Genomic DNA, 464,278 nt, shown 5'->3' on the forward strand with positions numbered 1-464,278 from the left:
GGAATTCTAATTTTTTTATCCTTGCAGACAACCTCACCACATGGTCTCTGGTTAAATCAATTTATGTTTTCTTCAGGATTTGCCACACAATCTTCAAGGTTTGGTTCCTGTTCTTAAACTCTTTCATTTTTTCTTGAATAATGTTCATGCATTTTAGTCTACAGTTCACATCCAAGGGCTACTCAACTTTAATTTGCTTTAAAATCTTATTACATGTTCTTATTTTCAATATGAAATTCAATTTTATTCTGCTCAAGACTAAATGGCGATCGCTCCCAATTCAAAATCCTTTGTACACTTTAGTGTCCTGCACCAGTGAGAAAACATCACTATCAACAATAACACGGTCAATGAGACTGCTTATTCCTTTCCTCTTCTCTCCATGTGAATGTTGGCTATATTTAAGGATGCACAGGAAAAAAGTTTTAATGTTAAAATAAGATGTAAGACTCTTATATGCTGTCCCCATTGTTATTTATAATCTAGATCAGGCATGGCCAATATGATGAGTGGTAGCGTCACTGTCCGCACACTTTTAGACAGAACTTAAATAAAAATAAGCTCTGCATTTTTTCAAGGCAATAGTTATATGTATTGAATTATTATATTTGTTAAATCATTTTACTACTGGGAGAACAATATAAAATACTTGATTGATTTAAATGCAAGTTGTTAAATTAAATTTAATTAAATATTTGTTTTTTTTAACGTTTTTATAAATTGAGTAATCTTTTTAAAGCAATTTTGATTCCGTGTTGAGAATATAAATTGTTTCCGTCATCTGAAATAATGAGTATAACTAGTATATCAATCAGAAAATCTGCGGTTGAAACTAATAGCTAAATTGATAATACATATAATTTAATATACAAAATCACGTTACGTGCGGCCAGCAGGTCTGCTGTTCCACCTATGATCTAGATCATTGTGTAGGCTTCTGTGAGTGAAGACATATTACAAAAGTTTTGTCAATATTCTTCTACTTGAAAGAAATGGAGAGGGATAGAATAATTTGACTACTCACTAGTTTCACATCAGGAAAATTAACTAAAAAAAAAAAAAACAAGTTACAACAGGGTGAAGTTCACTATGAGATATTTGAAAAAAGAATAACAATGGAAAGTGAATTTGCTATGAAGCTGTTTGCTGGTTCGTTGTCTGCTGCATAATACAGTGGAACCTCGGTTGTCAAACTCCTCTGTTCTTGAACAATTTGGTTCCCGAACAAAAAACGCCCTGGTTTCTGAACAGAATTTCGGTTCCCGAACAGATAAACGGCAACCATGTGCTCCACATGCTGAGCTGTAAGGCGGGAAAGCGTCAGTTACGCGGTTCAGTGCAGACACCTGCTCGAATTTGCAGTGAGTTTTCTTGATTTTCTGTTTTTTTTTTTTTTTTTTTTTTTTTTTTTTTTCATAAATTATTATTAATTAAGCCACTATGGCAGCAAAGCGAAAAGAAAAGTGGTTAGAACCACCACGATGGAGATGAAAAAAGAAATCATATCCAAACATGAAAATGGCGTTCGTGTGTCTCGGATCTTGCTATGCAGTTCCGTATGGCGAAATCAGCAATCTGTACAATACTCAAAAATAAAGAGGTGATCAATTTTCATCTATATTTTATCTATTTATTGTGTTTATTCTTTTTATGTAAGATTTTATGCATTTTCATTATGTTTGTATACGTTCTTATGCATGAAGTACTGTTGTAAAGGTTTAAAAATAAACAATCATCTGGGGTTTGGGAATGGATTAATCCATTTTACATTAATTCTTATGGGAAAATGGTTTCAGTTTTCGAACAATTCAGTTTCTGAACAGCCTTCGGGAACAAATTAAGTTCGACAACCAAGGTTTCACCGTACTTGTAATGATGTGTGTCTCATGTTGAATTACAGACTATGTAAAATCATCTATTTTTTTTGCTGCACTGTTGCAGTTGCTTGATCATTTCAGCTGATTCCTTTGGTTTGTTGCCATAATATTTCTTTGGTTTCAGTTGTATGTGCTGCCAGTCCTGATTTTTTTCTGTCCTTGATGCCTTCTAACCTGCCTGTCTGTCCCATGAAGTGTAAACCACAGGTAGAGTTGATCTTGTAGATACCAAGTTTGTTGAAAGGTGGTGGGGAGGTTTCAGTAAATTAGAGATCTTGTTGCGGGGGTAGAAGCAACCTTTATATCTTGTTGAGGTTGTATCCTTTGTGTTTTATCTGTGACTGACTATACAGTCCGTCACAGATAAGATTTAAAGTGGTCTTTACATGTCTAGGGAGATCGAAGCCCTCCAGACGAGATGCTGGATTTAAAATGGGAATCTGAAGATTGGAGGTATGTTGAAGCTAATACTCTCTCCATGACTTGCATAGGTCGAAGTTCTGGTCATTCATTTGTATTGCACTCCTCCAGATTTCAATCTTTGTGAGGTATGGGAGGAAATGGCAAGTAACTGTTTCCAATTATTTTTGTCCATAATTTGCTTAAGGCTTAGGTCCTGCGAAGCGAGGGAGGAGGAGCTGTATTACTTTGTATGAATGTTGACTTTATTTTAGTAATTTGTGATCGCAGCTATCGAGAATTCACTTATGAAAACTATATTGGAATTTTGGTGTCGAGGCTAGCTGGTGAACGGACGTGCTATCGGAGAGCTCCTGAGAGATTTGTGATTTTTGTTGATTTATTGGTGTTTTGGATTCAATTTAATGGACTTAAGTGTGTAATTTTGGTATATTATTGGAGCTTTATTAGCGTGGTTAGTGTACTAAAGTGTTTTATAACATAATCTATGTCGGGAAGTCGCCGCTAGATGAATTCGTAATGTGTAGTGTTCGTGCAAGCTCCAGATAAGATAAGTATCATTTTCAGTTATCTATACAAATTACTTAATATTGTGTAGTTTTGTTTTGTTTGCCTTGCGTATTTTAGTGCGTCTATTTTTGGTGTGTTATAACGTATAATTTGACAAAACACGTTGCAAATAAGGATGGCACCTGTGCGAAGGAAAATGACGGCCAGTAATGAAGGTTCGCCATCGTTATCAAAGAACGGTAGCATAAAAGAAATGAGTCAGTGTACTAGCTGTGAAATGTACGCTTTGCGGAGTGCGGTTAGATGATAATAAAGGATTGAATGTGTGTAGAAAATGTAGGGAGAATGAGGAATTGAAGTGTATTTCGGATCGTGAGTGTGATATTTTTGTCAACCTTCAGAATGAAGGAAATAGGGATATGACAAGAAACGGCAAGGTTGTACATGAAAATTGTGAGAGTGTGAATGTAGAAAGTGTGAATGATAGTATAAATGGTTTCTCAGAGAACAAAAAAGATGAGATAGATGCATTGAGTGAGATCGCATTGTTGAATAGTGCGATAGAAGGAGCAAAACAGCAGCTAGAGTGCATGAACAAAAGTAGACTGAATGAACCAACCAATAATAAAAGGTATGACAGGAAAAATAGACGTATGAATGTGAACATGAACAAAATGAAGGATAGAGTGCTGTATGGAGACTCGTTAGTACGAGGTGTGTTAGTAGAGGATTTGACAAAATCATACCAACCTGGTGCGACCATAAAGGACGTAACTGCGTCTATTAGAGAGCAAAAGGAAAGGGTGAAAGAAATGATTGTTGTGGCAGGTACGAATGATTTGAAAGGAGATAAAATGGAAATGATAGAAGACCTGAATGAATTGTTTGAGGTAGCAAAAGAAAAGAGTGAGAGAGTTAGAATGATTAGTCTTTTGCCACGGTATGACAGTGAAATGTTTAAAAGGAGGGCTATAATTGCGAATGACTTTATGCGTGGGTTATGTATGACGAGTGGTGTGGAATTTATGGATGTGTGGAGTGAGTTTGATGGGCGAAAGGATCTATATAAGATGGATGGCTTGCATTTGAATGGTTACGGTGTAAGAAGACTTGAGAAAGTGTTGCTGAATGTAGTGGATGTGCAAATTCAGGGAAACTAGATTTGATGGGGGGGGGGGAGTAGAGATACAGTCCTTATGGAGGCAGTTGAATGTAAGAATGAATATAATATGCCAGAGCAAATAAGGACAACAAATCTGAGTGGGATAGTTAATATAAGGCATCAAGGTAGGGTTGGGGCTAATGGGGGTCTTAAATTCATGTACACTAATACTAGGAGTATTAGGAACAAGAAGGAAGAGTTTTTGGCCATGGTTGGCACTTCCAGACCACAGGTTATAGGTATTAGTGAAACATGGCTGACTGTAGATGATATAACTAGTGGGATCGAATGTGATGGGTATAGTGTGTTCAGGAATGACAGAGAGAATAAAATGGGGGGAGGAGTATTGTTGATGATAGCTGATGAGCTCCAGCCAAGGAGAATAGAAGTTGAATTGCAGGATAGAGAAAATAGCACATTTGAGGCCATTTGGTGTGAGATTGTGGCTAGCAGAACTAAATATACAATTGGGTGCTGCTATAGACCAGGTGATGGAAAAGATGGTGGTGACAGTATGCACAAGCAAATAGAAGAAATGGGTGGAAGGAGGGTGATTGTTATGGGAGATTTCAACTATGGTCGCATTGATTGGAGTGAGGAGAGGACACACGGGAGGAAGGAACTGGATTTTATGCGGTTACTAAGGGATAACTATCTGCGACAGCATGTAATGGAAAATACTAGGGGTCAGAGAGTGCTTGATCTAGTAATTACATCTGAGGATTTGGCTGTAACAAATATGACCATATTGCCACCAATCGGTGAGAGTGATCATAGGGTCTTAACTTGGGAGGTGGCTAAAGGTGTAGAATTTTCAATTAAGACGGGGTACATGTGGAATTATCGGGCTGGAAAGTATGACAAGCTTAGGCGTTTGATTGGTTCAGTGCCATGGCATGTACAACTGCAAGGACTAGAAGTTGATAGTGCATGGGAGGTGGTTAAGAGGTGTTTGCATGAAGCAATGGCTGACTGTATACCTAGAGTCCGAATAATAAATCAAGTAGGGGTTAAATGGATGAATAACACCATTAAGCTTGAGCTGCAAAAAAAAGAAACAACTATGGAGGCAATTTAAGGAGAAGGGTGACCGGCAGGCACATGAACAGTATAAAGCGCAGGCCAGAAGGGTGACGAGTGTGGTAAGAAAAGCAAAAAAGGATTACGAAAGAACATTGGCCATGCAAGCTAAAGAGAATCCTAAACAGTTTTTTAGATATGTAGCAAGTAAAAGGAAAAATGTACATGGCAGATTGATTTTAAAGAATGCCGATGGTAGGGAAGTAACTGAATCAGTTGAGATAGTTGAGTTACTGAGTGAGCACTTTGCAAAAGTATATCATCCAGGTGGTGACATTGCAGAAACGAATAAACCAGTAGATTATACGGGAATTGTGGTTAAGGAAGTGGAGGTGATTAGTCTATTGCATAACCTCAATGTCAATACATCTGTGGGATTGGATGGTATACCAGCTCGTGTTGTACGAGAAGCAGCTAAAGAATTGTCAGTACCCTTGACCATTTTATTTAATTTGTCTCGGGTCTGGGTTAGTCCCGAGTGGGTGGAAAGAGGGGAAAATAGTTCCACTGCATAAAGGTAGTTCCCAAGACTGCTGTTGTAAATTACCGACCGATTAGCATATCAGGAATCATTGTCAAGGTCTTAGAGAAATTAGTCAAGAAAAGAATACAGGATTGGATAGATGAAAATGGGATATTGTATGGGGAACAACATGGTTTTGTGAAGGGTAGATCATGCCTCAGTAACTTGCTCACGTTTTATAACACAGTGACGGCTGAACTGGATAGGGGTAATGGGTTTACAGTGATACTACTGGACCTTGCCAAGGCCTTTGATAGGATACCACATGGAACCCTAATCAGTAAACTGGAGCAGATGGGTATAGATATAGGGTTGGTGAGATGGATAGGAGGGTGGTTGAAGGAGAGATATCAAAGAGTGGTTTATTCAGGAGTGGAGTCTAAAAGACGTCTTGTGACTAGTGGAGTGCCACAGGGCTCTGTTCTTGGACCACTGCTTTTCAATTTGTTCATCAATGATATTGGAAAGGATCTGAGAGGAAGTGTTCACTTGTTTGCTGATGATGCAAAGTTGGGTAGAGCAATTGTGAGTGCACAGGATGTCAAAATTTTACAGGATGATTTGGATAGTTTGGAGGACTGGGCTAGGAAAAATGGATGTCAATTTAATGTGGCAAAGTGTAAGGTTATGCACTTTGGGGTGAAAAGAATAGCAGCAGTATATCGCATTGGTGGAACCATACTCCAGGAGATTGATGAGGACAGGGATTTGGGAGTGTTGGTGGATAGGGAGTTGAAGTTTAGCGGGCACATTGCAAAAGTGACTAAAACAGCTCACCAAATCACTTGGCTTCTGAAAAATACTTTAACATGCAGAGACGAACAAGTTGTTGTTCCTCTGTATCGAGCCTTGATAAGACCCCATCTGGACTTCTGTGCCCAGCTATGGGCACCAGGGTTTCTTCGTGATGGGGAGGAAGTGGAGAGAGTCCAGAGACGAGTGACCAAGATGATAGCAGGTCTGTGGAATGAACCTTATGAGAATAGGTTGAAGATTTGTGGGTTGCAGAAATTGGACGATAGGCGAAGGAGGGGTGATATGATTGAGACATTCAAATTACTGAAGGGTTTTTATAAGATTGATCCAGAAGATATTTTTGAAAATATGACTGGTGGTGGGAGGACTAGGGGCCATGCATGGAAGCTGGGCAAGAGCGTGGTTGACAACGGTGTTAGAGCTAGGTTCTTTACTTGGAGAGTGGTAAATGAGTGGAATAAGCTTCCAGAGTCTGTTGTGGGTGCTACGACCGTGAATGAGTTCAAGGCAAGGTATGATAGATACTGTGTGAATGTTGAATAGTTGTTCTTGACATGTTAGGGCCTCCCTCGATGAGTCTGTCGACTCCTTGGAGTTTCCCGGAACAATAATAATATACCTTACCCAAAAGGAAGGTTGAGGGAAAATAGATGAGAAGAGGACTTTTTCTAGATGTTCTAAATAAAAGTTGGCCAAAGCAGAAGAGAGAGGACTTCCCATAACTGTTCCTTCTACTCGGCTGTAAAATTTGTTTTGACATCAGAAATATCCAGAGTGTATTAAGAAATCGAATAGTTTTATGTCTTCTGGAAAGATGTCAGCCAGTAATTTTAAAGTCTCCTTGAGAGGTACATTTGTATATAAAGATTCTATATCAAAGCTCACCATAAGCATTTTCCTTCTCCTAAAGACAAATGCTCAACTATGTCTCTTCCTGGAGTTTATCAAATTCCCTGCAACGGTGATCTCTCCTATTTTGGATAAACTGGACATTCTCTTGAAAAAAGAATCCAAGAACATCAATCCTCCATTCATCACAACAAACTTGAAAAATCTAGATTGGCTCATCACAGGATTGAAACTAACCACAACATCCTTTGGTCAAAACCTCGCCTCTTACATAGATCCCGCTATAAATTTGAACGTTTATTCAAAGAAAGCGTAGAGGCATTACTCCATCATCCTAACCTGAATCGGAATGACTGTATATCTGTATCAAAAATCTGGGAAAGTGTAATCAGGATAACTCATTAATTCATATTAATTATTTAATATTATTAATTAATATCTATTTCAATCATGTCTCTGCTTAATAATATTCCCTTTAATACTTAGTGATATAACATCACATGGCTTGTTCTATTTTTAAATGATCTATTGTTAGTATTCCACCTTGTATGTATTTTTTAAAACTGTTCTTGTAGTGCCACTGAAAATGGTATGCAATTTTCAGACCGAAATGAGTGGAATGAATTGCTGGAGGTGAGGGCATTGCTAGTGAATGAATTTAAGTATGATAGGTATTGTGTGCAGTGGCACACCCAGGGAGTGGGCCAAGGGGCCCTGCCGCCACCCCAAAAAAAGAAAAAGTTAAAAAATTTTCCAAAATACTTTTCCTATTAAAATTCATTTTTATTTATGTTGTGTCATGTCTTCTATATTACTTATGAATTAGGGGTCACATAAGGTGAGAGTACCCTATAGCAGTGTTTCTTAACCTGTGGTCCATGACAATGGGACAGGTGGTCCACAGGCAGACTTAAATTATCCAAATAAATCTATATATTTTAATTATCCAAACAAAACAAATTAAAATTGAATAAGTAAAAATTATTGAAATAAAATGGATACTTAAAAAAATAAAAATAGTGGCAGAATGTTCATGGAATGAACATTCTGCCACTATTTCAATTTGTAGCGGCAGAATGACAAGTAATAAAAGAGGAGTTAAGTGAAAAATATAGTTTTATTGCTTCCACTTTCCCTTGCTGTTTTGTCAGATTTGAAATGAACATGTGTTGTCCACATTTCAACCAATTTGTTTATTGATTTTTATTGTTGAAGGGTTTCCTCCTTCAACCAAGGCTCAATATATCTTCAGAAGTGCTAAATAATACTTGGACAAAGTGTTTTAACCCCAGTATTTATATATTTTTAGGAAATCGCGTGACTGAAAGATAAAAGCAAGCTGCTAATTGAGTTGAAATGCTAACTCTCTTCAACCAAATTTCACATGTGAAACTGCCATAACAACATTCACTCTATATATTTATTAGTTTTAACACGTTTATGAATTTTAACACCTTCGGTTGAACTTTATTGCTGCTTTGGGACAGGCAAATCACACACATCTAATTAATAACAATAGTTTTTAGTTAGATACTGTGTTTGCCGATGCAACATGTTTTTGCTCGAGTATACAGCATAGTTTCTGTATGAAAGGACGTGATTCATTAATTAGTGTCGTTTTTATCCCAGCTGTCTCTAATTGCACTTTTTGTTGAGAAATATATTACATAAGACTGCTGGTACCTTATTCACTGACATAATAAAAGTACTTGTTTTTCTTGCCTCTGCAACATAGCGGCTATTGGGCAGGGTATGTTGTTTGCCGCAGGAGCAAGTCACTATCCCCTGCTCTGAACGTGTTTCAGCTTTTTTCATTTGCGAGGTATATGCGAAACTTTTTAATTTCTTTCTTTGAAAAGTAAACTCAGGGGTGCGAGTTACGAGTAAGTACGGTATTTCAATTATGGATTAGTACATTGGTACCTTCTTTAAATGGAAAAATAGCTCGGATGACAGTGATAATACAAACTGAGTTTGTAATGACAGTTTGTGTGTAGTTTCTGAAAAGAAAGAGGTCTGTAACGAATCCACAGAAACAGAACTCCCATCAATTGCAATGCGATAATATTAATACACTGAACAAAAGGAAAGATTTGCTGACTTGCTGGACACTCGACCAGTGGATCTCATTCAAAGGTAAATACAATTGGTTATTTTGTAGGAACATTTTTCTGTTTTGTGATTTTTCTCCCTTTACGGTAATTATGCTTACATTATTGTGTTATTATTCAACAATTGTTTACAGTTTTGAATGTGTATATAAATCCATATCAACAGTAGCCTGATTATGAACGCGTGACAGGGAGGTTTGCAGCTTCCCCGGATAGTATTCAAAAGGTAAATACAATTTATTTTGTATAGGGGGCCCAAAACTTATTAGTTTAGAATTTAACCACTGGGAAAGCGTTTGTGTCCACCTCAAAACTCTGAAACAGAATTTGGAAACATATTTTCCGAATAACTTTTATAAGAAATTTCTGTGGGTTCACGATCCATTTCGGGCTTGCAATAATCAGAAGGACCTTTCGTTATCGAAAAAAGAACAGCTAATTGAGCTTTCAAGTGACAGTGGGCTTAAAATGCAATTCCGTGATAGTGGTTTGGCTCGTTTCTGAATCTCGCCTTCACTGAGAAGTGAATTTCCCGAATTATCTGAAGCATCGAAAATTGTCATGCAGTTTTCTACAACTTATCTTTGTGAGAAAAGATTTTCATCGCTCCTTCAAATAAAACAAAATACAGAATTCGTCTTAGTGTGTGTGCCAATCTTCGGCTGAAGTTGACCAATATTGAGCCAAATATCCAGCAACTCTGCAAGGCCGAGAAGCTCATCCATCTCATTAAAAGTACATAGTAAATAATTATCATATTAATTTGTTTAATAAAAATTAAAACTTTGTTCGATGATGATACACTTTTAATCGTTTACAAGTTAATTATGTTTCCATATATATTCAAAACATGCTTTGAGATTTATGTTATAAATGGCAGTTTTTTACAAATGTTGGTAATCCCCACATACGTTTTTAAACAAATTACATAACTTAGTGGTCCATAGAATTGTTTTAGGCATTTTACTTGTCCTTAGAAAGGATGAGAAACGCTGTCCAAGCCAGGCCAGAGAGGATCACAGGTATCATGTATTGGCAAATAATTTCAGATGCTCAGTCATAGGTCGTGGGTGATACGCTCATATTCTGTGCTATTTTGCATTGAGTTGAAAAGCATGTCTTGAACTTGAAACTTCTTTCCATTTCTGAAGAGTACGTAAATTCTTCAATAACACTGAAGTTAAAATTAAATTTGTAAAAGATTTTATTTTGTGCTTCAAATTATGGCTGAAAAACGTACGCAGAATATTTTATTGAACTATCTCAAAAAAACTAAAAAACCAAAAAAGAATGATTCAAATGTTAATAGCAATGTTGGCGCTATTAATATTGTCAATACCGATTTGGTTTTGGTTTCTCTAGTCGTAGGTCTGACAAAACCATCAAATTATCCAGAAGAAAATACTTCCTTAGTTATTAATAATTCTCACGACATCATGTTTTTGAAAGAACAAACATTTAATTCTGATGATAATTTAGATGTTGTGGAAACCAGAAACAAATTTTAATTTTCCTGCAACCTATGCTGCAATTCACAACTGAAGTTTTCAATACACATGGTTGGAAAAATTTACATGGCTTGTGTACTCTCAAGTTGAAAATAGTGCATACTGTAAATAGTGTGTTTTTTGCACCTGCTAATGTTGGAAAATCTAAATCTGAAGTATACCTAGGCAGTTAGTTACTCAAGGTTATAATAATTGGAAGAAAGCCATTGAGAAATTTAATAATCATCAAAAAACAAAATATCATATAACGGCTGTTATGACTTTTGAAAGACTAAACACTATTCGAGATGGAAAATGTATTCCAATCAATCGACAAATTGATGTAGATAGTGCATCACAAGCTGCAGTTAATCTGAAACGATTAGAGCCGATTATAAAAACAGTAATTTTATGTGGTCGGCAAAATATACCCTTGAGAGGACATCGTGATTATGGAGAATTTTCATTTGAACAGGAGCCAATTGCCAATGAAGGCAATTTTCGAGTTTTGTTAAGAACGAGAATCGACGAGGGCGACAAAAACTTGGCTGAACATTTTGCCAAAAACGCTACCTACATTAGCAGGAACATACAAAATCAAATTATAAATGCATGTAATGAAATCATTTTGAACTGTTTGGTCGAAAAAATTAATTCAGCGAAATGTTTTTCAATTCTTGCCTGATGAAACTTGTGACATTTCTACCCCTGAACATCCTTCCTTGTGTGCCAGGTATATAGACGAAGAAAATGACAAAGTTTGTGAACAATTTTTACAATTTGTTCCTGTAACAAGCACTACAGGAAAAAACTTATCTGACAAAATATTAGAAAGCTTAAATAATTACGGCATCGATTTGTCATATTTACGTGGCCGCATAAATGAGCAGAAAGTTTAATGGTGTCCAATCTTGCATATCAGCTATATATCCACACGCTTTATATGTTCATTGTGCATCACATAGTTTGAATTTGGCAATTGGAAATGCTGTATCTGTGACTGAAATTAGAAATTGCATTGGCATAATTGAAAAGGTACACAATTTCTTCAATACCCCTAAGAGCGTATTGGAGATGTCCTTGTTGACATCATTGATAAATATACACCAGATGTTAAGAGACAAACTATTCCAAGTTTGCCCAACTATGTGGCTGGGATGCCATGAAGCCATCATGACGATGGTGGCTTCATGGCATCCCATGGTATATGATGCAGTGATTCATAGTCTTGAAACAATCATTTCTTGGGAAGACAGAGACTCTTCCTCTAACGCAAAACTTTTGAATAATTCATTGTGTGAATTTGGTTTTATAATATCTTTATTTAGCTTGAAAAAAATATTTGCATACACCTTACCATTGTCTAAAATAATGCAAAAATCTAACAGTGACCTCTTAATTGTCCTAAATTATGTTGTGGCTCAATTAAATACCATTCGTGAAATACCAGATTTTTCATTTAAAGATATTTACGATGAAGCATGTATAAAAGCCAATAATTTTAATATTGACATTAAAAAGTCAAGGACTACATCAAAACAAACATTAAGGTCCAATGTTCCAGCCTATTCTGTAGAAGAGTATTTCAGGAGAATTATTTTCATTCCATTTATTGATCAAATATTGACTCAACTTCAGGAATGTTTCACTCGGCACCGCAACAACATTTTGAAAAAATTTTTTTTTTCTCTTCTACCAAATGGAAAAGATGCTCCAACAGCAAGTGCAATAGAAGATTTTTGTTAGTTGTGTGAATTTTATGCTGGTGATTTGCCTTATACAAATCAGCAATTTTGAATGCCTAATTTAAGTTGTGGTATAAGAAATTTGAAAAACCGTTTGCAATAGCTCCATGCAAAAATGCCGTTGATGCAGTTTCAAAGTGTGACAAAATGCTATATCCTAACATCTATAACTTATTAAAAATATTTGCAATGCTTCCAGTAACAACATGCGTCAGTGAAATGTCATTTTCTAACTTACGCCTTTTAAAAACCTATTTAAGATCTACCATGACACAATCACAATTGAACAGACTGGCTTTGTAAAAAGAAAAGAAAACTGGATTTTATTCTTTAAATAAATTTTTATAATCACCTAATGAATGAAATTTAACGAATTTTAGTTGAATGGATAAAAATATATTTAATGCAACGAATTTGCATTAAAAATATTTTTATCCGATTACCCCCTCACACACACACAAGATTAAATCCTGGGTGTGCCACTTACGTAAAATTTTCTGCATTAAAAAATGCCATCAGTTTTAATTTCTTTGGTCCAGCAGTTAATATCTGGAAATGTTCTTAAAAGTGAGTTACTTTCTCTTTTTTTATGGATCTTCCATAAGAACTAAAAAAAAGTGTGCTATTTATTTGGTTATTTTATTAACTGCACTTGCTCTTTCTCTGTGTAGTGTGATGTTGTGCATAAACCTGCATTAGTTTTAATTTATAGCATTTCTTTATTTGAAAAAAGAGCTCTACAATATTGTTTAATATATTTCACTATTAGTACTTTTTCTTTAATTGAACAGTCAGCTAGAAACCACTTCCTCACTGAACTTTCCAATTATCAGAAACTGTAAAGTAAATATTTATTTTACTTCATTTGTTTGCTTATTTTATTTCATTCATTAATTATTATTATACTGAAAACCCTACTTTTAATATCTACTTTCAGGGAATCTCCGAATTTAGCTAAATCCAAAGTACCATTTTATGTGTTGTGTTTCAAACAGTCCTGGTAGAGATGTACATTAGTACAGGTACACAGATACAATGTCCTGCTGCTCTGTTATTAATAGATTTTATGTTTTCAGTTTGGTTTTGAGGATTTTTAAATTGCCTTCCTGAGAGATTGTCATCAGGTGGAGAGATAGCTGTAATTACGATACTTGGATGTCCATTATTATGGTTTTAATACTTTATGGCTGAACACTATTTTCTGTGCTGGTTTATTAGCCTAATTTTTCCTTGATCACCAAGCTTCATGAACTGTCAGCCTACTTTTAGAGAGAATTGCCTAACAATTCTCTCTCTCAGTAAGAGAGAGGACACGTTCTTTTTTGAGTTGAAGAGTTCAGTAAAACATCAAAGTGCATCCCTAATCCTGGAATACTTTATTATTTGGGCTGGAATCAAGATGAAAGGAGAAGAAATAGGCGGGTGAAAGAATAGGAACTATTCCATAGATAATATGAAAAATGCATATTGTATGGTAGTGGTGCACCCAAAAAAGAAAAAGGAAAGAACACTAGAAAAATGTCCAAAAATCTTTTCCTAATTAAAATTCTCTTTTTTTGTTTATGTTGTGTCTTGTCTTCTATTTCTATACTACTTATGAATTAGCAGTCACATAAGATGGGAATACCCTATAGCTCTCAGGAATCCTGGCCGCTGCGAAAGCAAGGTGAATGAAGTAGTGCTCTTGTGGACCGAGCGCTACTTCGTTTGCCCGAGCCGGGCAAGAGGAAATCACAGGTATCATGTATTGGCAATCACTGCAGGTGCTCGGCCCCCTCCTGAGTGCACTACTGATTGTGTGAGTAACAGTATCATCATCACAGGGCCTCCTGTGATGATAATGGTATTATAATAATTAGCAAAATTATTATAAACGGGAAAAATTGATGATGTAGCATTCAAAGGTTTGATAACAGTATTCCTGAATATTTTAAAATCTTTTATTTCAGTTATGCATATAGCTGAGGTACACATAATATACATTTCTTCTATACAAATTTGAAATGTTATCAATTAAAAAATATATTATGTACAAGTACATTTAATAATTTTTTGTTCTTTTTCAAGTTAGCAAACAGTGAACTGCTTTTAAGTTGGGATTAAGCAGCAGTAATTATATTAGTTATCATAAGAAAGTGAGTGTGGTAGCTTTAAGGCATCCAAAACTTTGTTTGCAACTTTCTATTTCTATAAGAATAAAAAAATTAAATAATATACAAGAACAAAAATTATATATTATATTTTATCAGATGAAGTATTCTTTAGTCCACTATAACAATTTGGGCTGCAGTCGAAGGGCATCTAAATCCAATATTTTATCTTCAGCTTCTTTTCTCTTAATATCTGGAAACTGTGCTTCAGTGAATTTATTAAGTCTGTCAAAAACCCACAAAACCTTCTGTTCTTCCTGATCCTTTTGAGTAGATTCTCCACCAGTTAGCACATTTTCTTTTCTTTCACATGACAGACTAGCATAATTTTCATCAGCTGGAATTTCTTTATGCTGTTCACTTGAAGCAAGAGCACCAGGTGAAAGATGATATTTTTCAAGATATTTTTTTGTAGGTAGAGAAAGGTTTGATGGTGAAATACCATACAGTGTAAAGTCTGATGGTTTTAATTTTTTTGGAGTAGTTTTTAAGATCTTTCTTATTAAATGACATTCTTTGCTTACCAGTGGCCACTTGGAATATGACAGGACTTCATTCGTACTGTGTATTTGATCTCTTCCAAGGTATTTATGAGCTAATGCATTCACTTCCATGCTAAGATCAGTTTCTGGAACATGATGTCCTGCAGAGGTGTCAATGTCTAATGAATAAGAGCTGTGCAATGACCTGTAAAATTAAAATTTGTGTTTATGATAACTATTTCCCAATGAAGGATTGCATTTTTAAGATAAAAGTTCAGTATGGTGGATCGCTGCATAACACAATTAATTAGTTCCATGAGGTTATTCATTATATGAAGTTTTTGTTAGACATTATTTTAATGGGAACTTAAGTAATTTGTGCCAATTCCTCATAACTTTGTAAACATTTTAAATCAGAGAAAATTTTAAAAATTTAATTAAATTATATAAAAAATGATGCATAATGCACTTCTAATTCATTATTATAGGATCATTATTATAGCCAACCTGGTTAGTGTATCTGCTCTCCAGCCAAAAGGCTGGGGGGTTCGAATCCCACTGTGGGCATGGATGTTTGTGATTGTGGAAATACCAGTGGTGGTAGATGGTGTTGGTGAAGAGAGAGTTGTAAAGCAGGTGTCCTCCCTGGATATGTCAAATAATAATAATAACAATTCTTCCACATTCATCCTTTCTTTTATTTGCAGCATAATGATAAAAATTATTCTGGATTGCTTTGAGCCAGCACAACCAATTTCTTTTCATACTTTAACTTAATGTTCCATACAACAATACTCAGCTTGTAACTTTATATATTTAGCGATTCTTCCCACCCTTATTCTCACGATATTCCTTCTATATCATCTTTAAGATTCATAGTGTGTAGTGTTCATTGAGAGCTCCTGATAAGATAAGTGTTATTTTCAGTTATCACTGATAAATTTACTTGAATATTGCGTATCTTAGTGCGTCTGTTTGTGTGTTTCATTTTATAATTTGATAAAATACGTTAGAAGTAAGTATGGCTCCCGTACGAAGGAAAATGGTGGCCAGTAATGATGGTTCGCCATCTTTATTCAAGAACGGTAATGTAAAGGAGATGATTCAGTGTACTATCTGCGAAATGTACGCTTTGCGGAGTGTGGTTAGATGATAATAAAGGAGAGAATGTGTGAAGAAAATGTAGGGAGAATGAGGAATTAAAGTGTATTTCGGGTCGTGAGTGTGATATTTTTGTCAAACTTCAGAATGAAGAAAATAGTGATATGACAAGAAATGGCGAGGTTGTACCAGAGAACTGTGAGTGTGAATGATAGTATTAATTCAGAGCATATTAATGGTTTTACAGAGAATAAAAAAGATGAGATAGATGCAATGAGTGAGATCGCATTGTTGAGTGGTGTGATACAAAGGGCAACTGAATGAACCAGCCAATAATAAAAAGTATGATAGGAAAAATAGGCGTATGAGTGTGAACATGAACAAAATGAAGGATAGCGTGCTGTATGGAGATTTGTTAGTACGAGGTGTGTTAGTAGAGGATTTGACAAAATCGTTCCAACCTGGTGCGACCATAAAGGTTGTAACTGAGTCTATTAGAGAGCAAAAGGAAAGGGTGAAAGAAATGATTGTTGTGGCAGGTACGAATGATTTGAAAGGAGATAAAATGGAAATGATAGAGAACCTGAATGAATTGTTTGAGGTAGCAAAAGAAAAGAGAGAGAGAGAGTTAGAATGATTAGTATTTTGCCATGGTATGACAGTGAAATGTTTAAAAGGAGGGCCATAATTGCAAATGATTTTATGCGTGGGTTATGTATGACGAGTGGTGTGGAATTTGTGGACGTGTGGAGTGAGTTCGATGGGCGAAAGGATCTATATAAGATGGATGGCTTGCATTTGAATGGTTACGGTGTAAGGAGACTTGAGAAAGTGTTGCTGAATGTAGTGGATATGCAAAATCAGGAAAACATGATTTATAAAGGGGGGGGGGGAGAGTAGATATACAGTCCTTAGGGAGGCAGTTGAATGTATGAATGAATATAATATGCCCGAGCGAATAAGGACAACAAATCAGAATGGGATAGTTAATATAAGGCATCAAGGTAGGGTTGGGGCTAATGGGGGCCTTAAATTCATGTACACTAATGCTAGGAGTATTAGGAACAAGAAGAAAGAGTTTTTGGCCATGGTTGGCACTATCAGACCACAGATTATTAGTGAATCATGGCTGACTGTAGATGATATAGCTAGTGGGAATGAATGTGATGGTTATAGTGTGTTCAGGAATGACAGGGAGAATAAAATGGGGGGAGGAGTATTGTTGATGATAGTGGATGAGCTACAGCCAAGGAGAACAGAAGTTGAATTGCAGAATAGAGAAAAGAGCACATTTGAGGCCATTTGGTGAGAGATTGTGGCTAGTAGAACAAAATATACAATTGGGTGCTGCTATAGACCAGGTGATGGAAAAGATGGTGGTGACAGTATACACAAGCAAATAGAAGAAACGAGTGGAAGGAGGGTAATTATTATGGGAGATTTCAACTATGGTTGCATTGATTGGAGTGAGGAGAGGACACACGGGAGAAGGAATTGGGTTTTATGCGGTTATTAAGGGATAACTATCTGCGACAGCATGTAATGGAAAATACTAGGGGTCAGAAAGTGCTTGACCTAGTAATTCCATCTGAGGATTTGGCGGTAACAAATATGACCACATCGCCACCAATTGGTGAGAGTGATCATAGGGTCTTGACTTGGGAGGTGGCTAAAGGTGTGGAATTTACAATTAAGACAGGGTACATGTGGAATTATCAGGCTGGAAAGTATGACAAGCTTAGGAGTTTGATTGGTTCAGTGCCATGGCATGTACAACTGCAAGAACTTGAAGTTGATAGTGCATGAGAGGCAGTTAAGAAGTGTTTGCATGAAGCAATGGCTGACTGTATACTTAGAGTCCGAATAATAAATCAGGTAGGGGTTAAATGGATGAATAACACCATTAAGCTTGAGCTGCAAAAAAAAAAGAAACAACTATGGAGGGAATTTAAGGAGAAAGGTGACTGGCAGGCACATGAACTGTATAAAGCACAGGCCAGAGGGTAACGAGTGTGGTAAGAAAAGCAAAAAAGGATTACGAAAGAACATTGGCCATGCAGGCTAAAGAGAATCCTAAACAGTTTTTTCGATATGTTGCAAGTAAAAGGAAAAATGTATATGGCAGAATGATTTTAAAGAATGCTGATGGTAGGGAGGTAACTGAATCAGTACTTTGCAAGAATATATCATCCATGTGGTGACATTGCAGAAATGAATGAACCAGTAGATTATACGGGAATTGTGGTGAATGAAGTGGAGGTGAGTAGTCTATTGCATATCTCAATGTCAATACATCTGTGGGATTGGATGGTATACCAGCTCGTGTCGTACGAGAAGCAGCTAAAGAATTGTCAGTACCCTTGACCATTTTGTTTAATTTGAGTCTCGGGCTGGGTTAGTGCTGAGGGGGTGGAAAGAGGGGAAAATAGTTCCACTGCATAAAGGAGGTTCCAATACTGCTGTTGTAAATTACCGACCGATTAGCATATCGGGAATCATTGTCAAGGTCTTAGAGAAATTAGTCAAGAAAAGAATACAGGATTGGATAGATGAAAATGGGATATTGTATGGGGACAACATCGTTTTGTGAATGGTAGATCATGCCTCAGTAACTTGCTCACATTTTATAACACAGTGACGGTTGAACTGGATATGGGTAATGGGTTTACAGTGATACTACTGGACCTTGCCAAGGCCTTTGACAGGATACCACATGGAATCCTAATCAGTAAACTGGAGCAGATGGGGATGAATAGGAGGGTGGTTGATGGAGAGATACCAGAGAGTGGTTTATTCAGGAGTGGAGTCTAAAAGACGGCTTGTGACTAGTGGTGTGCCACAGGGCTCTGTTCTTGGACAACTGCTTTTCAATTTGTTCATTAATGATATAGGAAAGGATCTGAGAGGAAGTGTTCACTTGTTTGCTGATGATGCAAAGTTGGGTAGAGCAATTGTGAGTGCACAGGATGTGAAAATTTTACAGGATGATTTGGATAGTTTGGAGGACTGGGCTAGGAAAAATGGATGTCAATTTAATGTGGCAAAGTGTAAGGTTATACACTTTGGGGTGAAAAGAATAGCAGCAGTATATATGAAAAATGGCTTCTTAAAAATACTTTAACATACAGAGACAAACAAGTTGTTGTTCCTCTGTATCGAGCCTTGATAAGACCCCATCTGGACTACTGTGCCCAGTTATGGGTACCAGGGTTTCTTCGTGATGGGGAGAAAGTGGAGAGGATCCAGAGACGAGTGACCAAGATGATAGCAAGTCTGTGTAATGAACCTTATGAGAATAGGTTGAAGATTTGTGGGTTGCAGAAATTGGTCGATAGGCAGAGGAGGGGTGATATGATTGAGACATTCAAATTACTGAAGGGTTTCTATAAGATTGATCCAGAAGATATTTGTGAAAATAGGACTGGTGGTGGGAGGACTAGGGACCATGCATGGAAGCTGGGCAAGAGTGTGGTTGACAAGGGTGTTAGAGCTAGGTTTTTTACTTGGAGAGTGGTGAATGAGTGGAATAAGCTTCCAGTCTGTTGTGGGTGCTACAACCGTGAATGAGTTCAAGGCAAGGTATGATAGATACTGTGTGAATGTCAATAGTTGTTCTTGACATGATGTTAGGGCCTCCCTCGATGAGTCTGTTGACTCCTTGGAGTTGCCCAGAATAATAATCTCTTCTTATGGATCTCTTGCTTAATAAGGTTGTGCATTCATTCACTACAGTCCTATTTAATCTTCAAATTCTTGGAATACATTCAGATATTGCATTAGTGATGTATCCTTTCAAAGCTTAGCTTCCCACAGTATCTTTCCCAGTGAGTAACTGGAACATGGGAGTGAACATAGTATTCTCCTGAGTTTGTCGTACTTTCAAGTAAGGATGTGGTATGTGTTTTCAAATATTTGGCTGGCCGAAGAGGTGTTTGAATCAGGAATCCTCCTCCTCTTACTTTATGACTTCATACAAAGGATTGTTGCATTTGCTACAGGCACTTTCTTTGGTGTTTTTATTTTAGTTTATATCATGCAGTCTTAAAAGTTATTTACATTATGAAGTTTTAAAATTTCTCATAAAATATTAAAAAATAGTATAGCTTTGGCCATGAATAGAAAAAAAAGCAATATTTGGAGGTTTTATGATTTATGTGAAGATTCACAATTTGCAAATTGTAAAATATCTGAGTAATACACAAAAAAAGGAAGAATATAATTAATCATGGAAAATAATTTACTCATTATAGGCAGCCACTGATGAAGAGGCTGGCAAACAAGTGCTGCCATCTCTTGGTACCTAACCCTAACAGGATATGTTACTGTCTGAAATAATGTGGGTACTACGGAACGAAAAACCTGTAAGCCTATTTTAGACCGGTTTCTGAGTTAGTCAATCTCTGGCACGGGTAAGAGGGTTTTTTTCTCCTGGAAGCTCGGGTTTTTCGTCCCATAAACTTGAGAAAATCGACCATAGTACCCACATTATTTCAGATAGTAACGTATCCTGTTAGGGTTAGGTACCAAGAGATGGCAGCACTTGTTTGCCAGCCTCTTCATCAGTGGCTGCCTATAATTAGTGATAGACATGGGCCAGCTATCTCTTGATTGGCTACCAGTGGAGATTGAACTGCCCACTCAGTCTCCAAAAGCTAGATAGGGTATAAAGGCCTCACTAACTCCCTATAAGGGAATAAATAAAAGGCGTTAGCTGATTTATTATTTTATTTTAATAATTTACTCCCCATGATTCTCAAACCAACCAAATGCTCTAACACTCTCAAACCAGTTAACTACCAAATACTTTTGACACAAATCTAATTCCTCTTATATTGTTTCATTAAACCACACGACAAGCTCATGTTCAGTTATCTCTGTTCCACATCTGATGACGTAAAATGAAATGGCCAGCACTCATCAAGTTGCTGACTTCGTTTTGTTCTGTTCAAACCAAATTGCAACTGTTATGACAATAAAAGGTGAATATATATAGGCTTGTGGACATGTTCATGTCTTTTAATTAGTGCAAACCAAAGCATCTTTCATTTATGTTCTCATATGCTCTCAGGAGGATTTGATCTAGCTGTAGAAGTTCAATAGATATATAATATCCTTTATAAAAATAAATAAATGAAACTTGAATTCCGAAAATCATGTTGCCGTTATATTTGAAATTATACAAAGAAAGCAAAGCTATTTTGGTATTATTTTTCATATTATTATGTCTTCTTCTTCAACATTTTGGTTCTGTCCACTGCTGGATGAAGGTCTCCCGCATGGTTTTTCAGACCACTCATCATCAGACCTCCATACAGTCAAGAGACTTGCAGCAGGAGGTTCTACTCTCACACCCACAGCTCATCATACCTTACCTCAAATGCATTCCAATCACCCACCACTCTCCATGCAAACAATCTACTCCTCACCCACCCACCCCTTGCTGTTCTCCTATTGGAGACAATAGGAGAACAAGAAGCCATCCTTGCTCTCCTATTGTCTCCAGACATTCTGTAAAAAATCTTCTGCATTAATCTGGTAATTACCCTTTGCCAATTGAATAATAACCAAAAAAAAAAATGAATGGTTTACTCAAAGCTGCTCTGCTTATTTACATTTTGATTAAGATCCCACCAACTCTCAGATTAAAACATTAAAATGACTGTACAAAGCTATATATCTTCAAATATATCAAAACCTTTTTACAAAGCAAATGAATTGATTTAAATTGAGAGGTCAGTGGAAGACATTATAATACTAAATATAATATGGAAGTCACCCTTTTAGTCCCATCCTCTACCACATGCATTACCTGAAATCCATAAATCTAATAATCCTCTTCAAATCATTTTGGATGCTACTGATTTTTTTCTCCTACAGATTAGCCAAACAATTTGCAAAATAATTTGTCCCACCACAGGCCATACTTTTTCTTACATTAAAAACTCTTTCACTGAAAATTTAATTATAAGCAATTCTTATATTATAGTCAGTTTTGACATTATCTGGATGAACATCATCAACAAATTCTTGATATGTACCCTTAAAGAAGTGTACCTAATATTATGATAGCACTACATGAAAAAGTTAAACATTACTCTTTCATCCGGTTCAGACCCATCAAATGTGTGCAAAGATGTCTAACAAGTGTAAGGCATTAGAGAAGAATAGAGATGGGCAAGTTATCCAACTGTGTCAGGCAGACTGCAGACAAGATAATACAAAAGAACAAACAGGTAGATTATTATGTCTGTACACGAATGCTAGGAGTATCAGAAACAAAGGGATAGAGTTTGTTCCCTTAGTCCATATGATACAACATCAGATTGTAGGTATTAGTGAGACTGGCTATCAGAATCAGACCTACTAACCTGGTATCGAGTGTCAAGAAGTACAGTATTTTTAGGAAGGATGGAGAGGAGGGCATGTGCTGCTAATGATATTGGATCACTTGAATCCAGTTAGAGTTGAGACCTATGATTGTACTACTACTAACAATATTTCATGTGGCACTGAGTTTGAAGCCATCTGGTGTGAGGTGGAATCTAACAAGATCAAAATAGTGGGGTGTTGTTACAGACCTAGTGAATCAGTTGCTAGTGATGAAGAAATGCATCACCAAATATATTATTATTATTTTCGGGCTACTCCAGGGAGTCCTTAGACTCATCGAGGGAGGTCCTAAACATCATATCCACACAACTATACGACATTCTCACAGTATCTATCATACCTTGCCTTGAACTCGCTCACTGTCATAGCACCCACAACAGACTCTGGCAGCTCATTTACCACTCTAAAAGTAAAGAACCCAGCTCTAACACCACTGCTAACCACACTCTTGCCCAGCTTCCATAGGTGTCCCCTAGTTCTCCCACCACCAGTCCTGATCTCAAAAATATCCTCTGAATTAATCTTATAGACTTTTAGCAATTTGAATGTCTCAATCATATCTCCCCTTTTCTGCCTATCAACCAGTTTCTGCAGCCCACAAATCTTCAACCTGTTCTCATATGGTTCATTCCATAAACCTGCTATCATCTTAGTCACTCGCCTCTGGATCCTCTCCACCTCCTCCCTATCAAGAAGGAACCGAGGTGACTAAATCTGGGCACAGTAGTCAAGATGAGGTCTTATCAAGGCTAGGTACAGAGGTACAATAACTTGCTTGTCTCTGCTCATCAAGGTATTTTTCAACAACCAAGTGAGTTGATGAGCTGATTTAGCTACTTTCGCAATGTGTCCCCTAAACTTCATCTCCTCCACCAACACTCCCAAGTCCCTGGCCTCATCAATCTCTTGGAGTACAGTTCCACCAATGTGGTATACTGCTGCTAATCTTTTCACCCCAAAATGCATAACCTTACATTTTGTCACATTAAATTGACAACCATTCTCCTTAGCCCAGAACTCCAATCTATCCAAGTCATCCTGCAAGACTCTGACATCTTCTGCATTCACTATCGCTCACCAACTTTGCATCATCATCAGCGAACAAATGAACTGTTCCACTTAGATCCTTCCCTATATCGTCAATGAACAGATTAAACAGCAGTGGTCCAAGAACAGAACCCTGCGGCACCCCACTAGTCACAGGCCGTCTTTTGGACTCCACTTCTGAATAAACCACTCTTTGATATCTCTCCATCAACCACCCACCTATCCATCTCACCAACCCTATATCCATTCCAATATGTTGTAGTTTACGGATTAGAATTCCATGTGGTATCCTGTCAAACGCCTGTGCCAGGTCCAGCAGTATCACTGTAAACCTATTTCCCTTATCCAGTTCAGCCGTCACCTTGTTATAAAACTTGAGCAAGTTACTCAGGCTTGATCTACCCTTTACAAAACCATGCTGTCCCCTGTACAGTATCTCATTTTCATCAATCCATTCCTGTATTTTTCTCTTGACTACTTTCTCCAAGACCTTGACAACAACTCCTGACATGCTGATCGTTCGGTAATTTGCAACTATAGTCTTGGATCCTCCTTTATGCAGTGAAACTATTTTCCTCTCTTTCCATGCCTTCGGGACTAAACCAGACCCGAGACTCAGATTAAACAGCATGGTCAAGGGCACTGATAATTCCTTAGCCGCTTCACGCAAGACCCGTGCCGGTATACCATCCAATCCCACAGATGTATTCACATTAAGGTTCTGTAATAGACTATTCACCTCCACTTCATTCATCACAATTTCCATATAAACTAATGGCTCCTTCATTTTTTCAATGTCACCACCTGGATGATATACTTTTGCAAAGTGCACGCTCAGTAACTCCACTATATCGACTGGTTCAGTGACCTCCTTACCATCGTCATTCCTTAAAATCATTTTGCCATGTACAGTTTTTTTCTTGCTTGCAGCATATTGAAAGAACTCTTTGGGATTCTTTTTGCTTGCATAGCTAGTTTCCTTTCATAATCGGCTTTTGCTATTTTTACCACACTAGTTACCCTTCTGGCCTGCACTTTATACCGTTTGTCTGCCTGCAGGTCACCCCCTTTCTTTAAATTCCCTCCACAGTTGTTTCTTTTTTTGCAGCTCAAGCTTAATGGTGTTATTCATCCATTTAACCCCTACTTGTTTTACTATTCGGACCCTAGGTATGCAATCAACCATAACCTCCTGTAAATGCTCCTTGACCACTTCCCATGCTCTATCGACGTCCAGCCCTTGCAGTTGTACATGCCATGGCACTGATCCAAGCAATCTCCTAAGCTTGTCATACTTGCCAGCACAGTAATTCCACATATACCATGTCTTAATCAAAAATTCCACACCTTTAGCCACCTCCCAGGTCAAGACCTTATGATCACTCTCATCAATAAGTGGCAACATGGTCATATTCATTACAGTCAAATTGTGAGATGCTATTACCAGGTCAAGTACTCTCACATCCCTAGTATTTTCAATTACATGCTGTCTCAGATAGTTATCCCTTAATAATTGAATAAAATCCATTTCCTTCCTCACATGTGTCCTCTCCTCCTTCCAATGAATGTTACCATAATTAAAATCCCCCATAATAATTACCCTCCTTCCACTCATTTCATCAATTTGTTTGTGCATACTATCTCCACTATCTATTCCATCACCTGGTCTATAGCAGCAACCAACTGTATATTTTATTCTGCCAGTCTCAATCTCACACCAAATAGCCTCAAATGAGCTCCTTTCACTATCCTGCAATACAACTTCAATTCTCCTTGGCTGCAGTTCATCAGCTATCATCAATAACACCCCTCCCCCCATTTTATTCTCTCTGTCCCTCCTAAACAAACTATAACCTACACATTCTATCCCACTAACTATATCATCTTTCGTCAGCCATGTTTCACTAATGCCAATAACCTGTGGCCAGGAAGAGCCAATCAAGGCCAAAAATTCTTCCTTCTTGTTCCTAATACTCCTGGCATTAGTATACATGAAATGCAGTGATCCCTTTGTCCCACCCCTATCTTGATGCGTTATTCTAAATGTCCCATTCCCATTTTTTGTCCTTAGTGCTGGCTCAGGTACATTATATACATTTTTACACTCAACTGTCTCACTGATGTCTGCATATCCACTCCCCCCATCCTTGGTAGTTCTAGTTTCCCTGGTTCTGCACATCCATTTTCACTTCATTCAGCAACACTTTTTCCAGTCTTTGCACACCAAGTCCATTCAAATGCAGGCCATCCATCTTGTATAAGTCCTTTCGCCCATCAAACTCATTCCACACCACACCGTCTGCATAACCTGCGCATAATGTCATTTGCGATTATGGCCCTCCTTCTAAACTCCTCTCTGTCATACCGCGGCAACAGACTCGCCATTCTAACTCTGTCACTCTTTTCTTTCGCTACCTTTAACAATACTTTCAAGTCCTCTCTCATAAAAAATTTATCACCTTTCAATTCGTTCGTACCTGCCACAATTATTAATTCTTTCACCCTCTGTTTTTGCACTCTAATACTCTCACTTACATCCTTAAATTTTGCACCCGGTAAGTACGATTTAGTTACACTCCCATCTATCACTCCCCTTAATAACGAGTCACCATACAGCACTCTTTCCTTCATTTCAGAAACTCGCCCACTCTTACGCTGGTTATTTACGTTAGCCGAATCACTCTGGAAAGAGTTTTGCAGGTGCTCTAATTGCTGCTGTGCATTTTGAATCACTGTGCGCAACCTAGCGATCTCACTTACTACAAATAATTCCTCATTTTTTTTATCATTCAAACCATTTTCTCTCTCTGTATAGTTGCTCTCACTCTTTCTTAGATCACCGCTCTCATTGCCATCTTGTACATCATAATTCCCTATCAAGCCACTATTTTCACTCACATTCTGGCTTTCTTCAACCATAGCTGTCTCACAACCTGATACATAATTCAACTCCTCACTTTGCTTACACTTTCTGCACATTCTCCCACCACTATCACTTTCAATCCAAACTCCAGCCTCATTCGGGAATGCATACATTCCACACACATCACATTGGACAAATTCTCTCACATTATAGTTTTTGAACAATGGCGTCGTATTTCTGGACGCCATTATCTTACGTTGCATTGGCGCCATATTCAAATCTATGAAACATATCGTTAAATACTAAATTAAATAACGGAATTTACACCAAAATCACACAGACACCACAAGCTACCAAAATTAGACAATATTACGTTATGATTTTAACCTATATTCTAATTTTCATTCAAAATTATACTTAGCTTTCGGGAGCTCCCTGAAAACACGACCAACTGTCTGTTGGTTTTTTTATGAGCATGGAAAGAGTAATCATAATGGGAGACCATAATTATCCAAATATTGATTGGGTAGCAGTAGAATCTCATGATAAGAATGAAAATGCATTTATTGAGCTGTTGTAGGATAACTTCCTCAAGCAGCATGTGAGAGAAGGAACTCGAGGGCAAAGAGTGTTAGATTTGATTATAATGTCAGAGGGCGTTTCAGTTAAAGACGTAACTATTCTGTCTCCAGTTGTTGACATTGATCATGCGATACTAACTTGGAAAGTGACTAAGTTTATAAATGTTCCATTCAGAAAAGGTTACATGATAAACCACAAAGCAGGAAATTATGACCAACTGAGGAGTATACTGAGTTCAGTGGAATGGGATCGGTTGCTGGATGGAAAGAATATCAAGTGCATAGGAAGCGTTTAAACAATACTTAAATGCGATATCAGAATGTGTCCCAAGAGTTCAAAGAATAAATAGAGCAGGAGTCAAATGGATGTGTAATCTTATTAAGCAAGAGATTCATAAGAAAAGGACAATGTGGAAGGAATACCATTTGCATAAGGATGACGTCCATTATGAACATTATAAGCAGCAGGCTAGAATAGTCACAACTGATGTATGGAAAGCAAAGTCTGAGTATGAAATGAAACTGGCTCTTCGTGCTAAAGACAACCCACAAGCATTCTATTGATATGCTGCGAGTAAAAGAAAGAATGAATATGAAAGAATAACTCTTATAAATCCAGATGGCATGCAGGTTACAGATGCAGAAGAGGTTGTTCAGTTAATGAGTGCCCATTTTGCTAAAAGCTATCAACCTGGTGAACATAACATCCAGCTCACTGTTACCTCTTCACTAGATGAAGAAATGCAGGTGTGTGAGGCTGAGGTATTACAGCTGTTGCACAAATTGAATAAGAATTCAGCAATAGGGACTGATGGAATATTAGCACATGTGCTAAAAGAATGTTCAGCTGAACTGGCCATTCCTTTGACCAGGCTGTTTAATATGAGTCTCAGAACAGGGAAGATTCTGCACGAATGTATGGTAATTCCATTGCACAAGGGTGATGCAAAGACCGATGTATACAATTATTGACCAATAGTATCTCAGGAGTGGTGGTGAAGATTCTGGAAAAATTGGTTAGGGTTTGCATTTAGAAATGGGTTGACAGTGAATCTCTACTTTGCAATGTGAGCAAGTTGCTAAAACATGAATCTCATGTTTTAGCAACTTGCTCACATTCTATAATAATGTTACCACTGAACTAGAAAAGGGGAATGGATACACCATGATTATTTTGGATTTTGCTAAGGCTTTTGACAAAATACAGCATGATAGACTGTTGCATAAATTGGAGAAAATGGGTTTGAGTTATACAATATTAGCATGGATAAGAGGATGGCTGACTGATAGATATCAAAAAGTGGTATATGGGGGATCTGAGTCTGCAAGGTTTAAGTTAACAAGTGGTTTACCACAAGGTCAGTGCTTGGTCCACTGTTATTCTATCTGTACATTAATGATATTGGGAAGGATTTGACAAGCACACCTATTTGGTGATGATGCAAAGATAGGTAAGGTAATTAGGAATGCTGCTGATATGCAGAACTTGCAGAATGATTTGAATAGGCTGGAATTGTGGGTGGGGAAAATGGGTGTCAGTTCAATGTGAGTAAATGTAAAGTCATTCACTTTGGCATGATTAGATATCCAATGTCGTATTATATTTTTGGGATTAGACTAGAAGAAACTGACGAGGCTAGGGATCTTGGAGTGTTAATAGATAGGAAGTTCAGGAACCATGTGGCAAAGATTGCAAATACAACTCACAAGATAATTGCAATGCTGAAACGAACATTCACATGTAAAGATAAGGATGTTATTTTGCCTCTTTACAAGGCCTCGATAAGACCCCACTTGGACTATTGTGCACAGGTCTGGTTTCTGTTGTGATTCTGATATACTGGAGAGAGAGAGTACAAAGGAGTGTTAAAAATGATATCAGGATTGTAGAATACCGATTATGAAGACAGATTGAGAATTTGTAGACCCCACTTGGACTATTGTGCACAGTTCTGGTTTCTGTTGTGATTCTGATATACTGGAGAGAGAGAGAGTACAAAGGAGTGTTAAAAATGATATCAGGATTGTAGAATACCGATTATGAAGACAGATTGAGAATTTGTAGACTGCAGACACTAGCAAACAGGAGAAAGAGGGGTGATATGATTGAGACTTACAAACTTCTGAAAGGGTCATACAGGATTTAAACTGATGGAATTTTTCACTTTATGGAGGGTAGGGAAAAGATGAGAGGGCATCCTTGGAAGCTGAGAATGAAAGCCATCAAGAAGGGTGTGAGGGCTATCTTTTTCTCTCAGAGGGTGATGTGTGATTGGAATGGATTGCCCTTGGATGTTGTGAGTGCAAGCAGTGTGAATGAATTCAATACATATGATAGCTGGTGTGTATAGTATGTTGCCTCCCCCGATGAGTCTCTGACTCCCTGGAGGTCTCTCTTAATAATAATAATTACTAACTTCTGATCAACAATTCCCCCCCCCCCAAATCTGTTATCTGCTAGGACTTCAACATTATCAGATCTAATATTTCTGCCTTTCTGTTTAAACAACCATACCACCTGAGATTAGCTCTGCCAACACATTCCTGAATGCTAACAATAGCAAGTTCTTTCCTAATATCCTAATTTTTGATACGATACTACCATTGATGGCATCTGTTCACTCCACTAATCTTTCTCAGAACTCTCATATGTGTGCTCTCCAGTTTTTGATCAAGAGTTTGTTGTTCTCAGATCCATAAGTTAAGACTGGTTCGAACACTATCATGAACTTCTTACCATACCAGATTTACTAATTCTGTTGTCTATTTCCCTATTTAATTTAACATCTTCTAACATTCTTCATTAAAAAGTGTGCCTAAATAGCTGATATGTTTTACTAGTTCTGTAGGTCATTCAGGATGTAGTTGATATTTTCAAAGTTTCTGCCTATTTTCATTGTCTTTCTTTTTATCTAATTTTCATACCAAATTTATCATACCATAGTTATAATTTAGCCTATTATAGGCTAATATCCATTTGGAAAGCATAAAACATACATCTGCCACACCTGATCTGTGCTACACCACAGATCAGGTGTAGCACACCATGCTGCCTTAAACACTACCCAAAGAATCAAATGAAAGAAAATTATTAAGAATAATTTGCAGTAGATTAAAATATGAGAGAGATTGCTCATTTATTTATTTCTTTTTAAACCCTGCAGTTGCTCTGAAAAAGTTAATTAAATAAATATGGCTGTGGGAAACACTTCATAATTTGGATACCTGTAATTCTTAGGCATTTCATGAAACAGTTAAGTTTCCTACTAGTGTTGATTATTCTGGTGTTTAGGCTTATATGTGCTTGTTACTCATTTTGTTGTTTCAGGAAATGACAATGTAGAAGATTCATCATCATCAAATTCCTGACATTTACCCTCAGGATATGATAGTACTACATGAAAAATTTACATCATTACTAACTTCCTATCTACAATTTTCCTCCACAATCAATCTGTTACTTATATTTCTATCTTCTAAAGCACTTTTTACCGTATCAATCCACCTATATCTTGGTCTTCCTATGGGTCTTTTTCCTGCCAACTTCGTAGAGAACACTTGTTTTGCTAATCTTTCCTTGCCCATTTTGTTGACCATGGCAAGTGCCATGCCACCTGAGATTAGCTCTGCTAACACATTCTTGGATGCTAACAATGCCAAGTTTTGATATATAAGATCTGATAACTAATTAATTATTAACTTTGATATTTCACCAAAGTTAAAGTGGCATCTAGCACTACATCAGTAAGTGAGATTAAGAAAAGACAAAAGCACAGGTAAAGTTACAGTCCTAAACAGTACTATTGTACTTGGTAACCATTTTAGTCAATGGCTACAATCCCCACCAAATGAAAAAAATATTAACACATACTCAATTCCCCCTCCACCCCACTCCCAATATAGACCATAACAAATCCACCATCCCATATATCCATGGCAATTCTGAAAAGGTGGCTGAGATCTTTAAGAAATAAATCTTGTGCCCAAATTCAAACTACACAAGAAATTAGCATCTCTTATCTTCTCTCCAAAAGACCAACTACAACCTTTGTATCTAGCTGGGGATGGGGACTACCAAGTAATCTGTAACTGCAATCTTTCACACTCTGGCTAAACAGCACATCAGGATCTTGGAGAATTGAGACTACATCTGATTCCACCAGTATGGTGACTCTAGTTTAGAAGACCATGCCTTGGAAACCTAACAGAAGATCTGCTGGAGAAAAGCCACCTTAATTCACCAAAGAAAGTATAAACACGAGAGACTATTCCTGTTATCTGCTCAGCCTTCACAAACCACTCCAATCTCAACAAATACAGTTGCATCAAGCTGTCTCTCATCCACAGGTATTCAACCAACAGTCAAGAATACACAACCAAGCTCGATAGGTTATGCTATTTAGGACTGTAGGATTCCCTGTGCTTTGTTTTTTTTTTTTTTCATTCTCATTTACTGATGTAGTGCTAGAGTGCACATATCTGTATTTAAATAGTTTCTCAAATGATACTAGTGTATCACTGGGGAAACCATATAAATACACAAAGAGTGATCTTCCCAGCCAGAACTCTATGCTAAGTATTAAGTTTGACTTTATTTTGTGTTGCTTGTATGTATGCTACAATTTCATGCTGGAGTCAAAATATTAGTGGCCCTAAACTGTTGTTTAATCCATTCTTTTGTGATATTTTCATTCCATTAAATGGTCAACATGATTCCTGTGAAAGATAAAATAAAATTTTAAGAACAATGAAATTTAAGTGCAGAATTATATGTTAATCTCTGGTACATTGAAAAGTCTTGATCAAACCAAGGTAATTATGAAGGTAATTTGATACCGTATTTTACTTCTAAGTCTGTTGGCATTATAAACTTATTAAGGATGACAACTTTTAACAAGTTGGAAAAAAGTAAAAGTGTGTGGATCCTATAGCATGATTGAAAACTAACATAAGTTTGTATGAAAGACTATTAATGAAAGAATAATTGACTGCTAGATTTCAGTTTACATCATATAATACACAAACCTAAAAAGTTTTGTGAACATTTTTCAATAAAGTTTCAATAATTAGTATCATAAAATTATAAAAGATAGTTTGACGTAAAATTAATATTACATTGAAATCTCTTTACTATGAACATACTATATTCACATCTACTATGAAATTACAATGAATACATACATATATATATATATACCTTAGACAATCTTGTTCCAGTTCTTCACAAGCAGCTTCTTTAAGCTTCAAAACTGACAGCTGCAAACCGTCTAATTTTGTCCTGCCATAAATGCAAGATGGATGCAAGTATTTATCGTTATCTGATAGCCGTCGTGGACGTACATCTTGTTTCTGAACATAATTACAATCAGGCAAAGAGAAACGAAATTCATCATTTGTAACTGTAGGTTCTTGTGGGTTTGATAATATTTTGTTGATGTTTCCCTGTTAATGAATACAAAATATCAGAGATTTCAATAAGTTTGAAGGTAGCCTAGATTTCACAGATTGTCAGATATAATTAGTAAATTAGAAAAAAAAAATAGTAAAGTAGTATTTTAAATTAAGGGGATATAAAATCCACATTGTTTCAAAACCGAATGAGAAACTCAAAGATTGGAATCAGAGAGTTTCATGCCGAATATAGTAAACTATAAAGTATCGGCGAACCTAGCGTGAGCTAATGCAAGTGACCCTAGTACCTAGTACGGTACCGGACAACTCGTTGCAAAGGTGGGGAAAGTTCAGATCGCTATTCTTAGGTATTTTCCATAATGTAAAAACAAAACTGAACTTTCCCCACCTTTGCAACGAGTTGTCCGGTACCGTACTAGGTACTAGGGTCACTTGCATTAGCTCACGCTAGGTTCGCCGATACTTTATAGTTTACTATATTCGGCATATAACTCTCTGATTCCAATCTTTGTGTTTCTCATTCGGTTTTGAAACAATGTGGATTTTATATCCCCTTAATTTAAAATATTGTTTATATTGTCGAAATGAAGCGTATTAGCTCTTTATATTTAAGTAGTAAAGTAGATTACAAAATAGAAAAATCAGGTATTATTTCTGGGAAAATTCCCATGTTACTCCTCTTAAAAACTATTATTTTTATGGCTTTTTTTTCTGCTTTCGTTTAGGAGTGTCCCTTTTTTAATGTCATTGGCTTTTTACTCAAGAATTCTTAGCATTACAGATGTATTTTAGAGACAAATATATGCAGAATAATAGAGGAAGAAAATTCGCACATACCTTTTTTTGCATGTTGTTGGCTGGCTTCTTTCTGCGATGTGCATACTTCTGCTGCAATTTAAGTGTGTTAGGGTGTTAAAAGGGAAGGGGATTTTGGAAAAAGTGGGGGAGGGGGTTGAGGCAATGTGGGAGAATTACCATATTTTTCGATAGATAACACGCCCCCCCCCCTCCCCCAACAATTTCATCACTCCTTTTGATGTATAGATAATGCGCATGCTTTACAAAATACATTTTTTTTATTTTATGAAGTTACATTATTCCGTACATCCTGTTTTAAAATATTTCATAAAGTAAATCATTATTTGTTTGTATTTTGTTATTAGATCTGAATTACCCATGGAAGACAGAAGTATTTCTCAGAGAAAATCCTACACAGCGCAGTTCAAGAAGTAGCAAAGGAAAATGGGAATCGTGAAGCTGGTAGATTGTTCAGTGTTGGAGAAAGTAGTGTCTGTGAATGGCGAAAGGCTGAAACAGTCCTGAAATGTTTACATACGAAGAAACATGCTATGAGGTTTAGAAGGTGTTTGTGGCCAACCATAGAAAAAAAACTGTTTGATTGGGTTGTTAGTGAAAGAGCTAAAGGTATGAGAATATCTACTGCCCGTGTGTTGCAGGAATCGAAAAAGAATTGCGCAAAATGATAATATAAAGGATTTCAAGGCCTACTCATCTTGGGTTTTTGGATTTATGAAGAGAAACAATTTAAGTGTGCGCTCCTCCATTAGTGTTGGACAAAATTTGCCGTGCAACTGGGAAGCAAAAGTAGCTAAATTTAGTTCGTTTCTGAGAGAAAACTTGTGTGGGGTTGATGCTTGTCACTTTGGGAATATGGATGAGGTTCCCATAAGTTTTGATATGCCTAGTTCTAGGACTGTGAATCTGAAGGGAGCAAAAGAGGTTTCAGTTGCTACAACAGGGCACGAAAGGTCTAACTTTACTGTGGTTCTCTGCATAACTGCAGATGGTTCCAAACTGCCACTGATGGTGATTTTCAAAAGAAAGACTGTTCCAAAAGGTTTTGATTCCAAAGATATTATTGTTATTGCTAATGATAAAGGTTGGATAAATTCCGAGGTTATTAAGTTTTGGTTGGAGAATGTGTGGGAAAGAGAAAAATAGCATTTTTCAACCCAAAATCTTTGTTAGTGTTGGATTCGTGTAGGGCACACACGACAGCAGAAGTTAAAACAATTATAAGTATTCCAAATTGGCCATCATTCCAGGTGGTTTAACAAAAAAAACTCAAACCCCTTGATCTTGCAGTAAATAAACCATTCAAAGACAATTTGCAGGCTAAGTGGGAAGACTGGATGATGAATTGCATCCATGAATATAACAAAACAGGGCAGATGAAAAGAACGTCATATAAAGATATAGTTACGTGGATTATAGAAAGTTGGGCTGCTGTAAGTGAAAACTGTGTTAGAAATGGTTTCATTAAAGCACAAGGGAGTGCAGTGGTGTCCGGTGACAGTGATTATGAAGCTGAAGGAATACCAAACGATTTTAACGCAATTGATTCTTTCAGTATTGAGTCTGATGAAGAATTTTTTGGATTTGAATAGTGTAATGTTCAATAAATATTAAGTGCCACTTCTACCTTAGTTTTGTTATTACATTTGATTTACCTCTCCTACCTTTCAAATATATACCATGCATGTTCATTTTTAATGAATTTAGACTTTTTTGTGTAGATAACGCACGAGTTATCTATTGAAAAATACGGTAATTTGAAAAATACTGTTGTTTTTTTTTATATAATAATATTATTTTTAAAAGTGCTTTTTTTGGAGGGGGTATATATATAGTCTTCCCCCCTGATGAAAGAGGGGGGCTGAAAATAGAAATTGTTTTTTTTGAGGAAGGGGAAAGATTTATGGGAAAAGGGGAGGTGGGGAGAGGGTTAAATGCGCGCCATTTTTCAGTCTGGTGAAATCTACTTTTCTATACTGTATCCATAAAGCATTTAATTATTCAACCATTTTTACAATAAAAAGGACCACATCTTGATGAATGTAAGATAAAAGCTTTCTGATATCTGATATTTAAATTAGCATTCATAATCTAATGAATAAAAATGAGAAAGAAAATAAGCAGAAAAACTAATACTAGCTGACATCTATATGCGGTGCACTATTCAGAATTACTCTAGTAGATGACCAGGATTAGTTTGATTAATTCAGTTTTCATAATTTTTGTCACCTAGTGTGAGACTACTAACATGTTTATTAGAGACTTGAAGTGGTTTGATAGCAGTTCCTTTCTCTAGAGACTATGCTTGCCTCTTTGACAGTGATAACTGTATAAAATCCATTGGAATAAGATACAATAACACATGATGAACATTGGTTTCTAACACAGGAGTGAACTTAATCCTTTAGCCCAAAGGCATAGATCTGCAATAGTTACAAACCATTTCCCTTGATTGGTTTTTCTACATGATATTGTATGCTACATCTCTCATCTAGATGCTATTAAAAAACTTATGCTGGGCCACCTAGGATATATGGTCTGTGCAAACTACATAAATCAATCTAGATATCCTCTTAGACTAATTGTTGACACAATAGGAAGTCTTACACACAAAATTTGTCTCTTTCCAATTCTTATATATTCAAATCTAACATCAGCTCACTCTTCAAGAGTGTTCCTCTTAATGACACTTCGATCCTATAAAGATAGATCTTTTAAAGTTCATTATGAATTCTGGATATTTTAACTGGAATGGCAAACTCTACAGACAAACAGAACTGTGAATAGGGTGTCCACTATTTCCAACCTTAGCCAACTTTAATTAGAACATTTAGAGAAGAAAATATCTACCCTAAATCACAAATTTTCTCTCTCTCTGAATTTATTATATGGATATTTTTGCCATATGGAAGAACTCAGATCAAAAATTAGCCTTCCTACAAAAAATTAATAATTTACACCCTGAGATCAAATTCACCTTAGAAACAGAATGTAGCAAAACTTGATCCTTTCTGAACGTTTTTATGAAATGAGAAATAAACATGCTCTCACCCTTTATGTCTACTACAAATCTACTTTTGTTAACTGCTATATTCATCAGATCACCATTATTTGCAGAAATACAGTATCATCAAATCAATGCTATCAAGAGCCAAATAATCTATTCTGCAGTAGCACCTCTTTTACAACCCAAGAATTATAGACAAAATGATCAACCATTCTCCCAATTTACAAGGATGACTCTCTCAATATTTCTTATATCCCGAGAAATTTTCAGACCACCCTCGTATCTCAAAAGATTTAATGGCTGCAGTTATTAATTCCATATAGGATTGGTATTCAGAAATATCTTGTGATGAAACAGTTAGTTTGTTCAAAATTCATATAAGTTGCAGTTACTGGAATTTTGTAGGCTCTAGCTAGCAACAGCAGTTGTACTTTATCATCTGGAGATGGTAAAAGGAACCTGATTTAGTTGTTGGGTTGGCAATGTGACTGCAAGATAAAATTTCTTTAGAATAGGAGCAACACATTCAGAAGTATCACCTTGCAGTCACATTACCAACCCAACAACTAAATCAGGTTCCTTTTACCACCTTCAGATGATAAAGTACAACTGCTGTTGCTAGCTAGAGCCTATAAAATTCCAGTAACTGCAACTTATATGAATTTTGAACAAACTAACTGTTTCATCACAAGATATTTCTGAATACCTATATGGAATTAATAACTCTAGCCATAAAAATCATAAAAAAGGGGTGCTTAAGGGTCAAAGCTGTATAACTGAGAGGAGACCTCCACATAGCCTTTAAAGGAATGCGGAGAACCGACCAGGGCTTCTGACCTAATGTCCAATCCTCACCTTCTCGTGGTGCACCCTGTTGGGTATCTACTTTGATACTGAACGAACGAGGATGGGCTGGCAATTTGGGATTTAGCCGACCAAATTGTATTCTTATTGGTTAAACCAAAATAAAAAATGATGGTACAACATGACAAAATTTCATGCCGGCTGGGGCGTCGCCCAGTTAAACAAGGCCCCCGTTGTTTTCGCCAGGGAACCAGGGCGAACAGCGAAAAGTCAGCTACTGGAACAAATCTGAAAACAAACCCCAACTCAATATCACCAGAGTTAAAGATCGGTACTATCAACGTAAGAAGCCTGAATGGCAAAGAAATGGAGCTAGCTGAGGAATTAGATAAGTACCAGATCGACATAATAGGGGTGACTGAAACAAAAAAGACCAAAACTGGTGAGATCTTTCTGAGCAATAAATACAAAATGTTATATTCAGGCAATGACAATCAAGGAAAAGAAGAAGTAGCCATAGTATTCAACACAAAATACGAGGCTAATCTTCTTGAATGGCAGTCAGTCTCAAGTAGAGTAATGTGGGCAAATATGAGAATGGGGAACTGGACAATGAGACTTATTTGTGCCTATGGTCCCACAGAAGGTTCTACTAAGGTAGAAGTGGAAGAATTTTTTGAGGCTTTAGAAAAAGCAACGGATACAATGAAAAAGGAAAAGTTGGTCCTTGTTGGAGATCTAAATAGCAGAGTAGGAAATGACTGTGAGACATACAAAAATATTTTGGGAAAATTTGGAGAAAAGAGCAAAGCTAATAATAATGGCAAATATCTGTTGGATTTCTGCTCAGGACATGGACTGGTTATTACTAACACCATGTTCCAACATAAAAATGTGCACAAATTCACATGGAGGGAAGAGGCTAGGAATAAGAAAAGTCTCATTGACTATGTTATTGTTGATAGTGATGTTTTCTCCCTGGTGCAGGACACCAGAGTGTACAGAGGATTTGAAATTGGAAGTGATCACTATTTAGTCTTGAGCAGGATAAAATTTAATTTCATATTGAAAAGAATAACATGTAAGAAAGTTTTAAAGCGAATAAAAGTTGAGCAGCTCTCAGATGTGAACTGTAGACTAAAATACAGAAATATTATTGAAAAGAAAATGAAAGAGTTTGAGAACAGGAATCAAACCTTGGAGATTCAGTGGCAAACTCTGAAGGAAACATTGATTGATTCTGCCAGAGAGGCATGTGGTGAGGTTGTGTGCAAGGATAAAAAAATCAGAACTCCCTGGTGGACACAGGAAGTTAAAGAGGCAGTGAAGGAAAAGAATAAAGCATATCAAAAGTTCCTGGCAAATAAGTCAGCTTTTATTCTTACAGAATACAGAGACAAATGTAAGAAAGCTAAACAGTGTGTAAAACTAGCTAAACAAAAGTCATGGGAGGACTTTGGCAAGAATATAGAAAATAAATATCAAGAAGGTGGCAAAATATTCTGGAGGTTGATGAAGAAGCTTAGGAATGGAGGAAAGAGTGCTGTAAAAGGAATTAGAGATGATAAAGGTGAAATGAAAACAGGAGAAAAAGATATCCTTGAAGTATGGAGTAATTACTTTGAAAAACTGCTAAATGAAACAAGCAGTGATGACAGCACAGTGATAAAAAAACACTGACCAGGCATGCAGTCAGGAATACATATCCATACTTGAAGTAGAAAAAGCCATCAAAGGCTTGAAATGTGGAAAGGCAGCAGGAGTAGATGATATTCGACCAGAAATGCTGAAGTATGGTGGTATAAGAGTCTTACAGTGGCTGCACAGCATAGTTCAGAAAGCCTGGACAGAGGGACGAATTCCCGATGATTGGAGTAGAGCTCTCATAGTACCCATATTTAAAAAGGGAAATAAAACTGAATGTGAGAATTACAGAGGTATTTCCCTACTGAGTGTTCCTGGCAAGATCTATGCAAGTATACTTGAGAAACGGTTGAGAAAAATTGTGGAAGAAAAGCTTGGTGAAGAACAAGCTGGATTCAGGCCAAATAGAGGCTGTCAGGATCAGATCTTCACTTTACGACAAATAGTCGAGAAAGCATGGGAATATAACAAAGATCTATATTTAAGTTTTGTCGATTTGGAAAAGGCATATGACAAGGTGCCAAGAGAGAAGCTATTCAATACACTGCAGTTATATGGTGTCAATGGGGCATTATATCAAGCAATACTTAGTCTTTATTTGAGTTGTGAGTCAGCAGTTAGAATTGAAGGAAGTACAGGAAGATGGTTTAATGTTAAATCTGGTGTGAGACAAGGATGTACATTATCCCCTCTGTTATTCATTATCTATATGGATCACATTATGAAGGAATGTGGTATTAAACCTGATATCAAAATTGGAGATGTTAATATCAGCTCTTTGCTTTATGCGGATGATGTTACACTTCTAAATAAATCCGCTACAAGTCTGCAAGATTCTCCGACTAAATTGAATAGCTGTTGTAATAGATATGGTATGAAGGTCAGCAATAAAAAGACAAAGACAATGAAAATAGGCAGAATCATTGAAAATGTCAACTGTGTTGTGAATGGAGAACCTGTGGAACAAGTAAAACAGTTCAGCTACTTAGGCACAATTTTTACTGAAGATGGTAAACTAAATATAAAAATAGACAACAGAATCAGCAAAGCTAGTATCGTGGGAAGTCAATTGAATAAATTCATATGGAATAAGAAAGAAATTAGTCGGAACACTAAATTAGCTGTATACAAGACAGTGTTCAAACCAGTTTTAACTTATGGATCTGAGAGCTGGGTCAGAAGTAAAACACTTGACCAAAGACTAGAGACTGCAGATATGAGAGTCCTGAGAAAGATCAGAGGCGTGAACAGATGGCATCAATGGCAATATCATATTAAAAATGAGGATATTAGGAAAGAACTCGACATTGTCAGTATCCAGGAATGTGTTAGCAGAGCTAATCTCAGGTGGTATGGTCACTTAAATAGAATGGGAGAGGAAAGATTAGCAAAACAAGTGTTCTATGCCAGGTTGGCAGGAAAATGACCCAGAGGAAGACCAAGATATAGGTGGATTGATACGGTACAAAGTGCCTTAGACGATAGAAATATAAGATCTGATAATGTTGGAGTCTTGACAAGTAACAGACTGACTTGGAGGAAAATTGTAGATAGGAAGTTAGTAATGATGTAATTTTTTCATGTAGTACTGTCATATCCTGTACACCCCTTGAGGGTACATGGCAGGAATTTGATGATGATGATAATAAAAATCTTTTGAGATATGAGGGCGGTTTAAAAATTTCTCGGCATAACAATGAAAAAAAAACAAATTTATAATTTCAACATAATCTCCCTTAAGACTAACACATTTATTCCAGCAATGCTCCAATGCCATTATCCCGTCACTGTAGTGGTTCTCAGTAAGATCTGCAAAATACCCCTCTACAGCTGCAATCACCTCTTGATTTGAAGAAAAAGCAAACCAGCAAAGAAGAGTTTTAGTTTTGGGAAGAGATAAAAGTCAGAGGGAGCCAAATCTCAGGAATAGGGTGGATGTTCCAACAATTTATAGTGCAGATCTCTTAATTTTCCCATTGCCAAAACACCTTTGTGGGCAGGTGCACTGTCCTGATGAAAGATGATTTTTTTCTTCTAGTCTGGTTAAAAGATCAGAATAACATTCCCCAGTTATTGTTTACCCTTTTCAAGATAATTAAGAAACAAAATGTCTTTAGCATCCCAAAACACCAATGCCATGACCTTTCCTGCTGATGGAACCGACTTTGTCTTCTTTGGCACTGAACAACCGGCTTCTGTCCACTGTTTTGACTGCTGTATGGATTCTGGCGTGTAATGGTGAATCCAAGTCTTATCCATAGTAATAAATAGATGCATAAAATCAGTTTTATTCTTGTTAAAATGCTCCAAGCACTGTTCAAAGATTTTCATGTGAGTGCATTTTTGATCTGCTGTGATCAAGTGCAGCACCCATCTTGTACAAAGCTTTTTCATTTGCAATTCTTCATGCAAAATATATCCTACATGTTCTTTTGAAATGCCTATAGTCTCAGCAATTTCACACACTTGGACTCACCAGTCATCCAATACCATATCATGCACTTAATCAATGATTTCTGGTGTTGTTACACTTTTTGGAAATCCTTCACATGGATCATCTTCAAGGCTGGTATGGTCAAGTTTAAACTCAGCAGCCCATTTCTTAATTGTTGAAAATGAAGGAGAAGAGTGCCCATAAACTTTTATGAACTTCGAATGAATTTCTTTTGGCATCAAACCTTCTTTTATGAAGAATTTTATAACCACACAATACTCAATTTTATCCATTTCAAGGGGCACAGACAACACTTTCACTTTAGACAGCTGTATAAAGCAAACTACTTGATAGAATAACTTGCAATTTCATATGGATGCTTATGACAGATATACCAACTTAGAAAAAAAAAAATGTTGCCGATAGATCATCTCTGCCCAAATCTCAATAATTTGGCCCAATTAAGTGGCTACCCCTAAATGAAGTTGCAAATCAAGAGTGTATGTACGTAAGACAAAATACAAGTTTAGACAAGTTTTTTTGTTTACTGCCTAGCAAAATTACTGACTTACAAAAACTAATTGGCTTTAATTACAGTATTCTCCATAAAAATAATTTCATTTATATACATATTAAATATGCATGCAGTTCTTTGCAGTTAATGACGTTATAGAAATTGACGGAGCATAGCATGTCATTTTTTGTCATTATGTCATTATTATTATTCTTTTATTGCAATTAAACAAAATAAATGCAGATGTAACAATGCTTTCATTGCTTCCTACATGAAACAGAGTTACAAGCAAGCATTAAATTTTCTAGCATCCCAAGTAGTCGCTCGTTCAAACTCAGAAGTGTCATCCTCGTCATTTTCTTTTCTTTTTTTTTTTCTAATATCCTTCGATGTTTTGCTGCAATTTCCTACTCAAAATCTTTATTTTCATTATATTAGTGCAGACGACCATCAATGGATAAAACACTTCATAGTTTTTGATGTGGTTCGTGTCTAATGGGACATCATTTTCAGTAATGGCCATATCCATGATCGAATGCCTAACATCAGCAAAAAAAAGTTTTGAATGGTCTTGTTACTTATCCCTTGCCAACAATCAGCCATAAACTGTATTGCTTGTAAAAGATCAACTTTTGCATTGATCTCCTTATTGTTTATCAAGAACCTGTAAAATTTTTCTTGATTTCCATTGTAATTCCATGTCACAACTCATAAGCCAATTCTTAAAAAATTCAGATGATATCCACACATTTTTGTTCAAATGATGATGAACTGGTAAAATCTCCATTCTAATTGTTAAAGCATCAAGGTCTGGCCTATTTTCCCCAATAACTAACAGCTTTTGTTTATCAATTTCTAACATATTTGAACAGCATAACACTATTACAAGATTTATAGCTTTCACTGATCAAAACTGTGTTTATTCCACAGGGAACCTTCTGATGTGGCACGATAAAATAGTCATGTTCATCAGTATTGTAGGTGTTATCAGCACTAAATATTTGAATCAAGATTATGAAATTTTTCTAACATTCCATGTGTTAAAGGTTACTGACTGGCCCAATTAAATGGCATGAGGTTGCATCCATTGAGGAAAAAGAGTATGGGTAGAGTGTTCCAACATGAGCAAGTTGGTGGAGCAATGCCTATTTAGGACATCCTGTGAGAAAGTGACTGGAGGGAGGGAGGGGAGAGAGAGAGAGAGAAAGAGCAAGGAATCACTTATTACATGAATTGTCTTCTTCTGTATAGAATAAATTCTTAGAGAGGTTTTAAATGCACCACCCAAATAAATGAAGCAAATTCTTATATTCTCAATTTAGTTTTTGTTCTTCCAGATTTGTCCCAATAAAATGGCTGCCCCCAATTAACCAGAATCTATTGTGTGCGTGTGTGTAAGATCCTAACAGTGCAATACTTTTTTTTAATGTGGTGCTCTCACAACCACATCAGTGTTAATGAATGAATAATGGAAAATTCAAAACAACAGTAATTGTTTTTGAATTATTATTATTATTATTATTATTACTACCACGGGCTACTCCAGGAGTCCTTAGACTCATCGAGGGAGGCCCTAAACATCATGTTCATGCAGCTGTTCAACATTCTCACAGTATCTATCATACCTTGCCTTGAACTCGCTCACTGTCATAGCACCCACAACAGACTCTGGCAGCTTATTCCACTCATTTACCACTCTAAAAGTAAAGAACCCAGCTCTAACACCCCTGCTAACCACGCTCTTGCCCAGCTTCCATGGGTGTCCCCTAGTTCTCCCACCACCAGTCCTGATCTCAAAAATATCATCTGAATTAATCCTATAGAATCCTTTTAGCAATTTGAATGTCTCAATCATGTCTCCCCTTTTCCGCCTATCAACTAGTTTCTGCAACCCACAAATCTTCAACCTGTTCTCATATGGTTCATTCCATAGACCTGCTATCATCTTAGTCACTCGCCTCTGGATCCTCTCAACCTCCTCCTCCTCCCCATCAAGAAGGAACCGAGGTGACCAAATCTGGGCACAGTAGTCGAGATGAGGTCTTATCAGGGCTCGGTACAGAGGTACAATAACTTGTTTTTCTCTGCTCGTCAAGGTATTTTTCAACAACCAAGTGAGTTGATGAGCTGATTTAGCTACTTTCGCAATGTGCCCCCTAAACTTTATCTCCCTATCCACCAACACTCCCAAGTCCCTGGCCTCATCAATCACTTGGAGTACAGTTCCACCAATGTGGTATACTGCTGCTAATCTTTTCACTCCGAAATGCATAACCTTACATTTTGTCACATTAAATTGACATCCATTCTCCTTAGTCCAGAACTCCAATCTATCTAAGTCATCTTGCAAGACTTTGACATCTTCTGCATTCACTATCGCCCTACCCAACTTTGCATCATCAGCGAACAAATGAACTGTCCCACTTAGACCCTTCCCTATATCGTTAATGAACAGATTAAACAGCAGTGGTCATAAAGCAGTGAATAAAAACAAATACTGTTTAAAAAAAACACTGCTGTTGTTTTGAATTTTTCATTATTCATTTGATAATGTCGATGACAGTTTATGAGAAAAACTGAAACGTATGTTTCAATTTTTCATGAACATATGTATTCTTTTAATCTTGTTCTCATGCTTATCTCTAGAAAAAGGAAACTAGATTTTCTAACCAAGTGTTTCCAAACTTTTATACCTTGTCCCCCCCCCCTTCCCTAAAATATTTTATAAATTTCACATTCTCCTTCTGGAACAATTGCAAATAAACAGATTGGACATGAAAATCAAGAGAGAGAGAGACAGAGAGAATGTGTGTGTGTGTGTATTTATTATTGTTATTTTTTTTAACAATGTACAGCTAAATATAAAGTATTGCCACTAAGAGTTCGCTTCTTTCATGTTATACTGGTGGTGAATTTAAAATTTTAAAATACATTTTAAATAGATATTATTTCTGGAAAATTTTCCATGTTACTCCTCTAAATAAATATTAATTTTTAAAACTATTTTGCCTATTTTTGTTTAGGAGTACCCCTTCTATTGTTCATAAGAATGTGCATTGTCAATTACTTTCTAAAACTCCAAGGTTTTATGAGTTTGAAGTCTACAGTAGAGTTTGACAACCAAAGTTCCTTGTAATTTTTGCCATCCCATATGCACATGAAAAACTATTGCATGTGTAAATTTCCAGTCTATGATTCAGTCATGTATACTAATTAATATTTCTCATATTAATGTTACTCTTTTTTTTTCTTTTTTTTTTTCTAAATAACTTAGGGAATTGAAACAACATAGATCCGAATATAAATTAAATTATACTTTAATAGATATTTCGGCAATGTCACATTGCCATTTTCTAAAGGAACTTACAAAAAGGCAGGTGCACACAGGCAATAACAATACAGTAACTGAGAATGAAGATATGAAGCTATCGTTCTCCTAGAAGTCCTGATGGTGCCCTCTGGCGGGCTAAGTAGGCGTTCTTGGCCGTTGGGCTGAAGGTCTGCTGATGTATGCCTCCCAAATTTGGGGCAGTCGCATACAACCAAATTTGTTGAGGTTTGGAGAGTTTCTTATGGCAGAGGCTGATTCCATAAATAATCTTTCGAATTTATATTTGCTCCGGTGTATTATTGTTGCTTTCTTCCACCGTATTCTGTGGCGAGTATCCAGAGCATGGTCTGCAAGACCAGAATGGCTATACTTGTAAAACCGGACGTAGTCCTTGTGTTCAGAAATTCTGATATTCGCTGTCCTGTCTGTTTGGCCAAAGTACGACAGTTTACAACTGCAAGGGACCTGGTATACACCAGGTAGGTCTAGGGGAAGTGGTTGGTCTTTGGTAGAGCGGATAAGGGATGCCAATTTTCTGTAAGGCCTGTAACAGGAGGTGAGGTCATGTTTTTTTAGAATTTTGGTGATTTTTTCTGAGGTGCCTCGGATGTAGGGAATGGTGATGGATTTAGAGTAATCTTTTTTGAGGAGGGGGGGAGGAGGGGGGCTGTGGTTTGTAGGTTATAATATTTTTTGGATTTTTTTGGGGGGGTAGCCATTGGCTGAGAAAGTGTTGAGGATGTGATTTAGTTCAGTGTTAAGGGCTATGTCGTTAGAACAGATTTGTTTAGCCCTGTTGTATAGTGTTTTTACCACTCCATATTGTTGTGAGGGGGGGGGGGGGATTGTTGGTGGATGTATCTGCCTGTATGGGTGGGTTTTCTGTAAACTGAGAAAACCAAAGTTCCATCAGGCTGGCGGGTGACTAGTGTGTCTAGGAAAGGGAGGCAGTTGTTTTCTTCTTTTTCCAGGGTGAACTTGATTCTGGCGTGTTGGTTGTTTAAGTGTGTAAGGAAGGAGAGGAGTGTTTCAGAGCCATGTGGCCAAATAGCGAACACATCATCAACGTAGCGAAGCCATATGGTTGGTTTTTGTGGGGCAGAGGCTAAGGCTTTTTCCTCAAAGGTCTCCATAAAGAAATTGGCCAAGGGTGGGGAGAGTGGTGAGCCCATGGCTGTCCCCTCTATTTGTTTGTAGAATTTTCCCTGCCAAACGAAATAGCCTGAGTTCATTGTGAACTGAAATACGGCTGAGATATCGGGGGAAAATTTAGCTTGGATTAGCTCTAAAGTTTCCTTGAGTGGGACATTTGTGAATAAGGAGGAGACGTCGAAGCTGACCATTATGTCAGTATGTTGGAGTGTAAGGTTTTCTATGCTGGCTTTGAAGTGGGCTGAGTTTTTTATGTGTGATGGTGTGTTGCCAGTATAGTGTGTGAGCTCTTTGGCCAAATGTTTAGCTAATTTGTATGTGGGGGAATCAATGCCATCCACTATGGGACGTAATGGCACATTTTCTTTATGTATTTTTGGGAGTCCGTAAATACGGGGGGGGTATAGAGTTAAACGGTTTTAATCTGTTGGTAACTTCTACAGGCCAAGAAGTGACTTTCTTAAGGAGCCTGTGAAGTTTTCTAATTTGTGAGTTGGTGGGATTGTAATTGATAGGGAGGTAAGTAGCCCGATCTAATAGAAGAGCATTCAGCTTACCTTTGTAGTCCTTTTGGTTAAGTACTACAGTTGCATTTCCTTTATCCGCTTTGGTGATAACTAATTCTTTATTATTTCTCAATTCCTGTAGGGCTTTAAATTCCTTGTTGGATATATTGGTTTTGGGTGGTTTTGCTATGGAAAGGACACAAGCTACATCCAGTCTTACACTGTTGGCGATTTGATGTGGAAGGTGGCGGATTCCTCTTTCAATCTGGATCATAATATCCTCATTTGGTATTTTTCTGGGAGCAATGGCGAAGTTGTGGCCACGTGAAAGCACGTTGAGAGCTTTAGGCTTCAGGGTGACTGAAGAAAGGTTGATTACGGTGTTGGTAGCAAGTTTTGGATTGACGGTAGAATTCTTTTAATTTATCGAATTTCTTCATCTGTCGGCCTCGTATCTTTTCAAACTCTTTGTCTGCAGTGGTACACGAGATGTCATGTAAAATTGACCACAGTTCGTAGTTCAAGGTGCACGAAAGTTCATCTTCGAGGGTACGAATAGCTTCGTTAATTTCGGCTAAGCCTAACCGCGTGGCGGTGATTCATTTGCGAAGTAACGCGTAGCTAGTGCGGTTGTATATACGGAGCACTTTTTGCGAAACAAAACGGTGCTTCAATTTTACACATTTCGGGATTACCTTGTTATCCCGGCAGCGTTTCAGGAAAGTCAGACGATTTAATTGTCTAGACAGCTTCAACTTCATTTTACCATATTGGCGAGCCTTCCGTGCGATCGTATCTCCGTGGATGATGTCGATTCTCGTAGACAGGCTTATACGTTGGTTATGCATTTCTAAATAACTTAGGGAATTGAAACAACGTAGATCCGAATATAAATTAAATTATACTTTAATAGATATTTCCGATATTTCGGCAATGTCACATTGCCATTTTCTAAAGGAACTTACAAAAAGGCAGGTGCACACAGGCAATAACAATACAGTAACTGAGAATGAAGATATGAAGCTATCGTTCTCCTAGAAGTCCTGATGGTGCCCTCTGGTGGGCTAAGTAGGCGTTCTTGGCCGTTGGGCTGAAGGTCTGCTGATGTATGCCTCCCAAATTTGGGGCAGTCGCATACAACCAAATTTGTTGAGGTTTGGAGAGTTTCTTATGGCAGAGGCTGATTCCATAAATAATCTTTCGAATTTATATTTGCTCCGGTGTATTATTGTTGCCTTTTTTTTGTGTAGCTATAATTTGTAAAATTGCAAACTTTAAATTAATTCATTTAAATCTGCATAGCTACAAAACCCCATCATATTTGAATAAATTCAAGTGACTGTACTATCTAGACAACAGACACTCTAAACAATTATGCTTCTTTAACTTGTTGGGCTAGCATCTGTTTGCCAACACAGCAGGCTAACTTGTGTGTGTGTGCATGCGGATAGCTAAAGAACATTGACGACAACTGAACCTCCTTAACCTAACAAAGGATTCAGAAAATACTTCTCCACTGCCAATAATGCAGCATGTTCAAAGAGTACTTTAAATTACGAGGATTGTCTAAAAAGTTCTCAGCCTCAACCATAGATGGCAACACTATTGGCATCCCCCCCCCCTAAGTTAGTACATCTGTCGTAAGCATCCATGCGAAATTGCAAGTCACTCTATCAAGTAGTTTGTTTTATATAGCTGTCTGAAGCAAAAGTGTTGCCTGTATCCCTTGCGTATTGAGTACCGTGTGGTTATAAAATTCTTTGTAAAAGAAGGTTTAACAACAAAAGAAATTAATTCGAAGTTCATCCTTCATTTTTGACAATTAAGAAATGGGCTGCAGAGTTTAAACATAGCCATACCAGCCTTGAAGATGATCCACGTGAAGGACGTCCAAAAAGTGTAACAACACCAGAAATCATTGATTAAGTGCACGATATAATATTGAATAACCGGCGAGTCAAAGTGTGTGTGAAATTGCTGAGACTATAGGCATTTCAAAAGAACGTGTAGGATATATTTTGCATGAAGAATTGCAAATCAAAAAGCTTTGCGAGAGAATGGGTGCCACGCTTGCTCACGGCAGATCAAAAATGCACTCGCATGAAAATCTCTGAACAATGCTTGGAGCATTTTAACAAGAACAAAACTGATTTCGTGCATCTATTTATTACTATGGATGAGACTTGGATTTACCATTACACGCCAGAATCTGCACAGCAGTCAAAACAGTGGACAGAAGCCGGCTGTTCAGCACCAAAGAAGACAAAGTCGGTTCCATCAGCAGGAAAGGTAATGGCATCGGTGTTTTGGGATGCTAAAGACATTTTGTTTCTTAATTATCTTGAAAAGGGTAAACAATAACTGGGGAATATTATTCCGAGACGCAAAAATTTGTGAGAAAAGACCTGGTTTGTAGAAGAAAAAAAATCATCTTTTATCAGAACAATGCACCTACCCACAAATGTGTTTTGGCAATGGGAAAATTAAGGGATCTGCACTATCAATTGTTGGAACATCCACCCTATTCCCCAGATTTGGCTCCCTCTGACTTCTATCTCTTCCCCAAACTAAAACTCTTCCTCGCTGGTCAGCATTTTTCTTCGAATCAAGAGGTGATTCGAAGAAATCTTACTAGTGAATCTTACTGAGAACCACTATAATCATGGGATAATGGTGCTGGAGCCATTATCCCATTCATTCTCTGGAATAAATGTATTAGTCTTATGGGAAGTTATGTTGATAAATAAAAGTAATTTTGAAATTATAAATTCGTTTTTTCATTGTTAGGTTGAGAACTTTTCAGACCACCCTTGTATTCTCTCTCTTTTCAATGATTGTCATTGGATGAATACAACATTTTGTATTTGTCGCTTAGATCTCACCTGTTTTGTCTTGTTGTTTGTTTTAGTATTATGTTATTCTGGTATTTACTCAATTCTTCTGCTAGTTCCATTTCCTTTCCATTGATGCTTCTTATGTTGATAGTACCAATCTTGAACTCTGTTGAAGTTGACTTGAGAAGTGTTCTGGAATTTGTTCATCACATTATTCAAATTCATCATATTATGTGGAGGATAATGATAGAAGGCAGAGTAGAAACAGAATGCCACAGAAGTACATTTCAACTTCTGTGATATTCAGTACAAGGTCTGAGGGCAGTTGTATTATTAACCTACTATGACTCCAAAAATAAGACTAGCTGGCGTGAGAAAAATTACTTCTTTTAACTTATTTTGGTGTTTGCTAGGTATGACAGCCAACTCTCAATATAGCAAGCAACATTATAGTAAAAAAGATAACAAAAAGTCCTACAGTAATAAATTTGCTATAACAAACTTTTCAATATAATGAACTATTTCTTTGCAAATTTGAGAGAGAGAGACTTGAAAAGTAAGACTACTCTCTAAATTTTGACATGCAGTTAATACAGATGCATTTCTTTTTAGTTGAAGTATTGTGTAATAACTAGCAAAATTAATACATACCAAAACATTTCTATAAAAGACTTCATCTGAAATAGTTCCAAGCTCATCTAATGAATTTGTATTACATTTTTCTTCATTCTGCTTGTCAGCATCAAATACATCCTAAAATAACATGTATTTCAGCTAAGCATATCAGTATATACAATGTAAATATAATGTGTGTGAAGATTTAGTATTAAAATAATTACTGCAAACTTGCTAAAAAAATCCTTACCTACTCTTTATTATTTGGTTTCTTTCCCATATTAATGCGAAACTGAACAGTTCTGAAACGATTGGCTTCACATTAGAATTCTATTCAAATTATAATATAAACCAAAATGTAATAAATTTAGTTTAACCCTTTATTCAAGTGTGAGCAAACAAAGTTTGCACCTGAAAGTATCTTCAGGACTGGGGTGAGGTAGTACAGCACCGGGCAACTCATTGCAAAGGTGGAGCAAGCTAACATCACTCCTATCTCAGTATCTCACATAATGCAAAACACATCTCCTTGCGGATATGTATAATGTTATGCATTAAGGGAAGGGCCACTACCCAGACTAGTTTTCACCTTTATTGAGGTCTCTTCAATGGGAGCCAGGCCTAACCAACTTTCAATAAACCAAAATGGTAAGCCATTTTGTGTGCAGATTCGGTCTCCCGGGTTCCAAGGGGATAAAGCAGCTGAGGAAAGAAGAGTTACAAAGATTATACTGGGATTATAGGATAGATTACAAGCATGCAGATTACAGATGCTGGTTAACAGGTGAAAGGGGGATGATATGATAGAGGTCTATAAACTTCTGAATGGGTGTCATAGGATATCATATGATGAAAATTTTCATTATATGGAAGGTGGGGAGAGAACACAGGGCAGCCACAGAAGCTGTTTGCAGTCAAGAAAGGGGTAAGAGTAAGATTTTTGTCTTACAGAGCAGTGAGCAAGTGGAATAGTTTGCCTTTAGGGGTAGTGAGTGCATCTAGTGGGAATAAATTTAATGAAATGTGAATGAAAGGTATGACAGCTGGATTGGGTGATGCATAACCACTTTTGATAAGTTCTTAACTTCCTGCAGGCCTTAGATAATAATAATAATATTCAAGCCATGATTTTGCAAAACGTTGCCAATGCAGTCTAAAAATAGCAGAAGTGGTTCAGAACAAAAGCTCCAGCTTCATTTGCAGCCTACATTGAAAACTGCGACAATCATGTTAATGATTGAAAACAATCATTAACAAAGCTGTCTGACTCTGAAAGAGCTAAATGTAGAAAACATGCCACTATATGTAGCAGTACCTAAATAAAGATGACCTCATGACATTCTTCTCATTGGACTCCTGAACTATGACCAAAGCAAAGTACCTCCAATATCTGTAAGCATTGCTACACTGCATACATCCTGTGGTTTTCTGCCAGAAAGACTTCTCTTCCAGCAACTGAGGTCAAGAGATGTGCTCCTGAACACCTGTCCTTTATCATATCCAAACCGCATTACACTCAGCAGGTAATCTTTTTATCCCAAAGTGCATTATCTTACATTTTGCAACATTAAATTAACAGCCATTGTCCTTTGTCAACAATGCCAATTTATTTAAAAAATCATCCTGCAGGATATCTACATCACCTTTATTAACTATTTCCCTCCCAAGTTTTGCATAATTAGCAAACAACTGCATAATGTAGTATTGTAGCTGCCATAGTACAATTGGAAGAATAGTGGAATATTGCACCCTACGACTGGAAAAGACCTGGGTTCGATTCTCGTCGTGATGAGGGGAATCCTTATATGGGCTTTTTAGCGATCTCATACAGTGGTAGCAGGGTTTTTCTCCCAGAAACTTGGGTTTTTCATCCTGCGTACAGACAAAATCGGCCTTCAGAACACGTAATTTACAGACAAAAAAATACTGTCGTTGGTGATGATGGGCGATAGATGGTGTTGATGGTAGTAGTGTCGTAGTTGGAGAATTAAGCAGTAGTGTGCTCTCCCACAATGAGTCCTTGGACTCCCTGGAGGTGTTACATAATAATATAATAATAATAACAACATCCTCCCCCCCTCCCCCGCTAAATCTTCTGCTATGTCAGTAATATACAAATTAAAGAATAATGGCCCTAGTACAGAGTCCTGAACACTCCAGTTGTCATCCTCATTTGCCTACTACTATTATAACCCTACTACTAATTTGCTATTTATCCTTTACCATACACCATTCTCTGATGTCTGTCTATCAACCACCTCCTATCCATGTCACCAGCTTCATATTCATTCCCATTTGCTCCAACTTACGTAATAGTTTTTAATGCAGTATTTTGTCAAATGCCTTTGCACAGTCCAGCAACATCATGGTGTAGCCATTTCCTTTATCCAATTCTGCTTTCACTTTATTATACAATGTGTAATTACTAAGGCAGGACCCATCTTTTACAAAGCCAAGCTACTCTCTATAAAGTATTGTTAGATTGTGATAGTGTGGAAATTTATGAATTCCTATCTTATCACAGTCTAACATGTTTTTTTTCAAACAAAAGAATGAGATAAATACAGTAGATTGCCTCTAAGTGTAGAATAAGTATTATGTATATATAAATCAAGTATGTTCTGTTATGAAAAGGTTAATTAAGTATGTATTTTGTGCCATTTGTGAACATATTTGATTTAGTATTGAAAATGTAAAGCATTACCAGAGCTTTAGAAATTAACCTGCGCAAAAGGATTATAAAATGTGAGCACAAATCCAACAGTTGGGGGGGTGTCAAGTTCAAAGGTCGTAACGCGATGGAGCGACTAGCACTTCCACGTACGTGCGATTAGCAGGGCAGACAATGGTTGCCATGACGTAAAAGTTCGCCAAATATCGAAGGGGGCGAGAAGTGCCGTGAAAAAGGAGGGAAATATAAGGGTCGTGCGACCCTGAGACAAGGCTTTTTCTTCCCTGGATTTCCTGGTGTCCGGTTCCTGTGCGGTGGCGTGAGTCTCTTTGATGTCACGAGTGGCCTAGATGTCGGAGGATGGGACTCGATAGGCAGTTACGGTCTTGGTGGCCGTATTCACCGCGAAAAGAAGTTTCCTGTGAACCTATGAAGCTCTAAAGATTCGAAAAGGGAAGATAAGTAAACTTTGTGTTATACTGAATAGGAATGAAAGATTTGTGTCATGTTAACATGTTGTAAAAAGGGACATCTGTGATTTAGGATAGGATTATATTGCTAGGACTTTAGAAGGATATTGAATTTATGTTGATTATCTGTCGTTGTGTTTAAATTGCCTTTATATTGAGTGAAATTAAGGATATGTTTAGAGTGAAGAATTGGCATAATATTAAGAGATTGTGAAAGATATGAATGTTATCTTGTGTAGTCTGACAGAGCTACGGAGCTTTAGATCGATTGTGAAAATAGTACATGAATAACGCACTAGCGAAGGTTAATATAATTCATACTCTAGGAAGCTACTGTATGTTAATTTATATGTGTAACAGTAGTGTTTGAATTTTATATACCTTGTCTGAAATTCCCTTAAGATGGGATTTATTTTAGTGTTCTTATGTGTATCAACCTTTGAGTATAATAAACCTTGCTTTTGATTCTAACAAAGACTTTCTGTGATTTCTGGAATCCGATGCACCGCTTATAAAGATCTAATACGAACCTATGCGGGATATTAAAAGAGATATTTGAAAAGAGTAAATTTTGGTCATGTCTGCAGAATTGATAGGTATCATTAAGTACTGTCCTGAGATTACCTCTTGGTTGTTAATATTAATTAATCTAATAGCGCTAAGTGGCGCAGCGAAACAAATAAATTTCTTGGCGTTTTAAGAGAGGTAAATCTCAGACACTCTGATACTGCCTCGATCTCGAGGAAATTCCATTGTCCCTCAGAGGTACCACGTGTTACCTGATAGAATGAATCAAGGAGATATAGTAAAGGGTTAAAGTAGTTGTAATTGAGAAGAAAGGTTACAACATAAATCACGGTAGGATAGCAATATATAAATAAGCTGTACAACAAGAATAAAGAATCGATAGGATTGTAGTTAATAGAGAATAATAAGGAAAAGAACGTCACAACAGTATCATATTCCTATCCACCCATTCCTGAATTTTACCTTTAATCAACTTTTCCAATAATAAATTTAGTTTAATCCTTTATCCAAGTGTGAGCAAACAAAGTTTGTGCCTGAAAGTGTCTTCAGGACTGGAGTAGGGTGGTACACACCAGGGCACTCCTTGCAAAGGTGGAGCAAGCTACCAACACTCCTATCTCAGTATCTCCCATAAAGCAAAACACATCTCCTTGTGGATATGTCTAATGTTATGCATTAAGGGAAGGGCCACAACCCAGACTAGTTTCGACCTTATTGAGGTCTCTTCAGTGGGAGCCAGGCCCAAGTGGAGATACCAGGCAGAAGCATTAGCAAGGTCATCTCCTCCTATAGGAGCTGCCAAACGGTGTGCCACCTTTTTATTAAATTACTCTGGATTTAGAGAAAGATGTTGAAAGTTTATTTTTCACTTGGTCAGACTATAATAAATTTAGTTTAATCCAGAGTAATTTTTTTGTTTGTTTGCTCACACTGTCCCAAGTGTGAGCAAACAAAGTTTGCACCTGAAAACATCTTCAGGACTTACAGTTACCCTTGCATAATATCATTATCAGCCCATTCAGATTCACAACCTGAGAAACGAAACTGCACCCAACTGTTCATGATCATTTAATCACATGGATGGCAGCAGGCACATGCTTGCCTCCATCCCCCTCCCAATATCTGTAGTTTCCCTGATTTTGCACTTTCAAACTCACAGTGAACAACTAATAACTCTCTCCAAACATCTAACACCAAAACCAATGGACTGCATTTATGCAGTCTATCAGGCATATACAAGTCCCTTCATCCATCCATTAATCAAATTCACTCTACACATCTATAAAACTGCACGCTATTCCTCCTACACAATTTTCTCATTGACTTATTATCATGGTCCTTTTTCTCAATTCTGTCTTATCATACTGAGGCAGCAGACTCACAATCTTTACTTTCATATCCTCTCTCACTGAATATTTCTCACCATTGCAATCATTTGTGCTGCCAAAATAATCAACTCTTTCACTTTTCCCTTCTGCAAACTAACAGCTTCCCCAACATCCCTTGATCTTTGTGCCTAGGAAACATACTTTTGTCACCGTCTCAAGTACACCTCTTATCATTGAATCCCCATACAATACTTTCTCTTTCCTCACAGTTTCTAGCATTTTTATACTCGTCCCATTCACTTTTTTCTTTCATTCTGCCTCTTGTTGTACTAGATGACAACAGTTTCTCTAGTTGCCCGAGCTCATATTTTGTCCTGGGAAGAAGGCTGCATGCTATTTCTCTAAGTGTACTATTTCTCTCCATTTCATCATCCACGTTATTTCTTTCACGCACTTCCTTCATACTTTCATTTGTATTTCGTATAGACACTGTCATTCACTGCTTCCAACATATTCTCCACAACACTTTCACAATCCTGCCCTACATCCCTGATATCAGTTACTTCATTGCTTTTCATGCAATCTTCTACTTTTCATGCAATTCTCATTTCTTGCACTCTCTATGCTAACAACAATACTCTCCTACATTCATCCTACTCCTAATATTCATACAAAAAAAAACTTGCAGTGTTCAGATGTGTCAAGCTTCAAGCTAAATGGGGTTAGGATAACTTACTTTCAATGCTTCCAAACATTATAATTGTCTTTTTTTTTTCTTGCAAAAAAAAAGACTGTGTTGAGTAACACTTATGTTACTCAACAGACAAGATTGGACCACTCTTCAGGCCGATGCTAATCCCTTGGCATTTCCTGTCAAACACATCACTTATATAGCATCTTTAGCTTCCAAAAATCTTGGCATTCTTTTCACTCGACATTACTTTGTCATCTCCTCAACTACTAACTCTATATAATATATTATAGGATAGTGAAGAGCCCTCACAACTCAATGTTTAAAATAAACTTGAAAAAAAAAGCATAACATTCACCATTTTACAATTTAGTGTTCTGTAAATTAAAAAAATTTAAGTTCATTTTAATGACTACAATGCAGCTGTTTTCAATTGCAGAGTTTTTCCAAGTCTGGTATGATGGACATAACTTGTAGCATCATATCATTTTCTGCATTTAGTCTGTTTCCATATTTAGTTTTATTATTCATATAGTGAGAATGTTTTTTCAAAGAGATATGTTGTTGGAAAACATATCAAAAACTTCAAAGCTTGAATACAAAGTACAGTAAAGTGAATGGGGAAAAAAAAACCTGGCCAATCTCTTGCTATAAAATTTTACATATCATGCATAATGGAGGCAAATAGTAACTACCCATGATAAGAAGTCTGCTGACTGAAAAAACTGCTCACAAAAAAAAAATAATAAATAAATAAATATCGCATTCAATTCATTAATTAAAAAAAAAGTGAATGTTTGTAAACAAGATTCGCAGACCCCTAGAATTTCAGTTGTGGAGCCTGCTTTGGGAAAGCCTGGGATAGTGGGCCATTCCAAAACCACTGTCTCACAGATGGTCACTTCTGTACTGTGTCATTTCTACAGATATTCCCATAAAACAACCTTCAGCATTTCAAAAAGAATATCAACTGATTACTTTCCTCATAACCTCTGCTCATGTACTGCTTTAATTTTTAATAGGTTTGCAGCCTCTTGCATGTGGAAATATTTTTAAAAAAAGTAATAATAATAAATTAACTCTTTTTCTTCCAGTCTTTGACAGTAGCCAATTCTCTACACGAGAAATGTTAATCTTGCCTAGAGAAGTGCCCAAAGTTGGAACAAAATAGTTATCTTATTACTTCTTCTTCAGATAACTCTTATCCCCAATATTTATTGGCTTATACATATATAACTCCATACAAGGGTGGTCTGAAAATTTTCGGCCTCGGCCATAGATGGCAACACTATTGGCAAGATTTTTTTTTCTAAGTTGGCACATCTGTCATAAGCATCCATGTGAAATTGCAAATCATTCTATCAAGTAATTTGTTTTATACAGCTGTCTGAAGCAAAAGTGTTGTCTGTATCCCTTGAAATGGATAAAATTGAGTATCGTGCAGTTATAAAATTCTTTGTAAAAGAAGGTTTAATGCCAAAAGTAATTCATTCAAAGATCATAAAAGTTTATGGGCACTCTTCTCCTTTGTTTTCGACAATTAAGAAATGGTCTGCCAAGTATAAACGTGGCTGTACCAGCCTTGAAAATGATCCATGGGAAGGATGCCCAAAAAGTGTAATAACACAGAAATCATTAATCAAGTGCACGATATGGTATTGGATGACCGGCTAGTAAATGTGCATAAAATTGTTGAGACTATAGGCATTTCAAAAGTATGTGTAGAATATTCATTTTCTGAAATTATGGATTCTACAACCGCGTTAAAATAACTCTTTTTATTATCCCGACGTTTCGTTCTTCATATCAAGATCATCATCTGGAGCATACATAAATATACAAGACAAGCTGCATTACATTTCAAACTGTAAGCTAGAGAAACAATGATTTGATCACATCTACTTACTGGCATGACCTCTAGTGAAAAAAAAAAAAAATTTTTTTTTTTTAAATTACATCAAGCTAATTTAATTTTTGTTTACATGAATAAACATTCTTGTTTACAGATGGTTTTCCTTCCAGTAACAGTGATGTCCTATTTCTATTATTACAATTGTTATTTTTTATTTAAAAAAAAAAAAGTTATTTATAAATTACAACATGAATAAACTTTCTTATACATTTTTTTCCTTAACAGGGATGTCCTATTTTTCAGTATTACAGTTGTTATTTTAGATTTAGGATCCTGGATTTCCTGTTTATAGTTGTTCTTAGAGAGGAAGAATTCGTGGGACGAATATATGCCTTCCATATGTATGGGATTTTTAGACCATCATTATTGTTTAGATTGGGGTGGTTGATAATGATCTCACAAGCTTCCTTAAATTTGGGGTTCATACCATGTTTTGGTGTGATGTAGACAACTAATGCTTTTCCAGTTAATTCTATGTAAGGTGTTCAAGAGCATGATCAGAAAGGCCAGCTTCACCATAATTATTATATCTGATGTGTCGTTTATGTTTTTTTTGTCTGATCGGAATTGTGCGTCCTGTTTCTCCTATGTATGGTATGTTGCAGGCGCAGTAAATACGGTATACTGCAGGGTGAACCAGCAGAGGGAGTGGGTCTTTGGATGAGTTGAGTAAGGCTTTTTAATTTTGCAGGAGATTTAAAGGTGGCTTTGAGGTTGTATTTTTGTAGTACTCTGTTTATTTTGTCTGATGTCCCTTTAATGTAGAGAATGGTTATAGTTTTACTGTAGTCTGGTTTGTCTTTGTTTTTTATTCAGGTCTTGTAGAGAATTTTGTTAATAGTGTTTTGGCTGTATCCATTATTTTGAAAAGAATTACTGATCACTTTAAATTTGTTTTTCAATGGCTGTTCACTGGAGCAGATCTTCAGAGCCTTGTTTTTTAGGGTATTGATGACACCTAGTTTTTGTGTTAGGTGGTGATAGGAGTTTATGTGTATATATTGGCCAGTATGTGTCGGTTTCCGGTAAACAGTGATTGCCTGAGGGAAGACGTGTGACAAGTCTATCTAGAAACGGCAGTGTGTTATGTTTTTCAATCTCAATTGTGAACTGTATACGTTTGTGTTGCTTGTTTAGGTGGCTAAGGAAAGTGTCTGGTGGCGATGAGACCAAATCACAAAACATTGTCAACGTATCTGAGCCAAACTTTGGGTTTTAAAGGGTAGGAACCTAGAGCAAGTTGTTCAAAATGTTCCATATAAAAGTTAGCAATGGGGGGGATAATGGCGAGCCCATGGCTGTGCCTTCTTTTTGTAGATAGAAAGCGTTTTGCCATACAAAATAACCAGAATGTAATACATGTGCAAAGAGTGCCGTGATATCTGGAGGAAATTTGTTCTGTAAAAGAAGAATTGTGTCATTGATTGGGACATTCCTAAAGAGGACAGAGCGAGACGTCAAACTGACTAATAGATCATCTTTTTCTAATGTAATGTCTTTGATGATGTTTATGAAGTGTTGTGTGTTTTTGATATAGGAGGGGGAATGACCTACCAACTCCTTGAGTGTTGCCGCTAATTTTTTGGCTAAGTGATAGGTTGGGCTATCAATCCCTTTGACTATAGGCCTTAATGGTGTGTTTTCTTTGTAAATTTTCGGGGAACGAGCGTAGTGTGGAAATAGTTTTTTGACCATATCTTCGGGCCATGTGGTAATTGACTTAAGCGGATTGTCTGTTTTCTTTTTGATTCTATTAGTTGGATTATAGTTAACTAATTTGTATGTGTTATCGTCAGAGACCAGCAGATTCATTTTTTCCACATATGTGGTTCAGTTTAAGATAACGGTGGCATTTCCTTTATCTGCTCTGGTTATTAAGATGGTCGGATTTGACTTTAGTGACTTTATCGCTGTTATTTCGTGTTGAGTTAGCTTGCTTGTCATTGTTTTGTTATGATTTAAAATGCTGGCGGTTTCTAAAATTTTTTCTGCTCTGTTATTTGGGATGAATCTTAGGCCTCTTTCAATATTACAAATAAATTCAAGTTTGTTTATCGATTTGGATGCTATGGCATAATTTAAACGTTTGTTAAGTATCGAAAGTTCGTCTTTGTTTAAAGCGTGGTTGGATAGGTTAACTATATTATTGTTACCTGTCGGTGATTGGTGGCTCCTGTTGTTTCTTGCTTCTGGTTGGTTGTTATTGTTCATTGTGGAGAAATTTGAATATGGCGGCTGGTTCTTTCGATCTTTTAGTCTTTGGAATTTAGATTGTTTCTTCGTTTGGAGGATGTGGTTCGCTTGTCAGTAATCTTTTCCAGGATCATCCAGATATCTGCGTTTACATAGCTTGAAAGTTCTGTTTTTTCCTTTTGTAGCTGGTTTTGTGTAGCAGCTAAGTTCTTTCTGGAAGCTTGGATTTGTTCTCAGAGAAGTGCTTTCTCCATGTGGAAGTATATACATTGCACTTTTGCTGAGGTGAATTTTCTTTTTAGCCTTATGCAATTTGGAATGATATTGCTGTCCCTACATTGTTTTAAAAAAGCCAGTTGATTGATCAAATTAGAAACCTGATTCTTCAGCTTACCGTATTGATTGCATCGCTTGTGGGTCGAATCTCCATGAATTATCATAATCCTTTCCTTTAATGTTACACGGTGATCAGCATTCATTTTTGAAATTATGGATTCTACAACCGTGTTAAAATAACTCTTTTTATTATCCTGACATTTCGATCTTCATATCAAGATCATCATCTGGAGCATACATAAATATACAAGACAAGCTGCGTTACATTTCAAACCGTAAGCTAGAGAAACAATGATTTAATCACATGCTACACACTGGCATGACCTCTAGAGAAAAAAAAAATAATAAAATAAAAATTACATCAAGCTAATTTAATTTTTGATTACATGAATAAACATTCTTGTTTACAGATGGTTTTCCTTCGAGTAACAGTAATATCCTATTTCTATTATTACAATTGTTATTTTTGATTTAAAAAATAAATTAAATAAAAAAAAAAAATTGATTTAACTATAACCCAACTAATAGAATCAAAAAGAAAACAGAGAACCTAATTAAGTCAATTACCACATGGCCCGAAGATATGGTCAAAAACTATTTCCACACTACGCTCGTTCCTCGAGAATTTACGGGCTACCGAAAATTCACAAAGAAAACACACCGTTAAGGCCTATAGTCGAAGGGATTGATAACCCGACCTATCACTTAGCCAAAAAAAATTAGTGGCAACACTCAAGGAGTTGGTAGGTCATTCCCCCACAACACTTCATAAACATCATCAAAGACATTACATTAGAAAAAGGTGATCTATTAGTCAGTTTTGACGTCTCTACCCTCTTTACAAATGTCCCAATCAATGACACAATTCTCCTTTTACAGAACAAATTTTCTCCAGATATCACGACGCTCTTTGCGCATGTATTACATTCTGGTTATTTTGTATGGCAAAACGCTTCCTATCTACAAAAAGAAGGCACAGCCATGGGCTCGCCATTATCCCCCCCCCCGATTGCTAACTTTTATATGGAACATTTTGAACAACTTGCTCTAGGTTCCTCTCCCTTTAAAACCCAAAGTTTCGCTCAGATATCTTGACAATGTTTTCGAGATTTGGTCTCATGGCCGCCAGACACTAGACACTTTCCTTAGCCACCTAAACAAGCAACACAAACATATACAGTTCACAACTGAGATTGAAAAACATAACACAATGCTGTTTCTAGATACTCTTGTCACACGGCTTCCCTCAGGCAATCTTTCCTTTGCTGTTTACCGGAAACAGACACATACTGGCCAATATATGCACATAAACATCTATCACCACCCAACACAAAAACTAGGTGTCATCAATACCCTAAAAAACAAGGCTCTGAAGATCTACTCCAGTGAACAGGCACAGAAAAATGAATTTAAAGTGATCAGTAATACTTTTCAAAAAAATGGATACAGCCAAAACACTATTAACAAAATTCTCTACAAGACCTGAATAAAAAACAAAGACAAACCAGACTACAGTAAAACTATAACCATTCCCTACATTAAAGGGACATCAGACAAAATAAACAGAGTACTACAAAAATACAACCTCAGAGCCACCTTTAAACCTCCTGCAAAATTAAAAAGCTTACTCAACTCATCGAAAGACCTACTCCCTCTGCTGGCCCACCCTGGAGTATACCGTATTTACTGCACCTGCAACATACCATACATAGGAGAAACAGGACACACAATTCCGATCAGACAAAAAGAACATAAACGACACATCAAATATAATAATTATGGTTAAGCGGGCCTTTCTGAACGTGCTCTGAACACCTTATATAGAATTGACTGGAAAAGCACTAGTTGTCTACATCACACCAAAACATGGTATGAACCCAAATTTAAGGAAGCTTGTGAGATCATTATCAACCACCCCAATCTAAACAATAATAATGGTCTAAAAATCCCATACATATGGAAGGCATATATTCGTCCCACGAATCCTTCCTCTCTAAGAACAACTATAAACAGGACTCTAGAAAATTCAGGATCATATAAACTTTCTTATACATTTTTTTCCTTAACAACTGTAATACTGAAAAATAGGACATCACTGTTAAGGAAAAAAATGTATAAGAAAGTTTATTCACGTTGTAATTTATAAATAACTTTTTTTTTTTAAAATAAAAAATAACAATTGTAATAATAGAAATAGGACATCACTGTTACTGGAAGGAAAACAATCTGTAAACAAGAATGTTTATTCATGTAATCAAAAATTAAATTAGTTTGATGTAATTTAAAAAAAAAATTTTTTTTCACTAGCGGCCATGCCAGTGAGTAGCATGTGATCAAATCATTGTTTCTCTAGCTCACAGTTTGAAGTGTAACGCAGCTTGTCTTGTATATTTATGTATGCTACAGATGATGATGAGCTTGACATGAAGAAACTCTTTTTATTATCCTGAAACATTGGGATAATAAAAAGAGTTATTTTAACACGGTTGTAGAATCCATAATTTCAAAAATGAATGCTGATCACCAAGTAACACTAAAGGAAAGGATAATGTGTAGGATATATTTTGCGTGAAGAATTGCAAATGAAAAAGCTTTGCGCAGGATGAGTGCCACGCTTGCTCATAGCAGATCAAAAACGCACTTGCATGAAAATCTCTGAACAGTGCTTGGAGTGTTTTTAACAAGAATATAACTGATTTTGTGCATTATTTATTACTATGGATGAGACTTGGATTCATCACCATTACACACTAGAATCCAAACAGCAGTTAAAACAGTGGACAGAAGCCAGTTGTTCAGTGCCAAAGAAGAAGACAAAGTCGGTTCCATCAGTAGGAAAGGTCATGGCATCAGTAATTTGGGATGCTAAAGGCATTTTGTTTATTAATTATCTTGAAAAGTGTAAAACAATAACTGGGAAATATTATTCCGATCTTTTAACCAGACTGGATGAAAAAATTCGTGAGAAAAGATCTAGTTTGCAGGAGAAAAAAAATCATTTTTCATCAGGACATGGAACCTGCCCACAAAGGTGTTTTGGCAATGGGAAAATTAAGGGATCTGCACTATGAATTATTGGAACATCCACCCTATTTCCCAGATTTGGCTCCCTCTGACTTCTATCTCTTCCTTGCTGGTCAACGTTTTTCTTCCAATCAAGAGGTGATTGCAGCTGTAGAGGATCTCACTTACTGAGAACCACTACAGGGACAGGATAATGGCACTGGAGCATCCTGGAATAAATGTATTAGTCCTAAGGGAGATTATGTTGAAAAATAAAAATAATTTTGAAATTATTAATTATATGAAGAGCCAAAGGCTTCAAATTCGGCGACATATAAACTTATTTAAGTTAAGGGATATTACATCCCATATTGTTTCATAGCCAAATAAGAAACTCAAAGAGTTTCATGCCGATTTCACTGATGAGACCTCAATAAAGGTTGAAACCGGTCTGGATAGTGACCTTCTCTCACTCATAATGTAGAACAGTAATACAGCTTCTAGGAGCTGGGTTTCACATTATGGGGAAATATCAAGAATAGTGATCGGAGCTTGCTCCACCCTTACCATGAGTAGCCTCAGTGTTGCACTCCCTGAAGGGTCAGTTGTAACACTATCCAGGTATTTGCTTACGCTTGGACTCGCCGAACTTTATATATTTACTATGTTCGGCATGAAACTCTTTGAGTTTCTTATTTGGCTATGTAACAATATGGGATGTAATATCCCTTAACTTAAATAAGTTTATATGTCGCCGAATTGAACCCTTTGGCTCTTCATATAATTAATAATTTATTAGGACACCTTCTTGGCAATTCTCATATTTGGGTATATGTAAGTTCTGTTTGCTACAAACTTGGTATTTCTAGGTCTACCTACTCACTGATAAGACCTCAATAAAGGTTGATACCAGTCTGGGTTTCAACCTTTATGAAAGTTTTTCAACCTAACCTTCTCTCACTCATAAGTAGAACAGCAATATAGCTCCTAGGAGCTGGGTTTCACATTATGGGGAAATTTCAAGAATAGTGATCGGAGCTTGTTCCACCCTTACCACAAGTAGCCTCAGTGTTGCACTCCCTAAAAGGTCAGTTGTAACACTATCCAGGCATTTGCTTACGCTTGGACTCGCCGAACTTTATATATTTACTATATTTGGCATGAAACTCTTTGAGTTTCTTATTCGGCTATGAAACAATATGGGATGTAATATCCCTTAATTTAAATAATTTTGAAATTATAAATCCGTTTTTTCATTGTTAGGCCAAGAACTTTTCAGACCACCCTCGTATATGTACTGCTTATACACCAATACATATATGCATTGGTGTATAACCAATAAATTGGTGTATATTGTTATAACCTATGAATACTGTTTTCTAAGATAACATACGTCATGGATCCTTAAAACCTGTCAACTCAGTATAGAACTGAGAGCAATTAGGTTGATGCATGACCTGTCTATCGCCAATTCAATGCATCCTCTTTAAAACAAATATTCAGTTTCTGCTACCTGCATTTTTTACAGAATGTTATTATTATTACTATTGTTATGCTGATAACTTTATGGAATCCAAAGACTCACAGCAGAACACAATAAACCATTCACAATACCTATAACACATCTCCTTAAACTCAGTCATCATTGCCAAAGCACTCGTGACTGCCTCTTGACAACCCATTCCAGAGTGATTCAGGCTTGCTTTGTTTCTGAATACTACAGCATTCTATATGCCTAAATATGAGACTGCTACATCATTCCGGTATTGATATTCCATTCATCAATAACAGTAGAATGTAGTATGGAAATATTTAACCTCTTATGCTACAAACTTCCATAGCAGGACAATAATGTGAGACACTATAATCAATTTAACGAAATTCCATAGATATCTCCTGGAAGGATAAATCTAGCTTAAAGAATTGCATATGGTCACCTTCCAGTAAATGCCATCAAATGGGATTTCCAGTCTGTAATATCTGGTACAGCCTGGAAACAAACAGACAATGCATTTTAAATGCCCTCTTGCTCCATATATTTGGAAAATATATAATGTGCTGAGCATTCCATTACAGTAGAATGAGATCTTTTTTTACAACACTATACACCAGTTAGCCATGATAAAAGAATTTTCATATTTATAATTAATGAGTAAAAATACATTATGAATATTATTGGATATAATATATCAATTATGGAACGTAAGGAAAAACACACAGTTTTTCAAACGCCAGAGCTATGACATACAAATATGCCAGTCTGGTTGGCTGGGTGGATAGCATATCTGTTCTCCAACCAATAGGTTGTGGTTTCAGTTTATAAATCATCCCTCAACCTGTTGGTTGTGGGATGTTTGTAAAAGACTGATGTAGATGAGCATGATGACTCTGAGTTTATAGGGCTTGCCTTGATTGTAAAAATTCTACAATATTCTATTATGGAAATTCTATTTTTTTCAGTCCATCTATTTTTACATTCAGAAAGAAGCATCCTAGAAAATACCAAATTTTTGCTGACATGATGCAGACTGCCCATGTTATATCGTGGGAAAATAAAATTCTGTCTATATAAAGAAAGCCTTAGGTGTTGTTCATTACTTATTGTATAATAATGCTTTAAGGTATAAGCAACACCAAGAGGGAAAAAATATATTATTTATTAAACTCACTAATATTTCACTGGTTTTCTACCTAGCATTATCAGAATACAATGATAACTGCGATAAGCACACAGCACCAAACCAAGTAATTGTAGGAACAATTTAAATTGTAACTAAGTTTATTTTTCACTTGGTTAGACTATAATAAATTTAGTTTAATCCTTTATCCAAGTGTAAGCAAGCAAAGTTTGCACATGAAGTATCTTCAGGACTGATCTTCGTAGTAAAGGTGGATCAAGTTCTCATCACTCCTTGTCGCAGTATCTCCCATAATGCAAAGCACATCTCCTTGCAGACATGTATAATGCTATGCATTAAGGGAAGGGCCACTACCCAGACCGGTTTCGACCTTTATTGAGGCCTCATCAGTGGGAGCCAGACCCAGAAGTGGTGATACTAAGGCAGAAGCAATGGAGAGGTCATATTTACCTATGCACATGTCCACAAGGAGACGTGCTTTGCATTATGGGAGATACTGAAATAAGGAGTGATGAGAACTTGATCCACCTTTACTACGAGTTGCCTCAGTCCTGAAGATACTTCAGGTGCAAACATTGTTTGCTTACACTTTGATAAAGAATTAAACTAAATTTATTATAGTCTAACCAAGTGGAAAATAAACTTCCAACATCTTTCTCTAAATCTAGAGTAATTTAATAATAAGGTGGTACACCTTTTGGCACCTCGTATAGGTAAATGACCTTTCCATTGCTTCTGCCTTAGTATCACCACTTCTGGATCTGGCTCCCACTGACGAGACCTCAATAAAGGTCGAAACCGGTCTGGGTAGTGGCCCTTCCCTTAATGCATAGCATTATACATGTCTGCAGGGAGATGTGCTTTGCATTATGAGAGATACTTCAGCAGAAACATGGAAATTGAAGACTTCCTAGTATCAAAACAAGGTATGTACAAATTTTTTTCCTCCTTTTTTTCTGCTATAATTGCCTTCAATTCTCACCCTTAATGCCCTAAAATATACATATAAATTTGAGTAAAAAGAGACAATGTATTTAATATAGGGGACACTCCTAAACAAAAACAGGCTATAATAGCCGTAATAATTAATAATTAGTTAATTAATTTTATTTAAGTTTATTTTTGGGTAGAATTACAAATTGTATTGAAGTTATATTGAAATTTCCCATAGAATTATGGTATAAACATAAAATTTGAAAAATCTCGCTGATAATTAAGTTTATTTTTATTGTCTGAAGAAGTATTTCCGAGCTTCACTGCGAACAGTCTCTTGTTGGCAATTTATCATTTGGGCATATTGTGTGTGATTATTTAGTTTAATATGCATTCGCAAGATATTTTGACTTTTATTAAACAGTAAGACTAGTTAATAAAAAAGCCAAGAGGCCATTTTTTTTTTATGGCGACAAAAATTAAGTTAAGGGAGCAAAAAATCCCTCATTATTTTATAGAGCCAAATACGAAGATCGAGATCTCAGCGTTTCATGCCGAAGAATTTTTTCAGTACTATTTTTCAAATGGTACTGAAAAAATTCTTAATTATATCAATAGTGAAAACTTATTTTTAATTTTATTTTTATATTTATATTTCTTGTTTCTATTCTTCAGAAATGGATAATTCAAGAATATTAAGTCAAAGAGACAAGGAAAAACATGCTTGGAATGGGTCTCTTTATGTTAAAGACAAGATTGATAAGAAAGGTTCAATTCAATTTTGACGATGTGAAAATAAAAATAAAGGATGCAAAGGTAGAATCTGGAAAAGTGTCAGTGATGGATCACTAATTTCTGAAAAACAGAAACACACATGTAGCAGTTCTGGAAATGCGGCCAGTAATAACGCAAGAAGTTAGTACAACAGTTAAAAAATTAGCGGATACGACAATGAGCAACCCATCACAAATCAGAACTCAAGTTCTACAAAATCTTTCTTCTGCGGTAGAAGGAATGCTTCCAAATCATAGCAGTCTGTGCAGAAATATTCAAAGAAGATTAAAAAATTTAAAAGTCCCAATTAATCCTGAATTTAGGGAAACAATAATTATTCCTGAAGAATACTTAAATTATGAATTCAGTCCATCACAATTTTAACATTTTTTATTGGCTGATTCTGGATCAGAACAGGTCGACCATGAGAATATTAATTTTTGGTCATGAAATCCATGCAGTGTGGAGCCAAAGCATGAATGAATTATTTATGGATGGCACATTTTTACTTTCTCCCCCTCTTTTTGCTCAAATTTTTGTTATTTTGGCTAGAAAGGATGGAGGTCCTGTTTTATATTGTTTATTACCTAATAAGACTCTTGAAACATACACAAAATTATTTCATATGATACATGAAATGTGGCCATTAGCAGATCCCAAAAATGTAACTTTGTTGATTTTGAAATTGCCATTCATCAATATTTCCACAAGCCATCATAAATGGTTGCTTTTTTTTCATCTCATACAAAATCTTCGTAAGCATTTAGCTTCATGCAGTCTTTTAACCTGATATAATTCTGATGTGCAATTCGCTTTAAATTCAAAAATGATCACTTCGCTTACTTTCGTTCCAGAAAAAGATATTATTTATGCTATTTCTGAACTTGAGAATCATTTATCCAATGGATTTGAACCAATTTTAGAATGGTTTACAAACACATACATAGGTCGTCTAAGGAATAACAGAACCAGGGTTCCACTGATTTTTCCCTCAAACGTTTGGTCTGTGTACCAAAGAACAATAAATGGAAGCGATAGGACAAGTAATTTTGCAGAAGCCTGTCATCGAAAACTGCAATTGAGCTTTGGCAGCAGTGCAAGGCATCCAAATTTATGGATTTTTATAAATGGACTACAAAAAATTCAAAAAACATATGATGTTGATTATGAAAGAGCAGTAGCAGGTTTTCAACATAAGCACAAATGTAGATGTTATGATGAAGCTGACCAAAGAATTTTGAAAAAAAGTTATTAATTACGATTGGGAAAATATAATAGAATATTTACGTGGTATTGCATATAACTATAATATGAATTAATAAATTCAAAAACATTGTTTCGAATTTCATATACTTTTTTTGTTTTATTGTATATATGTAACATTCGTAAATATGTTTGTTAATTACAAAATAATATTAATAAATGAATTAAAACAAAACTATATTTTTTCTTTATTTTAATACTGTGCAATTATACCTTTTGATTTTTAAATCATTTACAGACCACTCTTTTTAAACCCTCTCTTTCTTAAACGATCCTACAAATTTTGATAATATATGATATAAACAAAAATGTATAATATAAATATTTATTAACTAGCTGACTCATTTTTTTGTATGGGAAATTTCAATATAACTTCTATACAATTCGTAATTCTACACAATAAAAATAAACTTAATTATAAGTGAGATTTTTCAAATTTTATGTTTATACCATTCTTTTAACTCATTTGTCAAAAAATATTATTTAAATTTATCTCATAATAGATCAACAGAATAGAATTGCATATTTGATCTTTTATTCCATCGCCCATCACCCAGTTGACCGTCACCTAGTTGTCATGTACCCTGGGCTCACCCCCCCCCCCAATTGCTAACTTTTATATGGAAGACTTTGAGCAATGAGCTCTAGAGTCAGCATGCCCAAAAGCCCAAAATTTGGCTCAGATACGTCAACAATATTTTGGCATTTGGCCCCACAGCCGCGAAGCACTAAATACATTCCTTAGCCACCTGAACAAACAACACAAACATATCCAATTCACCATTGAAATAGAAAAAAACAACTCTCTTCCGTTCCTAGACACACTCGTCAATGTCTTCCCTCAAGCTGTCTCTCCTTCTCAGTCTACTGCAAACCTACATACACAAAAATTCTTATCACCACCCAACACAAAAACTAGGTCTCATAAGCACCCTTAAACAAAACTAGGTCTCATAAGCACCCTTAAACACAGAGCTCAAACTATCTATTCAAATGAACAAGCTCTAAACCAGGAATACAAGATCATCAACCATACATTTATAAAAAATGGATACAGTAAAAAAACTATTCACAAGATCCTCCACAGAGATACTAGTAAAAACAAAAAAAGATTTCAAGAATGCTATTGCCATACCTTATGTTATAGGCATTTCCAAAAAAATAGACAGAACACTACACAAATACAACCTCAAAACCACCTTTAAACCCTCCAACAAAATTAAGACACCTACTCAGTTCTTGAAAAAAACTTCCTCTTCCACACCTACCCCACCCAGGGGTATACAAAATACAATGCACATGTAACCTACTGTTATGTCGTTGTTTTCTCTTTATTATACCTTGTTCTACCTCTAAATAGCCCGCTTTCTAATCTACTGTTGTGCCCTTAAAATATTAATTCAGTACTATTTCCTTTTCGGATATTGGCAAAATTTATTTTTATGCTGTGCCAGCCAATATCCTATAACAGAAGAGACTCTTGTTCAGGGAAATAATTCTAAATTCTAAAGGGATACACACAATTATTTATCTTATGCTAGCACTGTGCAGATTCAGTTAGCAGTCGTGACCTGAATCTCACTTAAGCAATAATATCTAATTCCTTCCCGCCAAAAGGTTCTATTTCATAAGTGGTGGTGGTTTGAATTCGTAATCAGGCATAAACTCAGGTATAAGGTACAAAACATGTTTATTGGAAAAGCATAAAACATTTACAGTTAAGAAAATTCAAATACTCGATGGAACAAAAGTCACTCTAAGTTAAGGTTCATACTAAATCACAACAATGAATTTGAGTAAGCTAAATCCTTCAATTAATTACAAAAAGGATAAGATTAAGTGTAAGCATAACACTACTAGGATATAATTCCTTTCACAAGTTATTCACAGAACATGCATTGAACACTTTCATTAATACTCTATCAATAACTATCTTAATTCTAAATTTCATTAGTCAAGTCTAGCCATTCTCAATCAAAATACTGCCTATCAACAATTCTTTGTTCCACGTGGTCTTAACTAATCCAATCAAATTCTCACTTAAAAGTTCTCTATTAGTGTCCTTTAGTTTACAGTATACACAAATTTCTTATTCTTCTAAGTGATTTTTAACATAGAATGAAAATCTTTACATTACCGGATCCTTTCAGATTTCATCTCATGTAGATCTGGATTACCTTACTGTATATTTATCAGCCGTCTTTGCGCCTGGCGATGCACTATGCTTTTCTTTGAATCTTTTTCGGACTGTGGCGTGCTGTCTACCGCTCAACAGGAAACTTTCTCCGTTCATTCCGATGGGACATTCTGCTAAAGCTTGATTCTGCATAGGCCATCATATCATAATCAGCTCCGCTTGGAAATCTTTAAGCATTCTCAAGAAAGGAACCCGCCATCCGTCATCACAGTAGTCGACCCACTGCTCTCTCACGAATCCCCTGACAATCCTCCTAAAACTGGAATCCAGGAACCAAAGAAGAAAAGGCCCGTAATATCGCACGCATCGTCTTTTATTCACCCTATCAGGCGCCATCTATTCGATGTGTTTTTTTACCCACAAACCCCATCGTTCATGCCCCTTGGGTGATCCTACACTCTCCCTAATCTGTTAGGTTAGCCTATTCCAGGTAGTCGCTCTGACGTCACTTTCCGTAGGTACAGCCTCCATCGCTACGCTCGACTCGTACAGATTATACACGATTATCCGGATTACTACTTATTATCTTTCTGGAAATTTCGTAATGTATGACAGCTTAATAGGATTTACAAATAACTTAACAATTCCTTTACATAATTCTTACTTTTCTGACACAAAATTCTCTGCTTCTTATTTCAGTTATACAGGAATAAATTTCAATATATGGCACATATGGACTACACATTATCACATAATATAGAGAAATTTTTCATAATTATTAGCTGATGTGCAGGTATCTCCTTAATTAGTAATATTTATCATGTTAAATCCTGAGAGCAACTCCGTACATTCAGGATATAACAAAAGTCCCCCCTTTCAAGAAAAAAAGTTTTTCTAATTTTCTAGAAAAACTCTTTTTGCTTCTCCCTCAATTCTCTGGGGATGAACCTTCCATTCCAGTCATGTCATGTTTCCTCATGACATGACTGAGTTTGCTCATTCCCATGATGTATATTCGGTGCTTCTTTATATCTTAAGCGTTCGGAAAGATATTCCTTCGACAGGCTTTGCTCTTCTTCTCTTTTGTTGCTTCCTCTCGTGTACGGAGTTGCTCTGGGATGTGTTTTCATCATGTTCCCCAGACAGCCTCTGTTTTCTGTTGATTTCCCCCCTTTTCCCCAGATGTTTTCAAGAAAATCGCCTAGACAGACCAACCTACTTGATCTGCATCTGTACAATTTTAGGTGATCTGAGTGGACTACTAAGGTTCTTCCCTGACGTGTTGTCTCCCTTATCTGTCTGGAAATCCAGTGCTCGCCTTTGAATTTCTGAAATCATTGGGAAAAGGAGGCTCGAATCCGTAGAGCACAACAGCAGGGGCTTCCCTTGTTGCTGCATGGAGAGCAGTTTTACAAGCGAAAAGCATGTGCGCAAGATGGGAATCCCACTCCGAAACCCGCCCTTCTGCTAGCTTGGAGAGAGTGAGCTTCAGAGTCTGATTCATCCTCTTGCACATCCCATTTCCCTAGGGGTGATATGGGGTAGTAAACAGTTTCCTTATTCTCAATAATTTGTAGAGTTGGAGCATTACGTCAGCCGTAAAGTTGGTACCCTGGTCTGACAAAAGGGTTTTTGGGAGTTCCATATCTAGAGAAAATCAGCTTGAAGAGCTTGTTTGCCACGGTCTTTGCTGTTTGATTCTTCATGGATGTGGCTTCGGGAAACCTTGAGAACATGTCAATTATGACAAGAATCTACCTATTTCCCTTTGAGGTAGTGGGGAGGGGTCCCACAATATCCATAGCCACAGCTTGACAGATTTCTGTTGACACACATGGCATGATGACACATAGTTCTCAATATCCTCTCTCATGCCCTTCCAAAGGTATCTGTTCGAAACCCTCTTCCAGGTTCTGTAGATACCCTGATGTCTGGCTAGCTCTGTATCATGAAACGAGTACAAGACCTTTAGGAACCAGAATTTTTTTTTTCACCTCCCTGTGACGTCTTGTTTTGACAACAAAAGTCCGTCTTCATCCATATGTATGGTATTGTGGAACACTTGGCTGTGAGAAAGGCTTTCCCCTTTTGTCAATCTTTCATGCACCCCCCCCCCACATCAGATCAGATTTCTCAGCTTCTATTATTTCAGACTTCCCCCAACTTTGAAGTTGGAGGGGCAGTGGTTTCTATCTCTCGATCAATAGCACAGGGTTGATATTTTCCTCATCAGTGCAGGAATCCTCACACGGGCTGGGTCTAGAGATCTAGACAGATAGTCAGTCACAACATTGGATCTCCCAGGAATGTAATTAATTTCTACCCTGAATTTTTGCATCTCCAAGGACCCCACACATCAGATCAGATTTCTCAGCTTCTATTATTTCAGACTTCCCCCAACTTTGAAGTTGGAGGGGCAGTGGTTTCTATCTCTCGATCAATAGCACAGGGTTGATATTTTCCTCATCAGTGCAGGAATCCTCACACGGGCTGGGTCTAGAGATCTAGACAGATAGTCAGTCACAACATTGGATCTCCCAGGAATGTAATTAATTTCTACCCTGAATTTTTGCATCTCCAAGGACCCTTTTGTCAATCTTTCATGCACCCCCCCCCCACATCAGATCAGATTTCTCAGCTTCTATTATTTCAGACTTCCCCCAACTTTGAAGTTGGAGGGGCAGTGGTTTCTATCTCTCGATCAATAGCACAGGGTTGATATTTTCCTCATCAGTGCAGGAATCCTCACACGGGCTGGGTCTAGAGATCTAGACAGATAGTCAGTCACAACATTGGATCTCCCAGGAATGTAATTAATTTCTACCCTGAATTTTTGCATCTCCAAGGACCACCGCACAATTCTTTGATTCTTATCCTTCATTGATGAAATGAAGGATAAGGGTTTGTGGTCCGACCTGAGTATGATATGTTGGCCCAGTAATATATATCGGAACTTTCTGAGGCTGTATGAGTGCCAGAGCCTCCTTCTCGATGACGGAAGAGTTTCTCTCAGAGGGGGATAGCCTTCTGCTTATGAAAGCAATGGGTCTGAAGTGATCTCCTTCTGCTTGTTCCAGTACTGATGCAATGGTGTCTTTAGAAGCATCAGCGGCTAGGAAAAAGGTTTGGCTGAGCTTAGGGTACGAGAGTACTGGTGATCTAGTCAGAGCCTGATTCAATGCATGATAGGCTTCACGCTGCCCCCCCCATGCAAATTTTTCCCCTTTTTTCGTTAGTTTTACGATGGGATCCATTAACTTGGAGCATTCAGGGATAAATTTTCTATAAAAGTTTACCATACCCATATACCTCCTGACTTGTCGTACTGTGGAAGGGGGCTGTGCTTCCAGTATGGCATTAGCATTACCCTTAGAGGGTTTTATCCCCTCTTCGTTGACCACATGTCCCGGGTATTCCACTGACTTTAGGAAGAATTCACACTTGGAACACTTAAAAGACAGATGTGCCCTGTTAAGCTTGTCCAAAACCTCCAGTAGAACTTCTTTATGCTCCTTCAGGCTGGATGAGTAAACCAACAGGTCGTCCTGGAAGCACAAGACTCCTTTACCCAGGACGTCACCTAATACAGTGTTCATGAGGCTCTGAAAACTCATGGCTAAGTTCCTTGCCCCCTGGGGAAGTCGGCACAGTTGGTATTTTTGCCACTTTGTGGTAAAAGCAACTGCCTATCCTCCTTCCTGAGAGGAATTTGAAAGTAGCCAGAGTTCAGATCGAATTTTGAAAACACTCTTGCTCCCTCCAGGCTGATCAGTAACTCTTCTATCGTGTATACAGGGAAGTCAATTGATTTAGTGACTTTATTGGCTTCCCTTAGGTCTAGCACGAACCTTAGTTTGACTTTTCAACCAGAGTGAAGGGGCTCTCACGAATCCCCTGACAATCCTCCTAAAACTGGAATCCAGGAACCGAAGTAAAAAAGGCCCCGTAATATCGCACACATCGTCTTTTATTCACCCTATCAGGCGCCCTCTATTCGATGTGTTTTTTACCCACGAACACCATCGTTCATGCCCCTTGGGTGATCCTACACTCTCCCTAATCTGTTAGGTTAGCCTATTCCAGGTAGTCGCTCTGACGTCACTTTCCATAGATACAGCCTCCATTGCTACGCTCGACTCGTACAGATTATACACGATTATTCCGGATTACTACTTATCATCTTTCTGGAAATTTTGTAATGTACTAGACAACTTAATAGGATTTACAAATACCTTAACAATTCCCTTACATAATTCTTACTTTTCTGATACAAAATTCTCTGCTTCTTATTTCCGTTATACAGGAATAAATTTCAATATATGGCACATATGAACTACACATTATCATATAACATAAAGAAATTTTTCATAATTATTAGCTGATGTGCAGGTATCTCCTTAATTAGTAATATTTATCATGCTAAATCCTGAATAAAGAATTTACTTGTAAAGTTCTCCATTCAGAATCTAACACTACCATACATAGGGGAAACAGGGCAAACCATCCCAATTAGGAAGGACGAACACAAACAACACATTAAATACCTCCATTTTGGAAATACTGGCCTTTCTGACCACGCACTCCAAACATACCACAGAATTGATTGGAAAGGTACCAAGTCCCTACACCAGAGGAAATTCAAATTCAAATAAAATTCTGGTGAGAGAAAATTCAAATTCAAAGAAGAATGTGAAATGCTCAAACATAACCCAAATCTGAACAAAAATGATGGCCTAACCATTCCAAGAATGTGGAGGACCCATCTGCAACCTTTATAGCAACCAGAACTAACCAAAGAAAAATCCCAATACAAGAAGACTTGAAGTTTTTTTTTTTTTTTTATTATTATTTTTTAAACATTTCATAGCAACTTGAACTGTACAAGACCCGAAGAAAATCATAGCATAACAATCTGAACTGTACAAATCCAGAAGAATCTTAGTTCATGAGGACTTTAGCAGAGTTTATTGTAGTTTTTTATTTATTAATTATAATATATATATATACACACACACACACATGTATATATATATATTATTTTTTTTCCAACTTTTATTTTATTTTATTTAATTATCGCTAGAGGTCAGGCTAAGAAAAAGATTAATTAACAGCATAGATTTAATTTACCAGTACAGAGTACAAAAGCATGCAGCTTGGTTCCATATACACATGTATTCTTCTGATGATAACCTCAATACAGGGGTCGAAACATCAAATTGTTATTTTATTAATAATAAGTAAAATAATCATTTCAACATGTATGTTTTGTGTCCCTAAATTCGGAAATATGTCAACAATATATTTTGTCTGTACTGGCCTCAATCTCACACCAGACAGCTCAAATGAGGCTGTCTGGTGTGAGATTGAGGCTAGTCCTGTCCATTTCCATCAGATCTATAATCTTCCCTAACTTCTATTTTTGATTGTTGAAGTTTTTCAGCTATCATTAATAATACCCCTCCTCCTCCTCCTGTCCTATTTTCTCTGTCTTCTCTGAAAATACAATATCCATTACATTCTGTCCCTGTACCTATCATTGTCCTTGCAACCAGGTCTCACTGATGCCAATAACTTTCGGCCAAGTTGAGCTGACCAATGCTACAATCTCCTCTCCTTTATTTCTGATACTTCGGGCATTTGTGTACATGCATTTCAACATTCCCTTGGGCCCACAGTTTCCCTTACTTTAATGCCATTACCTGCCCATTCAGATTCGAAACCTGGGAAATGCATCCGGCTTTTTACAATCATTGTTGCACTCGCACTCATTTGTCCAGGGGTGGCTAGACACATGCTTGATTGCTTCCCCCCTAATATCTCTGGTTCCCCTGGCTTTGCACATCCAATCTCTCAATGAACAACACTTTCTTCTAGCACCTATCTCCAAAACTATTTAAGTGCAGCCCATTAGGCACACAATTCCTCCTGCACAATCTTCTCATTGACAATCATGGCCCTTCTCAATTTTGTGCTCTCATACTGAGGCAGCAGACTCACCATCTTTACTTTCTTACTCTTTATTTTTGCTTCTTCTAACAACTCTTTCAAATTGTCTTTCATTGCATATTTCTCACCTTTCAAATCATTTGTACCTGCAAAAGCAATCAACTTGCTCGCTTCTTTCTTCTGCAAACATAAAGCTTCACTAACATCCTTTATCTTTGCACCTGGGCAACATGCTTTCTCATTAAGTATAACCTCTTATCATCAAATCCCCATACAATACTATCTGTTTTCTCCTTTAATACCAGTTTCTCACACTTTTATGCTTTTCCCATTCACTCTTTCTTCCATTCTCCATTCTTCTGTACAACACACAAATCATTTCTTCAGTCGCTTGAGCTCACGTTTTGTCCTGTGAAGGAGTCTGCATAAGCTTGCAAGTTGTCTCCGTGCTGGCATTTCATCATTCACATTATTACTTTCAACCACTTCCTTCAAATTCTCATTCTCATTTCATGCATTATCATTCACTGATTCTGCCTGCATTCTCCACAATATGTTGACAATCTTGCCTTATATCCATATCAGTCGCTTCATTCTTTTTCTCCCGACACGACTCACATTTCTTATACTCATTTACAAAACATTTCTGACAAATATTCTCTCCATTCTCGCTCTCATACCACAAACCAATCACTCTCAGCAATGAATACATTAAACACACGCTACATCACACTAAATCCCACATGTTGACATCAACATCAATGTCTTGGTCACCATTTTTCTCATATACGTCGGTACCATAACGAAGAATACTTCTGAAAGAATATTGTGTAATAATAGTTGACTAAAACATACCACTTAACACAATCAAAAATAAACAAAATATCACCAATTATATATAACAATATCGCTAATATCTACTAAAAAATAATGACATTTGAGCAGCACACATACTGCAGTCACTACTAATCTATCAAGACTATTTGCATCTAAAATTAGTAAAGAATGCATAATTTGAGATACTGATAAGTCTTGATAGCTATTACCCAGCGTCACCAATATGGCTATCATACTAACTTTAGTGAAATCAACTAACTCTCAAAACAAGTCTTGACTGATTATCTACTTTTGAAGGTTTGGAAGCATTACAGCCAAAGGTTGGGAGAACTGGTTGGAACTGAAGTCAAGGTCATTCTAGTTATGCACGTTCTCAGGACAGTTTGCATATTTTACTAGAGAGGGATGAATGACAAGAGTGGATGTTCTTAAGAGCATTCACCCTCACCATACTTAAGAACATTTACTCTCATCAATGTTATTTGAATCCACAGGTTTCATGGCTGCACTATCTGCTCAGCCAATCAGGCTAGATTATATGATCTAGCCAATCAGGCTAGATCATACTAGATTACATATAGTAAAAAATTATATAAATAACTATAATGTAAAGAATATATTTTGAAAGTAATTACTTTGAAACACTGTTAAATGAGGATGACAGAATAAGATAAAATATTCAAGAGGGTTGTTTGGCTTGGTATTGGGTTTAGTTGTGCAAGGAAAGCTAAGGTCATACTGTGACAATGAATGCCACAGCAGTAGTATACAAGGTAATAAATACATAGTAAATACACAAAACAACAGCATAAACAAGTATGAAAATAAGTGTACAAACAAACAAAAAGTTAAAAAAAAAACTATACTATTTCTAAAATTTTTTCATGTAGCTCCTCTAATTTCAAATCAATATAACTTAGCATGCTTATTTTGTTAAGGAGCACTACTGTGTTTCAACATGCTGCCTTCGACTTGTGATTTAATGACTAAAACTATTATAATAGATAATGCATACCTTGGGGTGGACTTGGAGTATACTTGATGTTTCTATCTTCATAAACTTGAAATTTATAAACTTCGAACTTAACTGTGATAACACTATTATCGATAAATTGTTTAAAGACATAAGAAACTGAATCACCATAAAAGAATAACTTAAAAAATTTAAATATGATAATTGTAAAGAATTAAAATGTGAAGGTTAAAAATACATCGGTTTTTACAGTTTATTTATTTATTTTTCCCATCTATTATCTCTTATTCTTCCCTCAGTAGAGCACTCTTTATATTTCTGAAGCACCACGTCGAAACGCTCACACACCACAATTTGCAACATCATTTTTATTCATTCATCCTTTCTGAGGTTTAATTATTTCCCCACATTATTTATCCTTTGAGTGTTTTAATCATTGCCCATGCATTTTTAACCTTCATATTTTAATTCTTTACAATTATCATATTTAATTCTTTTCTAACCTATCTTTTATGGTTATTTGGTTTCTTATGCTTTATAATAATTAAGCAATAATAGTATTATCTCAGTTAAGTTCCAAGTTTATAAAGTCAAGTTTATGAAGATGGAAAAATGAAGTACTCCAGGTCAACCCCAAGATATGTGTTTCAAAATGCATTATCTATGTCAAAATAGTTTTAGTCATTAAATCACAGGTCAAAGCCAGCACTTTCAAACACAAGGGTGCTCCTTAGCAAAATAAGCACGCTATGTCATAAAAAATATTAATGCTCTCTAAATATTTAAAACCACTGATGAGTCTCATAAAATCTGCCTGAGTGAATACAGCTCAGACAGATATGAATAAAGTTGTGACAGTGCTCATTGATTAAATAAGGGCAGCTGATTAAAATGTGAATTATTGTTAGTCCAGTACCACAGAACTCACACATAAGCATGTCATCATTCTTCAATAAGAAGGAGTGTGTAAGGTAACTATGAGCTATGCTGAGCAGAGAGAACAACTTTCTCTTTATGGTCCCTGGGTAAACTAGACTGCTACATTTGATTTCAGGCTTAACTGATAGAGCTTGCTGATCCCTCTAGTTCATGATGACTGCACTGGGAGGTTTCTGTCTTATGATCTGCCTGTAATTAGTGTAGAGGATACGTAGATGATGAGAGCTTGAGAAACAAGCTAATTAGCTGCAGTATTGCATATCATCATTCCCTTGGGCTCCAACATATGTGTATGCCCAAATGTAGATTCCATAACTGAGTGAGGACATGTTGGATACAAGAGAGCCTTGGATGTTTCTATAGCTCTAGACTTTTTTTTATTGCCTATAGGGCTCCATGAATCTATATATACAATGCACTTTTAGTAGCATTGCAATCTTATGCAGTTTAAGGCAAGCTCTATAGCACACAGCTCAGAAGTGAAGTTGTTACATGCTAGTCAGACATGAGCAGCTATTATTGTTGTCTTCCAAACAGCATAATATCTGCTCAGAATCAGTACAAAATCACAGTTCCATTCTATATGCTTTAAAGAGACCTGGCAGACAACAGGAGGGAGTGAGTGGAATGTTTGGGTAGCCTGCAAAAAAAAAAGCTGCATGGTGGTATGTATGAATGCCAATGGAGGTAGGGTATTTGATAGGTCTGTGCAATACTGTCTCCCCTGATCAGAGCTTTTAAGAGTGCTTTTGTTTGCAAATCCAACAAAATAGTTGGCCACATAGATGGTCTGGCAGAGATTTTTTTTTTTTTTGGTAGCATATAGCAGAGATAGCTGTTTATGTGTCGAAATGACATGGGTGGTTCATTTATCTCAACACACAACCTAGAGATCAGTAAGGTTTGAAATTCTCCCTTTGCAATTCTTATGGCTTGATGGTGGATAGGGTGCAGTGTACTCTCTTCCTGGCAGAAGAATAAACTTAGGAACCATGTGCATTTTTTTTTTTTTTTTTATGTTGAAGGATAGAAAGTGGTTGGGTGGTATATCTGCCCTTTACTTCTGGTTTTGTTTTTATTCCACACTTCTTTGCCACTGGTTGCTCATGTTATGAAAGATGTGTGTTGGATCCAGAATTTCTTTTGGCTCTGACGAGAAATGTGTTTTGCTTTGGTATGTTTGAAAGCAATGAGGCTTATTGTTGTGGAGGATCTGCAAAAGATATTCCATACTTTCTTCTGAGCTTTCCCAGCTGCTGTGAAATTAGCATTCCACTACTGTTTAGCAAAAAGTGGACACTGACTAGATGTTTAAAGAATTGCACTTGTGGCAACCTGCATAATACACTCATCACACGATTCACTGCATCACTGATAAGAGATGAGTCGGCCTGCTTGGTTTTCCAACATGATATTTGTGATGTGGTATATGGTTGCCCATGCAAAGAAGTGGATATTATGGAGAAATCCACTTTGCAGGCATATAAATGATCACTCTAAATAAGTCATCAGTTTTCCACTTAGAAAAGTGGGAGGATGGAGAGTGAGAAGACAGTTAAGCCAATGACAATGAATGTTCAGGTAGGTATAAGGAGGTGTTATTTCCTGTGTTCAAGAGGAAGATTATTTGTTAGTTAGTTGAGATTATTGTTGTTGAGTATATGCTCAACACCTCTTTCTCTGATGGTTGTTGAGGCACTACCTCACAAAGTGTTGTGTCTGTTTAAATCCTACATTAAAACTAAAGGGAATGGTAGCTGCAATATGACATCACCAAGGTCATCGTAAGAGACATCTGCATGAAGAGCTATGTAGCACTGTTACAAGAAATCTGACTGACAGATGACAACAGCTTCTACATCTGTATTAAGCAGCACTTGATGAAAAGGTATGTATGGTTCTCCACAAAGATAGCAACACCGCCGTAGACAGGTTCATCTCCTGTCCTGTGCTTGTATGAATGATAAACTCTTCAGATATTTTGTAATGCCAGAAGAATTGTCTCCCCTGACCATTACTGCACTTCGGGCATGTTTCTTGCAGGAATAAGCATAAGCATTACTACTGGTTTATACTTCAGCAAGACAATATTGATGTCCATGATGTTTTAATAGAATCCATGAAAATGGCATTGCAGAAACGTTTTCATTATTTATTTTTGGTGATGCCACATGGCTTCCAATGTCCCAAGGTTTTGTTTTCATTGGTCTTGGATTAAAAAAAAAAATTGTAGATGGTCAATGTCCATCATTTCTTCTTTCTCAAGGAAAATATCCAAGATATCTTCAAACCAGATTCCATGTAGGACACTAAGTATATATCAAGGACATCAGTAGACATGTCCTTGATTCTTTGCAGTGTACATTCCATTATTTTTTAATTAGCAGATTTTTATTTAAGGGAGCAATTTTTGGCATGTCCTAAGGAGTGAGCCCATATCGATTTTTTTCTTTTATAATGCTTTAAAGAGCCAAGCAAATCACACTATTCAGGGATATTGTAGTTATAAAAAAGAGGGATTGACATAAGTATTAAGGTCTCCCCATTGAAATTTTCCTTATAGTTACCTTCTCAACATAGAGGGTTTACTACTAGATGTTTACTACTTTTGTTGTATACTGCCTCTTGGGCTCCTGGTATGGGATGCTCTGCTCAGTTTTTATTTTTTGGATCTTTTCAACCTTCCACCTTGCATACTTGGGAGTAAGCTTGGTGATCTCCCTCATAATCAGAGCATTTCAGTGTTTTGCTTTTACAGTCTTTGTTCTTGTAACTTTTACTGCTACATCAAGCATAAATGGCAGTTTGAGGATGACCATACTTCTGACATTTCCTATCCTTCTCATCCGTCCCTTAGGAGGTTGAATCCCCTAATGAGGGATTTATGACGAATTAATGCAGCCGACTCACCACTCCTCTGCTGCATCCCCTAAGGGCAAGTATTCATGACTGTAGATCTGTGTGTGTGTTCACTGGGCAGGTCTGCCTGTTCTGAGGAACAAAAACCCGAGTTTCCAGGTGAAAAAACTCTACCTCTGTATCAGACTGGCTAACTCACCTTTAGTCGAAAGACACCAGATAAAGGTTCCTCAAGTCATGGACGGGAATCGAACACAGATCTTTCCAACCCAAGGGCTTCATCTGTACCGACTAAGCTACGGAGGCTCTACTTCTGACATTTAAAGCAGCACAAAGAGTTGAAGATGTAGAGCCTAACTGGGCAGATTAGATATCCTGTTTTCACAGATGTTGGTGATTTAAGTGTGTTGAAAGTAAAGATGATATTCCTGGTGAGAACCAGGTGGCCATCCTTATGTATGAGGATTCTCCTATTGTGTTTGTGTTGTTGTTTCTGTAAGAATGTCTCCCTAAATGGAGTTTCTTAACTGATTTTGGAAATTCTGCCAACTCTTCCAAACACTTCTGCATGGAGAAGGGTGATATTTTCCCGAGTGGATATTCTTCAGTTGAGTGTAATATTAAAAAGATTGGTATGTTTATTGCTAATTTTGATGCTTTTTTGTTTCTTAAATTTGTTTTCAGTTGTTGGAATAGTTTCTGGGCATTATTGGGGCTTGCTGAGGGCCATGATAAATTAATCTCACTCAGAGAGAATTTGTTTCACTGCCAGAGCTTCCCACCCACCACTCTCCATTGAGCAGACTGTGCTTGAGACAAAAATGCCGGCACTACCCCAGACACCAAAGCCTTGGGCTTTGACAGGAAGGAGACATACCGCAAACATTGTTCATCTTTGCAGGCAAATTAGTTGTTTGATCCTGGCTAAGGCTAAGCCATCTAGTATTACCTGTTTTGCTGAAGCATAGGCCAAGTAACACAGTCATTGAATTATTATTCCAAACTTAATCATGGAAATAAATAAATATATTTATTTATTACTACAATTAATAAAATTTCAAATTTTTATTAATACAATTACTAAAAATATGAAAAAAATTCTTAGCTCACTCACAGTACTAATGTAATATATACAAGCTTACAAGTTTTCATGAGGATTAGTCACATTAAAAATGTAGTCATCAGAGTATATCCCCCCCCTTCCCAGGAACAGATCAGGAATTTGATGATCATGAATTACAATTGTTAAATATTATTTATTGGTTTCATATTGTAATTATGAAACCTTATGTAGGCTAAAATCTTAGAAAAATATATCTATATAACGAACTATTGCTTACCATAAATTCCTTTTCTCCTGCAAGCTGATTTGACTTCCACTCTCTTGATTCTTCTACTCCTTCTGTAGTCCTTTTCTCACTATAAAATGAAGCTTTTTAATCTCAACATTAAATGAATTTTCTTGTACATTCATTAAATCAAATCTTCCATTAATTAATCATTTGTTTACAACTATTTTTGAGTTTCAAATGTAACTGGGGGGGGGGGGGAGATAGTCAAAGATGACTTACATTTCAAGCCTTTCCCGGCTCAGCTATAGCTTCTTCACCCTCCAGAAAAAAACAGGTATAATCTTCGATTAAAGACACTACTTCTTACCTATATAACTGCTGACAATGTATAAATCCCACATCCATTCAACTAGACAGTTCTCACATTTAGGATCATCGAAAAGATCGTTAAAAAGTGCTTGATCAATCCAATTAGCCTATAATACTCCCCCCCAACACACACACAAATATTCCCTCCAATCACTTTCTCAGATGTATTGTGCCTGCTTTATGTCTCTTTTATATGTATTATATATATATCACAAGCAATATTTGTCTAAATTAGTCACTCCCATCCTAAACCTACACAAAATAAACAGCTGGCATTAGGCATTAATTTGTTGTTCAGATTTAAACATATCTGAACCAATCTCTTGTCCTCCTCTCTTTCATTCCATCTACTTCTGTTGTTTGAAACAAACTCTCTCATGCTGTATTCTCCAAATTGCAACCTGCCTCCTTTTCAAAAAACTTCAAGAAAATCAACATATTCCTACTTTCCACTTAACTTCTTACATAACACATGGCATTAATGTGCCATAGTTTTGCAACCTTTCATGTGTACTGTTGATTAAAAAAAAAAGTTGCTATGAAAGGGGGGGGTTTGGAAAGTTCTGATAAACACCTAGAACAAAAATGATATTAAAGCAACTGATACCACCAGAAAGAACATACAAGGATATAAGAACATAAGTTACCTTAACAACTCTGCTACTAGTAAGTTTTTTCTTGTGGTTATATCAGTTGCTTTAATCACTTTTGTTCTAGGTGTTTATCAGAAATCCCCCTCCCTTATATAAGGCAAACATCCATACTATTACAGTTGATTGTACACCCATATACTATTAATGGCATGAGAAGAACTTACAGACCTTGAAAGGCAGAGGATGCCATATCTATTCATGACAGTGATTAAACTGTAAGATCTAAATTCGACAAGCAACATTATCATCCAAATGGAAATATGAAGGCGACAACTCTGCTAAGAAGGCACAGAGACACCAGAGAATCAAAGTGTGCTCATGAAGGTAGTTGTAAGGACTTTTTACATATGAGCCTTTCTTATGAGATATCACTTTTTTTTAGATGAAACAGTTGAGAAATAAACTATCAAAATCACTTGAAAATGCTGGAGTCTGAATTTTTACTTTTTTTCCCCTCACTTTTTTCAATTGTATCCTCCAGTTTTGTAAAACTGTGCAGAAATTATTAGGACTCTTAACAACATAAGAAATAGCTGAATGTTGAATTTTGATCCAACTACCAGATGAATGGTGCAGCTTATTGATGTGCTTGTAGAGAAAGACTTCTCCTCTTGCAATCTCTACCTTCAACTTTGGTTCAATAACAATGAATTTCTATGGAGGCCTTTAACAATGTAAGGAACAACTATGTTACAAATTTAGTAGGAACTTGCTGAATAATGAGACATGTACGCATTTCCTTGAAGTCATTTTTCATTTCAATCCAAATGGGCTTAATTTTTCAGAGGACATAAAGCAAGAAATCACAAGCAAATGTACTTTTTCTTTTTCTAATCCATCAACCCAACCAATCAGCTCAAACTATCAACTACTGCAGTGTTTCTCAAAGTGTAGTATGCGGACCCCCGGGGGTTCGCGAAAGGTCTTCAGGGGGTCCGTAGCAATTTTCAGCTATGCATCATTAACGCATGGAATAAAATTTAAGTTTGAGATAGTAAAACATTCCTATTGTATCACTGAATAAGGTACAGAGACATCTGCAGGCTGTGTAATATGTTTCTCAACAAACAGTGCAATTAGAGACAACTGGGATAAAAACGGCATTAACTAATGAATCGCATGACCATTCCCACATAAAATGCTGTATAGTAGACAATCAAAACCATACGGTGCACCGGCAACATATGGTTTTGTTTGAGTGAACGTGTTAAAACTAAGAAATATATAGTGAATGTGAATATTATATAAGGAATTCGGTTGAAGAGAATTAGCATTTCAACTGAACTGTCGGCTTGCCTTTGTCAATTAGTAGTGCGATCTTTTGTTAATACCGCACCAATTATATGAATGTCTTCATAGCTGCTTTATCTCTACTGGCCTACCATTGCTGTCTGTTTCAAGTTCTGCTTTCACTAGCCATCTGTTGAAGGACTGTTCGTTAAATACGGTAATTTTTTTTTAGCTTTCAAATTCTTAAGTATGGATCACTGGTTAAAGACTGGATTTTTAAAATGTGCAAAAGAGAGGAACATAGTAGATACAAGTAGCTGTCAGCAACAAGTAAATGTTGATATTGTATCTGGATCAAGTGAAATTGATAAGTGTGTGTTATCTGACATCTCTAAAGAACCAACTAGGAAGAAGATGAGAAAACTTCGTAAGTATGATATAAATTACTTGAAATGTGGATTTTCATGGATGGGAAATGAAGAGGAACCTATTCCATTACGTGTTAATTTGCGGTGAAACTTTAAAAAATGAAAGCATGAAACCATGTAATTTAAATCGCCATTTTGAATCGAAACATAATGAATGCAAGGACAAACCCGTCGAATTTTTTCTAAATAAACTAAAAAATTTAAAAGAATCTCAAAAAGTGATGTCGATCGTGTAAGGAGGTGAAAACATGAAGGCTTTAGAAGCTTCGTATCGTGTGTCGCTATTAATAGCAAAAAGTGGTGCAGCGGAAACAATTGGTGAAACGTTGGTCAAGCCTGCAGCAAAAATAATAGCGGAAATTATGATCGGAGATAATGCAAAAAGATCTTTTGATCAAATTTGCCTTTCAAATAGTACCGTTCATCGAAGAATCACTGAAATGGCTGAAAATATAAAACAAACATTGTTATCCGATATACGTAAGAGTCGTTATTATGCGTTGCAGGTAGATTAATCCACCGACATTACAAATTTTGCAAATCTTCTAGTGTTCGTTAAGTACGAAAAAAATCAAAAAAATTCATGACGGCCTTTTATATTGCCAACCCTTGCCAGAACATACAACAGTATAAATACCTTTATGCATCAAAACAAGCTTGATTGGAAAAGTTGTGTTGGAATAAGCATGGATGGAGCGAAATCCATGGTTGGATCCAAAAAAGGACTTGTTTCAAGGATTAAAGCTATTGCACCAAATGCAAAGTCGATACACTGCTATATACACAGGATGGCTTTGGCTACACATATGATGTCTACGGACCTAAGAAAAGTTCTTGATGAAGCTGTAAAAATCATAAATTATATTAAAGGCCGTCCTCTAAACGCCAGACTTTTCTCTCAACTTTGCAAAGAAATGGGAAGCAACTATACACAACTTCTTTTCCATACCGATGTTCCTTGGCTTTCTCGTGGAAAAGTTCTTACTCATTTATTTGAACTTCGGAATGAACTACAAGTTTTTCTTGATGAAAAGTTTGAATTGAAAAAGCATTTACATAATTGGAAATGGCTCAGTTTCAAAGTGAACGCCACGTTGGCAAAAATGAAGTTATGGCAAAAGCAGGTTGGTAATGGAGAAGTTGACGTGTTTCCATCGCTTCATGAATTACTCGCAAGTTCAAATTAACAAATTGATGATGATGTGAAAATTACTATCATGCAGCATTTAAAAAAGCTTACAAATGAATCTAGAAAAATATTTCCCTGAATTGGACATTAATATTGAGTGGATAAGGTACCCTTTCAATAAAAACAAATTTATGCCAAAGGGTCTATCGTCAATAGAAGGAGAACAACTTTTAGACTAGCTTCTGATGGTTTCCTAAAAAATAAATACAGCGAGAATACGTTATCATCATTTTGGCAAAACAAATACAGAATGAATTTCCTGAATTAACAGATAAAGCTCTAAGGTTCATTTTTCTATTTCCAAGTTCATATCTGTGCGAAGTTGGATTTTTGGCCGTTGTAGATATTAAGACGAAGAAGAGGAATCACATTATAGATGTCGAACCGCATCTGAGATTGAAATTAACAACTATAGAGCCAAATTTTGATGAAATTTTATCTCACCATAAGCAATTTCACTCCTCTCATTGATGATAAATTATTTCAAGTAAGTAAAACTTTATAGTATCTTTATAAAGTTTGTTCTATTAAAAATAAATCATATTTTTTATTTACATGAACATATAAATTCAAATAGATATTTAATTTTTTAATATTTTAAATTAATTTATTTGTTTTAATTTATTTATTTTTTAATTAATTAATTAGGGGGTACTTGGTAATAATGAAAATTTAAGAAGGGGTCTGCAGATATCTGAAGTTTGAGAAACACTGTACTACTGAATGATGTAACATGCTGAAGTGTGAGAAGTGCTTCCCTACTTTACAATCCCTTAAAGTCCGATTCTGCAATTTCCGCATAATGTAAGAATCAGTAATATTTCAATTTGGTCAAAATAAATCAGGTCAATGATGCTACATGTAGTTTCTACAGAAGAAAAAAAAAAAGGGGGGGGGTTGGAAAGAAACAACTTTTTTTTTTTAAAATAGATTTTATGTTTCCAATGCAAGCCATGTTCAGTTCAATACCTCTGCTGGAAACCAGTTGCAGACTGATAATATTCAACTTGAACCAGAGTTATATCCAGTCCAATTTTGGTCTTAATGATTTTTTAATAAAAATAATCAGAGATGATTTAAACGTTACAATTCTCAAATGTGAGCCAGAACCATGACTTAAAAAGAATGCCAAAGTGGAATGATCTTTGTGACTTCTGTTTCATTAACTTGGTTGGATTATTGTTTCTGGTCTTCAATATTTAAATTTTGGATCTCCAAGAATTATGCCAAGGGTGTATCCAAAAGAAAACTGAAATATATCACAAATGATGTTATTGAAATCATTATCCATCTTTCTTTTCAGCTTGTTTTAAAGTTTGAAATGGGTGCAAGGAAATTATAAGCATATCCAAAACTATTTGTTAAAAAGTCAAAAGTAGGAAACTTGTACTGCATCCAAATGACATTCACCCCCCTCCCCCCCCCCCAAAAAACCTATTGGTCATAATTTTCTCAACCTTTGTTGCCAAATGTTTTGCAACAGGCTTGCATCATTAAGCACAGAAGTCTTCTGGTTTCTTACTTTTATTAATTTCTTACTTTTTTTGTTCGGTGTTCATACTGATTTTTTTAACCAGCATAAGATAAGAAGAATCTTCTCCAATCAATATCACCAAAGTCTGTTGGTCCTAAGTGGCATATTTGTGTTCTAAACATGACCGTTTCAGCACTGATACTTAGGAAGCCTCAATCTTTTTTTATATTATTCCCCCCCCCACACACACACACTAGGTCACAATCTATAATATTATTAATAGTGCAGTGTATGAACAAGTAGTTAAGGAGAGAGAGAATTCTATTCTTGAGAGACACTTGTGACATGAAATTAAGAATTATCAACATGTTAACACAAGAATATTTTAATGTTTGCCAAATATTTCAGTCTGAAATTAACAGACTATCATCAATGGCTTAAAAGGAACAGTTTTTACAAGGTGAAATACAAATAATTGATCATTCAAAAGTAGAACGAGCCACGTGATGTTACACTGCTAAGCACTAAAGAGAGGTAAATTTCATCAGTGATGAATAAATTATAGGTATCAATTCACAATTTCATACAATAATCTTAATTTATAAATTCAATTAAAGATAACATTAGACTAATATAAGAATTAGAAGGTCTCAAATGAAAAAAGAAATCTTGTGTTATCCGGATTAAACTTTTCCATATTTTTGACAAGATAGGCAATCATTTTGATTCAAATTAGGGCATTGAAGTAAGGCCTCAGCACTCTCTTTGAATAGGCATTCAAATTTATAGCGACATCTGTGTAGAAGGCGAGTCCTGGACCAGAGAATGTTGTGGCTTGTCTCTATCCTGTGTTGCGCCAATCCAGACTTATCGAATTTGTTGTGAAGAATGTATGATTGATGTTCTTGTATTCTTTTTTCTATAGAGCATCAGGTTTGTCCAAAGTATGACAGATTGCAGTTACACGGAACTTGATATACACCAGGCAGCGACATAGTTGACCATTTATCTTTAGAAGAGGGGAAGTGACTGGATATTTTATTAATAAGGATATAAGTGGCTATGAAATCATATTTCTTCAGTATTCTTGAAATTGGTTCTGAAATTCTGGAAATATATGGAATTGGAACTCGACAAACTGATTCTTTGTTGTTCTGGATTGGATTGGATTGTAGGAATCAAATAGATATTGTGTAGTCTTTTCGGAGAAGCCATTTAACTCCATGTAATGTTTGATAGTGGAAAGTTCTTTCTGTAATTCATGGGGAGTTCAGCAATTAGTTCTAGCTCATTCTAGATGAGGTTATAAGTTTAAATGCAGACACTATAGAAAGGTTAAAAACTCATTTTGCAAGACCCCCTGCCCTAGGTTTTATGGTCTATCAAAAATTCACAAGACAGACAGACATTCTTCTCTGTCCTATAGTTGACTGTATTGATTCACCTACTCACCGCATAGCCAAATATTTAGCAAAATTATTGAAATCACACATAGGAAAATCACGCTCCTTTTTGAAAAACGCTTCTGATTTCTTAAACAAATTAAAAAATATCTCATTACAACCTACTGATCATATGGTGAGCTTCGGTGTAGAATCTCTATTCATGAATGTAACTCTGAAAGAGACTTGACATTTACTTGCTGACATCTTCCCACAAGATATCATAAAATTATTCAATTTCGTGATGCACTCTGGATATTTCTCGTGTCAAAACAAATTCTACAACCAAATAGAAGGAACAGCCATGGGAAGTCCACTTTCACTCTAGCCAACTTTTATTTGGAGCATCTAAAAGACATCCTTTTTTCATCTATATACCCTCAACCTTCCTTTTGGATTAGATATAGATGACATTTTTTCAGTGTGGCCTCACAACAGAGATTCCTTACCTTCCTTTTTAGCCAAAATCAATTCGTTACACCCTCGTATCAAGTTTACCATGGAGATTGCAAAAGACAACACGTCATCCTTTTAGACATCCTTCTCATCCATTCATCTTCAGGTATTCTGACAACAACAGAAAAAACCCACTTTTACTGGACGTTACATTCTTAAACAATCTGCTCATCATCCTTATCAAAAACCAGGAATCATAAAATGTTTAATTCAACGAGCTAGAACTAATTGCTCAATTCCCCACGAATTACAGAAAGAACTTTCCACTCTCAAACCTTACATGAAATTAAATGGCTTCTCTGAAATGACTACACAACATCTGTTCGATTCCTCTGGAATTTCAGAACCAATTTCAAGAATTCTGAAGAAATATGATTTCATAGCCACTTATATCCTTATTAATAAAACATCCAGTCATTTCCCCTCTTCTAAAGATAAACGGTCAACTATGTCGCTGCCTGGTATATATCAAGTTCCGTGTAACTGCAATCTGTCATACTTTGGACAAACCGGATGCTCTATAGAAAAAAGAATACAAGAACATCAATCATACATTCTTCACAACAAATTCGATAAGTCTGGATTGGCGCAACACAGGATAGAGACAAGCCACAACATTCTCTGGTCCAGGACTCGCCTTCTACACAGATGTCGCTATAAATTTGAATGCCTATTCAGAGAGAGTGCTGAGGCCTTACTTCAAGACCCTAACTTGAATCGAAATGATTGCCTATCCTTGTCAAAAATATGGGAAAGTTTAATCCGGATAACACACTAAGTTTTTTTTGTTTTTTTTAAAATTGAGACCTTCTAATTCTTACATTAGTCTAATGTTATCTTTAATTGAATTTATAAATTAAGATTGTTGTATGAAATTGTGAATTGATACCTATAATTTATTCATTGCTGATGAAATTTACCTCTCTTTAGTGCTTAGCAATTACAAAATCATGTGGCTCATTCTACTTTTGAATGATCAAATGTTTGTATTCCACCTTGTAAAAACTGTTCCTTTTAAGCCATTGATGATAGTCTGTTAATTTCAGACTGAAATATTTGGCAAATATTAAAATATTCTTGTGCTAACATGTTGATAATTCTTAAGGAGAGAGAGAGAGAGAGAGAAGGAATCTGTTAACATGTTTTTTTGAAAAACTGGTTGAATTCATTAGGAAAACCAGCATGGGAAGCGATTACATGTGGATTATTATGCAGAGATTTGGTTACCAGGTTTTTTTTTCAAAAGGGTGAAGATGTATTGCAAAGGATCCAGAGAAAGCTGGCTAAGGTAATTTCTGGCCTCAGGAATGTTGGATATAAGATAGATTGGTAAAATACAATTTGCAGAGCTTAGTGTATAAAAGGAGGGGGGGGATATGACTGAGACAAATGTTGGTAAGGGGTTTTTACCAGATTAATATTGAAGGGGTTTTTCAGAGCATGGGGAAAGAACCATTTTCAGAAACTGCATAAGAAGGATGTGGTGAGTTTGGAGAGGTTCATTGTGTTTAAGGCATGGTTTGATGACTGTGTGACAGCTGAATGTCTCACAGTGAGGTTATTTACTCTATGGAGATCTAACAATAACAGTAATAATGATAGAAATATACAAAAATTGGTGAATGGGTTTTAGAGGATAGATTTTTTCTTGCAATGTCAGCAACAGAAAGAATTATTTATTCTTATGACAGAATACGGTTATAGTTCAATGTCCAATGTTGAAAGCCACTCTCAGGCCTCCTTTGATACTTCATGTACCTCCTGCAGGTCGCTGTAAAAACAGTGAAGAGGCCAGTCATTGATGATATGTTTGACAGCCTATAGAGTATGGGTGCAGTCACAGTATGGGCTATTTGCCATATTCCATTTTAGTAGATAACCACATCTGCCTGGTTCACCCTGATTCTATTGATAGTAATCCATAGCCTAGTAAAGGTGAAGCCAGGCTGGAAGCTGTGGGGGGGGGGTCTTTCACAAGAGAGTCATTTATCGGCATGTTCATAGCCCATTGTTGGTTCCACATGTTACAGACTGAAGGTGCTGAGCCAGAAAAGGCTTTGGTTATGTCCCAAAATGGGCACCTTGATTTCAGCAGGGTTCTAGGGGATTCATGAGAATTGAGCAGAGAGGCAGTAAGGAGTTATTTGTGATTTTCTCCAGTTCTTTCAGTGAAGCCAGCTGTCTTCGTATATTTGGTGATGCTATATTGGAACACACTGGTAACGATGGCAGAGGGGTGGATTGCAGGGTCCTACTAATTGTGTACATGGTTATGTTTGGTTGGGAGTCAATGACACTCGTGTAAGCACTTCTTTCCCATACTGGTACACAGTACTCTGCAGCAGAGTAAACAAAGGCCAGGACTGAGATCCTATGTACCTCAAGCTCTGTAAATCCAGCTAGTTCACTTAGTCTTGAGATGATGTTGTTTCTCATTTTTATTTTGTTTTTTACTTTACAGATGCGATTTTTGTAAGTCAAAATTCTATTCAGGTTCGCTGCCAGGTATTGCAGGTGAGGATCCTTGACTGGGCTACCACAGAAAGTTAGGTTGAGTTAGCAGTTTGCCTCCTTGTTGTTAAGATGGAAAGGTGTAGACACTATTTTGGTGGGGTTTGGCTTTAGATGCCACTGCTTGAAATATTGCTCAAGAATCTCCAGATCTGTGTTTAGAACAGCCTCTAGGGAATTAAAAGATGAGTGGTGGAGTATAGCTATGTCATCTGCATATTTACTTGTTGTTGTTGAGGGAATGTCCGAGATATAGATGTTAAAAAGAGTTGGAGTCGAAACAGAGCCCTAGGACAAGCCATTCTGAAGGAATCTGGGTCTGCTCTTCCTTCCACCAATATGGACCTGAATTTTTCTATTTGTGAACCTGGATTCTAAAAAGTGAAAGGTTGTTTTGCATTTTATAATGAAACTGAGCTTTGAGAGCAAGCCTCTGATCCAGACTGTATCACAGGCCAATGTCAAGTCAATGAAGACAGCTCCAGATTTTAATTTTCTTTGGAAGCTGGCCTCAATTTGAGTTGTTAAAGCCAAGACTTGATCACAGCAGTTTATGCCAGGCCTAGAGCCAGCTTGCTCTACAGGGAGAGCTGTCTCGATGAGCAGGGAAATCCTATTCAGTACGATTCTTTCTAGGAGCTTGTAGGCTGAGCAGAGAAGGGCAATTGGGCAAAGTTTTCTAACTGAGCTGGTGTCTTTCCCTGGCTTGGGAACCGCAATCATCTTTGTTTCTTGCCAGCCCTATGGCAAGAAACAAAGCAGCCTTGCCATTCTCAAGCAGCCTTGCCATTCTTAGTAAGTGAGAACGCTTCCAGGATTTCCTCTGTTTCATTGGGCTACAGCGGTCTGACATTTCAGAGCTAAAACTAAATTGTCTCAGAGTAGTTTGTATGTCCTTCTTTCTGGAGATCTTTGGATTGATCTTAGATGTTGATGTTGAAAATAAATGGGATGCAACTTGGTCTGGGGTCACTTCTGGAACTTTTTTTTTTGTAAGCTCTGCTCCTCCAAATTTTCTCAGTAGGGATCAGCTTTTCCAGCTGGATTTAGAGAAGTTTAGTTTTTCCATGGCTGATAGCCATCTCTCACATCTGTTGTCATCCAAGAGATTTATTAGTTCTTCAGCCACTAATGGGTTGCTGGATTCTTTGTGCAGAGCTAGCATATTTTCAAGCACTTTGTTCCAGAGTGTATAAAGGCTGGAAATACGAGGGATGGTTGCTTTGGCTACTGTTTTTACCAGTTTGACAAATCTGGTGTAATTTTTGGACACAGGCAGGATGGCATTGATGGTTTGATCAATTTTTTCACCAAATTTCCTTCCAATTTGCTTTTCGAAGGTTCCACTAAGGATTGGAGCAGTTTTAATAAGTGGGATCTCCCTCCAAATTGCTTTCTTAAGGTTCCACTAGGGATTGGAGCAGTTTTAATAAGTGGGATATAGACAAACCAATCTCCAAAAGGAGAGGGTGATGTTAGCTGTTTGGAAAACTGTCAAGTAAGACCATTTATTCGTAGAGGATGGTGTCAGTATCCTCTAGAGACTAAGCATAAGTGGAGAGCATACGAGGGTTGTTTGAAAAGTTTGGTAAATTTCCAATATGTGGCAACACAATTCATTCATTCATTAATACCAGTGTCGGCAAGTATCATCTTTTTCATTACCCCTGGCAAAATTTTAGCCACATGCGACGCATAGTTCTTGTTTGGCAAACATTTAAAATGATCGTGTTCGCATTTTTCATAAATATGGAGAAAAACAAGTTTCGTGCAGTGATAAAACACATTTATTTGAAGAAGTGGACAGCTGCACAGATCAAAGCAGAGTTAGATGCAGTTTATGGGGACTCTCCACCAGCATTAAAGACTATTTATTTTTGTATAAATAAGTTTAAACATGTTTGTAAGTCCATCGAAGATGAAGCGCTCTCCAGACTCCCAACTGACGTCGCTATGAAGGAAATGATTGACAAAATCCATAGTATCATTATGGAAGACTGCCAAGTGAAAGAGCATGAGATTGTAGGTATGGTGACCAATCGTCCTCCTTTAGGGAGGACAGTCCTTCTTTTGTAGGTTCTGTCCTTTCTCGAAAAGTGTCCTCCTATTCGATATTTTAAAACTAATCTGTTAATCTCTGTATTCAGAGATGCCGCGCTGAACTGTTACGCGTCATGTGACGGTACAGTTCGGAAAGACGCGATTATGAAACGCATGTGCAGGGCATAGGAGAACTTCACGTCTTGCACCATTGCGCACTTCACTTTATTCACTTTATCTCTATATTATACTTCGTGTTTATTTCTAATGGAAATAAGAAATTATTTCTTTCTCAGTGAATATTATACTCAGGTAAGTACAATTCACGTTTTATTAATTCATTAATTCAATTTTATACAACCCTGTTTTCAACACAAGTGTAAAATAATTTAAATATAGATTTAGTAAAGTTTTATCGCTTTTGTTATTGAAGTTTTAGTTTTAATTATTAATTTTATTTATTCATAATGTGCTTGCATCATTCGTGTGGCGCTATATTTTATTTTTAATTTTTAATTTCATTTAAGGGATGGAAAAATCAAGAAAGAGGAAATGTCATTTCAACGATCAATTGAAAAAGGAATTTCCACTCCTCATATCAAAGAGAGACAACATTGTTTTCTGCAATATTTGCAGAGGAGAATTTTGTATTGCAGTTGGAGGCAGAGCAGCTATAACGAAACACTTGAACACAGACAAACATAAGCAATCATTAGATGCATCAGCTTCCAGTAGTAAAGCAACCTATTTTTTTAAAACTTCTAATTATTCTGAAGATGAAAAACAGTTAGCTGTAATGGAGGGAACATTTGCATTTCATACCATAATTCACGATCAAAGTTTTCGTAGTATGGATTGTACAAATAAATTATTGAAAAAGTTTCACAATGCTAAATTTTCATGTGCCAGGACAAAATGTGAGGCTATTATTAAATCAGTATTTAAAAATTACTGTGATAAAATACTTGCAGAAGACTTGAAAAATGCAGCATTTGTAACGGTTTTATCTGATGCATCAAATCATAATGAAACCAAATTGTATCCAATACTAGTAAGGTATTATAATGTTACCAAGGGCATTCAAGTAAAAATTTTAAATTTAGAATCCATTGAGGGCGAAACTGCTGAAATTTTGTCAAACCACCTATGCAGAGTAATAAATGAAAACAATTTGAAATCTAAAGTTGTTGCACTAACAGCTGATAATACAAACACAAATTTTGGTGGGTGAAGGCGCAAAGGAGTGAATAATGTCTATGTAAAATTACAAGATTTACTCCAAAAGAAAATACTAGGAATAGGTTGTAATGCACATATTTTGTCAAATGCAATTAACACAGCGTCATGTGCCATGCCAACTGATGTAGAAATAATAATAACGACAATTTATTTGTATTTTAGTCATTTTACTGTTCGTGTGGCTACTTTAAAACCATTTTGTGAAGACGCAAATGTTGAATACAAAAAACTTTTAGGATATTCAAAAGTTGGATGGCTCACTCTAACAACTGCTATAGAGCATGTTTTACAATTATTTGAGCCTCTCCGTTCATATTTTTTAAGTTTAGACAAATGTCCAAAAATTCTGGAATCTTTTTTCAATTATGAATTATCGGAGATATTAATGTATTTTGTACATAATCAGGCATCTATTTTCCACAAAACGATTCAAAAGATTGAAGGTGAACATATTTCAGATACAGAAGTTAGTCTTATTTTGAATGACTTTGTCCTTCAATATAAATCACGATTTGAAGAAAAATTTATTCCTTTAATAATAAAAAGAAAATTGTCAAACTTAGAGGAATCAAATCCGGGCATAACGGAAAAGTTTACCAAAGAAGTGCAGAATTTTTACCAAACATGTTTCCAATATGTCGAAGAATGGTCTGAAACAAATATCACACAATATTGAAAATTGTGTTGAGTTTTTATAGAAAGAAATGCCTGATATTAAAATCGATGACAACTGTCTGTTTGAAGAAATTAAAAGACTGAATGTATATTTAAATTCTGATAAATTAGAACAATAGGAAAATCAACATGTTGAAATTGATAAAAGATGGGTGGAAATATTTAACCATTTCAAAAAATGGTTAAATACATTCCATATGAAAATGTAGTTATTCTTGTTGAATTTACGTTGTGCTGCCCTGGAACTAATGCAGCAGTTGAAAGAGTTTTTTCAATTGGTAATGATTTTTGGACAAGTGAGAAATCAAGATTGAATGTTGATACTCTAGCTGCAGCACTTACCATAAAATTCAATATGAAGGATATTTCTTGCTCCGAAATTTCCAATATATTGTTAGAAAATGATATATTGACAAAAAATATTCATTCAATGGAAAAATACTCGTTTAATTAAATAATTAAAAGGGATGAAAGCATAATTAGTGTATTTCTGTTTAAATTAATAAAATGTTTCATTTATTTACGTTGTACTTTTTTCTTAAATTTTTTCGTTGTAAAAAAATTGGTCACGTTATTGTAGGCATCTCAAGTGAACGAGTGTATAATATCCTGCATGAAAAATTGCACTTGAAAAGGCTGTGTGAGCGATTGTCGACTGTCAATCAAAAATGCATGCGAAAAGACATTTCAACGAAGTGTTTAGCGATGTTTAATAGCAATTCACAGGATTTTTTGCATTGATTCATGACTGTAGACGAAACTGAGATCCACCACTACACAGGTGTGTAGTGATGGACAATGTCCAGTGCAAGAGCACCGAGAAAAGCAAAGACCATTTTGTCAGCTGGGAAGGTGATGGGCACTGTTTTTTGGAATTCCTTCAAGGAATTATCATGATAGACTAATTGGACAAGAGTAAGACAATAACAGGAGTCTATTATGCATCATTGTCGGACCGTTCAAAAGAAGAACTGAAAAAAAAAAAAAAAAGCCAAGATTGGCACACAAAAAAGTGCTCTTTCATCGAGTCAATGCACCGTCCCATACATCGGCCATCGCAATGGCAAAATTGCACTAATTGAGGTTCGAATTGGTTCCACACATCCACCGTATTCTCCGGACTTGGCCTGTATGACTTCTTCTTGTTCCCAAACTTAAAAATTCAGCTCTGTCAATGACTATTTTGCACAATTTGACATCTTACTTTTTAGATGGGATGAAAAAGTTGGAAACTTGCTAGACCAAATATGTAGACCTCGATGGAGACTATGTTGAAAAATAAAGGCGGTTTTTTTCCAAAAAAATATGTTTAACTTATTTTTTTTACCAAACTTTACAAACAACCCTCGTATGCCTTTCCCCATCTGGATGAGTGAAAGGTTCCTGATTGTTTGGCATCGAAGATTAGGTGAAGGTTGTGGATATAACTGTTCTCCATTAAGGTCAGCAGATTGGTGGAGTTGAAATCCCCTGCATAGATAGCTGGATGTGCGTGTATGGGGGGGGCTTAACATCCGGTTTGGCCAAATGTTAAGACTGAGATGGAGATATGCAGACATTGTAGATTTTAAGATTTAAGATTATCCATTTTTATTCCAATGGTGTGTTCCAGGTCAGGTAATGGCTGAGTTGAATTTAGCAGGCCTGGGTGCATGTAAGTGGCCAAACTATGGCTGGATGGAACCTCTGGGTTAAGATGAGGCCAGGGATCTTGAGTCGAGTCTATTTAGAGCGGTATCACGCACATGGGTTTCTTTAAGTAACAGGACATTGATGTATTTGTTCTGGGATATTTTTCCAATGACTTCAGCTTTGGATCTTGAGAGATCTTCAATTTTCAGGGAGCAAATCCTGAGGTTTGGTTGATGTGGGGACTGTAATATACTTTTCATGATCTTCCCTCCTCTCAAACAGGCCACACGACCCGTTATTCTGGGCGACAGTCAAGCCACCATGATGTTGAGTAGTGGGACAATACGTAGCTGAACAGAAAAAAGTCCATGAGGGATAGTGCCCTTTGGATGCCAGGTTGGAAACATTAGCTTCGTGTGGATCCCAAGGTCAGTGGCACACTACGGATAGAGGTGGGGGGGGGAGGTACAGGGAGGCTGATGGAGAAAGCAGAAAGAACTAGAAATCATTTATGAAGATGGAATAAGAGTTTGGTTAAGAGAGGAGTGAAGAGCTGATTTTACTCATTGCAAGTGGTGCGTGGGATATTTTTCCACGGAGAATTGTGAATGAAACACCACGAGGAGACTCATCTAACTTACAGGTTTTGTGTAAGCTAGATGAGTCATCTGTGAAAGTTGATACTTTTAAGTATTAAGTGTAAATAATTGATAATGGTCTATATTAAGTGATATTATATAACAGAGCGAACCTCCCATAATAAATCTTGGACTTGACTATTTAGACTTATATACTGGTTTGAACTCATTATGAGGGTTAATGGAATAAATACACCCCCATATAAATAATTAAACAACACATTTAATGACTCCTATATTGCATCTCAGTCATTGAGACATCGTCAGAGACACAATATTAAAATTACAAAAACACAAACAATAAGTAGAAATGATTAGACTAATCATTTCCCTAAAGTCCTATGAGGGGTGATGTCTATGGATGCTGCTGGCTAGTCTTGGTGGTTTTGGGCAGGAGACAACCATATTTATTAAGATTAGGTTAGTTTTTTTTAATCTACTGGTGATCCTAAAAAAGGCTTTCAAATTTGTAAATTTTGTGCTGAAGCATAGTACTTTTTTCCCCATTTGATTCTGGGCAAGCTATCCAAAGCATTCTCAGCACTGACCATACTTATGATAACAGATGTATTTTTTATGTTCTTCTAGATGGAGGTTAGCAGATCTCTCAGTTTAACCATAATAAGATAAGTTGCAGGAACAAGGAACTTTATAAACAACTGGATCCTAGAGGATCTTTGGGAGAGCAGATGAGGGTAACTAGCTTTAGATAAGATATTGTTTTATAGGTTCTCATTATTCTGTTAATAATTTTGGTGCTCCTGCTTATTTTCATAGTCTTTTTTTTTTTTTTTTGCTGATTTTCATACTAAATTTACTGCAGCTGTTATTCAATTTAGTTAGGAAATCTTACAGACCTATAGTGGATTTATTTAGGAATACATCATCTGCATAAAGTCAAGAGCTAAGATTTGCATCTGAAATGTTGATATCAGGTTTAAGGCTATTTTCCATAATAATGTGATCTATACAGATGAAGAATTATGAATATATTGATATTGAGTATCAGTAATTTGACTTACTGATGCTCAATAAGTCAAATTATTGACTTATTGAGCATCAGTCAATAAGTCAAAACTGACTTATTGCTCAGTCAGTTTTGACTGAAGTCCTTCATCTGACAAGACCTGTTCAAATCCCATCAAAAGCCCTGATAAAGGTTCCCCATGGGAACCTTTATCAGGGCTTTTCAATCAAAAGTGAGTTAGGTGGTCTTATACAGAGGGTTCTTCCCCCCAAATAAAAACATGTTTTTCATCACTCAAAATAGCAAACCTGCCCCATACACACATCTATAGATATAAAATACAGGCAGTCCCTGGGTCACGGATGACACACGTTCTTGAGAATGTCTTTAGGTCGAATTTGCATGTAACTCGGATCCCTGATGAACAGCACATATACGGTAATAATAATAATAACAAAACTATAATGGCTCATATGTGGCAATAATAAAACAGTGTAATACTGTAGTAGTAGTAATAATAATAATAACCCTGTACTGTAATAACAAGTTACAGAAACTATTGCGCCCTTTCTTCAAACAAACAAACAAAACATAAAAACAAACTTATACAAAAAGTTTAGATAGGAGATAGGAGAAACTTCAAAAAAAAAATATTAAAGGTTAATTGATGCTTTCATTGGAGCATTGCCTTTCACATGTTCCATTATTCTCCCTTTATAATTGTTCCGATAGTCAAGCAACTGAAGCCTAATGCTTTCCCAATGAATGATGGCACCTGGCCTCTCTCTGAACGCTTAATTATTTCTACTTTCATTTCCATTGTAATCACCTTTCTCTTCGATGCAGGCTCACCTGGACTTGCAGTGGACTTTTGCTTTGGAGGCATGGTTATAAGGGTAATCACAGACTCACAAAATCGAATAAAAAAGTTAAGATGAAAGTGATGCTGTGCATAAGCGACTGTATAAACAATGAGACTAGCCGCTAGTGTAAAGATGCTGTGCTAACGAACTGCTTACACCATGCAGGTTTGTTTACCTGCACAGAAGAAACTAGTTCCCAAATTATTAATTATCCTTATGGGGAGCCTTGGGAGCCCGTTTGTAAGTACAGAATGCTGTAAGTCAGGTTGTCTGCAACCCGGGGACCACCTGCACTTACCTTAAAGGGGAGCAGCAGAGAAATGGCAAGCAAGATGCATTAAATTGCCTAAAACCAATATTTAAGTAACTAAACCAATCTAATGATGGACAGATTCCAAAATATAATATACCATATAATTTCAGTGTTTTGAACAGCTTTTCTCTTAGCACCTTGCCATGCCTTTTCCAGATCTCTTCTTCTTCTTTGGTGCAACAATTCGAAGATTGGTTAGTTATAGCAGCACATCATAGCATCCTGTCTTGTGACTTCCTTTTTATCTCTGCATAACTCTTAGCACTGGTTAGCATCATTATGTTATTTATATATGAAATTCTTGGTCTGCCTCATGGCCTCTTTTCTTCTACAGTCTCCTCCATTATTTCTGTAATCAGTCCTCCATGCCTCAGATGGTGTCCAATTAGGCTTTTTCCAGATCTACAAAACTTAAATCCAGGTCCATGATATATTCCCATGATTTCTCAACTATTTGTCTTAAAGTAATAACTTGATCCTGACAACCCCTATTTGGCCTGAACCTAGCTTGTTCTTCTCCACATCTCTTCAATAAGTTTTCATATCCTCCTCTCTGGTATGCTTGAATAAATAAATCTTATGCAGACTACTCAGTAAGGAAATTCCTCTAATTCTCACATTCAGTTTTATTTCCTTTTAAACACGAGTACTATGAGCTCCACTCTCCAATCCTCTGGAATTTGATACAGGACATCTGAATTATGCAACATAACCACTCTGACACATATCTCCACAGTTGAGCATTTCTGGTCTCTACTCCAGCTGCCTTTCCAAGTTTCAGGTTTTTGGTAGCTTTTCTAACTCAAGTATGGATATGAATTCCTGATTGCATTCCTTGTATTTTCTACCACTGCTCTGTCACTTCTTGTTTCATTCAGTAATCTTTCAAACTAATTCCCACAAACTTCTAGAATATCTTTATCATCTCAGATTTCTTTCCTCCATTTCTAAGCTTCAATAGTCCTAAGAACATTTTGCTACCTCCTGATATTTATGTCCTATATTCTTCCCCAAGAAAGCCTTCATAACTCAGTTGGTTTTGATGAGACCCTTTTGGCTGGAAAGACTTGGGTTCAAATTCTGCCTAAGATGTGAAGAACCTTTATCAGAGCTTTTCAACTTAAACATCAGTTAGTTGGGCTCATATGGAAATGACAGTGTTTTTTCTCTTGGAAACATAGATTTTTCATCCCACAAAACAGCTAAAAATGAACACATGCAATATATAGACACAGGAGACTACATGAATAAGGATTAACCACCCTATCTCTCTCTCTCTGAATCTAGTTTCGAAAGCCTGCATGGGTCTATGCTTAAGCATAAAACAGAAAAATTCTTACAGAGGTCTTCCTATGACTTTTGTTTAGCTGTCTACACACTACTTTGCTTTCTTGCATTTTTCTCTGTATTCTCTCTCTCTCTCAGAGAAGATGCTGATATACTTGCTAGGAACTTTCAACATGCTTTCGTCTTTTCCAACTGCCTCTTTTATTTCATGAGTCAACCATGGAGTTCTGATTTTTACATCCACACACAAAACCATATGCTTCCCTGGCTGAATCAATCACTGTTATTTTCAGAGTTTGCCAATGAATCTCCAAAGTTTAATCTTTATCTTTGACTCTAAATTTTTCTTGAATAACAGTTGTATATCTGAGTCTACAGTTCATCTCTGAAAGCAGTTAAACTTTGATATTTTTAAAAAATCACTTTCTTGCATGCTTTTCTTTTCAATACAATATTCAATTTTATCCCGCACAATACTAAATAGTGGTCATTTCCTATTTCATATTCAGTGTATATTCTTGTGTCATGAACCAGCACGAAGATCAACACTAAAATAATCGATAAGACTTGATTCTTGTGTATTCTCTCCATGTAAATTTGTGCATCTTTATGTTGGAACATAGTATTAGTAATGGCTATACGTCCTGAATCAATCCAGTATTTACGATTTTTATTACCTGTACTCATTTCTGTATGTCTGATATTTACTTTCAATCTGCTGTTAAGATCTCCAACAAGAACTAACCTTTCTTTTCTCTGTATTCATTCTCTTATGATCTGAAACATCTGTCCACTTCTCAATGTGCAATTTCCCATTTTCATGTTTGCTCACATCACTCTGCATGATATTACCTGCAATATTAAGTAAGGGTATAGAAAAGATTAGGGAGGGCAAAATGTTCTGGAGGCTATCGAAGAAGCTTAAAAATGTAGGAAAGAGTACTGTAACAAGGAATCAAAGATGATAAAGGTGACATGAAAACTGAAGAAAAGGATATCCTAGATGTCTGGAGTAATTATTTTGAAAGAATAAAATTGTTACATATATTTCGATTATGTCATCTACGGCATTTATTAAATTTGTCTATATTTCACTATCCATTCACTATTTTGCTTTGTCTCTTGTCTTTATCTTTAATTAACCTTTGTTATTATGGTCGGCCGTCTTACTTTCCGACTGCCACAATATACATGCTTATGCTATGTCTTATCTCTCACGCTCTATAGTTCTAGCAAATTTATTTGTTTATCGACTGCGCCAGCTAGACTATATATTGAGAATGAGAGTATAAGACATTATTCAAAGACAATACAGGTATCTGAAATTGTATTCGCATTCTCCGATTTAACTTATTTATCCTTAAGTCAGTCATAGCAATTAAATAATAATCATACATATTATTCGCACACAGGTTCGAATTTTTTTTGGAGATAGTGCATTGACACTTCACAGTTCAGTATGTTGTTTACAAATCATTTATTAAAACTCAAAGAATATTTATAGTATACACAGCAGATAGATATAAATTCCCTATTCTTCTAAACTTTATTCTGAATTATCATAGGACCTAAACTTAACATTATACAATCGTGAGACACACACTGGTCAAGCCTAAATTACTATTACCTATACTCGGGAGAGGAAAGAAAAGTTTTGGCTATCATCTACATGGATCACAATATGAAGGAAACAATCCATCAAGACGTTAGGAAGGAAAAGAGCAACATAGTGAGTGAAAGAAAAGATAGGAAGCTTCCTGTGGAACATACATTATTGTATGTAATGTGCTAATGTCTCATTAGCACATTACATACAATAGATTCATGCATTCATTACACATATTTTCAGAAATACAGTTATAAGTTTTCTTTTCACAAACAATCCCTCACATTAATCAAATGTTCCACAGGAATCTTCCTATCTTTTCTTTCACTCACTATGTTGCTCTTTTCCTTCCTAACATCTTGATGGATTGTTTCCCTCATATTGTGATCCATGTAGACGATAGCCAAAACTTCTCTTTCCTCTCCTGACCACGAATGGCAGAGATCTTCAGATAAGAGAACACCTTGAGAACTCTGAAGATGGACCAACGAAGCTTCTCTTTCTTATTCTGACCGAGGATGGTGGTGATTACAGGCAAGAGTAAGCATTGGAAATCCTGTAGATAGACAAACGAATAAATCTTCCCTTTCATTTCCGACCACGAATGGCAGCAAGAGTCAACATCGAAAACCTGGGATTTGCAAACCAATGAAGCTTCTATTTCTTTTCCCCGACCACGAGTGGCAGTGATCACAGGCAAGAGTAAGCAATGAGAATCCTGTAGATATACAAACCAATGAAGTTTCTCTTTCTTTTCCCAACCAAGGATGGCAGCAATTACAGGCACGAATAAGCATGGAGAATCCTGTAGATACACAACGAAAGAAGCTTCCCTTTCATTTCCCGACCATGAAAGGCAGTGATCACAGGTAAGAGTCAGCATCGACAACCTAGGATTTACAAACCAATGAAGCTTCTCTTTCTTTTCCCGACCACGAGTAGCAGTGATCACAAGCAAGAGTAAGCATTGAGAATCCTGTAGATATACAAACCAATGAAGCTTTTCTTTCTTTTTCTGACCAAGGATGGCGACAATCACAGGTAAGAGTAAACATTGAGAATCCTGTAGATATACAAACCAATGAAGCTTCTCTTTCTTTTCCCGATCAAGGTTTCCTGTGTTTTCACATTCGCGGGCTTTTCGAACGTGTCACGTGCTTACCTCCAGGTGTGTTGATGTGATCTTCGTGCGCTTTTCGAATTCTTTGTCCTTGGCACTTGCTGACTGTTTGATGCAATGACATCATTCTTTGTAAGTCTCTGTAACTTTTCTCTTGTGGTAATCCTCTGTTCTTTACTAATTTTACCATAAATTCTGACTCATGTGCCACATTATATTAATAAAGGAAATTCTTTTTTTTGTTGAACACAATAACTTACAAGGAATAATATTTCATTGAACAAGGATGGCAACGATCACAGGCAAGAGTAAGCATTGAGAACCTGGGATATACAACCAACAAAGCTTCTCTTTCTTTTCCCAACCAAGGATGGTGGTGATCACAGGCAAGAATAAGCATTGAGAACCTGGGATAAAGCACTGAGAACCTGGCAGTGATCACCGGCAAAAGTAAACACTGATAAACCTTGGATAATTTTGCTTACAGACGAGGTGCCTTTTATATGCCTAGGCTTTCTTTGTTTTCACATTCACGGGCTTTTCGAAATTGTCACGTGCTTACCTCCAGGTGTGTTGATGTGATCTTCATACGCTTTTTGAATTCTTTGTCCTTGGCACATGCTGACTATTTGATGAAATGACATCATTCTTTGTAAGTCTCTGTAACTTTTCTCTTGTGGTAATCCTCTGTTCTTTACTAATTTTACCATAAATTCTGACTCATGTGCCACATTATATTAACAAAGGAAATTCTTTTTTTTGCTGAACACAATAACTTACAAGGAATAATATTTCATTGAACATATTACACATCTTTTTTTTTGTACATTTTCTGAATTAAAACCATTGTAAAACCAAACATGATAATTTATGGAATTACTTATCATGAGAGATTTTACAATTGTTAAATGAACCGAGCACTGACAGAACTATACCAGAAAATTTTCAAGAGGAATGCAAAGAGGATTACATATCAGTACTTGACTGACATAGAAAAAGCTGTCAAAAACTTGAAATGTGGAACGGCAGCTGTTGTAGATGTCATTCGATCAGAAATGCTTAGGTATGGAGGTATAAAAGTTTTTCAGTGGCTACACTGCATAATTCAGAGGGTGTGGGTGATTCAGGTTGAATTCCCGATGGTTATAATAGAAACTTGGACTTTTCATCCATAAAACTGAATGTGAAAATTACAAAGGAATTTCTCTATTAAGTGCTTCAGGTAAGATTTATGCAAGATTACTTGAAAAAAAGGTTGAGAAAGATTGTGGAAGAGAAACTTGGAGAGGAACAAGCTGGGTTCAGGCCAAATAGAAGTTGTCATTATCAGATTTTCACTTTATGACAAATAGTTGAGAAACTATGGGAATATGACAAGGATCTCTACTTAAGTTTTGTATATCTGGAAAAGGCATGACAAGGTGTCCAGAGAAAAGTTTTTCAAAACACTACAATCATATGGGGGTGAATGGGATATTATACAGGGCAATACATGGTTTATATGTAAGTTGTCAGTCAGCAGTTAGAATTGAAGTAAATACAGGAAGATGGTTTGATGTAAAATCAGGGGTAAGACAAGAATGCAAATTATGTCCATTGTTATTCATCTTTGAATTGGTATTAAACAATAAAATAAAATAATAATTATAAACAGTTTCATAATTCATAGCAAAACACCAAAACAGAGAAAAAAGTAGTAAGCAATGATGACGTAAATAAACTGAGTTCATGAATAGCACAGTGGTTGATTCACAGTGATATTCATGTTGCTAAAACTGTTGTACAAGTGGATGTGGCATCATCATATAAATGGGCACTGGTTATAATTCAAAAGCATTGTATGAGCAGATCTTGTAAAATGAAGTGTAAAAAGGCAAGTATTACAGTATTTTTTCACCCAGAAATTTGGATTTTTCGTCCCTCAGAACAGGCAAACTGGTCCTGTGAACACACACATGGATTTACAGCCATGAATACTTACGACAATATGTGGAAGAGATAGGGTCCTCACCGTGTGTCATTATGCACAGTCAACCATGAGTCACATCATGGTAGCCAACTGAACTTTAAAAATAATTATAGGAATTACATTAATAATTGATATTACTTTAGTTATAAGACATGGAAAGTGTTATGCAGTCTAATACATAATTTGTTTTATAATTTATAAAACAAATTATAACTTTTTGATTCTTAATGTGCCACTCTTGGAAATGGGGAGGAGGAGGAGGAAAACTGTAATATAAGGTATTGCAAATAACATTATACGTTATAAATGTCAGTTTGTTTAACTGTAAACCAAAACTGTGCAACTGTGGAAACTATAAGCATTCTATGAAGTAATTTTTAATTAGAATCATGAATAAGCAACAAACAAGACTTGATTTAGAAGAAACAGTGACTTTTTAAAAAATACCACTGCAATTATTTTATAAAATCAATTGTTTTAATGGATGTAATTATCTTCAATAGAGTTCTTCAAAAAAAAAAAAAAATGATAATGCCTAGTCTGAATGAATATAACACTCAAAGTAAGTTTTATATGAGTTATACAAAATGTTATATGAATATAACATTTTGTAATCTAAAATGCAATAAATGCACTGAAAATAAGTTAACTCCCCCCCCCCCCCCCCAGTTTGAATGAACTTCTTCAGCTTCATTCCCATTCGCTGTAGTGGATCAACCTCCTCCTCCACTCAGTTCTGTCCAAGGCCATTTTCTCATCTGGTCTGAGGTCTTGGAGGACCCCTCTTAAGCTGTCCAGCTATTGCTGTTTAGGTTTCCCCTTACTTCTTTTGCCTGGTGGCTGCAACTCCAGCACTTCCCTTTCCACATAGCTTTTGTCTCGCCACATAACATGACCAAACCATCTCAGCCTTGATTCTCGAATTTTTCCAGATACTTGGTTTACCTTCATCATTCCACTGATGAATGAGTTTTTGATCTTGTTACACCACTTGCAAATCTCAGCATACTGATTTCAGCTGTGTCCATTCTCTTCTACCATCTGCCAGGTCTCACTGCTGCTATACATCAATATAGGTCTTCTAACATTTTATAGATCTTTCCTTTTAACTTGCTAGACACTTTCATATCACATAAGATACTGAAACGTTTTTTTTTTCAGTTTATCCACCCTGTTTATATGCCCTATCCTCCTATTGAGTTCCGAGTCTAATCACTTTGAACAGATGATCCTAAGTATGTGAACCTAAACACATTGCAGGGCATGCCTGTGCCCTGCAATGTTATTTATACTTCCTGCTGCTTCACTACAACACATGTACTCTGTCTTATTCCTACTGATTCTCAAACCACTGTTTTCCAAGGCTTTCTTTCATTGTTCAAGTCTTTCTTCTACTTCCTGCTCAGATTGTGCACATCACCACATTATCATCAAACATCATCATCCAGGGTGATTCAGTTCTTACTCTCTGTCAACATATCCAAGAGAATAACTGGGAATGTCTCTGTGGTTCCTGCTCCACATCTCACCCTTGGTTTACCACATGGAATTCTAATCCGTAAACTACAACATGTGGGAATGGATAGGTGGGTGGCTGATGGAGAGATATCAGAGAGTAGTTTATTCAGGAGTAGAGTCCAAAAGACGGCCTATGACTAGTGGTGTGCCGCAGGGTTCTGTTCTTGGACCAGTGCTGTTTAATTTGTTCATTAACAATATCTAAGAGGAACAGTTCATTTGTTCGCTGATGATGCAAAGTTGGGTAGGGCAATAGTGAATGCAGAAGATGTCAAAATCTTCAGGACGACTTGGATAGATTGGAGTTCTGGGCTAAGGAGAATGGATGTCAATTTAATGTGACAAAATGTAAGGTTATGCATTTTGGGGTGAAAAGATTAGCAGCAGCATACCACATTGGTGGAACTGTACTCCAGGAGATTGATGAGGCCACAGACTTGGGAGTGTTGGTGGATAGGGAGATGAAGTTTAGGGGGCACATTGCAAAAGTAGCTAAATCAGCTCATCAACTCACTTGGTAGTTGAAAAATACTTTGACAAACAGAGACAAGCAAGTTATTGTACCTCTGTACTGAGCCTTGATAAGACCTCATCGACTACTGTGCCCAGATTTGGTCACCTAGGTTTCTTCTTGATGGGGAGGAGGAGGAGGTGGAGAGGATTCAGAGGCGAGTGACCAAGATGATAGCAGGTCTATGGAATGAACCTTATGAGAACAGGTTGAAGATTTGTGGGTTGCAGAAATTAGTTGATAGGCGGAAAAGGGGAGATGTGATTGAGACATTCAAATTGCTAAAGGGTTTCTAGAGGATTAATTCAGAGGATATTTTTGAGATCGGGACTGGTGGTGGGAGAACTAGGGGACACTTATGGAAGCTGGATAAAAGTGTGGTTAGCAAGGGTGTTAGAGCTGGGTTCTTTACTTTTAGAGTGGTAAATGAGTGGAATAAGCTGCCAGAGTCTGTTGTGGGTGCTATGACGGTGAGTGAGTTCAAGGCAAGGTATGATAGATACTGTGAGAATGTGGTATAGTTGTGTGGACATGATGTTTAGGGCCTCCCTCGATGAGTCTAAGGACTCCCTGGAGTCGCCCGTAATAATAATAATTGTTTTGCTACTATCATACATATCTTGTATGATAGTATGCAAGCTGTGCATACTTCTCTGGAATCATTTACTTCCCAATGTTTCTCCATATTTCTTTTCTTGGGACTCTATCAAAGGCCTTTTCCAAATCAATAAAGAGTAGGAAAAGTTCTGTGCTACTTTCCCAACCTTCATAATGTGATTGATAAGTTTAATTTCTTTGTAGTTGTTAAAGGACTGGATATCACCTTTGTTCTTATGTACTGGAACCAGTATACTCTCTCTCTCTCTCCCCATTCTTCTGGCATTTTTTAAAATTCCATTGATTCTGTTAAAGGTATCTTAATAATCACACTCAATTCACCTAGACATTTCCATACTTCAACGGGGATGTTAATAGGTCCAACTGCCTTCCTTTTTTCATCCTTCTCAGTACTTCCTCCATCCTTTTGTATATCCCTATTTATTTCATTCATTAATTTTTCAAAATATTCTTTCCATCTATCTAACACATCCATTTATTCACATGGAGCAGTACCATCCTCTCCCTTAATCATCCTGGCTTGGCATATATCTTTACTTTTCCACTCCTTTTATCTGGCTATCCTGAAGGCCCTTTTGACACCTACTTCATTATCCAAACTTTCATACAAGTTGGCAAAGGCTGCAGCTTTATATCTTGCTACTGCTCTCTTTGCTTCTCTATACTCTATTCTGCTATTCTCGTCACCTGCTCTGCCACACTTCTGCTTGGCCATTTTCTTTTCCTTAATGTACTTTTGTACCTCATCGTTCCACCACCACATTTCCTTGTCCACAGCAGGTCGACAAGGAAATTTCCTGCTGTCTGGCCCAACACCTCTTTCCCAATATTACAGATTTTCCATTTTTGTTTTTCCATTCACCATCTCCCATTTGTTCATTTTCAGCAATCACTGCTTGTTCCTTCTTGATGAACTCTAAGTTCATTTTCTCCCAGATTCTGTCATCTTGTTTTGATGATCCCTTTCACTCGCTTCTGTGAAAGGGATCATCAAAATACTGCTTTTATTTCCAGTTGGCAGAGTAGAAGTCTTTGCCATTGCCTCTCCTGGTATTACTTTATAATCATTTACCGCCTTCATAAATTCTCTTCTGCAGAGTATATAGTCCACTGGAGTGCTCCCCCCCCCCCACACACACACTGCTGTATGTGTAGCTGTGGTCTGTAGTAGAAGGTGTTCAATATAGCAAGATTCACTGCCATTGCAAAATCAACTATTCTATCACTTTCATTGTTCCTTTCGCCAACTCCTTGTATTGTCACCCTGTCATTACTTTCACCAACATAGCTATAAAGGTCATCACACAAAGATCCACTTCTTACCTGCTTATTATACATTCCAGTCTCTCCAAAATTTTCTTTTTCATCTTCTTCACAACCACCTTGAGGTGTATAAACACTTACTAAAGTCAGAATTTCACCATCAAGGTCTATATGCACTGCAATTATTGTATCTGATATTCTTTCACCTCTAACACATTTTCTTTAAGTTCCTGATTGAGCACAATTCTCACCCAATTCTTCTCTCTGTTCATGTTACAATAAAATAAATTGTATCATTCTTCAATCTTTTATGCTGTTTGTCTTTTCCTAGTTTGAATGAACATAACATCAAATTTTTCTGCATAAATCTAAATAATCATTATATTGTTAAATCCTGAATGAAAGAGAATTTAGTCAAAATTATTTCGTCCAGATCTAACAAGTAACAAAATTCCAGGAGCAATATTTGTACATTAGTAAAATTAAAGTTGATTGTGAATTATCGATAAAGTTCATAACTTAAATATTTTCCTTATGCCTTGTACTGTTATTAGTTCTTGTGAAGTTATCAGAACTTGAAAATATGTAAGGATTATATTAGTGTGAGAATATCTGAGTCATACTACTAGCGAACTAAGCAGATTAGGAATGAAGGCCTGAGGCAGTCACATCCACAAGGACTGAATTGTGCTCGGAAGTTACCCATAAACATGCTAGGAGTAGTGATGGCACTGGGTGCAAGAAAATTTAGGTGCCGAGGGAAAGAACATGACGTAAGAGAGAGAACATCGCGGCATGAACTCGAGGCTTTTTCTCCCTTTTTTCCCCGTTGTGCTGGTCATCTAGTTCTGGAGTTCCCACAGATGGCGGGAACGAGTACAATCGAAGCGAACGATGTTGGTAGGCAGCCCGATGGTCAAGCAGAAATCCAGTTCGAGTACAGACCTCGGCTCTGCGGAAAATACAGCATAAACCGAGAAGTTATGCGGGACCACTTGATCCGATCGCGGCAGACCATATTATCACCAAAGGAACCAAGTCGTGACAGAACCCGCAAGTCCGTTTTATTAGGAAGAGTTATGCAGATGTAGGATCAATGAGACCCAGACAATCAAGGAGGAAGCCAAGGAATTCCAGAATCCCCGGTAAAGTAGAATCTTATTCACTTTACTTGTGTACTGAGAAGAGTAATAGGAGTGAGAAAACAACTGATTAGTTACTAGATTTACAGTGCGTGACAGGACTTTAGAAAACCAGAATCATAACGGGGAACCGTAAAGTTATAGGATTGAGAATTGTAAGGAATTGTGTTAAATGAATTATAGTCTGTTAGTTCCTAGTTCTGAGAATTGTTGAATGATTAGCTGGAAATGTTAAGCAATTAGAAGGAATTTAAACTTAGCTTTACAAGAGATACAGAATTGTGTAATGAGATGTAAAGAATGACCTGGAGATGTTTTGTTAACTAACGTTAGCCTGATCGATAGCGTTAGTTTTTAACCACATAAATGTTGTTATTTGTATCTTACTTAGTTCTATGAATAAATCCATTTTTTGTCAATTAAATAGCCTACCTGATCTTGGTCTCAATGCACCGCTCATCAAAATTTGAATCTGTGCAGAATTAACGTTTAAAGATAGCTACGACAGCAGAGAAATTTAAGATTTGCATGACATTAAAGTTTAGAACAGAAAATATAGATTTAAGTAATAGTGTGCATTTCTGATTGCTAGATCCTTGACAATGAAATTTCCTCTTGTCTAGAATTTTGAATGGCACAGCATAATCAAATAAATTTTTCCTAAATTTGAAGAAGGATTAGCACCAGAATTGAAACAAAGGAATTGGCTCTTGCCAGAGGCAATCCCTTTGTCAGCTAAGTTTGCATTCTATCAGTAAATTAAGTGGCGGCCAAGAGTTGATTGCACAACTGAAAAAAAATTAATTAATAGATAAGAAACATCATATAGAGGAACTATAAGTAGAATTAAAGCATAAGATTTAAAGAATTAAATACATCATACATATTTTACAATATGGTTAACAGTTACAGGGGAAAAAAATAAAAATTAAAATAAAAAAATACCTGTCAATTCCACTCACTGGAAAATCTTGAATATCAACAAGCACAGAAGATACAGGACTAGTGAACTGCTCACTGATAGTAGGCATATGAATATCATCTAACGATAATGAATTCTCAGCATCTATGGTTTCCTTATGTTGATCCTTAATAAAGTTATTTTTTTGTGTGCAATTTTTCTGAGAAGAAGACTCTGACTCTCTGTGACAACTTTGACATTCAATATCATTATCTGAGTTTTTATTTTCATGAATTATATCCAGATCTTTCTGAACAGAAACTGAAGGCAGAATCATATTTTTCTCTCTATGAATAACTTTTTGATTCACTGAATGTTGTTCTTTTGTTTCACCTTTATCAGACTGCTTCTCTGAATCATGAAAATCGTTTTCTTTATATCTCATCAGTGCATCTTGTTGCCTACATAATTGTATTGGCCAAGTAAAACTTGTCATTGTTGAAATGGAACATGTCTGTTTTTCAACATCTACTGCACATGTTTTTGAAGTGAAAACATCATTTTCATCACTAAGAGAATTTTTTTCTAAAAATTCTTCAGAAGATGTAAGTGTTTTCACTTGTAGAGGTATTTGTGTTTTGGTACCATGTAACTGGAATGAACTATTACATTTCAGACATGCAGAAGTGTGTTTTTTAGCTTCTAGGGAATTCTGAGTTTCTAGGAGAAGGCATATTTTTTCTTGCAGCCATCTCAACTGTTCATCCTGCTGCTGTAACTGTTGGTAAATGTTAAATGATATATTGCGACTATCCTTATTTTGTGCAACTTCATCCTTTGATTCATCCAGTGGTATATAATCTCTGTTAATGAAATTTTCACATATCTTTTGGCATTGCTCTGCTTTTTGTGTTAATTTTTTATTTACAGTTATCCTTTTTGGATTTGGTTTTTCAGGTTTAATATCTTGTGTTTGGGTTATTGTAACTGGATTTGTGGAACATGGTTGACCCTTTTTTGAGGGGGTAAAGCATTTAGTTTTCTTTTTTCCAATGTTTTTATGGCATTTGGAAACACTGTTTTGTTGTATTTCGGCTGGTTGTGAAATTACTGGCACATTGTTTTTTTTTAATTTCGCTTTACATACAGGCATATTAAATGCTTTTGTTTTTGTTAGCCCTCTTCCATCTTTGGTGGTTTGCTTCAGTTCTGAATGTTTCTTTACATGGCTAATGAGAGCATTTCCATCTATCATTTTTTTTTTATTTGCTAAATCAAAATTAGCTGTAGAAGCAATAGGAGATGTTTCTGGAAGTGTTTCTCCAGAAATATATGTATTTAATTGTTGCACAGAGTTTAATGAAGTGGAATTATTAAGTTCAAAAGGTTCGTATCCATAATGCTGTGATCCACATTTATACATATTAACTTGGGCTTCTGGAACTATATTTATCTGTGTTTGCATAGAATCTAATGGGTGAACCTTATCATCTTCTAAAGTCTTGACATCTTTATTATGAATCTCATTTGAGATAGGATACGCATTTTCTACACTAGAAAAAGCAACATTCGGACAAAGGACATTCTTTTCAGTATTATCTGAAGTCTGTAAACAATCTTGAACTGAAATAGAATTCTTCTGATTATTATTTGCCAATCTCACTGGCATATTGTTTGTTATTGCTGATATACATTTTTGAGTAGATATGGGCAGAAATTCCCCACATTCAGAAGTAAGTGACAAGTCAGGCACAGTAGGCTGTATACTATATGGCTAAAAAATATAAAAAATTTAAAAAAAGTAAGAGAAATGCCAGTTCATACATAAATTTATTTACTTTTTGAGTATAAATTAAAAAGATACAGTAAATTACATGACATCCAAATCTGTTAAACTAGGACTAGGTCAGTAAGCTAAAATACTTTGGTTATTTTTTTCGAAAACTCGAAAAAAATAACCAAAGTTCGAGTTTTCAAAATTCGAGTCATCAGAATTCAAGGAGAACTGGCCTACCAGTCTGGAACTCTGGGGGGGGGGGCGAACCCCCCTTTCAAGTCTTCAAAATTCAAGGAGAACCAGCCTACCGGTCCGGAACTCAGGGGGGGGGGGCCACAGCGCCCCTAGTATATACATATATGTTCAATCACTTTTTTTATTTACACGACCAGAAACTAAAAAAAAAACAATCCCAGTGTGGCAGTTACAATCAATGACTAGTTATCAATACTGATACCAGATATGAACAATTATAGATCAATTAGACTTCTTTCCTATAAATATAAGTTGTTTGACAGAATTATTCAAAATAATTTATTTACCTATAAGCAATAGCCAAATGAGCGAGAATGATTTAGAAAAATTTTATTGCCACAGATTACTTGCATACTATAAATGTAATTAGTAAAAAAAAAAAAAAAAAAAAAAATATATATATATATATATATATATATATAACAAACCTATCATCAACTATAATAAAGCATTTGACTCCAGAAGAAGCAGACTAAGCTACTCTTTTAGTGGAACAACATACACTAGTAGTCAAAATTGTGGAAACCTTTTGGAAAAAATGTATTTCTGAGGTTTGATGGCTCATAACACTACTTTTTTTTGGAATAATAACATAAAATTATATATCAATGGAAATATAATTTAATCAAGAATGTAATACAATAATGTTTATGAAACACATAGAAAAAATGAGATATACAAAAATTCTCACAATGTGAGTTAATATGATGTGATGAGTTGGGTAACCTTTAGCGTTAACAACGCCTTCCCATGGAGTGAACCAAGTTTTTTAGTTCTGCAGCTGTTATAATGTGAAACCAAGATTGAATTATTGCTTCTATTAATTGGATTTTATTGGTGGGTTGCTTCTGACTAACGTTTCTTTAGTAGGCTCCATAGCTTTTCGATTGGATTAAGGTCTGGGCATTCCCAGGCTATTCCATCAGTGGAATACGATTATCTTGAAACCACTTTTTGCACACAGCAGCAACATGACATGGAGCTGAATCCTGTTGAAATATAAATGCTTCATTATCTTGGAAAAGATCATGTGGAAGGCTTCAGTTTGGGCTCAAGTATTTCATTTACGTATTTTTGGGCATTTATATTCCCATTAATCATGCAAATTCTGCCCACACGTTTTGATGTCATACAACCCCAGATCATAACACTAAGTGGGTGTATCATGGTAGGTGTAATGCAATCAGGATGCAATTCTTGATTAAGTTATCTTTCCACTGATATATAATTTTATGGTATTACACCACACAAACGTGGTGTTATGAGCCATCAAACCTCAAAAATACACTTTTTCCAAAAGGTTTCCACAACTTTGGCCAGTAGTGTATAAATGCTAAATACATCAAACTAATCCAAGATATTTAGAGCAAAAATCAAGCAGATGCTTGCAAATACTTTCTAATCAACAAAGGTTAAAAAGGTGACTTAATAGCTCCACAGACGTTTTGCAAATACGCCTGAACATATGTTCAGAAAACATGAACCAGCAAAGCAATGTTAGGAAAGAAACCAAGCAAGCTTTGATTTGCCAATAATACTGCTACTTTCACACAAAGAATCATTGAACTGACTGAGATGATTAAAAAAAAAAAAAAAAAATACACCAATGCAAGCAAATTGGTGGAACTGACATGAATTTTACAAAAATAAAAATCTTGACTAATAGTTCAAAAATTTCAATCTTGCTGAATGGCATCAAAATTGAATATTGTGCCAGAGTATATTATCTGAAATAAATAATATCCTTCAACAATAGCCAAGACCTAGAAATGCAGTCCAGAGTAACCAACGCATGAAATAATTACTGCCAATTGGGTCAGCGGATGAAGAATGATTTGCCAATCTTTCTTAAAAGCTATTGGATTCCATTTTTCTGTCCACATTGACATATAGCGGCCAAATTTTGTTTCTAGCAAAAAAAATCCAGACATTTGGCAGGTCACAAAAATCACTGATGTTACTCAAAAAAGTCAGTTAAATTGGAACTACGGTAATTAAATAGACAGAATGAAAATAAGAGATGTGCAGTTCTTAGTACACTTTAGATTTCTAGAGAGAACAAGAAATTCAGAGAAAGAAAATATCAAATGAATAGCAAGAAGTACTTGGGTGGGAATGGTACATGAGAGAGAGAAGAGTGTAGAAATTTGGGAGAGGCTTTTGCACAACACTGGGATTCTATAGGCTGATATTGTCATCCACAAGAGGTTATTCAACATATGGTCAAAAAGGGGGAGGGAAAAGATGTGAGAATAAAGAAGACACTTGAATTTGAACTTAACATTAATATGAAGACCCGCAGGTTGTATCAAAGAAAATACATAAGACCAGGTCTATTCCAAAAGACAGCATAAGAAGAAGGAATGAGTAGGAAAAATTTATTCTGTGAGTCTGTAGTTGAAATGTGAAGAAACAACTGAATGGCTACTGCTTGTGTTTTACCAGATTTAGAACAGAGTGGGAGAAATTACCAATGCCAATTTTGATCAGCATTTATGAAAATATTTATAGAAAATGCAAATACAGAAAATGAAGTCTATGTTAAAGAAAGCAATTTGGTGAGAGAGGGTGTTATTAATCAACCTAATTGCCCTCTTTCATACTGAGACATTATATACGTACATATACAGTATATATATTGAACTTGCATTGAAAGTAGAACCCATAGTATATCAGTGCCACGTGCAGGCAAGTGGCAACTGAAAAAGAAGTTTGACATTTTTCTTGAAGAGTTGGAGGTTGTAGTAGTTGGGATAACACTTTATGAGGAAGGCTGTTCCAGATGACAAAGGTAAATGGAATAAAAGAGGCTCTTTTGTATTAACAGACCTAATGGAAAGTGGAAGAATAATAAATGGTGGTTCAAGAGAGTAGCCATGGAAGCTCCTGCAAAAAAGCCAGAACTGAAATGGTGTAACCATGAGATATAAATTAAAGGAAGTCGATGAGAGCAGGATCATCTATGGATAGAACTGCTCCTCTCTGGAGAAATGTTGAGAATTTTTAGGGAAATTTTAGGTGCATCGCCCTAAATATGTTAACACTATTCAAGGATAGAAGAATTTGGGATTTGTATATAGTTATAGTGAGATGAGTGAAAAGTATCACCCTGACTGGAAAATTATGCTTAGGATTTTTTCAGTGGCTGAGGAATCTACTGATGTGATGTGTTTATGTTAAGAACGGCTGCAGGTAAATGACAGTCCAAGGAGAGAAATCTGATCTGATCTAGTGATTTGGGTGTTACTGAGGGTAAAGGGTAATTGCAATGAGATCTCTTTTATAAGAGAAAATGTAAGACTGCATTTTAGTAGCATTGAAGGTGATCAAGTTATCCTTGCTTCAATGAAGGAGGATATGGAGATTAGTGTCTAGGATAGCAGTTCCAGATGACCTTGAAGTTTGGGATGTGTTTCAGTTTGTTGAATGAGTAGGAAGAATGGAGTGTCCTATCATCAGCAATGCAGCAAACAGGATTAGTGATGATTCAAGATAATAGGTCTTTTGTGTCTAACAGACCAACCCCGAGGTACTCGTATATGGTGGTGAAGCTCAAAGAGAGGAATCCATCTACTGTAACATGCAGTGAAGACCAGACCTGAGAGACAGAGCTATAGCTACTATAATTACAAACACATGGCAAGTAGATCAAAGGAAGGGCAATTTAATGAGCAAGCCTTAATGCCAGACATGATCTCGAAATGTCAAGGGTAACAGCATATTTTTCTGCAAGCTTATCTGTCTGTCTGTTTTACACTAATATATAGAACCATGCAAGCTTTCAGATATGATAGAATAAGGTGGTAAATCCTTATCCTGTGAACAGCATATGTTTGTATATCGCTGTGTTCTTCTGGCCAGTTTGCCTGTTTTGCAATAAACCTTTCCATATCTGTTATAATTAGAAAAAAGTACGTAGGCCTACCACTAAAAATAAAATATATAGCTGCCCGACATCCCTTTTTAGTATAACTGCACCAAACTCACTGAAACTACTTCTCCACTTTCTCTTTTATTCCATCTACCTTTGTTATTTGGAACAGCCTTCTTCTTGAAGTGTTCCTCAACCACTACAACTTCGATTCTAACACTTGCTATGATCACACTACTACTGCTCACACTACTAGTGTAATCCTATGATTACACTACTACTACTCTGCTCACACAGAGTAGTAGTAGTGTAATCATAGGAAGAAAGGCTAGAAGTTCCAGAGGACATCCCCACTTGGTATTTTTGTTGTGCCAAAGTGCACAAGGTTGAGAACATCTGGATGGAGGGCATTTTGAATAAGACAAAGCTTGCACAACATTGTGATCAGAGCTATTGAGAGGAGCAGTGACCTCCACAGCATATCTGAAAGGAGGACTGGTTAAAAAAAAATCAAGAGTATTGGGAGAGGACTATCAGGAATTTGGGATGGTAGATTGCAACCTACATTAAGTCATTGCTTATAGCAAAAGACTACATCTTGTCCACCCTGGTCAGTAATGTTGGAAAAGGGAAGCCAGTTGGAATTGTGGACATAAAGATCACCTAAGAAGAAGACTTTGCTATCTGCATAGCTGAAAGTTGAGTTTCATGGAGAGGAACATGAAGAGGTCAGAGCAATTTTTTTCAAAATTTGGAGAGCATTAAATACAGCAGATGAATGTATGTTGAATGGGGAAAGGAAACTGTAAGCTCGAACATATCAAAAGCAAGTGATTCTAAATGAAGCAGTCTCTGGTAAGCAATGTTAGATCACATAATGGCACAACTGCCACCCTTGTGAAAAGAGGGAGGGGGATGTGGTTCTTGTGACCGAGTTTGATTTTCTGTCAAGAGTAAGACGACTAGTCTAGATTACTGTAAGTGATGCTGTACATAATTTCTGTTGGCATTTATGCCATGGATGTGAGCTTTTAAGATTCTGGTATGTTTTATATATCAATGCTTGGGGTCCGACATTTTTGCTGAAATTGGTTTTTGAAGGAGATTTATTTCAGATGCGGTGAACACTGTCACTACTGTCTGTTTCATTTTTGATTCAGTTAGGTGAAAGGACAGATTAGAAATATACTGTGACTGGAGATACACTCTTGAGCACAACAATCATACAGATCAACCAATTTACCTGACATAATGTGGCCTCAACAGTGTCTCTTACATATCACTACTTGGAACTCTGCTCCCCACCCCTCCTCCAGACACGAACTGGCAAAGTACGTGAGAATCATCAGAAATGTGGCAAACCAGTTGCTGAAGGTAAAAAGCCATATATGACAGAGCCTTTGTGCTATACCCAATCAAAAAATTACTTAGAAATATCAAGAGCAACCACTTGAGATCTCCAAATCCCTGATAGTTTTCATGACATCTGTTCAAATGATGAAACATAAGCAAAGAAGATTCCATGTGGATCTAATAGCAGCAAATATAAGCAAGTGTATTATTATTGGAAGACCACAGTAGTAGGAGGTTGAGTGTTAATAGTTTACTACATTCATAACAGCATTTCACAGTTCATGTGTAGAGGCTTAAGTGCTGTGAGGACATCATGTTGGAGGCTTAATGGATTTTTTACAACACTCAAAAAGAATTAAAATAGAATTTAATACTTCCTATATTTCGTCCTAGTCACTAGGACATCTATGGGGATTACAAAAAACAACTAATGTAACATAACACAAATAACAAACAATACTAAGCCCAACCACGTGGGTGACACTAAAGTCCTATCTAGGTGGAGCACCCTCTAAGGGCGGTTGTAGGTTGCCTGGAATGTAAGGTGGGACCTCTGGTGACGAGTGTTTCCCAAACCTTCGGAAGCTTAATGCAACCGTATTTATTAAGATTTGGTTGGTTTCTGAGAGCTGCTGCTGCTTCTAAGAATATGGAAGATATTCCATAGAATATCTTGGAATATCTTGAATAGAATGTCATGGAAGAAAACCACCATGCTCCACCACAGCAAATTCAAGAAAGAGAGACTATTCTTAAAAGCAGCAGCAGCTCTCAGAAACCAACCAAATCTTAATAAATACAGTCGCATTAAGCTTCCAAAGATTTGGGAAACACTCATCACCAGAGGTCCCACCTTACATTCCAGGCCACCTACAACCGCCCTTAGAGGGTGCTCCACCTAGATAGGACTTTAGTGTCACCCACGTGGTTGGGCTTAGTATTGTTTGTTATTTGTGTTATGTTACATTAGTTGTTTTTTGTAATCCCCATAGATGTCCTAGTGACTAGGACGAAATATAGGAAGTATTAAATTCTATTTTAATCCTTTTTGAGTGTTGTAAAAAATCCATTAAGCCTCCAACATGAAGCATTTCACAGTATAAACACTACCAAGAGAAGAAAAAATATATTTATTAAACTTACTAATATTTCACTGGTTTTCTAACCAGCACTGAACTAAATAATTGTGGAAAATAATTCGAATGGTAACTGAAACAGAAATATGGGCTAGACAACCAAAATGTTAATTTGGAGAAGTTCCAGTTATGACTGTCTCCCAAATCTTTAGCCAATTAATGCAACCATCAAAAAATGGTTGCATTAATTGGTTACTGAACCCTGCAATACTTGCAAAACCATCATTAAAAAAAGCTAAACCCTATCCAAGTCTGACTTGGATAGGGTTAAATGTAGGAAACTCGTCACCTGTGCCAATGGGCATAACTTTTGCCCACCTGTGTTTCCACCTCATTCTCATCTGGTAGCACTGCAACATCACCTAAAAATAAGGCTGATCTCCTGGCATCATTCTTCTCATCCAACTCCTACAGAGATTCGTGTGTAGAGGCTTAAGTGCTGTGAGGACATCATGTTGGAGGCTTAATGGATTTTTTACAACACTCAAAAAGGATTAAAATATAATTTAATACTTCCTATATTTCATCCTAGTCACTAGGACATCTATGGGGATTACAATAACAATTAATGTAACATATACACAAATAACAAACAATACTAAGCCCAACCACGTGGGTAACACTAAAGTCTTATCTATGTAGAGCGCCCTCTAAGGGCAGTAGTAGGTGGCCTGGAATGTAAGGTGGGAACTCTGGTGATGGGTGTTTCCCAAATCTTTGGAAGCTTAATGCAACCGTATTTGTTGAGATTTGGTTGGTTTTTGAGAGCTGCTGCTGCTTGTAAGAAAAGTCTCTCTGAATTTGCTGTGGTGGAGCATGGTGGTTTTCTTCCATGATACCCTGTGGGTGGTGTCCAAAACATGGTCAGCCAAGCCTGAATGGCCATAGTTGTGTTTGAAGATGTAAGACTTGTGTTCCTCTAGATGGATGGATGCTGATCTGCCTGTCTGTCCAAAGTACGCCAGCTTACAGGAACAGGGTGCTTTGTAAACTCCAGGCAGAGAGAGAGGAGGGAGCTGATCTTTCGTAGAACGGATAAAGGTAGCAAGTTTGCGGTGGGGCTTATATGCTGTGTGTAGGTTGTACTGTTTTAGTATCTTGGCTATTTTTTCGGATGTGCCACGGATGTAGGGTATGGTGATGGCATTTTTAAAATCTTGTTGACAAGAAGGACGGGGAATGGGGAAGGAGTTGATTAATTTTTTGATACTGTGATCGCTGTAGCCATTGGAGAGGAAAGTGCTGTGTATGTGGTTAAGCTCAGTAGTGAAGGCGGTTCCACTGGAACAAAGATTGTGGGCTCTCTTGGTAAGAGTTTTAATAATGCCATATTGTTGAGAAGGGTGGTTGTGGGAGAGTTTGTGAATGTATCTGCCTGTGTGTGTGTGGGTTTTCTGTATACGGTGAAGGTAAGTGTATCATTAGGCAGGCGTGTGACTAAGGTGTCTAGGAAGGGTAAACAATTGTTCTTTTCCTTTTCCATAGTGAACTGGATTCTTGGATGTAGACTATTGAGATGACTGAGGAAGGAGTCTAACGTGTCTGGGCCATGAGGCCAAATAGAGAACACATCATCTACATATCTTAGCCAGATAGAAGGTTTGAGTGGGGCTGAGTCTATGGCTCGTTTTTCAAAATCTTCCATATAGAAATTGGCAGGGGGGGTGAGAGGGGGGAACCCATGGCAGTTCCCTCTATCTGCTTGTAGATTTTTTGTTCCAAGAGAAATACCCAGAGTTAATGGCAAAGGAAAAGAGATCTAAGATGTCAGAGGGAAAAACGTTTTCTAAGAGAGATAATACCTTCTATCTGGCTAAGATATGTAGATGATGTGTTCTCTATTTGGCCTCATAGCCCAGACATGTTAGACTCCTTCCTCAGTCATCTCAATAGTCTACATCCAAGAATCCAGTTCTATGGAAAAGGAAAAGAACAATTGTTTACTCTTCCTAGACACCTTAGTCACACGCCTGCCTAATGATACACTTACCTTCACCATATACAGAAAACCCACACACACAGGCAGATACATTCACAAACTCTACCACCACCACCCCTCTCAACAATATGGCATTATTAAAACTCTTAGCAAGAGAGCCCACAATCTTTGTTCCAGTGGAACCGCCCTCACTACTGAGCTTAACCACATACACAGCACTTTCCTCTCCAATGGCTACAGTGATCACAGTATCAAAAAAATAATCAACTCCTCCCCCATTCCCTGTCCTTCTCGTCAACTAGATTTTAAAAATGCCATCACCATACCCTACATCCGTGGCACATCCGAAAAAATAGCCAAGATACTAAAACAGTACAACTTACACACAGCATATAAGCCCCACCGCAAACTTGCTACTCTTATCCGTTCTACGAAAGATCAGCTCCCTCCTCTCTCTCTCTGCCTGGAGTTTACAAAGTACCCTGTATCTGTAAGCTGGAGTACTTTGGACAGACAGGCAGATCAGCATCCATCCGTCTAGAGGAACACAAGTCTTACATCTTCAAACACAACTATGGCCATTCAGGCTTGGCTGACCATGTTTTGGACACCACCCACAGGGTATCATGGAAGAAAACCACCATGCTCCACTACAGCAAATTCAAGAAAGAGAGACTTTTCTTAGAAGCAGCAACAGCTCTCAAAAACCAACCAAATCTCAATAAATACGGTTGCATTAAGCTTCCGAAGATTTGGGAAACACTCATCACCAGAGTTCCCACCTTACATTCTAGGCCACCTACTACTGCCCTTAGAGGGCGCTCTACCTAGATAGGACTTTAGTGTCACCCACGTGGTTGGGCTTAGTATTGTTTGTTATTTGTGTATATGTTACATTAATTGTTTTTGTAATCCCCGTAGATGTCCTAGTGACTAGGACGAAATATAGGAAGTATTAAATTCTATTTTAATTCTTTTTGAGTGGTGTAAAAAATCCATTAGTCCTACAGAGATGATGAATGTAAATCACCATCTTTAGATGAAACACACTGCATTACATACTTCCTGTAGCCTTCTGCCAGAAAGACATTAGAAAAATCTTGAACAACCTGGATACCAAAATGCTTCTGGTCCCGATAGAATCTCACTACTTGTAGTAATGAGATGTGCTCCTGAACTAGCACTTGTTCTTTATCACCTATACACTATATAAACTCAGCTGGCATCCACCCTACAGCATGGAAGCAAGGCCACACACAGTGAATTAAAAAAAAAAAAAGTGATAAGTGCTTACCGTCCAGCTATCAACATATTGTTCTCACCCTAGAGTCATCCAAAGTAATGGAGAAAATCATCAACAGTCAACTTCTTTGATATCTGGAGAATAGTCAACTAATCAACAACTGCCAGCATGGATTTCATCAATCATGATCTACAGCAGATCTCCTGGCCTATATCACTCACCTCTGGACACATGCCATAGTAAAGTTTGAAGAAATCTGTGCTGTTACACTTGATATTTCCAGGGCATTTAATAGGGTCAGGCATTAAGGGCTTCACTGCAAATTGCATTATGATTCCTCCCTTTGTAAATGGATTGCCAGTTTTCTCTCAGGTCATTCACTACATGTAATGGTGAAAGATGCTCTCGCTCTTCAGATTTTATTGTTAATATAGGTGTTCCTCACGATTCTGTTATTTCACCAACCCTCTTTCTTATATATATAAATGAACTGCTCTCACAGACCTCAAACCCTATTCACAGATTTGCTAATGGCACTCTCCACTAATCCTACTCATACAATAAACCTTGCAGTGCTCACACATCTCGAGCTCCAAGATCATTTGTGCTAAGTAAGCACCTCCATAGTGCAATTGGAAGAACAACAGTATGTTGTGCCCTTTTGATTGGAAAAGGCCTAGGTTCGATTCTCATCATGATGGGAGAAATCTTTATATATGTGTGTGTGTGTGTGGATTTTTTTTCAATTGAAGGTGAGTTAGTCAATCTCATACAGAGGTAGCAGGGTTTTTCTTGGGTTTTTCATCTTGCATACTGACAAACTGTCCCTTCTGAACATATGCAATTTACAGACAAAAAATACTGGGGGGTGGTAGTGGTAGGCAGTAGATGGATAGTAGTAGAGGTTTGGTATAGTGCTGGAGATGGAGAGCTGTAGAGTAGGTGTCCTCCCTCTATGAGTCTTCGGGCTCCTTGGAAATGTCATGAAATAATAATAAAAGTAGATGCAATCTTCTTCTCCACTTACTTTTGATAATGCTCAACATACTACTAGTCTTTCTTGACATAATCACATCACTTCTATAATATCTCAGCTTCCAGAAAACTTGGCATACTTTTATCTCAAGATTTTAGTTAGCTCCTGTTCAGCTGCATCTTCTGTATATCAAACCCACCCAACCATAGAATAAATACTGCTCTCACATTCAGGGTAATGCACCTAAGACCACTCTAAGAATTATTGATACAATCCAGAGGAGAGTGGTTTGGTTGATTGATGATACTCCCTTACAGATTCTTGCCTTTGTAAATATCATTATTGACCTTAATTTAAAAAAAAAAAAATAATAATAATGTGTTATTTGGATGAAGCTTTCTCATATTTTTGACAAGGATAGGCAGTCATTCCGATTCAAATTAGGATGGTAACTCTTCCTTTTCTACAGATGCTGCAAATACTACTTGAACCTCTTCTGAATACCCACATTACGTACGCTGTGTGCACTCCAAGGTTTCAGCACAGCCAATTACAGACTTCAGTCCGTAATCAGCCACTCGCACTGTGAAATCCTGGATATTCACGCATTGGCAGCAGTTTAAAAAGAATGTAATTAATTCAGCTAAATTCCTTAAACTACTCGAACACTATCATTTCCCATTAGTTTTGGGTAATATTAGGGTGGTGAAGTACTGTGTTTACTCGAATACAACTCTCCCTGACATATATCTCGCACCCTTAATTTTACTTAACGAAAAAATAAATTAAAAAGTTTTGTATATACCTTGCACACAAAAAAAGTTTAAAACTTTAAGAAATAGATAGTGAATGTTATTATGGCTACTCATATATGGAAATATGACTTCTGCATTACTTCACAATCAGGAGTGATACCCTGGTATCACTTCTGGATCAGGCTTCCACTGATGAGACCTTAATAAAAGTTAAAACCAGTCTGGATAGTGGCCCTTCCCATAATGCATAGCATTATACATCTCTGTAAGGATTTGCTTTGCATTATGGGATACTGAGGCAAGTAATGTGAAGTCATTAGCTCCTATATATGAGTTGCCCTGTCCTGAAAATATGCCAGGCACAAACTTTGTTTGCTTACACTTGGATAAAGGATTAAACCAAAATTGTAATTTCTTGGCATCTTTAATTTATAATATAACCAAGTGAAAAAACTTTAAACAAATTCAGCTGCATCATATTACCTGGGAGACCATTTTGAGACCTCCAGCAAGATTCCACACTAGCAGAGGGCACCAGTTAGGGCTGTAAAAGCCAGCCTTTTACTAATCCATCTGTGTCTGCCTTCCTGCTGGTGTGCCTATATGCTCTAGTGACCGAGACCAAATATTAACTTAATCTAATTAATTCAATAAATTTTAGCCCTATGAATCCCTTGTGACTGAATGTTTAGTCTTAAAAGAAACAGATAGTACAGTGGTAGCATTATTCATTCTGTTTGTGTAAGAGTATGCTCCCCGTCCTCCACACACACAATGAATACAGCATTTTTAAACTGCTAGTTTTAGAAGAGTTTGGTTTTACAACAGTTCTTGGTTTTTAGGATTTCATATTTGGAACTTTTTTAGATGTATTTTGAGAAAAACTGATGTCATCTATTTTAAAAACACTACAATTTAACAATTTCTTACCTTTGTTCTGTGTGGACTGGGACACAGTTGAGGCATGTCATCAAGGTTGGATGTTACTTTTGCATTTTCTGATTTTATAGGTGTTCTGTAAATAAATTAATTGAATGAATAGAGGACAGTATGGTTTCAAGTATGTGTGTGTTTTTTTTTTGGGGGGGGGATTATTGAACGAATATTTCATAACTTTCAATAAGTATAATATGCTTCTTGTTTTGATACTACATTAGACTATGCAGCTATTCTGCACTTTTTTTTTTTGTTACTACATAATTTATATTTACATTAATCACATCAGTAATTGGCAAGCTGTGATAGAGTGCATGTTTATTGCTGTTGGCAGAAAAATAAGTGAATGGAATTAACAACTGTGCATTAACATCAAGTTTTGTACAAAGTTAGGCAAAAGCAAAAGTGGAACCGTAGACATGTGAAGTGTGGTTTATGGTGATGATGCCACAACAATCTGGTTATGTGAGCAGTATAAAAGATATAAAGAGGGATAGGAAGATGCGACAGATGACCAAAGAACTGGCTGACTAAAACATAATTGAACAAGTGAAAAGAGTGCAGCAGTTAGTTTGGATCAACAGACAATTAAGTGTACAGTTAATGGCAGAAGCATTAAATTTAGGCAGAAAAACAGTGAGAAAGATTTTGATGGACAATTTGGGAAAGAGATTTTTCTGCAAAGATAGTTCTGCTAATTTTGAGTGTAGATCAAAAGCAGTGATGGCTTGATGTTTGTTCTTCCTTTAAAATGGCTTTTTGAGTTATTATTGGTGATGAAACTTGGTACTTTCAGTAAGACCCTGAAACTAAACGAGAAAGCATACAAATGGAAAACAGAATCGTCACCAAGAGTGAAAAAGGTATGAATGCCATGATTGCAAACCTAGACATTGCTTGTTTTGTTTGATTGCATAGTTCACTTCAAATTCATTAAACAATGATAAACAGTAAACCACTATTGTACATGAAGACTCATGTACAATCGACAAGTCTATCAAGACTCATCGAGGGAGGTCCCCTCCTAGGAAACACAAAGTCTATCATACCACTCCTTAAACGCATTGACCGTTCTCGCCCCCACCACTCCATCAGGCAATGCATTTCATGGTTCAACCGCCCTCCATGCAAAGAAACCACTTCTCATCCTCTTTCTCACAGTTTCCTTTCATAACTTCCAGTGATAGCCTCTTGTCATGACTCCTTCCCACTGTTCAACCAAGCAAAAGAACCCAGTGTCAACCCTATAACCACCTCTGAACAGTTTAAAAGTCTCAATCATATCACCTCTCCTTCTTCTATCCACCAAACTCTGCAGTCCACACTCCCTCATAACTAACATTGTATCCTGAAACCATCTTTGTTATCTGCCTCTATACCCTTTCCACAGTTAATTTATCCACTTCAAATCCTGGGTACCAGATCTGAGAACAATAGTCTAAGTGTGGTTTGATCAGAGTCTTATACAACGGAATGATAACCCTTTTATCTCTGCAGGTCAGTGTCCTCATTATTGCAGCAATCCTCTGTGTTACTTTCACTACCTTTGCAATATGTCCCCTAAATTTTAGGTTTCTATCAATCATCAACACCAGATCTCGTCTCCCCTACTTCTTCCAGTTTAACTCCTCTCATAGAGTATGCAGCATCCCATCGATGTGTCCAAAACCTCAAGACCTTACATTTTGCTGCATTAAACTGATACCCCCATTCATTTTCCCATCCATCTAGCTTATTCAAATCCTCTTGCAGGGCTACCACATCTGCACTATTACTAATAACCCTTCCCAGCTTCGCATCATCCGCAAACAACTGAATATCCACTTGCAATCCATGGGCAATGTCATTGATATAAAGGTTAAACAATATAGGTCCCAGTACTGAGCCCTGTGGAACCCCACTTGTAACCTTCTGCCTGTTTGATATTGCTCCACCATACACAACTCTCTGATACTTATCAGACAGCCAATCCTGAATCCAGTTGACCAATCTGACATCCAGACCCATGTGCTGCAACTTAAATATCAGCTTATCATGTGGCACCCTGTCAAATGCCTTTGCTAAGTCTAAGAAAATTGCAGTATATGCCTTTCCCTCATCTAATGTTCTTGTAACTTTATTATAAAAGGCTAGCATATTGCTAAAACAAGAGTGCCCTTTCACAAATCCATGTTGACTCTCACAGATAACATTACCCTCATCTGCCCAATGTTGTATACGGTCCCTCACTACTTTCTCCAAGATCATAACAACTACTGATGACACGCAGACTGGCCTATAATTAGACACTTTCAGTCTGTTACCACCCTTATGCAATGGCACTATCTTACCTTCCTTCCATTCCCTGGGCACCTTTGCCAAAGCCAGACTTTCATTGAAAAGCCAGGTTAAAGGCACTGTAGGTTCCCTGGCACATTCTTTCAAAACTCGTGGTGAAATACCATCCAGTCCCAAAGCTTTACTGACATCCGGAGTACTCAGTATCTGAAACACACTCTCTCCTCCTGTACCTCTAAATCTCGAACCAGCCCTATCCCTCTAGTATTCAAATTGACTCCTCCAGGATGAAATACTCCAATAAAGTGTTCATTGAACAATTCCACTATGTCCTCTGCATTAGTCACCCTATTTTTATCCCACAATGTCATTCTTCCACAGTCATTTCTCCTCCTACTAGCCACATAGCTAAAAAATTCCCCAGGATTTTCCTTGGATCTAAAGGCCAATCTTTTCTCATATTCCAGTTTCACCTTCCTTACCATACTAGTCACTCTCCTCCTAGCCCATGTCTTATATTCTTCATGCATCTTCTCTTCTCCTATCTCCTTATATCTCTTCCATAGTCTTTTTTGCATGCAGTTCCTGTTTAATATTGTTTGTCATCCACTTTACTCCAAATTGTGTCCTCTTCTTCACTCGTGGAATACAGCTTACCATTGCTGCTAACAAATATTTCTTCTTAATTTCCCAAACACTAATGATACCACGGCCTTCCAATTCCTCCCTCCACGAAACTTCTCCAAGTTGACGTCTAAGACTATTATAATCACCTGCTTTATAATTCCACATATGTTCCCGTCTCTTTGATACTCCTACATGTCTATTCATTTTCCAAGTCAAAACCATATGGTCACTCTCTCCAACTGGTGGGAGGGATGTCATCTCAGTTATTATCAACTCTTCTGATGCTATAACCAAATCCAAAACTCTTGAACCTCTTGTTCCCTCTGTTACATGTTTCCTAAGACATTTGTCCCTCAAGAATTCTAGAAATTCCATTCCCCTATTGCTACATGCATCTTCCTCTCTCCAATTTATACTACTGTAGTTAAAATCTCCCATAACAATCATTCTTCTTGCACTTGCCAAACTTAACTGTCTAAACATCTCCTGATCCCCACCCTCTGTACTCCTTGGTCTGTAGCAACACCCCACTAAATATCCTGTCTTGCCCACCTCCACTTCACACCATATGATTTCAAAATCATTAGTGTCACAGCCTTCCAAAGCCTCCACTCTTAGAGGACATAGGTCATCACTTATCATAAGCAGTACTCCACCACCACGCTTTCCCTTCCTATCCTGCCGAAAAATGCTGTACCCAGCAACTTCTATTCCTGTTATTACATCCTCTTCTGTCAACCATGTCTCAGTGATCCCAATAATCTTTGGCCAGGCTGATGTTATCAGTGCCACCAATTCCTCTCCCTTATTCCAAATACTCCTGGCATTAGTATAAAGCATAAAAATGCCATTGTTTCTATACCCAGCATTATCCCCTCTATACTCCACTGGGCTCAGCTTTACCTGATGTCGTCCCTTCTCCCAAGTACCCATTCCCACAAGAGGCCACCCCTGCTACCATCCACGCTGGGACACGCTGACTCGTTCAGAATGGCAATCTCTCCGGATGCCTACGTCCTTCCTCATTCAAATGCAAGCGGTCTCTCGCATACAATTCCTCTCTGTTCTCAAACGCACTCCAAGCATCCACATATTCCAATCCTCTCTTCTGACACATTCTCACTATTATGTCATTCAATATCACCGCTCTTCTGCTCAGCTCATCACTATCATACCTAGGCAACACACACACACACTATCTTTCCTCTCTGTGTCTTCTTTCGTACACCCTCAAGCAAGAATCTCATATCTCTCGCTGCCCTACTTACATTGCCACTCAAGTCATTTGTTTCTACCATCACAATCATCTCATCCACCCTTTCACCTCTCTTAATTGCCATAGCCATACTTTCTATCGTTCCTCCTGGCAAACACTCCTCACGCATCCTATCTTGAACGCCACGGATCATTGAGTCCCCATACATTACACCTCTCACCACCCTATTCCTCGATTGCTCAGAGGAATAGGGTGGTAAGATTTATAGGATTGATGTAAGAGAAACGTTTCAGCACTTGGATAGAATAAAGGGGATGACATCAGGGCAGAATAAAGTCAAAACCCATTTATAAGTCAAAACTTATATAAGTTTTGACTTATAAATGGTCCTCCAAATATGCAAATATGCAATCCATCCATGTCAGGATTTACATATCGTACAAATATAGTTTGTGACTGCAAGGGATCTGGTAGGTCAATATGGCTGGTCCTTAGTCGATTGGAAAAGGGATGCCAATTTTTTATGTGGTCAGTTTGTATTTACCTAGGATTTTTATCAATCTTTTGGATATGCCCTAGATATGTGGAATGGTGATAGATTTTGAGTAATCACTGCTCTGAAGGGGGGGGGGGTTTGCAGTTACAGAGTTTTAATATTTTTTTGGATTTTTTTTTTTTTTGGGGGGGGGGGGGTGATTGTAGCCACCAGAAAAGAAAGTGTTGAGAATAGGTTCAGTTCAGTAGTTATGGCACTGCTATCAGAACTGATTAATTTTGCTCTGCTATATGGGTTTTTTATTATTCCATACAGTTGTGAGGGGGGGGGGAGTGCTGCAGATGAATATATCCTTATCTGCTCTACCAAAGACCAGTCACATTCCCTAGACCTGCCAGATATCTACCAGGTACTTGCAGTTGCAAACTGTCATACTATGGCTAAACAGGCAGGACAGCCAATATCAGAATTTCTGAACACAAGGACTAAATCTGGTTCTACCATTACAGCTACTCAGGACTTGCTGGCTGTACTTTGGACACCCACCATGATACACTGGAAGAAGGCCACTTTATTACAAAGCAGCAAATACAAATATAAGAGGCTATTCCTCGAATCTGCCTCAGCCCTGAAAAACTCCAAACCTCAACAAATTTGGGTGTATAAGACTTCCCCAAATTTGAGAAGAGTTTATTTAAGACTATAGGCCCAACTTTGGTTGCCTTTCTTCAGCCTCATTTGCCCAGTGTTAGCACCTGCATGCACAAAGCATTGTTTTTGTGATCCCTAATGACGGATTCAGCAATGTAATATTGCTGAAATATAGGAAAGTATTTTTTATAGGAAAGTTATATTTTTAGTTATAGGAAATTTATTATAATTAATATTTTAGTATACATTATTTCCTGAAAAATAATAGCTACAAGTATCCAACGTATAAGCCTGTCTACTAGAATAAGCAGATCATACAATGCCATTTGTACAGTTTATCTGGAAGAAGATAATAATACTGACACAAATATCTAATATGACAAATGATTAATATATCTTATGTGACAAATGATTAATATAATTAATATATTAATATATCACTGTTCCGCCTCAGTGAACACAAAAAATATATCCGACACTTTCACTATGGCAAGTCAGGTCTGGCAGACCATGCTTTGGATACCCCTGCACACAGGATCAATTGGAAAGAAACAAAAGTAATGCACAGAAGCTTCTACAAGTCAGAGAGGTTGTTCCTGGAATCAACAGTAGCCTTAAAACATACTCCAAACCTTAACAAGTATGGCTGTATAAATCTACCAAAGATTTGGGAGACAGTCATCCTAAGACCAAATTAATATTTATTACTTTTATTTTATTTTATTTTTTAAAACTTTCTAAGACTATCATTTGGACTACTATTTCAAAACTTTGAACTTTTTTTAATTTTTTTTTTTAACCTAGATGGCGCCATATTAGGACTTGAGTCTTGTGCTGCACACTGCAATTACTTATACTAGCCCCACTGTTACACCGGATTGTGGTTGTCTTGCTTTTGTAACAAACTTTGTGTTGTGTGCTCTGAAGATGCTGGATATAATACCAGTGAAATATTAGCTTCTAAGTTAATAAATAGTTATTATCTTATCCATCTGTGTTCATATCATACCGTGAAATCTATTACAACAGATTTTTTTAATACTCTGTTGTGAAATTTAATATAGCTTTATAATTAAATTCAGTTGTCATTGTCTCCACAAAGAGAATAAAAATTTTAAGTTTAATAATTCATTTGTAAAATTTTGCAATGGCGACGAAGACAAACGTAAAATTGAAAATATACATAGTTCAAGTACTGCACTACATTTCAGTCAATACAAGCAGGTTTGAAGCTAGTACACATGTACAGATTAGAAAGTGTCGACAATGAAGAAACATGGCTGGGTGAAGTTACTTACAGGTAACCATACTGACATAAGAAAGGGTTATAGGAATGTATTTGGAGAACTATGGATTTATCTGAAAGTAGTTATTTCTTTCAGGTGGTGTATCATCACCACAATATAATCTAGAAGAAGGGCTTAAATACTGTTATTGATATAAAGGAATATAGAGTAACACACCTTTGGAAACAGAAAATTTCCAACTCAAGGTGTGTCTAGTGTTCTTCATAATAGTGTGTATTACAGAATACTAAATATCAGTTAAGGATAGAAACTGAATATATGTAATGAAGATTTGTCTAGAGAAATGTAAGGAAAACTGTTTATGCTGAGTATTTTATCTTCATGCTTGGATTTCTGGAGCAAGATAATTTTCTGAGAATTATTTGTACTCAAAACACAGAGATACATAGGATGAGTATTCATTATTTGTAAAGAAAGCTAACTTTGAGCCAAAATGAAAAGATTCCTTATTGGAATCTTTTCATTTTGTTTTCATTTCAATCAGTTATAGTTGTTAAACCCCAGAGAGGATTACTAAAGGAATATGTTTCCTTTGTTTTGTTTGTTGTAGGATTTTGTTTAATTCCTTCATTCAAATCTAAATGGATGAGTGTGAAAGAGAAAGTATATCTATTAAAAATTGTTTAATATAAATAATTATGTTTGTGTAGCTATTTAATTAAACATTGTTTCTTTTGCATTACAATTTCTCTTGTCTTATTTTAGAGATAAAGATTAGTGAATGTAATATAGTTCGCCCACCGTTTGTAGGTCCCTGCTTCGCGTCTTTCCAAGAATAGTCTATTCGTGCTGAAGGGGAGAAAGAAATGAAGGACGTCCGAATTGGTCGCCAACACGCGAAATCACGTGCGTTATATGTAAAATTTTCCAACTGTTATACAAGCAACATAGTTAACTACAATAATCATAAAAGAGAAGTTAATTTTCCGACCGGTAATAATAAAGAACTCATCCCACAATACGGACTGATTACCCTATTATCGGAATGGATTCTCCTTTTTCTGAGATGCGCAGAAGTGTCAAAGGATCTCTAATTGGGGGGCGAACTATACAGTAGATGCCGCTTACTGTGATCACTTTGGGATAATCACTTTTCAATAACAATAACCGGCTGATAACATTAAGCAAAGGATATCATTTATTTCAATTTATTGTTATGAATATTATTTATTTTATTGTTATAAACAACTTTTTAATAAGAAACAACATAAAATTTATTTTAAAAATGTATCTAGTGTTGTCTGTCATGTGTTTGAACATAATAGTTCATGAATAAATTGCTTATAATGCCTTCCGAAGTTTGTTGTTCTATGTTATACACAGCAAGGAAGCATTCACAGAACCTTTTGCATCTGGGCATTGGCTGGAGGAACTTCTAAAATTTGTTCTTCTATACTTGTATTAGGTTCATTTTCTTCTACTAGTTTAAAGTTCTCATCAGCAGCACCTTGACATATTTCCAACACTCTCATTGTGGCTATCATTACATTACATATTATCGCAGGGAAGTTTGTGCAAGAATTATAGCTGAACGTGATTATATAAAAGACCAATCTGATACAAGTGCAATTGCAAAAAAGATTTCCCTTCTTGATGCATTGCATTTGGTAGCAATGTCATGGAAGCAAGTCTCAGAGACTATTGAAAACTGCTTCCAAAAGGTGGATTTTTTAAAACAAACTCCGAAACTTCTTCTTCCGAAGAGTTTGAATATCTTCAAATAAAATTTTTGATAAAACCCCAGATGGTATTTCAATATCCAACCAATTTTCAAATTCTTCCATTGAAATGCCATCTGGGGTTTTATCAAAAATTTTATTTGAAGATATTCAAACTCTTCGGAAGAAGAAGTTTCAGAGTTTGTTTTAAAAAATCCACCTTTTGGAAGCAGTTTTCAATAGTCTTCTCTGAGACTTGCTTCCATGACATTGCTACCAAATGCAATGCATCAAGAAGGGAAATCTTTTTTTGCAATTGCACTTGTATCAGATTGGCCTTTTATATAATCAAGTTCAGCTATAATTCTCGCACAAACTTCCATGCGATAATATGCTTTAAAAGCTCATATGATGCCTTGGTCACATGGTTGAATTAACAATGTAGTGTTCAAGGGCAAGAAAATTACTTTGATGTTCTTTAACAATAAACTGTTTGTGTATGCAGTGCAGTTGTCTAACTAGATAATTTTTCGCTTTAATTTAAGATCCCATTTAACTAATCAATTGTTGAAAATGGCATTAGTTATCCAAGCATTTGCACTAGAACAGTAACCAACAGGCAAAATTTTGACACCTTTAAAACACTGAGGATTTTAATTTTTTCCAATCATTAGGCACTCTCGTTTCTCACCTTTCATATTAGCACAACAAAGAACTGTCACTCCCTCTTTTGAAGATTTAAATCCTTTTGTACTTTCATTTTTAAACAAATAAGTATGCTCAGGCACTGCATGAAAATAGAATCCTGTTTTGTCTGCATTGTATATATCCTCGGGAGAATATCCAGCAATAATTTTTGGCCACTTGAAAGAAAGCATGAAAATAAACTCGAAAAATCACAATTTGACTGTACTTATCCCACCTGCATTTGCCTGGAAGATACAAGATTATGGAAGAATAAGATTAAAAGAAGATTAACACAAAAGTCAGATTTCGACCAATGTTCCCTGTCAAATTTTCTCCTGATTAACCCTTCAAGTTCATAATTCTGAGATGCAAAAGGCTAAACATTTGAGGATTTTGATAACAATAACAGGAACTGATTATAATAGACGGATTATTTTAAATTCATTTTAAATGGTGTGTTTTGGGACTGACTGATTTTGATAACAATAGTCGATTGATAATATTATCCACGATCACAATAAGTGGATTCTATATTATTATTATTATTAAGAGAGACTTCCTGTGAGTAAAAGAGGCCACATACTATCTGCACCAGCTGTAATACCTGTTTTTGAATTCATTCGCAGTACTTGCAAACACACGACCAATAGCAATCCATTCCAATTACGCACCACTCTGAGAGAGAAAAATCTAGCCCTCATCCCATTTCTTGAAAGCATTCATTCTTAACTTCCTATGTTAAGAAGTTTTTTTTTTTTTTTTTTTTTTTCTCCCAATGGCTAAACACACACATACCAGTTAACAAAAGATTTACTAAACTTAAATTTTTACATATTATATTTCTAACCAACCTTTTCTATCAGGTTGAAATGACCTTTGAAATGACTAAAATATTAACAAATTTAAAATCTTATCATTATTACCTTTAAATTTGTATCAATATTTTACTTAAAAGAATGGCTTTCATTAGGAAGTTATCAATTGCAACTATAGTGTGCATATATTACTAATATATAATATTAGTAATATATTTTAAACAACAGGTACCTTTCCAGTCAGTTCTATGTTCTTAGAGTATTGAGAGCATGATCAGAAGACAAGATTTACAATAGTTATTAAATTCAATATGTCTAAAAGGCTAAAGAAATTAGGCGATTAGAAACCTCGAACATTTGAAGTAATACTAAACTGATAACTAGCAACCTAACCAAATCTGAATTGGCAGCTATGAAATCTTCAAAAGCAAGTCAGGACATCGTAATCACTAGAGCTGATAAAGGCAGAGCCACTGTTATTTTAACTGAACAACTTAACTAGAAAAAATGCATCAATTAGTCTCAGAACAACAGCACCTTATCAACTTGTGAACTATAACCCTAATTGGATTAAAATGAAAACACAAAAAATTACTTAAATCAGTCACATCCTGGCCCATATATACAGTTAAAAAACTACTTCAGCACTACGCTTGTTCCCTGAGCATTTATGGTTTACTCAAGATTCGCAAGCAAAATGTACAGCTACAACAAATAGTTGAAGGTATCGACAGTCCCCAATTATCAACTAGACAAGAAACTAGCATTTTTTTTATAACACTTTGTAAACAAAATTAAAGACATCACACTTGAAAAAAGCAATTTAATAGTCAGTTTTGACGGCTCTTCCCTTTTCACGAATGCCGCAATCAATGACACAATTCTTCTTTTACAGGACAAATTCCTAACCAACATCATAGAGCTCTTTGTCCAAGTACTACGTTCTGGCTATTTTGTGTGACAAAATACTTTTTATCTACAAAAAGAAGGCACAGCCATGGGAATCACTGTTATCTCCCCCCCCCCCCCAATTGGTAACTTTTATATGGAAGCTTTTAAGCAATGTACTCTAGATTCCTTTACTTTAACACCATTAAATTCACAACTGAAATTGAAAGTCAGAACTTACTTCACTTTCTAGGTACACTTGTCACACATCTTCTTTCTGGCAGTCTTTCCTTCACTATTTACATGCGCAATTTGTTAGTCAATTTTGACGTCTCTTCCCTTTTCACGAATGTCCCAATCAATGACACAATTCTTCTTTTACAGGACAAATTCCTGTCCAATATCATAGAGCTCTTTGTCCATGTACTACATTCTGGCTATTCTGGTCGACAAAATACTTTTTACCTACAAAAAGAAGGCACAGCCATGTGATCGCTGTTATCTCCTCCCCAATTGCTAACTTTTATATGGAAGCTTTTCAGCAATGTGCTCTAGGTTCCTTTACTTTAACACCATGAAATTCACAACTGAAATTGAAAGTCAGAATTTACTTCACTTTCTAGGTACACTTGTCATATGTCTTCCTTCTGGCAGTCTTTCCTTCACTATTTACCATAAGTCTACACATACTGGCCAACACACACACACACACACAAGCTCTTACCACCACCCAACACAAAAACTAGATGTCATTAACATACTAAAAACAAGGCTTTGATGATTTGCTGCAGTGAACAAGCACATAAATATGAATTAAAAGTTATCAGTAATACCTTCCTGAAAAATGGCTACAGCCAAAATACTATCAACAAAATTCCATACATTAAAGGTATATCAGATAAAAATAAACAGAATACTACAGAAATAAACCTTAATGACACCTTTAAACTTCCTGCAAAATTAAAGAACTTATTCAACTCATCCAAGGATCCACTGGCCCACTGGAGTATACTGTATTCATTGCACCTGTAATTTGCCCTATATAGGTGAAACAGGATTCCTATCAGAAAAAAGGACATAAATGCCATATTAAATTTAATAACTATGGTAAATCTGGCCTTTCTAATCATGCCCGGAATACTTTACATAGAATTGACTGGAAAGACACCTACTGTTTACATCACACCAAAATGTGGTATGAGCATAAATTTAAGGAGACCTGTGAAATTCTTATCAACCACCATAATCTTAACAATAATGGTGGTCTAAAAATCCCAAGAATATGGATGGTACATATTCTACCCACTTAACCTTTAAGTGTAAGAGCTAATTATAATTAAGACTGTAAGCAATCTAGGATCCTAACTCTAATATAACACTGTTGTTAAATTATAGATTAGGCCACCACTTTTGCTGTATTAAAACTATCTATATGAATTTCATCTCTGATGATGTTATAAATAGAATATAGCTTTGATGTAGTTTTTTTTTTTTTTTTCTAAAGGTCAGGCCAGTAGAATAACGGTTGATCTAATCATTGTCACTTTGGCTTACTGTTTGAAATGTAATATAGCTTGTTTTTGTATACTCCAGATGATGACCTTAATATGAAGGTTGAAATGTCGTGAAATTAGAGTAATTATCCCTAACACGGTTGTAGTCTCTATAATTTTACTAAAATGGATATATTTAAACAAGACAATTTAAAGTCACAAGACTTAAACCAAGAGAAAGTTTTTTTCACTTGGTTATATATTATAAATGAAAGCTGCCAAGAAATTATATTCTTGGTTTAATCTTTTATCCAAGTGTAAGCAAACATTGTTTGCACATGAAGTATCATCACAACAATCATTGTTTGCATACACTTGGATAAAGGATTAAACCAAGATTATAATTTCTTGGCATCTTTCATTTACTTGTATATCTGGATAAGGCATACAACAAGATGCACAGGAGAAAGCTTTTCAAAATTACAGTTATATTTGTAAATGGAACATTATACAGGGCAATACATAGTCTATATTTAAGTTGTAAGTCAACAGTTAGAACTGAAGTAATTACAGGAAGATCATTTGATGTAAAATCAGGTGTAAGGCATGGATGCACATTATCTCCACTCTTATTCATTATCTATATAGATCATAATATGAAAGAAAGTGGTAAACCTGATATTAAAATTGGAGATATCAAACTTAGATCTGTGTTTTATGCAGATGAAGTACTCCTAAACACATCCAGTACAAGTCTCCAGGATTCTCTAACTAAATCGGATAACAGCTGTATTAAATTTGGCATGAAAATCAGCAATAAAAAGACCAAAACTATAGTCTTTAGCATAGAAAACTTCAGCTGCATACTGAATGGAGATCCTACAGAACAAATAAAATATTTCAGCTATTTAGGCACAGTCATTAGTGAAGATTGCAGGTTAAAACTGGAAACAGACAAAAGAATAAGCTAAGCTAGTATAGTGGGGTACCAGTTGAATCCATTTAAATGGAATAAGAGAGAAATTAAGTCAAAACACTATATAAGACAGTGTTCACACCAGTTTTTAAGTTATAAATGTGAGAGTTAGGTTAGATATGAAGGACTTGATCAGAGATTACAGACCACAGATATGAGAGCTCTTACAAAAATTAGAGTCCTGAACAGATGGCATCAATGGCAGAATCACATTAAAAATGAATTCATATTTATAAATTTAGGGACACGTGTTGAACAGATTATTTTATTAATTACTAATAAAATAAAACTTGACATTTCGACCTCTGTATCGAGGTCATCATCGGAAAGTGTATAACGAACCAAGCTACATGCTCTAGCCCTGTATACCGGTAAATGAAATCTATGTAGTTAATTAATTCTTTTCCCTAGCCTGACCTCTAGTGATAAAAAAATAAAAATAAAAATAAATAAATAAAATAAAATATAAAATATATATTAAAAAAAATACAACTACAATAAACTGCTAAAGTTCTCGTGTATTAATATTCTTCTGGATATTTACAGTTCTGATTGTTATAATATGATTTCCTTCAGTTGCTGTTGAATGTTACAAACACTTCACCAGGTTGTCTTCTTGTAGTGGGATTTCTACAGCTAGTTTAGGTTGTAGATGGGTCTCCTCCGCATTCTTGGAATGGTTAGGCCATAATTTTTGTTGAGATTAGGGTTATGTTTGAGCATTTCACATGACTTTTTAAATTTTCTCTCAAACCAGGTTTTGGTGCAGTATAGGGACTTGGTATTTTTCAAATCATTTCTGTGGTATGTTTAGAGTGCTTGGTCAGAAATGCCAGTTTTTCCAAAATGGAGGTATTTAATGTGTTGTTTGTGTTTGTCTTGTCTGATTGGGATAGTTCGCCCTGTTTCCCCTATGTATGGTATGTTACATATGCATTGTATTTTGTATACCCCAGAGTGGGCTAGGTGTGGAAGAGGATCTTTAGAAGAACTGAGTAGGTGTCTTAACTTATTCAGGGGTTTAAAGGTGGTTTTAATGTTGTATTTGCGTAGTGTTCTGTCTATTTTTTCAGAAATGCCTCTAACATAAGGAATGGCAATAGCATTCCTGAAATCTTTTTTGTTCTTACTGGTATCTTTGTGGAGGATCTTGTGAATAGGCTTTTTACTGAATCCATTTTTTATAAATGTTTGGTTGATGATCTTGTATTCCTGGTTTAGAGCTTGTTCATTAGAACAAATAGTTAGAGCTCTGTGTTTAAGGGTGCTTATGACACCTAATTTTTGTGTTGGGTGGTGGTAAGAATTTTTTATGTATGTATTGGCCTGTGTGTGTAGGTCTGCGGTAAACTGAGGAGAGACAGCCAGAGGGAAGATGTGTGACAAGTGTGGCTAGGAACGGAAGAGAGTTGTTTTTCTCCATTTCAATGGTGAATTGCATATGTTTGTGTTGTTTGTTTAGGTGGCTAAGGAATATTTAGAGCTTCGCAGCCATGGGGCCAAACGGCGAAAATATCATCGACGTATCTGAGCCAAATTTTGGGCTTTAGACATGCTGTCTCTAGAGCACGTTGCTCGAAGTTGCAAAAGCTAATGAACAAGCTCTAAACCAGGAATACAAGGTCATCAACCAAACATTTATAAAAAATGGATACAGTAAAAAGACTATTCACAAGATCCTCCACAAAGATACCAGTAAGAATAAAAAAGATTTCAGGAATGCTATTGCCATTCCTTATGTTAGAGGCATTTCTGAAAAAATAGACAGAACACTACACAAATACAACATTAAAACCACCTTTGAACCTCCGAATAAGTTAAGACACCCTACTCAGTTCTTCTAAAGATCCTCTTCCACACCTAGCCCACCCTAGGGTATACAAAATACAATGCACATGTAACATACCATACATGGGGGAAACAGGGTGAACTATCCCAATCAGACAAGACAAACACAAACAACACATTAAATACCTCCATTTTGGAAAAACCGGCATTTCTGACCAAGCACTCTAAACATACCACAGAATTGATTTGAAAAATACCAAGTCCCTACACTGCACCAAAACCTGGTTTGAGAGAAAATTTAAAAAGTCATGTGAAATGCTCAAACATAACCCTAATCCCAACAAAAATTATGGTCTAACCATTCCAAGAATGTGGAGGACCCATCTACAACCTGTATACCTAAACTAGCCATAGAAATCCCACTACAAGAAATGTTTGTAACATTCAACAGCAACTGAAGGAAATCATATTATAACAATCAGAACTGTAAATATCCAGAAGAATATTAATACACAAGGACTTTAGCAGTTTATTGTAGTTGTATTTTTTTTAATATATTTTTTATATTTTATATTTTATTTTATTTATTTTTATTTTTTTATCACTAGAGGTCAGGCTAGGGAAAAGGATTAATTAACTACATAGATTTCATTTACCGGTATACAGGGCTAGAGCATGTAGCTTGGTTCCTTATACACTTGTATCCTTCCGATGATGACCTCGATACAGAGGTCGAAACGTCAAGTTTTATTTTATTAGTAATTAATAAAATAATCTGTTCAACACGTGTGTTTTTGTGTCCCTAAATTTATAAATATGAATGCTGATCACCATGTAACCTTAAAAATGAAGACATTAGGAAGGAAGTTGACATTATTTGCATTCAAGAATATGTGAGCAAGGCTAATTTAAGGGGTAAAGTCACTTAAATAGAATGGAAGAGGAAAGGTTAGCAAAGCAGGTGTTTAATGTGAAGATGACAGAAAAAAAAAGACTAAGAGGAAGACCATGGTCTAGGTAGATTGATTCAGTCAGAAGTGCTGACAAGTAATAGACTAATTTGGAGGAAAACTGTTGATAGGAGATTAATAATAATGTAAATTTAATCTTGTGGCACTATCATAATACCCTTAACACTCCTTAAGGGTATATATCATGAAATTGATGATAAGACAATTTATTCAGAAAAAAAAATGTAAGTCTTTATGCAAATTATACTGAAATATATTTTTCTACAGCACTCTCTCTCTCTCTCTGAATTGGCAGATAATGCCAATTCAGAAAACAAATAGTAAAGATTAACTTTTTTGATTAATAAAGATGCATCAACAGAGCATTTTTCTTTTTCATGAGACCAAAGATAAGAAGTACATCTCAGTGATTTAAAAAAAACTGTGGTCCAAATCCAGTTAAAATAAGAAGCTTATTCTTTGAAATGAAGCATTCCAGATGTTCTACTTAACTGAAGGTAGAACTAAAATATCAATCTTAATGCATATACACAAATGGCCAAATGAACTGAAAACCAAATTTCAATGTTATTTATGTACATGCAAACAGGGAAACTTTTTTATGATTAAGAGATAAAATTTGTAACTTACCGTTGCTCAACTCTAGTTGTTGCCTCTTCAAATGATGGAACCTTCTCTTTAACTCTGTGCAGTTCAACTTGTGTTATTTTGCAGTCAACAATTGGAACCTACAAAAGAACAATATACATACTGATAGGAGTTGGTTTATATTCACTGCTGAAGCAGGTGATAGTCCTGAGATAACTGGTATGTCTGAAGAGTGCATACAATCTCCAGTCATTTTGCAGGAGGAAATAGCCAATTTGCAAATTGACTGTAAATAGTCAATTTACAGTAAAAACAAAACATCTGATATAATGTTTAGAAAAAGAAAATGAGCATTTAATAAATGTGACTATTTATTATTTTATTTTCTTTATACAGATTATCCATAATATTTCTTTAAATTTAAGGGTATCTAGACATTTCCTGTAACAATCATTATTTATAGCTATAAAACATTTTCTTTCATACTGATAATTTTGCAATATATTAAGTAACTAATAACCAAGATTTTATTATAGTTAACACTTTAAAATGGAATACAAATATACACTACCTAATATCTCTGGTGAAATCATTTGGGTAATATTTATCAGACGGATATTTATCAGAAGGAAAAGAAAAGAAAAAAAATCACGTAACAGAACATGGATGAGTCCTGTTCCCATTTTTTAAAAGCCATATTGCTGCTGACATATTGCAGGATCTAATCAGCAATTTCCATATAGCAAAATTAGACCCTGAACTCTGTTCAGGGGGTTCCCATACGAGAAAATAACGTCACCAGATTATTTAACGTTTATGATTGGATGATTGACACTCTCTTGCTGTCACCAATCAAAAAGCAGATCCAGCAAGGTGAGAGAAAACACTATACCCTGATGCAATTTCATGCTTGCGTTTCGAAAGATGTGTCACATATTGGGATGGTTCTTTGATTGTAACTAAATCTGCATGTTGGGGGAAGGGGAGCTAATGTGTTTGCATTAGAATATATTAGAAAAAAAAATTAAGAATAATACTATATTCGGTTAGTATATCTGAATTACTAAAAGGTGTAAATACATGAACTATCATTAATAGGCCATGTGAGGATGGAAAATATAATGGAGAGAGAAATAATAGATGTGAATAAAAAATACTTGTAAAACGAATTATTAATAATTAACATTTGTCATATTATTGTGTCTTACAAGTTGCTAGGTGGAGTGAATAACATGTGATCCTATCAATTCCATGTGTGCACATGTGCATTTATGATGGCATAATTAAAAAAATAAAAATAAGGAGTGGAAAAGATTTGTTTGCAAAGTATCAATAGCTAACCAATAACAAACAGTCACTGTATACTTTTGGTATCTCAGAAAACAACTGAAGAGAGGTGCTGATTCACTGAACTAATAATGTTTAAAAGGTGATTCATTTAGGTATGGGCTGCCATTCAAGATTAGCCTTGTATTTATTGTTGAATGCTATAGCTACTCCTTCTCTTTGAATGTTATTGTCTGAATATAACATTTTCTATGAACTGGACAATGAGACTTATTTGTGCCTATGGTCCCACAAAAGGTTCTAAGAACTGGATGGATTTTTTGAGGCTTTAGAAAAAGCAAATGAAACAATGAAAAAGGAAGAGTTGGTCTATGTTGAGGATCTAAATAGCAGAGAAGGAAATAACTGTCAGACATACAAAAATATTTTGGGAAAATTTGGAGAAAAGAGCAAAGCTGATAATAATGGCAAATACTTGATGGATATCTGCTCAGGACATGGACTGGTTATTGCTAAAACCATGTTCCAACATAAAATTGTGCACAAATTCACATGGAGAGAAGAGGCAAGGAATAAGAAAAGTCTCATTGACTATGTTATTGTTGATAGTGATGTTTTCTCCCTGGTGCAGGGAGAAAAGAGAAAAGAGTCCAGAGTGCACAGAGGATTTGAAATTGGAAGCGATCCCTATTTAGTCTTGAGCAGGATAAAATTGAATTTCATACTGAAAAGAAGAACACGGAAGAAAGTTTTAAAGCAAATAAAAGCTTAGTAGATCTCAGATGTGAATTGTAGACTAAAATACACAAACATTATTCAAGAAAAAATTTTGAGAACAGGAGACAAACATTGGAGATTCAGTGGAAAATCCTGAAGAAAACATTGATTGATTCAGCCAGAGAGGCATGTGGTGAGATTGTGTGCAAGGATAGAAAAAATCAGAACTCTATGGTGGACACAGGAAGTTAAACAGGCAGTAATGGAAAAGAAAAAAACATATCAAAAGTTCCTGGCAAATAAGTCAGCTTGTGCTCTTAGAGAATACAAAGATAAATGTAAGAAAGATAAACACTGTGTAAAACTAGCTAAACAAAAGTCATGGGAAGACTTTGGTAAGAACATAGAAAATAAATATCAATAATGTGGCAAGATATTCTGGAGGTTGTTGAAAAAGCTCAGAAATGGAGGAAAGAGAATGGAGAAAGAGCTGTAAAAGGAAATAGAGATGATAAATGTGACACAAAAAATCAGAGAAAAAGATATACTACATGTATGGGATAATTACTTTGAAAAATTGCTAAATGAAACAAGCAGAGGGATGAATTCCAGATGACTGAAAATGTTGGAGTCTTGACAAGTAAGATTGATTTGGAGGAAAATTGTGGCTACAAAATTAGTGGTGATGTAAGTTTTTTCATAGTACTATCATATCCTGTACACCACTTGAGATTACATGTTAGGAACATGATGATGACTGATCTCAAGAACCATTTTAACTTATGGATCTGAGAGCTGGGTTAGAAATAAAACACTTGGCCAAAGACTAGAGAGCACAGATATAAAAGTCCTGAGAAAGATTTAGGGGCATGAACAGATGGCATCAATGGCAATATCATATTAAAAACGAGGATATTAGGAAAGAACTTGACATTGTTATCATCCAGGATGATATGTTAGAAGAGCTAATCTCAGGTGGTATGGTCACTTAAACAGAATGGGAGAAGAAAGATTAGCAAAACAGGTGTTCTCTGCCTGGATGACAGGAAAACAACCCAGAGAAAGACCAAGATATGGGTGGACTGATATAGTAAAGAGTGCCTTAGAAGACAGAAATATATGATCTGATAATGTTGAAGTCTTGACAGATAACAGATTGATTTGGAGGAAAATTGTTAATAGGAAGTTAGTAATGATGTAAATTTTTCATGTAGTACTGTCATAATATACTATACATCCCTTGAGGGTACATGTGAAGAATTTGATGATGATGTAGAATCGACGAAAGTTTCCTAAGTTGACCAGAGTTTGCGGAAATACATTCCTCGGCATTCATGAGTTGTCTTAATGCAGACTACTTAAAAGACATAGGCGCTGTCCAAGTGTCTATATATTCTCCTTTTATTAGACCATTTTCATAAGGTTTCATGGACTGACAACTGTTTTGAACTGGTTGGTTGTCTTCAGAGACAAGGCAGAAATCTTAAGAGAGCAAAAACTCTCATTCAGTACTACTGTACTCACAAAATATTAGTGGTTTACGTTAAATTCTTTACTCCAGTAAGTCATTTTATATGTATAGTCATTTAATTATATCTAACAATTATGGTAGCATTAAAAACAAGTTCACAAGTTGACTAAATTGCATTTGAAGCTTGCAAGATTACAGGACAGAGTAACTTTCTCTAACAATGTGACTCTAATCTTATTCCAAATTTTGCCAGGATCAAAGAAACCATTTTATCTTTGGGTGCACACTTAATTAGGGCAAAATAAAGGATTACAAGGGAAATTGCACTGTTATAACTGATATAGATTTATCGAATCATAAGATCAAATTCTCCAAGATATATGTACGAACCTCTTACTAGTGATCCCACCAAATTAAATCAGCTATAAGACAGTATAAATTTCTTGAATGATGACACTATCAAAAAGTTAAAGAATTTTCATGCCAGAATGCCTAGACTATATGGTCTGCCTAAAATCCATAAAACGAGCATTCGTTTGTGGTCAGGGTCAACTGTAATGGCAGTCCTACTTATAAGATTTTTAGATTTGATAAAACTTATAAAAATTTTATCTAATCTAACAGAAAAATCTTCACCCTACTACATACAGAATACATCATTGATAGATTTCATCACTAAAGTGAGACTTCCACCTTCACTGCTCTAATACTATGGTGATCTTTGACACTATTTCCCTCTTCACCAACATTTCATTAGATGTAATCTTTCAACTGCTAAGGACTTTCTAACTGACATTCTTAAATTATTTCATTTTCCTATACAGTTCAGATACTTTTCCTGACAAGGGAATCTATATAAGCAGGTGAAAGGATGTGCCATGAGTTCTTCCTTGTCACTACTTGTATGAAATTACTTCACAGAACATTTAGAGACACATCACTTCACTATTATCATCTCTTGTCACTCCACCTAGTTTTGTTATTTTGCGTTCACTATTTGGCCACACACAATGGAGAATTAGTTTCTCAGATAAAATAGCAACCTATTCCCTAGAATTAAATTTATGCTAGAAAAGGAAAATAATGGAGTCTTTCATTTCTTGTATTCACTGATACAGTGAATACAAGAAATTATATTTTGAAATAATTAAACTTGAAGTGGATAGCAGCTTTTCAAGTTTCTAAGAAGCTCAAAGTCACAGGATTACACATTCTTCAGGACTCCATGCACCATCCTTCACAAAAAAAATCGGCATCATCAAGACTCTTGCACATCATCTGTTCTTCTGAGGACACACTCAGACAAGAATTACAATCTATAAAAGACAGCATGATTATGAATGGATATTTTCCATCCAGATTACAGAGTATCTTTTACGGACACATAGGAAGACAGAATAAAGACTGTGAAAGGGTGCATGGTGGCTACGGAGTGGGAATGATGAACCAGGAAGGAGAGAGAGTTGTGGACTTTGCAGTAGCGTTTGATCTGGCAATTGTGAACTCGTTTTTCTAAAAGAGGGAAGAACATTTGATAACATCTAGGAGTGGTAACATCAGTTCACAAATTGACTACATTTTGACTAGAAGAAAACATCTTAAGGTTGTGACAAATTGTAAAGAAATTCTAACAGATCAAATAGCACAGCAACACCGACTGCTGTGCGCAGACTTTAAAATAAGATTGAAGATAAGAACCTCTGGATGCCATGGGATGAAGACAATTAAGTGGTTTCGCTTAAAAGAGGAGAGTGTGAGGAATCGTTTTAGGGAGAGGGTGTTAGAGAGGATTTTGGATGGACTGGAAAGTGTACAAGATTGGTGGAAACATAATTCAAAAGTAATCCTGAGCTGTGCAATCGAGGTGCTTGGTGAGACATCTGGAAAAATTAGAGAGCAGAAGGAGGGTTAGTAGTGGAATAATAATGTACAAGTGGCAGTGACAGCTAAGAGGAAGGTAAAGCAGAAGTGGGATGAGTCAAGAGTGGAAGAGGACAGAGAGGTGTACAGAGAGAGAAAGCAAGAAGCCAAGAGAGTTGTGGCACAGGCAAAGGCCATGGCATATCAAGATCTGTGTGATCAATTAGAAACAAAGGAAGGATAGAGAAAAATTTACCAACTAGCAAAATGTAGAAATAAAGCAGCAAAGGACATCTTACATGTGAGGCAGATCAAAGACGCTGAAGGAAGAGTATTATGGAGGGATGTGGACATAAGAAACAGATGGAAAATATACTTTGAGGGACTTTTGAATGAGGAAAATGCAAGGGCTCACAGAGGAGATGGACAGCCTTCTGAGGGGATGGTGCAGAACATCAGTAGAGTGGAAGTGACGGAGGCCATGAAGAGGATGAGGAATGGAAAATCGGTGGGCCCCGACAGAATTCCAGTGGAGACATGGAAGGCACTGGGGGAAGAGGGAATTGACCTGCTGTGGGACCTGTTCATGAAAGTTTACCAACAGGAAAATATACCCGAGGAATGGAAGGAGAGTACTCTTTTCCCCATCTACAAGGGTAAAGGGGATGCACAAGACTGTAAAAATTACAGAGGAATAAAGTTGATGTCCCACACAATGAAAATCCTAGAAAGGGTTCTTGATGGTAGATTGAGGAAGGAGGTGGAGATTGCAAAGGAACAATTTGGCTTCATGCCTGGTAGATCAACAACAGATGCTATCTTTGGGTTACGGCAGATGATGGAAAAGTATCGAGAGAAACAAAGGGAGCTGCATCTGGCATTTATTGATCTGGAGAAAGCATACGATAGAGTGCCAAGGCAAGACGTCTGGAGATGTCTGAGGGAGAAGAAGGTGCCAGAGAAATATGTCAGGTTGTTGAGGGAAATGTACAGAAATGTGAAGACAAGTGTTCGGACCTGTCTGGGACATACAGAAAGTTTTCAAGTAATAGTTGGCTTGCATCAAGGGTCAGCATTAAGTCCGTTTCTGTTTAATATTGTGATGGAGGTGGTAACAGAGAAGGTGAGAGAAGATGCGCCTTGGACAATGTTGTATGCAGATGGCATCTTGCTCTGTGCAGATTCAAGAGAAGAAACGGGAACTAAACTGGAAAGATGGAGAAAAGTACTGGAAGAGAGAGGTATGAGACTGAGCAGAAGTAAGACAGAGTATATGTGTTGCACAGTGGGTGGCAGACAGGAGACAGATCTGGAGCTGGAAGGAAATGTCATCAGGAAGGTGAGAGACTTTAGATACTTCGGTTCAACAGTGGAAGAGGATGGAGGAGCTGAGAAGGAAGTGGGATGCAGGATACAAGCGGGTTGGTGGAACTGGAGAGAGATGGCTGGAGTGTTATGCGATAAGAGGGTGCTGATCAATCTGAAAGGCAAAATCTATAGGACAGTAGTGAAGCCAGCTATGACATATGCTATAGAAACTGTGGCCCTGAGGAAAAATAACATCAGCAGGATGGAAGTAGCAGAGATGAGAATGCTTAGGTGGATGTGCGGTGTGACCAGAAAGGATCGTCTGAGAAATGACTATGTCAGGGGAACAGTGAAAGTTATGAACTTAGGAGCGAAAATACAGGAGGCAAGGTTGAGATGGTTTGGTCATGTGATGAGGAGGGAGGACGAATATGTGGGAAGAAGGGTCATGCAGATGGATGTGCAAGGAAGGCGGAAGCGTGGGTGGCCAAGGAAGAGATGGAGGGAGCTGGTAGAATCGGACTTGAGGATGAAGAACTTGGATGTGGTGAAAGCCCAAGACAGGAAGGTGTGGAGGAGACTCATTATAAACAGTGACCCCCACTTAAGTGGGAGAAGATGCAGAAGAAGAAAAAGAAGAAGATTACAGAGTATCTTTTAAGATAGTTTAAGTTTAAATCAGAATAAATGGACTATAGTAATGGGAGATTTTTACTGTAAAACTGGAATGAAGGACAATAATGAAACAAGTATAGGAGGAGTTTGGTACTGGACATAGAAATGAAAGAGGAGAAAGACTAGTAAGATTTGAAGAAAGTCAGAGTCTATTTATAATGAATGCATTCTATACAAAGAGAAAGGCATGACATGGCATTTTCATGCCTTTCATGGCAGGTGCCTGATGGTATTACAAAAAATGAACTAGACTTTATTTTGAATAACAGAAAAGAATTAATAGAAGATATGGCAATAATAAAGAAGAGCTAAAATCAAATTAAACAATAGAAAAAAATAGGAGAGAAACAAAAAGAACTGTTGTTAAAATACATAACAAAATTATTAGAACACAGTACAAAAAAATCGAAAAGATTTTGACAGAAAAACTTATTTCAAATGAAAAAGAAAGCCTAAACTCTACACAAAGAATGGAAACACATTATATCATCAATAGACAAATCTAATGTGGAAATGATAAAAACATGTCAAAAAAGTAAAGTAGGAACTAATAGATTAAGTCAAAAATACTACAGCCTTAATCAAGAAAAGAGAAGAATTTTTTGAAGGAAAAGATACAAAGGAACTAGGGAAGAAATAGAATTTAATGAATTTAGAAAACTAGTGAGAAGAGAAATAAGAAATGATATTAGAAGCCATATTATCAATAAAGTAAAAGAAATTATAGAAAAGAATAAATCATTGAAAGTAATAAGAAAGGAAACTAATAAAGGAGAGAACTGAATTACATGTCTCAAAAATAAAAACAAGGAGATAAAGTACAAAAGAAATGAAATAATGAAAATATGTGAAGACTTTTATACAAAGATGTCTGAAGATATCTATCTTGGACCCACTGAAAAATGAAGAAAATGAAGATGATACCAGAAATAATGATGGAAGAAGTGGAGAACCTGCTCTGTGCCACTTTTACATATTGTAACAAGCTTTGCTCCCCTTTGCCTTTAACCTAATTGTTAATGATTATGTTCTCAGTTCTCATGGATTCCAGTACCAAGTGAGCTGGGGGGGGGGGGGGGGGCAGTTCGCTCCAGGCAGCACTTTGAACCTTTTTGAACTTTTGCAGTTAATTCTAAAATACAATAATAAATTTAGTTTAATCCTTTATCCAAGTGTGAGCAAACAAAGCTTGTGCCTGAAAGTATCTTCAGGATTGGGGTAAGGTAGTACAACACCAGTACTACCTTACCTTGCTCTTGTACTACCTTACCCCAGTCCTGAAGATACTTTCAGGCACAAACTTTGTTTGCTCACACTTGGATAAAGGATTAAACTAAATTTATTATAGTCTAACCAAGTAAAAAATAAACTTTCAACATCTAAAATACAATCTCGAGAACTGATTTCCAAATATTGTAATACTACTGCGAATTTTCCTCACAATTACTGTAAGTGTTGCTAGTTGTGAGAGGAGTTTTTCTAAATAAAATAGATTAATTACCTAGGTTACTATGAAATAGACTTCGCCATTGTATTATTATTATAGTCTAACCAAGTGAAAAATAAACTTTCAACATCTAAAATACAATCTCGAGAACTGATTTCCAAATATTGTAATACCACTGCGAATTTTCCTCACAATTACTGTAAGTGTTGCTAGTTGTGAGAGGAGTTTTTCTAAATAAAATAGATTAATTACCTAGGTTACTATGAAATAGACTTTGCCATTGTCATCGACAATTTTGCTAACAGAAAAGCAAGAAAAATAACAATTTAGAATGTTGAAGTTAAAGTTTTACTTCAAAAATAAACATAGTGTTTTAATTTATTTTCTTATATGTCGTTTTGACTTTTTGTAGTATTTTTGGCGTGTGCTGAGAGGGGCGGCAAAAGCTCTAGCTACACCACTGAACAGAAGCATTTTCAACCTCTGTTTGGTTCTTTCTTGCTTCATGTAACTTAAGTTCTCATGTGTGTTTTCATTCTGATGACATGTTGAAATACTCATTACAAAATGTTAGTGCATTAAATTCTTTATTTCATTATGTAATTTTATGTGTACAGTGGAGAATGTAATTGCATAAATGAAATTTAACAAAAGCCCAGTTGAAGATGGAATACTGGCTGAACATCTAAAGGCAAGAGGAAGGATATTATAGAAGGATATGAATTTGTTATTTAATGATATCATCTCTGGCATGGGCAAGCGGTTTTTTTCTCCTGGAAACTCGGGTTTTTCGTCCCATAAACTCAAGAAAATCAACCAGAGAACACACTATTTCAGACATTAAATATATTGTGTTATGGTTAGGGACCACAAGATGGCAGCACAGATTGAGCCATTCTCTTCACTGCATGCCGATTAATTAGTGAAAGCCTTGGGCCAGCTATCTCTGATTGAATTGCCCACTCAGTCTCCAAAAGTTAGATATGGCTAAAACAGCCTCACCTACTCCCTATATAAAAATAAAAAGGCATTAGCTAATTTTTTTTTTTTTGATGGCATCATCAAACAAGAAAACACCCCTGAACAACAGAACAATGCAATTACAGTCCTAATCCACAAAAAAGGAAATAAAGAAGAAATAAATAATTACATACCAATAAGCCTATTATCACAAGTATATAAACTGTTTTCAAAAATATTGTTAAATAGATTAATGATAAAGTTGGATGAAGCTGGTTTTAGAAAAAAATTTTCTACAATAGATCATATAAATCAACTAATATAAGAAACTAATGAATACCAAATAGACCACTATATGATGTTTATAGATTACACAAAAGCTTTTGACTCCATATTTCAAGACAAAATGATAGAAGCATTGGAAAAACAGAATATAGAAAAGAAATGCATTAAGCTAATGAATAAACTATACGAAAAAGCAACAGCGACAATAAAACTTTAAAACACAGGAAAACCATTCCGAATACAGAGAGGAATAAGACAAGGAGATCCACATTCAACCAAACTATTCAGTATGACATTGAAAGAAATCTTTAAAAAAGGAAATTGAGAAGAGAAAGAAATTAATATAAATGGAAAGCACTTCAACCATCTAAGATTTGCCGATGACATAGTACTCATCGCAAAGAGTAAAGAAGAACTACAATAATTTAGACAATTATTCTCCTATTAATAGCCTATTATCAGATACCAAGAGAATCTCCATTTCTTATATAAAAATCATCTCTGAACGCATCTCAAAAGTCCTAAAAAAATCAATTCCAGGCAACCTTCAAGCCAATAAACAACATTTCCTCGATCTTCCACAAAAGACAAACTTCTGCACTTGACTCGCACAGGCTGGGAGCATACTAAATTGCTTGATAATGCAATATCTCCTATTTTGGCCAGAATGGTCATACTGCAGACATTTCATGATCAGAACATATGGAATACATTGTGTTTCCTCCAAGCTGAGAAATCTGGTCTTGGGAATATGGTGTTTCTACTAGTCACAGGATTTTGGGGCAACACAAAAACTCTTCAAAAAATATTATGAAGCTCTTCAGAATCAACCTGATCTTAATAGAAATGATGGTCTAAAAATTTCTAAATTCTGGGAAATAGTAACACTAAACTCTCAACTATAATCCTACATTGAAATTATAATATGAATATGTTGGTCAGACTTGGCATACTGTAGATGTTTGACAATTAGAACATATAGAATATATCCATTTCCTTCAAGATGAGAAATCTGTTCTTGGAAACATGGAATTTCTACTAGCCACAGGATTCTTTACACAAGTTCTTTCAGATTCAAGAAATTATTCAAAGAATGTTAAGAAGTTCTTTGGAATAAAAGCAATTTTAACAGGAATGATGGTCAAAAGATTCCTAAATTCTAGCAACCTTTCGAACCCTCACCAATAATCTTACATTCAAATTATAATATATATCTGCAAATTTTTTCCTTTTCTTTTGTGGGTTGTTTGTATGTATATAATATATATATATATTATTATTTTTTGTATAATCGATTACATACATATTCAAATCTACTCTCCTTTTCAGGACATGACAGGATGTGACAGATACACGTATTTCTTAGTTGATTCATTTGGTATATCACACATTCATATCTATTTACTGTACACAAATAATCATCTTTCTTGTATTATTTATGGTCCAATCTCAAGGTGACTAACATGGCAATGGCATCCAGTTTTCCAATGAAGAGTCACATCTATCCTTCTCATCCGTCTTAGGATGGGTTGAGTCCCCCCCCCCCCAATGAAGGCGCTTACAACAAATTAATGCAGCCGATTCATCACTCCTCTGCTGCATCCCCCTAAGAGCAGCATCCATGACTGTAATCCGTGTGTGTGTGTGTGTGTGTGTTAAATGGACCAGTTTCCCTGTTTGTGGGAGGAAAAACTCCAGATAAACAGGGGAGAAAAACCCTGCTGTCCATGCCCAAGACCGGCTAACTTGGCTATGTCTGAGAAAGAGCCTTAAGCTTCTCACGTCAACGACAGGAATCGAACCCAGGACACTCCTTTCCCAGGCATATGGTTACAAAGCACATAGCCACTAGGCTAATTGCGCAGACCTTTCTTGTATATTACTGTATATGCAATTCAAGATGCAAATATTTTAATTTAATGTCAGTGATAAATTTACATTTAGTAAATTTCTTGTTAAACCTGTTCTGTGCCACTTTTACATACAATAACAAGCATTGCTCCCTTTTGCCTTTAGGCTAACTTTGTTAATGACTATGTTCTCAGTTCCCATGGACTCCAGTACCAAGTAACTAGCCAGAAAATGTTGGAACAGAAGCCTTCTGTAACCTTTGTTTATTTCTTTCTTGCTTCATGTAACTTCAGTTCTCGTGTGTGTGTTTTCACTCTGATGACATGGTGAGATACTCATCACAAAATGTTAGTGGTTTACATTAAATTGTTTATTTCATTATGTAATTTTATGTGTATAGTAATTTAATTACTGTATCGGGTTTCATCTTGGTAGCACTATAACCTCGTCATTGTTTCCTTTGGAAAAGATCAACCTTCACCCAGTTCTGAGTCATTTGCTACTTCAAGAATACAAAACAGGATGGCCTCTGTGATTTCTATGCCTCTTTTCCTTAGTCCAATTACCGTCTCTGCTCTCCCAATTCAAATTTTTTCCAACCAAATAAGTGAAAAAATCCTTTCTGGAATGAGGACTTTCACTGCCAAATTACATAAAAACCAAAACGACTCTCCAAGCTCTTTTTTATAATGGACTACTTTGACAAGCATGCCAAAGTAGTCCATTATAAAAATTCAGCATACTTAAAATGACTGAAGTCAAAAACTCCAGTTTTATACTTAGCCTCCACAACAGCCTGCAACATCTGTTTTAAAAAAAAAAATCACATTTTTTAAAAGGCTGAATACAGAAAACTTGCCTCCAACTTGACATCAGTAGATTCTTTTACTACCTAGCTAAGACTATTGGGTACAACTGCTTTCTATGTTTCCAACACTCTTGAATATCTAAATGGCACCATGGTAACATTTAACATTACACAAAGATCAGGCTGACCGCTTTACATCAGTCTTCTCATCAGACTTTTTTTTTTGTTAACAATGGGAACAACCAACTTCGTGCTATGCCAAAATAGTCCAATGCATGCCCCCTTTTGATCTTTCGCCAGAAAGGTATAAGATAAAAATAGTCTAGGCCAGTAAGTCTCCTACTTCACACAGTACCCGATCAGCTGTGCTCAAAATTTGAATTCCAAAACTGACACACATTCTATATAACCTGCCCACTTCTCGTAACAATCAGTTACTAATAAACAGTTGCTGTTTCTTATATATATATATATATATATATTTTTTTTGTTTGTTAAGATATTTTATTATTTTTGTTAGAGTTACTTTTGAGAGAGGTTTTTATCATGGAGGGTTTTGAGAGAGATTTTAATAACAGTTACACTATGATCATGTGCTGTTCTTTTTAGTGTTTTGTGAACAGATGAATGGAGAATAGTGGCATGCAGTGAGAAAAGCTCCACATGTTACACCGAGAGCAACCAGTCCTCACCAACAGTACTTCCTGCATGCCACTGCAAAATTACATTTATCCAGATATATTTATTTGTATATTATCATAAAAATGTATTAAAGCAGTTAAATGCTTTTCGAATGTAACATTTCTGAAATGAAATGCTAAGAGATAAAGAAACTTATCAATGTGGCAGCACATGGATTTTTGTGTGTGTATTTCTTGATAAAAGTTTTTTTCAGCTGCGAGATGTAATATAATTTTTTATGACTAATTAAGCTAAAGGAAACACGAAAACAGAGCAACTATTTATTATTAAAAAGCACAACTAATTTCGTTCTATGCTTCAGGAATTACTCATCTGATGCATAAAAAATTCCACAAACAACAAACATTAGAAATACAGTGTCATCATGCTCAAGCTCCTAAAAAAAAGATTGCTGTTGTTTGAAACTATCCTGGATTTGATGTCATTTGTTGAATGCATGTACACTGTCTTGTGTTCATCACAACTGGATTTAAGTTAAATAACAGTCTGATAAGTTTTAACTGAGGTGTAAATTTAGATGGTCAAAGTTGAGGATTATTTCTGCAGGTTTTAGTATCTTTCTTTTAATTTTATAATAGCATCAGTGCAAGATCTCTGATGTGCACCAATACCTCTTCAAATGGAAGCCTCTAGCCTAAAAAGGAGCTGAAATTTCCTCTAACACCACTAAATGAGTGTGATTGGCTTCATTTATTGCAGCATCTATTATGTTGCAAAAGTCAACTTCAGTATCAATATTATTATTATATTGATATTGAACTCCGTGGAGTCAAAAGACTCATCATGGGAGACCCATACTATCTATTAACATAATATCTATCATACATCTCCTTAAACTTAATCACTGTTAGGGCACTGGTAGGAAGAATGAGTCTACTCTGCCATGGTGACCTAATCCATCTTGGAAGAGGGCATGTGAACTACACTTGGTCTGGCCCCTAGTCATTTGGACAGTCTGGTGATGATGATCCTACCTAGATACTGCTCCCAAATGCAAAAACCATTCAAAAGAGAGATAACAAGTGGATAATACAGATTATAGAGTAGTTAGTACACCCAGAACTGTCTTAATAAAAATAGTTCAGGAAAAAATGTAATCCAAAAGTAATTTGGAATAATATTAACGTACACAAAAACCTAATCTCAAGAAAGAGTTACAGAATATATCTGAGGAAACAGACACCACCAGTTTACACTTAAGTCAAATGGAAAACAGCAATTAGGGCATGAAGTAATATGATTATTAATAAGTACTAAAGGGAAAAAAACTCACCAAGAGAGGTTCTTACCAAAAATGAAGAATTATTAAGGAAATGAGAATTATTGTTCCATATAAGAATGACTTGCCAAAAAATAAATATACTTAACTAAACAAAATCATAAAAAAGAGATCAGAAAGGCATGAGTGATGCTGACACAACATAAATTAAGAGAAGCCTTGAAAAATAATACAGTATGGCACAAAAAAGAAGTTAAAAAATTATTTAGAAAGAAAACACAGAATAGTTATTACACCTATTCTGTTTTCTTTAAGTTAAAAATTTACTTAGTTTTTATTAAATGAAAAATATGTTTTGTCCATTCTAGCAGCTACACACAAACTAGCAAAATCTACTTGTTCATGAGTGAGCATATTTGTCGAGCCCTGCTATGGGTTATACATTAATAGGAAGAGCAAAAGTGTAGTTTTAAGCCATGCATGAAATTTAAAAGTTACCACTGCTAGACTTAATGGATTGTCTTGAAGAGTAAGAAAGCTTGAACTTTTTTTTTTTTTTTTTTTTTTTTTTTTTAGGGACTGATGTTTGGATTAGAAGATATCAAGTGGGATTTCACTGGGGTCAAAGCTTTTTTGTGACTATGAGTAATCTACTTCAACAGTGGATTTAAACTGAAGTATAATCATCTGATTAATACAAGTTACTTTTCATCCATTTCATCTTATATAGCAGAAACATGGAAACTAACAAAAAGAGACATATGCAAACTACAAGTAATAAAAATGAAAGTTCTGAGGATAATGTTGGCAAAAACAAAGAAAGGCAGAATAAGAAATGTTAACATTAGTAATGTTTTGGAATTAGAAAGTCTCAAAGAAATTGTTATGAACTCTTGCTTGAAGTGGTTTGGACACATGAGAATGAATTTAGAAAGAATATCAAGCAGAATGTATGAAATAAAAAGTGAGGAGGAAAAAGAAAAAAAAGAGGATGACCATGGAAAAGATGGAGAGAACAGATAAGAGAAGATTCAGAAAAAAGAAACTTGAATTGGAACAGTGTTCATGAAAAATGAACATGGGAGGATAGAAAGAAATCGAGAATTTTGATCTGCCTCATGGTTTCTGTTTGGAGTAACTGATGATTAAGAACAGAAGAAGAAGAAAATGTATCACACACCAAGATACTATCTCCACTTTCATGGACAGTGCAAACCATGTCTGAAGAATCCATTAATATTTTAGGTTTTTTATGATTAGCTATTCATCTGTGGGTACAGCAAGAACAGTGACTCACATCAGCTGACCTTTTTCTTCCATGAAAGTTCAAGTGTCATGCTGTAGACACCAAACTAATTGCTCTCAATGATGCATTTGTTGAGAAAATTACTTGTGGGCCTTTATCTCAAACCCCACATTATCATCTGGAATAACAGTATCCCTGTACTAGAATGTCAAATGTGGCAACGGCATCTGTATATTAATCTCTATGAAGCACTACATCTACCACTTAGCATAAGAATCAGCTTCTTATGCTCATTTTATGGTTTCATTAGTGAAAGGTGATTTCATCTGTTTGACCTCATTCTGTGCATACTGTAATTTCAATGGACTGTGAACAATATTTTTAACTTTTCCCATGACCACAACCTACAGCCAACTAACTAAATTAGTGTATGGTGTACCATTACATTACATGTGCTTTTATAATGCTGTGGGCTGGTCATGTTCTACTATGGATAAGAGTGATCAGCATTTAATGCTATTCATATTTGCATACTAATTTATCAAACTTATCATTAAAGTCATTTTAGATAGATAGTGATTTTTGTTCGCTGTGTCTGTATGTATGCATGCGTGTTGTTCACAGGAAATATATGAAATGCATCCACAAAGTAACCTAGTCAATATTATTTTTAAATTAAGTGATAATTAAACAATAAAAATTGGAAGTGTCATGGCAAAAAATAAAAAATTAATTAAATGAAATAAATAAATAAATAATAATCCTACTACTATGGATCAATTTTAAACCGACTTACTTTAGCCAGTGGTGTTACTGCTGTTCCCTTTAAAAGTTCAAATGTTAACCACATGCTTCCCGTAGATGCAATGCAATCAAAAAATTCTGGCTGTGAATGGAGTGGGGAATATATTGCAATCAAAAATGGCTGAGGAGGGATACAAACTCTATTAAAAGAGAAAAATGCATATTTTGGGAGGTGTAACTAAACCAACACAACATATTTTTGTTTTTGTACCAAATGGTAAAATGAAAGAGAAGAAAAACATTTTAACAGAACTTTAGAAACACATAAAACGAAATCCCTTGAGGGGGGGGGGAATACACTTAACTCTCCAGGGGAAGAACTTATGACTTTATAGACACACTAAGAATCTACTGCAACTTTTTGACAGAATGTCTTTCAAAAGTTTTTTCCCCCCCTTTACATTAGAAATGAATATGATAGTTATTTCTAGCTATGTAATCAAGCACACTTAATATCAACATATAACACAGTGAAGATTTTCATATTTCAATATACTGTTATGAGATGGAAGACAAGTGACTCGTGATTTGTATGATTTTTTGTGAGGTTAATTACATATAACTGCAGAAATAATTACTTTAATAATAATTAGAGCTTTAAGATAAAATTACTTAATAATTTGATCTTCAATTAAATTCACCATATGAGGAATGCAATGTATATATAAATAGGGACACATGCTAAATATATCTCACCATGGCAAACTACAACACTAATACATCTTAGAAATTATGGAAACAACTACCATGTTAGAGTAAACCTTCAGTTTAATATAAACCAAAATAATCACTTGACATTTCAACCTTCACATTAAAGTCATCATCTGGAGTACACACATATATACAGAGAAACAAGCTGCACTAATCTACATGGTAGGCTAAAGTTACTGGTCAACTGTTAAAACTACAAAGGTTGTTTAAAAAGTTTGGTAAATTTCCAATAGATGGCGACACAATTCATTAATTCATTCATACCAGTGTCAGCACATATCATCTTTTTCATGACCCCTGGCAAAATTTTAGCCACATGCGATGAGCAGTTCTCATTTGGCAAACATTTAAAATGACAGTGTTTGCATATTTCATAAAAATGGAGTAAAACGAGTTTCATGTGGTGATAAAACACTTTTATTTGAAGAAGTGGATGGCCATGCAGAGCAAAGCCAAGTTAGATGCAATTCATGGGGACTCTGCACCAGCATTAAAGACTCTTTGTTTTTTGATAAATGAGTTTAAACATAGTCGTAAGTCCATCGAATATGAAGCAAGCTCTAGACGACCAATTGAGGTCATTATGAAAGAAATAATTGATATCCATGGTATCATTATGGAAGACCACCGGGTGAAAGTGCATGAGATTGCTGAGATTGTAGGCATCTCAACTGAACGGGTGTATAATATTCTGCACGAAAAATTGTACAAGAAAAAGTTGTGTGCGCGATGGGTGCTGCGATTGTTGACTGTCGATCAAAAATGCATGTGAAAAGACATTTCAACGTTTGGTGATGTTTAATCGCAATTCGCAGGAATTTTTGCATTGATTCGCTGTAGACGAAACTTGGATCCACACTACACACCTGAGATTGTAGTGCAACTTGTTTCTCTGTATATATGTGTATACTCCAGATGATGACCTTAATGTGAAGGTTGAAATGTCAAGTGATTATTTTGGTTTATGTTAAACAGCAGTTTTACTCTAACACGGTAGTTGTTTCCATAATTTCTAAGATGTATTCTGATCACTATATAAGCATGAAGAAAAGGATACAGCACTAATAATCTGACCAACAGTTGATCTTAGCCTGACTTCTGATAAAAAAAAAAAAATAATAATAATAAAATGAAATTAAATAAAAATAAATTACATCAATAAATAATTGGTGAGGATTAATTACAGGAACTGTAATTAATTACAATTCCTCTAATTGTTATATGGCTATAAAACATTCTAATAAAGAGTACTGGAATTTCATTATGAAATAATTTGCCTGCCAGCAATCTTCAAATCCAGAATCTAGGCTACAAATAGGGCCAGAACTCTAAGCTACAATCTCAGCAAATTTTGGTTATTAAAACCAAAATAAGAAATAGAATTCAGGCCTTCATGGCAATTAAGAAATTCTGCTAGCATTAACCCAGCATGAATCAAAGCTGACTAATAATGACATTCTGATAAAGTCAAAATGCACTCCAACTACTTAAAAGTAACAAAACTCTGAGTGATTAACTTCAGTAAATCTCATCCATTTAGCACCAATAAAATTTATTTATTTATTTTTTGAAGATGCTTATGTTCTTATAAGATTAGAAAGCGAAAAAATTGTGATGCCCAGTTTGGGAGCAGCATCCATGAAAATGATGGAACAACTATGAGAAAACGACTTGAGGCTTTTGAGAGAAGGGTCACTTGTCGAGAAGATTGTCCTCTTTTGGATAATGCTGAGAATTCTTAGGAAGGGCTTTGGAGCATTGCTCCAAACATGAACAGTATTCTGGAGTTGATTTAGGATTTATAATGAGTCGGGCTCATATGAGTCTCGGATCTGGGTTAGTCCCGAGGGGGTGGAAAGAGGGGAAAATAGTTCCACTGCATAAAAGTGGTTCCAAGACTGCTGTTGTAAATTACCGAACGATTAGCATATCAGGAATCATTGTCAAGGTCTTAGAGAAATTAGTCAAGAAAAGAATACAGGATTGGATAGATGAAAATGGGATATTGTATGGGGGACAACATGGTTTTGTGAAGGGTGGATCATGCCTCAGTAACTTGCTCACGTTTTATAACACAGTGACGGCTAGCATGGAGTGCCACTGGGCTCTGTTCTTGGACCACTGCTTTTCAATTTGTTCATCAATGATATAGGAAAGGATCTGAGAGGAAATGTTCACTTGTTTGCTGATGATGTAAAGTTGGGTAGAGCAATTATGAGTGCACAGGATGTCAAAATTTTACAGGATGATTTGGACAGTTTGGAAGACTGGGCTAGGAAAAATGGATGTCAATTTAATGTGCCAAAGTGTAAGGTTATGTACTTTGGGGTGAAAAGAATAGCAGCAGTATATCGCATTGGTGGAACCGTACTCCAGGAGATTGATGAGGCCAGGGATTTGGGAGTGTTGGTGGATAGGGAATTGAAGTTTAGCGGGCACATTGCAAAAGTGACTAAAACAGCTCACCAAATCACTTGGCTTCTGAAAAATACTTTAACATGCAGAGACAAACAAGTTGTTGTTCCTCTGTATCGAGCCTTGATAAGACCCAATCTGGACTACTGTGGAATGAACCTTATGAGAATAGGTTGAAGATTTGTGGTTGCAGAAATTGGTCGATAGGCGAAGGAGGGGTGATATGATTGAGACATTCAAATTACTGAAGGGTTTCTATAAGATTGATCCAGAAGATATTTTTGAAAATATGACTGGTGGTGGGAGGACTAGGAGCCATGAATGGAAGCTGGGCAAGAGCATGGTTGACAAGGGTGTTAAAGCTAGGTTTTTTACTTGGAGAGTAGTGAATGAGTGGAATAAGCTTCCAGAGTCTGTTGTGGGTGCTACGACCGTGAATGAGTTCAAGGCAAGGTATGATAGATACTGTGTGAATGTCGAATAGTTGTTCTTGACATGATGTTAGGGCCTCCCTCGATGAGTCTGTCGACTCCTTGGAGTTGCCCGGAACAATAATAATAAAAATAATAATAATAATAATAATATGTACCCTCAAGGGGTGTACAGCATAATTATGATAGAAGTACATGAAAAAGTTATGCCATTACTAACATCTAATCATCAATTTTTCTCCAAATTAATTTGTTATCTGTCAAGACTCCAACATTCTCAGATCTTATATTCTGTGCTGATCCATCTACATCTTGGTTTTAATCTAGTTCTTTTTCCTGAGACCTGGCAGAGAACACTTATTTTGCTAATCTTTCCTCTCCTGTTCTGTTTAAGTGATCATACCATCTGAGATTAGCTCTGCTAACACATTCCTGAATGCTAACAATGGAAAGTTCTTTCCTAATATCCTAATTTTTTAAGTGATATTACCATTGATGCCATCTATTCACTCCACTGATCTTCTTCAAAACTCTCCATTTTCTTTGATCAAGTGTTTTATTTCTTGATCTTATTTCTTAGATCAAGTGTTCTATTTTATTTCTAATGCTAGAAATAAAATAGAACAGAACATAAAGTAAACGCTGCCAATTTTGATATCAGATTTAATACCACTTTTCTCAAAATGTAATCCATATCAGTGACACTCAATGATCAGGGAAGTACTTAATTAAAGTGTGACAAAATAGTGTTTCCCTGGTGCAAAAATTCAAGTATTAGTCATGTCATTAAGATGCAAAAAGTGGAAGGAAATTATTGTTCTTGGTTGGCAAAAATGATTTGAGAGGCAAGAAGTAGACTATGAGGGAGGATGTAAAGGAGCTGTTAGAAGAGGCAAAACTGAAGAGCAAGAAGGCGGAATGTGTAAATCTCCTACCACACTATGATAGAGATAAACTGAGGAGGGCGTTGCTAGCTAATGAGTCTATACATAGGTGTGCAGAAGGACTGATGTAGGATTTGTTGATCTGTGGTCTGTGTTTGATGGAAAGAAGGATTTGTTCAGTGCTGATGGATTGCATCTAAATGGTTTTAGTGTCAGATGTCTAGAGAGAGAGAGCTTTGTTCACCGAGTGCTTAAGCACAAATTCAGAAAAACTTAAGCAATTAGGGTAGAAGTAGGAAGTGTGAAGACACACACACGAGGCGAGTGAGTGTCAGAATGACCAACTGCGGAATCTAGTCTCTAAAGCAAAAATAATGAATGGGGTAGTCAATTCAAGAAGTAAAGATTATTGGGAGGCTAAAGGGATGCTGCAGTTTCTATATACTAATGCCAGAAGTATCAGGAACAAGAGAGAAGAGTTTTCGGCATTGGTTACTGCAACCTCACCAAAAGTTATAGGCATTTAGTGAGACTTGGCGAACAGCAGATAATGTAGTTAGAGGGATAGAATATGAAGGGTTTAGTATTTTCAGGAAAGATAAAGAAGATAAGATAGTTGGAATAAGGTACTGCTGAAGATAGCAGATGAATTGTAGCCAAAAAGAATAGGAGATAGGCAGGACGGGTGGGTGTTCATTTGAAGCAGTCTGGTGTGAGATTAAGGCCAGTAAGACAAAATATACAGTTGGTTGTTGCTATAGGACAGGGAGTTCCACAGATGACCTGGAAGACATGTATAGGCAAATTAGTACAAAGAGTACAGGTCAAGTGATTATTATGGAATATTTCAACTATGGAGATATAGACTGGAAGGAAGAAGGATCACATGATCTTTCACATACACCTTCTGAGAGATAATTACTTGAGACAGCATGTGATGGAGGGGACTAGGGGTGAGAGAGTATTCGGACCTGGTCATAGGATCAGAAGCTATCCATAACCAAGGTGACAACATTGCCTCCAATTGGTGAAAATGACTATATGGTCTTGACTTGGGAGATTGTAAAACATGACGAATATTCTATCAAGAAGGGGTATTTATGGAACTACAAGGCAGGTGATCATGACTTGCTTAGGAAGAAGCTTGAATGTGTGCAATGGCATAAAACACTATAGGGTAAGTATGTTAGTAGTGCATGGAAGATAGTTAAGGGTCATCTAGAGAAAGCAATATTAAATTATATACTTAAGGTACGGAGGGTTGATCAGGTTGTTAATCGTAATATCATTAAGTATGAGCTGCAGAAGAAGAAAATGCTGTGGAGGGTATATAAAGAGAAAGGTGACCAGGATAGCAAAATCAGATTATGAGAAGAATCTAATCAAGCAGGCCAAAGGAAATCCAAAGAGTTCTTTAATTATGTGTCAAGTAACAGGAAGAATGATTATGGAAGATTAACCTCAATGATTGATGATGATGGTCACTTCTATCTATTATCTGCTTCTGTCACATAGGTGACAGAAGCAGATAAAATAGTTGAGTTACTGAGTGACCACTTTGCAAGGATATATCATCCTAGTGAGGTTATTGCTTTAAAACATATGTGACAGACATTAATGTGGGAACAGAGGTAGATGAATTGGAGTTCTTAGGATATTGGAGAATCTCAATGCAAATGAAGCTGTGGGGATATACAGGATATCAGCTTGGGTTTTGTGAGAATGTGCAGGAGAAACAGTAATGCCTCTGACCAGGCTCTTTAATTAAAGTCTCAGCTCTGGTAGAATTCCAAGGGAGTGAAAAAAAGGGCAAAATAATTCCCTTGCATAAAGGGAGGTTCTAAGACTGAGGTGGCAAAATACCCCTCTACAGCTCCAATCACCTGTCGATTCGAAGAAAAACGCTGATCAGCGAAGAAGAGTTTTAGTTTGGGCAAGAGATAGAAGTCAGAGAAAGCCAAATCTGGGGAATAGGGTGGATGTTCCAACAATTCATAGCGCAGATCCCTTAATTTTCCCATTGCCAAAACACCTTTGTGGGCAGGTGCATTGTTCTGATGAAAGATGATTTTTTTTTCTTCTGCAAACTGGGTCTTTTCTCATGAATTTTTTCGTCTAGTCTCGTTAAAAAATTGGAATAATATTCCCCGGTTATTGTTTTACCCTTTTCAAGATAATTAATAAACAAAATGCCTTTAGCATCCCAAAACACCGATGCCGTGACCTTTCCTGCTAATGGAACTGACTTTGTCTTCTTTGGCGCTGAACAACCAGCTTCTGTCCACTGTTTTGACTGTTGTTTGGATTCTGGTTTGTAATGGTGAATCCAAGTCTCATCCATAGTAATAAATTGATGCACAAAATCAGTTTTATTCTTGTTAAAAAGCTTCAAGCAATGTTCAGAGATTTTCATGCGAGTGCGTTTTTGATCTGCTGTGAGCAAGTGCGGCTCCCATCTTGCGCAAAGCTTTTTCATTTGCAATTCTTCATGCAAAATATATCCTACACGTTCTTATGAAATGCCTATAGTCTCAGCAATTTCATGCACTTTGACTCGCCAGTCATCCAATACCATATCGTGCACTTGATCAATGATTTCTGGTGTTGTTGTTGTTATACCTTTTGGACATCCTTCACATGGATCATCTTCAAGGCTGGTACAGCCACATTTAAACTTGGCAGCCCATTTCTTAATTGTCAAAAACAAAGGAGAAGCACGCTCATAAATGTTTATGAACTTTGAATGAATTTCTTTTGGCGTTAACCTTCTTGTACACAGAATTTTATAACCGCATGATAATCAATTCTATCCATTTCAAGGGATACAGACAACACTTTAGCTTCAGACAACTGTATAAAACAAACTACTTGATAGAATGACTTGCAATTTCACATGAATGTTTATGACAAATGTACCAACTTAGAAAAAAAAAAAAATCGTGCTGATAGTGTTGTCATCTATGTTCGAGGCTGAGAACTTTTCAGACCACCCTCATAGACAGCAAAACATGTAGAGGAAATACATTTAATATAAATAAACAATTGTACACAAGTTAAAAACCTGGTAATTATCAATCAAGGAAATATACTTGTAATGAACGACAAAAACCATCCACCTTAGCAGACAACGAATGACCAGAAAGGAACAAAACTTATGGCCCAATTGCAAAGGACAGAAGAGAGACCAAAAATGGCAGCTTGGTAAGAAAGGCTCTTACATACTTTGGGCAGGCCATTATGTGGAAAAAGGAATTAATGAACATTAGTAGTATATTGAATACATGAAATTTCCAAGTTCGTCTAGCACAGCATAGTATTGACATGAAACACAATATCTTGTGGGATGAACCTTGTCTTCTCCATAGCAGGTTTAAATATGAATGCTTTTTCAAAGAAAGTTGTTTTTATATATTGGTCTAACCTGAATCAGAATGATTGTTTCTCTCTCCCCCCCCCCCAAAAAAAGTTTGGGAGAGTCTCATTTTTATGTAAACATCAAAAATAACTTTAATATTATTTATAAATTTATAGCACATGTCAACAATTTTTAATTGATAAACATTGTTGTATTCAGTTCCCCGTATTCCTGTTCTTTGATTACCTTGTTTCTTCACACTGATGATGTACTGTTATTTTCAGTACAAATATTTGTACTTTCATTAAAATTTATTAACTGTGGTTATTGTGTAATTTTGTTGTTTTATCCTCATTTTAATATGATTCTGCCACTGCCTCCAACTGTTCACTCCCATAATTTTTTTTCAGAACTCTCAAATCTGCAGCCTCCAGTCTTTGATCAAGCATTCTATTCTAACACATCATCTCTCAGATCTGTAAGTTAATGATTTGAACACTATCTGGTACATAGCTACTTTATTGTTTGACTAATTGCTCTCTTATTCCAGATAAATTTATTTAGTTGACTTTCTACCATACCAGCTTTGCTAATTCTTTTATCTATTTCCATATTTAGTTTGTCATCTACACTAAAAATTGTGTGTAAATAGCTGAAATGTTTTACTTGTTCTACAAGTTTTCCATTCATGATGCAAGTGATGTTTTCAATCTTTCTACCTTTCATACCAAATTTATTACAGCAGTTATTCAATTTAGTTATGGAATCCTGTAGACTTCTTGTAATGGATCTATTTAAAAGTATAACATCATCTGCATAAAGTAAACAGCTGAGTTGAATATCTCCAATTTTGATATCAGGCCTAATGGCACTTTCCTTCATAATGTGATCCATACATATGATGAAGACAGCACAGGTAATCTGTACCTTGACTCACACCTGAATTAACATCAAACTATTTTCCTGTACCTCTTCCAATTCTAAATGCAGACTGACAACTCAAATACAGTCATATTGTTGGATTCTGAATATATAGAGATTTGAGTAATTAATATTTGCTTCAGAATCCAACATGATCTTCCATCACATAAGCTAGACTTGTAATTATTATTTAATGTAAGTCACTTGTTTATAAATTAATATTCATGTAACTACCTTTAAGTTCTATTAATAATTAATTAATTAATCAAGGATATATAATAATAGTAAAAAGACTTTGTATTAAAATATTATTAAGTTTATTTTATTTATTGCTACGTTAATATTATAAGAACTTGTATTCAATTTTAACTGCGTATTAATTGAAATGTAAATATTCCTTATTTGTTCCTGTATGTAGAGGTATATCGTTGTGCAATGCCTCAGTTTTATTATATTTTGTTTTGGTTGTCATGGAGACGTATGTAAGATAGCTAGCGCGAGTTTAGAACAGAGCGTGGCAGATTGGTATTGAATGGCTGGAAAGGATTTTAGTAGAAGTAGAGCATGAGAATAATTTTGGCGGGAAGAAGGGATATATAAGCGAAGAACAGAGAAAACAAATTCATTTGGGGGGAATCAAAGTAAGATAATAGCGAGTAGAGAAATAACAGCGAGTCAGCGAGTCAGTCAAGTAGCTCGCTAAGGTCTACTAGTCGAGAAGCGAGTTAGCTAGTAAGTTGCAGAACAACAAATAAAGCAATGGAAGATAGCAAACTAGCAACTGGATGACTAGCGATAATTTTGTTGGGATTTTGATTCAGGACCGACCTTTCAGGGACACACAGAAACTTGAAGCATAGCATGGAGTAACTAAGAGAATAAGTAGAGGCAGCAAGGTTATATTTAAATGATAGCTGTACTAAGAGATATAGTGCCTAAAAGATTAATTAAATGCCAGAATAATATGCAACTGTACATAAAAAACTTCAAGTTAAAGAATTACTGCGTGTTACCTTAGTTCATGAATTATTAGTAGAATACTGAATTGGTCAAGTGATGTCAAAGATAGTATAAGAGTTTTGCTCCAAGCAAGAACCTTTAACTATGTGAATTGCAACCATTAATTTATTCAGTTATTACTAAGAGGATTTGTTTTTAATGAGTGCTGTTAATTGTTTTAAGTGAATACAGTTATAAAAGGTGTCCGTATATAAGTAGATGAACAAGGAAATTTACCGGTAAGAATTAACCAATTTGTTTACTCCTATGCAGAGATATGTGTGTGTTTCTTCCTAATACATCCCTACATTAACAGTAACTTTTGCGGAGAATAGCTGGAGTGTGGATTTAAGAGTGTATACTTGTGAAGAAGCATTACCGCCCTTATATTGTATTTGAAACTTAAGTAACTAAGAGATATTAATGTAACTGGTTACTAAGGAACTTTATAATTAGAAGAAACACATGTATAAACCACAGTGAAAATTATTTAATTGTAAATATTTCATCCTAAGTATCTTAGGACATCATCAGTACAGTATTTAAACAAAAATTAGGAATAACATACAGTTAGGGTGCATGATTACAATAGAATCCCATGAAAACGTGCATAATGTGCTAAAGTAGTGCAAAAAAAAAAAAAAAAAAAAAAAAAAAAGTTAATTATTTAACACAGTTTTGTATGATAATTTCCCATACTTTAGGAATAGTAAGGACGTCGTTGCGGTTTAGGTTTGGTCTGTGTAGTGAGATGCCTTTAACGTAAGGTATGGGAATCCTATGCACTTCTTCCTGTCTGGTTTGATGTATGCAGAAGTGACGGATGATTTTTTGAGTTGTTTTGGGATTATATCCATTTAGGATGTCTTTAATTTTTGTGTGAAACTCAGTAGAATTTTTGATTGAAGAGACTGAGTGGCCTATGTGAGGGCGGAGAAGGCTAGATAAGAATCTTGATAACTTGTACGTTGGACAGTCGATACAGTCTACGACAGGTCTAAGTGGAACATTAGTTTTGTGTAGCTTAGGTAAGCCATAAATTCTAGGAGGTCTTGCATGGTATATCTTAGACCTGTCGTAGACTGTATCGGCTGTCCAACGTACAAGTTATCAAGATTCTTATCTAACCTTCTCCGCCCTCACATAGGCCACTCAGTCTCTTCAATCAAAAATTCTACTGAGTTTCACACAAAAATTAAAGACATTCAACTATCAAAAACTGACTTGTTAATCAGCTTCAACATTGTCTCCCTCTTCACTAACATTCCCCATAAAGAAACAATAGAATTACTAACTCAAAAATTTCCATCTGATATAGATGAATTGTTCAAGTTTGTTATTGCATCAGGTTACTTCACCTGGAAAGGTCAAATTTACAAGCAAGAGGAAGGAACAGCAATGGGATCTCCTTTATGACCAAACCTAGCAAATTTGTTTCTAGAACACCTTGAGGAAAAAATATTCACTTTTGAACCCAAACCAAAAATTTGGCTAAGATATGTCGATGACGTATTTGCAGTATGGAATCATCCTGAACCTGAATTACAACTGTTTCTAGATAAAATTAACCTTCTTCATCATCGCATCAACTTTACGTTAGAAAAAGAATCTCCACAGGGTATCTCTTTTTTGGATTTACACATCAAAAGAAAAGAAGACGGTTCCATCGCCACTTCTGTCTTTCGCAAGCCTACATTCTCAGGTCGCTACATTCACAATTCTTCTGCTCATCATCCACCTCAGAAATCTGGCATTATTAAATCACTAGTTTCCAGAGCACACAAATTCTGCTCCTCTGAAGAATCTTTAAACCAGGAATTAGAAGTTATCAAAAATACAGTCATCCTAAATGGATATAATCCCAAAACAACTCAAAAAATCATCAGTCACTTCTGCATACATCAAACCAGACAGGAAGAAGTGCATAGGATTCCCATACCTTACGTTAAAGGCATCTCAGAACGTCTTTCTAAAATTATGAAGAAATACAATTTTGCCACTACTTAACAAACCTATCAACCAAATTTACAACTTATAACCTTCTCCTAAGGACAAATTCTCACCCTTGATGTTACCTGGTGTTTATGAGATTCCATGCTCATCCAATTTATCTTACTTTGGACAGACAGGTAGGTCTGTTCAGAAACGCATCTTGGAACATCAAGACCACATTCGTCTTCTTAAACCGCAGAAATCTGGCCTCTCTCAACACGGAATTGAAAATCCAAACCATAGGATCCATTGGGAAAAGGCTAAACCTTTACATAGATCTTTATTTAAACATGAACGTTTATACAAAGAAAGTTCTGAAGCCCTACTACACAGACCAAACCTAAACCGCAACGACGTTCTTACTATTCCTAAAGTATGGGAAATTATCATACAAAACTGTGTTAAATAATTAACTTTTTTTTTTTTTTTTTTTTTTTTGTACTACTTTAGCACATTATGCACGTTTTCATGAGATTCTATTGTAATCATGCACCCTAACTGTATGTTATTCCTAATTTTTGTTTAAATACTGTACTGATGATGTCCTAAGATACTTAGGATGAAATATTTACAATTAAATAATTTTCACTGTGGTTTATACGTGTGTTTCTTCTAATTATGAACGCACCACAGGTTTCGTTATTTAAAAAAGGAACTTTATGACACTGAACTTTATCAAATAGTTAATTGAATTTTGTGAATGCTGTATTTCAAGACAACAGATTAACCATTGCCTGAAATTATATGACTATATTACCAGATGAGCCAAAATGTTTGTAATACCTTATTCTGTGATTTAGACTAAAGTGTATAATTTGTAAGCCTACATTAAATGTTTGTTTTGTTGATCTAAAGTTGTACTTTGCCTGAATCTCTTTTACTGCACCGTTCATAAAATAATCGAACCAAAGCGGGTGAATTAAATAAGTTAAATAAACTCGGCCTGCATACATAATAACAACACATAAAGGGGAAATAGTTGAGAGTTGGTTTTATTTTAATTCTTGAACTAATTTAGATATAGAGTGGTGCAGTCAATAAATACAAATTTTCTCTATATTTAGATTAGAAATCAACTAGCAACTTATTTTTTTGTTTAAGAACATCGTAGTGACAAATTGATGGATCCAAAGTATAGGTTAAGACGAAATAGGATCCAACAGTATCCTGGACATCATGTTGGAGGCTTAATGGATTTTTTTACAACACCCAAAAAGAATTAAAATAGAATTTAATACTTCCTATATTTCGTCCTAGTCCCAGTTGACTAAGACGAAATATAGGAAGTATTAAATTCTATTTTAATTCTTTTTGAGTGTTGTAAAAAAATCAATTAAGCCTCCAACATGATGTCCTCACAGCACTTAAGCCTCTACACACATAAGTATCCTGGAGTTACGTCACCTTCAAGTCCAGAGATGTTCCATAACTTGAAAATATAACCAGGAAAAAGTCAAGCACATTGTATAAGATGTGGTTATGACTGGGAAAAAAACAACAACTAATGGTATGAAAACTGGTTCATGTTCTGCAATGCCATCTGTTGTTGATCATGCATAGCAGTGTGTCATATCTGTATATATCTTCTACATTTAATGGGACTGGGTTGATGTTAATGGTAGAGATAGATTTTCAGTAGATGCTCATGATGCCGGTCTTTTTCAGAAGTACCTATCTAAGGTTGTATGTGCGCTTTCTTTACTCTGTACATTTCCATGTAACAGGAATAATCTCTTCCAATGTTAGCATTTGCTTTCAAACGTCTTTCAAAATCCAGATCATGCCTCTCCAAAAGAGCCATGCCAGCTTAGAAATGAAAAGCTTCAGAGATAATTTTGAAAGTCATGCCTTTAGGCTCAATGAAGGATACCTCTTCAGGCATATCTTCTTCTTGCCTCTGCTCTTCAAGTACCAGGAGATCTTCATTGCTGAAAGGATGAGAATGGGACTCCATAAATATGGATAAATCTTGTGGCTCCACTTATATCTCTAACTGCCTTGCCATCTCTACAATACTGTTAGTTACTTCAGGTATACAGGATTTCCATCTAGCAACTGTGGACATTTTTTCCATGCCTCTTTCAGCATAGAGATCTTAACTATAAGAGACATGAAATGAAGCCTTGCCATCTAAGATTTCAAAATCCTTCCAGAATTTCCTGGTGACTTCTTCCCCAGTGCCTTATTCAATGTCTATTGCTGTAATACACTTGCTGAAGGTTCTTTTTAAACAGTACAACTTGAAGGCAACCATGACACACTGAGCAAAAGACGAGAAAACCATGGGTTTTCTCCTCTTTTGCAATGAATATTGTTGATGGCATTCAGGTGGTATTGGATGGTAGGAATATCACTTAAAAATTAGGGTGTAGATCATCTAATGTTCGAAGATGGCCAGAAGCACTGTCTACAAGGAGTAAAATTTTGAAAGGGATGATCTTCTCCTTACAACAGCCTTTCACTTCTGGTACAAAGCAGCTGTCAAACCATTCTTTAAAAAAGTGTTGTAATTACCTATGCTTTCACATTAGACCTCTATAATGCACTGCAAGTCTAGTTTTAACAGTTTTCAGAGTGGTAAATTAACATAAGCATTAGCTTTAAGATACCAGAAGCATTAACACCTAACAGAAGGGTTAGCCTATTATTAGCTAGCTTGAAGCCTGTCATGGTTTTCTCCTCTTTTGCAATGAATGTTGCTGATGGCATTTTCTTCCAGTAGAGCCCCATTTCATCTACATAAAAAATTGTGGTAGAATCTGTTATATAGCCATCATCATCAATGATCTCTGCTAAATCCTGTGGAAAATATTTTGTGGCAACAGTATCTGCAGCAGCTATCTCTTTGCACTTTGATCGTGCATAGGTCTGACCTCTTCTTACACCATATTCAGCATCTTTCACTTCCTCAACTTTCTTAGAATTCATGCCACTGAAAAGGCAATGGACTTTATTTTGAATAATGGCCTGGTTTAAGGGAATATGGTAAAAGTTTGATCATCTATCTAGACCGTTAAGTTTCTCCACGTCAGCAATAAAGTGATCCTTTTTCCTGATCGAAGTAGCATTTCACTGAATGCTACTTTAATAGGAAATACATACCTCATTCGATATGTGTAATACTCATCTTCATTTGTTTTATAACAGCAAACAAGTCTGTTTTGCACCGCTTGCTTCAATCGACACAAACTGCTTACAGTAGCAATGAAAGAGTGAAATTGTTTTGCATGCCTTACTTACATGAATTGCTTTCTACTAAATTGGTAATTAAAAACAAATATCAAATATAACCAACTCTTAAGCTAGACCTTTGGTTAAAGTTATGAACAACCAAATATATAAAAATGTTATCTATAAATATCGAAGTTCAACCATGACTTATTTTACTTGTTTTCAAAGTATGAGAAATGTGAGAAAATAATATTCCTGTATAATCTAATTATATCTACCTATCTTATACTATTTGAAAATCTTTTTCAGCAACAAAGCAGATTTTTGTAAAGTCATGTTTATTTAGGTACCCAGTATGAAGAAATTCTGTCATATATTTGAAGCTGGTGGTTTCCAAAAAGTTTTCGAAACACTACTTTAGAATGTCAGAATTCTAAAAGAAAAATTAAATGTTTGATAATTAAAATGAGATAATTACCGTTCTTGCAGAGCAGGGCAAGCAATGTATCTAAGACAAGAGATCCAGACAACAGGATGGTGAACAGTGGCAACACCACTCACCCATCTATATATATATATATAAAAAAGTTTTGAAATACTACTGTAAAATTGCTAATTTGATTTAAATACACTGATTTATACAATACTTATAGACAATATTTTATTTCTCTAAATTCAAAAATCAATCATTTTCTTAAAGGGAATCCATGAATCTCTATCTTTAATTCCATACAGCAGATTACTTAACAGTTAGAACCTTTTTTTGAGATAAGAGTAATAAAAGTTCAAACATCTACTATAAAGATTCTATTGCTGGACCTTATTACAGTAATAATAATACAATAAAATACCAGATACTTATATATATTATTTATTCTTCTTCAATTTTTTTTTTATATTTTATTATTATTATTATTATTTTATGTGATTCCCACTCATGAAAAGTTGTTAGTAAACCTATAGTATGTTTGTACTGTGGGTGGGCAGAGATTTTTTTCCTCATTTTTATCAATTTCATTTTTTTTTTTTTTGTAATTTTTTCTTTATTTTTACACAGTCCAGAAACCCTGCTCTAGATACCAAATATGGAACTTTTTCAAGCTACTTCAGGCCCCCAGTAAGCAGGGTGGTGGTCTCACATCAGGCAATGAAATTCATCTCCCACCATACATAATTATATGGTGAGAGATCTTCTTCTTCTGCAGCTTGTCCCACTTAAGTGGGGGTCACTGTTAATGATGAGTCTCCTCCACATCCTCCTGTCTTGGGCTGTCACCACATCCAAGTTATACTATATTTTATATTTTATAATTCAAATATACCAACCAAATATAGCATTCTCCTTCATTATTGTTTTCTAATATATCTTATAACAAACACATTGTCCCCCACTCTATGCAGATTTGGTTACAATTAATTGATAAATTAAAGTATTCAAAGTTATCCTACAATTAATTACACTGGACCAATTACGATGAGTGCTTATGCTCTATGCACTCTTAAAATCACACATCGATAAAAATGAAATCATATAGTCATATTGACATAAATTTTGTAGTGTGGGTTGCATAAGCCACACGACTGCACACCCAACCGAAATGGGCATGCGATGACACTGGTGGATTTGTAAATGCATCTACAAATAAGTGGCATGTTATGAAGCACTAAAAACACTACAAGATGACTGCCAAAAAAAAAAAAGAAGCAAAGATTGCTTCATAAAGAAGAGGCAGCATGGAAAACCATGATAAACAGAAAATAGTGGTAAGCTAAATGTTAAGCAGGATAGTGATGGTAAATGGTGATCAATACAAAAATACTTTTAGATCATATTATTATTATTTTTTCCCCTCAATAACAAATGCTTCTAGTTGTTTCTCAAAATATTGTAAATAAGCTAATATTAATCAGATAATGCTGTATAGTCATTCCCTCATTATTCTTACAAGAAGAGACCAGTCACTTTCAGTAAGTGTGTAAGATTATGTTGTAACACAGCATGTAACATTTTTGTAGGAAGAAGTGATGGCAAAGGAGTTAGGGAAAGAAAAAGAATATCTTGGTTTGACAACATCAAGAAGTGGACAGGAAAGAGCAGTGTACAACTGAACAGATTAATGTAAGAATGCAGTTTGTTTGCCAAGATGGTCACTGACCTTTGATAAGATGGCTCCATAAGAAGAAGTTTGACAAGTTTCATGTGTCAACAAGTACACTTCATCAGGAGTGTGCTTATGTCTAGCTATTTACTCTTATAATCACAATAAGAAATGAAAAAGAATCCAGTGGATAAGAATTAAAATAAATAATGAATGCATGAAAACAGATGTAATAGTTGGGATTGTGATGTGCTACAACATGATGTGTATATTAACTAAGTATGTAAATATGAGGTTTTTGATGAATGAAAACAAAACTTGTTTTCATTCAGGATCGGTGCAGGATCATGCACTGGTTCTAATTGCATTGAGCAGGAGTGCATAGCATTTGAGCAGCTTCTTTAATTTTCTGACAAAACAGCTGTGTCAATACATGGCATTTCTGTTAGTTGCCAAAGTACTAGATGGCCTTCACATGTTGTGTGAAAAGATAAACCATATCTGTGTTTTCTTTTCTTTTTGACGTCTTGCTGGATTTCACTGGAATGCACCATTTGACCAACATAACAAGAACAGTGAATCTTGTAAAGACACTTGGTTTTTTGAGTTAAGGGTTAGGATATTTCCAAGGCTCTAGAATCTGGTGATCTTGTATAATAGAGTGAGAGCTAACTTCATGCCATGCCTTCAAAGAATCCAGAAAATTTTTTCTATAACACTGAAGATGTAAGGAAATGTGACTGTACTTTTGAAGTCTTGCTTATATATCTTGGGGGATGTTTGCGAAATCATGGTGATCATCTTGCACCGATATCCATTAAAGGGAAGGAGGATGAGTGATATAATGAAGTTCTTTATCTCTTCTCTATGTTGTTAAAGATGTTATATGCTCTGCCCCTTAGTTTTGATTATTCCTGCCTTCTTAAAGAGGTAGAGATGTGAAGAAGAATGGAGGAATCTACCACTTTTGGTAGTTTTTTTTTTGTATACTGAGCATGTCAAAGAAAGACAATGTTCTGCTGTTGTTAAGGTCAAGAGTGAACTTGATACTATGGTGTAGGATGTTGAGATAATTCTTGAATTTTTCCAGTTCTGTTTGTTGAGTGCTCGAACAGACAATGAAAATATCATCAACATATCATAGCCAAATTTTAGATTTTTGATTGTATCCTTCTATGGCTTTCTGTTCATAGGATTCAGATTCCAAGAATAGGTTAACAAGAAGTGAAGCCATTGATTTACAGAGTCCTGAAGAAGGGAGCAGACATAAGATCTTATGTCTGCTCCCTTGAATTGAATCTGTTGCTAACAAACCTCGATGAAATTCTCTTAGGAAAAAAAAAACAATTTACAGAAAAAATTCAACATGCTTCTACACAACAAGTGGAACAGGCATTTATTGCACTTCAAGGTCATAATTTTTCCTCATAAACCTTGCTTCAAACAAAGAAGAAGAAATTACTAAGGGATTTAATTTTGATTTAGCCCTTAACACTATTAATTCCAAAAGATTCAGCAAATCTTTTGGGATTGCTGAATCCCAAATGATTCAGCAAATCCAATCCACATTCAAATAGCTTCTTTGTTATTCTGAGCTAAACCATAAGAAATATTCCAAACATGAAACTGACAGCACTCAAAATATTAAGTTAAACTGGCAGTATTTTAGTTGTTAAAGCAGATAAAGGAAATGCTACAGTTTTCATGGATTCTGAAGAATACATCTCCAAAATGAATAATCTATGGGGGTGACAACACTTATGTTACTCTACATTCAGACCCAAATGGCAAACGATAAGACAAATAACTCAGGGGGGGGGGACTGACTGGAAGAAGTAAAAAATTGTCACATTTTCATTTTCAAGCATCCACTGGTTCCAAGAATTTACAGAGTCCTGAAGATTCATAAACCACAACCATCTTTAAGACAATCGTGGATGCCAGAGATTCACCTATCTCCAATCTGGCCAAATACTTATTGCTTATAGAGTGACATTGCACATAGAAAAAAAAAAACAGAATCATTCATCAAAAATAGCTTTCACCTTATTGAAAGAACAAAGGAAATAGTAATAGCACCATCGGATCTTCTAGTAGGCTAAAACATTACTAATCTCTTCATCCAGGGAAGAAACTCTGGGATTACTTCAAGATTTTTCCCACCAGATAATCTTGTCCTATTCAAACAATGTATAGGAAATACTTTATTTCAGTTCAAGGATAGGTAATGAGAGAAGACAACCCCCCAGTTACTACCCCAAACTCCAGTTCTGGCTAACCTATTCATGGAATCTTTTGAAAGGAAAGGGATTCAATTTTATCATTGAAAACCTGAAATCAGGTTATGATATGGTGATATTTTCAATGTCTGGATAGGTCCAAACAGAGAGGTGGAAGAATTCAGGAATTATCTTAACAGTCTACACTAGAGAATAAATTTTATCCTTGAACTTAAAAATGGAAGAACATTACTTGTCATTCAACTAGAATGTCTCTGGAGATAAAATAGTGTTATTCAGTATACAGAAAATCAGTGGTGTAGCTAGGGGGTGCGGAGGGGGCGGTCCGCCCCGGGCGGCACTTTGAACCTTTTTGAACTTTTGCAGTTAATTCTAAAATACAGTCTTGAGAACTCAGTTCCAAATATTGTAATGCTATTGAATTTTCCTCATAATTGCTGTAAGTGTTGTTAGTTGTGAGAGGAGTTTTTCTAAATAAAATTTGATAAGAATTACCTACATGACTATGAAATAGACTTTGCTAATGTCATCGACGATTTTGCAAACAGAAAAGCAAGAAAAACATTTTAGGATGTTGAAATTAAAATTTTACTTCAAAAATAAACATAGTGTTTTAATTCATTTCTTTATACGTTGTTTTGACTTTTTGTAGTATTTTTTGGTGTGTATTGAGAGGGGCAGCAAACTCAGGGACCGCCCCGGCCGGCAACAGCTCTAGCTATGCCACTGCAGAAAATCCTCCACCACTGACAGATTCCTCTGTGCTTCTTCTCATCACCAGCCGTTGCAGAAGAGAGAGAGTAATGGCAGTCTGGTTGGCCGAGTGATTAGTGTACCCACTCTCCAACCACAGGTTGCAGGTTCGAATCCTGCTGTGAGCATGGATGTTTGTGATTGTCTTTAGGTGGAAGATCAATTTCATCATCAGTGTGAGGAGCAGTGCCCCACTTACTGGAGGCCTGAAGTGGTTGAAAATGTTTGGTCTCTAGAGCAAAGTTTCCAGACCTGGTAAAAAAAATTACAAACAAACAAATATATATGTGTGTGTGTGTGTGTGTGTGTGTGTGTGTGTGTGTGTGTGTGTGTGTGTGTGTGTGTACACATAAAAGTGACAAAAATGGAAAAAAAAAATTCTTAGCCTACCCATCATACATGCACTACAGGTTTAGTAATAACCTTTCGTGTGTGGTAACAACATAAAAAAAAATCAAAACAAAGGGACAGAGCTTACAAACCTCCAGCAACAAGGAGAGAGTCCTAACCATATACAAAGAAGCAAATTATATATGTACACTCTCTGATAATAATACACTTTTTTGGTACATTATTATTATATGGGTATCATCACAGAGTTAGAAGCCTCGTTGCTGGAGACCCAGATTTATACACACAATACCTATCATGCCTCTCCTTAAACTCATTCATTGTCAGGGCACTTACAACTAATTCTAGCAATCCATTCCATTGATTCTCCACTCCCCAAGCAAAAAATTTAGTCCTCATGCCCTTACCAACCACAGTCTTACACAACTCAGGAGTGACCCTTAGCTCTCTCCCAGGGCCGGCTCTAGAATTTTTTTCCGCCCCATGCAATCCATTACTTGCTGCCCCAGCACCAATCTCAAATTAACTTTTAGAATTTTGAAAACCATTATGTTCAACATTAGTTTCATGACCGCTGTAGTTACAGCGCTTAAATACATTAAAAGCAAAATATTATAAAATATATATTACTTATTGTTATACTATAAATGATGTTAAAAATGTAATCTTATTCAATTACAAACTATAAATTACCATCTATAGTAACTATTATTAACACATACAAAAAATAGAAAATTTGTATGAAATTCATTGTTAAAAAAAAGACAAAAAATATAACATGTTTTGTAAATGCATAATATGCAATCATAATTTTAATAATAAAAATCATTGAATTAAAAAAAAAAAAAAAAAATATATATATATATATATATACATATATATTTATTTATTTATTTATAATTCTCGTGGAAAGGCTTAGACGTTGGTTATGCATTTTCACTATATTATTTCAGGAAATTACAACGTACTAGGATATACATTAAAATAAATTTTAATATATTTCTATATTTCGGCAACTTAACGCTGCCATTTTCAAGAACTTAGGTACAGGATACATGCACGCAGGCACAGCAAAACAATAAATGAGCAAGAAGTATGAAGCTATTATTTCTCCTAAAGTCCTGATGGTACCCTCTAGCGGGCAATGTTGGTATTCTTGGGCGATTGGGCTGCAGGTCTTCTGATGTAGGTTTCCCAAATTTGAGGAAGTCTCATGCAGCCAAATTTGTTGAAGTTTGGCTCGTTTCTTAAGGCTGAAGTTGATTCTATGAAAAGCCTTTCATATCTGTATTTGCTACGGTGTATTATCCTGGCTTTTTTCCACCGTATTCTATGGCAGGTATCCAGAGCATGGTCAGCAAGACCAGAGTGGCTGTATTGGTGGAACCGGATGTAGTCCTTGTGTTCTGAAATTCTGATATTTGCTGTCCTGCCTGTTCGGCCGAAGTAGGACAGCTTACAGCTGCAAGGGACCTGGTACACACCAGGTAGGTCTAGGGGGAGGAGGTTGGTCTTTTGTTGAGCGGATAAGGGATGCCAATTTTTTATAAGGTTTGTAACAAGAAGTTAAGTTATGTTTTTTTAAGATTTTTGTGATTTTTTCTGAGGTGCCTCGGATATAGGGTATGGTGATGGATTTAGAGTAATCCTTGTTGTGAGGGGGAAGGGGGGGGGTTGTGGTTTAATGGTTTTAATATTTTATGGATTTTTTTTGGGGGGTAGCCATTGGCTGAGAACGTGTTGAGGATGTGGTTTAGTTCTGTGGTTAGGGCATTGTCATTCGAGCAGATAAGTTTAGCCCTGTTGTGTAGTGTCTTAATGACTCCATATTGTTGTGAGGGGGGGGATTGTTGGTGAATGTATCTGCCTGTATGGGTGGGTTTTCTATATACTGAGAAAACCAAGGTTCCATCAGGCTGGCGGGTGACTAGTGTGTCTAAGAACGGAATGCAGTTGTTTTTTTTCTTCTTCCAGGGTGAATTTGATTCTGGGGTGTTGGTTGTTTAAGTGTGTTAAGAAGGAGAGGAGTGCATCGGAGCCATGTGGCCAAATAGCGAATATATCATCTACATAGCGAAGCCAAATGGTTGGTTTTTGTGGGGCAGAATTCAAGGCTTGCTCTTCAAAAGTCTCCATATAAAAGTTGGCCAAGGGTGGGGAGAGTGGAGAACCCATGGCTGTCCCCTCTATTTGTTTGTAGAATTTTCCTTGCCAAACAAAATAGCCTGAGTTCATTGTGAACTGAAATAGGGCTGTGATATCGGGAGGAAATTTAGCTTGGATTAGCTCTAAGGATTCTTTGAGTGGGACATTCGTAAATAAGGAGGAGACATCAAAACTGACCACTATGTCAATGTGTTTGAGTGTAAGGTTTTCTATGCTGGCTTTGAAGTGGGCTGAGTTTTTTTTATGTATGAAGGTGTGTTGCCAGTATAGTGAGAGAGAGCTTTGGCCAAATGTTTTGCTAGTTTGTATGTGGGGGAATCAATGCCATCCACTATGGGACATAATGGCACATTTTCCTTGTGAATTTTTGGGAGTCCATAAATACGGGGGGGGGGGGGGGGGGGGGGGTATGGAGTTATATGGTTTTAGTAGTTTGTTGGTGATTTCCACTGGCCAAGAAGTGACCTTCTTAAGGAGCCTGTGGAGTTTTCTAATTTGTGAGTTTGTGGGATTGTATTCGATAGGGAGGTAAGTGGCACGATCTAACAATAGAGATTTCAGCTTACCTGTGTAATCTTTTTGGTTCAGCAATACTGTGGCATTCCCTTTGTCAGCTTTGGTGATTACTATTTTCTTGTTTTTCTTTAATTCTAATAGAGATTTAATTTCTTTACTGGGCATGTTGGTTTTAGGTGGTTTGGCTTTGGTCAGAACACAAGCTACATCCAGTCTAATATCGTTGGCGACGTGGCTTGGGAGGTGTCGGATCCCGCGTTCCGATCCTCCCAAGCCACGTCGCCAACGATATTAGACTGGATGTAGCTTGTGTTCTGACCAAAGCCAAACCACCTAAAACCAACATGCCCAGTAAAGAAATTAAATCTCTATTAGAATTAAAGAAAAACAAGAAAATAGTAATCACCAAAGCTGACAAAGGGAATGCCACAGTATTGCTGAACCAAAAAGATTACACAGGTAAGCTGAAATCTCTATTGTTAGATCGTGCCACTTACCTCCCTATCGAATACAATCCCACAAACTCACAAATTAGAAAACTCCAGAGGCTCCTTAAGAAGTTCACTTCTTGGCCAGTGGAAATCACCAACAAACTAAAACCATATAACTCCATACCCCCCCCCCCCCGTATTTATGGACTCCCAAAAATTCACAAGGAAAATGTGCCATTACATCCCATGGTGGATGGCATTGATTCCCCCACATACAAACTAGCAAAACATTTGGCCAAAGCTCTCTCACACACTATACTGGCAACACACCTTCATACATAAAAAACTCAGCCCACTTCAAAGCCAGCATAGAAAACCTTACACACTGTCATTATGTCATTATACACACTACATTATGTCAAACATACTGACATAATGGTCAGTTTTGATGTCTCCTCCTTATTTACGAATGTCCCACTCAAAGAATCCTTAGAGCTAATCCAAGCTAAATTTCCTCCCGATATCACAGCCCTATTTCAGCTCACAATGAACTCAGGCTATTTTGTTTGGCAAGGAAAATTCTACAAACAAATAGAGGGGACAGCCATGGGTTCTCCACTCTCCCCACCCTTGGCCAACTTTTATATGGAGACTTTTGAAGAGCAAGCCTTGAACTCTGCCCCACAAAAACCAACCATTTGGCTTCGCTATGTAGATGATGTATTCGCTATTTGGCCACATGGCTCCGATGCACTCCTCTCCTTCTTAACACACTTAAACAACCAACACCCCAGAATCAAATTCACCCTGGAAGAAGAAAAAAACAACTGCATTCCGTTCTTAGACACACTAGTCACCGACAGCCTGATGGAACCTTGGTTTTCTCAGTATATAGAAAACCCACCCATACAGGCAGATACATTCACCAACAATCCCCCCCCCCCCTCACAACAATATGGAGTCATTAAGACTCTACACAACAGGGCTAAACTTATCTGCTCGAATGACAATGCCCTAACCACAGAACTAAACCACATCCTCAACACGTTCTCAGCCAATGGCTACCCCCCCCAAAAAAATCCAAAAAATATTAAAACCATTAAACCACAACCCCCCCTTTCCCCCTCACAACATGGATTACTCTAAATCCATCACCATACCCTATATCCGAGGCACCTCAGAAAAAATCACAAAAATCTTAAAAAAACATAACTTAACTTCTTGTTACAAACCTTATAAAAAATTGGCATCCCTTATCCGCTCAACAAAAGACCAACCTCCCCCCCTAGACCCACCTGGTGTGTACCAGGTCCCTTGCAGCTGTAAGCTGTCCTACTTCGGCCGAACAGGCAGGACAGCAAATATCAGAATTTCAGAACACAAGGACTACATCCGGTTCCACCAATACAGCCACTCTGGTCTTGCTGACCATGCTCTGGATACCTGCCATAGAATACGGTGGAAAAAAGCCAGGATAATACACCGTAGCAAATACAGATATGAAAGGCTTTTCATAGAATCAGTTTCAGCCTTAAGAAACGAGCCAAACCTCAACAAATTTAGCTGCATGAGACTTCCTAAAATTTGGGAAACCTACATCAGAAGACCTTCAGCCCAATCGCCCAAAAATACCAACATTGCCTGCTAGAGGGCACCATCAGGACTTTAGGAGAAATAATAGCTTTATACTTCTTGCTCATTTATTGTTTTGCTGTGCCTGCATGCACGTATCCTGTACCTAAGTTCTTGAAAATGGCAGCGTGACGTTGCCGAAATATAGAAATATATTAAAATTTATTTTATTGTATATTCTAGTATGTTATAATTTCCTGAAATAATATAGTGAAAAAAAAAAAAATATATATATGTATATATATTTATAAATGTAAATAAGTTTTTTTACCTTGGGAATAATGTATATTAGGGTTACCAAGTAATTTTATAAACTTGGTTATTTTACTCCTAATCCCAAGTAAGCAAACAGTTAAGTTTCCGCCTGAACGTAGTTCAAGTCTAAAGGTGGTGTAACACCAGGGCAACTCATTGTAAAGGTGGGTAAAGCTCTGATCACTATTCTTAATATTTTCCATAATGTAAAGCACATCTCACTAAGAGATGTATACTGCAATACATTATAGGTGGGCAGGGTGCTTAAGGGTCAAAGCTGTATAACTAAGAGGAGACCTCCACATAGCCTTTAAAGGAATGCGGAGAACCAACCAGGGCTTCTGACCTAATGTTCAATTCTAACCTTCTCGTGGTGCACCCTGATGGGTATCTACCTGGATACTGAACGAATGAGGATGGGCTGACAATATGGGATTTAACCGACCGAATTGTATTTCTATTGGTTAAACCAAAATACAAAATGATGGTACAACATGACAAAATTTCATGCCGGCTGGTGCGTCGCCCAGTTAACCAAGGCCCCCGTTGTTTTCGCCAGGGAACCAGGGCGAACAGCGAAAAGTCAGCTACTGGAACAAATCTGAAAACACACCCCAACTCAACATCACCAGAGTTAAAGATCGGTACTATCAACGTAAGAAGCCTGAATGGCAAAGAAATGGAACTAGCTGCGGAATTAGATAAGTACCAGATCGACATAATAGGGGTGACTGAAACAAAAAAGACAAAAACTTGCAAGATCTTTCTGAGCAATAAATACAAAATGTTATATTCAGGAAATGACAATCAAGGAAAAGAAGGAGTACCCATAGTATTCAACACAAAATACGAGGCTCATCTTCTTGAATGTCAAGCAGTCTCAAGTAGAGTGATTTGGACAAATATCAGAATGGGGAAATGGACAATGAGACTTATTTGTGCCTATGGTCCCACAGAAGGGTCTACTAAGGTAGAAGTGGAGGAATTTTTTGAGGCTCTAGAGAAAGCTACTGATACAATGAAAAAGGAAAAGTTGGTCCTGTTGGGGATCTAAATAGCAGAGTAGGAAGTGATTGTCAGACATACAAAAATGTTCTGGGAAAATTTGGAGAAAAGAGCAAAGCTAATAATAATGGCAAATACCTGTTGTATTTCTGCTCAGGACATGGACTGGTTTATTACTAACACCATGTTCCAACATAAAAATGTGCACAAATTCACATGGAGAGAAGAGGCAAGAAATAAGAAAAATCTCATTGACTATGTTATTGTTGATAGTGATGTTTTCTCTCTGGTGCAGGACACCAGAGCATACAGAGGATTTGAAATTGGAAGTGATCACTATTTAGTCTTGAGCAGGATAAAATTGAATTTCATATTGAAAAGAATAACATGTAAGAAAGTTTTAAAGCGAATAAAAGTTGAGCAGCTCTCAGATGTGAACTGTAGACTAAAATACACAAAGATTATTGAAGAAAAAATGAAAGAGTTTGAGAACAAGAACCAAACCTTGGAGATTTAGTGGCAGACCTTGAAAAAACCTCTGATTGATTCAGCCAGAGAGGCATGTTGTGAGTTTGTCTGCAAGGATAGAAAAATCAGAACTCCATGCTGGACACAGCAAATTAAGGAGGCAGTGAAGGAAAAGTAGAAAGCATATCAAAAGTTCCTGGCAAATAATTCAGCTTTTGCTCTTAGAGAATACAGAGACAAATGTAAGAAAGCAAAACACTGTAAAACTAGCTAAACAAAAGTCATGGAGGACTTTGGCAAGAGCATAGTAAATAAATATCAAGAAGGTGGCAAAATATTCTGGAGGTTGTTGAAGAAGCTTAGAAATGGAGGAAAGGGTGCTTTAAAAGGAGTTAGAGATGATAAAGGTGAAATGAAAATGGGAGAAATAGATATCCTTGAAGTATGGAGTAATTACTTTGAAAATTTGCTAAATGAAACAAGCAGTGATGACAGCACAGTGATAAAAAAACACTGACCAGGCATGCAGTCAGGAATACATATCCATACTTGAAGTAGAAAAAGCCATCAAAGGCTTGAAATGTGGAAAGGCAACAGGAGTAGATGATATTCGACCAGAAATGCTGAAGTATGGTGGTATAAAAGTCTTACAGTGGCTGCACTGCATGGTTCAGAATGTCTGGACAGAGGGATGAATTCCCGATGATTGGAGTAGAGCTCTCATAGTACCCATATAAAAAAGGGAAATAAAACTGAATGTGAGCATTACAGAGGTATATCCCTACTAAGTGTTCCTGGTAAGATATATGCTAGTATACTTGAGAAACGGTTGAGAAGAATTGTGGAAGAAAAGCTTGGTGAAGAACAAGCTGGATTCAGGTCAAATAGAGGCTGTCATGATCAGATCTTCACTTTATGACAAATAGTGGAGAAATCATGGGAATATAACAAAGATCTGTATTTAAGTTTTGTCGATTTGGAAAAGGCATATGACAAGGTGCCAAGAGAGAAGCTATTCAATACGCTACAGTTATATGATGTCAATGGGACATTATATCAAGCAATACTTAGTCTTTATTTGAGTTGTAAGTCAGCAGTTAGAATTGAAGGAAGTACAGGAAGATGGTTTAATGTTAAATTTGGTGTGAGACAAGGATGTACATTATCTCCACTGTTATTGATTATCTATATGGATCACATTATGAAGGAAAGTGGTATTAAACATGATATCAAAATTAATTGGAGATGTTAATGTCAGCTCTTTGCTTTATGCAGACGATGTTATACTTCTAAATAAATCCGCTACAAGTCTGCAAGATTCTTTGACTAAATTGAATAACTTTTGTAATAGATATGGTATGGAGGTCAGCAATAAAAAGACAAAGACAATGAAAATAGGCAGAATCATTGAAAATGTCAACTGTGTTGTGAATGGAGAACCTGTGGAACAAGTAAAACATTTCAGCTACTTAGGGACGATTTTTAGTGAAGATGGTAAATTAAATATGGAAATAGACAACAGAATCAAGAAAGCTGGTATGGTAGGCAGTCAATTGAATAAATTCATATGGAATAAGAGAGAAATTAGTTCGGAACATTAAATTAGTGTATACAAGACAATATTTAAACCAGTTGTAACTTATGGATCTGAGAGCTGGGTCAAAAGTAAAACACTTGACCAAAGACTAGAGATCGCAGATATGAGAGTCCTGAGAAAGATTAGAGGCGTGAACAGATGGCATCAATGGCAATATCATATTAGAAACGAGAATATTAGGAAAGAACTTGACATTGTCAGCATCCAGAAATGCGTTAGCAGAGCTAATCTCAGGTGGTATGGTCACTTAAACAGAATCGGCGAGGAAAGATTAGCAAAACAAGTGTTTTCTGCCAAGTTGGCAGGAAAACGACCCAGAGGAAGACCAAGATATAGGTGGATTGATACGGTACAAAGTGCCTTAGACGATAGAAATATAAGATCTGGTAATGTTGGAGTCTTCATAAGTAACAGACTGATTTGGAGGAAAATTGTAGATAGGAAGTTAGTAACGATGTAAATTTTTCATGTAGTACTATCATATCCTGTACACCCCCCCCCCCCGAAGGTACATTGCAGGAATATGATGATGATGATAATAATAATGCACTGATAAAGTGATTAAAATACTACATATTCATAAAATAAACCATCGACTTCATCAATTGACAATTAAATGAAATGTAGTTATAATTTATTACTTACATATATGGAATGATCTTCACTTGTACAACGGTGAACTGTTGAGTTACACTTCATTAATATTATTATTATTTGACACCTCCAGGGAGTCCAAAGACTACACGCTATAGTTTTAGCACTATTTTCACATTATTTTAATTAAAATTTATATTGTTTTTAGTATCTACTGATTAAAAATACACTTTTCTTGCTTTCATATTTGCAAAATCAGAAATTAGGCCTGCATAGTCTAATTTCTGACTGATTTCATGTCAATTGAAATCATGGCAAGTCCTTCCAATCTAGTTTCGGCCATTGTTGAGCATAAGTAAGTTTTAATAAGATTCGGTTTTGAGAAACTATGCTCACCACTTGCAACTGTCACAGGCAATGTCAGTAATATTCTTAGGGTGACAGCGACATTCGGAGCAAAGTTATTTTCAACAATAAAACGAAGAACTTCAATTGGCGGTGTATTTTCTAGTACTAATTTGGACATTACTTTCAGTTCATCACATAGCTCAATTGCATTGATGTCTCTATTAAAAGAATTAAAACGGCTTCTAGGTTTTTACAATTGTCTAAGAGCTCATTTTTCATCTCAGATTTTAATTTAGAGATGTTATATAAAAATGAAAAATGTGAACTGTGATGTTCCAATTGCTCAAACCTTTCTTCAATAGAATTAGTTGCAACATCAATAATAAAAAAGAAAAACTCAACTTTGAATTTTGTTTTGGGAACTAAAATAGGTTCATCTCTTGCTTCATAATCATGTTGCTTTTTCTGCTGATGCAATCTGGTATTTTCGAATGTTGGTTTCAAATTAGCATCAGCTTCGACTTTCTCAACTAATGTTGTACATCGACAAGAAAATTTTGAAATGATTTATCATTTCTGAGATTCTTAAGACTTTTGAGAACATTACCCAATGTTGTTATGGCACTAGACAATTCCATCTTTATGCTTTGCAACAGTTTTCTTACAACATTAATTTCATTTAAAACATAGTGCCATATAACCAGACAACATAAAAATTTAAAGTCTCTAAGTTTTAGAGCAAGGGTTTCAGCTTCGTGCCTTGCCATTTTGTCTACTGACTCATCATCAGCAATTTCTATCAGTGCATAATAAAACTCCTCAATATAGTATCTTAAAGGACAAATAGAGTCGATTCTAGATTCCCAACGAGTTGTACTTAATGGCTTGGGCGTTAGGGTTGTAATATGTGTCTTAAGGATTCCCCAATGCAGCATTGACGCTGAGAAAAACACAAACAATTTCTGAACTGTTTCAAAAAATAAAATCCCTTCTCTAGATGACATTGCAGCATCATTGAACACCAAGTTGAGAGAATGAGAACAGCAAGGGATATGAAAAGCTCTAGGGTTCAAGTCCCTAAAGCGTTGTTGAACTCCTGAATGCTTTCCTTTCATGTTCGATCCATTGTCATAACCCTGGCAACGCATGTTTGCGATTGGAATATTCATGTCTTATAATTTTCTTACGATACATTCAGTTAACGCTGAGCCTGTAGTGGCTTCTACAGGAATGAAACCAAGAAAATGCTCATGAATATTGATATCAGTTGGATCCGTATTAACAAATCTTACAATTAGTGTTAATCGTTCAATGTGGCTTACATCGGGAGTACAGTCTGCAACTATGCTGTAATATTTAGCTTTCTCAACCATAGAAATTATTTGTTTTTTATGGTTCCAGAGAGGAGAGCAATCAATTCATTTTGAATATTTTTCCCAAGATAATGTTGGACCGAACCACAAGCTAATCTCATTAAATGTTCAGACATAGCACTGTCAAATCTGGCAATCAGTTCAACAAGCTGTAAAAAATTTCCATTGTTAGGGTCATATAAATTATCAGATGTTCCACGAAATGGTAAGCATTGTTGGCCCAAGAACTGGACAATAGCAATTAGGCGTTCTATTATGCTCCTCCAGTGCCGAATTTCTGAATTTAATAACTTTTATTGCATTGAATCAATTGTCTGTTCTAATTTAAGCCTGGACGATAATTCAATCCACTTTTTATGGGACTCCAAATGGTTTTTAGATTTCTCATGTTCATTAAGATACACATACAAATGACCCCAATCATTATACCCATCAGTAGTGAATGACATTATATTACAGGAAAACAACTTACAGCAGAAACAAAATACAGAATCATTTTCTTTTGAATACACTAACCATGATCGATTAAATATGTTCTCCAATGCTTAGTTCCCTGGTGTAAAAATTTAATGAAAATTTCCTACCATTAGAGCTGCACGGAAAAATGAAATCACTGTTTAGTTTCTCTGGCGGGCACTTTTTTACAATTTCCAGTCTTTCGGCATCACTTAAAGAAGGATTCCATCTAGCTGGATCAGTGTACCTATCAAGTTCATCACTTAAATCTCTAGATTCGGAAATTGTCATGTCAGTCTCATTTTCGAGATTCCTAGCAATGTCTATGTTACTGGGATTCGAGTTAGAAGTACTTGCCATGAGCTCAGAATCATTGGTTTCGGTACATTTACTTATTTCCTCCTGCCCTACATCAGCTGATTCAGTTTTAAGATATTTAAGTAAAGTCCCTCTATGTTTTTGAATACCACATTATTTTTCCAGTTTCCATTTGCGATATTCTGCACCTGATAGTTTTTTCCTTTTATCGGACATTGTAATCGATTTGAATATTAAAATTGTTTTAAACCCTACAATAAAATATTATTATTAGTATGGTATTATTTAGTAATTAATAGAGGTTGAAACACCGTACTAACTACTAATTTACATAAAACTCTAAAAAAACTTATCACTGTAACAGTCACTAACACTGAGCAAAATCAACTTTCCATGATCTTAATACATGCTCAAAAACAACTGAAATTCTGTAGATTACAGTATCGATGGCCGTTACTCAAAGAGAAGGACTCTAGTGGAAATTTCAATTACTTCGTATATGACTCATTTTCTAGTACACGTCTTGCCTTAGGCAGTAATTCATATAATCGGATTAAGTTCCAAGTTCCTGTGTTTAGTTCACATGGTATGCATACACAATACTAAGAATTAGCATGATTAATACAACTAACAACTCCAAGTTTTTACAAATATATTACAATATATTATACAAAATAGTGGCACACAACAGCAGGTAATATTTTAACATTTATTCTGATGAACAAAATTGGCCTTGGGAATGGCAGATTATGTTAAACTCTGAATGAGATACTATTATAATTCTTCTCATTCAAAATTTAACACCAGCTAACAGTGGGAAATTCAATTCAGTTAACAAGTAAGTAGTAAGTTAACAAGCACAAGATGAAAATAAAATATCGCATAATGAACTTTTAAATGCAGTTTTATTGCAGACTCCATTGTTGCATATGCAAGGAATAGAGAGGATAGGCGAGAAGGAATGGGAAAGAGAGTAAGTGAAGAATGACTCGCATAGCTTCGATTACCGAAGAGCATTACGCGAGTATCATTGGTCGACGGACTGTCGGAAATAGAAACAGCATCATGGACATAATAAGTCACTAGTCAACTTATTATAAAAATTGCGATCTTATGCAGTATTATTATTATTATTATTATTATAATTATTTATTCCACATATTCATTTTGGCCACCCCGTGCAAATGCACGCGTTGCACCGTCAGTAGAGCCGGCCCTGCTCTCTCCTTATTCATCCTGTATTGAAAAATTTCCTTTTGTTAATTTTTAGAATCTTTAAATAGTGAGTAGAAACTTCTAAGTTATTAAATAATCTTTAATAACCTAGAAGTTTCTAATATGTCCCCTCTTTTCTGCCTATCAACTAAACTTTACAGTCCACATTCATTCAAACTATCCTTAGGGATCATTCCACACACATGTCATCAGCTTGATCACTCATCTCTGAATCATCTCCATCAACTCCTGATCCCTAAATATGCGTACAGTAATCAAGATGCTACCAAACTGTATCCTTATAAAGAGGGATGATAATCCACAAGTTAAGATAGAGAGGATTATCATTACTTGTGTTTTACAACACCCAAGTAATGCTTTGAGTTATTTTACCAACATCTGCAATACCTCTGAACTTTAACTCTCTTTCCACTATTACCCCCCCCCCCCACGTCCCTAGCATAATCAATTTTCTGCAGTTTCTGCTATTTATCTGTTTATCAACCCTCCAACAATGTCTCCACATTATCAGGATGCAGGACGTGTGTCCCAATGACCAAGAGAGCTATCTCAGTGGTAATATACTTACTGTTAAGGCCTCCCATGCCAGACAAGTCACAGGGTAAGAACAGACTAAGAGAGTAAGACCTTGGTCCTCCAGACTGGATTGTTATAATGGGCTGACTACCTGTCTAATGTAAAACACCCATAAGTTGTGAAACCAGGCACCAGGTTTATAAATCAGACTGTTCACAGTGGCAAATGAATGGAACTGACTAACAAATATTGAGTTAGAACGTGGAATATAAAAACTTTGTTTAAGCCCAGATCTCTTCAATATATTACTGATGACATAGAAAACACAATATTCAGATGTTAGTTGTAAAAGAAACCAAATAGCCAGATATGGAAATCTACAGACAAATAACAAACAATATTCTATAGTGGAACATGAAAATGGTACAGGTTTTATGATGCTTTGCCAGAAGAAATATCCATAAACAAACTTGACTCTCCCCAGATAGAACAGTAAGCAACCAAATAGAGGAGCTGATGCAGATGTTATTGAAAGTTTTTTCACTTGGCTATACTTTAAATTAAAGATACCAAGAAATTATATACAGTGGTACCTTGAGATACGAGTTTAATTCATTCCATGACCGAGCTCGTAAGTCAAAATACTTGTATCTCAAATCAATTTTCCCCATTGAAATTAATTAAAATGAGTTTAATTTGTACCAGCCCCCAAAAAACCACTCCAATTTTTTTATAATAATGTATTTATAGTGAACAAATATTGTATACAAACAAAATAAAACCAAATACTGTACATACATGTAAAAGAGAATCTAAAGAAATAAACAGATGTTGGCGGCGCTGATTAGCATATGGTATTAATTTTTTCTTTCACTTTTGCTTAACTTAATTTTCTTCTTCGCTAGTTTTTTTTTTTTTTTTGCCACGCTTTTGTCACTTTCATCCACAGGGCGTTTCAATAGAAACCTGTCCAAGGAGCTTTGTTTCTTCCTCCCTTTTAGAATGTTTCTGAAATGAGTTAGGCAAGTGTCATTAAATAGCGCCGCTGCATGACCAGTTGCAACTTTTTCAGGGTGTTTCTTTTCAATAAAGTCCGAAACTTTTTCCCACATTGCCAATACTTTCTTTATCTCATTTGAAGAGATAACCTCCTCTGCTTCTGCGGTTGTACCAATCTCCAGCAGAACCTCCGTATGTTGCTGCGTGTGTAGTTCCTTCAACTCCTCCATCATCAGTTCCTCGGAATGTGCGGTGACAAGGTCTTCGATGTCTCCCTCATCCACCTGCAGGCCCATGGACTTTCCGAGGGACACAATCTCCTCCAGCACTTCCTGTTCAGGTCTAAATCCTTCAAAGTCCCTTTCAGCCACAGCTCTTTCCATGCAGAGGTCAAGGTCCTTTTTGTAACACCCTGCCAGGCCATATCAATAATTTTGAGGCATATGACAATGTTGTAGTGGTCCTTCCAGAACTCTTGAAGGGTAAGGTTTGTGCTCTTCGTAACTTCAAAGCAGCGTCGGAACATGTGTTTGGTAAAAAGTTTCTTGAAATTGGAGATCACCTGTTGGTCCATGGGCTGTAGGATGGGGATGGTGTTGGGTGGAAAGTAGAGAACCTTTATAAAGCTGAACTCCTCGAAGATGTCGTTCTCAAGGTTTGGTAGGTGGGCAGGAGCATTGTCAAGGATGAGAAGGGCTTGCAGGGGGAAGTCATTGACCTCGAGGTATTCCTTAACAGCAGGACCAAAGACCAAGTTGACCCACTGCACAAAAAACTGCCTGGTGACCCACGCCTTTGGGTTCGCCCTCCACATAACCTGCAGTTTTTCTTTTAAAACCTTATGTGTCTTGAAGGCTCTGGGATTTTCTGAGTGTATACGAGCAGCGGCTTGATCTTGCGGCTGCCACTCACATTTGCACACAGTGCAAGGGTCAACCTATCCTTCATGAGCTTGTGACCTGGCATCTTCTTTTCTTCTGCCGTTATGTAAGTTTTGCTTGGCATCTTCTTCTAGAAGAGCCGTCTTGTCACAGTTGAAAACTTGTTGGGGGATGTATCCTTTGGCTTCGATCAACAAATTCCTCAGCTGCCTTAGAATCAGAGCTTGCTGCCTCACCATGCCTGACAACGGAGTGAATGCCGGTCCTTTTTCGGAAATTTTCGACCACCCATGACTGGCTTTGAACTGCTCTTGTGAAGCCTCCTGTGCTGAAGTATCTGGGGTCTGCTGCAGCAAATCTGCATAAATGGTTAGTGCCTTCTAGCAAATTATAGTCTCTGTCACAGTGTCTCCTGCGAGCTGCTTCCCTGTCAACCAAAAAATTAGCAGATTCTCCATCTTTTCATGGACAGATTTGCATAGCTTTGAAATAATTTTAACGCCCTTAGCTGGAGTTATAGCCTTTATCGAGTCCTGCTTCAGAATAGTATATATCGTAGAAGTAGTGCAATCGCACTGCGTTGCAAAGTCTATCACTCTTACGCCTTGCTCATGTTTGTCTATTATCTCACGCTTTAATTCCATGGATATCACCTTTTTCCTTTTCTCACCACTGTTCTTTACACTCACCTTCTTTGGACTCATGGTTATACGAAAAAAATTAGCTAAATACATACAAAAAAAAAACACAAAATTAAAACTAAACACGACAGAAATGCTTCTGCGGTGAGGTAAACATGTGAACTGAATGATGAGCAAGTCTCGGGAATCTGAGCAGAGAGGTGGTTGTGACATCACCGAAGCAGGCTCGTATCTCAAATTCTGGCTCGTAACTCAAGGCAAAAAATCGACCTAATGACGGCTCCTATCTCAAAAAGCTCATATGTTGGGGCACTCGTATCTCAAGGTACCATTGTATTTGGTTTAATCTTTATCCAAGTGCAAGCAAACAAAAGTTTGCTCCTGAAGGCTTTTCAGGACTGGGGCAACTCGTGGTAAAGGTGGTATGACTTCACCTCACTTGCCTTAATATCCCTTAATGCAAAGCACATCTCCTTGCAGACATGTATAACACTATGCATTATGGGAAGGGTCACTACCCACACTGGTTTTGACCTTTATTGAGGTCTCATCCAGTTGGTATCACCCAGAGGTGATACCAAATTTGAAGGAATACAGAAGTCATATTTTATATATACAAGTTGCCAAAAGTGTCACACCTTATTATTATAATACTCTGGATTAGAGATAGAGTTTGAAAATTTTTTCACTTGGCTATACTATAAATTAAAGATACCAAGAAATTTTATACTTGGTTTAATCCTTTATCCAAGTGTAAGCAAACAAAGTTTGCGCCTGAAGTATTTTCAGGACTGGGGCAACTAGTGGTAAAGTGATCACTTGCCTTAGGATTCCATAATGCAAAGCACATCTCCTTGCAGACATGTATGATGCTATGAATTATGGAAAGAGTTGCTACCCAGACCAATTTCAACCTTTATTGAAAATACTGAAAATGTCCTGAAAATACTTCAGACACAAACTTTGTTTGCTTACACTTGGATAAAGGATTAAACCAAGTATATAATTTCTTGGTATCTTTAATTTATAGTGCAGCCAAATGAAAAAACTTTCAACAACTAGCTATCTGTAATCCAGAGTATTATAATAATAAGGTGTGAAACCTTTTGCCAACTCATATATAAAAGTATGACTTCTGCGTTACTTCAACCTTGGTAACACCTCTGGGTCTGGCTCCCACTGATGAGACCTCAACAAAGGCAGAAGCCCTTCCCATAATGCATAGCATTATACATATCCGCAAGGGGATGTGCTTTGCATTATGGGATACTAAGGCCAGTGATGTGAAGTCATACCACCTTTACCAAGAGTTGCCCCAGTCCTGAAAATACAAAAGGTACAAACTTTTTGCTTACACTTGAATAAAGGATTAAACCAAGTATACAACTTCTTGATATCTTTAATTTAAAGCTGATGTAGATATTGATCATCACCTTGTAATAGCACATTTCAAGCAAAAACTTTCTGTCAGATGGAGAAATGTTAATAAAAATGCCAATCGATATCAAAAAATGTAAGGATGTAATCACACAAATAAAATATGCAAAAAAGATAAACCAGGAAACTGATAACAAGTCATCACCACCTGATGGAAACCTTGCATCAGAAATACAATGTTTAGAAGAATAAAAGACTACGGTTCGAATCCCACAGTGAGAATGGTTATTTGTGATTGTCTGTAGAAATACTAATGGTGGAGGTAAGCGGTAGATGGTGTTGGTGTAATTGCGGTTAGCTGTAGTTGGTAGAGAGTTGTAGCATAGTGCCCTTCCTCGATGAGTCTTTGGACTTCCTGGAGGTGTTACGTCATCATCATCATCATCATACGTATCAAGGATTTAGGCCTAGTATGGCCTGTTCCGGCCTCAGAAGTCATCGTTGAATCATTTAAGAGGACGTCCTGGTTTTCTTTTTCCTAATGGCTTGTACTTTAAGGCTTGTTTTGGTAATCTTTCTGTTTTCATTCTTTGAACGTGTTCCATCCATTTATATTTATATTTTTTAATTTTTCAATTACTGGTTCTTGGTTTAATTCTTTCATAATATCTTCGTTTCTTTTGTGGTCAAATAGGGTATACTTTGCAGTTCTTCTCATAAACTTCATTTCTGCTGTTGTTAATCTTTGTTTGTCTTTTTGTTTTATTGTCCAGATTTTGCTTCCATACATTAAGACCGGTAGGGGTAATGTATTGTATACTTTTAGTCTGGTTTGTTTTTGAACTAGGTTTGGTTTAAATATAGAGTTAATTACTCCTGTTATTTTTAAATATTTTGCAATTTTTATGTTTATATCTTTTTCATTTTCATAAGTGATCATACATCCTAGGTAGTTAAATGAATTCACCTGTTCTATTCACCTGCTCTGGAGGTGTTACGTAATAATAATAATATTTATGCCAGCTTGGCTGGATGAGTGGTTAGCGTATCTGCTCCCCAGCCAAAAGGCTGCAGGTTTGAATCCCACCGTGGGCATGGATGTTTGTGATTGTCCGTGGAAATACTAGTGGTGGTGGTCAGCAATAGATGGCATTGGTAGCTGTGGTCAGTTGGTGGAGTTGTGAGTGGTGGAGACGTTGTAGAGTAGATGCCCTCTCTCAATGAGTCCTTGGACTCCCTGGAGGTGACAAATAATAATAATAATATTGTTGAACTCAGAATTGAGGAGACATTTATGACTGAAGATGAGAATGTAATTAAAGCACTAAAAAATAATAAGGCAGTCAATGAAAATAAAATTACAGCAGAACTCCTAAAAATTTGTAGAACACCCTTAAGAACAGAGATTTATGAACTCATCAAGCTGATGGGGCAAAAAAGAAGAAATCCCAGTTGACTGGAAAACAGCCATACACTGTGTCATATTTTTTTAAAAAAGGAGACCCTATGAAAACTCTATGATTTTCCTCAACACACTATCAGGTTGATAGCCAGCTTGTACAGGGAGCAAGAAGCCACAGTAAGAACAGGTGTTGGATTAACTGATTGGCTTCAAGTTGGAAAAGGAGTTAGGCAAGGATGTTTACTTTCTCCTCACTTGTTTAGTATATATGAGGACGACATCCTGCGTGAAGCATTGGATAAGCTCAAGACAGGAATGAGAACAGGAGGTAGATTGATCAGTAACCTGAGGTATGCTGATGATACAGTACTCCTTTGTAATGACATGGAAAAACTAGGACTAATTCTTAACAAAGTTAACAAAATCAGTAATAACAGAGGACTTCAACTCAATCCTAGCAAGACAAAGATTATGATTCTCAAAGGAAATACAAACAGGGAAGCTCTTGAGAAACAAGTGTACCTTAATGGAGAAAGAACTGAGGAAGTCAGCAAGCTTCAGTACCTGGGATCCATTATTAATGTGAAGAATTGCTGTTCAGAAGATGTCAAAAGAAGGTTGGAATGGCTAAAACAACAGTCAGAGACTTGTCTAAAATTTGGAAGGATGGATCTATCTCCATGGGAACAAAGCTGAGGATTTTGAATGCAGTTGCTTTTCCAACAGTGACTTATGGATGTGAGACTTGGAAGCTAAAGAAGTCAGATAAGAAATGGATATCTGTTTTTGAGATGTGTTGAAGAAGGCTGTTGAGGATATCATATACTGAAAGGCATACAAATTAATGGGTGTTAGAAAAGATCAGTAGAACTTTAAGGGCTCCTTAAGGATATTGACAGAAGAACGTTAAAATATTTTGGATACATTGAAAGGGGGGAATTCTCAGAACAGTAATAGAAGGTAAAATTCCTGGAAAAAGAGGAAGGGGTAGACCACGGGTCTCAAACTCAGATGCAGCAAAGGGCCAGTCAATTAGGTGTATATCAGATGCAGGCTGTATTTGATATTATTCTGTGAACCAAAACATAAACTAAAAAAAGAAAGGCTCTAACAAAGGCCCTTTTGTTGCCGGGCCTTTACGACTTACGTAAACAGTTACACCACCGCTTAAATTTTAAATTTATAACCATTTTTATTTTAAAATTTTACCAATATAACAAGTTTAGAAAATATGAGTTCAATTACATTTTATTCATATTTTAAAAAAATCATTTAAATACATAATTTTGACTTGCTTTTGTTTTACTAAAATAAGTTTTACTTTTGTTTAAAGCTGTCATAAAACATTTAGAAGTTTGAATTTTTTCTGTTTTAATCCCCCGCAGGATGTTAGAAACACTGATTTTTAGAAAAGAAATCATTAAGGTCGCAAGCTGGATACAAAGCCTTTGCAGGCTGTATCCAGCCTGCGGGCCACCAGTTTGCGACCCCTGGGATAGACCATCAACGAGATGGATGGATGGTGTGTGTCGAGCAGTGGCAGCCCATACATAAGCACTGCAACACTGCAGCACCCCCAAGGAAAAAATGAAAAAATTAAAATTTGTTTGTGTTTATAAATAATAACAATGCTCACAACATTATATAAATGCAACACATGTTAAAGGTTACAGCTTATGTTCTGACATTGATTGAATAGTTAATAATTGGAATTGTTCAATTAACGCTTTAGATTAAGACACAAATGCAATGCGATCTAACGCCGATAGTTTGCACTTGTCATTGCATGGTTACATCATTCCCAACTGTAACTGCTCAAACGGCAATGTATTTTTAGTATGTTTACGCACCTTATTTCTGTGAGATATGAAACGTTTATTATTGGTGCGTGTGCCCACTGGTGAACTATTTTTTGTAAATCTTATTTTATTTTGCTAAAATAACATATAATTATTTATTTATTATAGATACAAGGCTGAATTATGACGAGTGTCACTGTTGAAAATATGAAAAGAATAATATTTTTTCAATTATCATTATACGAAACAAATGCACTGTGATCTAACACCGATATTCATTTGCCTTGTCACTGCACGTTACATCATTAGATATACTGCTGCTTGGGCAGTGTATCTTATGCCAGCGCTCGTTATTATTGGTGCGTGTGCGTGGTGAACTATTTTTTTGTAAATCTCATTTTATTTTGTTAAAATAACATATAATTATTAGACATATGAAGAGCCAAAGGCTTCAATTCGGCGACATATATAACTTGTTTAAGTTAAGGGATATATATCCCATATAGTTTCTTAGCCGAATGAGAAACTCAGAGTTTCATGCCGAATATAGTAGAAACTACATAAAGTTCGGCGATTCCAAGCATAAGCAAATACCTGGATACTGCAGCAACTGACCCTTAAGGTAGTGCAAGCTGAGTTGCCTCAGCTTGCACTACCTTAGGACACCTCTCGGCAATACTCATAGAAGGGTGGTAAGTTCTGTTCACTACAAACTTGATATTAACTAGGTCTACCTACTCACTGATGAGACTTCAATAAAGGTTGAAACCGGTTTGGGTAGTGACCTTCTCTCATAATGTGAACAGTAATACAGCTCCTAGGAGCTAAGTTCACATTATGGGTAAATATCAAGAATAGCGATCGGAGCTTGCCCCACCTTAGACATGAGTTGCCTCAGCTTGCACTACCTTAAGGGTCAGTTACTGCAGTATCCAGGTATTTGCTTACGCTTGGAATCGCCAAACTTTATATAGTTTCTACTATATTCGACATGAAACTCTTTGAGTTTCTCATTCGGCTAAGAAACTATATGGGATATATATCCCTTAACTTAAACAACATATAATTATTTATTTATTATAGATACAAGGCTAAATTATGATGAGTGTCACTGTTTTAAATATGAAAAGAATTATATATTTTCAATTATCGTTACACAAAACAAATGCGCTGCGATCTAATGCTGATATGTGTTTGCTCTTGTCATTGCTATTGATACGAAACTTTTATTATTGGTGTTTGTTCGTGTTGAGCATGAAATATTTTTAATATGAAATTTATTTATTAATAAATTCGTTACTGATTAGGGGAAAAAAGTTTTTTTTTTTTTTTTTTTTTTTTTGTATATGCAGCACCCCCACTTAAAATTTTCACCGGCCGCCACTGGTGTGGAGTGACTGATCTTCAGAGAGTTTAGGCCTACAGAAAAGCAAACAACACGACTACATGGCGAGGCCTGGTGTGGCACATTACTGAGCATCAGTGACCATACGACATCTGTGGGTGCCCAGTGAACATATAGATAGCTATGTTCTCCCCAGAACCTTTTGAATGGGCAAACCACTCGACTGGTTTTACTGACCGCCCGGCTAATTAATGTTGTGAATTGACATGGATAAATAATGAGCAAGAATGGAAAAATAATTTAAGACATTTTTTAATTAATAGTGATGAGAAATCGAACTGGAGAGTCTCGATACTCGTGAGACCAGCTCAATTTCTTGCATTGCAAACCAATCTCGAGAGCTTCGGATATTCACTTTGATGCACATCAATCTGTACGCAGAAGACAAAAATCGGGATCTCGAATACAACAGTATCAATTGCAAAGAAGATCTTTTACGAAAGAGACATAATTTCGATGTTTGAAAGAAATGAATTGTGAAAATTGAGTGAATTTGAATCGAAGGCAAAAATCAATGTTAAAAATCGACATTTATTTTTCTTAATAATGCTTTTTGTCCGAAGATCGTGAGTCAAGTATTTAATATTTTATTTTGTAAAAGAAAATAGGCCTGCGCATCAAATAGTTTGTGATCTCAGGGAATTCTTGAAACTCTCAAGGACTATGACGTCAGTCTCAAGTGATACTAATTCCCATTCCTAGTAATTAATACTTAAAAATAGTAAAATTGTGACATGACGCTCATTATGTGTCTCGGGTATTACTGTCAGTGCACAATTCAGTGATTGTGATCCATTGTGAACAAATCAATGATCCATCTCATTGATTTGTTCTGATTAATTTAATAACAATGATATTTTGTATTTATTAAATTACCCCATAATGAGTAAAAAGTCAAGTCAGAAAACCACACTCTTAAGTTATTTTAAGAAAGATGAAACTGATAAGAATAGTAGTGAAGACACCAAACCAACAACAGAATTGTCGATTCCTGCAGAGAATTTCAAATGTAAAACGTGCATCTAAACACCGCTTATCGGTATTAACAGTGAGTGGTTTAAAAAATTTCATTGGTTTGTGGTGAAAGATAATGGAATGATGTGTTCCACAAGTATGAAATACGGAAAGAGACGACCCACAAACAAGGAAGTAACTTGGATAACTATGCCATGCACAAGACTTCGAAAATAAAACTTGGTTGACTATGAAAAAGCAAGTTACACACTGATTCTTGTTGAGATATAATTGAAAAATGTATACTAGAAGAAACTGGAATAGGGCAAATTGAAAAATCAATTTCAATTTTGAATAACTTGCAGAGAGATGCTTTTCTGGGAGCTTTAAGATCTATGTATTGGTTAGCAAAAAAATGAGTTACCACATACTACATTATTTGAAAAATTGCTTGAGCATTGCAAGGATATGGGCTGTTCCTACTTAGAACATCTTAACGTTGGTAAAAATGCACATTATATCTCAGAATGAATAATGCAAGAGTTGATTGATATTTTAGCATCAGAAATTAAATCTGAAATACTGAAAAATATACATTCTGCAGATTATTTCAGTGTTTTATGTGATGAAACTACAGACATCTCAGTTTTAAAACAGCTGATTGTGTACATTAAATATGTTTGTCAACTTAGAAAAGAGGTTGGGGTTAGTTTTGTATCAACTTGCAATAGCATTGATGGCAAATCTGAGGCTATAATTAACAAAGAAATTGAAACCCTTGACAGTCTAGGCTTAAAAACTTGTAATCTGGTGGGCCTAGGATGTGATGGAGCAGCTGTCATGATTGGAAAGCAAAAGGGAGTTGCAAAACTGCTCAAAGATAAAACAGATGGACTCATGGTCAACTGTCATTGTGTAAACCACCGACTGGTTCTTGCTAGTGCCCAAGCAGCTACTGAAGTGCCTTATTTAGTCATGTTTAATGATATCTTAAGGCAATTGTTTTTCTTCTTCCAAAATTATTCAGTCAGGATGGCTGGTTTAACCCAAATCCAAAATATACTAAACCTCAGACTAAACTTAAAATGACTAGTGACACTAGATGGCTGTCTCATGATTCTGTAATACAGTCTTTAAGAGAATGTATGGTGAGTGTTATAGCTGCATTGGAAAGAGAGGCCACCAAACGAAATGATATCACAGCTGAAGGTTTAAGTAAATATATCAGAACATACAGTTTCGTAGCTTCACTAATGATGCTTTCAGATGTGTTACTGCATTTATCTAACTTGTCTAGATCATGGCAAAGGCAAGATGTTGACTTAACTGAAATAGAACCAGTCTTAGAAGCCAGAAAACTATCCATCATGGAAAGGAAAGACACTCCTGGCAGTCATTTTCAAAATCGTCATCAGCATCTTTCAGGTGAATGGTCAGACCTTCACATTGATTATTCAGTCTAATGTTATTACGTTTAAGACTACAATATATGATAAATACATAGGCACAGTTATTAAACACCTAGAAGCAAGATTTCCAGATATGCCAATAATTTCCTGCTTTTCAAGACTTTTCAATGCAGAAAGTCACGATCAACGTGAAGCTTCTGGAATTCTTTTTTATTATTATTCTAGAAATGGAAGTCCTGTAGTTTTAAACTATGAAAGTACTAAACTAGAATGGGCAATTGCATCAAAAATGATTAATGGATAGTCATACAAAAATCTAGATCCAAGACAAATACTGCTGAAATTAGCAACAACATCTGAGCTCAATGAGTCTTTTCCAAATTTAGCAAAACTAGCTGCTATTGGACTGGCCATACCTGTGAGCACAGCTGAATGTGAAAGGGTTTCTCTGCATTAAAAAGGATAAAAACCTGTATGAGGAATCGCATCAATCAGAACACTCTAAATAATCTGATGCTGATTTCACTGGAGGGACCAGATCCAACAGATTTTAATTACGAAAAAGCTGCTGACAACTAGGCTTCTAAGAAGAAGAAAAAAATTAATGTATAGAATTTTAAGCTGTGAGCATTACAAGCTTTTTCATTACTTAATGAGAAAATATGAAAAAATCCCAGTCTTGTTTTGTTATAATTACTATATAAAATATTATTCTTGTTTGAAGTAATTTCTAATAAAATTACTATTTTAATTTGTTATGAAAAAGGGTCTTTCTTAACTCATTCAAAATTTTTGTACACCCAGCTAATGCTTCATTCCACCCAGCTGGTAAAAATTTCTGGGGAGAACACTGGATAGATATGATAGCCAGTAACTATAAAAGTCTCTCTCTCTCTCTCTCTCTTGGACATTTGGTACAAAATACCCTCTACACTGATCTGGAAAAGAATTACTGTTTATACTTGAAATGTCATAGGTAGGCACCAGTGTGGCCTCTGAAAGAGAAAGTCAACAATCGATCATATTTTTGCTGAAAACATCATGAATTAGATAAAAAATTACATCTGGTATTTGTGGAGTATAAACAAGCATATGACAGTATACATTAATATATATACTTTAATATATTTACGAAATATCGGAAAGTATATATTAAAGTTTATTTAATTTATATTTCTAGTATACGCTGTCAATTCCTTAAATATTAGTTATCATGTTTAACCAGCGTATAAGCCTCTCAACAAGAATAATGATCATCCACGGAGATTCCTTCGTACGCAAGGCCCGCCATTACGGCAAACTGAAGCTTAAGTTATCCAGACAACTTAACCGTCTGGCATTCCTAAAATGCTGCTGGGATAATCAAGTTATCCCAAACTGTGTAAAATTTAAACACCGCTTCGTCTCACAGAAAGCTCTCCGTATCTACAACCGGGCAAGCCAGGCTTTACTTCGGGAGCAAATTACCGCTACACACGGTTCCCTAGCCGACATAAACAGAGCTATTTTAGCACTAGAGAATGAGCTTTCACATACGCTTAATCACGAGCTTTGGTCAGTCCTACATGACGTCTTGTGTACAGCAGCTATAAAGAATTCGAACGAATACGGAGCTGACATATCAACAAGTTTGATAAATTAATAAAGAACTCGACATCCAAACCTAAACTACAAACCAACACTGTAGTTAACCTTTCTTCAGTTATCTTGAAGCCTGATGCACTCAATGCTCTGTCACGTGGTCACAACTTCGCCATTGCTCCTAAGAAATTACCGGCTGAGGAATTAATGATCCAAATTGAACGCGGAATTCGCCAACTTCCAAGCCACATCGCCAACGATATTCGATTGGATGTAGCCTGTGTTCTCAAAAAAGCAAAACCTCCAAAATCCAACATATCTATTAGTGAATACAAGTCACTACAAGAATTGAAGAGAAACAAAGAAATAGTGATCACCAAAGTGGATAAGGGGAACGCCACTGTGGTACTCAACCTTAATGACTACACGGGTAAGCTCAAGGCTTTGCTATTAGACCGATCCACTTACTTCCCCATTAATTACAATCCCACCAACTCACAAATTAGAATACTCCATAGGCTCCTTAAGAAGGTTACTTCTTGGCCTGTGGAGGTTACCAACAGACTAAAACCCTATAACTCTAGACCCCTCCCGCATATATGGTCTCCCAAAAATACATAAAGAAAATGTGCCATTACGTCCCATAGTGGATGGCATTGATTCCTCCACTTACAAACTAGCCAAGCAATTAGCCAAAGCGCTCTCACACTATACTGGCAACACACCATCACACACAAAAATCTCAGCCCACTTCAAAGCCAGTATAGAAAACCTTACACTGCAACATAATGACATAATGGTCAGTTTTGATGTCTCCTCCCTATTCACGAATGTCTCCTCCCTCAAAGAAACCCTAGAGCTAATCCAAGCTAAATTTCCTCCCGATATCTTAGCCCTATTTCAGTTTACAATGAACTCAGGCTATTTCGTTTGGCAGGAAAAATTCTACAAACAGATAGAGGGGATAGCCATGGGTTCACCACTTTCCCCACCCTTGGCCAACTTCTTTATGGAGACTTTTGAAGAGAAAGCCTTAAACTCAGCCCCACAAAAACCTACCATATGGCTTCGCTACGTTGATGATGTGTTTGCTATTTAGCCACATGGCCCGGATTCACTCCTCTTCCTTCCTAACACACTTAAACAACCAACACCCTAGAATCAAGTTCACCTTGGAAAAAGAGGAAAACAATAACCTCCCCTTCCTAGACACACTAGTCACCCACCAACCTGATGGAGCCTTGGTTTTCTCAGTTTATAAAAAACCCACCCATACAGGCAGATACATTCACCAACAATCCCATCACCCCCCCTCACAACAATATGGAGTTATTAAGACACTATTCAACAGGGCAAAAATAATCAAGCCCTAACCACTGAACTAAATCACATCCTTGACACTTTCTCAGCCAATGGCTACCCGCCCCCAAAAAAAAATCCAGAAAATACTTAACCCAGTTATCCACAACCCACCACCCCCTCCCCTTCACAAAAAAGATTACTCTAAATCCATCACCATTCTCTACATCCGAGGCACCTCGGAAAAAATCAACAAAATCTTAAGAAAACGACTTAACCACTTGTTACAGACCACACAGAAAATTGGCATCCCTTATCCGCTCCACTAAAGACCAATCACTTCCCATAGACCTACCTGGTGTATACCAAGTCCCTTGCAGCTGTAAATTGTCTTACTTTGGCCAAACAGGCAGGACAGCAAATATCAGAATCTCAGAACACGAGGATTACATCCGATTTCACCAGTACAGCCACTCTGGGCTTGCAGACCACGCTCTGGATACTCGCCACAGAATAAGATGGAAGAAAGCCACAGTCATACACCGCAGCAAGTTCAAGTATGAAAGACTATTCATGGAATCAGCCTCAGCCCTTAGGAACATGCCAAACCTCAACAAATTTGGATGCATGAGACTGCCCCAAATTTGGGAAACATTTATCAGAAGAACTTCAGCCCAAAGGCCAAGAACCACCAATATAGCCCACCAGGGGGCACCATCAGCACTTTAGGAAAACGTTAGCTTCCTAGCTTCAGTTCTCATTTGCTGTTATGTAGTACTTGTGTGCACGTGTCTTTGTATTAAGTTCCCAAGAAGATGGCAATGTGACGTTTGCCGAAATATCGGAAAGTATATATTAAAGTTTATTTAATTTATATTTCTAGTATACGCTGTCAATTCCTTAAATATTAGTTATCACAATCACAATACTGGATTGGGTGAACACAGACATAATGAGGAAAACTGGGTGGTTTGGTCATGTTTGGAAAGCAGATGAATCAAACAAGTACAACTGAGCAAATCAGAAATTCTGTACCGAAATCACTCATATATTAACAGGTGTTGTGAATTTTAATTCACAATCTGAAGAAGTTACAATGCTTAATTTAATTTTTGGTAACCAAAAATGGTAAGCAAACGTGTAAGCAAACAAAGTCTGTACCTGAAAATATCTTCAGGACTGAGATAAGGTAGTGCAACACCAGGCAACTCCGAGCAAAGGCAGACCAAGCTCTCATCACTCCTTGTCTCAGTATCTCCCATAATGCAAAAGCACATCTCCTTGGGGACATGTATACTGCTATGCATTAAGGGAAGAGCCACTACCCAGACCGGTTTCAACCTTTATTGAGGTCTTGTCAGTGGGAGGCAGACCCAAACGTAGAGATATTACGGCAGAAGCAATAGGAGAGGTCATATTTACCTATAGGAGTTGCCAATAGGTGTACCACCTTATTATTGAATTACTCTGGATTTAGAGAAAGATGTTGGAAGTTTATTTTTCACTTGGTTAGACTATAATAACTTTAGTTTAATCCTTTCTCCTTTATGGGAGAAAGGATTAAACTAAAGTCTGCCTCCCACTGATGAGACCTCAATAAAGGTTGAAACCGGTCTGGGTAGTGGCCTTTCCCTTAATGCATAGCAGTATACATGTCTGCAAGGAGATGTGCTTTGCATTATGGGAGATACTGAGACAAGGAGTGATTAGAGCTTGGTCCACCTTTGCTCGGAGTTGCCTGGTGTTGCACTACCTTACTTCAGTCCTGCAACACTACCTTACACTTGGATAAAGGATTAAACTAAATTTATTATAGTCTAACCAAGGGAAAAATAAACTTCCAACATCTTTCTCTAAATCCAGAGTAATTCAATAATAAGGTGGTACACCTGTTGGCAACTCCTATAGGTAAATACGACCTCTCCTATTGCTTCTGCCTTAGTATCTTCCCGTTTGGGTCCGCCTCCCATGTTGGATATATACAAGTAGGTTTTTGCCTGTCTCTGAGTAGAGCCACTGCTGAGATTATGGCTCTGTCTGGTGGTGGGGCGAGCCTGCCACTGGGTAGAGCCAACAATGAGAAGTTCTTCTTGGTGACGGGGTGAGCCTGTCACTGAGTGGAACAAAGCTGAGTTGGGCAATCTTTCGGGATTGTCTAATTTTTAGAGAGGTCTTTACTTAAATACACCTCAATAAAGGTTGAAACCGGTCTGGGTAGTGGCCCTTCCCTTAATGCATAGCAGTATACATATCTGCAAGGAGATGTGCTTTACATTATGGGGGATACTGAGACAAGGAGTGATGAGAGCTTGGTCCACCTTTGCTCGGAGTTGCCTGGTGTTGCACTACCTTACCTCAGTCCTGAAGATATTTTCAGGCACAAACTTTGTTTGCTTACACTTGGATAAAGGATTAAACTAAATTTATTATTGTACTCTAATTAGCGGTGCAAAAGTTCTACTTTGTTTACCAGCATAGGATGGTGGTGATGGGAGAGAGATTAATATTTATATTCATTAGGAATATTATTTCTCGAAAGCAAATGAATAAATATAAATAAAAAATGCTTAAGCTGTGCATTATGGTGGGAGAGGAATTAGCATTAGTATAGTACTATTCACTAGGAATACTACTTTTAGAAGAAAAAAAAAAGAGAAAGAAAGAAATAACATAAGCAGATATAATGATTTATTGTGTGCCTGCCCATATAGGAAGCCCAAAATGATTTGTCACATCCTGCTCTATGGATAAGTACAACAGAATATAACTTATCTTGTGCTTATTGTGAACATGTTATCTTTAAAATATATATGAAGTCATTTAAAAATATAAACTTCTTTTTGTTTTCATTTCTAAAAATAAAAATTTCTGTTTCTGGATTGATTAGGTTCTTCCATTGCTGAAAACAAGTTCCAAGTAGTTCATATTGTTTACATAAATTCAACTCTTTAACATGATCATTGAATTTCTTCTGTTCAAATCAAAGAAGGTTTATTCCATCCACCCATTTACTCGTCCAGCCAAGGACGGGTTGAGTTCCCTCCTAATGAGGGGTTTACTGGCATATTAATGCAGCTGGCTCGCCACTCCTCTGCCGCATCCCGTAAGGGCGGTATTCTTGACTGTAATCCGTGTGTGTTCACCGGGCTGGTTTGCCTGCTTGCGGGATGAAAAACCCCAGATAAACTAGTGGGAAAAACCCTGCTGCCCACGCCCAAGACCAGCTAACTTGGCTATGGCTGAGGAAGATCCTTAAGCTCCTCACATTGTCGATGGGAATCGAACCTAGGACATTCCTTCCCCAGGCATCCCCAGGTATATGGTTGTGAAGCGCAAAGCCACTAGGCTAACCACGTGGACCGAAGGTTTATTAGCAACTACAAAAATGCTTTTCTGATAACTTTCTATCCACACCAAAAGAAGAAGATTCATAAATTATCAGTCTCATTATCTTGCTGATGGTGATGCAGATAATAGAAAATATAAAAAGTGAGACATTGGTATTATAGCATATTCAGGGTTTGTGTACAATATCAAATGCCACTCTTACACAGAAAATTCATCCAGATGAGTTAAATAGAAGCAACAAACAAACCTTCTTAATCCATGAAGTAAAATTAACTTTATAAGAGGTATTGAACTAATCAGGAGTCCACTTTTTAAATTAAATGCATTTCAACACAAAGAAATGAAAATATGGATTATTACTGCATTAATACTGCACTGCAGCTTGCAAGTAAGTTCCATTCAAGCACAGGTACATGGATATCTCGACATATTGTGGCAAGATGTCTGGGACAAGTTGGCCTATATGACTGAAGGCTTGCAAACAAACTGAATATACACGAAAAGCAGTCTGCAACCTACTTTCCAGGTTTTAACTTTTAAATCTGATAATAAAAAAGCATAAATCCTGAAACATAACTGAACATCACCAGAGTTCAAGATTGGTACTATCAACATAGGAAGCCTGAATGGCAGAAAAATGGAGCTAGCTGAGAAACTGGATAAGTACCAGATTGATATAATAGGGGTGACTGAAACAAAAAAGACCAAAAACTGGTGAGATCTTTCTGAGCATATTTCTGGATTGATGCTAAATAAAACAATCAGTGACAGCACAGTGGTAAAACCAATCAAAAGGCATGCAATCAGGAATATATATCCATACTTGAAGTATAAAAAGCCATCAAAAGCCTGAAATGCGGAAAGGCAGCTGGAGTAGCTGATATTCGACCAGAAATGCTCAGGTATGGAGGTATAAAACTCTTAGCACTGCATAGTTCAGAAAGCATGGACACAGGGACGATTCACATGGAGCGAACAGGCAAGGAATACAAAAAGTCTCATTGACTGTTATTGTTGATAGTGATGTTTCCTCACTGGTGCAGGACACTAGAGTGCAGAGGATTTGAAATTGGAACTGATCACCATTTAGTCTTGAGCTGAATAAAATAAAATTTCATATTGAAAAGAAGAACATGTAAGAAAGTTTTAAAGCGAATAAAAGTTGAGCAGCTCTCAGATGTGAACTGTAGACTAAAATACACAAACATTATTCAAGAAAAAATGAAAGAGTTGAGAACAGGAACCAAACCTTGGAGATTCAGTGGAAAATACAGAAGAAAATACTGATTGATTCAGCCAGACAGGTATGTGGTGAGATTGTGTGCAAGGATAGAAAATCAGAACTCCATGGTGGACACAGAAAGTTAAAGAAGTAGTGAGAGAAAAGAAAAAAGCATATCAAAAGTTCTTGGCAAATAAGTCAGCTTGTGCTCTTAAAGAATACAGAGACAAATGTAAGAAAGCTAAACACTGTGGAAAACTAGCTAAACAGACGTCATGGGAAGACTTTGGCAAGAACATAGAAAATAAATATCAAGAAGGTGGCAAGATATTCTGAAGGATGTTGAAGAAGCTCAGAAATGAAGAAAAGTATGCTATAAAAGGAATTAGAGATGATAAAAGGTGACATGAAAAGTGGAGAAAAAGATTAAGTTAAGGGGATAATAAATCCCTCATTATTTTAAAGGCGGATACGAAACTCGGAGATCGAAATGAATAGAAATCTAAGAGTTTCATGTCGAAGAACTATCGGCGAATCCAAGAGTAAGTCAACACCTGGGTAGTACACCTGGATTTCGATAGATTTCAATCTCCGAGTTTCGTATCCGGCTTTAAAATAGTGAGGGATTTATTACCCCTTTAACTTAATTTACGCCGCTGGAAAAAAAATAAAAATAATAAAAATAGCCTCTTGGCTCTTTATTGGAGAAAAAGATATTTTTGATGAATAGAGTAATTACTTTGAAAAATTGCTAAATGAAACAATCAGTGACAGCACAGTGGTAAAACCAATCAAAAGGCATGCAATCAGGAATACATATCTATACTTGAAGTAGAAAAAGCCATCAAAAGCCTGTAATGTGGAAAGGCAGCTGGAGTAGCTGATATTAGACCAGAAATGCTCAAGTATGGAGGTATAAAAGTCTTACAGCACTGCATAGTTCAGAAAGCATGGATAGAGGAACGATTTCCAGATGTTTGGAGTAGAGTTCTCATAGTACCCATATATAAAAAGGGAAATAAAACTGAATAAAAAAAAACTTGACCAAATACTAGAGACTGCAGATATGAGACTCCTGAGAGTGAGTGAGTGAGAGAGAAGGGGGATGAACAGATTGCATCAATGGCAATATCATATTAAAAATGAGGATATTAGGAAAGAATTTGACATTGTTAGCATCCAGGAATGTATTAGCAGAGCTAATCTCAGGTGGTATGGTCACTGAACCAGAATAGGAGAGAAAAGATTAGCAAAACAAATGTTCTCTGCCAGGTTGGTTGGAAAAAGACCCAGAGGAAGACCAAGATATAGGTGGATTGATACAATAAAATGTGCCTTAGAAGACAGAAATATAAGATCTGATAATGTTGGATAGGATAGGTTGGATAGTAATCTGATAATGTCTTGATAGGTAATTTCCTCCAAATCAATCTGGAGGAAAATCTACAATTTTCCTCCAGATTGATTTGGAGGAAAATTGTAGATAGGAAGTTAGCAGTGATATGAGTTTTTCATGTAGTACTATCATATCCTTCAAGGTATATGTCGGGAATTTGATGATGATGATGATAATAAAAAAGAAACGAGATTCAAAGACACCTCAGTGTAGACAGCACAACAGTAATCCTTGATGTAAAATTTAGATGTGTTCAAGCATAAAACCATATCTCCATTCATTTTCAAATTAGTGCAGGATGCTTTGAGAATCACACACAAACTGCTAAATGGCAATTAAGTGACATTTAATAGTGAGTATTATTACTCACTAATTCATAAAATATCTAAATCTCTATGAAAATTTATGATTGAACTATTAAAAAGAATTGGATTAGATGGCAAAGACATCAGGATCATTGAAAATTATATTGGAACCAAAAGGCATCTGTTCAAGTTGATGACATTATTGCAGGCTTCATTAACACCAAACAAGGTGTAAGGAGGCAAGGATGTGTGCTGTTGCCTCTTCTTTTTAACGTATACTCAGAAGCCATATTTCAAAAAATCTTAAATGATGAAAAATGAGAAAGGGATTAATGTAAATGGTGAAATCATCAGTAACATCTGATATGCTAATGATACAGCTCTCCTGGCTGACAATATTCAGGCTCTTCAAAATCTTCTGGAACTAGGGAACGAAGAGAGTGAAAAAATGGGATTAAAAATAAATATCACCAAAACCAAATTCATGTTCATAAGCAAGAAACCAATTCTTAATTCAGCACTTTCTTAAAATGGGAAACAAATAGAAAGAGTGACAAAGTTTAAATATCTTGGATGCTGATTAAATGAAGAATGCAATCCAGAAATGGAATTAAAGTTAGAATTCAAATAGCAAAAAAAATTTTCTCCTGATGAAATCAACACTGTGTAACCACAGTTTACACAGTGTTGTGGTTACACAGTATTGATTTTATCAGGACTGTGTAACTGCAATTTAAATTTAGCGCTTAGAGTATGCATGGGTAAATGCTATGTATGGTCTGTACTGTTGTACAGTGCAGAAACTTGTTGGACCTTGAAGAGAACATCAATAAAAAACCTTAAAGCCTTGGAGATGTGGTTATACAGATGAACGTTAAAAATCCCATGGAAAGCAAAAATGTGCAATCAAGAAGTACTGGAACAAATTGGGAAATCATGTAAACTTTTAGAACTTTTGGTCATCTACTTCATAATGAAAAATATAAGATACTTCAATTGATTATAAAAGGGAAGATAAATGGAAGAAGAGGACAAGGAAGACAAATTGAATCTCTGCTGGCAGATATCAGACAATGGACTGGGATGAGCTCTGAGGGACTGTTCAGAGTGGCTGAGGATAGCTCCAAATTTGCCAAGGTGGACGCCGACCTCCGACAGGAGATGGCACTCAAAGAAGAAGAAGAATTCATAAAATATCTAAAACCTTATGAAAATTGTATGCATCTGTGTAACGAAATCCTTACAATGGAGTTTAAGTATTACAGAGATCTGTATTTATGTTTGTTGATCTGGAAAAAGGTATATGATAAGGTGGTAAGGAGAAAAATCTTCAAAATACTAATTATATAGAATGATACACAGCTGATACTTAAGTTGTAAGTCAGTAGCAGTTAGAACTGAAGGATGTACAGGAAAATCTGAGTTAAAATCAGGTATAAAGCAAGGATGCATGCTATCATCACTGTTATTTGTAATCCACATACATTATATGTATATGTGAGATTAATTTCATTGCTCAGTGTGAAAAGATTTTGATGTTTTGATCGCGAGAGCAAGGTTTCCAGCTAAATCTATAGTCCATGAGTAATATTAATAATGATGTACTTTAATGTGATATAGGCTACCTTTAATAGATATGAGTGATATTAGCAAAAAAACATTATGAAGAAAACTGGTAATAACTAATCAGAAATATACTGGCATCCAAATGCTAAAGACAAACTACATTTTTACCTCTATGTGAAAAGATTTTCATGATTACAGCCAAATGTGGACATAAATTTAATGCCAGATACTAATAAATATATTACAGAAAAAATGTGTCACAAATTTTGTACAAATTAAACTGAAATATGTTTTGGCAAAAGTTACAAATTTCCTAAGGATGTAGTTAAGGAATTAATGTACAGTGATTACAGAAAACTATATTGAGAGAGATTTCAGTATGGAATATGTCTATCCCAAACTGCAATGCAGCTTTCACAATGTCGTACAATGCTTAGCACAAAGCTATTCAGGAGTTCTTGAGGCAAACTGACCCACTCCTCTATTAGAGCAAGGATAAGGCATTGTTGGTTTTCTGGAGGGGAATTTTGAGCAGCAATGCATCTTTCTATTGCATCCCAAACATGTTCTATGGGATTGAGATCTTGGAAACATGATGGCCACTCAGTTCGATTAATATCCTTTGTCTCCAGAAGTATCTCTACTGCTCATGTACAATGTGTAGTAGAGATACTACTGCACATTGGCATTTTCATCCATAAAAATGAATTCTTTGCTTTCAGAAACCACAGAACAACTGAATATGACATTGAAGAACTCTGTTGAATATAGTCCCTTTTTCCAGTACTTGTTGCTTGGTGCATCCATTAAGAATAATAACCCCACACCACGACTCCAGCACTGCCATATCTATCTCTTTCAAGAACATTCTTGCGTTGGTTGGTAAGCAGTACTACTTTCATGCCAAATCAAGTGTTGTTTAGAATCGGAGAAAAGACTGAAATGCCTCATCTGTAAAGAGTACATTAGCCCACTGGTGTCTTGTTCAATTTATATGGATGCAACACCATTGAAAATGTGTTCTATAATGAGATGTGGATAATGGAATGCAAACTACGTGCCTTCAGGCATATAGGCTTACACAGATGTCTTGTCACAGTTTGTCGAGATATCCGTGTACCTGTGCTTGAATGGAGCCAACTTGCAAGATGACCTGTTGTGGTGAATTGATTACATTTTGCAGTTATAACCAAAAATCTGTCTCCATGCTTCATGGTAGAGCGAAGGTTACCTCTTAGCAAATGTCACTTTCCATTGGTTTGAAATGCTGTCCAGAGCCTGGATACAATGTATGTGAGATTCCAAACTCTCTTGCAATATTAATAATGCTACAGCCTTCTTCAAGCTTTCCAATAATTCTTCCCTGCATGAAATCATCTAATTGATGTCTTTGAGACATTACAAGACATCCCAGTTTGCAACTTTATTCCTTCATAAAAAGAGCTTCCTTCAAATACAATTTGCCTTTTATCCTGCAACATAACCCCTTTGCACATGATTCGAAAATCTGAATGTGTACTCGCTTTCTACCTGAAATTGCTACAAGCTGATTCATCTGAATTTGTGGTTGTCATCTTCAGAAATAATGTTCATTCATAGGTTTTGGACACCAGTGTATTAAACTCAGCTGTTTATTATCTGAGACCTCCAGGGAGTCAAGGACTCATCGAGGGAGGCTATAAATCACCCAAACTAGCTGTCATACCTTCCCTTAAATTCATACCTACTAGATGCACTCGCTACCCCTTAAAGGCAAACTATTCCACTCACTCACTGCTCTGTGAGAGTAAAACCTTGCTGTTACCTTTCTTGACTGTGAACAAACTTAACTTCCATGGATGTCCCCATTTTCTCTATCCGCCTTCCATATAACAAAAAATTCCATCAGATGATATCCTATAACACCCATTCAAAAGTTTATAGACCTCTATCATATCGCCCCGCTTTCTTCTGTTAAGCAGTCTGTAATCCACATACTCGCAATCTGTCCTCATAATCTAAATCCGATAATCTGGATATAATCCTTGCAACTCTTCTTTGCACCCTTTCCACAACTTCTTTATCCTCTTGGAAACTGGGAGACCAAATCTGCATGCAATAATCCAGGTGTGGTCTTATCAAAGCCTTATAAAGAGGCAAAATGAATTCCTTATCCTTAGATGTCATGGTTCGCTTCAACAACACAATCATCTTCTGAGTTGTATTTGCAACTTTTATTATGTGATCTTTGAACTTCAAATTCCTATCCACCAATATGCCAAGATCCCTTGCCTCCTCAGTTTCTTGTAGTAAAACCCAGCTAATATAATACACTGTTAAAAATCATACTAACTTTACATCTAGATACTGAACAAATGAGGATGGACTGGCAATTTGAGATTTAGAAAACCAAACTGTATTCTTATTGGCTTAAACCACAATGTAAAATGATGGTAAAACATGACAGAATTACATTCCAAGTGGGATGTCGCCTAGTTAAACAAGATCCCCCCCCCCCCCCGTTTTCATCAGCACAAAGTCAGCTAATGGAACACATCATAACTAAACATCAACAGAGTTCAAGATTGGTATAATCAACATAAGAAGCATCAATGGAAAAGAAATGGAACTAGAAGAATTGTATAGGTACCAGATCGACATAATAGGTCTGACTGAAACAAAGAAGACAAAACAGTTGCTTAGAAAGAGATCTTTGTATTTGTTGCTTAGAAAAGTTTCTTTCTAAGCAACAAATACAAAATGTTATATTCAGGCAATAACAATCAGGGAAAAGAAGGGGTAAATGTAGTATTTAATACTAAATATGAGGATAATCTTCCTGAATGGCAGGCAACATCAAGTAGAGTGATGTCGGCAAATATCAGAATGGAGATCTGGAAAATGAGTCTTTTTTTTGTGCCTATGGTCCCACAGAAGTCTCTAATATGGAATTAATGTAGGAATTTATTGAGACATTAGAAAAGGCAGTTGACACAACAAAAAAGGAAAAGTTTGTCCTTGTTGGAGATCTAAACATTAAAGTAGGAATTGATTAAAGAGATATAGAAATGTTTTGGGAAAATTTGGAGAAAACAGAAAAGTTAATAATAATGGCAAATACCTGTTGGATTTCTGTTCAGGACATGGACCTGTTACTAACATCATGTTCCAACATTAAAATGTCCACAAATTCACATGGAGAGAAGATACAAGAAATAAGAAAAATCTCATTGACTATGTTATAGTTGATAGCAATGTTTTCCCACTGGTTCAAGACACGACTAAACAGAGCATACCCATATTTCATAAGGGTATGATACTTTTATAAGGGTATGACAGGGTATATGTGGAATTACCGTGCTGGTAAGTATGACAAGCTTAGGAGATTGCTTGGATCAGTGCCATGGCATGTACAACTGCAAGGGCTGGACGTCGATAGAGCATGGGAAGTGATCAAAGAGCATTTACAGGAGGTTATGGCTGATTGTATACCTAAGGTCCGAATAGTGAAACAAATAGGGGTTAAATGGATGAATAACACCATTAAGCTTGAGCTGCAAAAAAAGAAACAACTATGGAGGGAATTTAAAGAAAGGGGTGACCTGCAGGCACACGAAAGGTATAAAGTACAGGCCAGAAGGGTAACAAGTGTGGTAAAAACAGCAAAAGCCGATTATGAAAGGAAACTAGCTATGCAAGCAAAAGTGAATCCCAAACAGTTCTTTCAATATGCTGCAAGCAAGAAAAAAACCGTACATGGCAAAATGATTTTAAGGAATGACGATGGCAAAGAGTTCACTGAACCAGTCGATATAGTGGAGTTACTGAGTGCGCACTTTGCAAAAGTATATCATCCAGGTGGTGACGTTGAAAAAATGAAGGAACAATTAGTTTATATGGGAATTGTGATGAATGAAGTGGAGGTGAATAGTCTATTACAGAACCTTAATGTGAATACATCTGTGGGATTGGATGGTATTCCGGCACGGGTCTTGCATGAAGCGGCTAATGAATTATCAGTGCCCTTGACCATGTTGTTTAATCTGAGTCTCAGGACTGGTTTAGTCCCAAAGGCGTGGAAAGAGGGGAAAATAGTTTCACTGCATAAAGGAGGATCCAAGACTATTGTTGCAAATTACCGACCGATCAGCATATCAGGAGTCGTCGTCAAGGTCTTGGAGAAAGTAGTCAAGGGAAAAATACAGGAATGGATTGATGAAAATGAGATACTGTACAGAGGACAGCATGGCTTTGTGACGGGTAGATCATGCCTCAGTAACTTGCTCAAGTTTTATAACAAGGTGACGGCTGAACTGGATAAGGGAAATGGGTTTACAGTGATACTGCTGGACCTGGCAAATGCGTTTGATAGGATACCACATGGAATTCTAATCCGTAAACTACAACATATGGGAATGGATATAGGGTTGGTGAGATGGATAGCTGGGTGGTTGATGGAGAGATATCAAAGAGTAGTTTATTCAGGAGTAGAGTCCAAAAGACGGCCTGTGACTAGTGGTGTGCCACAGGGTTCTGTTCTTGGACCACTGCTGTTTAATCTGTTCATTAACGATATAGGGAAGGGTCTAAGTGGGACAGTTCAATTGTTTGCTGATGATGCAAAGTTGGGTAGGGCGATAGTGAATGCAGAAGATGTCAAAGTCTTGCAAGATGACTTAGATAGATTGGAGTTCTGGACTAAGGAGAATGGATGTCAATTTAATGTGACAAAATGTAAGGTTATGCATTTCGGAGTGAAAAGATTAGCAGCAGTATACCACATTGGTGGAACTGTACTCCAAGAGATTGATGAGGCCAGGGACTTGGGAGTGTTGGTGGATAGGGAGATGAAGTTTAGGGGGCACATTACGAAAGTAGCTAAATCAGCTCATCAACTCACTTGGTTGTTGAAAAATACCTTGACGAGCAGAGAAAAACAAGTTATTGTACCTCTGTACCGAGCCCTGATAAGACCTCATCTCGACTACTGTGCTCAGATTTGGTCACCTCGGTTCCTTCTTGATGGGGAGGAGGTTGAGAGGATCCAGAGGCGAGTGACTAAGATGATAGCAGGTCTGTGGAATGAACCATATGAGAACAGGTTGAAGATTTGTGGGTTGCAGAAACTAGTTGATAGGCGGAAAAGGGGAGATATGATTGAGACCTTCAAATTGCTAAAAGGATTCTATAGGATTAATTCAGAGGATATTTTTGAGATCAGGACTGGTGGTGGGAAAACTAGGGGACACCCATGGAAGCTGGGCAAGAGCGTGGTTAGCAGGGGTGTTAGAGCTGGGTTCTTTACTTTTAGAGTGGTAAATGAGTGGAATAAGTTGCCAGAGTCTGTTGTGGGTGCTATGACAGTGAGCGAGTTCAAGGCAAGGTATGATAGATACTGTGAGAATGTTGAACAGCTGTGTGAACATGATGTTTAGGGCCTCCCTCGATGAGTCTAAGGACTCCTGGAGTAGCCCGTGGTAATAATAATAATAATAATAATAGCTATGAAAAATTGTGGAAGAGAAGCTTGATGAAAAACAAGCTGGATTTAGGCCAATATATAGAGAGAGATTTCTCTTTATTATATTCCCAAGATTCCTCAACTATATGTTCAAGAAATCTTAGGAATATAACAAGGATTTGTATTTAAGTTTTGTAAATCTGGAAAAGGCATATGATAAGGTGCCAAGAGGAAAGCTATCCAAAATGCTCAGTTATATGATTATTGAATTACTTAAGGAATTCACAATGTAAACTGGAATATAAATTAAAATAAACTTTAATATATACTTTCTATATTTCGGTAATGTCACGATTCTTTCCATCTTCATGGGAACTTAAGATTAAGTTCCCATGAAGACGTGCACTAGAACAGCAAATGAGGTCGAAGAAAGGAGACTACTGTTATTCCTAAAGTCCTGATGGTGTCCCCTAGCAGGCTATATTAGGTATTCTTGGCCATTGGGCTGAAGTTCTCACAATGTATGTTTCCAAAATCTGCGGCAGTCTCATGCATCCAAATTTGTTGAGGTTGGGAACGTTTTTTAGGGCTGAGGCTGATTCTGTGAATAGTCTTTCAAATTTATACTTGCTGCGGTGTATTATTGTTTCCATTAGTGAATACAAAGCTCTACTGGAAATGAAGAAAAACAAAGAAATAGTAATCACCAAAGCAGATAAAGGGAACGGCACTGTGGTTCACAACCATACTGACTACACAGGTAAGCTTAATGCTTTATTATTAGATCAGGCTACCTACCTCCCTAATAAATATAATCCCACCAACTTACAAATCAGAAAACTCCATAGGATCCTTAAGAAGGTCACTTCTTGGCCTGTAGAAGTCACCAACAAATTAAAAGCTTTTAACTCTACCCCCCCCCCCCTGTATTTATGGACTTCCAAAAATTCATAAACAAAATGTGGTACCATTATATCCCATAGTGGATGGCATCGACTCTCAAATGTACAAATTAGTCAAACATTTAGCCAAAGAGCTCACACACTATATACTGGCAACACGCATAAAAAACTCAGCCCACTTCAAAGCCAGTATAAAAAACCTTACACTCCAACATAATGACATAATGGTCAGTTTTGATATCTCCTCCCTATTCACAAATGTCCCACTCAAGGAAACCTTAGAGCTCATCCAAGCCAAATTCCTTCCCGCTATCTCAGCCCTATTTCAGTTCACAATGAACTCAGGCTATTTCGTTTGGCAGGGAAAATTCTACAAACAGATAGAGGGGACAGCCATGGGTTCACCACTCTTACCACCCCTGGCCAACTTCTTTATGGAGACTTTTGAAGAGAAAGACATAAACTCTGCCCCACAAAAACCTACTATATGGCTTCGCTATGTTGATGATGTGTTCACTATTTGGCCACATGGCTCAGATACACTCCTCTCTTTAACATACTTAAACAACCAACACCCCCAGAATCAAGTTCACCTTGGTTTTCTCAGTTTATAAAAACCACCCATACATGGCCCAGGTGCATTTTCAAATGGGTTTTTAATCCAATAAAATTCATCAAAATCATCATAAAAGTATTTTTCGAAATGAACTTTCAGCATCATGAGATGATCTTGTACCATTGACACTAGTAGGGAACATGTCTCTCATGAGAAAATTAGAACTCTGGAGACACAGTATGGAAAGCGACTCCAGAGCTCTAATTTTCTCATGAATGCCTTAATTTTGTCATTCCAAGAAAGTACAGTTGTCTCATTCCCTTGAAGTGAAGTGTTGACAATATTCAGTTTCTCAAATATATCTGTGAGGTAAGCCATTTTCAATAAAAAATCCTTATTGCTGAAACTGTCTCCCAGTGAGTGTTTTCCCCATTTAAAAAACAAAGCACCTCATGTCTCAACTCAAACATTCTCTTCAATACCTTGCCTCTTAAAAGCCATTGAGCATCACTAAAAAACAACACAGCAGTGTGTTCGGCACCAATTTCCTCACACAGCATTTTAAAAAGTCTAGACTTCAGAGGATTTGTCTTGATAACATTGACGGTTTTTACAATCGTCTGTAGCACTTCATGAGGTGGACTGAGTTCTTTAGTTGGCAGAGCCTCCCGATGTATCATGCAGTGAGTCCATACTGCTTTGGGAGCAACAGCTTTAATTTTTACTTGTAATCCAGCACGGACTCCAGACGATGAACGAGCTCCATCTATACATATGCCAGTGCACTTATCCCATGATATATCATTTACATTAAAGAAAGCATTAATCATATCAAAAAGACTTTGAGCTGTTGTTGTTTTCAAGATAGGCTCACAGAAAAGCAAGTCCTCTCACATATTACATTCATCAACAAAACGAATGTACACAATCAAATGAGCATCTTGATGAATATCAGTCGCTTCGTCCACTTGAAGTGCAAAGCAGTTGTTATACAACTTCTCAATTAACTGCTGACGTAAATCATCAGAAATATCTGAAATTCTTCTACAAACCGTGTCATTAGAGAGGGGGATATTTTTCAATTGTTGAGCAGAAGAGTCACCCAACATTGTTGACACCATGTCAGTCACTGCTGGTAAAATCAGTGTTTCTGCAATTGTGTGTGGTTTCTTACATTTAGCAATTCTATGAGAAACCTGATAAGAGGCTAAAAGGGCCTTGGAACATTTGTAGTTTTAGCAAAGTTCTGTTGGGTGGACTTCAAGCCACTAAGCTTTCTAACAAAAAAATCTTTTGGTTTATTTGTAAACTTAGCATGTTTGGTTTAAAAATGTCTCTTTAATTTGTTAGGCTTTATATTATCTTCAGCTAAAATACTTAAACAGATTACACATTGTGGACGTTCTTCATCATTGATTAGTTTTTGTAAAGCCTAGTGATAAATAGTTCTCATCATGCCTTCTTGTTTTCATACTCCGAGTAGCTTCTTTCCCACCACTAGTTGAAGCAGCACTGGTATCTTCATTTCTATCACTATTCAGGAAACGCTTCGTGATCAATTGTTCATAATCAAGTCAACTTTAAGAGGTAAACAAATCAGCACAATTGCACTGAAACAAGTGCCAATGAGATTTCATTAAGTCGCTGTTTTCAACTGCACATGTATAGTGCTGCCTGGAAGAGGATATGGCAACTGCCGAACTATCAACGCTGCCTCTGGCACATGTGTTTTATAAGTGCGAGTGAAGAAAATAATTATTAGTTATTTTGAAATTCATGATAATTAAAACCTGTATCATCAAAAGTTTTTCCTTTTTTGTGTTTTTATTTGTTCTTATTTTTAAAACTGATTTAGGGTAGTTTTAATTTTTATCTGTAGGAAAGTACGCCATGCCCCCTTTCAAGCTATCCCCCCCCCAGGAGGGGGGGGTCATGCCCCACAGTTTGAGAACCACTGCTCTAAATCAATCACTATTCCCTACATCCGGGGAACCTCTGAAAAAATAACCAAAATCCTAAAAAAATATGACCTGGCCTCTTGTTACAAACCACAAATCATATAGAAAATTCACATCCCTTATCTGCTCCACAAAAGACCAACAACTTCCCCTAGACCTACCTGGTGTTTACCAGGTCCCTTGTAGCTGTAAACTGTCCTATTTTGGCCAAACAGGCAGGACAGCGAATATCAGAACATAAGGACTACATCCGGTTTCACCATTACAGCCACTCTGGGCTTGCAGACCATGCTCTGGATACTCGCCACAGAATATGTTAGAAGGAAACCACAATAATACACTGCAGCAAGTATAAATTTGAAAGACTATTCATAGAATCAGCCTCAGCCCTAAAAAAAGTGCCCAACCTCAACAAATTTGGATGCATGAGACCGACCCAAATTTGGGAAACGTACATCATGAGAACTTCAGCCCAACAGCCAAGAATACCTAATATAGCCCGCTAGGGGACACCATCAGGACTTTAGGAATAACGGTAGTCTCTTTTCTTCGACCTCATTTGCTGTTCTAGTGCCTGTGTGCACGTGTCTTAATCTTAAGTTCCCATGAAGATGGTGTTAAAGTTTGTGATTAATATAGTTCCTAAAAGGAATTTAATTTTTGTCACAATTTAACAAGTATGCTAGTATCTGCTCTTACTTGTCTGTAATTTCCAAGGGAGGAAGAAAAAATTTAGTTGCGAGTTAAAGGTCACGACTGCATAATTGTTTCACACCTAAACATATTTAAGATATTGCTTCTTGTTTTGATTTTCTTTCATAGTCCTAAATGGCGCAGCTAAAAAATATAAATGTTTTAGGATATTAAGGGGAGCAAGAGCTTAGATACCTTGTATTTGGGTGATATCACGTATAATAAGAAATTTGTTACAAACAAGATAAAAAATAAGCTTGTAACAGGAATTAACAATTATAAGACTGAAAAGGGGGACACAACAATGGCAATGTGACGTTGCTGAAATATAGGAAGTATATATTAAAGTTTATTTTAATTTATATTTCAGTTTACGTTGTGAATTCCTTAAGTAATTCAATAATCATGTACAGCCAATGTATAAGCCTTTCTACAAGAGCTCAGTTATATGGAACATTATAACGAGCAATGCATAATCTATATTTGAGTTATAAGTCAGTGGTTAGAATTGAAGTAGATCCAGAAATATGGTTTTATATAAAATAAGGTGCAAGACAAAGGTGCATATTATCTCCAACGTTATTCGTTATCTATATGGATCATATTATGAAGTAGAAGATCGTTATAAAATCTGATATCAAAACTGGTTATATTAATCTTAGCTATTTACTTTATGCAGATGATGTTATACTTCTGAATAAATGCAGTACAAGTCAGCATGATTCCCTGACTAAATCGAATGACTGTTGTAAGAAATTTGGTACAAAAATCAGTAATAAAAAAACAAAGACAATGAACATAAGCAAAAAGATTAAAAACATCAAATGTATCCTGAATGAAGAAACCTACAGAACAAGTAAAACATTTCAGCGATTTAGGTACAATTTTTAGTAAGGATGTCAAATTAAATATGATAATAGACAACAGAATTAGTAAAGCTGGTATGGTAAAAAGTCAGCTGAATAAATTTATATTAAGTAAGAAAGACAATACTTAAAACAGTAAATTAACTGTATACAAGACTGTTCAAACCAATTTTAACTTATGGAACTGAGAGCTGGGTTAGAAAGAAAACAGCTGATCAAAGACTGGAGACCACATGTCATTTATGGCAGTATTGTATCAAAACGAGGATATCAGAAAAGAACCTTGTCATTGTTAGTATTCAGTAATTGTTAGCAGAGCTAATCTCAGATGATATGGTCTCTTTCACAGAATGGGAGAAGTTGGCAGGAAATAAAACCCAGAGGAAGACCATGATTTAGGTCGACCGATATAGTAAAACGTTTCTTAGAAGAAGGAATATAAGATCTGATAATGTTGGAGTCTTGACAGATAACAAATTAATTCGGAGGAAAATTGTTGATTGGAAGTTAGTAATAGTGTAACTTTTTCATGTAGTACTCATACACCCCCTGAGGGTACATATCAAGAATTTGATTATGATATCAGAAAGGAAAGGACACTGTTGGCATCAAGAATGTGTGAGCAATATTAATCTAAGGTGCAATGGTCACACAAAGCCAAGAGGACAACACAGTTTCAGGTGAACTGAATCTTTGTCATCCATCTGACACCAAACTATTTGGCTGAGTGGCTCTCTAGCCAAGAGGCTGTAGGTTCAATCCTGGAAAGGACATGGATGTTTGTGATTGTCCTACTAACAGTTTACATTATGTACTGCTGTAACCTGTGTGGTGCAGTATGACCTTTGATATCTTTGCACCATAAAAATTAAAAATAGAATCAAACCAAACTATAAGCTATGACGATACTCTAGACATGAGAAATAAAATTACAGTTGACCCTTGAACAACACGGGTTTGAACTGCATGGGTACACTTATATGCTGATTTTTTTCAATAAATATAAAATATATAGGATGACTTTTTGAAGATTTGTGACAATTTAAAAAAAACTTGCAGACAAACTGTAGCCTAGAAATATCAAAAAAATTAAAAAAAGTTAGGTATGCATAAAATATATGTAGATACTAGTCTATTTTATCATTAGCATACTACCATAAAATACAGTACATACAAATTTATTATAAAAAGTTAAAATTTATCAAAACATATGCACACAAACACTTGCAGACCATACATGATGCCATTCGCAGTCGAGAGAAATGTAAACAAATGTAAAGATGTGGTATTAAATCATAACTGCATAAAATTAACTTTAGTACATAGTATACTATACTACTGTAATAATTTTATAGCCACTTCCTGTTGCTATTGTGATGAGCTTAAGTGTTGTGAGTATCCACTTAAAACAACATGCGATAATAATCATTGTGTGAGCAGTTCACCTCTCCAGTAAATTGCATATTGCAGTAAAAAGTGATCTCTCGCAGTTTTCATACATTTTTCGTGTTTAATGCAATACTGTAAACCTTGAATAACACCATGGAACCTATACAGTGCCACTAGTGATGCTGGAAGTGCTCCCAAAAAGTAGAGAAAAGTCATGACATTACAAGAAAAAGTTCAGTTGCTTGATATGTACAGTAGATTAAGGTCTGCCACTGCAGTTGCCTGCCATTTCAAGATAAATGAATCCAGTGTAAGGACCACTGTAAAAAAAAAAAAAAAAAAAACGAAAAGAAAAGGAAATTCCTGAAGCCGTCACTGCAGCTAAGCCAGCAGGTGCGAAAACCTTGCACTTTTTGCAGCTTTTATATGGTGCAGGATTGCTATAAGAAAGGCACTATAGACTTTCTTATAGCAATATTTTTCTCATCACTATAGATGAGAAAAAACGAAGTCATTACATGACAACTTAAAGCAAAAAGAAGAAAAAGGTGAAGTATCTAAAGTTGGAGAATTTAATGTCAGGAAAGGATGGTTTAATAATTTTAGAAAGAGGTTTGGCTTAAAATAATGTCAAGATAACAGGAGAAGCAGCTTCTGCTGACCAAGAGACAGCAGACAAGATACCATTAAGAAAATCATTGAGAAGAAAGGATATCTGCCTGAACAGTTTTTTAATGCAGACGAAAGTGTCCTATTCTAAAAAAAAAAAAAAAAAAAGTCACAAAGGACATTTATTAGTAAGGAAGAGAAGAAAGCACTAGGATTTAAAGAAGGAAGGGATAGGCTAACTCTACTGTTTCGTGCAAATGCAATTGGGTTTATGATCAGGACTGCCCTTATCTATAAAGCGGCTAATTCTCAAGCCTTAAAGGGAAAAGATAAACACCAGGTGCCAGTCTTTTGGTCATAAACAAAAAAGCCTGGACAATGAGAACCCTTTTTCTGGATTGGTTCTATCGATGCTTATCCCTGAAGTTAGGAAGTACCTTACCAGTAAGGGACTGCCTTTTAAAGTTCTTTTGATATGGGACAATGCCCCAATGCCCCAGAACCCCATGAGTTCAACACCGATGTGGTCTACTTACCCCAAAACACATCTCTAATTCAGCCTCTAGACCAGGGGGTCATAAGGACCTTTAAGGTCCTTATGACCCCCCTGATCTAGAGGGATCATACGGACCCTAGAGTACTGTGTGTAACTAGACCTGGTCTAGTTACACACAGTACTCTATGGAAAGGTTGTCAATGCTATGGAAGAGAACCTTGATAGAGAGAGAGAACATAAGTCTGGAAGGATTTTTGCAGCTTTTATATGGAATTTATTGTTTCAAGCCATCAAGCTTGAAACAATAAATTCCTGCTAGAGAAAACTGTCCAGATGTTGTGCATGACTTCACAGGATTTATGACAGAGCCAATCGAGGAAATCATTAAAGAGATTGTGGATATGGCAAAAAAAAAAAGGTGGGGGGGGGGGGGTGAAGGGTTTCAAGATATGGATTTTAGAGAAATCCAAGAGCTAAGAGACACCACTAGAGGAATTAACAGATGACAACGAGATAGAGATGAGTGCTTCCGAATCAGTGCTAGACGATGAGGAAGACATAGAAGAAGCTGTTCCAGAAAATAAATTGACATTAGACAATCTGGCAAAAGGATTCTGATTATTCAAGACTGCTTTTGACTTCTTTTATGACATGGACCCTTCTATGATACGGCCACTGAAACTAAAGCAAACGGTGGAAGGATTTGTAACATACAGAAACATTTTAAAGAAATGAAAAAGCAAAAAAGTCAGACAGAAATTACTATGTATTTCCACAAAGTTACACAGAGTATGCCTGCCTCTCCTTCCACCTCTGCCACCCAAGACAGCAAAACCAACCCCTCCATTCCCTTCTCCTCCTCAGCCTACTCAACGTGAAGATGACAAGGATGAAGACCTTTTACGATGATCCACTTCCGTTTAATGAATAGTCAATTCTCATCATGCTGTACAGTTAATAAATTTATCTGTTGTGTGAGCATCTTATAACTGTACAGTAAGAACTGTATGAGATGTTTTTGTGATCATCATCATCATCATTGTATGGTGTAGTATTCATGTGTAGAATATCGTGTGCAAACTTGTATGGAAGTGGATAGCCTATCCTTAAATATCGATACAAAATTAATAATGGAAAAAACTCACATACAAAGATTATTTAATAGTATAATTTTCGCCTGTGTGTCACAGGCATCTTCAGTACATATTAAGTTCAAATTAAACAATAACAGACAATTCCAAAAAGCGCCACCTAAGTAGCTGGTGTAAGATAACTAAAAAGGTCAATAAATTTCCTAAAAAAAAATAATAAATAAATAAAATAAAATAAAATAAAATAAAATAAAATAAAAAGTTAGGAAAGATTAGCAGATTTGTAAAGTACTATCCCCCATAAAGGGGATAGATGTAAGCCATCAGATCTATTTAAGTTAGGAGAATGAAGTAGAGTTTCACATGTTTCTTTATAAAGGCGTTCCACGAGGAACTGAGTTTTGTGAAAAACTCTTGTCTTTCTCCAATTTACTCTATGTCTAGTGAAGATAGCATGTTCTGCAAGTCCAGACTTTTCAGGTTTAAAATATTCAATATAAGATTGGTGTTCTTCTAGCCAAATAGAGGCAGATCTTCCCATTTGTCCGAAATAAGATAATCCACAAGAGCACGGAATCTGGTAGACACCTGGATGATTAAGATGTGGAAGCTTGTCCTTAGGAGAAGTGAGAAAGGTGGAGATTTTTTCTAAATGGTCAAAAGGCAACAAAAATATTCAGTGGTTTTAAAACTTTTGCTATACGTTCACCGATGCCTTGTACATAAGGGATAGGAATGCGCCTTATTTCTTCTGTGTTTGAAGAGGAAGACATATTAAAACTACTCAAAGTTCTTTTAATGAAGCAATTCTTATAACCATTAGATAGAAAGGAAGAAGTTATATATTATAGTTCTTTCTGTAAAAGATCATCTGAAGAACAAAAGGAGTGGGCCCAATGAGCCAGTGTTTTAATAGTTCCTACCTTTTGACTGGGATGGTGATGAGATTCCACATGGATATAATGGCTGTATGAGTCTTCTTTCTATAAACTGAGAAATGTAGGTTACCATCTGGTTGGCGAAGAATTAGAAGATCTAAAAAGACTAACTGCTTATTTGATTCTACTTCTAGGGTAAACTTGATCCTAGGATGAAGTGTGTTTAACTTAGTGAGAAATTGTTGAAGTTCATCCGAAGAGCCATTCCATACAGCAAAAATGTCATCGACATATCTGAACCAATGAGTGGGTCTGGGAGGAATGTTGTCAAAAATACGTTTCAAAATGTTCCATAAAGAAATTGGAGATAGCAGGAGAAAGAGGATTGCCCATTGCTGTTCCTTCAATTTGTTGATACAACTTATTTTTAAAGGAAAAATAACCACAATGTATTACAAAATCAAATACGTTTACAATGTCTGAAGGAAATTCCTGTTGTAGTAATTCAATGCTTTCAGAAAGAGGCACATTTGTAAATAAAGAAACAACATCTAAACTGATCATGATATCAGAAATGTCCAAATGAAGATCTGAAATTTTATTTTTGAAATCCAAAGTATTTTTTAAAAGTATCAGTTTTTCTAGTTGAAGAGGAGAGTAATTTTGATAAAACTTTTGAGATTTTGTAAGTGGGGCAACCTATACAATGTATGGCTGGTCTTAACGGAATGCCTGGTTTATGAACTTTTGGAATACCATACAATCTAGGTGGATGACCAAAGAAGGTTTTAAGTTTTTTCTTTTGCTCTTCATTCCATGTAGATACATTATCTATAAGAGAATTAAGTCTCTTCAATTGACTCTGGGTAGGATCCGATGTAAGAGGCCTATAAGTTGAACAGTCGCGAAGTAAAAGAGACATTTTTCTCTCATATTCCTTCCTATCTTGAATCACTACAGCCTTCCCCTTATCAGCTTTCGTAATAATTAAATTATTGTTATTCTTCAGTGATTTCAATGCTTTAAACTCAGAGTAAGAAAGATTAGGACGAGGAGGCTTGGCATTAAAAAGAATTTTTGCACATTCAAAACATAATCTGTTGGCTGTTTTTTGGGATAAGGATCGAACACCCCTGTCTATGTTATGAAAAAAATCCATAAGTGGTCTTATTTGGCGTAACTGCGAAATCATGTCCTTTTGATAAAACAAAACGTTCACAGTCTGTTAGTGGACGTCCGGAAACATTTATAACTACTTTATCTATATCAATAGTATTATTACTGGATCTACATAAAAAACGCTCTGGAATCTGTTTTAACGGTTGAAACTTTTAATACTATAATGTGCATATCTTCGAATTCTTACCTAAAGGTCTTTAATGATTCTCGTGACAAACTAAAATGCAAATTTGAATCACTGGTCAGCCTACTTAGATCCAGTAATAATATTATTACTTCGGATGAACTTCAACAATTTCTCACTAAGTTAAACGCACTTCATCCTAGGATCAAGTTTACCCTAGAAGTAGAATCAAATAAGCAGTTAGCCTTTTTAGATCTTCTAATTCTTCGCCAACCAGATGGTAACCTGCATTTCTCAGTTTATAGAAAGAAGACTCATACAGGCCATTATATCCATGCAGAATCTCATCACCATCCCAGTCAAAAGGCAGGAACTATTAAAACACTGGTTCATCGGGCCCACTCCTTTTGTTCTTCAGATGATCTTTTATAGAAAGAACTAGAATATATAACTTCTTCCTTTCTATCTAATGGTTATAAGAATTGCTTCGTTAAAAGAACTTTGAGTAGTTTTAATGTCTTCCTCTTCAAACACAGAAGAAATAAGGCGCATTCCTATCCCTTATGTACAAGGCATCAGTGAACGCAAAAGTTTTAAAACCACTGAATATTTCTGTTGCCTTTCGACCATTTAGAAAAATCTCCACCTTTCTCACTTCTCCTAAGGACAAACTTCCACATCTTAATCATCCAGGTGTCTACCAGATTCCGTGCTCTTGTGGATTATCTTATTTCGGACAAACGGGAAGATCTGCCTCTATTCGGCTAGAAGAACACCAATCTTATATTGAATACTTTAAACCTGAAAAGTCTGGACTTGAAGAACATGCCATCTTCACTAGACATAAGAAAGTTTATTTTTCACTTGGTTAGAGTATAATAAATTTAGTTTAATTCTTTATCCAAGTGTGAGCAAACAAAGTTTGCACTTGAAAGTATCTTCAGGACTGGGGTAAGGTGGTACAACACCAGGCAACTCATTGCAAAGGTGGAGCAAGCTACCACCATTCCTGTCTCAGTATCTCCTATAATGCAAAACACATCTCCTTGCGGATATGTCTAATGTTATGCATTAAGGGAAGGGCCACTACCCAGACTAGTTTCGACCTTTACTGAGGTCTCTTCAGTGGGAGCCAGGCCCAAGTTGAGATACCAAGCAGAAGCTTTAGCAGGTCATATCTACCTATAGGAGTTGCCAAATGGTGTGCCACCCTTTTTTAATAAATTACTCTGGATTTAGAGAAAGATGTTGAAAGTTTATTTTTCACTTGGTTAGAGTATAATAAATTTAGTTTAATCCTTTATCCAAATGTGAGCAAACAAAGTTTGCGCCTGAAAGTATCTTCAGGACTGGGGTAAGGTGGTACAACACCAGGGCAACTCATTGCAAAGGTGGAGCAAGCTACCAACATTCCTGTCTCAGTATCTCCTATAATGCAAAACACATCTCCTTGCAATATGTCTAATGTTATGCATTAAGGGAAGGGCCACTACCCAGACTAGTTTCGACCTTTATTGAGGTCTCTTCAATATTCAATTCAATTCATTGCCCTGGTACAACACCAGGGCAATGAGTAGCCCTGGTGTTGTACCACCTTACCCCAGTCCTGAAGATACTTTCAGGCACAAACTTTGTTTGCTCACACTTGGATAAAGGATTAAACTAAATTTATTATACTCTAACCAAGTGAAAAATAAACTTTCAACATCTTTCTCTAAATCCAGAGTAATTTATTAAAAAAGGGTGGCACACCATTTGGCAACTCCTATAGGTAGAGATGACCCGCTAAAGCTTCTGCTTGGTATCTCAACTTGGGCCTGGCTCCCACTGAAGAGACCTCAATAAAGGTCGAAACTAGTCTGGGTAGTGGCCCTTCCCTTAATGCATAACATTAGACATATCTGCAAGGAGATGTGTTTTGCATTATAGGTGATACTGAGACAGGAATGGTGGTAGCTTGCTCCACCTTTGCAATGAGTTTCTCTGGTGTTGTACCACCTTACCCCAGTCCTGAAGATACTTTCAGGCGCAAACTTTGTTTGCTCACACTTGGATAAAGGATTAAACTAAATTTATTATATTCACTAGACATAGAGGTCATTGGAGAAAGACAAGAGTTCTTCACAAAAGTCAGTTCCTCATGTAACGCCTTTATAAAGAAACATGTGAAACTCTACTTCATTCTCCTAACTTAAATAGATCCGACGACTTACGTCTATCCCATTTATGGGAGATAGTACTTTACAAATCTGCTAATCTTTCCTAACTTTTTTTTTATTTTGTTTTATTTATTATTTTTTTTTTAGGAAATTTATTGACCTTTTTAGTCATCTTACACCAGCTACTTAGGTGGCGCTTTTTGGAATTGTCTGTTATTAATTGTCTGTAATTACTTTAATTTGAGCTTAATATGTACTGAAGATGACTGTGACACACAGGCAAAAATTATACTATTAAATAATCTTTGTACGTGAGTTTTTTTCCATTATTAATTTTGTATTGATATGTCAACTCATGGTATACCTCTTTTAAAACCTATCCTTAAATAGACATAAGGTAAGTGATATTTAATATAAAATTAATAATGTGTTAATTTACTGAATATTTAATTACTTTGCTCTCAAAGAGTAATATACATTACTGTACAGTATGCCTGTGCCTCTCTCTCTCGTAATTGGAAAAACTGAGTAACAACCTATCATCACAGGTAAGTGTTTTTTTTTTAAAAATGTAACAATGTTTCCAATACTGTATCATGAATATGACTGTAATACTGTATGCCATAAAAATTTTATAACAATTCATTCATTAGTGTATGGGCTAGGCTACTGTGAAGCAATTGTATCGATTACACTAGGTAACCATAAAGCAATCATATTGCTGCTTCTTCATTATTAATGCATAAATCGTTATATCTGTAAATAAATATAAATTTAATTTTCATATTATCTTTTCATTCTTGGTGTATAGTGTTAGTAAATATGTATGGAGTGTTTTGTATCATAAAAAACAATATTGATGTAGGTACTGAGAGACAGACGACTCATCTTGTAAACAGATGACGTAAACTTACGGTATTGATAAATACAGCACAGTAGTGTAAATGTATCATCTCTTCCTTATGATTTTGTTAATAACATTTTATTTTCTCTAGTTTACTTTATTATAAGAAAACAGTATAATAATGCATATAACATATGAAATATGTTAATTGACTGTTTATGTTAGTAGTAATGCTTCTGATCAACAGTAAGCTATTAGTAGTTAAGTTTTTGGGAGTCAAAGTCATACATGGATTTCTGACTGCATAGGGGGTCAGTACCCCCCCCCCACACACACACACATTATTCAGGGGCAACTGTAATTTGGAAGAAAAATGTTGAAAGGATGCTAGTAATAATGTAAACTTAATTATGTAGTAGTATGACATTATTCTGCTGTATTCCCAGAAGACATGTATCATGAATTGATGAAGATGATATTTAATCTCCTGCTTTAATCTCCAACACTGCAAGCCATTTTTACACTGTGTTTCTTTGAATACTAGTAAATATTTACATTATGTTTTGCAGAAACGCAAACACATGAAAAGAAACCTGGTAAAGGAATTTAAACCTTTATTTTATGTCTGCTCCATCCATGAAAGGTTTGTTTCTAAACCTATAATACATTGGTAGAATGGATGGGCTAGGGATTTGTTTCTATTTTTATTGGTTTCATATATTTTTCTTTTATTTTTATCCATCTTTTTACGTAGTCTAGAAAGCCACCTCTAGAGACCAAACATGGAACTTTTGAGGGCCACTTCAAGCCTCCAAATAAACAAGGTCACATAGAAGGTGATGGTATTCAAACCAGCAGCCTGTTGGTTGGAGAGTGGATATGCTAATCACTCAGCAAACCAGGCTGGCATAAATAATGTTATTTTATGACTGTTAAAACATATCTTCCTGAAATACATTGTGTATGATAAACAATATCCTACAAAGCAACTAACAAATTTCACTATTTTAAAGATGGAACTGTTAATATAATCCTAAAAACTACACACAAACTACTTGGAAAGAAGTCAGAGGACACCATAGTGTGATGAACAAATAGTCATGATGCCCACTTTAAGATGTAGGACCTCCTTTCGCTGCAATGAATGCAGCAATCCTGGGGTATAAGATCAATCCATAGGGACAGTGATCAATGGGAATTTTGGACCATTCTTCCTGTAGGAATGTAATGCTGTTGATTGAACATTCCTTGACTTCACCTGACTCTCCAAGCTCATCCCACAGATGTTCAATAGGGTTAAGATCAGTCAAGTGTGATGACGTTCAAGTCCACAACTATGTAGTTATGGCAGCAGCCTTATGACACAGTGCATTGTGTTACTGAAAGAGAATGATTAGTTCCATAGAAATGCCACAAAGTAGGAAGCCTTGCACTGTCCAGAATATTCAGATACTTCAATGTTCATGGCCACAAACAGAGGACCAAAGTCAAGAAAAACAGGACCATACCATCACACAGTCACCTCCAAATTTCATAGTTAGGGTTATGCACACTGTTAAGAGATGTTCACAGTCCATCCGCTTGGGGCAGGGGTGTAGCGTGATTCATCACTACATAACAGTTTTCCAAGTTTCCAGTGGTGCAAAGATTGTCTCACTGTAGACAATCTTTACACCACTGACGACAATTCTACATGTTGATTCAGGTAATGTGTGGCTTGCATATTGCAGTCCTACCATGGATACCCATGTTGTGAGCCTCAGTTCTGAATGTTTTTGTGCAGATTCATGTTCCAGTCAATGCCTGGAATTCTGCATTCAAAGTGTCAGCCCACAAATGAAAGATTTTACACATTATCCTTTGTAGCACCCTATATTCACATTCAGTGAGTGTGGTGGGTCATCCACTGTGGGTTGCACTTGCAGTCGATGCCCTGTGTTTCTATCTCAGTATGGCATTCATTGATTGTTAACCTGGGATGGCTCAATTTATCAACAATCTGCCAAATAGAGAGGCCTGTAACATAGCTTACTATCACAATGCTTCTTACAAACTACGTCAGTTTCCTTCTCACAGCCATTTCACCTGGATACAGATGCAGTGACTTGGGAGCATCATATTCCTTGAATTTATAACAGCTACATACATGTGACTCCTTACATGACATGATGCACATGGGGGTTTCATTGACTTCTTTCCAAGCAGTAAGTAATATCTTCTTCTTCAATTACAGTTCCACTGAAGTGGGTTTGTTACAGCAGATCAACTTCCTCCATTCAGTTCTGTCTGAGGCCGTGTTCTCTTCTAGGCTGAGGTCTTGCAGAAACTCTCTCAAGCTGTTCAGCCATCATTGTTTAGGTCTCTCCTTACTTCTTTTGCCTGGTAGATTCATCTCCACCACTCTCCTTTCCACATAGTTTTTGTCTTGCTGCATAACATGACCAAACCACCTCAGCCTTGATTCCCTAATCTTCCCAGGTAGGGTTTCCTTCATTACACACTGGCAATATATGTGTGTGAGTGTGTGTGTATATATATATATATAAGCAAATATTGCTTTAAACATGTCAAGTACTTAAAATATAGCTAACACTGAGTTAAGGGTTCTGTGGCTTTTGTGTCTAGCGAGTACTATCACATGCAACATGGTACTTATCAGACACAAAAGCATATACAGCTAACATGTCAAAGTTAAGTCACTTAAAATATTGCTTTAAATATTTTATACATTTCAATACTAAAATTATGGAGGAAACAGCATGTACAGTACAAAACCTAACATTACTATTTTAGTATTATTAGAGAACTCCAGAGAGTCAAGGACTCATTGAGAGAAGACATACATCATTCACACCAGCTATCATATTTTCTCTTAAACGCATTCACAATAGGTGCACTCACTACTACTTCAACAGGCAAACTGTTCCACTAACTCAAGGTTCTATGAGAGAAAAATCTAGTCCTTACCCCTTTCTTAACTGCACACAAACTCAACTTCTATGGATGTCAACTTGTCTTCTCCCCACTTTCTACATAATGAAAAATTTCATTAACTGATATTCTATAATACCGTTTCAGAAGATTATAGGCTTCTATCATACCTTCTCCCCCCCGCCCCTTTCTCCTGTTTACAGTGTCTGTAGCTCACATAATTTAATGTATATTTTACATTTCAAATGCCTTGAAAAATGATCTCCTTCTTTCAACATCACAATTATCCTCTAAGTTATATTTGCACTTTTTGCTACATCACCTTTGAACATCAACTTCCTATCCACTATAATGCTAAGATCTCTAACCTCATATAATATCCACTGCATATCTCAAGCCAAAGTACATATCTTTGAACTTACTAACATTGAAGTGACAGCCATTATCATTTGCCCACACTTCCAGCCTATTCAAATCACCCTGTATTTGGTATGTATCAGTAGCATCGCTGACTGCTACTGTTATGTACACTTAATAGATCTTAGTAAGGTGAACATTCATTATTTGAACAATTAAATCTGCCTTCAATAAAGTTATTCTTCCACATTCATTCTTTCTTTCTTTCTTTTACTTTGTATAATGATAATGATAAATTTGATAAAAATTCTTTTGGATTGCATTTAGCTTGCATAGCTAATTTCTTTTCATATTCCAACTTAGCTTTCCATGCAACAACACTTGTAACTTTTTTGTCCTGCACTTTATATATTTAGTAACTCCTCTCATCCTTATTCTCATGATTTTTCTTCCACATCATCCTCTTCTTATAGATCTCTTGCTTACTAAGGTTCCACATCCATTTCACTCCCACTCTATTTGTTCTTCAAACTCTAGGACACATTCAGATGCCACATTACTTAAGCATCAAACAGTGAAAGATCCCCTTCCCTGCCTTGCCCACTCAGGGGTTTACAAAAGTCAGTGTACCTGCAACCTACCCTACATAAACTGCAATCATCCCAATAAGAAAAGATAAACACAAATGATACATTAAATTCCTCCACTATGATAAAACAGGCCTGTCAGACCATGCATGAAGTCCCTACACTGCACCAAAACCTGGTTTGAAATAAAGTTCAAGGAAGCTTGTGAGATGCTAAAACATCACTTAAATCTCAACAAGAATGATGGATTAGCAATTCCTAGAATCTTGAGGATTCTAGCAACCTTAACAGGCAGAAAAACCCCAACAAAAGAAAATCTTAATATAAGAGGATTATTGATGTGTTTAATGTAGTTTCACTATAAAACTTTTCTTTTTTATTTATGTATTTTTTTATCATTTATCATGTACATTATTATACTTATTGTATGTATAAAAATGTATCTTATTCCGTTAAATTATATTTGTGTATAATTTTTTATTTATTTTTTTTCTCACCAGAGGTCAGGCTAGGGTAAATGATTAACAAAGCATTTAGATTTATCTCACTTTTGCATAGTGTCATGTAGTTTGTATACTGTGCATATATGTTTTATTGATTATAACTTCAATACAGAGCTCGAAATGTCAAATGTTATTTTCATAATTATAAGTAAAGCAGTCTCTATAAATTCTTCACAATGAACAAAAGATTATCTTTAAAGATTATTTAAGCATCTTTTCAACCTCCCATGCACTGTTGATTTCTTTTGCATTCTGTAACTGATTAACTGGGAATGAATATAGTATTCTCCTCAATTTGTCATACTCAATTTGCAGTTCAGCATATAACCTGTCCTAATTGGAACATTCATATATGATACTTAGCTACTTACCAGATCACCATGGCATGATCACCATTGCAACATGGTAGCAAATCAGTCACATCCTTAACTAAGATCCCTTCTAATGTTATGAAAAAAATCTAACACTCTTTGGCTTCTTTCATATGCAACCTAATAAAGTTATCTGACAAAAGCTCAATAAATTCTCCTTATAGCCTCAAACTCACTGCTTCATAGGATATTATTACCATTATTGCTTTCATGACTTTCTATCCTAACTGGATCCAAGTCGTCTAATTAGTAGCAAACCCCCCCCCCCACTCTTCTTCTATCTCGTTAGTCATTCCTAAAAATACTATACCCTTTGCATTTGCACTCTATTCCAGTCACAACATCTGACTCTGAGATCAAGGTTTTGCTAATGCCAACATTTTTAGTCCACAACATATGTATTAAAACAAACTCAATTACATTGTTTCTAATGCTCCTGGCATTTGTGCATAGACATAAGTTACCTCCTGGCTTTTCATATATTTACATCTGCAGTATGCTTGATTCAGAGTGCAGATTTCTCTTTTCCATCTCCACTTAAACACACACATTCAAAACGTCCAAACCAAAGTGCTGTCCATCGCTTCATAACTATGCCTGCTGACATTCATATCACTATCACATCTGCACACCCTAGCTGAACTTATACAAGTTCTAAGTGTTCTTCCAAAGATCATCTAGTCTCCCTGAATAGCTCCCTGAAGTTTAATGCAGTGATTGTCATCAAGAGGAAATTTAATTAATGATCATCATCATTAATTTTCTGATTTGTGTACACTCAAGGGGTGTTCAGGCTACTATGGGAACACTACATGATTAAGATTACATTATTAATAATCTCTTATCAACAATTTTTCTCCATATTAGTCTATTATTTGTCAGTACTCCAATACTGTCATATCTAACATTTAGTTCTTCAAAGGCACTTCTGACTGAATTAATCCAGCTAAACTTTGGCCTTCCTCTAGGTCTTTTTCCTACCCTCTTGGCATCAAACACCTGTTTTGCTAACATTTCCTCTCCCATTCTATTTAAGTGACTATACTCCTACGATTAACCCTGCTCACATATTCTTGAATGCAAACAATATCAAGTTGCATAAAGTTGCAAGCTGCATAAAGCAAAGAACTAAGTCTGATATCTCCAATTCTGATCAGGTTTAATGCTACTTTCTTTGATAATGTGATCCATACAGATGATCAATAAGAGTGGAGATAATGTGCATCTTGTCTTACACCTGATTTTACACCAAATCATCTTCCTGTATTCCCTTCAATTCTAACTGCTGACTTACATATATACTATATATTGCCCTGCATAATGTTCCATTTACCCCATATAAAAACTTTTTCCTAGGAACCTCTTGTCATATGCCTTTTTCAGATCTATAAAGCTTAAATTCAGATCCTTGTCATATGCCCGTCATTTCTCAACATTTGTCATAAAGTGAAAATCTGATCCTGACAATCTCTATACGGCCCGAATCCAGCTTGTTCTTCTCCACGTTTCTCTTTCACATTTTTTTCTTAGTTTCTTTCAAGGATGCTTGCATAAACTTTCCACTAAACTACTCAATAGAGAAATTCCTCTGTAATTCTCACATTCAGCTTTATCCTCTTTTTTTTTTTTTTTTTTTTTTTTTTTTTTTTTTTTTTTTTTACAAATGGGAACTATGACAGCTCTACTCCAATCATCTGGAATTTCACATCATCTGTCCAGGCTCTCTGAATTATGCAGTGTAGCAATTGCAAAACTTTCATACCTCCATATTTGAACATTTCTGTTGAATATCATCTACTCCAGTTGTCTTCGCATTTCAAGTTTATGATGGCTTTTTCCACCTCAAGTATTCGATATGTACTGCTGTTTGCATTGCACTTGAAGATTTTCTACTATGGTTGTCACTTCTTGTCATTTAATAGTTTTTCAAAGTAATTTCTCCACACATCCAGAATATCCTCATCTTCAGTTTTCAAATCACCTTTATCATCTTGGATTGCTTTTACAGATTTGGGAGACAGTCATCTTAAGACATAAGTAGTACCTGCTTTCTCTCTGTTTTTTTTTTTTTTTTTTTTAGATAGAGGGTGCCTAATTAGGACTTGTCTTTGTGTTGTTGCTATAATTTTGTTAAACTAGTCCCTTTGTTACACCATGTTGTTGTTGTAGTCTCGTGTACTGTGACAAACTGTGTTTTTGTGCTCTGAAGATGCTAGTTATAACACCAGTGAAATTATGCCCTTTGTTTAGTTATTTTTACACATAGCTTAGCTCTCTTACCTTTCTCTGATTTAGGGCATCTGCTGACTTATTTGCTATGAACTTTCTGTATGCTCTTCTCTTTCAGGGCTGATTCTTTGACTTCTTATGTCCACCATGGCATTCTTATTTTTGAATGTCTGAATTACCGTACCATATCACTTCTTTTTTTTCTTATATTATAATTAGCTGGCCTTGTTGTTATTACTATTATTCATTGATAACTTATGAATTTCCATTCTTCCCTGCCTTTTATATACTCGTAGTTATCCTTATTTTTCTTTTCATGTCACAATTTTTGAAAATGTTTCTCTAAACAACCAGAGCGTTAGACTAATAATTCCATATGATCTGGAAAATTTTATATGTCAATTTTTCTTCATTTGTGTCATCAATATAAAGGTTCTCATTTCAGGATTCTAAGTTATGTAATACTATTCTTACCTTTTGATGCCACTCTACTGATCTGCCTGGTTGTTCATGCCATATTTAAAAACTACCTTAATTTATCTATATTTGTTATTCAAATACAATAACAAATGTATTAAATACAATAAAACCAGTAAAACCTATAATAACATAGTAAAAAATATACTAACTAATTTAAAAAAACACTCAATATATCAAAAAAAAAAATTACAGGAACTACAGGTAACACGTCAACACTGATGGGTTATCTGTAGTTCCTCTAAGGCAGCACTTCCCAAACTGTGGGCCGCGCCCCCCTTGGGGGCCGTAGGTTTTGTTGAGGGGGGCCGTGAAATAATGAAAACAAATTTAAAATGTTTTAAGACTAAGTAGATTTTTTTATTTTAAAAGAAACGTATTTAACTTTTATTATTTCTTTTGTTATTTTTTATATTTTAATGGAAAAATTCACACATTGGTGTTGGTTCACACACTTTGTTTCCTGCGTATTTCGACGCTTAATGAATATTAGTAAATATTGCTTAGCGACAGGGAAGCTCCAAATCTTCCTGTCCCTTTCATCACACATTCGTAATCATGGACCATTGATATCGACTTTATATACGTATCAAAACTGGTTTTATATTATCACTGTCATCCGAGCTAGTTTTCTGTTACCAATAAAAGTTTCGCATATACTTCACACATGAAAAAAGCTTAAACAAATTCATGTGGGGAGATAGTAACTCGCTTGCAGTGGTAAACAACACGCCCTCCCTAACAGCCACTATACTGCAGAGGCAATAAAAACAAGTACTTTTATTATGCCAGTGAATAAGGTATGAGGAGTCTGTGTAATATATTTCTCAACAAATAGTGCAATTAGAGACAACTGGGATAAAAACACTAATTAATGAATCACATGTCCCCTCATACAGAAACTATGCTGTATAGACTGAAACAAAACCATATGTTGCAAGGGCAAGCACAGTATCTAACTAAAAACATCATCATCATCATCATCATAAAATTCCTGCCATATACCCTCAAGGGGGATACAGGATATGACAGTACTACATGAAAAAATTACATCATTACTAACTTCCTATCTACAATATTCCTCCAAATCAGTCTGTTACTTGTCAAGACTCCAACATTATCAGATCTTATATTTCTATCATCTAAGGCACTTTGTACCGTATCAATCCACCTATATCTTAGTCTTCCTCTGGGTCGTTTTCCTGCCAACTTGGCAGAGAACACTTGATTTGCTAATCTTTCCTCTCCCATTCTATTTAAGTGACCATACCACCTGAGATTAGATCTGCTAATGCATTCCTGGATGCTGACAATGTCAAGTTCTTTCCTAATATCCTCATTTTTAATATGATATTGCCATTGATGCCATCTGTTCACGCCTCTAATCTTTCTCAGGACTCTCATATCTGCGGTCTCTAGTCTTTGGTCAAGTGTTTTACTTCTGACCCAGCTCTCAGATCCATAAGTTAAAACTGGTTTGAACACTGTCTTGTATACAGCTAATTTCTCTCTTATTCCATATGAATTTATTCAATTGACTTCCCACTATACCAGTTTTGCTGATTCTGTTGTCTATTTCTATATTTAATTTACCATCTTCAGTAAAAATCGTGCCTAAGTAGCTGAAATGTTTTACTTGTTCCACAGTTCTCCGTTCACAACACAGTTGACATTTTCAATGATTCTGCCTATTTTCATTGTCTTTGTCTTTCTATTGCTGACCTTCATACCATATCTATTACAACAGCTATTCAATTTAGTCAGAGAATCTTGCAGACTTGTAGCGGATTTATTTAGAAGTATAACATCATCCGCATAAAGCAAAGAGCTGACATTAACATCTCCAATTTTGATATCAGGTTTAATACCACTTTCCTTCATAATGTGATCCATATAGATAATGAATAACAGAGGGGATAATGTACATCCTTGTCTCACACCAGATTTAACATTAAACCATCTTCCTGTACTTCCTTCAATTCTAACTGCTGACTTACAACTCAAATAAAGACCAATTATTGCTTGATATAATGCCCCATTGACACCATATAACTGCAGCGTATTGAATAGCTTCTCTCTTGGCACCTTATCGTATGCCTTTTCCAAATCGACAAAGCTTAAATACAGATCTTTGTTATATCCCCATGCTTTCTCGACTATTTGTCGTAAAGTGAAGATCTGATCCTGACAGCCTCTGTTTGGCCTGAATCCAGCTTGTTCTTCACCAAGCTTTTCTTCCACAATTCTTCTCAACCGTTTCTCAAGTATACTTGCATAGATCTTGCCAGGAACACTCAGTAGGGAAATACCTCTGTAATTCTCACATTCAGTTTTATTTCCCTTTTTATATATGGGTACTATGAGAGCTCTACTCCAATCATCGGGAATTCGTCCCTCTGTCCAGGCTTTCTGAACTATGCAGTGCAGCCACTGTAAGACTTTTATACCACCATACTTCAGCATTTCTGGTCGAATATCATCTACTCCTGCTGCCTTTCCACATTTCAAGCCTTTGATGGCTTTTTCTACTTCAAGTATGGATATGTATTCCTGACTGCATGCCTGGTCAGTGTTTTTTATCACTGTGCTGTCATCACTGCTTGTTTCATTTAGCAGTTTTTCAAAGTAATTACTCCATACTTCAAGGATATCTTTTTCTCCTGTTTTCATGTCACCTTTATCATCTCTAATTCCTTTTACAGCATTCTTTCCTCCATTTCTAAGGTTATTCAACAACCTCCAGAATATTTTGCCACCTTCTTGATATTTATTTTCTATATTCTTGCCAAAGTCCTCCCATGACTTTTGTTTAGCTAGTTTTACACACTGTTTAGCTTTCTTACATTTGTCTCTGTATTCTGTAAGAGTAAAAGCTGACTTATTTGCCAGGAACTTTTGATATGCTTTCTTCTTTTCCTTCACTGCCTCTTTAACTTCCTGTGTCCACCAGGGTGTTCTGATTTTTTTATCCTTTGCACACAACCTCACCACATGCCTCTCTGGCAGAATCAATCAATATTTTCTTCAGAGTTTGCCACTGAATCTCCAAGGTTTGATTCCTGTTCTCAAACTCTTTCATTTTCTTTTCAATAATCTTTCTGTATTTTTTTTTTTTAATCTTTCTGTATTTTAGTCTACAGTTCACATCTGAGAGCTGCTCAACTTTTATTCGCTTTAAAACTTTCTTACATGTTATTCTTTTCAATATGAAATTCAATTTTATCCTGCTCAAGACTAAATAGTGATCACTTCCAATTTCAAATCCTCTGTACACTCTAGTGTCCTGCACCAGGGAGAAAACATCACTATCAACAATAACATAGTCAATGAGACTTTTCTTATTCCTAGCCTCTCTCCATGTGAATTTGTGCATATTTTTATGTTGGAACATGGTGTTAGTAATAACCAGTCCATGTCCTGAGCAGAAATCCAACAGATATTTGCCATTATTATTAGCTTTGCTCTTTTCTCCAAATTTTCCCAAAATATATTTGTATGTCTCACAATCATTTCCTACTCTGCTATTTAGATCCCCAACAAGGACCAACTTTTCCTTTTTCATTGTGTCAGTTGCTTTTTCTTGATAAAGCGTCAAAAAATTCCTCCACTTCTACCTTAGTAGAACCTTCTGTGGGACCATAGGCACAAATAAGTCTCATTGTCCAGTTCCCCATTCTCATATTTGCCCACATTACTCTACTTGAGACTGACTGCCATTCAAGAAGATTAGCCTCGTATTTTGTGTTGAATATTATGGCTACTCCTTCTTTTCCTTGATTGTCATTGCCTGAATATAACATTTTGTATTTATTGCTCAGAAAGATCTCACCAGTTTTGGTCTTTTTTGTTTCAGTCACCCCTATTATGTCGATCTGGTACTTATCTAATTCCTCAGCTAGTTCCATTTCTTTGCCATTCAGGCTTCTTACGTTGATAGTACCGATCTTTAACTCTGGTGATGTTGAGTTGGGGTTTGTTTTCAGATTTGTTCCAGTAGCTGACTTTTTGCTGTTCGCCCTGGTTCCCTGGCGAAAACAATGGGAGCCTTGTTTAACCGGGTGACGCCCCAGCCGGCATGAAATTTTGTCATGTTGTACCATCATTTTTTTATTTTGGTTTAACCAATAAGAATACAATTTGGTCAGCTAAATCCCAAATTGCCAGCCCATCCTCGTTCGTTCAGTATCAAAGTAGATACCCAACAGGGCGCACCACGAGAAGGTGAGGATTTGACATTAGGTCAGAAGCCCTGGTCGGTTCTCTGCATTCCTTTAAAGGCTATGTGGAGGTCTCCTCTTAGTTATACAGCTTTGACCCTTAAGCACCCCTAACTAAAAAAAAAAAAAAAAAAAAAAAAAAAAAAAAAAAAAAAAAACCTATTGTTATTAATTCGATGTGTGAGAGTTCGATTTCCCAAGGCAGCAATAAAATTCAACGGAACGTGTTAAAATTCGTAAAAGTGTTAAAACTAAGTGTTAATATTATATATATATATATATAATGAATGTTATAGCAGTGTCACATATGGAATTCGATTGAAGAGAGTTAGCATTTCAACTCAATTGTCAGCTATGCTTTTATTTTTCGGTTGCGCGATCTTTTGTTAATACGGCACCAATCATATGTACTTTTAATAACCTGCCTTTGCTGTCTGTTTCGCGTTAGGCTTAATTACCTTAAAGGGAGAAAAGTCACAAAAGAGAAAAATGTTCCTTGTCCGGGGATTCCCTTATTCAGATAATATTCACTAATTTCATGTTATCAGTCTGTGGTGTGCCAGTATCTGGAAGTGGTGATATTATTTGATCTATTCTACATTAAAAAATTTAACCCTGAGATGGATAAGTGGTTGATAAAAAATTAAAAAAAATTCCTGCGAACAATCAGAAGAAGCAGAAACAGACTCAAAAAAAAAAAAAAAAGGACAGTATTTCATATTTTACCAAAACAGCCCGCATTGTCTTCAGAACCAAACGGTACGAGGCAGAAAATGTAACATATGCATTTGATTTTTGCAATATTCGCTGTGTATGTTTTGCATTGAATATAAATACAATAAATATTATAATAATATATCTCTCTATTGCGATTTTTTTTTCGAGGGGGGCCATGAAATATTTTAATTTTTGGAAAGGGGGCCCTGACATCCAGAAGTTTGGGAAGCACTGCTCTAAGGGGTGTATAGCAGATACAATAAGCATCATTACTCATTGTATGTGCTAGAAAAGAAAACAATTTCTATATGATCACAGGAAAATAAGTTCAAAAACAAATGATACTAGAAGCATTTATTATACATGACTATAATCTGAACATTAAGGTAAAATTTCAAAAATATTCCTGCTAAATGGCTCTGCTTTTATGTTATGAAAATCATTTCAATAATGAATTACACTACTTACATTCCCATTAAAGGAGTAGTGCTAATTTTGTGATCAGTTTCCAGTAGTAGCAACAATCGCTTTGTTTGATCCATGGTTAAAAATCTGAGAGCAATAAAGAAATAAAGGGCTTATTAACAAATCACAGTTAATCACATGCAAGATATTTATTAGGTCATAATTATTATTATTATTTTAATAATAATAATTATTAGGTCATAATGATGAGTTAGTAAAATTTTTATAATTTTATTATTTTACTAGAGGATAAATCTTTAGTGTATATTGTAGTTGATTATGCAGAACTTTATTATTTCTCTGTTACATTTGTGTATTATTGTATATAACAATGTTTCATACTTTTATAATGGTTTCAGGGAGTTCAGTTGGTAATAACAACCATTGCTCCTGCAAAGCTCTCCTAAGTCCCTCAATGTTTTTGGGCAGGGTGGTTTCAGAGCAGCCCAGATATGCTCAGTCGATTTTCCAGATTTTCCATACAGTAATCAGCCAAAGTGGATGAAATAGGTTTAAGATTAGGAGACCTGGCTGGCCATTTCATATATATATGATAGCCTCATCTTGAAGATGTTGATCCACAAGTTTCACTCAATGAGGACAAGCATTATTGTTCATGGTTCCACTAGGAAGCACATACTGGTCAGCATGTCCACCCAATGAGATGTCTCCCTAAACCATCACATTACCTCTATAATAAGTGTCCCTTTCACAGATGTTAGAGGGATGAAAACTTCTCCCTGTTTCTGTATAGATCAGAGCACACCATTGTAGACTAAATCAGGACATGTCTGTAAACAATACCGACAACCATTGGTCTTGGGTCAAGATGACTGGTTGAGATTAGGGGAATGAGTACTTCACTGCAGACGTTATGTTCAATCACTTCTGCATCATTTCCACCATCTTCAACACAACACAAGACATAACTGTTCAATGAAAGCAGTGGAACTGTTGTCATATTAGTAATATATTTTTTAAAAATATACTGTAAAATGAGCATCATTCAGGGCGAATGCAAAAAAGCTGGTGACAACACTGAAATTATAAAACACAAAAATGAGTCACATGGCATAAGAAAAAAAAAAGTTGGTATATTATGAACAGTTTATGTTAAAGGAATAGATGATCAAATTTAAATCTACTGTAGTTCAAAATTTTGATTTGACTCCATTGAACTCCATGCTATGGCATGAGAAGCAAGACCAGAATCCTCTGATTCTAAAAATCATATGTAGTCTTGGTGTTCTTGGATTCTGATCTTAATAAAACAGTTAGTCTGTCCAAAGTAGCAAAGTCGGCAGGATAGAGGTGACAATTTATCCATGATAGATGGTAGGAAAGAAAATAACTCCTATGCTGGTTTGAAAATAGTAAATAGGTCATATTTGTGAACAATCTATGCCCTTTGTTCAGCAGTCCCTTTAAGTAACAGTATGGAAATCTTTTTAACATCAGATTGTATTCTGGCGTATGATCACAATTATTATTTTTTGTATGGTGGTTTCATTATATCCATTAGACATCAATGTGATTCTTATTTTATTTAATTCCTTTAACAAAAGAGAATCCAAAGAAATTGTGTGAGCTCCGTGAATGAGACTTCATAATACCTGTTTTGATGTACCTGCCATTGAAGGCAGATTACCTGTAAATGGAAAATTCAGTATTGTAGACTTATAGATTATTAAGGTATTCAGAAAGAGAAGACTGCTGTTAGATGCAAATTCCATAGTGAGTTTGATTAAAGTGGTTAAGCAGTTTAGTTTGTCCAAAAACTGAAGTAATTCTGCTTCAAAATAGGACCAAATTGTGAAGATATTATCCACAAAAAAATGAAGTCAAATGAGACTGAGGGAAAACTGTGTTGAAAAAATTGATTTTCCAACTGTCCAATATAGTAATCAGCCAAAGCAGGCGAAATAGGACAGCCCACAGCTGTTCTTTCTATTTGTTTATAGAATTATTTCTTCATGTGAAGTATCTTGCAATGATAGTAAATTTAAACAACATCCTCAAGAAAATCATCATGTAAAAATTGTAGAGCTTATTGGAGTGGTGAATAGAGAAACCACATCAAAGGAAACCATAATTTCACTGTCCAGAAAACAAAGATCTTTAATTTTCTCTTTGAAATCAATACTGTTTTTGATATAAGATCTAGTTTGGCCCATGAGGTTTCAAAGATCAGAAATATATTTAGCTAAATAATAAGTGAGAGAGCCAATGCAATTAACTATGGATGTAACAGAAAACCAGCTATGTGTAGCATATGCATGAGGGACAAGCATGATGAATTCACAACTTTTTGATAATGTTAACATCTAAGGAAAATGTTTGGCCCAATAATTTATTTAGCTTGACTCTGCACTGGATCTCTGCTGATCATAATTATAAAGTATGTAGTAGATGAGCTTAGGTGTTGAACGTTATTCATAACTTATTTTAATCGTATTAAGAACACCAAATGAACTATTTTATTAAAAAAAAAGATATTTATTAATTGGCTTATATTTCTGAATCTCAAATCAGCATGTTATAGTTTATACACAACAATGAGTAAGTGAAGCAATTCAAATTGTTGTAATGGACAAAATATTTAAAGGCCTAATTTGGAGTCCTCTAATGTTGTAAAAAAGAAGTATTACTACCATGTGGGAGTTGATCTTAAGATAACAGTCTTCCATAATTTTTGGCAAATTAATGCAACCATATTTGTTCAGGATAGGAGAATTCTTTACAGCCATGGCTAACTCTAAAAATAATCTTTCTGATCTGTAACAACTTCTAAATAGCACACTGCTTTTCTTCCATCTAATCCTGTGTGAAGGGGTGTGTCTGCTAATCCTGACTTGCCATAATAATGGCAGTAAATGTATTTTTATGTTCTCCAAGGCGGATGTTAATAGATCTTTTGTCTGTTACAATTTGAATTGTTTCACTTACTCATTGTCGCATATAAACTATAACATACTGCTTTGTGCTCTGAATATGTTGATTTGAAATTCAGCGAAATATGAGCCAGTTAATATACATATTTTTTTTATAAAATAGTTCATTTGGTGGTGGTAATACCGTTAAAATAAGTTATGAATACAGTATGTAGATCTGTTCCCTTAGTAAAATGGTAACTTTATGATTATATTCCATAGTAACTATTAGAATAGTGGTCCTGCTTTGGCCAGCTTTGCTGATGACAATGTTAGTGTTGTGATGTAAGGAACAAAATGCCTGTAGTTCCAAAAATGGAATATTCAAATGCAGAAGCTTAGCTTTATATACCATATGTGTTTCAAACTGTAGTTTGTTGGCTACATCTGAACATAAATCTCCGACATCTTTTTCCACAACTGTCATGAATTCTAAATAAGGTATCTCTCAAAGGAATAATGTAAAATCTTGACCTTTGGATAATATTCATGACAAGTCCTATTTCACTGGTTAATATTCATGACAAGTCCTATCTAACTGATTAATTTACACTTTTCAATACAATATTTTTTCTGAACATCTTACCTGGCTTTGTTTTATGGATGACATCTGTGCATTTTTTTGAAGCAGAATTACTTCGGTATGACAAAATAAACTGCTTACACACTTGCCTCAAGTTCACCATTTAACGAGCCCAACAACAGTCTTCTTGGATACCTTAATAATCGATAACTCAACAGGCAATACTGAATTTTCCATTTACAGGAAACCTTCCTTCACTGACAAGTACATCCATTCAGCATCATATCACCATTCATCACAAAAGACAGGCATTAGCAAGAGTGTCATTCACAAAGCTCATACAATTTGTTCTTCAGATTCTCTTCTATCAGAAGAATTAAATAAAATAAGAATGACATTGGTGTCTAATGGATATAATGAAACCACCATCCAGAACATAATTATCATCATCCTACAGCCAGAATACAATCTGATGTTTAAAGGATTTCCATACAGTACCTTAAAGGGATTTCTGAAGAAAGAGCACAAATTGTTCCCATGGAATTTATCTTCTTATCATTTAGCAAGCATAAACTGTCACTTTAATCATTACTTGGTGTTTATCATGTGCCCTGTTCCTACTGACTTTGCTACTTTGGACAGACTGAACCAAACCAATCTTTTACATTGTTTCTGAATGATACCATGTTACAATGAATAAGATACATATGAGTTTATATTAAACTATAATTTTCCTTACATATGTTAACCTTTTTTAAATATATATATATATTACTACATATATGATACATCTGTTTCTATAAAAAAAAAATCTTAAATCAAAAAAATTGAATATGTGTAGTAGATGTATTCCATTTTTAATAATAGCTGAAACATGTACAGAAATGCCAAAGGCAGCCACATGAGTTTCTCCAAAGGCAGCAACAACTGACTTTTTTCAGTGATTGAAACAAAAAAGATCAAAACTGGTGAGATCTTTCTGAGCAATAAATACAAAATGTTATATTCAGGAAATGACAAAGAAAAAAAGGAGTACCCATAGTATTCAACACAAAATACGAGGTTAATCATCTTGAATGGCAGGCAGTCTCAAGTAGAGTGATATGGACAAATATGAGAATGGGGAAATGGACAATGAGACTTATTTGTGCCTATGGTCCCACAGATGGCTCTACTAAGGTAGAAGTGGAGGAATTTTTTGATGCTTTAGAAAAAGCAACTGACACAATGAAAAAGGAAAAGTTGGTCCTTGTTGGGGATCTAAATAGCAGAGTAGGAAATGATTGTCACACATACAAAAATATTTTTGGAAAATTTGGAGAAAAGAGCAAAGCTAATAATAATGGCAAATATCTGTTGGATTTCTGCTCAGGACATGGACTGGTTATTACTAACACCATGTTCCAACATAAAAATGTGCACAAATTCACATGGAGAGAAGAGGCATGGAGTAAGAAAAGTCTCTTTGACTATGTTATTGTTGATAGTGATGTTTTCTCCCTGGTAACCCGACACCAGAGTGTACAGAGGATTTGAAATTGGAAGTGATCACTATTTAGTCTTGAGCAGGATAAAATTGAATTTCATATCGAAAAGAATGACATGTACGAAAGTTTTAAAGCGAATAAAAGTTGAGCAGCCCTCAGGTGTGAACTGTAGACTAAAATACACAAAGATTATTGAAGAAAAAATGAAAGAGTTTGAGAACAAGAACCAAAACTTGGAGATTCAGTGGCAAACGTTGAAAAAAAAAAACCTCATTGATTCAGCCAGAGAGGCATGTGATGAGGTTGTCCGCAAGGATAGAAAAAAATTAGAAATCCATGGTGGACACAGTAGGTTAAGGAGGCAGTGAAGGAAAAGAAGAAAGCATATCAAAAGTTCCTGGCAAATAAGTCAGCTTTTGCTCTTAGAGAATACAGAGACAAATGTAAGAAAGCGAAACACTGTGCAAAACTAGCTAAAAACAAAAGTCATGGGAGCACTTTGGCAAGAACATAGAATATAAATATCAAGAAGGTGGTAAGATATTCTGGAGGTTGTTGAATAACCTTAGAAATGGAGGAAAGAATGCTGTAAAAGGAGTTAGAGATGATAAAGGTGACATGAAAACAGGAGAAAAAGAGATCCTTGAAGTATGGAGTAATTACTTCGAAAAATTGCTAAATGAAACAAGCAGTGAGAGCACAGTGGTAAAAAACACTCAACAGTCATACAGTCAGGAATGTATATCCATACTTGAAGTAGAAAAAGCCATCAAAGGCTTGAAATGTGGAAAGGCAGCAGAAGTAGATGATATTCGACTAGAAATGCTGAAGTATGGTGGTATAAAAGTCTTACAGTGACTGCACTGCACTGCATAGTTCAGAAGGCCTGGATAGAGGGACGCATTCCTGATGATTGGAGTAGAGCTCTCATAGTACCCATATATAAAAAAGGAAATAAAACTGAATGTGAGAATTACAGAGGTATTTCCCTACTGAGTGTTCCTGGCAAGATCTATGCAAGTATACTTGAGAAACGGTTGAGAAGAATTGTGGAAGAAAAGCTTGGTGAAGAACAAGCGGGATTCAGGCCACATAGAAGCTGTCAGGCTTAGATCTTCACTCTACGACAAACAGTTGAGAAAGCATGGGAATATAACAAAGATCTGTATTTAAGTTTTGTCGATCTGGAAAAGGCATATGGCAAGATGCCAAGAGAGAAGCTATTCAATATGCTACAATTATATGGTGTCAATGGGGCATTATATCAAGCAATACTTAGTGTTTATTTGAGTTGTAAGTCAGCAGTTAGAATTGAAGGAAGTACAGTAAGATGGTTTAATGTTAAATCTGGTGTGAGACAAGGATGTACATTATCCCCACTGTTATTCATTATCTACATGGATCACATTATGAAGGAAAGTGGTATTAAACATGATATCAGAATTGGAGATGTTAATGTCAGCTCTTTGCTTTATGCGGATGATGTTATACTTCTAAATAAATCCGCTACAAGTTTGCAAGTTTCCCTGACTAAATTGAATAACTGTTGTAATAGATATGCTATGAAGGTCAGCATTAAAAAGAGAAAGACAATGAAAATAGGTAGAATTGTTGAAAATGTCAACTGTATTGTGGATAGGGAACCTGTGAAACAAGTAAAACATTTCAGCTACTTAGGCACGATTTTTACTGAAGATGGTAAATTAAATATGGAAATAGACAGCAGAATCAACAAAGCTGGTATGGTAGGCAGTCAATTGAATAAATTCATATGGAATAAGAGAGAAATTAGTTCAGAACATTAAATTAGTGTATACAAGACAATATTTAAACCAGTTGTAACTTATGGATCTGAGAGCTGGGTCAGAAGTAAAACACTTGACCAAAGACTAGAAACCGCAGATATGAGAGTCCTGAGAAAAATTAGAGGCATGAACAGATGGCATCAATGGTAATATCATATTAAAAATGAGGATATTAGGTAAGAACCTGACATTGTCAGCATTCAGGAATGTGTTAGCAGAGCTAATCTCAGGTGGTATGGTCACTTAAACAGAATGGGCGAGGAAAGATTAGCAAAACAAGTGTTCTCTGCCAGGTTGGCAGGTAAATGACCCAGAGGAAGACCAAGATATAGGTGGATTGATATGGTACAAAGTGCCTTAGATGATAGAAATATACGATTTTTTTCTAAATAAGTGATTTGTTTTAAAATAACGGTGGCACTTCCTTTATCGGCTCTAGTTATTACGACGTTCGGATTTGATTTTAATGATTTTACCACTGTTAATTCGTGTTTTGTTATTATTTTGATTTAAAATGGTGGCGGTTTTTAAACGTATTTTGTCTGCTACGTTATTTGTGATGAATCTTAAGTTTTTTTCAATATTACAAATAAATTCCAGTTTGTTTATCGATCTGGATGCTATGGCAAAATTTAGACCTTTGTTAAGTACTGAGAGTTCATCTTTGTTTAAAGCGTGGTTGGATAGGTTCACTACGTTACCATTACCTGCAGGCGATTGGCAGCTCCTGTTGTTTCTTGCTTCTGGTTGGTTGTTATCGTTCATCGTGGAAAAATTTTAATATGGGTGTTGGTTTTGTCGATCTTTTAGTGTATGAAATTTGGAAATTAGGTTTTCTTTCTTCGTTTAAAGGATATGGTTCGCCATGTTGTCTGTAATCTTTTCCAGGATCATCCAGATGGATGATCCTGGAAAACACGCATATATATATTTTGACTGTAGCAGCATGTTTTCCAGGATCATCCATCTGGATGATCCTGGAAAACATGCTGCTACAGTCAAAAAATATATATATCCCTCCCTCAAGCAGCAGGCTGAGCGACAGGACAGTTGGGGGTTATACTAACAAAGTTGCATCATTGCAACACCGAATCCTGCATTGGAAGCAGGATAAATGCACAGAGGAAGAGAAGCGTTTCATGTAAAATCAGTGGTAAGACAAGGATTCACATTACCTTCATTCTTATTCATCATCTATATGGATCACATTATGAAAATAACATTACACCTGATATTATAATCGGAGATATCGCTTTATGCAGACGATGATGTACTCCTAAAAACATCCAGTGCAGGCCTGCAGGATTCCCTAACTAAATTGAATAACAAATTTAGCATGGAAATCAATAATAAAAACACCAAAACTATGAATATAGGCCACCAAATGAATAAATTTATTCATTTATATTTATTCATTCTGTGGAATAAGAGAGAAATTAGCTAAAACACAAAACTAGCAGTATACAAGACCAGTTTAAACCAGTTTTATGTTATGGATCTGAGAGTTGGGTTAGAAATAAAGCACTTGATCAAAGACTAGAGACCACAGATATGAGAGCTCTAAGAAAAATCAAAGGAGTGAAGAGATGGCATCAATAGCATAATCAAGAAATTAGGAGAAATTAGGAAAAATGCTTATTAGCATTCAAGCATCTGTGAGCAGAGCTAATGTAAGGTGACACAGTCACTTAAACAGAATGCATGAGTAAAGGTTACCAAAATAGCTGTTTGATGATAGGAAAGAGACCAAGAGGAAGAAGATCAAGGTCTAGGTGGACTGATTCAGTCAGAAGTGCCTTAGAAGAAGGAAATGTTAGAATGTTACAATACTGGAAAGATAACAAGTAACAGACTAATTTGGAGGAAAATGTTGATGGGCCAACCACATGGACCAGGAGACTGGTCCGTGTGGTTAGCCTAGTGGCTTTGCACTTCGCAACCATATGTCTGGGGAAGGAGTATCCTAGGTTCGATTCCCATCAACGACGTGAGGAGCTTAAAGATCTTCCTCAGCCATAGCCAAGTTAGCCAGTCTTGGGAGTGGACAGCAGGGTTTTTTCTGCCAGATTATCTGGGATTTTTCATCCCACAAGCAGGCAAACCAGCCTGTGGAAACGCACACATGGATTAGAGTCAGGAATACTGATCCAGCCTTAGGCCTGATTCATCAGCTATGCCGGTTCTGAAGCCCGTATAAAATTTGGAGGGACTGAGATGGTGTTGTACATTCCCGTAAAGGGAACTCACGACCACTATATCATCATACGATAATTAATTAAGTAGAAGACCCCTTGAGGTACATATCAGAAAATTTATGATGATGATGACAATATCTAATATTTATTAAAATAAATGTTATTTGATAACAGTGTTTCATTAAAAAAAAAAAAAAACTGAACAGTAACTTGTTTCAAAGCAAGCTTTCAGTATAGGTCCCCACAAAAAACGTACTAGCAATCATTGTTAGTACTCCAAAAGTTAATTAAACTTTAATTTAAATTTTAAAATATTTAACTCATTCTTCCACAGCTATATTCATTTTTTTTTGTGAAGAAGCAAAATAAATAATGTATAGCAAAAAAGTTAAACCACTGAAATTCATTCAACTTTCTGATATAGAAAATTCCAAATAAAATAGTTCAATTTGGTTGCCCATTAAAAAACACAAATTAACAAAACAGAAATTAAATCAAAATCAGGAATATGAATGAAACAGAAACATTCAAAAGAGATTCATAACCAAGAAAACAAAAAGGATTTACTTTTATTTTTTTTGCTTATGAAAATAATATTCAACATCTAAAATCCTAAAATAAATGAGTTCAGTTTGGCTTTGCAGTAATACTAAGCAAACCTAAAATGTTACAGAATTGTTCACATATCATTCAAAATAGTACCAGGTTGAAATAATTTAGCTTATATCATCAGCTTATATACCTGACATTGAAGAAATAATTTTTTTAAATAAAAGAAAATTTATGAATTTAAAAATATTCTTAAATTTTATTTTAAGAATATTTTAAAAATCAGTAATGGAATTAAGATTAAATAACAAACTTAAACTTACCCTGTTCTTAATATGTTATTACTATTTGGCCCAGAAAGATCCTTAGTAAGAGCAGTATTATGTATTCGTACTGGAGGAATAGGAGTAGCTTTAAAGACATTTCCAAATGTTGCCAAATCCACTTGTAAGTGACAATGAATTCCTTTTTGCATGCTGTGTATTCTAATTTTAACAAAGTTGGCAATATCTAATGATGATACACTGCAACAATTATGATATAAATACTGAAAGTAAAAAATAAATAAATAAATAATTTGTAAGGATAATTTGTAATAAATAAATAAATAATTTCAGCATCACAATTATGAACAACCCATGAATTGTTTATAAACTAATAGACTTGGAATAAATTCATTCTCTGAATTTCCCCTTAGTGATGTACAGCCAACTGACAGAGTAAACAGTGCTTTATTAAATTTGTACATTGTTATGAAAACTGAAAGGATCAAAGCAAAACTCACAGCAATAATACTATATTAATTTCTCTATTATGAACAACATAGATTCAAAAATTCACTATAAAAATAATTTACCAGCAGATCGTTTCAAAATCCATATCCTGAAATAGTTCATATGACAAATACAGATATATTTATTTGTAAATTAACCTTGCCAACACATTAATACTGGACAGGAAAGAAGGTGATCTTTCCCCAAACATGAACCCACCCCCATCACCTCCAATTTTTGCAGACATAAATTTCTGGAAATGAAGAACTCATCTTAGATTAAAAAAGCATTAAAGCTATCTTGTCCTCGAAGTGGTAGATGGTTCCATCTAATGTCTACAATGAATGGAAATCATTGCAAAAATCATTCTTTCAACAATTCAACTGTGATTTGTTAAAATACATTGCCTGTTTCAACACTTTCCTGTTTGTCTGTTATTAGTGCTTCACCACTATGCAGTATTGGATTTAAAGTTTTGACACTCACAAACAGTCATTTTAAATATTTAGAAAATAGAATGTATTCTTTAAAGGTTTATTATTTATTATCATCATCATCATTGAAGACCCAGGGAGTTGAGGATTTATTAGGAGAAGAAATACTGGCTCTCGCACTTTCTCGAACTCATTACTTGCAATCTGTCCTCATAATTCATTACATATCATGCTGATATCATTTTTGCACCCTTCTTTGCATCACTTCATAGATTCATCTTCTTGAAACCCAACAGACCAAATATAAGCACGGTAATCTAGGTGCAGTACTATCAGTCTTGTAAAGAGGCAAAATGACATCCTTATCCTTACATGTCAATGTTATTTTTTCAGCATCACAATTATTATTATTATTATTATTATTATTATGCGACACCTCCAAGGAGTCCAAAGACTCATCGAGGGAGGGCACCTACTCTACAACTCTCCGTCACCACCACTCAATCCACCCTTTACAGCAAACCACAAATACCATCCATACCAATGCTGTCTACTGCCCACCACCACTAGTATCTTTCACAATCACAAACATCCATGCCCATAGCAGGATTCGAACCCGAAGCCTTTTGGCTGGAGAGCAGATATGCTAACCACTCGGCTAACCAGGCTGGCAATTATCTTCTGGGTTGTATTTGTATAACTCCAAGATCCCTAGCATCATCAGTTCCTCCAAGCATACCATCACCAATATAATATGCTGCTGGAAATCTCATCATACCAAAGTGCATTACTTCACAATTATATATAAACTATTGACTTGCTTATTCAAATCAATAGTTTATACTTCCTGTGGTATTCTATAAGCCTTAGCAAAGTCCAACAGTATCATTGTGTACCAATGCCCTTTATCTAATTCAGTCATAATGTTGTTATAAAATATGGGCAAACTGCACAGACATGACCTTCCAATACTTGCAAAGTATAGATTGTCTGTCAATCCATTTCTCTATGAGAGTTCTTACCAACTTCTCTAAAATCTTCACACCAACTCCAGATATACTGGTAGGTTAATAGTTTGATACAGTCTTTGCACCACTATTGTATAAAGGAACTAACATGCATTGTTTACATTCCTGAGACTCATTCTTTACAATCAGATGAAGGGCCCAACAAGTTCAGCTGAACATATTAAACTTTCCTTTAGCATATTTGCTGAAATCTCATTTGATCCTACTGCCAAATTCTTCTCCTGGTAATGCAACAACTGTAGAACTTTTCCTTCTCATGCACCACTATTTCTTCATCCAATTTGGTGATAGCACTGTGTGCTTTGCTGCATGCAAGAGGTTGATCAATGAGCACTCATTATTTGAATAATCACATCTTCATCTGACACAAGCATACCCTCTGCATTCACTAATGTTATTCTTCCACATATTTTCTTTTACTTGCAGCATAATTATAAAATTCTTCTGGGTCATCTCTAGCCTGCATATCTAATTTCATTTTATACTCTTACCTAGCTTTCTATACAATACTCATAACTTTTATGGCCTGTGCTTTATATAATTTCATAGCTCCTCTCATCCTTATTCTAAAGATATTTCTTCCACATCATCTTCTTCTTATGGATCTCTTGCTGATTAAGGTTGCATATTCATTTCACACCCAGCCTATTTATTCTTTAAACTCTATGGACATTCAGACTGCATCATTTAAGTGTTTCAAAACATCCTATGAACTACACATAGTATTCTTGTGGGATTGTCACAATTTTTAACATTGTAGTTCAGCATGTAACCTTTCCTAATTGGAATATCCATATACTTGGCTACTTCCCAGATCAATAAGGCATGATCAATGCCACTAACCGGTGTCAAAACAGTCACATCCTTAACTGAGACTTCCCCCCCCCTTCTGATGCTATGATCAAATTTATCACTCTTTGACCTCGAGTTCTTCTTTCACATGCTTTTTGATAAAGTTGTCACTCAACAGCTAAAGAAAGTACAGTCTAGTGAAACTATGTATATAGGATGGTCTCCATTATTGATGTGGTCTATGATTCACCGATTATTATATTGCAGTGAAGGCATTAATATTATAATTATTTACACAGGAAAACCTTGCTCAATGTAATTAATTAATCCATCAATTAATGCATGCTAAGTGAAATCGCATTAAACAAATACCATAAACAATAGGAATAATTATAATTCATCCATCAGTTAGCGTAAATTTGGAGAGAGAAAAATTACAGTATAAGCTATATTAGAGGATAAAATCATCAAAGCTAATAAAAATCAATTGCTTAAATTTTTATTTAATATCTAAACATTTGATTGAGCTACTTTTTTACAAAAAAATTAAGTAAAGATGTTTGCATCGTGCTCAACTTTTTCATCTTGTCATGCAATCTGTGATAGCTGGCGATTGCGTTATCAAGATTTCAGCAGACTTTGAAACTTTGTTCCATATCAGGATCAGCATCAAACAAAATTTCCATAGCAAGCTCAATGTGATTGAAAAACTAGCGCAAGTTCTTTTGCAGTTAGCTTCTTATTCATAACATTCTCTTCTTGTTCATGCTCCTTATGTTCTTCTTCATATGCATGCCGTTCTTCTAGTTGAAGGAGATCATTCTTGCTTAACTGTTCTGAATGGGAATCGACCAAGTTTCTCACATCATCATTATCCAGTTAATTAAATCCAAGGTTTTTCCAATTGTGCTAATTTCTTCAATAAACATCAGATCTTGGATTTTGTGCATGATAAACTAACATAGACTTGAGTTTAAAGTTGCCTTCTGCATTGTCTCCTAATAAAAGCATAAGACGATCTTTAGATACTTTGTATCCTGGTTGAGATGCTTCAGTTTTAGCCAGGAAAGTTTTTGTTGACATACGCTTCCAAAAGAGACCAGTTTTGTCAACATTGAATATTTGCTGATCGTCATAATCATACTCCTGAATTACCCTTTTCAATTCTTCAGGAAACTTGGCTACAGAATCTTTATCAGCACTAGCAGATTCCCCAGTTATTCTTACATTATGCAGTCCAGCTCGATTTGCAGTCCACAACAGTCAAACCATCCTAAACTCACAATAAAACTTTCACATTCTTCTTGAAATTTGGTTTCTTTCAATGAGGTAAAAATATTGAGAGCTTTTGCCTGAATATTTCCTGTACTAAGAAGTATTCATTTCTGGTTATAATCCTCAATCCAGAGTGATGATAGATAGAAGACACTCCATCTCAATCATTAAATGGCTTCTATTTTAGGTGATCTGCATGCATAAAGAAGTAGCAACTTTTTCTTGTTCTTTGTATTTTTTGCTCTTATTTAATATAGTCCAAACTGTAGACTGGCTGTATCCCAGTTCTTGCACAATCACTGTATTACTAGCACCACTTTTCATGTCTCTTAATGACTTTCAGCTTTTCCGTTCACTGAAGATTGGCAAAAAAAAAATTCATATAACGTAAAAAAAGTCGCGTTAACTGATTTTTGCACATATCGAATTCACACTAAGTGAGGTTTTTCTGTATTTCTAATATGAGTAAATAGCACAGGATTTCTTTTTTAAAATAACAGAAGTCCTAACAAAGGGATCCAAGAGAAATTTTTTTGAGAAAGCAAGAAAAACTGATTTGTGGGATTTGGATCTATTCAATTTTTGTGGTTAAACAAATGTTCTACCTATGAATGAAGAAGATAGTATGTTGGCAGATCAATTTATTACTTGATAAATTTTGGGGTAAAAACTCATAGCAAATTTAGGAAAGAGAATTTAGGATCCTGCTCTGCTGCAGTGACTGCTGAGAATCCATTTATGTGAAAGTGGATCAGTCACTGCAATCTTCTAATGAAACATCAAAATAGGTCAAATTTAACTACTACTCAAGACTATCTCTGACAAGCAACGTTGCACTAAACATTGATAATTTATGTCCTTAAAGACATAACTAACTTTTTCTTATATTTTTCTAAGCTACATGGTTCGTCTGCGAGCTCATATGTAATATTATATGTAATGTAAATATATATTGATATATAGAGCATGCACTTGCATGCCAAAAAAATTAAGCTCATATTTTTCATTAAGATTTATACATGTGTATGTTTTTTTAATTAACACATCTTGCATGTAACTGTTAATTGTCATAAGTTACTTTCTGATAACTTATAATGAAACTTTTCATAGGGAAATTACATGAAACAAAGATTTTTATGTAGAGTTTCATAGTCTCAAAAAATTTCAGAAACACCGATTTAATGAATTTTGCAACATCAAAAATTCAATGTGTTAGTTCATCTGGTGTTTACTCTGCATACATATCATGGGTTTATCACATAAACTCTAAACATGAAAATCTCCATCCATCTATTCATTTCACATCATCAGATGCCAGATAGTCACTCTGTTCCATGGTAATGTGCCACACCAGTCATTGCTAAGTGGTCCTGTTGCATGCTTTTCTGTTGCATACTTTTTTGCTGGTTACATATCGAAAGAACTCCCTAGGATTCTTTCTGGCTTCATTAGCTAACTACAAGACACAACACAAGGACGTATTGTTGCCAAAATGCATTATTAGATAATACCAAACACATGGCAAAAAATAATGTTAATTACAGTACAAAAATTAATATGGTATTCCTGAATCTGCAATGGAACTTTCACAGAATTTGCAAAATAACAGTCATTCTTTTAGGTATAAAATCAGGTACAATCAGAATAATGTTACGTATGAGCCAAATTCACGTTTATCAGGAAACAGGCAGTGCACTTCTGTATCCAGCAGCGAGCAAGAGGAGGAACTGGCAGCAAATATGGAAATGTGGATAGAAATCAAGAAGAAATTGTTAGACCAAAGAAAGGAAGAAATAGAAAATTTAAAGTTTAAATGTTCATATCAAAGAAGTAAAAAAAGCTTCAGTACTATAATATGTCTTATTATACAACTACAGGAAAATCTATGAGATCAAAGAGTTTTCTAGAAGAATAGAGACATTAGAGACATCCTTGTAAGCAGAAGTGTCATATACTTGTGTCTGAAGATATAAAAAAAAATTTTTTGAAGATTTTTATAAACTAGGAAATTAGGATGCACAAGCTGCTTACACTGCTGCCTAAGTTTCTGAGATCCCAGTGAAACATAAAAGAAATAAAGATGTGGATATGGATAAAAGGTTATATATGAATTACAAAATTAAGACCTATACAGTTTGTAAAGATTTAAAAAAAAATAAAAAAAAACTTTAGGAATTTCTCCTAAACAAATCAATGCTGCTTTAAAAAAATTTAGAGATGGGAATATTAAAGACAAACGTGGTGAAAAACAAGGTGGGGAAATAAGTTGTCAGAAGAAATTATTGATAAGATTAAAAACACAAAGTTTCCAACATACAAGTCACATTGAAAGTTTATTTTCCACTTGGTTAGAGTATAATAAATTTAGTTTAATCCTTTATCCAAGTGTGAGCAAACAAAGTTTGCGCCTGAAAGTATCTTCAGGACTGGGTTAAGGTGGTACACACCAGGGCAACTCGTTGCAAAGGTGGAGCAAGCTACCAACACTCCTATCCTAGTATCTCCTATAATGCAAAACACATCTCCTTGCGGATATGTCTATTGTTATGCATTAAGGGAAGGGCCACTACCCAGACCGGTTTCGACCTTTATTGAGGTCTCTTCAGTGGGAGCCAGGCCCAAGTCGAGATATCAGGCAGAAGCATTTGCAGGTCATCTCCACCTATAGGAATTGCCAATTGGTGTGCCACCCTTTTTTTAATAAATTACTCTGGATTTAGAGAAAGATGTTGAAAGTTTATTTTCCACTTGGTTAGAGTATAATAAATTTAGTTTAATCCTTTATCCAAGTGTGAGCAAACAAAGTTTGCGCCTGAAAGTATCTTCAGGACTGGGTTAAGGTGGTACACACCAGGGCAACTCGTTGCCCTGGTGTGTACCACCTTAACCTTACGAGTTGCCCTGGTGTGTACCACCTTAACCCAGTCCTGAAGATACTTTCAGGCGCAAACTTTGTTTGCTCACACTTGGATAAAGGATTAAACTAAATTTATTATACTCTAACCAAGTGGAAAATAAACTTTCAACATCTTTCTCTAAATCCAGAGTAATTTATTAAAAAAAGGGTGGCACACCAATTGGCAATTCCTATAGGTGGAGATGACCTGCAAATGCTTCTGCCTGATATCTCGACTTGGGCCTGGCTCCCACTGAAGAGACCTCAATAAAGGTCGAAACCGGTCTGGGTAGTGGCCCTTCCCTTAATGCATAACAATAGACATATCCGCAAGGAGATGTGTTTTGCATTATAGGAGATACTAGGATAGGAGTGTTGGTAGCTTGCTCCACCTTTGCAACGAGTTGCCCTGGTGTGTACCACCTTAACCCAGTCCTGAAGATACTTTCAGGCGCAAACTTTGTTTGCTCACACTTGGATAAAGGATTAAACTAAATTTATTATACAAGTCACATTATTGTAGAGATCAAACAGAGAGTTGTATTTAAGCTATGACATTATGGAAAGAAAAATGTATTATCTGTATATAGAAGTTAAGGTACTTCATAACAGCCAGTACTTTTTTTGTCTGACAAAAAAATTCCCCATTCTCAGGATAATTTTTCCATATTACTGTTCTCTTTCTCACTTGCTTTGTCATAACAATCTCAATCTTATCTCAGTGCATATGTCCAACTCTAATGCCTGATTTCTATGCCTACCTATATTCCCTCTTTTGCTGAGCAACAAAATCTCTAAGCATCTAACTCCAAATCCACATAACTTCTCTCTCACATAACATTTTCACTGATGCTCACATTCTTTCTGACCTACCATGTCAGCTCATTTGCTCCTTTGTTAAAAATCTTGTAAACAGAGAAATACTCATCTATCTAATCAGCATACATGTGGCAAATTCTGAACCCATCTTTTCCTTTTTTCCCATTCATCAATGAATATACCTCGAACACCACAATGCATTAAACAATTCAAATTGAAGTTAAACAATGGCCAACAATCTCCACTGTTTTTGTCATACATGTGCTAACTATTTTAGTAATTAAATAAAAAAAACATAAAAATATGCACTCGGCAAGGCTCATATTTAATTTAAACACTCAAATGCTAATAAACTAATACTCTAGCTAAATATAAAACTTAATACTAATAATAATTTCTCAATACATATGTATTGAGAAATTATATCAAAAAGGTGGCAAAATGGATGCAATTAAGCTTAAAAAAAGGGAGAGGGGAGACAGGAAAAATTAACTGAAATTTATAAATTAGTTTGCAGCCAGACTACAAAATATAAAAGTGACCTCATCCATTGACATACTGCTAGTATATGATGTTATTAAAGTATATAAATTAAATTATTAAGAGAATTGTTAAGAGGAATTATTTACATGCAAAATGGAAGAAGAAATAATAATAATTATTATTATTACTATTATTACGGGCCACTCTACAGAGTCCTTAGACTCATTGAGGGAGGCCCTAAACATCATGTCAAGCACTATCCAACATTTGTGCAGTATCTATCACACTTTGCTTTGAACTCAAGACATGACATCCACAACAGACTCTGGCAACCTATTCCACTCATTCACCACTCTCCAAGCAAAAAACCTAGTTCTAACAATGTTGCTAACTACACTCTTACTCAGGTTCCAAGGATGGTCTCCTAGTTCTCCCACCACCAGACCTGTTCTGAAAAATTTCCTCTGAATTAATCTTGTAAACATCCTTCAGTAATTTGTGTCTCAATCATATCACCCCTTTTCTACCTGTCAACCAGTTTCTGTAAGCCACTAAATCTTCAACCTGTTCTCGTAAAGTTCATTCCCTAGACCTGCTACCATATTGGACACTCACCTCTGGTTCATCTCCAGTGGTGAGTGTCCACCTCTTCCTCATTGCCAAGAAACCCTAGTGACCAGATCTGTGCACAGTAGTCAAAATGGGGTGGGGGGTGGGGGCTTATCAAGGATTGATGAGAAATAATAGTATTCTTCAGTAACCAAGTAATCTGATGAACTGCTTTAGCCACTTTTGCTATGTACCCTCTAAACTTTAACTCCCTATCTATTAACACTCCCAAATCTCTGGCTTTGTCAATTTCCTGGACTGGCAAAGTTCTATCGATGTGATATACAACTGGTAATCTTTTCACCCCAAAATGCATAAACCTTACACTTTACCATATGAAACTGACATCTATTCTTCTTTGCCTAGACTGCCAGTCTATCCAAATCTTTAACCAAATCATCCTGCAAAGTTTTAACGTCATCTATATTAACCATTGCTCTACCCAATTTTCCAGCATCAGCAAACAACTGACAGTTCTTCGCTGGTACTTTCCAATTTCATTAACGTAAAAATTAAACAGTAGTGGTGCAAGAATAGACCCGCATGGTGCCACTAGCCACAGGCCTTCTGGACTCTACTTCCTGAATAAACTAATCTCCGATATCTCTCCATCAACCACCCTCTTATCCACCTCACCAACTCTATCTCACTCACCCCATGTGCTGCAGTTTACTGATTAGAATTCCATGTGGTATCCTTTCAAAAGCTTTTGCAAAGACCAGCAGTATCACTGTAAACCTAATATTGGAATTCATTAAAATCATTCTGCCATAAACATTCTTTCTTTTACTTGCAGTATATGTAAAGAATTGTCTGGCATTATCTTTGGCCTGCATTGCTAATTTCCTTTCATACTCTGCTTTTGATTTTCTTACCACACTGCTTACCCTCCCCTGTGCTTTGTACTGCTCATTTGCCTGCTGGTCACCTTTTTTCCTTGAATTCATTCTGCAATTTTTTTCTTCTTTTTTTTTATTTTATTTTTACAGCTCCAATTTAATGATGATATTCATCCATTTAACCCCCACTTGATTTACTCTCCTGACTCTAGGTATGCAGCCTGCCATTCCTTCCCTTAGGAAGGAATGGCAGGCTGCATACCTATGGAAAGTGGTAAACATTCCTTTACCACTTCCCATGCATTATCAACATCCAGTCCCCTGAAGTTTCACATGTCATGGCACTGATCTAAGCAATCTCATAAGTGTGTCACACTTAATTCCACATATTTAGCCACCTCCCCAGATCAAGACCATAAGATCACTCTCACCAATTGGTGCAACGTAGTTATATTGGTTATAGATAAATTCTCAGATGCAATTACTAGATCGAGCAGCACTTTCAAACCCCCAGTATATTCCATGATATGCTGTCTTGGGTAATTATTCCTTAGTAACTGCATAAATTCCATTTCCTTCTTCCCATGTGTGTTCTGTCCTCCTTCCAATCTATGTTTTCATAGTTGAAATTCCCCATAATAATTACCTGCTTTCCACTCATTGAGCATATTTGCATACTATACCTATCATCTTTTTTTTTATCCCTTGGCTTAAGGGTCAAAGCTGTATAATTGAGAGGAGACCTCCACATAGCTTTTAAAGGAATGCAGAGAACTGACCAGAGCATCTGACCTAATGTCCAATCCTCACCTTCTCGTGTGCACCCTGTTGGGTATCTACCTGGATACTGAACGAACGAGGATGGGCTGACAATTTGGGATTTAGCCGACCACATTGTATTCTTATTGGCTTAAACCAATATATAAAATGATGGTACAACATGACAGAATTTCATTCCGGCTAAGGCGTCGTCACCCGGTTAAACAAGGGCCCCTGTTGTTTTCGCCAGGGAACCAGGGTGAACAGCGAAAAGTCAGCTACTGGGACGAATCTGAAAGCGCACCCCAACTCAACATCACCAGAGTTAAAGATTGGTACTATCAACATAAGAAGCCTGAATGGCAAAGAAATGGAGCTAGCTGCAGAATTAGATAAGTATCAGATCGACATAATAGGGATGACTGAAACAAAAAAGACAAAAACTGGTGAGATCTTTCTGAGCAATAAATACAAAATGTTATATTCAGGAAATGAAAATCAGGGAAAAGAAGGAGTACACATAGTATTCAACACTAAATACAAGGCTAATCTTCTTGAATGGCAGTCAGTCTCAAGTAGAGTGATGTGGGCAAATATCAGAATGGGGAAATGGACAATGAGACTTATTTGTGCCTATGGTCCCACAGAAGGCTCTACTAAGGTAGAAGTGAAGGAATTTTTTGAGGATCTAGAAAAAGCTACTGACACAATGAAAAAGGAAAAGTTGGTCCTTGTTGGGGGATCTAAATAGCAGAAGAGGAAGTGATTGTCAGACACAAAAATATTTTGGGAAAATTTGGAGAAAAGAGCAAAGTTAATAATAATGGCAAATACCTGTTGGATTTCTGCTCAGGACATGGAATGGTTATTACTAACACCATGTTCCAACATAAAAATGTGCACAAATTCACATGGAGAGAAGAGGCAAGGAATAAGAAAAATCTCATTGACTATGTTATTGTTGATAGTGATGTTTTCTCCCTGGTGCAGGACACCAGAGTGTACAGAGGATTTGAAATTGGAAGTGATCACTATTTAGTCTTGAGCAGGATAAAATTGAATTTCATATTGAAAAGAATGACATGTAAGAAAGTTTTAAAGCGAATAAAAGTTGAGCAGCTCTCAGATGTGAACTGTAGACTAAAATACACAAAGATTATTGAAGAAAAAATGAAAGAGTTTGAGAACAAGAACCAAACCTTGGAGATTTAGTGGCAGACCTTGGAAAAAACCCTGATTGATTCAGCCAGAGAGGCATGTTGTGAGGTTGTCTGCAAGGATAGAAAAATCAGAACTCCATGCTGGACACAGTAAGTTAAGTAGGCAGTGAAGGAAAAGTAGAAAGCATATCAAAAGTTCCTAGCAAATAAGTCAGCTTGTGCTCTTAGAGAATACAGAGACAAATGTAAAAAAGCTAAACACTATGTAAAACTAGCTAAACAAAAGTCATGGGAGAACTTTAGCAAGAACATAGAAAATAAATATCAAGAAGGTGGTAAGATATTCTGAAGGTTGTTGAAGAAGCTTAGAAATGGAGGAAAGAGTACTGTAAAAGAAGTTAGAGATGATAAAGGTGACATGAAAATGGGAGAAATAGATATCCTTGAAGTATAGAGTAATTACTTCGAAAAATTGCTAAATGAAACAAGCAGTGATAGCACAGTGGTAAAAAACACTCAATGGGCATACAGTCAGGAATACATATCCATACTTGAAGTAGAAAAACCCATTAAAGGCTTGAAATGTGGAAAGGCAGCAGGAGTAGATGATATTTGACCAGAAATGCTGAAGTATGGTGGTATAAAAGTGTTACAGTGGCTGCACTGCACTGCATAGTTCAGAAGGCCTGGATAGAGGGATGCATTCCTGATGATTGGAGTAGAGCTCTCATAGTACCCATATATAAAAAAGGAAATAAAACTGAATGTGAGAATTACAGAGGTATTTTCCTACTGAGTGTTCCTGGCAAGATTTATGTCAGTATACTTGAGAAACGATTGAGAAGAATTGTGGAAGAAAAGCTTGGTGAAGAACAAGCTGGATTCATGCCAAGTAGAGGCTGTCAGGATCAGATCTTCACTTTACGACAAATAGTTGAGAAAGCATGGGAATATAACAAAGATCTGTATTTAAGTTTTGTCGATCTGGAAAAGGCATATGACAAGGTGCCAAGAGAGAAGCTACTGAATACGCTAGTTATATGGTGTCAATGGAGCATTATATCAAGCAATACTTAGTGTTTATTTGAGTTGTAAGTCAGCAGTTAGAATTGAAGGAAGTACAGGAAGATGGTATAATGTTAAATCTGGTGTGAGACAAGGATGTACATTATCCCCTCTGTTATTCATTATCTATATGGATCACATTATGAAGGAAAGTGGTATTAAACATGATATCAGAATTGGAGAAGTTACTGTCAGCTTTTTGCTTTATGCGGACGATGTTATACTTCTAAATAAATCCGCTACAAGTTTGCAAGATTCTCTGACTAAATTGAATAACTGTTGTAATAGATATGGTATGAAGGTCAGCAATAAAAAGACAAAGTCAATGAAAATAATTAGAATTGTTGAAAATATCAATTGTGTTTGGACAGAGAACTGGTGGAACAAGTAAAACATTTCACCTACTTGGGCACGATTTTAAGTGAAGATGGTAAATTAAATATGGAAATAGACAGTAGAATCAACAAAGCTGGTATGTAAGAAGTCAATTGAATAAATTCATATGGAATAAGAGAGAAATTAGTCGGAACACTACATTAGCTGTATACAAGACAGTGTTCAAACCAGTTTTAACTTATGGATCTGAGAGCTGGGTCAGAAGTAAAACACTTGATCAAAGACTAGAGACCGCAGATATGAGAGTCCAGAAAGATTAGAGGCGTGAACAGATGGCATCAATGGCAATATCATATTAAAAATGAGGATATTAAGAAAGAACTTGACATTGTCAGCATCCAGGAATGCGTTAGCAGAGCTAATCTCAGGTGGTATGATCACTTAAACAGAATGGGCGAGGAAAGATTAAGCAAAACAAGCATTCTCTGCCAGGTTGGCAGGAAAAAGACCCAGAGGAAGACCAAGATATAGGTGGATTGTTATGGTACAAAGTGCCTTAGATGATAGAAATATAAGATCTGATAATGTTGGAGTCTTGACAAGTAACAGACTGATTTGGAGGAAAATTGTAGATAGGAAGTTAGTAATGATGTAAATTTTTTATGTAGTCATATCCTGTACACCCTTTGAGGTTACATGTCAGGAATTTGATGACGATGATGGTTTATAGCAGCATCCAACTCTATATTTTGTTCTGCTGGCTTCTATCTCACACTCAGATAGCCTCAAATATGCTATTTTCACTGGCCTGCAGTTGAACTTTTACTCTCGCTATGGGTGCAGTTCATCTGCTATCATCAATAACATTCCGCCCCTCATTCTTTTTTCTCTATCCTCCCTGAACAAACTATATCCTTCACCTTTTATCTCACTAACTATATCATCTTCTATCTGTCTCACTAATGCCAATAGCTAAGAAACTAATCCAGGATGAACTAACAAATTTTAAAAATACCTTCCCCTTGTTCTGAATGCTCCTGGCATTAGTGTATGCACATAAAATGCAAAAGTGCCTTAGGCAGACCGCTATCTTGATGTTTTATACTAACAATCCCATTCTGGTTTGTTACCAGTGGTACTAATTTAGGCATTTTATACACATTCTTACGCTCAACTGCCTCACTGATGTCTACATATCCACTCAACTTTCCCCCTAAAAGCTCTAGTTTCCCTGATTTTGCACATCCACTTTCACTTCATTCGACAACACTTTTTCCAAACTCTGAACACCAAATCCATTCAGATGCAAACCATTCTTGCGTAAGTCCTTTTGCCTTTCCAAGTCCTTCACACATCCACAAACTCCACACCACTCTTCCTGCATAACCTACACTGAGTCATTTGCTATTATGGCCCTCCCTCTTCAGCTCTACTCTGTCATACTGCACCAACAGACTCACTATCTTAACTCTCTCAGCTACTTCCAGTAATTCTTTCATGTCCTCTCTCATGTCATACTTTTCTCATTTCAAATCATTTGTTCTAGCCAAAATTATCAAAACTCTTTCACTTTACCCTTTCGTGCTCTAATAGCCTCACATCATTAATTTTTGCACCCAGAAATCATGATTTTGTCAATCTCTCACCAATTATATCTCTTATAACAGAATTGCTGTAGAAGAATTGCTTCTTATTTTTTCTCCTCTCTTAGTCAAGCAGTCATTTCTCTTATCTAGCACTTCTTTCTTTCTGATATCAGCTGACCCACTCACCAGACATTTCTGCATCCATTGCAGCTACTGATACGTCCTGTGTATCACTACATAACTGACCTATCTCCCTCATTACAGCCAACTCATCATTCTTTACATCTGTCATACTACCATTCTTTTGATCAACACTTCTCTCACTCTCTCAATCATGTCCCTTTTATAAATTAAAAATACCAAAAAATTATATACTTCATTTAATCCTTTATCCAAGTGTAAGCAAACAAGTTTGCGTCTGAACTATTTTCAGGACTGGGGCAACTCATATAAAGAAGCTAAGACTTCACATCAGTTGCTTTAATATCCCATAATGCAAAGCACATCTCCTTGTGGACATGTATAATGCTATGCATTATGGGAAGGGTCACTACCCAGACTGGTTTTGACCTTTATTGAGTCTCATCAATAAAGGTCAAAAGTATCACCTCTGAGAGCCAGACCCAGAGGTGTTACTAGTCCTTATAAGGACTGGCTTAAAGGGGCGAAGTAAGAATGCTTTTCATCTTCGCTGTTATCTGTAGAGGACAGTGTAGGGATAAGGTGTTATTGAGCTATTAAAGCTCTGATCATGGCAGGAGGGTAACAGCAATAGCCGAGTCTCAGTTAGAGCTTCATTGGCTACAACATTGCCATCCAATACCCTCCAAGGGTATTAATCACTGCATCTCACGGTCAATTCTCGAACAGCCTTAATCATACTCGAGGTGATACTAAGGTTGAAGTAATGTAGGTCATATTTTCATATATGAGTTGCCATAAGGTGTCACACCTTATTATTAAAATACTCTGGATTAGAGATAGTTGTTGAAAGTTTTTCCACTTGGTTATATTATAAATTAAAAATACCACGAAATTATATACTTGGTTTAATCCTTTATCGAAGTGTAAGTAAACAAAGTTTGCATCTGAAATATTAAACCAAGTATATAATTTCTTGGTAACATAACGCAACATAACATCATAACAATCTAAGTAGAAATGAATTTTCAGTTCTATCTTCTTAGATATAACAATTTAATTATAAGAAGGGCTGACTCAAATTAACTCTGATGAAAGAGTTTTGTTTTTAGAGCAATATCAGTAAAGCATGATTGTTCATTATGCACTAAGGTTATGATAATGTCCAACTTCTTAGGTTGTTTATGGTGAGAAGCTGCATCAGTATTACTTTCATCTCTAATGGCTACAACTATAACATCGTCACCAAAGTAATAAATAATTTTAGCCATTATCCTGTTCTTTTTCATGAGGAAGTGGCTAGAGTTTCCATTCCCTACATAAAATGTGTGTCTGAGAAGCTAGCCAGATTAACCTTCATGTCCTCTTCCATCAATTTGCAACTTAAATTTATTCTGCCACTCTTCTAAAGAATAATAATAATAATAATAAAATGGAATAAAATTTCCATCAAGGTATTAAACTTCCTCCTACTGTGAACCTAAACACTCTCCTTTTTTGCCGACGACCAAATAATAATTACAAATTCTGAAGATAACTTGCAGAAAGCTATTTTAGATCTAAATGAGATAGTCAAAGATTATGGTATGATAATATCAACAGAAAAATCAAAAAAACTATGGCCTTTAAATGACAAGATCCAGCAAGAACTAAAATAGTAATAGATAACAAGATCTTAGAACAGGTAAATTCATTTAACTACCTCGGATATAATCACATATGAAAATGAAAACGATATAAACCTAAAAATTGCAAAATATTTAAAAATAAGAGGTGTAATTAATTCTATATTTAAACCAAACCTAGTTCAAAAACAAACCAGACTAAAAGTATACAATACATTAGCCCTACCAGTCTTATTGTATGGAAGTGAAATCTGGACAATAAAACAAAAAGACAAACAAAGATTAATAACAGCAGAAATGAAGTTTATGAGAAAAACTGCAAAGTATACTCTATTTAATCACAAAAGAAATGAAGAAATTATGAAAGAATTAAACCAAGAACCAGTAATAGAAAAAAATTAAAAAATATAAACATAAATGGATGGAACACATTCAAAGAATGAAAATAGAAAGATTACCAAAACAAGCCTCAAAGTACAAGCCATTAGGAAAAAGAAAGCCAGGACGTCCTCTTAAGAGATTCAACGATGATTTCTAAAGCTGGAACAGGCCACACTAGGCCTAAATTCTTGATATGCATGATGATGATGATAACTCTTCTAAAGATAAGTATTCTCTTCACTCCTTTCCAGGCATTCATAGCATTCCTTACTCTTGAGGTCGCTCTTATTATGGGCAGATAGGTCAGTCTGTTCAAATACGTCTAGAAAAACATCACAGGAGTCAGGTTCTCGCCAGTCATCACATACTATTAGACATGATTCAATAGAATAAGACTAAAATTTAACATAGAAGACAGTTTTTATTAGAAAGATTGTATACAGAAAGCTCTGAAGCCTACATTTGTCATTCTAACCTAAACAAAAAATGACTTCTTAAACTTTTTCCGTTTTGAGAAGTTATCTTAACCAAAATCCCTCTCGTAATATTAAATAATTTATTAATCAATAATAATTTCAGTATCTTTCCACAAAATGTCATACTTACAGACTGTGCTCTCCTCTTACAATGATTATCATGTATTGTATCAAAGGCTTTATTTTACAGCTGTTATTCTATTATATTTTGCCTCTAACTGTTTGCATTAGAATAAACTTAAAATAACCAAAAATTCTGCTTTAGCAGAGTTCCTCTGCGTAGCCAAAATCTTAATATAATTGGCAAATAGATTATTAATTAAAATAGTTTAATCAAACTGCACATCATATTAAACAAACTTAGTTCAAATTAAAATAACATATTAAAATAACTTTTATTAGTCCCCTCTCACTTCTTTTACCAACCTGTCCCCCCTCCCCACACACCTCTCTTCTCTTTCACTTTTTACACAGTTTAATCCCTTCATCAATTCAGTAATTCTTATTACCAGTTTCTCAGCATTTGTTAAACTCAAACCAACAGGCATTACTGTCACCGCTGGGTGCTCTGCAGTGCTTTTTTTTTTTTTTTTTTTGGTATGATATGCAATGGTTTATTAACAGTGACTAGTGACACACAGGTGTTGTATCGTTTTAATTTTTGGCCTTTTCTGGTAGCAAAGAATGATTATGAGCAGCTACTGTTTAATAATAATAATAAAAAAAAAAGTGCTGGTACTTCGTATTATGTAATTTTTACATAAAATCATGTGTTCTTACATATTATTCTTAAATAACAAAAGTTTTCTGTTGCAGTAATTAAATCTAAGCAGAGTACAGTATGGGCAGACTTCTGCTTCAAAGAAGATAATTATGTAAAATCAGATCAAGAAGTTGCAAATTTAAGAGAAAACTGAGTAATACAGACAGATCATTTCTAAATAACTCATTTTACACACTGCTAACTAATTTTCATTCCAATACATAGTCAACGGGATGCTTAATAGTCAAAGCTGTATAACTGAGAGGAGACCTCCACAAAGCCTTTAATGGAATGCAGAGAACTGACCAGGGCTTCTGACCTAATGTCCAATCCTAACCTTCTCATGATGCAACCAGTTAGATATCTGCCTGGATAATGAAAGAATGAGAAAGATCAGGGGCATGAACAGATGGCATCAATGGCAACTTGATATTAAAAATGAGGATATTAGGAAAGAACTTGACATTGTTAGCATCCAGAAATGTGTTAGCAGAGCTAATCTTGGGTGGTATGGTCACGTGGAAGAGGAAAGATTAGCAAAACAAGTGTTCTCTGCTAGGTTGGCAGGAAAAAAACCCAGAAGAAGACCAAGATGTAGGTGGATTGATACAGTAAAAAGTGCCTTAGAAGACAGAAATATACGATCTGGTAATGTTGGAGTCTTGACAGATAACAGATTGATCTGGAGGAAAATTGTTGATAGGAAGTTAGTCATGATATAAGTTTCTCATGTAGTGCTATCATAATATCTTGTACACCCCCTTCAGGGTACATGTCAGGAATTTGATGATGATGATACATAGTCAACATCTATCACATTAAAAAAATTGGAAATCAATGATTATTTAAACCCATCCCATCAAACAAATATTGTTCTAATAGGCAATGAAAATTGTCTATCACCTAAACATTTAGATTTGGTTCTCCATGTAAGAGTAGAGGAATGTGATAAAATAAAAGGCTAATAAATTATGTAAGATCATAATGGAAAGATGAATCAGTGTTGTTAAATTGTTATTATTATTTATTATCTAAATACATTAGATGGCCATGAATACAAAGCAATAACTGAAAAGAATAAGATACCTTCAGATCCTCCAAATATTCTATTCTATCTATTTCCAAGGTACAAACATCCTTCCATCCAAACTGCAAAAAAAAACAAAAAAACATACTCATTTTGATTATTAAGTTAAGATTAATTACAGTTTAAAAGTTTTAATAACTGATTGAATCCTATAGTTATCTGCTTATATTGTACTTATCTTGATACTAATATGAATCTTCTTCTCCCATAGTCCTAAATGAACCGTTGGGTCATTCATGGCTAGTAGGTGATACTCTTTACTAGCCTCCTCCAGTCATCTCGGTCTCTTGTTCTTGATGTCAGTTGAGAAAGGGAGGAATTTGTCCATTTTTTGATGTCATCAGTCCATTTTAATCAAGGTCGGCCCCTAACTCCGGAACGATTCCTTCTAGGGTTTGCTTTGGAATGCCATTAGCCCTCTTCACATGTCCAAACCATTTCATCTGTCGTCTTCTGATGCCTGTCAGAATATTTTCTCTTTTTCTCCCATCTATTGAGTCAATCAGTTTTCGGACATTTTCATTGGTTTCGTGAGCGGTATAGGGAATTCTCAAAAGTCTTCTGTAAGTTTTCATTTCGAAAGACAGGAGTCTCCTCTCATCTTCCTTCAATAAAGTCCAGGCCTCACAACCATACAAAAGGACAGAGTTCACCAAGGTGTCAATTAGTCTGGTTGTGATTGCTATTCTGTTATCTCCCCACAATGGTTTTAACTTCTGTAGGGCCACAGTTGCCTTGGCAATTCGGTATTTAATGTCGGTTTGTGAACGACCATCTTGACTCAGCGTGCTTCTTAGATAAGTGAACTTCTTTACATTCTCAATTTGCTTATTGCCAATTTGTATCTTTAAGAATTCAATGTCTGATTTTGAGGTTTTTGTTTTTTGTAGGTTTATGTATAATCCATATTTTTTTAATGTTCCGAAAACACAGCTGGTTATCTCTTGTAATTCTTCTTCACTTTCTGCCAGAAGATCGATATCATCAGCGAAATGCAAGTTATTTATTCTTATTCTGCCAACTACTATTCCAGTGTCATATTCATAAAGAGCTTCATCTATGACATATTCCAGAAAACAATTAAAAAGAAGAGGGGACAAGATGCATCCCTTTCTTACCCCCGTTCTGCCTGGAACGGTTCACTGCTGTAATCTTTAATTTCAATTCTCATATCAGATGAGGAATAAAGAGATTTAATAATCCTAATGATTTTGTTGTCAATACCATAATGTTCTAAAATTTTCCATAATGCCTCATGCCATATTGAGTCAAAAGCTTTTTGAAGGTCTAAGAAGTTGTGACAGATTATTTTGTTATGTTCTATGTATTTTTCACCTAGTATGTGTATTGTAAAAATATGGTCGATTGTACTTCTGGATTTCCGGAAACCTGCTTGTTCATCTGATAGTCTGCTTTCTATTTTCTTTTCGATTCTTGACAATAGTATTTTTAACAGGATTTTGCTTGGATGACTAATAAGGTTTATTGTTCTATAGTTGCTACATTTATTGCTTTTCCCTTTTTAGGGATAGGTACAAGGACAGAAGTCCGCCAATCAGAAGGCCAAGTCTCTGTGTTCTATATGTCCTGGAATAAATTTAGCAAGGTGTTTATGATGATGTCACCTCCTTCGCGTATCAGTTCCACTGTGACACCATCACTTCCCGGTGATTTTCCAAATTTTGAGGAGCTAACTGCTGCAATAACTTCTTTTAATACGGGTAATCTCCTTCCTCCAAACCTCCTAGCAATAATTTGAGAATTTAAACGTTTTTTAACATATCATCGGTCAGTTGAAGGTCCTTTTGAAAAAGCCTGGTTGTGTAACATTTCCATCTATCAATTATTTTCTGGTTATCCATGATAGGAGTTCCATCTTCATCTTCTATGCTCCAATTAATTGCGGTAAAAGGTTTGGTTAGCTTATTGATAATTTGAAAAGCACTTTTAGAATTATTTTTATTTAAGTCCTCTTCTATATTTTTGCATTCATCCAATATCCATAAGTTTCAATATGAATAAACAATGATAAATTAAAATCTCAAGTATGTTAAATTTAGGCAATGTTTATGGGTTTCTATATGTTTCCCCCCACTACACACAAGCACTTATTGAAAATCTACACTACATTAGTAATGCATGTGGATGAAGCATTTGATAAGCTGAAAGCCATAATTTTAATGTCAAAAATGGTCTTATGCTATGTCAGCATCCCATCAAACAAATAATGTTAAAATAGGCAATAAAAATTGCCTATCACCTAAACATTTGGGTTCAGTTCTCCATGTAAGAGCAGAGGAGTGTGATAAAATTAAAGGCTAATAAATCATGTGGATCACAGTGTAAAGATGAATCAGTCTTGTTAAATTGTTATTATTATTATTTGTTTAAGAGTATCTGATTTTTATAAGAATTGTGATGATTTGCATGTTATACAAATTAAAATCTTGTTTGAGAATAAATGACTATTTTTCAAAATGAATCTATGTACTGATCAAAGCTGGGTAACTGGGAGGAAACCTTCACATGGCCTTTTGGGAAATGCAGAGAACTGATCAGGGGCTCTGACCTGATGTCCAAAACTCATGGTGCACCCTGCTGGGTATCGACCTGGATATTTAAAGAATGAGGATGGGTTGGCAATTTAGGATTTAGCCAACCAAATCATATTTTTATTTTTATGATGGTACAACATGATGGAATTTCATGCCGGCTAGGGTATTGCCTGGTTAAACAAATCCCATGTTGCTGTTGTCAGGGAACCAGGGCAAGCAAAAAGTTAGCTACTGGAACAAACCCCATCTCAACCTCAGCAGAGATCAAGATTGGCATCATCAAACATAAGAAGGATCAATGGAAAAGAAATGAAACTAGCAGAAGAACTGGATAAGTACCAGATCAACACAATAGGTGTTACCAAAACAAAGAACACACAAAAATAGGTGAGATCTTTCTAAGCAACAAATATAAGATGTTACATTCAGGCAAAACAATCAGGGAAAACAAGGGGAAGCTATAATATTAACCACTAAATATGAATGGCAGATAATATCATGTTGAGTGATGTGGGCTAATATCAGAACTGGAAAATTAGACTTATTTGTGCCTATGGTCCCACAGAAGTTTCTCCTAAGGAAGAAGTGGAGGAATTTATATTTATAAATTCCATTTAATCAATAAATAAAAAAGAAAAGTTGGTCCTTGTTGGAGATCTAAACAGCAGATTAGACAAAGGTAGATTAAGTAGGTGTTGGACCTGGCAGCTGCCAGGGGCATCTAGCTATATGAAAAAATTAAAAGAGATCTATAAGAATGATATAGACATTACACATTTTGGTGATGAATTGGAACAGTTTCTAATATTTCTAAAAGAAGGTCCGCGTGGTTAGCCTAGTGTCTGTGCGCTTCGCAACCATATGCCTGGGGAAGGAGTGTCCTAGGTTCAATTCCCGTTGGTGACGTGAGGAGCTGAAGGATCTTCCTCAACCATAGCCAAATTAGCCAGTCTTGGACGTGGACAGTAGGGTTTCCCCCCAGTTTATCCTCGGGTTTTTCATCCCACAAAGCAGGCAAACTGGCCTTGAGAATTCAACACTACGAACATAGGACTGTAAACAATTTGAAGTCCGATGATTAATAATAAACTCTCGACACCACAAGGTAAAAGAGGGAAAGGAATATTAAGATTGAGATGAGACGAGACGAGATGAGATGAGATAAAGAAGAATTGAATACTGCCTCACAAGTATACCAGGCTGCAAGAGATATGTCTTCAACTTTTCCAAATGTAGAAAATTTTAGGGGCCCAGTAAATTTCACTACCAGGGGTCGCAGCCAGCTTAATCTGCCTCTGAGAGTAGAAAATGATTACCAGACATATAAGAATGTTTGGGGAAACTTTGAAGAAAAGAGCAAAGCTCATAGTAATGGTAAGTAGCTGCTAGATTTCTACTCAGGACATGAACTAGTTATTACTAACACCATGCTCCAACATAAAAATGTGCACAAATGCACATTGAGAGAATACGCAAGGAATAAGAAAAGTCTCATTGACTATGTTATTGTCGACAGTGATGTTTTCCCACTAGTTCAGGACACTCTGAGTATTACAGAGGATTTGAAGTAGGAAGTGATCACCATTTAGTGCTCAGCATGATAAAATTGAACTTCATATTGAAAAGAAGATAGTAAAAGAACGTTTTGAAATGAATCAAAGTTGAACAGACTAAAATATGCCTCTATTTATTTATTTATTTCGTATCCAAACACAAGTAGTACAGTAGTAAGTAAGTGGTACAACATGATTTACAACAAATAAGGATACATTACAATGAGATCAGCTTAGATTTGGTAGGTGAATTATACAGGGAATAATAATTAAATATGAAAAAAAGGAAACTATACATAACTTATATACAATAAACATGCTCAGATGTTCCTCCAGTATCTTGCACAATCAACTGCTCTTTCTGTGCAGGATATAAGGTCCTCTTTTGCACAAGGCGATGGAAGAAAGGGACAAGAAAGAAGGTGTTCCATGGACTCGGTTGTCCCACACACACAATTGTCTGGGCCAATGAGGTAGTCCCATTTGATGAGGTTTTGTTTGCAGCGTCCTGTCGTCTGGAGTCTGTTTAGGCTTTACCAAGTATTTCCAGTCCAAGTGGGCACCACGTGGAAGATGTTCGGCTGTTGGAATACTAGTATTATTTTCAGGATATAGTGCAAGCCATTGTTGAAGTCTTGTCTCTGGGAGGTTTTTAGGTGGTTTAACAGTTGTCAGGAAGCTATGTCGGGATCTTATTCTTTGGGGCACTGCAGTCTGGCCGAACAGTGGGTGGCGTTCATCATTCATTGTCTGCTTCTTTCATCAATATGACTCTATGACTAAAATACACAAACATTATTCAAGAAAAACAAAGAGTTTGCCAATGTATTTCCAAGGCTTGGAGATACTGTGGCAAACCCACAGAACTTTGATTCAGCCAGAGAGGCATGTGGTGAGGTTGTCTGCAAGGACAGAAAAATCAGAACTCCATGGTGGACTCAGAAAGTTTTAGAGGCAGTCAACAAAAAGAAGAAAGCATATCAAAAGTTCCTTGTAAGTAAGCCAGCTTGTGCATTTAGCAAACACAGAGAAAAATGTAAGAAAGCAAAGCATTGTATAAAATTAGCTAAACAAAAGTCATAGGAAGACTGGTAAGAACATAGAAAATAAATATCAGGAAGGTGGTAAAAAATGCTGGAGGCTATTGAAAAAGCTCAGAAATGAGGGAAAGAGTACTGTAAAAGGAATTAGAGATGATAAAGAGGACCAGAAAACTGAAGATAAAGATACTCTTGATGTATGGAGTAATTACTTTGAAAGATTGCTAAATAAAACAAGTAGCGACAACATGGTGGTAGAAAACACTCAACAGGAATGCCATCTGGAATATATTAAGAGACTTTCAGAGAGTCAGCAACTCATTGAGGGAGGCCATACTGTTAGCACCAGCTGCCATACCTGGTTCTTAAATTCATTCACACAACATCCAATGGCAATCTATTCCAATCACGCATCAGTCTATGAGAGAAAAATCTAGCTCTCACCCTCCTTCTTGTCAGCATTCATTCATTCAACTTTCAAGGATGACCTTGAGTCCTTTTGCCACCCTAAATAAAATTAAAAATTCCATCTACTGAAATTCTGTATAACCCTTTCAGAAGTTTGTAATTCTATCATATCACCACTCTCTCTCCTGTTTGCTAGTGTCTACAGCCTACAAATTCTCAATCTATCTTCATAATCCGCATTTCATAATCCTGATATCATTTTTAACCCTCTCCTTTGCTGGATATTATTATTATTATTATTATTATTATTATTAGACATCTCCAGGGAGTCCAAAGACTCTCGAGGGAGGGCACCTGCTCTAGAACTCTGTCTCCACCACTCAATCTGACTGCAACTACACCAACGCCATCTACCTCCGACCACCACCACTAGTATTTCCAAAGAGAATCAGAAACATCTATGCCTACGGTGGGATTCAAACCTGCAGGCTTTCGGCTGGAGAGCTGATACGCTAACCACTCAGCCAAACAGGCTGGCAGATAGATTTGAACAGATACATATATCTGCACTTGAAGTAGAAAAAGCTATCACAAACCTGAAGTGTAGAAAGACAGCTGAAGTAGATGATATTAGATCAGAAATGCTGAAATATGGAGGTATAAGAATTTTACAATGGCTACACTGCATAATTCAGGAGGACTGGTCAGAGGATCGAATTCCAGATGATTGGAGTAGAGTGTTCATAGTACCCATCTATAAAAAAGGGAATAAAGCTGAATATGAGAATTACAGAGGAATTTCTCTACTGCGTCTTCCTGGTAAGAATTATGCAAATATACTTGAGAAACAGCTAAGAAAAATTGTGGAAGGAAAGTTGGTGAACAACAACTGGGTTTATGCCAAACAGAGGTTGTCAGGATCAGATTTTCACTTTTAGACAAATAGTTGAGAAATCATGGGAATTATAACAAGGATCTGTATTTAAGTTTGATAGATCTGGAAAAGGCATATGACAAGGTGCCGGGAGGAAAGCTCTTTAACTGAATTGAAGGATGTACAGAAAGATGGTTTGATGTTAGGTCAGGTGTGCAACAAGGGTGCACATTATCTCTATTGTTGGAGGCTTAATGGATTGTATACAGCACTCAGAAAGGATTGAAACATAATTTAATACTTCATATATTTCGTCTCAGTCACTGAGACATCTTCACGGATTACAAAAAAAACTAATGTAATATATACACAAATACCACACAATACTAAGCCAACCACGTAGGTGACACCAAAGTCCTATCCAGGTGGAGTGCCCTCTACGGGCAGTTGTAGGTGGCCTGGAATGTACGGTGGGATCTCTGATGATAAGTGTTTCCCAAATCTTAGGAAGCTTAATGCAACCATATTTATTTAGATTTGGTTGATTTTTGAGAGCTGCTGCAGATTCTAAAAATAGTCTCTCTTTTTTGAATTTGGTGTGGTGGAGCATGGTGGTTTTATTCCAAGTGATCTTGTGGGTTGTATCCAAGACATGGTCAACCAGGCCTGACTGACCATAGTCGTGGTTGCAGATGTATGACTTGTGTTCCTTTAGGCGGATGGTTGCTGATCTTCCTGTCTGTCCAAAGATGCCAGCTTACAGGAACAGGATACTTTATAAATTCCAGGCACTGAGAGAGGAGGGAGCTGATCTTATGTAGACCGGATAGGAGTAGCCAGTTTGTGGTGGGGCTTAAATGCTGTGTGTAGGTTGTACTTTTTTAAAATCTTGGCTATTTTTTCCGATGTGCCACGGATGTAGGGTATGGTGATGGCATTTCTAAAACTCTTTCTGAAGAGATGGCAGGAGATTGGGGGAGGAACTGATTATTTTTTTAATGCTGTGATCGCTGTAGCCATTGGAGAGGAAGGTGTTATGTATGCGGTCGAGCTCAGATGCAAGGGCAGTTCCACTGGAACAAAGATTGTGGGCTCTCTTGGTTAGAGTTTTAATAATGCCATATTGTTGGGTGGAGTGGTGGTGTGTTAAACCCTGATAGGTTTGGAATGTTAAAATTCCATTTATCATTGTTTAACAGAGCTAACACCCTATAAGAAATATAAAATATGCTTGTATTCTAGGTACGTGTAGTTATGTACTTTTAGTATTGAATACATTAGTTTAAAAAAAGGGAAGAATTGTAAAATAACTCAGGGAGACATTATTTACTTGGTAAAAGAAAAGAATATGTAAGAAAATTGTGCCAATGTTAAGTGTATAATATTAATACTGGTTTAAAGTTGATATTACCTTTTTTGTGAAATAACATGCAAGAAAACAGCAAAGATTATCAGTGTAAACTTAAGCTCAAAGTTCGGGGCAAGCAGATAGTTGCCTCAAGCAGTCTTGTACTCGCGGGACGTGAAAAGAAATGGCAGGAAGAATCAGACGTTGTGAGGTCAGACACATGTGACGGAGAATTCTGTGTGCCAGGTGAACGACCTAAGTTACGGTGATGACTAACAGGGAGGAGTTATAAAAGGGTTGGAAAGCCCCCCCCTCTCTCTCTCTCTCTCTCTCTCTCGTCTTTTCTTCGTTTCACCTCATGGTCGACCGGAACTCTGGATGCGAGGTCCATCGCTGGCTGGATGATTGCGGGAGCAACTCCATTCCTATGCGCTCAGACAATGTTTCTGCGTGAAATCTAGTCATGAACTCCCGAAAATCAGCAGCAGGCCATGCCACTTGGAATTTGGAAGAAAATACGCATCCGGAATGCTGTAACCAAGGAGGTCAAGGTAAGGATCATGTAAGCATATCAATAATTGGAGAGCCTAGGCCGTGGAACAAATCGAGGGCGTCAAGGAAGGTGATTAGTGCATCAAGAGTGAGGAACTATCGTGTGTGGATAGGTCTTAATGTTATGTAAGACTTTAATAGCGAAGGGCTCAGAGATAGTCATTAGAAAAGACTGTAGAAAAAGGATTTCTTGTATAGAAGATCATGAGTGTATAGGCCTTTAACGAGTCTAAAAATATTGTATATGTTTAAGAATGTTAAGTAGATTTAACCTAAAGAATGAATGTTGATAGGGATTGTTAGATCTAAGATTATAGTGTGAGACTTATATTGTATGAGTTATTTAAGGTTGATTGGATTTTGATGGGCTTATCTGTGGAAGGTATTAGTGTTAACTGATTTGATCTAATCTTTAGTTAGCTTTGAATGGAAGCTTTTCTTTGTATTATTAGCTGTATGTACTTTATGTTTAATAAACCTTGCTATTCTTTAACCAAGATTGTCTGTGAATGGAATTCGATGCACTGCTTGTAAAACTGCTATGAATCTGGGTGGGAAAATTATAGAATATTGATTTAGGGTCACGATTACAAATCGAGCGTCATCTCAGGACATCTTTTTTGCCAACTTCTTGATTAACATTTTATTTAATCTAAGGGTTCTAAGTGGTACAGCATAAAAAAATAAATTTCTTGGGACTTAAAGAGAAGTTGGTTACGAAGGCTCTGCCACATTGGTTTTGACTTGACCCTGGAGCTATCTCTTTGTGATCCAGAGGTACCACGTGACACACATAGGAAAGGCTTTAACGTAACACTGAGAAATATTAAATTGAAGAATACAACGTACCATCTCAGAAATCTGGCATTATTAAATCACTAGTTTCCAGAGCACACAAATTCTGCTCCTCTGAAGAATCTTTAAACCAGGAATTAGAAGTAATCAAAAATACAGCTATCCTAAATGGATATAATCCGAAAACAACTCAAAAAATCATCAGTTACTTCTCTCCACATCAAACCAGACAGGAAGAAGTCCAAAGGATTCCCATACCTTACATCAAAGGCATCTCCGAACGTCTTTCTAAAATTATGAAGAAATACAATTTCGCCACTTCTTACAAACCTATCAACCAAATTTACAACTTGTTACCTTCTCCTAAGGACAAACTCTCACCTTTGATGTTGCCTGGCGTTTATGAAATTCCATGCTCATGCAAATTGTCTTACTTTGGACAGACAGGTAGGTCTGTTCAGAAACGCATCTCGGAACATCAAGCATTCGTCTTTTTAAACCACAGAAATCTGGCCTCTCTCAACACGGAATTGAAAATCCAAACCATAGGATCCATTGGGAAAAGTCTAAACTTTTACACAGATCTTTATATAAATGAATGTTTATACAAAGAAAGTTCTGAAGCCCACTACACAGACCAAACTTAAACCGCAACGACGTTCTTACTATTCCTAAAGTATGGGAAATTGTCAAACAAAATTGGGTTAAATAATTAATTTTTTTTTTTAACACGTTACGCACGTTTAATGAGATTCTATTGTAATCATGCACCCTAACTGTATGTTATTCCTATTATTGTTTTAAACTACTGTACTGATGATTTCCTAAGATACTTAGGATGAAATATTTACAATTAAATAATTTTCAGTGTGGTTAATACGTGTGTTTCTTTTAATTTGATCTCTTGTGTATTCCTCCTTACTTACAAATTTAATTAAAACTGAAAACATAATATTTTATTTATCATTATTTTGTATTATTTTAAATTCGCTTTAAGTGTATTGCTATTGCTTATTTATTTTTCGTTAAAATTGTCAAATCAGTAATTTTCTTATAAGTCCGGGTAAATGAATTAATTTGAATCAGTGGAAATCAAACAGCAAGCTGAGTGAATATGATTATAAGCAAAGTATAAAAATTCGATTGTAGCTTAAATATTAAATATTCCAAAGCACATTACATCGATTTTTTACTTAGGTTAAGTCCCATGTGAATATTGTAAAAAAATAAACTTTGTTTGTCTCGTTATAGTTTGTATTAGATGTTTTTGTAAATAACTCTTTTGAAGCTAACTGCACATACTGCTTTAATAAGAATATGTTAGTGTTAAAAACAAAGGCAATGTTTTTGTCGCCGAAGCTGTACATGGCGGCATTAGAAAGATTGTTATTGAAACTTGTATGTATGAGAAAGGCTTGCAGGCTCTAAGTGTAAACATCTCCGAAGTCAGTCAGAAAGAGTTCAAACAACTTTCCGATGGCCAGCAACTTACAATCAAAAGAAAGCGGAGGAGAACAAAAGGTGTGCCGAATTTGAAACTTAAGATGAAAGACTCATACCGATTCTTTGGGGGTTACCAAACTTCATGCGAGGTCTCAGAGGAGGCCTAATAAAAAGGGACTGAAGCAAGCAGAAGGGGGTCCCGATTCCAGAATTGCTGTCAGAAAGAAGGCCGCCCGGTCCAGAGTCACCGTCAGAGAGACTGCCCGGATCCACAAGGTTTCAAATTGCCGAAAGGAAGAGTTCCAATTGCCACAGAAAAGTTTCCAGGCCAGGTTAATGTCAGACATTCACCAGCGTGTTGCGTTTTCATTACAATTTGATGAATAAAACAACTTCAATGATATTGCTCAGTTAATGGTATTTATTCACATGGTATTTCAAGATTATTCAAGTAAAGAAGAACTTTTGAAAATTATACCATTATTGGGAAGGACTAGGGGGAGAAGACATTTTTTCGGCATATAATGAATTTGTGAAACAACACAAACTTCCGCTTTTTAAACTTGTGTCTATTACTACTGATGGTGCTCCTGCAACGATAGGTAATAAATCAGGCTTCATTTCATTATGTAAAAATGATGACAAATATCCAGATTTTTTAACGTACCACTGTATTATTCACCAACAAGTACTGTGTAGTAAAAGATTAAACACAAAAGATGTTTTGGATATTACATATAAAATTGTAAATTCTGTTCAAGGAAAAGCCCTGCAACGACGGTTATTTAAATTACAGGCAGATAATGATAGGGAACTTCTGTTGTACAATAATGTTCGCTGGCTCAGCAGAAGTCAATTTTTAGAAAGATTTCTTGTATTAATTAACAATATAAAATTTTTTCTTGATGAAAAAGAAGATATTTATCCACAATTGAGTGATAAAAGATGGTTGTTACACTTATCGTTTTTAGTAGATTTCTGTACGAAATTAAGCAATTTAAATTTAGTTACAAGGTAGAGATAAAAATTTAATTGACATGTTAAGTTGAATAAAAACTTTCCAACAATACTTACTTTTATTAAAGAAAAGTATAAATGATAGCGAATTTAGACATCTCCCATATTTGTTAAAATTTTTTGAACAAAATCAAGAAATGCTTCGCTATGATTTAAATGAATTTATTCGTGAAATAGAATTAGTTGAGGAAAAAATAAATTCAAGATTTAAAGATTTTAATAAAACTGAAATGACTATCTTTTATCAAATATCCATTTCAAGAAAACTTGAACATCACAGAAATTTCAAATAAAATTAGTGGGCTGTCTGATATAAACCAAGCTGAAGTAGAACTTGAAATAATAAACATTCAGAATAGTAAAAAAAAAAAAAAAAAATCAGCTAACGCCTTTTATTCTCTTATAGGGAGTAGGCAAGGCCTTTATACCCTATCTAGCTTTTGGAGACTGAGTGGGCAGTTCAATCTCCACCGGTAGCCAATCAGAGATAGCTGGCCCATGTCTATCACTAATTATAGCAGCCACCGAGAAGTGGCTGACAAACAAGTGTTGCCATTACTTGGTACCTAACCCTAACAAGATTTGACTATCTTTTATCAAATATCCATTTCAAGAAAACTTGAACATCACAGAAATTTCAAATAAAATTAGTGGGCTGTCTGATATAAACCAAGCTGAAGTAGAACTTGAAATAATAAACATTCAGAATAGTAAAAAAAAAAAAAAAAAAAAAAATCAGCTAACGCCTTTTATTCTCTTATAGGGAGTAGGCAAGGCCTTTATACCCTATCTAGCTTTTGGAGACTGAGTGGGCAGTTCAATCTCCACCGGTAGCCAATCAGAGATAGCTGGCCCATGTCTATCACTAATTATAGCAGCCACCGAGAAGTGGCTGACAAACAAGTGCTGCCATTACTTGGTACCAAACCCTAACAAGATATGTTACTGTCTGAAATAACGTGTGTACTACGGTCGATTTTCTTGAGTTTACGGGATGAAAAACCCGAGTTTCCGGGAGGAAATATCCGCTTGCCCGTGCCAGAGATCGACTAACTCGGTAATCGGTCAAAGAAAGGCTTAGAAAAATTTCCTCCAGTCGGCGACTAGACTTGAACTTACATCTGACTTAAAGCGACCAAGCGCAGAGGACGCAAGCACCACTTCCACTGAGCTAAACAGGCCTATTCAGAATAGTTTACTTTTAAAATCAATAAACAATCGAGTCATTTGGAAGTATGCACATACAAAATTCCCAATATTAACTGATATTGCGCGAAAAATTCTGTCGTGTTTTGGATCGACATACTTGTCAGAATCCACTTTTTCAAATCTGAACGTCATAAAAAATCAATTAAGAAACCAATTTACAAATGATCATTTGGATGATTGTCTGTGATTGGCCACTTCTTCATATTAACTTGACTATGAAAATTTTGCGAGGTCCAAACAATGCCAAATTTCAGATTAACTTTTTTTTTTTTTTTTAAATCAACCAGTATTTCCTGTAACTTGTGAGTTTGTAATCAATCTGTTGTTTTTTCTAACTTTGGTTTTCCAAAATAGAGAAATAAATATTTTATTCCAATATATATATATATATATATTTTTTTTTTTTGTATTAAAATAATTAAAAGTAATAAATAAATTTTTAAATACATGAATAAAGTTTTTAGTTGTGCATTTTTTTTAGTTGTTTATTTGTGCGTAATCAGATATCAGGTTGGGGGAACAGGAAAGAGAGTAGATCGCCGAATAACTTTTTATTATAGAAAAGTAGCTCGCGTAGTAAAAAAGGTTGAACACCACTGATCTATGTACACAGGGTAGGATTTTCTTTATAAAGAGAGGCGAGAGATAAATAGTGCCACCTGTTGTCATAGATTAGAATTACTTCGCATTTCACAAACAGCAGTGAGCATAACTCAGAGTATTTTCATGCAAACTAACATTTGGGAGGGATAAACAGTTTATGAAGGAATTAACTTATTAAGTTAATTACATAAGACTGTGTCCTTGGTGAATTACATAGGATACTATGAAAACAGCAGGAATTCAATCGAACTGAAAACAGAAAAAAGCAAAAGGTGTGAAGCCAAAAAGAACATTGTAAGAATAATAGAGATGACGAGTGTCAGCAAATTATTATTTATGGTGATTCTATGATGAAGTTCTTAATGAAAACACTACAAAATCTTGTTTCCCCAGTGCAAAAATTAATAGAATGCTGTCAGAATGCAGAAAGAGAATGAAAGAATTCATTGTTTTTGCTGAAACCAATGACCTAAGAGATGAGAAATATTGTATGAGGAAGGATGCTAAACAGCTGTTGGAAGAAGTGAAAAAGAAGAGCAATAAGAAGAAGTATGCGAGTCTGCTACCACCCTATGATAGGGACAAACTGAGAAGGAGTAATGATAACTTATGAATCAATACACAGGTTGTGTAGAAAGAATGATGTACAGTTTATGGACCCATGAGCTGAGTTTGATGGACAGAAAGATTTGTACAATGCTGATGGACTGAACTTGAATGGATTCAGAGTTAGGTGTCTGGAGAGAGCTTTATTCACTGTGAGTGTAGAAGCGCAAAGTCAGGAAAACTAAAGCAATTAGGGATGATGCAGACAAGTGTGTGGGTACTGATTCACAAATGAGCATGTATGAATGAACAAAAAATCTGGATTCTAGTCTCTCATGCAACAATATTGAATTTGATAATCAATTCAAAATGTAAATGTGGTTGGAGCCCAAGGAGATGCTACAGTTTCTATATACTAATGCTAGAAGCATTAGGAATAAGAGGGAAAAGTTTTTGTCATTTTCAGTGAAATTAAAATAGAGAAGACAGGGTTGGGATACTGCTGATGATAGCAGATGAATTGCAACCAACAAGATTAGGAGTCAGTTATGCAGATGACAATTCTCTTGAGTCAATCTGGTGTGAGATGAAGGTCAACAGGACAAAATATAAAATTGGTACTATAGGCTAGGAGGTGCAAGGGATGATGTGGAAGATATGCATCAGCAAATTAATACAATGAGTGCAAGTTAATTACTATGGGGGAAAGAATGGAGGAAAGATCACATGTCAGGAAGGAAATGGAATTTATAGGCTGTGATGGAGAGACTCGGATATGAGAGTGCTGGATCTTGTTATAGGGTCAGAAGACCTGTCCACAACTAAGGTGACTACATTGCCTACAATTGGGAAAAGTGATCACGTGGTCTTGATTTGAAGGTAGCAAAACACGTGGAAATTTTAGCTAAGAAGAGGTATATGTGGAATTACAAAGTAGGTGATTATGATACACTTAGGAGACATCGTGAAACAGTACCATGATATAAAGATCTGCAGGAAAAGGATGTTAAACAATGCATGGGGAGAGTCAAAGGATATCTGGAAGAAGCAATATCACACTGTATAACCAAGGTTAGGAGGGTAAATTGGGTGGGAGTTAGATGTATGAGTAGTATCATTAAGCATGAGCAGAAAAAAAAGAAAATGTTGTGGAGGGTATTATAAGAGAAAGGTGATCAGCATGGTAAGGAAAGCAAAATCAGATCAATAATCAAATTGATGAAGCCAGGGATCTGGGGGGGGGGGGGGTATTAATAGATAGAGAGTTGAACTTTAGAGGGAAATTGCTAAAGTAGGCAGAGTAGCTCAACAGGATTACTTTTTTTTATTGAAGAACACACTAAAAAAGCAGAGATAATGGAGTTATCATTTCTCTTTATAAAGCCTTGATACAACCACATCTGGATTACTGTAATCAGGTCTGATCATCTGGGTTTCTTGAGAATGAGGAAGTGATGGAGAGGAACCAGAGGCAAATGATGAAGATCGTGAGTGGTCTGTGGAATGCTCCCAATGAGGATAGAGTGAGGATTTGTGGATTGCAAAAGTTGGTTAATAGGCAAAAAAGGAGGATATGATAGAAGCATTTAAGTTACTTAAAGGTTTGGTTTGATTTATTTAGATTTACAGCTGAAGCAACTCAGGCTATATGGCCAGTGCATTATGTATGTTAATTGAGTGTGTTCTAATGGTCAGTTTGCCTGTTCAGAGGAACGAAAAACTCAAGTTTATGAGAGAAAAACCCTCTACCTTCGTATAAACTTGGCTAACTCACCTTCAGTTGAAAAGCCCCGAAAAATGTTCTTCACGTCCTAGACAGGATTCGAACCCAGGTCTTTCCAACCATTGGGAATTGTCAAAACCGACTGAGTTGTAGAGGCTCTGTTAGTTAAAGAATTTTATAGAAATACACCCCTTGAGGGTACATGGCAAGAATTTGATGATGATAGAAATCATGCAAGGGAAATGTTTCAACACTTGGCTAGAGGGAGCAGAAATAGTCAACTCCAGAAGTTGGGTAAGAGAGTGTGGTTAGTAAGGGATTGAGGACTAGATTTTTTACTTGGAAAGTGGTGAATGAATGGAATGGGTTGCCTGACTCAGTTGTAAGTACTCTGTCTGTTTATGGTTTCAAGAAGAGATGCAACAGATACTGTTTTGGTAGTTAGGGTCTCCCACAATGAGTCGTAGGACTCCGTGGTGTTCATGCAGTAATAATAAATGATGATAATACTGTCTCCTAGTTGAAAATAAAACTTTTTTTATTACAATAATAAAAAAAGAGCCTAAGTCTTCATTTTGGCGATGGTAAAATAGATTAAAATAAGGGATATTAACGATCCATCTTTATTTTATAGCCAAAGAAATAATGGAAACTGGAAAGTTGCATAAAAATTGGTCAGAGAGCTTATGAGAATATAATTCTCCTCATCGGAGTTACCTTAACTTGCACTACTTATAGAGAGAGAGATACAGGTTTTTTAATCCCAGAAAGTAGGTTTTTAGATTCTGCATACAGGTGGATTGGTCAGTAGAACAAATTAATCCAAACACTCACATTTTAAAGAAAAATTTTAATTTTGCAAGAAAATAAATACAAAAATGAAACTCTAACTTTACCTAATAATTTAAATGTGCTCCTCTATTCCTAATAAGTTCATTAATTCACTTAAGCACTCTACCAATGTAGAACATATTTTTCTTACTTCTGCATCTTGAAACCATACTTTTATAATTGATTGTATTAAGTTATCCTTTGTATCACAATTTAATTTTCCAAGTCTCTTTTTCACTATGGTCCACAAATTTTCTATTATGCATTAAAGGGATATCATATAAAATAAACAGGATAATATACAAATACAACCTTAAGGCCACCTTTAAACCCCCTGAAAAATTAAAGAACTTATTCAACTCTTCCAAGGATTCCGTTCCTCCCCTGATCTCTGTGTGTGTGTGTGTGTGTGTGTGTGTGCGCGCGCACATGCACCATATTCTATGTACCTGTAACTCGCATTATATAGGTGAAACTGGATGTGCAACTCCGACCTAGAAAAATGAACACAAAAGACATGTTACATTTGAACTACAATATATTAAATATATAAAAAATATAAAATAATACTGAACTATTAGGGAATAAAATAAGGGAATAAAACTGAATTACAGAGAAATTTCTCTACTAAGTGTTCCAGGTAAGATTTATGCAAGTACCTGAAAAGGGGTTGAGAAAGATTGTGGAAGACAAACTTGGAGAAGAACAAGCTGGGTTCAGGCCAAATAGAGGTTGTCAAGATCAGATTTTCACTTTAAGACAAACAGTTGAGAAATTGTGGGAATGCGACAAGGATCTGTAAAATTTTGTAGACCTGGAAATGGCATACGACAAGGGTGCCCAGGAAAGAGCTTTTCAAAACACTACAATTATATGGGATGAATGGAATATTACACAGAGCAATACATACTCTATATTTAAATTGCCAGTCAGCAATTAGAACTGAAGGAAATACAGGAAGATGGTTTAATGTAAAATCAGGAGCAAGACAAGGATGCACATTATGAAAGAAAGGGACATGAAGCCTGATATTAGAATTGGATATGTCAAACTTAGCTCTTTGCTTTATGCAGATGATGTTGTATTCTTAAACACATCAAGTGCAAATCTCCAGGATTCACTAACTAAATTGAATAACAGTTGTAAGAAAGTTGGCATGAAAATCAGCAATAAAAACACCAAAACTATGAAATTAGGCAGGAGCATATAAAAATATGCCAGAAAACTTCAGCTGCATTCTGAATGTGGATCCTATAGAACAAGTAAAATATTTACCTTTACCTAATAATTTTTTGTGAAGATGGCAGGTTAAATCTGAAAATAGACAACAGAATAAGCAAAGCTGGTATGGTGGGTAGCTAGCTGAATAAACTTATATGGAATAAGAAAGAAATTAGCCAAAACACCAAACTAGCAGTAGACAAGACAGTATTTAAACCAATTTTAACTTTTGGATCTGAGAGCTGGGTTAGAAATAAAGCACTTGATCAAAGATTAGAGACCACAGATATAAGGGTTCTGAAAAAAATTAGGGGAGTAAACAGATGGCATCAATGGCAGAATTATATTAAAAATGAAGATATTAGAAAGGAACTTGAGATTATTAGCATTCAAGAATGTGTCAGTGGAGCTAATGTAAGGTGGTATGGCCACTTCAATAGAATGAGTGAAGAAAGGTTAGCTAATCAGGTGTTTGATGCCAAGATAGCAGGAAAGAGATCCAGAGGAAGACCAAGGTCTAGATGGATTGATTCAATCACAAGTGCCTTAGGAACACAAAATGTTAGATAAGACAATGTTGGAGTACTCACAAGTAAGAGATTGATTTGGAGGAAAATTGTTTATAGGAGAATAATAATAATGTAAGTTTAATCAATGGAATGCATTGCCTGACTCAGTTGTGAGTACTTTGTCTGTAAATGAATTCAAGAAGAAGTATGATAGATATTGTTTTGATAGTTTGGGTCTCCCGCAATGAATCTATGACTCCATGGAGATACCCGTAATAATAATAATAATAATAATGTAGTGCTGTCATTGTAACCTGAACACCCCTTGAGGGTACATATTAGAAAATTGATGATGATAATGCATTATTTGGTCTACTTTTATAAATGAAGCAGAAACATGGACAATAAACAAGGAAGACAATAGAAGAATTAATGTTTTTGAGATGTGGGCATACAAAAGAGCATTTGAAGACCTTGTGGATTCAGAAGAAAAACAAAGAAGTTTTAGGGATGGTAGGTACTAAATTAGAATAATAAAGAACACAGAAAAAAGAAAAACATCATAGATGGGTCATAGTGCGAGGTATGAAAATCTAGGACTGGCATAGCATGAATTATGTAGAGAGCAATCCAAGAGAGAGAAATAAATGGTAAATCATGATAGCCAACCTCCTGGATGGAGATGACACTTGACAGGACATCAGTCTTTATATATACAAGTAGCCTAGTTGTGTATATACTTCATGTGCAAACTTAGTTTGCTTATACTTGGATAGAGGATTAAACAAGAATAGAATTTCTTAGCAAGTATATTTTAATTTCTAACCAAGTAGAAAAACTTTCTACAACTATCTCTGATCCAGAGTATTTTAGTAATAAGGTATTATTACTAAATTTTAGTAATAAGTATATTTTCATATACTTTTAATACCTGTGTATGGAGAAATATATCACTTCTGAATTAATTCAACCTTGGTATCAACACTAATGGTCTGTTCCCTCTAGATTAGCTAGATTAGTAAGCAAAAAACTACAAAATGCAATCTCAGAACTAGAACAACGTTTCAAAAAATGATGAAATGATGCGAACGTACACAAGGGCTCTGCATTACAGCCCTATTCATAAGAAGATGAGTGTCCCTGGAGGGTAAAGTGATCATGTTTGGTACCACCATTCCATGGCAACTAGTAGCCAGATAACTTAGGGGCAACTAGGTAAAGGGCTTTGCTTCACGACTTGTCAGCAGTCAAGTCTACTGAAAAGCAAATAGGGCAGTTATACCTGTTACTCAACTGTCATAGCTGGCTAAGCACAGAACTTAAACTACTCTTATATAAGATGCAGGTGAGCCATAAATCCTGATTTATGGCTCACCTGCATGGAGTCACATAGTGTATTCAAATATTAACAAATTACAGACAATCCAAAACAAATGCTTATGAATAGCCTTCAATGTACCATGGTTCATAAGAAATGTATAGCTTCATTTAAAAGCCAGTATCCTTGAAATCAAAAGTTTCCTATACAAAAGGGCTGCAAAATTCTTTACAAATGCAACCACCATGCTAATTCATTAATCTGCCAACTACAGTGAGCATGACCCTGCAAAACACAATCCTAAAATCATACTGAACAATTAAGATTTTTTTTAAACTCCCTTCAGAAGCCCAAAATGTGAGAGCCAAAGGCTTAATAATATCCCAAGACCATTATGACTTACCACCAAACAGGACACTACAACAAATAAATATCTCAGGACAAGCATCTAAAAAAAATCTTGTTAGTAGTCAATAGCCCACAACATGCAAGCAAAGTGCTCAATAATCTTTCTTAATCCAGTAATTTCCTTGCAAATCCAACAAAGGGAAAGGACCATGGGTCTAATCAATCCATTGTGCAAGAAGCATTAACAGTTAACCTTAGTATTCTCTTCTGGGTCTGGTTCCCACTGATGAGACTTCAATAAATGTCAAAATTTGTCTGGGTAGTGACCTTTCTCATAATTCACAGCAATATATACTTCTGAAAGGATTTGTGCTTTGCATTATGGGATAATAAGGCAAATGATGTTAAGTCATCAACCTCTATATCCAATTAGCCTAGTCATGAAGATTTCACATGCAAACTTTGTTACTTACACTTGGATAAAGGATTAAACAAGCATATAATTTCTTGGCGAGATAATTTAAATTGTGGTGATGGTGAGTACCGCTAATAATAACAGATGAAATAAATCCAATTAAAACAAAGATTAGGAGTGATAGTGTGAATATTACCAGCTTATGGGTTTCAGACTGTTTGGTGTGAAATAGAGGCTTATGGAACAAAACACATAATTGAATGCTACTATAGATCAGGATGATCTGAAGAGGACTGAACTACATAGTAGATTAGCCTTATGGATACAAGAAGGGCTATTGTTATGGACTATTTCAATTATGAGGATACAGATTAGAGAATGATATAGCATGCAACAGAAGAGAAGAAAATTTATAATTACTGAGGGACAACTTCCTTAAGAAATACATGGAACTTGCAGTGCAAGAAGCTCTGATCTGTAAAAGAATCTAAGAATCTGTTTCCAAATCAGATAACTATTATGCTTTCGATTAGTGAAAGTGACTATGCAATTTTAACTTGGGTGGTAGCAAATCATATGGAAGTTTGTTTAAGGTAATTATAATAAACTGAGACAGCAGCTCAAAACTATGCCTTGATATAAAAGTTCTGAAAAAAAAATTAAAAAGTAACAATTTTCTCATTAGTAAGCCAGATAAAGACAAAGCCATTGTGATATATGATATGACAAGAAAAACATTATCTTCTCTTCTGATGCTACACTAAGCTAGTTCAATAAACTTAAAAAGATGTCTGACACCATCTCTTGTTGGGATGATGACTTAAAAAAAAAGTTAAAGCTTTTTCATAGAGATCCCCCCCCCCTTTTCAGGTTATATCATCTACCCAAGATCCATAAAGCCAGCCATTTCTTTAAGAGCTGAGGTTGACTGCAGATTTCCAACTTATGTTGCACATTTTAAGTCTGTTACTCATATTGAGAATGTTATAAATTATGAGAAAAGCTGGTACATTGGTTGTAGAATCCGTTATTTCCTTATTCTTTGTGTCGGTTAGTATGTCAATGGTTTCTGGGCATAGGTTAAGCTTGTAATGGTCCCAATAATTTGAACTCATGCAGAGAGAGAGGGGGGGGGAGGAATTAACACAAGAGCTTTCCAGCTACCAAGTAGCCATACATGGATGCCAACAATGAATGCATCTGGAAGTGAAATGCCAGGGCTACTCTACATAACATACTATTACCACAATAAATCTTGGATTCTGTCACTAGATCATAGGAAGAAAGGCTTATTATGACAAAAATAAGCCTTTCTTCCATAACAATAAGCCTTTGTCTGACCCTTGCAGACAAATCCACTGGCCAACTGATTATGGCCAAGCCATCCAGGACATCATACCTTGCTAAAGATACTGAGTGTCTGTTTGGCAAACGTGGAGGCGGGACAATAGTTCCTAGTGAGAGTATAGAAAATCGAAAAGTAAAAAAGCTTAGAAGGTGTAGTATAGAGGAGAAGATGAATGAAAAAGGGCAACATAATCACTGAGAAGTCCTACATGGAGAAGGAGTTGTAAGATAATTTTTTATCCCATACATGAAAGATAGAAGAACCTATAGCACAGTAATGCTGTGTATGTGGGGTGAAGGTGAGAGTTGAGAAATAAGAAATCCATTTTGACATTTTTTTTGAAGAGTTGGATGTATTTTGTGTCTGAATTAAAAATTGAAATAACCAAAGTGAAAAGCCCAAGACAATATTTGCTAGCAGCTGAGAGTACTGGGTTTAATTCAGGTAACTCCAATTTATGCGAATTTACTTTTACAGTTTTTTCTACTGCTGTATGCGTATGTTATACCACTGTCTAAATGTACTTGTGCTTATGTGCCATGTGCAGCACATCACAATAAGCTCAAAATTCATTGCTGATTTGTTGAAGATGAACTTTAAAAACAGAGGTAGGTAAACATTGGTTCAATACACTTCTGCTGCTATTGTTTCCAATGTACACAATTTATTACAAGTTTAATTTTGATCCTTATTAAACATGTCAAGAAGATCGAGCAAGGAAAGTCACAACAATGAGGATATAATGGCAATAAAAAGAGACATGCTGTTATCAATTTGAATACAAAATTAAGAATCATACACAAACTCAAGTCTGTTTTTAAGATTGCTGATGTCACACATGAATTTCATCATCATGAGTATCAAGGATTTAGGCCTAGCATGGCCTGTTCCGGCCTTAGAAGTCATTGTTGAATTATTTAAGAGGACGTCCTGGTTTTCTTTTTCCTAATGGCTTGTACTTTGAGGCTTGTTTTGGAAATCTTTCTGTTTTCATTCTTTGAACATGTTCCATCCATTTATGTTTATATTTTTTAATTTTTTCTATTACTGGTTCTTGGTTTAATTCTTTCATAATTTCTTCATTTCTTTTGTGATCAAATAGGGTATACTTTGCAGTTTTTCTCATAAACTTCATTTCTGCTGTTGTTAATCTTTGTCTTTTTGTTTTATTGTCCAGATTTCGCTTCCATACATTAAGACTAGTAGGGCTAATGTATTGTATACTTTTAGTCTGGTTCGTTTTTGAACTAGGTTTGGTTTAAATATAGAGTTAATTACACCTGTTATTTTTAAATATTTTGCAATTTTTACATTTATATCTTTTTCATTTTCATATGTGATCATACATCCTAGGTAGTTAAATGAATTCACCTGTTCTAAGATCTTGTTATCCATTACTATTTTAGTTCTTGCTGGATCTTGTCCTTTAAAGGCAATAGTTTTTGATTTTTCTGTTGATATTATCATACTATAATCTTTGGATATCTCATGAAGTTAAATTAAGCAATTCAACAATAAACACAATCTTTAAAGATAAGGATCACATTAAAGAAGCTGATGAAAATATTACTCCCTTCTTACCACAGAAATTAAAGTTTGTACTCAAAATAAAAGTTTTGCACTATTTCATTGTATTTTGAATATTTTTTTTTTGTTTCAAGATATTTTGTATGCTGCATTAATATGAGAAAAGAAAAAAATCAATCATTCAATAAAAAGAAGTCAAAAGATGTGAAAAAACAGCATCACCAGCCCCTGATGCAAAATTCACTTTAATGTGTCTCCTGTATAAAACAAGGGTTACCTTTAAGCTATATGAAAAACTTATATAACGTAAGTTCTCAAATTTGCATATGATCAAATGACTCACAAGCATACGCAACAAACATTAAGCAATGTGGTTGGAATTGTTCATGTTATAACTTTTGGTATGAACCACAATAAAAAAACACTAAATAAAAGTTATGTACTTCTATTAATTTCCTACGTTCTATGGTGTACTTCATCAGGAATACATGAAAAATAGTAAAATTAAATGCTTTTTACTTAGTGATTTTCATTATAGTATATATCGGAAGCAATACGATGAAAATTTACAACCACTGAAGTTATCGTGAATCGATAGATTTACTTTATTAGGAATAGAAACATACACTGCTGGTTAAAAATAAAAGTCTATACTTACTACAGTACGAGCAACTGTATCACCTGGAAGAGTAGAAGGGAGTAACTTTTTCAGTTCTTCAAACCGATCCAGTGAGATAGTAATTCCATCCCCCAAGGGTCCTATAACATTTTTTTTTTCTTTTCAATCATTGTCAACATTACTCTTTACATTTATGATATATTACTTTAAGTACAAAAATAGAAAAATTGTAAAAGAATGCAACATTAAATTTCCATTTCATTAGTCAGATGTTATCATAGATAAATATATATTTTTTTTCATTAAATATTTAAAATTCTATATAAAGTGAACCTACTAAATAGGGTTACTCATTAATTCTAAAATTTTGTAAAACTATTATCCTTAACTGTGTAAAATAGTAATATTATATGAAACATATTATATTGTGGCCTAATTGTATGAAATAGCCATGCTGTCATGTGATTCTGTTTTTAATTTTCAAAACTTCCATTTTCAAAATTTATAGTCCATTTTCTTCATTATTTTCCTTTTTACTGGTCTTATCCATTTATCATTGTCAACAAAATTCTCTGGCAGCATGTTCTTGGCACAATCAAGTTTGGCTCCAAATATTTTTCTCATCCTTGCATTCCAAAAAAAAATATACAACCAGAGTTTGAAAGTTTATTTTTCGCTTGGTTAGACTATAATAAATTTAGTTTAATCCTTTATCCAAGTGTGAGCAAAACAAAGTTTGCACCTGAAAGTATCTTCAAAAATTGGGGTAAGGTGGTACACCACCGGGCAACTCATTGCAAAGGTGGAGCAAGTTCACAACACTCCTATCACAGTATCTCCCATAATGCAAAACATATCTCCTTGCGGATATGTATACTGTTATGTATTAAGGGAAGGGCTACTACTCAGACTAGTTTCGACCTTTATTGAGGTCTCTTCAGTGGGAGCCAGGCCTAGATGTGGAGATACCAGGCAGAAGCAATAGCAAGATCATCTCTACCTATAGGAGTTGCCAAAAGGTGTGCCACATTTTTTTATTAAATTACTCTGGATTTAGAGACACACCTTTTGGTATGTCTCTAAAGATGGCACATCTTTTGGCTACTCCTATAGGTAGATATGACCTTGCTATTGCTAAGGCTTTTGACAGGATACCACATGGAATACTATTGTGCAAATTAGAGCAGATGGGGATAGATACTAAACTGGTGATATGGATTAGAGAATGGCTCATGGAGAGATACCATAAAATAGTGTATGGAGGAGCAGAGTCCAGGATGAGGCAGGTGATCAGTGGTGTGCCTCAGGGCTCTGTGCTTGGGCCATTATTGTTCAATTTGTACTTAAATGATATAGAAAATGGCTTGAAGGGAGATATTCAGTTGTTTGCTGATGATGCAAAGTTGGAGAATGAATAAAAAATCAAGCTGATGTTGAGAGTTTGCAGGATGATTTAAATAAGCTGGCAAAATAGGCAAAAGGTAATGGATATCAGTTCAATATGGAAAAGTGTAAAGTTATGCATTTTGTGATTAAAAGATTACCAGCTGTGCACCACATTGATGGAATGGTACTTCAAGAGATTGATGAGACTAGGGACTTAGGGGTGTTGGTGAATAGGGAGACGAAGTTCAGAGGGCACATTGCTAAGGTGTCTAAGATTGCACATAGGATTACTTGGTTATTGAAGAACACATTAACATCCAGAGATAAAGAGGTTATTATTCCCCTTTATAAGGCATTGATACTTCCACATTTGGATTACTGTGCTCAAGTATGGTCACACCTCGATTGCTTGGAGACGAGGAGGTTGTGGAGAGGGTTCAGAGGAGAGTGACTAAGTTGGTGAGTGATGTAAAAAATGCTCCCTACATTGATAGACTGAGAGCTTGTGGATTGCAGAGATTGATTGATAGGTGGAGAAGAGGGGATATGATAGAAACATTTAAATTACTAAAAGGTTTTTATAAGATTGATGCAGGGGAAATATTTCAGCTGTGTGATAGTGATGGAAGAACAAGAGGTCATCCCTAGAAATTAAGGAAAAGTGTGGTTAACAAGGGTGTGAGAACTAGATTTTTTGCTTGGAGGGTGGTGAATGAGTGAAATGCATTGCCTGACTCAGTTGTGAGTTCTTCGTCTGTAAATGAATTCAAGAAGAGGTATGATAGATACTGTTTTGATAGTTTGGGTCTCCCGTGACGAGTCTACTAACTCCATAGAAATACCCGTAATAATAATAATGATTCCTACTAATGGAACGCTCATTATTCACTCATCCAACACATTTCTAATCACAGAATCACCAAACATCATGTCCTTTTTCACACTTTTCTGTTCTTTCATACCTTCTTCCCTCCCGCCCCCAATATGCATCTTCTTTCTTATCTTTTCTGATACTTAGCATAGTAACTAAGCAGTTTCTATTCAATTCCTATTTCATATCATGGAAATACTCATCAAAGCAATGAGATTTTTGTCATCATACTGCACTCTTCTGTTAATTCTACTACTACTTCTATAATATTACCAATTTCACAATTTGCCTCTATCACTGCTATGAACTCTATCACTTCCATTCAAGCTCTTGTTGTATTACTACCTGGCATGTCAACTCATTTGGACTGCCTAGCTTATTTTATTTATTTATTTTGTCTTTTTATTGTTGAATCATCGACACTATATATTATATAGTGTCGATGATTCAACATCAACACTATATTTATACACACACACACATCTGTATATATACAGGGTGTTCGGGATAAATTTGACATATTTATAATTAATTATATTTTTCCGTAAGTTACATGTATTAACACACACTTCATTTAAAAGTTTGGACCCTTCTTCATTCATATACAAGATGTCAGAAAGGATGGATAGCTGGAACCCACCTGAATCATGGAAGAGAATAACTTGTATCATGATGATTCGTGCCCGCCATCAAAATAAGGATATTACGACTGCTGCCCAATGCTCCCTGAATACAGTAAAAACAATCAGGCATGAACTAGAGACTTGCAATGGCGACTACGAGGATGTAGCAAGAAGAAAGATCCCTAGCAGACGATCTGATTGCGTTCGTACAGCAGAATTCCTCGCAAATCTGCAGGAACAGGTGTTGAAGAACCCTGGCATTGGAATTCGGGCTTTGTTCGTGGAGTTGCTAACTGTAGTCAAGCCCTGGATAACAAGGGTAGCCAATGGTAGGCCGTATGTATGGCAGCAGGATTCGGCCTCTTGCCACACCTCTGGGAAAAGTCAAAAATGGTTGTCTGAAAATTTCTACGACTTCACCAGTCCAAATGTTTGGCCTCCAAACTCCCCAGACCTTAACCCCATGGATTATTTTGTATGGGGCGCAGTTGAAAAAGACACCAATCGCACTTCCAGTAATACAAAAGCCCAGTTAATGGATAAAATTAAAACAGTTTTTGCGGCCCTTCCCAGGGAGACTGTAGCATCAGCTTGTTCGAGGTTCTGAAGCAGAATTGAAGCTGTGATCGATGCTAATGGTGGTTATTTTGAGTAAATCTTGTTGATAGTATTGTAATTAACTCTGCCTGTAATGTTTTTTTGTCAATTCATTAAATTTAATAGATACAAAGAAGATTTTCTTTTTCCTTACGAAACTGTCAAATTTATCCCGAACACCCTGTATATGTATTTTTGTCTGATAATTGCATATGCTCTCTCTCTCGCTTTGGCTGATTTCTCGGTTTTTTGAAACATAAAAACCTGAGTTTCCAGGGAAAAAACAAAACAAAACATGATATCTCCACATGAGCCCAGCTAACTTACCTTCAATTGCAAAATGCCCATACACAAATTCTGACACAAACTAAACTCCGGTCTTTTCCAATTAAATGGGCTGATGTCCATCCAACTACACTATAGTGAAAATGGATAAACTCATATTTCAACTCACAGAGGCACTAATATAAGTTTAATATCTCCCATGTAAATATCAGATAATTTTATTTACTTAGCATATGGGTAAAAATACAAGAAATGAATGAACAAAACTATATACAGATGAGAGTCCAAATAATCAGTCAACAGCACTATTTTAGAGTATGTGCAATTCATGAGGCCTCCTGCATGGAGCACTCATCAGTGATATGATGCAGTCTACATCATTCCACATGTGTAAAAAAGGTGACTAGAAATTCCCCACAGATGTACTTATCTAGTCCTAAATATGTTCAGCTAGCTTCAGAGATGTTCTAAGTATTTGAATCATGGAGGTTGGGCAGTTGGATCTGTGATCAGAATACTTGTTTGTAGTTCATTCCAGAGTTTCCCCACCAGTCCTGAGGACTATCAACTGGTATTTCCACAAGTCAGATCTATCTGACTTGTGGAAATACCAGATGATATCAGATGATGTGGAGAACAAATATATGAATTTGTTCTTTGATGATGTTATAAATACAATATATTATTATTACGGGCAACTCCAAAGAGTCGACAGACTCATCGAGGGAGGCCCTAACATCATGTCAAGAACAACTATTCGTCTTTCACAAAGTATCTATCATACCTCGCCTTAAACTCATTCACAGTCATAGCACCCACAACAGACTCTGGCAGCTTATTCCACTCATTTACCACTCTTCAAGTAAAGAACCTAGCTCTAACACCCCTGTTAACCACATCTTTGCCCAGATTCCATGTATGGCCCCTAGTCCTCCCAAGATAGCTTTGATGTAGTTTTATTTTTTCACTAGAGGTCAGGCCAGTAGAATAATGGTTGATCAAATCATTGTCTCTTTGGTTTTCTGTTTGAAATGTAATATAGCTTGTGTGTGTGTGCGCGCGCGCTACAGATCATGACTTTAATATGAAGGTCAAAACATCAGGAAATTAAAGTAATTATTCCTAACATGTTTGTAGTCTCCATAATTTTATTGAAATGAATACAGATTACCATTTAACATAAAAGGAAAGGGTAATTACACTTGAGATCTTTTAATTTTAAAACATCTCATTTGCTGTCAAGTTGTGGCTGTGCAAGAATTTATTAAAGAAGTTTTATTTCTAGAGAGTTGGAAATAAAACTTCTGAATCTGAAATCCTTAATTCAAATACTACATTTTTCCTTTGCTGGTTTTCTCTAAAAGTCATAATGTAAACAAATCTTAACTTTCTTTCACTTTAATATGAAAAACTACAAAAACGAACAGTTATCTCATCTTTCCCCAACAGTTGTTCTGTCATCATTGTCATAAAACAATTAATAACGTTTAAATACTTTCGATCTATATGAAAGACTTCATAAACATCCACTATCAAGTTCCAAAAATCCCCTTTCTCTCACAGCAATATTATAATATTCTTTCCATTCCATGCATGTTCCACTACACATCAACCCCCCCCCCCCCCCGGTTTTATTTTGTCATGAAGTGAGAAAAATGAACCCTTATTACATGTTATAGTTACAGTGTTTTACTTGAAAACAGTAAATATCATGCTTGAAGTGTTTTAGAAAACGGGTCAATTTTTCATATCACGAATACATTTAAATTAAATTGAAGTTATCATTTCAAATAAATAAATTTTTAATCAAATTAATGCATTTGTTCAGTTCAATATTAACCTTACATATATATACAGTATGCATGATGCACATAACAGATAACCTATTATTTAAAAAAAAATTAATTGTATGTTTTTTTACAATTTCATTAGCCGAATACATTCAATAATTATAAGCACAAAAATTAAATCTGGCACAGTCTAACTGAACATCATACATTATACTTTTTATTCTTTCAACACCTTTACTCCTTAATTAGGTGTGCCATTGTAATATAATATTGTCATATATTTATCTTCACAGCTCACAAAATGAATTTAGTGTAATTAAATGATTGAAAGTTGTTTCACTTGGTTATACTATACATTAAAGAAGCCAAGAGGTTAGATTTTTGGTTTTAATCCTTTATCCAAGAGTAAGCAAACACTGTTGGAATGTGAAGTATCTTCTTGACTGGGCTACTTGTATATAGAGGCTAATGACTTCACATCAACTGCCTTAGTATCTGATAATCCAAAGGGTACACACACCCTTTCAGGGATGTATAATTCTATGCATTACAGGAAGGGCTATAACTCAGACTGGTTTTGACCTTTATTGATGTGCTGTTAAGATGTGGAGGTCAAAAACTCTGAGTTATCTACAGTATCTCTAAATCTCACTGAATGATCCAAAAGAATCACTCTCATTGGTGACTCTAATCAATGACAGCAAAAACCTGCCACCAAGCAAAACCACTCTACTCCCCAAAATGAAGCCCAAAGATAAAAATTAAAATGTCATCAGTGAGAACCAGATCCAGAAGAGATACCAAGGATGAAGTAATGCAGAAGTCATATATTTCACATATACAAGTAGTAAAAAGCTGTCACACCTTATTATTAAAATACTCTGAATTACATACAGATATTAAAAGTTTTTTCACTTGGTTATACTATAAATTAAAGATGCCAAGAAATTATATTCTTGTTTTATCCTTTATCTAAGTGTAAGCAAACACTGTTTGCACGTGAAATATCTTCACAACTGGACTACTTGTATACAGAGGTGAAGATATTTCATGTGGAAACAGTGTTTGCCTACACTTGGATAAAGTATTAAACGAAGAATTTCTTGGCATCTTTAATTTATAAATACAGGCAGCTCTCGGTTTACAATGGCTCCATTTATGCTGATTCACAATAACGCCGGATTCTTGAGCATGCTTCCTTACTGTAGTGTGGTCTGACTGACAAATGACACTGGCAGGCACCCTAGTGTTTGAGTGTGTTTACCGAGCTGCTATGATGTATATGTATCAAACCTAGTTTTACGGTTGAATCTACCTAATTGTTCTATTTTTTTTTTTTTTACATACATACGTATTTAACTTGATAAAGTACGTAATTACATACCATGTCTGATAAAAGAAGTACAGAAAAATTAGCAGAACTTCGTGTTAAGGAGGTGTGGAAATCAATCACACTTGAAAAGAAGATGGAGGTGATTCTAAGAATGAAAGATAGGAAGACACGTGCTAATGTCTGTAGAAGTATGAACTTACCTCCATCGACTGCTACAATTATGAAATATGCAGATAGAATAAAACAGTCTGCAAAACAATCTATGGCAGTACTAAATACAAAACATGTAAGTTACAGCAGGGGTAAACTTCATGAAAAAATGGAAAAATTATTATCATCATGGGTGGATGACTTGAATCAGAAAAACATTCCTCTGACGCAGGCTGTTATAACTGAGAAAGCAAAAACAATTTTTGGGGATCTTAAAAAAAAAAAAAAGACAGATGGAGGCGAAGAAACATTTTTAGGAAGCAAAGATTGGTTCATGAGATTTAAGTCTCGAAGTAAGTAGCATAGTTCAAATTATGTGGTGAGGCAGCAAGTGCAGATGTTGCAGCAGCAGCGGCTGCTTTTCCTAAAGAATTTCAAGACTATGTAGAATAAGGAAGTTATCCTCCTGATCTCATTTTTAATGTTGATGAGACTGGGCTCTACTGGAAAAAATTGGCATCATGCACCTTCATTTCCTGTAAAGAACGTTCTGCTCCAGGTTTTAAAGCTGCAAAAGATAGACTTATGCTTTTGTTGGGTGCAAATGTCTCCGGAACTTTGAAGCTTAAACCAATGTTAGTGTACCATTCACAGATACCATGCGCCTTCAAGGGTCTAAAAGTCATGTTGCCAGTCTATTGGAAATGGAACAAGAAAGCTTGGGTTACACAAGACGTTTTTATAGATTGGTATACAAATTATGTTTGTCCTACCGTGCTTCGCTTCTGTAAAGAAAATGATTTGAAAGCCAGGGCATTGCTTCTCTTGGATAATGCCCCTGGACATGCTCAAAACCCTTGCTGAAGTAAGAACACCATTGGATGTCAAGGTTGTTTACATGTCCCCAAACACAACATCACTTTTGCAACTGATAGATCAGGAGATAATATCAATCTTCAAAGCCTATTACCTCTTTATAACATTTATGGAAATGATAAGAGTCTTAGACACTTAAGGAAAAACTATTAAAGACTATTGGTAGTCATTCGAAGTGTCAGCAAAGTGTTTAAAAAGAGCATGGCAAAAACTTCTTCCAGCATTTATGAATGACTTCGAGGAATTGGGAGAATGTTATTGAAGACATCACCAAGCTTGCGCGAGAGGTGGGATTGGACGATATTACAGCTGAAAATGTGACAGAAGTCTTAGAGAGCGATGATAACCGCTTTCTAATGAACACGTGAAAGAATTAGCCGAACAATTAAGTCAACATCCAAAGGAGGAGAAAGAAAACGAAGAAGGTCCTCTGAGAGATATAAAAACGGCTGTTTTACAGGGTATCCTTGCAAGCATAGAGACATCGACTGATGAACTTTACAAAATGGACCACAATTGGGAACGGAGTGTGAACGTAAAAAGGGGTGGAATCGCATCTATTCGACCTTACACTGAACTCCTTAAAGAAAGAAAAAGAAAATCTAGGCAGTTAACCCTGGATACTTTTTTCAAAAAAAAATGCAGGTGATCCGAAACCAGGAATTTCAACATAGAAATATGTACCGTATTTGCCGGCGTATAAGACGCACTTGTTTTCTTTGAAAATAGGTCTGAAAACAGGGTGCGTCTTATACACCGATACTCAGTTTTTTATGATTTTCATTTCTGGAAATTTTCTCTGTTCCGAGTTACACGATTTCTTTATTGCTTCCTTGCAGTGTGTGTGAGAGCATTCCAGTTACGTAGAGCAGTGTTTCTCAAACTTCAGACAGTCGCGTTCATATGATTGGTGCAGTATTAACAAAAGATCGTGCTACTAAATGACAAAGACAAGCCGACAGTTGAGTTGAAATGCCAATTCTCTTCAACCGAATTCCTTATATAATATCTGAAACACATTCACTATATATATCTTCGTTTTAACACGTTCACTCAAACAAAACCATATGTTGCCGATGCAACATATGGTTTTGCTTGTACAGCATTTTCTGTGAGAGGGGGACATGCGATTCATTAGTTAGTGCCGTTTTTATCCCAGTTGTCTCTAATTGCACTGTTTGTTGAGAAACATATTGCACAGCTTGAAGATGTCTATGTACCTTATTCAGTGATACAATAGGAATGTTTTACGATCTCGAACTTCACGGATACATTCAATTTTATTCTGTGCGTTAATGATGCATAGCCGAAAATTGCCACGGACCCCCTGAAGACCTTTCACGTACCCCCGGGGGTACGCGTACCACACTTTGAGAAACATTGACGTAGAGTTCAGTGGCTGCACATGCGCTGTCATCGACGATCACGACTGTGTCCTGTTTGTTTAAACTTTCCAATTGTTGTCACAGTTGTGAACGGTGATAAATTTCTGCCATTAAATTTTCTCTAAATTTCTTGGCAAATTATGGCTGAAAAATATCAGCATTGTTACAATATTACATACAAGCTATGTGTGATTGCATATGCTAACGAACATGGAAACAGGGCTGCAGAGAGGCATTTCGGACCACCCCAACTGAGAAAATGATAAGAACTTGGCGGAATCAGGAAGAGGATTTAAAAAAAGTAACTCACAGTAAATATAACCTACGAAGTGGAACTGCAAAATGGCCAGAATTTGAGGCAGAACTGAATACTTGAATTTTAGACCACAGAAAAGTGGGACTTTCAGTGTTTACAAAAATTATTATTCATCAAGCGAAAGCGATAGCAACTAACAGAGGGATCGCCAACTTTACTGGATCAATTTCTTGGTGTTCATGATTCATGAAGAGAAACCAGCTATGTATGTGAATTAAAACAAAAATATTACAAAAGATGCCAGCTGAATATGAAGAAAAAATGACTGAATTTCATCGATTTGTCATTAACACAAGGAAACAAGAAAATTTTAACTTGCGCAAATAGGAAACATGGACGAGGTTCTGCTGACTTTTGATGCGCCCTCAAACAAAACTGTAGATTCCAAGGGCACTAAAAGTGTTACTATTAAAACTTCGGGGCACAAAAAACTCACTACATGGTTATTTTATCCTACTGTGCTGATGGGACATAATTGCCGCCACTATTGATTTTTAAAAGGAAGACGCTACCCAAAGAAACACTACTTAAAGGAGTGTTTGTACATGTTCACACAAAAGGCTCGATGGATGGAGGAGGAATGAAGTTATGGATAGATAAAATTTGGTCTAGGCGCCCTGGTGGACTGTTGAAGAAGCCTGCTATGTTAGTATGGGATCAGTTTCATTCTCACAGAACAGACGATGCTACAAATAAACACAAGGAATTGAAAACTCAGTTAGCTGTAATTCCAGGAGGTGTAACTAGTCAGCTTCAACCTTTAGATGTCTGTATTAATAAACCATTTAAGGGATTTATGAAGGAGAAGTGGAACAGCTAGATGCAGTCTTCAGATTTTGAGGTTACGCCATCAGGAAGAAGGAAGAGGCCTAGCATTTCGCAAGTTTGTGAGTGGGTCAAAGCTTCATGGGATGCTGTGAAAACTGGGACAGTGGTTAAATCATTTAAGAAGTGTGGAATTAGTAATGCACTGGATGGTACACAGGACAATTTGTTTTATGAGGACTCAGATTCTGATTCAGAAGAGGTTTCAAGTGTCTCTTTATTTAGCTCTGGAGATGAATTTCTGGGTTTTGACGATTAAAAGGTGGGTACTCTTTCCTATTTAGATTAGGTATTTGTTGAAAGTAGACCTACTTATTACTTTATATTTGAAATACTGTAAATACATTATAATATTCACTGATAAAGTTTTTTTCCTAAAAAATGTGTACAAAAAAGGGGGTGCATCCTATACGCCTTATTTTTGTTATTAATAATTTTATTTTAAGAAATATATATGTATGTATTATCAAAGCTTTAAATATAATAATGTTATACATACTTCATGTGCATATTTCCATTAAAATTGGGTTCGTTTTACACCCATTTTTTTAGGAACAGAAGTGAGGAGTAAAACGAGGGCTGCTTGTACTTGAATATTTTACATAGAAAAAATGCTTTTTAATACCATTATTTAAAAAATACAATTATCTTACAAAGATAAGTCGAAGGCCAGATCACATGCCTGAGTGCATTGTGAAAAGTGAATCTGGCTTGGGCAAGTAATTTTTTTTTGTGAGTAGTTTCAAGTCATATTTCTGTATACGTATAATTAATAAAACTAAACATAACATAACATAGTTCATAACAAATAAAATATGAATAATAACACAGTGTTATGAAAAATATGATATTCCGTGAAGAAAAATCCTGTCCTTCATATGAGATTACTAATTCATCTTGGCTGAAAAATCCTTCCTCTCTTAATACAATGAAAATGAACAGATGTCATGGCTGCTGACTATGTTCAAATGAGCTAGTGTACAAGATATGAAAACCTGGATACATTGTGGTTACATGGCTGTATTTTTTGAGTTCTGTCCATGAAAGGTTGGAACTATAGTACGTTAGTACCATGGTTGGGCTAAGGTTTTTATTTTATTTTATTTTTTATTATCTTTTTGTATTTTTAATTTATTTTTAATTTATTTTTAAATAATACAGAAACCCTGGATTATGGAGTAGCATCTCACATCAAGCAATGAAATTCATCTCCCACCTAATATTTTTATCAGAGGCCCTGAAGAAGTCAAGGCCTCTGACTCATTAAGAAAAGCCACACATCAGCCATACCGGCTGTAAAACCATCTCTTAAGCTCATTCACACTAGATGCATTCATCACTTCAACAAGCAAACTATTCCAGTTTTATTTTAAATGTTTAATATTGTTAAATTTTTAATAATTCGATACTGTTGGGAGGGGAAGGGATGACTGTGAATGTATCTGCTGGTGGGGGGGGGGGGGGTCTGTAAACAGAAAGAATGCCAGGGATCCATCAGGCTGGATGACTTATTTTCTTTTTCTAATGTGAATTGGATCCTGGAACGTTATTGGTTAGATGTGTTAAAAATATGTTGAGAGTATACAGGTCATGTGGCTAAATGGAGAACATAATCATCAACAAAGCACAGACGAACAGTGGGTCTATATGGCCAGAGTTTAGAGCTTTTTCTTCAGATGTTTTCATGAAGAAATTAGCCAGAGGAGGAGAAAGTAGAGAGCCCATGGCTGTCCCCGCTATTCGTCTGTAGAATTTTCCTTGCCAAACAAAATAGCCAGAGTTCACAGTGAACTTAAACAAGACTGAAATATCAGAAGAAAATTCAGTTTGAATAGTCTCAAGTGTCTGTAAGTGGGACATTAGTAAACAGAGAAGAGACATCAAAATGATCATGTCAGTGTGCTGGAGTGCGAGGTTTTCTATACAAGCTTTAAAGTGGGCTGAGTTTGTATGCGTGAGAGGGTGTTGCCAATATATATTGTGAAAACACTTTTGCTTAATATTTCACTAATTTGTATGTGGATGAATAATGGCATCTATAATTGGATATAATGGCACATTCTCTTGATGAATTTTAGGTAGTTTATATACACTGCTTGAAAAAGAAATCAAGAGACACCCCATGGGCAAGGTGCATGGTGCCATGTAACAGATCATGTGTCTGTAGCCAGTAAATTGATATAAATTTTCACAGATGAAATATCAAATATTAAAAATACACAGGCAAAAGAAATTATATATAGCACAACATTAAGCATTTGGAACTGAGGGCATTACAGGCATAGTATCATATGAATAGGCAATTGCTAAAAGAAGTCAATGAAGCCACAGCCTAAAGCAAATAAAAGTTGAGCAATTCTCAGATGTGAGCTGTAGACTAAAATACACATACATTATTGAAAAAAAGGGAAAGAGTTGAGAATAGGAACCAAACCTTGAGATTCAGTGGCAAGCTCTGAAGAAAACATTGCTTGATTAGCCAGAGAGGCACGTGGTGAGATTGCCTGCAAGGATAGAAAAATCAGTACTCCATGGTGGATACGAAGTTAAAGAAGCAGTGAAGGAAAAGAAGAAAGCATATCAAAAGTTCCTGGAAAATAAGTCAGCTCGTGCTCTTAAAGAATACAGAGACAAATGTAAGAAAGATATTGTATGAAGATGGTAGACAGAGTTCATGTTGAATGGTCATGTTGCTAATATGGTTATCATATCATATGAAGCCTTTGGGTCTTCATTTAATCATCATATCATATTCCTTTTTTATAGCATTGCAGTACAGAAAAGAATAAAGAGCTTATTATCCCATTATACAAGGCTTTGATAAGCCTTAATCTAAATTTGCCACATCTAGATTACTGCATACCTTTCCATGGAAATAGAAAGATAGACAAAAAGATCCAGCAAAGGACCAAGGTAATATCCGACATATGGAACTTAGATAAAGACACCTGTCCATGGAAATAGAAAGATAGACAAAAAGATCCAGTAAAGGATCAAGGTAATATCTGACATGCATACGATAAATAAGCATTAAGAACACAGGACCATCCCTGGGTAATGTTGTAGTTAAGAGGCATCTCAAGTCCTAGATCTGCTCATGGTACATAATAAGTATGTATTAAATGAATTACCACTGGATATTGGAAGTATATGTATAGGTAGTTGGATATGATAAGTATACAGGAGCCCTCCCTCAGTGAGTCTGTGTATTCTTTCTTTTTAGACTGATCACTTATACAAGAGGTCAGAGAACCTATATGCACATCAGTGCTCTGTCCGGGGTACAAGGATTCAGAAGTTCACTGACATTTTTTTTTTTTTTTTTTTGAAGAGTTTCAGGTTGTAGTTGTTTGGAAATACTTCTTGAAGAAGGCTGTTCCAGAGAATGGAGGTAGAAGAGAAGCAAGTTAGGAGTCTTTGCAGTTGTATAGTAAAGAGGTGCTGGGCTGCTGCTCTTGTATTAGCAGGTGCAACAGAGAGTGCAGGAATGATGGTTGCCAGTTCAGTGGAGAATGGCCACTGAGGTAACTGTAGAATAGACACAGAGCACTGCATTTATGCCATAGATGTTAACGTAAATAAAAAGAGATCATCTATGAGTGGAATCAAATTGCTCTCCTCTGGATAGCATCAAGAATTTTAGGTGCTCCATCCCAAACATGTAAGCAGTATTCTAAAGATGGAAGGATTTGGGATCTGTATATTATTAAGGGTGGATTGGGCAAAAGAGAATGCCTAGATTTTTGGATGCTGAAGAAGCATTAATGTGACATGATGCAAGATCCTGGAGGTAAATGTTAGTCCAAGTAAAGAGATCTTATCTTGTTTGGCGATTTGTGTATTACTGAGAGTAAGGGAATGTGAAATGAGATTTCTTTTGTGAGAGAAGAGACAAAAGTATGTTTTGGTGGCAGTGAATGTGACCAAATTGTCCCTGCCCCACTGAAAGATAGTATGGATATCAATGTTTAAGGCATTATTAGTTATAGATGTTCTTGATGCTTGGGATATCTGTGCACTGCATGATAGGTCAAATGAGCAGGATGACTGGAGAGTACTATGCTCTGCAAAGTTGTGGATAGGATTAGCAAGTGATTGAGAGTAGGTTGTTTATGTACATGAAAAAGAGAGTAGATGATAGGACAGAGCTCAGAGATACTACTGCATTGGTGGTGAAACTCAAAAAGAGGGAACCATCAACCATGACACACAGTGAATGACCAGAGAGGAACCCAATTGCAGAGGATGGCAGGTAGACCAAAGGATGGTAGATTGTTTAGTAGCCCTCGATGCCAAACATTAAAGAATTAAAGAGAAGATACCAAGAAGCAACTAATCACAACATTCCAGAATCCACAAATAGTCAGAGTAATATTGAAAACCAATCGAATAGCGAGCCATCAACCATGACACACAGTGAATGACCAGAGAGGAAACTAGCAACCCAATTGCAGAGGGTGACAGGTAGACCAAAGGATGGTAGCTTGTTTAGTAGCCCTCAATGCCAAACATTAAAGAAGTAAAGAGAAGATACCAAGAAGCAACTAATCACAACATACCAGAAACCACAAATAGTCAGAGTAATACTGAAAACCAATCGAATATGATAAAAGAGTCTATTACAAATGCATCAAATCAATTATTGCAAAATATAGAGAAAGAAAAAAGAAAATATTGGATAACAAATGAAATACTTGGCCTTATGGATGAAAGAAGAAAATATAAAAATATGTTAAAGAAGATGTGGCCAAATAGAAATATCCTAAAAATCAAATTACAAGAAAATGTAGTGTTATGTCGTTTTCTTATTTATAACCACCTTCAGCTCTGCGTGGAATCCTACCCCATTCTCAGGAAAGCTCGCTGTCCGACATCGTAGCGCTGATGCTTCATCCCCCCCCTCCTTACTCAAACCACCGGCTAACTTCCAAACCAGGAACCAGGAAAACGATAAGACAAGAGAGAGCTGATACGGCGCTCATTCCCTTATATTCTTCGTTCGAGCGCCCCCTTTTTCGGAGTCCCCTTTGCACACGACCAATATCTTTTCTCCCCTTGGGTTCATCCCTTGCTCTCCCCTTTGCTGTTATACTCTTGTATTCACAGAATTCGCGTTGACGTACCTTCTGCGTAAGCTCCTGCCTCTGGCGTTACGCTGGACACGTATAGTTGTATACTTTCTATGAATTGTTACTTAATATCTACCTGGTGACTCACAATCATTCTATACAGCTAAAGTGAGGCTTAAATAATATTAACAAATTCCTCTTTTAAGACATTCTCTAATTCGATCTTGGTATGATCACAATAGATTAAAGTAGATGGTACATAAAATTAATGCAATTCTATACATACTTGAAGAAGTTTCACTTTAATTTCAGCTGATGTGCAGGTATTTCTCTTTGTCTGTGTAGTTTAGTATGTTAGACCCTGAATGAATGATTTCTTTGCAAGATTCCTTCATTCAGGATCTAACAAAGGCCCCAGCTTTTTATAAAAAGTTTTTCTAATTTTCTAGAAACTTTTTTTGCTTCTCCCTCAATCCTCTGGAGATGAATCTTCTATTCTTCAAACTTGAATTCTTTAAAGGGTTAATCATGGCTTGCCTAATACCCACATAGGTAATTTCTAGAATGTCCATGCTATTCTCACTCTTGGCGTGGTTTGTAACCTTTTCTTCAGTTTGTGCCCTCTGGTTTGATTATCTCAGGATCGTTTACAGTCCTTGATGGGGAGACACTCGGTTTTGAATTTATGAATGTGTCAAACCCTGTATCTTTCTCCCTTTTAGCCTGCGATTCCTCTTCGGCTCCACTGTTCCCTTTTTTTTCTTCCCTGAAAACAAACTTCCCTCCTAGTGTAATCACAAGAGAACTTGAACTTATATAGGAAATCATTCCCTAGGATCAATCTCAAGTGAGGAAAGGAGTTCCTTGGCAGGACTATAAAATTGTGCCAAGCGGATATACCAAATCTTGGCAAGTTCACCCTCAGCCTCACAGACTTCGTAGCTTGGGTAATAGAGGAAGATATTCTCAAACTCCACTGTTCCCTTTTTTCCTTCCCTGTAAAACAAACTTCCCTCCTAGTGTAATCACAAGAGAATCCGAACTTATATAGGAAATCATTCCCTAGGATCTCAAGTGAGCAAAGGAGTTCCTTGGCAGGACTATAAAATTGTGCCAAGCAGATATACCAAATCCTGGCAAGTTCACCCTCAGCCTCAGAGACTTCATAGCTTGGGTAATAGAGGAAGATATTCTCAAAAGTTTGATGGGGCTTCCTAGGTGCTTTACCCTTCCCTTTAGATATGGCTCTATCTCCTTGAAGTAGTTTTCGGGGATAATAGAAGCCTGTGTCTACTAGTACTCTAAAGTTTCTCCCACAGATCCTTCCTTCTACTGTTAATTCCATGATTTTTTTTTTTTTATTTCATCCTCCTGTTTGCTACACACGTGACTTCGCCTCAAAATGATAGTTCTTTTTTGAATTTCCTTGTTTGCTGAAACAATTATAGGCTAGATGTCCCAATTTATTGCAGCTATAGCATCTTGGGGCTCCCGGAAATAACCCCCAGAATTATCTCCGTCCAAGGACAAAGGAGAATTGCTGTTGCATTTAGCTGACAGCTGTGATAGCTTATACATCATCATGTCCATTTTATCAAGAAGTGGGGTCTGCATCCTTTCAACTTCCTGGTGGATCAGGTTACTAATTCTTTCTTCTGGAAATGAGTTCTCCAGCTTCTATGACAACAGCTTCGTCATAGAAGCTGTTGTCAGTTGACTAAGTACAGCATTCAGACGGTCCATGATGGGCTGCTGTAATCTCTCTACCTCTTGTTTAATCAATGAGTGAACTTCGCCAAGACCTGGACTGCTAGTGGCAACCTGATAGACTGTATCAGGTCTATTTTCTTCACATCCTTTCTGTGCCCTCTGCTTTTCTTTCCTCTCTGGATGTTCTACCTTAGCGTCCTGATCCCTAATGCTGTTTCTCTCTTCTCTAATGACACTGACGGACCCAAATGAGGCTGTGGGACAAATGTCTCCAAGCAGTTGCTCTCTTTGTTTCGCTGCAGTAAAGCATTCTTCTAAATTTGATATGTCCTTCCCAAATGCTGTTTCCATCAGTTCTTGTCTCAATCCCCCCTTAAAATGTTGGAAGACTGTCCAGTTAAGATGGTGCCAGTCTTTGTCAGAGACACTTAACGTATTGGCAAGAGCGAAGACTCAGTTGTGGTAGTCTGACACACATTGTTTGTCTTTTTGCACCATCTTCTGGAGCTTCCATAAATTTGGTCCCACATTCCTAACTTTAGAAAACTGGGATATTAGGACCTCTTTAAATTTATAGTAATCTCAAGTTTCTTTTAAGACAGGCGAGGAGTAAAAGTAAGTCTTTGTCTTCCCAATGAGCTCACTACAGAGCAGAATTAGCAGATGGAACTCATTCCATCTACCAATTCTTCTATGTACTCAAAAAATGCCAGAACATCATCAGATTCTTCCCCCGAAAACTAAGGAAAGACTTGTTGAGGATTTATCGTCCTAAAGAATTCAGAGTCATCTAAATCTGAGCTCGATGGTTGAGACATACCTGCATTCATCTTACAAACTTAAGAATTTATCCCTTTTCACACTTTCTGTTATTCCAACAATTGCCTGACTGCCTGTTACGAAACCAAGACCAACTTATACTGATTATTCCCTATTAACCTAGAATTTTAGGGGCCCTAATCACATCCTAACGGCTGTGCCATGGTTATGTCGTTGTTTTTCTTATTAATATCTTCCCTTTCTATCCTACAATCGCTATTTTACTTCTTCAGATATCGGGCCTAATATACTTACATCTAGGATTGTTTCTTCTTCGGATACTGGCAAATTTATATTATGCTGCGCAAGCCAGTATCCTATAGCAGAAAAGATCCTTACTCAGGGAGACAATACTAGATTTTGAGGCACTCTTACACAATGTTTTACTTTAATTTGGCTGTATAGATTCAGACTGCAGTCGTGACCTAAATCTATGATTATATATACTTTCTAATTCTTTCCCGCCAAAAGAGGTTCTATTTTTATAAGTGGTAATTCGGAATCGTAGTCAGGCATGACTCAGGTTTAGGCAAATAAACCATGTTTATTGGAATATCAAAGCAAAATACACTAAAGAATTTCATGCATTCAATTCATCTCAATACTAAATAAGGTAACTCAAGTAAAAGGTCAACACACTTTAAGTTTAAATCAAAAGTTATAAAGCATGTAAAAAATAGTAACTGATAATTGGGATAGATAACAAATGATATGGTGTTAAACCAAAAGTCCTTTCTGCAAGCAATTCATAATATACTTGTGTAGAGGCTTAAGTGCTGTGAGTACATTATGTTGGAGGTTTAATGGATTTTTTACACCACTCAAAAAGAATTAAATTAGAATTTAATACTTCCTATATTTCGTCCTAGTCACTAGGACATCTACGGGGATTACAAAAACAATTAATGTAACATGCACACAAAAACTTGCAATACTAAGCCCAACCACGTGGGTGACACTAAAGTCCTATCTAGGTGGAGCACCCTCTAAGGGCGGTAGTAGGTGGCCTGGAATGTAAGGTGGGACCTCTGGTGATGAGTGTTTCCCAAATCTTCGGAAGCTTAATGCAACCGTATTTGTTAAGATTTGGTTGGTTTCTGAGAGCTGCTGCTGCTTCTAAGAAAAGTCTCTCTTTCTTGAATTTGCTGTGGTGGAGCATGGTGGTTTTCTTCCATGATACTCTGTGGGTGGTGTCCAAAACATGGTCAGCCAAGCCTGAATGGCCATAGTTGTGTTTAACGATGTACAACTTGTGTTCCTCCAGGCGGATGGATGCTGATCTGCCTGTCTGTCCAAAGTACTCCAGCTTACAGGAACAGGGTACTTTGTAAACTCCAGGCAGAGAGAGAGGAGGGAGCTGATCTTTCGTAGAACGGATAAGGGTAGCAAGTATGCGGTAGGGCTTATATGCTGTGTGTAGGTTATACTTTTTTAGTATCTTGGCTATTTTTTCCGAAGTGCCTTGGATGCAGGGTATAGTGATGGCATTTTTAAAATCTTGTTGACGAGAGGGACGGGGAATGGGGGAGGAATTGATTTTTTTTTGATACCGTGTTCGCTGTAGCCATTGGAGAGGAAAGTTCTGTGTATGTGGTTAAGCTCAGTAGTGAGGGCGGTTCCACTGGAGCAAAGATTGTGGGCTCTCTTGGTAAGGGTTTTAACGATGCCATATTGTTGTGAGGGGTGGTGGTGGGAGAGTTTGTGAATGTATCTGCCTGTGTGTGTGTGGGTTTTCTGTATACAGCGAAGGCAAGTGTATCATTAGGCAGGCGCGTGACTAAGGTGTCTAGGAAGGGTAAACAATTGTTCTTTTCCTTTTCCATAGTAAACTGGATTCTTGAATGTAGGCTATTGAGATGACCGAGGAAGGAGTCTAACGTGTCTGGGCCATGAGGCCAAATGGAGAACACATCATCTACATATCTTAGCCAGATAGAAGGTTTGAGTGGGGCTGAGTCTATGGCTCGTTTTTCGAAATCTTCCATATAGAAATTGGCAAGGGGGGGGTGAGAGGGGGGAACCCATGGCGGTTCCTTCTATCTGCTTGTAGATTTTGTTATTCCAAGAGAAATACCCAGAGTTGATGGCAAAGGAAAAGAGATCTAAGATGTCAGAGGGGAAAACATTTTCTAAGAGAGATAAAGTGTCAGTTAAGGGAATATTGGTACACAAAGAGGAGATATCAAAGCTTATTAATATGTCTGTATTGTTCAAGGTTAAATTTTCTGTGAGGGGCTTTAAAGTGGGTCGAGTTTTTTATATAGGAAGCTGAATTTCTGGTGAGGGGGGACAGAGAGTTGGCCAGCTGTTTAGACAGTCTGTAACAAGGTGCACTGGTGGCATCTACTATAGGTCTGAGTGGGGAATTGGGTTTGTGGATTTTTGGTAAACCGTATATTCGGGGGGGGGACGGGAGCGGAAAGGTTTAAGTTTTTTCGTGACATCAGGGGGCCAGGAGGTTACTTTTTTAAGTAAGATTTTTAATTTCTTAACTTGTGTTTTTGTGGGGTTGTGTTCTAGCGGGATGTAGGTAGTGCAATCGCGGAGGTTAATGTTCATAGGATAATGTTAATGTTCAAACTACGCAAAGAAAAAAGTATCGTCATCACCAGAGCGGATAAGGATAATGCCACAGTTGTTCTTAATACCAGTGAATACAATAGAAAAATGAACATTATCCTCCGCGATCGCGCTACCTACATCCCGCTAGAACACGACCCCACAGAAACACAAGTTAAGAAATTAAAAATCTTACTTAAAAAAGTAACCTCCTGGCCCCCTGACGTCACGAAAAAACTTAAACCTTTAAGAATTAAAGGTTTAAGTTTAATTCTTAAAGGTTTAATTTAATTCTTAAATTAAAAATTAAAGCTTCCGAAGATTTGGGAAACACTCATCACCAGAGGTCCCACCTTACATTCCAGGCCACCTACTACCGCCCTTAGAGGGCGCTCCACCTAGATAGGACTTTAGTGTCACCCACGTGGTTGGGCTTAGTATTGCAAGTTTTTGTGTGCATGTTACATTAATTGTTTTTGTAATCCCCGTAGATGTCCTAGTGACTAGGACGAAATATAGGAAGTATTAAATTCTAATTTAATTCTTTTTGAGTGGTGTAAAAAATCCATTAAACCTCCAACATAAAATTCATAATATAATATAACAAACATTTTAATGTTATTCAGTTACGAGAGATCTACAACCCCAGTCTCGTTATGTTAAATCAATCACATGCAACACAAAAGATCTCTTCCAAACAATTCTTCTTATTCTCAAAAGGAGGATAACTATCTTATTAGAGTCTGTCCACAAAATCCTTTAGAATAATGTTCATAATTTACATTCACAAATAATTTTCTCTCTTCTAAGGAATTCTAAACACAAAATAGAGTAATTCTACTTTACCAAACTTTTTCCGACATCTTTCAACACGTGTACATCTGGTTACCTCTTGTCAATTGGCTGTCCTTACGCCAGTGCAGGGGTTACGCTATTTTCATAATTCCTGCCGAACACGGACTCAATTCTTTGCGTCTCAGGAAACATCTCTATTCTTCTCGATGGGACTTTTCTTTCAGTGAGGGCTCGATTCTGCTAGGACTGGAAATTTCACCTTCAGCTCTGTGTGGAATCCTACCCCATTCTCAGGAAAGCTCGCCCTCCATCATCGTAATACTGATGCTTAATCCCCCTTACTCGAACCACCGGCTATCTTCCAAACCAGGAACCAGGAAAACGATAAGACAAGAGAGAGCTGATACGGCGCTCATTCCCTTATATTCTTCGTTCGAGCACCCCATTTTTCGGAGTCCCCTTTGCACACGACCAATATCTTTTCTCCCCTTGGGTTCATCCCTTGCTCTCCCCTTTGCTGTTATACTCTTGTATTCACAGAATTCACGTTGACGTACCTTCTGCGTAAGCTCCTGCCTCTGGCGTTACGCTGGACACGTATAGTTGTATACCTTCTATGAATTGTTACTTAATATCTACCTGGTGACTCACAATCATTCTATACAGCTAAAGTGAGGCTTAAATAATATTAACAAATTCCTCTTTTAAGACATTCTCTAATTCGATCTTGGTATGATCACAATAGATTAAAGTAGATGGTACATAAAATTAATGCAATTCTATACATATGTGAAGAAGTTTCACTAATTTCAGCTGATGTGCAGGTATTTCTCTTTGTCTGTGTAGTTTAGTATGTTAGATCCTGAATGATTTCTTTGCAAGATTCCTTCATTCAGGAACTAACAGTAGACAAGCCAAAAAAAGATTATCTGGAAGAACAATGTAATAATATAGATGAATTATTTGAAAAAGAAAACACAGAGAGAGAGCCTATAAAGAAATTAACAAAGTGACTTTCAAATTTAATAAGAATAGCAAAAACAATGCCATCAAAGATGAAAATGGAAAATTACTCATAGAATCTGAGGATATATTAATGGAATGGAAGAAATATCTTGAAAATCTCTATAATGGCAACGAACTTCATGTCGACATTACCATAGAAAATCATCATCATCATCATCATCAAATTCCTGCCATGTACCCTCAAGGGGTGTACAGGATATGACAGTACTACATGAAAAAATTACATCATTACTAACTTCCTATCTACAATTTTCCTCCGAATCAGTCTGTTACTTGTCAAGACTCCAACATTATCAGATCTTATATTTCTATCATCTAAGGCACTTTGTACCGTATCAATCCACCTATCTCTTGGTCTTCCTCTGGGTCGTTTTCCTGCCAACCTGGCAGAGAACACTTGTTTTGCTAATCTTTCCTCTCCCATTCTATTTAAGTGACCATACCATCTGAGATTAGCTCTGCTAACGCATTCCTGGATGCTGACAATGTCAAGTTCTTTTCTAATATCCTCATTTTTAATATGATATTGCCATTGATGCCATCTGTTCACGCCTCTAATCTTTCTCAGGACTCTCATATCTGCGGTCTCTAGTCTTTGGTCAAGTGTTTTACTTCTGACCCAGCTCTCAGATCCATAAGTTAAAATTGGTTTGAACACAGTCTTGTATACAGCTAATTTAGTGTTCCGACTAATTTCTTTCTTATTCCATATGAATTTATTCAATTGACTTCCCACGATACCAGCTTTGCTGATTCTGTTGTCTATTTCTATATTTAGTTTACCAACTTCAGTAAAAATTGTGCCTAAGTAGCTGAAATGGTTTACTTGTTCCACAGATTCTCCATTCACAACACAGTTGACATTTTCAATGATTCTGCCTATTTTCATTGTCTTTGTCTTTCTATTGCTGACCTTCATACCATATCTATTACAACAGCAATTGAATTTAGTCAGAGAATCTTGCAGACTTGTAGCGGATTTATTTAGAAGTATAACATCATCCGCATAAAGCAAAGAGCTGACATTAACATCTCCAATTTTGATATCAGGTTTAATACCACATTCCTTCATAATGTGATCCATATAGATAATGAATAACAGAGGGGATAATGTACATCCTTGTCTCACACCAGATTCAACATTAAACCATCTTCCTGTACTTCCTTCAATTCTAACTGCTGACTCACAACTCAAATAAAGACTAAGTATTGCTTGATATAATGCCCCATTGACACCATATAACTGCAGCGTATTGAATAGCTTCTCTCTTGGCACCTTATCGTATGCCTTTTCCAAATCGACAAAGCTTAAATACAGATCTTTGTTATATTCCCATGCTTTCTCGACTATTTGTCGTAAAGTGAAGATCTGATCCTGACAGCCTCTATTTGCCCTGAATCCAGCTTGTTCTTCACCAAGCTTTTCTTCCACAATTCTTCTCAACCGTTTCTCAAGTATACTTGCATAGATCTTACCAGGAACACTAAGTAGGGAAATACCTCTGTAATTCTCACATTCAGTTTTATTTCCCTTTTTATATATGGGTACTATGAGAGCTCTACTCCAATCATTGGGAATTCGTCCCTCCGTCCAGGCTTTCTGAACTATGCAGTGCAGCAACTGTAAGACTCTTATACCACCATACTTTAGCATTTCTGGTCGAATATCATCTACTCCTGCTGCCTTTCCACATTTCAAGCCTTTGATGGCTTTTTCTACTTCAAGTATGGATATGTATTCCTGACTGCATGCCTGGTCAGTGTTTTTTATCACTGTGCTGTCATCACTGATTGTTTCATTTAGCAGTTTTTCATAGTAATTACTCCATACTTCAAGGATATCTTTTTCTCCTGTTTTCATTTCACCTTTATCATCTCTAATTCCTTTTACAGCACTCTTTCCTCCATTCCTAAGCTTCTTCAACAACCTCCAGAATATTTTGCCACCTTCTTGATATTTATTTTCTATATTCTTGCCAAAGTCCTCCCATGACTTTTGTTTAGCTAGTTGTACACACTGTTTAGCTTTCTTACATTTGTCTCTGTATTCTGTAAGAGTAAAAGCTGACTTATTTGCCAGGAACTTTTGATATGCTTTCTTCTTTTCCTTCACTGCCTCTTTAACTTCCTGTGTCTACTAGGGAGTTCTGATTTTTTTATCCTTGCACACAACTTCACCACATGCCTCTCTGGCAGAATCAATCAATGTTTCCTTCAGAGTTTGCCACTGACTCTCCAAGGTTTGATTCCTGTTCTCAAACTCTTTCATTTTCTTTTCAATAATATTTCTGTATTTTAGTCTACAGTTCATATCTGAGAGCTGCTCAACTTTTATTCGCTTTAAAACTTTCTTACATGTTATTCTTTTCAATATGAAATTCAATTTTATCCTGCTCAAGACTAAATAGTGATCACTTCCAATTTCAAATCCTCTGTACACTCTGGTGTCCTGCACCAGGGAGAAAACATCACTATCAACAATAACATAGTCAATGAGACTTTTCTTATTCCTAGCCTCTTCTCTCCATGTGAATTTGTGCACATTTTTATGTTGGAACATGGTGTTAGTAATAACCAGTCCATGTCCTGAGCAGAAATCCAACTGATATTTGCCATTATTATTAGCTTTGCTCTTTTCTCCAAATTTTCCCAAAATATTTTTGTATGTCTCACAATCATTTCCTACTCTACTATTTAGATCCCCAACAAGGACCAACTTTTCCTTTTTCATTGTGTCAGTTGCTTTTTCTAAAGCGTCAAAAAATTCCTCCACTTCTACCTTAGTAGAACCTTCTGTGGGACCATAGGCACAAATAAGTCTCATTGTCCAGTTCCCCATTCTCATATTTGCCCACATTACTCTACTTGAGACTGACTGCCATTCAAGAAGATTAGCCTCGTATTTTGTGTTGAATACTATGGCTACTCCTTCTTTTCCTTGATTGTCATTGCCTGAATATAACATTTTGTATTTATTGCTCAGAAAGATCTCACCAGTTTTGGTCTTTTTTGTTTCAGTCACCCCTATTATGTCGATCTGGTACTTATCTAATTCCTCAGCTAGCTCCATTTCTTTGCCATTCAGGCTTCTTATGTTGATAGTACCGATCTTTAACTCTGGTGATGTTGAGTTGGGGTTTGTTTTCAGATTTGTTCCAGTAGCTGACTTTTTGCTGTTCGCCCTGGTTCCCTGGCGAAAACAACGGGAGCCTTGTTTAACCGGGCGACGCCCCAGCCGGCATGAAATTTTGTCATGTTGTACCATCATTTTTTATTTTGGTTTAACCAATAAGAATACAATTTGGTCGGCTAAATCCCAAATTGCCAGCCCATCCTCGTTCGTTCAGTATCAAAGTAGATACCCAACAGGGTGCACCACGAGAAGGTCAGGATTGGACATTAGGTCAGAAGCCCTGGTCGGTTCTCCGCATTCCTTTAAAGGCTATGTGGAGGTCTCCTCTCAGTTTTACAGCTTTGACCCTTTATCCTTAACTGCAGTTTTCATGTCACCTTCGATTCCTTTTATACTTCTTTCTCCATTTCTAAGCTTTTTCATTAGCTTTCAAAATTTCCGCACCTTCCTGATATTTACCAAATTCTTCCCATGCCTTTTGTGTAGTTGATTTCATAAATAGCTTGGCTCTCCTGTATTCTTTTAGGACATCTCCCAACTTCCCCCATAGAAAATCATAATGAAGATAATCTAGGACCCCCAATAATGCAAGAAGAATTTGATAATGCACTATCAGAAATGAGTAAGGGAAAAAGTCCAAGTGTAGACAATATTCCTATAGAACTAGCCAGCCTGGTTGGCCAAGTAGATAGCGTATCCGCTTTCCAGCCAAATGGTTATGGGTTCAAATCCCGCTGTGGACATGGATGTTTGTGATTGTCTGTGGAAATACGAGTGGTGGTCAGCAGTAGATAGCATTGGTCTAGTTGTGGTCAGTCAGTGACTGAATGGTGAAGACAGAGTTGTAGAGCAGGTGCCGTCCCTCGATGAGTACTTGGACTCCCTGGAGGTGTCAAATAATAATATATTTCAATTATATTTAGCTTTCTGAAACTATTACAAAATTTAGGTGATGAGACAAAAGACTTACTCTATCAATAGCCCAAATCTATGATAGAGGAGAAATACCAAAGGAGTTTATGAAATCAATAAACCACCAATACCAAAAAAGAATAATGCTAATAAATGCAGTCAATTTAGAACAACAGCTTTAATCCCACATGTCATCAAAATTCTGCTAAAAATAGCAGAATTTTGCTGATACAATTTCAAAATACAATTTATTCCAAAATAGATTGTCTACTGGATGAAGACCAATTTGGATTCAGAAAGAATAAAGGAACAAGAGAGGCAATACTCTGTTTAAGAACAATAATAGAGAGAAGAATAGACCATAGTAAAAATACTTACATTTGCTTCCTTGATTTAGAGAAAGTGTTTGATAAAGTAAACTACCAAATACTCTTAAATTGCCTAACTAATATCGGCATAGACTTGAGGGATAAGGAATATATAAAATTCAAAATGGACAGATTAAAATCAATAATAAGGACAAAATAATAAATATAACGAGTGAAGTAAGACAAGGATGTATACTTTCAACACTTTTATTTCATTTATATATTGAAAATGCTATTCAGGAAACTAAAGATAAATAAATAGCGGTATAAAGATAAATGGTGAGCAAGTCATGTGTTTGAGATTTGCTGATGACATAGCCCTTGTAGCAGAAAACAGAAGAACATTAAAAACAATACTAGAATTACTAAATAATAACCTTGAAAAAAATAACATGAAAGTCAACACAGGTAAGACTAAAATCCTTGTTACTGGCAAAACCCCTTTCAATATAGAGCATATAGATATCAGTGGGAAACAAATAAAACAAGTAAAAAGCTTTAAATACTTAGGAAGCCTAATAACAGAAGATGGCAGAACAAGAAGACATAAGAACAAGAATAAACAATGCAAAAGCCCAATTCTCTAAGATGAAAAGCATTTTAACAGGAAACAACCTACAATTGCAAAAAAAAAAATTAATAAAGACATTGATATGGAGTATTGCACTGTATGGATGTGAAACCTGGATTCTAGGCAGAGAAGATGTGATTCGAGGTTTTTGAAATGTGGTGTTAGTGCCGAACAAAATAAAATGGACAGAAAAAAAATCAAACAAACAAGTCCTGAGAGAGAGAAGCGAAACAAGAAGTCTAATTAGATCAATCAAAATTAGAAGAGATAGGTGGTATGGACATATACTTTGGCATGATGGACGACTTATGAAAAAAAATAACTGAAGGCAAAATAGAAGGAAAAAAAAGAAGGGGCAGACCAAGGAGAAGCTTTGTTGACCAAATCAAAGAAAGCACGGGTCTGAGGAGTTACCAGGAGATTAAGAAGAAATCCAATGACAGAGCAGAATGAAGGAAATTGCTGCTGAGCTACCAGTCCCAAGACTGATGCAACTGACGATGAATGCCAAACATGACAAAAAGCTCTGGAAATGTCAAGAGCAACAGCAAAAGTTTTGCTGCACATGTCCAGTAGTGGATGATGTAAGCTATCAGATGTGATCTTGAATGGCAGAATCCATACTAGTGGTCACTGATTAATTGATGGACCTCTGGGTAGTGGAGAAGTCAGCTATTGATAACTTTTTTTTCAGCGAATGCAGAAGTGATGGCAATTGGTAAGCAGTCTGACAGTATACCTCTGTCTCCCTTTTTTTGGAGTAGGCTGGATATGCGATTGCTTCCACACATTGGGATAATACCAGCAATGTATAATCGATTGTAGAGACAATAGAGGATAATTATTAGCTCTAGAGCAGAGCACAATGTTGGAGAACAAATAAAGAGATTCTGTCCAAGATATTTAGTAATTTTCTGTCTTTTTGTTGAAAAACTACAGGACACATATGGTGCTTGGATTCTGATATGGTAAGAGGCAATTTTTCTTGTCATCAATGCAGGAGTTTGAGGAAAAGAGTGATGTTAGGAAGTCAGTTTTTTCAGGATGAGAGAAAGATTTGTGGGAGTGCAGAAAAGCAGAAGTTGCATCCAATGGTCTTAGCAAGGGGCCAGACACAGCTTCTATTTGAACAGAAGGGCAAGTTTTCTGCTATTGGCCTCTACAAAATTGAATTTGCTGATGACTGTTTTGAATTTGTTGTATGCTTTGGTATAGGCAAAGTATGAAACTAGCTACAGTTAATACAAACCACACCTCCAGGAAGCTGAATTTTTTTCTTCAACTGTTCTGATAACACTTTCTATGGAATCAGGGCTTGGAAAGCCCTGATTCAATAGAAAAAAGCCAGAGGAGACTTGTAGAAGATGGTGGTCTGAGTTTCTGAGAAGGGAGGTAATCTCTATGTGCATTTGAAGAACTGGTAAAAAAGAAATTCCAAGTTATTGAAGGTTTTTTCACTTGGTTATAAGTTAAATTAAAGATGCCAAAAAATTATATTCCTGTTTAATCCTTTATCCAAGTGTAAGCAAATAAAAACTGCAGATGAAGTATCTTCACGACTAGGCTATTTGGATATACAGGTTAGTGACATATAATAAAGGTCGAAACCAGTCTGGGTAATGGCCTTCATAATCCATAGTATTATACATACCCAAAAAGATGTGAGCTCTGCATTGTGGGATATTAAGGCAATTAATGTGACGTCACTAGCCTCTATATACAAATAGCCTAGTCGTGAAGATAACTACATGTGCAAACTTTGTTTGCTTAAACTTGGATAAAGGATTAAACAAGAATATAATTTCTTGGCATCTTTAATTTAGAGATCCAAAGTATTGGTTGATTGAAGACTAGGCTATTTTGATATACAGGAATTCTTGCAGGTAGATGCAAGATTTGCATTAGGTCATGCTTATGGCAAAGATTTTTCCCTCTCTTCCAGGTTGGTCAGTGGTGTTAGAAAAGGGGAGTCAATGGGAATTATGGAGGTTGAGGTCGCCCAGGCAGATGATTTCATTATTTGGACAGCTGGATTGCAAATGGAAGAGTTTCATGGAGAGGAACATGAATGGGTCTGAGTCGTTATCAGATTTTGGAGAATAGTAAATCTAGCAGATGAATATAACTAGAAAGGGTAAGGAAACCTTCCATCAGAGGAAGTTGAAAGGAGGAGATTCTAATTAGCTACTCTCTGGCATGCAGTGTCTGATCTAACAAATGCAGAAGTGCTACCCTTGTGATGAAAGGAATTTTGTAGTGTGTAATTTGGACATTTGAGGCAGATAGATGAGTAGTGGATGTAGATGCTATCTGGGTCCTTGTCAAGAGTAGGTCTGTTTTGGATGACTGTAAGTGTTGATGAATGTCATTTATGTTGGTGTTAATGCCACACATGTTATTGAAGTTGACATGAAAGTGAGTTTTTAATGAGGAGATTCTGGCATGGTTTGTGTGTAGTGATTGGCTGCATTGTTTGTGTTTTTATTGGAAACTATTTATGAGGGAGATTCCTTTTTTTGCCACAGTGCCACTGTCACTGCTTGTAAGATTCATAGTTAGTTTGTTCATGGTTGGATAGAGTGGGGACGTGCGTGAAGTGAGAGTGGCAGACTCTTAGACATGAGATCCATATAGAGAGTGACCAGTCTCCTTACCATATCATTGCCATGACAGTGCTTCCCACATACCACTTATCATACTCCCTCTCCACATGTATGTGGCAGCAGGATTGTGTGTTACTTGCTTGATCAAAAAGGTTTGGGCCTGTGCACTAACTAGTAGATGGCATGCAGCCATCTACTAGTTAGTGCACCACTCTTTTAAATGATGTACTCTCAAAATGGAGAGGATTATGGTCTATGTTTGGTATAGCCTTGAAGGATATTACTTGCATGAGGATGATGAAAGTTTTTTCATTTGGTTATACTATAAATTAAAGATACCAAGATTTTATATTCCTAGTTTCATCCTTTATCCAAGTGTGAGCAAACAAAGTTTGCACGTGAAGTCACTTCACAACTGTGTATATAGAGGCTAATGACTTCATGTCAACAACATTAGTATCTCATAATGCAATGCACATAACTTATGGACATGTATAATGCTGAAGTCAGCATTATACATGTCATATTTCCATATTCAAGTAGCTAAAAGGTGTCACACCTTATTACTAAAATACTCTGGATTAGTGTGATAAATGTTGAATGTTTTTTCACTTGGTTATACTATAAATTAAAGATGTGAAGAAATTATATTCTTGGTTTCATCCTTTATCCAAGTGTAAGCAAACAAAGTTTTCAAGTGAAGTCACTTCACTGACGAGACCTCAATAATATATATAATAGCTCAAATAGCTACAACTGCTATTTGAATTACCCAAAAACAGGTCAACTCTGAAATCTTCTACTAGAATAAGTGGTAAGGTCACAGACTTCCTTACCACACATGGTTAGTAGGACAATCACAAACATCCATGCCCATGGTGGGATTTGAACCCACAGCCTCTTGGCTAGAGCAGATATGCTAACCACTCGACCCACTAAGCCGGCAACAAACTGAATTTTGTTTATCATTTTTTGTACTCTTTATATTTTTGTGTTATTTAAGAGAACATTTTAAAAAAAAAAAACTATGCTTTTTTTTTCTTTCATGCTCCAGAACATGTCTATACAGAGTTCAAGACTCCCCCCACCCCACATGGTCTGGCAAGTACATACCAATAATGTATATAATCATTATTGGTATGTACCAACAGGATTATATGCTGCTGATTAGGAACTCCCCCCCCCCCCTTAAATGTTAATATCAGGTTTCGGAGAACAAACATGAAATTGTTACTTCAGTCCTCTAATATAATAAATTTAGTTTAATCCTTTATCTAAGTGTGAGCAAACCAAGTTTGCACCTGAAAGTATCTTCAGGACTGGGGTAAGGTGGTACAACACCAGGGCAACTCCTTGCAAAGGTGGAGCAAGCTACCAACATTCCTGTCTCAGTATCACCTATAATGCAAAACACATCTCCTTGCAGATATGTCTAATGTTATGCATTAAGGGAAGGGCCACTACCCAGACTAGTTTCGACCTTATGAATAAGTAAAGCCGTCTCTAAAAATTCAGACGATCCCTAGGCCACTCAATTGTGGGCGAAAGACCGTCCATCTCAGCGTTGGCCCCACTCAGTGATGGCCTTCCACCCACCACCACCACTGAGCAGAACTGCTCATATTCCAAAGAAAAGCATTCACCGACAACGCCCCTCACCAGGCCGTGCTGGAAAACACTTTCTCCAGAGACTCAAATTGCTCCCTTAAGGAAAACTTTAAGAGAGCGAACTCATATTGGCATTCTCACCGGTTTCAACCTTTATTGAGGTCTCTTCAGTAGGAGCCAGGCCCAAGTGGAGATACCAGCCAGAAACATTACAAAGGTCATCTCTACCTATAGGAGTTGCCAAATGGTGTGCCGCCTTTTTATTAACTTACTCTGGATTTAGAGAAAGATGTTGAAAGTTTATTTTTCACTTAGTTAGAATATAATAAATTTAGTTTAATCCTTTATCCAAGTGTGAGCAAACAAAGTTTGTGCCTGAAAGTATCTTCAGGATTGGGGTAAGGTGGTACAACATCAGGGCAACTCCTTGCAAAGGTGGAGCAAGCTAACATCACTCCTATCTCAGTATCTCCCATAATGCAAAACATCTCCTTGCGAATATGTCTAATGTCATGCATTAAGGGAAGGGGCCACTACCCAGACTAGTTTCGACCTTTATTGAGGTCTCTTCAGTGGGAGCCAGGCCCAAGTGGAGACACCAGCCAGAAGCATTAGCAAGGTCATCTCTACCTATAGGAGTTGCCGAATGGTGTGCAACCTTTTTATTAAATTACTCTGGATTTAGAGAAAGATGTTGAAAGTTTATTTTTCACTTGGTAAGAATATAATAAATTTAGTTTAATCCTTTATCCAAGTGTGAGCAAACCAAGTTTGAGCATGAAAGTATCTTCAGGAAGCAAGAATAATGGTGTTTTATCACTTGTAGGTCATTTATTATCATCACCATACCTTTTGTGATGAGTCAAAAACTCATCACAAAATATCACTTTTAAACATTAAATTGTGTCTTAAGCTCAAATGTTTTTACGCTCACTCACTACCCCTTCAAGCAATATACAGCTAATTCTCTTGCCTTTTTTACACGATTTCAAAATAACACAGTTTAGAAAATAAAAGCAATTCTATTTTTACAGTATATTTTAATTTAACGTGGTTCAAATGGCACTTCCTTTAAAATTTCTGTTTAATTCAGTTCTGTTAAAAAAAGGATATATCCATTATAATTATCATTTCCCTAGGACCTTACATATGTACTTAAACTTGAATTATTGAAAATGGTGGCTACACTCCTGATGTTTGGAACGCAGATGAGACTGGCCTTTTTTGGGAAAAAATGCCAATTAGAACTTATATGGTGAAATCACAAAAAAATGTTGGTGACTTTAAAGCAGCTAAGAATTGTGTGACTATTATTTTGTAGTGATGCTTCAGAAGATCGTATATTAAAACCATTACTCATTAATCAATCAATGCTAGCCTGGCTGGCCGAGTGGTTAGCGTATCTGCTCTCCAGTCAAAAGGCTGTGGGTTCGAATAATCTCGTCGTAGGCATGGATGTTTGTGATTGTCTGTGGAAATACCGGTGGATGGCAGTAGATGGCGCTGGTGTGGTTTCGGTCAGTTGGTAGAGACAGCTGTAAAGCAGGTGCTCTCACTCGATGAGTCTATGAACTTCCGAAGCGTCTAATAATAGTAATAGTAATAAGACCGCAGGCAATGAAAGGTGTGGATTTTAACATGTTACCAGTGCACTAGAAGGCAAACAGAAAAGGTTGGATTACAAAAGAAATTTTTAATGAATCAATGTTTTGTTCCAGAAGTTAAATGCTATTTGATGAAAAAAAATCTGGACTTTATAAAATTTTATTGATTATAGACAATGTGCCTGGCCATTCCTGTTTTAGAACACCCAAATGTGGAATTTTGTTATCTGCCACCTAATAACAACATCCTTAATACAACCCCTAGACTATGTAATTGCTACCTTCAAAATTTACTACATAAGAACATTCCAATACATTTTGGATAAACTATATAAGAATAATTTACTGACAGTTATCGATGTGTAGAAGAAAATTTCTATTTTGGATTGTATCAAATTAAAGTTGGCGTTATCAGAATTGAAACCATCAACTTAAAATGCATGCTTCAAAGCTACTTGGCCAGAATGTGTGAAAAAGAAAAACCCTGTACCTTTGCATACAACTGAATATCCCAATATCATCAGATTAGCACATGCAGTTGGCAGAAAAGAATTTGATGATTTTAGGTCTGCAGATATTGAAGAATTGATGGCTGACAAGGCTGTTAGTAATGAGGAAATAATAGAAGCTGTCCTTTAAAATCTCAATGAAAAAGGAAAACAGTGATGATGAAGAGATTCCACTCACAGCAGGATTAATTAAAGAAGGGCTTCAAATAGCTAGTAAACTGCAAAGTCATTTTCTTACACATGATCCAAATACTGAACGAGCTGAACAGTTTATATGTGAACTGAAGTCATGTATGGTGCGATATGATGAATTATACAAAGATCTAGTCAAAACAGGATCTCAATGATTAATTACAGAGTTAGTGGTAAAAAAAAAAAAAAAATCAACCTTCAGATTTATTCAAATTAGTGTTAATTTAGTTCCTCTTACTGAAGAAAATGTTTCGCCATTACAGTACGAATAGGACAGCAAAAGTGTTTTGAGTGATGGAAGATTTAATTCCAGTCTCACACAAAAGAATGCAGCTACTGTCAGAAAGTGATGGAGAATAAAATTTAAATAACCATATGCGCAGTGTATTTGAGCCTTTTTGAATTTCTGTTTTATTAATGAGACACTATTTTCTTTAAGAAAGATAGATATGTATATACTTTAAATAAGTATTTAAAATAAAAAATATTCCATTAAAGTTAAATAGAGTTTCATTGAATGAAACTCTATTTAAAAACATGTTTTGTTTGAAAATAACTTATTGTTCATATCAAGTTTTCACATCCAAAACCGTTCTTCTATTTTTTTCACATACAGTGTATTCTTTTTTAAAACGGTTTTCATTTACATGTTTTTTTTTCTGGAACCAATCTACCACGGAAATGGAGAATTGACTGTATTCCACTTACCAACCACTCTCTCTTCATGCATAAAATCTTGCTTCTTGTGTTCCAATTCACACATCCTACTTATACTGTTTTCAGGGATATCTGCTTCGATTTTAATCTAGTAATAATCTTGCCAATTTATATGTCTCAATCTTATCAACTCTCCTTCTATCCATCAGGCTCTGCACATACGAGGGTAGTCTGAAAAGGTCTCGACCTCGACCATAGATGGCAACACTATTGGCAAGATTTTTTTTTCTAAGTTGGTACATCTGTCATAAGCATCCATGTGAAACTGCAGGTCATTTTATCAAGTAGTTTGTTTTACACAGCTGTCTGAAGCAAAAGTGTTGTCTGTATCCCTTGAAATGGATAAAATTGAGTATCGTGTGGTTATAAAATTCTTCGTAAAAGAAAGTTTAACAGCAAAAGAAATTCATTCGAAGTTCATAAAAGTTTATGGGCACTCTTCTCCTTCGTTTTCGACAATTAATTAATAGGCTGCTAAATTTAAAAGTAGCTGACCAGCCTTGAAGATGATTCATGTGAAAGACGTCCAAAAAGTGTAACAACAACACCAGAAATCATTGATCAAGTGCACAATATGGTATTGGATGATCAGCTTTCACACTCTGAACAAAGTGTGTGAAATTGCTGAGACAATAGGCATTTCAAAAAAACATGTAAGATATATTTTGCATGAAGAATTGCAAATGAAAAAGCTTTGGGCAAGATGGGTGCCACACTTGCTCACAGCAGATCAAAAATGCACTCATATGAAAATCTCTGAACAATGCTTGGAGCATTTTAACAAGAATAAAACTGATTTTGTGCATCGATTTATTACTATGGATGAGACTTGGATTCACCATTACACAACAGAATCTAAACAGCCAAAACAGTGGACAGAAGCTGGTTGTTCAGTGCCAAAGAAGACAAAGTCAGTTTCATCAGCAGGAAAGGTCACGGCATTGGTGTTTTGGGACGCTAAAGGCATTTTGTTCATTAATTATCTTAAAAAAGGGTAAAACAATAACCAGGGAATATTATTCCGATCTTTTAACCAGACTGGATGAAAAAATTCGTGAGAAAAGACCTGGTTTGTAGAAGAAAAAAATCATCTTTCATCAGGGCAATGCACCTGCCGACAAAAGTGTTTTGGCAATGAGAAAATTAGGGGATCTGCACTATGAATTGTTGGAACATCCACCCTATTCCCCAGATTTGGCTCCCTCTGATTTCTGTCTCTTCCCAAAACTAAAACTCTTCCTCGCTGGTCAGTATTTTTCTTCGAATCAACAGGTGATTACAGCTGTAGAGGAGTATTTTGTAGATCTTACTGAGAACCACTAGAGGGACGGGATAATGGCGTTGGAGCATCGCTGAAATAAATGTATTAGTCTTAAGGGAGATTATGTTGAAAAATAAAAATAATTTTGAAATTATAAATTCATTTTTTCATTGTTAGGCTGAGAACTTTTCGGACCACCCTCATAATAGTCTCTCAATCCATCTTCATTGCAGAGACCCGAGACATCCAGCTCTGCACATAATAACAGTCTCTCATCCAGAACCATATAACAAAACCTTACATGTCATTATCTTCATATCACTGACATATCCATCGTATCTTCCTCACAATTCTAACAATGTGTCACCTAAATTTCAGGTCCTTGTCCACTATAATCCCAAACTCCCTTATTTTGTCCATCTTTGTTCACAAGATATCTCCATTAATTGTACAGCATAAGTCCAAATTTCTAAATTTCAACATCCTTACACTTTGCAGTCCCACTCACTTGCCCATACACAGTGCATTCTAATCCTCCTGTAAAATGACAGTACATTCTCTGCTCCCCACATTTATCCTCCAACTTGGCATCTCTCTCTCTCTCTCTCTCTCTCTAAACAGCACTGGCTCCAAAACAGATCCTTGCAGCATACAACTGGAAATTTTCTTCTTTTGCAATACTGCTTCCCTAGATATAGCCTACTGATACTAATCAGATAGGCAAACTCTACAGCAGCTCACTAATCTGTTATCTGACTCCTACCCCTCTATTTCAATGCTTAATTGCCAATTGCCTATCAAAGGCACTGCAAACTCTAAATTATACTAATGTATATGTATTTCTTTTGTCCAACAAATCTGTGACACTCTTGCAATTAAATTTCTAAATCATATCTTTCCCTTTAACAAACATATGCTGACAAACACAAAGAATCCTATTAATGTTGACTTAATTCTGAATTGAGTCAATATTAGGGTCTGTAGGTCTGTAGGGATTGACTCAATTCTGAATTGAGTCAATCCCTACAGATCTCTCATTGGCCAATAATTTGAAGTGCAACATTCTTTTCTTTCCACTCCTTTGGGAAATGCCCAGTAGTTCTTATTAAATAAAAATGTCAAGGCTACGTAAAATTTCTCTTAAACACAGCATAATATTTCAAATGAGTACTACTGTCATGTTAAGATCAAGTGTACTTAATTCCTCATATACCTTCTGTGCACTCACCAACAAATTTGTATGAAAATCATGAAAGAAATCTATATGAAAATCAAGATATCATGAAAGAGTCTGACATCCTTTGCTTCTAGAATGTGTTATCAAAGGCATCTATCACTTAATTTTCCCATTGCTAAAACACTTTTGTGGGCAGATGCATTGCCCTGATAAAAGATGATTTTTTTCTTTATAAACCGGGTCTTTCCTCACGAATTTTTTCGTCTAGTCTGGTTAAAAGACTGGAATAATATTCCCCGGTTATTGTTTTACCCTTTTTAAGATAATTAATAAACAAAATGCCTTTAGCATCCCAAAACACCGATGCCGTGACCTTTCCTGCTGATGGAACTGACTTTGTCTTCTTTGGTGCTGAATAACCAGATTCTGTCCACTGTTTTGACTGCTGTTTAGATTCTGTTGTGTAATGGTGAATCCAAGTCTCATCCATAGTAATAAATCGATGCACAAAATCAGTTTTATTCTTGTTAAAACGCTCCAAGCACTGTTCAGAGATTTTCATGCGAGTGCGTTTTTGATCTCAGAATAGAATAAACAAAATAACCTTTACTTGCCCATTCTTAAAGAAGAGATTTCAATCTGTTTACTTTACACAGATAATGTTATTTTCCTAATAAATCCTGCACAAGTCATTAAGATTCTTCAACTAAAGTGAATAAATGAGACATCAAAACATTTCGATGCAAAGATAAAAAAAAATAAATAAATAAATAAAAATTAAAAAACGAAAAAAAAGAGGCCACGATGTAGGTATACTGTTGAAGTAACAAATACTTCAGAAGACAGCAACATGTTATCTAACAATATTACCACTCTGACAAGAAGACCAATATGAAATTAATAATAATATAAATTTCTAGTACTATCATAGTATTCTGTATTGAAGATACACATCAGGAATTCGATGATGATGAAAAACCAATAAGGTCATTCATATTACCTGAAAAACATTACCACAGAAAGCAATACAATAATTATAGGATAGGGGTAACAGTACATGCAAAAATCACTTGTTAAATTTTACCAAAACAGAAAAAAAATGAACTAAATATGAAAAATGCAGAAGATGACAACATGAAGTTATACAAAGAATATCTAGAATAATGGCATTATTTTATGATTATAAAACAATTGATTTTCTTCCATTAATATATAATTTCAGTAAATAATTAGCTCTAAAGATGTAAATTCTAACCTGCATTAACTCCTACTGAGCCAATCAGCTGACAATGAACAAACTCTTTTTTATTGCTTTCTAAATAACGATTTCCAATTCCAAGAATTTTATCCTTTATCAAAAGAGTAGGCCCTCTAAAAAGTTGAAAACTGTTTTATACTCAGCTATAAAAGTATTAACAAGCATTATATAACCACACACACACAGTTATGTGACGTTACTGCACTGAGATTTAAACTAATTTGCAGGCTTAATATTTTTTAGCACAACTACTGAAATGCTTTTATCATTTCTTTTAATTAAGAGATTACACTAAATTCTTACATACCATTAAACATACTTACATACTAGTTAAACATCGATCGTCGTGTGGGCTATAGCAAGGTAAGTAAATTTTATATTTAAATGTGTGCCGATATCGTCTAAATTGTATTACTGTGAGATATTTGAGTGTGGAACAAGGTGTTTGGATAAATTTCTGAGGTGATATTATCATAAATTCCTTATTTTTGTTAGCACACCGGTACAACATGGCAATGGAAGGTAAATTATTGCGTAGGTCTAGACAAAAGACAAATAGAGTAAATTGTATGGATTTCTCAAAAAATGGTATAGTGCCGTGAAAATATTAATATGTATGTGTGGGAATATGTCACAGATATTGATGTAGAGAGGCTGAATAAGAGAAAACAACAAGTATGGGTATGTAGGAAATGCGATATTCCGATGGACCATGAGACTTACTTAAATATAGTGTAAAAAGTTTTAAATAGGAGAAGAGAACATGGTGTTGTAACTGATACCTCAGCTGAAGTATTCATTATCTATGTGGATCGCATTATGAAGGAAAGTGGTATTAAATTTGATGTTAAAATTGGAGATGCTAATTTCAGCTCTTTACTTTATGTAGATGATGCTATATTTCTAAATAAATCCAGTACAAGTTTGACTGATTCCCTGACTAAATTGAATAACAACTGTTAAAATAAATTTGGTATGAAAATCAGCAGTAAAAGGATGAAAACAATGAAAACAGGCAGAAAAATTTAAAGTCTCAACTGTATCCAGAATGGAGAACCTATCAAAAAAGTAATATATTTCAGATACTTAGGCAGAATTTTTAGTGAAGATGGTAAATTATGAGGGGGGGGGGGGGCACCTGGAAAGTTCTGATAAACAACTAGAACTAAAATGATATTAAAACAATTGATATATAACCACAAGAAAGAACATACATGGATATAAGAGACTTCATAACTTTACTACTAGCATGTCTCATAAATATGGAAATAGACAAGATAATTAGCAAAGGTAGTATGGTAAGAGTCAGCTGAATAAATTTATATGGTATATAAGAAAAATTAGTCAAAATACTAAATTAGCTGTATATAAGACAGTGTTCAAACAAATCTTTTTTAACTTATGGATCTAAGAGCTGATTTACAAATAAAACACTTGATCAGAGATTGGAGAACACATATATCAGAGTTCTGAGAAAGATAACTGGAGTGAACAGATGGCATCACTGACAGTATCGTATTAAAAATGAGGACATTAGGAAAGAGCTTGACATTGCTAGCATTATGGATATGTTAGCAGAGCTAATCTCAGATTATGGTCACTTAAACAGATGGGAGAGCAAAGAGTAGCAAAACAAGTGTTCTTTGCCAGAGACAGGAAAAAGACCTAGAGGAAGACCATGATTTAAGTGGATTGATACAGTAAAAAGTGCCTTAGAAGATAGATATATAAGATCTGATATTATTGGGGTCTTGACACATAACAGATGAATTTGGAAAAAAAATTGTTGACTAGAAGTTAGTAATAATGTAACTTTTCATGTAGTCCTATCGTAATATCTTGTACACTGCTGAGGATACATGTCAGGAATTTGATTGATGATCTGATACACAGTAAAAGATTTGCAAAATTTGCGATATCAGTCTATTCATCAGTCTGCAATGCATAACAGCAGCTCCGTTGGATATGTAACAATAACATAAAAAATGTCACTTTCATAAAGTGACGTTTTTGGCCATTTGTCAGACTATTTTTTTTTTAATGATAACCCAGAAATGAAAGGTCATAAGATCTATAACACTGCAGTGCCAGGTGTAAGCAAGTGATTAAGGATAAAAACGTAGCCTGTTGAAATTTTTCTCGAAGAGTGGGAGGTTGTACTCAGTGTGGGGGAGACTTTTCCAAAGAACAGAGGTGGTTGGAAGGAAGCTGATGAGAATTTAGTTCAGTGTGTTTGGAGCCAGACAATGTATGGGTGTTGGCCAGTGGCTGCTCTAGTTCTTACATGATTAGAAGAAAGTGGAGAATATGGTAGCAGCCAAATCAGAATAGGAATGTCATGAAAAGTACCTACAGAAAAGGCACAGTGCTGAAACAGAATGCCTATGATAAAGTGAATGAATTGAGTCTGTGAGGATGATACATCTTCTTGATGATTTTCACTGAATATCAACAAGAATTCTTAGGGAGGTCTTGGGTGCTCCACCCCACATGTGGGAACAATACTCCAAAGTTTGTCAGATCTGAGACTTATAATAAAGTATCAATAAAGAGTTGAGAAGAAGAGAAGTAATGTTCAGAACGGAAAAAAATATCAAGCTTTTTAGAGGTTAAGGAGACCATGCAAGTAATATGTTTGTGGAGGATAAACTGAATGTAACAGTCAATCCAAGAAGAGAAAGTTGATCTTGAAAGGAAACTGGAACATTATCAAAAGTGAGAGGGAATGAAGTAGGATTCTACGATGAACAGTGTTATTTGAGAGAGGAATATGATCTATAATTTTTCTTGCCTTATATCTGATCATCACCTGTGCCATAATTTTGCAAGTTTTACTGACATTTTACCAATAGTTTTGTCTGTAACAGACTTCACTATTTAAGAATGTCATATGATATGAAGCTTCCATATCTTCACCTCTCATCACACCACATATTATTTTTTTGGGAAATTTCTTTCTCCTGGTATTCTGTTTGTCTTAAAATGACACTTTAGGTTGGACAGTTTCATACTCTTGCTTGTAAGAGTTTTGTAACCAATGATACATAATAGCACAGGCTTTTCTTCATCAGCAGCCTGTGAAAATCCAAACTGTAAATCTTCGTCATATTTATGAATTTTTTATGCTTTTAAAAAACTTACAAATATTTTCATTAATAATTTTCATTTTCTTAACTATTTTCTATTGTTTGTGTCAAACATCATTTTTAACTAGTGATCCATATTAAGGGTTTTAAGAAATACAAAAGGGAGATATTAATATTAATTAAATATTTTTAACATCAGTTATTATTACACTGCATTTTAAGATTTTTTAATAACTCATAGCAGTAAGATGATTACAAATGCATTGATACACACAGTAGTGGCAAAACAATTGCTGGGGAGGTTACAATTAAAGATATGAATGATTCTGAAATTTAGTGGAGAATTCCCTGCAACCATTCGAATTTAAACTTTTAATGCAAACAGTCTGAACCATGCAGTTGGAACACGACCATGCCATCAACCAGACACAGTCCTAATGGAGGTTAATACATGTCTCTAACACATTTTGTTTAAAATTTCCTTCAGATTTTTTTAGATATTGAAAAAAACTAATTAAAGAATAGACCCACATGTATTTGCAACAATACAGTGACAAAAATATACAAGCAAAAAAAAAAGTAATCAAAATTTAAAAAAAAAAAAAAAAAAAAAAAAAAAAAAAAAAAAAAAAAAAAAAAAGCTGTATATCTCCTAAAAACTTTTTGCATACCACACTTTGGAAAACACTGACCTAGAGGATTGATTGCTCATAATGATGAAATGCATTACACATCATCTTCATCATGAATGCATTACCAAATCAACCTGACAGGAGCTAAACGAGTAATCATCAATGGGTAACTAATTATCTGAACAATGACTGAGTAGCAGTGAAATCTCATGAGAATGCCCAATTTATTGAGATGTTGTGAGACAACTTCCTCAAGCAACATGAGATAGAAGTAACTCGAGTTCAATGTCTCAAGTTCCTTATAGCCTTCTTATAATGTCAGAAGGGGGTTTCAGTTAGTGATCATGTAGTACTTGGAAAGTGGCTATGTTTATGAATATTCAATTCACAAAAGGTTATATACTAAACTTCAAAGCAGAAAATTATGACCATCCAAGGAGAACACTAGGGTTTGCTCTCATTGTATCAGTTGCCAGATAGGAAAAATATCGGCTGTCGGCAGTACAAGGGAGGTATTAAAAAAATACATCAATTATGCAACATCAAAATGTGCCCCACAGTATTCCTTCCATATCATCTTTTCATGAGAGATTCTTAAAAAAAAAAAAAAACGGATAGGCATTGTGATGATTTCAGTTACAAAAATTATAAAGTGCAGACCAGAAGAGTTATAAGTACTGTACGGAAAGCTAAGTGCATGAAAAGAAACAAGATCTTTAAGCTAAAGACAACCCAAATTAATTCTACTGCTATATTGCAAGTAAAAGAAAGAAAGAAAGAAAGAAAGAATAATGCTACTGGATGTTGATGGTGTGTGTGAGTGGCAGATGAAGAAGAGATTGTGCAACTGAGTGTTCTTTGTGAAAAGCAATCAACCTGGTGTATGCAACATAGAGCTCAATGTTACCTCTACAGGTACCATTGGAAGAGGTACGAGAGCTGTTACATAAACTGAATAAGAATTCAGCAATAGGGGATAATGAGATATCAGCATGGATGCTAAAAAGTTTCGTTGAATTGCCTGAATAAGTTGAGCATCAGCGTGAGAAGCTTCCACAATGGTAAAAAGAATATATGACAATCCCATTGCAAAGGTTCTGGTGAAAGGACCAATGTATAACTATCATGTTAACCTATCAGTATCTCTGGAGTGGTGGTGAAGATTTTGAAAAGTTAGTAAGAGCTTGCATACAGAAATCGATTGACAGAGAATCCATAGTTTGCAAAGAACAGCATGTGTTTGCTAAGGGAAGGTCATGCTTGAGTAACATTTGATAATAAGTAACATTATTATCAAATGCTCACATTTGATAATAATGTTACTGAGTTAGACAAGGAAATGGATATACTATGATACTTTTGGACTTTGCTTAGGCTATTGACAAGATACAACATAAGTTGTAGGATATAGGATTGGATTATAAACTATTAGTATGGAAAACAGAATGGCTGATTGACATATAAAAAAAAAAAAGTAGTGTATGGAGTGGGGTGATTTAAGGTGAACAGTGGTGTACTCCAGGGTACACCACTGTTTAATGACACTAGAAAGGATATGATAGGGGACAAATCAGGGTAATTAGGAATGTGACTGACATGCAACACCTGCAGAATAATTTGAATAGGCTGGAAATGTGGCCATGTAAAATGGCAATGCTGAAATGAACATTGACATGTAAGGATATATATGGAAGTTATTTTTACCTTTTTACTAGGTGCTGATGTGACCTCACCTGGACTACTTTATACAGATCTGGTCTCTTGATTTTATGGACAATGCAGTAAAAAAAGAGAGGGGGGGGTGTTAAAGATGATATTGGGATTGCAGAATGCTGATTATGAGGGACAAATTAAGAATTCATGAACTGCTGACACTAGCAAAAAGCAGAAAGAGGGTTGATATGATAGAGACCTACAGTATACCAGTAGATGAAATTTATCATTTTATGGAGGTTGAGGAGAGGGCATTCATGGAAATTGAGGATAAATGTAGTCAAGAAAGAAGTGATGGATAATTTTCTTTTAAGAGAGCAGTGCGATAAGAATGGCTTGCCTCTGGAGGTGGCGAGTACAGTTAGTGTGAATGAATTCAAGAAAAGGTATGATGGCTGGCATGGTTAATATGTGGCCCCTCAATGAGTCTCTGACTCCTTAGAGATCTCTGGTAATAATAACAGCAACAAATTCACTATAAGAAATTCAATATAGCAAGCTATTCATTATAACAAACCATTTCTGTGGTCTATACAAGCTTGCTATAGTGAGAGTCAACTGTACAATGATATCTAATAATACAATATCTGCCTGATTAGCCAACTGAATAATGCTTCCACTCTCTAACCAACAGGCTATAGATTCATCTACCACTACAGAAATGTTCAGTTTTGTAAATCTCCTTAGGCGGTAAATGCATATTATTGCCTAGCATGAAATCACTACCCTGTTCAGATAAGTTCTGAAGTGAAGTAGAGGTTCTTGATTATCTAACCCTTATCAAGGTACTAATGTGTGACAAGTTTACAATCTTCTGTGAGTGGGATTCGCATTCAAAAAAAAAGTATAATTATATAGATATTAATGCTAAGGTTACTCACATTTACACATCTTGTGCAGCCAAGGTATTACACTGCAAAAGCAAGTTGTATAAACTGATTCTGCAGGTAACTGCTCCAATTAAAATGAACTAAACCAATAAAGACAGGCTATGATAAAGAATGATGATAATTTTCCCCTCCCCCTTAATAGCAGATGTACAATAGTAGATACATGTGATTTCTACAAGGGAAGTGTAAACTATCTGAACCTTCTTCTACGATGACCCAAAGAATAACAAATAAAATAAAAACTAACACCATTTATGAATCAAAGTTGAATCCAAGACTTTTTAAAGAAGCTACTAAAATCTTAATTATTCTGATCTAAAATGTAATAATTCCATTCACATCTTTAAAGTCCATAGTTGAATAGAATTAATGTCAAAAGTGAAAATGTTGTTTTCAGCAATGAATACAGTTATTTTGTGTCCAACAACATTACATGCATTTTACATCATGTTGTATTACTTTTGGTGCTATTAATGCCTGGAAGATGCTAGCTAGATTATAAATAAATATAATGTGAAGTATTTTATTTTTCAACTAATATGGAAATTATTGACCATCTTTACTTGATAATACACAATGTATGTTTCAATGAAATTATTGATTGATGATGTGTTTTATTATTTTTTTGTTATAGCTTTGTACCCTCAAGGGCACACTTTAGTGAGTACGGGAGTGGTGAACCCGAGGTACCTGATGCTGGACCATACCTTATTTCACACAATATACATCTGTTATATTATCTATAGGATGGTTCCTACTCTTATTTCTTTCTTTCCTTTTTTCTTGTTTCTTCCCTCCAATGCTATTAGAGTACTCGAGGGCTAGGGGTGAATCTTTCTATGTTTCTATTTTTTTCATTTCTTCATGCATAGAAGGCAACGGAAAACCACTATGTTTCTACTTTTCCCTAGTTTGGATGAGTAGCAAGGATCAAAATGACAGGCAATGTGCACATTTCAGGATGGGACACCTGGATCCAGAACTGCGCAATTGCCCACCAGGGAGGTCACTTGTTCCAGCATGGATATTGACCTTATAGCTTTGTGACAGTTTCAGATTGGGACTTTTTTTTTTTTTTTTTACAAACTAAATGGTTATGATAGCTGAAATTATATAACCTTCTTTGCAACTAGATGGAAAAAAAAAATCAACAAATTATAATAAATACAACAAACAAAAATAAATAAGTGTATTTTGTAGATATCCCTAATAAATGCACATAACATGCCATTAATATAACTGATATAGTTCAGAATAATAAGCTATTGAATTTATTAAGTAACACATTAAGCAGATTACATCAAGTAAATGAAAAATACAGTTCCACAACACAAAGTAGTTTATTTTTATTTTTTTGTAAATTATTTTCATTCTTGTTCCATAATTGTTTATCTCAATGAGTGTATCAAGAACTGTTGCTTATTAAGATTTCTTGATTAATTTTGATAAATGATATCAAAATTATCATTTATTCAAATTATACACCTAAACTTACTTGTGATTAAATAAGTGTATGGGAACCGGCAGTCCACAGGGATGATGATCCCACAAAATAACTTTTCCTGGTGGCAGCATGATAGAAAGAACTTCCCTGTCTTCAGAGTAATCACTAAATACAGTAAAAAATATCTTATTAATTAAGATATTACTTTTCAAAATTATTTACAATTTTAAATCAATATGATATGATCAGAATAATACCTAAATATTATTCTAAACATTCTAAAAAATAATAAACTTTTTTTTGACTTGGTCTTATAAATGCAAAAAGGTTATTAACATTTCATTATATCACTTCTGCCACTTTCTCTTATGGAGAGAAAGAAAAGGCTATCAGGACCAAATTTTTACTTCAAGACAAACAGTCAAGAAATCATGGAAATATAACAAGGATCAGTATCTATATTTTATAGATCTTGAAAAAGCATATAAGGTGCCAAGAGAAAAGCTGTTCAAAACAGCCACAATTATATGATGTAAATGGGACATTATATGGAACAATACATGCCATACAGGTAAGTCATAAGTCTACTTCTTACCAATCATCTAGTGCAGTGGTGTTCAACCTTTTTTACTACGCGAGCTACTTTTCTATAAAAAGTTATTCGGCGATCTACTCTCTTATATATTAGTTATTTGGCAATCTACTCTCTTATATAGATCACGTTCCCCCAACCTGATATCTGATTACACACAAATAAAGAACTAAAAAAAAATACACAACTAAAAACTTTGTGTATTTAAAAATTTATTTATCACTTTTAATTATTTTAATACAACAACAAAAAAACAAATATATTGGAATAAAATATTTATTACAATCACCCAAATGATCATTTGTAATTTGGTTTCTTAATTGATTTTTTATGACGGTCATATTTGAAAAAGCGGATTCTGACAAGTATGTCGATCCAAAACACGACAGAATTTTTCGCACAATATCAGTTAATATTGGGAATTTTTCATGTGCATACTTCCAAATACATTGTTTATTGATTTTAAATGTAAACTATTCTGAATATTTATAATCTCAAGTTCTACTTCAGGTTGGTTTTTATCAAACAGCCCACTAATTTTATTAGAAATTTCTGTGTTCAAGTTTTCTTGAAATGGATTATTGATAAAAGATACAATCATTTCAGTTTTATTAAAATTTTTAAATCTTGAATTTATTTCTTCCTCAACTAATTCTATTTCACGAATAAATTCATTTAAATCATAGCGAAGCATTTCTTGATTTTGTTCAAAAAATTTTAATAAATATGGGAGATGTCTAAATTCACGGCCATTTATATTTTTCCTTAATAAAAGTAAGTATTGTTGGAAAGTTTTTATTCAACTTAACGTGTCAATTAAATTTTTATCTCTACCTTGTAACTCTAAATTTAAATTGCTTAAATTCGTACAGAAATCTACTAAAAATGATAAGTATAACAACCATCTTTTATCACTCAATTGTGAATAAATATCTTTTTCATCAAGAAAATGTTTATATCGTTTATTAATACAAGAAATCTTTCTAAAAATTGACTTCTGCTGAGCCAGCAAACATTATTGTTCAACAGACGTTCCCTATCATTATCTGCCTGTAATTTAAATAACCGTCGTTGCAGGGCTTTTCCTTGAACAGAATTTACAATTTTATATGTAATATCCAAAACATCTTTTGTGTTTAATCTTTTATACACGGTATTTGTTGGTGAATAATACAGTGGCACGTTAAAAAATCTGGATATTTGTCATCATTTTTACATAATGAAATGAAGCCTGATTTATTACCTATCATTGCAGGAGCACCATCAGTTGTAACAGACACAAGTTTAAAAAGCGGAAGTTTGTGTTGTTTCACAAATTCATTATATGCCGAAAAAATGTCTTCTCCCCTAGTCCTTCCCAATAATGGTATAATTTTCAAAAGTTCTTCTTTACTTGAATAAGCTTGAAATACCATGCGAATAAATACCATTAACTGAGCAATATCAGTGAAGTCGTTTGATTCATCAAATTGCAATGAAAACGCAACACACCTAGTGAATGTCTGACATTAACCTGGCCTGGAAACTTTGCTCCGGCAATTGGAACTCTTCCTGTCGGCAATTTGAAACCTTCTCTGTGGCCTAGAAGTAGTCTCTCTCTAGCGACATCTCGAACCAAGAGGCTCCTTTCTGGAAGCGGGAAACTCCTCTCTCAAGCAACGTGGATCTGGGCAGCCTCTCTGATGGCGACTCTGGACCGGGTGGCCTCCTCTCTGACAGCAATTCTGGAAACGGGACCCCTTCTGCTTGCTTCAGTCTCTTTTTATTAGGCCTCCTCTGAGACCTCGCATGAAGTTTGGCAACCCCCAAAGAATCGGTATGAGTCTTTCATCTTAAGTTTCAAGTTCGGCACACCTTTTGTTCTCCTCCGCTTTCTTTTGATTGTAAGTTGCCGGCCATCGGAAAGTTGTTTGAACACTTTCTGACTGACTTCGGAGATGTTTACACTTAGAGCCTGCAAGCCTTTCTCATACATACAAGTTTCAATAACAATCTTTCTAATGCCGCCATGTACAGCTTCAGCGACAAAAACATTGCCTTTGTTTTTAGCACTCTAACATATTCTTATTAAAGCAGTATATACAGTTAGCTTCAAAAGTTATTTACAAAAACATCTAATACAAACTATACCGAGACAAACAAAGTTTATTTTTTTACAATATTCATATGGGACTTAACCTAAGTAAAAAATCGATGTAATGTGCTTTGGAATATTTAATATTTAAGCTACAAACGAGTTTTTACACTTTGCTTATAATCGTATTCATTCAGCTTGCTTCTTAACTTCCACTGATCCAAATTAATTCATTTACCCGGACTTATAAGAAAATTACCAATTTGATAATTTTAATGAAAAATAAATAAACAATAGCAATACACTTAAAGCGAATTAAAAATAATACAATATAATGATAAATAAAATATTATGTCTTCACTTTTATTTAAATTTGTAAGTAAGGAGGAATATACAAGAGATCGACCAAAAATCGCTCCGCGATCGACAGGTTGAACACCCCTGATCTAGTGGATTGAGTTTTAAATGGTACATGTGGAATAGATATAGGCTGTATGAGTACAGACACAAGATAGTTTATTACTAATTTAAATAAGCAAACATTTTTTATTTGAAACCTACAAATCATCTTCAGTGTAAGTTACAAAAAAAAAAAAAAAAAAAAGGTAGAATGAACAATGGATTTCCTAAGTGAGAAACAAGACACATGCTGGCATAGTCACAGTACAGTAGATATCAAATCAATACATGTACAGAAAAAAAAAAATTATTACTATTGTTGTTTACTGGTAATAAGGATAAGATATTTCCCAAATTTTTGTTAGGGAAACACACTCATTACAGTTTAAGTTGGAATGATGAAGAAACACTTTAGCACTTTCTTTAAATTCTCAATTTGAATTTGAAACAGCATCTATGTAAAAAGCCAGGTCCTAGACCAGAATTCTGTGGTCACTGTTGACTCCATGCTGATCTGAGATAGACCAACTTATGGGATTTTTTTTTTTTTTTACTAGAGAAAGTAAGACTAATCTGGTCTGTTCTCAATGAAACATCCTGTTTTTCCCAAATATGAGAGAAAACAATCACCAAGGCTTGACAATTGGGAATATAAGAGGAGACTTATTTGTCTTATTTGACCTAAGAAAACTGACTTTAATTGTCAGTTACACTAAAGATGATCTGCAATATCTTTCATGGAAGCATGTTCATTGACCAGAAAGTTAGCACTAGGTTATACTTTTTTTTTTTTCAGGATCCTTGCAATTGGTTAGATCAGCAGCATAAGGAGTTGGAACTCAATATATACAGGGTCAGTATTCTGAGGAACAAGTTTGTATTACAAGGACTCTGAACCTCGACATAGAGTTTCTATTTCTATCCCTTACATTGCAGAAATCTTGGAATCAATTACAAGGATACTAAAGAAAGTATAACTTGGTACCTACTTTCTGGTCAATGAACTCTGCTCCATGTTTATTCCACGAAGAATGAGCAGTCTCTTCTCAGATCTTTACCAGGTCCCTTATGATTGCCCCTTCTCTCATATTTTGGAGACAAACAGCATGTTTTGTTAAGAGACTGCAAAAATATTAGTCCTGTGTTCTCTATAATCCTCCCCCTCCCATTACCACAACTCTGAAATTTAGTCTAGATAAATCATGAAATCAATACTGCCCCACAGAATCTTCTAGTCTGGGACCCAGACCTTTACATATATGCCATTTCAAATTTCAATGCTTATTCAGAGATTGCAGAAGTACTTCTACATCATTCCAAATTGAACTGTAATGATTTCCACTCATGCGTGCATGTGTGTGTGTGAATATCAATTTTATATCTATTGTATTGTGACAATGCAAGCATGCAGCTTGTTTCTTGCTAATGAAATCATTATTGTTAATTTGCCTTTTGTATTGTCAGTTACACTGAAGATCATGTGCAAATTTCAAATCAAAATACTTGATTACTTAGATTAGTAATAAACTTTCTTGTGTCTATGGATTCTTACAGTTTTAGCTCTTTATTTTATATACAGAATGTTTTTCTAAATAAATCCATGGCATATCTTCATGGTTGTTAAGGTAAATTTAATAATTGATGTTGGAAATTTGGCATGAAAATCAGCAATGAAAAGAGAAAAACCATGACAAAATGCAGGAATATGGAAAACCTCAACTGCATTCTCAACAGAAAAAACTGTAGTGGCCCTAAATGAATCGTTAAGCCAAAAAAAATTGTGACTAATTAGGCAGAATTTTCATCTTCACCATCAAGGGGTGTACAGGATATGACAGAACTACACTACATGAAAAACTTACATCGTTACAAACTTCCTATCTACAATTTTTCTCCAAATCATTCTGTTACTGTCAAGACTCCAACATTATTAGATCTTATATTTCTGTCTTGTAAGGCACTTTTTACTGTATCAATCCACCTATATCTTGGTCTTCCTCTGGATCTTTTTCATGATAACCAGCCTGGTTGGCTGAGTGGTCATCGTATCCGTCCTCCAGCCAAAAGGCTGCGGGTTCGAATCCGACCGTGGACATAGATGTTTCAGATTGTCTGTGAAAATACCAGGTGGTGGTGGTAGATGACATTCGTGTAGATGATGAAGGTAGTTGTGGTTAGTGAAGTGGTAGAGATGGAGAGTTGTGGAGTAGGTGCCCTCCCTCAATGAGTCTTTGGACTGCCTGGAGGTGTTATGTAGTAGTAATAATAATAATAATAACCTGAAAGAGAACATCTCATATCTTTCCTCTCCCATTCTGTTTAAGTGACTATATCATCTGTGATTAGCTCTGCTAACACATTCCTGGATGTTAACAATGTCAAGTTCTTTCCTATCCTCATTTTTAATATGATATTGCCAGTGATCCTATCTTTTCACACCCCTAATCTTTCTCCGGACTCTCATAGCTGTGGTCTCTAGTCTTTGGTCAAATGTTTTATTTCATTTTTTCTTGAATAATAGTTGTGTATTTCAGTCTACAGTTCACATCTGAGAGCTGCTCAAATCTCTCAGAAATCTGCTCAAAAAGAAACCGACATATACGGGACAATATATACACATAAACTCCTATCACCACCCAACACAAAAACTAGGTGTCATCAACATGCTAAAAAACAGGGTGAAGAAGATCTGTTCCAATGAACAGGCACTAAAAGACGAATTTAAAATTATTTTTAATACTTTCCAAAAAAACGGATACAGACAAAACACTATTAACAAAATTCTCTACAAAACCTCAATAAGAAACAAAGACAAACCAGATTACAGTAAAACTATAACCATTCTCTACATTAAAGGAACATCAGACAAAATAAACAGAGTACTATGAAAATACAACCTCAAAGCCATCGTTAAACCTCCTGCAAAATTAAAAAGCTTACTCAACTCATCAAAAGACCCACTCCCTCCACTAGCCCACCCTGGAGTATACCGTATTTATTGTACTTGCGACATACCATATATAGGAGAAACAGGACGCACAATGCCTATCAGACAAAAAGAACATAAACGACACATTAAATATAATAATTATGGTGAAGCTGGCCTTTCTGATCATGCCCTGAATTCCTTACACAGAATTGACTGGAAAAGCACTAGCTGTCTACATCGCACTAAAATATGGTATGAACGAAAATTCAAGGAAGCATGTGAGATTATTATCAACCACCCCAATCTGAACAATAATAATGGTCTAAAAATCCCAAACATATGGAAGGTATATATTCGACCCACAGAACGTTCCTCACTAAGAACAACTATAAACAGGACTGTAGAAAATCCAGTATCTTAAAAGCAAAAATAAGAATTTTAACACTAAAAATAGGACATCATTGTTTCTGAAAGAAAACCATCTGAAAGAATGTTTATTCCTGCCATCATAAATCGAATTTAGCTTGATGTAATTTTTTTTTTTTTTTCACTTGAGGTCATGCCAGTAGAATAACATGTGATCAAATCATTGTTTCTTTAGCTTACAGTTAATAACGTAACTCAGCTTGTCTTGTATATTGATGTATGCTCCAGATGATGATCTTGATGTGAAGATCGAAACCTCGGGATAATAAAAAAGTTTTTTTAACACGGTTGTAAATTCCATACATTTTTAAAATGAACATATTGCATTTATTGACTTTGAAAAAGCATTTGACACAGTTAAAAGAAACATTATTTAACATATTAAAAGAAAGACAAATACCAAATAATATCCTAAAAGCTATCACAAGTATATATGAAAATAATCAAATACAAATAAGATTAAATCATGAGCTATCATATACGAGAGAGATAAACCAAGGGGTCCGACAGGGATGTCCCCTCTCAGCAACTCCTTTTAATATCTACTTAAATGAAATAATAATAAAATGGAATAAAAATTTACATCAAGGAATTAAATTTTCTCCTACAGTAAACTTAAACACTCTCTTCTTTGCTGACAAACAAATAATAATTACAAATTCTGAAGATAACTTACAGAAAGCTATTTTAGATCCAAATGATATAGCCAAAGATTATGGTATGATAATATCAACAGAAAAATCAAAAACTATGGCCTTTAAAGGACAAGATCCAGCAAGAACTAAAATAGTAATAGATAACAAGATCTTAGAACAGGTGAATTCATTTAACTACCTAGGATGTATGATCACATATGAAAATGAAAAAGATATAAATGTAAAAATTGCAAAATATTTAAAAATAACAGGTGTAATTAACTCTATATTTAAACCAAACCTAGTTCAAAAACAAACAAGACTAAAAGTATAAAATACATTAGCCCTACCAGTCTTAATGTATGGAAGCGAAATCTGGATGATAAAACAAAGATTAATAACAGCAGAAATGAAGTTTATGAGAAAAACTGCAAAGTATACTTATTTGATCACAAAAGAAACGAAGAAATTATGAAAGAATTAAACCAAGAACCAGTAATAGAAAAAATTAAAAAATATAAATATAAATGGATGGAACACGTTCAAAGAATGAAAACAGAAAGATTACCAAAACAAGCCTTCAAGTACAAGCCATTAGGAAAAAGAAAACCAGGACGTCCTCTTAAATGATTCAACTATGACTTCTAAGACTGGAACAGGCCATGCTAGACCTAAATCCTTGATATGCATGATAATGATGATTTTTTGTTTAGTTTAATAAGAACTAATAAATACAGAAAATTATACTGTATCTAGACAGTCATCAACAACTTACTATTCAACTCATATAACACAGAGTTATCTCTGAAATGATCACAATAATGATGGGCTAACAACTAGCAGCTACTATTTCAATACAGATCTCAGCTGACTACACTGATTATATGCTAGCATCTCACAGTTATTAGCTCATTATCAACATGATTAGTTGCAGAGATTACATGTTTATAGTCTGAAAAGTTGCTGATGAATGGCTTATGATTTCTATATAATACTAAATGTCATATGATTTACTATATATAGTTATTAGTTAAGTATACATTATTTATTTATTACAGCCTATTAGTAATTAATATAATATAATTGAAATCAAAAGAAAATAAAATCATCTTCATTATAAAGTATTCATATAAGAATTAAGTAAAAATGCATGCAGTCATGGCTTACCATTCATCAGTGCTTGAAATATGAACATGATTTTGAATATTTACACCTTGCATTGTGTTTTTTAACTCCCACTGCAAAATTAAAATCCTAAAACACAAAATGTTGTACTGTGGTAAATTAACTCACTTCTTACAAAAAAAAGATTAAAAATTCAGTTATGTAACAGAAAAATATGCAAATTTAAAAATATGAAAAATTGCGTTTGGAAATAAAAATAAAATGCATAACCAAAGGTCACTGCAAATTAAAGATGCCAAGAAATTATAGTCTTAGTTTAATCCTTTATCCAAGTGTAAGCAAACAAAGTTTGCACATGAAGTAACTTCACGACTGGGCGACTCATATATAGAGGCTAATAACTTCACATCGCTTGCCTTGGTATCAAGATCTCATCAGTGGGAACATGTTGGTTTTATATTTTCAAGAACTTTCTTTAAAAACATAATTTGATTTTACAGCATTTTGCTCCATCAACATAAGAAGTACAACGAATGTTTCTTTTCAGCCCTGTCCTTAAAAGGTTGATTCCATATTGTACATTTAGAACTATGAGCTAAGGAAAGAGAATTAGAAATGATGAATTAACTCTTGAAGCCATATCATTAAAGATGCAAAGCACATAATATAGTGTGATGACACCTTTTGGCTACCTGTATATGGAAATATGACTTCTGCATTACTTCAACCTTAGTATCACTTCTGGGTCTAGCTCCCACTGATGAGACCTCAATAAAGATGAAAACCTGTCTGGGTAGTAACCCTTCCCATAATGCATAATATTATACGTGTCGCTAAAGATATATGCTTTGCATCATGGGATACCAAGGCAAGTGATGTAAAGTTATTAGTCTATATATGAATATTGCCCAGTCGTGAAGTTACTTCACCTGCAAATTTGTTTGCTTACACTTGAATAAAGGATTAAACCAAGAATATAATTTCTTGGAATCTAATTTAGTTTATAGGCATGATTTTAATTACTGCTAAATGCTTTGCATCTTTAATGGCTTCAAGAGTCAATTCACCATTTCTAATTCTCTATCCTTAGCTCATAGTTCTAAATGTACACGGTGGCCATAAAATAACTTTCCCTCTTTGAAGACATCTGTAGCTAAAACCAATAAACAAAATGAGACCAAATTTTATACTGAGACTTTTGAAGGCATGGGGAGATGATTTCCACGAAAAAGAGATTTAGTAGCAAAAGTCGCCGATAGGGGAAATTTTGGCGCTGGCAGAGCCGAAAGCAGTCAAATATTTGCAGTAAACGCAGGTAAAAAGGATTATGCAAATTTTACTGTGCGTACATGAGAGCAGCACCACCAATTCCACTTAAAAAGGGATTGGGAACATTCAGGCAGTTAGTTATTCGAATGACTGACGAATTGTGCTCAATATGTGTCCTGTCGCCTCAGCATGCTTTACTTTAAATTTAAACAGTGCAATGCCATAGCAGCCCTTCGGGAATTTAGAAGGCTTCATAGCCTATGTCAGCTGTAGCACTGATAGCTATGTCAGGTCCTATGTCAGCTGTGGCACTGATAGCTATGATTAAGAAGTTTGAAGAAACTGGATCACTAGGAGTTAGACCTGGCAGAGGACAGAAAGTAGTGCAAGAAGAGACAGTAACAGATATTGCTACTGCGGTGTTCGACGATACAGGGACCAGTACTTGTCCAAGCACTCGTGCCATAGCTCACAAACTTGATATGGCTTATGGTACAGTCTGGAAAATCTTATGGAAAATGCTTGAATGTTCCCAATCCCTTTTTAAGTGGAATTGGTGGCACTGCTGTCACATACGCACAGTAAAATTTGCATAATCCTTTTTACCTGCATTTACTACAAATATTTGACTGCTTTCGGCTCCGCTAGCACCAAAATTTTCCCTATCGGCAACTTTTGGTACTAAATCTTTTTTTCGCGGAAATCATCTCCTTCAAAAAACCATGCCTTCAAAAGTCTCAATATAAAATTTGGTCTCATTCCGTTTATTGGTTTTAGCTACAGATGCCTCCAAAGAGGGAAAGTTATTTTATGGCCACCCTGTACAATATGGAATCAACTTTTTTAACGACAGGGTTGAAAAGAAACATTCCTTGTACTTGTAGAGAGAAATGCTGTAAAATAATCTGAAACTTTGTTTTACAAAAAAAAGTTCTTGAAAATATGAAACCAACATGCAGTTTTCTAAATGTGAATCCATTATTCTTGTTTTCATTATAATACTGCAACAATCGGTGTATCTGCAATGCACAACCATCTTCTGAGTGATTCATACTGTAGGTTTGAACAATGCCAATACACCTTCAGCCATGATGCTATGTGCGTTAAATTTAATGCTCTCTGAATCTGAACAGGTTGTTTTTTGGGCTGATAAACCAAAGCTGCTCAAAGGGGGGGGGGGGGGGGGGAAGAAGATACACCTACTTCTGTATGAGAGCAGCTAACTCACCTATGGTTGAAAAGTCCTTAATAATATAGATTACCCATATATCTTTTGACTATGCTCTTTTGATTTAGAATAGCTTTCTAATTGGAAGTACAATGTATATTTAATATCTCACATGTGTGAAATATTTCTAAGAAATGTTTCACACATTTTCATGTGATGGAAACATTCAGTAATGTGTAAGGTACTTGTTTCATGAGTTTTTAATGACACTTGTGACAGTGACAATTATTAGAAACAGGTACTCACAAAAATAAACAGTAATAACTTTATTATTGCAAATATTCTGCAAAACTAACAGGCCAAATGTAACTGGTGTTTACTCAGTTCAATGTGATTGCTTCTGCTTCTACTTTGGACGTTCAGTCAAAATATGACTACAGTATGTTCAGCAGACTACAGGAATGCCAGTCTAATATCAGCTTCAATAAACCTGAAAAATCTGGCCTAGCACAGAATGGAGGAACACTAACCACAATATTCTCAGGACTAATATATATGCCAATTACTTTGATGCCGGTTTAAGTTTTGTGGTTGATTAAAGAAAGTACTGAAGCTATTTTATACCACCCAAATTTAAAGTGGAATGACTGCCTATTCATTACAAAGATTTGGGCAAGGCTCATCCTCCTAAATGGCAAGAAATCATGCAACTCCCAGCATTTGTTTTATTTAATAATTTTTATTTTATTTTATTTTTTATTTATTTGTTTCTTTTGATATATTTTTTATCTTTATTTTATTTTTAATCCCACGGTCTTTTTTTTTTTTGTCATCCCATTTAAATTTAATTATTTATCTAATTTTATTTGAATGTAGTTTAAAGTTAATTTATTTAACTTTGAACTACAGAGATAGGTGTCTTGTAAAAATATTCTTCGGTCAAAGTTTGGAAGTAGAGAATCAGAGAAATGAAACAAGGCATTACTGATGCATTCTGCACTACTGCTTAGGACACTTTAGTGTGAATTCTGAGGAAACATTCTCTCTTGTCTTTCTCAATAGCAGTGAGAAATCTAAGCTTTTAGCTAAGATTACTCCAACTGAGAGGATTATTATCTAGTATTTCTAAGAAATAGCTTATTTCAGAAATGACAACCAGTAGCAGTAAAAGTAATAATACTTAGAATCTTTGGGATGCATAGAAACAATCTTATATGGTGAAAATATAGCATAGTATTTCTAAAACTTAGAATAATTTCAGCAAACAGCTCAACAACTGAACTATTGCAAAGAAATAGTCCAGAATTACAAGTACATCATTTGACAGATACAACATTATTACAGGTATTTCCTTATTTCTTTTGTCAAAATGGTAAAATGAATTAAGATTTTGAATATGCAGTATTCCAATACAAGTATGAGCGGCAGTTAGCTAATGAAGACCTAGGGAGTTCTTTCAATATGTAGCCAGCAAAAAAAAAAAAAAAAAAAAAAAAAAAAAAGGAAGATTATGGAAAGATGACAATGACTGAAGAAAATCCTATAAGGACAACTGCTGCAGAAGATATAGTGGAGATACTTAATGAGCAGTTAATAAAGGTCTTTCATTCTTCTGAATGTGACATCATGGATAGATTGAGAGCAGCTGATGATGGGGAGGAGAGATTGACTGTAAGTGAGCAAGAGGAGTATGGGTAATTCAGCAAACTTGATGTTAATAAGGTTGTGAAAGTTGATAACACATCACCATGTATTCTGAAGGAATATGCCAGGGAGTTGACATCTGCCTCGACATATTTTTTTAATACCAGTCTTGCAATGGGTTGAGTTCCAAAGGAGTGGAAGGAGGGCAAGATTGTGCTACTTCATAAGGGAGGTGATAGAACTGAGGCATCAAATTATTGGTACATCTGTGTCAGGTGTTGTGGTTAAGTTGTTGGAGAAGCTGGTGACAACTAGGATCCAGAAGTAGGTTGAAAACAATGGTAATATCTTTGATGGACAGCATGGATTTGCTAAAAGGAGGTCATGTTTTAGTAATCTACCTATTACAATAAAGTGACAGTTTCAATGGACAGAGAAGAGGGATACACAGTAGTATATTTATATTTCACAAAGGCTTTTGCTAAATTATCAGAGGGATAATCACACTACAGTGGATGGAATTGGCTATTAAATTAATGCATTGGATCGGACACTGGCTATCTGATAGGTATCAGCAAGTTGTGTATGGGGGAGCAATATAATGGAAAAAGAAAGTCACTAGTTTTGTGCCTCAGGGGTCTATTTTAGAGCCATTGCTGCTTAACATGTATGTTAATGGTATTAGCAAAGATTTGGAAGGGGATGTTGAGTTGTTTGCAGATTATGCAAAGTTGGAACAAACTGTAAAGAGTAGAGAATGTGTGGCCTTACAAGAAAACTTGAATAGATTGAGTGAATGGGAATGGGGATGTCAGTTCAATGGTGCAAAATGTAAGGTTTTAAAATTTGGGAAACAAAGATAGAATGCAGAATTTATGCTTGGTGGGAGATATATTGTTGAAGGTGGAGGAAATAAGATCTTGGGATGATAGTGGATAAGGATCTGAAATGTAGGGCACACATTGTCAAAATTGTGAGGACAATTTTGAGAATTCTGGGAATGATGTGGAGTACACGGACTTGTAGAAGTAAAGAGATTCTTGTTCCAATAAATAAGGGCTTTTATTAGGACACACATGGACTTCCGTGCACAGATTTGGTCACCTGGTTTTCAAAAGGATGAAGAGATGTTGGAAAGGGTCCAGAAAAGACTTACTAAGGTCTCTGGAATGCCGTATATGAGGAAAGGTAGAAACGATGCAATTTGTAGAATCTAGTGGATAGGAGGAAGAGGGGTGATATGATAGAGACCTACAAGTTAGTAAGGGGTTGTTATAGGATCAATGTGTGTGTGTTAAAAAGGTCTTAAATCCGATTCCACATACTCAACATAGACCTATAATGCTTCAATTCAACCCAGCAATTATGCCTAACACAGTCCCTTACAGACGACGATTTAATTTCCAAAAAGCTAATTGGAAGGGTTTCATGGAAGATCTCGACCGCTCCATAGAACAAGTCCCTCCAAACCCTAAAGCGTATCCTGAATTCATAAAAATACTGAGGAAAATCTCCACCAAACACATCCCCCCAAGGATGCCGCACAAACTACATTCCAGGCCTTTCCAATGACATACAAGCCCAGTATGCTGATTACTTACAACTTTACAAAACCAACCCCTTCTCAGAAGAGACTATTCAAGCAGGAGAAAAATTATGCTCCAAGATGGCAGAGGAAAGGCATTCCTCATTGAAAAAAGAAATAGAAGCCCTTGATATGACCCATAGTAGCAGAAAGGCATGGAACTTTATCAACAGAATTAGGAAGAATTTCACTAAGCCATATGAGCATCCACAGGAAACAGCTAATCAAATTGCTCACCAGCTGCTGTGAATGGAAAATTCCCTAAAAAAGCACACAAAAAAAAGAAGATACTTAGCCATAAGTGAGGAACAAAATATGATTAATTCAGATTTCACCATCACTGAACTCAATGCTGCCATAAACCTATTAAAACCTAGAAAATCTGCAGGCCTTGATGATGTCTGTAATGAACAGATTAAACATTTTGGAACCAGGACTAAAGAGTGGTTATTAAACCTATACAATACTTGCCTCAGAATCCTAAGGATACCAACTATCTGGAGGCATGCCAAAGTGGTGGCCTTTCTGAAATCAGGGAAAACTCCAACAGAAGCAAAAAATTACAGACCTATATCACTACTCAGCAACCTCTTTAAACTCTATGAATGATTAATTTTGAATAGGCTACAATCCCTAATCGAACCCCATCTTATTGCTGAGCAGGCTGGCTTTAGACTAGGCAAATCCTGCACATCACAAATTCTCAACCTCACCCAATATATAGAAAATGGTTATGAGCAAAAACTAGCCATAGGAGCAGTCTTTGTGGACCTAACTGCAGCATATGATACCATAAACCATCTCACACTCAGAAATAAAATATACAGAATAACTAGAGACTATCGCCTTGTCCTCCTGATCCAATCACTCTTGGAAAACAGACGCTTTTATGTGGACTTGGAGGGTAGGAAGAGCGACTGGCACCTCTAAAAAAATGGGCTCCTCCAGAGAAGTGTGTTATCACCATTACTTTTCAACATCTACATCAATGATCTCCCCATCTTTCCAGGAACTAGAAATTTTATCTATGCTGATGACCTTGCCATAGCTACTGAATCAAAAAATTTCAAGTCCATTGAAACTACTCTAGCACTTGCCTTAAATAGTCTAAACACATACTATACCAGCAATCAACTAAAAACAAACCCCTTGAAAACCCAGACTGGCCTTTTCCACCTTAACAATAAGGAAGCTACAGATTTCTTGAGAAGGTTCTAAAATAGAACATTCCTGGAACCCAATCTACCTCAGTGTGACTCTCGATCGCACCCTCTCATATAAAACCTACATAAAAAAAACAAAGGCAAAATTGAATGCAAGAAACAATATATTACGAAAGCTTACCGCCTCCAAATGAGGTGCAGACCCTAACACACTGAGATCTTCTGCCTCGGCCCTTTGCTATTCTTCTGCTGAATACGCCTGCCCAGTATGGTCCAGATCCTGCCATGCTGAAAAACTTGATCCAGCATTGAATGAAAGCTGCCGCTTAATTACAAGATGCCTGAAACTAACACCATTAAAAAACCTGTATACTTTGGCTGGTATTGCACCCCCTTCAATTCGAAGATCTGCATTCTCAGCTGATGAAAGAAGCAGACAAATGAATGATGAACGCCACCCACTATTCAACCAGACCGCAGTGCCCCAAAGACTAAGATCCCGACGTAGCTTCCTGGCAACTGTTGAACCACCTAAAAACCTCCCAGAGGCAAGACTTCAACAATGGCTTGCACTGTATCCTGAAAATAATACTGGTATTCCAATAGCTGAACATCTTACACGTGGTGCCCACTTAGACTGGAATACTTGGAAAAGCCTCAACAGACTGTGAACGACAGGATGCTGCAAACAAAACCTCATCAAATGGGACTACCTCACTGGCCCAGACAATTGTGAGTGTGGGACAACCCAGTCCATGGAACACCTTCTTGCTTGCCCCCTTTCTTCTATCACCTTGCACAAAAGAGGACCTTATATCCTGCACAGAAAGAGCAGTTGATTGTGCAAGATACTGGAGGAACATCTGACCATATCTATTGTATATAAGTTATGTATAGTTTCCTTTTTTCATATTTAATTATTATTTCCCTGTATAATTCACCTACCAAATCTAAGCTGATCTCATTGTAATGTATCCTAATTTGGTGTAAATCATGTTGTATTACTTACTTACTACTGTACTACTTGTGTTTGGATACGAAATAAATAAATAGGATCAATATTGGAAAGGTTTTACAGCAAACGATGGAAAATCAGGGGAGAACCAGAGGACATCCCTGGAAGCTGTATAAGGAGGGTGTGAGCAGGGAAGTGATAAGCAGGTTTTTTGCATGCAAAGTTGTGAATGATTGGAATGCCTTGCCTGAGAGGGCGGTGTCTGCAGAGAATTTGAGTGTCTTTAACGCACAGTATGATGAGTAGTGTGTATGACAAAAGGACCTCATAGACGAGTCTTTGACTCCATGGGGACATAGAATAATAATAATAATCAACTCTCAGCCTTGTTTTATCAAGCCCATGAAGGATTTTTCATGAATAAAATATAGAAAATCAAAATCCAATATTGTTGGGCATATGATTGTATGCCTTTTCATAATACTGAGAGAATTTTATGTATATTTGAGTTTTTATGTAAGGTTTTCTATTGTGTCCTTGGATAGCTTATTCCTCAAGGAGTTGAAAGTATTGCATTAACCCATGCTTTTTGGAATACTAAAAGTTTTTAGAGTACTAAAACTTTTAAGGCCTGTGGAGCTTAGTGGAAGTGGCGCTTGTGTCCTCTGTGCTTGGTCGCTCGAAGTTAGACTTAAGTTCAAGTCTAGTCGTTGACTGGAGAAACTTTTACTAAGCCTATTTTCGACTGGTTCCTGAGTTAGTCGATCTCTGGCACAGGCAAGCGGGTTTTTCATCCCGTAAACTCAAGAAAATCGGCCGTAGTACCCACATTATTTTAGACAAGTAATATCTTGTTAAGGTTAAGTACCAAGAAATGGCAGCACTTGTTTGCCAGCCTCTTCATCGGTGGCTGTTTTAATTAGTGATACACACTAATTAGTGATAGATTAATTAGTGATAGACGCTAATTAAAACAGCCACCGATGAAGAGGCTGGCAAACAAGTGCTGCCATTTCTTGGTATCTAACCTTAACAAGATATTACTTGTCTAAAATAATGTAGGTACTACGGTCGATTTTCTTGAGTTAACGGGATGAAAAACCTGCTTGCCCGTGCCAGCTATCTCTGAATGGCTACCAGTGGAGATTGAACTGCTCACTCAGTCTCCAAAAGCTAGATAGGTATAAAGGCCTCGCCTACTCCCTATAAGGGAATAAAAGGTGTTAACTGATTTATTTATTTTATTTTTAAATAGTACTTTTATTGTTTAATATAGATATGGAACAAGTACGAATTATTAGAAACAAGTATTCACCAGAATAAATAATTTTATTATTGCAAATATTCTGGTCTGAAACTAACAGGCCTTCATCAGTATACAATCACAAGGTGAAACAAGAAAATTATTATACAGGATAATAATAATTTCACACACACACACACACCAGTCATTATTTACACAATACCTATCATACCCTCCTTAAACTCATTCAGTGACAGCAGTTACAACCACTTCTGGCAACTGATTTCATCCATCCACCTTCCAATCAAAAAATCTAGTTCTAATACCATTGTTTATCACACTTTCACAAAATTTCCAGGAGTGACCCCTACTTTTCTCCCCTCCTGCCATGTACTGAAAAAAAGTCTTGTGTTAGTCCTATAAAACTCCTTTAACCTCTCTACAAGCTGAGGTGGATGAAATAGTCAGACCATCTTAGCATTCTACCTTTTCTCATGTAATTACTTTCCTCTGCTGTTAATTCCTTAACAGTGATTGTAGAGCTATTAGCAGATTAACTGTAACTGGGTGACCTTTGTGTTGTCACTTGACCCAGTCTATTGTGTTACTTGGAATTTTCTTTACTGTCCTTTGATATCTAAACTCTCCCCCCACCCCCACCCCAAAAAAACAAATTTCACATGTGCAAAGATAAATAATCAATATTCAAATGACCATAGATCAGCCTTTGCAATGAATTTATTTGGTAGTAGTAAATTTGCTGTCTTTTATTCTTCAAATCAGTGCAATGGAATAAGACAAATTTTGTTCTTTCATTTGCAGTAATAAATCATTATGTTAAATATTTATAATTTTTTCCAAATAATATTTATTGAAATAAATATGAACTCTTATTTTTTTTCCTTGCAAAATAACATTATATGGATCATCGCGCTTCAGGTCTAGAAACAAAAGTTTCTGTTTTTATGAACAACAATGATGTTAAAGATAGTATAACCAAGTGAAAAAACTTTCAACATCTATGTTGAATCTAAAGTATTTTAATAATAAGGTATGACACTTTTTGACTACTTGTATATGGAAATATGACTTCTGTATTACTTCAACTTGAGTATCACTTCTGGGTCTGGCTCCCACTGATGAGACCTCAATAAAGGTGGAAACCAGTCTATGTAGTAGCACTCTTCCCATAATGCATAGCTTTATACACATATGAAAGGGTGTGCCAAGCTAAGGCAGTTGATATGAAGTCATTAGCCTGTATATACAAGTAGCTCAATCATGAAAATACTTCATGTGTAAATATTGTCCAAACATTATGCTTGGATAAAGGATTAAAGAATATAATTTCTTGGCATCTTTAATTTATAGATGTTAATTTATAGATGCATTACTTGTTTTCCAATTGTGAGACTTCTTTTTGATATCAAAAATTTATATCCAATGATATTTCAGCAGGAACTCCTTCACCTTTTGCTTAAAATTGCATCAGATAATTTTTCTGGGGGTGCACATTCCTATAATATCCAGTGCTTAATCGCTATAGATATGGTGAAAATATATTAAAGATGTTCTATAAAGACTGATCCAAAATTTATGCTCATTTTGAAGATTTCCAATTGCATTCCCCCCTCCTCCTTTCCTCTCTGCTCCTGAAACTGAATTATAAACAACTCTACAATTTTCTACCATGAAAGTTTTCACAGAATGTATTATTATTATCCCAAGACCCCATGGAGTCAAAGACTCATCAAGGAGGTCCTTTTGTCATACACACAGCTCATTATACCGTGCCTTTTGTGTATGGAGGAGCAATATCCCTGTCAACAGAATACTGCTCCTCCATACACAAAAGGCACGGCATCCATGCAGTAATCTATCAAAAGCCTTTGTGAAATATAAACATACAATTGTGTATCCCTCTTCTCCATCCAATGAAGCTGTCACCTTATTTTAATAAATAAGTAGATTACTAAAATTAAAACATAATCTCCCTTTAGCCAATCCATGCAGTCCATCAAACATAATACCATCAACCGAATTCTGAATCCTAGTTCTCACTAGCTTCTCCAACACCATAACCACAACATCTGACACACAGATAGGAGTATAATTTGATGCTTGAGTTCTATCAACTCCCTTATGAAGTGGCACAATCTTGCCCTCCTTCCACTCCTTTGGAACTCGATCTACTGCAAGACTCATATTAAAAAAATATGTCAAGGCAGATGCCAACTCCCTGGCACATTCCTTCAAAATACGTGGTGATATATTATCAAGTCCCACAGCCTTATTAACATCAAGTTTGCTCAATTCTCCATATACTAATATGTGGAGAATTGTGGAAATTATTTCACACCTACTTTACTTCTTGCTTACAGTCAGTCCCTCCTCCTCATCATCAACTGCTCTTAAACTTTCCACGATGTCACATCCACAAGAATGAAAGACTTTTATGAATTGCTCATTAAGTATCTCTGCTATATGTTCTGCACAGATGTTCTTATACCATTTTCTCCAAACAATGTCATCCTTCCATAATTATTCTTTTTTCTGTGGCTACATATTGAAAGAACTCCCTAAGATTCTTTTTGGCCTCATTAGCTAACTGCTGCTCATACTTCACTTTTGCTCTTTAGCAAACAAGTCACCCACTTGCTTGTTCTTTGTAATCCTCATGGAATCGATTACGACCTTTACTCTTATGCTGCCTCCATAATGTCTTTTTCCTCTGTATTGCATGTTTAATCTCTTCATTCATCCATTTCACACTTACCTTATTTAAACCTTCTGACCCTTGGAATACATTTAGACATTACTTATTATTTTTAAAGATACCAAGCAATTTTATAAGCTAGGTTTTAATCATTTTTTCCCAAGTAAGCAAACAGACAAGTAAGTCAAGTTTGCGCCTGCATGTAGTGCAAGTCTGAGGCAACTCGTTGTAAAGGTGGAGTAAGCTCCAATCACTTTCCTTAGAATTTTCTCCTAATGCAAAGCACATCCCCTTGAAGAGATGTATGATGCTATGCATTAAAGGCAAGGGCCGCTACCTAGACCGGTTTCGACCTTTATTGAGGTCTCATCAGTGGGAGCCAGACCATCAAGGAAAATGATCGGAGCTTACTCCACCTTTACCATGAGTTGCCTCAGACTTGCACTACATGCAGGCGCAAACTTGACTTACTTGTCTGTTTGCTTACTTGGGAAAAAAGGAATAAAACCTAGCTTATAAAATTGCTTGGTATCTTTAACATAGTATACCCAAGTTAAAAAACTTTCTACAACTTATTATTATTATGTAACACCTCCAGGGAGTCCAAAGACTCATCGAAGGCGGGCACCTACTCTACAACTCTCCGTCTCCACCAACCACAACTCTTCATCTACACTAACGCCATCTACTGCCGACAACCACCACTAGCATTTTCACAAACTATAACAAACATCCATGTCCATGGCGGGATTCGAACCCACAGCCTTTTTGCTGGAGAGTGGATACACTGACCACTCGGCTAACCAGGTCGGCTTATTTCATTATTCCTATGCCTTTCTCTACTACTCTTGGGCGGTTCGCCTTATAGGGTCATCGCCACCTTGGCCATGTACGTGCTCCTGTTGTAGGTTGCTCCATCGACGAGACAAAAGTCTCGATCTCCTCCATCCTACAAGAGGACTGCTCCTCAAATTACTTCTACTAGACAGTTCTTGAATATCCCTCAAACAGCGTTGATTTCGTTTCCAGCTAACTCTTCATTTCATGCTACACTTGCAAGTGGTCTCCTGAGCTCCTCATAATCACCAGCCTTGTAGTTCCACATATACCCTTTTCTGACAGAGGCCCTCACACTGCTGGCAACCACCTAGGTAATCACTTAATGGTCACTTTCACCAACTAGAGTGATTTGCCACCTCATTTATAATTACATCCTGTAATGAGATGATCAAATCCAAGACCTCAATCCTCGTGTGCCCTCTGTTACATACTGTCTGAGGTAGTTGTCTCTCAGAAACTCATTTTTTTCACTTCTAGTAATGAAAAAAATTATCTCTTCATCATAATCTATATTGCCATAATTAAAATAGCCTGTAATGATCACCCTTTCCTTATTTGCTTGGCTAATTTGATATACATTTCACAGTCACTACCATCCACATTACCAGGTCTATAACAACATCCGACTTAAGTATTTCATTCTATTCACCTCCATCTCTCTCTAACCATACTATCTCAAAACCACTGACACTATTTTCTTCTTGCATCTCTACTTTGTATGGACATAACTCTTTCTCTATCATCAATACCACTTCCCATCCCTTTTTACCCTTTCTATCTTCATGAAACACGTCATACTCTTTTATCTCTATTCCTGTTCAGAATGTCATCTTCCCCCAACCATGTCTCACTTATTCCAACAATTCTTAGGTGAACAAACTCAATTAATGCAACTATTTTATTTGTCTTGTTATTTTACACTTATACCATTTATATACAAACATAGCAGCTCATTCCTGGATCTATAGCTAGCTCCATCAATAGCACTTATTTGATGCGATTTCTCCATGCTCAACTTGAGGCCATTTCTTTTTCTCTTTATTCATCTTAGAACCGTCTTCAAATCCAAATGTTTTCCCTTTATCCTAGGTCATCCCTTTCCCTTTTTGTCTGCACACACATTCATATCCTCTTGGAACATCAATCTTTCTCACGCTGTGTTTCTCTGTCTGTTCTGCACACCTGTTATCTCATTAGCTATACTCATGCCACTCACTTCTTTATTCATAACCACCTCTTCAATCTCTCCTGTCTTACTCTCTTGTTTTTCCACATCACTTTCCACTTGATCAGATTCATTTTCTATCTTACCGTAGCAGTCTCTCTAAGTGACTGACACCAAACCATTCAAATGCAGTCCATCACTCTTATACAGTTCACTTCGTCCTTCAAACTCATTCCACATATTAACAAACTGCACTCCATTCTCCTCATATATTTCTGCTAACATATCATTCATAATCCTTGCTCTCCCTCCCTCCCCCCTCATCTCACCACCATCAAAAGATTCAAACACCCACGCCCACAGTGGAATTCGAAACTGACTTGCTGGCCAGTATGCAACCACTCAGCCAACTAGGCCAGCTAGCATCCTGCTAATCCGTTCAGTTTCATCCATGCTTTTGTTGAATTGTGACTGTAAAAATTCAATACTATTTGAACTGAGGTTTCATTTTACTAATCTATAGCAACACGTTATGTTGGTTAGCACAAATACAACAACAACAACATACTTTTACATGAAGAAATATGAATTTGAAACAAGCAGGAAGACATGAAACATCTTAAGTCAGGTTTTTTTCAAATATTTAGTATATTTTGGAGTAAAAATTGTTTCATCTGATGTTAAGGTTCAAGATATAAGGATATAAATCGATAATTTACATACAAAAAAAAGTGATGCTTTGTCGGTTTATAATATTGTGCATGACTACTCATGTCTTTCAGCAATGTCTGTTATCCAAACATTAGAAAACTCCAGTTTATTTTCATGATTTTTTATTATTCTCCTTTTAAACATTTTCTAAATGGAAAAATGATTAATATACAAATTTGGTGATTATTTAGAATGTCTCATCTTCCTTTTTATCTTCCTTTTACCCTCTTTTACCTTGCAGTGTCGAGGGTCTATTAATCATCGGACCTCAAACCGTTCACATGATAAGGTGGTCAGCCCTACGCCCCAGTGTATACTATGCCCTGTAGTGTTGAGTTCTCAAGGCCAGTTTGCCTGCTTTGAGGGATGAAAAATCCCAGGATAAACTGGGGAAAACACCCTACTGCCCATGCCAAATACCGGCTAACTTGGCTATGGCTGAGGAAGATTCTTCAGCTCCTCACATCAGCAACGGGAATCGAACCTAGGACACTCCTTCCCCAGGCATATGGTTGCGAAGCGCACAGCCACTTGGCTAAAAAGAGCCTGTGTAGCTTAGTGGATGTGGCATTTGCACACCACACCGCTCAACTGCACGAAGACTATTTAGAATGTCACCTAGCACAAATCAGAAAATAATTATGTAACATGTACACACAGCTACTTGCTGATAAAGCAGTTAAGACTTTTTTTTTTTTTTACTTGGTTATAAGGTAGATTATAATTAACTAAAATTCCTTTTAGTTTTTATCATTTATCCAAGCATGAGCACATGAGTTAATATCAACAATAACCCACTTATATATGGAATTGATGACTTAACATCAAATTGCCATAGTATCCTAAATGCATAGCACACCACCTTCAAAATGTGTATTTTAATGTGCATTATGGGAACGGATACTGCCTAGATGGGTCTGACCTTTAATGAGATCTCATCAGTGCATGCCAGACATGCAAAAACACTGTAGGCTAAATCAACATAGCAGTTTTATTTCCATATACAAGCAAGAGAATGCTATATCACCATATTATTAAGATGAGAAATAGTTGAAGTGTTTTTTTTTTAACTTGGTAACAAATTAAATTAAAAATAACAAGAAATTATATTCTGATTTTTATCTACCCAAGTGTAAGCATGTGAAGTGACAGCACAATACTACTGGGATTCTAGGGAAATTTGATATAAAGTCATCTGTAAAGTTATAGCAAAAATATAATTTCTCCTTGATCATAATTTATAGCTAAGCATTCTTCTTTCATAAAATCAATATGTATCATGTGATTTACACAAAAGTGCATAACTAAAAGAAAATAATATATACATAGAGAAAGCAGAGACTGCAGAGAAGAGTATCTTTCAGGCAGGTTGCCATTGTGTATATGTGAGAGTGTAAAGAGAAGTAAAATGGGGGGGGGGGAAGAGAAATCTCCAAACAATCAGAGAAGCAACTCTGATTTCATTTGACTCTCATTCTCCCAAATACAAGAGTGGTATGAAACGTCCTCGGCCTAACAATGAAAAAAAGAATTTATAATTTCAAAACTTTTTTTATTTTTCAACATAATCTCCCTTAAGACTAATACATTTATTTCAGAGATGCTCCAGAGCCATTATCCCAAGCCTGTAGTGGTTCTCAGTAAGATCTGCAAAATACCCTCTCTACAGCTGCAATCACATCTTGATTTGAAGAAAAACGCTGATGACCACCGAGGAAGAATTTTAGTTTTGGGTAAAGATAGAAGTCAAAGGGAGCCAAAACTGGGGAATAGGGTGGATGTTCCAACAATCATAGTGCACATCCCTTAATTTTCCCATTGCCAAAACACCTCTGTGGGCAGGTGCATTATCCTGATGAAAGTTAATTTTTTCTTCTGCAAACTGAGTCTTTTCTCACGGATTTTTTTGTCTAGTAAAATAATATTCCCTGGTTATTGTTTTACCCTTTTCAAGATAATTAATAAACAAAATGCCTTTAGCATCCCAAAACACCAATGCCATGACCTTTCCTGCTGATGGAACCAACTTTGTCTTCTATGGCACTGAAAAACCATTTTCTGTCCACTGTTTTGACTGCTGTTTGGATTCCAGTGTGTCATGGTGAATCCAAGTCTCATCCATAGTAATAAATTGATGCACAAAATCAGTTTTATTCTTGTTAAAATGCTCCAAGCACTGTTCAGAGATTTTCGTGCGAGTGCGTTTTTGATCTGCTGTGAGCAAGCGCGGCACCCATCTTGCGCAAAGCTTTTTCATTTGCAATTCTTCATGCAAAATATATCCTACATGTTCTTTTGAAATGCCTATTGTCTCAGCAATTTCATGCACTTTGACTCGTAGCTCATCCAATACCATATAATGCACTTGATTAATGATTTCTGGTATTTGGACATCCTTCACGCGGTTCATCTTCAAGGCCGGTAAGACCACGTTTAAACTCGGCAGCCCATTTCTTAATTGAAGAGTGCCCATAAACTTTTATGAACCTTGAATGAATTTCTTATGGCATTAAACCTTCTTTTACAAAGAATTTTATAACTGCACAATACTCAATTTTATCCATTTGAAGGGATACAGACAACACTTTTGTTTCAGACAGCTGTATAAAACAAACTACTTGATAGAATGACTTGCAATTTCACATGGACGCTTATAACAGATGTACCAACTTAGAAAAAAAATATTTTTGCCATCTATGGTTGAGGTCGAGAACTTTTCAGACCACCCTCATAGTTTGAGTAACCAGCCTGTGAAAATTCAGCACTTTTGAAAATACATCCTAAAAGATTCACCACTAGACTATGAATCATACTGTCTACAGAACCAATTTTCAATGCTTCAAGATCCACAGAAAACATCATTAAAATGATTTTAGATGCTGTTTTCTGTGATGTTTCCAACACCTAATCGCTGCTCGTTTATTCCACACAACCCCTGAATGATCAGCAATTTGTAGAGAAGCAATAGATGCTTTTTTCCATTTCGTATAATGGACATCCCATTATAAGAGATGTTAATTTTGAGTGTTTCTCAGTTTTTATGGTTTTTGTAATTTGCATTTATAATGTGCATTTTCTACTCTAAAAGTATGTGGATACTGGCATTTAAAATCTGCATATTTGTTATTTACTTCATAAGCAAAGCCAGTGACAGGCTTCATATCATAACACTGAACCTCACAATGCAGCAAGGAATCCATCAAACTTAGGTTAAGTAGTATTAATGCAATATGGATCATTCCCCTGGAAATTTCGAAATTACTTCAAAATCTACTTAAGAGAGCCGAATTGTTTTGCTTCTGTGATAAGGTAAGGGTTTTTATATGAAAGTTTTGAAATTTCCAGGGAAATGAAAAATCGCCAATGTTAGTCAATAAAAAAAAAGGCTTCTAAAAGCTCGCCTACATGAAATAAACATTTATTACAAGTGTTCAATAAGGATTCCTTTTGAACCAACTGTTAAACAGCTCGTTTTAGTGTAGCAGACGGCACCTTTACCTAGTTTGCCAGCCATACTTCTCATATAAGAAAATCAAAATTTTACAAAATCGATCAGATCGAAATTTCTACCTGATCATATATATATGTAATAAACGAAGAGCGTTTTCAAATACTGAACTAAGAAAACTAAAACTTCATGGTAATCACAAATACATCACAAAAATAAACAGCTACAAACATCGCGCTCAACTACACGACGCCCTCTAACAAATCGCATTCAGCCAATCTGTATTACATTAATGAAAACTTGAAGAATGGATAACAACGAATTTATGCTTATCAAGTAACCTCTATAGAGTCTCGTCCAGGTTTGGCTACAAAAGTTATGAAACCAAATCCAAAATAACACTGAATGTTGATAACTCATCATGGCTAAATTTAATGATTTGTCCTTAGGTGAACAAAATTTTGATGCACGAATATTTCAAATTCAAAAACTTCAAATATTTCGAATATTTTAGAATATCTCAAACTTAAATAAATTCAAGCGACTTTATATAAACATGCACACAAGTTAAAGGTTTCATTTGCTAGCCACATAGATCTCATATCCAGTCTTCTAATGCACTTATTACTGTATAAATCCACCTAGATCTTGATTTCCCTCTGGTCATGTTCCTGCCGTCGTGGGAAAAAAAAAAAAGAAAGAAAGAAAGAAAAAAAAAAAAAACTTTGCTAACCTTTGTTTATTCATATTATTCAAGCGACCATACCACCTGAAATTAACTCTACTCAAACTTTCCTAAATGTCAAGTTCCTTCCTATTGTCTTCATTTTTAATATAGTTCTATCATTAATGCTATCTGCTCACACTACCTATTTTTTCTTGGAACTCTCATATCTGTGGTCTCCAGTCTCTGATCAAATGTTTTATTCCAAACCTATTTCACACCTTTATATTAAACACTGGCTTGTGTATAGCTGGTTCAGTGTTTTGACAAATTTCATATAAATTTAATAAGTTGACTTCCTGCCATAAAAGCTTTGCTTTCTTTTGTCTATTTTCATATTTGCTTTGCCATTATCACAAAATAATTCTGCCTAAATAGCGTAATTTTTCATCTTATAGGTTCCCGTTTCGATAGGTAAGGATGCAGTAGTTGTTTTAGTCTTCGAGTCTGTTTTCACAGTGTTCTACTTTTTATTGCTAATTTTCATACCAAATTTATTACACCAGTAATTCAATTAATCTTTGAAGCCTGCAGACTTCTGCTGGATTCCCTTAATAGTATAACATCATCTGCATAATGTAAAGAGCAGAATTGAATATCTTCAATTTTGCTTTCAGTCCTAACTTTACTTTTTGTGATGATGGGCTCTATGTTGATGATAAATAATAGTGTAGATAATATGCACCTTATCTCACGCCTGATCGTGTCGCCATGCTACACAGAAAAATCGACTCTCTTGGGAATCATAATGTCACTTGAGGAAACTGTGAAAGTCATCTGAATCACACACATCCTTATATACGAGGGCAGTCTGAAACGTTCTCGACCATAGATGGCAAAACTATCACACAATTTTTTTTGTAAGTTGGTGCATCTGTCACAAGCATCCATGTGAAATTGCAAATTATTCTATCAAATAGTTTGTTTTTTACAGCTGTCTGAAGCAAAAGTGTTGTCTTTATCCCTTGAAATCGATAAAATTGAGTATTGTGCAGTTATAAAACTCTTTGTAAAAGAAGGTTTAACGCCAAAAGAAATTCATTCAAAGTTCATAAAAGTTATGGGCACTCTTCTAATTCGTTTTCGACAATTAAGAAACGGGCTGCCGAGTTTAAACGTCGCCGTACCAGCCTTGAAGATGATCTATGTGAAGGTCCAAAAAGTAGTGTAACAACACTACCACCAGAAATCATTGATTTCTGATCTTTTCGGAGATTTTTTTACTTCGTTCTGGATGTCAATACCATCCACAGTGATGGCACTAACTTTCTTCCTACGTGCTTCGATCTTGAAGCTGTACTACCTAACCCATAGTGATTCTTGTACCCTTAAAAACTCCTAGTAAAAATATGTTAATGTAGGCATATTTAATATATAGACATGATATATTGATTTAATATAAAAACAAGATTGTTCTCTCTCTCTCTCTCTCTCTCTCTCTCTCTCTCTCTATTAAGATCATATCTTTCATTATGTCAGAAAATGTTTTCACAAACAATGCACAACAGTTTTCCTAACGGGTTCGCTATAAATGAGAACTAATTTCCCCACTTTTCATTGAATTCACGTTTACTATTGCTTTCTGTTTTTCTTTTGCACTGCGATGGGTAACTGAATGCAAAAACAGAGCTGAATTTTCGAAAAAGTACAAAACTGCAAATGTTCACAAACGAAGAACAAAACACAACTCCGTAGCGCACGAGTGTCAGTTGTAAACTGACTGACAAAATCTTGCGACCCACCGCTGTTTGCTAACATTGGCGCCTGAGGATCAAATAAGCGAATGTGCAAAAGATGTGCAATAACAATAACATCACTAAAAATAATTACCAAGTTTCAGCTTGTTTTTTCTACAAATCGGTGTTTGGTTAGTACTTTTTGAATAAATAGGTTTACTTTTTTTATTATTATCGTTGGGGGCCAATGCGCTACTTCTATTCATCCAATTCGATTGAGGTTCGATTTAGATTGCAAGTTCGATTAGTGTTTGACGCTACGTGGCTGTGGATGATTTTTATGGGTAGATGAGGCTCATTTTCAGCTAAATGAATCTATGAATACCTATAATTGCTAGGTATTGACTACCCGCAAAACCCCTAGGCAATCCAACTACTTCCTTTGTATTCACCCAAAGTTAATGTCTAGTGTGGGTGTAGAGCTTCGTTTATCATTGGACGATTTTTCTTTGATGACGTTCGTCAGTCGGGTGCTGTTACCTACTCAGTTACTGCCAAGGTATCGTGATATGATAAACAATTTTTATTATGCCACAGCTGCAGCAGTGCCTTTGCATAGGTTTAGTCAATGTCATGTGGGATGGAACTCCTCCACAGGAAGTTCTTTGAGAACATTTCACAGAAGCCAAACTGATCAGCCATGTGATTTCCACTTCATGGCCGTCTTATTCACCTGATCTTATCTCCCTCTGACTTCTGGCAATGAGGATTTCTTAAAGAGTGTTTATCTGGATCATCCTGATAACTTGCCAGCCCTGAAAGATAGCATAGCGCAGCATATGTGCAACATCAGTCCCAACCAGTTGGGTTCTGCAACTGAACATACTGCGCAAAGGAACATTGAAGTGAATTCATAAGGGAAGTGAATAAATACGTGTTATTTATGCTTGTGTCGGTTCTCTCCTTATACACTCAGAAAAATTACTACATCTACACTCGGTGAATCATGAAGCGCCCCTGGTGGTAAATTTTGGAATATTTTTTCTCAGATATCGCTTCTGTGTGACGCACAATTTTCTGCAAAATTTCGATCACTACGTGGTCTTAAAGAACTGGAGGTTGAATTTGTTGAAAAATACCTTATAAGAAAGGCAGAGATAGATGGAATAAATGAAGAAAAGAAGAAGCATGTTCGATGTGTTTGCAGTTGTACTTAAAAGAGGTATTGGACAGCTGCTGCTATTGTTTTAATAGACCCAACTGTAGAGTCGAGGAATCATGTTTTCCAATTAATCAGAGCAATGTCAATGGAAGTATCTGTAGAAGAGACATAGAGCTGAAATATTGCATCTATGAGATAGAGGTTGGATTGAGTCTGTGAGCGAAGAGTCATCTATGCGCAAAGTGCTCACCTCTGAATGGCATCAACAATTTTAGGAACATTTTAAGTGCACTACCCCCCAAAGCGTGTGAAAAATATTCCAAAGATGGGAGGATTTGGGATTTATGAAGGGTTAGTGGATGGATGTAAAATAGCTTCTTGAGCGGAAAAGAATGCCTAGTTTTTTAGAGGCTGAGAAAGCCATTCATGTGATGTGTTTGTGCCAGCAGAGGCACAATGAAAATGTACGTTCAAAGAGGGAGAGATCTCATTACGTACGGTGGCGTTTTTATTGCTGAGGATAAGGGAATGAGAGCTGAGATTAAGATTACTTTTGCGAAAGAAGAGGCAAGATTGTGTTTTGCTGACATTGAATATGACTGAATTGTCCTTGCCCAAATTTATACATATACTGGCCACTGATTTAAAATCGTTTAGTTAATATTGTGTTAGACCTCCTTTAGCCCTAATTACAGCACATGCTGCTGGTCATAGATTCCACAAAAGTTGGATTGCATCTGTCTACAACATATCAAGCGTTCACCAGACAGTCCTTTAATTGGCTCAGATTTAATGGAAGAAAACTTTGCATCCAAATCTAACATTTCTCTGGGTTTTGATGTGGCCGAGAAAGATGGTGGAAGTTGCTGTCATGCTTGCTGAACCACTGCTGAACAATTCTTGAGCGATAGACATTAACATTGCCGTCCATGAAACAACCGTCCCCTTCTGGATAAAAAATCAACATTGAAGGATGGACCTGATTGGCAACAATTCACATATTCCTGGGAGGATACCCGATCTTCCAGCAATATCAGGGGATACGTTATGTACCAACAGAACATGTCCCTTACCATAACACCACCTCAACAATCTTGAGTTGTGTTTACTGATTTCTGCAGAGAACCTTCTGGTTCTTCGTAGAAATCGGTGGTTTCCGTGTAGGGATGCAACTATCAATGCTGATCCTCTTTAATTCCTTTATCAATTGCTGCACACTGAAAGTTCTGTTTGTTCATACAAGTTTCTCAAAAGGCAGCGATCTCGTTCATGTAAGTTATTTTCCTACAATATATATCAAATTTTTAAATGACCTGAAAGTTAAGGATGATCTCCCTCTCTCTTTGTAAACAGACAGGTCACTTTTGATCATCTTCAATGAATTACTTAGAAGTTAATTAGAATACTCTTGATATGATCACTTGTAGGAGTTATAGCATGGTTAAGCAGTAGCTAATTATAAACCTACAAACCATTCAGCTCTGTTGTTTTCAAAATCGTGGCTCCAGCCAGATGTGCGCCCACAATAAATCCTTTATCGAACTCCGAAAGATAATTTGTATTTCCCATTGTGATTAACAATGTTGACGATGACGGACTAGCAGCATTCTTGAATAATTGCCTAGAGCACGTGCTGATGCATGTGACTAAGTACTGTATTTTGCATATACAGTGACGCTTACATAAGGGACGCTCAGGTTCATCTGCATAAAGATTTTGAATTCAGTAGCCGGTATGTGTAGTACTTAGTTCAATGATTATTGCATTGGTTGTAGTTATTCTTGATGCTTAATATATCTACGTCCTGCCTTGTTTATTAAAAGAGTAGGATAAGTGGAGAGTACTATGGGCTGCAAAGTTGTGAACAGGGTTAATGACGACTGAGAGTAGGTTGCGACAGAACCCTGATTACTCCTGAAATGTTGGTGAAACCAAAAGAGAGGATGTCATCAACCATGATATACAGTTAACCACCAGAGTGAAAGCTGGCTATCCAATTACAGAGGGCAGCAGGTAAACTGAGGGAAGGCACTTTGCAAAGCAGATCTGGATGTTAAACAGGATCGAAAGCCCTAGAAATATCGTGGACGAAAACCGCGCATTTCCCCAAACATTTCCATAGTAGATTTTCGGTGGGGGAGTGATGTACGATCTCTGATTAACTGATGAGCTTCTAAGGTAGTAAAGACTTTGACTATTGATAACTTTCTCCATTATGTTACTGAGGATTGAGGTGATGGCAAATGTTCTGTCGAATTTTATTTCCCTTAGTTTGGAATGTGTTGGATATATGCATGCTTTCATGTGGTGGGATAGGTGCCAGCTAGATACAGAATATTGAATAGATTACAGGCATTAGCTCTGGAGCTCAACGTTTGAATACAATAGGAGAGATGGCATTGGGACTAGAAGACTTCGTAATTTCCTGGTGACAGATGTAAAATGATAGTCTTTTTATGTCTTTTTGCAGAAATGTCACCGATGATACACGGTACTCAGTTACTGGCATGAAAGGAGGTGATTTGCCTGAGTCATGAAGTTCGTGGAAAAGAGTGATGCCAGCAATCATCTTTATCTTTGGATAAAGTAACAGGTGCGCCATTTAGATGAGAGAGAGAGAAAGAGAGAGGTGGAAGCACTTATGTGTAGATGTTGCATTCAATGGCTTTCAGGCGAGCAGAAATCTTCGCTTCCATTTGAACAAGAGGAGAGATTTTTGCTATTGGTGTTTTTGAAGTTGGATTTAGATTTGTTGCTAGTTGTTTTAAATTTATTGCATGCTTCAGCATAGGCTGAGTATAAATCTGTGGTTGTTATAGAAAGCCATGTGCAGTGAGCGTAGTTTTTTCTTCTATTGTTTTCATACTTCTTTGAACCAGGTGTTGAAAGTGGAATTCTGGGTGGAACGAGAGATGGTGACCTTCATACCAGCGCGGATGATTGCTGTGACTCACTCAGTGCAGGTGTCTGGGTCAGAATAGTGGGAGTAATAGTCGTGTCATGGAAAGAAAGAGTAGTAGTTCCGGAGGTCACCACACACACACATTAGGAGGAAGGGTGTTCTGTGCGAATGGAAACCTGCACAAGATTATGGTCGGAGTTATCGAGAAGAGAAGTGATCTGTATAGTGTATCGGAAGTAGATCTATTTAATAAAGATCAGGAGTATTAGGAATGTTTAAGAATTTTGTATATGAAAGGAATGATTAAGAATATGGGTAGGTAGATGTACGATGTGCGTTAGATTATTGGTGATAACAAAAATGTCTGTATCACATCCAGCTTTATCAAGAGTGCTGGAGAAAGGCAGCCAGTTGGAGTTGCTGACATTCTGGTAACCTAGGAAGATAACTTCATTGTTTGTCAAACTCGATTGAAGTTGGTTGAGCTTCAAGGAGAGGAAGGTGAAGAGGTCCGAGCGGTTTTCTGAGTTTGTAGCTGGCAAATGCAGTAGGCGAATGTTATTAAGTGGGGCAAGGAAACCTTGAGCCAGATGAGGTCAAAAGTAGGGAATTCTAAATTTGGCATTCCCTGATAGGTAATGTCAAAACGCACAAAGGACAGGTGCCAATTTTGTAGTGAAATAAATCATTTAGAGTATAATCTGATCATTTGTGGATGATATAGCTGCAATTTGTGTTCCTATTAAAAGAAGGAGGTCTGCTTAGGATATCTGTAAGCGGTGATGATCCTCGTTTAAGTTGGAATTAATGCTGTAGATATTTGTAGACGTACAAAGCTATTTTTATACGGATTCAAGTGTGTTTGGAATATTGTGTTCATCAAAATAAATCAATGAATTGCTTGTGGGGGAAGATTTATTTTGATCGCAGCAGTTACCGTCATTGTTTGTTTCATTTTTGGTTTATTGTTAAATGAAAGGAAAGAGTAAAGAAACACATTAGGTGTAGATAAACTCGTGAACATGACACCCATACAGAGAGTGACCAGTCTTCTTGCCCCTTGGCTTCAACAGTGTCTCCCACGAACTACTACTCGGATTTTCTCTACAGAAAGGACCTGCAATGTATATGGCACTGAGATTATGTGCCAGTTGACAGGGAAGCAGCTTCGCAACTCGTTATTGATAGATTCGGGCCAGAATGTCATCTGGCGAGTGGGCTGCGTGACCACCGTTTTAACTGATGTACCCTCGAAATTGAGGAGGTTCTGGGTCACCGAGTATGTTAGGCATGCTTTTGAAGGTTAGCACTCACACTTTATGGAGAAGAGAGGAAGGGACAGAGACTGAACTCCTGCTACAGAGACCAAACATAGACTTCGCCACTTTAGGTCTGCAAAGCAGGATCATGTTTCACTGAGCGATGAAGGTCATTTGCCAATTAGTGAGTCTAATTGGCATTTCCTCCAACTAAGAAGATAGCCTTTTGCAGTGGAATGCTCGCTGCATGGATTATCTGAATGGATTATAGTGCGATCTTTGGGAAATAGGGTGTACCTATTTACTAATTTGCAACAAACTGCATTGGTCAGGCTAGAGTATAGCGTTTTAAAAAATACAGGACATTTAGCGTTCCTTTCTTTTCCATTTTCTCGTAAAAATGGGATTTTAATTATCAAAAGAAAAGCCAACGTTTTATTTCGTCGATTTAAAATTAATAATTATGAGATATAAAAGGATTCATCCTTACTTCATAACCGAATAAATATAGAAAGTGTGAAAGTTTCGAAATTTTGATATTTTTTTCAAACTTATTTTGATAATTATAATTACACACAAACCGAGAGTTCACTTATAAAAAAATCCGACTTGCTCACATAGGATTGCTGTTGCACTGAATGAGGGTTTTTGCACTCTTAACGTTTTTCTCTCGTCTCTGATGAGCAACATTTTGAAACAGCTGTCAGGGTGAAATCTTACTCAAACGCAATAATAAAAGGCGAATATACTGCCTCAGAAGGCTATCTTTTATGTAGTCTGTGCCTAAAGTGAATTCAAGGATTCTATTCTCATAAATAGTCTGCTAAATTTTTCAAATATTTAGAGTTTCTATATTTATTCGTCTATGAAATAAGGATTAATCTTTAACATCTCCTATTTTTTTTAAGCCAGTTTTGATTTACTCGTAATTCTATTTTGTTTTGCACATGTTATCATGGTGACAAGATATAAAATGACTGTTAGCAGTCTACCATTAAGAGTTTAGATACACAAGTATTTAATTGTTAATACGAGGGACGTCCAGAAAGTGAGTTCCGTTTTTAAATATTTTCCCTGCAGCGCTGCGATCGTAATGGTGCACATGCATGCTGAGTTTGTTGATTCGTTAGCAAGGCATTGGTGCTATTTTCAGACATTTTCGTAGTACGTACGCTTCTTGGTGTGTGTTTATAATGTCTAAGAAAATCGAATTGCCCGCCGCATGTAAAATCGGTGGGAAGGACTTTTTAATGAAGGAAGGACAGATGTGCACGATGATGAACGGAGCTGGCAACCATCTTTAGTGACTGATGATTTGGACTAACGCCTAACGCTCGCCTACACACGGCCGGTGTAACACAACAACTTCTTTCCACCTTCGGCTGGGAACAATTCCATCATCCCGCTGGTGGAGCTAGCGCTTTTGTCGCCCGTGGTGGTCCCTGAGTTTGCCGTCCCTCTCAATACACACCAAAAATACTACAAAAAGTCAAAACGACGTATAGGGAAATAAATTAAAACACTATGTTTGTTTTTGAGGTAAAACTTTAATTTCAACATTCTAAAATGTTATTTTATTTATTTATTTTTTTGCTTTTATGTTAGCAAAATTGTCGAAGTCTATTTCATAGTAATGTAGGTAATTCTTAATCTATTTTATTTAGAAAAACTCCTCTCACAACTTGCAACACTTACAGCAATTGTGAGGAAAATTCGCAGTAGTATTACAATAGTTGGAACTGAGTTCTCGAGACTGCATTTTAGAATTAACCGCGAAAGTTCAAAAAGGTTCAAAGTGCAGCCACCTCCGCCCCTCCCTAGCTATGCCTCTGCATCATCCCCCCCCCCCCCCCATATAGTCCTGACCTCGCGCCAAGCGACTTTCAGATCAGGAAACAGTGTTATTCCAATAATATTCCATCATTACTATTTTAAAGTTCATACTTTTCTCTTAGCATCTTATATTATTACAAACAACAGAGAGACTTGTAGAAACATCTGAAAATCTGTTCAAACATCTGAAATCTTTCCTTGGTCAAAGAAACAGTCAATACGTGGTTTGCGTCATAGGCGACGACCTTCTACGACGAAGTTATACAACTCTTGGTGCCCCGTTATGATAAGTGACTGAACAATGGCGAAAATTATGTAGAAAAGTAGGGAAATATGTCTAATTTAATTTCCAATAAAGTATTTTTTGTAAGTATATTTTTGTTTCTCTGACAGCCCATCGGAACTTACTTTCTGGACGTCCAATTAGTTGTGGTAGATTGATTGAGCCTCCGTAATTCAGTCGGTATAGTCGAAGCCCTTGGGTCGGAAAGACCTGGGTTCGATTCCCGTCAGTACGTGAGGAATCTTTATCTGGTCGAAAGGTGAGTTAGCCGGTCTCATATGGAGGTAGAGTTTTTTCACCCGGAAACTCTGGGTGAAAAAAATTCAATTCAAAAAAAATTTTTAAAAGAATTCGTTACATGGGTTTCACACAGTACGAGCAAGCATCTATTGAGGATTCTTTTGTTTGCGAGTTATCACATATACACACATGTTTATATGTTCTTTGGAGAACTGAATTTTTTCACCCGAGTTTTCGGGGTGAAAAAAAACCCCACCTCCGTTTTTCGTTCCCCAGAACAGGCAAACTGGCCCCGTGAACACACGCATCTACAGACATAGGACACACCGGGAGGCATGGGGGGGGGGGGGGCAACCACCTTATTCTCGAGTTACGGTTGCGAAGTCCAGGAATACTTGGAAAGGTCGTGGGCACTTAAGTGCCTGTTAGGACCACTGATAGGATAAGATGATATAAGATTGGTGAATAGTAGATAATCTATCATCTTATCCTGTCAGTGGTCCTAAATTATAATTATAATTATAATTATATCGCTTAATATAATTCGAGAAAATTTTATTAGAATTCATCGAAGATACAAAGCCTGAGGGAAAAAAGTAATGAATTGTCTGCTATCTTTCTAAGAAAATGATAGCTGTGAAAAGGTGCACTTTAGTCTGCAGATTAATAATTGTGAACTGTTGAACAAAATTAACAAACGAAGCAGTAATAGAATCAATAAAATTTCTTAGATCTACTACGTATTTCAACTCTTTTTTTTCTTTTTTTCTTTTTTTTTTTTTTGCCAGTTTATTACAATCACTGGACTGCTTAAATATTTCTTTAAAGTTTCCTTTACGATTGCTCTGACAAATGTTTTTCAGGAGTAAGTTACTTTTAATTTTCTTTACACATTTTTATAAGAATTTAGTATTCAGAGCCACAAAATGGGAATTGATCACCATCGCAATTTCCTGATATGTATGTAACCTCATCAGTTACACAAGATACTGTAATAGTGGTAAAAAAATTTCCATTATTACTTGCTTCCTATCAACAATTATTTTGTTGAATCAGTCATTTGGCAGATCTTACATTTTTGTCTTGTGTAGTATTAGTAGTAGTGAACCCTCTAAGACTTGGCGTGATGAAGGATATGATGGAAAAAGTTTGGCAGATTGCAAAGTAATTTTTGTGTAACTTGCGCTTGTAATCTTGCAATAATCTTGTAATCTTGTAACTTGTAATCTAACTTGCGCCCCCCTAACCCAAAAATGACAAAAATTTTGAAAAATTTAAATGTAACAAATTAAATTTTACTAAATGCAATATGTTAAATACTTACTATTAACCCCATCAAAATCAGTTGCAGAATTTGTGTGTCTAAAGCGGCGTATTTGCCGAAATTTAAAAATACAATATAAAATAGCGGACTTTTATATCTATTTATTTATTTATATTTTTTCCATTTCTTACGTTTTGCAACCCAAAACTAGTCGCGCTCGTGGCGGGAGCCTCTTTCGCCACGCCCTCGTTACGGCACTGTGTGTGTGTGTGTGTGTGTGTGTGTGTGTGTGTGTGTGTGTGTGTGTGTGTGGTGGAAATTTAACACATTAATAGGGACTTCGTTCTTGAAAAAGCTATGACCAGTTATGTATAGAAGTTGCACTTCCAAGAAAAGCTTTGCACATCCCTCCCAATTGCAGTTGGAAAAAAAAAAAAAAAAAAAAAAATCCGTTACATGGGTTTCACACAGTATGCGAACAAGCATCTATTGAGGATTCTTTTGTTTGCGAGTTATCACGTATACACGCATGTTTATATGTTCTTTGGGGAATTGAATAAGTAGATTTTACTGGTATCTGATATCGGTTAGGAAACCATCAGAAACCAACCTGATATTTCCTAGGTGTTTGTTTACCGCCTGTTATTAAATGTGAATAGACAATAGATAATTAACTAATAGTCACTTAACTATTGGCTAATTTAAAACTAAGTTATAGATAATTTTGTTTTAATTTTTATCGTTTATACCTTGATTTTCTCTATTGACAGCTTGCATTGACATATTTTTATATTTTCTGAGAACCTATCATTCGCTGTGTTGTCGGCAGCCCTGCCTAGATCCTTGAGGGGGTGCGGAGCACACTTCAAGAAATGCTGTTCCTACAATAATTGAGGTGCTTCAGACATTGCGTAATTGAAAACCTGTTATTGGAGTGATAATGCATTATCTATGGAAAACTGCTGTTGCACCAATGATTGAATACTATTACGTTCAATAACAGATTTATCGGTTATTTGCAGTAGGTTATAAATAAAAGATTAACATTTAAATGGAGTAAAATGGCTTTTCGTGTACAATATGCATGAGTTGTTTTTTTTAGGTGGGTCAGTAAGCATATCGACATCGGGACAAAAGGAATGCTGGAATGTGAGCAAGTTCAGTCGTGAATTGCAGACTCTTATTTTAGTAATGTTATTTAGTTTCTTCTCTAGAAGCGATTTTTCCCAACCCAGAAGATGTAGTAAATATATTGTACATTAATTCCGTGAGTGGACTTTAAATATTCTGATATCCTCCCTCTAAGCAACAAACATGGAAGACATGAAGTGACTACCACTCACTTCTGTAAGTAGTGGTCTCGCTTACTGAAGCGAGGTTTCACGTCAGTGAGTATTGAAATAAAGTAGTGGTCTCGCACTGTGCGATGAAATCTCCCACATAAAGACATTCACATGCACCCATGCCTGTACAGGAATCAAACCCACGATTTATTGATTAGTAAAGCGATGACACTATCCACTCGGCCAACCAGCAATATTGCTTGTTGCTGTGCTGGTTGACCGATATTCATAAGTACTCTGAATAAATACTGCAAATCTGAATAAATTTGCACCCTGCAATACTTTTTTTAATGTTAATCCCACCCAAGAAATGTGTTAGTATATTAGTATTAGTATTAGTACTAATACTGATATACTATACTAACACATTTATAGTATACTAATTACTGGATGAGCTAATATCTCTCGGGGGGAGACTTTAACCCCTAGAGAGCGCGTCCCCTGGGTGGCGGATAGGGGAGCCCACCGTGTGTGTGTGTGTGTGTGTGTATGTGAGAGAGAGAGAGAGAGAGGGGGGGGGGGGAGAGCGTGCATGTGTGTGTATGGTGGGGTGGTCTGAATATACTGAATAAGGACTCGTAGACCAACAGGTCCATAAGGAACAATCATCTTGATTGTAAGGGAAGTGGCACTCCCATGGACCCCAAGGTGGATCTATCCTCTTCTTTTTCTTCTTCTTCTTCTTCTTCTGCTTTGAAGAAGATCCACTTACTTTAATCTTTCCTATAAGGCCTTATCAGCCAACTCTTCTTATTTCATGACCCTTATGCTATTAGAGTACTCGAGGGCCATGGGATCTTTTTCCTTTCTGGCCTTAAAACTATGCCCTTTCTATAAACCTTACTATAATTCTTCTATAATCTACTCTTTCCCCCTTCAATATACCCTATTCCTCCTATGGGTTTAAATTCGGAAGAAGGCTAGTTCAGAAGCCTTAAGGTAGCAGCCCTACCACTGAACTATTCCATCGTCGGGCTAGTCCCCTGACATGGAGAACATAATTCTACCTGTAAGCTGACAGAAAAAGATAATCGGATTGAATCTATGGGAAACGACCCTGGAATGAAAAAGGTAAAACAAAAATGGAAACGACAAAATGTAATACACAGCAAAATATGTAAGAGGAATAGCATATAAAGAAATAGAATTAGACCAACTATTAAATGAAAGAAAATTTAAAACAGCAGTAATCACTGAAACAAATAAAGAAATTAAAATGAACTATGAGAACCGAAAATTTTAATGTGATATACAGTGGAGTCGACAGAGACCAAAAATCACAAGCAGGAGTCATGATTTGGATTCATAACTCCTTTTCAAAACAGTTTAAACATTATAAATTATGGAATGAAAGAATAATAGAAGCTAGAATTAAAATAGATAGAGGCTATTTAACAATAATTGGTTTATATGCCCCAGAAGAAGGAAACGAACAGGATAATATTGATTTTTATAATCAGCTACAAAACATATATAATAAAATAAATAAAAATGATTACGTAATTTTAGCAGGAGACTTAAATGCAAGAATTGGAAACACGAAAATTAATAATAATATAGGAATACATGTAGAACATACTCTAAACAGGCATGGTAAAAAAATGATTGACTTTGTAGTTCATAATAACCTAAAAAGAATGAATTCTTTCTATAAACATATAGACATGCATAAATATACTTGGGCAGCAAGAGGATGAAAATCAATATTAGATAATTTTATATTAAATGAAAAGACATCAAAATTTTCACTAGATGTTAGAGTTCACAGAGGATATGAAATAAGCAGTGACCATTTCCTTGTTAAAATAAAATTAAGATTACCACCTAAATGGCTACAAGTAACAAGAACAGAAAGAAAATTTGAAACATTTGTTTATAAAACTAGACTATTGAATGACACAAATGTACAATAGCTATATGAACAAAGAATTAACCAATATCTAGATAAAATAAAACAAAATGAAGAAATAGAAATAGAATGACTTAATATAAAAACGATACTAAATGCAGCAGCAAATGAAAGCTTAGAAAAGACCAAAAAATTCAATAAAAGGAAAAAACTGAAGATCTGGAATGATACAATCAAAGAAATAATCAAAAAGAAAAAAGAAGCCTATCACAAATGGTTAAGCAGTAAAAGATTAGAAGATGAAATAGAATATAAAAGAATAAGAGCCATAGCTAAAAGAGAAGTCAGAAAAAGACATAGAGAATCATGGAACAAATTTGTTTCTAATTTAGAACATGATTTATACAAAATAAAACCCAATGTATATAAGATTTTGAAACACTTAAATGCAGATACCGAAGAAAAAATAAAATTAAACACCGAATTGAATTTAGAAGAATTTCTAAATTACTACACAGAATTGTGGACAGACAAATATTAAAAAAAAAGGCAACTGGCAAACAATTAACGAAAATGAAAAGGAAATAGCTAAAGAAGAATTAGAAATCAGCCTGAAAAAAACAAGAAACGGAAAATTACCTGGAAAAGATAAACTAGGTTCAGAACTATATAAATACGCAGGAACAAGATTCAAAGAAAGACTCTTATTATTTTTAAATGAAATTTATTCAACTGGTATCACCCTCCCCAATAGAATGGAAAAAAGCAATTCTGATAGTCATCTTAAGAGCAAATTAATATTTATTACCTTTATTTTATTTCATTTTTTCAAACTTTCTAAGACTATCATTTGGACTACTATTTCAAAACTTTGAATTTTTTTTTTTTTTTTTTTTTTTAACCTAGATGGCGCCATATTAGGACTTTAGTCTTGTGTTGCACGCTGCAATTACTTTTACTAGCCCTCCACTGTTACACCGGATTGTGGTTGTTTTGCATTTGTAACAAACTTTGTGTTGTGTGCTCTGAAGATGCTGGATATAATACCAGCGAAATATTAGCTTTTAACTTAATAAATAGTTATTTTCTTATCCATGACCCTAAAAGATATAGAGGTATCAGTATACTAAATTCCTGTTACAAAATATACAGCAGAATTAAATAGAAAACTAATGAAATATTCCGAAAACTTTATTTTAGAAGTACAGAATGGATTTAGAAAAAGGAGGATCATGTATAGACCTGGCCTTTTTGCCTAAAATTAATAATAGAGAAAAGAAGAGAATACAATTTAGAAACACATATTGCATTTATTGACTTTGAAAAAGCATTTGACAAAGTTAAAAGAATCATATTATTTAACATACTAAAAGAAAGACAAATACCAAATAATATCCTTAAAGCTATCACAAGTATATATAAAAATAATCAGATACAAATAAGATTAAATCATGAACTATCATATAAGAGAGAGATAAACCAAGGGGTCCGACAGGGATGTCCCCTCTCAGCAACTCCTTTTAATATCTACTTAAATGAAATAATAATAAAATGGAGTAAAAATTTACATCAAGGAATTAAACTTTCTCCTACAGTAAACTTAAACACTCTCCTTTTTGCCAACGACCAAATAATAATTGCAAATTCTGAAGATAACTTGCAGAAAGCTATTTTAGATCTAAATGAGATAGTCAAAGATTATGGTATGATAATATCAACAGAAAAATCAAAAAAACTATGGCCTTTAAATGACAAGATCCAGCAAGAACTAAAATAGTAATAGATAACAAGATCTTAGAACAGGTAAATTCATTTAACTACCTCGGATATAATCACATATGAAAATGAAAACGATATAAACGTAAAAATTGCAAAATATTTAAAAATAAGAGGTGTAATTAATTCTATATTTAAACCAAACCTAGTTCAAAAACAAACCAGACTAAAAGTATACAATACATTAGCCCTACCAGTCTTATTGTATGGAAGTGAAATCTGGACAATAAAACAAAAAGACAAACAAAGATTAATAACAGCAGAAATGAAGTTTACGAGAAAAACTGCAAAGTATACCCCATTTGATCACAAAAGAAGGCCATGCTAGCTAGGCCTAAATTCTTGATACGCATGATGATGAGCTAATATAAGATAATTGTGAAATATTTCTCTAAAGACCGAACATGAAACTTTTAAGCCACTTCAGACCTCCAGGATGGTGATAGGTCACACTACTCGACGAAAAGTCAACAAAATTCATCTACTACCTAAAGACAAGACATTTTGTGAAATATCCATGCTCACTGGGGGAATGAAAGTTAAGGTCTTAGAGAGCGGATACATTAACAACTCGCCTAAATAAGTCAGGAAACAGTGTTATTCCAGTAATATTCCATCATTACTATTTTAAAGTTCATACTTCTCTCTTATATTATTACAAACAACAGACAGACTTGTATTATCAATTACTTAATGCATTATTAATTAACATACGACAAGAGAGAGAGAGAGAGAGAGAGACGAACGTTTTCTATTTCTCGCTTTGTGCAATTTTAAGAATATGGCTATGCTTTTAATTTAGATTTAGTTGAGGGGGCGGGGATGGCTGTTCCGATTCTTCCATTGATGCCCTTTATTAATACTGACAAGATCAAGATGTTCCCCAGTTGCTCGCTCTACTCAGCTTTATGAACTATTCCTTTGCGTTTCGATTTAGATGAGGAAAAAACAGGGAGGGGTGGGGAAAATAATGACCTCTAAGTTTCTATCTCTGATGCTCTTTATTGATCCCTTCCCTTCCTTCACTATAACTGTAATAATTCACACACATATGGTAATAGTCGCAAGCGGGAACTGCACCAGATGAAGCCTTGTACTGGGGAACAGTGTTGGAAGCGATAACATTTCAAAGGAAATAGGCAGCCTAGTATTTCCGGCGGCTAACGTAGTCAAACCTCTATATTTCCTTGTTCGATGTAAGTCTAATAACACAATCCAGTCAGTTGTTGAGTCACCTCAGGACGACTAAGTGTAGTAAGTATGCGTTTTATTATCTTTTGATTTTTAAACCTTTTGTTTATGATTTAAGCGGTAACACATCTATCACATAGCAACAGAAAAACGTTACAAATAATTCAGTCGGAATTTGCTAATAAGAAATCTTTAGTATTCCATTTTATTTAAAGAAAAAAAGCTATTGCTTTCTATTAATGCATTCCGGTGATTTAAAAAGCCACAAGATAATTAGTCGTAGTTGCATTTTAAAAAAGCTATTGTTAAAACAGCAGCTGTTTTTTTTCAAGTCCATGTCATTGCTTGAATATATATATATATATATATATATATATACGAAGGATTCAGTTTCTAGTGTGTATGCATGGCGGACTGGGCTGAAAATTAGATGAACTGGAAACCGGCTTTACAGATCAAACGAGGAACTTTTCAAGCTACTTCAAGCCCTGCCGCTCTCTACGTAGAGCGGAGGTTTGAAGTAATTTTATACCTAGACGATGAAATTCCTCTCCCACCTAGAAAGACACACACAAAACAAAACAAAAAAAAATCCATATCCAGCTAGATTCGAACATACAGCATATAGGTGGAAAAGGGAAGCCGCTAAACTTCTCTGCCAACTAGGCTACATATAAAAAAGCGTTTAAGATATGAAAATATTTAACTATTCTGAAAGAAAATATTAGATTCCAAAACGGATTTTGAAATTTTTTTTGGAGATGGGAGACAAATTGTCAAGAACTTACATTGTGTATCAGAAATACGAAAACGAAACTATTCCTTACAAAGTGGTGAATTTGTTACAATTAATCACAAAATTCTAGGGTTAAACCCAGAATTTTGAGATTCACAGGTATTTAGTTGTCGGCTTGTTCCCACAAGTGGGCATGCCTGTTTATAAATGTCCTTAGGTGAGAAATGAATTTCATCATCCGGTATGAGACCACTGTCCTTCTTATCAAAAGTTTAAAGTGGCTTGGAACAGTTCCATATTTGGTCCCTAAAACAGAGTTCTCAGTTTATGTAAAAAAGAACAAATAAAAATTCAAACAATATATAATATCCATAAAAAATCCTTATCTCACTCATTGTATTAATGCACTACAGGGTTTAAAACCTTTCGTGGGTAGGAGTCACAAAAAAAAAAAAAATAAATACTGGACATGACCAGGTTTAGAGAGGCATATTAACTCTAAGGTCTTTCTCAAAATGTAATGACAGACATGACTTGAATAAGACACAACTAGAATATAGAGATCATTGCATATTTTGGTTCTGAGAAGAAAAGTAAAATTAATTCTTATATGTATTATTTTAACATCTCATACAGTGTAGCAGAATGTATCTGATTAAAGTTTAATTGCCGACTCAATCTGGTATTAACTATTAAAGCCTACCATTGCTTTATATACTTGTACATTTAAAGTCTAAAAGTTTGTTATCTTGGTCATGTAGCTGGCTTTTCAAAGGAAATAACACAGTGACGTCGGAATATGTTTTATGGTGGTTGATTATTATGTCTTTATTATTGTGTTCAAGTGCCAAATGTCAGAGTTCCAGGTTGTCTGGTAAATAAATAATAATGAAATTATAAGTAGCAAGAGATGACGTAACCCCTTCATTTTACAAGAAATAAAAATATGTATCGACTGTTTAGAGTTGAATAAGCCATGAGATTGTCATTAACTGTTATTATTATTATTATTATTATTATTTTAAGTTCAGTGGACTGAACATCTATAAGTTTGAGTATGCAAGAATGTTGGAAACAAAGGCTTTAGAATATTTATAAGTGCTTTTTCTATGGCGTCCATATTCTGAAAAAGGAAAACCGAAGAATATTTTGTTGTTAGGAAGGTAAAACTGTGACCTGCTAATTTTTAATTATTTGTTAGTATTATTATTATTACATGGCACTTCCGTGGAGCGCCGGGAAATTTGGGGGGGAAGTCATTCTATTTGCAGGGAAGACGGACAGTTCACTAACAGAATCAATCTTTCGCAAAACCAATCTTCTCACGCTAAGCATGCGAGTTCGAATCCCGCCTTGAGCATGGATGTTTATGATTGTCTGTGAAAATACTAGTGGCGGGCAGAAGATGTCGCTAGTGTAGATGATGCGGTTCGCCACAGTTGGTGGAGACGGAGAGTTGTAGAGGAGGTGTCCTCCCTCAATGTCCTTTCTCAACTCCTTTTTCATGCTTCTCCTCTGATCCGGAGTACAGTATTGTCTTGTTATCTTTAGTTATAAGTCAACCAAAACCAGTCCATCTGAGTTCGCTGATGCCTAGTTTTTCCTACCTGGTACAGTATTCTGGCATTCCATGATCCAATCTTTAAAATTTTTTGTGAATTCATAAGTGGCTCTTTCAACAACAAGTGTTCCGAAAGGCTTTCCCCTTGATGTGTCATACAGACGTTATCCACATCAGACCAGGCTAGATAACCGTCTGCTGGGGTCTCGCAAGTCAAGTCTGTTGCCAGGAGCATTTGTTCATCCATATTTGCAGTTTCCGTAATCAGATAATTTTTACAGGGAGGGGTGATTAGCTCTTCGCCCAACTCCCGAAGGGGATCCGGCTATATCCCCCGGGGACTGGGTCTCCATTTATCGCCTCTTACGATACACAGGAGAGCGGTTGGGGTATTCTACTACCCACCCCAACACGGGGACCTGCAGCCTTATGATACCAACTAATTCGTCCTGGGTTAAAGTCCATGTACAGATTCTTTGCGTCACGACGAGAATCTAACCAGGTTAGATTTGCATTATCAATTTGTATTAACTATTAAGTTACATATTGCTAGGTGCGGTATGGACTTTAATAATAAGTGGGCTATGTATATTTGCATTGCTAATGTGCAAATTATATTTTGTAAGCCGATTTAGGTAATTTGAATATAATAATTCAGTGATAGACGAATAACATTGTTGCTAGTTACGGTGATTCGTTTATCAACTTTATTTTAAAATAAAGTCGCATTAGTAATGTGATATTACAATATGTGTAGGACAGTGGTACTTAACCTTTTAATAGTCGCGGCCCCTAAGTATCCTAAAATATTTTCACGGCCCCTAGTTTGTAGTAACATGATAATAATTAAACTTTTTTTCTAAAAAAAAAATAGTGGTTTTACTTACTGATTATAATGACAAAAAATCAGAAAACAGAAAAGATAACAACGGAACGCGCTAAAAGAATTTATTGTAAAGCTAAGATGGATCTCCTCCGCGAAGGAATTTCAGACACAAAACGTTGCTTAGCTTTTTTGTTCAGCACTAAAAGATCTTTAACTCAAAAACTTGAAGAAATTATGGATAATGATAGCTTACATGAATTTATCATGAACAGTGAAGCACAAGCTACTCGAATACAAAACAATAATAAGTATACTCTTATCAGAAAATTTAATAATCTAAAAGGATACAAAACAGATCTAGTCACAGTGGAGCCCGTATTAATCTTGAAAAAGTTGTAGTGAACAAATCTTCTCATATTTTAACGGATGCGGAAACGGATATTCTTAGCAAAGGTCTCAATTTCATTCCCTCACCAAAATTTATCCCTAAAGAATTTCTTCTTACAAAATAGAAAAAGCAAGTTCACTCATTCCTAATCATTTGGCGAAACTTCTTCGTATTGAATTGCTTTTCATTATAAATAATGCTAAACCTCCAACAGATAATATTTCTCTGTCTGAAAGACAAGCCCTAAAAAATCTTAAAAAGAACAGTAACATTGTTATTTTACCTGCAGATAAAGGCAATTCCACGGTCATCCTCAACTATGAAGATTACTATAACAAAATGCTTCAATTATTTGAAGATAATTCGACATATTCAATTCTTCAGGAAGATCCTACAAGAGAATTACAAAACCGTGCAAACAACTTGTTAAAGACTACGAGTGAACTTCCTCATAATGTTCGCCTCTCTTTACGTTCTCTACATCCGCTTATCCCACGCATCTATGGAGTTCCCAAAATTCATAAAGAAAACATCCCTCTTCGCCCAATTGTGGAAGGAATTGATTCACCTACGTCTAAACTTTCAAAATATCTAGCAAAGTACCTCAAGTGTTTCTCCAATAAATCTTCTTCTTTCATCAAAAACACCACAGATTTTGTTTCTCATATAAAAGATATTCCCATCAATGAAAATGAGATTCTAGCAAGTTTTGACATTATATCTTTATTTACTAACGTTCCTGCAGACGAGGTACTTACATTACTAAAGGACAAATTATCCAAAAAAATTTTTGCTTTATTAAAACATTGCATTCATTCTGGTTACTTCAGATATCAGGACTCCATTTACCAACAAAAACAAGGCCTGGCAATGGGCAATCCTTTGTCCCCAGTTCTAGCCAACATCTTCCTTGAAGATTTTGAAACGAAAGCCATATCTTCCTTCTCATTTAAACCAAAAGTTTGGAAACGATATGTTGATGATATTTTCATTGTTTGGAATCACGGGCACACATCTCTCATAGATTTTCTTCATCATCTTAACATCCAACATCCTAATATAAAATTTACTGCTGATCTAGAAAATAATAACTCCTTGCTTTTCCTGGATGTCATGCTTACACGATGCTCTGAAAGATTAAAAATCTCTATACATAGAAAACCTACTCATACCAATAGATATCTACATAATCTTTCTCATAATTTTCCACCACAAAAACTTGGAACTTTATCTACCTTAGGACACAGAGCACGCTCTCTCTCTTGAATGAACAAGATGAACTACAAAAAGAAATAAATCAACTCTCTCTTATCTTTAAACAAAATGGTTACTCTGAAAAAACGATTAAGAAATTTCTTTTGGATCCTCCTTGGCAGTGCACAACAGAAACTATTAATTTTAAAGGTATAATCTCCATCCCATACATTAGCACAGTCTCTAACAAATTATCTAAAGTCCTTAAAAAATATAACATCAAGACGTTCTTCATAGCACTTCGTAAAATCCGTTCTCTAATCAGCCATCCAAAGCCTACTCATCACAACCTAAAATATCCAGGTGTATATAAATTATGGTGCAATTGCAATATCCCTTATTTTGGACAAACTAACAAATCTATTGAACAACGTATAGAGGAGCATAAGAGAGACATCTCTTACAAAAGATCACATGCAACTGCGTTATCCAGTCATGTTCTTTTTTCAAACAATCCTAATGATGATCAACAAAGCCACTCCGTTTGCTGGGATAGATCAGAAAATATTTTTCGCTGTGATGATGAGTTTGAGAGAAAAATTGTAGAATCAAGGGAAATCCTGCTGAATCCTGTCCACTTAAACCACAATTTGAGTTATAACATCCCAGATAGCCATGCTGCAGTTATTCAATATTGGCGTTCTCGTGAGCCTGCACGTACACTTGCAATAAACAATGGCACGCCTATTAGAACAACTTGAAAAAATACAACGTTTTTATGTATCAATTATGTGTGGCAATTTTTTACCTGTCCAGTTTTTTGATACTTCAATGTTTATTACTATTCTTTCACTTATGAATACCTGATGAAGGCTATTATGAGCCGAAACTAGTTGTATTATATTTATTAAATCTTTATAAGTTATCTCGGTTTTTTAAGTCATTAAATCTATTTTTTAAAAATGTACCACAACAACCGAGTTGAAGCATATAATCACACAAATATATATATATATATATATATATATATATATATATATATATATATATATATATATATATATATATATATATATATATATATATATATATATATATATATATATATATATACTGTATAATAATAAGTATATATATACTTATTATTATTACATATTATTACTATATAGTTAGAATAGAATATATAGAATTAGTTATAGAATCTATAAAATTATATTTTATAGATTCTATAACTCTATATTCTGTTTTCTATTTTGTAACTTCCATAATTTTATTTCTACTATTATGAAAATAGTAGAAATAAAATAGAACCTAAAAGCGTGTTCTACGGTATTTAAAAAAAAAAAAAAAAAAAAATTCAAAAAAGGCCACAAAGTCTGTACTGACACTGTGTTCTTCATAAGCAGATTTGATGAACATTGTTTATCAAATCTCTGTCCTTACTTGTTCTGTTATTATGGAGGATCATCAAAAGTCAGTGTCTTTTATAGTTTCTATACTGTTTGCTCTCATACTGTTTGAATAAATATTAGAATATATGAATTTTTTAATTCATATTATTACTCTTGACACCTCCAGGGAGTCCAAAGACTCTACGAGGGAGGGCACCTACTTTACCACTCTCTGTCTCCACCACTCACCCAATCCACCAACTACAACGAACTGCAACCAACATCATCTACACCAACGCCATCTACCGTCTACACCACCACTAGTATTTTAACAGACAATCACAAACATCCATGCCCATGGCGGAATTCGAACCCGCAGCCTTTTGGCTGGAGAGCTGATACGCTAACCACTGGACAAGCCAGGCCGGCTGTGTGTATATATATATATATATATATATATATATATATATATATATATATATTGAGAAAATCAAGTATCAAGTATCAAGACCTGAACAATAGGGATGGTTATTATGCACTGATATAAGAAAATGGTCGAAGAAGAAGTCAAAATCGAAACAGTATGTTATTAGTGTATGGGAGTATCCAGAATACCAGTAGTGACATTTTGGCCAGAGAGGAGGTATTGATCAGCTACTACTTCCTAGCCATGGACTATTGCAGGTTATCATCATCATTCCCTGAAGTGTTCTGTCTGTAGATCGGGGCTGGTTTACTGTTTTAAGGGGTAAAAAAAACCGAGTTTCCTGAAAGGAAAAAAAAAACACACCTCTATATGAAACGGCTAACTTTATTCGAAAACAACTGATAAAATGTTCCTAACGTCATAGACAGAATCGAATCCGACATAAAATCATTCAGTTGGAAGGTCATTCGACGCAAAGGCTTCCTCTATACCGACTGAGTTCTGGAGGCTCCGAAATAGGGTATAACTCATGTCGATTGCAAATCATATAATCAAATATTGTAATATATTGTAATCTGAAATGCTCAATGGGAATCTGCTTTGGCATGGTTTTCTTCTCGAAGACTCGCATTCCTTCTTCCTCTCTTCATTACGAACAAACTGTCCCTAGATCACTGGACAAGATTAACTTTTCCATCATTATCAGATTGTTTGTAGGAAGCCAAGTCACACCGATCGTAACAATCACTGCATCTAATGTAAAAGAAGATTCGGCAAGGTAAAAACCTTCTTCGCTTTATGAGATCAACTAACTGATTCTTATTTAAAATATCCTTATAACTGTTTCTTTCATATTACGATGGTAATCGAATGCATACGAAAATACAGACAGACATCTGGCTATATTATGATGCGTATAGTAACTGGAGACGTAACTGGACTGGTCAACGATCTTTATTTAATTAACCGACAAGTGATTCGTTTGGATATTCTTGTTGGGTTTTTTCCCCTCACATTCACGCTCACTCCTTTTACCAGAGAAATTTTTGACAGCGATCTACCGGAATACACCCACCGAAAAATATGTAAAATATCTGTCAGAACCAGAATTTAAAAAAGTTAACGAAGTCATTGATTCACCTAAAAAAAAATCTGGTTCTGATATCTTGTGCAGTTTCTTTCCTTTTATTTATTTATTTATTTATTTATTTATTTTATTAAAGGGCTTGCTACTTGATATTCAACAATAGATGCATTAATAACTTTCCGAAAAAAAAATTTTTATCAATTAATTTTATAATATTATATGACATAAATATATGATATACATGTGTGTTTAGTGTATAAAAATCTTTAGTAGTATAGATTAGTATAGCAGTACACGAAGAGTATATTACTATTTGCAAATTGTAAAGAAAAAAAAAAAAGAGTAAAAAGTCTTTTAATTTATTTCCAGATAGATGTCTTCCAAAATGGAAAACAGTGTATTGCTGTGTTTTCTTATTCTTCCTCACCTGTTGACATACGCCTTCACTGGACATTGTCCTGAGCCTGATGCATGCACCTGCGATGACCTCTCCATAACATGTTTCTGCAAACAACGACAGAATATTTCTCTTTCTGCAACATTTCACATGGATGTGCGTACAATTAGAATTGAAGGATGTGGCAAAGTAGTTTTTCCCCTGGCTTCAATGACGCACCTGCAGTTAGATCGAATGGAGATAGTTGATATTCAGGAATTGGATATACTTCCTTTTGCCATGATGGGAGTACAAAGTATTGAGGTGTTTCGCCTAAGTGATATTGGTCGACTAAGCATTAAGCAGCATGGATTAAGTGGTCTTACAAATGTAAGTTTAATATCAATAGTCAATGTTGCTGTAGAAATACTACCACAATGGGCATTTGGTGGAGTTACTGAAGTCGGAACCTTCGAAATAATAAATTCTACTATTGGAACAATGGAACCTCTGGCTTTTATATTGTCTAACATTTCACACTTCAGATTAGTGAATAGCACAATTGGAACTCTACTGAATTCTTCAATGCTAATTCATGGTGTTGATACTATGACGTTTTGCCACTGTTTTTTTGAGTCTACAGATAACGGTTCTTTTACTCTTGCCAACGTAATCACCATGGAATTTATTGATTGTTCTTTCCAGGAAGTGAGTGGGGAGATGGTCCTTGCAAAACACGTCGAATCGCTTTCCTTTGTAAGATGCAATGTTGAATTATTTAAACGAAAAGGTTTAGGTTCTATCGAAGTCATTCACAATTTGGAGTTTTCTGAGAACAAAATTAAAGTAGCAGAACCAGACTCTCTTTTTCCTGGTTATGGTCCATTTGGTGCTCCAGTTCCAGATCAACCTCCTGTGATACATAATAATTCGTTTTACTGCGACTGTGAGATATCATGGTTGTGGTTTGAGAAAGTATATGCTCTTTATCAAAGCCTTCTGAACACAAGCTACTGCTATGGTCCACCAGAACTCACAAACGAACAACTTCTTGATTTGAAGCCTGTAGAAGATATTGCTGGTCGCTGTATCGAAATTAAATCAAAATCATCCAAAGAAAATCCCATAACCACCTCCACTACAGCTACTGTTTTCTATTCAGAGAAGGACAAAATAATCGTTCCAGATATGAAAGAAAACTCACCTCCTCCTGCTAAAGCCGCTTTAAACTTTACTGATCTTGATCCACATGCTTCTTCTTCTTCTTCTACTGCTGCCCCTATATTTGTGTCAGTGGCTATAAAAGGACTGTATGTATTATTGGTGTATTTGCAGTATGTGAATATGAAATAATCGTTATATATTAAACCGAAATTAGTATGCCAATGAAGGTCCATCTTTTTTTATTAATATCAGCATATTTCCAATACTGGAAAATGGTTTATGAATATCACCTCCCCCGGATAAAATGGAAACTGATCTCTAGTAAATATTACATTTATGTTGCTTGCCCTTATACTACTGTAAATAAGTATGAAGTATCAGAACTATTTACTTTTTTTTAATTTCTAGAGTTAATAGTTATTCTCAGAATTCAATGATACTAGTCAAAAGTTTTAATTACTGAGAATTGTAGTAAAATGTGCCTATAATTAGAGGATCGTTTTATGATTGTTTCTATGTACGGTTCAATGTATTAATGCCATGTATATAAGTGAAAGAAAACTGTGAGGTGTATAAGAGTGAGTGGATGGGTTGGTGTATACATACGCATACATATACACTAAGTGATGGTGAGTAATAGATTCAAATGATTATCCGCTTTCCAGCCAAAGAAAGTAATTTCTTCCAACTTTTTTTTTTTAATTTACGCTTCCCTACTGGTGGATAGTCGGCAAAAAAGTGAGGAAAAGCAGACAGCAAAAATAGTGAGTAAAAGTAGATTATTTCAAATATATGATAGGCTACGCAATGGTATTGGGCAATGTAAGTGAAATCAATCTCATGCTGCTTACGTCGAATCGTATTCATACATGTTCAATGAAGAATCTAAATTTTTAGGTTTTATGGATCTTCTAATGTACCAAAAAAAAAAAAAAGAACTTCCAAGTATCAGAATAACCATAAGTATGTATAATATTTTGTTAAATGAAATAAGCGATTCTATATTTTAAGAAGTAGTAATGCCAATGAAATTAAAATAAAAGTGGCTAATTAAAAAAAGGCAATTTTTATTTTGTCTGTCGTAAACTTTGAAGACCAGTTGGGTATATTTCCGGAAACAGTGATGCCGAGTTCATTTTGTCTCCTCCTCTCTATAACCAGCCTTGCGTGACCCCACGAGTGCTTTCCACCAGCCTCTTTACAATCGTCATAAGGTTCTTCAGGCTACCTTAAGCAAGCTAAAATCTCCTCTCTGAAATGCAACAATTTTCATTGTAAAATTAAAACGTCAATCTCTGGGGTTGTTTTATTTATTTTAAAATCTTAATTTTATATTTCCCACAGATCCCACATTTACACTCAAACAAATTATAGAAAAAAGAATAGAATTTAACCTGCCGACATATATGGCCTTCCTGGATTATGAGAAAGCATACGATCAAATCAACAGAACAAAATTAATCGATATACTGTATGAATTGAAAGCTCCACCTCAAACCACAAAAGCAATAGCAAATATAATGGAAGAAAGCTATATTAAAATTAAAATTAATAATGAAACAACCGAAAAAATTAAAAGTAATAGAGATCTCATTCAAGGAAGTGGATTATCACCAATACTCTTTAATATATATATGGAAAAAATCCAAGAAAGTGGAGGAAAAACAAAATCATAGGAATTAAAATAGGAAATAAAGCATTAACCAGCCAGCTGTATGCCGATTATTTTGCCGAAAATGAAGACCAATTACAGAAAAATCTACACGTATTGAACAAAACAATAGAACGGTATGACATGAAAATCTCAATAAATAAAACGAAATCAATAGCATTTCAAGGTAAAGAGATTAAAAGATGCAAACTAGTCATCCAAAACAAAGTAATTGAACAAGTGAACAAATTTAAATATCTAGGAAATTACATAAGCCCCAATGGAGAAATCGACATTGCATATAAAATGCAAAAATTCCTAGCAGTTATTGGAACTTTGAACAGACACTTCAGTAAACAGATGTCCAGAACAACCCAAATAAAACTCTATAAAATAATAGCCAAACCAATTCTGAAACATGGCAGTGAAACATGGTCTTGGGGAGAACGAGATAAAAGACAAGTGGAAGTTGCAAAAATGAAGTTCCTAAGACCGCTCGCAGGCTATAAAAGAATAGACAGGATAAGAAATGAAGAAATAAGAAAACAATTATCCGTAATTAACACAACAGAAAACATCACAAACTATAGAATGAACTGGAAAAACGACGTAGAAAGAATGAATGAGGACAGATGGCCAAATATTGACTAGAAATATAAATGAAGGGGACACTGATCAAGAGCAAGACCTAGGAGGAGATGGGCGGAAGACTTTTTAAACTCTTGAAAGGGTTTAAAAAGTGTTACAGGCAAACAATTGCCTAACAAGCGAAGCCAAGAAGAAGAAAAAAAATTTATATTTCATTGCACGAAGATAGTTTTTGGTGTGCAATCCAAAAGAAAAGTCCAAAAAATTGAAATTTGATGTGAAATGGGTCAGAACGATGCTATAAGAGCATCGATCAAAAATATATTTTGATCAGAGCATTTGCTCAAAATGCTCTAATCGCTTTTATCTAATTTTATTGTTTTTTACATTAATGTGACTGCATAACTTGATTTCTCCAGATGATAGATAAACACATCAAAATATTAAAATATAAAATTCAAAAATAAAAGTTTTTAATATAAGAACTAGTTACTTATTTTGTTTAGACTAATAAGGAAATACCTATTTGAAGGATATAATCGATGGATATACTTTGATGCTTTGAATGAATAAGCCATCAAATAATATTTGCTAAGCAATATTATCATATAAGTATTTGCTCATCATATTGTCACAGTTGCCCTGATTATTAGTACTTCTGTTCTGAAATGGAAAATGTTGTGGTTTCAGTCATTTTAATCCATCAGCCGCAGAATGTTGTCAATAATAAATGCCGCTTCACCGTTGGAAGATTGTTGGTTGAAATCCAACTAAAGAGTGGAAGTTAACAACGTTTTCTGCATAAAGTGAGAGATTACTCCACTGAGACAGATGATTCCCAAGAAGTCTTTATTAAAAAAAAAAAAAAAACTAATAGCATTATGAAGTTCGTACATAAAGAAGTTTGAGTTTGTATATCTCTTATTAGGTCCTAATACACATGAACTTTGAACTCATTGCACTTTGAGTTTTCGGTTGAAGTCCTAAAAAATAAGCAATATATATATATTGCAGTGTCGAATATAACGTAGTTCGCCGAGATGGGTAGATTAGATCTTTCCAGCGGAAAAAGTCTTTTTTTTTTTTTTTTCATATGCCATTTGTTATCTGTTTAGATCGCATTAAATATCAAGCCAAGAGATATTCCTTTTTCTTTTTCCAACGGACACATTAGATTTAATTCTAATGAATGCACATTTCATAGACTTCTCTAAAATGCACGCCGAAGTAGCACTGATTTAAAAATATCCCAAAGTTTGATAAAATTTTTAACCGATGCTGCTATCAACAGTGAATTTCTCTACAACAAATAAGAAGCCTTAGCCGTGAGGAAAATGATATACTGTACATACATAGTGCTCATTCAGGACACATGCGTACTTCTTCGTCCTAAGAGATCAATGAAGTGATCATGATGCTTGACTCTAAATCTTCTAAAGTGAAACCGCTCATCACATCTGAACTGTCCTCTCTGGCTGAAGAACAGTTTGAGAGATTTTTATCTTCAAAATCTTGCAGTGTGCTATTAATGACCTTCGTTGATGACAATCACTGCAGGGTCTGAAACAGAAACTAATTTATTGAAATTATTGAATCAAAATGCTTCATATTGAGATTAATAAATAATTAATGTTCCTGAACAACGTCTAGTTAGAGTGAGCAAGCAAATATCAGCTATATGAACGCTTAACAAATTGAATCGAAAAGACTATATAGCTGATCGTTTCATAAACTGAATCACTAAAGCTAAACTGATGACATCATTCTTTCTTTTCTTTAAATGCTTTGCTCTACCTAAATTCTCCACAATTTTCTTAACCATCTCGTTAACCATAATCACAAAAAGTAGTGGCGCGGCATATATATATATATTACGATTTTCATTTTTAGTTTGATATGTTTATATATAATTTTAAACCCAGTACTGTAGATAAACGTCTTTCTTCACCAGTAAAACGAAACAGTGAATCACTTGACGATCCTGAGATATGGGAGACGAAGGATGCGATACAATGACGTAGACATTTTCTTTAAGAATTATTGATTAAAAGTTTGTTATAATTTGATGAAGTATCTTGATTGTCTGTTCATCGCAATCACTTATCAACAGCCATGCAGTAATATACTTATAAGCAGGCTTCTTGTACATTATAAATGTTGAATAATAATAATAAAAAGTTTGTTTTTAATTACTGTAAGATAAACTGTTCCTGTTTTTAAAGAATTGTGTTAAGTGTAGATAAAATCAATTCATTTAATCAAAATGACTTTTTACCGTTTATGAGCGATTTCTTTTTATACTGTAAAAGAAAAAGAATAACAATAAAAATATCTCATAAGAAATGTGAAGAGTGACGTTATTTTGCTTTTCTTTTGTGATTTACTCTACAAAGAAAGAAAAATACTTACTATCACATTCTTTAAATATATAATTGAAAATGTGTCCAGTAAGGCGAATATATTTCAAGAAAGTTGCATTTCTTCCGTTGATATCATTGGAGAAAACTGGGTCATATTTTTATGAAGTTTACTGAATCATTTCAAGTCTACGGAAAGAAATATTTAGAATAATTTGATAATCATCTCGAATCTTTCTATCTCTTACCTTAGAAAGTAGTTGTCCCATTTCTACTCTCCATCACTGTTCAAAAAAGTGTCATAAGATGCTTTTCACAGTAGGAGAGAAGTTCTAAATTTCAAGACTAAGTACTCTAAAATATCTCTCATGAATATAGAGTATTTAGTCTTGAAATTTAGAAATTTCATACATACATATTTAGAATTCTTGCCTTTCCTTCGTGAAAACTCCATTAAGGTAAGCTTATCAACAGTATATGTCAGACTTTGAAAATATTGGTTAATATTTCTTTCTATTAACCATGATGTTTATATCTTATATGAATTATAGAAAGAAATCAAATATCATCAGTAGCACTTAGTAAAATTAAATAACAATCCAAGATACCGTTTCTGATTTGGTTCCAAATATTTAGAATAATTTGGGAAGAATGTTAAATCTGTTTCCCATCCTTCTAAAAAGTCTTGCCAAAAATATAATATGGAGATGCCAATAGGGAAAAAAAACTCTCAAAATACTCCTGATTAGTAGGCAACCAATCAAATGTAAGCTAGAAATAAACAGAAAAATAATCGAACTGATGAATTTAAATACTTGGGAATTCATATTAACTCAGAAAGAAGAACAGAAAACGGAATAAGAGCAAGCGCTTAAGGCAGACAAGATTTCTGGATGTTTAAACACAACGATATGGAAAAATGAAAGGCTAGTACTGAAACTAAGACAATTAGTGTGTATATATACAATATAATATGACCAGTTTTAACTTATGCATCTGAAACAAGAGCTGAAACAGTTAAGATCAAACTGTTAAACGTCACTACAGAAATGAAAGGAAAAAATAGCGGAAATGAAGAGCTACACAAAATGTGTGCCTTGCACACATTTTGTGTGTCTCTTCAGAAAAAACAGGGAAAAAGAATGGCTAAATTATTCAACAGAATTCAAAAAGAACGAATAATTAGATGAATGGAAATATGGAAAACAAATACTAGAAAACCAGTTGGAAGACCACCAAAACAATAGAAAGATGGATTGCAATAAACATTTTGGCAACAGATCTAAGACCTTAAGCGAAAAACCAAGAAGAAAAGGTTATGTGTTAGCTTCCTTGTACACTGTTGGCTTTGATCAAGAGTACAACTTTGCATAATTTCTTATGTAGTGATCACTTCCCATTTTCCTCTTGCGCTTCGTCCTAGTCCTCTTTGAAACTTAATAATATCTCTAATAGGATAATTAATCCTATTTGCATGGTGCATTACGGCTGTCAACTGAGTGTTTTCTTCTGCCTCTTAATCTGATTTGTGGAATGAAAACCCCTGTCACCTACATATGAGACTGGGCTAACTCAGCTTCAACTGATAAAGGTTCTTCGCCACCCAGAGAGTATTTGAATCTTTGAAATTTGAATAGAAATAAAACATCGGATCAGTCAGCATGATTGAATTAAGTCAGTTCTTTTACATAATAGCAATTCCATAGAAAACAAAGTTACGAACATAAAGTGGCTGATACGATTAATTGGTCGTTAGGAAAAACAACACAAAAGAAAGAAAAGTTAGTTTTGCTATTAGTTAATCCCTTAAACAGAACCGAATGAAATGATAATTGGAAAGTTTTATGATATATACAAAATCATTCAACTGTCAGAATTAATCTCTCATCTTTCGGATGGAAAAGGAACAATACATTCCAAAATCATTATTGGAACAAAAGTGTTTTATAGAAGGAACCAAAAAATAAGTGATGGGAGAGACTTTTCAAAGTGGTAAGAACGCATGGGTCAATAACGTCTCGTTTGACAAAGTTCATTGAGTCATGGATGAATTCGTTGTCAAATAAAGGACAACGAAATCATTCTTTAAAATAAAAACTTGTCTAAAGGAATAAGCAAGAAAAAAAGTGACATTTTTGTATATCTTCACACACACACACACACACACACACACACACACACACACACACACACACACACACACACACACACACACACACACTTCTATCTCTTATAAAGTGTTAAAGTACACTTTATAAACCAACCATAGAAAAAGTCTATTCATCAAGAACAGACTTTTGATTAAGAGAAACCAATAAAGAGTCTAATTCTCAAGTAAAAGCTATAAAAACAAAAATTTATGAACAAAAAACAGGATTACATCAGAACTTATGTTAATTTATTAACTTGCCATGTGATCCACATATTGAAAGTTGGAAAAAGTCATTTATAATTAAATAGCTAATAGAGTAAAATGTGAAATTGTAATTTCCTGGAATTTAAAAAAAAAAAAAATGAAAGTAGCTTGGTTCATACAAAAAAAAAAAAAAACAGAAGCAATTATGCTAGACACTTTTTTAAAATTATTATTTATTTTTCATACGACTTCATGCATTCAGTACTAGAACTACAGCATATTTAGTTCTGTGGGTTGATTAAGAGTTGACGTTTCCTCGGATGTTTCGTCTCTCCCCATTAAGCTTTACCTTTGGACTTCCAAACGAGATTAAAACTTATCTTCCGTTTCCTGAAATTTGAAAGCGTCCTTCTTCCACTTATAAATGACAGGTCATTAACACCATCAAATCCTTTCGATTTTAGTTTTAATCTTTTTATTTTGGAAACTGAGTTTTAAACATTCATTTTATCACCTTGTGTGCCTTTGGCTGTTAAGACATACAACATAATATTTAATAATAAACAAAAAAGAAAAGAAAAGAAAAACAGAAATAAAGTGACAACTTCAGTTTTTCTTTTCTTTTTAACGCTTTTATTACCGCTTTAAATGGTTCTTAATTTTTAGATTTACATAAGCTACCTTAGTTTGTTCATGTAAGTGCATTTTGTTGTTGTTGTTGTTGTTTTGGTCTATAAGGTGACCTTCATATAATGCCGCTATTTTTTATGAACCGAGAGCAGGTATTTACAGTGATACATTTGTTGATTTAAAAAGCTACATGCGGGTTCCGCAAATACTTTTCTGGAGAAACTATAAAGAATTAACGATCATGTATGAGAAACCAGCTAAAATAGCGATTGCAATATCTTAATCGAAGAAGATTCTCCAGGACCTGAATCAAAACATAACAGTACAGAAGGGATTACTAAGACAAATAGACTAGAACAACTTCCTTTTCATAATACAAGAAAAAAACAGATATGATGTGGTATTCTTAACATCTTATTAATTTATAAGAAATAATCAACGTTCAATCCCTAACGCTTTCACATTAGTTTCTTATTAAAACAATGCAGTATCTTATGTATAATGAAACAACTAGAACATTCCCTTAAATATGCCTGTGCAGAGATACAAACTATCCTAATGTGACATCGAATGAACGTTAATCACTCCTTATCAATTATTTTAGACGATTCTGGAGTTACCTTTTTTTCTTTCGTTCCTTCATTCTTGAAAAAAAGCAGGCCTTTTCTACCGAATGAATTCGAGTATTGGTTCTCCACTAGTCAAAATCAACAGTAGAATACACATACTCACACATACACACTAATTAACATAAGGTAATATACTAATTAGGATTAGGAACAGAATATAAGATGGTGTCCACAGAATTTCCTACCCCAAATAGAGATCAAACTAATCGTCTGGAGATGAGAAAGTTGGAGAACGAGCATCATTCGATTTCCAAACAGTTAGAAAGAGCTCTATTTCTTCTGGAAAATAAAAAAAAAAAACGGATAAACGTTTCTTTATTTATAAATAATTTTAAATAATATGCAATTTAAAATAAGTGACACTTGATTACGAGACTGGCAAACATCTGCTGCCATCTTTTAGACCTAATCCTAACAGGGTATGTTATTGTCTGATATAGTGTGAGTTCTATGGCCGATTTTCTTGAGTTTACGTGATGAATTTCCGGAAAAAAATCGCTTGGCCTTGCCAGATATCGACGAACTCGAGTTGTGGTAGAAGAAAAGCTCAGAAAAAGTTCCTCTAATCGCCGACTAGACTTGAACTTAAGTCTATCTTCAGGTGACCTAGCGCAGGGATGCAAACGTCTCTTCCACTGACCACACAAGCTGATAATTAGTGATAGTCTTGGGCCCGATATCTCTGATTGACTACCGGTGGAGATTGAATTGCCACCAAGTCTCCAAAAAGTTAGATAGGGATAAAACGGCCTCGCCTACTCCCTATAAGGGAACAAAAGGCGTTAGCCGATTTATTTATTTTTATTTTATTTTTTATAATTTAAAATATTCCGGAGACCCTGCACTAAGGCCCATCATGTAACGTTTTTGCAGATGATGTTATACTTTTAATAAATCCATTAAAATCTGCAGAACTTGTAATTGTGCCTGAATAGCCGAAATAAACCCTATTAGCTATTTAGGCCAAATTTTGAAAATGTGAAGTTGAATCTGGAAACAGACAACAGAATTAGCAATTTGGTATTTGGTATTTAATTTATTTTCAATTTGGTAGTCGGAATTTGGTATGGTAGTCAGATTAATAAATTTATATTTAACAAAAGAGAGAAATTAGAAATATATAATACGATGTTCAAACCAATTTTATCTTATAGATGTCAGAATTATGTTAGAAATAAAACACTTGATCAAAGAATGGAGACTGCAGATATGAGAGTTCTAAGAAAAATTAGGGGAATGATTAGCAGTCGATTTAAATGATGTCCAAAACTGATTTTGTTACTGTAAAAGCTAAAAAAATTAATAAATATTTAACTATATTATGTCAAATAAGTATGTTATCATTTCATGAGTGTTCCCCCCCCCCTCTCAAAAATATGTACAAATATCTCCAGTATCTTAAATCTGCCGTTCATATCTCACTATTACACAGCATTTCTGGTATGTTTTGGTTATTCTTAGATAGATCGCATTTATCATTTGCATGTCATAATTTTTATGACTACGGTACCAAAAAAAAAAAAAAAAATTGAATGAATATCTTTACGATCCTAAATACGACATTCATATCACTACTACGTGGTGTTTTGTTTCTCTTCAGATAACATGCGTTTATATTTCTTACATTCTTTCTGTTTTTATGCATCTTTTATTTATAGATTTTATTTTATAATTTACTTGATTTGTTATTTCTTTTTATCAGCGAGTATTATTTCATCGATGTTCTGCTTTATAAACTTTAATCAAATATATATATATATATCCACACTGTATATCAGAGACGTAGCCAGAGGGGGAGGAGGGGCGGTCCTCCCCCAGGGCAGCACTTTTGAACATTTTTGAACTTTTGCAGTTAATTCTAAACTACAGTCTCGAGAACTCAGTTCCAACTATTGTAATACTACAGCGAATTTTCCTCACAATTGCTGTAAGTGTTGCTAGTTGTGAGAGGAGTTTTTCTAAATAAAATTGATTAAGAATTACCTACATTACTATGAAATAGACTTCGACAATGTCCTCAACGATTTTGCTAACAGAAAAGCAAGAAAAATAACATTTTAGAATGTTGAAGTTAAAAGTTTTACTTCAAAAATAAACATACTGTTTTAATTTATTTCCCTATACGTCGTTTTGATTTTTTGTAGTATTTTTGGTGTGTATTGAGAGGGGCGACAAACTCAGGGACCGCCCCGGGCGACAAAAGCTCTAACTACACCACTGCTGTGTATATTATTTTAAATCAGTTTATGTTCGAAATGAATGTTTCTTGCCATGCGCAGCAGTCACGTGATAATGTAGTGGTGGCGCTACGCGGTAAGCGGTACCTGTTGAAAGTTTTCATTCGCGCTCTTAAAAGAGATTGAGTTTTAATGATAATTACCTGTGTTAAAAGATAAAGAGAACAGATGTAGGAAGAGTGAAGTGAGAAGATATGAGCGGTAAGGGCTCCGAAGCAGAAAAGGAGGTAGGTAAATAACAGCGTTTTGTGATTTGTATTAAGTCTTCCGTACGGTATTAAGAAAATGTCGACGACTGCTATTCTTGAGCTTATCTTCTATATCGTCTTTCACATGGGTGCGGTGTAGTAAAAAAACTAATTTTTTACTACACCGTATAAAGGTTATTCGATACAACTGAAATGACTTCCACACAACGATGAATACTGGCAGTGGGTGTATAAACAGCAGACAGGCATTTCATCTGAGCGTTAGTAATTAATGTTACAGGCTGCAACATTAATCCCTTCAGTATAGTTAAGATTTACTATATAAATTTACTAGAAATAATATAAAAATGTTAGTTAATGTAACTATTGAACTTCTGCGCACTGTCGTCTGCTACTGTGTTGATATTCGAATATGTTGACATACGCTTCTGGTATTCGTTCGCTGTCAGGAAATAACTATAAAAATGATTTAAACTTGTGAATTCCAAACAACAAATTTCAAAAAAAAAATGACAAAATCATGTAAATTATGCGGTTAGTTTTACTCTATGCCGACTGCTACTATGAGACATTACGCTGCTTTACGACGAAATATCGCGTAGTAGGTACAGTATGATCAAGTTTGGCGCTACGTTCACTCTCGCACGGTAAGGCATAGTTTAAGAAGCCTCACTGCTATTTTCGGTATCTGGAGAAGGCACAGAGAGAATTTTACATTATATTTTACACAATATGCAGTTAGGTTTATTTATGTTATGTTTTGATCAGGATTTTAATCAGTTAAATCCTAAAAATCAGGATTTAACTGATTTAAATTATCAGTTATGTAATGCTTTATTTGCTGATAGCGAGTCGACACTACACAAACACTCGACCCATATGACAACACATCTGCACATAACAGATGAACATGAGTAGAACAGTTTCTTTGCCATAACAGCCGTTTGTAACAGTAACGAACATAATTTAATATTTAGAGTAAATTTAATATAAAACTTAACTGTGCCAAAGGGATTAATAATATAATCTGTCAATTATGGCATTTTTCAACAATAAAGAATAAAAAATTACAAGTTAAAAGTATTAACTTAGTCTACGAAATGGTAACCTGACCTACGGACGTTTGTACGGAATTTACTGTGAGCTTTCGTAATTGAATTAGAGCGGAATTATATCTCGCATTATTATTTAAGTTACGGTTTTGCTCCGTCGTTGCGCAATAAACGTGTTGCATATTTATTGCGCAACGACGGAGCAAGAGCGTCTTTGCGCAATAAATATGCAACACGTTTCTTTCTCTGTGTACATGCATTTTGGATTTACGACTTAAAAAACGAGTTTAACTTGAGGACGTGTATGTTGTTTTAATGGTAACTGTATATTTAAATCTAGGGAAACTTTTCAGAATTAAAGATTTAATTTAATTTCTTTTCCGATGTTATTTTAATTGCAATTTTTTTTTGTTTTATATTTTAATTTTGTTTTTAAAAGTTGTCATTTCAAAAATAAATAAATACAACTGCTTTTGTTGATTTAAAATATCTGAGCAATGTATGATTATGGTTAACTTAAAGGCTGTCCCCTCAATAAAAGTTTTAATTTTCCATAAGAGCAACAGCCATCGTAGTAACAAACGTTACAACGTTGAAAGCTTTCGTTCTTGATTTGAGATACACCGCACACTCATGACTGCTCTATTATTTTCATTTTCATTAAACATTTCACATGAAAAAATAAATTAGAATAAGTAATCAGGAAGTAGGAGGTTAGTTGCAATTAAGAAGTAGCTATTCGTGGATATTATGTGTAATAATTAATGATATTACTGTTCAGGCCGCTGTTATGGTATTTCTTGCATTACAGAAGGTAATTTATATTCTTAGCCATTAGTTATTATTATTTTACGTCATCTGGATGGAGTCCGGAAACTTATCGCGAGAGACCCAAATCAACCATCATACACACAAATCCTATCACCTCTCCTTGAATCCATTCATCCTCAGGGAGCTCACAACCAATTCTGGCAATCCATTCCACTTACTCACTACTTTCCACACAAAAATTCTGCTCCACACACCCCTACTAACCACACTCTTACACAACTTCCACGGATGACCTCTAGTTCTCTGACTATGTGTCATATATTTTATAAAACCCCTTAATATCTTAGAAGTTTCTATCATGCTCCCCTCTTTTCCGCCTATCAACTAAACCTTGTAACCCACAAACCTTCAACCTATCCTTCGTTGGAAGTATTTCACAGACCTGTCACCATCTTGTCATCCTCTCATTTTTATATATGAGATGATTTCTTTTCTTAATTAGTTTTTAGGTGAAGCTGATAGACTAGGAATAAATTCGTGAAAGTGGTTGAACTGTATGGCCTGTTGCAGTATTTATGACATTTTGCATTCTTTTCCCTCCTTTACAATCGCACCCTACATTTTGGTCTTTTGGTCCAGTGCAGAAACTGTTAAAATACCTTAAGTAAGCAGATGGAATGACTTGATATGTAGATGTGGCTGAAGACAAATGATCCCCCTCTCCTGCAAAGAAAATCTCCCATTTCATTTTATTCCAGTTAGTCTAGGTGGTAGAGAACTTTATCGCCTCCTAGTGAAATATCACCGCCTTCCTTATTTGATGTCTGAATTGGCTTTTGACAGGTTCAGCTTCTAAGGCAAGGTTTCCGTTTTCTATTTCTTTCTTACATGTAGCTGGAGTGGCATCTCCGTACGTGATACTACATCCATCATTCAATGGTAAATCAGTAAAACTGTTCTGTAGGCTTACTCAACGGCCGCTAGATTGTTTGAACGTACCTGATACGCATTAGTAGACTAGTCAATCATGAAGCTTACACTTACTCTATGTCGTGCCGAGGAAGTTACAGTATAGTTATATGAGAGGAAGAGGTATCCAGGCCATGTAATGGATTGGAGAAACTGAGTGCTCTCTCTCTCTCAGTGGGAGTCATGCCTGTGGGTCTTCACTTCAGATTTATATATATATATATATTAAAACAAAGTTTTAATATATATTAAAACAAAATTAAAACAAAGTTTAATAGCACAACTAGTTTCAGCTTTTATCAGCCTTCTTTAGCACATTAAAAAAGAAATAACCAGTAAAACAATAGAGGAAATAATTGTAAACATCGCGGAAAGTTAGTGTATATATAATCAACGTTGAAACGTTGAAGTCTGCCCATTCAAAACTGTTCTCTCGTTGGCTTCATTGTTGGGCGTATGCATGCGTTAGTGAGCCGTCCGAAACCCACACATCACAACCATAAATATCCCGGTGTTTACCAGATTTGGTGCAACTGTGATATACCATACTTTGGCCAAACAGAGAAATCGATCGAGTTACGCATTGAAGAACATAAGAAAGACGTCAGATACAGGAGAACGCAGCCAGTGCTTTGTCTAGAATCAAAATAAATCATTCTCCCCCCCCCCCCTACATCTCAACAACAACCTGAGTTAAAACCTTTCAGACTGCCATTGTGCTACGATCAAATACTGGCGTTCGCGAGATGCTATACGCATGCATACGCCCAACAATGAAGCCAATATATTTGCAATTATTTCCTCTGTTTACTGGTTATTTCTTTTTTAATGTACACCTGAAGAAGGCTGATACAAGCTGAAACTAGTTGTGCTATTAAATTTTGTTTTCATTTTTCTCGGTTTCTAGTCATTCAATTTTTTTTAAAAATGTATATTAACCGAGTTAACCGAGTAAATCAATCTTCCTACATATATATATATATATATATATATATATATATATATATATATATATATATATATATTGAATCTTGAATCCCTTTACGATCTTCTTTGGGTCAAAAATTTTCAGGGGATTCACAACCACAATTCCACTGTCCACTCAGCCTACACCGCAGCACTCAATACCTGCAAAAGAAGCAAATCTAAATTTGAAAGGACCAACTGAAGAAAACTTGCTACTTGTTCAAAACGTTTTTTTTTTTGTTAATATTTTCATTTTGTTTTTAAAATTTGTTATTTCAAAAATAAATAAATACAACTGCTTTTATTGATTTAAAAAATCTCAACAATGTACGGTTATGGTTAACTTAATCATAACCTTATGTAGCATATTCCGTAAAAATGAAAATTTGCTTCTCTCTCTCTCTCTCTCTCTCTATGTCACATTCGAATGGCTTCTGTAATTTAATCAGTAAATCAGTGCCCTTAAGTTGGAAAGACTTTCGTTCAAATCTCGTTTACGACACCAAGACAGGAACGTTTTTTTTTAAAACAGTGAAGACTTTTCAACTGCAATTGAGTTAGTTAGCATCAAATGCAGGCAACTGGGTGCACGATTTTTCATCCCGCAGAACAGACCAACCAGACAGAAGAACATGCAGTTATCAAGCATATTACAATAGTCTCATAACCTTACTGTTTATTAGATCCTTTACACTCTGCCTTAAAAAAAGAAATCTCTCATTGAATGAAAATCTGTTAAACGTTGTGTTGCTGAAAGCACGTTACATTTTTCTTCATTTTGAAAACGTTCGAAATTCGGACTCATCGAGAATATCAATAATCACATGCATTCTTAATAACATAATAATAATCACAATAATTCTTCAGTGGGGTGATGATAATTTGATTAGCTTCTATGCTCTTTATAGCAAAATATGTATTTGAAACAAACTTTGTTACAAATGACTCCTTGTAATTTATTCATTTTTATAATATATAGACATATTACTCCAGTGAGATTATTCGTCTTGAATGACTTTCTATTTTGAATAATATTAATCATTATTGGCATAAACTACTGTAATCTCCTTATCAATTGAAACACGAATCTTCTCTTTTCATTTTGATTGTGCTTCATTTCGAAACTACTTACCTATAAAGCTGTGCAGTATATTTTAATTAAAATGCTGATTCTAATTCGGGAAAAGTTTTAATAATGTTAATAATGTTGTTGAATATTTATTGAAATCAAGAGTAATATTTCATTTCAATATCAGACTTCGAGAGTACATTAAAGAATCATTTTAAATCGGATTATTTTCGTAAAAATTTTGTCTTCGCGTGAAAAAGGATCCGATTTAAATGGAAATTCATGACCTGACAAGTTTCATTGAATATCTCATGATAATAGATTTAATTAAATATAGGAAAACTGAATATTAAAATATGATTAGACCGACAAAAAAAAACGAATTTAATAGTTGGTTTCACATTTTGCGAAATCCATCGAATATCAAACTATCGAAATAATCTCATGGAATACAATTCTTATAGAGTAATGACATTCATTATCATTCCTAACGTGTATAAACTTCAAATATCAAATTTTATTAAAATTTCTTTTCATCATTTCAAACATTTCCCCACATTACTCCACTTTATACCAAAATTAAGTAGTTAGAGCAATTTTAGGAAAGATAGGAAATCCTACATTTCCAAAATCCGTTCCTCCAGAAAAGAGTGATATCGCTCTGGTGAACAGACAAAACATATCTAATAGGTGAGTTATGCGAGCGAATATTTGGAACAGCATTATCGTATAAGAGCATTCATTACCGCAGCATTGAACTCAGAACTGTTTTTGACTATGTACTGTAGATGCATCATCGATTGATTGAAATTGATTAAGATATCTTTACACGTTTCAAAAAATAACTCATGGTTTGTAATTTGGTAGTACTCTCCTGCAGAAATCGAACTCGTATATTGTGAATGTTGAAAATCTCTAATAGTATAAGTGATTTTTTAATGGGATTTTTTCTTAGAAACATTTACAAAATATGATATCCTTTAAATTTATTTCCAGATAGACGCCTTCCAAAATGGAACACCGTGTACTGCTGTGCTTTGTTATTCTTCCTCTTCTGTTGAAATATGCCTTCGCTGATGAACGTTGTCTACAGCATGATGCATGTACCTGTAAAGAATTTTCAATAACGTGTTTCTGCAAACAACGACAAAATATTACTCTTTCTACAGCATTTAACAACTTTATGCGCTCAATTACAATTGAAGGATGCGGCAAAGTAGTCCTTCCCCTGGCCTCAATGACGCACTTGCGCTTACATCGAATGGATATAGTTGATATTCAGGAATTGAATATACTTCCTTTTGCCATGAAGGGAGTGCAAAGGATTGAAGTGCTTCGCCTAAGTGATATTGGTCAACTAAGCATCAAATCACATGGATTAAGTGGTCTGACAAATGTAAGTTTAATATCAATTGTTAATGTTGCCGTAGATATACTTCCAGAATTGGCTTTTAGTGGCATTGATAAAGTTGGGACCTTCGAAATAATAAATTCTACTTTTGGAACCTTGGAACCTCTTGCTTTAGTATTATCTAACGTCTCACACTTTAGAATAGTGAATAGCGCAGTTGGAACTCTACTGAATTCTTCAATGCTAATCCATAGCGTCGATACCATGACAGTTTGCCACTGTTCTTTTGATTCTACAGATAACGGTTCTTTTACTCTTGCCAACGTAATCACCCTGGAATTTATTGATTGTTCTTTCCAGGAAGTGAGTGGGGAGATGGTCCTTGCAAAACACGTCGAATCGCTTTCCTTTGTAAGATGCAACGTTGAATCATTTAAACGAAAAGGTTTAGGTTCTATCGAAGTCATTCACAATTTGGAGTTTTCTGAGAACAAAATTAAAGTAGCAGAACCAGACTCTCTTTTTCCTGGTTATGGTCCATTTAGTGCTCCAGTTCCTGACCAATCTGTGGTTATACATAATAATTCGTTTTACTGCGACTGTGAGATATCATGGTTGTGGTTTGAGAACGTATATGCTCTTTATCAAAGCCTTCTGAACACAAGCTACTGCTATGGTCCACCAGAACTCACAAACGAACAACTTCTTGATTTAAAGCTTGTGGAAGATATTGCTAGTCGATGTACTGAATTAGAACCTTTTAAAGAGGAATACACAACAGTTCTATACTCAGTGGAAGCTGTAATAAGTAGTCCGACCATAAAAAACAATTCACTTGATAAATCTACATGGAATTCTTATTTCACAGTTAAATCACATGATGGTTCTTCTTCGACAGGTTCTAAGTCTATATTAGTAGATATAGGACTGCTTGTACTGGTGATATATCTGTGGTATATGAAAATGAATTAATGGTTCTCTGTAAAACTGGGATTAGGAAAAATCAAACGCCGTTCTTCTATTATTAGAATGGTTATAAATGCATGAAAATAAACTGTAAAGATTGGTTTCGCTTTTCTCTGAAAACGTAACTGATGCAGAGATAGTATTGCATTCGAATAGTTTGAATGATGAAACAATAAACAAATAACTCTTCAGTGAGAAATACCATGTATGTTCCATAGAGATATCTTCAGAAAATGAGGCATCGCAGTGGACTGAAATATGCATGAATTATAGGAGAATTCGATCATTATGAAATCTTTACATTTTGGGGAATGTCGTTTAACTACTTATTTTACGAGAACAATGTATTCTGTATTAAAGCTTTCCGTCAGTTCAGAAACGTAAGACAGCTTTTCTATGCTGTAGATCTCGAAAGAAATTTTCTGATGATGTATCAATCAAGATTATGGCGACTAACACTGAGTGATACTGGCATGTGAAATTAATGTTGGAATATGAAAATTAGATGAAACACTACATGAAATATCTTGTTTCATATATTTTTTGTTAGTTTTACCAAATTAACTATCTTTACAAACTGAAAGCTTCTAGATGATGTTGTCCATTAAGCCTATCGTCCAGTAATAGCTACCTTTCGAGTATAGGCAACCAATTTAACTATAAATTCATTATTATAAATAACATATGTATTATTTATAATAATACATATATTATTTTAATAATGAATTAATATACATATATAATGAATTAAAATAATACATATATTACTGCTTGGAAAGAAGTCAGCGGATACTATAGTGTCAGGAACAAACAGCCATGGCACCAACCTTAAGATGTAGAACCTCCTTTCGCTGCGATGACTGCAGCAGTCCTACTTGGCATACTTTCCACAAGCGTACAATAGCGATCAATGGAAATTTTTGACCATTCTTCTTGTAGACATGTAATAAGGTCCTGGATTGCTGTGAGGCGGACGTTCCTTGACCTAACTCAGAGCTCCAGTTCATCCTACAGAGATGAGATGTTCAGTAGGATTGAGATCAAGGCTCGGGGGGGGGGGGGAGGCCAGTAAAGTGTGGTGACGTTCATGTCCACAGACCATGCCCATGCAGTTACAGCAACAGCCTTATGACACGGTGCATTGTTTTGCTGAAATGTATTGCATTGTCCAGAATGCTCAGATACCTCTTGGAGTTCAGTGTTCATGGCCCCACAAACAGAGGTCCGAAGGGTTCACGGACAATTCATCGCGGGATAAAATTCATCACAGAAAAATTCATCGCGCGATGAATAAATAGATCGCGAGAATGTTATTTCCTAGAAAATTGATATGATATTGCATTTTATAACGAATATATGAAAAGTAAATGCAATGCAAGATAAATTTCACACAGTATATTTTTATTGTGTATCTGTAGATTAGTCCGCGCGGTTATCCGAGTGGCTGGTTGCTTCGCAACCATATGCCTGGGAAAGGAGTGTCCTGGGCTCGATTCTCTTCGCTGACGTGAGGAGATTAGGATCTTTCTCAGACATAGCCAAGTTAGCCGGTCTTGGGCGAGGACTCCAGGGTTTTTCTTCTCAGTTTATCGGAGTTTTTTCTTCCCACTAACAGGCAAGCCGGCCTGGAGAACATCGCTTCTACAGACATAGGATACACTGGGACGCATAGGGCCAACTACCTTATCCTCGTATAACGTTGCAGTTATAATTTTGCAAATATATTCATATTCCATCAACAGAGCCTGTAGTAGCAAATAAGAAAGAATATTTATATCGTTTTAAGACGAAACGGAAATTAGGAAACTCACCGATCAAGAAAATATTACTTTCACTGTATAAGAATAAAAATATTATGAAAATCTAAATAAATAATACATAGATCTTTCCCTCTTTTACCTTTATAGTGTCGAGGGTTTCTATTCCTTATAACCGCAACCGTTATACGGGGATAATGTGGTTGGCCCTAGGCCTCCCAGTGTATCCTATATCTGTAGAAGCGTTATGTTCTCAAGGCCGGTTTGCCTGCTTATGGGAGGAAAACCCCCAGATAAACTGAGGCGAAAAACCTTGCAGTCCTCGCCCAAGCCGGCTAACTTGGCTATGTCTGAAAAATAACCTAAGCTCCAAACGTCAGTGACGGGAATCGAACCCAGGACACTCCTTTCCCAGGCATATGGTTGCGAGCCAATAGGCTAACAGCGTGGACTAATACATAGATACATAACATAATTATATTTTGTGAAATTTATCTTGCACTGCATTTACTTTTCATATATCGGTATCAATGCAATATAATTTCAATTTTCTAGTGAATAACATTTTTAGCGAATTTTTTCTGCTATCAATAGTTCGTGCGTTGAATTTTCCATGGGATGAATCGACTTGCGATGAATTATCCGGACACGGGTCCGAGGCCAAATTAGGAAAAAGGACCATGCCATCACACAGTCGTCTCCGAATTTTATAGTCGCGGTTACGCACTCTGGTAAGAGACGTTCATCGGGCATCCGCCAAACCCGTCCATATGTTCGGTAGAGGATGTAGCATGATGCGTTCTTCTATAGCACAGCTTTCCAAGCTTCCACGTCCCACCTTACATGCTCTTTGCACCACCGAAGACGATGCTGCATGTTGGTTCAGGTAATGTGTGCTTTCATATTGTTGTCCTACCATGGAAAGCCATGTTGTGAGCCTCAATTCTGAATGTTTTTGTGCAGATTCGTGTTCCAGTCGATGCCGGAGTTCCGCATTCAAAGTGTCGCCCGACGAATTACAGTTTTTACATATTATCTTTCGTAGCACCCTACATTCACGTTCGGTGAGTCGTCCACTGCGGGTTGCCCTTGCAGTTGACTCCCTGCGCTTTCATCTCAGTATGGCACCACTGATTATTGACCTGGGATGACCCAATTTGTCAACAGTTTGCCGAACAGATAGGCCTGCTGAGATGGCATCCCGTTAGTTCCCTTCTCACAGCTATTTCAACCGGACACAGTTGCACTGACTTGGAAGCATCATATTCCTCCAATTTAAAACGGCTACAAACACGTGACTCGTTACATGGCACGATGCACCTTACCCATGAGAGTGTCCGTTAGTTTCTTGCCAAGTAGTGTATATGGTATGACGACACTTTATACACAGATGACAATAATATGAAGTTGAGTAAAACCCTCATTGAGTGCAACATTCATTCCTAGCACAGCGATGAAATTTAGATATCAATAATACTCATAAGTGCTAATATATACCATCCTTCATTTTCATTAAAAATTTTTTTCTAATAATTATTAGATCCAATAGTATATTTTTCATTGTTGATGTGTTTATATGAGCGAGATTCGGCCTCATTATCCCTTGTTATCTTTCAATATTTATTAGTACAGAAGAAACAGTAATTATGTGAATTAAACAAAAGAACTTGTGATTAATTCAATATATCTTGACTAATTGTGAATAATCGAGAAAAAAATTGTTTTAAATGACTATAAAATGTTAACTGTTCATTTTTGAAAGGAGTCTGTTTAGTGGCAATGATCATTACTTTATCAAAATGAATTTGTGACGTTTATCGTTTTTATACTGTAACAACCAATAAAGATATCCGAGTTGTAGTCAGCGGTGTTTTCATTTATAAATTTACTTATCTGTTATCATTGACCTCTCACACCTTTCCGACGATACATAAATAATATAATCCACGTTTCTAAAAGCCCTTCACCCCTGTAACGGGAGGAGATATTGAACAATATCTCTTGTATTTTTTCACTACTGTCAATATTAAGCAGAAACTGTAGAGTATGCTTTACCAGGAAACTACTTGATCCACCTTATAAATAATATAAGTGGAATTACAAGAGGATAATGCATGTGAAACGTAACGCTTAATTCTTTCCAAGAATGAAAAGATATCAGAATTAGCAGACTACAAATCAATGTTTTTATTTCGACGAAAACATTATTTTTTATAAATGTTTAGATATATAATATCTAATTCAACGTTTGAAAAACAAAATATAATGAAAAAGTTATTTTATCTGTTAAAAAATTCACAGAAATAGAAATTTAATCCTACTTTTGAAAAGCCAATCAACTTTTGGGATTAGGTGCAGTTGGTGAAAGGAAGAAAAACATTCATTCAAATATGCGATTGTAGTGCTAAAATTGTAGGAGCAAGGAGAGTTTTGCTTGCTTATAAAGAACACGAAATGTAGAACTGATATGCAATTATTTTATGTAGTCTGAGGCGAAATTCCTGTAATGTTTTTTCTTTCCTCTCTTGTTTTCGACTTTACTTTTGGAAACCTTCAAATCTTTCCATCCTGAAATATAAAGCTTTCTGTTACCGTTTTCTTTCGGTGCTAATAATCAAATTATATGTGTTTATATTTCATGTGTAAATAGAATCCACCATCCGAAAATTATTTGAATATTTTTTTAAAAAAATTACTTTGACTGAAGCATTTTTATTTTAATAAAAATATGGTATTATTTTAATGGATATTTTTCCATATCGTCCATCCTTGAATATTGAGACGGTCCATAAAAAATCTCCAAAGCATCAACATTCGTGAATTATTGAAGTCGTTAAAGTTATTTTATTTCAGGTATTTTTTAAAGTGAATCCTACACAGGAAGGTTGTCATCCTCTAGCAAATTAGCTATTAGTGGGCTAGATGTTATGTAATTTGGAAAACATGCTCTAGGAACAAACATGGAACCTTTTAAGCCCCTTCAGGCATCCGCTAAGAGAGCTGGTGGTTTCACGCGGATGTCATCTACCACTTAAAGGCAATTCACAAACATTCATGTCCAAGGTGGGACTCAAACTCATACCTGTTGACTGGAGAGCTGATGTGCTATCCATTCGGACAACAAACTGATAGTTTCTGAATTATTGTTATCAGTTTTACTATGAATAATTTTATTTCTATTATCACAACACTACTGACTAATTTAAACTGATCATTGATATTTACAGTTAATTTTTAATCTTCATATTTAATATCTCCTAATTTGCACAAGAACATTTGCAAATTCCTTTCGTCAATAAGTTCGCCATTATTTCTCTTAATAAAACAAAATTCAACAAGATATAGGGAAATCCGACAATAAATTTAATCTCCTATTTAATTTAAGCATAATTTTTGTGCTCTCCTCTATTACAATATTAAATTCAGAATAAAAAAAAAAGAATTCAAGTAATTAAAGAAGTAAAGGGATAACAAAAAAAAAGATAACTTTAATTCATCATAGTCTTTCCCGCTGCATATAGTAACAGAACGAAGTAACAGACATGTTTTGAATATATGGATTACCACTATAAAATATTACAGCTAAAATCGAAAGTAATATTTTAATGGTTCATTATTTTAGTAGGTGGTTATTCTAGTAACATAGCAAACTCCGAATATAATTACATACTTTACTTATTTTATTTTATTTTACTTGTGAGTACTTACAATGAATTGCAACTGAATTATTTTCACAAGAGATAGGTTGTAATTTGTTCAAACTTGAAATGACAAGCATGGCTATACCAAGGTTTTTTTTTTTTGTCTGGAAACCCAGGTTTTTTATCCCGTAAAATATATATACCAGCCAGCAAAACTCTCTCTCTCTCTCTCTCACACACACACACACACAAAAAAAAAAAAAAAAAGGTTTAATACCCTTTAGTTGCATTTGTCGTAATTCAAAACTAAACCAAGCAAAATTCACATATCTTGTTGCACAGGGTTTTCCATAAAATAATGCTGGTGTCTCATATTTAATTATTTCAAACTAGCATTCATGAAGTTGGTTGCAGAATGTTATTTTAAGTGAAATTTAGTTTGAAATGTTATTTTATTTTTCAAATGTTTTGAAAAGTACCTTCACAGAAACACTGCGTGCTTTTTTAACATTGATTCTCTTTGAATATTTTTAATAGTTGAAGTACCTCTTATTACAATTAATGTCTCAGTGGAATAAGTGGTAATATAATTCATAATCTGTTTTTAATAATAATGCAAATTACTGTGCATTATGTATTTTTGAATAGTCGGTTTCTTGGTTTACTAATGCATAGCTTGAATTCCTTTTAACGTAGTCTCTCAAGAGAATTTTAAAGAAACCTGATAATCATCTGTAACATTAGGTCAAATCTTCAACAAGAGGAGACAATGTGGAGGTGATAGTAATAATAATCACTTGACAATTCGTGAAACTAAACGATGTATAGAAACTGTTCTATACACTTTCATATCAAAGATTAAAAATGGCACTATATGGAAAAAATAATACTTGAATTAATTTTGTAAACAGATTTAATTATTTTTATAAAGTATATAGTGTATATGTTACTGTGAAAGACCGAAATTAAAGAATGTCGACATTCTCCGGTGAATGTCGACACATACCAAATACGTCGGTGAAAGACCGACGTATTTGGTTATATTATTATTCATTCGAACCATAGTAGCCGGTACATGTCGACAAGCACAGATAAGCTCTGGTGGGGGGTCGAAACGACAAGCCGAGAACCTAACCTAACCTACCACGTCTTCATATCAAGCCCTGACTGAACAACACGAGTTTATTTCTATAAAAAGAGCCGCGAAAGAGAATCTTCTACTGCAAGCAACGAAAATGTTACGAACCTCAAAAAGAAAACTTCCTCCTGCTCAAATTGGTGATACCGTACGAATACAAGTCCCTGATGTCGACCGTGGTCGTACAGATGCCCGAAATGTGTTGGCGGTTGTTGTTGGAATAGAAGACTCCGACTAACAAAAATGGTACCCTCAAGCAGCTTTATACACTTAATCAGTTCGTAATTTGTAAAGTAAAGTTACTTTCCATAGATGAGATTTCTTCTCAAGAAATGTCGCTGAAAGAAGCAGCTGCAACTAATTCGAGAAGTGGAGGACAAGGCTATACACGCTGTAATTGCAAAAAGAAGTGTTCCACGACTACATGCAGTTGTAAAAGTTTCTCTTATTTTGACATATATCATATATTAAAAAGTTGCATTTTTGTCTTAACGTAATAAAAATATTTTTATTCAACATTCACCATCAGTGCATGCCGAATGTTGACATTTGCCGGTGTAAGTGAGAAATAATGATATTTAGCAAATATTTCGTACATACACCAAGCGACTATGTGAATGCTGACATTCACCGGAGAATGTCGACATTTGATATTTCAAGCTTAAAGCATCTCAAACACGTATTGTAGGAATCTTTTTGATTTAAAAAAATTCATATACTTGAATTTTATCTTTTAAATACTGAACCCTATGCCGAACGCTTACGGAGATTTTTTGTTGTTGTTGTTCTTTTGTAATCATGCACACACTTTTAAAAATTCAGACGGTCTTGGTACCGTAAGTATTCTGTATACGATACTTGTTCATTCTGTATACGATACTTGTTCATAGGACGTTCTAATTCGAATATACACCTAGATTCCATCCCCGAATTATGACAAAAGATGGTTTCTCAGCAGTTTCGCTGAACTCAGCTTACGCCTACAAGCATGTTCCTTTCTTGTCTCCTGAGTATTCTTGGGTTAAATGTTTACACTCTTTCTTACTTCATATGAATCACATACCTAGGCAAATAAATATTCACAGCAATTAAATGCATTAGTGCAAAATACATTGCGATATCTACATAAGCTACAAATGCAACATGCATGGAATTTATGTTAAAAATACTTACATAAAAATTTCGTCATTAATATAATTTTCAAAAAATAAAGCTGAATGGAAGCTAAAAAGGCTAAGATTTAATATTTTGTATTTCTAATGTTTAAAATAATCTATTTTTTTTTACAAAAAAAACAAACAAACTAGTAGCCGTACAGTAGAATTTTGTATATTTCGATAACATAAAAGTACGCGTTTTTTATTGCAATAGTAAAATTAATCATAATACATCATGTATTTTATAAATTTATATGGTTGTCTGCAAGTGAAATCACTCTTTATTTTATTGTCTTGTTATCGCAATATTTTAAAGCAGTATTTCTCAACGTTTTTTGGATCATTCCCCACCTCAACGCCTCAAAGAGTGAGTGTTTTGAGTATATCAGTGATGAGGTGACAAATGCAACATAATTTTCTAATTGCCCCCCCCCCCCAAAAATATTCAAATTGAAACACTGTTTTAAAGGTTTTCTGTACATTGAAATTCATCTTCAGCGTAGCATATGATATGGGATATATAATTATTTATTATTTTATAATGACAGGAAGAAATATTTAAATTTCTTTCTATGATTGAAACTTTTGTTTTATAATTTTTTGGCAGAACAGAAAGCAGTAGCAAAATCTATTAATTCATCCAAATACCATTTACTTTTATATTTAAATATGGAAACATGAATTTTGATGTCAAGATACACTTCTACAAACTGATGGTAATGCTTGTAACTTCAAGAATATCAAATCTGAATGCTAGTCTCAACGGCCCACCATATTCATTTGAGGATACTGGTTATGTTGCAGTTTTGCGATTTTCGTTGCGTACCCTAACTTTAGTGCGATAAAACGGGAACCAAATTGGACGAATTCAACACAGCAAAATTCTAGGTGAATTTTCTTTTCTTTTTTTTGTAAACCCATACAGTAAACTTTTTACGATTGGTGTAAATAGATGAACAAGGTTAAGATATTAAAAATACTCTCGTTGCTATACTGAGAAGTATACAGGAATTACTAATGTCACTGTGCTGACAGACTCATATTTAAATAAAAATTATGGAAAAAAATAAGCGATTTTCTGTTTTTCCCATGATCAGGGCCGACTTTAGTCACCAACCAAAAGCAAGTGCATGCTTGGGACGATAAATTTAAAAGGGTGGCAATATTTCATCAATATATTAAAAAAAAATCAACAAACGCCATGGGAGGGGCGATTAAAATTTTACTTCAGACAACAAAATCCTAAAGCCGGTTCTGCCTATGGCCCTGTAATCCATACCAAAACATTGACAGTACATGGCATAGATTGAAATTTCAACTACCAAAGTGAGAACTAAAAAATATGATTCATGTCGAGAATTCGCGAACACGGACCCAGGTAGCACACAACTTTTTACTAATAGGTAAAAATATTTATTACCAGTCTAAGGTTGAATATAAAATTTTGTTCCCTTTATAGAAACATAATTCGAATAAACACCATATCATTCCAGTAAGATAAAGCAGCCTTAATCTCAGATTAACTTATTTAAAATAGTTTTCCAAACGGAAAATAGCCTAATATAACATAATTTAACTTAAAGTTAGCTAAGCTAAACTTACTAATAGATCATTAGGTTAGGACTATTTCTTGACAACGGCGAAACAATATAAATACTTACGGCGTATGAACAACAATCAGACATAACTTGTTCGTTATATAAACAAAATGAAAGTAGCAGATGCTGAACATGCATTTATTTATTTATTTATTATTATTATTAAGAGAGACCTCCAGAGAGATCGAGGGAGGCCATATACTACACACACACCAGCTAGCATACTTATTCTTGAATTCGTTCAAACTGCTTGCACTCACAACATCCAATGGCAATCCATTCCAATCACGCACCACCCATTTTCTCCATTTTATGCAATAGTCAACTATGCTGTATTCTGTCAAAAGTCTTAGCAAAATCCAAAAGTATAATGGTGTATCCATTCGTCTTGTCTAGTTCAATGGTAACATTGTTATGGAATATGAGCAAGTTGCTAAAAGATGATCTTCCCTTAGTAAACCCATGTTTCTCGTTGCAAAGTACAGATTCATTATCAACCCATTTCTGAATGCAAGCCCTAACCTATTTTTCTGAAATCTTCACCACCACTCCTGAGATATTAATTGGTCGATAGTTGGATACTCGGTCTTTTCACCACCCTTATGCAATGGAATTACCATACATTCTTTCCATTCTTGCAGAATCTTCCCTGTTCTGAGACTCATATTAAACATCCTGATCAAAGAAATAGCTAGTTCAGCTGAACACTCTTTCAGCACACGTGCTGATATCCCATCAGTCCCCATTTCTGAATTCCTATTCAATTTGTGCAACAGCTCTAATACCTCGTCCTCATACATACCTGAGTTTCTTCATCCAGGGAAGAGGTAGCAGTGAACTCAGTGTAGGTACACCAAGTTCATAGCTTTTAACAAAATGGGCACTCATTAACTGAACAACCTCTTCTGCATCTGTATCCCTCATGCCATCAGGATTTAGAAGAGTTATTCTTTCATATTCATTCTTTCTTTTACTTGCAGCATATCGATAGAATTCTTATGGGTTGTCTTTAGCATGCAGAGCCAGTTTCTTTTCATACTAAGACTTTGCTTTCCATACAACAGTTGTGACTATTCTAGCCTGCTGTTTATAACGTTCATAACGGACGTCATCCTTATGCAAAGGTATTCTTTCCACATTGTTCTTTTTTTACGAATCTCTTGCTTAATAAGATTACTCATACATTTGACTCATACTCTATTTATTCTTCGAACTCTAGAGACACATTCTGATATCGCATCGTTTAAGTACTGTTTAAATGCTTCACACCCATCAACCAATCTTATTCCATTGAACTCAGAATACTCCTCAGTTGGTCATAATTTCCTGCTTTGTAGTTCAGTATGTAACCTTTTCTGAATGGAACATTCGTAAACTTAGTCACTTCCGAAGTGAGTACCGCATGATCACTGTCACATGACCATTCAGAAAATGAGTATTCAGGAACTTTTCTGAATGGAATATTCATAAACTTAGTCACTTCCCAAGTGAGTACCGCATGATCACTGTCACCGACGGGAGGCAGAATAGTTAGATTTTTAACTGAAACGTCCTCTGACACTATAATCAAATCTAACACTCTTTGACATCGATTTCCTTCTGTCACATGCTGCTTGAGGAAGTTGTCCCGCAACAGCTCCATAAATGCATTTTCATTCTTCTCATGATATTCTACTGCTACCCGATCAATATTTGGATAATTAAAGTCTCTCATTATAATTACTCTTTGCGCTCATCTTTTTTATTGGTGATGCATTTTTTCATCACTAGCAACCGATCCACCAGGCCTGTAAGAACACCTCACTATGTAATTCATCTTGTTAGATTCCACCTCACACCAGATGGCTTCATACTCACTGTTAGTAGTTGTACTACAATGATAGGTCTCAACTCTAACTGCATTCAAATCATCTGATGTCATGAGCAGCACGCCCACCTCCTCTCCTATCCTTCCTAAAAATAGTGTATGTACCCTTTACGCTCGATACTAGTTAGTATGTCTGATTCTGATAACCAGGTCTCACTAATGCTTACAATGTGAGGTCCCAACATATTGACAAAGTCAAAAAATTCTACCCTTTTGTTTCTGATACTCCCAGCATTCGTGTACACACATAACAATCTACTTGCATGTTATTTTGTATACTCTTGTCTGCATGACACAGTTGGGCAACTTACAAATCTCTGTTCTCTAGTGCCTTATACATGTAGACATATTTGCACACGTTTGATGGATCCGAAGCGGACGAACACAAAGTCGAGATCGTTCTCTCGTCGTCAACATTTCTATGACAAAGCCCATTCCCGTCATTGACACAGTTATATAACATTGTCGCTCTTACGCTCACATTCACATCATTTCTCCCTTTATAATTTAGTTTCCCTGACTCTCTGTGTAAGTTCTCATACCAGTTATAGTTTTTCTAGACTCCTGATCCGGACGAACCGTCCCTCTTCTACAAATCCAATCCTCCTTCAAACTTACTCCACACATCCAAAAACTCGCATCCATTCCTTCTACCTAGCCTACGCATCGAATCGTTTGCCATCTAGCCCTTCTTTTTAATTCATTTTTATCATATCGATGTAAAATACTGACGATTTTCACTTTCTCACCTTTCACTCTCGCCTCTTCCATCAACTGTTACATGTGTCCTCTCTTATACTGAACTTATCGTTAGTACCTACTACAATTACGATTTCGTTTCTTTTCTGATTTCCGTTACTTCCTGACTTACCTGTTCGCGTGCTCATTTAAACGCCTCTCAACTCTTTGTAATTCCCGCGTCGTTTTTCTCATGACCTGCTTCAATTTTGCGATTTTGGAGGTTAATTCATTTTCATTATCCTCCTCTACAACTCCAATAACCTCGTTAGCGGGGCTAGCCTTCTTGTTCTCGCCTGCGGCACTCTTTTCCAGCATTACTTTTATTGTGCGTTTTTGGCGCCATTTTAAACTTATACTTATTGTTGAAATATCTTAATAAAACATGTTATAAAATACTAAAAACACTAAAATATACACTAATATACTATAAAACACTAATTTTCTAAGGAAAAAACACAATAAAACAGATAAAAATCACCAATTTTACAGGAGCGCTAAATTCACCCATCGAACCACAATGTATCCTCGAACCAATTTCCTATCAGCTCTTTCACTGAGAGTGGCAGTTTCAACAATAATGATAATTAATATTTATTTAATTTAAATGAAGTTAAATTATTAATGATCGTGTGAATCGCTGATGATGAAATTGGACACCAATGGAGCGGTTAAAATTAATTTATTTTGCTGCAACTTCCTCTTTCTTATAGCACAACTGTAATTTTAAATGAATTAACAATAATTTATTAAATAATGCAATCATACGAATATTAAGTGATTGCAAAAAGCATTCTCTAATGGTCATAAATGATTACCTGCTTATTATTTGTGTTCTTTTTTTTTAGAAGAACGAAATTGTTTGGCATCGACGAAGTAAAAGATGAGTGGAGAGAAAAGCCTACGATCTAGTTCTTCACGTTTCTGAGATCCTATAAAAATAATTTTAAATATTCTTCATATTATGTGATGTTATTATCAATTTTATTCAGTGAGATATATCTGCAACCTTTTATTAATTTCAAGAAAGCACAATTAAAACTAGACAAAAATAAAAATAGAAGCGCAGCACGCGTTATAAAAAAAAATCTTTTATTGTTTTATTATAAAGCGGTGGCAGTTTTTTGTTTGTTTGTTTGTTTCGTCTTCTATAGAGTTGCTGTAGTTCAATCAGTATCGATGATGACCTTTGGTTTGCTAAGACTTTAGCTGAAATCCTACTTAGGACGGGAAGTCTACATAAGAGCTTTTCAACTGAAAGTCAAATAGCAGGTCTCATACGGTGGATGAAGAGTTTCCCTCTCAGAAACTCGACTTTTTTACCATAAAACAGGCAAACCAGTCAAATGAACACGCGGAATTAAAACACAATACAAATATACTGGTCTCACTGTCTTAGAGTTTGACTTTTAACTCCAGTCATCGTCTTGTATACGTGATTTTGATATTTCCCTGATTTTCGCAGTTTAGAAGAAATTTTACAGTAAAAAGTTTACAAAAAAAGGATAAAAAGAACACAAGTTGGAAGAAGATTTTCACAGTATGTATTAAAAATTAATTATAAGAAAACTAAACTATTAATCACAAGTAAAGTGAATTCCATGAAAATTGGAAATAAATAACAATCCAAACAACATTAACTTCCTTTAAATACTTTGTGAATCTCTTCAAGGGAGACTGAAGAAGCCAACCAAATATAAAAGCAAAACTTGGCTTGGACAAAAGATACTAACTAATGTTCGAATTGACGCACTCAAGAAGTAGTTTCCTACATTCCATATATTTTACATATATTTCTGGTGATTCTGTGTATCTTCTCCTACCTTTCACCGCTGCTATTATTTTCAGATAAACAGAAAGTTTTTCTTCTGACTAGAAGTCATATATTTTGTCTCCTCTATGGAAAGACAAACATAGGAAATAACTAATATAACCTTCGAATGTCACTGGACAATGACACATTTTGACTTGTCAGTCACCATATGTATCAAAGAATGCGAAAAGAATCATAAAATGGTTTCTAAGTAGAGGTTGTTTGGAGGATGGAGAAAGAAATATACATTTCTTGATTTCCAAAGATGCTAAGGTGACCAAAGTATCTTATAGCATTACTTAGTTATTGATAAACACTAGCAAGCAGAGATAAGGAAGGTATCGTTCTTCTCATTCCACTTTATAAAACCTTTATACAGCCACATCTGGATTACTGGATTACAGCTTTGGCCATTGCTGTGACAAACAATGAATTCATGGAGAAATACAATAGATATTGTATGGATTGTGTATACAACTTGGATCTTCTGCGATGAACCTTTGGACTCCATGAGGGTACCTTATGCAGCTGCAACAACAACAATAATAATCTATTCCTGTATTGATACAATAGATCATTCCTGTGTTATAGGGACCAACACTAGAAATAATGTTCTATACAGCGCTGGTCCTTCATAACAAAGTGTTTTGAGGATAATGATGTAGGGAACTTCCCTTGGTGTTCTTAAAAGTCCTGAATGTATATTCGATTGTAAAATGAATGAACGAAAAGGCTTATTTGCTTCAATATACATTTCTTGAATACTACACTTGATTCCAGGATAGTGTACAACCTCTAATACTATATTTTATTTGTATTCAAATCAGTTGTTTTATTAACACTCTAGGGATAAGCATTTAGTGAACCTATTGTCTTGGACATTAATTTTAAACTAACTTTACACCTGAAAATTATCAATTTAATTCTCTTATTGCTTCAAGATAACTTGCACTTACCTGTAAAGAAACTGACTACTAGTCCAAGAGTCAGCGCAATGAGGAATCCGATAGCCGTATACCATAAATAGGATACCCGGTATAGTGTGGATTGAAGGCTACTAGAAAATTAAAAAAAAATCAGTTCGTCAAAAGAAAAATTAATTATGCTTGAAATAATAATTAGCAATTTCAGGTAACCATCCAGATGCACTGTTCTTACGCTATAGGAGTATCCCCAACTGACCTGTATCTCTGATTCATTTTTATAAATCATTAGGTCTAGAAGCCAGTCTCATACTCGTATATGTCCATTCTATTGAATTTTGATATATTTATTAAATATAGTAAAATTTGCTTAATGTAAGAGCCTCAGCTGATATTTGTTTACATAGTGATTTAAATGAATCACTCTTGATTGATCAATAACCATTATCCTGAAGCCGTTGTTGGTATAATTTTCAAAACTTATTATGGATCATGTTTATTCAGAATATGTGGTGACTGTCTATGCAGCAGAAGAATTGACAGTTCTGCATCCACTTTTACTGTGAGCTAGGAATACTGTTATTAACTGCCACTCTGTTCAGTTCACAATGAATGTTTTGATAAACTCCATTCCTACAGTTCATTCTGCTTTTACCGCAAAGTTATAAATTTATAATTAGTAATACGAAACATCGTTTTTCTTTTTTAATTTAAAAAATCAGGGAAAATTCATTAAGAAAACGGTACTTGTTATGAAAAATAAAAACACGTCTTCACAATTAAAGCACTTACTCAAACGGTAAACTTACATTTCATAAAAAAGCGGTGAATTTTCTTAAAAAATTAACAGGGTGAGTAAAGTGCATTTACTGTAATGACTTGTTTTACTTTATGATTAATTTGTTGGTTACTTTAGTTCTGAAGATTCCATGTTTATTCGCTGTCATTTATCTAAAAGGGGGAAACGTGTATTTCCTCTGTATTGCTAGTACATTACATTACCAGCAGTCAGTAGTCACCCTCTTTGGCTAGTAAGACTTCGGCTCGAATTCTGTTCTAGTATGAGACTTACTTAATAAAACACACCTTTTCAGTTAACGGTGAGTTAGCTGGAAAAAAGTGTATCATACGAAGGTGATAGTGTGATATAAATGGTATGTACCACCACTTGCAGTGATCCAAAGTCGACATCTTTTTTTTTTCATGGAACTTCAACTAGGGACCTCGAAAATTATCAACTACATTTTATATTTTCTTCCATCACAAGAATGGTACTTGTACATTCGTCAAATTATCTCACATCCCATGATAGGGAAAGACAAACCAAGAATCAATTCTTTTTGATCTACTATTTTGATATTAATTTTGACCTAAATGATATTCTCTCCTCCCTCTTAATTATTTATCATTGAAGTTCAACTTGTGTAGTCTGAATGTGAAGAGTGAAGTAATCTTCCTCGGGAATTCAATGTCCGCAACTTACATTGGCTTTCGCTTCCCCGTCTCAATTGGTCAAGCTGATCAGTGGCCTTCGCAACTCATACTGATTCAAACAGTTTTTTTTTTTTTTTTTTGTGGTCTCACTCGCGAAAGGTTATTAGTAAACCTATAGTACATTTGTACTGTGAGTGAAATAAAGATTTTCCCCAAATTTTTTTAATGAATTTTATATATATTTTTTGTAATTTTTAATTTTTTTACATAGTCCGGAAACTTTGCTCTAGAGATCAAGCAACTTTTTCATGGAACTTTTTCAAGCCACTTCAGGCCTCCAATAAGCGGAGCGGTGGTCTCGCATCGGGCGTTGAAATCCATCCCCCATCGCTTCAGGAGAATAACAGAATCCTATTTCATTCAGAATCCCTGACCAGTAGCCAGTCTTGGCTCTCCACAAAGTGTGACAAGGCGGTGCAGAGAAATAATTCACCATATCATCTCGAGACCAAAACTCTAGCTTTGAACTCAATCTACCCTACAGCTCGCAACATCTGAAAAAAAAAGAACCAAATAATCCAAATATGATTTTGAAAGCGTCACATGCAGAACCTTTCCCCCTGTTCAAACAATCGAGCTTTCTGCTCTCTTGCTGATGCCATTTGGTCCAACGTGAGACCTTTCATGCTTTTTGTCATATTTAGATGGTACCATCACTCAGAGATAAGGCTTACCTTCTATCCTCAATGTTCTTCTGCACCTCTTACTCAGTTGACCATGGCAAATTACCTACCACAGTACCAAAAGAAGCTCAAAATGCATGCATCCTGTAGTTCTTCATCAGAAAGAAATCAGAAGAATCCATAATAGTCGAATACCAATATATTTTCTGAAATTAATATCATTCATACACTTTCTTCAAAGACTATAAGCACAGAACGAGCAATTGTCTGTTACTGTCTCCCTATACCCAGTACTGATGCGTTGCTGTAGGTCTTTCAACTTTTCGTGTGTGAGTTTAATATAGTCACTTCAATGTGCTCATAACTTGTACGTTGATGCTATTCATAAGAGGAAACTCCAGTTAAACAAAAGTAATGGAAGGACGGTCGCGTTTAGTAAAACATCCACCACCTTGAAAAGAAGCATAAGACAGAAGGAGAACATCTAAGTTACTGAAGTAAATTGTAAGAATAAATACGTTATGTAAGGTTTATGATTATTCTAAAGTTTCTTTCAAAGGAATGCAAGCAACTGTTGGTCATATCCATTTACTTTTAATTTTGAATGCAACATAACTTCTTCCCTTCCACTTTAACATCGCATATCTCTGTTCTTCTAAACAACCTTCCTCATGCTTCGGGGTTTCTCCAATAAACTATAACCTGCAACTCTTCAAGAAACAATAACATAGTCCTACTTTCTCTTTATGTTCTTGCTCATGTATGACACTGATGTGCTGTAGGTTTGCGGTCCCTCCTCTCTTTTTTGGAGGGGATTAATTAAAAATAATCCTTTGACCTATGCATATGCGTAAAATAGATCCTCTGTATTTAAAGATAATACTGCATGTTCAAGATAATAATATTGCACGTAAGTTATGTTATTTTATCCTGCAAGATAGATGTAACCGAAATACTGCAGAATGAATGACGTTTTTGTTGGTATTCTTGTTTATGATTTCGCCAAAGGATGAAAACCAAATTTCCAAAAGGAATTCCACCGTGCGGTATTTTTTTTGTGACTCCCACTCACAAAACCTTTTTTTTTTTTTTTTTTTTGTAAAACCTATAGTACAATGATAACGTGGACTTACTAAGGATTTTTTGCCATTTTTTATTAATTTTATAATTTTTGGTATTTTTGTTTATTTTTACATAGTCCGGATATCGTGCTCTATATACCGCATTTTACAAGCCTATTCAAACTTCTTGTGATCTGGGCTTACACTAGACGATGAAATTCATCTCCCTCCTAAAGAAAATCACAAACATCCATCTCTCCACAGCAGGATTCGAACCCATCCTGTTGGTTGGAGAGCGGATATACTATCCACTCGGTCAACCAGGACGGTATGAATGAAACTCAATACCCAAGATTGAATGATACTTTATAGCTTATTATATGGTGAAATTTCATCACCTTCTTTATGTTCCTCTTTCTCCTTCCTTTTTTTTCCCTGCTTACCTCTCCTTTTGAAGTCGTAGTCGAAAATCTTCCGTACACCGATGATAGATGATAGTCTAATGCTACTGAGGTTCTACACCTTCATTGAAAATAACAAATTTTACTGATAGATAATCCAACACTACGTAACTATTATTAGTTATTAAAGATGATAGTTTCCATGAAGAATGGCCCACAATATTTTTATGTGAATCACATATAAAAATAATGCATTCTAGAGTAGGATTTTGCACTCTAGAAATCGAACGTGGAACTTTTCCAAGGCATTTCATTCCTCCACTAAGCAGAATGTTGGCCTCATTCCACAACAATCATCTACTTCACAAAGATATTCCACGTTCGGTTTCTAGACTGCAAAATCCTACTCTAGAATGCATTATTCTAGAGTAGAATGCATTGTCTCATAGCCATGCGCGGGGCTTTGAAACACTTCTGTTCACGGTTATTGCATTAACAAGATAAGATTTGGCTTCCGATTGAGTGCAGTTCTGAAAATTAACATTGATCTTCGTGTGAACCGGTTTTTAAAAAAGATGAACATCTGCAATATCTATCTTTCCATCTTTAAAGACTAATTTACTGTATACGAGAGGCATTCCAGAACATAATGCCTTATTGCTAGCAACTGGTTCCAGATTACTGCTGATAAAGTTTCGAAAACATTTTGGACCTTTCTAAAGGAGCCTTTCAGGTATAATTATCTAACAGAAAATGTCAGAACGAAGGAGAGACTCACATAACATGATAATTGTCATGCCCACAGTATTTATTTCATGCTGCATTCTTAAAAGCTCATTGCCCTTTATGTTGTAATATACGTTCATTGAAAAGTATCTTCTCAATTATATTCTATTAAGTAAGATAGACGCATACATATGCATTCATATACTGATATAAATTGGAATTATATACTTACTTGATTTCTGAAGTGGTACTTAGCATAGTTGATGCTTTGGTAATATTCGACAGCAAGGACTGACTAGTCACGTTCTGATATAAATCAACACAACCTTCGACAGATACTGGTGCTGTATGGAGAGGCACTTGGTGAACAATGGCACCTACACATATCCAGAAAGACACTGAAAGACCAGCTATAAAGCCAATAGCAGATCCCTATGATAAAAAATATAAAACATATACTGTATATAGCTAATAAATGTTTTATTTACAAAATGCAGGGTGAACGTATCAAAATGCTATACTTACTATGCTATTTGTCCAAGGAAAGAACATTCCCAATGAGAAAAGTGCTAGCGTTGGTCCACCAAAACTTCCACTTAAGGACATGGCTGCCTAGGATAAAAATGAAACCATTATTTCAAAACTTTATAATTCACTTTCATTAAGCTCCAAGTTAATCATATCGAATAGTTGTCAAGCATGCAAATTCGGCCAGATAAATAAGGGATAGGACTGCTGATTATCATGCTATCACATGAACTGAGATCTTCAAATGTTAGCGTTACTGTCCATTCTGAAATTATTGCTGAATTTTTAAGTCAAAGCTGATGCATATTTTATCTTTATTTAAATCTTAAGTACGTAGCGTATCCACCAAAACACCTAAAATTATTTATTTAAATATAAGCAACAAGCGTTGTTACAGGACTTATATATTTAAGTAATGAGCATGCGCGGCGATTTTTATTATACGACTTATTCGTTTCTTCCAAAGCTCCTTGCTTCAGTTATCTAAAATTAAAAAAGAAAGTAATACTTTTTATTAACTTCCTGAAAATCTGTGGGTTGCCATTCTAGAACAGGACGATGAAGTTCATGTCCTACCTAAAGACAATAATCACAAATACTGCCTCCATGTCCACAGCAGGATTCAAACTAACTGTTTGTTGGAGAGCAGATACGCTAACCACTCATCCAACAAGGTCTGTATTTAATGGGCCATTTTTCCCAAAATATTTTATTTGGAGAGGATATAATTTTTGCTGTTAACATTTACATTTTCAAATACTGTTTGCTATATAATTTAATATACGGTTCTGTGATTGCTTCGTTAGTTTTGTTTCTATAATTTTGCTTTGTTGAATAGAAGACGCAAACGTATATGTAGTTTTATTCTTTCCGTATCTCATTCAGAGAAGCGACAGTTGGTTGGACGCTGCGCTCGGCAACACTTGAAAGTGGTCTTACGTACAAATGCTATTTTTTTACAAAAAAAAAGCTCTTCTAGATGCCTCCAATCATTTTTTTAACATTTTTTTCTTTACTAAAATAATAGTAAATTATTTTAGTAAATAATTTACTATTTTAGGAAAGCAGTAAATCCTATCCAGGATTTGCTGCTTTCCTAAAAGCAGTAAATCCTGGTTTTTTGCCATTTTGCCTTTGCCATTTTTCTTACATTTCAAATGAGTTATCCAACTCATTTGAAATGTAAGAAAATGGCAAAGAAAAAGCCTGGAGGAAGACCAAGAGCAAAGTGGTTTCTGTTAATAGCGTCTTTTAAGTTCGAAATGTATGAAATGACAATATTTAAGACCTGGAAAAAACAGATTAATTTGGAAGAAAATAATCGATCGAAAGGAAGTAATGATGTAAACTATCATAGAATGCATTACTACATACAGGAGTACAGAGTGCTGTACTCCTGTATGTAGTCCTTGACGATATATCAGGAAATGATTATGACAATGACGATGGCCAAATGGAGTTATATTTCTAAAGTCATTTTCGATGCCCTGATTAGAAATAACAGTTAATTATTTTTTAATAATATGATTACATTAAAGTAATATTATTATATTCTATCCCGCTATATATAATAATATAATTATATTACTGTATTATTAGAAGCTGACTTTGTCGTCTTAAATTTAATTTAGAAGAGGAAATCAGCTCAGGACGTTTCATTCTTCATAACCGCAGGTTTCAGGTAAAGCATTAAACTATTTATTTATATTCATACTTGTGTGGCTTCAATATCCCTTAGCAATTTAAATTATGGGACTTTCTAAGAGTAAAATACTGGGAGTAAAACAAGGAGCTCTTTATTCATATGTAAATATTTTTCTTCATTTACAGGGTGTTCGGGATAAATTTGACATATTTATAATTAATTATATTTTTCCGTAAGTTACATGTATTAACACACACTTCTCTTCATTTAAAAGTTTGGACCCTTCTTCATTCATATACAAGATGTCAGAAAGGATGGATAGCTGGAACCCACCTGAATCATGGAAGAGAATAACTTGTATCATGATGATTCGTGCCCGCCATCAAAAGAAGGATATTACGACTGCTGCCCAATGCTCCCTGAATACAGTAAAAACAATCAGGCATGAACTAGAGACTTGCAATGGTGACTACGAGGATGTAGCAAGAAGAAAGATCCCTAGCAGACGATCTGATTGCGTTCGTACAGCAGAATTCCTCGCAAATCTGCAGGAACAGGTGTTGAAGAACCCTGGCATTGGAATTCGGGCTTTGTTCGTGGAGTTGCTAACTGTAGTCAAGCCCTGGATAACAAGGGTAGCCAATGGTAGGCCGTATGTATGGCAGCAGGATTCGGCCCCTTGCCACACCTCTGGGAAAAGTCAAAAATGGTTGTCTGAAAATTTCTACGACTTCACCAGTCCAAATGTTTGGCCTCCAAACTCCCCAGACCTTAACCCCATGGATTATTTTGTATGGGGCGCAGTTGAAAAAGACACCAATCGCACTTCCAGTAATACAAAAGCCCAGTTAATGGATAAAATTAAAACAGTTTTTGCGGCCCTTCCCAGGGAGACTGTAGCATCAGCTTGTTCGAGGTTCCGAAGCAGAATTGAAGCTGTGATCGATGCTAATGGTGGTTATTTTGAGTAAATCTTGTTGATAGTATTGTAATTAACTCTGTCTGTAATGTGTTTTTGTCAATTCATTAAATTTAATAGATACAAATAAGATTTTCTTTTTCCTTACGAAACTGTCAAATTTATCCCGAACACCCTGTATATGCAATAATATATATATGTAATAATATATATAAAACAAAACAAACGTGATACATGCCTGAAGCACCGTTCCACTTAAATATTGAACTGCAGCTACCAACAGAATTGAAATAATTCCATACACTACTCCTGAAAGAGAAGAATTCATAATAATTAGCAATAAAGTTTACTTAACAGGAAATGGAAGAATTTTTTTAAAGTAAGGTACAAGCATTATTGCAAAAGTTCTTCACACTGTACTCCTGTTACTAAAGTCAACATTTATTTAACAAAATACATTTACAAGTCTTCAATATAATTTCCATTCTGTTTATCACTGCTGTCCAACTTGGTCAAGCCTTGGGTTTGACACCAAATGTTTCTGTTAATATGCCTGATAAATCCGGTCGCCTGATCAAAAATTAAATCAAATTTGATCAAATGGGAGTGAAGCATTTCCGTCGGAGTGATTCTATCAACTTGGGAAACGGATCGAAGTGTAAAGGATTCACAGGTGTTTCAGATCTGAGGATTAACTTTTCGGTGATACTTCAAAATCTCTTATCCATGCTTTGTGTGGCTACAGTTCACTGTTCAAAACATTTTCGCCTTCAGTTCCCTAAAAATGCAGGCAGCAATTCTGCAATCCTCTTGTGAACTGCTTGCTGGTCTTTCTTCTGTAAAATTTCTTTCAGAATTAGGAAAACCTGTATGATGGCAATGTTTTCTTTGTATGGGAATTTATCACGTGCTTCTAAAGTTTTATTTCGCGGAATAAGGACAACAAAAAAAGAAAACGAGCACGCGATTCTTTTACTTCTAGTCGGACTTATGACTAATGTGTAGGTGGAAATTATCCGCTGGTGACGCAATGGTCGCTGTGTATGTGTACGCACGCGCGCGATCGTATATTAGGGCTCTTGAGCCCTTAAAACAGGCATAATCGGTATAATTAGATATGACTATTGGTAGGAAAAATGCTTTTTATTTCATTCCACTGACTCCACTGTAAGACATCAGGTACTCAGATTCTTGCAGATGTGAATTCCCATTCTCTCTCTCTCTGTGTGTGTGTGTGTGTGTGTGTGTGTGTGTGTGTGTGTGTGTGTGTGTGTGTGTGTGTGTGTGTGTGTGTGTGTGTGTGTGTGTGTGTGTGTGTGTGTGTGTGTGTGTGTGTGTGTGTGTGAGAGAGAGAGAGAGAGAGAGAGAGAGAGCGTAATCGTCGAACATCGCGAAAGATTGTGACAGTCAAGTTTACGACAATAACTTTGGTACATAACTGATATGCTTTATTCCCTAAAACATATTGTAGAATATTGAGCATAATCGAAGAGGGGATTTTCCTGATGTGAATGTATCCATTTTTTGAACAGTGTTGTGTCCAGTCAAAAGCGAATGGCACCAAAAATTATGGCAGTGTCCCATGCTGCCTGCTGCTGCATGACACGTATGTCCTCCGAGAAGGTTTCCGGAATGTTCTTTAACATGATGTCTGTGAAATTCCTCTTTTTTTTTTCTTTTTACAAACATCCAAAGATATCAATTTCATCTCCACTTGCTGTTCTTTCTAAATCGCCTGATCACTAATACTCTTTGTTATTAATTTGTTGTTAACCTACAAAAGCAGAAAAGAGTCTCACAAAAATATGAGAGTCAGGCAGATAGATTAAATGAAAAGAGGAAGTGAAGTGCATCCTCTAAGTCTGGAGATGAAAACTATATATGGATGTAGACGAACAGCTGCTTTTATTTTTACAGGCATAAAGGGAAAGTAGAGGAGGAGGAGGAAGAATAATGTTGCCCATCTCATTAGAACAATGTCTATGGAAATTTATAAGGGTGGAATGAATTAAACGTCTACAAGAAAGTGAACAGGTTCATGAGAGAGAGAGAGAGAGAGAGAGAGAGAGAGAGAGAGAGAGAGAGAGAGAGAGAGATCATCTATTACCAGATTTTCAGCATTGTAGAGAGGAATTAGCAGTTGTGCAGGCCAATAGTAATAGTCTGACTGAAAGAGAAGCTTATATTTTGAAGCGTTAGCAAACTATAGACGTTAAATATTTGTGCTGGGAAAGATAAGCGGGGTGAATCGGCTCAAGAAGAGATAGGGGGATCTGAACTTAGCTGGAGATCTGTGTATTATCAGAGATGAAGCGAATTAAAGTGAGGTATTTGTTATGAGAAATGGGTGAGGGACAGAGAGAGAACTGCGTATTTGGAGGCACTGAAGTTTGGAAGGTTATTCTTGTCCCACTAGATAATGATAAAATGTTTATAATCGGTATTTATGACATTAGGTATGGACGATCTTCAAGTTTGAAATATTTGAACATTACAAAGTCTTGCAGAACAAAATGGCGATAAATGTAAATGGAACATTCACATTCATCGCTGAAAATTAAACAAAAGAAAACGTTTAGCACTTACTAAAGTAAAAGGTTATAAATTTGACTTACCTAGTATTTTCGCAATTCGTGTAGCGCATGCGTCCGACATGCTAGGAGATGCATATAACCGAATGCAGTCTTCTAATGTCACAGCAGACAAAGAATTTAATGTGGAAGATAATGTGCTGTAAACAAAAGGGATAAAGACATGCTTAAGTTTTTGCGGCACTGATGAATTATGTTAATAAAAGGTTTCTGAAATGCAGTATTACAATTAGAAAAAAGTCCATTAAACTAGAGTCACAGGCAGGGGCGACTCGTGCATAGGCACTGCGGAACTACAGCACCCCCCATTTTTCTCGCTATATAAATATATTTATTAATTTATTTATATTTGCTTGTAATATTTAATTTTATCATCAACAATCCTATACAGTTCTCTTATTTTGTATAAAAAAATAATAAAATCCATCTTGTAGCACTCAGGAGGGCAAAGGACGCTAGCAGCATTGTGTTTACCATAGTGTCATATTGCTACGCGCGCAAGCATATGCACGTCATAGTGAGATGCGAGCTATTAGCGTGATACGGCACTGTCCGTCGTGCAGTTCCACTGTTGTTTATATGCAGTTTGCGCCAGTAGTAGAGCGTTCGTAGTGCTTATCGTGTTTACTGAGTCTCTTTAAATATTTGGACATTACAATTAAATCCTTTAATTGTAATGTCCAAATATTTAAAGAGACTCAGTAAACACGATAAACATCCCTTTAATTACAATTAAAGGAATGGATTTTATTTTTAAGTAATTTTGAATTATACCAAACTGTATAATTTTATTGATAATAAATAATATTTCTTCATGTTTAATTTTTTTTTTTTAATTTTTACCATAAGTTTGATATTTTATCCAAACACGTATACACTGTACTTACAGTGTATACGTACGAGCTGTTCCAAATTTATTCTCGATAATGTCAATTGTCAACATTACTGGCCTAAAGGGTGAAGCAGATGCTTTTCATATTCCCCGCTATCTGATGTGGAAAACTGTGAGTGGGAAAAGATTTATGAGCCTGTAGCTCGCCCTGAGTGGGCTTGAGGATTAGTCATTGGAGTTTTGGTTTAAAATAGCTTTTGGACATTTGTGTTTAGAGTAGTCTGTTGCATCGTAATTTGCAGCTAGTTGAATTAGATTATTAGGATGCACAGATGCTTTTGAGAAAACCTTAGTTGCTATAGTCTGCATGAAGGTATAAATATAGGGATATTTATGTCCCGGTGAAGTTGCACAATGCGTACGAACCATGGTGCGTTCAGGATCATTCTGAGACATTTATTTTTCACACCTTGTAATTTTAGGATATTGGCATCAGCAGTATGGCTCCAAGCCGGAGAAGCATATGTGAGTACAGGACGAATCATCATTTTGTATATAAGTAGCTTGATTCTGGTGCTCAATTTGCTGTTCCTGTTGACTAGAGCTGTGCAATGATTTTTGACGTCTTTAGACATTGAGTTTTGATATGGGAGCTGAAGGTCAACTTTCTGTCCAGCAATACGCCAAGATATTTGATCTCGGTTTGCCATGGGATTTTTGTGTTGAACAAGAGGACGTCTCCAGTAGGAAGCATTGTTCTTCTGGCGTATTCTCAATAATTTCAGGTGAAAAAGAATATAAACAACATCTGATAAGGAAATAACATGCAATGAAAGAAGAGTTAGGAAAACTCTCCTGATAGTTTACTCTCGAAGGTCTGTTAACTGTGCTAGGAAAAGAAAAGACTTAAACTCTTCAATAATTTCCAAAAAGTACCAATATTAGACTTCACATAAGACGAAGAAGAAGAAGCAGTTACAATAATTTCTCCTTCACCGATTAGGAGAGACACAGTGACACTAATACAGCTACCACAAATCACAGTAAGCAATATTTCCAGATAAAAACGTAATTCCTCTCAGGCAACAACGCAGTAATCCTAAATAAGGAAGAGAGAAAAAATAGCTTTCTGAGAAACGATATCCATATTTATGAGCTGATGATAGAAGATTCATTCTAGATAATCTTCAGAAAAACAAACGCAAGAACGAGACAGACGAGGGGCTTCTTCGTTATCTATGCAGAGCTCTGTAAATTAATTTAAGGATCATACTGCGTTTTATGGCTTGCCTAATAGGCATATGGTGCAAATTCTCTAGAGTCTAATCTTGGGCAAGTGATGTGTGATTCATAAACTAATATAATATTTGTCCTGACTTGAACCACATGTGAGACGTATAGATTCATTTGTAAAATTCGTTTTAACACATTTATTTTCTTATGTGAATCGCACCTCCGGACGACTATAATCTGAGAGTCCTGCTTTAGAAACACGTACTTTTTCAGACTTTCAGATTGTGCAATGCTTAGCTAACCTGTGTAATGATGTGCGATAGTTTTTATAACCTTTGGCATTGGTGCTGGTGGGATTCACACAAATAAAAAAAAATAGAATCTTTGTCCATCTGAATAGCACCCAGATGAACATATGGTTCACAGTGGAAATCGAATATTGCATCATAACATTCCTACAGAAAGTAGGACCGAACTGGGAAGTAGTAACGTGCCAAAATCGCATTCCCACTAGTCATAAAGAAATAATCAAGGATTCAATCATTCTAAAGAGCTTTGGAAATATTAACTAACAAACCATTTTTTTAGCATTTTAAGACTGGCGATACCTTAGTCTTAAAATGGCTAAAAAAAAGAAAAGATGAATATTTTAAAAACTAGCAATTTTATAATCTGCCGTTCTGTACGGCGAATTTGCTATGTAAATATAACATCAGAATAGTGCAATACACCATTATATAAAATATGGAAAGCTATCTATAAAAAGCGGCCAAAAATTATTTCCAGCAGTGCACAAAACATCACACAGGTCTAATAACAATAATGAAATGAAACATTAAAATGGACTGAACGAGCAGACAGTGCTGAAAAGCAGTAGAAATCCACTGAGCAAAATCCTCCAGTGCATTCTACATGTGATTTAAACCAAAATTGTTTCAAATCAGTAAACAATCGCTAATTGCAAACAGAAACAAAAGCTACAGTAGACGATGCATGAAATCCGAACACTGTTCTCATATATTGTTGAACATTAAGTTACACGGGATCAGCTAATAAGACGTGTAGAGCAACTGCCTCCCCACAGAAAATCCCGAATAAGTTCCAATGAAATGTAACGAATATACCTGAAAGTTTTGTGAAGTGAAAACATATTTTATTATAAACAACAATGTATTTTGTTATAAACCAGATTGTGTCTCTTAGAAGCATGTTTCATGGGATAGTTATCAATTATTTTAAAATAAATTATTAAATCATTTAAATTAATGATTTAAAACGAGATTTAACCATTTAAAACTTGATTCTTAAAAAAATTGTAATATTATTACTCATAATATTTGAATACGTTTCTATTCATTTTCAATGGTTCAATTTTTAAGATGAAAGTAAAGAAACTATATAAAAGGAGCATTTCGTTAGCTTCAATTCGTTTTTAAATTACGATTTTCTTTAAAAGTGACCGCAGAACTCATACTACTATTGATAATAATAAGAGTGTCAAAGTTTAGGAGACAAGAGATGGCGGTAGTTATATACCCTCCTCCTGAAAATACCCTTGATACATTGATAACTTTGGCTCACTATCAGTGAAGACGTTAGGACTAAAGGAGCTCCGCCTGCGTTTGGGGAATAAAGAGTGTTAGATAATTTATTTATTTATTTTAAGAATTTCTGAATGTCTGGAATCTTTTTGAGACTCTTTTATAGTTTATCTGAAAACAAAGTGATAAATTAGGGAGGTTTCTAGGAATTGGATACGGAATCCAATCCCTCATTCATCACTCTCGGTAATCATAACGAGCAAATGCTAAAAGTGTGCAATATTTCTTACTTATGAGAACGTTTCCCAAAATGTGTAAGCACCTATATTCGTTTTGTTCACCTGTCTTAAGTATTAATTCAGATTCTTTCTGCACTTTGGCTGGTCAGATTTATTGAAATCAGGAATTTACACCAATGCAAAAGCTGGTCCTGTCATGTAAACTTTCGTTTCAGTTCAGACAATTGCAGGGAAGCAAAGGGAAAACGTGCTAAAATAAATTCTACGAAGGTTATCCTTTCTAATGTCAACATTAGCTGGCAATCTTTTTTTACATCAATTCGAAATAGGCTAGACATTTTTATTTAATTATTTCAGTTTTTGAAAGAAAATAATATTGAAAAAAGTAATTGAGTAAATACGAGTAGTTTACAAAGTATTTACCTAAGTGCTCCACAGAAGATGCCTGCGACAAACACACCCGGTAAACCAGGGATAAAGGCCAGATTGTCAATTGCATAAAAAGGAAATATCTAAAAAAAGTAGTAAACATAACAAAAGTGAAATAATAATTACTCTGATGGTGTGCTATAAATTCTGAATTTGGGCATAAATTAACAAAACTTTAACTACAAAGGGATTCTGTTTGATTGTAATATTTGTTGTATGCGCTGAATTTAATCTAAAAACGGCCCCACGTTGAGGTTATCCAGTGCATCGATGAATGCTTTGTCAGAGCATTTTGTTATCTGTAATTCATAAATTATTAACGTTTCGGGTCATTTGATATTAAATTATTCCGGATCGGATATATGCTCGTTATTTGTATCTAACAATAACTGACATAATTAACGATATTTCCAAATATTTTTCGGATGGTTCACACACACACACACACACACACACACACACACACACACACACACACACACACACACACACACACACACACACACACACACACACACACACACACTAGGTGTGCTGCTCTCAATTCCTAAACTGAAAGCAACACGTTCAACTTTAAAAGAAGCATATTATTAAATATGTATGAATATTCTTACAATTTACAACGAATGTTTACAGTTGATTACATCAACAATTTCAATTAATAATAATAATAATAATAATAATATTTTTAATAACTTTATTATTATTCACATATAATATTTACAATACGTACTTGCACACTAATCTGCATAGAGGTATTTACACGTACTGCTAACATATTTTTTAATAATAATTTTTTTTGTATGCAAGTACATTCTGTATATATCCATATACATTTGCATTACACCTAATTTTTTTTTACATTTTATTATATCTCAGATAAATTACATACATACATACATACTATAATAATAATACTTTTTTTTCACGTTTAAACATTTTATTGTCTCAGATAAATTACATACATAGATACAGTAATAATTATAATACATTACAACTGTGAATAACAGATACTTGCAAGTTAATAATATTTTTAAATAATAATAATAATAATTTTTTTCTCTTCTGTATAATGTATTATATTCTTTCTTTGGGAGGCATTTCTGATTTCTTCCTTGAAACTTAGCTGAGCTTATCTGAGGAAGATAATAGATGATAGATGGAGGTAGTTTCATGGTTATGTTTCTATACTGGTCGCAAGCCAGGTGTTGATTTTACTGTTTGTTGGCACGTGCTTGGAAGACCTCAACTGCTATTACAATTTAACTTTTTTTTTCTTTTTTTTTTTTGCAAGTGGGGTTGGATTTAGACATGGTGTGTTTGTTTCTTTGTGTTCTTGTAGTGATGGTTTTTGAGAGGGGGGGGTTTGTCATAGGTTGAGTGTGGGGGAGAGAGAGAAACAGGAATTGCTCTAATTTTCATTCTCGCTATAATATTTATATAGCGCCTGTTTCAGTTCTCTGTATGTTCCTAGGTTTCTGTCGTCGAACGGCAGTTTGTTTATCATGTCAGGTACGTAGAAGTTTCGGGTGGCTTTGCCGTAGTGATTGTTGTACTTATATGTTATGTAGTTTGTTGACTGTGGTCTTGTTATTTGATATGTTGTTCTGGTTACTCTATATGTTGGGCTGTAGTAATGTTTTAACATGACTGTGTAGTGGCTTAAGTGTTTCACCTTAAATATTTTGTTTTGTCCGTGCTTCCTGCATAAGAGTGGGTTGTTCCCAGAATATCAGTTTTACTATTTTATCTTGCAACCATTGTAACCTGTTAAGTCTGTAGTCTGCGCAGAATGCGCATGATGTGATTGCATATCTTAAAATGTTTTCACATAATGCTTTATAGATTAGTATTTTTATGTGGGTTGGGGCAATGTCTTTTAATCTGTATAGTTTGCTTGCTATTATCCTAAGCTTGGTATATATGTAGTTTGTATGCTATTCTAACTTTGATCAGCATCGAAGTGAAGTTCAAGATAGCGTGTTGTTTTCACCTGTGTGATGGTTGTGTTTTTAGGTTCTGCGCTTTGTGTATAGGAGGATGAATGTCGGATAGTGAGATATTTAGTTTCTATGAGCAGGGTTTGGGGATTTTTGAATATCATTAGCTTTTTTTTCCATGTTTTATATATATGCCGTTTTCAGTTAACCAGTTAGTGATTTGATTGATGTCGTGTTGCATATTTGTGTAAGTGATATTTGCGGTGTTGTGAATGGATACTATGGCCGTGTCGTCTGCGTACTGGGAGATTTTACTTTTTAGGGGAAGGTGGCTTATGTCGTGTGTGTATGTTAAATAGGATGGGTGATAGGACAGCTCCTTGCGGTACTCCACAGGTTACATGTACCTCTTTGCTGTACGCTGATCCTATACGTGTGGTGTGCTTTCTGTTTTTCATGTATGCTTTAAACCACTGGAGTAGACGACCACCAATTCCGATATGCGTTAGTTTCGTTAACAAGATTTTGTGTGTTAGTGTGTCAAATGCTTTTGTTAGGTCAATGAATACCACTAATGGTATTTTGTTTTTATCCAATGCAGCGTTTATTAGGTCTGTGAAATCTTCCAGGAGTGTTGCGGTTCCTTTATTTTTTTTAATGCCATATTGTGTTTTGGGTATGATTTGAAATTTTTCAACGTATGTGGAGAGTTTGTGATGCACGATGCGCTCCATGATTTGGTTGATTACAGATAACGTTGCGATAGGTCTGTAATTACTTATAATATTTCTTTTTCCATGTTTGTGTATGGGTGTGATTAATGCAGTCTTTAGTGTTTCAGGTATGTGTCCCGTTTCGAAGATTTCTTTTAACAGTTTTTGTATAACTGGAAGTAGGTTGGTTGAGTGTTTCTTGATGTCTTGAATAATAATAATAATAATAATAATAATAATAATAATAATAATAATAATAATAATACAAAGCACGATAAATAAGCCATGCAAGTCTTTTTATGTCCCAAGGGAAGGAAGGAAAACTAGAAGATTTCTTTTAGCACTAACTTTTGGAAATCAATAAGCAGCTGATTTCTACCCTAAGTCACCTCAGTAGCTAAGTTCATAACTGCCTACGATTTGAATACGTAAGGATTACAAGAATATAGCAGACAACTGTCGCCATCTCGTGTTCTTAAATCCTAACATTAAGCTGTACTGTTATCTGAAAGAATTCTGCGGTCGATTTGCCTAAGTTACTGTGAGGGGATTTAAACACTTTTACTGGGAGAAAAATCCTACTTACCTACGCCACAGATTGCCCAACTCAGAAACTGGGTGAAAAATACCTTAAAGAGTTTCCCTAATCGACGACAGAATCGAACTTATGACAGACTTTCTTCTAACAGTCCAGAGTTAATGAACGGTTACCATTATGACACGTGCATCCACAAAGCACTTGTATAATATTTTTTTGAACTATCCTGTATTATTATACCTCCAATCTTACTAACATTTCTATAGCTATTTCTATGGAAAAAACGGAATTATATTTCCTGTACATTTTAATTTGGAAACCAAATTACAACATGATATTAGATCACTTCCACACAACTTAGTCTATTAATAAGCATTTAAGTTACCTGATTTGGTGTAGTAACTTTTTTTGTCATTATGGGATCGCAGTTATAATAACTTGCATAAACAATAAGTCCAATTAAGGAGGTGATCATCACAGTTAATACGTTTGCTGGAAAATTGATCCATACAGCCCTAGAATAACAACAACAAAATAGGACAATTAGGTTCATAGGAGTTGAGATCGATAGCTAACATACAAAATATCAGGTTAAAATAGTAGAAAAGCACGATCGATATTTTACTTATGGGTTTTGTCTCAAGAAATTCTGCAATTTATGAATAATTTGGAATAAATATAAACTGTATCTTTATAGTGTAAAATCAATGCTGTACTAGTTCATTAATCCAGTCCTTCAAAATTGCTTTGTAAGCAGAACAGCTGTTAAGCAGAAAATGTAATTGTGATTTCCACTTTTGCTGATATAATTTGTAGAATTCTAATTTTAGTTTTCGGACTAATTGTCTGTGATAATGATTAGCTCATCGAGCTTTCTCGTCAGCAGAGCAACTGCCGTACCAAAATCTCATCAATCTAGAAAGGAGAGGGGCTGTCATGAAAACTCGGATCAAATGAAAATACTCTGGAGTTGGAGGAGAGCTGAGAAAATCTTCAATAGAAAGACGGGAGGGAAAAGATCATTGAATAGACACTTGTTGAGATTATTTCAAAAAGAAATTACGCTATTATGTTTAGAATGAATAGTCAAACTTTCAAGAGGATTGGTACCAGAATGGAAATAACAGTATTAGTTCTATAAGCAAAGAAGAATTGTGCAAAAATGTGTGATGTGGCTATACATTTTGCAATGGAGATTTTTTCTGTCCAAAGCAATCATGTTCATCATAGCTGTCATGTTCATCTAGGTATTGTGATTCTGGATTATAAGATAAAGACTGCCAACTTTCTACATGCTCCTAGATATGTTACTTTAACTAGGATCATGTAATCGTGATAACAGAATTCTTCTCTAAGAATTAGACCCTTTTTTAAATACATAAAAGTTTCGGTATGTGAAAAAAAGTTCTAATAAACTCCGTTAGTCCCTAAATTGTGTCCCTCATTTATCTTTTAAAGACTGTTTTCTCGTAAAATCAATATTTCAGATATAACTAGCACTGGTGATGAATGGCAAAGATGAACAACGAAAAAACAGAACGTGATTTAGTATCAAGTTCAATCGCCTTTTCTACAGACAGAAAAAAAAAAGTTCTCCACAGATTTTTTGTGTGAACGTGAAAGAGCCATTGACGACCAGATCCACTTTGTGGCAGATAAATTGTGATTTGGATGCTCCTGCACTAAAATTCCCTCACATTAGAACTGGCAACAAATGCTTTACTAAATAAAAAATAATGTGGTTTCTTACAAGGAAAATAAAGATGTCAAAAGAATTAACTCCCAAAATGTTTCAAATCCTTTTGATACAACTTTAGTTTAGCTTATTCCTTTTGATAATCCTAGAATTTTACACAATTTTGATGACCCAAATGCATCTAGAACACTTTCGGATAACTTCGTCACAAACTCCGGACTCCACTTCACAAGTCGCATTGGTATTAACCTGTGAAATAGCTTTTCCACCCTGCGTTGCTTACTAGTCTTCTAACGAAATTACAAATACAAACAGCTGTTAAGGATTGTAGAACTAATATTTAAAAATAAAAAAGCCAAAATATCTTTTGAAACTTCCAATTAGTATATTGCTGAATATAGTATGAAAAATTATTCAAGCATTGAACTTTTGTTTTCCAAAGAGTTATCACTTTTTCCTTTGGAATGGATAAACAACAGAAATTTCTCGTTCAGAAAAGTTATACTGTATGATGCAGAAAAAATGTACACCGAAATATATCAATACTGCTGCGATAACTACTAGCAGTTAGGCTGCGTTATGTGAAGAGACTATCCGTTCCCACTCGGTTCGAACTTCTTCCTTACTCGGTGATTAGCTGTAAGATATAGTGAAGGACATTATAGTCCCCTGTCCAGTGATATTGTTTTGCTGTAACAGTCAATCTGCGTCGCAATCCGTACAAGTATTCTTTGACAATCCCCGTCGAAAATTTTCTTGAGCGCATTACATACCTTTAACTTATGTTTAAGGGATAAATTACTATTCCTTTCACTATCAAATGCAGTACCACCTCTAAATACATATTTCAATATACATAATTTTTTGTGTGTTGAAGTGGAGGAATATTGCACTGTATTTGATAATAATTTATCATGGAATCACATGTTAAGAAATACTTACAGTTTAGCTCCACGAAGAGTGGATATCGAACTGATCCTCTGGAAAAAAGATTGGTTCACTGAATAGATAGCCAACCATGTTAAAAAGCCGCCTATTATTATGCTCCACGTGGTATGGCGTTCCCTGGGATCAAGACTGAAACTGAAATAATATACTTCAATAAATGCCTACAACTTCAATGACAAGTGACTCTAATCTTTGTATAATCTGTTTATTTAAATGAACAGAATGATACACAACTATTTACTACTAAGTTTGAATTAGAGATATTGCAAACTGATGATTGCAGTGGCTGCTTGGTTTTGAGCTCAACCAGATGATGGACTCCAAACACTTTATAACAAATGATGTAGAATACAGAACAGAAAAGATTTTTGACAACTCGCCTTAAGATCATTTGTACGTTGATAAATAGTAATCAAAGAATTCGATATTCAAATATTTATGAAATGCACGAAATGAAGGTATTATGGGATCTCTAAATAGAACATCTTGAAGAGATATCATTTATTTCTCTGGCATAAAGCAAATATTTAATTTTACACTTCTTTATATACGTCGTGTGACTGATTTCGCACAAGATACCAATATAGTTTGTACAATTGCATGTACTTTTACACTCGTTTCATGGCAATTCACATGTATGAATTATTTTGAAAATTCATTCCAGTAAATTTTCAAATCACATATATTAATGTGAATATGAATGTGTGAGTTATGTGCATAATGCGTACATATGAATTCGTACATGCGAAAGTATGAATTCGCACGTATGAAATTCTATCACAGAATGCTGCATTTGTAAATTATTTGAATTTGAATATTCTACAGTTTGTGGTTTAGGCCTGAAAGGGCTTGAAAAGTTCCATGTTTGGTCTTTAGAGTAGGATTTTGTATTATTTAATCTTAATCTATCCGTCGTACTAAATGTGAGACAGGTTTACAAACTTTCATGGATAGATTCACATAAAAAGGACAAACGAAACATTCTTTCCATATCACAAACTAGAACTGTTTTAACAATGATTCACTGCTCACAGCTGTAAAGATAAAGTAAACTATATAGCTTGTTATTTATACTGATCTATTTTTTACTGAGGATAATGAAAAGTGAAACTTCTATAAATGAATATCAATACATACATAATCGAAACGTCTCTCATAAACGATAAAGCTAAAAAAAGAGATTAAACTACTGGTGAGCAGCCGGAATTTTAGTTCTTAATTCTCAATAATCATCTTAAGTAACCACTTGATAATGGCTCGATAAGAAAAGCTACAACTGTGTTCTAAGAAATATTTGTCCTCAACCCTTTTCCTAGTAATTGCACAATATTAAGAAATTAGATATGTACCATAATCACAAGCAAGAAGGCCAGTATTCATCATTAAGATAGCTTATTGTACTCGTACAATAAGCTGGCTTAATGGTGAAATTATTCGGTGTCTGAACTAATTGCGCAAAGGAATAATACCAAGAAAACCTCATGCTGAAGTTAGTGCAACATTAAAAAATATGATCAAAATGCAACTGTTCACGAGATAATTTGCATAATGTCGAATTAGCAGTGTATTTCTAAAGACATCAAAGATTAAGTTAATTAATCAGCACCAGAATAGAGAAAAATACTGAAGGATAGCGAAATGTGTCTGAATAGTGGTAGAAGCATAGCGTGAAAAGCAATCCATCCAATATGATGGTGTCATAACTTTCTTATTATGCTCGCTATTCTGAGTCCCCTTTTTTCCGTCCTTCCACGTTACATCAAGATAAGAAGGGTTATGAATCCAGGATATGTTCAACTTCAGTTCTTATACACGGATGTTAAGGAAATAGCGCTCTTATATTTCAGATTTTAATTAAAACAACTGTGTAAGAGTTGCATATTTTCTCTATAAAACTCCTCCATTAAGTTGCGTTTAAATTTAAACAATGTTTTAAATACATATAGAACGCTGTTAGTTATATGCAAACTAATAGTAGGAGGAATTGGTTAAGCGTATTGAGAATTGATCCAGTATCCTTAACTGAAAATTATATGTTGCTAATCGAAATCAATATTTCCTATTAACAACATATAATTTTCAGTTAAGGATACTGGATCAATTAATAAACAAAATTCCTCTTAACCATTTCTCAATCAATTCTCAATCCTCTTAACCAATTTCTCCAATATCCAGTATCCTTAACTGAAAATTATATGTTGTTAATAGGAAATATTGGTTTCGATTAGCATCTAGAGAATGCAAGATATGATAAAAAATTATTCTGTATTGTATTTTTTTAAAACTTTCCTCTTTAAATTACTTCATGCTGTCTCTTTCGAAGCGGTGTGCTCGTTTAGTTGGATGCTGTGTGTCCAGAATTCGCACCATCATTCAAACCACATCTGAAAGTGCTATGTTTTCAATTTGACAAACACAGCGTCTACTTTCTTAAAATAACCATGAATATATCAGTGGATTTTTTTTTGTTTTGTGTTGGGTATAATAATTTTAGCTTGGAAAAAAAAAGAAAAAGAAAACATGAAGCGAGATCTGAGAAGGAAAAAGAGCATGGAATAAGAATCGTGGGATTCTGGCAAGGAATTGAATTCCTTGCCAGAACGGTAAGAAAATCCAATTGTGTAATGCACGATTTTTATTCTACGTTTTATTCTACGTTCCACATCTTATGTGAAAATGACGACATGATCCCAATTATTTCCAGTTGATTGACTAACATGCGTAGAGTGACATTCTCTGCTGGATTTATGCCACATTCCATCGGTTGTTCTTTTCTTCGATGAACGCCTCCAAAATCAGCATTATCAGCAGATTTTACTGTTTGTAGCTTGAAAATCCGAATTCAATACAATATTCCTTTCCGAATTTAAATATTAGCATCTTGAAGGTTTCCTTGTCCTTTTTTTCCAGTTTATCGTGTAGAAATCACAACACAAAATCACACATCTTACAAGAATGAGAGGAACATTCGTAACGGCTTTTTAGCTAAAGGTGGTTCATTCAGTCCCACCTGGGGTTGGATTTTCCCCCTACTAATTTTAGATTTTTAATCTAAAATCTCGAGTTCTTAACGCTTATAATGTAAACTAATGTAAATGCATATTATGTGTGTCGGTTTTGTTTGTTGTATCCTGAACAACAACAATAAAGTCAACTTCGCAAGATAATTACTTCTCAATAACCCAAGCCACAAGATTGATTAACGCAACAGCTTCTGCTCTACCTTATATCTAGCGGAGGACTGTTGTATGACACTACTGACTGTAATATTATCATATGGCAATCATTCCAGAAATATTTTGGATCACACCGTTCTTCGATCATATTTCACCTTAGTGAGTGCAGAAGAATACCTTGGTATGTTTCTGTTCTTACTTGAAAAACTCTATTCGTTGTCCTTTCACCGCTGTAGACCATACAACATCAATTCCACCGATATCTTGAATACCTTTGATCACAATGGTGAGCATTGCTCCTATTATGATGGTGGTTTGGATTACATCTGTCCATATAACAGCTTTTATTCCTCCCTAAAAAGAAAAATATCAATATTAATGCAATTTAGCAACGCCGAGAGATGTATGTATTAATAATGTATTAGAAGTTCTAAGTTATTAATAGCCCTTATTCAGAAAATTCTTTTATTATTAGCAGTTTGTTAGTTCATCATGCATTTCCTATCACTAGAAAAGTCTACTCACATTCATTCATTTTACTTTAAAAGCTTTTCAGGGATACACAGTATTCTTTGGTCTATACCCATTTTTTCTGCTATTCCAAAACATCCTGAGTATCTGCTGGGACGTTACTCTGAGAACCTTTATGTCTCAATATTATCGTACTTAATATTCTTATAATGTAACGACTTCTGCAGATTAGAATTTCTTTCATAAATGATTACAGCAATCCCTCGATTAGTGCGCCTAATTCGTTCCTTAAAACAGGCTCCTTAATCGAAAACGCACTAATCGAATATAATAACCTATGGGAAAAAGTATAATTCGTTCCTCAAATTTCTTTATAGAATCTTAATTTTTTTATAAAAGAATTCGGATATGCCTCAGGGCCTAGTTAAAGGAAAACCATGAAGCTGAAAGACAATAAAACATATTCAGAATATAAATTTTATTATTCTACTTCTTAACAAAGAATTGAGCTAACGTAGTTTGGCGGGCATTTTTTTTTTTTTTCATACACCCGACGGTATGGCTCTGTTGCCTCTTCTACTCTTCTGCAAATTTTACTGCTTCTCTCTTCATCAGGGTCAGCTTCTAAGCATTGCTGCTTAAAAACTTCGATTGTACGAAAAATATTTTCAAATTGTTTCTGTGAAATCTCTTTTGGCTGACTATCGGTGGTTAAATTTTCTTCATATTCTTCGGGATCTTCCCGCTGTGCATCTAAATTTAGCAGGTCGGAATCACTCAATTCTTCAGAATGAGATTTAATTAACTCTTGGACTTTATCATTGTCAATCTCATCAAAACCCAGTTCATGCCCGATGTTGGCAATTTCCTCAACAACATTATCCATTTCATTTGAAAAGCTTCCAAAATCTTTTGCACAATGTGGAAGAATGTACTTCCAAACGGCTCGAATATTGCTAGCAGTAATTTCATTCCAATATTGATGAATATTTTCAATAGCAGATTTAACATTAAATTTCTTCCAGAATTCTAGTAATGTCATAGAATTCTCACCAGATGTTGCTTCTATTGCGTGTTTAAATGTTCTTCTCAGGTAGCATCCCTTAAAGGTTGCGATAATCCACTGGTCCATAGGTTGTATGAGAGAAGTTGTATTTGGCGGTAAAAATTTGGAACATAGTATACATAGAAGTAGTGTAGTATGACATTAAAAATAACTTTGTAAAATGTTTTAAATCGGTAATTAAATTATTTCATTTTGGTGAGTGATTTTTTAAAATAGTTGGCCATAAAAATGTATAGATAGAATTTTTTTAAAAAGTCTGTAACAGTTATTTTTAAGATTTATATAGGCGCACTTATCGAATTTGGGTATCGAAAAAAAATGATTCACTAATCGAAAACGCACTAATCGAGGGATTACTGTATTTCAATATACCAATATTATCTTTATTGTATTTGATCGTTTTCAGAGATTTTTATACTCCCGAAATTTGTCCAGATGTGATTTGACCAATACTTGATACAATGGAATAACTACTTCTACTTGGCTCTGCAATTCTATTCATTTAACCAATGCTTTACGTCATTCGTAACACTTTCACATTGTACCACGCCGTACTTCAAATTCCCTGTCAGAGATCTCTTGCCATCTTTATATTTTGCAGCTTCAATATAACAGAAGGAAACTTCGGATTCCATAATTCAAAATCTTGCACTTAACCACGCTGAACTGACATTTCACTCTTCTGTTCAATCAGCAGTTGTAAATCTCTCTCTCTCTCTCTCTCTCTCTCTCTCTCTCTCCCCGCGCGCGCGTGTGTGTGTGTTATTGAACTCCACTCTATAGTTGAAAAAATAACACCTTTATTAACAACTATATCAACGAATAAACAACGATAGTCTTAAACTTTTTATTCATTACAAAAAAAGAAAAAGAAAGAAAGAACGAAAATATCAGAGGATAAATAAGAAGCTAAAATGCTAGCACATATCACCCTATGAACGCAGTCATTCAATTATTCTGTTTTCACTAGGAAGACCGATATATGTAGTTCAATGTAATGGTTTCAGACTCGCTGCAAGCATGCTAATATACAAGTAATGTTCAGTTATGGAGATGTAGCATCCATGGCATTTTAAAAAATGCATGTGATTTAATATGATTTAATCTTCTTTTATGTATGGTTTGCGTATAGAAGCGATGTATACGAAGATATGCAGAATTACAAAATCAGCACTTCCACCGGAAGTGAAAAAAAAAAAAAAACAGAGAAGGAAGACAACTTTAGTTTCATTTACCTGGACCTGAATGAAATGAAAATATCTTAATCGGTGACCAAGTTGACTGTACGGGCATGCGCACTGTTGCATGTACCATATTGACGTAATACTTTAATAATAATAATAATAATAGTAATAAAAAAACGAATTGTTTTATTTATTATGCCCTTTATTTATTTTTAATGAATTGTACAAAAAACTCATCTTTGTCTTTTTAAAACAAATATTCACGTTTATATACTGGAACTAGTACTTATATTCGTGACGATACAATATATATAGTTAAAAATAATTTGCGTTCTGATTTTTTGGTAAGTTCCTTAGCACGACCACGGTACGAATGTACTATTGATTTACAAATATACCTTTCGTGGGTGGAAGCCATATAAAAATGTTCTTTCATGAAAAAAAAAAAAGCACTCTTAACTTTTTTCCTTGTGAACTATTTGATTTGCTCATTGGAAATTTCACCTGACAGTAGCACTCATGCTGTGTTTTCGGGATGATATATTTATTCTGATAAGGAACCTCCACTGTCCATCGCAAAAATAAATAAATAATGCTTCCATCACATGAGAATTTTCCCTCTGACAAAACTATATAAAAGCCATACAAAGAAACGGAATATATGTTTCCAAATTTGTTATGAAGTTCGTAATTTTGTTATTCAAAATTATATTACATTTAAGTAGTGATTTCAATATAAAACTTTATTTTATATCATTATGGTGGTTGGAATGGAAGCAGATGTTCTCTTTTAGAATCGTTTATAACGATGCCAATACACAGATAATTAGAGTCTATCGGAAAACCGGAAACAATTAAAAAAAATTGAACTCTCACACTTGGTTGGAAAGAGAAAAAAAAATACAAAAATATCGAGTCAATATAATTGGTACTTCTGACACAAATATGTTTAAGATAGTACGCGTGAACAGTAGGAAAGAACAGATATAGAATTTAACATGATATATTGAATGGAAAGCAATTTCAAATAGGGGATGGGCGTATTTCTAAATAGGGAAATTGGACGAAGCATAAAATCACCGTCAATCTCACACATTATAAATTGAAAGATGTACACTCTGGTAATTCTCCATGCAGCTGTTATTCTCTACATGCGTGTGATTCTATTCAGTCACAGCTCTGCAACAGTCTACCGTCCATTCCTATCGAGCCATGCACCACATTAATTAAAGACCATTATTAGTGTTGTTTTTCTTTTTTCAGTCGTTGGATGGAAACTTGATGTAAAGTTTCTAGCTTAATAGTATGATATAAATCTGCATGGCAATATACTTGGAGGAATGCTTTGGTCTTTCTAATTGTTTCTTCCTATTTTTCACCACATTCTTTTAGATTTTGACTTCAGTCGTCATTTATCTCATGCACTTTAAATGTTCTAGAAATTGAAAGTATGTAAGCCTCAGTGAATAAACATAAATAAATAAATATACATAAGCAAGTTCTGGAAAGGAAGCCACTGACGTGACCTCAATTTATCGAATAATTCATCATTAGTTGCTCTTTATGTGTTAAGATCAATGACCTGTCACCGTCAAGTAATTTGGCTACGCATAAACTTACTTAATGTTTTGATAGGAGAGCTGATTTTATCTGCGTAGCCTGTTATGTCCCTCAATGGCGTGAGTTCTTCATGTGATTTGTCTTACGAGATGTAAAATCAAGTATTTTACATCCCGGGAAGGGAAACTGTCATCTTCGTAGACCGGCTAACCCGTCTTCATTTGAAAAACCCCCTTATAGAGGTTCTTCGCTTCTTAGACGAGATTTCACAGTCTCTCCAACAACAACAATCGATATATTTATTATTTTATTTATTTATTTTGCGAATTTATATTTTATAATTTATTATATTAAACTGCTGTTTATTATAATATATTTATATTACAGTAAAAATGAGTGAAGAAAAAATAAATCTATTTTAGTAATTGTTATTGGTGTCTGTAATGTATGAACTGAGAGAAGGAAACTAAGTAAAAAGTTATGATTTCAATGATAAATAGCAGAGAAAAGAAACTTACCAAAGCCGTGTAGAAGGTGCACACCAGGCCAATACTCAGTACACTGAACCATAGATTTATTCCGGATACTTAAAAAAAACGAGTAAATTTCTTCTAATATATATTCAAAATAATAATCAAATCAAGCTATTAAAATATAAGGATGATTAATGCTTTAACATTTAATTTTCAGGATTATTTTGATAGAACGTATTAAAGCATATGATACCTTGATAAAGTCTGCGCCTTTTGTACTCGTACAAACTATAATTAGTAACTTTATTTTTTTTTTCAGAACGTTCGTTGTATAGCGAGACGAAAAAAGTGTAACTATATATAATATATTGTATTATATAATATAATATAATATATTGTATAATACAATATAATATATTGTAACTCTATATTGTATTATATATCGAGTAATTTCATATAATTAGAATAAAAATTAAATAGTGAATATAAATAAAATAAAACAAAATACAGAAATTCTTTAACATTTTTGACTTCCCAAAGAGAGTAGATGGATCTTGTTTGATCCTGACCAATATTTGAAAGTCAGCGAGAGCTGGTCTTCAGTCAGCGTCTGGAATGAATGACAATCTCTCTTCTGATGGTCTAGCATTATCAACCAGTAATGTTGTTAGATGGCCACACAGGCACTTATGATTAAATAAGGAGTCACAGAAAATGTATAATGAAGTGTTTTTAGGTTATGAGCAAAATGTAATTTTTTTTTCAGTTCACTCCACGATTGCCTGTAAAAGAGTGGATATGCATCCGCTGCAGTTTTGGAGCCAAGGATCAGATACTAATTATGCTTCTCTCTCTCTCTCTCTCTCTCAATTGAAGATTACCTATTGGTTTTTAATTTTTATTTAGAACAATGAATTGTTTTTGAAAAAATAAAAAATAATAACCCGTAATTTTTTCCGCTTCATTTTCGTATAAATATTTGCATCCATTTATATGCATATTGAGTCCAGGAAAAGCGTCTCGCTTTAATTATCACTAATATTGTTCAGAGGAAGAATAATATTACTATCTATTTTGCTTCCTAGTTGAAGATTACAACTACTGATTCCATTTTGTTCTGTACTGAACAGTTCATATGGATTTCAATAGACTATATCGATGACTGATGAGAGTGATACTGATATTAAGCGACATAGTTCTGATGAATTAGAAATATCTACCAAGAAATGTTATTATTTCAACGATCTCCATTAAAAATTATCGATAAAATCACTTACCTTGAGATAACACGAGAGAAGGAGCATATATCACAAATGAGGTGTAAAATAACTAAAAAAAAAACGAAAAAAATATCGTTCTTATCAGTAATATATTATACGAATTAACATAATTGTAAATGTAATTTACACAGATAGTTAAATTTTGAAATTCTGACATCCCCAGTCTCAGCTAAAATATTAAAAAATAAAACATGGTATATAGTACTGTGAGTAGATCAAGTGTTAGTGGTTGTTTTTATGTGACTTCACCCATGAAAGGGTAAACTCACGGAACATTATCATGAATGGGCTGAGGAATTTTCTAATATACACCCTCTGTCCAAAAAGAAACCGAACTTTTCGAAAATAGAAGAAACTAGTGGCGTCACTTGTTGTATCTTTTTGTTGTCGAAAGCGGCAACCTTCATTGGTGTTGTTTCAACTGCTTATGACATTTGTTTCATTAGAAGCTGAGTTATAGTGCCAAGAGTGACAGTGTGTTTTGACGAACGGTCGGAAAATGAGTTTCTAAGAGCGAGCTGCGATTGACTTTTGTGTTAAAGTTGGTAAAATTTTACCGAAACGCATCAAATGCTTCAAAAGGCATACGGTGATGAATGCTTATCCCGTACTCAAGTTTACGAGTGGTTTAAGCGATTTCAAAGTGGTCGTGAGACGCTTGAGGACGACGAAAAGCCGGGCCGTCCAAAAACTGGACTGAGCGAAGTTAACATCCAAAAAGGGCGTGATTTCATCAAAGAAAACCCGAAATCGTCCGTGAGATTGATTGAAGATGAATTAGGAACTCCAAAATCAACTGTGCAGAACAATTTGATCGAGAGTTCGGACCTTCGTAAATTGAATTCGCGATTTGTTCCCCACGAGTTGACCGACGACCAAAAAATGTATCGAATTGAACACTTCAAGGACCTCATTAAAACCGCTCTTAAGGACTCAAACTTCCTTGAAACGATCGTTACTGGTGACGAAACGTAGTGTTTTGAGTATGAGCCCGAAACAAAGCGCCAGAGTGCCGAGTGGAGACCACCAGAAGAGGGGCGTCCGAAAAAACGTCGCTTGGAGAAGAAGTAAAGACAATGCGGATTTTTTTCTACTATTCCAAGGGCATTATTCAGAAAGAATTCGTTCCGCCTGGCCAAAAGGTCAATATTGTCCGTTTGGCCAGGCGGAACGGTCAATATTGAGGTTTATCTCGAAGTTTCGAAGCGATTGATAGCGAGAATTCGTCGCGTACGGCATGAATATCGTTAAGCTCGACCGTTTGTCAAACCACACTATTACTCTTGACATTATAACTCGGCTTCTAATGAGACAAATATTATAAACAGTTGACACAACACTAATGAAGGTTGCCGATTTCGACAACAAAAAGATACAACAGGTGGCGCCACTAGTTTCTTCTGTTTTTGAAAAGAATATTCAAAAGGCCGGAACAGGCCATACTAGGCCTAAATCCTTGATACGTATGATGATGATGATATATATATATATCGCACAAGAGCGTGGTGCAGTGCATTCCTCCCCAAAAAGGACCCCCCCCCCCCAAGAGGTCTGATTTCAACTATTATTTGTAATAGAATACTATATTCATAATACTACATAGAGATCCTACAAATGATACTGCACCTCAATATTTAATCATATCTTCGTTTAGCAGTTATTAGTCCAAATGTCTCTATAGTAGATCACAGTAATCTGAATTCTTCCTCCCATATCCTCACACAAATACTAGATACCAATGTGAAATCTTTAAAAGGACATGCGAGGTCAACTTTTGTCACAAATGTCGTACAGATATGTAGGCTTCAAATGAGCCTACATGTCACAACGGTCTGACACTTTATATATAAAAAAATCTAACTGTCAATAATCAGAGACCAAAAATATCCACATGATAATGTATTGAAAGTATGAGATAAATTCCTAAACAGAATTTGTCGATTCAGAAATTTTTAATAATTTTAATGTACTTTTAAGTAAATGTATTTTTTTAAGATATAGTTGTTTTTATTAGGAAAAATTTAAAAAATTCTTACAAGAAAATGTTTGTCTTAGTAATATCCCAATATTCCAGATAAAGATTCTTCTTTGTCATAAAGATAATATTTTTCTTTGACCTATCCTCTTTTTTCCATGCTTTGGAGAAAAGTGGAAAGTATGACATTACGTATGATCCCCAGATAAATACAATAAGTGTAGTTCGAATTTTCTAACTGAATAAAAGATGTTTTTACCTGGTTTATAGTTGAGACCACAAAGGCTAAAAATCTGACTTTACGGTTGAATCTTCTTTCTAAATACTAGAAATTTTTAAAAAAATATATCAGTAATCAATAGTTTTTATTCCTTCAAAAACTGAAAGATAATAGTATTTAGCAAAAGCAAAAGGGTACAAGCCACCAGAGAGAGGGAGAGAAAGAACAATCTAATTTTTGTTATCTCCTAAATAATTTAGTTTCCAGTCTTAGGTTATTAAGCATGGATTATAAAGAATGTTTTAATTTCCAATCTGAAAATGGAGATTGCAAATTTTGTGTTACTTTTTGTCTACGTACTGCCTCTCTGATAAAAACCTGAAAGGTTAATGCTCATTGTGAAGGGGTTCATACTGCCTCATTTAGTTAGATATACTGTTACTTTTTACAGTATTTTTGCCTGTTATCCTAGTTCGATATCATAAACCAATTTCGATTTATCCTTAGAGATCTGTGTTTGAACTATCTAGGATATTTATCGTGAGACTTACGTTAATTGGTTCTGGTGCTGGAAAACGAATCGTCTGGAAAATGTAAGTCTAGTTTATAATACAGTACTATCATTTCTGTTTTAGATAGAAATAATTCGTTTTTCAAGACGAGGCCATCTGATTACATTAGAAAGAAACTAAATTCGTACAGTTAAGAGGTGCTTTGTATTCATAGATGCTTTATATC

The 464,278-nt window shown here is 35.7% G+C and overlaps 4 protein-coding genes across 8 annotated transcripts in view; 2 read left to right on the plus strand and 2 right to left on the minus strand.

Annotated features, from left to right (window-relative positions):
* Positions 1-14,620: 14,620 nt before the first annotated feature.
* LOC150104237 (uncharacterized) lies at positions 14,621-373,190 on the minus strand. 2 transcript variants are annotated; one of them, XM_090396862.1, is made up of 17 exons: positions 373,076-373,190; positions 355,089-355,175; positions 346,918-347,031; positions 339,099-339,214; positions 300,813-300,913; positions 276,971-277,033; positions 257,968-258,191; positions 248,159-248,242; positions 176,658-176,744; positions 161,293-161,440; positions 144,703-144,800; positions 128,217-128,301; positions 114,026-115,755; positions 83,976-84,054; positions 50,240-50,341; positions 32,332-32,576; positions 14,621-15,357 (listed from the first exon to the last, which is right to left on the minus strand). In XM_090396862.1, exons 1-17 carry the CDS (start codon positions 373,081-373,083, stop codon positions 14,790-14,792), a joined length of 3,939 nt encoding a protein of 1,312 aa, XP_090252988.1. In that variant the 5' UTR covers positions 373,084-373,190; the 3' UTR covers positions 14,621-14,789. The 2 variants fall into 2 exon arrangements, with proteins under 2 accessions (XP_090252988.1, XP_090252989.1); XM_090396863.1 differs by lacking the exon at positions 339,099-339,214.
* Positions 373,191-390,473: 17,283 nt separating this feature from the next.
* LOC150104238 (uncharacterized) lies at positions 390,474-404,187 on the plus strand. The gene is made up of 2 exons (XM_090396243.1): positions 390,474-390,518; positions 398,435-404,187. The coding sequence occupies exon 2, from the start codon at positions 398,439-398,441 to the stop codon at positions 399,792-399,794; it is 1,356 nt and encodes a 451-aa protein (XP_090252369.1). The 5' UTR covers positions 390,474-390,518; positions 398,435-398,438; the 3' UTR covers positions 399,795-404,187.
* Positions 400,755-464,278, minus strand: part of LOC150104239 (sodium-coupled monocarboxylate transporter 1-like) — a 78,525-nt gene continuing 15,001 nt past the window's right edge. The window contains exons 3-17 of one of the 3 annotated variants that reach the window (XR_016548649.1): positions 463,580-463,645; positions 461,343-461,394; positions 460,111-460,178; positions 455,511-455,665; positions 452,130-452,270; positions 449,877-450,006; positions 446,295-446,383; positions 442,051-442,166; positions 439,670-439,744; positions 436,869-436,951; positions 436,576-436,775; positions 432,072-432,172; positions 430,121-430,234; positions 421,485-421,731; positions 400,755-400,857 (exon numbers count right to left, since the gene is read on the minus strand). Coding sequence is in view for 2 of the 3 variants with exons in the window: in XM_090396238.1 (XP_090252364.1) it covers positions 430,128-430,234; positions 432,072-432,172; positions 436,576-436,775; positions 436,869-436,951; positions 439,670-439,744; positions 442,051-442,166; positions 446,295-446,383; positions 449,877-450,006; positions 452,130-452,270; positions 455,511-455,665; positions 460,111-460,178; positions 461,343-461,394; positions 463,580-463,645 (1,383 nt within the window). In the remaining variant the exon portion in view is untranslated. Of the gene's footprint in view, positions 400,858-421,335; positions 421,732-422,820; positions 425,006-430,120; positions 430,235-432,071; positions 432,173-436,575; positions 436,776-436,868; positions 436,952-439,669; positions 439,745-442,050; positions 442,167-446,294; positions 446,384-449,876; positions 450,007-452,129; positions 452,271-455,510; positions 455,666-460,110; positions 460,179-461,342; positions 461,395-463,579; positions 463,646-464,278 lie in introns of those variants that run through there. The other 2 variants (XM_090396238.1, XM_090396239.1) reach the window with 2 other exon arrangements.
* On the plus strand, positions 410,143-421,023 carry LOC150104240 (uncharacterized). 2 transcript variants are annotated; one of them, XM_090396242.1, is made up of 2 exons: positions 410,143-410,280; positions 416,086-421,023. In XM_090396242.1, exon 2 carries the CDS (start codon positions 416,102-416,104, stop codon positions 417,410-417,412), a length of 1,311 nt encoding a protein of 436 aa, XP_090252368.1. In that variant the 5' UTR covers positions 410,143-410,280; positions 416,086-416,101; the 3' UTR covers positions 417,413-421,023. The 2 variants fall into 2 exon arrangements, with proteins under 2 accessions (XP_090252368.1, XP_090252367.1); XM_090396241.1 differs by having other exon boundaries at positions 410,184-410,280; positions 416,090-421,023.

This window comes from Typopeltis vanoorti, chromosome 8 (genome assembly GCF_054136105.1).
Source record: "Typopeltis vanoorti isolate ZY-2024b chromosome 8, IOZ_Tvanoo_1.0, whole genome shotgun sequence".
NCBI classification, from domain to species: Eukaryota; Metazoa; Arthropoda; class Arachnida; order Uropygi; family Thelyphonidae; genus Typopeltis; species Typopeltis vanoorti.

Coding starts and splice junctions, on each gene's coding strand:
- LOC150104237 (XM_090396862.1), bottom strand. Junction 144,801..161,292: donor CAGTAACACCACTGGCTAAA/GTAAGTCGGTTT, acceptor GTTCTTTTGTAG/GTTCCAATTGTTGACTGCAA. Junction 15,358..32,331: donor CTGGAACAAGATTGTCTAAG/GTATATATATAT, acceptor TTAATTTTACAG/GTCATTGCACAGCTCTTATT.
- LOC150104238 (XM_090396243.1), top strand. CDS start 398,439: ATGTCTTCCAAAATGGAAAACAGTGTATTGCTGTGTTTTCTTATTCTT.
- LOC150104240 (XM_090396241.1), top strand. CDS start 410,248: ATGAGCGGTAAGGGCTCCGAAGCAGAAAAGGAG. Junction 410,281..416,089: donor GCTCCGAAGCAGAAAAGGAG/GTAGGTAAATAA, acceptor ATTTCCAGATAG/ACGCCTTCCAAAATGGAACA.